At 48.6% G+C, this 561,794-nt stretch overlaps 24 protein-coding genes, 2 long non-coding RNA genes and 1 other non-coding gene across 46 annotated transcripts; 13 read left to right on the top strand and 14 right to left on the bottom strand.

Moving 5' to 3' along the window:
- The first annotated feature begins 5,577 nt into the window (after nucleotides 1-5,577).
- On the top strand, nucleotides 5,578-12,663 carry LOC133265384 (adrenodoxin-like). The gene is made up of 4 exons (XM_061445853.1): nucleotides 5,578-5,823; nucleotides 10,607-10,731; nucleotides 11,519-11,648; nucleotides 11,903-12,663. The coding sequence occupies exons 1-4, from the start codon at nucleotides 5,645-5,647 to the stop codon at nucleotides 12,021-12,023; spliced, it is 555 nt and encodes a 184-aa protein (XP_061301837.1). The 5' UTR covers nucleotides 5,578-5,644; the 3' UTR covers nucleotides 12,024-12,663.
- A 3,153-nt stretch (nucleotides 12,664-15,816) lies between these two features.
- Nucleotides 15,817-32,306, bottom strand: LOC133265376 (rho GTPase-activating protein 20-like). Its single transcript, XM_061445838.1, has 14 exons — nucleotides 32,176-32,306; nucleotides 29,935-30,105; nucleotides 29,223-29,372; nucleotides 27,642-27,683; nucleotides 26,808-26,892; nucleotides 25,856-25,933; nucleotides 25,269-25,335; nucleotides 24,354-24,542; nucleotides 23,728-23,903; nucleotides 23,038-23,199; nucleotides 21,976-22,085; nucleotides 20,847-21,036; nucleotides 20,096-20,210; nucleotides 15,817-19,547 (listed from the first exon to the last, which is right to left on the bottom strand). Exons 1-14 carry the CDS (start codon nucleotides 32,253-32,255, stop codon nucleotides 17,812-17,814), a joined length of 3,351 nt encoding a protein of 1,116 aa, XP_061301822.1. The 5' UTR covers nucleotides 32,256-32,306; the 3' UTR covers nucleotides 15,817-17,811.
- A 49,243-nt stretch (nucleotides 32,307-81,549) lies between these two features.
- Nucleotides 81,550-86,190, bottom strand: LOC133265372 (DNA-directed RNA polymerases I and III subunit RPAC2-like). The gene is made up of 5 exons (XM_061445823.1): nucleotides 86,126-86,190; nucleotides 84,749-84,846; nucleotides 83,069-83,145; nucleotides 82,076-82,158; nucleotides 81,550-81,747 (listed from the first exon to the last, which is right to left on the bottom strand). Exons 1-5 carry the CDS (start codon nucleotides 86,162-86,164, stop codon nucleotides 81,700-81,702), a joined length of 345 nt encoding a protein of 114 aa, XP_061301807.1. The 5' UTR covers nucleotides 86,165-86,190; the 3' UTR covers nucleotides 81,550-81,699.
- A 48-nt stretch (nucleotides 86,191-86,238) lies between these two features.
- Nucleotides 86,239-102,035, top strand: VAMP7 (vesicle associated membrane protein 7). Its single transcript, XM_061445852.1, has 8 exons — nucleotides 86,239-86,317; nucleotides 92,826-92,979; nucleotides 94,760-94,817; nucleotides 95,382-95,519; nucleotides 97,917-98,007; nucleotides 98,589-98,656; nucleotides 99,699-99,791; nucleotides 100,032-102,035. The coding sequence occupies exons 2-8, from the start codon at nucleotides 92,834-92,836 to the stop codon at nucleotides 100,098-100,100; spliced, it is 663 nt and encodes a 220-aa protein (XP_061301836.1). The 5' UTR covers nucleotides 86,239-86,317; nucleotides 92,826-92,833; the 3' UTR covers nucleotides 100,101-102,035.
- Nucleotides 102,036-104,029: 1,994 nt separating this feature from the next.
- LOC133265371 (SLAIN motif-containing protein-like) lies at nucleotides 104,030-124,360 on the bottom strand. 2 transcript variants are annotated; one of them, XM_061445820.1, is made up of 9 exons: nucleotides 123,878-124,360; nucleotides 121,759-122,483; nucleotides 115,524-115,657; nucleotides 112,783-112,932; nucleotides 109,578-109,718; nucleotides 107,409-107,726; nucleotides 106,445-106,582; nucleotides 105,968-106,289; nucleotides 104,030-104,355 (listed from the first exon to the last, which is right to left on the bottom strand). In XM_061445820.1, exons 2-9 carry the CDS (start codon nucleotides 122,463-122,465, stop codon nucleotides 104,298-104,300), a joined length of 1,968 nt encoding a protein of 655 aa, XP_061301804.1. In that variant the 5' UTR covers nucleotides 122,466-122,483; nucleotides 123,878-124,360; the 3' UTR covers nucleotides 104,030-104,297. The 2 variants fall into 2 exon arrangements, with proteins under 2 accessions (XP_061301804.1, XP_061301806.1); XM_061445822.1 differs by lacking the exon at nucleotides 112,783-112,932.
- A 1,259-nt stretch (nucleotides 124,361-125,619) lies between these two features.
- ZNF185 (zinc finger protein 185 with LIM domain) lies at nucleotides 125,620-150,967 on the bottom strand. The gene is made up of 31 exons (XM_061445840.1): nucleotides 150,871-150,967; nucleotides 150,055-150,193; nucleotides 149,147-149,200; nucleotides 148,800-148,838; nucleotides 148,420-148,494; nucleotides 148,060-148,134; nucleotides 147,363-147,443; nucleotides 146,293-146,376; nucleotides 144,988-145,026; nucleotides 144,335-144,409; nucleotides 142,523-142,597; nucleotides 141,798-141,878; nucleotides 141,309-141,377; nucleotides 139,785-139,868; nucleotides 139,522-139,566; nucleotides 139,036-139,140; nucleotides 138,384-138,467; nucleotides 137,803-137,904; nucleotides 137,275-137,373; nucleotides 136,735-136,848; nucleotides 136,090-136,170; nucleotides 135,792-135,890; nucleotides 135,174-135,326; nucleotides 133,864-133,977; nucleotides 133,503-133,598; nucleotides 132,298-132,402; nucleotides 130,811-130,879; nucleotides 129,179-129,259; nucleotides 128,734-128,836; nucleotides 128,076-128,174; nucleotides 125,620-127,300 (listed from the first exon to the last, which is right to left on the bottom strand). Exons 1-30 carry the CDS (start codon nucleotides 150,893-150,895, stop codon nucleotides 128,076-128,078), a joined length of 2,544 nt encoding a protein of 847 aa, XP_061301824.1. The 5' UTR covers nucleotides 150,896-150,967; the 3' UTR covers nucleotides 125,620-127,300.
- Nucleotides 143,373-540,017, top strand: LOC133265390 (uncharacterized). Its single transcript, XR_009741947.1, has 2 exons — nucleotides 143,373-143,416; nucleotides 538,858-540,017. It is a non-coding gene; the product is annotated as an uncharacterized LOC133265390 (long non-coding RNA).
- On the bottom strand, nucleotides 167,898-177,813 carry NSDHL (NAD(P) dependent steroid dehydrogenase-like). Of its 2 annotated transcripts, XM_061445818.1 has the most exons (8): nucleotides 177,790-177,813; nucleotides 176,751-176,801; nucleotides 174,319-174,480; nucleotides 173,257-173,403; nucleotides 171,961-172,089; nucleotides 171,130-171,272; nucleotides 169,553-169,655; nucleotides 167,898-168,871 (listed from the first exon to the last, which is right to left on the bottom strand). In XM_061445818.1, the coding sequence occupies exons 2-8, from the start codon at nucleotides 176,769-176,771 to the stop codon at nucleotides 168,536-168,538; spliced, it is 1,041 nt and encodes a 346-aa protein (XP_061301802.1). In that variant the 5' UTR covers nucleotides 176,772-176,801; nucleotides 177,790-177,813; the 3' UTR covers nucleotides 167,898-168,535. The 2 variants fall into 2 exon arrangements, with proteins under 2 accessions (XP_061301802.1, XP_061301803.1); XM_061445819.1 differs by lacking the exon at nucleotides 171,961-172,089.
- Nucleotides 177,470-181,799, top strand: LOC133265630 (centrin-2-like). The gene is made up of 7 exons (XM_061446377.1): nucleotides 177,470-177,504; nucleotides 177,733-177,977; nucleotides 178,088-178,281; nucleotides 178,370-178,549; nucleotides 179,920-180,048; nucleotides 180,348-180,485; nucleotides 181,035-181,799. The coding sequence occupies exons 1-7, from the start codon at nucleotides 177,470-177,472 to the stop codon at nucleotides 181,122-181,124; spliced, it is 1,011 nt and encodes a 336-aa protein (XP_061302361.1). The 3' UTR covers nucleotides 181,125-181,799.
- LOC133265369 (glutamine amidotransferase-like class 1 domain-containing protein 3, mitochondrial) lies at nucleotides 182,618-186,257 on the bottom strand. Its single transcript, XM_061445817.1, has 4 exons — nucleotides 186,105-186,257; nucleotides 184,866-185,037; nucleotides 184,159-184,360; nucleotides 182,618-183,319 (listed from the first exon to the last, which is right to left on the bottom strand). The coding sequence occupies exons 1-4, from the start codon at nucleotides 186,210-186,212 to the stop codon at nucleotides 183,127-183,129; spliced, it is 675 nt and encodes a 224-aa protein (XP_061301801.1). The 5' UTR covers nucleotides 186,213-186,257; the 3' UTR covers nucleotides 182,618-183,126.
- Nucleotides 188,815-381,619, top strand: LOC133265377 (uncharacterized). 2 transcript variants are annotated; one of them, XR_009741938.1, is made up of 10 exons: nucleotides 188,815-189,544; nucleotides 190,415-190,528; nucleotides 191,132-192,817; nucleotides 193,583-193,682; nucleotides 194,327-194,475; nucleotides 194,643-194,755; nucleotides 195,490-195,579; nucleotides 196,479-196,601; nucleotides 196,980-198,211; nucleotides 381,574-381,619. XR_009741938.1 is itself a non-coding variant. In XM_061445839.1 (9 exons), the coding sequence occupies exons 1-9, from the start codon at nucleotides 189,484-189,486 to the stop codon at nucleotides 197,172-197,174; spliced, it is 2,631 nt and encodes an 876-aa protein (XP_061301823.1). In that variant the 5' UTR covers nucleotides 188,815-189,483; the 3' UTR covers nucleotides 197,175-198,515. The 2 variants fall into 2 exon arrangements, 1 of the variants encoding a protein (XP_061301823.1); XM_061445839.1 differs by lacking the exon at nucleotides 381,574-381,619 and having other exon boundaries at nucleotides 196,980-198,515.
- LOC133265208 (uncharacterized) lies at nucleotides 207,265-219,915 on the bottom strand. The gene is made up of 11 exons (XM_061445515.1): nucleotides 219,829-219,915; nucleotides 216,034-216,425; nucleotides 213,901-215,355; nucleotides 212,974-213,066; nucleotides 212,305-212,409; nucleotides 211,549-211,658; nucleotides 211,011-211,205; nucleotides 209,624-209,786; nucleotides 208,573-208,738; nucleotides 208,307-208,401; nucleotides 207,265-207,696 (listed from the first exon to the last, which is right to left on the bottom strand). The coding sequence occupies exons 2-11, from the start codon at nucleotides 216,188-216,190 to the stop codon at nucleotides 207,611-207,613; spliced, it is 2,625 nt and encodes an 874-aa protein (XP_061301499.1). The 5' UTR covers nucleotides 216,191-216,425; nucleotides 219,829-219,915; the 3' UTR covers nucleotides 207,265-207,610.
- LOC133265629 (cis-aconitate decarboxylase-like) lies at nucleotides 220,272-225,557 on the top strand. The gene is given in 8 exon segments (XM_061446376.1): nucleotides 220,272-220,292; nucleotides 220,871-220,925; nucleotides 221,833-221,936; nucleotides 221,938-222,007; nucleotides 223,014-223,201; nucleotides 223,375-223,467; nucleotides 223,714-223,919; nucleotides 224,605-225,557. Coding segments are annotated over 8 exon segments (1,656 nt in total). The 3' UTR covers nucleotides 225,524-225,557.
- GLOD5 (glyoxalase domain containing 5) lies at nucleotides 227,781-230,932 on the bottom strand. Of its 2 annotated transcripts, XM_061445514.1 has the most exons (4): nucleotides 230,695-230,932; nucleotides 229,439-229,589; nucleotides 229,070-229,225; nucleotides 227,781-228,893 (listed from the first exon to the last, which is right to left on the bottom strand). In XM_061445514.1, the coding sequence occupies exons 2-4, from the start codon at nucleotides 229,577-229,579 to the stop codon at nucleotides 228,741-228,743; spliced, it is 450 nt and encodes a 149-aa protein (XP_061301498.1). In that variant the 5' UTR covers nucleotides 229,580-229,589; nucleotides 230,695-230,932; the 3' UTR covers nucleotides 227,781-228,740. The 2 variants fall into 2 exon arrangements, with proteins under 2 accessions (XP_061301498.1, XP_061301497.1); XM_061445513.1 differs by lacking the exon at nucleotides 230,695-230,932 and having other exon boundaries at nucleotides 229,439-229,603.
- LOC133265368 (exocyst complex component 1-like) lies at nucleotides 233,117-255,404 on the bottom strand. 2 transcript variants are annotated; one of them, XM_061445815.1, is made up of 17 exons: nucleotides 255,229-255,404; nucleotides 253,785-253,912; nucleotides 250,303-250,462; nucleotides 249,373-249,566; nucleotides 245,994-246,221; nucleotides 244,432-244,564; nucleotides 243,684-243,793; nucleotides 242,991-243,140; nucleotides 242,604-242,697; nucleotides 238,744-238,856; nucleotides 238,447-238,551; nucleotides 237,944-238,014; nucleotides 237,172-237,412; nucleotides 236,259-236,442; nucleotides 235,323-235,522; nucleotides 233,388-233,582; nucleotides 233,117-233,274 (listed from the first exon to the last, which is right to left on the bottom strand). In XM_061445815.1, the coding sequence occupies exons 1-17, from the start codon at nucleotides 255,350-255,352 to the stop codon at nucleotides 233,119-233,121; spliced, it is 2,586 nt and encodes an 861-aa protein (XP_061301799.1). In that variant the 5' UTR covers nucleotides 255,353-255,404; the 3' UTR covers nucleotides 233,117-233,118. The 2 variants fall into 2 exon arrangements, with proteins under 2 accessions (XP_061301799.1, XP_061301800.1); XM_061445816.1 differs by having other exon boundaries at nucleotides 238,447-238,548.
- On the top strand, nucleotides 276,611-279,149 carry LOC133265367 (BTB/POZ domain-containing protein KCTD12-like). Its single transcript, XM_061445814.1, has one exon. The coding sequence runs from the start codon at nucleotides 277,221-277,223 to the stop codon at nucleotides 278,109-278,111; it is 891 nt and encodes a 296-aa protein (XP_061301798.1). The 5' UTR covers nucleotides 276,611-277,220; the 3' UTR covers nucleotides 278,112-279,149.
- LOC133265628 (BTB/POZ domain-containing protein KCTD8-like) lies at nucleotides 296,986-310,352 on the top strand. The gene is made up of 3 exons (XM_061446375.1): nucleotides 296,986-297,109; nucleotides 302,586-302,708; nucleotides 309,737-310,352. Exons 1-3 carry the CDS (start codon nucleotides 296,986-296,988, stop codon nucleotides 310,225-310,227), a joined length of 738 nt encoding a protein of 245 aa, XP_061302359.1. The 3' UTR covers nucleotides 310,228-310,352.
- LOC133265364 (Krueppel-like factor 5) lies at nucleotides 346,136-367,895 on the bottom strand. Of its 3 annotated transcripts, none has more exons than XM_061445806.1 (5): nucleotides 367,433-367,893; nucleotides 356,454-356,501; nucleotides 352,258-353,146; nucleotides 350,211-350,270; nucleotides 346,136-346,528 (listed from the first exon to the last, which is right to left on the bottom strand). In XM_061445806.1, exons 1-5 carry the CDS (start codon nucleotides 367,595-367,597, stop codon nucleotides 346,350-346,352), a joined length of 1,341 nt encoding a protein of 446 aa, XP_061301790.1. In that variant the 5' UTR covers nucleotides 367,598-367,893; the 3' UTR covers nucleotides 346,136-346,349. The 3 variants fall into 3 exon arrangements, with proteins under 3 accessions (XP_061301790.1, XP_061301792.1, XP_061301791.1); XM_061445808.1 differs by having other exon boundaries at nucleotides 367,752-367,805; XM_061445807.1 differs by lacking the exon at nucleotides 356,454-356,501 and having other exon boundaries at nucleotides 367,433-367,895.
- KLF8 (KLF transcription factor 8) lies at nucleotides 374,525-380,645 on the bottom strand. Of its 4 annotated transcripts, none has more exons than XM_061445810.1 (5): nucleotides 380,500-380,645; nucleotides 377,088-377,637; nucleotides 376,186-376,288; nucleotides 375,945-376,078; nucleotides 374,525-374,870 (listed from the first exon to the last, which is right to left on the bottom strand). In XM_061445810.1, exons 1-5 carry the CDS (start codon nucleotides 380,524-380,526, stop codon nucleotides 374,689-374,691), a joined length of 996 nt encoding a protein of 331 aa, XP_061301794.1. In that variant the 5' UTR covers nucleotides 380,527-380,645; the 3' UTR covers nucleotides 374,525-374,688. The 4 variants fall into 4 exon arrangements, with proteins under 4 accessions (XP_061301794.1, XP_061301793.1, XP_061301795.1 ...); XM_061445809.1 differs by having other exon boundaries at nucleotides 374,526-374,870; nucleotides 376,186-376,312; XM_061445811.1 differs by lacking the exon at nucleotides 380,500-380,645 and adding an exon at nucleotides 378,556-378,664 and having other exon boundaries at nucleotides 374,526-374,870; nucleotides 376,186-376,312.
- LOC133265380 (ras-related GTP-binding protein A) lies at nucleotides 382,999-395,014 on the bottom strand. 2 transcript variants are annotated; one of them, XM_061445846.1, is made up of 10 exons: nucleotides 394,791-395,010; nucleotides 394,289-394,322; nucleotides 392,548-392,647; nucleotides 391,549-391,615; nucleotides 390,634-390,856; nucleotides 388,436-388,531; nucleotides 387,460-387,582; nucleotides 385,174-385,265; nucleotides 384,231-384,346; nucleotides 382,999-383,486 (listed from the first exon to the last, which is right to left on the bottom strand). In XM_061445846.1, exons 2-10 carry the CDS (start codon nucleotides 394,313-394,315, stop codon nucleotides 383,389-383,391), a joined length of 942 nt encoding a protein of 313 aa, XP_061301830.1. In that variant the 5' UTR covers nucleotides 394,316-394,322; nucleotides 394,791-395,010; the 3' UTR covers nucleotides 382,999-383,388. The 2 variants fall into 2 exon arrangements, with proteins under 2 accessions (XP_061301830.1, XP_061301831.1); XM_061445847.1 differs by lacking the exon at nucleotides 384,231-384,346 and having other exon boundaries at nucleotides 394,791-395,014.
- TRNAE-UUC (transfer RNA glutamic acid (anticodon UUC)) lies at nucleotides 395,376-395,447 on the top strand. Its single transcript has one exon. It is a non-coding gene; the product is annotated as a tRNA-Glu (tRNA).
- CUNH8orf48 (chromosome unknown C8orf48 homolog) lies at nucleotides 415,858-475,736 on the bottom strand. 5 transcript variants are annotated; one of them, XR_009741939.1, is made up of 8 exons: nucleotides 475,621-475,736; nucleotides 473,181-473,394; nucleotides 471,529-471,651; nucleotides 465,359-465,591; nucleotides 463,660-463,812; nucleotides 462,799-462,883; nucleotides 459,130-459,211; nucleotides 452,764-454,291 (listed from the first exon to the last, which is right to left on the bottom strand). XR_009741939.1 is itself a non-coding variant. In XM_061445848.1 (7 exons), exons 2-7 carry the CDS (start codon nucleotides 473,383-473,385, stop codon nucleotides 416,006-416,008), a joined length of 873 nt encoding a protein of 290 aa, XP_061301832.1. In that variant the 5' UTR covers nucleotides 473,386-473,394; nucleotides 475,621-475,736; the 3' UTR covers nucleotides 415,858-416,005. The 5 variants fall into 5 exon arrangements, 4 of the variants coding, with proteins under 4 accessions (XP_061301832.1, XP_061301833.1, XP_061301834.1 ...); XM_061445848.1 differs by lacking the exons at nucleotides 452,764-454,291; nucleotides 459,130-459,211 and adding an exon at nucleotides 415,858-416,079; XM_061445849.1 differs by lacking the exon at nucleotides 459,130-459,211.
- LOC133265206 (uncharacterized) lies at nucleotides 476,750-493,213 on the top strand. 2 transcript variants are annotated; one of them, XR_009741887.1, is made up of 3 exons: nucleotides 476,750-476,879; nucleotides 477,823-477,893; nucleotides 492,438-493,213. It is a non-coding gene; the product is annotated as an uncharacterized LOC133265206 (long non-coding RNA). The 2 variants fall into 2 exon arrangements; XR_009741886.1 differs by lacking the exons at nucleotides 476,750-476,879; nucleotides 477,823-477,893 and adding exons at nucleotides 480,512-480,646; nucleotides 489,038-489,251.
- LOC133265205 (protein shisa-1-like) lies at nucleotides 494,185-497,055 on the bottom strand. Its single transcript, XM_061445512.1, has 2 exons — nucleotides 496,518-497,055; nucleotides 494,185-495,825 (listed from the first exon to the last, which is right to left on the bottom strand). Exons 1-2 carry the CDS (start codon nucleotides 496,786-496,788, stop codon nucleotides 495,335-495,337), a joined length of 762 nt encoding a protein of 253 aa, XP_061301496.1. The 5' UTR covers nucleotides 496,789-497,055; the 3' UTR covers nucleotides 494,185-495,334.
- MTMR8 (myotubularin related protein 8) lies at nucleotides 513,772-540,017 on the top strand. 4 transcript variants are annotated; one of them, XM_061445843.1, is made up of 14 exons: nucleotides 513,772-513,899; nucleotides 515,365-515,487; nucleotides 516,137-516,299; nucleotides 518,208-518,365; nucleotides 519,811-519,939; nucleotides 520,894-521,028; nucleotides 522,902-523,034; nucleotides 524,467-524,576; nucleotides 525,660-525,785; nucleotides 527,425-527,474; nucleotides 528,319-528,519; nucleotides 528,948-529,076; nucleotides 529,993-530,119; nucleotides 537,904-540,017. In XM_061445843.1, exons 1-14 carry the CDS (start codon nucleotides 513,876-513,878, stop codon nucleotides 537,916-537,918), a joined length of 1,623 nt encoding a protein of 540 aa, XP_061301827.1. In that variant the 5' UTR covers nucleotides 513,772-513,875; the 3' UTR covers nucleotides 537,919-540,017. The 4 variants fall into 4 exon arrangements, with proteins under 4 accessions (XP_061301827.1, XP_061301825.1, XP_061301826.1 ...); XM_061445841.1 differs by lacking the exon at nucleotides 537,904-540,017 and adding an exon at nucleotides 531,609-534,028; XM_061445842.1 differs by lacking the exon at nucleotides 537,904-540,017 and adding an exon at nucleotides 530,523-531,751.
- A 1,062-nt stretch (nucleotides 540,018-541,079) lies between these two features.
- On the top strand, nucleotides 541,080-545,249 carry ASB12 (ankyrin repeat and SOCS box containing 12). The gene is made up of 3 exons (XM_061445511.1): nucleotides 541,080-541,271; nucleotides 543,398-544,249; nucleotides 545,026-545,249. The coding sequence occupies exons 2-3, from the start codon at nucleotides 543,454-543,456 to the stop codon at nucleotides 545,157-545,159; spliced, it is 930 nt and encodes a 309-aa protein (XP_061301495.1). The 5' UTR covers nucleotides 541,080-541,271; nucleotides 543,398-543,453; the 3' UTR covers nucleotides 545,160-545,249.
- A 1,420-nt stretch (nucleotides 545,250-546,669) lies between these two features.
- AMER1 (APC membrane recruitment protein 1) lies at nucleotides 546,670-554,477 on the top strand. Its single transcript, XM_061445805.1, has 2 exons — nucleotides 546,670-546,687; nucleotides 547,763-554,477. Exon 2 carries the CDS (start codon nucleotides 547,833-547,835, stop codon nucleotides 551,073-551,075), a length of 3,243 nt encoding a protein of 1,080 aa, XP_061301789.1. The 5' UTR covers nucleotides 546,670-546,687; nucleotides 547,763-547,832; the 3' UTR covers nucleotides 551,076-554,477.
- Nucleotides 554,478-561,794: the final 7,317 nt, after the last annotated feature.

Genomic DNA, 561,794 nt, shown 5'->3' with positions numbered 1-561,794 from the left:
TTCCATGCCTATTAGCTTACACAGCAAGGTTAGTGTGCAGAGCGTGGCTGGGCCTCTGATGCTGCTTGCTTCCAACATCCTCCTGCGTCTGTCTTGCCTTGACCCTGTATCAGGGATTTAACCCTATTTGTTTTGCAGCTACCTTACTGTGACTATCTTATCTCTACCTGTTTTCCTGAGGTCTCAGGGTTGGGTCCAATGATTTCAGAGCACGGCTACCTTTCTGCTAATGAACTGTGTGATTTTTCTTTGTAGCTGCTTCCTACGTGCTTGTGAAGACGGGCTTTGCAAAACCTCTGCCTTAGGGCTGCTGCACTGCAGAATAAGGCAGAGACTTCATCAGAATGTGTTAGTGCTCAGAGATCTGGAGCTAGGGGAGAAAGCTCAACTTGTCTATAAACAAAACATGAAGTGTGGATACTTCTGCAGTCCCCACCAGGCAGGGCATGGATCCAGCTTCCATAGGTGGGGTTTTGTTCCTTCCAGGATTTCAAACTCCTGAACACCAGCAGAGGAATTGCATGTCTGCTTCAACGCTACTGCAGCCTTCAAGTGAAGACTGCACTGATCTGAGAACGTTGCTTTCACAGCTGGGGGGTTCTTTTGGCTTTTATGGCCCTTGCTTCTCAATGGACAATACCTTTCAGCTTGTGCTTAAATTTCTGGAGTCTCTGGGGCTTCTGCTTGCAGCCAGGTTACCTTTCTGCTGGTGTGGCCTGGCTTTCATGGCATTCCTTTGCTTGAATGTGTGGAGACTTAGGAGGCTTGCTGATTCTCCTGTTAGGTATATCCGTATTCAGTTTGTCTTTGAAGAAATGGAAGTGCAAAGAATTAAAGGCTGAACGATGCCTAAGTGAACATCCAGCCAAGTCATGGGTCTCTGAAAGTTAATAGTGGTTTAAGATGGACCTTCTCAGGCAGAATAAAGTGGGTATAGGGAAAAGTAAAGGAAAGAATGAGGATCCCTGCAGGAAGGGATATTGGGAGCTGCTGGAAGGGGCTGTACCTCCACCTTCTGTTGAGAATACACTTACTGAGTAGTTGTCAATACAGCTTTCTGGTGAGCAGTGCTAGTTGGAAAATTACAAGCACCCATGATTGCTATTGTCTGTCGTTGTGCATCATCTTTTAAAGCCAGGGTTGATCTTTAATCATCAAGATTGACTGAAGGGTCAAGGGGATGTAGGATATACTGCTCTTGAGCTGGGAGGTTACAGTGAAGGCTGTCTATACCCTACATGGAGCAGTGCTGCCCTCCCATCCATCTTTGAAGCGTCCTTGACTGCCTGAAGGAGAAGCATCTGCAAGTGAAGGCCTTGGCTGGGGCAATGTAACTTCTCAGTGGCCTTCACCCAGCCAGGCAGCAGCTGTATTGCCAGAGGTGGCTGCTGTCAAGAAGGCCTGTTGTGGATTTGTGTTGGTTCCTTGTTGCAGTGTGAGCCCACCTCTGGCTGCATCACTGTCCTCTTACTTCCAGTGGGGAAAGTTTGCCCCTTGCTTCTTCACTGTGGTCATTCTCAGAAGGCTGCTGAACATGTAGAGAAAGGTCAGAGTGGGCAAATGGTCCTCTTGTTTGAGAGATGTAGAAACTGAGGCACGTTTACAGGTCTCCCCTAAGCCTCCAGCCTCCATGAGGCAGTATCTAAGACCTGGGTCAAACACTTGAGTCTCAAACACTGGTTTGACAAAATGCTCCAGTATTGGAGCAAATGGGTGGTAATTTGCTTGCCTGATGACACCTGTTACCCTTTCTGCATGTGCTGCAGCTTACTCATGGATAGGGGCTGGGTGGTTTCTGACCTGTGTGTGAATCCCGTTTCTTTACTCTCCTTCTCTGCTGCAGGACAGGCTGCGCCTCCTGATGCTTCCTGCTCCTTATGATTCTTCTCCTTCATAGAGAAACTTCTTCCTCCCTGTATTTATCAAATGGATCAAATCTTACTTATTATTTTAATCTGCTTTCAAGGAGGCAGCATGCTAATACTGTCATTTTAAACCTCCCATCCAGGGTCTCTTGGGAGCCGCGAGGTGTAGAGAAGAGCTCCTCTGGTCAGAGCTGTTTGCACAGTGTTTTCAGCCCAAAGGAACTGATGCAAGTCTGCCTTGTTCCTATGTGTTTGCTGAACCAGCCCATGGAAAGACTGAAACTGAACAGTGGTCAGAAGGGCTGGGTCTGGTATCTCAGCCATCTGAGTGTGCTTCTGCCTGTGGAGGGCTGCAGTGGCACCGAGGAACTTCTTGTTAGATCTGCGCAGTGCTGACTGCGATCTGGGTACTGCTTGTGCACACATCAGGTGGAGTCAATGGCACCTTGTAGGTGTTTGTCCAACAAACCTCCAATTCGGGTGAGACTCGCTAGGCTGGGGGGAGAGGCGAGGGGCAAATTGTCCTCTGTGTGGTGCGGAAGAGCAGGGACAATGTATTTCAAGCTAGAAAACCACTTCCTTCCCAGCATGTGCTAACACATCACTAGACGTGTAGGCACAGCCACTGCTCTGGCAGCAGAGGTTGACCTCCTGGTGAGCAACATGGGGGACAGGGCTTGTGCACCCATGGGCATGCTGCTTGAAAACTAGCTTCTGCCAAACTGTGAAGCAGAGCTAAAGGCTCATTTCAGCTGTCTGTCCCGCCCATAACACGTGTGCTGGTCTCCAAACCAACGTTTTGAGTGTCTTTTTCAAAACAAGGGTATTTTTGTGTAGTTGGAGTTTGTTTCTTGTGGGATGGAGGGGTGCTTACTTGAAAAGCTGTCTGGTTTTGTGTCCTGGGCTAAATGAGCACTGGTGTAGTCTGGAAAGGCTGTATTTACCTCTAGCCTTACTGTTAGATGGAGCAGGGGAGAGGAGGAAGAAGGAGATCTTACTTCTGTCCTTTCTCCCCTGTTTCAAAGACCATAAAACAGGCTATCCAAACTCAGCGTGACTTTTTCCTACCTCAGCAGGGTTGTTTCTGCTTCTGCCAGAAGGCAGTTGTCCCCTTCTCTGCTTCTCATCTCCCTGCAGGACTGGACACGATGCTCTTGGACCTGACTTCCCTCTGTATTGGCCCCTCTCCCATTGGGTAGCATTGACCTGTCACTTGCTGTGCTCTGAGTTCCCGGCAAGGAGAGAGGTCAGTGCCAGGCAAACACACAAATGTCCTTGCTGTGAAAACCGCTGCACATATATCTCGTGTATCTCTCAATTCAAGGTTAGCTGGAGAGATAAGATGCTTTGTGGTTTGTTTGGATGTGCTGTGGCCCTTTTCCTTGCATCTCTCATGGCAAGCCTTGCTTTCCTTCTATGGAACTGACTGGGACTGCCTACTGCATCTCTGTAGTGCCTGAAAAGCAAAGGCAGGACTAGGCAGTGTCTCGGCTGCAGAGGGTGAGTTTTAAATGCAGAGGTGAGCTGCAGCCCAAGAATTTGGGTTTGAAGGGTGAAGTACTTGGGGCAACGTGCAGGAGAGAGAAATGACCTGAAAAAGCTTAGCTGAGAGTGAGGGGCCACAAAGCAGGGACACTGGTCAGAGCTGTGTTCAGCTAAAACAAACTGCTTGCCTCCCTGCCAGCTCTCCTCTGTGATAATGGCAAGGGTAGGAAGGGAAAGCTTCAAAGGGTATCCTACAAGTGACTGAAATTGGGAATTTTTACATGAACTGCAGTCAAAGGGTGGAATTGGAGAAGGGCATGAACGGGGCAGTCTCATGTGCACCCATGCCTGTTGCGTAGCATCCCTGACTCAGCATTGCACCCCTGCCCTGCTGCTCCCAGGAGTGTACCCTGGGTGCCTCTCAGCAGACAGCAGCTCTCACTGGCTTTGGACTCGAGGGTAGCACTCACTCTGGATTAAAATCCTACTGATACTCGGTGGTTTGGCCTCTGCTCACAGAGCTCTTGACCTGAACAAAACCTGAGGGGCAAATCCTGCAGCAGAAAAACGCGTTTGTGGGATGAGCAGGGGCAGGCATGAGGATGCCGCAAGGCTGTGGCTGCTGGTTGCCCAGCCTATTGCATATTGAGCTGGGAAGTGTCTCCTTGCTCCTTTTGTTGAATACAGGTGACTTTGGTCAGTGATGCACTGCAGACGCGATTCCAAGTTATCTCGGATCATGTCCCTCCGTAACAGAGGGGCTGCATGTTCCTTTTGCATGTGTCCTCTCATGGGAGCAGTAATGCCCAGCCTGCACTTGGAAAATGGGAGTCAAACGGAATACTCATCTGTGCTGCTTTATCGGGTGTAAAGTGAACAGAGGGAAGCAGGCGGGTGAATTTAGCAACCGGATTTCCACCTAAGAGTTTTCTTTTTCCTTTTTTAATCCTTTATGCATTGCCTATGAGTTTCTCTCCATTGAAGCTATCTCAGTTATGTGTTGGAATGCTTGGACGCTTGCCTTTCAAACTTTATTGGACTGAAGAATAGGATTCTCTTCCCTGCTTATGGAAAACACTTGCACTCCTTAATGCCTTTGATGCTTTTCTCAGAAAGCTTTGGCATCCCTTTCCAACCTGAAAGCTTTGGGTGGAAAACTTATATTTTGGGGTGAAAAGCCAAAATTTTCCTGTTATTTTAAACAATATGAATCCCCTCTGTGTGTGTGTGTGTGTAGGGGAACATTTTCCAGCCAGTTCTCATTCTTGTGCTGTAGTTTCTCTCCCCTTTATGGATTGATTTTGAGAGTCGAGTTTCAAACCTTTTTCCTTACACCAGCTACTAATATGTTATTGCATTAACTTGGTTAAAGCAAATGTCCTAGTGAATGGTGAGCTGTTACATTGGTATTAGGGTATTTGGGCTCCTGAGATGAGAGCTGTTTTCAGACTCTACAAAACCCAGGAACTGAAACTCTCTGCTGTTGTGTTTTGGTCCTCGGGGCAACCTGATTTACTGTGGCGAGGAGGGTAGACTAAGCTAGTGACAGTGTTTCTGGGAATAAACTGAAGAGTGTTGTGCAGAAGTCTCACTAGCATGGAGCACGAGTGTGAAATGAGATTTATCTGTGCCTTTATGGCACTTTTCAGCAGAGAATTCAGCAAATGAGCAAAGCGTGGCTGCTTCTCAGCACCATCCTGCAAAGGAAGTGAATATTCCTGTTTTAGAGCTGGGAGCCTGTAGTGTTGGGGAAGGCAACAATGTGGATGAACAGCACCTATGTCATGAGCAGAATCTGTAAGTCTCACTCTCACCCTGTTGCTGTAGTACTGGCATCTCCCTCTGTTCCTGAGGCAGCAGCCATCATTGCTCCTGCCTGTCTGCTCTTCCAGCCCTCTGCTTTCAGCCCCTTGTACGATTAGACATTGCACTGACCACTGCTCCTGATGTTGGATTTAGGTCTAGTCCCTAAAAGGGAAGCCTGTAAAACCAAGCAAGGAGAGCGTTGCATGGGGACTGGTCTGTGGGGATGAGGCTCGTGTTGCCATGCTTCACCCAGTTCCCATGCCCTGATGGGCTGGACTGCTGCAAGATCCAAACACGGTCCTGATGTCCATCCTGCCCTCCTCCTTCCCCTCTCTCCTCCCTCCCTCCACCCCCAAGGAGGCTGTCCTAGTTGGTCCCCCCCCCATTCCTTTCTCTCTGCTCCCTTCCCAGTGTACTTATAACTCTCAATCTAGCTGGCCTTGTAACAAACGACAGCCTAGGAGGCACGGAACAGGACCCCCAGCAGCATGATAGCTCCAGGTATCTCAGCACTCATGCGCCCCTTGCTAAGTGGACTGAATGTGAGCAAGATCCGCTTTATTCATCTCTGTGGGGTGACTGAGCAGCATCGCACACCGCCTAAGCAGGGCTCGGAAAGAGGCTTCAGCTCCATGCAGAAGCTCCAGGATGCCCCTGGGGATTCGAGGTGAGTAAAATGCTGAACCCTGGCTCACTGCATGTGGAAGGGCCTTTCCAGGAGGGACACACGCTTACCTCTGCCTTGCCCCACAAAAGGAGGGAGAGGGCCATGTGAAAGAAGCCCTGCAGGAGGTGGTGGTGGATGAAGATGCTGATGGGAGGAAGGTGATGCAGGGAACTGGTCTATGAGAGGTGCTTTTCCCTGCCTCTGGAGCTGTGGAGGCCACAGCTAGTGACCTGGATCCAGAGCGTGAAGATGACGACGTGGCACAAGAGTCTGTTAAGCAGCCTTTGAGGGACTGAGATGGTGTGCAAGGTGTCACAGGTGGCAGCTGGGTCAGAAGCCCTGATGTATTCCTGCTGTATGGAAGCTGGGATGGCCACTGGGTTGGTTGCCTTGGGAATTGCAAATTCTGGGATTTAAACTGGAAATCTAAGTGGAAATAAAGTGGAAATCGATCAGAAGCTTTTTAGAAATGCCTCTACATGCTAGGGTGGAGGAATCCCAGCTGGTCATCTGAAAGAACAGGCTTTGGCCTGTTTAGGGGCCTGGGTGCCAGAGTCCCTTGGGAAGCAGTCCTGGAGGAAAAGGAGTCTAGGTGGGCTGGGCATTCCTCAGCAAGGAAGGCTTAATGATGCAGGAGCAGCCGTCCCCCCGTGTTGGAAGGACAGGGCTGATGAGAGGCTGCCTGGCACAGTGCTCATCTGTATTCCTACAGCAGGATCTACTGCCAGTGTTTCCTCTCTGTTCCTTAGGGATAATTTGGAAGGAGATTGCATTTCTCTGAGCAAATAGAAGGAGTTTGTGCACCTCCTAGATTGGTGCGGTCTGGCTCAGACTGTAATCTGCTCGACATTGAGAAAAAGACCCATCCAACGTCACAAAAAGTAAACCATTCTGCTATCTGACCTTAGAGCAAAGTTATGCTGATAACCCTGCTTGATGGGATTTATGAAGGCTCATTATCAGTGGGTTTTCTTTCCAATTGGTTTGTTCCTTCTGAAGTTATCTCTGGCCAAACTTGCAGGCATCTCGTTGTTTTGTATGGCCTTGGAAATACAAATCCCTTGCTTTTAGGGAAGAACACCAAAAGGGAAAGGACCCACCTTCTTGGAACCCCTTCACCTCTTCCCTGTGTCACAGAAAGTCTGGGATTTAGTTATTTTTAATGGAATAATCAACTGGCAGATGCTGAACTGGTAGGGCTGAGCTTGTCGCATCTGGTGAGATCTTTCCAAAGCTCTGACGTGCGTCCTCCGGCAGTAACGTCATTGTAGAACAGGGCGGTCTAAATGCTGCAAAATAACTATGCAATTTGGGTTGTTTTCTTAACAAAATGTGAAATTAATTTTTTTTTCATAGCTTCAAAACCAACGGCAAACAAATGCAAAAGTAAATAGAAAGTAAAGGCTACAGCTTTTCTTTCCAGGCCCTCCTGAAGCGTTGGGTACCCAAAGCTGGTGGCCTCCAGAGGAGGCTTAAGCCTGGGACTGATCTGTGGGATATGAAGACACCAGCACCAGCAAGTGGTGCTGTGAGGGATGACTGAACTGAACAGTGAACACAGGGAGTAATCAGGCTGGGTTTATGCCCCCAACAGAGGCATCTATACGAAGAACACAGACAAACAGCTTAAATTTCCTCTACAGCCAGCAAAGAGAGGGAAGCTGCTTACAGGTGCTTTCTGTGCTGTGGTCAGGAGTGGTTGCCATCATCTTCTCGAGAGCAGGGATGAATTGTTGTACCCAGGCTTGTCCAGCATCATGCAGGGGGTCTGTGACAAGAGCATCTGTACTTCCTTGTATCTGACTGGGTGACCTGCGTGCTGCCCCTGGCTGCAGCTCAGCTGTCTCAGGGCCCATTTAGCTGACAGCAACAGTTCAAGCAGGGCTGTGTCCAGGAGGAACTGCAGGGATCTGAATTCCTGCATTTGTAGGAGACTGCTATGGAGTTCTCCTGCGACTGATGTGGGCTGAAGGTGCCTCAAAAGACAACACAGATGAAGCTTTTTGTCAATAAACACGCGTGTAGCATTGGCAATTGCTGGATCCAGTACTGTCTGCTTGCAGGCAGCCAGCTTGCGTTATCCTCTTGAAGAATGTAGTGAGCTACAGCTTTAAGTGGAGTCCTATGATTTTTGTGTAACAAATTATTTCACCCATAAGTGTAAAGCCAGCATTGCTTTAGGAATGGAAATAGGAATAGGAAACCTGCCTATTGGCCGTAAAATGAACTATATGGGTGTAATCCATCGAAATATAGATGGGGTTGGGGTTTCTTTTTGCTTGACATTTGAGAACAAGTCTTTAAACTACTTGTTTACAGTGAAACGTCTGGGGATGCCTCTGTGAAGGAGACTGAAATGTCTTAAAGATGTTCTTTGGCTGTTTGCTGTGGGAGAAAAGGGGATCTCTGACTGCAATGTGACCTTTCCACTCTGCATGTGGGAAATCTCCCCTCCGCAGCATGGTCCTGGTGCAAACTGCACAGCTGTTTTCCTAACCAGGGGACCCTGTTGTGGACTAATGGCCCAGGCATTGTTTTCTGTTGGAGCTTTCTGAAAAACAGGAAGCTGGGCTCCCCAGATGAAGGTACAGCGGCCCCTGTGTTCTGCTCCTGCTGCCTGAGTCGAGACCCAAACCAAAGGAGCAGAGAAGGCACAAAATGCTGTTTCGTCTCTCTTCTCCGCTTCCAAGTTTTAATGGAATGTGGGGATTGACTTTCCAAAACAGAGAGAATTGGTTGGGATTTTCTGCACCCGAAGTCTTGCTGATGATGTCTATGTGACAACGTTTTAAGAAACGGCATCCTTAATCGTTTTGAGACGTACAGCAATGATTTGTCAGCAGGTAAATGGGATTAGCTCTAGATGGTGGTTGTGGTTTACGTGAAGCTGAATGAACAAGACCTGCAAACTGGAAAGAGGAGAATTTCTTTCCCCTTTGCCATTCCAATTCCACAGGAATTCTTTCCTGTCTCCTATACATCCCCTGTACTCCACCTCTGCCTCTTGAAAGAGCAAAGGAAAGTGTTTAAACTTGATCCTCCTATATTTCTGTGCCTGATGTTAAAAGGAAACCAGCAGAGATTTCCAGATGCTTCATTTTCATCTGCCACAGAGCAGAGAGGGGTGAGCAGACACAATAAGTCCTTCCAGCTGCTGGTGTTGCTGTCGCAGGGGCAATTCCCATTTAACCAGTTCCTCCTCCCAGCCTGTGACTTTCCAAGAGGATGGCTAGCACTGAGGAGCGCAGGTGTTTTCTCAGCTGGTAGGTTTGCTGTAACGTGTGACTCTGGGGCTGTGATAGCTTGTATGCAGTGTATATCGCAAATACATTGCAAGAAATCGGGAGATAATATTAGAAATGCTCAGAGCTCTGACACTTGCTGTTTGTTTCACTGGGCCCAGCTTCCAGGAGAAGTGTTACCAAGCTTTATAGCAAACAGCTCTTTTACTGGAAGAAGTTGGATGCTGCCTCACTCAGTCTTGTGTGAGTGAGATAAAACCAGGGGGTTGTGAGCACAGCCAGATCTCACTATGGAATTCACTCTGCCTTCAAGGTTGTGATTCTTTCTTCCTATGCCAGAAATGGCAGCAGCAAAGCCATGGGGCAGCACTGATATTGCTGGTGCTTGGGAGTTTATCAAAGCAGTGGGAGATAGAGGTGGGTCTTTCCAGAGATGTGGGAGAGTGTTGTGTGACAGGAGAGGGTGAACCCAGCTTCTGCCATTGGAGAATGAACTGTGCTTTGAGATGCTGGGCACTTGGAAAGTGCCACATTGAGAGGTACTGGGCAAAGCACTCACTGCCTCCAGGGTGCTGCCCTGTTTCAGCACAGGAGATGGGACCTCCAGCTTCTAAGTGACCATTTGGGGATGTGTGCTAAGAAAAAACACTCTTTGCTTATGTGCTCCCCCTGGCAGATAGAACAGATTGTCTCAGAATGTTCTGTCTTGGTGGCAAATCCCTGACACCTCTGGTCAGGGTGGCAGCCTTCTACACACTAGTGGGGAAAGCCTGGTTTGCAGGAGGTGAAGTGGATGCTGTTTCCCTCTTTTTGTAGATGATATATCTACAAGTCAGCACTCAGGAATGCTGGTGACCTTGCTCTTGGCTCTTCACGAGGTGTAATCTTGCAGGCTGTCAGAATAACTAGCAGTTTCTCCTAAGCAAGGATCACAGCAGATCAGAGGAGGTTACTCAGCACAGTCACTCTGTAAGCTGGAGCTGAGCATGTCTCATCACAACAAGGCGCCCTGTGATTGAGTTCAGGGAAGGAGCGGGTGCTTCATGAAAGAGCAAACAGCAGAAAAGCTACAGTCACCAGGTAATCCTCTTGGGAATAAAATGTGGATCAAAACAGCCCTTGCTGCATATAATTAGTAGCTGATCCTGAGCACTTTTCTTGTTACTACTTCACTCCACCCTGTATTGCCACCTCAGGCCCAGGACGTTCAAATGCTTTGCCTGCCTATAAACGCTCCCTCCACCAGCCAGCCCAAGCAGAGGCATTGGATGCAGACCATCTGCACTTGTTAATGTACAGCTCAACATTTATCCTGAGGGACGTTTGATAAAGTGGGGAATAATTTGGCTTGGCTCAGGTTTGCCTGCCTTTGAGAACTGATAGTGTGAATCTGTTCTGAGATGCACAGTGTAAGCCTCCTAGGAAGTGCTTGTGCACATTTCCTTCCAAGTACCATGTCTCTAGTGCTCAGCCAGCAGACCTCAGCAGTGGGCATATAGCAAAAGGTGGGCTCCTCTGATTCTTGCAAACTTGTCTTGTAGCTCTTCAGACCAGGTGACGGTGCATTTTATAAACCGGGATGGAGAGCGACTCACGGCCACAGCCAAAGAAGGGCAGAGTTTGCTGGAAGTGGTGGTCAATCAAAACCTGGCCATTGACGGATTTGGTAAGTGTTGCACAAGTGTATGTGCTCCTAGGACTGATGTGTCTGCTGTGACCAGTGGGTACCTGGGAACAGCGCAGCTGTACACATGTCACTGTCACTGGTGAGACAGTGAAGCAAGCTTATCTCCCAGCAGCTGCTCACTGAGCTGGTGGTGTGATTTCCACGATGTCACCACTGGGATTCCAGCAGTGTCAATGCCTTTGGCTGATTCATAGAATCACAGAATGGTTTGGGTTGGAAAGGACCTTAAGATCATCCAGTTCCAACTCCCTGCCATGGACAGGGACACCTCACACTAAACCAGGGCACCCAAGGCTCTGTCCAACCTGGTCTTGAACACCGCCAGGGATGGAGCATTCACATCTTCCCTGGGCAACCCATTCCAGTGCCTCACCACCCTCACAGTAAAGAACTTCTTCCTTATATCCAATCTGAACTTCCCCTGTTTAAGTTTGAACCCGTTACCCCTTGTCCTGTCACTACAGTCCCTAATGAAGAGTCCCTCCCCAGCATCCCTATAGGCCCCTTCAGATACTGGAAGGCTGCTCTGAGGTCTCCAGGCTGAACAGCCCCAACTTTCTCAGCCTATAGATGTGAAAACTGATCGTGATCGTCACAGAGGAAAAGCAGGTGGAAACCTGCATCCATCCAAGGACTGCCTTTTCTGGGATCTCCTTTGACACGCTCCAGATCTGTTAAAGGACCTTTTCCCACGCTGTTTCTGAAGATCATCACTCATCAGCTAGTTTTGTACTGATTTGCTGTCATTCCCCCGTTTCTCCCCCAGGTGCATGTGAAGGGACATTAGCCTGCTCCACTTGTCACCTCATCTTTGAGAAGGACACCTTCCAAAAGCTGGATGCCATCTCGGATGAAGAGCTGGACATGCTGGACTTGGCGTATGGGCTCACAGAGACGTAAGCCTCCCTGCTGATCGCAGTACATTCCCAAGCCTCTGAGGCAGATTCCCAGCACCTGGCACCTCTTTCCAAGGGGTCAGGACTTATTCTGTATTAGTGTCGTGCCTCTAGAACTGCTTTCTCTAGGGGCATAAGACCTTTAACAGGAGCTTGAGTGAAAACCCAGCCTGGTCCAGACATCCCAATGTGGGTGGGGAATTTCTTCTTTCCCTATGGGAACAGATGAGCCTCACTTCATGTTTTCTTCTCAGATCTCGGCTTGGCTGCCAGGTGTGCGTTAAGAAGTCGATGGATGGTCTGACAGTGCGGGTCCCCATGGATGTATCAGACATGAGGAGGCAGCTGGAGGTTGGAAAGCAAAGCAAACAGTAACTGGAAACGGCTCCTGCACAACTTCCATCCTCATTTTAGGTGTGCCAGGGTACTTTGCTTTTGACTAACGCTGTTGCTTTTTGTGGCTGGCTTGCAGTGGACCGTAGAGGTCTGATTCAGTGTAAATACCCATTTGGCAAATCTCTCCTTTAAACAAAGCTTAATTCTAGTGCCTTTGGTACATGTTTTAAGTGTCCTGCTGAATACAACTGGACTAAAGCACAACGGCTCTACGTTTTCCCTGGGAGGGTGGCAGTGAACATCTGCGCTGTATGTGACTCACCCTCTCCTTTGAAATTTAAGGAATTCTGCAATTCTAAGTAACTGCTGGGAATTTTGCAAGGCTTGGCTCTTTAACTGTAGAGCAGAATTTTCCCAGTTTGGGAAGCTTAAGAAGAGGTAGCTGTTCCGAATGCAAGCCAGTGCGCCGATTGGCTTGATACAGGCAAAAGGAACTTTGTTAGGAAGAACATATTGATAACCATTTGAATGCTGACATTTCCTGTTAGAGGGAACCACTTCCAATAAATTCAAGATGTTAAATGAATTATGTGCCATGATCTGCTACTTTCTCCTAATATTGTGTTTTTCCATTGCTGTGTTACCACATATATCAAATAAAATTCTAATAATTGGACTTTTAGACCCATGTAGATGCACTTCTCTGGTAACATGAGCCTGGCTGGAACAATGTGAGTTTGATGGAAATTGAAGTATAATATCCTGCTGCCCCAGTTAAATGGACTGGATTTTTCCCTCATGTTTGAATGAATATGTCAAACTTGCCTTACAAATGTTGTAAAAGAGGGGGAGAGAAGGGTTTCAGATGTACACGTCCTTCTTAGATTTGGAATAAAAGCCAAAAACTCATGGTGCAAAGCGACTGGAAGGGACCTTTTAAAGGCCAGGATTATTACAAGTGCATTAATGGTTTTGTCTGGGGCCACCTTTAGGTCTGCCTCTTCCCTTTACCCACTGGGTTACTACGTTGGGTTTACAGCCTGGGATCCACATGGAAAAGAACATCACCTCCCAGCTCCGGTTTGTTTAGGTGCCAGCAGCAAGTGGTGAGTGGAGGCGACACGAGGTGGAGCTCTCGGAGCGCCCGCTTGCGCGCAAGAGGAGCAGAGCGGGGGGATGCTGAGCCTCCCTCCCTTCCTCCCTTCCTTCCTCCTTCCCTTCCTCCCTTCTTTCCTCCCTTCCTTCCTCTAGAAGCTCTTGATTGGCACTTGTTGTAAGCCAGCGCAAGGCCAAACCAACAAGGTAGCCCTCGGAAGCCTGTTTCTCGCAAACCTCCTCTCCTCCAGCTTGCCCCAGGTTTGTTATAATAAAGCAACGAGAATGGAAATGGATTAAAAGAAAGCAGTAAAGGCACCACCACCTTCAGTGCCACTTTGCGTCTGAGCCTGATGCTGCCACTCTCTTGCAAAGCAGAGGTGACATGGAGCTTTGCAGTCCTGCTCCTCAGCCCCTCCTGTGTGTGTTTGAAGCTGGGCACAGGATGCTGCTGAAAGATGTCAGTTCTCTACACGCAGGTGCATTGCCACATGGAATCGTCGAATCAGCTAGGTAGGAAAAGACCTTTAAGATCATCAAATCTTGCCTTTATCCCAGGACTGCCAAGATAAGATCCATCACTAAACCCTAGCACTGTGGGCCTCGCTTTGCATGCTGGTGGGATGGCAAGCTGCCTGCTTGAAAGAGCTGAGTGTTACGTTCCTCTTCAGAGTGTGGATGAGCTTTGAGGAAAAAGTTTCCAGGGCAAGCTGTCTGGATACGTAGGTAGCCAAAATAGCCCACACTACTCTTTGGCAAGGTTACCTGCCCTTCAAAGGTGCCATGGGGTAGCAGAAGGGAGTCTGTACCTGCAAACGACGGGGTAGAGTATGTCTTGGGAGACCGGCTTTCCTGACTCTGTTGGGACGACAGAAATAGGACTGAGACAGTGGAAACAAACTACAGCTGCCCTGGGCACTTCCATCGTGGTTTCCATCAGCCTGCAGCATAAGGGAACAAATCACACATGCCAAGCAGAAATGAGAAGAGGCTGAACTGAATGAGTCATTGTCTCTTCAAGGCAAATGAATTGGACTTGTCTGGCCTTGATCTGTACTGGGAGCAGGTCATGAAGGCTCCTCACTTCCCGGATGGCAAACTCACAACACGTCTTCCCGAGTGACTATCTAGCAGGGCACTGGGCAGGACATTCAGTATTTGAGAGACAACTTGAACTAAATCTCTGCTTTTGATCTGAAAAAGGGCAGAGAGAGAATGGATATCTATTTGTGTCTGAAGGCTGTATATTAAGGGCAAATTTGGCCTCTCTGGGGCAGAAAGCCAACTGTCTGTATTTGGTACTTCTTATTATGAGCAAACTGGGTGCTGTGGGACTGCTTGGTGCCTCCCAAACACACCGCTGCATCTCCGGGAGCGACACATCCCACTTGGAGTTTTGAGAAAGGGATTTAAGTGGTAGCATCACATGAGACACCTGCACTGGTGGGAGCACTGACAGCACATCTACGAGCTGCTGTGAGAGTGTGGAGTGAATCACAGCCCCGGGTGGCCTGGTGACCCACTGCTGGGTGTCTCCTGCCAGAGACTGACAACAAAGCAGGGGGCTCTTGCCAGAATTAAGTCAGATTTTTTTGGTGGTGGTGGTGGGTAATTTATACTTTTTATACTATTATACTATCGTTATACTATTTATACTTTTTATACTATTATTTATACTAAAATTGTGGCCTTGAGTTTCCTGGGGCTAAAAGCAGCAGTTTGGCATGATTGTTCAGCAGAAGCCAGGAGCTCCAGGACCTTTTTGTCTTTATGGCACAGTCCCAGGGGGCTGTGGCCAGGATTAGGGGGATTTGGAGGTGGGACTTTACATTAAGGCATTCACCTGTTCCTCGGTTACTGTATGGTGGCACAGCTCATAGGTATCCCAGCCTATCCCTAGGAAATCTATTACTGATTTGCTTTTGATGGCCTGGAAGAAAGTGTGGAACGTATCTGCTGACTTGGTGGGTGTAGGATTGGGTGCCAAAATGCGGGGAGCATCATTGCCTGGGATCGTGGAAAAGGAGTGCTGCAGAATTCCAACTCGGGCCTGGAGGCAGCAGGTAAGTGGGGTCTCCATGCCCTTGCAGAGGGGAAGTCTCCCTGTCTTGTGTAGCACCCTGCCTCTGCCGTGCATCACGTGCTCCAATGGGACCAGTGGTTCGTGCTACCTTTCCTGAGGAGTTTTGGTGGGTTTTGTTTTGCTTTAAATGAAGAAAATTTATTAATAGAGAGCGGGGTTAGAGCAGCTGCCCAGGGAAATGCGCCCTTATTAGGCAGCCCAGGATGAGGAGAGGAAAAAATGTGCCTTTTGCCCCGCCTCTCCCAGACTTTCTATAAACCGATCTCTTCAACTTGCTCATAATTCTTCTGGGTGACGCAAATCCTGAGCTCTTCCTCTGCATTTGCTCCAGGTCTTCCTCGTCTGAGCTGAGACCAGCGCAGCTCCTGAGTCAGTTTACAATCCATTAGCACGTTCAGAACACAGAATCATCTCTCTGCCAAGCGCAGGCACTTTTCTAATAGTCAATGCAGTTTCACCTCCCCAGAAAGACACAAATAAGAGTGGTGCCTGAGCCGACCTGCTGGCAGAAGGCTCAGCACGGCCAGGCTCTCGGATCTAGGGTCCGAAGCACGTGGCTCAACAGCACAGTTGGTGTTTTGCAAACGCCACCACTCAAGCGCAGAAAAGAGGGAAGTAAGAGCAAGGGAACAAGAGGCGATCGCTGCACCCCAATGACAAACAAACACGTGTGTCTTTTATTGGAATAGTTACAACTGTAGCTCTGGAAGACAAAGACTGTGAATGCCACGTCAGTGTTCATGTGTGCGGGGAATCACGGTGGGGGGGGTGTTGTATTACAACTATATACACCTTTCATCATACAAAGGTCACCAAGGTGGTTTGGGACAGAGAGTGCCGAATCTGACAGTTAAACACCCTGCATGGAGTTAATCAAACTATACACCTCGGAATGGTGGGCTCTGGGCTTCCCCCTCTCTCCCCTGTCCCAGCATTTGGCCACAGGCACTTGACAGATGAGCGGTGGCATCCGATACCTACTAGATCATTTCGCAGAGCTGGCTTCCCCCTCTGTGCAAGGACTGAACCACGGCAGGTGTCAAGCAACTCTAGATACAGCTATTTGCAGACACTCCGCAACTTGCAGGGGGCACTTACTCCGCAAAGGCGACCTTTCGATCGTTAGGATTCATGTATTTCTCTTGTCCTTCACCCATTCACTGTAAATTGAGTAAAAGGAGCAACTCTGAGAGAAACCACTTAAAAACTCTCACATAACTTTCAAATGAAATAGCCTGAACCTTTTAACCTCTGAGACTTTTCCCAACGTTTTCTTAATGCCTGTCAAACTAACGTGATGCTCTCAGCTTCTGTGTACCGCTCAGCTGGCAGCATCACAACCCTCTCAGCGAGTCCCATTATGACTGTGGAACTTCTGAGCACTGCTTTGAGTGGAATCACGGGGGTGCTCCAAGAGTCCACTGGCTGCATTTCTTTAGTAGTGCAGTACCAGAAGCCTGCTTAGCACATCCCTGCCTGGCACTTCTCCAAACTTAATTCTCCTGGAACAACTGAGCCATGTGCTAAGCTGAGTGGGAATTCAATGCTTCTCTGAGACAGCATCAGCGCTGTTGAAGCCTGGACCATCTCAGCTTATGGACTGACAACTTTCTGGCCAGATGAGGCTTTGCTTCAGCATCCACTCGACAGCATTCTTGACAACTTCCACAACTCCTCTGACCTCGTGCTAGAACCAAATACCGCTTAAGTCCCTCTCAGCATGACTAGGAATTTGATTAGTTGCCCCATCCATACTGCCTCTGGAAAGGGCTTTTTGACATGCTACCATCATTTACAGAAATATAATGTCACCTTTTACTAGGGGTAAAAGGCCCAACATTCCAGGTGTCCCAGAGGACACCAAAAAACACAAACGTCATAGCTCTGCCAAAATGACAGTGCTAAAATCCTTTACAGTAACTGTGGCTCTGTCAAATACTAGCTTTAGGGGAGGTTTGAGAGAATCAATGCAAAATGAATTGGGAAAGGAAAAGCAATCTTGGGGTTAAAATATTACATATGCCATCTGTCAGTGAAAGCTGGGCTTTGGGCTCCATCCATTTGGTGCCTCAAACAGTAACGGAGGCACACTGTGAGCTAGACCACCAGGGGCCAAATGATGAGCAGAGAGAAGCTGCAGTGATTTCTGGGATGGAGGTGAAGGGTCTTCCGTTGGGTGAGTGGTGATGAAAAGTGAATAGTGGAGGATTTTGTGCAAGCATAAGGATTTTTAACTAGTTCTGCTGGAGTATGAGCTGTCCCAGTTCTCCAGTCAGCCGCACGCATCAGCAGCTGACTGGAGAAAATAAAGCAGAGTTTCTCCTTTCCCACTTTACAAAGGAAGGGAGTCAGCCCCTGTACATGTCAGCTAATTCATGGACAGGGAGAGTCTGATGGCATTCAGCCCCCAAGACACCCAGCCAGTGATGCCTCTTCTGTAGAAAAAGGGCGTAAATCAAAAATCAAGAACACCCCCCCCCCAATCCCAGCTAAAATGAATGTTAAACCCCAGCATTACGTACACATTAGTGTCACTTTACACTTACTGCCCCATGCAGCCTGCTAGATTCTTCACACCCCCATCATATCTTACACATTATTTTCTGCTGCACATACACAAAAAATACACTCAGTTCTCCCACATCCATCCTAGACAAAGGTCTCTTCTGCAAACGCCACTGTATCACGCTCCTCTGCGCCCACCTCTGCCAGTGGCTGGCTCCTGAGCCACTCCACCCTGCTCCGAAGGAGTTCATTCTCCACTGCTTCTGCCTCCGCTGCGGGACAGGTCTTGGTTTCGTCGTGCTTGAAGTACTCCCTGATGGTGTTTCGAATGGAGGTGGGGAGGATGATACGGATGGTGTGGCTGAACGTGTTGAAGCCCTTGCTCTGGGTCGGCGCCTGCGCCATTTCCTCTGGCTTACTCTCCAGCTCCTCAGGAGTGGAGGCACTCTGGGGGCTCTCTTTGTGCTCTGCCTGTGGGGACGGGGTCACTGGTCCATGGTGGTAGCGCCTGGAGATGGACTGCAGGACAAGAGGGGTGTTCTGCCCATAGAAAACGGTCTGGGGGATATGGACTTTAACAGTCTGCAAGCTTTTGGACAGGCTTTGCTCACTGCTGCTGCTGGGCGAGTCGCTGCTGCTGGTGTTTGCCAGGGATCCCTCCTCTTCCTCTTCCACTGGAGACCCACAAGGACTTCCTTTATTTGGGGCCACGTAAAAGGTTATCTTGGTGCGCTTCAGGCTTTCCTGGCTTGGAGGGCAGGCATCAACGCTTTTGACTTCTATGTTCTTCACTGCCTTCTCCCTGTGCTGCCGGTGGCTGCTCTGCGGGCACTTCTCGCCGGCCGGGCTGGCAGCTGGGAGCTCAGGGGTTTGTTCAAACTCTTTGGTACAACCCTGGCTCCTGAGCCCGGGGCCAGGGCCCCCTCCACAACTCAGCTGTCTCTCCTCTTCTTCCCAGTCAATGTCAGTTAATGGGCTTCCCACAGCAGCTCTGCTGACGGGAGGAAAACCTTTCTTCTCTCCAAAGCAATGATTGCTCTCTGCAGCCTTGGGTTCATACTCATGGAAACTGTCCAGATCACATGGATGTAAAGGCACAGGAGACCTGAGGGACTTGTGCCACTCTTTCGGGGACCTCTGGGCAATCCTGGGGGACACAGCATGGAGCCTGGCAGACGTACCGAACATGAATGGTAGGGATGAGACGTCTGTGGGACTAATGGCTGATGACTCTGAGCAGTAGGAGAAAGCACTGTCTAAGGAGCTGAGCGAGGAGGCAGACGGGGAGGTGGTAGTGGAGGACAGGCTGGAGAAGCTGGACCTGTTGGACAGGCTGGATTTCTGAAAGCTGAGCTTCTTCACCGTAGAGCTGGTCCGAGGTGACTGCCACAAGTTCTGCCTGGCCTTATTAACCCCAGCGCTTAGGCCTTCATCAATCAACTTTTGGCTCTCTACCTGCAGCTGCTTGAGCCTGTGGATGTAGTCTGTATGGCTGTGCATGATGGTGGCATCACAGCTGGACTGGCGGGCCACCGGCTCATGGCTCTGAGCAGGGAGCTGGGAGCTGAGGCAGACGCTGGGCTCCGATGAGCACCGGTCCCTGGCCGGGCTGAGTGAGCGTATCGAGCCGATGGAGCAGAAGGAGCCATCCTCTTCCAGGAGGTCATAGCTGTCTGCACTGGCGTTCTTCCGGGCTTTGCTTTGGTAGCAGGCTGTGATCTCACTGAACAAGTCCCAGTCCTCCGGATCCTCATCGAGTAACAAGCTGCTGGATGGCTCAAAAATGGCATCTGCTTCAGGTACCAGGTGATGCTTCGGTCCTTCTGGGTCGCAAGCAGAAAATTCCAGCTCATCAGAGGAATCGTCATGCTGAGCCAAGCCTGTGCCCAGGGCAGAGAACACAAATTAATTTGTGGCTTGTGTCTCCTAACCTTACAACCAAGGCAGGGAAATACACTCATGGAAAAGCAAAGTTGATCCGCTGTTTGCACAGGGACCAGAGCAGGACTGGGAATGATATCAAAAATGTTGGCTTGATGACCTGAGCTTTCACCACTGGCCTGTATTCATGGAGACAAATCAGCCTGTTTCCATTCAACCATTTGGTCTAGCTTCACAAAACTAATCTGGAAGAAAAGATTGCTGGGACATGGCATTGCTAAGGCTACACTAAATTCTTGTGATGGCTGGAATAGGTTGAACAGCATCCAAAGAGAAAGGCAACCAGGGACATTTCAAGAGATGCACCTCAGCCCTCTGCTTTGCCCTCTCTTCCTGCCTATGCCTTACAAAGGGAAAACCAAACTCAACTGTTTTCCAATGCTTTTCCTTGGAAGAGACACGAAGGGAAAGCAAACTCTTTAGCATGAGGAGTTTAACTGCTAGAAGACTTTAAATGTGTCTGGAAGACACAGTGCCAGCGACTTACCCAGAGATCCCTCTGAGGTTTTGGACTTTTTGTCTGGTCTTTGAAACAGGGAAGCAATGTCACCTCCAAAAATCTCTCCGGAGTTCTCAATCAGGAACTGCACTAACAAGGCCACCTGCCAAAGACATGAATTTACAGACTCAGTTTCATGAACATACAGCCAGCTGTATAAAGCAAGTCAAATCAGTCCTGGAATCTTCCTTTTCCTTCCACAAAGATGTAATTTCCTACAGAACCTTTTGCTCAAGAAGCTGTTAAGGACATGGCAATGTGTCTGTACAGACTACAGCTGGAACAAGAATGTGAGCTCTGTGAACTGGTACAGTGAGCCAGGTACAGTATGTTCTACAATTTTCCTCACTATTGATAACACCTCATAAGCTACAAGCAAGCATTCCTCCCCTGCTGCACCATCATATTCATTGCTTACTTTGTCTCTGCAAAATGGCTTTAAATACAGCTGAAGTGGCAGTATCTGTTGCTCCATCTTTTAGCTGCTGGACATGGTTTGCTTGACCATATAGAAGTTCATTTGCTAAAGCAACCGTGGCTTTCCTTTCCATCCTGGATAAACTGAGTGGTTAAATTCCCCTGCCAGCATGGCCACAACCGCACAAGGGAAAGGACAAAGTCTGGATGCCACTCAGCCAGCACTGTCACTAATCCTATGCCTTCCCTTAGTCTACAAAATGCAGTGCCCATAAAAAGCAGTAAAAGGGGAAGACAAGCATGAGGCCAAACAAAAGATTACCTTCTTTGTAGACCTGCTCTCCTCCTCAGGCCCAGTGGGACTTGGTAGCCACAGCATATTGGGTGCTATGCAAAGAGCCAGATTAAAGGCATTCATCTGATTCACGCCGGAATTCTGCTCAATATGATGGAGGACTCCAAAGAGGTGTCTGAGTAAAATGAGGTTGGCCTCTGGAAGCTGGTTGACTAGACTATTCAGGGAGTGGAAACAAAGGAAAACAATGCTGTTCACAAACATCTGCTCTTCAAGCATCAGGAGTAGTCCCAAACCTTTTGCCCCCTTCTGCCCTTTTGCAACCACTTTGAGACTTTCACATTGGATAATGAAGTAAGCCCTTGTCACTCCCCTCCACCAGCTTTTGTGGGAGCAACAACTTTACATCCATGTTGCCTACCCACTCTGCTCACAGAGCTGGAGGGACCAAGGGACTTGTGTCCAGAACATGTGGTAGAAGCCTGTAAGGCCCTAACAGAACAATGCTTGCCCAAAAGCAACACGTACAGCTCGAGGCCAGCAGCACATGGGACAAAGCCATTGCCTGTGTCTCACGCTATAGAGACAATGGAGGAAGGAGGCCCAGGCCAAACAGTAAGGTTCAAAAACTGAGCCGAGTCACCCACAGGAAGAGGTTTGATATACTGCATATCCTACAGGATGCTGATAGACGGTTCTTGCTCAGGGCAGCAGCTTCAAGGCAGTAAAGCCATTTTCAAGGTCCCAGTCACCACCTTGGTGGGGGTATTTCTTCTAATGGCCAATAAGATAATCAGCTTTGTTTTGTGCACGTAAGAAAAAAGTTACCATTGCTAAGGATCTAATTCCACTGACATTTGGCGTGCTCCTGGTGGCTGAATTACTGTGCCTGTTCAGTGTGCTGGTTCTGGTAACTTGAACTGGTAATCAGAAAAGAATTTTCTAATGACATTTTTGGGGGGGTCAGAAATGTTCACAATGTTCATAAAAGACTCTTGAAAGGAAAATGTTCTGACCATTGACACCAGCAATCAGAACAGCTCTACTGTGGCCTGGAGCATTGCCAAAGCGTCTCCCAGAAGATGAAGTCTATGCTTAGGGCTGTGTGCTCTCCCTTCTCCCACCTAAAGAAGCTTTTACAAAGGCTTTTACAAACCTTTTGATAGCTTCAATCTTATGTGCCCGATTTTCTGTGTCCACAGCTTCCATCCACAGTCCGTGCATGTCTGAGGATAGAACACTGTCAGGTATATTTCGGAGAAAATCCTGAATTAAATATATATATGCAGAGCAGTCTGGTCAGTTTTGAAATCCTTACTTTGTTTTCATGATGCATATAGTCATTGTTCATTAAGCACAAGATAAAACAAGGCATGACACAAATACATTTCTCCTCCCCTCCCCACTTCACCAAGCTGTCCTCCTCAGGGCTCTTCCACTGCAGCACTGCAGGACTGTGTTGCAGCCCTTGTGCCCTGTCCCTTCTCCAGGACAGGACTCATCCCTGTGGCTGTGCATAGTTCTGTTTGAAAGATTTCTCAGCTATGATTATTGCTGTTTTTTTTCCCCTCAGGTGACTATTTAACAACTTAACGTATGTCTTGCATTGGAAAGGGTCTGAACATCCTCCCAGTCGACTGGTTTTTGTATTAGGCCATCAAGAGCAAGAGACGGGCATGGTTTTTGATACTCTAGGTGCCTGAATTTTTCTGACCATATTTAATTGCAAAAGATAGGCTTTTTCTTACTAAAACTTAAATGGCATGAGTCCTCTCATATCTCCCTGCAGTCTCTTCTGTGTGTCCAGAAAGGACTGAGCGCACCTGTGCTGCCGCCAAAGGGTTTCCTGTTAGTGCAGCATCTGAATTGCTGACTCCAGACTCTGGCATGTTATTTGGCACTGTATAGATACCACGGTTGTCTTGGAGGTAGTTGTTACTATATCACCTGCTGAAGGCTGTTTTGTACAGAGAGGTGTAAAATGAAACACTGGCCTGAAGGCCACTGCATGTATCTGCATGTGAAAGCAAGCACCACTCAGTCAGACAGATACCTTTGAGCACATAGATAGTCCAAGCCATCAAATGAGAATGTCTCTTGCTGGGAAAATGCTTTCTATACCTTCCCCAAACTTTCCTACCCATAAAGACTCATGTTGCTTCCTTAAAGAAGGAAGTTTCTATTAGCCCAGACAGCTGAGTTACTTGGCCAAACATACCGTGATGACTGCTGCAGCCACAAAGACTGACTCTCCATCCACCTGGACATCATCTCCGGAGTTCAGCTTCTCTTTCAACTCCTTGCAAGTCTTGGCATTGGCAGAACGTCTGAAAATGCCCCTAGTAGAGGGACCTTCATGGTACAGCAGGAGCAGCATATCCTAAGAAAAAGCCCAATTGTACTTAAGAGCCTAACACTTTACCCTGTAGTTTGTGTATATGATATCTCACATAATTATAACAAGGCCTAGTCGGTACAGGAAGAGGACAGACACACAAGAGATTTGTCATGATTTAACCAGGGACAAGAGCTTGTCAGCTAAGTTGCCAGTACAGTTGATGTGGGTACGCTTATCCTGGGGCAAGTGTGAGTCCATTGGACTCTTTTAGTGAGTGAGGTCTAAGCTATGTAGCGTATGGACTATGGCATCGTCCACTGACATTGCCCCTTGGCAACTTGTGATGACCTGGTTGGAGACACTCACTGAAATGGGATGGACATCTTTGCACGAAGCAATATGGATTACACAGGAGAGGGATGCTTTTACTCTTGTAACTGAGCTAGATCTGCATCACAAGCAAATGATGGTCTTTGTCATCCAGCCCTCATAAATGCCACAAGTGGCTTTAAGTTCTAGGCTAAACACATAAAGTTTATGTCAGGACAACCAGTCCAGGGTGCTCCTTACCATGATTGGCTTGGGAAGGATCCCATCAGGACAGACAGAAGACAGAGAGAGGCCAAAGAGCTTCCGTGGGGTGGTAGGTGACTGCGAAGGAGGGCTGCCCGTGGGGGTGCTGGTGCTGCGGCGCAGGGCCCAGTCAATCAAGGACTTTTTCCTCTTGGTGTGTTTCTGCAGTGACTCTGAAAGCAAACACAGACCTCCATTACACATCTGTCTGTCCTTCTACTGGCCAGTGAGTGATCCACAGTGGGGCAGAGTTCCCAGCTGAGCAAGGGGACCATCACTTGTTTAATAACTACACTGTAAATGGGGACGGTCAGGTAATACACAGCAGTGAAAACACTTGTTCATCGCCCAGCCATCAGCAAAACTTCTCTTCAATCACTGTTCTTCAGTGAACTTTGCTGCCTGTGCAGTGTAAGAATGGCTTGCAATTGAAAGCTGATCTAGGACTGAAAGCCAATTCTGAATATTTTCACAAATTTAGCTGCTCTGCAATCTCTTCCTCTACGCATACATTCAGGTATGAGAATGACTCTGGGATATGTATACAAAGTTAGGAAGAGTTTGGCATTGCCATGGAATGCAGCTGTCTCTGCTGGGTTGCAATGCACTCCTGCAGCCCCTACCTCTCCTCAGCTGCATTGGAGCTTGGGGCTTGGGTTTCAGAACAAACTGACACTGTTTTTCCTTTGGGAGCTGATCAAGGAAGGAAGCTTCTGTCCCATCAGCCAGAAGGGTGTTGTTGTTGATTCCTTGTTGCTGGTCAGCAGAGTCCCGGATACAGCTCAATGCGATGCTGAAAGGATGCTCATGCCCTGTGGAGCAGAGAGGTGTATAAAGAGCAAGAAAAGATGCAGAGCTACGTGAAAACAGCTCTAAATCTGGGCAGGAGGATGCAACCACATCCAACGGCTCCTACTGCAGCTGGGCCTCTAAGCAGTGTTGTTCAAAACCTCCACCTGTGGCCTAAAGAGGACAGGGCACACCTATGCATACATGTGATCATTGATTTACAAGTAAGTTCATCCAGTTAAACCTGGCCAGCCACTCTTCATTAGCAGCTCTCCAGCACATCATGCAACAAAGCACATAAATTGGGTTTATGCTTTTATTAATAGGCTTATGGGCCCCACTGCACTAACAAAATACTCTAAGCATTGCTCTGTGTAGGAGTTGGCTTATTATAACAGTTTAGTATGCATTGGACGGATACAAAAACTAAGCATGTGTCATGATGAGTTGGAAAACATCAAAACCCACCCAAAAATAAATGTGAAGTCTAAAGAGTCCCAGAATAACAGTCTTATTATGAGAACATGGTCTTTGGAGCAAGATCTTGTTAATAAACCGACATGTATAAACTTCCTGGGAGAGCCTGGGGATTTATTTATTGGGTTATCACTGAAAACCTAACAACATAACACAGAGTTAATGCAGAGATTACTCATTCAGCATAACTAAGCACTATGTTATAAGGCAAAGCAGTCGGAGCAATGGCTGCACCCTCTGTCAGAGAAGCAAGCAGCAGTTTAAATGCTTACCAATGAGAGGGTAAGCAGGGTCATCTTTTCCTGAGATCACCCAGAGGTGGTGTTCACTTGTCCTGCCCTGGAGGTGGAGGAACAGAGAAGAGAAAAACATTAGGTAAAGAGGGCCAGGGTGAGAGTCCATGAGGTTGCACTCAGAAAGCAACACACAGCAACAAAGGGCTGAACAGACCAAGGAGCCAGATGTACACAGCTATCTGTTACACACTGTAATGGGCACGGCTGGAGCACTGCAATGGGCAAAGCTCATCTGATAACATCACTGCTTTGTTCAGTGTATCATTTCATTAATAAGCCTTTGACAAGCTTGACTCAATCCTAATGCTGGATTGCAAGCATGAAGTCCTCTGAAATCCAATGGACTTCCCTATACATGGTTTGAATTTAATGCAGGCGTATAAGCATGTCTGTGTTTTTGATACTTGGCACTCGCACAAACAGATTGCTTCATCTTGTAGTCCAGAGAGTATTAATGCCTGACTGGTTAGCTACAGCACATCCCCACATCTGCACTGTCCTGTCAACTGGATGTTGCCAGCTTCCTTAGCTAAGACCTGGCAGACTGTGCAACTGCCACTTACAGGGAGTCCAAGCTGTTCAAGGGTCTTCTTCATCACACCCTCTGCGGTTTCCACATTGGACACATTGACTGTGGTAGTCTAGAAAAGGAAACAAAGAAAACAGAGGAAGCTAATAAGAAGGGATGAAGTTTGGTTGTGGTTTCTTGTAGCTTGAAAGTTTGGGGGAAATGTCACTTGTCTGTTTATTGACTGTCTTTACTACATGTTCATGGTTGGAAGAGTTGTACTGGAGTCACTGTTAAGGGTGATGGCTACACATTGTGAAAACTGTTCTCCACTATTTCTTATATCATGGGTTTATTATACCATCCAAAGACTTAGTCGAGTAGAAATCACAGCATGAGGGTGGTGTTCAGATGCTGTATTTGATCACATCAGTATTTGACTGAGTGTAGTGCCACTGTCACTCCAAAAGGTGAACACGGCACCACGCTAATAAACCACAAGCATCAGGGTTGCCCTCTGAGGGAAGAGTACCCAGGAAGTAAATGGCACTGGCTTGAAGCCTAGAAATGTATGCTATTAATATGAAGAGACTGGGGCACATTCCAGTCTAAATTAATTCAGAACACACCAGCGACTCTTTCATGATCGATTTCCTCATCTTATTGCACTGAAAATAGGAATGGCTGGACACTCAACCACAGACTTAACCACAGTTACCAAGCGAAGCAGAAGGAAAAGAGTAAAAAAGCAGGAGGCCAAGAATAATCTTAAGAATTAAATGCTTTTGGTAAGGGTCTGGCTACCTCCTCATTTCCTAAGCCAAAACTGAAGCCAATTCCAGGGGGAAGGATGCAGCTGCCAGAGGCACACCCTCTAAAACCTTTTCATGGGACTTGAATTTCAAACAGAGGTGGCAGCAGCAGCCCCACAGCCCTGCCTTCCCACCCCTACCCCGCAGACCTCCATGTAGCGCTGGTCCAAAGAGCAGGTTCTTAGTTCTACTTACAGAAGAACAGCTGTCAGTATCCAGCACAAAGATCTGAAGCGATAGATTCTTCGGATATTCATTCTGTTTTACCTCATTGATATGCCTGGAAGTCAAAGAAAAGGGGAGGGAATATAACTTCCTAACCAAACTTGAGAAGGACCCTAAGAAGGATCCTAGAGATCCAAGGGACCTGCTCCTTGGCACTGTGATAAATACAGTTTAATTACAGCAGTAACAATAATGTACAATGCTCATAGTGTGGTCACATGCTCTTCATGGCTTATTTATTTGAGGTCCAAGACTAGTAAAACCCCACATGACAGCACTTTAATGCGGACAGATGTGTCTAGCACAACACCTTCCAGCATCCTTAAGACCATTACTATTCTCCACGAACCAAGAGGCTTCTTCCCCTCTCTGTATCCATGTAAACATTTCTGCCTGGAGATGTTAGTGGAAACAGCATATAAAAACCTAACATGAAAAAGAGATAACTGTGGCCTCCAGACGCCACCAAATACAATCTTGAATCAAAAAAAAAACCAACCCAACATTTGAAGTATCAGTAGCACTTGTGCCATTTCCATAGCAAAGTCAGCCTCCAGCTCCAAAGGAAAAAAGGTGCTCCATCAACGTTATCTTCTAGTGGGTTTCATCTTTTCTGGGCTGTTAACACCAATTTTGCTTTCAAGCAGGGCTTCTACATTCAGGTTTCAAAGGTGGACTTTTCGGACAGGAGCTAGACACCTCATGTACTGAAAATCAGAGGGCAACTTGACACCCAGCATGACAAATGTCTCTGGGGACTGTAGAGGAACCACCCAGGAGGAGGATGAAAGGAGGGTCACTTACCACAGTAATGCTGACAGCCATCGCTCCTTCACGTCAGCTGAGCTGAAGATAAAAAGGGAGGCAGATGATCAAACAAGTGCTGAGCGGGTAACAGCCTTTGGAAACTCTACCCAGTTTCATTTATATATAGCTGCAAGTCAAAGTTCCTTCCTGCACAGCCCTGGAACAAAAGCGCAGTCCTTTCCTGCCTCCGTCCTATTTTAACAAGTAACAAAAATAATAATAACAAAAAAATTCCAGGAACAACCTGGACTGCATTTCCTGCCCAGGCTGGTGAGTGTTGGGATAAGGGACAAATGTCTTTCTGTGATGCTGGAGTTAACTCATCTTGTAGGCCCTTATTATTTTTGCAGTGACCTTTAGTTGCTATTTTCTTTCTCCTATTATTTCCTTCCCAGTGTCTGCCATTCCTAGAAGCTTCTGCTGCCAACATGGGTTACCCAGGTCTCAGTGACGTGAAGGAAATGGAACTGCTGTTGAGTTGGGACTAAGATACAAATGGCAAGTTGCATGTCAAGAGGATGAATCCTAACTGGGAATGCATCACCCAGGAGAGTCCATCCTGACCCCTGTGAACGATGAGACAGCATGTATGAAACCATGGGACGGTTCCCATTTCTTTTTTCCACCAAGGCAGCTGCCCCACAGAAGGGAAAGCATCTAGTGGGGCACAACTTCCTATGGGTGCCAGCATCCCTGAGGATGGGGTGACCCTGAAGATCGCTGACCTCTCTGCTTTGCAGAAGAGAGTATGAAGTGGAGATGCCTGAGCCAGCTGAGCTCCCTGTGGGTACGCCAGCTCTAGATTCAGCTTAGCTATGCTCCAGGTAAGAAAAAACTCATCTGCTTTTTGGTGAGCCTTATTAGCTCAGGCACAGCACAGGGACAGCCTTTGAGATGGCACTTGGATACGAAGGGCCTGTTCTTTAGCCTGCTCCATGCTCCACTGCATTTCTAGTTTTGGGGTTAGCAAGGGCTAAGTGAGCTCTGGACTGTGCAGCTTGTGTGCAGACCCATCCTGAAGAACCTTCCTAGTTTTATAGTTAGTTTGTTGTGTGGGCTTGGAAGGCCCTGGCAGATAGCGCAGAAGGAAGGTTTGCCCATGGCACACAAGGAGAGGATAAAGGTTTTAATCCTGGCACAAGGCAATCCGGCATTTTCACTGACATAACTAACCTGTCCTTCGTAATGAAAATCTCTCAAACTAGGGCTAAGCTCCTACAGAAATGGCTGCTGGCAGGTGCTGAAACAACATGCTTGTAAGTTATGTGATGGGACAAGCTGGTTTGCTATGGCAGATTTGGTGGTGATGTTTCAGATGCTCTGCAGCAGGCTTAGCCATTCCTATAACAACACTTGCAAGACCCATTGGTCCTCTAAAAGGCTCCCAGGGACCAACCTGCAGGTACCTTTCTAAGATGACCGTCTCCCAGTGTCCAGGTCATTACCGCACTGTCTAATGGGGGTGGAAGTCCTCTACTCAATGGGGAGAAGGGTTGTAGTAGAGTTTAGGGCCCTGCAGCCTCCGTCATCATTTCACTTAACAGGCTGCAGAGGGAGGTCTGGTGTCTGATGAGGTACCTGAAGGTGACGACATAGTTGGTGATAGGCCAGCCGATGACAAACGAATTCTCAGGACCCATCTTTTTCTCTGTCACTTCGCTGAGGCAGGTACCGGTCCACACTTCACTCAGATGCACCTGCTTTTTCAGCTTCAGGCTGGAGGAGGACCTGCAAGGCAAACGATGGATATCTTAGGCCAGATCGTAACCTTTCAGTCAGGAGATGCAGTGACAGCAGCAAGCCTCCTCAGAACTGAATGTCGGGGCATGTGGAGGGAATACAAGAGATGCAAATGGATTTTGGGGTTGGTGGCTGCAGTGGGACAGCTTAGGGCAATGTGATTCACTGCAGCCACACGGAGGTAGATGGTGATTTAGGCTAATTGCTGTACATGCTAATAGCTGGAGTTACCTAGGCTCTTAATTTATGTGTGGCAGAAGTAGCCAGGCCAGGAATCAATTGTCTGCCCTTACTGCTCATGCCCTCATACTGTTTTTTCCAGAAGCCACATAAGGGAAAGGGCAAAACCAATCAGACAACCTTTTCCTTCAGGAAAATAAAGGGAAGCATTAATACCAGGAAGACTTTCCAGAGGGGGAAAGGGGAAGCGCCGCATTTTAGACCCACATTTGTAAAGAAGAGTTGTTTTGATGCCCGCTCCACAAATAGCTCAGAGCCTAACATTAACAGCGCATACTGGGGCAGAGGAGTAAGTGTGAATTCCTCTTACTTGGACTTGGCGATGACCAGCACATCACTGAACAAGATCAGATGTCTTTCTTGGGTCTGCAGGCCCACAGTTAGCTGTACGCGCTCATCCAGGACGAAAGTGGAGCCTGGGCTGCTGAACACCCCACTTGGCAGCCCATTGTCTGAATGGGAAGAGGGAAGGGTAGATTCCCTAAGGAAGGAAGAAAAATCATAAGACTTTGTCAGAAGCTTTTCTCATACAGGTTCATGATTGAAGACAGGTTTGGAAGAGCCTCATAGCCCCGTGCTTCTCCCAGCACTGCCTCTATATTGCTCTCCCTTCTGAACTGCATTTGCCTGCCTCTGCCCAATTAATTTTATCAGCCTCAGACAGATGGAAAACTGCCTAACTGCCCACACCAAACCTGGGGAGGCTGAGCTGCTGACGCATTCCTTTTTGAGTTATTTCTCACTCAGGTAAAACACTTCCCACACGCGCATGTGAGCTATGACTCACGGAAAACCCATGGCTCGTGGCACTGCTCAGCCTGCTGTGAGGAAGGGCTACCATCTCTGCACATGTTTTCCATCCATTCTGAACTGCTTGTCTGTGCTAGGGCTGCAGCACAGAGAAAACAAACTGCATGTACCCATCTAATTCCAGCCGTCTGATTGCCTGGCTGAAATCCAGCATCTTGTTTCTCCTAAGAAAGACAAAGGTGCTGACCACTTCCCCAAAACCACAGGGGTTTTTGCATGCTGACTGCAATCAATAAGTCATCATCGGTATTGAACCAGATCCTTTCTCTATGCTCTCCCCAGCTGGAATAGCTCTGCCAAATGCTAACCTCCCTGTTTGCCTCTCAGCACCCTCCTCTGAGCTGCTCCTGGCTCTGGTTGGCAGCGGCTAGCAGTACGACAGGTCCCATAGTTATTTCCTGCTTCTATCCTGGCTCTACAGGTGGGTTTGTGCTGAATGAACAAGAAACATTTCTTTGCTGAGCCTTGTTCAGAGCCAGTGTTTGTGTGCCCGACCCTACTGAATTAGTTAATCTCTAAGACATAGAAAACCCCTCACAACACAAATCGTCCTCTCTACACATAGACAAAGCCATGTATCTTGCTTTGGATGACACATGTGGAAGAGATACTTATCTTCCCTCCACCCCTCACAATACTCTAGCGTGAGGGCAGTCTCTACACATATGAAAAAACACATGAGCTTTAAGGGATAGTATTTTTGACATGGTTAGTCACAACTCAGCTTCCACTGCCCTTAACTGGGGAGTGATCCCATGATTTCATGGGAGTGAGTTTAAAGCTCGCCAGCGTCTGCTTTTTAAAGTCATCCCACAGCCACAGGAACACCCTCACTGCTGAAGGGAGAAAGTCCCTCTTCCCTCCTCACCTCTCCACAGCCACTAACAAGAGAATTCTTGGCTTATGCATCTGTTGCCTTTAAAAGCGAGAAGCTAAATCACCTTTAGACTTGGTATTAAGAGCTTTCCACGTGCGTCAATTGAGCAGTGGGAGCCACACCACCTCACAGTCTCAGCAGTGTGTTTCCTAAAGCTGGAGGGGTCACACAGCTCTGTAAGCACAACAGCAGGACAGCCAAAAAATCTCACCAATACTCTGGTGGCCTAAGCAGAGATGGCATTGTACCAGCTCCCTCCGTAGCAATCCGTCATGAGAAGTGTTTAAAGCCTCCCTCCCTCAGGAGGATATTCTCCAGCCAAATAAAGTCAAGAATTTGTTTCTCTTTGCTTCTTTTTTTTTAGTGCAATTTAGAAAGGGGTGGGGGTGATGACAAAGAAGCCCAATAACTTGGTCAGGAAACAACCAAGCGAAAACCACTCCTGCCCTTTATAATCCTATGAGGCTGACCTCACGGAGACAGGTCCGTGGGGATGATGCTCGTATTACCATGCTGCACCCAATTCCCATGCCCTGATGGGCTGCAATGCAGCAAGATGAATGTCTGGCATGTCTGTACCTGGCTCTACCTGCTGACTCTCCTGATGCTTTACACCTGCAGGAGCAAAGCATCAGTAGAGCACTGGATGGCTCCGGGGCGGCAGGCAAGAGAGGGAGCTTTTCACCACCCAAGTTGGTAAGTTAGGGAAAGCTGCTGTCATCCGACAGGGATGTGACTGTCCTGGAGGATGGCTGGTACTGATGCCTCTCCCACCAAACATCCTGAACTTATGCCACCCTACACAGCACAGGCAGGATGTCAGCAGAAAGGTGGAAAAAGGAGTCAGAAAGGTATTTCTTCTACCTGGAATGGCACTTTGACTTGCCAAGGGCTTTTGTAATGGCAGAAGGGGTAGATCGTCTTCTTTGGACTATGGGCTTCATCTTCTGCAAGACAAAAAGACATTCCAGTTAGCCTGGCCACCCTGGAAGCAGATCTGCTCACTGCACTCTACAAGGTCGCTTTTTATCTAGTTAACACTCATGAAACCTCAGCACTGAAAGCTGTGATCTGTGTTTTCAGACACCTCCCTCCCCTTCCTTACTATTAAAGCTCTTGTCAACTCTCACTTTTATGTGGGACACTTAAAACTTTCCTAACTTGAAATGCTTCCAGTTTTCACAGCCAAAGCTCAAAGTTATGACATGAAATTAGGCAGAGAAAAAAACCCCACAGGCCAGGAAAAACTTCCTTATACTCATGCCATGGGACAGTTTGTTAAGGTAAGGTATAGAAATCCAACTTAAGACTGGACAAAGCTATATGAAGAGTATATACATAGGGAGCCATATTATATAGGCTTAAGGAATGGATGAGGTTGTTTAGGAGTTACATTTCCAGATTCAGTAAATAGACTGTTAGTAGGCCACTCTCCACGTAATGTAACCTCAAGACACCTGTATCTTTTTGAGCAGCCGCAGCCACCAAGTCTTGTATAACACACAAATGATGTGACTGTAACGGTGAGACTTGTGAGTTAGACATGATAACCATCCCAGTCAACATATACATGTGAAGGTCTTCTTCTATTTGCTATGATGAATTTTGTGCTGTAGAAAAATGAGAGGTTTCACTGTGGAAGAAAAATCCTTACATCGGTGGCTCTTGCTTAATAAACATGGGAAAATTGGTTGCACAGCTCATTTCTGATTTCAGCATTTGCCTGTAGTAGAGCTTTGAGTATCAGGAAGTCTACAGTATGCTGAGAATTCCTGATCTCTTGATTTCTGAATGCATCAAAATATGGAATACCCAAAGAATAAAGGCAACCAGAGCTGCTGTTTGAGAAGAGGTCCTACAGAGAAAGCACGTTCCATTTATTAACCATATCTTTGTCAAACTCTGTGCTGAATGCAGAAATATTCATTAGTCCCATCTCTCACTACACAACGCTATTCCAGCTCTGTATCTCATAACCACATTAACATGATGTTAGAGCAAGGTATTAGCCTCATTTCACTGGTGGAAAGGTGAAGAACCAAGTCATCACAGTGAACATGGATGCCTACTGTTCAACACATCAGACCTGAGTTTTCTGAGCAGCCAGAAAAGTTGGCTTAGGGGGTTGGTTTGAAGCACTGTTCATGCTCACTCTCACTGGAGCTACATGGGCTCAGCATGGCTACAAGTCTGGCTTCAGGGATTTATGGGAGGAATCCCAGAAATTAAGAACAGGGCATTAGACCACTTCAAAAGTTGGTGGACATGATTTACCACACTTCAGATCATGTAACTCAAAGCTGGAGTGGGACTGCAAGCACAGTTTAATACAGTAATTTCCTAACATACTAATATTTAGCTTTGCAACATCCATAGTGCCCTCTAAGTAGATTCCTTCTGTACATGTATATAGTTGACAGCGACAGATGGGCAGCAATTTCTCTGTCATTCCCTGATATGACATCGCCAAGCAAAGATCTGTGCTCGGAAGTTTCACAGAGCGAACGGAATAAAAATAACATCAGCTCAAAAATGTTTGTTTTTTAAAAAAGAAAGTCCTTCCTCAAACAGAACATCTGGCTTCCAGAGGTGCCTTAATAGGATAAAATGTTCCTACAGAACATAGCACAGCATCAGTCATGCAATATCTCAGGGCAGGAAGAAGGCACGGGTGTGGTGGGAAAGCCCTGGCAGGCTATCAGCTGCAAAGGCCACTTGAATGAATACAGCAAGCACACGGGGCGATCGGATGCATCTTTGTGCCAGGGGTTCTGCATTAACATCTTGAATGGTATTGTAACAAAACCTTGCACATGGGTAGTATCTTCCTTGCCAAAGAATCCTATGGCACATAATAACCTTACTGTAGGTAAACCAATCATTTTGGCCACCCCAAAACTAGCCTACCCTGTGGTACAATGTGGTAAAGAGCACCAATGACATAATGATGTGAGTGTAGTGTAGGAGGACAATTTACTCAGAATGTATTTCAGGGGAGATATCAGAGTCAGCACTGGTGGATTTCTTCTCCTGACCAATAGGAACGGTTTCAGATTGTATCTGACTGGTGGCAGCAATGTGTCCCAAGAAGCCTTGTCTTTGCCCACGCATCGCACTTCTCCAGAGGAATCGGAGGACCAGCACCACTTCCAGCAGGCACTGGACTACCTGTGGAAGTCTCACAACGACAGAACCAGTGAAATGCCGTGACTGCAGGGAATAAGGTATTCCCCATACTTGCTATCTCCAAACAAAACGCTGAGATCATCAGTTTCTCAGAGGTCCAATTGCCTGATCCCAAACAGACTGTAAGCAAACCAGAAAACTGCCTTCCAAGCCCCCACCTGAAGTCTCTTTGGCTCTAGCCAGTCAAGTACCCTTGCCGGGACATCCCTGAGATGATAGTCACAAAACCATGCAAGTGGCACCTTACTGAGGGAACGGGACACAAGTAATGGGCATATTTTCACAGATAACTGCTTTTTCTTGCAAAAGAAAACCCTCTCATCTCACTACACAGAAGAAACACCACGCAGGAGCTTCCTGCCCAATGGTTGTGCTTGAGCAAAGCTGGTACCGCACGGAGGGGGCAGCTGCTGCTCCACAACCTGGGGCTCCTTCATCCTTTTGGATGAAGAGGAGGACTTCACTGTGCTCCTCCATGTCAGAGCCAGGGAGTGCTTTTGCTGGAAGTCAGCTCTGCTCACACCAACCAGGCACTGGAATCAGAGAACCGCCAAAGGGACACCGCGTAATCTCTGCGCTGTTTTGATGCCATGGAAACAGATACTCGTTTACCCAACATACTCTGGAAGTGCTTGAACACTTGCAACACTCTGGACCATGTTTGTGCATTACTCATCTCCGAGCTGCCAATTTTAGCTGTGTATTTCTTGGCACTGGGGAGGTTGTGAGTCTAATGCCCCTCATTCCAAACCCATGTATGGCCTACACTATCGGCTCAGCTGGCCAGCAGGAGAGGGATTTTTTCGCCCACTGACCTCTGCACTTGAATGTTTTTCTTCAGACAGTTAAGGTGGGATGGAGATGAAATATAAGGGCACCTGCTTAGAACAGTGTGGATCTTCCTTCTGTCACTAGCTGATTGGCTGCAGCGTCTGTGGCATGGGAATGCTGCTGTTTGGTTCAGGTCACATTCAGAAACCAAAACATAATATTTTTAATAGGGCAATTTTTCTGCAAAACAGAAGTCAAAATATTTGTTTGAGAAACACTGATGTACTGTGTTTCAAAGCCACCACGTGCTTGCTTTAACCCTAGAATCTACTGAGAGATGACAAGACTCAGGCACATAGCTCGCGGCAGCGGGAAGCTGCCTGATCGGGGCAAAGCAGCAGGGAAACATGTCTCTGTCACTCACAAGCTGCCGATGCTATGGGAGACTGTAGGTTATGATGGCATGGACCAGAGACCCTGATGCTTCCAGACCCAAAGTAGGAGGAAAACGTCACCAAGGAGCTGGTTGTGACATCTACAGGACTCCGAATTTCTGGCTTAATCCATATAATAGGGATGCTGCAAAGCTGCAAACCATGGGGCTGGGTGCATAAACTGGCGTGAATCAAGGGCAGTTTGCTGTGGGAAACTGTATGGCAGGAAGCTTTAAGATCCTGTGTGGCAGGAAGTTTTCCTTCAGAGACCTCACTTCATTTTACCAGAAGGCTCTTCCAAAGCAGGGTTTTCAATAAAATGTTTGTTTCCAATTCATCTGCATTTTCCAGGGTAAAACCATACACAGGAAGGCTCCTGGATAGTTCTGCTTTGGTTATTAGGTTGTCATCACTGGAAGAGAGATTAAAAAGCCAGTCTGAAAACAACTGGCAGTGTAGGGTGAAGCTCTGCAGAGGCTCTGCCACGAAATGGGGCTAGCTAACATGTTTCAAACTAGCCAGGCACGTCCATACTGCCCTGCAGTCCATAGTGGAGATGTCCTTCATGAGGACTGAACACACAGCAAGGAAGATTTGTCAGTCAGTCTGTTTCAACCCCATATGCTCTCTGCTGAGCCAAGGAATGACAGCCATCCTTTCCCTTCTCTTTGGACAAGGGGGGAATTGTGCACTGATTTTATTACTGTTGTCCCTTGCTAGATGGAGATGGACATCGTCTAGAAATCAAGACGTGACTCTGGATCTGGGACATTCACCCATCAGTGTCTAATGTGTGGTGAAGGAAAAGCCCAGCTGCCCCCATGAGCTCTGAATTTAGCTTGAGCCTTTCCCCTTCCATTCTCTCCAATGTGGTTGGTCAACAAGCCCCTGCACTGACTCTTGTGGCCATCACAAACAGGATTTAAGGAAGTCCGAAGCTGCATTTTATTACAAACCATCACATGGAAATGAGATCAGCTTCACACTGCAGACCTGACACTGGCTTCCCTGTAACCAGGGAGGGTTAAAAGCAGTAAGATCAAATATATAGAGAGGGTTAATTTAGGTCTACCCCTATTCTCAGCCTGCTGATGTTTCTCCAGGAGTTCTTTGCATGCTACTGAATGGAGCGACACGTTGCAAGTATGGCTGCACAGATCCAGCTCACACTTCCAAGGGAAATCTTCTTTTCCCATTATTCCTAGCTGCCACATTCTGTTACTCTTGCTTGTGGAACATTTTGCTGTTGCTGTTGTTCCCCCCATGCTAGACACAGTCACCTTCTAGCTGTGAAGATGGTGAAAGGCTATCATATACTCTCTAAAAAACCCCAAATCATACAAGTGGACTCAGTTCCATGCTGCCATTCAGATCAGCTATGGAGGCTTATGTTGCTCAAGGCACAGCCAGAAAGAATAAAACACAGGCCATGATGTCTCTGATTATTTGGAGCACCATAGATTGTTCAGAGCCAGTAACACCAACAGGGATGGATCTTGTGAAACACTCTCTTCCTATGAATGCTCTCATCACAGTATTGGTATATTGTCCCAGAGCAGAGAGCTGATCACTGCTATTAATCAAGTGAACCCAGTAAAGGCACCTTTTTCAGTGGCCTAGTGGGACGGAGCAGAAGTTCCTGTATAAATGTAGCACATGGTTACTGAGCTCTCAGACAACATTCAAAACACCACTTAAGAATCCAGTTAAGAGTACAGAAACAATTACCAATCGCTTGGCCTTGGATCCATCCCTGTGAAAACAACTGCTGCTGCTCTTCCATCCAGTAATGAGTTTATGTTAGCAGTAGCAGCAGCATTCCTACAGAAGTATCTCAATGAGATAATGTGAGATGCTTCTGCCTCTTGCTCTGGTACGTCTCTTGCTTACTGAGTGCAGGATGCTCTTACAAAGTGCCTGTGTAAGACTGCAGTTGCATTTCTAGTTAGAAAGCCCAACCAGAGGGAGTCAAAGCAAGAGAAGGGGAAATTGTTCACTGGACAAAAGGAAATCAGGCATTTAGGTTACACCAACTGAAATCAGCTGGGCCTGCCATGTTGTGTTGTTTTGCACTTCAAATGAGTTTAAGGGAGAAGTGCACTTTTTGCATGGCTGCTGTTTCCTCCTCCCTTGCTCCCAGACTTCATCTGCCATTTGGGGAACTGTACAAACCTGAGCCTGACCCCACACCCAGGAGCAGTTTCAGCAGGGGCTCCAAAAGCTGCTGCCTTGCAGTCATTCCCCTTTGCTGCCAAATGTGGGGAAATCCATTGCAGGGGCTCAGTGTCACCTTACTGGGAGGCAGCCACAGCCTGATGTGCTGGGCAGTCTCTGCCAGCCTGATGTTGGGTGATACTGGCTTGAAAAGCTACACTCCTTCCTACATCATGCCACCAGCTCCTTGGAAGATGACTTGTTTTCTTCTCAGCCTTGATTCCCTGCCCAGCTTGCCACCCGGAAGAAGATAAAAACCTCTCCAGTTCTCCTCCAAGTATCCCTTAAAAGGTGAGCATTTGGAGTTCTAGACAAAAGCCTGGTCTGTGGCTTGGTCGCCACACTGGTTTCCCCATCTTTGCCCAGCTCCCAGCTAGGGGAAGATGCTATATATAGCAGAGATCTGTTGTTGTGATGGCGATCATGATTAGGCATTGCTAATCAGCTTCCTTCCAGCTCACTGCCAGGCAAGCAGGCCAGCATGACTTGACAGGGAGAAGGCTCCACAAACATGCTCTGTATGAACGAGTTTCCAAGAGGAGCAGCTCCTTCCCATCGGACCCCCAGATCTCCCCTGCCTCCCTCTGCTCTGGCCACCCAGCACTAAGGTAACTCCACCAGCGGTGCCAGGGGAACCTGACCTTGAGGGATGGGCTGCAAACACCCCTAGCTCTGATGCTCGCAGTGAGGAAGGTTCTAGGGGCATCTCAAGGGGACATGGGAGGACAGGAGCCTGTCACAAACCTTGCCAAGTACCACTAGTACTGAGCAGAGTCCAGCAAAGACAACCGGATCCTCAGCTAGGGTAAATCAATGTTGATCCACTATGGTCAGTAGCTTTATACTCGTACAATGTGGGAAATGAGCCAGGCCAAGGTCACTGAACTCTCAGGGGAAGTTGTATACACTGCTTGTATAGCAACATAATGAATTTAGCTAGGATTGCAGCATGAAATACCTGCACAATGAACTAATTTAGGAAAGAGCCTTCTGTCTCTGCTACTAGAGTAATAGCAATAATTAACCTGCTGGAGCACTAGTCTGAAAGGTTTGACAAGTAACAGAGCTATTCAAGCATTAGATGCCTTTAGGAGACATACACAAATCATGCCATGCCTAAAAATTTAATCTCTAGAAGTGCAGTGCCTATTGACTTTAGACAACAGGAATGATGTGAGCAGACGCACTTGTAGTGCCTGTGCCGTGTGCTGTAAGGCATGTAATGAGGGAGTGAGCCTGCAGATGTAGTCAGAGTGAGACACTCAGGAGATGAAGACATTCTTGAGAGGACTGACTAGAGGAAGGGGGAGCAGGTTTCCTATGGGATCTCCCATGTCTGTCCTGCGCTTAGTTTCCTGCAAATCAGAGCGCATAAGATGACCATGAGTATAAGCACTGCAGGGCCTGGCTTTGACAGAAGGCACATGAAATCTCAGGGTAGAGGGCTGGACGTGTTGCTTTTCCTGTGCAATTTGGAGTATTTCCTGTAACAACCTCACCACTAGTGAACTGCTTGAGGTGGAAGTGTGTTAAATGCATCATTACCTGGCCAGCTGGAATCTCTGCCTGGGTCTGCAAGGCAGCACACCCAAACCTTCCTCCTCGGGACTTGGACTGCACAAGGAGCTGGATCCAGCTTTTAAAGCTGTGAGATATTCCACACCAGGACATCAGATGGGTCTTTTCCCACTACATGGAATGGCCAGGAGAAATTGAAGCAGCCTATGGCATGCAGCCGCAGTGCCGCCAGGTTTCTCATCCCAGGGACAGGAATGTTTTCGGCAGCTGTAGGAGCAGCTCTCATGCTGTACTGCGACACCACCCCATTCCCAGCTCCCAAACAGCTGCCACGTGAATACCCCTGTGGTACGTGAGGCCCTTGTGGCTGCTCTAGAGACATCTCAGGGCAGGGGAATAACGCAAGAGAAGCAAACCCTATGTGTCTAGAGGAATGCCCACCCCTGCATGTGCCCACACAGATGACTCACCCCACTTAATAAGGAGCAGTATTAACTGCTAATGCAGCCCAATTAATGCCACACTAACTGCCCTATGCCTTCTGCTGCCCCAAGACTCTGGCAGTCCATTCCGTTTTCTGACTAATGCAACCCTATTCCGATCCATCCAGGCTTGTTTTTCCATATTCCTTCATGGTTAGGTAAGGACACGTGTGTCTGTCCATTTATATTTTATAGTTCGTGTTACTTCACTTTGCAGAGGGTGAAAATTCAGCGTCCAGAAGAGAAGATTAAAAATGCAGCTGTTTTATGAGCTCCTTGGGGTGAAGTTCGGCAGCATACACATATGATAAAGCATTAACATTCCCTTCCGAATGCTAGGGAGAATCTTTAACTGTCCTGCCACCACTTTAACCCCTTCAATTCCTTATGATCCACAATCAGCCTAATCAATCAGAGAAGGCAGTGCAAAACGATGTCGGGTGGCCACAGCCCAGTGTTTTACTTGCGGATGTGAGTCCCTTCGGAGTGACAGGGCAGGGCTTAATGTGAACTCAGAGCTAGGAAAGCTGGGTGTAAATATTTATCTGAGCCATTTCACACACATTCGTTTTCCCGTGTTGTTTCACTGCTGTTTCCCTCTCCCTTACTGCTAAAACACGGCTCCAACCAAACTCAAACGTTTCCTCATATACGCAGAGCCTGATGGCAGTGAATCAGTTTGCAAGGACCCGATCTGAAACATTTCCTTCTCCTTCCAAGAAATGGAGCCCTGCTGGTTTGTTTTATAATGCCCCATATAAGGGGGACTGGGAGAAACAATTCTCAGCGGCTGCCAAAGGCCAAGTGGGTTTTCCATTCAGAGGTGACTGAGGACTACTTTGACTCACACTCATCTGTTCCAGGTCACTTTTTCCCCTGCTCCCATAGATTACTTGTGCCTGCAGGGCTTGCCTTCCTCTGGAGTCTGGAATAGCACCCACAGCGGATGGTAATGAGAGAGGATGCCCTGCAAAGCATGGAGGGGACTGCTGTCTCCTGGAGCACCAGAGTTCTTTTCTACTGAAGCAAGTCCTGAACAGCTGATGTAATGGTCTTAAACGACACTGGCCTGGACCCCAAACCAGGAAGCCTGGATTTGTCAAGGCTTGGGTCTGTGTTTCCAGCTACTGAGCACAGACTTGCCCACATGGCACTGTCCTCCACCAGGGCTCTCCATGCCTGGGAATGGGCACAAGGGTTTGGTCCCCTGATGCAGCTCTACCTGGGGTCCTAAACCAAAGTGAAACTCTTAACTGTCACTCAGACAGCTGGAGAGGTACCTAAAACGGGGCCCAAAAGCTTTAAGAAAGAAGGTATGGCCACAGCTCCTGTTCTTCAGTTGTTCCTCTATAAACACAAGCATAAAAAATGAATACAAAAATAAAACCCCTCTGCTATTTCCAAGCCTCAGCCCAGTGGCACAGCGCTGGTGGACAGAATCTGTGAGAACTATGGGCAACTGCTACTGAATTCATCCACGGGTGGTCTTTTCCCTGCTAATCTGAAGGCTCAGCAGGAGGGGGGGTGTCCATGTATCCTGGGACAACAACTGATAGAGAAGCACAGGATCAGGCTCTGAGCATCTGAAGCGTGCACTTGGACAAAGTCTTTGATGCATTGCTATAATCTGAGAAGCTTTGAGTGATACAAACGCAAGTCTCTTCTCTGTAGCCAGCACAGCAAATTGCCAACTGATGGCAACCAAAGCGATCAATAAGTATTGATGTTGATTTAGAAACGCTTCTGCACTTTGCGCTTCTGCCCTGGCGTGAAACTAAGAGCTGGCAGTGGAAGCACTTCCCGTCCCCCTTCTAGTGCTAGCACAGGAGGCCAAAAGTGGTGGGAAAAGTGAAACCTCGTTTTGTAAAACTTCTTCACCTTTTCTTGGAGGTTCCCCCCCCCCGTTTGGTTTCAATTCTGACATCCAGGGCTGAGCAAATCTGCAATACCTTAGATTCAGTGCATTAGAACAAACAGCTGCCACCTATTGGGATTTTCCTGCAATGTTTATTCCCGTGGTGAAAACCCACCGCAACAGATTCCCCCTGTATGCATTGACAGGACTCTTTCCTCATCCCTTTCCTTCCTTTGAACCAATGCTGAAAGCTACCCCAGGAACCTCTCATGAGGAATCCTTGCCGCTATAGCTCTAAAGAAAACCTCTGCATAAATCTGCACACACAGATGGTCTCTAGCATCCAGCTGTGGTATGGTCTGATCATAAGCATAGCATCAAACATTTATGGGGTGACAAACGGTAAGACTCATGGGGGAAATCAGTGGGGACACACTTGTATAAAGCCCTTTAAACTGTTTAATTCAGGCTGGTACTTTGGGGTAGAAGTTTCTGTTGTAAAGTTGGATGTATATATAACATTGGAAGGGAACTTGCTGGGTTTCACAGTATAAGAATTCAACACTGAGGCCAAAGTAAATGAAGAATCATGCTCTTTCTTTAAAAATGCAAATAAATAGTTCACTGAATTGAGCTTTGGCAAAACGAAGAACTTGCAGAGCAGCCAAACCTGAGGAACAGAAAAATGTAACACATTCCTTCGTGTCTTTAAAATAATCCTGGTCTCTTCCTCTCTCTTGGTTCAAAACTACTCCTCCTGCCATATTAAATATTAAAAACTCAGACAGTTGGGTCTGCCCAGCTACAGAATTACTCCAGCCTTTCCAAAGTAGGGTCTCTGAACTTGAGTGCGTTGGTCCAGCCCCTCCTAGGGCCCAGATAACAATCAGTGCAAAACATGCACAGTACCCATGCTCGGTGTGTGATATAGGAAGATATAAATTGTACAAGGAAGAGAAAATGTAAACTACAACCAGATTACGAGGCAGTGACTCTCCAAGTCCATTACGCAGGCAGCCAATCGCTACTTGAACGCTGTGCTATGAATCCTCACCTCTCCCTGGACACACATCCAGTGCAAGCTGCCAAGTTGCTAGTGCTCCACCAACACACCCCTGACACTCACCACCTTGGCTTTCTATCTTAGGGAAGGAGGAGGCTTGTTTCCAAGCTAGCTTCCCCCAGCCCTAATGCAAACACATGCAGGAACTGTGCTCCCCAAGAAAGGTCTCAAGTTCCCACCTTACAAATGATGTTGTTGCGGGCAGAGGGTCAATGGGGTGACCACATCCAAGTAACTACCAGCAGCCCTTGGTGCCTGTGAGTGTAAGTACCTAGTGCATACTGCAGGTCTGGTGTTTCTCATCTATTTACACTGATTAAATAACTACATGCAGCTTGCCCATGGAAAAGATCTTGAAAAGAGACAGCTCTGTGCATCTGGACTTCATTAGAGCTGAACATTAATCCCTTTATGCCTTATAAGCATCCTGTTAGCATTATACAGACTTAGGGTTGTTAAATGGCATTCTCAGAGCTGGCTGGCTGAAGAATGGGTTAATCAACAGCACCTCTGCTAGCATACACACCATGAAATGCATTTTCCTCTTTCTGTTGCTTGCTCCTCTGCCTGGCAGCATCAGGACGGGTATCATACTTATTAAAACATTCACTGCCAAACTCCTCCTCAGAACTCATGATAGGTTTGTGCTGTGTAGGATTTAATCCTACAGAATTCTGCAGTCAATGGCAATGACAAATAGGCAGCCCAGCCTCAAATGAAGATGCAAACATCATGAGTTTCAGTGGAGCTGCAAGTTCCATGAGCTGGGAAAATGAAAGTAGGCTTTGGCTTAAACAGTTACACTTTTTTGACAGCTTTTGGACTTGCAGAAAGACATAAAGGGTTGAGCAGTGACAGAGGCTGAGAGAGAGACACGGCTGAGCAGCTGAGCAAAGGTCAAGAATGGAAAGGCAAGGAGGGACCAGCATTATGTGAGCTGAGCCCACGTGAAAAAGACACTGTGAAGGAGAGGTCTGAAAACCTGAAGAGCTGCCAATGGACTGAGAAAGGGAAGGAGAGCAGCTAATCATGGAGGCTGAAGAGCTCAGAGATCAAATCACCTGGAGGGCAGAGGGTAGTTTGCCAAATGAGGCTAGCAAAGAAATATGCACATCCTTCTAGTAAAAAGCTCCTGCTATGAACTAATGCAAGTCATGTCGTTTTAAAGAACATGTCCCAGCTCTTTGATGTCACATGAGGCTGAAAAAGATAAGCAGTGGAATCAAACTATTCACATGAGGTTCCTTCCGTGAGGCTGTTATAATTACTCTACAGGAACAATTGCTGCAAGCTACTGCAGAAACTCATAGATGAGCCAAAGAGAGGAAACAAGGCAGAAAATGTCTCATTCCACTGAAGTTAATGATAAAATGCCAGTGCTTTGCAGAGGCTCAGATTTAAGAGTGGGCACAGCACCTCCAATTACCCAAAGGCTAGATAGTGCAATGACTCTTCATATCCCATGCAAGGGCACAGGCTGGGGTCAGGCAAGTGTTTTAACCCTGGGGACAAAGGGGCAGAAAGAAGGCACTATGGGACAGAGCTTGCATCTTCTCCTGGGAGCATCCAACCTGTGCTGGCAGTGGGGACAGCAAGCGGCCAAAGGGCTTTTCAGAGATGCTCCTCTCCTCTCTGTGCCTCTTTCTGCTGCAGCCTGAAGGGACGGGCAGTGGAAAACTCCGAGAGATGTTCTATTTAAAGGCACTTATTCTGATTCATACATGAGTCCCCGCCCTCATTTCTCCCAGTATTTCCTTTTATTTTTGCCTTAACCCCTTCAGGAGCTAGTGTGAAAACTGAAACTAGGCCAAACACAGGACACTTTATGTGGTATAGATGGTCCCAAAAGCTTCCTAAGCTGCCCTTTATGCCTCATTTCCCATTACTTCAGTTTAGAACACATTCATGTGTAAACTATTATCTCCAGTCGGGAGCATTTTTGCGGGTCTTTGATAAATACTTTATCATTTGATAGAATCTTTCCTATTTTGAGGTGTTCAGAGCAGAAAACAATTGTCCGGCAAGATGAACAGAAGGACATAGATAGAACTCATATTTTTCATTTCTTAGCTGTCAGTCTCTATTGGTCTCATTAATTTTCAGGTAGAAAACCGTCCTGAGGCTGAATAGCAGCCTCTTCAGTTGCTCTCCCCATGCGAACACGTGCATGCACATCTGCATATACACACATACATGCACAAAGCTCTTTGGCTGGTACATTTCCCAATAAGCACAGCAGGTAACTTCCAAACCAAACCAAACCAAACCAAACCAAACCAAACCAAACCAAACCAAACCAAACCAAGCCCTTCAATAGGAATGATGAAAAATACGTTTTAAATCACAAAAACATCCTGTTTTGCTTCAGTTTGTCTCTCACACGCCACAAGCTGGGCTCCACCCTACCTGTTTTCAGAGGGGCTAACTATGGGCACCAGGTTTTGGAAACTTTCATGCCCTTATCTGCCTTGCCATTTGCTCTCAGGGGAACATGACAAGGGCAGCACTGTGGAGACAAGGAAGAGGGGTTGATCCCCTACTCCCATGCGCACCCATCCCTATGCCAGATCCCACAGGAGAAAGCGTGGAGAAGTGGAAGATGAACATAAGTGGGGTCTATTGGTTTTCTGTTTGTTTTTTAAATCACAGTGACTGCCACAGTCTCAACGTCTGGCTGAAATATGCTGTTAAGCAGACTTGCTATTGACTCTACTAGGCATAAGGACTCATACTGATGACACTTTCACAGACAGGTCAAAGAGAGCATCCTCAGGTCCCTAACCAGAAGCACATGGAGAGGTGGGGAGCTGGCAAGGCAGATTTCCTGTCTTAGTTGAGAAACCAGCTGTGCAGATCAGATGTGTGCAGTATTTTAGTACCACCTCCATGTGACCCCTGCACGTCAGCTTACAGGCACAGGATACAGGCTGTCCCTTGAGCAGCATTGCCAAAGGGCTACTGATGGACTGCACCCTCTCAGATTCATTTGAGGTGGTGCAGTCTGATGTAGGTGTGACTGTACACAGCTGTAAGCAGGACACAGGAGAGTAACAGCGTGAGTGGCTGAGTGGTGCTGTAGGTGTCGTTGGAGATTTGGATCTGTTAGAGATTTGGATCTGATTTTGACTTGCTGTCATGGTGGCACTGGTGAGGGTTGAGGAGTGAGTAATGTGTGGATGAAGGTGAACTGAACAAATACGGTTGGAGTCTGGGAGTGTTTGTGATGGTGCTGGTGTGACACAGGGTGAAACAGCAGAGGGGTGGTGAACCTGTGGCAGGCAGAAAGCTGGAGTCTGGCGCGCTGGTGCAATGCTGTCCATAAGGGACTAGGAAAGAATCCACAAGAAGGATATCTACATCAGAGCTGCAAATCAGCATCTTCCATATTACAACCGGAGAGGACCTGAGATCCCTCATGGCTAGTCATAAAAACAAACATCCACTACATCTTCAGGCTAATTGAGAGAAACCATACCAATGGTACATTCCTGAACATCTCCCACTCTTATGAAGTAAAACCAGTCTGACTGCACAGATGCTCAAGTTGCATCCCTTGGGGTGCAATCTAAGGGAGTGATAGCCCCTGGAGCTAGCTCCTCTGCAAAGACATGGTCATACACTTCCCATTTCTGGAGCCAGACTAGCTGAATTATAATGAACAAAGGTGAAGCATCAAGAAACATAAATGGTCCCTTCTGTGAACGCCAAGCTCACCTAGACCAGAGCCACATTAAGCAATCTACATGTGGGTTCAGCCAAAACCTAAAGTGCAGCAGTACTTAAAGGCAAGTCAAGAGAAAGCAGTCCAGTGCTGTTGATGGAAAGACCTTCACTGAGCACCCCTGAGAGTCTGCAAAGGAGGCAGAAACTATAATTATGGCTAGAGATACCTGACCAAAATCAGGTTGTGCACCCTTCCAAAGCGTGCTACTGTGTTTGATAGGGATTCCCTCAAGCTGCTTTCAGAAAACGTCATCTTTTCAAACCAATAAACTTAAATACTCGTTTTCCTCCTTCAAAGAATCAATGTCAAGTTGTAAACCGTCACCAGAGGGCGTTAAATCAATGACCTTCCCAATCAAGCCAACTGCCTCTGTAGGCAGTGAAGATCTCGGAGAACTCTTCGCTGCAAACCTTGAGGGGAAGGTTTAAAAGGTCTACACGTATCAAAACGGCCTCCTGACAACTTCCTCTCTGGCTCACGAACTAAATGCTTTACTTCTCTTCAGGCGTGCCCTGAAGAGTATCAGCCCAGGGGCCCATGAAATGCACCCAGAACTGTCCTGCAGCTGGGCGTGAGCTGCGCCAGGTCTCAGCAAGTTCCTAGAGCTGCCCCATGACCAGGAACACTGTCATTTATACATATCCCATCAAGTACCAACTGCTTAATGATCTTGAAGTCATGCTGGACAAACTGATGACCAGGTCCTTGAAGAAATCACTGGGAAGTATGAGGCGCAGTGCCTGGTGGTGCTCTATGGCATCCCAGAGAACACAGTCCATGTAGGAGCTCCATGCTCCTGTGGAATCAGATGTCTGTGACCCTACTGCTCCAGCTGCTGAAGCTGGCAACTGGCCACAATGCTGGGGGAAAGAACATACTGCTAAAGGCCCTCATATTCCATCTCTGCAGGTTATATGGAGTTAGGACATCACAGCAATGCTTTGTCTGGGTTACACAGAAGAATCAGCAGAGAGGTCTAGTTAGAAAAAAAGTTAAGGAATGTTCTAAATATAGAACAAGATGGGAAGTTTCTATGATTCTATGAAAGATTCTATGGTCCTGTGATAAGTTAAAGGGAAAACCAGACATCTGTCACAGGTAGGGCCCACAGGTAAAAACTGCGGGTGTCCCTCCAGAACTGGCAGCAAAAGCTGCAATAAAACATCGCTCTGGACCATAAGGATCTCTCTGGCTGTGGGCACCCTCCAGCCCCTGGCAAGCACTGTGAGCATTACAACTGCTTGCAGATTTATTTTTTTTTAATTTTTTTGAACAGAACTTGCTATTTATTCCAGTGGAAACTCCCTGCAAAGAAAACAGCCCCGCTCAGCTACTGTTTGTCTTGGATGATCTGCTTGAGAATTTCAAACTGGCATTTTGAATGATGTTTACAGTTTTCTCCCCTCATTTTCCATTCTTTCAGGCCAACCCCATGCTAATACGATATTCTGTTCTTTGTTCTGTTGCGTTTAAAAAAGTCACCAAGGGCCGCTGCCGTTCAGCACAGACTGAGCATCTCTTCCCCACCAGCATCCTCCCTCCTCGGCTAGACTGAGCGCCACGACGCCGTACCAGAAGGACAGCTTTGCCTGCCACCGTGACCGGACAGGAACGCCGAGTACCGCGCACTTGACAGGTCTCCTGCAGTGACAGCGGGCTGCAGAAGCGCCGCGGTTCTGCCACCGCTCTGGAAAAGCCACTCCGTGAACACGCCTCGAGCAAAGGAGCTCTGGGAACCCCTCGCCGCGGAGATCTCCAGGTTATTCCCTTCCTCACCCGTCCCAAAGCCAAGCTGCTTCCCCGCTCCTCTCCCACCGCCCCCCGCTTCCCGTCCCTCCTGTAGCCGTTCGGAGCAACCGGACGCCCTCGCCCCCTCCCATACTGGCGGTGCTCCTTCCCCAGCGACACCCGACCCGGCTCCGCACACCCTCCGGACACCTCCGGGGATGCGCAGGAGCCCCGCCACATGCGGGCAGCTGCGGGCATGGGTCCGAACAGACACCGCGGTGCCCCAGAGACCCCGCTCCGCAGCCCCCGCCGGGAAGGGCAGCCCCGGCCCCAGCGCGGTACTTGCCTGGCTCCTCGCGGAGCCCGCGGCGCAGCTCGGGGCTCGGCCGCCTTGTCATGGCCGCGGCCGAGGCGCGGCGCGGAGCATGGTCGGCGGCGGCGGGGGCTCCGCGGTCGGTCCCGGCGCGGCGGCGGCGGCGGCGGCGGCCACCGAGTGGCGGGAGGCGGGGAGGAGAGGGGCGGAGCGATCAGGATGGACCCGCCGACCATTGGCTGAGGGCAGGGAGGGGCGGGGCTGGAAGGGACGGTCCCGCAGGCCATTGGCTGAGGGCGGGCCGGTGTAGGGCGGTGGCGCCCCCTCCCGGCGCGGGGCGGTGGCCACGGGCACGGAGCGGCGATGGCTGCGCTGGGGCAGCGCATCCCGCTCGGCCGGAGCTGGAGGAGGAGGGAGACCGGGAGGAGGGAGCCGTGGGTGCCCGCCCAGCCCCGTGGGGATGAATGCCTTGCGGAGCAGCCCGGTCCGTAGCTCCATCCCGAGAGACCCCGCAAAGGCACAACCCAGGCTCATCCAGCCTCTCCCGCTCGCCCAGAGTCCTGAGAGCGTTGCGCGGAAAGGACACGGAGCGTGGCTTTTCCTGGGAGAAGGGCAGGAACTGCTCGTTGGAAATCAGCGTTTCTGTGCGAGCTTGGGCATGCTGGGGAACCGAGAAGCAAAGCGAAGCAAACCCGGCACGAAAGGATTCAGTAGATCCAGTCCCTGCTCCTGCTAGTGCAGAGCCTCACTTCCGGGAAGGGTATTGCCAAAGAGCAGAGTGAGGAGCTAAGTATGGGGAAAGAGCCACCCAGAAACTGATGCTGAAAGATAGGTTTTCTGGGCAAGCTTGGTGGAAGAGCCGGGATGGGAACTTGAGACTGTCATTCTCTTGTTCTGGAAAGCAGCTGTTCCTGAACGGCAGGGTACCTGAGCAAGAGGGCATGAAAGTAACTTTGCAAGGTGTCAGACACAGTTCCCAACCTGCTTCCTTCCTTCACCTGGACCTCCAGACCTCCTGCCCCAGCTATCAACAACGTATGTGCCCACCCAGTTTTCCAACTTCTCCTAAAAGCAGTCAGCTTCCCACTTTGCCTGATCCTATCTGAGTCATTCCTTACACCAGTTTCCACAGAAAGCCCCCGCAAATCTTGTCCAATTTAGTGTTCCATCTGTTCCTTTGGGAGGAAGACTTGGGTTACAACCGAGTGGTATGCATGAGGGTATTTGGCCATTTCCTCTCCGTGCTGTGATCTTTTCCTGATATTCACTCTTCCTCCTTCCAGCTTTCTCACTTTGTTTCGAACTTCTCCCTTTTCCTGCATCTTTTCACCAAATAGACCACACTCGTTGGGAGAGAGACCACAACCGACTCGGAATTCTGACTACAGTCTATTGCGAGTACAAACACAAAAATAATGGTGAGAAATTTTCCATGGAATTTTCTTCTTCCAGTGGAAAGAGCTGAACGGTTCACATTTGGGGAAAAGCTGTTCCTTCTGGCAACTGCAACGGAACTCTGGCAAATGCAGTGGAACTCAGGCCACAGGAAGGCCTTGGCATGGGCTGGTTTGCTGCCAACGCAGCTCAGCTTCTCAGATGAAAACTGTGTTTTTTGAGAGCTTATGATTACAGCCCAGGCTGTTATCTGGGGGCTGGTCAGATGCTGGAGGCTCTGCGAGTGTGGCTCCCACTGTCAAGGAAGGCATTTGATGTCTGGCATCTAGGTTGGAAGGCTAAAGGTCTGTGACAAGCACGTCTCCAGGAGGGGTGCAAGAAGTGCAAGGGCTCCTTCGTGACTTACAGAAATGGACATAAATGCTGCCAGAGCCACTGCTGCCAGGTTAACCAAGTACTGCTGCTGTTCTTTGTCTTTGGTTTCCTGGCCAGGTAGAAAATCTGGACATTAAATCCACAATTCCACCATGATTGCTATGCAGTAACTACCATGGAAAGTAACTAAAGCGTGCACTGACTAGGTACATACCTCTGAAATTATTCCTACAACTGTAGTGATGAGACCCAGGTATTGATGAGACCCATGATTGAAGCACACTTCAGGGGATTGCAAACAACCTCCTGTGGCAGTCACCCAACTTTCCACTCTTCCGTGCCTTCCACAGAGAACTTGGTACCCATTTGCCCTTCTCTGCTATGTGAAGAAAACTCATGTTCTGTGTTCACAACGCTGTGATAAAGCTGATGGAAAAGAAACAGAGTGGATCTTAAAGAGAATGTTAGTAAAAGAGAAAAGACATTTAGTAATGCAGGTTCTTGTTTTGGAAAGATTTCCAGATTAGCCTATTGCCTTTTCCTTTCTAATTAGTATGAGGTGAATGTTTGTGGGAAGCCATCATCTGTCACCAGTTTTGCTAGGTCTTTTTGTGCGCCCTGACAAAGACTGTATCATTCCCCTTTCTATTCCTTTTCTCTTATTAAATATCTGCTTTGAACATTTTGGCACTCCCTTACTATGAGCTTTCACCTGTATCATAGATCATCCCCTGCAACGTGTGGCCCTGGGAGGGGAGTCACTGTCTTGTTTTGGGAAAGACTTGCTTACCATCCTTACTGTATTTGTTTGACCTTTTCCTTGATCTTTCTGCAAGGAAGCCAGTTAATGGCAATTGTGCTAATAGATTTTATCTTGAAGTTATTTGTTAGGGTTGCTATGATGTACACGGCTGAAATTTTGTGAAGAAACCCCCTAAGTTGGGGCTTGAGTCCCACTGCAAGTTAAAAGTAACCGGGCAGCTAAAGGCAGTGGCACTCTGTAGTGTTCTCACTCCAGGATTTTTAAAGTTCCTGCCACGGGAATGTTCTGGCATTGGGAACAGAGTTGAGAAGTATGTAAATTCCCCCAGAGACCAGCCCAGAGTCCTTGCTGTCCCCCATTACTGGCGCTGCTTGAAGTGGGATCTGCCTGGGTGGCTGTCTCGGAGGCTGAAGTATCTGGGACCATTTATTATTGGGAAGACAGGAAAAGCAATAGGGGCCAAGTGTGTTCCCTCCTGCTCCCCCTCCTTTATTTGTTGTTGTTGTGTAGGAAGTTTCCTTTAGAAGGTTTTCTATCTGCACAGCAGGGAGATTTTGCCTCTGTGGGGAAGTCTGTTTGTGTGGAGAAAGAAGGCTCTTGAGAGGCTATTCCAAGGTAAACATGTACCAAGGGCGGATACTTTCACAGTTCTGTCACTTTGACAAATATCCGTGCTATAAAATCCTCTCTGGAGATGTGCTGAAAAGAATACATTACACAGAGAGAACGCACTCTAATCCACGCGATGATGTTTTCCTCTTTCACATCCTCGGTTCAGTCCTGCAAACAAACGCTTAAAGCATTAAATAAACAAAGTGTTTAAAAACCAAAAGAGCATCACATCTCAGTCACACCGCTGAAGTCAAATGATCATTTGAAACGGTAGACAAACACAAGGAATGCTTTATTTGACACCTGGCACGCTGTGGTCTGGTCCTTGTTTTCTCTATGTATACAAGATTTGAGAAGTTGCAACCTTTTGGTTATGACATCTCCCCTTTCTCTAAACATCCCTTACAAATATCTTTGACACGTAAGAGAGACTTTTGGAAAAGGAAATGGCCACTCACCCACCCCCTCGTACCCCAAAGGTCTGTGTGGTTTGTCTTTAAAAAGACAAAATTAAAGCAGCCAGCCTCCTGCCAGCACACATTTGTGGCGTATTGCAAACCATGCAGACCCTCCCCATCAGCTCCCGCTCTCCTGGGAAATACCTCCGGAGGCATTTCCTGCAAGAGAAAAGGTACAAGTGGGCCAGAAAACGTTCAGATTGCAAACAACACTAGTGCTTATGAGTGCTTTTCATTCACATTTTCTGTGTCTGGGGAAGTGGATCCACAATCCTCATTACAGCAGCAATACCTTAAGTACAATGGCACAACCTTTCCAAAGGAGCTCCCCAGATCAAGTTTCTTGAGCTTTTCTTTCCAAAGTACCTCTATCCTCATCTAGTGAGCAGAGAGTTTCCTTTGCAGTTGCAAGTTCCTGTGAATTCTGAATTTAAGAACACTCACTGTACTAATTAGAAATGCTTTAGAGCCTCTAGGCTTACTACACTCCCATTTGTAGCTTGATGAAATTCAGCTGTGGCTCTTTGTCTCCACTGCATGGGCACAAGGCTTCAGGATACCTGTGTTTTATAGATCAGCACAATGCATCAATAACCACGAGAACATTTCTCCTACATTTCTGAGCAACCTTAGACAGAAGATCCCCTTTGCCTTCTGCCCAGCAGACATCCATGAATGATTGACCATTTTCTGAAGAGCAGTTAATCTTCATAAGAAGAGGCTCAGAAACAGGCTGCTGTTTCCTCAAGCTGGTTTATGGTGTCCCAAGAGTCATATGGAGGATGGAAACAGTTGTATCATGCTAAGTAAGGTACAAGTGCTGGGTCATTTTCTCTGTTAGTGATAGAGAATTTAGGATGGTCATCTCTGCTTGGGTTGTCTTTGCTTGTGGCTTTGTTGCTCCACTCTATCATCTGCCTTTCTGAATCACTCTGCAATGTTGCTGGTGTTTTCATTTTCCTGTTTTGAAATGCGAATATGCATCAAGATGGGATTTTTTTAAAGACACAACTGCTCCACGCCAACCAAATTGGCTGCAAGCCTGGATATTATAGGGAGGAATTCAGCCTTGGAAATTGGACAGCATCAACGGTTTTTATGTCCCTGGTGTCTTTCAGAGGGGCACAGGATGTCAGTGCTTCACCGAAGCAGCCTTTTCTGGCAAAGAAACCCATTTGCAAGCAGATGAAACCCAACTTGTTCCAACTGTAGCCTTTAGAGTAACTTTTAAAAGAGTTATTCCAAATCATTGTGCTCTGGAATGAGGCAAACTGCTCATTATCACATGGGAGGCATCTCACATGGACTCCATTCCACACCTTTGGCCCATTTACATTAGAAAATAAAGAATCAGCCAAGGGATTCCGCTCCAGCACAGTTGTTTTCTTTGCTGCTTATGGATTCATTTCAAAATGTAGTGCAGTCCAGTCCTCATCTTCTTGTGCAGGCAGGGAAGAGCTTGGAATGCTTCCTTTGTTCAAGGGCATGGCTGAAAACCTTGCTCAGCTGCTGTCAGGTCTCCTCAACACTGTTGCTTGAGCACCACTGATGAGGTCTCTGATGGGAGCAACCCAGAGACAGACCAGTGCTGAACAGAAGTTAATTGCTCCACAGATAGGAATACTTCATTTTAACTTTTTTGGAGGTCTTTTTTGGTAGAGCAGAGGAGCTATTAGAAAGAGTTTCCGATGCACGGGATCAGCCAACAAGTTCACTGTGCTCCTGGGTTTGCTTTCCACACTACAGTGCTGCAGAAATGCTACATTTCTCACCATTTGCCACACCGTTGACACTGCTGCCTACATGTGTAACGCACTGATGTCCAGTGGTCCTAATTAGATTCGTATTGAACAAATGCAGGGATCACCTAAGAAACTTTTCCATGTCTAGCAATGCACTGTCAGTGAGCTGAAACCCTGGGAAATTCCCTCTTCCCTTCAATCTTGAAGTCATAGGCCATGGCTGAGAGCAGGAAATTGGGTTAGCTGGGGCATGGATTAGATCTGTACAAAAGTCTGTATTCCTGTGCTGTGAATTTTGATGATAACCTTTGATGTGTGAAGGCTAGTTCATCACATCCTCCCTACTCAGTGTCAGGCTGGATCTTGTTCTCAAGCTAAAGGTTGAGCTGGCCCCTGCTATAGAAAGAATACATCCTATAGGCATTGTGTACTCCTCTCCCTGATTTACATCGTGTTTCCTTTAGTAAGGCTTGCTGGCATTCTGTTTGCCTGGTTCCTTTGTCTGCTGTAGCTTCGTTCTGGGCTGAAAATACCATAAGGATGTCTGTACAATGATTTGACATGTCTGAAGAGCATGGAGGCTACTAAAAGGAATATGTTTCCCAATGGCAGATACTCCTTTTTCTTTCCTTCCTCAGGGCAAGAAGTCAGTTTTATAACAGCCCTTGCCGCAGTTCTCTTAACCACCACTTCAGGTATGCATTTCCCATGCAGTTTCCGGTCATTGCCCTTTCTTACCCTCAGCCTGATGAGCCTTACCTCTCATGAATGACTTGCTGCCTTGTGAAAGGCTTTTTGCCCAATTAGCACAGGTCCCTTTGCTGCTTGGCTGGTACTCATTAAAGTGGAGCATCACATGTTTTTGCTGCCAGGCCAGGAGAAAAATGTGTTCACAACGTATGTAATGTTCTCCCACAGGTACACCACCCCTACCCCTTCCTAGCATGCATGCAAACAGACAATACAGAGATCTTTGAAAGCCACCTCAAACTCGGAGTTGTGGTTGCAGTACAAACACACAGTGTGTCTTGCCACGCCATTAATCCAGCAAACAGCGTTAGAAAACACCTCACTTGTGCTATTTGGTCAAGGTGGTGTTGCTTTTGGAATCTCATCTTTTGTATTTCCTTGCACACTAGATTAGCCAGTTTCAGTGTGGTTAAACCTCCATTTAGCCATAGGAGTAGCTGGAAATACCCATGCAAAAATCCACGACCTGCTGAAATCAGTGGGTTAACTCCTTGCTTGCTCCCTGCTCCTCTGTTTCAATGAAACATTAATCACATGAGTAAACCCAGTGAGATTTAGGCTATCATTTTAAGCAACATGATTAATTAGGTTTTGCCTTGCTTCTATTTCATAGACCCCTGCAGACTGAGAGGAGCAAGCCACTAGATTAGAAAAGCTGTGTTTCCTAAACAGTTTTGCAGAGATATAGAAGAGACTGGAAAGGGAAAGAACTGGAGAACAGGCCTTTAGATCTTTAACAGTGATGGCATGAGGAAGGCTCTCATCCCATGCCCGTTCTTGTTATTGCCTGTCTGGAAATAGCTTGACACAAAGCTGGTTTGAAAAGGCAGGAATATGACTGTTTACATTGGGACTGTTTTCTCTCAGGTAGAATAAAAGACGACAACTCAGAGCTGGATTCCCAGCTGAAATGAGCATCTCTCCATCACTCTGTTCTCACACACTGTTGCTTGTTGAACGCAGCTCAATGTAGGAGTTATCTAGATGCTGGGAGACCTGTGGCTTTCTTTGATTCCTGAATAAAGAAAGGTCTTGTGAGGATTCTGCTTTGTGAAGCTGACGTTGAAGTCCTCTTCATGCAAACTATCCCAGCAGAAACCCTGAAGCAGCAATGACTTGGCCCCCGAGATGGAGGAGTGGAAGCTCTGTCAAGGTCCATTACAGAACTCTAACAGATGCCCCAAAGCACACTCAGGGGGAATTTTCAAGCACTGGTAATAATTCCACTTCAGGTTCCACCCTCCTCCTGTCTCAGCACACATCACAGCCAGGGATTTAGTGGCCTTGGATTAAGTCCTCTTTCCAGACCTGGTCCTGAGCGCTGCCTTTCATCTCTCCTTGCTGGAGGCCTATTGGAAAGCGTGCAGCCTCGATGTTTTCACAGAGGGGAGCCCTGCACACTGAGGGTTCGGGTTTGTTTCTTTTCACTTTCCTTGAACTTGAAAATACCGACTGGGATTTTGTTCCCAGTTTCAAAACAAAACAACCTCTCTTAAGAGAGACCAAGCATGGGAAATGGGAGGTCAAACGCTCAATGGAAGCATCCTAAGCAAACTCAGGATGACACTGGATGGTTTTGTGCAACCCTACATTGTGGTGGCTGGTATCTGCTGTAATAGCACACTGAAATGTGTGTCAATCACTTAGAGAGAAATCATGCTGAACGCCAGAAAACTTTACAACGCTCACTGTGCACCAGAGCTTTCGAAAAATCACTTTAACAGGTTATTAAAGCTATACATTTTCTAAGATAGTTTAGAAAGGAGTTGCTATCATTGTTAGTAAGTATGCTGGTACGGTCCTTACAGGTGGCTTGTTTAATTTGGGGTATACCATCACACACTGCCCGTGCCCAAGAGGGGCTGGAGTCGGAGGTGTGCACTGCTCAGTCTGGACATGAATGTCCCTGAAGGGAGGAGTTTCTGCAAACCTCCATGTGCTAAAAGGGGTCTCTAAATTGACCACCAGTGAATTACTCCCTGATACTTTCCCAAGCTGTTCTCATCTCACTATGAGCATGGTACTGCCTGTCCCTGGTAGGGGAGCTTAACCTACCTCCAGCAGCGATGGCTGTGGTTTGGTTGCTCCATGTCCTTTGAGTTACATGGGGAAGATGGAAGTCTCAAGCCCTGCGTGCTGGCTGCAGTGCCCAAGCACCATCTGTGTGTATTTCAGTGGCTGAAGCCACCTAGGATTTTATCCTGCGGTCCAAGCATGTCACAGATCTGCTCCCTCATCATTAATGAACAGAGCTCCTCCCTGTGCCCGTATCAGTTCATGGTGACTGGTTCTTAGTGACTGGCCATTTATGGGAAAATATGTGCTTTTGAGAGTATGAACTTTTACCATGGTAGCACCCTGCCCACGCAGGCAGGGCTGTCCTTGCCAGCTTCCAGCCTTGGTCCTGCGTGCATGATTTAACCTTTGGAAAAGAAGAGGTCGGCGCATCCTCTGTGTGTTGAGGAATTCACAGCAGCTTGTGAAAATGACTTATTGCATGTGTTGAGCACCAAGAATGTGCAGGACCGAGGGCTCGCTGTGGGATCAGCCTGTGCTTTCCTTGCAGTCGTTCCTGGGAGCATTTCTGAGCAACCACCATCAAGTAGTCAGGGCTGTGAGGAGCACAATAGTCACAAAACCCTGAGGATTTCCGTTCTTTTCTTTCCACTCTTTGTCAGCTTCTAGGATCAGATTCTTCTCATCTGAGCTGTGTGTTGGGGGACCTGTATGGTAAAATAGCGATGACAGGTTGACTACGACTGCAGACCCCGTATCTTCTGTGAGGAGCGTATGTGAGTTTATGTGAGACACACAATGTGTGTTTGCAACTGTATGCAGCATGTGTTTTTGGATGGGTGTGTTTACAGATGGTTTTGGCCCACTTAAGACATCTTTGGCAAGAGGCAGTTCTGTGAATCTGAACCAAGCCAAACACATCTCTGAGGTCGTTCCTGCCATGAGATCACCACGTAGGCAGAATGCTCGGGACCTTTGAAGACTCCTTTTGTAGGTTCCTCTTAACATTTTCCTTCCTATTTGAAGCTGATCCAGAGCAATTGCAGTGCGCCAAGGGAACAAGCAGAAACACTTTGCAAAGCAGAGCTTAACTGCTAGGCATGGAGATCGCATGTAGGGGCTAAAATAAAGTGTGTTGCTGTGCTCTGTTTTTTCGCAAGGGCTCCAGGCTCCTGAAGTCAGTATGACTGCCATTACAGTGATCCTCTGGAATTTCGAGTACAGCCTTCTCCTAGGTCACTATTTCAATGTTTGCATAGAAGCAGTCTCTGCAGAACATTTATGAAGCTTAATTTTTCTCTTCTATTTTGGCTTCACATGAGTTAATTTGACTTGTCAATCTACTTGGCACATACCAATTGTTGTTCAGGAACCCAGCTTAGAGAGGGATCCAATCATATATGTCAGATACGTTAGCACCCCTGGGTGTTGGGGGTCCAAGCTGTGTGGGCTGGGGCAGTTCGCAAGCCAAGTCAATGTCTGGGGCTTGTTTTGGAAACCAGAAGAAAAGAAGCCTTGAACTGCAAAGTGTGAGAATCGCATGGAAGAGCACGGCTGGAAGGTTACTGCCGTGAAGGAGGGAGCTTTTGATTTCCCTGTGGTAGCAGTGATACCTGTGTATACATTTGGTTAGAAGAAGATGGCTCATGGGCTCCAAAAACAGGAGGCACTTTTCTGGGGTGTCGTTCTGCAATGATCATCAAACCAGAGCACTGCAGCAGCTCCGAAGTCTCTCTGTTCGCCCAAGGGAGCTTTGAGAAGATGCGATGTTTATTTGTTTGAAGGGGTGGACAGCTCTTGCTGAACCTTGGCACCCTCCCCAGGCTGTAATAACACAACTTTTCTGCTTCAGAAATGACACTGGATATAGAGTGTTAACAGGGTAAAATAACTGTGTAGTCCGTGGGACTGGAAAAGGCGGTCAGAGCATCCGGGATGGGGTGTTCTGTTTGGCAGCATGGTGCAGGCGCTGCATCCATCTCTGCGCCACCCACAGACATCCTGCCTCCCTCACATCTCCTCTTTGCAATCCTCTCACACACACCCTCATCCTCCAGTCCTCTTCAAGCGGACTCTCTCTTTACAGCCATACGCAGCCCCTTTTGTCCTGCTCCACTCCCTTGCCACCACCCACCCACTCTCTCTCAATTACTTTCTTCTCTGGTCTTCATGCAGACGCCTTCCCTCCATCCCCTGTCTCGCACAACATCCCCTCTTGCCCGACACACAGACACCCTCCCTCTCCAGAGCATATGTAGAGCAGAGGCATTTCCTTTTATTGTCCATACAGCCCCTGCAACCCCACCCATCTCCCGTTTATTCACTGCAGTAACACATTTGGAGTGGAAGTAGTCCTGCTGAGAGCAGCCACACAGGCAATGCAGGAGAGCCAAGTCTTCACCCAAAATTGCTCCCACTTGTAGACTACTGCTTCCTGCCTGCACACCCGGAGGAAGAGGCACGCTCAGGCTTGGGAGATGCGGTGGAGAGATGTCCTTTGCTGCTCAAAGACTCTGAATATGTTTGCAGAGCCCCTCTCTTCTCTGCCAAAACAAATCTGGCACAGGCAGCTTCAACAATGAGCTTCCCAGCGCACGCTTTCCTGTGACATCCACCTTGTCTGGGAAAACCACGAGCACGGAGGGGAACAGAACAACATGGGAGTGTGGATGGTAAAAGGTTGGAGAGGACCAGTGGTGAGACCACCAGCTTATGTTACACGGGTCACGGGCAGAACAGCTCCAGTGCAGTCAAAGAAGTAACAGCAGCTTGTGCAATCTGACCCCAGAAAGCAAATCTTCATGGGGCTAGATGACAAAAACAACCCCAGAAATGCAATCAGCAGGACACTGCCCACGTATTCTCTCTTCCTTAGAAAAGCAGATTTGAAGGTATGGAGCATTTATGTGTTATGATAAGGTGCAGCCTACAGGACCATACTGGACCAAAACTGATTTCTATTAGTTCTTTCTTTCCTCAGGACCCCTCCATGAATTGCTCCTGTGCCAGTTATCACTTTTGGCTTTGCACCACTGCCCGCTCATGAGCAGCCAAACACAAACTGGGGACCACTACTTACAACAGAGCTCCTCAGCCCTCTCACAGCAGATCCACATTTCCCCTTACTTCTCCTCATTCCTAACAGCTCCAGACCTTGCACTGCTCCACACAGAGCCCAAGTGAATGTGTTACAAAGCCCTTAACACCTACTGGTACGAAGTGCTTAAAACTACAGGCTTTACCTGTAATGTTAGTGCATTTTATTAGCAAAGTGCACCTTGCCATTGAAGGATCAGTGATGCTGTACAGGGTCCAGGAACCCTCTGAAATCAATGATCCATCATGTTAGGGGCTGTATGCAGTCTATACATGGTATACATTTATACATACATATAAATATATAGATCACTTAGTCCCTGTCCCACGTCCCTCAGACTCTAGCGTGGTAAGACGAAGGAACGGTAGCATAGTCACTGTGAGGTGGCTTACACATGTAATATATATTTATAATTTATATATATGGTTTTTTGCTGAGTTAATTCGAGCTGGGATAAGGTCCCCCACTGGGAGCACCCTGACAGCCCTGTCAAGGGCTGCTTCTTCTGGTGCTGAAGCCAGCTTATGGCTTTTTAAAGAGACAATGAAAATGCAGGCAAAGTGTAGGACAGGACCCTCTGATGGTCAGTGTCAAGGTTAGGAGCGTAACAGCCCTTGCTGCTAACTCCTCATCCAGGGCCATAGTCACTCACTGAAGCTGGCTATAGAGATACAGAGGAAAAATAGCTGCAGCAGGGAAGCCGCAGAATGTGAAGACACAGCACGTCTGTCTCACCAACCTCTTCCTCTCCTCATTTGCCTTAGTACATTTGTCTAGGGATTAAGTGCCAGATGAGATAAAGAAAGATGCACCCCCACCCCTTCATCTTCCCTTCATTGTTTACAGCCCTTCCTGAACCTGGGGACAGCAGCAGCAAGAGGAAAAGGCACGGAATGAAACCAGCCCCAGTCTTTGATATGCCTGAGAGTGATGAGGACAGAAGGCATGTGGATGAGGACAGTAGGCATATGGCAAACCTAATTGCTGTGCAGAGATGGTTTTAATAGAGAGACTTGGCGTCAGGACCAGTTCTGGGACATTAACATCACTGTGAGCTCCTACAGCAATGAAACATGAAAAGGGGCTGGTGGGTGGTGGGGAGGGCAGGAGGAAAAGGAGGAGTGGGTGTGAACTTTGAGGGATGCTCGGTGCTGTGTTCTGGAAATGCCTGACAGCCCCAGTCCTGTTTGGACTGCTGACTCTCTTTGCCATGGACCGTCACTGCCAGAACTTTGTTCGAAGTTTAATTGGTTAGGAGCTTAACTCCTTTTGGGTTACATGTTAAAAGAAACCCTGTTAGCAAGGGCTTTTCCCACACAGGCAGATGAGAAACCAACGTTTATCCAGCCAAAACTAATGAATCTGATGAAAACTCATGAAAATTCTCAAGGACTCAGATGTAAAACCTCCCAGTTTTAGACCTGATTTCAACTTCAGGCTTGCCAGATGTGGTCCACAACACTTTCCTTCCTGCTCTATTATCTGAGGGGTGAATAAATGTAGATCTGAGCAAAGAAAATGTTCAGAAAAGTTGCTCTTGCAACATTTCCAGCCGTAGACCCAAAACTTCAAGAACTCACAGCAGAGCTTTTGACTCTCAGGAGCTTTTTTGTCCAGTTCTTCACAATCACATCTTTGTGTAGGGCTGGAGTTGATGATAGAGTAGCTCCATCTTCAGAGAAAGCTCCCTCTGGCCCTGAGGGGGCTTTTGGTTTGTACCTTACCTAGGAGGACCTCTCAGCTTTGAAGAGAGCTGTTCCACTTTGAATAAATCTTGAGATGCTTGTTAAAGTGGGGACTTCTGTGTTCATTTTTTTATGTCATCTTTGGTATTAAAAATGTAACTACAAAAGGCCACAGGAATTTTCTTTTTAAGTGTGAAGAAATGCAAGTCCTTGGAGTCTCACTGGGTATAATTCCACTAAAGTGTATTAAAAGCACCATTTTCAGCTGACTTAGAACTTTCTGTTTTGTGTTGTACTGGAATTGTGTGGTTTTCATGCTCAGAACAGGCAGATTTATCTCTTTATAGCTTCTCCCATCTCACATAAAGATATATTTAGGCTTTATGGTAAAGTACTTTGCAATTCTTGAGTGAAAAGTTCAAAATACCAGGTACCACCCTGCTAATATTATCAGTCTGGTCCCCTGACAAGGACGTTGCGATATGCCTATTTGAGTGGGTAATCTTATCATAAGGATGAACTGGTCTCAATCTTTTCTTTTGGTGTGTTTGACTCCAGACTTCCCTTCTACATCTGACATATGGGTTTTATTATTCAACTGACTTTCTTCTTGTACAAACATCCTGACTGAAGCACGTGCAAAGGGAGGGCGGGAGACATTCTTCTCCATATATGTTGGAGTTTCTCCGTTTTCTTGCTATGTGGTCCCAGGAACACATGGAGGACCCTGTCTACTTATAAGCTCTTTGTTTCCCCATTTCCAGAGCCAGCCTATCACATTCTGATGTTTTGTGGCACTTTTACCTTTAGGCCCTGAACTTGTTACAGACTGTGCCCTTACCATAGCCGTGGGCAGCTGAGGAATGTCTTACTAGTTACTGCTTTGGTAATAGGGCGAGGTGCACCAAAACTAAAGGAAGAACAGACCTTGGCAAGGTACTTTTCTTGCACTAACCTGCCACAGAATACTTTTCTAGTCATCTGTGCATGAGATGGGGTAACATACACCCTGGTAACAGTCATGGCAAGGCTAATGGATTTATTGTCTAAGGTCAAGGTCATTGGACTGCATCTACGTTCACAGCTGCCTCCCACTGGATGTTGCACTTGGGTCTTTGTGCCCTTGTTAGCTAAAGAAATTGTCAGATGTTCCCATCTGGTTTTGACATCACCTTTATTGCTAATGACCTTATTACCAATTAGATTGCTATAATACCACAGTGATCAATTTTATATAAGCAAAAAGCAGGAGGTGGTCCCTCATCATCTCATGCAAGACAAAGAGAAGGAGAAGAGGCAGAGTTCATTCATTTCATGGAGAATCCTCTTCTCCTCACTTTGGAAAAGTTGCTGCAAACTGTATATGATGAAGAACATGAGTTTGGCTGGAGTACATGAAACGATGAGGTTTCTGCTAATGTGAAGGAAGTAGGAGAAGGTACCCACTTGTCAGCACAACGTCTTCAAGGTCTTGTCCGAGATTGTAAAGTATTGTTATAAACACTTTCTTTTTTTTTAAGAGGACAATAGGAGCCATGATCCACAGGGCAAGAGAATTCTTGTTTCTCTTTCAGTCACAATCTGCTGTGTTTTCTATCATGTCAAATCAGGGATGAAGTGGGTTACATCTTTTTCTGAAACGAAATCGGCATTAAGATCCCCCTGTTCAACCCAGGTCCTCATGTTGTTAAAACCTGTAGAACTTCATTACGTTACAATGACAAATCTGAACAGGCTGAAACTTTTCCAAAGCTTAATTAAAAATTAACGTATTTGGGTTTATAGTAAAAGCTTTGTTTTACTACAAAACAAAGCTAAGAATACATTTGAGGTCTCTAAGGAACAATGAACTAGATCCCCTTTACCACTCAAAAAAGACAAAATCTGTGGGGTGTCTTTTAGGTGTCTCTGCATGAAATAGTTCTCTGCTGATTTCTTTCATCTGGGTCTTATTGAAATTCCCCTAGGAGTAAGACCCATGGAGAGAGAATACTCACTTTATAGTTTTTGGCTATGGTTTATGATGTATTACAATTTCAGAGCACTTACTCTCCATAAGAAGCCTGATCTTCTTTATTGTCCAAGTGCTCCAAGAGAGGACACTATATAGGCTGTACAACTGTAGGTATGGTGAAACTGAAGCATCTTTGCAAGTGCAGTCAGTTCCACAGTTGTTGCTGATGTGGCTTATTTAGTCTGGGTCTGTATTTACGCTCATCACAGCTGGGTTGCAACAAAAATCCCAAGCACAAGAACTGAAACCACTCAAACCCTGGTGAAAAGACAGCATGTGCAGACTTAAGTCACCTTCTTCCTACTATCTTACTCTTACTGCTGTCATGAGACACAGGTCTACATAAACTGATGTGGTACAGGAGTTGGGTGGGAAGGCCAGTGCTGACACTGGTGATCAGTTACCTAAGAAAAAGCTATACAGTCCTCAAACCTGGACCTGGTGTGGATGCATCACCAGAGATAAGCAAACCGCTCTGAAATGGCAGAGAGCTAGTGAGCTTATTTACATTGCAAATGGCACTTTTCCATATTCAAATTCAGGGACAGATAAAGATCACGAAGTTCTCTTCACTGAGCAGATATAAAGGCAGCACTTTCTAGAGATTGCTACTTGGCTTGTACCTGTGATACAGGTAGTGTGGCATTTGTTTGATATGATCTGGATGATTGGTCTAAGTTTTCAAAGGGAATTTGTGTTCTATATATAAATCTTGTAATCTTATATATATACACTTGTAATCTATATATAAATCTGTATATAAAACTATATATATGTATATGTATATATACACACACATATATATGTATATAAACCTATACATAAACTTGTAATCTACATAAGTTCTGAAGATGTTAAGGCTTTTCCTGGCACCCATGTAGCAATTAAAGTGGAAGGATATGTTAGGACATATCTTCTCATGTGTTGAAGACTGAAGATGTGGACTATGGAACAAATTTGACTGAGATTAACGATCATGCCCCCATCTACCAGAGGGCTAAGATCTTGGGATATGTATTTTTCTCCTTTTGAGTTCTTCTGCCCCCCATGAAGGAGCACAATGAGATTCAATACTATTCGTATCCAAGCTTAAAAACAAAATTAGAAGGAAACAGTGCTGCTGAAAACTAATCATTAAAAATGCTCAGAGTCTTAATGTTTTGGCAAAAGCCTTTCTTCCTGTTCATTTGCCACTTAGGCTGCTGAAAAAGTTGTCCTGGAAATGAACGTGCTCACTATTAGCAGCAGTAAGTGCTTAATAAGCATCCTTTGTATCTCCCAATAGTCAGCGTTGTTTTTTCCAGCTGGGAAAGTTCACCCCGCTGGTGAATGATTCTCAGAATACAGATGCAATGGCCCAGAGTGCTCTTGGAGTGACACCATTGATGGTCTTTGCCTTTCATGTGGTGCAGATGTTTTGCAACATCAGACGCTGCTAGTAATGACTGGGGTACTGCAGGAGCTTTTCCAGGAACATCGTAAGAGCTAGTGCCTAATGACTTGCAGTGTGTGCTGCAATGCCTGTAACACCTCACATGTATGACCCCCCAGAGATGGTCTCTGAAGCCCAACTCCACCACCTTTCGAATGTCAGCTGGCCAGCTACATCCTGCCCTTGCATGTGCAGATTCATCTCATGGCCCTACTGACTGAGCCATCGCTAGCCGGCACAGTCGTGGCAAATTCATCAAGCCTGGATTTCAAGCAGTAACAGTGTGGAACATCAGACCATGGTAACAGGGCTGCTGATCTGCAAGCTGTGTACCGGGCTACAGCAGATTCTCTAATCAAGTCTAGCCTGTGAGATGGAAAGAGACATATGTGTCCGTTTGGGTCACTAAATGGTGATTCCTTATTGCAAGGACTCTCCTGCACCTTCCACATGGTAAAAGCCCTGATTGTTCCTTGCTCAAGAGCCAAAAATCACATCCTTTTTTGGATACTTTCTGCGGTGTCACTGAGATGGACCGTTTCTGTTCTGCACCTGCAGAGCAAAATGTGCAACCCCACGAACAGGCAGGGAGGCGTTGGGAAGTGCACGATGAGAGAGGTACGTAGCATGGTGCCTGGTGGTGGTTGCTTCTGTTGTTGTTCTAGCTCAGACCTGGGCTGTGTTGCCTGATCCTCTTGCTCTAAGCAGCGAGCAGTTTATTTCCATGATTTGTCATTGATTCCAGATGAAAACCTGCTGGCACAGCGGCCCATGGAAAAGTAATTTCACAGCTGCCCAGCAGACTCTTCCAGGAGAGGGAGGTAAGCGATGGCTGGGATAAAAAGCATCTCTTAACTCTGTGAATTCAGCCAGCTTACATTCTAGAGGGTTAATGAGTTGAGAAGGCTTAAATGATGTTTTTATGGCCATGTCAAATGGCTGGAATGCAACAATATTCTCGTGGAAAACAGCGCTGTTGAAGCAAAAAGCACAAGTGCAGCGAGTCAGAGCTAAGCCAATTATTTGAATTACATTTGTGGCACACGCCTTTGGCCTTGCGAAGGGATACCCTTGCAAGTCCTAGGGCAGCTGCAGCATCAGTGCCTTTGGTGACAGCTTGTTGATACAGACTGGTTCTACAGTCCTTGCCCTGGGAATTCAACCCAGTACAGAGCAGCGCTTCCTCCCAGAGCTGAGCTAAGGCATGAAGCCACTGCACACTTTATCTAGTCTGTTCCTCTCAGCTCAATGCTTTTAACTGGTGGGTAAAAGGGGTCCTGCACAGTTGTTTTTCATTTCCCAGCTGCTGGAAGAATTACTGAACCCTGAGTACTCCTGCACTGTGCATTTTTGGACAGTTTTAAGTCCTGATATAGATTCATATTTCTAGTATTGCCAAGGGTTGTTTTTTTTTTTTTTTTTGAGATGACAAGGAAGCATGAAAAAGCATCAAGAAGGTTTAATAGCAGAGAGGGGGAATATTCTGATCCTGCGCCAGCTCCATATGATTAATGGATTCTTCTAGAATGGCTTTCCAAGATCTGTTTTACTACAGGAGTGGTGGGGATGGATTCTTAGAATCATAGAATAGTCAGGGTTGGAAAGGACCTTAAGATCATCCGGTTCCAACCCCCTGCCGTAGGCAGGGACACCTCACACTAAACCGTGGCACCCAAGGCTCTGTCCAACCTGGCCTTGAACACTGCCAGGGATGGAGCATCCATTTGCCATCCTTTATTCTTTCACTCATTCTTGCAGGAATAAATGCCAAGTAATTATCAAAACATTGCCTATTGTCATTTTTAGGTACTATTTGTACAGTATGTTTCACCAAACATTTGAGAAGGAGGCAAGAACTGTCCCCCATCCTTCACAGAGCAGAGCATGGCTAAGGCTCAGGGAGCTGAAATCCTGGGGGGGTGGTTGCAAAAGAAGCACTGCTTCCCATGGGCTGCAGGGAAGTCACTCCAGACACGTGCTGAGCCGTGGTCCTCAGGACACACACACACATGCGTGCACGCTGCAGTCTGCTAGTGGCCCGGGTGCCCAGTCCTCCCTGAAAGAGCTTATTTAACATCCAGGCAGGAGAGGACAGAGAAGCCGTGGAAGCGAATCCAGGGAAGCCAGGCTTTCAGCTTTCCACCCTTTAAAGGATGAACACATAAGGGAAGGTGTCAGAAGTCAATTTGCTTTGGCAGAGAGAGGGGGGAAAAAAACCCACCCTGTGGCCTGGCTGGGAGCCAGAGGATTTGTGCTGGCTGCAGCCAGGATGACGCCGTGGACCAAGGAACAGAAAAACACTTGTGCGTGGTCCCAGTGACCTGGCTCTCGGTGCGGTGGGGGAGGCTGAAGGTGATGCTGGTGCAGGGCCATGGTGGGAGAGGGATGCACCAGCCTGTGGTGTCACCGGAGGTCCTGGCCCATGTGCTGCCATCCGGCTGCATAGGGAATTCCTTTCCTCTTGCTTCAGGATGCGTGTGTGTGCCAAACTCTGTGTGTGTGTGAGTGTTGGGGGGGAGAGATGGGGGTGGAGGAGAAAAAAAGAAGCCATTCAGTTAAATAACCTCCTCGGCATTAACCTGTACATTCCCGGCTTTTTCTGGACAAAGGAGCTTTCTGAGGGATGGGTAAGGGAAAATCCCATTCTCCCGTGCAGGGAAGCACACGGATCCCTTTGAATGGAAGCTCTTAGCAAGCCCTCAGCCCTGCTTTCTCCGTTTGTGCCCACCCCCTGCTTAGGAATTTCCACATTCTGGATAGCCCTGAGCACCAGACCCGAGGGGACAGTCAAGGTTTTCATCCAAACCGGCAGTGAACGGTGCATCTGTCCAGGCTCCTTAATCAGTAAAATATGATCATCGTGTTGAGAGTTCAGTCCATGCCAACCCCTCCCTACCCCAAACCTCTAGCAAGAATTCCACCTCTGCTCACTGACATATCTGTCTTCAGCTGATTTTATTTTGGTGAGGTGGCACAGACCAGGATAGAAAACAGGATAGATTTTATTTTAGAGGAGATGGAAATCCTGCTCTCATCTAGCAAGCTGGAGAAGGCATCTCCTGACCTGCAGTTCTTGCTTTTGGGTCCTACATATGGAAATTGTTACTCTGAGTTTTTACAAATCATTACTTAGTGACACTGGAATTCCTCAGCAGGGTATCACACCCATGTTAACGCTCCTTCCACCGTGCCGCACCGAGCTGGTTGCATTGAGGACATCACTGGGGCATGACCAGTCTCCTGTCGCAAGGTTTTGTCTGCTGTCTGCAGCCTGTGATTGCTGCTAGGAGGAAATGGGCTGTATGCAGGAGGGTTAGTCACAGGGCTTTGAACTGGGTGGAGGAGCTTTGGAAACCTGTCTCAGAAGCATCACGAGGACTGGATTGGCCAAAGTGGGATCAAAGTGTTTCCCTCAACTGACTCCTGCCTTGGATGGTCATTTATTGGGGTGGTGAAACCCCCTCATAGGAAAATGACCGATGTGTGGAAACAGTCCTGATCTCCCTCCAACAACCTGCTGATTTGCCTGTGACCTCACTCACCCTGTGAAAGAGCATGGAAGAGTTCCCAGATTCTAATCTCCCCCTCTATCCCCATTGTCCTGCGCGCTTCCATAGGTGGAGTAGCACTGGGAGCTCCCCAGGAAACCGGGGATGCCCAAAAGGTTTCTGCAAAGACTGCCAACATCCCTCCTTGAACAGTGAGGCCCATTGCACTCTCTGTGCAAGTCCATCTCTGTGCAAGCCTTGGGGTACTGTGAGGCACGGAACATGCTCCTCAGAGAGATAAAGCACTAATGAGCAGTGTGAGTTTGTGGCAAGATGCTTGTGTTGACACCCTTCCATCACATTGGCATTTGGGTAGAAGGATCAATTCTCCTGCTGTCCATATTCCCAAGGATTTTATGGGATCACTGTGGGACACTCTAAGGTTAACAGATATTAGTTAGGAATGAAACAATCTCAGCAATGGATTTTTTGTGGCTCCTATGAGAAATGAACAAAACCGATAACATATTTGTTTTTGTTTTCTTACTTTTTTGCATCAAGGCCAAATCTTTCCAGAAATGTAGCAAAATGAGAGGAAACCAAGCCAAACAAATTTGCTTTCCCTTCTGGTTTGTTCACAGTTAAAAGCAAACAAACAAAAAACCCCTCTCATGTGCTTCGATTGCCTTCAAATTAACCTTAGGTAGCTTGACATTAAGCAATTAAAAGCCAAAAAATGACCGTCTTTTGACTTCTCTCAGTTTTCAGGTTTTCTGGATAAATAAATTGGATTCAGATGGCTTTGATTGCTGGAAATATTGGGGGCATTTGGTCTGAACAAGCCTTCCTAGCTTGCTCAGGATTGCTGATTCCTTCTGCCTGTCTTCACTGGCAAACTGAGGTTTGCTGATAAAAGGAGGAAAAGAGAGGATGAAAGAGAAATAAACTCTTTGGCTTCCATGAGGACTTTAGGACTCAGCACCTTGGCACATCCAATGCTTGGAAAGAAATGGTGAGGAAGGGGACAGTAAAGCCCAGGAGCTGAGCCGAGCCATTTGTTTAAGGGACAAGATGACATGAGAATCTCTCTGGAACCCCCCCACCCTCCATCCCTGAGTCAATGGGCATGGGAAGAAAGACATCTGACTGCAGCGTGTGCATGGGTGTGGGGGCACTGGGGAGGGGGAAGCTTCTGAGGAGAAGCAAATGTTTATTCTGTTCTGTTGTTTAAAGCCCATCCATCGGTTCACACTGAAGGGCCAAGGCTGCCTACGAGGCTGGGAATGGAGACAGCACTGCCCAAGGAGCTGCTGAAGAACAATGGAAGGAAATACAGATTTGGAGAATGACATGGATGGATGGGGGCTGTGGGTGTGGTGGGAGGATGTGAGCAGAGCAATGCTGGGGGAGCGGATGTGGGAAACTGCTGGACCCAATCCTCCTGGTTTTGCTCTCCCAACAACTTCCAGGAAGATTACGAGGGCCACGTTCAGGCCCTGTCCTTGCAGAGAGCTCCTGGCGAGGCTTATGCACAGAGGGGATCCCCTCCCTGGTGACCCATCCTGCAGTTGTGCTGTCAGCATTGGTGTGTCTCTGCAGACAAGGCACCCACTCTCTGGGACAGCAGCTCTTCACGTTCTCCAAAGTATGAGCGAGCAACGTGTTTTACTGGAGCCAGTTCTGCAAAGCCCTCCTGAAGAAACTGTTTCAGCCTGCCTGGGCCTGCTGCTGATGTGCTCATGTTAAGGATGGCACAAAGCCCGAGAGGGCAAGGCTTCGAGCAGCAGATGCACAAGGCACGCATCGTGCTGCCTTCTACTCACTCACTGGTTGCCTGGGAGAGGCGGGCGTCTGGATGCTCCCCCAGCTCCTGCCTATGATTTGCACCTGACCATGGGGAATGCACCCGTCTGCCTGTTTATTTCCTCACCTGCCTGCTTGAAGGATGATTCACATCACTATCAGTCTCAGAAAATGAGATAGGAGGTTATTCATTGCTTCATCTGGAAGAAGGGACTATGGCTGCCAGTCTGTAGGCAGCCAGCACATCCATTCTCTACTGTTCACTCTGCAGACTTTGTTATCAGGAAGCACCCAGTGATGCAAGGTTTCCTGGGCTTGGAGCATGGTGGGAGCATCTCCAGGAAAAGATGCAGTCTGCAAATGCTGCAGGCTCTTCTCCGGCTGAATCAATCCTTTTCCAATATGATTCCATTCATGAAAACATAAAGAAACAGAAAAGGATAATAAAAACACCTCAGAAATGGGAGAATGCAATAGCAGCCATGATTCTGGATTGTCTTCCTGATGGAAAGGCTTATGTTAACAGGTTAAGGTAGAAGTTGAACATATGCTTAGGGTTGATCCAGTTTGAACATCTCAGTGAAAAACTTTCTTCTGGAGCCCAGAGCAATCTGGTCAGATTAGGGATTGCTGCTGTGTCTCTAGGAAGTGCAAAGGGGAATGAATAAATCTTCAGCACTTGAAAGCACATGCAAGCGTGGTATAAAATATAAAGAATATCAACCCAGCGTTAATTGCATGAGGACTGCCAAAATGTTTATAAATTTCTAGTGAAGTGACACAAATCCTGCTGGAGAAGCTTCAGATTCTCCTCTATGCATAATAAAGACGTGTTAGGCTAAACAAATCAGGGAAGAGGGCACAGACAATGTTAAACAGACTCAATATGTATGTTCCTGGCTGCGGCCGCTCTTGGGCTTGTTTATTGCTTCTCATGCACCTGAATAGTTGGGTGTCAGGGTTGCACTGAACTGTAGTCCCATGAGTCCTGCTTTATTCCCGTTCATTCCTTCCTGCAAAATGTCCATGGAAGGAGATGCCAGACTTGGAGAATCTGGGAGAAGACAAAGTTTATTCTCAGATGATATAAAACCTGCCCCCATCAGGCAAATTCATCTAACTTCACTCTACAGTGTTTTAGCACCCGACATCAACAGCAGACCCAAGCAGAACTGAATAATTGCTTCTGCTGTCCCACTCGTGTTTGGTGAGGGAGCAAAAAGCAACAGACTTCCTTTAGTGGTGTTTTAAAAGTATTTTCTCAGAAGCATTGCAGCATTTTTGCATTTTATTTGCATGCATGCAAATAGTGTTTGATTTTCCAAATTAAATGGCACTTTTCATTTGCAGATCACAGCCCTTAACAAAGAACGAGTACATCTCAGTTTGCGTTGCACAAGCAGGAAGCTGGACAAGTGCCCTGTCTTGAGAAATAAAGATGAATGAGGGCGTCTTTGAGGGCTCCAAAAGTCTTCCCCTGAAAGGTAAAACTTTCCAAGGGCTCTCCACCAGAGCCACTTAACTTATCCATGCTCTGGCTGCAGCCCTGACTGCGCTCACGGCCCTGTTTAACACTATCTCAGCATTAAGCCCCACTGATGAAAGTGGTCCTGGTCAACAGTGCTGCAGTCCCAGGTCCTGGCTCACCTGCTCTCCTCAACTGTGGTGCTTAACTACTGCTCTGTTTTGAGGTCCAGCCCCAGCACTTCTGCCAACACACCTCGTTCCAGAGGTATAGTGCTAACTTTTATCCACCATGCCAAATTAAAGAGTGGCTAAATGCCCTGAGTAAGCTTTCCACAAACACCAAGATGAGACCTACATTATGCATTGAACTTGAACAAAACAACTACTGAAGAGGAGCTTGTGCTATGGTTACTAACGTCTTGGCATTCTTTCTAGTACTAAAAACTGTACTTGTGATCAAAGATAAAACAGATGCCAAAGTGACTGACAGGTCAGGAGCATACAGGGTATTACAGCCCATGAAAAGCTCCTACAGCACACTAAGGAAGGCAAACCGCATAAGAGGGTATGCTGCGTCCTGTGCTTAGGAGACTTCCATCAATCCATTTCACCATTTTTTCATATCATCACTTTTCCATACTGAAAAAGCAGTCATCTGACCAGGGAGGGTCTAGAAAAGACAAAAATGCTGACTGGGGATTTTAAGGGAAAAACTTATGTGAAGGAATAAAAACAGATGGCAATGGGACCTCCCAATATACATAATCTCATCCTCTGCCTAGCTCCTGCAGCACACGTTATTGTTTCCTGGAAGGAGTTGGTAGAAGCTTCATCACATAGGAAATCTAAAACTTTCCTCAAGCAGACAATGCAAACAGTCACGCAGGGACCCATTCTCTGCTAAGCAAAACAGATCAGACCTATCAGCAGGTCTACCCTATATATAATTTCTGCGATATGTTTATGGAATGCTGCCCATGTGCCAAACCACAGGGAAATCTTTACACATTCCGAATTTAAAGAGTCCTTGCTGCAAACCCCAAAAGTCTCGAGCTGTCCAATTTAGATTCCAGCAGCAACACAGGCTTTGCTCAGTGTTGAAAACTCTCGGCTCCACGATTATTTTCCATTCAAATGCATCCTTGCTTGAGTAAAAAATCCCATATGGCAGTACAGTTTGGAGAGAAAATGGGTGTTAGCTTTCATGGATTGCCTTCCACAGGGCAGGTGAAACCTGGTTAAAGGCCGAGAGAAGAAAATTGACAGGTACCTCATGCACACATAGAAAATAGGTAGCTCAGTTTCCCTTGCGGAACTGTCTTCCTTTGTTACTCAAGGACTGCAGTTATTCATGAAACTGCCTGTGAATAAGCCAGAACCTGAAAATTACAAAGGGCTAAAGCATTCCAAGGAAATCAAAGTCTCATAATGGGCAATTAACTCATCATTAAAGGAAGCTGGAGGAGGGTGATGATTAGAGCGGTCTGATTTTGTCAAACTCCCTGAGCGTATTAAAGTTGATAAGCTGCTTCAACAATTTGCATATAAGCTCAAAAGAAGGTAGAGTGGAGCTCTGTGGCCATCCCGGACCAAACTAAAGCCCTTTTCACTGTTTTTGTCTTCTTGTGTGTTTTCCCTTCATGCTGGGCACGCGTGTGTGTAAGCACGAGCATGGATCACTTCTCTAAGACCACTGCTTCCAACCCTGACAAAAAATTATACACTACACCTCTATTTTGAACCTTTTGCCTCTGATGGTGTTTTAATCAGTTTTAGTACAAGTATCCTCTAAGAATATTCTCCAGGGACTCATTGAGCACAGGCCTGAAGGTCCTGAGAGATGGATTTTAAATTGAATCGTGGTTGCAATGGTGTGAAAAATGCACAGGTAAAATATAAAGGCTTTTGCTATTTCTCTTGGGACCTTATATCTCATTATAAGGATGTTTTACCTATTAGGTTACTAGTTAGCCTAGTGTCCCCTTTGCACAATCCTCATTTTCCTCTCAGCTGTAGACTTCCAATCAAAATATGTAATTCCTTCCCAGTCTTCATATCTCCAAGTGCGTGCCTGTGCTGCCTCTCTGGTTACTCTGCGTGCAGGGGCTGCATCTCAGTGTAGGAGTCAGCCACGTCATTTTATTTCCTGCATTAGGATCTATAAAAAGTCACATTCCTGGAATCAGCTCCCAAACCCATCCTGTGCCCAGTGCAACACAGATGCCTTGCTGTAAGGAGGCTCCTCCGCCCTCCTTCTCTAAGATCAGTAACAACAGTGTGGGAGTCCAAGAGGCCATGTTAAACATAAACGACAAGTCCTAAATGGAGCGGTTTCCCTGTCCCAGAGCAGGGGACTTCGCTGCTGTGAGAATTCCCCATTTCCACTGCTCATCTCTTTCACTCTTGCTGGATCCTGACATGGACCCTGCAAGCAGCCCAGCAGCAGAGTAGCCTGAAACCTCATTGGGTTTCAGGGTCCATACACCTCTCCCTTCCTCCTATTCCCTTTCCTCTCCTCATCTAGGCAGAGATGTGTGCTCAGGGGGTCCCAAAGAGACAAACTTCTTGCTTTACTTTGACCTGGCTCCATGTGCCCAGTGCCATGACAATCTGTCCCTCCCCAGGGGCAGAGGGGAGCTGGGGGAAGCCACCCGTCCATCACCCCAGCAGGAGGAAGAGGTCACCTCTGTCTCTGTCGCCGTCTCTGTTCATTTGAATAGCCACGTTCACCTTGGGAACTGTAGGAAAACCCAACAGTTCTTGCTTTTCGTGTCAGGGGCCACATTTTTACTGTCTCAAAGAAAGCGTGCTGTTTGCATTGGCGCATGCCTGTCACAGCCTGCAGGGAAGCTCACTGGGGACCTGGAGAAAGAGAGGGGACATCGCTGGGTCACGGCCACAGCGCAGCACTGACATCACACTGCAGATGCAGACATCTCTCGTCCTTCTTTTCTCACACTTTAACTTCGATCATTAAACCTTTGCAGAAGAGTAAAGACGCTCCTCTTGCATCTTGTCTGTTTTTTACAGTGGGTGCATTACGTGGAGCTGGATGGTGGCACCACGCACACAGGCGAAGGAGTAGATCTGTGCAGGGTTAAGGTAAAACTTAGGTGTTGATAAGCTCTGCTGAGTTTCATCTCTCATTGCCCCAGGCTTGCTAGCATTATCTTCTGTGACAGCTCCTCAGTGGCTTTGTAGATCTGCACAGTGGAAACCATTTCAGGCTCTTGAGTGGCTGATGCATGTACAACACTTGCTGGCATGGGTTTCTTGTCCTTAGAATCATAGAATAGTTAGGGTTGGAAAGGACCTTAAGATCATCTAGTTCCTTAAAAGGCATTGTTTTGAAATGCCATTGAAAATTATCTTGATTTTTGAAGAAGTTTGAGGACCCCCATCCTGTGCCATTGGTTATTTGGGGAGGAAAGAAGTAAAACAGCAGCTCAAACTATTCACTTTCTCTTGAGAAGCCTTACACATCCCAGTGCCCTTTTGCAGAGCTTTGGGCCTTGGTGTGTGTCAGAGCTATGAAGAGGACCTGAGATCTGGAGGAGGTCCTCAGGGCCTAGAAACATGGTTCGGTGAACTACAATCCTTCCTTTTCACACCCTGTTCCATCCAAACACATTCAGCACCTTGGTTTGCCCTGGTCAAGACACTAGCCTCATGGCTCACACACAGAAGCCAGTCATACACAGAAAAGTAAACCAGTACATCTCTCACATAAGGCAGAGCTGTAATACAGCTCTTCATGTATTATCTTTTATTCTAAACAATGGAATAGTTTCCACTGTTTGCTGTGATGAGCAATTGCACTTACCTAACCTGCTCCTGAATTTACTCAGCATCAAAGGCTCAGAGAACCTGCTTATCTTCCAAACTTTTAGCACCCCTTGGTGAAGGGGACTCTGTATCCTAAGCCACTCTTTCTCGCCTTGTGAATGGGGAAAACTGACTAGTGGGGATAGAGGACACAGGCAGCAAGAGGATGGGTGACAACATTCATCGCTGGGTATACAAGAGCAGCCAAAGAGCTGTCAGGGCGTTAAGATGGTTTTGTGAGGGAGTGTATGAAGGTGGTTTCAAAAGATAAACCATACTGAGCTTTGTGCTCCCTTTTTACTGGCTAGTTTAATCCATCAGGGACTCACCGAAGGGGGCAAAAAAGAGATCTGATCCTTTGAAGGAATTAAGGAAGCAGAATTCCTCCTGAGCTTTACCCAACACTTCACTGACCTCCTGCTCTAGCACATCCCTCATTAAGATTGCTGGTCTTGGGTCAAAGGCCTTGCCACCGGCGACAAGCTCTGCACAGACAGAGGTGTCCCTCCTCATTGCAGGACTGGGGCTCAACTGTTGTAGGATGACATTTCTGCGAGCTGTTGTGCTGCTGATGCTCCCCCTTCTGTGAAATGGGAGTTGAGAGACATTGTGTAACATCTGCCCTTTGATTTGCATGAAGTATGCATTGCAGGCAGACTCCCACCCGGACCCAGAAGTACACACAGCCCTCCAGGCACAACCGGACCTGCAGTGTTCCATTAAGAATTCATGCCCTAAGGCTTTTTAAACTGTTTTCATTTTCTGTGGGTTTCCCCCCTCCCATCTTGCACCAGTGCCACGCACTTCCTAGGGCAGGAATGAGCAGGAGGAAAAAAATGATGATGGAGCCAGACGAGCAGAAACATCTGCCAGCCAAATGGTCTCAAGCCTGAAGCTCCAATTTTCAGTCTATGAACGGCACTTTTTGTCTCCTGCCAGAGGGTGAACCTGGATGGGTGCCCAGGAGTCAAACAAGATCTGAGCAGAGAAAGCATCAGCACAGCCAGTAATACAGGAAAAAGTGGAATTTTTGTGGAATCTTCACTCTTTCCTGCTGGTTTCCTGCTTACTACATGTGAGCAACAGAGACAGCTTTTGTATTGGAAACTGAAGCACAGCAGTTAATCTGGAATGACCAGATTGAGAAAAATAGCCCGTGGATACCCCACTTCAGCCTTCGTTGTGATGTACGGCTCTGCAGTTCAGCCAACAACTGCTCTGACTTCCAGCAGTCTGGTCAAACTTCGCATTTTATTCCTTTTTATTTCTCTTGTTGCTTTGGTATAAGCCTGTCGGCCATCAAGCATCGGGGAGGATGGGCATGCTGGAAGTCAACGCCATCACCAGATCTCACATACATGCACCCCAGCAGCTCTGCCTGCATGGTTTTTCCCCCTCGTGGTCCTAAGAGTTTCTGCTTATTGATGCATGTTGATTTATACGGTCTATTAATTCAGGAAAATCTTTACCTGGACCTCTCACAAACTTTTGTTTTTTGGTGCGAGGACTTTCACTTCAGTCCTTCTGAAGGGAAATATTGAATTATTTCACTTCAGCTACTGAAGAACAAAAATTAAGATGCACATTCCCCAAGATGTTTCTTCCATTCTGTTTTAGACTTGGTATGTCAGTGAGGGGGTGTGATTTCGGGCTGACGCTACATCCAGCACCAGGCTGCTGTATACTGTGTAAGTGTGTGTTTTTATAAAGAGATTACATTTATCTCCAAGCCAGAAGGCTGGTGGGGGAACTTTCCCAGGATCCTGACAGCATTTTGCATAGAAAGGAGGAAAAAACCCCATACAAAACCTTGCAAAAAATACATCACACTGCAGTTTTGGAATGGCTTACACTGCACAGGCCTCTCAAAGCAGAGAATAAAACTCAATCAGACTAAATGAGTCTGCTTCTTTTGAAAGAAAAGCTTGCTTTCTTTTGAAAGAAAACAGTCCATGCCCCATCCCAAGAAATTGGCCTACGAGCAACTGCCAGAGGGATGGGAGGCTTGAGAGATAATTCCTAACCAACACTTTGTTATCATTATGGCTCAAATGTAATTAATTCCGGTGGAATTTGTTGTAATAATATTAGTCCTGGTGATCTCATATGTTATACATGTTGCTGCCATTAGGACTCCAATGCGTTACCTAAAAGATACGGAACTCTCAGCCATCTGTGCTGTACATCTGGAGCTGTGAGGACATCTGGATCTCCTCATCTGCAATTGCAGCCCAATTCTTCCCCCTTGGCAGCTGAAGCTGTCAAAGGAAAACCACTGGCAGTGGTTTGGGGTTCAGGAATGGCCCAGTGTCTGTCCCAGCATGTTTAGACTTTGTTTTGCTGCTGCTACACTCACTGAGAAATCCCTGCTTTGTTTAATTTGTCTTTGCTGAGTCTTTGCATTCACTTTTTTGTCATCTTTCATCACCCTGGTCAAATCTCTGCTGTTTATCCATCTTCTTATTTCTCTTTCCTGACAGATACTGGCATCTGCTGATCTGGACTGTTCCTTCTGTCCGCAGCATGACTCTCATCTGAACTTGATTATTAAAAGAAGCAGGCAAGATTAAATCAGTTTAAAACTCTCTTTTGTTTGACAAATATATGTGGGATGATCACAGCTACTGTCAGAGGTTGCTGGACTCTGATCTTCTACCCAGGGTTTAAAATAGTAACATATTTTCAATGAAGGGATCAGTACAATTCCCTCTATGCTGATTAACTTTCAGACAATTAAACAAAGTTTGATTTAGAGTCAGATTAATGTACTTTCCCAGAGTCTGAGCCCTGCTCCTGAAAGTTGACCACTTGATGTGTACATCCAGCAAGGCAGAAGGTCCAGAAGATTCCCATGTGGATGCCCAGTGCTGGAGAAGACCTTCTGACTGTGCAGTGGCAGGTCTTGGGGCTGCTTGGTGCTTCACAAGATCTAGACACACACCCTGTAGTCTCACACCTTGGTTCCTATGCACACCCTGCAGGTCTGCACTATAAGGCATATGGATACTGGCTTCACACAGTTATAAAACTTCTTTGGTGTCTGCACCATGAGATATATTATTAACAATCAATTATTTGTCCTCTCAAGGACATCTTGTTCTGTTCCCTGCTTGTGTCCTGCAAACATGAGTTCATGCATTTCCCTTGGCTTCATTTCATGTTGTTCCTTTTAATTTTTGCTTGTATCTGAAACCAATGGCGTGAAACTGTGCAAAAGGACATTTAAGATTGAAACCCGGTTAGAAAAATGATCTACCAGCTGCAACTGTAAAACAGTGGCAGCATTTCCCAAGGTGAGGGGATGGAATCCTTGCCACTTCAATCATGCTAGTCTGGGCTGGTATACATCTGGAACATGCTGTAGAAACCCAACTTACGCTGGGCCAAAGTGCTTTTCCACTCTCCTAATGTTCCCACCCCAGATGTGAGGCTTGGAAGGGATGCCATGGAGGGCAGACAACCCTTTGTAGTCTCCCTTTCTGAAAATAAAACAGCTTGATTTTCTTCCGAGCTCACTTTCCACCAACAGTTCCTGGAAGAATGGTCTGGTAGAAATATCTAAGAAAACATGAACTGATGGCAAAGCTTGCTGAGAACAAATAATAACTAGAGAACAGCAGTAGAGAAGGCAGTCTCCTGGTAATGGCCATCTCATTGGGAATGGATTCACCCCCTATGAGCCAGGTCTGTGCACCAGGAAGGTCATGTCCTGACACCAGGAAGGACGTGTTCACATCTGAGCTGGGAGCTGCCTGTGAGGTGACTGCACATGGAGGGTGTGTTCTCAGACTGGAACAAACAAATAGTTTTAAATAGAGAGTCAAATAGAGAAAATAAGGAGGGGGTGGTTGTCAGAACAGAGAGCTTGGGTGATCTGTATTGAATAAAGTACTGTCTGTGAGTAATTCCTGCTGTGCTCAACAGAAGAAAATGAGCTGTTTAAAAGATTCTAATGTCCTGCAAAACACATTAAAAGTCTTTGTTCTTAAATGCTTTTTTCTTTTAACTACTTTTCCACTAAATGTGGACCACCCTGCATTTTAGGAATAATCAGCAATGATTCCTTCCCAGTCCCAATAATGCTTCCATGGTATTTGTGATCCCTACTAACAGTGGCAGCAAAGTGCCTTGCTGGGCATTTGAAGAAGAACCAAGGCAGCCCTTCAAAACCATTTCAGCCCTGATCCCACCTGTGTTATATTCACAATACCTGAGCATAGCACCACTGATGCTACCTGTGATGCTCAAATCTGTCACTCTCCTTGGAGAAAAGCCTCCTCCTGCTCTCCAGGTGGCAATCCCCTGTTTGCTGCAGACCTAGCATGTCCACCACATCCCATTCCTGCCTGAAATGCTCATTCATGCTCGTGCTCTTTCGTATCAAAACAACCTTCACGCTGGAGCTGATTTTGTGATGCTTTAGACCAAGGCAATGTGCCATTTACAGGCACCAGTTACAGGCACGGGCGAAGCCTTTTACCTTACTAAAAGTACCTCTCAGGCCTAAGTGGGTAATGTCTCTTCTTAGGCTCCAAGGGCAGATTCAATCACTCCTGCATTAGCAGCTACACTCAGATCAACATTTTACCCTTAAATTGTTCAAAACCAGTCTCAGATCTGCACTTCATTAATACTGCCACAAACAGGCAGGGATTAATCCCAGATCTGGACATGGCCATCACTTGCTGCATGTATCTGACAGTGACTTCCTTCTCCTCTGGCAGAGCTTCCCCTGCGTTTTCCTTCCAGACATCATCTATTAAAACCAACATCATAAAGTTTGACCAAGTGTGAGAGGAGAGAGCTGAGATATCACCAGGAAACAGGACCTCTTTAAAGCTCTTCTATTGCACTAGCATCCAATGCCACTTTCCAATTCCTAGGAGGTCTCCCTTAAGCTACAACCAAGACCACGACCAGCAGGTTCCAGCTCAAAGAGAAAGTAACAACTATCAGAAAAGGAGATTTTAGCTGCTCAAGGAAATGCAAGTGCAAAGCCAGCTCCCTGCTGCCCAGCTCCTATTGCCCTTCACAGGAAGAGCTGTACAGTTACAGGCATGCACATCGTTCCCTTGCTTCCCCACTCAGAAAGAGTTGGTCCTTGCAGCTCAGCCCAACAAACATGCAACTGGCCCACAGCATTCCCTGGGTGTCAGAGGAAGTGACCAGCAGGTAGAAGACTAGCTGGGTTTCAAAACCTTTTTAAAAAGCTCCAAGTGATGGAGCAACTTTCAGCACAAGGAAACCATCCCAGGGAGGAGCTAAAGGGCTGCAAACACAAACCAGCGCCAGTCTGCCAGTGAGACCAAGCCTATCAATACCTATTTGAAAGGGTGATTTTCTAGAGAAGACCTGACATTTCACATCCTCCCTTTTACTCCTCTGTATGTTAATGAAACATGGTGGTGTTTGAAAGAAGACTCTTTCTCATTGAGCAACAACCTCCCCTCTGTCAGGTTAAAGCTGTTCACCCTTGTCCTGTCCCTCCATTCCCTTGTGAAAAGCCTCTCTCCAGGTTTCTCAGGCTCTCTCAGCCTGCCTCCAGAGCTCTCACAGCATCTCCGTGGCCTCCTCCAGACTCACTCCAACAGCTCCATGTCCCTCTTACGCTGCTGCCCCAGAGCAGGACACAGGACTGCAGGGGTCGTCTCCCCAGAGCGTAGCAGAGGGGTAGAATCCCCTCCCTCGACCTGGTGCTCACACTCTGGGGGTGCAGCAAGGCCCCAGCAAGGCCAGTTGTATCTGTTGAAATCAACTGCAGTGGTGCCTGCAACAGGAAGATTTAAATTGGGAAAGGGTGCTGCCTCTCTAAAAGCTGGATTTTGCACAGCGCTGAACCCCTCTGCTCCCTGTGGACTCGGGCAGACTAATTCTGTGCACAAGACTACGTGGAAACTGTGTGATCTGAAAATCCCAGGCAGGAAACAGCAATGACACTCGGAGAGGGAAAGAAGTAAGACAGAAGAGTGGAAGAACTGCCTTCTATCATTTTCCATACCCTGCTGAGCTGAACACAGTGTCACCTCTGCAACATCAAACTCCATAAACTTTATTATTAGAGAAAATACAGGTTTGCATCAAAACAGTTGTAAAAACCACAACTAAACAAAAGTACTTAGTACAGGGAATTCAACACATAGATGTTACACACATCCATGGAGACTGCCATCCCCAAACGCTACTGCATCTCTTCCTCCCGCTGGGCCCTGTACTCCTTCATGCTCCTCTGCAAACAAGAGCAAAGGACAAACGTTAACAGCATATACCTGAGCGACTCATGCATCCCATGCCACCACTCTGCTCTGTGCTATGACTCCTCTGTCCAGTGCAGAGGACCCTGAGCAGCTCTGACAGAGCTCCAGGTACCTTCAGAAGTGACTGAGCTTTACATTCACTCTAAGGAAAAGGAACCCAGGCCATGCCGCAGGTCAGGCAGAGAAGGTCTGAGCTAACTATAGGTTCTTTATGCCTGCAATACAGCCGTCAGCCCCTTCCTCTCGCCTCTGAGACCAAGAGACAGAAAAGCCCCCTGAACTCTTCAGGAATAGTCTCACCTCAAAGGTGCTGAGCACATGTTGACAAACACCCATCAGGTCATTCAGCCCCTTCCGGAACGGCTCAACAGCAGGAAGGGCCCCTTTGGGAAAGAAGATGGGTCAGTGGTTTCCAAAGGGGTTGGTGGCCCTCTCCCTCACTGCTCTGGGCAGTGTGGTTGCTCCCCTGTGATGGGAACAGGCTCTCGCACCAGGCACATGCCACACACTTCCCTCTTACCAGCCCACCATCAGCACCCCGAGAGCTGAGCTCAGACCCAGGCTATGGTGCAGGAAGAGCAGAGCCAAACCCTGCAGGTAGCCCCACAGGGAAGGGGTTCCCTTGGCAAGAACAGCCTCAGCACTACTCATTTTTAGGAAATTAAACAGTCAGCAAGCACAAACTAGATACTCAGGGGAACAGCCCCATAAGGAATGAAATAACACTGTCCTCCTGGGGCAGCACACAAAGCTGTGGAGCCTAGATGGAGGGCAGTGGACTGAGCTGAAGGGGTTGGTGTGCATGGAGGTGTGAGTGATGGCCAGAGGCTCAGAGTTGTCAGTGCTACCTATTAACAGGGAACACAGACCCCTTTGGGAGGCACATCAAAACACAGCACAGGCTGATGTGGCTTTTCAAGACAGCTTTGATTCACAGTCTGATGACCAAAGCTGCCAGACAGCCAAGAAGGAAATGCAGAAGCAAATTATCTCATCGCAGCTATGTATGTCAGCACACTTTGGGGTGGCTTTCCAAAACCTCTCCTAATTTAGGCGAAGATGAAGCACTCATCATCTCTGACAGGATGTAGTAGATCTACCTTACCCCAGCACTACAGTACAGTGCCTGCTGCCAGCCAATCTGACCAGGCACAGCAGTTGCAGGCAGCTTGCAGAGAAGAGGGAGAAGAGTGGTTTTCTTTATGGAAATGACTGATGGTGGAAACCTGACATGCACAGAGGGGATTCCACAAAAGAAGGGCCCTGAACATGAAAGCAATGCACATCTCATACCTCTGGTCTGGATCCGGAAGTTGATCTTGCTTTCAGAGGGGTGTGTGATGCAGTAGCCACAGAACTCCACATCAGGGCTGCAGGAGGGGCAAGAGAAGAGAGCAGTGAAACACAGGCCAATCCACAGCAAATCTCAGGGAAGTCAGAGGCTTGGGCCATCCCAGATGTGCTGGGGCTCAGGATGTTTCTAACATGACTGAGGGTCTTATGGGAGGGGTGTGCCAAAAGGACATTACCCGTGTACCCTTATTCACACACCTCCATCTATTTCTGAGCTGCAGCTGGAGCTTTGTAGGGGAAAGACCTGGCTGGCACTCTGTTCAAACAGGGCATGCTGGGTGCTTGGAAACCTCCCTCCACACAAACCTTTTGCAATTCAGCTGGGCAAAGGAGGCAGAGGGGTCTCGGGCAACACAAGATGTTTGCAGACTGCATGACATCTGCCTTCACATGCCGAGGTGGTTGGTAGAACATTTGTGCACGCAGCAGAAAGCACAGCCCCTCACAAGAAGGCTGCTCTTTTTCTTGTCATGATTATCTATCAGAGGAATTCACATGACATTTGCAATGCAACTGTCGTTTGAGATGATGGATTGAACTTCCTGCTGGAATTCTTCTGAGGCTTACCAGTGAGTCTTCACAAACCCCCAGTGCCTCCCAGCTTGATAAAATCAGCATGAAGCCATTTGTATATATTAATGGGGCAGCAGGATAATTAATTTCCAGCATCAATTCCTGCATCTTGATGGAAGCATTAAAGATGATTAATTTGCTTAATACTGCCTGTTCCTACCCTCTTTTCTGACAACACTTGCCCAAGAAGGTGACATAGATACTGCCTGACCACCTGTACTTACACAGAGTTGCACATCATTTTACCCAGAGCCACATAAGACATTCAGAAGTCTGCTACATGTCAGGCATTACATTTCCTCTGTAACCAACCATCAGAGCAGTGAGGGTTGGCTGTTCCATAAGGGCTGGGGAGCTGGAAGCATGAACTGTAAGCCAGTCAATAGGGCAGAGGACTCACTGGCCAGCCCTGTCCCACAGCACCCAAGCAAGGGAGTAAGGTGGGTGCAAAGGTGGTAGCCAGGGCCAGCCAAGGGTCCAGGTCACCAGGCAGGTTTGTGGGGGTGAAATAGGTCCAAGGCCAGGCCAGGAAGACAATGTGCAGGCCAGGTGAGGGTAACGAGGGTCAGACAAAACCTATGACCACCAAGCAGGTGTACAATGTACAACAATGAGGAGAGGTTGATGTCAGGTCAGGAAGTCAGTCTATGGGTCAGCATGCAACAGCCCAGTATAGGCTGAGCTGAAGACCCATATTCATACAACACAGCTCAGGAGGTACTAAAAACCCTGAGCTGAGCTTAAACGGGGCTCCTGAGCCTGTGGGTAGGGTGTGTGTGGAGGCCCCAGGTGAGGCTGTTTAGACCCATCAAGGCCTATTAGAGCTCTCAGGGGTTAACAGCCCAAGGAGAAAGTTAATCCTGTGAAGAGAGGGAGTAGGTAAGCAGCCTTTAGCACCAGGTCTGATATAAATACTCCAGCAGGCATACACAGAGGTAGTATTGCCTTGTTCTAGCAGCAGCTGAGATACAACTCAGTAAGGAGAAGGGAACAGTAGGAGACAGAGGAGCCCCCAGTGGTACCAGGGCCTGTGGGTTCTCCACTTACTTCTTCATGACCATGTATCGTAGGGCATTGCCAAGTGTGTGGTCCTCGTCGTGCAACACAAACGTGACGCAGTTTCCATCCGTCCCGTCTGCCTGGACCTGCCATGAATGGGGAGAGAAGAGATGCTGTAAGGTTCTCTGAACACCAGCCCCAGGGTGAAAAATCAGCGGTTGTGCTCAGCTTCACCACAGGCACCGGGAGGACGTGTAGCTCTGGCTGGGCCATCACTGCTGCTCATGTCTCAAGCGCTGGAGTGTGACCAAGAGCAACTTCACGGAGGAGGGAAAGTGGCAAAATGATGGACCTCAGAGAAAGCTCTCCCTGGTTATCAAAGTGCCTGTGCACCCTTGCTCCTCATAGGAGAGAAGAGGAGCCCAAAGAAAGCTGCAGCTTCAGGACGCATGGTGGAAAGAAGCTGGGAGTGACTGTTGAGGTTGGTGTGATTCCAGGTCCTGCTCCCAGCCCAGGGCTAGACAGCAATGTGAGGGGCAGTCAAAAACTACCCAGGGAAGCATGCTGCCTGTCAGCAGGGAAAGCTTACCCACCTCAGAACCAGCTATAAGCCTAGATTCACACACTTAGGAGAAACCTGGGGAAGCTACTGGAGAGCCTCAGGCTGCTGAGCCCACGTGTGATGAACCCCACAAGGCCAAGAACCAGCCCCTAGTGTGGGAGACCACTTGCCTCCTGTCTGCCCGCCCCGGAGCTCAGCTCTCCCCCATTCCCAGAGACAGACGGGGCAGGGAGCTCCCGATGCTCCCGTGCCAGCTCTCCCTGTCGCTGTGACCTAGTGAAGAGCCAGCGGGGAGCCCGCAGCAGTCTTCCTGCAGGGCAGTGCCATCTAGTGCCTGCTGCGGCTGCGGCCCTGGAGCGGGGCTCAGCGGCCTGAATGAATCGGGTGAAAGAGAGGAGACGAAACCGCTGCTGGCAAAGCCACCCAAAGGGCTGACGTTACACAGTGCTGAGCGATACGGACCGGGGGAGACTGAGATGAGCTCTCAGGCAGAAGCTCTTCCCTGTGAGGGTGCTGAGGCGCTGGCACAGGGTGCCCAGAGAAGCTGTGGCTGCCCCATCCCTGGCAGTGTTCAAGGCCAGGTTGGACACAGGGGCTTGGAGCAACCTGCTCTAGTGGAAGGTGTCCCTGCCCGTGGCAGGGGTTGGAACTGGGTGAGCTTTAAGGTTCCACTTCGCTTGGATCTACCCTCACTATCGCGATTTATCCAGACGCCGGCACACTCCTCCTTAGCGGGCCCGTGCTGAAGGGCCCGACCCAGGGAGGCTCCGGCTACCGCTGCGGGGGGAAAGCAGCTCCCGCCGGCTGAACAGAGCCGTCCCGTCCCGTCGCCCGGTCGCCACACTCCCTCCGGCCCCACTCACCGTCTCCAACACCGCCTTCCGCTCGTCCTCCTCCGCCATGGCCTCCGGACTACAACTCCCAACAGCCAGCGCGGCGCGGTCCCACCGGAAACAACGTTCCGGTGACCCGGGGTAGGCGCGGAGGGGGGGGGCTGCTCCCGAGCGCGGCGGGCGGTGGTGCCCAGGGAACGGCCCCTCCTGTCGCGGCGGCCGGTGAGCGGGGACGGGGCCCGCGGGGGTGGGGGGGGGAACCGGGGCCTGCGGCAGAGCCGCCTGGTGCCCTCACAGCGTGCGGGTCTGCCCCTGCCTCCCCCGGCGGCGGCAGGCCGCGGCGGGGCCGGCACTTACTGGGCCCGGGAGGCCGGGAGCCGTGGCGGTCGGGGGGTGGCTGGGTGCTGCCGGGGTCGGAGGCCTCGTTCTGTATCAGCGGGGTTTGGGGAGCTCCGGGAGCGGCTGCTGGCGTGCGGGGAAGGCAGTGTGTGGTTGAGGGTAAAGGCCGTTGGTGCTGCGGTTGGCCCCGGTGCGCCGTGTGGCGGAGCTCGGAGCCCCGGGCACCCGGGGAGCTGAAGGACCGGACCGCGATAACCGCCTGCGGTTACCCCCGGGGGTGTCGGCGTGCTGGGGGCGCACCCGCTGCCTCCCTGGAGAGCCGCTTGTACCGCGGGTCCTGTTTCCCTGCCCCTCTCCAAAACACGGTTCACTGCCCTCCGGAACGGGTGAGGGGCCTGGAACAGAAACCGGATTCATCCTGGGATCTGTTCCCGAAGGGATGAAGTGGGGCATCTGCACTGAGCTCTGCGAACAGGGAGGGTACTAAACTTTAACTTGGTACCTGAATGAGGGGGGTGGAGCGGCTCTGCTCTGCAACCAGGCTGAGAGAGATGGGTGGGTCAGCCTGGAGAAGGCTCCTGAAGGGGAGACCTCAGAGCAGCTCCAGTGCCTAAAGGGGCTGCAGGAAACCTGGAGAGGGGCTTTGGACAAGGGCTTGTAGGGACAGGACAAGGGGAATGGCTTTAACCTGCCAGAGGGGAGACTGAGATGAGCTCTTAGGCAGAAGCTCTTCCCTGTGAGGGTGCTGAGGCGCTGGCACAGGGTGCCCAGAGAAGCTGTGGCTGCCCCATCCCTGGCAGTGTTCAAGGGCAGGTTGGACACAGGGGCTTGGAGCAAGGTGCTCTAGTGGAAGGTGTCCCTGGCCGTGGCAGGGGGTTGGAACTGGGTGAGCTTTGAGGTCCCTTTCCAACACAAACCAGCCTGGGATTCTATGAATGTTGTGCTTCTCAGACTTAAAATGAGCAAATAAACTACAGGGCTCAGTGTTGGAATGTCCTTTAAGGAAATAATAACTTATTGCAATGCCAGGGGAAGGTTAAAGGGAAGTCGAGGCTACTTGCTGCTGGAGTCACTAGAAATGACCTTATTTCAGTGGGGCTGTTTGCAATTTGCAGGGTTGCAACACGCTCGTTTCATGGTTGGAACCAGTTGGAGTAGGATGCCCTGTGCTTTCTGTAAGGAGGCTTTCTGGAAATGTAAGCAGTGACCTCCTCTGGTACTAGCTGGCTCTGAGGCTGTCAATCTCCTGGTGGAGAACAAGAGGGGCAGTGCTGCTGATAAAGGTTGGGTGCAGGTTTCTGGGCTCCCTTCTTGTCCCAGCTCTCTTAACCGTCAGATAGGTTATGGGAGATCTTCAGTGAGGTCACAGCAACAAACAAGTTGGTTTGTGCCTCACTTGAAAATCATCAGCCATCCCTAGTGAAGTGTTTAAATGTCATGTTGAAGACAACCTGTGTTTTAGCTGCTGTGCAGGGTTTTTGGTGCCCTTCTCTCCAGTACCATGGGAGACCATGCAGACAGCAGAGCATGACTTGCCATGAGTAAATCGCCATACAAATGCATTGCTTGACCCACCTTTGTGCTTCGTCTCCCTGGGCTGCCAGATGCTTCTGGCACTGCTTATGGAGTTCATTGGATCCGTGGTGTTTATTGGGTGTCTGGTGTCTCCAAGTGAGTTTTTCTTTTAGGATGGTTTGGTCTTGGCTACTTCCAGCCATTCAGTATTGTAAGTTTAGACAGAAACCAGCTGTGATCTCTAGGTTATACAAAGGGGTTGATTTTAATGGATATCGTTCCTGAGTCTTGTAACTTCTGAGCAGAGATACTCTCTAACAGTTAATAGATGTGTGTTGCATGAGTTTCACAGGACTGCATGAGGCGCTGCTTACGGAGAGAAACATACTCCATTTTAAGCTGTTTTACTTCATTTAATCCATCCTGCTCAAAGCTGGGGGCAGGTGTCATTGCCAAGGATGTAGCTTCTGTCTCAGAAGTAAAGCTGGGAGCTGTGGGTCCAGTGAGTTGATGTCCTTGCTGTGGCAGGACTGTGGGGTCCTATGGTGGCAGCGAGTGTCACCTTACTTGTGGTGCTACTCAGTGCTACTTACTCTCTCCTCGCTAATATGAGACCTGAAAATACCCAGTGTTAAAAGAAAAGAGGCTTTTGGGGGTTGTCTAAACCACTTTATAATGCCGAGTTTGAACCTGGAGTTCTGCTACTCTGGGATTAAGGTGTCTCTTTGATTGTGGGCCTTGTTCTGAAGTTGGTCACTTGATGCTTTGCACACTGCTGATCTCCTGCAGTGTGTGTGGTAGGGAAGGATTTTGCTCAAGAGGTTTAGTTGTGTTTGTGTGTCCCTGGCTGTGCCTTGGTGCTGTATCATGCACTGACATAGGTCTAGTTCCATTTCTGGACTGGCCAAAACATTGCAGACAACTTTATCGTGGATCTCAAGGAACATGGTTGTATAATCAATTCCTCCTGGTTTAGTTCAGTGTGCTGTGGTAATGCTCACAAGTTCTTTGATTTGTTTAGGGAAATGAGGGTTGGCAGCACCTGAAGAGATCCAGTGTGGAGTGAGTAGAGAAGAGAATAAGGTGCAGCTTGTGTGGTTTGCATCTTCTGGCTAAATTAGAGCTAAGGTGTGGGACACAGGGAGCCTGAGCTTGTAGAGAGTCACTTTTGAAGGGCTGGGCAGTTGAAATGGGTCTATCTATCTGTCTGTCTATCTGTATTTTCCCACAGGTATTACTTTTTTTGCCTGGACAAACTATGCCCTCCCTGTAGCTGTGTCAGGAGTAAGCTGCTGTCTCTTTAACCAGGAGAAACGAGGAGCAGTTGCATGGCTGTTAATCATTACTTTATACAAGATCAGGATCAGCTCTGTGCTGCCCTGGTCTCTGGTGTGATAAGCTTTTAACTGATGTAATCCAAGGCCTGGCTTTGTTTCAGCTTTGTGGACTTGTTGGGTCTGGGTTTTGGTTTGGCTTCTCTTCTGTTACAGCTTCTTCAGGTGGAGGTAATGGCTCCAGTGGGAAGGCTCTAAGGAATTTCTTTTTCCTTTATGTTTTAACTCTGAATAATCTCTACTTCTGCTCAGTGCCAGGTCCAAATGCTCCCACCTTAACAATGCTGTGGGCAGCAGGCTGAATAAAGCTTTTGGCCTCTTCATGTCTGGGGAGGTGCGACTTGTGATTAGTAATTTACTCATGTTTAACTAGAGGTAGGTGAGCCTTGGAGTATTAGAGTCTTGCTTAGAGACCCTCAGACTTCCATGTCTGTAGCACTGTGCTTTGAAGAGCTGATAGTTTTTTGTAAGGTCAGAGGCAGCAAAATATCACTGGAGTCTGTGTACTTTTCCTGCTCTAATGCCATCAGTGAGTGGTTGATGCAGTATTTTAAAGCTGGCTTAGAAAGAAGCCAAACTTATGTGTGGGCTGCTGAAGTCTTCTGGTGAGTGTGCACAAGCTCGAGTGTGGATGCAGGTGATCAGCCTGAGAGCTCTTCTGGTACAGCTTTCTGGAAGGAAGATGGGCTTCTCTGTGGTGGGGCAGCTCAGATGCTGTGAGATGTGATCCGGCAGAATGCTTCGGTGGTGCTGGAGGGAGAAGGTTGTGGTCGGGCTTCAAAGCGGCTTTCTAAATGTCGTGGCTCTCTGCTTGTCACATGAGGTTCCTGGTAGTTGAAGTGTTGCAAGGGATAGTGGGACACCCTGGAAGGATGTTTTGAAACTCTAAACTGGGACGTTGCCTTTGTGCAACTCTGAACTGTAGAAGAGCAGAGTGGGGAGCAAGAGCAGCCCTAAAGCTCAAGTACTGTGAGAGTTGTAACCTCGGCTGGGGCTGGACCGTGGGGCACCTCCTTGCTGCTTGAAGCTATTACCTGCTCTTTGTGGTGTTTCTCACTGGGGATACAAAAGCCCTGAACTTCTGTGGCATTACAAATGGCAGCACTCGGCCAGACCAAGGCCTGGCTCAGTGGGATGCCTTGAGGAGTGGAAGAGCAGAAGGAGCTTGTGATAAACTCTTATGCTCCAGTGAGTGGCTGCTTGGGTGACAGTTAATGGTGATTCTTGCCCTCTGTAACCTTGTAATGTGAACTCTTTTCCTCCATGATAGCATGTGAGAACATGCCTCAGAGGACACGGTGTGAAGACCTTCTTCCTTCTGCTGGGACCTGCTCTTGAGCTTTCTTTTCTTTTTTGTGTTGCAGATAGTGAGTAATCACGGCTTCCTTCTCTGCTTTATGCTCTTCCTCTGTTTGTGCTGAGGAGTTTCCTTAGAAAGTGTGTGAGAGCAAAAAGCTGTTACCCTTGCTTTTCCATGTGCTGTGACTTCCACAGTCACCTTCAGGTGGACATTGGTGTTGCTTCATTGACCCTAATAAGCACCACCTGTCCTTGTGTTTAAAGATCTCCTCTTAGATGTAAATGAATTTGGGGGGGTACTCTCTGTGATGCTGACAGCCTCAGTGTCAGAGGGCAGTTGTGAGCCTGCAAGCCAGCATACCTGTGACTGTGGGACAAAACAAACCCAAACCTGCCTGTTTGTCCCCTCTTTGTAGCCACGGTTTTAGGTGAGCTGGAGCTTGCTTGCTTCAGAATTGGAGGGGGACAGGGCAGAGGGTCTGTTAGTTTGGGTACTCTTCACCTTCCTTTTTCTTAGCAGATTTTGTGCAAGCTGGGTGTAAATCCTGTTCAAGTCCCAGAGCCGTGTCCAGATGAGATTGGCTCCAGATGGGAGTGGTGGGAGGGAAACAAGTGATGTGGAACACTTGGTGAGTGAGGACAAGGGAAGCTGCTATCTCAGAGCAGCAATGCAACAAGTTGCCTTTGTTCTGACCACAGATCTTGCTCTGAGACAGGGTGAAGAAGCAGCGAGTGGTGCAGAGCAGCACAGGGGGGGTTCCCTGTGCCCTTGGCAGAGGGAAGGGGCACGTGTCTGGTCGGAGGAGAGGCAGCTTTAGCCCAGGAGGAAGTGAAAGCGGTAGATCTGTTTAGGCGGGCTGCTTCTGAGTGGTCTGGGGCTTCCACCCCCTTCAGTTGCTGATGCCCTTTGGTTGTGTTACTGGCCAGGAGGAGTAAAGGAGAATTGGCCTGTTTGGGAACTCACATGTGCACGGTGTGAGGCTTCATCTGGCATGTTCTCCTGTCTCCTTTGCTGGCACTGTGACCCCTCTCAGGCTTTCTAGAGCACACTTGGCTGGGTGCTCTGCTCCAGAGCAGTGTCCTTCAAGTCCTCTCACCGTTCTGCTTCCTGCTTTGCTTGCTGTGGCCTCTTGTCAAACTCATCCTTTGCCTTCTGCTTCCTTCAGCAGTGCTGGCTCTGAACACCTCAGTTGTGTGTGGTTGTGTTGAGACAGATGTGTGAGCTTTCCAGCCACAACAGAGGTTTGTAGGTACAAACCAAGAGAGGCAACGTGAGAGCGGACAAGTGCAAAGTGAAAAATAAGATTTTGGGGGTTTTGCAGGGTCAAAAGTCTTCCTAAGTCTTTCCTAAGCAGAAAAGAGGCTTATGGAGGTACTGGATCAGCTGAGTAGATGTCACAGCTGTGGTCTGGCATGTGGTTTCACATGTTAAAACTTGGCTCTGACAGTAGATTAACAGGATGATACTTCAGCTGATTGTGTCCCGTTATATGGCAGCAGACATGTTCTTCCAGCTCTGGAGACTTCACAGAGGGCTGGCCCTCGAATACTGTAACCTGCCTGGTTCGATACGTTGGCTTTAGAACTGGTGTGCTCCTGAGGATGGTCAGCTTGCAAAGGTGCTGTCTTGCTTTGAGACAGGGTTGGGTGCTTTTATAGCAGTCTTGGGACAGCAGGCACCCAGTGAGTGTCTCCAGACCGTGAAAAGGGGATGTGTGTGGGGTGACTCCACACAGTGGCAGTTTTTCTACTTGAATTTGATAGCAATCAAAGCCAAGGCCTCGCCCCTGAGCAGTCATGCGTTAGGGATGGGGGCTGCTGTTAGTGTAGCTGCGAGATTGTGACTTCCTTTCTGAACTGGAGCTCGCTGGCTGCAGGCAAAAACCTTGTTTTTCTCAACAAGCAAGAAAAAAAACCCAGGGTCAGTTAAAGAGCAAAGAAATGTACTAATGATCACTGGAAACCTAAGTGGAACCAAGGTCGGTAGAATTCATTATGGGGCCACTGACTGTAGGATGCCTGGGAGCTGCAGTGAGAAGAATCTTCTAGAGATTGTTGTAGCCTTGGTGGTGTTCTGAACAGAAACTGAAAGGAAATGAGAGAAGCTTTCTGGTAGTGGCATCCTGTCCAAGTACTGAACAAGCTTCTGCCTCCCTCCTGGTGAGGGCTCAGGGAGTCCTCAAGGTGATGCTGCCTCCTCTGGCAGAGCACACGAGTGTGATCCTTGCGGTGTTTTGTTCCAGGTGAAGCCATGGCTATCCTGTTCGCTGTTGTGGCGAGGGGCACAACCATCCTTGCCAAACATGCCTGGTGTGGAGGGAACTTCCTGGAGGTGACGGAGCAGATCCTGGCGAAAATCCCTTCTGAAAACAACAAACTGACCTATTCACATGGGAAGTGAGTAATGCTGCTCTGCTGGGTACAGGGAGAGGCTGGTGAATGTGCATGGGGACTGGAATAAATGGAGTGTAGCCAGGTTTGGATGTGTATGTATGCCCACGGAATGTGCTGTCAGCTCAACAGCTGCTTCTTTTTCTCCAGAACTTTGCAGCATGACCAGGATTTGAATTTAGCTTAAGCAGTAAGTACCGAGGCAGTTGATACAAACCCAGGTTATCTACTTTTATGCAGCTCCAGAGGGATTTGGAGGGTGCTCAACTGTGGAAATTAAGCTGTTGGAGTCCGGTGTTTGCCCTGGGGAGTCTTTTGCTGGCTTTGCTGAGGCTAGGTAATGGCTTTGGGTAAGAGCATCACGCTTCTCAGCTGGATCACTTGTGGCTCCTGGTTGCTTTAAGATAAGTCATGCTGACAGACTCCACAGGTCATCCTGACCTACCACAGACCCAGTCTGTGGGATGGAAGGATTCTTCCCAGGCTTGCACAGAGCTCTGAACAGCCCTGGGTCAGTGCTGATAGGATGGAGGGATTAGATGCTGCATCACCTGAGCCTGTGCTGACTCACTGCACATGTGTAGTAGGTAAGTCAATGTGCTGGTGTGCAAACTAAAGAACAGACTGTGGAGAAAGCACATTTAGACACATTGGGCCTCACTCCAGCTCTGTTTGTGGAACTGGCAGCGTGGCTGCATTCACAGAGCTGCCTGAGCTGCTGTGTTGAAGCTGTTCTGGCTGCCTGAGCATTCAAGAGATAAGAATCAAGGTAGTTTCCCCACATCCTTCCCTGGTTTGGGAGCCCTAAAAGTCCCTGGGCAGAGCTTTCTGGGGAAGCTGCCTGCCCTGTGGTGTAACATACTTCAGATGCTGAATCTTTGCTGTTGTCATTTTATAGTAGTTCTTTTCTTTTGTATCATCTTTTCCTTGAGTGCTGTTCAACCAACTACAAAGCCAAGTTTCAGGAGCACCACAGTGTGTTTTATAGGTGAAAACTTGAATTGTCCTAGAGATTGGTATGAGCCTAAAATGACAGCTTGGCTTAATTGTGGTAGGAAATAATGCTTTGAGCTGGTTTGCACTGTTTTTCAGGATACTGAGGGTTGCCTTTAACTAATGTCTGTGTTTGCTCAGCACCACATCTTTACATGAATGGTTAACCTGGATGATGGATTCAAGCCTGATTACTGTTCTAATTTGCTTTGTGCTGGGGTTGCTTTGTCCATTAGCCTTTGTGCTGAAAACCAAATGGCACAGCCTGGTGGTCACACAGACAAGGTTATAGAAGCAAGTCACTGTGCAATAGAGGCTCACTAAGGGGTTCTCTTCCTGATCACCCCAGTTAACTGCAGCTCTTACCACATGTGAGCTGGTGAATGGATGCTTTTGTGCACACTGGTTAGGATTAGACACGAATCTTACCCCTGGGTATCCTGTCAAGGTTTTGCTTTTACAAGGAAGTAGCTGGAAGGACGTGGACCTGAAGTTGTTTGGCAACTAAATGACCCGCAGCATTATTGCTAAGCAGGGAGTGCTGTGCAGTACCTGAGGCCAGTGATCCTTTAACACATAGGTGGTCTCTGATTCCCTGTAGCTTATAGGAGTGGAAACATTTACCTAAACAAAGAGAGCTGGGATATGTTGGCATCTGTCTGAGTTCTTGTAGAGCCACTGGAATTTGCTGCCCTCCTTCTCCAGCCCTCAAGGGCCCTGCAGGCAGAAGTGTGTTCTAGAAGGTTAGTCCCGTGGTAGCTCCAAATGACCTTCTTTTTCTTCTTCTTTGCAGTTACCTGTTTCACTACATCTGCCAAGACAGGATTATATACCTCTGCATCACAGATGATGTAAGTGGTTTGGTTACAGCTGTTGCCCAGACAGGCTCTTTGCAGGTTTTGGCTTTTCTTGTATTTATATGTCAAGGAAATTCAATAGTGGGTGCTGATCTGAGGTGCCTTTTTTCCATTGGAGCTGCTGCTTATGTTCCCACTCACATCGGTTACAACTTTGAAGTGTAAGCCTGGAACTCAAATGCATGTGAATAATTAGTTTTGAGGTGAAGTTCTTGCTTTTGCCTAGTTTGTGCCTTAGCAGCCCCAGTGCAGAAGAGTCTAGATACAGAGCCTTGAATTGTCAGTGCAATTGGAAGTGTTATAGCAAAACCTTGTCCCTCACTGCAAAAAAGTACCAGGCACAGAATTAGAGCTATGGATTCCCTGGTAAAGTCTGCTGCCATCCCACCCCCAGGAGGCTGAGACTGGAATATGGCTGCTGCTGAATCCCAAGATAACCAGTCAGATCCCATCACGTTACATGCAGCATGAACTGATAATTACAGTTTCTCTGCCTGCCCCATGTACTTTGTTATTCCTTGGCACAGCTCTGGATGTGGTCTCCTTTCTTCCTTGCAGGACTTTGAACGATCCAGAGCCTTCAACTTCCTGAATGAAATCAAGAAGAGGTTTCAGACCACGTATGGCTCAAGAGCACAGACAGCTCTTCCCTATGCAATGAACAGCGAGTTCTCCAGCGTCTTGGCTGCGCAGCTGGTGAGATCTGTTGCTAAATGGGGTTCCCCAAACTTCTCCTTAGAAATCCTCCTTGCGTTTGCTCCCTTGGAGCTGAAACACTACATTGAGCCTGAGTTTAAAGCTGGGGAGCTGGCTGTTCTCTCCACTCTCACCCTGCTGCTGGGGTGCTTTGGCGTAAAAATGGGTTTTAATGGGCATTAGCTGGTCACTGCACTGGAAACTAGATCTTAATGGCAGCATTTGAAATGTCCAGTGTAGTTCCAGTGACCATCCAGTGCAGGCTGATGTCACCAAGAGCGGGACAAACACACAGTTTCTGTTAAACCAAAGTTCAGAACTTGAGTACCTGGTAATCCTGAACCGCTCTCGCTTCTCCCACCTTTACTGCACAGTGTGACAGGGTGTTTGCTTCCGGCGCTGTGTCCTCTTCAGGAGGAAAGAGAACTGGGCTTGGGTTACAGCCAAGGGCTGTACACAGAACCACGATAGGCTCTCCAGCTGGCTGGCACAGGGGCTCCAAGGATTTCCATTCCCAGGACAGGTAGAAGGTTAAAGAGAGGATAAACAGCTTGTAAAACCTCCCGCGTTCCCTGAGTTGAGGTTTTCCTTGCACTCTTCCAGCCTCAAGAGTCAAAGTGTGAGGGTGTTACAAAAGTGAGGGGAGTATCTGCTTTACCCTGAGCTTGCCCGTTCCAGCTGAGGCCATGGTGCGTTCAGGATGATGCTGGATTCCAAGCCTGGGACTAGGCATTGTAGGCTTTGCAAGGCAAGTCACTCCACTGGTATGATTCCAGCTAGGAGAGAAGATGAAGCCCACGTCAGTGGGGTCTGGGTAGGTGCTGAGCATATGAAGGGCTGTGGGACAGAGCCCTGGCACAAAGCGATGTGTTTCCTAGAGTACTTTGTCTTATGGAGCATTGACTTGATGTGTGACCCCGCCCTGCTGCAGAGGGGGTTTTGTGAGGGAGAGCAGGAAGAAAAGCAGGGAGCAGATGCTCCAGGTGTGGGGTTGGGCTGCTCTAAAAACCAGAGCTCTTAATGTTGTGGGAATGCTGCAGTTCCCACCCTCCCTGGTGCTGGTCTGCAGAGGTGAGCTTCCAGCACCAGCAAGGGAAAAAAGCCTGGGGAAAGCACAGACCTGCTGCTAGATGGAATCTCAAATGAAATGAATGAAGGCAGATGGAAAACATAGAAGGAATAAATGACTCTCCTGTGACTCGTGATCAATAGCCTTAATAGTGCACAGAACCTCAGGCTACAGGGAAAATGGTTTGAATCTTCTGCTGAAGACTCTTAAGATTCCCTAATTGACTGCAGACAACTTCATAACCTGGGCAGTGTTGGCTTGGGGTGAGGTTTAGTTTGCTTTTGAGGCTTCCCTTGAGTTAAAGATAAAATATCCTTGGAATATTGGGGTTCAGAGCTTGTACACAATCAGTACCTGGGGGAGCTACAGGTGGTGGTACAGGAAGTTCTCAGTGTGCTGTGGCTGGTTAGTGCTGGTGCTGTTCTCCATGAAGGACTTGGCTTTTTCCCTGCTGATTACTGGAAGCGCCCAGTTTGGTGATCCTGCAGTGCAGGAGGAGGGGTCCTTTGCTGGTGAGCCATGAGCATAACTCCTGCCTGTAAATGTAGACACTGGGTGGGTTTTACAACCCTCTGCAGCAGCAGTAGCTGCATGTTGAGGTGGAGGGTGAAGCCAGGGCACTGAGGTAGGTGAAGTGAGGATTTGCACTGCTGCTGCCTGCCATTTGTACTGGAGTTTGTGAGGAGCTGTTTGTGGTGTGTCCTCAGTCACTGCCAGAGGCCATGTGGAGCACAGACTTGCACATAGTTCACTGCAGAAACTGTGCTTTGGGTTATGCAGCAGATAGAAAGCCCTGAATGGTAATGCCAGTGTGGCATTGTGTGTAATAAATCAGACTAATTTCTCTCTGGGGTGGGACTGAGTTCTTCTTTTCCACCAGGCTTTGATACGTGGAAATTGGAGCTATATAGGTGATGTCAGAAAGCTCTCCCACAAATGGCTCTAAAGCTTCCTGAGCCCAGAGCCCTACTGATCCAATGCTGCATGTAGTGCAAGAGCAGGACTGTTACAGGTGATTCCTGTGACTGCAGAAGTTTGGTGTGAGGCTGAGGCTGGAGGAGGAGATCAAGGCAGGGCAGAACTCGAGTCCAGCGCACAGGTAACACTGGAGAGGGAGGCTGCACTTCCAGTACACCCAGTGGGCAGCCTTGGTGGCAGGCCAGTCCTGCCCCTTTGCCTAAGAACCAAAACTCTGAGGAGAAGGTTCAAAGCAGCTGTTGCACTCGGTGCTGTTACTGTTGATGATGTCTCTGATAACTTGAAACGTCACATCCCTGCCCGGGCTGTCCTGAGGGTCCCTGTGCTCACCGACTCCTCCTTTGTTCCAGAAATACCACTCGGAGAGCAAGAACACTGACCAGGTGGCAGAGACACAAGCTCAGATCGATGAACTCAAAGGAATCATGGTCCGAAACATAGGTACCCGCTTCCCTCAGTGCCCGGCATTCCCAGGATCCCTGCAGGGAGTTACCAGAGTGCAGCTGATGTGGGGTGGCTTCTCTTGGCAGAGTGAATGGATGAAGAAGGAGCCGGGGGAGCCCGGAGTTTGCTCTGTTACTTGCCTTGCACATGGTTGAGGGTGGCAGATGGGTGTGAGGAGCATGCTGAGATGAACTTGCATGGGCTGTGGTGGGGTGAAGAGTGCTCTGGATTCAGACTGCTTGTCATGAGGCTTTGCTGCAGCTGCTCAAGGTGCTCCTTGGTAGCTTCCATATCCTTTGTGTGTGTGTGTGTGTGTGTGTCAGACTCTGGTTTGGGTTTTAACAAGTCTCGCCACTTAAAATGGAGTCTTAGGTCTGGAACTGACCAAAATTGAGTCAGGTCAGTCCCTAAACATAGCCTATGTGCTATGAAACTGCTCCTTAAGTACTCCTGCCTCCAAAAAGCTGGGAAGTGCTTTGTGCCAAGAGCTCCAGGATGGCAGCAGAGCTGGGGTGTGGGATGCAGCATTTCCCACTGGGATTCTACCTGCAGCTTTGGATTTCTGTCTCTTTCTCCAGACCTTGTGGCACAAAGAGGAGAGAAACTGGAGCTGCTCATCGATAAAACAGAGAATCTTGTGGATTCGGTAAGTCTGGGGAAGGACTTAGAAATGGGGAATGGTGTCAGTGCATCATTGGGGAGGAGTGGGGGTGATGATCAGTATCTTGAGCTGCTTTTAAAGAGACTGAAGCATCATCACTTTGGAGAGGGGCTTTGGACAGTGGCCTGTAGGGACAGGCCAAGGGGAATGGCTTTAACCTGCCAGAGGGGAGACTGAGATGAGCTCTTAGGCAGAAGCTCTTCCCTGTGAGGGTGCTGAGGCGCTGGCACAGGGTGCCCAGAGAAGCTGTGGCTGCCCCATCCCTGGCAGTGTTCAAGGCCAGGTTGGACACAGGGGCTTGGAGCGACCTGCTCTAGTGGAAGGTGTCCCTGCGTGTGGCAGGGGGTGGAACTGGGTGAGCTTTAAGGTCTCTTCAACCCAAACCAGTCTGGGATTCTATGATAAGATATCTACAGATCCTTTCTTGTGTCACACACAAGTTGTGTCTTATCCCCCCACTCCTTGTAGCTGTTTGACAAGCTGCACCCCAGCCCTGCTGCTCCATGAGGGAATGAGGACACCCTGTGTTTTCTTTGGAGTTGTGGGTGACTCAGTTGCCCCAGTCCTGAGGAGCAGCTGCCCCTCCTGTATATGAAGCAATAGGGAAGCTGAAGATCATAATGAAACCTTCTCTTGCAGCCTGGACTCAAGTCAGCTTGATCCATACAGACTGGAAGCCTGTAGAGTTGGTCTAGTGTGTCAAAAGGGGAGGTGCAGCTGATTTAAACAAAACCCCACCACCAATAAACCCAAATTGTTCTCCGAAGTAGCCTGGAAAAAACTGTGGAGGTTCATGGGGTGTTTCAAAGTGAGAGAAGACTGACACCCCCTCTCCCCCCCTAGCTTAATGTAGTCACAGAGCATTATGTTATCTAGTAGAGCACTGTGCACTTTGGAAGCCTTTCCCCTGGGGATCTCTGGAGGAGGTGATTGCTTTGGGTTATTAGGGAGACAGTAGCTGGGAAAAGCATGTGGTTCTTGGGATGCAGCTTCAGGAATGAATGGACTGTTTGACTTTCTCTTGTAGTCAGTCACTTTCAAAACTACCAGCAGGAACCTTGCTAGAGCCATGTGTATGAAGAACCTCAAGCTTACCATCGTCATCGTCATAGTATCAATTGTAAGTATGGAGCACAATAACCTTTAACTCTGAAGTCAGGTTCAGCTGTGGAACATGCCCCCGGCACGTTGCTGTGTTCTCAGCTCTGTGCCTGGCAGGGTCTCAGCTGTAAACCCAGCACGGCGATGGTGGGGTTTGCTAATGTGGGCTTTCCAAGCGCTGGGTGCCAGGCTGAAGCAGCACTGGGCTGTGTCTGTGGAGGGGCAGTTCTTCCCTGAAGTGCCTGTTTTCTCTCTCCAGGTCATCATCTACATCATCCTCTCGGCTGTCTGTGGGGGCCTTGCCTGGCCGAGCTGTGTGCAGAAGTAACTGGGGGCAGCTGGTGCTGGTCACTTGGAGATGAGAATCACAGGAGCGTGGAGAAGCAACCTACAGGATAACTGAGTCTTTCACTACTGACGCCTCCTCATTCTTCCATCCCTCCAGGACTTCAGACTTTTTTGCCTTATCACCCCAAACAGGCCCAGCTGGTCACTGCTCCGGTGCAGTGTTAGCCTCAAGCATGGGCTGGTTTCAATTACTTGAAGGGATTATTACTATTATTTGTTTCTTTTCCTGTCCCAACTCCAACCTCCCCGGCTGGGCGGGTGCTGTGTCCAGCTCCGGGGGGTTACGTGCATGCTCACCCCGTGTCCATGTAGCTTTGCACTTACCTGTGAGCGTGCAAGTGGAGAACAGGACTGCTGGCAACTGTCCGGCTGCAGGGATGGGGCTGGGGGTGGTTTGGAGCTCACCTGATGGGGCAGGGACAAGGAGAGGTTGTGTGTGAATTCCCACTTCCTACAAGTATCAGAGATCCAGGTGCCTCTCCCTGCACATCTGGCCTCACGTGGTTATGGAGTGTATTAGCACGTGGAGGTTGTGAGGGTGATGGTGGGAGTAACGAGAACGGCTTTGGGCACTGCAGGATGTGGGTGCTGCTGCCACTGTGTGGAGCCTTCCTTTTCCTGGAGGTCTTTGTGCAGGTGGTAGGAGAGGGTGCTGGACCACCTCAGCCTTTTGAAATGGCAATGGCTGCCTCTTCATCCTCACTTCTTCCTCATCTCCCCCCCCTTAGTGTGTGCTAAACCAATACAGTAAAGGAGGCAGTTGCATATAGTTAAGGTTGCAATAATGTCTCTGCTTTCTCACATGTTGTTTCTCCTGTTGTTCTTTTGAGGGTGGACTAAAACGAGTACTAATGTCCCTCACTAAGGTGAAACTGGGGGCCAATCTGCTGATCTGATGGATGAGGTGCCAGGTATCTGCTGCTTGTGCTTCTGCTCTGCAGGCGACCGCTGTGAGGACAGAGAAGGGTAGGAGGTTGGAGTTGATGGATGGTGACTTTCTGTAGGGGCCGGGGAAGAAAAGCTCTTTCAGAGGATGTAGTAACGTGTATTCCTCTGAGAAGAAAATAAACCCAAACCCAAGGCTAATAACCAAATGTCAGGCCAGGTACACTGCTGCTGTGCTGCTGTCAGGGGACAGGGGCTGCTCTGCCAGATGTTGGCAGCTGTGAGCGTTGCATTTCTGCCCCAGCCAGCCCTCAAGTCATGGGCCCTGGCCCAGCTGACCAAAGCTGCTGTTGCGTGGGCGAGGGCTGCAGGGCTGAAGGCTTGGATCTCACAGGGGAAGGAACAGAACTGAAAGCTCACAGAAGCATCAGATGGGTGATGAAGGAAGCTGCATCTTTCTGGCCCAGGAAAGTGGCTTCTCGAGGTGGGAGGAAGTTGTTGAGGTGGGGAAGGGGAAGCTCGATTTGGTGATGAAGCTTGAGCCCTGGGTTGGTGGTGTGGGGTTCGTGGTGCCCTGCAACACAGGCTGGGCACAGGCAGGGTGACCACGAGGAGGAACTGCTGCCTTGAGGCCTGTCACACTGACCGGAGAGCTCCTGGAGAGTTCTCCTGTCAGCTCATACACTTAACATGGGATTCATCTACGAGGCTGAAACCTGACTGAGGGTTATCAGGTCTCCATTCCCAGGAAGCGCCACTGGTTCTGCTCAGCACTGGGGTCTGTTCCTGAAACTGAATCCAATGTGAAGCTTAGAGAAAAGATTTCCTTCCTCCTGCCCCGCACAGCGCAGCGCGGGCTCTGCATGTTCTAGGGGTTGTTGATGTTCCCGTGTTCATTTCTATGATCTGTTGTCTTCTGTACAAATACTTTTTAAAGCAAATCCTTCCTTTCCTTTTAAAGGATGCACCGAGGCATTAGTGTAAAATTAAAGTAACTTGGTTTCAATAAAAGTCCTGTACAGAAAGCACATTTCCTTAGTTTTGTGAAAGGTGGGTGCAGCACTGAGCGTAGGGACTGCTCTGTGTAACCACTGAGTAACCGGGGGGGGGGGGCATCACCTGTGGGGCTGCTTGGGGAGGTCACACTTGGAAGTGTGGCTGTGAAAACCTCCCTGTGCCAGGGGGATTCTGACTTGTGTTGATGCAGGTGCCTGAGCCCGTTCTGACCTGACAGGGGCTGATGGCTGGTGGTGAAAAGAAGCCATGTTGTGAACCTGGGGCACGTGTGACCTGAAGTGGGACAGCTCTCCAGGAGCTGGGAATATGGGACTTGTATTTTAAATGCCTGTGAATCCAAGCAGAATGAGGCCCTGCTCACCTCTTTGCTGCTCCTCTTAAGCCTCTGGTCTGTCTAGAAATATGTAACAGGGTCAGTATTGCTGTAGACATCAGTTCCTTGGTTCTTCAGAGCAGCAGTGTCACAGCCTGATGCACTTCAGCTGGGAGACAACCTTGATTAGTTAAACACTGCACTCTTCCAAGGAGATTTTGGTCTTTATCTAGCATTAAATAGATGTTCAGTAGCCATTAAGTAGCAGGAGCTGTCTCAACTCAGGAGCCTGCAGGGAAATGCTGGTTTGCTCTTTATGGGGGCTGTAGCCCAAAGGTAAGACAGAAGAGAACTCAACAGAAAGATCAACCCCCTGAGCTCTGCTGCTCTTTGTTCTGTACAGGGGGGAGGTAAATAAGTAAGTTCTCTACAACCGAGGTTCCAGCTTTACCACCTGGCCGGGTTCTGGAAAAGAACCTTCTCCATAAAGGAGAAGCCTGAACAGGGCAGTGCTGTAAACCTGCAGAGCTTTAGGGGGGGTGCAGAGAAACCTGTTGGTGTACAGTTGTCTGTGACACTCACATGTGGCAAAGAGGGGTTTGTGCTCTGAGAATGAGCTGCTGTAAAGCTTCCTCTTTGCCAGCGGCGTTTCCTGTACTTTGTTGTTCTTGGCCCACTTGTGGATGTTCTTCTAGGAAAGCCATGAAGCCAGGGCTGTGAATGGAGTTTTCCTTTGCTACCCCCACCTCATCCTGATGAAATCCAAGGAGATTAAAGGTAAATATCAGCACTTGCAGCACGTGAGGCTTCCTCTGAGCCCTGTTTACCCCTGCAGAGAGTTAGAGGTGGAGTGCAGAAGCCAACTCCTGCAGGCTGGGAGCTGCTGCTCATTCCTAGCACAAAACCAGCCCACAGTCAGGCTCAGTTTGAATAAAACAGATCTATTTCAGCACCATAACGTTTTATTAAACTACACTATCAAAATCACATTGATGGCAGGGAGAACATTGCTATCAGTGCATGTTTCCTGTACTAAGACTGCATTCAGAGCATCCAGCACTTGCTGAGGAAGAAGACACTGGAACAGAATCCTTCATAACCAAAGAGACAGTAGAAAACTGCTACAAAACCCAGGGCAGGTGGGAGCTGGGTGGAAGAGGAAACACTTCCATTCAGATCAGGCAGGGAGGGTTATTGTTAAGAAGTTCACTTTTAACTGGTATTCAACTTTTCATCTGAGTTCAGATGCTGCTGAACAGCAGGTTTTAAAGAGCAGCCCCTGTCCCTGCAACTGCCTGTTCACAAACCCACACAAATATTGTGTACTGCTCCTTCACTTGTGAACGGTGACGCACGTTGACCACAACAGCTTGAAGTGTTACTACAGTTATAAAACCCTGCTTTGTCTTCTAGAACAAACAATAAAAAGGAGCAGGAACACATTCTATACAGAAGTAAAAAACAAAAAATCGAACCAAAAAACGTGAGTTTCAGACAGAGTCGAGAACACGAGGCTGAGTTTGGAAAGTCACTTCTAACATCTCTATACCTAGTTCTAGTCTCCCCGAGCTGCTGCTGATGCTGTGGAACAACACAGCGACAGCTCCAAGCTGCGCCCCGGACCCCAGCAGCCTGCTGAAGCCAGCACCCTCCAGAGCAGGTCCCAGAGTGCTGCTGTGACAAACCTTCCCAAGGGCTGCAGTGGAGGTTTAAAGGAGATAAGGCTATTTGCAGTCTTCCTGTGAAGACTTGTGTTGCAGTTAACGTTTACAGCAGTGGGAACACAGCAAAGGAGTTGTCTGTTCTGCTGCTGTGAGGTCGGGCTCTTGGCAGGTGACAGGGTGAGGACAGTCTGTGTCAAGAGGAGGGGAGCTATATACATCAGTCTGCAATGTGATGGGTCTCTGGAGTTCCATTGCATGCCCAGCCAGCTGGGGTCTGCTTCACAGGGGTGTTGGGTTGTCAGTAGCACCCATCCTTCCAGGAATCGTCCTCTGTGGTCTGTGCTGACTGTAGAAACCTGGGTTGAGAGACAAATGGGAAAAGGGCACTAACAAACAGCTGCAAGAAGGAGGAAGATCCCAGAAACCTGCTGAGCACAGGGAATGCTTGTTTGAGGCTTCACATCTACTGATGCTAACATCTGGCGGCCTTCAGCAAACCGCTGCAGCCTCACATGTGCCAGAGGAACAGATGCAGCACCACCAATTCCAGGCAGTGCAGGGACATCAAGTGACATTTATCCTGCTCTGCTGTTAACACTGTTACAGGGTTTTTCCTGTGACTGAGTCCAGGAGAAGTATTTTCCCTGCAAATACAACTGAACACCTGAAAAATACCCAGGTTTTGTCAATGTATTACTGCAAAGTAAGACACTGATTTTAAATTAATATTCAGATGGGAGGTTTTAAATAGATACATTTCAATTGAAGGCTACAATGGGACATTAAAAATCAACAAGCACTTACTGTGTATTAGCCTGATACCAAATCACCTTCATTTTCCTCAATCATAAAAGTTCATGGTACAGCTGTGCCAAAAAGAGCTGTAAAAACCCAGCTTTTGGCAATTTATCACACAGTGAAGCACAGCAGATGCCTCAGGATGATGGGATGAGCATGCTTGCTCCAGTGCACAAAGCAGGCGTGCAGGTATGCATTAACATGTCTTAGAGGCCCTATTCTTTAAAGGGATTTAATAGGTTCTAAGTAAACACCTGCTTCTTTAAGACTATCTACAAGCTTCAGGTATCCACAGTGTAAGTATTTAGGAAGCTAACTGTAAAAGCCAGAAATAAATGTCAAAAAAAGCAAAGTCCAACCCGCTCTCGCACCTTTCCGGATTAAGATGTGGTCCCTAAATCAGTTCAGACTCATGAAACAAGAACAAGAATTGTAAGTTACTGAAGCCCTTTTCTATGCTCTGCTTTCCCCTGTTGTAGAAAGTTACTGCAAGGATACAGAATCATTCTACAGACAAGCCTTGGTAATTTGTCCTACTTTCCAAGCCCTTTAGAAACTCACCTGGAGTCCTAACCAAAGACTAAAGAAGACAAAAAACCACAGCAACCTTATTCTACCAGTAACAAAATTAAGAAGCACCAAAGTAGGTCATCTGGGAAGATTATTATATGAACAGCAAAGAGTTATTGGTCTTTTGGAAGAGTTTTTCCCCTTCCCACTGAGTAAGTATGTGCCATAATGTTCATTTCTTATAGAAAGAAGTTTGACCCTGGGGCTTTTCACTTTCTGGGATAATCAGCTTGGTTTTAATAACACACTTTTTAAAGCAGATGGAACACTGAAATACTGAGTGGTTTGGTCACTGCTGATGTGGTAAAAAGGGGCATCTCGCCCAGAAGCTGCTGAGTCCCAGCCAGGCAGTTCCCAAAGACATCCACAGAAGGGGACTGCAACCCTGTAATGTCCATCTCCCAGCTAAGTACTGCTCTTTCTTCAAAGGCTCTCCAGCCACAACCCCACATCTACAGTTAGTCAGTAGTTGTGACCCAACTCCATACCCACGTCATGCTTTTAAGATTGGAGATGAACATAACTTTTTAACCCAGTGGTTTAACCTGTGAACCAAAAGGCAGATGTTAAAGTCTGTGAGGTTTGGAGCCTCATGCTTACCTCCTGGATGGCGGTGTTGGCTTGTTCTTGGGCACCGAGATCCCCCCAACAGACGTGCGGGCTTTGATGGGGGAGTTTTTTGCCACAGTGACCATGTTACTGCTTCTGGTAGTGCAAGTGCTGCTGGAAGAGCCTGCGTGGAGCTGTGAAGATGCCTGTGGCTTTCGAACTCCACTGACAGGGCCTGTGTAACTGCAGGCTTTCACTGGCTGCCTGGGTGTGAGGAGAGAGTTTGTGCATGACCCTGCCTTCATCGGCTGTCGCACTGTCAAGGGAGACTGCCCAGCACTGGAGGAATACCTGAGCTTACTGGGAGCCAGACCTAGGAATAGAGCAACAAAAGGAAGAACAACCCAGTTGGCAAAGGTAGTTTAAGAACAATTCAGGATACCAGGCCTCTTAGGGTGTCCTTAGGGTTGGTTAGACAGACAGAGGGGAATCAGCTGCAGGGGTGCACAGAGAATACCTCACACCGACCTGCTGACCGCTGCTGGGTTCTGGGAATTCGGCTGCTTGGCACCTGCAGATCTGACTCCAAGCTCCGACTGCTCCTTACAGACTCCAAGGAGCGGAGGCTGGTCCTGGCCAGGTTGGGCATGCTGTGCCTCATCTCCTCTGAAACCAAGAGCAAATTCTCCGTTGCTGCTTCTGGTAGCAATGGGGATGTGTAAAGGGTTAGGCCCTCTCTTGAAAAACATACATGCTTAAAAACAGACAAGTATCACAGAACACTGGATTGGAACCCGAGGATCATCTGGTCCAACCTTTAACCATTAGTGTATAACTAATCCTAGAATCCCAGACTGGTTTGTGTTGGAAGGGACCTTAAAGCTCATCCAATTCCAACCCCCTGCCATGGGCAGGGACACCTTCCACTAGAGCAGCTTGCTCCAAGCCCCTGTGTCCAACCTGGCCTTGAACACTGCCAGGGATGGGGCAGCCACAGCTTCTCTGGGCACCCTGTGCCAGCGCCTCAGCACCCTCACAGGGAAGAGCTTCTGCCTAAGAGCTCATCTCAGTCTCCCCTCAGGGAGGTTAAAACCATTCCCCTTGTCCTGTCCTTACAGGCCCTTGTCCCAAGCCCCTCTCCAGGTTTCCTGTAGCCCCTTTAGGCACTGGAGCTGCTCTAAGGTCTCCCCTTCAGGAGCCTTCTCTTCTCCAGGCTGACCCAGCCCAGCTCTCTCAGCCTGCCTGCAGAGCAGAGCTGCTCCAGCCCTTGCAGCATCTCCGTGGCCTCCTCTGGAACCATTCCAACAGCTCCACGTCCCTCTTGTGTTGTTGCCCCAGAGCTGGACACAGTACTCCAAGCATGGTCTCACAAGAGCAGAGTACCCTCCCTTGACCTGCTTCATTCTTTGTTTCCATTAAATAACAGCTCTTTTGAAATGTGTATGTCAAAATTACTTGCACTGGCTCACGTCAAAGCTCAGCCCCAGCTTACCCTCACTGTTGGCATACTTGAGCCGGTCCTGCATGGGACTTTGCACAGACCTCCTTGGGGGACGGATCCGGGATGTGGATGACCTGCTGTAATCTGCACTGGAGGAAGGGGACTGACATCGGGGTGAACTGAGCGGAGAGGGTGAGTATCTGTGCGCGCTGCGGTACGACAGGGAGCAGTCGTAGTCATCCTCATCCTCCAGGCTGTACGTGTCGAACTCCTGGTCGCTGTAGGTCCCTCTGCGCAGGGAGTGAAGGGAGGCGCTGGAGCTGCGCCGGGACACAGATGCAGAGCTGGAGGCACAATCCTGACGGAGGCCTGGAGACAGAGGCAACCTGGATCAGAGGCAGGTTTTAAATAGGAATCCCTTACCCAGATGCAACACAATTCAGAAGCAACCCTTTTATCAGTGATTTCACCTTGGGAGGAGAGTCAAGTTAAGAACTTGCTTCGCTGGAGACACTCACAGCTTATGGAACACCTAAAGTGGAACAGTGTCACCCAGATCAGCACTGTTAATAGAGCTAATATTCAAATTGACCTGAATTACTCCCTATGTCACAGACACAAGCAGCTGTGACTGTGGACTAGATACTGCCACACGAGCATTGTGAGGTTAACTAGATGGAGGAGTTCAATTCACAGTATGAATGTTTTAGTTCAATTAATTACTCACCCACCGACATTTCACCTGGTTGAAACAAAGATCTGAACTCCTGTGTCCAAGGGAAAACACAGCCGATTCTTACAGACACCTCCAGTGCACATGTGTATTTACAGGTCCCCCCCCACTTACACCTTTAGTTCATCTTCTTGCCTAACAAAATACCAGCAATTTCCTACCAAGAACTAATTCAGCAAGCTGGCAGAAAGGGCTTTTGAGAAAGGCACCACTTAAAGCTCTGAAAAAGCCTCTTCCTAGTGCAGGGATTAAATAAAGGAAGTGTTGCCCACTCCTCTCCCTTGACAATGCAATATGAAAAGCCTCCATCTTTCCGAGGATGAAGCACTTTTCATATTGCACTGGAACCTTTGTAATGTGACAGGATTTTTATCACAAAGCATAAGAAAATATTCAAGTTTAGAAAGGAAAAGGCTGTTATTTGCTTTATTCACTTTCATACAACTTCTCCTGAGCTGCAAAAAAGTGATTGCAGATCTTGTGTCTTTTGCCCAGTTCTTAGATCATAGTGGTTTTAAAATGGATAAATGCACATTTCTAAAGTCAGTGAATGTTCTCCAGAGAACTTCATTCTCCATTTCCTGTAAATCAAATTAAGGATTCATTTGCACAGAAAAACAGATCCAACCACTTTGTTCCACCTTCAATTAGGAACTCATCCAAATCTCACTGAAGTCAATGCAAAGTTTACCCATGATTTAATGGGAATTGGATCCAAGCCCCAAAATTCCCCCACTGGGACACGAACTTGTTTCATTGTTAAGTTAAATCCACCGAGCTGCTTCTGAATGGTTTACCAGAGCAAAACTTAAACTATAACTCCATCTCTTCAGGTTTAGCACTCCTGAACTCCTGGGTTTACTCAGTAGAGCGGTGAAATAGTACATGCATCTTCTGTGCCATAAACAACTTGTAATACCCAGCCCTGCAGACAGCTGCTAACAGGGCTCCAGGCTGCAGCCACTGCTCAGAAAAACACACGTTTACAAGGAGAAAAATTGCTGGGTTATTATTTCAGCTGGATCAGCTCCCAAAGCAATCCACAGGGAATGTCCTGCTTGTGTTTGCTCAAGTGAGGGGGCTGCAACCAGGTGGGAACTGTGAGCTGCTGCTGTTTGAACTGCCATGACAATGAAACAGTCTCTCATGAAACTACACCTATACTTCAGAGACAACATGGGATGAAGGAGTTCTGAGTATTAAAGAGTGCTTATGTATTTAACAGTGGGGTGTGGGATAATACTTTCAACACTATCCTCTGCTTTAAGAGGTGTGATCTTGAGAATGTTCTACAATTGCTAAGTTTCAGTGGCAGTTCGGGCCTGTACAATATTAAAGGAAGCCCCTGCAAATCACAAACATGTGAAATGATCTTTTCAGTTATTCTTTTGTTGTTAGGGAAAGGGGAAGAGAACTCCAGTTGGAATCCATCTACGTTATCTCTACAGTGCTAAAACTACCACTCAAAGAAGATGGCCATCACCTACTTTCTTCCTGAAGGCGTGCCATGACCTGGACATCAGTCAAGTCCTGCAGTTTATATCCCATAGAGATGGAGTCATCAGATGTACTCAGCTCGCTGTCCACAGATGACTGAGAGCTCAGTGCAGAGTGCATGCTCAGATAACCTTCAGGAGGGAAGAGGAGCACAAAAAGCATTCAGACATCCACATACAAACCAAGAACAAGCAGCAGAGCAGGTATTCTGACAATAAAGCCAGTGCAGTTGTGAAGTTGAGGAATGGTTGCTAGAAATAATTAAGTAGTTAGAAATAACTGAGAACACAACACTCAGTGTTTTGACCTGCAGTTTTCAGGAGGCAGAGTTGTACCTGTGCAGGGAACAAGCTGTGGAGAAGGTAATTTTGAGCTTAGAACCATTAGAGTATCAGTATTATTTCTCCCTATTTTGAGAAAAGGGCAACTATTGATCTAGATACATACTTGTATTAAAAAAAAAAAACAACCAAACCAACCCAAACCTCACACAACAGAAAAACACCCCCTAGGGAAACACAAAAAATGACCAGAGAAATTTCTGGGAGAGCAGAAGGATCAGTGAATGTGAAACCTCTACATGGCAAATACGCTCATCTATGCCACATGCTCCCAGTGTAACTAACCCCTGAACACAGACACATCAGACCATGTAACTCACAGAGCTATTTTAGGAGAAAATACATCATTATCTTAAATTAATTCCAAGACAAGTTTGCAATTAGTAGTGTATAGATTTAGACCCCCCACTCTGACAGCAGATTGGATGAAGCAGGTAGATATGCAAGAGCCTGAGAGCACTTAACATCACTTTCAGCTAAAGTAGGCTTAAGAGATACAAATCCTGCTCAAGCAGGGATTTGATATCATCTCTTAAATAAAAAGCAACGAGCAGGCAGAGGCGCACCAGCAGACACATCCAGAGTGGAAGTCAGCCTCCCAGAGCATCCATGGGATGTCATTCACCACAGACTTCCGCTTCAGCTTCAGGCTTGGCCTGCTGTGTTCTGAGGGGTCTTCACGGCAGCACATTGGCAGAGTAATTCTCAACAAGGATGCCAGCAATACAACATTTTGCCTGCTCTCAGCAAAACATCTAAAAGCCATTTCTGAGCAGCCCTTTGAACAATGGTCAACTCCAGGCAGGCAGGAAAAAGCAGCAGTTTCCCAATATTATTTCTTCAACCAGTTTTGAAGAGCAGTAACCAATGACATGGAAAAGACACATTTAAAGTCCATGTGTAAAATAAATAATACATTGAGAAAACTGCTTTGTACCAGTAAGCCTCCAACTCCTCATCTGCAAAAGCCAGCTTTAAGATGTAACACAATACCACGACAGAAGTGTGACTGTAGTGTAAAGGACTGTGTCTGTGCACATGTGTGCTGCACAAATACATACTCCAAGTCAAGACCCTCCAGTATTATAACTGTACAACACAATCCTGTTTTTTCTTCTGTCGTCAGCAAAAGACATTGGAGGCAACATGAGCGTAGGGACTGCACCTGCGGGATGCAGGATAAGGAATAAGCAGTTTTCCCATACTAAAAGCTGTATTTTTAATGCAGCTGTTTAAGAAGTTCCCACTCAGTTGTACGTGGTTAGTTTGGTTGTTGCATTCTGAACTGCAGGTGTGTTTTAAAATGGTCAAGGAAAGAAGAAGGAAAACATTCACATTCTTTCATGAGCAAAAGCGCTGTGGGCTCAACACTGCAAGATGGGGTGACTGTGATTTTCATTACAGAACCTTCACATCTGGATTTTGTCACAGGCTCTTTGTTTAGTTTTTCAGGGCAGTTACTGTTAAAGAGTTTTCAGGGTAGGGAAGCTCCAATCTTCTCAGAAATAACATTAGATTTGAGTCACTCAAGTTGCTGGTGAACTTTAAACTCATGTTAGCACTTCCTTAAGGGACAAGCCACCACACATGCAAAGTGAACTCTCATGTATAATCCCATTTGGATAAAGCCTGTTCTATACCTGCCTTTTCATGTGGCACCCGTGACAGCCTTTGATTTGCAGGGTGAATGAAGAAGCCTTAGAAGTTCCACAGACACTTTGGTTTTACACATCAGTTACTGTTTCTGTGTGAAAAGGTGGGTAGAATCTAGATCGCCAACCAACCTCATGTTAAAAACAAGAGATTGATTTAGAAACGTTTCCCTGCAGAATCCAGCTTGCAAAGCTGGCAGCCCTACATGCAGCCTTTGTTTGCAAACAGAGATCAGTGTTCACTTCTATTTACAGCAGAAACCCAGCAGCTCTCAAGAGCATACCTGCACCTGTGGAAACATCCATATCAACCCTTTTTTAATCCTTAAAATAGAGGCTCATCCAATAGCAAGCTTCAAGCCAGGACTGTTAAATATGCTTTATGTTTTTAAACATGCAAATTAGGACATAGCAATTTCCAGGAAAATAAACAAAGAAAGAAATCAAGGAAGATTCCTTTGATCATAAAGCCAAAGGGCAAAGTCTTTGTGCTCGGAAGCTGAGCACAACCTGCATCCAGGATAAATGAGGCTCCTGGAAGAGCCCACATGGACTCCTTAGGCAGCAGCTTTATATGCAAAGGCAGACTTGAGGCTCAGAAGCTTCATTATCATTCCTACAAATATGGGTTTCCAACAGGAATTGTGTGGAAATGGCCTCTAAGGTAGGAAATCTTACTCCAAACGCAATAATATCTGACAAAACTTTTGTTATATTGTGTTCACCTGCCCACTTGTCCTATCTAAAAGCTTCTCCTGGAGGTTACACCTTTTACCTTAAAGCACAAGGCTCCTTTCTGTTGCCTACACTAATCACGATTTACAAAAGAAACTCTCAAGCCAGCAAACTGAATCCAAGGAATTTCATAAAGTTAACACCTACAGAGGATACCATTATTCAAGAGCAGTATTTTCTTTGCCCCACCAGCTGTTTTCTACCTGAAGTCACTTAAAATTAGTACAATTTATAAATATATAAATTTATAAAAACAGAAACCATGAAATAAATACAAAACATTTAGAATGCAAGGAGGTTTTCTCTAATGAAACAGACGAGACCTGGGTCAGTCAGCAAGCAAAATAAAAAGAGAAAATCCCCATGAGTGAACTTGCATCTCTTAGTAACTTTTCCCTGTGTCAGTTAGTAAAACTCCTTGCATTTTAAACACTGGAGGTTTGCACTGCTCTATTGACATGCCATACCTGAGCTGCCACAGGTTAGTAGTGCTTTGTTAGTCGATTTGAGATGCCCGGGAGAGTTTAGTGCATTGCTACAGGAGCCTGGCTCTGTATTCAGATTATGGGTGCTTGGTGATGCCAGCGGACTGCAATACAGGTTTTTCCATCTACTGGCTAGAAGGAAAAATACAAAAAAGCCATCAAGGTTATCAAGTTATTTTGAAAACCAAAGAGCATAAGATAAAGAAAGGCAACAGATCAAACAAGATTCAATACTGGAACAGATGTACTTCAAATGAGACATTTTGACAGTGTCGGTTACCACTGTAGGAAGCAAAGCGGTGCCTGCCTCTTGCTTGCTCTCCCCTTTAACTTGTTCTGTCACTTCTGAAGAATTCCAGGAATAACTGCTGACAAACTGGGCTTTAACAAGCCACACGCTTTGAAAGGGCTGGTCTTCAGACATGGCTGTTTTCATGAGTATCTGTCATTTCTACACCCATCTTCCCTCTCAAGAACTCCACTGACCTGCATATCTTTACACATCTGTTATTTTGACTTTATCCTGATGGATTCAAACCAGCGTTACACTGCAAAGCTGTGCCTTGGGACTGAACTGAGAGCAGATCAGTATGGGAAACAGCCATTCTGAAATTCTCATTCAGCACAAAGACTCACATATGAGTTAGTGAAACAGTCAAAAGTAAGCCAGGTAGCAGAATTAGTGCATCCACACTTGTGAAGTGGGAAATGAGCACCTAAGGAATGACTTCATCTGTAACCTGTATATATTCAAAGGGCTGCTGGACTGCCCATAAGCCATTACCACTGAGAGAACAGTAGCTAAGAAAACAATGAAGATTCACTATATAAATAAGTTTTGTTGTTTATTCTCCCCCCCCCCCCCCCCCGAAGTATAAGGTCAGACTATTTGAGTTTGGAGCAATGCCGTACAATAAAAGCTGATATATTTCAGGCAGAAAGCAAAGAGTTAATGGAATGAACCTTCATTCGAGTTTTTCAGAGCAGATGGTTTATGAAAGTAAATGAAGTTTGGTCTCAAACAACATTGAGTTATCTCAAATGAGGAATTTCAAGGCTAAACTCAAAATAAGCCTGACCACAAGCACTGCCAAAACACTGGAAGAATGTAAACTTAAACCCAACAACAAATCATAACCCAAACAATGAGAAAAGCCACCCAAACCCCTCCCAACAAAACAGCATCCTCTCAGACTTCAAATCCCTGAAGTCAAATTACTGCCCAAACTGAAGTCAGGATTCTTGCATTCACACAGAAGACAAAGCCAGTTCAAACAAGGCAGACAGCAACTTCTGCACCAAGCTGGGGACTGGATTTCAGCAGTTAAGAACATCCCTGAACTTCACACCATTAATTCTGTTGGAAACTGCACTGTTTCAAACACTAACCCTGCTTTTGTGTTTAGATGTTGGCGAGTCAAACCAGACAGATGAAGGTGCAACAGCTCCTGCTCTGTGATGATTTTCCCTGAGGAGCTCTTAGAGGAACATACTAAAACTGGTCACTCCTCCAGCTGCAGGGTAAATGCCAGCTGCCTACAGAGGAAAGCTGTATGCTACAGAAAGCTGTACAGTATAGAGCAGGATAACTTATTCACTGCAAACCCCTCAGTGGTTTGGTTACCAGCAATTCAGCCCATTTCCCATTCTAACCCAGAGTACATTGGAAAAGACGTGGTTAGGATATCCACCACATGGATTCCAGGTGATATACTACAGGTATGCAGAAACAGAACCTTCTCAGGTTTGGAATGAAGTAACATCTGCAGCTATTCTAACAGCTCTTACATCAGTGAAAGGCTAATGTGGTATTGATCCTCTGGTGCTCTGAAAAAAGAAAACACACAAACCTACAACCCCAGAATACTACTGAACAGAAGGCTCTGTAGCATTTCATTTCAGGCAGATTGATTACGGGATTTTCCTTCCGTGGTGAAGTAATGCAGCTAAAAGCAACCACAAACTGCTTGTTGGGGAAGATAAAACTGGAATTAAAACTAGGTTTCCACGTGACTCCATTTCTTCAGCTTAGGGATTTTAATGTTTTATGATTGTAAGCTTTGAGCAGCGGACAACTACATTACCAGGTAATGCTACTAATGGTACGATACTGTAAGAATCATCACTATTAGAAACAACACCACCAGAACTTTTGATATAGAGAAGAAGCTGCAATAAGAGTTTTGTGTGAGTCTCTCCCCCATTCTCCTGAAGCATATTAGTCCCTCTGCATATTTGTACACTGAAGATGTTTAAATACTGAAAAATAATATCAAGAACCAGCAAACACTAAAACATGTTTTAGAGTTTTGGCTCTGAACATAATCAAAAGCAGAAAACAAGGTGGTCAATCTGGCTGTTAAATTGAAATGCCTCTATTTGCTTCTTAACAAATACATAGAGGTGAAAGACCACAGTTCCACTTGTTTGGTCTGTTCCTTGCCATCAGTGCAATTTTCTTGCTGTTTACAGACTGATCTCCTACCTTCATAGCAGAGGCACGACCAGCGTAACCAAAAGCAGGGAGGTTTCTACACACCACCACACAGGGCTGCACAAACATGCACAAATCTGAGCCAGTATGTGAAGTGCTGTGTCTGCAGACACTCTCCACCCTGCAACTGCACCCTTCAGTTCTCCTCTGCTTCACCACTTCTCACGGATGTCAAGTACACAAGTGGATATGAGGGACACTTGAGGCAGCAATGTCCCAGCTTACATACCTTGATCAAGTCTGCTCAGCAGAGTCCGACAGGCCACCTCTGTCTCGGGGCTGGGGTTATCCAGCACCTGCCGGCACCATTTTAAAGGTGAGGCTGTTTTCTGATCCACAGATTTCCTCGGGGATACGTAGAGCCTTTGCAAAGATGGAAAGGAGACAGCAAAAAATGCCCATTAACTCAAAGCACACAGCCAACGAAACAGCATTTACTAAAGTGCATTTAACAGGAGTTAATAGAGAAGTTACCCACATGAAAAACAGGGGAGGAAGATTTAGATTAGACATTAGGCAGAAGCTCTTCCCTGTGAGGGTGCTGAGGCGCTGGCACAGGGTGCCCAGAGAAGCTGTGGCTGCCCCATACCTGGCAGTGTGAAGGCAAGTTCTAGTATCTGAGCATGAAACGATGATGAGGATGGTTTTAAGACCTCAAGGAAAGTCTGCATGTGGTTCACTGGCCTCCTACACTCTTGAGCAATAACTTTTGACACTCCTGCAGTGAGACACATCAAGTCTTTCTGCTCCAGTTACTCATTCTCACTCAGGCACCTTGTATTCAATTCATAAAACATAGCTCTCCACAACAAAACCAATACAGATCAACAGATATTTCAGTAATTATCCCATTACTTTCTAAAACCTCTCATGTTTAAAAGGCACAGAAACATACTATGGGGGTCTCAGGTGCCTATCCATGTTTGGCAGAGGTAAAAGAGACAACTGGGATATTTAAAATACTGGCATCAAAATGTCCATCTCAGCTATCACCCTGCCTTCTGTCCTGACTCCAGGTAAGGATAAGCATAGAAACAACCAATCCCAAAGCCATACTGATGCAGAACGCTGTCCTGGACTCCCTCAGCCTGGCAATCTGGGAGTGTCAGATGGAGCACTTATCAAAATCACATTTTTTAGTGAAGTATCTACATCTAAGCCCATTTTTTACTTCATACCTGCTTCTAGCACCCACAGCACCCTATTGCAGCAAGTCCTGCAATGCCCCAGCGTCCAGGGTGAAGAACCACCTCCATCCATTCACCTGCCCTGAAAATGTCACCTGTTCTTTACACTTATATTCCTCTTGTCTGGCTCTTGAGGGGTGGGTACAGACGGAAGGTCATTATTCCCCATTGTCTCTTGACACGCTACTCATGGGTTCATAGATCTTAATAATATCCCTGCCCCTGGCCAGACCCATCTTTTGCAGTCTCTTCAGTCACGCTCTCCCGAAGAAGCTTTTTCATACCAAGCTTTACAGGCAAATACCAAAATCCAAAAGCTAATTTGCTATTGACAAAATAAATGCTGAGAAACACGAACACTATTATTCCTGCAGCTGCACTATCCCTACAAGCACGTCTTGCTGCGCTCCTGCATGGGTAAATGAGCATTGCAGCCACTCAGATCCAATAAATCAGAGAGAGCCAATTGCTCTCTCTCTGGATTTACTTTACAGTTGAGACAAAAAAAGCAGCAATAAAACCATCAAACAAAAAAGAGGCCAATGGCCTCCTTAGGGCAGGTCACGTTGTTCTTCACGTATTTTAGGTTAAGGGAGGAAATCCTGCTCTACTTCAGGAAGCAGTAGCTCTACCCAGCTCCTTCCACACCGCTAATCATGCTTCTATGTGATCAGACGTATGGTAACACTTGTTTGATTGCCAGAACTGTTTCCACATGGAACAGGGTACTGGAGTCCTCTGTAGTATGGCAGAGGACTCTCGTTTCCCAGCTGACAAGTCTATTGGTAAGAGATGGTCTCACTTAAATTTCATACAATCATAAGATCAATCACAGACTGGTTTGGATTGGAAAGAACCTTAAAGCTCACTCAGTTCCAACCCCCTGCCACGGGCAGGGACACCTTCCACTAGAGCACCTTGCTCCAAGCCCCATCCAACCTGGCCTTGAACACTGTCAGGGATGGGGCAGCCACAGCTTCTCTGGGTTCCCTGTGTCTGTGTCTCACCACCCTCACAGGGAAGAGATTTCACCAAACTCAAGGAAGAAAGCTCAACTCAGAGCACTGACAGACAGCTTAACTGAACAAGAGGGGAATTCTGGTTTTGATCCCACAGCATCTGCCTTAGTAAATTTCCTTTTCAAGAAGCTCTGGGGAAGGCTTCAATGTACCAACTTCTCAGGTACCCTGGCATCATGTATGCAGTGTTTCTGGTACAAATATGCTCAGGCGTGCCATGAAGCATGCACACAACCGTCAGTTAACCAGTCAGCCAAAGTCCTTCGGCTTTAACAAATACCTGATTCCTCAGTAAGCTTTACCCTGCAGTTTGCTCCCTCAACTCAGCAGCTGGGGTGTGAAGCGTGCACTGTTTAAATGCCAAAAGGTTACGCTTTGAATGTTTTCTGTGCTCAAATTGCAAATGACAATTTAGAACCTATCTGAGTAGTTACAAAGCCTAGCACAAAATTCAGAAAGTAAACATCAGGGGCATATATCCTAAATGTGATGTACTGGGGTTTGCTGTGGAACTGATTAAATATAAATGAGGTTTTCTTCAGCTTCTGTGAGGAAACCCTTAGATAAAACATCTTTACTTTCTGCTTAGTAGTGTTTCACTTTCCCATATCAAGAATGCTATGAAATGCAGCTCTGGTAAGTGCCAGGTAGTTCCAGTTGCGCACCAATGATGACAACTTTCCAACCTGCACACTGCATTGAAGAAAAAGCATCTTCACAATTCAGGACACATCAGATGAGTTGTAAGTGTGCAAGCCTGTACTGCCTGAGAGGTTAAGATCCTAATCAGGTAAGATATTTGCACTAGTAAATCTATAGGTCTTAAGAGGAGACTTCAGGCTGCAGAAAGCTCTATAACTCGTGCATTAGGGCATTAAACTGAGAGTAAATTGAACTGCAGTTTTTAAGACATGATGGTTTATTACATGCCTTCCACAGCACTTAGCAAAAGTTGCTACCACAGCACTAAACGTGAGCTACATGCATCAGAGCAAGAAGAAAGAGATTGGAGGTAGCTAAAGATATTTAGAACGATTTAGGTTTACAGGATATACTTCCAGAAAGTGCTCAGAAGGCAGCTAAATTCTTCTGTAAAGGTGTATTTCAAACAGGTAATGCATCCATTTTCCTTTCCTTCACACATCACTCCAGAAAGTTGATTTTAACATTTTTTTCTGCGCTTTATGTTGTTCTAGTCTCAAATCTAAACACTATTGTTGAACAGAACAGCTCAACAATAGAGTGTTGTGGAACAACAGTGAAACAACATTGGGCAGGTCTTGTAATGATAGAAGCTAAGGGAAAAAGGAGGAAAATCATGTGGAAAACACTCCACACGAAGACATTCCCGTATTAGCCCAAGTAGAGGCCTGAGACTTTCTTACCCAGAAACTGGGAAAAGAGGAATAAAATGATACTGCAAAGCCCTGAAAAGGCGCTGCTTTTCCTGCCTATCTAGTGACTAATCCTGCTCAACAAAATCCCCAAATCTAGGCACTAAATCCCAGAAGCTCTAAACACACATTAGCTTAAGCTCATGACACAGCCAATAGTCTGTAAGATGATCAAAAGGCACCTTGTGGGACAACTCACGAGCTGCATTATACGAACATGGCACAAGGCTGCTGAGCTGCGTGTGAAAAAGATTTCCCGCTCTGCGCTGGCAGTGGGACCAAGCATATCCCTGCTCACACCTCACCCTAAGGAAAAGAGCAGGAGCCAACACCTCGAGCCTTTCTCTAAGCAAGCAGTTGACTATATCAAGTTAAAAATACCTCTGGAAGGTTTTCATCAGGTGACCAGCCTGAGAAACTAAGACCTTGTGAATTGCTTTTCATAGAGTGGTTTGGGTTGAAGGGACCTCAAAGCTTATCCAGTTCCAACCCCTGCCATGGGCAGGGACACCTTCCACTAGAGCAGCTTGCTCCAAGCCCCTGTGTCCAACCTGGCCTTGAACACTGCCAGGGATGGGGCAGCCACAGCTTCTCTGAGCAGCCTTGCCTGTGCCTCACCACTAAACAATAAACTAAAAGCAGAGAAAACCACAACTTAATTCTTTGGGGGAGCACCTACAAGGGGCAATCACTGAGGAAGACAAACAAGGTCAGGCTCCTGCAAGCACGGCTGGTTTGATCCCTTCTGTGCAGGGAACAGCCTTTCTGCAAACTACTCTGGAGCTGACCTGCACTGAGATGTAGCTTAAAGGAGCTCACCCATTAGCAGTGAGCAGCACTCCAGTCTGAATGTGGCTGAGCTGTGCTGACCCAGCAGCACAAAACACTGACTTCCACTTGATCAGGTCTAGGGGATATTTACAATTGTGAACAGCTATTTGAGAAAGGGACCTAAGCAAGCAAGTCAAAGGAGAGGCACCAAGGAGGTAGAGAGTTACAGCTGCAGCGTGGGATGCGGCACCTCACCTTTCCGAGTTCAGTGACCGCAGGGTTGTTGTTATAAACACAAACCCTGCTGAAGCTGAGGGAAGCTGCACAGAATCATGTGCAAGTTTGATCTAAATAAACCTAATAATTTCAAAGTAGTGCAGAAACTAAGCCTCTGTCTGCACCTGCAAAATAAGCCCCCTGCCGCGTGCCTTTGTGCTTCCGCCTTCCCCTCCTGGGGCCATGGGCTTTGCTGTTATCACATCAGCCCAAGGGCAGACTGCACCAGAGGCTTCAAACCTGCTGAGAAGTTATGATGCATAAGAACAATATCACAACAGAAAGCACCCTGAAGTTTGGACCTGTTCTTAGAACTAGAATGACACGAACATCTAAGAACCAAAGCCTCATTTTTTGAAAGCTTCTCACTCCCAATCCCCTGTTTTAAACACCTTCATATTTTAAAGACTACAAACTAAATTCTTTATTCTTTAAGGTATAAAGCATCACCCCCTCTAGTAGGTGATATTAAAGATAAGGTCAGCAGACCAAGAGGACCAGGCTGTTAACTGAACAGATAGGAGCAATGCAACATGATCAAAGATGATTTATGACAATAGTACTTGCACAAGTGCTCTGTAATACCACAGCTCCTTGGGGAACCTCTTTTTAATATGTTTGCCTGTATGAGACAAATCTGACAAGAAAACAGAGGTATCAACAACAGGAAGATCATGGTCTAGTGAGAAGATCACCTGGCAAAGAACAACCTCATGAGTCACCAGCTCAAGGGAAGGTGAAGACACAGCTGCTGGGAGCAGAATCAGTCTTGATGGCACCAACACCATCCATTGCCCACGTGATCTCAGACTCCCTCTGGTTCCTTCACCCAATCAATGCAATTTGAAGAATCTCATGAAAATGAACATAAAATTGACTGCTTTCATTAACACAGAAATAATGAAGCCTGTCTTCCAAATTTAACTGGTTAAATATATTCTTTTTAAAGAGATCTGCTCCAAATGCTGTTTAGGTATCCTAAGGAGTTTCAGTGATTGAGTTAGAACCATTATATAGGTTTTAAAAGAAAGCTTGCAAAGAAAAAAACAACCAACAATCATGTTTTTAATATAACCTCAAATTTAGACTTGAGCCAAGTGAGCTCCATTCCATTAACAAAAGTTTACCTTCACTTACATCGGCTGAAATTTCAAGTCGCAGCTACTGCATGAGTTGGAATTAGCCTCAAACTTTACCTAGCTTTGGAAGGGCAAAGGGAAATTAATCTGCTGATTTATACAACAAGTTCTAAACGAGGCTGGTGAAGCAGAGAGGCCTACACAGTGAGCTTGGCTGAGGATTACATCACTGATCTGTTTCACTTCATGTCTCCAAACAAAAGAAACAGGTTAACTGTGAAGAAATGGTATTCAGGAAATGAAAATTGTTTGTTGTCTTAGATACCAGCAAAAGCCACAAATTCCAGGCAGCCTGAGGTCTCACTTTGCATTTTACAACACTCTCATTTGTACATAACTATTAAATAACGTATTTAAAGTTTAAAAACTCCATTATTCATTTACCATGTGTTACACAAAAACCGGCAGGGAAGGGAAGTTTTCTGTGCTTGCTACAGCAGTGTCAGGAAGAAAGGGGGAAAGACAAAGCCTTAAACTGATTCAAGAAATAATAATAATGCTCTGGCAAAATGGTCTTAAAAATAAGACCAGTCAATAACAGGAACCACATTCCTGCTGCTAGCAACCGAAGCACTGTATAGAAATCACTTTATATCCTTAAAAATCACTGCACACCTAAAACCAAACTCCCAACTGCAGCAGGAGTTCCAGATATCACTGAGGGTTTGAAATACCTACCAGCAGTCTTCTTCTTCGTTGCAGTTTTCAAGTTCTAACACTTTGACTTCATCCAGATCCGTGTCATTGGACAGACTTTCTGATTCTCTGCATTTCTGGCTGGGATTTTGTTCGTTTGTTTTAACTGAGGAATCAATACCAGCAAGGACCACGTTTCCCATCAGCTCTGTACTATCACTCGTGGCTGTACGTGAGGAACACCTCACGTCACCATCATCCTTCACTTCCACCTTACACACGCTGGAAGACAATTCCTCAGTGGCACTGCTGCTACTATACTGCATTTGGGCATCTGTATCTTTTGTGAAGCAGTTGTTATCTCCTGCCTCTTTCCTTATCTTGCTTAGTTGGCTGTGCAGATCCACCATGATTTGCAATTCCTGCTTCTCGGTGATGGCATTGATGCTGTTATTAATCTCCATCCCATTAAGACCAGAGCCATGGTTATCCACAACAGTATGGAGCTCACTCTGCACTGTCCCAAGCACACTCCTGCTGCTCTTGGTCCTGGGGTGCTGGTTCTCTATCTCCAGCCTCCTCACCAGCTCCCTCAGCTTCCGCACCTCTGCCAGCTCCGCACCCACCTCCTGGGGGGCCGGTGCCGTGGCAGGGCCCATGGCTGAGTTCTCCATGGAGTCTCGTCCTAAGGCTGGCTCGAAAGCATGATCCTGCTGTATGACCGGCACATTTCCAGGCACCACCATCATCCAAAACACACAGTGGCACTGCAAGACATGAGAAACATCTAAAAGCTCCATGAAGATGCACCGTATTTTTAAGCCAACTGGCATTAAACCCCCCAAAATCTCATTTTTATAATCACAATTACATTGGGTACAAGGACATTTAAACAAAACCTATTGAAAGATAACAACTGAAATTAATAGGAAACATTTCAACAAACACAGAATACTCATTTGAAACAGTGAGGATGTGTGACTTGTGCTACAAAGTGGCTGTATAAAAGGAAGCTGATTTAATCACAGTTTCCATCTGTTTACTAACAAAATTTGTGAGAAAAGCACTGCCTGAGCAAAGCCAGGAAACTTCATTAGCAGGTGCTGACGTCAGGCAAGGACAGCACGAAGAAAATGCTAAAAACAGCCTTTGTTCATTACCAGGTTTACCCTGGAAAAGCAGAAAAGGAATTGGAGAAGGTTTCTGGATCAACTCACAGCAAAGACTAATGACAAGAACCACAGTTACAGTGGGAGGTGAAAATAAGCATTATTTGTGTCTTAACTAGCATCTTTTCCGGTTACAAGTGCAAAGGGAGAGGCAAGCTCTTTGAGGCCAACATAGCAAAAACCAGAACAAAAAGAGAGATAAATACACCCCACCATAGATGACATATTCCAGTAAGTTTCATAAACCAAAGCCTTCTACTTGGTTTGGTTTGTTAAATGCTACTGTTCACCCTGTGGCTGTCAACCAGGGTGAATAGCAGCAGAGCACCATCACTCTGGCAGCTTTACACTGCCCAAGTTTCCAGGCTTCCCAAAAATTCACATGCATTTAACAACCAGCTTTCCACCACTTACAGATAAGAAGCAAACACTGGTTTTCCCCTGCACTAGTGATTTACATGAGTTTTCCATTTCAACATGGGATTCATTTCTGAACTGACTCTTCACTGAAGAGCCCCTAACACAAGATTAATGCTCCACAGGAGTAAAAGGGAGTCCCTTCAAAAATATAAATCCTATTTCAGAGAAGGAGAGCAAACAGACGGACAGATGAGGAAAGTCAGAAACAACCACGCTGAAGTTTAATAGAAGATGTGATGCAGACATCACAATTTCACTTGCACCCTGTTTTTCTGTAGCTGTAGATGTTCTTCCCCCTCCATTTGTTGCCTCAAAGTTTCCCCTGTCTTCAAGGCCTAACTGCCAGCAGGTGAGAGGAAAACACAAAAATTCAGTGTCAAACAAAGGGCACGAAGCCAGCAAGGTTAAAAATACACCAACACCCCCTCAGCATCTCGCTGTTACTTCAATCCCTTGTAACTGCAGCACCTGAGTGTGTTTCCTACAAAACACATTTTGTTTTGGGTTTTTAACTTGTCAGTTGGTGGTTTTATTTAGGTCCTGTACAGAAAAGATGAAAGTTTCAGGCTTACATTTGAATTAGTAATGAAGACAAACAGCTCCTGTGAAGAGCTGACTGCAGTGCGCTTTGAACACCACTCTCAAAATGACGCCTCTAAGGAGCATTCCTGAAGTCGTTTTGACCTGGGAATGAGAAATTTAACGTGGGGCTCCCAGAAAATCAGATTCCTACTCATACGTCCACTTGGAAAACCTCCTTGTGGCATCACCCGCTCTCTCCATGAGTAACGAAGCATGGATGATCTCCAAAGGAACACGGAGGATTCCCAAAGGCAGCTCAAAGCTCCTGCTCAGGAACTTGCTGAGGATGCACCAGTGGGGAGTTTAAGCGTCCTACTGTCAAAGCAAAACACCACAGCCCAAGGGGGGAGCAACGAGATCTGTCACCCAACAAATCCCTTCCCCTCTAAGGCTGAGGAGCAGCAAAACCTGTTTTTTCATTCACAGACAGGGAATAAACAGATTAAAACCATTCCGCTTTTTCCCACGACCAGCAAGCCTAAATAAAGGAGCAGGGATGCAGGAGGTCAAAATGTGCATCTGAAAAACTTGATTTCATTGTATACAGGGCTCAAAAGGCGGGGGAAAGAGAAGGGAAGGGAAGAGGCGGCCCCATCTGAAGCCCTTGCTGTGCCGGAGACAATCATTCGGAGTTTCCCATCAAGACATCCGGGTTTCTAACGGGGGTTAACGGGATCCCCTCACCACAGAGGGCAGGATGAGGCCGGGGAGCGGGGCAACGGACGCCACCCCCTCCCAGCCCGCAGGTAACGGCCCCGGCCCCGGCCCCGCTCCGGGAGGAGGGTCCCGGCCGGGAGCCCCGCAGCGTGGACAGCTCCCGGTGCGCGGGCACGGCCTCTCCGAGGGAGGCACCGGGAGGAGGAGGAAGAGGAGGAGGAGGGTAAGGGCGGGGAGAGGGTCTCGGGCAGCACCGGGTGCGGCGAGAGGCGGCGGCGACGGGGCCCTGCCGGAGGCGCGGGGCCGTGAGGGGCGAGGGCGCGACCCTAACGTGGGGCGCGGCAGGTCCGGTCCGGTCCGAGTGCTGCGGCCCCGCTGTGCCCATCTCCCCCCCCCCCCCCCCCGGTACCTGCCGCCGGTGCTCGGTGCCCGCCGCTCCCGCTCCGCCTTTCTCCGGCGCCGCCGCGCGCCCCGCTCGCAAACGGCGGGAGGGACGCGCCGCGCGCGCACTCGGGGCCCGCCCCCTCTGTGAGGGGAGGCCGCGGATCTGCGCCTGCGCCACCGCCTCAGGGCCGCGGCCCCGGGTCCTGGTCAGAGCCCGCAGGAGTCAGGGGCTGTCCGCGCTCACACAGCGCTGTGCGGCCGCCTCGGCTCGGCTCGGACACGGCTCTGTCCAGCCGCTAGCATCGCCCACCCGTTACGTACAGTCATGGAGCCATGGGGTGTTGGAAGGGACCTTAGGGACACCTTCCACTAGAGCAGGTCGCTCTAAGCCCCTGTGTCCAACCTGGCCTTGAACACTGCCAGGGATGGGGCAGCCACAGCTTCTCTGGGCACCCTGTGCCAGCGCCTCAGCACCCTCACAGGGAAGAGCTTCTGCCTAAGAGCTCATCTCAGTCTCCCCTCTGGCAGGTTAAAGCCATTCCCCTTGGCCTGTCCTTGTCGAAAGCCCCTCTCCAGGTTTCTTGTCCAGGTACTGGGGAAGCTGAGGAATTTTTCACTGGAAAACAACACAAAGGGTTGGATCAAAGGGCAGGGACAGGCAGGTGCTACACAGCGACACAGCAGACAAAGATGCACGTGAGCAAAGGCTGTTTATTGGAGCTGTATACCGAGGTGAAGCCATTGCTACAGGGAAACAGTGCTGAGGAGAGATGGTGCTAAACACACAGCGGGCAGATCCTCTTCCCTGCAAGGCCACGTACCCATCAGGAGCTCTGGAGCCAGCAAATACGTTATTGCTGTAGATACCGCCTCAAGTGCAGCTGTAGTCACAGGCCCATCTGATCTTGTGCTTTAAACAATCCCCCTTGAAACAGAACAGCTGCTGTAGCCATCATTGCCCAGTGGTGGTACAAGTCCCAGCAAGGAGTGACTTGGGGAGACCATACGCTCCGTGACCGCCTTCTGTTCAGAACCATCTCTGTAACACCTTGATAACTTAAAGAAACTTCACCAAAATCAGTAGTCTGTTTTGAAAACCCCACCTTGGTGCCTCCTGGGTTGTTCCTGCTGCTCCAGCTCCAACTGGAGCTGCCCAATGCCCCTTTTCTAGGACATGGCTTTAAGGTCTCAACCTGGAGCTGTTACTGCTTTCAGCTGGAGTTCCCTCATGGAGTTGCTCCTGAGGTCGTGCCTATAGCTCAGTTAAATAACCTAGAAAAGCAAAGTGGCATTTGTGCTGTGAGCCCCTCACTCACTAAGCTGTTGCATCCATGCCAGCTTCCCTCACTGAGAATTATTCAGCAAACAAGAGTCTAGACTAGAGCTTTTGCCATCACCTATTTCCATGTGAGAGCTGCTACAGAACTGACTCAAGTGCTCTACAGACACTCCTGATGCTTTCAAAGAGAAAACACAAACTCTCTGGCCACATTTGGGGCTGTACTTGTAAGGCATGGAGATCAACAAGGTTTCATTATTCACCTTTCTCAAGCTCTCAGCTTCTGAACTAAGGGCTAAAATGACATGATTCTGGCTCTAATGAGCACAGCATCTGCTAGAAGTTCAATTTTGACTCTGACCACCAGAGGACAAGTTAAACTACCAGGTGAAAGAGTGTTATCTTCCCAACCAGGCAGCAGGGACACATGCTGCTGCAGCATTCCACTGGGGAGTAGGCAGGAAAGGGAAATTAAAGCTGACACACAATTAAAGTGAGTCTACAAAGTGCTCCTGAAAGCCCATGGAAAGCAAATGGGAATGAGGCAGAAGCTATTTCTAGGCAGAATTTGGGGGTGAGAGCATAAAAATAGGCTTTTGCTCAAAACTAAATTCAAACCCTCCGAAGAACCCAAATTTAGCGTTTAACACCTCCCGTATCTTGCTTCGTGCCAGCTCACACACACCAAGCTGCAAGCCTGGTTGCAGAAATGAAAGGAAAACAGAATCAGGAAAGGTTTCCCATGATTAGCTTGGACAGACATAAGGAGCTCTGCCCAGCTTCCAGCACAGGGAGGGAGCACTCTGCAATCCTAATGGAGTTAAAACAGGCAGAGGGGCTCAGCACCTTTGGAATATCAGCCCACTTATCTCTGCAGGTGGCACTGCCTTATCTCATTCGCATCAGCACTTGTCCTGGTGCAGCTGCAGTGGATGTGAAACTCTTCATCATGACGAGGCAGCGAGAGGGAAAATAACTTGAGGAAAGGGGGGAGCAGGAATTCTGCTCTTAGCCAGTCAGGAACTGCTAGATACATTCTGATAGGTGCTGCTGAGGCCTTCCCACTGGCTGCCTTCTCCAGCAGTGCAAAACCCTGCAAGTACACAAAGAGCAGGTGAGGACAGGAGCTGAGTACCACACACAACACTGCATTAGAGAGGGCAGTGGAGCAGGATGAAAAGGGCTGGCTGGTCACTGCAGTAAGAGGCAAACAAAGCCACTGCACATACAGTGAGGTAGAAGCCCCTCTTACTCCTTTCCACCACAAAGCCTCTTTTACAACCCCAGTACAGCAGTAGCATTTCTGGTTGCTACTGTGGTGGCTCCTGCCCCATACAGGTAAGCAAACGTACATCCCACCTACTCCCTTGCTGATCTGTCAGCAGAGCATACAACTCTAGTTTTCCCAGTGAGTTTCATCTCAAAGGATTTTTATGTAAAGGAGTAACTGCATCTGGTGCTGCCTTCTTGCTGGAGGAATGTTCTGGCTGCAAAAAGCACCCAGCCTGCTCCAGGTTAGCTCAGGATGGAGGAGGAACCTCTTACTACCTTCTGAGAGGACCCTCCATCTCTGAGGAGCATCTCTCTCATCACTGGAGCCTTCTCTCTGCTTGTCTCCCCACATGAAGCTAACACAGCCTGTTTACTACATGATGTCCAGAGATCCCTGAGAAACTAAGGCCCCTGGATCAGATCTACCATGTTTCCAGCTAACTCTGTAACAGCAGTCACTGCTTCCCATTGAAAAGCCACAGGAAAATCCCTGTATGGGTCACTCAGTAACTGTAGGAGTTAAATGCTCTTCAGTCAGAGAACTCCACGAGCTTGCTCATCCAGCCGTGTATGCTGACACTGCACAAGGCACTCACCTAGAAGAGCTTCTCATAGCACTTGTCACAGTGGACAATGTCCCTGTGGATGAATATTTTATCCAGAAGATCTCCCATTGCTCTGTGGCAAATTCCACACTGCCAAAAGGAAAAGCAGGTGGTCAGACAGTAACCAAAGCACCGTGCAGAAATGACAGCACAAGGGGGCAGAGGAATGGTCTCTATATCACTTTATAAAGGTGTGAGGATGGCAAAGCAGTGGCATCTCAGGCCTGACTTCTCTAAGGCAGACTAATTCCACTGCAGGCTTCCTCCTCCCACACTCACCATTTCCACCAACTTGTAAACCCTGCAAGGTTTGAGATGCAGCAAGACCTGTGCTGGGGCACAAAGGCCACAAAGCAGCACACAAGGTCAGCTGCATGAGGAAAAATGGTAAGGGGTGCTGCTGCTCCTTCAGAGGATGATAATTCTCCTTGTTCTAGTACACAGTTGTGTGAGGAACTGAAAAACTTTTGGGGACACAACCAATACAACATGCCTTTTTTTGTCCCAGTGTGGATGCAAGCATTTGACACACACTATATATACATGACTCAAAGTCTGAGGACAGAAGTTAACAGACAGATTCCAACCCCAACCACTCCATTTCACAGCAGCACACAGAAGGCAACCAGTAGTTAAGGGGTGTTTTTACCCTGAAGCAGTATTCATGGCAGTAGATGTTAAGATGCTCTATTATGATCTTAGGGCAGTCTCGGATCTCACGGCTGCAGTAGCTGCAAACAGGTTCACTGGACCTGTGAGGGAACAGAAGTGTAAATTCCTCTGCCACACAAGCTGGTTCCAGGCCCAGCACTGATAGCAGAGGCTCCTTTCCTACCACCAACACCACTCCCCATGAGCTGCCTGCTCCTACCTGTGTCTGACTGCATCCAGTGATAGAGGAACATGTGTTATCCCAGGGACAAAACCAGGGCAATACAGATCTTAACGTCACTATATTTTCCAAACATCATTTACACTTCATCCTGCTATTCCACCAAACCCATACTGATACTCTAACACAGCAAAACCTTAAAGTCATTTGTGTTTAAGAGTTTGCTGAAACCCCCAAGGCAGCCCCCAAGGTAGTGTCCTACCTCTGGAGGGGAGCACTGGACAGGTAACGGTGGTGGCTGTAGGTTGCTCTCTCCAAATCACTCATATCCACAAGGCTGCCACTGGAGACAGAAGGAAGTATCAGCACTTGGCAGTGATAGATAGGAAAAGCATCTCAGATGGAGTCATTAATCATTAATCTAAAGCTCTAACTGCAACATCCCAGCTGCCTGCTCTTTGCAGAGGAGGTTGGTCCTTCCTAGAAGGCTTTTACCTAATAGAGAGGGAGTGGGTCTGTCAGCAGCAGCATCTCCACCTTTGCTGGTTTCACGCTGCTCTTCAGAGCACTTGGGAGATGCATTTGGCTGCTGCTGTCCCCTTGGAGAGAGGCAGGATATGGGTAGCATGGCTGGGAAATGGGATGCACCCTGAAATCAGTGCCTTCGAGCCTGAGGCCAAGGGAGGTGGCACAGCAGCATGCTCTGCAGGGTGTCCCACCCTGTCACACTCCCTGCCAGGAGCAGGGACATCAGGGAGTCAGTGCTGAGAGTCCTACACAAGGGTCTGTCAAATGCAACTCAGAGGGGGCTGAGAAGCTCTGACAGCTATGCCAGTGCAAAGGGAAAGATACTGCTCCCTCCTGCTTTCCACTGGTAAAATGAGATGAGGTTGACAAAATCCTGCTCTGGCTGCTGGGTGGGAAACCTGTGAAATTCTGCCTCTGATTTCCACTCATCAGGGATACTTCTCTGGCCTCACCAGGGTCCTGATGTTTACATATGGACCCTACAAACAGCAGCGATTTGATTGCTTACCACACTCCCAAATCCTGACCTACTATGCAGGAAAAGGCACAAAACACACCCTCAGTCTCATCCATCTGAGTGTTCCCTCTCTATTCTGTCTGCCTGTGGCGTTTCAGGCACTGCAGCAACACACTGATCTTTGGCTGCTGACATCTGCTTTACCAGCCTACAGAAAAGGCTGGAGATTTATGGAGCCTGTCATCAGCTACCACAGTAATGCCAGCATAGCACTGCGAGGACAAATGCCAGCAGGGAGGCATCAAGCTGGTGGTTAACTGCCTGCCACGTCAGGGTAAGCCCGAGGTACACACAGCCACATTCTGCTCTTGGTCACTTTGGTGTTAATCTGGAGTAGCTTTACTTACTTATCTTCGAGCAGAATACAAACGACTGAATATTTAAGCTTGAAAATGACATCTTTTAACTTGTTCTAACTCATAAATAACTTTTTTTTGAGTGTCAACCCTCCACCTCCACATTTTTCTCAGCAATTCCAACCATTTGCTTATGTGTATAAACGCACAGTGATGCCTGACAGTGCCAAATATGCAGCCTAAAACACTGCAGTGTGGTGTTTTCATCCTGCCATCCACCTTAGAGGCTGGCTCACTTGGATGGGGGGTTATCCCTCCACTTGGAGTTGGGAGACAGACATCCTCCCGTCTCCACAACAGGATTGACAGCAGGGTGAGGTCCCCAGAGCAGCATTCCCTGCCCACTCCATGCAATGATCCATCCAAGGCTAATCCACTCATGCTGACACAGCACTAACTGTGAGCTTGCTCAATGTGTGGGAGCTGGCAAAGCCACACGCTGTTGCTCTGCACACATACATCGAGATGTGACTGTGTGTGGACACTCTCATACCTGCAATAGCGTGGGGAGGCCGATAACTCGCTGCTGTTCGTGTACTCCTTCACGAAGAGGACCCCTTTTCTAGGAAGGGGTGGAAGCACAAGGAGAAACATTTGCATTAGAAAAGACTGGGGCTAATGAATCAGAGAAAGGAACCACATGTGTGCCCTTGGACACGTCACGTGCTTGAAAAGACACAGGGAGAGAAGCTGTTGTTCTTGAATAAATACTAAATATCAAGCATTGTTGCTAAATAACACATAGTAGAACCCAGTAATTAACCCACTGAAACAAATCAAGTTAATTACAAAGAATGGGATGGATAATACAACCCTTTCATCCAGTTATCCCTGGTTTTGCAAGGATAAGTCTTTTCCAACCATGTCAGGATTACGCAGACAATAAGTATTTAGAGAGCTCATGGTTCTGCCTGTTAACAGGAAAGCTCTGCTGGCACAGCACTGCTCACTGTGGCTGTAATTGGAGTATCTCCAGCGTCGTCATCCATTCTCAATAGCTGCTGGCTAGCTTTGGGAATGGTTTTGCTTACAGAGCTGCCCTTTCTTGCATATTTCCCCCTCTTTACAATTCTGATTTCAAAATTACATGCCCCCATCTGTCTGTCTGTGGCTCTGTTGCAGATCGAGGGGAGACTCAGTGCCGACCGGCTCTTCCTCCGGCCATAAAATGAACTAATCAGCCTCTTTATCCATGGTGCATTTTGGTTGTTCCCTATAAGCTATGATTAATCCTCTCTCCTTACATGAGCAAACTAAGCCCATGGCACAGCTAAAGAAAGGAAAGAAAAGCTGTTTTGTAACTTAGCATAGACACTTCCCATATAAAGTGTTTCAGATGGGTCTTCTACTCAGATCGGTGCTGCAATATGTGGCTGCAGCAAGGCTGCAGGACCCAAATATTCTCCACCAAAGCCTCTACTGACCTCTCACTGCTTTGAAATCCCTCTCTAAAATGCAGAAAACTGGATGGTGGTTTTCACCTCTGAGGAGGAGCCTGTGGAGACCACGAATCCCAGAACACAGCTCTGAGCTGACAGTTGCGCTGTGCTGGGACACTAAGACACCACAGATCAGGGTCCTGCACCCACCCCACTGAATTCCATAGCTATATTTGCTGTAGATTGCTCACAACACAGCAAAGAGTCTTGTGAGAGCCCCACACCTGTGATGAGCGTATATGGCATGAGGAGCTCCATCACATCCCTCCAGCTACAATGTGTTATGGAGGATTTGTGATTTTGCCATGCTAAAAAGACATAACTCACACAGTGAGCTACATCCTGGTCTCTATAAAAGGGCACCTGGAGAAAAGCACTCAGCCCATCTCTCCCTTTTAGGTGGCTCTGTCTATGCTCTTATAGCCAGAAGTGGCTAAATGTCCTGTGGCCCAGAGCAGCAAAGCCTGGCTGGTCTTCAAACAGGATGGCCATGAACAAAACCCCTACTGCAGAAGGGGGATCACAACCCACTGACCCTTACCCAGTAGTGCTGGAGTCAGGCTGGTACCCTGAGGCCAATGCTGGGCTGTTGTGTGGTGAGGCAGTGTTTGAAGTGCAGATCCTCTCACTGGAACTGGAGAGAAGCCTGCAAGAGCGAGGAAAGTCTGTGGGCACTGGGGACACGAGCTGTGACATGATCCCAGCTGGTAGCCAAGGAAAGACTGACCACTAGGGGAGCAGGTTGGAAAGATGCAATATGATGGCCCTTAATCACATAGATGGATTCATCTCTATCACTGACCAAAAATACTCCTTTCTCTTTATAAAGCTACATAACAGGACTGATTCCCTGGAGAAGTGACTTGGAAAAGTCACTTTACAGGGCTGTGGGAGAAAAGATCAAACAAGATCTCCAAACAGGTACAGACCTTAAGTGAATGATGAAGTCTGAAGGGGAGCATCTACAGAGGGAAACAGCACACAACAGTTGCAGGAGAGAAGGAGATGGGGATGAACTGGCCACAGTCCAGTATAATTATCCCCAGCATAACCATCTCTAATTTAGTGATCTCAAAAGCTGCAGAAGGGAGAAGGTGGCTACTAAAATGTCTTTGGAAAACAGCTCTGTCTGTCTACTCAGGGAGACCTGTTGAGTTTGACTTTGCAGGGGTGAAGCTGATCCTGCATCTCCTGCTCACACCCCACAACCATACTCTGCTTTACAGATCCAACCTCAGAGCTATGCTGGTGCCTCCATACAGTGTCAGATGCATGAGGATGGATTGACACTGCCATGAAGGAGTGCAAAAAGCCCAGGGTAATGGTATTCTGTACTGGATACCTCCTACATGTTCTAACACCCATGTTCTGTGACCAGTTCAGTCAGTTATTGACATCCTGCAGATAGTGATCCTCTGTCTTGATATCCCTCTTTTTTTTTGCGCAGCCTTTGCAAAGGCCAGTTTCTGGTCAAGGGAGAGCAGCCAGGAACAGCTCTTCATTCTCCTGTCCCCTTGTTCTGGCACCTCACATGGCGAAAAATCTCCAGAGATGGATGTATCACAGACCCTGTGCTGGGTGGCTTTTACTAGGAACAGTTTAAGAGTAGTTCTGTGCCTCCAGATCACACATCCACTGCCTGGAAACCACTCCTCTCTCTCTCAGCTCTTGGCTTGGCTTCCTAGCTTCTTTTCCACCACTGTTTCATGGAGGTTTGCCTCACAACCATGAAGACTGCCCGTTTACCTGGTGCTGTTACAGTTTAAGCTGTCCATGTAGAATGGCACCCTGTGGCTTCTCTGGGAAATGGACATGGTGGTGTCTCTGGGAAGGGAGTCGTAGCTATGAAAGGAAGTGACACAATCTCAAGCACTGAACTTGAGCACGTGTGGGATTCTCACAAGAGAATCTTGGCTAAATGTCTCCCTGCTTAGCATCAAAATCACCCCCGCACCACAGCCATCCACACAAACAGCTCCTCACTGCATATGCTTAGATCCAAGGAATGAGTAAGAGGTGGGTTGGGACACTCAGATGGTGAGTGAATGTAGTAGTGGGGTGTTCTTTGTGTTAACAAACCTGGATCCCCCCCTCTTTGCCCTCTTACCGCCCAGCCATGGGGCTGAAGTCACAGAGCCCTCTGGCACTGGTGCTGTCATATCTGCTGTTCCTTGGGCTGCTGCTCCCATCATAACATCTCCCTTCATAATCCGGGGTAGGTCTGGCAAGGAAGCACAAAGACCTGCTTACCACTGTACTCCCTGGAGTCCCCACAGCGCCCAAGTAGTGTTTGCCCCAGCAGTCACCACCGTGGTGCATCCTCCCCCTGCTTTGCCCATTTCATCAGTGCTGGTTCTGCAACTGGAGGACACACACAAAGCTCTGGGGCTAAGAAAGGCTCAAAACCTAACCCCTGCACCACCCACATGTGTGAGGTGCTGACAGCTGGCCCATCCAGTATCAGACCTGCATGTTTTCTCTTTTCCAAGGCAGAAATCATCAGGGGAATGGCTTTAACCTGTAGGCAAAGCTCAGGCTCTTTCAGCAGAGAAAATGAGCTTAGAGCTTACGGTCATTCTTTTTTTGCAAGTGCCCTGGGGCACAGATTATGTTTATATTGTATATCAGCAATTTGATCCTGATCAAAGCTTCAGGCAACTGTATAACTTAATGTTCAATAATGCTGAAACCCCCTGAAAATCAATGCTGCATGAAAGAGAGAAAGAGGGACAGGCTGAGATCATCGTAAGATGAGAAAACCCTGCTTTGGGCAAGAAAAGCATTTGATTTCTGATATAAACCTGAGGGCGGGAGTGAAGTGCGAGGTTCCTGCTCTGCAGAGACATGTCAGCATCACACAGTGCCAAGGGTGACATCAGGCTATGAAATACAATAAAGATCTGTCCTGGTTTTTCTACTCCCAGCCTGCAAATGCCTCCAAAAGCAAGTGAGAGCCTTGGGACACCAACTAAAAAATGCTGGAAGAGGTGTTGGCGGCATTCACATCATATGAACGTAGATATCAATGTAAATAGTAGTTCTAAGTGTACAACTTGTCTCTTATATCATTGAGGGTCATGAGAAATAACAATCACACTGCTTCTGAATCCTCATCTCTGCAGTTAAGGAGGAGAAGCAGATGTGGTTTCTACACATCTGTGAGGTTTCTGTGCCCTGGGTAGGTGATCTGAGCACAACCTGCCAAGAACTCTCTGGTGTTACAGAGCAATTATCAGCTTTGATCTCCTGAATCCTTCTTCAGCCCATCAGGTGCAAGAATGATCCTGTTCCATGTGTTGTGAGACCTGCCAATACTGTTGCTCCCTCTGGGAACAAAATCATGCAACCTGGACCAGAGTTTCTGGCACATATTTCTGTGCCAGCAGCTTTCCCTGTCTCTGCACCCCGTGCCCTTACCTTCTGGTGCTGAAGGCTTGGCTGTCCACATAGGATGGTATCCTGTGACTGGGTGCTGACATGCTGGTGCTAAAGGGCTGGCGGTCCACGTACAGTGGCACAGGCTGCTGGGTCTCACTGCCACTGAGCGCACTATCTGAGCTGAAGTTGGACCTGCTGAAGAGTTAGAACCGATTTGACCATAAATCCAACAACTGTATTTGCTACAACAGCTCACACAAGTGTTCAGAATTTGCTGAGGCTGGATCATGCCTCTTTTCACTGGCAACAAGGAAAACCTGGGACATAATGCTGCTGGAGGTGCTTAAGGCCAAGGGAAACAGAGATCTGTCCTACTTCCCCTCACCTACATGAGCTGAACTCCCAGCACAATGAAATGCTGCAAGATTCAGCACTCATCCAAGTTAATTTGTCATCTGAAATGAAATATGAACAACTGGATGTGCATGGAATCCTAAACCCAACATTCCTTTTGTCAGCATCATTTGATTAGTATATGCTGGGCAAATTTACACAGCCCCAGGGCTTCAGCTAGGTTTGTATCAAGACTGGGAATGGTGAAGGATGAGGATTTGAGAGCCACTGATGGGGAGAAACAAAGGAATGGTCCCATAGTACCTGGCTGCCAGATCAGGCTCATTGTGCCTCCAGTCTCCCGGGCTCTCATGGCGATTGTCTGTGGTGGGGCAGGTTTGTTCTTCCCAAGCTGGAGTGATCCTGGTCAGGGAAGAAGAAGCCTGTTAGAAGCTTTAGCACTTGTGTCTCAACCTGTCCACTGTGGTGAGCAAACACAGGAACACACATGGTTGTACTGGTTTCTGAACTCTCCAGCCAAGAACTGAGCAGAGCAGAGCAAGAGGGAGAGCACAAGATGCAGGAGAAGCCATAAAGCATGCCTGATCCCTGAACTCCGTACCTTTCCCAGTGTGGGTCAGGTTCATTTCCACGGGGGGTCTCTGGAGCTGTGATGCTGCTTTCTCTAGGCAGAGAGCTGAGCCTGCCAAGACAGGAGATCATTACAGCCTGGAGGAGTGCCACTGGGCATAGTTACTGTAGGATGCAGCTGCAGCCTCTGGTGAATCTCCTGCCCTCCAGGAAAGCACAATATCCCTGCATAGGAATATGCTGGATAATCCAAAGAGGTGTGAAAAAAGGACGGAAAATACAGATGCCTTAAAAAAAAAAAAAAAAAGGTGAAAAATAAAGCTCCTGATGAGCATCATCTACCTGTTCATTCTTTCCAACTTGACAGTTTAATTCTGGTCATTTAGTTATGACCATTATGGGTTATCCTGTACCTCTGTGTTACATTTCACACTGCTAAGAGCATGACCTGGCCTCACTTGGGTACCACCACAGAAGTGTATCCACTAGATAACCACAGTGCAGAGCCACCCTGGACATGCCCACATTAATCCAGGGACAAGTTTGCTTGATTTTTCTATCTGGTTTTGTACGTTTATGCACACCAACCCCTCTGGGACTACTGATGCCCTGTAGCAAATCTGGCACTGGCTTGGATTCCTGCATCAAAATTGCATTTAACTACCTGATTCCTTACCTAGTCATGCTGGGTTCATGGTCAGTGTGTTCCCTCGACCTGGGAGGCTCCATGTGGACAATGTGGGCAGGAGGTTCTTGTTCCTTCTCAATATGGTTGGTTGAGTCTGAAAAACTAAAATAAAGATTTCTGCTTAAGGCACTGGAGATAAAACATGGGTGGACATCCATTCCCTAGGCAGGAGCCATCAGGCAGGGAGCAGGAGACACAGTTTGGCTAGACCTATTGCCATACTGCCCAAATACCAGATCAGATGGGAATCATGCTTACGAATCCCATTCTAGCTTGCAGGTTGCAGCTAAAGGCCGAGATTGTTGCAGAAGGAAAACATCAGGCACAGGGAAAAGCACTTGTGTGAGAATTCTCTGGGCTGACAGATGCTTCTGACACCTCAGTACACACTCAGGCTTGATTCTGAAGCATTCCTAAATGCTTGGATAGTACTTGCTGAGAACTCTGGGCAGTTGGTCTCAGTTCCATCAGGAACAGATGAAGACATGAAGAATTATGAAGTGTGGGTGAGTCCTGATGACCACTCACCCTTCTTGGATCAGCTCTGGTTTGTGGTCATCCAAGGCCCTCATGCTCTTGTGCCCCCTTTCCCTAGGGGTGTTCCCCTCTTGGAAATCTTGGGAAGACCTGGCAAAGGGAAGGAAACCCCACTTGTGGCTGCCAGGCACAAACACCTGAAAGTGCAGTTTTCAGTGCGCCCTCAGAAGAAAGAAAGTCATGAGGCTTTGGTGGAGGACATTGCAAGGGCTAAGCTGTAACCAGTACAGACTTCAGCACAGCACGAAGCTCTGCTTAACTGCTTGGGATTCAGCGGAAGGGTCAAGCAGCAACATTTTCACATGCTGAAATTAGCTCTTTAAAATACCAGCCCAAACTATGTTTCCTTCTTGCGGAGTAACAGATTATTTACTGTGGCTTCATCATACATCAGGAGGTGTTTGCCATGCCAGGCATCACATCTGGTACAGTCTGATAGTACCTGAGGCTGACTCACTGAGTGTATCCAGTGATACCCCTCCACACAGCTTCACCTCCCCTTGCAGCCCAGGTCCTTACATTGCTTCATTCCAGTATGGTTTGCTGTATGCTGGGGCCTCAGGACCCGTGTATCTGCTCTCTTGGGTGCTGCTGCTTCTCTCCTCATAGCCCAGGACAGATCTGATAAGCAAAGAAAGGCCCATGGCACCTTTAACAGCTGACACATGAATACTCACACTATGTACTCACCAGGCAAGGCCTGTGTCAGTCTGTACCATTCAGTGTCCCCCACCAGGATTTGTCTCTAGGAACCATATTTAGACTATAATTGCATTTCAGTGCCTTTCAGTTGCCTTTCAGCTCCCTGCTGCCCCTGCAGCATCACTGTAGCACTTTAGTGCTCACTGAATGAGGAGGTACCAACTGAACCCAACCAAGTACAAACACCAAGACGAGAGAAAAAGCTAGAGTGGGGCTGCTTGGTTTCTATCAGAGAAGATGGAGGAGGGATACAACACAAACCTCTTGGTTTGTTTTGCAAGCTGTGCTTTAAGTATCAGCTGCCTTCACCCTTGGGACAAAAGCTGTAAAAAGAAGCCTCTTTCTGTGCCTGCCCATTCAGACGTCTGTTAATCCTTATGTGTGTATCCCACTTGTACCTTTTGAAGGAATATTCCGTGTCCTCCAGGTGCACAGGGGCTCTCTCAGTAGGAGGAATTGGGACATCAGAATGCAAGTTAGACCTGTCAAAAAAAATGAAGGAATCTACAGCTTGCCAAAGGCTTCCAGGGCACTTGTGTGAAATCACAACACTGCACTTCATGTGAGACCAGAAAATAGGAAGTGTTTTCTCAGAGAACTGGTTTTCCCTCAGAAAAAACACATTTTCACTGTCTCTGACTAAGGAGAATAGAGGCTGTTGGTGGAACTAATACAGTTTGTAGGCTTCAGTTCACATACATCTTGGCTGGATACAGGACTTTTCCAGCCTGCCACAGGATCATGCAGCTGGGATGAAGTACGATAGGGATGACTTCAGGGAAGATGTTCCTACATTACTAGCAGCAGCTCTAGGTCTTGGGATTTACCCTAGTGGGAGCCCTGTGATCCTGCTCACCTCAGCCAAGTCCCAAAATAATGGACGTGCGACAGTGACCACTCAGAATTTTCTGCCTCCCCTTGCTTTGGTGCGCAGTTTGGAATCTAGTTCCAGCTCTATTCCAAACAAGTTACTTATTCATACCCCACCCCCTCCCCCCCACCATCTTCCCTCTGTGAGCAGCACTGTGAGTACCAGCAGCAGGCCCTGACCTTGCAGGTTCAGACTTAGCATCATCTAGGCGGTCAGAGGTCTCATATGGGTGGTGCAGCTTGTCTGTGGCATCTGCAGCAATGTCTCTGCAACCAGAGTTGGACCTGGCAAGAGAAGAGAGTCATGGGTCACAGAAGGAAGCTTGGCATGTTGGAGAACAGAGCAAGGAGCAAAAATACCAAACATAAGATTTTCCTGTCTCAAACACAACCCCTTTTCTTCCTTCCTGCTTAGCTTGGTAAAGCTCCTGCAGCAGACCTGAAGGACAGAGACATAAATCCAACCAATTCATGCTAGTACAAGCAAAAGAGCTGGAAAAATCTCAGCCCATTTTGAGCTTGTGGAACAGGTCCAGTCCACTTTGCAAGTGCTGCTCCCAGAACAGGGAGTTCCTGTTAGGGAGTACTGGGTCAGCAGAAGACCCTTCTCACCCCAAAAGTGAGAAGGAAAGGTTATTTTTACACTGTTAGTAGGTTTACACTTACTTTGGTGGGTAAAATCCATTGTTGGCTTCTGTGTGTTCAGGATAACTGAAATGGAGAGACACCAACTTTAGGAAACAACTTTAGGAAGCATCTTTGATTTGGTTTGCGATGTTCTACTATGATTTTCTTCTGCATTTTATTAAAGAGAGGAGAGGAAAAACCTAAAACTTCCCAGAGGTGTTCCTCAGTGGATTTCTACAGGTCAAATGGCAAGAAACTCTGGGGAAATGCAAGTCAACGATGGAATTTCACCCCAGCTCTACCTTCCATTCTTGGATACCACGGTTGCTCTGGAAGCCTGTTCATCCCATGGGAATGGCTCAGACTTTTCCTTCAGAGGTTTGTCACTAGAAAAAAGAAAATGCCAGTGAGAGATGCCCTGGCAGCATTTATACTGTATCACCCTAGAAGAGTCTACTAACAGGAGCACAAACTGGGGCTAACAATACATCAGGATGGGAAGGGCTAACCTTCTGAGTACCCTGACCACTGCTCATGGGTTACTCAGAGATGGGCTGCTCCCTGCAGTGAGAGTCTACTCACCCCTTTGCTAAGGTGAGACTAAGTACCCTACAACAGTTGTTCTCTCTCTGCTCATAGTCAGAAAGGGCAGGCAGGCCCTACACCCATCTTTCACTCCCCAGACCTCTCAACCTGTGCATCCATCTCCTTCCTTCCCTCAATTATTCCCTCTCCAGTTTTAAGTGGCTTAAGTAATGAGGCAGCCTCTAATTTTTGCCTCACAATTAGGAGCAGCTATGTGACCCAAGTGACCCCAAGCACAATGAGTGCCTTGTCATCAACCTGTCCCTGCAATGACATCCACAGATATATTTACAGGCCTCAGCTACATGACCATGAAAATAGTCCAGCCTCTACCTTTTCTCAAGCACTCCAGACTTTGCTTCAGTTGACTGTTGACACCAGTTTGGGGACATTTCTAGCTTTATCTTCACTGATGGAGGTGGAGAGCAATTAACTGTATAGGCTACAGATAATCATTTGGTCAATCTAAGCCTTCTGCAGCTGCTTAAGCACAACAGAGCAAAAGGTGAGGCCACACATACAACTGCCTGCTTCAGTCTCGAGGCAGCCAAGCATTCAGGGTGGGTAGCACTGAGAACAAAAGAGGCCTGTGAGTATGGGGTATATTTTATATATCTGAAATGACCCAAAGTACAGACCAGAGGACAAAGACCACTAGACATAAGTGTACAAGGAGGGAGTGATCTCTCAGGGGAATCAGAAGCTTCCCTGCCATCAACTTCAAGTCAGAGCTCTGCCCCTTAACATGCCCATCACCTGCATCCATGACTTTAGCTTCCTAGTCATTTTCTTCCTCAAGTTCTCCTCCATACAACACCTCTTTCTACACTTCCCCATTACTCAGCCACCCCTTCAGATTTTCTACAGGGTGCAGAGGACTAGAGCCAATGTCAGCAGGAGCCACCAGCAACCAAAGTTCAACACATGCCTTGTAGGAGGAAGAAGTTCCCCAGGGAACAGTAGTGGGGAGGCAATTGGAGCAGTAATAAAAAAAATGAATGCATGAGGTAGACTCTTTAGGGTCTGAGCCAGAGAGGAGAATCCTTGAGGGACATGAAGGAAGAGTAAACTGACAAGTTGCAGCTTAGCCAGCAGATGATGCTCTTGGAGTGCAGCCCAGGACCATGACTGGGGAGATCCCATCTGCTTGAGACCACTAGCAGGTAAATGCTATGTCTGAGCGAAAAGCAGGGTTACACCTTATGTTCAGCAGCACAGATCAGCCTTTCTCAACTGCTTACCCATCCCCATGCTGTGACTCGGTTTCAGATGAGGATTTCCCATTAGGGGCCTGTCCATTTTCCCCATTTCTGCAAGGGAAACAGCAAGAAGTTAGGTAGGGAGAGGAGGGGACACAACGTGAGGCATAGCATAGGAGCTATATGGCAAGGTGCTCGTTGGAACTGTGCTACCTACAGTGCAGGGACTGGATTAAAATGAAATCCTGATCAGTTTAGGAGATAGAAAGCTCTGCTATTTCTGGGTATCATAAAGAATTGGATAATGTTCAAGATGTGGGAGGCCTGCAGCTTCCATATGGGTGTATTTCCTCCCAGGCTGCTGAGGCTTTTGTAAAAGCTCCTTTCCCAGATTCCCAGTCCTATGGTACTTATTTTTCCAGGACTGCACTGTTTCCAGAGCAATCATGTGTAGTAGGAAACCACCAAGTGCAGCACGTCCTTCATTATCCTTAGCAGAGCATTAGGGTGATACAAGACCAACAGACTGACCTGATTTCAGCAGAAGTGGAGATTCTCTCTGAAGTTTCCTTCAAGGATGTAGTTGTTTGGCTCTTGGTGCCTGTTTCAGGGCTGCAAGAGAAGTCAGACAGAAGCTGTCATTACTGAAGGAGCTAGCTCCCCACTGCAGCTGCCCAAAGCTTCCCTGCATCCAAGTGTGAATGAATAAAATGGAAAACACACATCACTGTTTTCAATACCTTCACTTACAAAGTCGTCTTATCAGAAGCAATTTCTACCTTAAAACACTGACATTGCCAGGAATAGCTGCCTTCTGCCAACCACACACACACAGAATAAACCCAACAGAACCAGGTCAGTAAGCAAAGTGATCTTTGCAGTGCTGTGGAAAAACAGGTCAACATTTTTTATCCCCCCAGTCATGAATTCAACCAACCAAAGTTAAAAGCAACTGAAAATCATCCCCCTACACACATTTTGTAAGGAAAACTTTGGCAAGTTTGGATCTTTTCCTTTCAGGTTTTGAACACTTCTATCAGGGTGTTGTCAGCTCCTTGCAGCACCTTCCTTAAACCTTCCTTAAAACAGCTGCCTGCATCTAAGAAAAGTCTCCCATGTACAAGGCTGACAAATGTGCTTCTTTTCACCCCCCCCCAGAGGGGTGCCCACAGGATCCTCTGACCTACATAGCTACCTGTGGGCTGATACAGCTGCAGATGATGTCCGAGACCTCCTGGCTGTGCTGCAACACTCACCTGGAGGGAGATGATGCTGTTGTCTTTGACTCATTCCAGGAAGATCCAGCAGTGACTTTTCTTAGCCCATTAGTACTGACAATAAAACAGCCAAGTAACAAAGCATTAAAACCAGAAGGATTTTTAAGTGCTTTCTGTGTGGGGGACACCTCCTTGTCTGGCCCACAGCTCTGGTGCCTGCTTCCTGGCCAATGAGGCCAAACCCTCCTGTGCTGCTGTCTCCATGCCCTGCTGCGCTGACGTGACCAGAATCTGCCTTTCTGCTGAAATGCTCCGTCTTTAGAAACTGGCTTTTTCTATTTAACACTCTGGAGCTGTTTCTAGCCGCAGTGTTTGAGTCTGCTCTAAACCCCAACTTCCCCAAACAGATTAAAGCTCAGTGCATCCACAAAATTGATTGTGCTATGTGTGTGTAACATGTGAGGGAAGGAGGAAAACTGCTTCCAAGCCCTGCCTTAAACCTGCACCACAGTGGCACAGAATTGCTACCAACATTCATAAGAAAGCTCCTTCATCCTGAAAACAAAGTGTTTCAGGCTGAAAAGCCTCATTTATTGGGCTCCCTGCTGGGCCCACTAAGGACCAGAGTGGTAGAGAAGCCAATAATGCTGCTGCCTGGCATTGAGCCACCCCTCAGAGCAGGAACACAGAGCTGAATCCCAAATTAAACAGATCTGTTTGAAAACATACGAGAATCCCATGAGGATTCTTCTCTGAATCCTTCCATGAGGACAGACTGAGAATTGGGGTTATTTAGCCTGGTGAAGAGAAGGCTCAGGGAAGACCAACACTGTTGTGTTCCAATATCTAAAGAGGGCCAAGTTGGATGGGTCTTGGAGCAACCTAAAGATGTCCCTGCCCGTGGCAGGGGGTTGTAACTGGGTGAGCTTTAAGGTCCCTTCAACCCAAAGCAGTCTGGGATTCTATGATTCTCCCTTCTAGGGCGAACATCTCCATTTTAGCCAAGCATTTCTGCATCTCACTGCTGCCCCACACCATGTGCGGCTGTTCCAACCAATGTGGGCTAAGGGACAGTGTCACTGCTGCCCCTTTAGACCAGAGGCAGCCTGTTCCCAGGTCTCACATACCATAGAAAGTATGCTCCACCTTGCCTGTCACTGCTCCTGTATACATTTGGGCTTCACAGTAGCCTGAGAAAAGGGCTGGAGACTTGAAACCAGGCTAAACATTTCCCATCGAAGCAAAGATCAATTTAAAGATAATGAACCTTTCAAACCTCTCTGCTCACACCTCCCTGCTGCCATCAGAGCAGAATAATTAAATCTAACTCTAAGGAAAGCAGAGAGCTGGCTCAGGGGACTGCAAATAGTGAGGCATTGAGTATTTCATGTCTAGGTGATGAGGTCAGGTCACACAGCCAGTTTGGGAGTAAAGGAAGATCATCACTATCTGATGGCTGCTCCAACTCCTTCAGAAGCTGTTTCTCCAGAAGTGCCACCAGGCTCATTCCTGTGGTGTGAGCTCCTTGTGAAGTCAGGAGTGTGATCAGCAGAGGAGCTCAGTGGCAGGTTGACCCACATTAGAGTTGGCCTTTAGTTAAATGCAGCTTGTCACCCCCAGGACTGTCAGTTGGTGCACTTGATGCCTCTCCCTACGTCTGCCCATTTGTTCCACTAACCCTGTGTCATTTTCATTTTGGATTTTCTGAGCAGCCCCTTTGAAAAGCCCCATCTCTCGTTGTGTTCAGTCAGCTGCTACCTTCAGACAAATACAGTTATCTGTGAAGATGGCAAATCAGGGTGCTCTGAAACCAGAGATAGCCAACCCGATACTCCAGGATGAGGTAAATACCTATTGTCATCTGGTGTGAACCTGCAGGAACCAGTTGAACTCCTCCTCTGCTGTGCCTCCTCTTCTATCTCAACTCTTCCAAAGGCAAAAAGAGAGACAAATATCACTGCTTCATATTCCCACTGCTAACTCAGGCAGCTTATCCTTGTTTCCCATAAACTAGGTTTTCCCCCTGTTTCCCCCAGAGGCAGATTTTCCTGCTCCTCATGCTCCCTGCGTTCTGCCATGGGTGAGCACCTCAGATGAAGTAAGATCAGTGGCATTCTGCTGACACAGTTGCTTTACAAATAGCATCATCTGAATGCTGAAAACCCAGAGAGTGCCCAAGGCATCGTTCCCCATCCCACCCACTGCTTTAGAAGCTAAATGCTAGAAGAGCATTCACCCTGCTAGTTGGAGCCTGAAGAAGGGCAATGAAGAGTCCTTGTTTCAGGTTGCCACAACACAAAGCATCGTCAGCTCTGTATTCTCAGTGTTTCCAACACTTTGGGCTCTTAAAAGCCAGCGTGAGACAACCCAGAGCATCCTTTTCAAGGGAAGTGTCCCTCCTGTGCTTTGAAACACCCAAGATCTCCTGTCCCAGCACTTAACAGCAGCCATGGTACAGCACAGACACACAACCCCAGCAGTGCTTCAGAGGGCCAGTGACCTACCTCTTGGCAAACAAGGGTGGAAATTCTTGTGTTGGGCTGCTGTAAAGGAAGCATAAAGGCAAGAGTTAGAAGTTTGGAGGTAAAGACACACTTTGGGCAGGGCAATGCCCACAGACTCTTTGACCCATACTGACCCAGATGGTGCAAGGCATTATGGGGTCATGTAACACCATTTGGGCAGTGACCATGCATGTTAAACGTCTGCAAATTACAGAGTAGAGGGAATAAAAACAGGAGGAGCAGCTATCTACAATACGTGAAGAAGCTCCCCCAGAGGGCCTCTTTAATTTCATACCTTCCTGATGGCTGTTTTTCTTCCTGCATACAAACCTGCCTCCCAGAGGAACTAACAGTCAGTGCAAACACCCTTAATGGCCTCACAGATCCCAGAGAATGCCAGGCTGTTTTGGGTTGGAAGAGACCTCAAAGCTCCTCCAGTTCCAAGCCCCTGCCACGGGCAGGGACACCTTCCACTAGAGCCTCAGGACCCTCACAGGGAAGCACTTCTGCCTAAGAGCTCATCTCAATCTCTCCTCTGGCAGGTTAAAGCCATTCCCCTTGTCCTGTCCCTACAGACCCTTGTCCAAAGCCTCTCTCCAGGTTTCTTGCAGCACCATCCAAACGCTTCTCCCACTCTGGGCACAGCTGAGCACTGCTGGCCATCTTCTCCCTGCTTCCTCCTGCCCTTGCAACCTTCCTGTGCCTCATTGTGTCACCCTGAGTTATGTCAAGAGGAAAAGGGTTCACAGTGAAAGCAAGCTGCAAAAGTCACTTGCCATGATGGGCTCCTGGGGGGTCAGAGTCCTTGGAAATCTGCTTTATTTTACCCTTCCCAGGAAAGAGATGGGCAAAAAAGCCCTGAACACCAGTAGCTCCCACACAACTTCACACTCCTGTTACATACTCACACCACTGTTAGGTTCTTTTATCCCCATAGAACTATTCTGAAACTAATCAGGATCTTGTAACTCTTATCATCCAAAACCAGTGTAAAGGCAAACTGTGGCAAAAAGCTGATCCACAGTGGATGCAGTTTGTATTTGCTCTGATTTTCCCCTGCATGCAACAAACTGCAGAGAGCAGAAGTAAGAACTGAGTCTGAACACTGAAGTCTTGATTGCAGCCCTCCAAATGTCTGGTGCACCAAGTGTAGGCACCCCTGGCATTCCTGGAGAGACGGCAGCTCTGTCATCTCCTCTCATTGGAAAGGAACCCATCCCCTTCAGAGAAGCCTGGCTCAGGCCACCACCCCGTGAGTCCCCTCTGCAGCCCCTGCCCTGCTCCTGCCCCATGCCGCACACTCACCCACTGCTCTTCTTGGCTGCAGAGAGGACATAAGCACGTTCCCTGCTGGCACTGTGCCTCAGGACACTGTTGGCTGCCTCTGTCCTGGAGGAGAGGGAAGAGATGGGGTCACCTTCTGCTCATGCCTGTAGCCTTGAAGAGACATGAGGTGAACAAGCCATGTGCCAGCCCTGCAGAGCTCCTGTGCTCTGGGAGCAGAAATCCAGCCAGAGCTGAAAGGGGTAAGTAACAACATCTAATCTTTTTCTTTAGCATCACTGATGCTGGGTCACAGCACTTGCACATGTAAAGTATAAGGGAAAAGAAAAACCCTTCCTCTTCCAGGTGGGCAGAGGGAGTTCTCCTTTTGAAGACCTGGACTGTTAATATTGCACACCATGGGACCAAAAAATGGGGAGCAGGAGTTGAGGCTGACATGCTACATGAACTGCATGTGTCTTACAGACATCAGCACCACCAGATGTACCAAGGGAGAGGTGCAGATCCATGAAAGGACTTTTGCTGTGGGCAAATAACCAAGTTTTCATTTGTAAAAGCCTTGTATCTGAACAAAAGCATCTTCAGAAACTTGACCAAAAGCAACAGGGACTCTGGCTGCACTGACGCAGGTCCACCATATAGACAAATCACATTCTACTCCTGGTATGAGAACAAGAGACTCATTTGGATCTGCACTTAGGTGCAAGTCCCCCTGTGGTCCAGACTCAGTTGCACACAGGCAGGCTGTGGGAGGTGGTTCTTCCCCTCACTGCCAGGCCGGTTGTAGTCTCTATCTTTCCACATAGACACGATGCAGCTAATGGGTTCCACAACCTGCTTCCAGCTGCCAGATTAATTGGGGTATGCTGTCAGGCTGAATCATGTCAGGCTTTTAATTATATGTGGTTGGGAGTGCAGTCACCCATGGGCATAGCTGTGCTCTGAGTAGAAATATCTGCTTATCATTATCTTACTGCAATGAGCCCTAATGGCTCAGCTGCAAACATCAAACTGACCCTCCCAGTAACAGTTAAACTGAAGTGCACTTGTCACTGCCCCTGCAAGCAGAAGGTGGTTAACTGAGGACATACCTCTTTTTGTGCTCATCTGGAGTGAAAGGCACATCCTCCTCGTCCAAGTCCACTGATTTTTGCTTAACATTATACGGAGCTCTGAAACAGAAAGGGGAGAGCCAAGGTAAGGGAGCTGCCTCTGTAGAGGCAGCACAATCAAAACCCAGGGTAAATCCAAGGGCATGTGGCAGCGGGTTCAGGCCCTGGAAGCACGGCACACAAGTATGGAGGGCACTTGTATTTTTCATGCATGTGTCCCCACATGACTTAGTCAAGGGGTTAAGCCTAGAGGCTGGTTCATCATAAATGCTCAGCTGCATTCCAGATTAGAGCCATGGTCTTTGACAGGAAAAGCTGTATAGGAAACATCAGCAGTGCTGCTCTGTCCCTCTTTTCCCCTGGTTGCAGAAAGGTCTGCAATACTGCAAGTCCCCAGGCTGCATCCTCCAGCTTCTGCCTTATCTACTACCTAGTGATAGAATTCACCCTGCACAAAGGCCATTACCACTTTGAGGGACCCCTGATGCCCACTCAGGCCTGGAGGGAGCACTGGGAACTGCTGCAGTTTCTAGCAAAGCTCTGCAGTGCGTGGCTGATGAAGCCATGCCTGGATGTCCTGCACACAGGCATCCACATGCAGATGGCCTCACCACTGAGGCTCAGGTGCTGCTGAGCCTGGCATGGGCAGAAGTGCTGCTCCCCTTGGCACACTCACAGCTTCTTGTAGTCCTCAGTGGTCATCCTGTAGCCAGAGGAGGAGCGGCACAGGCTGTGTCGCTTCGTGGTGGTGCTGCAGATGCACAAACCACATGTTAGCATGACCCTCCCCAGCTCTCACCCTTCACCTTCCCTTCCCCAGATAAGCCCATGCTCCGTGTGATAGGGGAAACAGAGTGATCCCATACATCCACTTTCTGAACTTGGGGAATCCTGTTTAACCAAAGCGCAGCATTTGCCTCCTTTGCACAGGCTTGGACTAGGATTTGAGGTCTGCTTTGCTTCCCCAGGGCCACTGTGAGTTGTCAGTATGGGCAAACCCTCTGTGGGATGGTGCTACTCCAAGACACACATGTACCTTTTTTGTGCTTCATTAGAAGGTGAAGAATCTGGCACAGAAGGGGTCTTATCAATGGTTTTTGTGAACACCCCTCTGGGGAGAGAAGAGACATGTTAGGAACTCAAATTAAGAGACTTGCAGCCATTCCATGGCCTAACAGTGTCTCTGTGTCCTGTCAGGAAGAAGGTGCTGATCAGTGCATCATACAGAGGAGATCTGAGACTCTGTTAACAGCACCATCAAACTAAAGGAAACACTCTCTCTTCATCAAGATATTCCCTGAGCATTGTAATGTTCCTAATAGAAGAACCCAAGACCTAGTAATATTTTTCATGCTGGCTGCTCCTGATCTAGTTCTCCTTCCCCTGCAGACCAAATACATCCCACTTTATACTGACCTGATGAGATAACCGGATTGAGGCTTGGGGGGAGCAGACCTGTGCAAAGAAGACATCAGTGAGTAGAGAAACATGGGGAAAACAGCAGCAGCAGCACCAGGATTAAAGGGTCCATGTGGCCATCAAGCTAAAAATCCAGCTAACTGGGCTGTGATACCTCAGCGCTGCACACACATTATATTGAACAATGCAGGCTCTCCTCAGGGGCTATTTTTCATCAGGCACAGCAGTGAGGGGCTATGAGGAGATGAAGAAAGAGCTCAGGTTTATGAAGAACCAGTGAAAGTGTGCACTGACCCCATGAGATAACACAGAAAGGAAGTAACAGGATGTGTCCCCAGAATTACCTGTCACTCTGGGGAGCACTGGGTGCTGGGGATCTCCCACTGCCATGGCCAGATCTGAGTAAAGAGAAAATACAATGACATAATTAACTTCTGATCTTGCTGAGCTGCCTCACTGAACATGGCAATGGTGTTGAACATCAGCGGATTGGGGGAATGGCTTTAACCTGCCAGAGAGGAGACTGAGATGAGCTCTTAGGCAGAAGCTCTTCCCTGTGAGGGTGCTGAGGTGCTGGCACAGGGTGCCCAGAGAAGCTGTGGCTGCCCCATCCCTGGCAGTGTTCAAGGCCAGGTTGGAGACAGGGGCTTGGAGCAACCTGCTCTAGTGGAAAGTGTTCCTGCCCGTGGCAGGGGTTGGAACTGGGTGAGCTTTAAGGTCCCTGCAATGCAAACCAGTCTGGAATTCTGTGTTTTTTTGGAGAGAGCTGCTGAGAGTAAACCAATTTGGGCTTGGATTTGTTTCTAATCTAAGAGGAGCTGGTGCAGGTTGTGGTGTTCCCTGGTACAAGGGTTGCTGTGTTACACAGCCCTGTGAGCTGCAGGGGAAGATGCAGACCTGGCTGTTTTATCACTTAAACTCCCTCCCATCAAGGTCTGCTCCTGCCTTTGTCACCCTGGAGATGGTGAAACACAATCTGACTTCAAAGAACTTTAGAGTTCTCCCAAAGACTTGAAACCTGCCTATGCTGCTGGATTCCAGCTCTCAGGAAAGGGCATTTCTCAGAGCTTCCCCCCAGCCTGTATTTATCAGAAATATGCAGGAGCACCACTTCCCTCTGGAAGTGACAATTCCTGGCATCATGGGGACCCCAAAACATGCTAGCACCAAGTGTGCTGCTTCTGCAGGCAGTACTCAGGGGAGGCTGATGAGGTAAAGAAGAAGAGGAGCATTCCTCATTGGCCACACTTACAGCGTGCTGCTGCTCTTCTCATCCTCAGAGTCTGAGTTGTGGTGGTGGATCCAGCTCTTATCTCCTTTCAGGGTGGTGCGAACCTTCATCTGCTTAATGATCCTCCTGCGGTCTTCATCCGTGGGAGGAAGGGCACCTCCTGGGAGAGGCAGAGAGAAAGGGAGGAATGAGAAGGGTTGCTGAGAGAAGGCAAGGATTATCACTATCAGCAGGTGAGCTGAGGCACATTAACAAGTCATTTTTTCTCAGGATGATCAAAGACAACTGAAAATTAAATTTATTGCTAATGGAATTAAGGCATTTCCACTCCTCTCCCTGTCACTGTTACAGCTTACCTCTGGATTTGGGAACATCATCCCATCTATTCACATCTAAGTCCTGTGAGCATGTTGCTTAAAACTAAACCTGAGTTGAGTCTGCCACAGAGTTCTGCAGGGTGGGGATGTTCCTGGGACCACTCAGAACAGTCTGGCAGCCCCAGTATGATTTGTTTCACATTCCTCTGATGATAAAACATTATTAGGAGTTTATCAGCAATAAAGGCAGTGTTCTCATTGCTGTCTGGCTATTGCACACTGCAGAAGCGTGGTCTCAGCTCAAAATCTCAGCCAGGTTCTAAGCTCGCCAGCTCTCTCTGCCTTCACAGCTACTGAAATAACAGCTAAATGCATGACATGTTGGAGCTCAGGTTGGAGCAGGTCCCAGCTAAGGAAGAGGTGTCCCCTCCCTTGAACACACTGCACTGAGGGAGTTGAGCAGAGACAGATACAACCAAGCAAAGCCATCCCCGCAGCTTGGGACAGGGAAAAGAATTACCTTTGGTGACACCCAGGGACATCATGGTTCTCAGAAGCACCTTCCCCTTTAGTCACTGCTTGAAGACAACAAGCCCCTGGAAGAAATGGAAAAGGGGAAAAGCTACAAAAACCTGTGGATTTCTGTAGAAGGGAGAGCATCACAACAGCAGCACAGCCACAGAGCCTGGAGGGTGGTGAGCCTCCGGTATATAAACCAAAGTTGAGATCTCTCCCCATGTCATGTACCTTCAGCATCAAAATCAAACACATGGGACTTTTTACTTTGTGAGCAAATGAAAGGAAGCAAAACTCCTCAAAATGGACACATTGTTTTCAGATTAGTAGAACCTTTATCCAGAATGTTTCTTTTTCTTTTTCACTCCACAGTGTTTCATGTAAAATGGGATAAGTCCTTGTTTCAGAGGAGAAAATCCAGGGCAACTTCCAGCTTCTCCAACCCTTCCTTGCCAAAACTCTCTGCTGAACCTGAATTCCTAAGTGCCTATGCTATTCATTAATGAAAACACCCAGCCCTGTTTGGGAGCCTGTTAATCTAAAATTAGGCTGTTGTTATCTCCTGGTGGGCTTGTCCCTGCAGTCCTGCCACGAAGCCACACGCCCATGAGGAATGCTGAGCGCTGAGCTCACAGCACTGCTTCTTGGCAAACTTGGCTCCTCTGCCTTGTCTCAGCTGCAGATCTACCCAATGCAACATCCACTCACTCCTCATCCAGTTTGCACTGATGGTGAACAAGCTCACTGCTATTACCCCAAGGCTCCCTCTCTTCTGAAACGCTCCCAAACATTAATTCAGCTTTCTCCAGCAGTAGGCAGCCCACCTCATTCCTTATCCTTCCCAGATCCCGCTTGCCATGCAGATTTAACCAACCCTGCTAGAAGGGTGGTAGGACACCGGCACAGGGTGCCCAGAGAAGCTGTGGCTGCCCCATCCCTGGCAGTGTTCAAGGCCAGATTGGAGACAGGGGCTTGGAGCAACCTGCTGTAGTGGAAGGTGTCCCTGGCCGTGGCAGGGGTTGGAACTGGATGAGCTTTAAGGTCCCTTCCAACATAAACCAGTCTGGGATTCTATGATCTACAGATGCCAAGGGAATAGCTGCGATGAAGAAACAAGAACAAGAGAGATTCATGGGACCCACTAACCCAAACCACAGACAGACAGAACAGCAAACTACTAGCAGGAATAACGCTTCATCTTCCTCCTTAACTGCATTTGCCCAAGTTCCATTTTGTCCATGGAAGTGTTTCTACAAAAATATGCTTTTATGCTACCAGAACCTCCATGTGTGATGTTAAGTTACAAGGGGGAAAATGGTTTTGTTGGTACAGCTTCTTTGGGAATTATTAGTACAGCCATAATAGGATACAATTTCCTCTATTGGTACAGAAACAATGTGCTCCACTTTCCTGGAGCCAGAGCTGGCTGCAGCTGATCCCAACAGCAGTTCCTCAGCTCTGGGCACCTCCAGACTTCAGATAAAACAAATACTTTCTCTCCCAGTGGGTTAAGTCCAGGCTTCACTGGAGTGGGCAGGATTTCTGCAAGGTTTAGGATCCAAAAGCAGCTTCCACCTTGTGAGAGTCATTCAGAAGCTGGGAGCAGGGCCTGTGAGTTTGGGAGCCAGAAAAAGCCTCCTTCTGGCAGCATTGTGGGGTACGTGGAACCCCTGGAGCTGGCTCTGACACAGGGTCTAGCTGTACACCACTGCAGCTATGTTTGCAGAACAGCTCCTCAAAGAGCCCCAGAAGAAACTCTTTCCTTTGCCCAAGATGCCAGAGACATGGTGTTCCCTTGCCAACACGACTCAAATATTAACCCAGGCACCTGGCACTTGTGGTACAATCAGATAAAAGGGGAAAACACAGTTCAAGTAACTTACCATGGCCTAAAAATGATGCTTCAGGACAGGAAACACGGCAATGGATCCCTCTGTATTTTGTGCAATCCAAGTCCCCATTGTCAACACCATCCTGGTGCTGATACAGAGCACCTCTCTTGTAGACCAAAACCTCTTTCTTCTGTGTAAACCTAGATCCATCTCTTGCCTTATAGTGGGAGAATAAGCTCTGCCATGCTGAATACACCTTTCTGTATTCTGTTTGTTCACTGCCTCACAGAAAATGCTTATTCTGTGCGAGTGGGAACATCTCTATTAAAAAGGACATGCAGCAAGTCCCCAAGTCACTGGTTTAGATACCAGAGCTGGTCAAGAAAATACACTGTCTCCCAAATGTTCACTACAAATATAAAATCTGAGACTAGACAAAAATCCCTATTCCCCATTTATACAGCAGGTTTCCTCCAGATGCTCAGTGGGAGCCTTCAGAGCCAAGTGCCTCCTATTAAGCATCTGCACAACACCATCACCAGGCCCTTGATCCTAATTGGCACCCTTGGGTGCCCTTTTATGTGAATGAGCAATAGTCCTCTGCTCCTGATCCGAACAGCTCCTGCAGGCTCTCTTGCACCGTTAGGTATTGCCCAGTTTGCTCTGAAACACTGGGCTTTGGAGAACAATTCCCTTTGTACACTTTCCCTGGACAACCTCACAGAGCCACCTTAGGCTCCATGTGTGCAAAGTGTCCTGAGATGCTGAAATAAATCCGAGATTGGGTTGTGTGAGCCCAGCTCTGAGAGGTGATCCCCTGCTGACAGCAGCCATAGAAAAGAAGGAATTGCAGCTGGCTGTGGACAGAGAGCCATGTATTTCCTTTGCTGCTGAATAGCTTGAAGCTGCCCCTGTGGCACCTGTCCAGGTCTGGGTTCCAGCTATGTCCTGTCAGGGTGCCTTACTAAAATAAAGGCAGTGCAGACTTTTCTTGCCAGTTACATACTGATTTCCATGTGGACAGAGCCCTGGCACTCAGGCTTCAGGAGGCCATGGTGTACTACAGTTAAGTCTTTTACCCAGGACTGACATAAAGTTGTCAGCATGACCTGCTAAAGAGACACCAAACAAGCAATAAACCCCCCAAGTGACCATGGTGGAGCAGCTCCTTCCCTCAGCAGGGACAGCCAGGCATTGCCACAGGTAATACTTCCGACACAGCTATGTCCATCCATGATCTACCTGTCAAATACAAAGCTAGGGATACTTCCTAGGTAGCACAATGGACAGAATTCACTTCCTCTTGCATCCTGCACCTTCTTACAGACTTCTGAGCTAAAATAATTTGGATTTCATCTGTTTTAAAAGGTCTGTGACTCACAGAGCCATGTGTACTGCCCGTGCAGACTATGTCTGGGTGCAAATTCAAATACCATACCCCAGAGTTGGATGAGGACCACAGGGGGGATCCCCAGAGTGCAGTAGAGGGGGAGAATCCCCTCCCTCAACCTGCTGCTCACACTGTGGAGGTGCAGCTCAGCACACTGGGGGGGGTTGGGCTTTAGTGCACACTGAAGCCTGGTCATAGGGAGCTTCTCCTCACCCAGCACCCCAAGTCCTTCTCCTCCGGGCTGCTCCATCCAGACTCACCCATCCTGATGAAGACACTAACTCTGGAGATCCTCACCACGTGAATGGGAGCAATTACAAGATATTTAATAAGGAAAGCAGAGCTGAAACTGTGTTTAGATTCAGCCCACAAGGCACATCTGCCTGTGGGCAGGCACCAGCTTCCCTTTGGCATGTTCCAGGGTGCAGTGGTCTCAGCCCAACCCGGGTGTCTCAATGCACTTTGAGTTCATAAAGCAGCTCCCAGCTATGGAGTGCTGTAATGAGAGTCTCTCTTTGCAGTGCTTCAGAGAGCAGCTCCTGGTGAAACCTGCCACCCTGCCAGGCAAACAGCTGAGCTGCTTTTTAGATGCCCAGGGACCACACCAGTGGGCATCAACAGCAGTGGTACCAGCAGAGGAGATGGCTGGGAGTGATCTCAGCAGGGAGTGATCCCTACAGATCACAGCCTGTGCACTGCTTCTAGCCCTGGGCAGTGGGCAGAGTGTGATACATCCTTACCCACTCAGCCCTCTGCACAGGAACTGATGGACAGCCAGGCCAGCCCTCTTTGCTAATAAATTCTTCAAGTGCCTGAAATCAGCAGCCCATCACTTAATTGGGAATGATTCTTCTTTCCATGTAAGCCACTTAAAAAAAGATGTAATTACACCCCAGGAGATGAAACACTCGCTGTTCTTTAAAAGCTGACTGTAGCTCCTATTACCTGCAAGCACAGAAGAAAAACCTGCCAGCATCCTCCTTTGTGACAAGCCCAACTGCAGCTTTACCATGTTAATAACCATTTTTAGCCTGCTGTTGTCAGGAGTTTGCAGGGCACTTACAGTAACAGCCCTTAATGGGCACTTTGCCATCCAGTCATCCCGGTGATGAGCTGGATCTGACACTGGACCCAGTTCAGAGGACTGAATGAATGCCCTAGGAAAGGAAGCAGAGCTGCTTTGATCCTGTGAATATAGCGTTCCTGGAGAGTGCCACAGGCTGCCTTTAAACTCCTCATCTGTCCACACAGCCCAGGCCAGGCATCAGTTCATGTTACAGCACTCCTGTTCCCCGTGCCTTCCTCCCTGCTCGCAGGACAGGATCTCCCTTTGATGTCCAGGGCACCAGGATCCCTTTATTATGCTGATCTCTGCGAGAACTGCACGGTGAGATGCTCTGTGCTGCATCAGCCAGCCCCCCCTTCAGCTGACCCATGTTAACTGAGTTAAACTCTTGTGGCCTCAACACAAAGGCCGTTAACAGGCGACAAACTGTCCTAAACCTGTCCTTTCCTTCAACCCAAAGCCCTCGTGGCATTACTTATGTGACCAACAGCAAATCAGTCCTGTCTCACCAACTGTGACCCAGGACCTGCAGCTAGCAAAGCCCAACCGTGCCACCACACTGCTTTCCAAGGAGCTCTCACACGCTCCTCCTGGCCCTGGGTTGAAGCACAAAATCTACTTCAGCAACAAGGAACTTGAGTGCTAATGGAGGACTTGGCCAGTGACCTGAATGCTGGACCTCAGCACCAGGAGGACTGAGCTCAGTCATGCGGAAGATCCCAGTTTAATTGAGGCCTATTCTGACCTTCACAGTCCTCAAATTAAAATGTATTTAGAGCTTGCAAAAGGTTTGACCCTTCTTCATTTGAACCTCCTAAACCCTGCTGAAAATCTTGTCACCTGGACCTAAACCAAGGCCCAAATCCCTCTCTGAGCCCATGTGGTGAGAGGTAGGATCCCGCTTTAGCACTCAACACATCCAACCCAGCTCCTGCCTGCAGGAGGCAGAGCCAGGCTGCAGGGCTGCTGATCCTGACTGCCCTGGGTTAGGCGTGAGCACATACTCACATTGCTCTAGCATTAGCCAGAGCACACAATGCAAACTTTGTGCCTGTGTTATGCTTTTGCCTAGCTGTTACCTGATCTGCTGTGAAGGCTGCAGCCTGGCTAGACTGCGCCTGACCCAGCTAAGCCCTGCCAGGGCACACTTAACCCTTTCTATTGATTTCACCAAGTTTGAACTGGTAAAGGAAGTTTACCCTGGAACTGTGCCCAGGGGCTGTGACAGTTTGGAGCAAACATACTTAAAACTAGATTTAATTCTGAGCTCTGACCTGAGTGACATCCCATGCCTGGGAAGGATGGGTGCTTCCATCCCACTGCCTGCGCTTGAGGAAACCAGTGGCAACAGGGATTACACTTCAGGCTTCACAATGGGAGCCCACAACCTCCAATTTAGGATCTCATCCCACCTCCCGCACACTGAATGTGTCTGAAGTGGGAGGCTGTCAGTCAGTCTCTGAAAGGGCAGACCACAGCCTGAGGGCATGGTCCTGGGCTTGGACTGAGTCTCAGTGGCAAATAACATTTATTGTCCCCATTGGCTCAGTATTAGGAGCAACTGGACGGCTGTGGGCTTTCAAATGGAGATAAACTCATGCATAAGTACCTCTGAACAGTTAAAGCCCAGCTGAATGGTCATCTGTACAGGCAGGGTGGTGGGTCCTCACATTTTAGGCAATGTTTAACTTCTCTAAAGGACCAGCTTTACTCTTGCCTTTCCCCTTTACCATGCAGTGACTATTTAATATTGTTCCAATGGTGATTTTTAAGAAGCACCAGGAGATGCCCCATCCTTGGCAGTGTTCAGGGCCAGGATGGATGGGGCTTGGAGCAACCTCATCTAGTGGAAGGTGTCCCTGCCTGTGGCAGGGGGTTGGAACTGGGTGAGCTTTAAGGTCCTTTCCAACCCAAACCATTCTATGATTTGATGATCTCTCAGGTCAAACCTGTGAACAATCTGCAATGCAATAGTTGAAGCAGTCCAGACAACCTTAAATCAGTCCTTCTAGGCTCATGCAATACACCAGCTCATCCCTATCTTCTTCAGTGCATGCAGAGATGCTCTAAGGAGCACCTAGGCTGCAAAAGGAGGGAAAGTAGAGATGAAACCCTGTAAATGCACTGGGGAAGCTTGCACAGAACTCATTCACCTGAGCAGCACAGACACATTTCAGCCACGTCAGGGACAGCAGCTGTAAACCTGCAAATGCACAATAACCATTTCTTGTCATTCACTTGCAACCACATACCCCACAAGAAAACAAGGATTCAGTCTGACCAGATGGAGTTGGCAAAGATGTGAGCTACTGGAGTAAGGAACACGGGGCATACACTGACTGAGAGCAGCACCCAAACCTGCCTGTCCCAGGAGATCAACCTGGGGCTCTGCTGTACAAACTTCTGCAGCATGACTCCCCAAAACCCAAACCTCGCTGCTGTTACTGTCCAAAACTACATTTTTCCCTATCCTGGCTATACAGATTCATTACTATAATTACAAGGCATTAATTCCTAATTGCTCAACTAATTTCTGTATTTGAAAAGGAAGAAGGATGTGGAGGGTGTTTACTGCACCCACATGCCCTTGACCTTAAGCCTTGATGTCTACAGATGAAAGCAAGGCAGAAGGAAAAGTTCCTTCTGCTTTCAAAGGCAGAGCTCTGTGTTTGTGTCCCACAAACAGAGCAGGGCAGAAAACCTCATGGAAGCTTCATTGCAGAGAAGGTACCAAGTTTTGCCAAGAAAAAACATTAGTGGAAATGGGACTTCCAATTAAAACCTGATAAATCTGGGGAATCAACTTGGATGAGTGGTTAAAATAAACCAGTCTAACATCCTGATCAGTCTGATGGGGGGACACCTCTGCTCCCTAGCAGGTGGAGCAACCTGTGCAGCTGAATCCAGCTCATCCTCCTGCAAGGGGTTTGTCCTGGAGCAGCCCAGGGCTGAGCAGAGGGGTGTGGATGGAGAAACAGAGGCAGCTTCACCAAGCTGGGATGAAGCAAGGGCTAAGGGAGGTGCTCATCTCCTCCTCACCAGCTGTACCACTCCTTTCCAGGGTGCTGATTTCATCCTTATTCAGGGAGAGCAAAACAAGGCAGAGAGAGCAAAATATCTCTGCCTGCACCTACCTCTGTCCCACGCAAGTGCTGGTAAGTGGGGATGGAGAGGCAGAAAGAGGCACACACAGCTCACCCCACACATCCCAAGAGGTTGTCAAGGGTCACCGGCTCACATTAACTGGTGTTGTCTGGGCACTGCTAGCTCCTGCCCACATACAGACTGTCTCCAGTTAGCTCACACCATGCCCCTGCTGTACCAGGTAAATTAAGAGGGGGACAGGTTTTGGAAAGACGTGTGGCAATGGGCAAAGGAGGGAATTTCGATCAGACAGGGGTAAGCAACAAAGAGCCATACTCAAACCTCCCCTCTTCAGCCTCATGGGTGTACTTGTGCTAACACCATCCCTGCAGTACTCATGTACCATTTTAGAGCCACTCTTTGAATCAACACGCTAAAGACCTTCACTTCCCCTTGCAGGAGGAGGATTGAAGGTACTGATTCAAGCCTCCCCCACGCCTCAGATCCCTGCAGGTCAGGAAAAGACAGCCGTCCTCTTCGCCTCCCCACCCAGAGAGAGCGCAGGGAGAGAAGCAGCACTCAGAAACACCAGAAGCAGCACCTCTGCAGGACTCAGAGGACTAACCCCCCTGCCCAGCCCTACCTGCAAAAGCTCCTTCAGCTGCGGTGTCCCCCCAAAGATGAATGTGCAGCAGCTTGCAAACAACCTCCAGGCACTTCAGCCCCCCCAGGCTGGCAGCGGGTACCTCGGATGGCAGCAGGGGCGGCTGTGGGTGAGGCTGAGTGTTACCTGCCAGGGCTGAGAGGGCTGGCTCTGGAAGCCAAGCCTTGTTTTGAGGAGGAGACTTGGGTGTGTTTTGCCCTTCAGGGAAATCAAACAGGTTTCTCCTTACAGGTCTCCCCTCCCTGTGAGCTCGCCTCTACATTCCTCACATTCTCCAGCAAATGCCACGTTCCCCAGCCCTGTGCTGGGATGGGGCAGCACAGAGCAGTCCCCCAGCTCTCACCCCACTGAATTTCATCCCAGGCCAAGCACTCCCAGCCCTGAAAGAAGGGGGCAGCCGCCACCCTATGCCTACCAGGTACCAGCAAGCCCATGAGTCTCAGAGCCGCTTGCAGCGGTGGTACCCAGGTAGCAAGAGGGACTGGTGTAATTAGCACCCAGCAGTGATTGTCTAGTTGTAACTAATTAAATGAGGTGCACAGGTGTGAATATCACTATTCACTGCAGAGGAAATTGCCAGTTACTCTGCTCCTCCTCAGTTCAGTTCCCCTTCTAATTGCTGTGGTCGCACAAGATCCCTGAGGCCCAGCTTTAGTGAGTCTCTGAATGGACAAAACAGGACCCTGGGACACACATTTTGCCAGTTCCTAAAGACTGGTGGTTGGAGACATGAATTTAGAACACTTGTGAGAAGCCAGGACTTCAGCCCAGCACTGCTGCACATGAGAAGGTGATGAAGCCCCAGCTAAGCATCTCTCAGGTCCTCTTCCCACCTCAACACACACTTTCTCCTGCTCCATGCACCAACCAGAAGTAATATCATGCCTGCAGTAGATGGGCTGCTGGAGAGAAAGGCTCCAGTTCTCTCCTTGCAGCAATGTGATGGATCTGCTGTACAACAGTGGGCAAATCCCAGCAGGCCAGGCTGGGATGTGCTGTAACAGGGATAATAACCCATCCCTGGCTCCCAGCAGCACAGGGAAGATAAGGTCTGAAAAGCCCTGATGTCAACGTTGTTACTCTGATCCCAGATCTTTCCCTCTGATGTATTCAGGCTGAAACACCACAACTTCAGCTGAGCTTCCTTCCCCAGAGGCTGCTGGCGATCCCAACTCAGATAAAGGAAGGAGAGCAGATGTAATATCCACAGATCCACACCCTGAGGTGGGAGTGGGCACAGCAGGGTATCCAGCCCAGGAAAACACGAGGTGTTTGAAGTGGGCTGTTTAAAACATGGCTGAGACCCTACCTCTGTGAAGCATCCTCTGCTTCAGGGCTCCAGCTGACAGTGCAGCTTTATTTTCAGTAACCCCTGAGTCATCCCATCGTTTGCTGAAGGTTTGTTCAGGTTCTTTCCTGAAGTAAGAGTGACTAACAGCCTGGCCAGCCTCTCGGGTGCAGGAGGTGCTCTGCCAAGAGAACAGAAGGGACACCCCAAGCTCTAAGGACTACGCTTGTTTTCCAGTCTGAACACACTGTTCCACAATGAACATTCAAACAAACAAAAAAAGCACCTATCATGAGCACCTTGATGTTAAAACACCAAAAGAAATGGATGAGGAGATGCTAAAACAATACACACAGAAGCTGAGTGTTGTTTTACTACATGCAGACTAGTCTGTTGAACTGGCACCCACAGAGGCTAAAATATCAGCTGTCTATCAGCACTCAGAGGAAAGGAGAACACCAGGAACTGCTGTTCTAATTAACTAAGAGGAGATAGGTGCAGCATGAAGTAACATTTTAGCTTGAAGACACGGGCCCAAGCACATGTACAAAACCTCCTAAGACAGGTCATGGTCAGGGGTGTGGTGACAAGGGAGAGTAGCTGAGAACCTATTTGCAAGCTGGCAGCTCCATCACAACAAACTTGGGTGAGCAAGTTGTCAGTGAAAGACACGCAGCACAGCACGTAGCCTGGTGAGATACACAGACAAGACTCTTCTCCTCCATGTGAACCACCATTCAGACCTTGTCAGATCAACTCTCTACAAAGTTTCCTCACTCTCCAGCCTCCTTATGCCACCCAAAGCCCCGCTGATCTAGCACTGACCTGGCACGCACGGCCTCCCTCTGCTTCAGGAATCTGCTCCTTTGCTGCTCCAGTCTGAAACCTGTATCAGTCCCACAGGGGGTTCTCCATACTGTCCTTATCCTGCAGCAATGCTCCTGAGAGAGGGGGCAAAATGAGGCATTTTAGTTCACTTCATGTACCCACAGCTTTCTGGTGTGAATGCTACCTGGGTCATTTCAGCTGCTGGCTAACACAGCAAGGCTGTTGCACAGCAGCACTTGTGTGAAGGACATCACCCGACTACTCACTGCTGTACATCACACCAGCCACATTCAGCTCCCTGGGAGTAAAGCAAGAGGAGAGTTAAAGCTTCCCTGGGAAAGACAAGGGAGAACTATGACACTGCTGCAACTGCCACACATGGACAGTTTACACTAGAATAAAAGGGATTTTATTCTGCTATATCCACTCCCCTCTCAGCTTATTTCCCATTTCAACGAGGTACATTTAAGAAGCCATGATCCAGTTGTTAATGAAGCCCTGGGGAAGGGCAGCAGCACAGCGTCTTTCCCTTACATGCACAGTCCTTCAGTGCAGACGTACCCATGTCTCCTGGCAGCGCACTGCTCCGCTGTGGCAATGCCTGCGCTTCAGCTGCTGCCTTGCATGGAATGTACCAGCTTATCCTTGTGGGTAAATCCAAGACCTACCCAGCAGTTGTCTCTCTCCTGTCTGTTTCGAAGCAGTGTCACCCTCCATCTCAGGGGAGCTGCTTTCATTTGCAGCAATATAATTGCCAGGAGAATCAAGCTCACGCATCTCAGAGACTCAAGGTTGGCACAGGAGGATCACCAACAACACATCCCTCAAACACTGCACCCTTGTCACCATTTAGCAGATGGCAGCCAAACACTGCTTCTACAGAAAGAGTAAAGCTGGGAAGCTCTTCCAGCCATAGGTGCTGCCAAAGAGGAGCAGAAGTGGACATTCCAAGGACAGAATGAATGTCACAGACCTCTCAGGGATTGGGTGTCCCAGGGGAGAGCACTTCAAAAAGCCTGGAAAGAAGCCTCAAGAGCAGTTGTCTTCCAGGACTGGCAGAACACAGAAAGGGACCTTCTATCTTCCTCACATGGACTAGGACAACACCAGAGAGTCAGGGACAGTAGATAACAAAGGATACACAGTATATATGTATATGCATGTCAGTATACAAGTAAACCACAGCTTTGCCTTATTTCCCAGTGAGGAGAGCAGAACAGGAACACACCTTCCTTTTCTCTTTTTCTTTTTTTCTCCCTCAGTAGAAAAGGTTTTTCATAAGCTTTGCTCAGCTGACAACCACCACAGCCAACCATGCAGACAGCTTACCTTGAACTGGAGCTGCCGTGTCACCACAGTTCGCAGTCCTCCCATTCTGCAAACAGAGCTCAGCAAAAACATATGTGGTGCACAGCAGCTTGAGCAGTTCAAGACAATCGGTCCCAAACAAGCCTTTGTGGGTTTATCCCAATTAAGCTCTTAGATAAACCACTCTTTCCAAACTATAGCTGAATGTCACTCACACCAGCAGGCACAGAAACCCTGATGGGTGGTTTGCTTCCTCCTAATTACAGGAGCATGTTCAGGTTTTAATGACATGGTGTTTCAAACCCATAGCAGTGGCCAGCGGCAGGAGGGTTTTGGCAGCAAGCAGCAGGCCTGGGGGACACCTGGGAGAGCCCCACACCACACAGCCACCAAAACACAGCACCATCAGGTACCTCCAGAGCAAAGGTAAAGGTGACGTCCAGTCAGTCTGTAGGGGAAGTCAGCTCACTTTAGGCACTTAACTGAGACAACCAGATCAGGAGCATCATCTCTCTCAGCTTCCAGAAGAGGCTTGAGATAAAGACTCCAGATTTATGTTCAGGTTGGAGAAGAGAAGGCTCCTTAAGCGGAGACATTAGAGCAGCTCCCAGTGCCTAAAGGGGCTACAAGAAAACCAGAGAGGAGCTTTGGACAAGGCCCTGTAGGTACAGGAAAGGGGAATGGCTTTAACCTGCCAGAGTGAAGATTGAGATGAGCTCTTAGGCAGAAGCTCTTCTCTGTGAGGGTGCCGAGGCGCTGGCACAGGGTGCCCAGAGAAGCTGTGGCTGCCCCATCCCTGGCAGTGTTCAAGGCCAGGTTGGACACAGGGGCTTGGAACAACCTGCTTTAGTGGAAGGCGTCCCTGCCCATCGCAGGGAGTGGAGCTGGAGGAGTTTTAAGGTCCCTTCAACCCAAACCAGTCCGGGATTCTATGAATCCATTCAATACACAGTGTGTGTGTAGGTGTGTGTATAGTGGGCGTGAAACTGGGCCTTTCTGCTACAGTTTGATACCACTCTGAAGTTAGCAAAACTGTAACTCTTACCATGGCAAGAAGTAGCAGCTTTTCCCGGTTAAACAGTGGCAAAATTAACCATGCTTCAGGAAAAAGCCACCAAACTCAGTCTCCCTGGCAAGACCAGCCTCATCAGGAGATACCACAGCCAACCTGCACACCTCTGGAGCAAACCCTTGACTTCCTCAGTCCAGGAGCAGAATCCAAGAGGGGCATTTGCTTCATCTGCACCAGGTTAAAAGGGTCTGGCTTGAACCACCCAAGTAGACCTGGCCTCCTGCCCCCGACATGAGCCTGGAGTACCAGACTTCACCAGGAAATGGATTCTCCCTGAACCTCCTTCACAAGAAAAGCACAAGCACCTCATAAAGCTGTTTCACCATCAGCACTGCTTAATGCTTGTTTCACTGCTGTTTGTCTCTTACATTCTTAGTGCAGTGCAAAGCAGATCATTTGGGATCAGTGAGACATGTGAATTGCATCACGCAAGGAAGCTGCAGCCACAGAAACCACTTGCTGGTAGGAGAGAAGGTGGAACAGCAAACGCCTTAAAGGGCCCTGTTTAGGTACATAAATAAATAAAGAAACAGAAGTGACTTCACCACAAGAACTGCCCAGGAGAGATCATGGCAAGTATGAGGAGTACTTGCATCAAGAAATAAACAGAAAAATGGAGGACTAACCTGCAAATCAGACACTTTCCTACAAAAGTTTCTGTTTGAGGCTGGGGTTTGTTTGAACACTGCATTCAACAGAGCTCTAAACACCTTGGAATCCAGAGGCTGTCCCAGAGGGAATCCCTCACAGCCCAGCAGAAGCAGGTCAGGCTGGCTGTGAGCTGCAGTCATGCCTGTACTGTAGGCTCTTCTTGCTGGGTACAGCAGCCTGCTCTGAGCTCTCTTCTGCCACAGACCCACTCCTATCGCTTCCAGAGTGGCCCATTTAAAACCAGCCTGTGTAACTCTGCAGTTACCTTCCTCTCCAGGGGTGCAGTGCACATACCTTTACAAACAGTGATGTCTGTGAGGTAGGAACCTGCTCAACCCCCAGGCCAGGCAGTCAATGTCAGGGGAAGGTGGCTGTACGGAGCAGCACAGCAATTCTTGTCATTCCTACCACAGAGGCACAGAGCCTCCCTGACCAGCTCGGATTCAGTTACTACTATCTCTACACTTTTGTTACTATCTTCTAGTCATGAGAAGTTGATCACCACCCTCCAGAACACTGAGCTCCACTGGCATGTTTCCTGTTTGTTCAATAACATGTTCTCATGTGTAACTCTGTCCCCCATCCTTGTGCTGAAGGTGGAAGGAAGGTGACTAACCTATCAATGCTGTGGGCCTTTGCCAAGGTGACAGAAAACTAAAGCTCCAGTAGAGACTGAGCAGAGCTGTGATGAGTAGAAGGGTGTAAAACCACTACACCCATTTGTTACAAGGGAATCAAACTGGTTTTTCATGAGGTGTCATTACGAAGTATGCCAGACCTCACCTTCCTAATAGCAGGTAGCAGAACAGAATCATAGATCCTGGACTATTTAGGGCTAGAATACACTAATCTCACCCATGGTCATGAAGACACACCTGCATAGGAGGTCAGGAGCTCTCAGCACCGAGACAAAAACAGCTTGTCAGCAGAGGCAGGGCAGAAGAGCAGCCACGGCTCAGTGCCAGGCTGATGGCATTGCAAAGGCAGGAAAGCAACATGTGCAATCAGGTAGCAGAAACACCACAAACATGCCCTGCTACAAGCAGTGAGATGCTTATTTATTTCTCATCACCAGCTCAGCAAGCTTCCTCCAGGCTCCCAGGCTTGCTTTCCTTCTCCCATAATAAGCACTGAGTTGCACCATCACTTACATCTGTGGAGCTGGCACTTGCCAAAGGCTTGCCCAAGCCTTAGTGAAACTCAGTAAACGGAGCAGGGCCCGGCCCACTTGTGCCGTTTGGCTCTGCAGTGCTGAAGGGTGTGGAAGCTCCTACTGGTGCTTGGGGATCACCACATCAGCACATCTGAGTAACCTATGTGAGGATCTGCTGAGCCAAAGGGGCCCTTTCCACAGCTTCAGAGGGCTGTCTGAGCAGCAGTCATGCTGGAAGTCACTGGAGATGCTGAGCTTCCACAGTGTAACATCACACACATGGACTGGTTTGTGTTGGAAGGGACCATAAAGCTCATCCAGTTCCAATCCCCTGCTATGGGCAGGGACACCTTCCACTAGAGCAGGCTTTTCCAAGCCCCATCCAACCTGGCTTTTATCCTCCACCTGAACCCTCCTACTTATCTACCTTAGGCTTGACTTAAGTCAGTCCCTCTGTAAGGGGGAATGTGGGTTTCTTGGTTACTTTAACTCCACCTAAAAAAGCACTTTCATTCCTCTCTTCCCTTTCTCTAGGGTAAGCAATAGAATATCTTCTTTATCTCTCCCACTGCTTGTCAAACCAAAACCAGTCTCAGGTCAGCAAAACTAGGAGCTGCAGGAGGAAGCAGCCTGGAAAGCAAAGTGAGAGATAAGAAGTTTGTCAAGAGCACTATAGGAAAGTGTTTGAAGTCTTCAGCAGCTCCTGCTGAGCATTACTAGAACAACAGACTGCATCTGCCCCTAGGTATTTGGAAGATGTCGATAATGGCAGTTTTGCTCTGCAGCTCCTGCTCACTTGCCTGCTCACACACACACACACACACACACACACAAGATAGAGGTTGTGAAGAGGTGGCAAGATGAATAAATCACAGGCAGGAAAGTGCAGAACAATCTCTTTGGCTTGCACAGAAAACACAAGATGGGACTTATGCAGGTGCTTATTAGAGAACATGAGTTGAAAGAAGGAGGCTGGATCAGGGATAGAGGAAGCTGTGGATAAAGCAAGGCACCTTCTATTTTGTGGCCAGGGAATACAGGCAGAGCACAGCCAGACTCCACCACAGCAACAAGGCCTGTTTACTCCTGGTTTGGAAAACAGAAGCCAGTGAGCCTGCCAGAAGAAATTCTGGGAACTGACCTAATTACATAGGGAGTACCAAGTCAAACAGACTTCAGCATGATGCAATGCCCCCTCCCATGCCCAGCTCTGGGAACTGCTCACCCCTATGCAAGCAAAACCTCTGGTTTACCCTTCTTGGATGAACCAGACATGTGAGGGAAACCATGGTGCTCCGTATCAGCAGACCTGCCCTTCCAGTGCCTCTTGTTTCCGTGGCGCCTTCTGGTTGATACCTTCACCTCTTACCTTGACAGTCCTCCAAAGATGAGGGGAGATGAGTAACTTGCCACTGCAACTGTGTCCAAGGACCGATACAGGCATTTTTGGGCCTGACTGAATCTATACGGCAGATCTAACTGGGAAATGCCATCTAGAGGTCAGAATGTGCTTTTACCTGTTTTTGTATGATCGACTTCAAGCAGCGGTAGCGTTTGCTCCTCTCGCTTCAGCATAACCTTATTCTCTCATCATCTCTGTGTGAGGGCAGCATTGTACCTGCTTCACAGACGAGGAGCTGAAGTTCTCTGCTGTGCACCATGAGCCCCAACAGTTCTTTTCCTATGTCACTATATATATATAGAGTACCAGTACACACTTAAGAGAACCAGCGAGGGAAGAAAGGGTCCTTCCACTGACACTGAATTTGTGCTGGCACATGGATGGATCACGGAGGTTAACACAGCTTAGGTCTTTGAAAGCAGCAGCTGTGTCCCACTGAAATGGGATGTGGGATGACACAAGCAGATTCCAGAAATGTAGCAAGCACAGGGCTTGTTCTCTGAACTCCAGAATTCAAGCTTTAACAATCTAACTCTAGAGGCTTGGACAGAGGGGAAGGAACAAAGAAAAGGCCAAGTGAGTGACCAGTGCAAACCAGAACTGTGTGATTTGGATGGCATTCACTTTAAGATCCAGCAAGGCAAAGGTTAGTAAGACTGGTTACCTGGTAAAGCAGCAGGTAAGTGTCTAGAAGGAAAACAGCCCAACATAAAACTCCCCAGAGAGCAGCCAGAAGTCAAAATAAAGCTCTTTTTTTGAGGACACCAGAAGCATATTGAGCTTCCAGTTGAGGTTAAGGCTCATTGAGTGAGGCACTTCCCATACTTCTGAAATCTGAAACACCCAAACTCCTAGGGAGGCAGAACTGGCACAGAGACAAGTTCCAACTCTAACCTAGACTCTTCATCTAAAAACAAAACTGAAGCACTTAGAAAGATTACAGGGTGAAGTACACTTAATATACATGTCAAACTAAGCAGCTCAGTGAACACAGTATTATGGGAACCATCTTCTTGTGGAAATGAGCTTCTTTGATATACTAAGTGGTCAAAGCAACAAACCCCACCATTACCAGCAATAGCATGTCAGACAAGAGGAGAACTTTGTGCAGGAGGATCTTCCACCCAATGCAGCTCTTGTGGGAAGCGAGCGATGGTGCAATACTGCAAGCTGACTGATGACAGCCCCAGCAAAGTTTTCTGCCCCCTTCCAAAGGGAAAAGGTCATTCCTATCTGTGCCGAGATGATCAGAATGGGATCTGCCCTTTCAAAGACAGAACACAAACTTAGGAGTTGATGCCTTCTTGATTTATTTGGGTCTTTTTGAATAGAAACAGGCTCCTGCAGAAAGAAAGGCAAATGCTTCCTCACAAAGACAGGACCCATATGCCTATTCTCAGGTTTCCTCATGATATCTTAGTAAGAAGTCAAATCACCCATCAGTCCCGGAGGGAATAACAAAATTAGCTTCAGTGATTTAAGAGGTGGTGGCAGGACTCCTTTTTGGTGGCCTCTCTTTCATTGCTCTTATATAGGAAAAAGCCAAACCACAGAGGAACCAGCGGTGGGAAGTATTTCATTGAGAAGAGGTGGCTGTGATCACCAGAGCAACAAAACAGAGGACAAGGGTGGAGAGAGGAATGCTGATGTGCTGGGTTGGGATTGAAGAGGGCACAGCAGAGTGTTTATTCATAGTCCAGAGGGTTCAGCTTCTTGTTTCAAAACAAGAAGTCACATCAAAGAACTGTTAGAACAGCTCCTACAGGAGCTTTCATTTCAACCCAGATAAGAGCCATCTTGGTAACAGCGAGAGGGAAGAAGGACTTCTCTGGACTCTGTTCCAGAGAATTAGTGAGATTTGGCTTATTGTTCATGTTAAGATGTCAAAGCAATTCTGAAAATCAAGTAGAAAAGAATCCCTGTAGGGCTCCTCAGGCCTTGGCCCGGCGTAGATGAGGGTAGCTCTGCACAGTCCTCTCTATTGCTTCATCCAGGCTCACCACTGGTGTGTAGCCCATGGCTCTTTTAGCCCGGTCACAGCTGTAGTAGTGGAAGGTTCCAGCTAATGCCACTCGCATAGGGGTGAACGTGGCCTTGATGGTGACCAGTGGACTCAGCAGCCACAGCACCAGAGACAGGACCAGGGCCAGGTAATACGCCAGCCAGTAGGGAATGTGGTACTTGGGAGCATCGTAGTTCAAGCCAGTCAAGATACGGGACATGAAAGCCCAGAAAGGAATTGGTTCATCATTTGTGATATGAAATGCCTGGAAGAGAGGAAGACAAAAAGCCAAGTGATAAAATCATTGTGGTTTTCACAAACTGGTCTCTGTGATGGCCCATCTCATGCTCATGCTGAGGAGAACTGACATCCCTGACTTGACTGAGACCATGAGAAACTGCTTTGTGCTCACCACCTCTGTACGGAAAGCGATGAAGCCCTCCTTGGCTAGGAAGGCAGCTACTGCTGACACTCCAGAGGTCAGGATCACTTGTAAAAGGTCAAACTGAATGACACAGCACAATGCAAACACATAAAAGTACATAGACCAGAGCATGGCAGTGCCATAGAGATCTAGAAAAGTTTCTCCTGCTTTGAACTCTATTGTAAAAACTAAATAACTATGTTTATCATGCACACATCTTGGCTGCCCACAATTCTGCCTGTATTTCCTTTCACAAGGAGTTTTATAGCATAAAATTAAAGTATAGACCTACATCTTAGCCCATGTGGTTGAATGCAATGGTCACCACATGGACAACCATTCATTATAGCCATAGACAGAAAAACCCTGACCCATTTGCGCACTGGTTCCACTCATCTCCACAACAGAGGTTCAGGACAAACAGTGCCATGAATTACAGAACAGATGCATAAAGCCCGTACCTGGCTTGCAAATGAAGGTTGTCTGAGGGGCACCCGCTCCCCTCCCCAGGTCCTTCCTTACCTTCCCACACAGGGGAGAGCCCTTCTGAAGATTTTCTGCAGCCAGGATGTGTCCATGGACCACATTCTCCACATAGGTGAAGTCTACCAAGTTCTTTCCATCCCTGCACAGACAAAAGGAAAAAGATTAGCCCCAAGGCAAGTTAGGCTGAAAGTCTGCCAAAGGAAGGACTTCCTCACAAGGTATATTTGTTCCAAGTTTCTTCTCCCACTTTCTTATGCTGCAACTTCAGGCCATACCATGTCAGAGAGATGAAATCACTGCATATGGTTTTAGAGATAGGAAAGGCTGTTATTGGCTCAGCTCTTGTCTCCAACTTCATGTTCCTGTAACAGTACCAGCTCTAAACCTCACAAGTTAACCGGGTTTTTAGGTGTTGCAGATCCTACAGGGTCGGAGTGATTCAAAGAAGCAGAACAAATAGAAACAGAGAGCAGAGAACAGAAACCAGCACAGACAGAGTCACTTAAGGACAAGCTTTCAATTATGAAATCCTTGGCTCGGGAAGTTCTCCCTCACTCCCTCAATGAGCCAACTTCAGCCCTGGCTGAAAGAGATTCAAACCACTGTGTTTCTACCCAGGTACAGAAAGTGAATCTGCACATCACTTTCAAGAGCCTAGCTAAATCAAACCAATAGTCTGTTACAAAACCACTACTCATTTGGCCATAAACCAGTATTGCTGCAATCCAGCATTTTGAGAAAGAGTGATTTTCATTTCCTGCATTCATGGATGAGTAACTATTTTATTTGCTTTCTTAGAAGGGATGTACAGGCTGTAGCTGTAGGAATATTCAGATGAGGAATGCAGGTTTGAGCTGGAAGAGAATGCAGACTTGCAAAAAGTGGAAACCTTGAGTTTGTGTAGGTTTGCTTCTCTCAGAGCAATCTAAGAGATCAATTCAGATTCGAGCTGTGAGGAAGACTGAGAACCAAACACCTCCTAGAATCCAACACCAAAACCCACACAACCCTATTCCCTTCTTTTCACCCCAAGCACATATTCATGGCTGCACATATACACACAAACTAGCTTCTTTCATGGATTACAAGTCTATTATAGATTAAAGAGCATATTTCTTCTCAAGAGCATAATACAATCAATAAAAATATCCTCAGTAGTAGCTTGAACTATTTCTTGCTCTAAACTTTCAGCTAGAAGCTCTGCCAGGCTTAATAACAAGGCAAATACCTTTGATCTTACAAGCAGAGATATTCAAACACTGCCATTGAGGCCTTTTAATTGCTAACAGAAGGGTGTATTAATTAAATTAACAGCAACTAATCTGAGCTCTCTCATATTTAAAATGACAGCTCTTTAGACAATACAAAGCAGCTCAAGCTACCTCAGCTGTCCCCACTGATAGTCTTTTTGCACTATGAAGCAAAAGGATTGTTTAAAAGAGAATCCTGAATCACAAGTGATAAATCAACTCCAACCCCCCCATCGACTCCTTTCCATGCCACAACAGCAGCTTTAATTGAATAACAGATTTAATATTATTCCTTTCCAAAAAGGCTTTGTAGGTTGAGCATTAGTTTTAACAAAAGCTATTAAAGGACTGAGCCTTCCTCACCCAATGATGAACTTCATCTTGCCACTCTTAGCTGCTTCAACGAGGATGGGAACCAGCTGAGGGTCTCTAGGACCAAATATCCCATGGGGACGAATAGCAGTAGTGAGGAAGTCATTGCCTGGGTCATTTGCACTGAGCACTTCCTGTAGGAAAAAAGAGAAAGCCAGATCAGGAGAGAAAGGCTGAGAAGAAAAATACAACTTCATAATACATTCCCAGATCATCACTAAGGGGTGGGTGCTCCCTCATCTCCTTGAAAAGGCATCAGTGGAAGAAACAGTCTGTCCATCTCTTTATAAGAGATCCTTCCTTTGTTCCCATGTCTTCTCCCACTCCTCTTGAATGAGAAAAACAGACAAAAATCTGTCCTCATTACTGAACGCTTCATGAATTGACAGACAAAGGAAGGGGACTCCTCACCTCTCTCATTTAACACCACAGAAATCAGGGGAGCTTTGAAAGTTCCTTCTCTCCACTGGAGAAAAGAAGGACACTGAGCAATTCCATCTCTCTCTCATCCATCAATGGATGATTTCCACCATAGGCCTCCTCAACCCGATTCAGAAGGGGTGTGATCACACCTTCCTGCAGCACCAAGTGCTAAGGACATTTAGCCAGGCATCTTTGAAGATGATTTAATTCTACTGGGAGTTTGCAAATGCTGTGCTCTACTTATTTTTAACAGCTGCTGCATTTTCCATTAAAAATCCAAGAACAACCCAAATAAACACTAACGCTTTCAGTGTTTCACCCCAAAGATGTCATTACTACTTTTAGAAGGGCAGTTTTAAGCACTGTGAAGAACAGTGTTGTTTGTATTATGACAAATACCTTCTCCTGGAGGATCTTCGTCTCTGTGTAATAGTCGATGGGTTTTTTTGCATATGGGAGATCTTCTGACCCATTTTTTATGTCTGTGCCCTCGAAAACAACACTGGCACTGCTGGTTAACACCAGCCTCTGCAAGAGATGCAAGAAAACAGCTGTTTAAAGCCCAAGGCAAAAGGGTACTTATTTACAAAGGCAGAGTAAAGACAGGAAGATGTTTAATCAACTGAGATAGTACTAAGTGCAGAAGAACATGGACTTGCAGGAGATAATCTGAAACTGCAGGAAAGAAAACTGCCACTCTTTCAATCGAATTATTTAGTGCTACTTAAAGGAGATTGAAGCATTTCAACTAGCACCCAAGACATCTCCAGGAAATCACAGCACCCACTTGGCACATTTCAGCCCTTAACATGAGTGTTTTTAAGGTATATTCACTCATCTTGATGGTAACAATAGTGCAGAGATTAAACCAGAAAAGAATTCTTATCTTGGATGTTTTTGTACACCAGGGGATCCAAACCAGAATGTCAGTGATGTCTTGGAGTAATCAGAAACATGTGGGTTTAAACAGGATTTACATTGTAATAGAAAGAAGACCAGATCCAACAAAGTTCCAACAGGATGGAACTCCTCACTCTGACAGAATCCAGACTAAGCCTGAAGGAAAACACCCCATGGCCCATTTGCTACAACAGCTCATTGCATGAGGGGGGAAACCACCCCAGCAAATAACAGACTCTGGGCTGGGAGGCCTGGGTGATATACACCAGTTAATTGTAGACATTAGCACTGCTGCATTTGCACTGGTTTTCCCCGGCTCTTTCTTTCATTGGCAAATGACTTTCTAAACCAAATTAGACTGGCTTATGGCACAAGTGTGTTTCTTCTCATTGTATGTTAAAGAATTCATGTAGGTAATAGATATCATGAACACTTCCAGTGCTGGAAAAGCTCTCTTCAGAACCATCCCCTTATTTCAGCATGAGGGAACACCCTTGTGGGTGATCTCCTGTGGGTGATTCCCAGATGTCTGGTAGGACAAATTTTAATGAATGCTTTTCCTGCAGTCAGGAATATTGCCATGAGTGGGTTTTCTGTGGCAAACATGGCCTGAGCTTACACCAGACGCTAAGCAGGAGACCGAGTTTCTTCTACTAATTTCCACACAACAAGACGGTACTTGCTATCTCAGAGACCTCTATCCCTCTCTCAAACTAGACTGAAATTGGTCCATGCTGCAACTGTTATAAAGTCACATCAGCAGCTTATAGTCTCTATATGCTTTTCTTTCCTTACCTGCACTCCAGCTTCTTTGCAGGCTTCAATGACAGCTTTGGTTCCCATAAAGTTCACCTTATAAAACAGTTCCCTGTTGTCACTTGAAGGTGCTGGCGATGCACAGTGAAATGCCACCGACACACCTTGTAGAGCTGGGAGCAAAGCCTGGAGGAGACATCACATGAGACAGCAGTGAAGCAACAGCAGCACCACTCAGAAAGAGGAAGAAAATAAAACATGAATCCTTTTCTTATGGAAAAAACCATCACTAAATTTCAACACATGTTCCCTCCATAAAGATGAGCACCTGGAACAGGATCAGCACCCAGGATCTCCACTATGTCCTCTCCTTCTTGCTAGGCAAAACCACACTACGTATTTCCTTCCCAGGGAAGAACCTGGGAATTTTCTAAGACCTAGAGGCTACCTTGACTTAACAACCTGCAGCAGTCTCAGCGCAGGTATGAGACTCCAAATTACTGGGAGACAGGAGCTAGAAAACCCAGCAAGCAGCAGGTTTAGCAGCACCAGTACCCCATGGCACTGTCTGCATTGGTGATGACTGGCATAGAGCTCTGAGCCATGGCTCTTTACCTTTCTGGGGAGATGCCTGTTCACATCATATACAAATGTTATGCCAAGGCTCAAAGCATGGCTGAGCTAAGGCAGAAGGTCTCAGCTGACTGTTAGAAGTGATGCACTATGCTGTTCTCACGCAGCTGGGGTTAGCCAGGAGAGCACCCACACACCATTACCAACAGGGACTGTAATTACACTGTATGCCTGAGCTAAAAGTAATGCAAATCATGATACAGAAACAAGTTCTGCTCTTTTCTGCTGCAAGAAGACCTCAAGTGAATTCCTTTAAATGTTCTAGATGAAGGTTTGAAAACTGCTTTGGCTACTGGCTTCCCAGGGCATGGCTGGGGGCCATATCCACACACCCTTTACAACCTGTGCAATGCCTTCAGGTGTTTCGGTGCCTCAGGCAAGGCTCAGTAAGCTGCTCAAGGGAACATTTATTTAAACACACATCCCTTCCCTCTGCCATGCCATGTACTGTCTGTCATTAGTCTGTACCTCTTTGTCACAGAGGTCTCCCAGGAAGAACCTCACTCTGTCATTGTCAAACCTCTTCTGAATATCAAACACATTGACTGCATAACCCTTCTCCAGGAGCTGCTCCACCATGTGCTGGCCTAAGAACCCAGACCCGCCGATCACGGTACATTTCTTACCAGCCTGTGGAGACAGGGAGAAAAGCGCCTTAACATGCAGACATACACCAAAGTGCACAAGTAAACTGCTCTGAGAAATTAATATGCTGGAATTTTGCACTCATCAGTGTGTAGTTTAATTACAGGAGTCTATATTTAGGTATCAAAAGACTCTTCAATCAGTCTGTGCTTAAAAGTTCAGATACACCAATGGTCCACATGGCTCACGTGCTGGTTTGTTTCAGCAGTGGCCAAAACCAAGTGGCCAACCAAGTGGCCCCCATAGTAGTGAAGAAAAAGAGGAATGGCTCCCACAAACTCTGCCCTGTGGCAAAGCAAACGATCTGCTTCAGCCAAATGGCACAGATACTTCAGAACATTCAAAACTATCATCATTACCAAGGACAAAACCATTTTCAGACCATGTGAAACTTTAAGTTTCTCCAAGCTGAGAAAGCACAGGTCAAGGCAAGGATTGCCCTTTTCAGTCAGCCATTGGCTCTTCCTTCCTTTCAAGCTTGTTCAAATAAATGGCTATAGTCACTAATAGATTCCAGTCTGGTCACTCATGTAACTGAACTGAGACTAAGACCTCACCATCAACACAAAACATGCAAGCAATGAGTCTGAGGAAGCTTTCATACAAAGAATGCTCTGTCCTGGTTGGAAATAGGTTTGCTCCTTATTGTTGCTACACAAAGCCCCACCTCTGCAGTTACACTATCAGGCTGAAGGGATTTTTAACCCAGTGAGACCACAGAAAAACAACAGTTACTCAAAAGTTTCCAAGTGCTACACCCTTAAACAAAGGTTCTACTGCAAAGTGTCAATTACACACACCAGAAATTAGAGGAGCGCAGCACTGCTGCTCAGTCACATTAAAGCATAACCAGTTATTTAGAATGGTGCATGCAAAGTACAATACGATTCAAATCATTAAAATAAAGCTCTAACGGGTTGGCCAAATCTGTGTGGGTTTGATAGTTGTAAGAAAACAGACAGAGAAAGCATATGTGAGTTTAAGGACCCTCTGCAGCTCACTCTCTGACTACATCAGTTTTGCGCATGCTTTGCTCTTCAGCTCCCTGATTCTCTAAAGTCAGTCACACTCCGCTGCAGTGTCCTCTCCCCAGGTGTACCTTCTTCAGAGGCAGCCACTCCATTCCATCAGTATTTCTACTTGCCCCGCTCTGTGTCCTTTCTTCTAAGGGTCCTTCCAACCCAAACCAATCCAATCCTATGATTCCAGCTCATTCTTCATCAACTGACAGCATCCCAGCTGCGCATCACACTTGAATGTGCTGAACAGTGCTCGACCGTGGCAGAACAACGCCCTCTAGCCCTAATTATCAGAATCATTTTCTGCCAGCACAGATGAGACCATCCAGGTGCTTCTGGAATGATAGTTTTCCACTCCCTCAGCTACACTAGCGGTATTCTAAATGGTGATGAACAGCAGGGTATTTAGATAACCTTTAGTGCACTTTTAAGACACACAGTCTAGTGCACACCTCTTGGAAAAGGACCAAATGAACCAACTCGATGACCAGAGTCAGTGTAACTGCAGCTAAGGTGGTTGCACCTGGATTCATGAGCAGGTAGAAAGCCAGGCTAACCAGGATTATACTGAGTTTAGGATATGAATTACTACCTAACTAGTGTTGTGCTGTGAAGATATGACAGCTTGCTCACACTCCACCAGGATACTACATTGGGTTTTCTGTTTCTTTGTTTCCTAACTATCAGAGATTCACTGGTCCTCAGTAAGCTTCACATGGATTCGTAAGAAAATAGTTCACTAGGTAGAAATGTCTCTATAAACAAGAGCCACAGGTAATGCAACAGAATAGTTGAGTAAATTGTACTCCTAAGAGCAATATCCAAACACCTTTCTGAGCTAGGCAAAATGTTACTCTTTCCATGTTCTAACTTCCTGTACTCAATGCAGCAACCATAGAGATGTTACAATGGCATGGTAGATCTCAGGGACCTCAGCTGGGCCTTTATAACAAAGAATACGTTATAAAGCATGTAGAAATGCTCCTGGAGTAGCTAAACTTCCAGCCCTATTGATCTGGCACTGACAAAGCTGCTGGTGTACTTTGGGGGCTGGAGCATTCCAGGAGGTCTTTGGAACTAACAACAGCAAATGATTCCTTAGAAAAATCCCATTTTCCTTGCCAGTATCTCTACTAATGCAGGAACAGTCTCACATCTTCCAACACTCAGAAGTATTTATGAAAATGTTTCTGCAAGACAAATCTTCATAGAGCATCATTTAAATCCTCAACTCACTGATCTGAGGCGTGTGGCCATTTCCCAGGTGATTCACTCTCAACCCAATTCCTTTAAGAAAGAAGAGAATTATTTCATTACAATACTTTTTAACATGTTTATAGTTATAGAAATCCAGGTTGGAAGCCATTGCACTAAAGCAGAAGCATGAGAAGAGGTAATTCTCCCTGCCCTACCAAACAAAATAAGCAATACAAGAGTAACAGTGACATGAAGCAGCTTTCTCAAAGGCATACTTTTAATATCATAAAATACCTTTATAACAAAGGCAACATCTTATTTTAAATGCTTGTGTTAACTTCACAGACTTCCTTTAAGTCTTAATATTTACATCCCAAACAACATGAACACAACTTCAGGTTTTGGCAACGTCCTCTTCAAATATACAGTTGTTCAAGAACAAAATAAACTCGAGTTCAAGCATTTCAGCAGCACCAAGCCCACCTGTTCCAAAGCAACAGGCACAGCACATCCAGCTTCTCCCACCCCGGCTTCCTTCACCCCTTCCTCACCCCTCAGCCCCTACTCCCAGCACCTCAGGCCCCAGCTGCCCACTCCACACACCCACAAGCTACCCTTTTACCCTCATCGCCTCACACAACCCCCACCTTCTCCGCCCCCAGCCTGCCCTTCCACACACCCCTCACCCTTCCCTAAGCCCGAGCCCTCTTCACAGCCCTGCAGCCCTCCTCAGCTTCCCTCCCCACACACCCGACGCCATGTTTCCTTCAGCCCCCTCAGCCCCTTCAGCCCCGTTAGCTCCACGGTCCCCACAACCTATCCCTATATCTCTGTCCCTGCCCGTTCTCTCTATCCCTGCCCGTTCTCTCTATCCCTGCCCGTTCTCTCTATCCCTGCCCGTTCTCTCTATCCCTGCCCGTTCTCTCTATCCCTGCCCGTTCTCTCTATCCCTGCCCGTTCTCTCTATCCCTGCCCGTTCTCTCTATCCCTGCCCGTTCTCTCTATCCCTGCCCCTCTGCAGCTCCCAGGCCCTCCGCAGCCCTTCCAGGCCCCCTCACACCGACCCTGCCCCACTCACCACACCGGCGCCCCTCACACACTCCACCACCCGCCCTCACGCCCGGTCCGGCTCCGCCCATCTCTTCACGCCCACCAATCAGCGCAGACGCTTCCAGCAGACCCCGCCCACTCCGCCGGCTCCCGCCACTTCTGCTCCCCCGCGCTCTGGGCTGAGCATCGCGTTAGGTGCCTGTCGCTCGCTGATTGGTCAGTGGCCTCTTCCCTAAGACCAATCGCGTTGACAGAAGAGGAACAGGCTCTTCCCTCCTCACGTCAGTCACCTCTTGGACCCGCCTCAGTCACCTGTTGGCCAATAGCAATTGTCCAAGCATCTCCCAATAGGAGCAAGGGTTGCCATGGCAGCGGCGTGGGGCCATTAGCCAATGAGAAAGCGCAACTGCCAGGACCGGAGCCGCCGCCGGGCAGCGGCCACAGGGATGGTGAGTGCGGCCCGGCCCGGCCCGGGGGCGGCCTCAAGGCCTGCCCTGCTTCGCTCCGCTCCCGCTTCCCGGTGCCGCGGCCACGCTGGGGGCTGAGGCTGCCGCTGCCCTGCGGGTCTCACCCACCCTTCACGGGGCGACGCGGCGTGATCCTCTTTGCTCTTGTGTTGCTGCGCCAAGGCCTCCAGCTTGCCGAAGCCCTCGCAGGGAGGCGCGACCCAGGGGAAGAAAGCGAACCCCACGCTGGAGCTCACCGAGGAGGAGAAGCGGGATATCCGAGAGGCTTTCGACCTGTTTGACACGGATGGCACTGGGTACGTGGATGTTAAGGAGCTAAAGGTAAGACTGTGCCTAGTGCTGAAAGCACAGTTCTGCTGAGGGTATGAATAATAGGGGCATAAACACCTAAATGTCCTTAAACGGGAGAGATATCCCCCCCCCCGGCTTAAAACGCTGTTGTCAACAGGTCCATTTGTCTCTCATTGTAGCTCTGTCCTGCTGCTACCACGTGTCTCCAGGGCTGGGCTGGCCAAAGTACATGGATAGTTCTGTATTTCTGTACCATCACCTCCTCTGTTACTAAAACATCAAAAAAGGGTTGTGCCTATTAAAAATGTGGTTTTTTTCCCTGCTTGTGTGTTGCTGAGGACTGCTGCTTTACAAATGGGGTTATCCGAGCTATGGAACACACCGGTGGGAATTGTTTTCATGCTTTTATTTATTGCAAAACGTTTTCAGTCCCTCCCCACCCCTGTCCTGTTGGAAGAATAGTAACCAATAAATCAGGAGTTACTTTGCTTTCAGAATTTGCCTTTCCTCTTTGCAGCTGGATATCTGTGTACTTGAGACCATGGAAAGAGAGAGAGCCGATTCCAACTTGCCACTTGTGCCTTTATCAGAGGAACTAAGACTAAAGCATGTAGGTGGGCACTGGTCACCAAGTGAAGGCATCCTCTGGTGCTCTGCTTATAGGACTGTTGTCAAAGGCACAGAGTGTTTGAGCTGTGTTTTCCCAACATCCATTGGAAAACATTTTTGTCACTAGAATAAAAAAAAGTCAACTGATTGAAGTTCCCTGAGGTCTCTCATCTTCAAACCTCCCACGTTTGTGCCATCAGATCTGCTTGTTAGAGTCCAGCAGAGCTGCAGGTGTGATGGAAGCTTCTTTCATAGTCACTTGGCTTGAAGTTGGTTGAGACACTTCTGGGTGTCCCATTTACCATCTTGCTTACAATAGGCCCTGAAATAAGCTTTATTATCACTACTGCTATTCCTCAGTATCTTGTTCCTCGTTGCAAAGGGAACACTGGTAGCAATTCCCCTGACAGGAATGGCATAACATTCAGTTTTCCAGCAGCCTTGGAAATTGCTCTCCACAGTCCTCCGCGACAGTCTGGGATTTTTCCTTCAGCGTAAGAATGGCAGTGGCACTCTCTGAGTGCCCATCACAAGAATTTTACAAAGCACTTACCAAAATAGGCTTTTGTAAGAAAAAATCCACATTTTATCACAGAAAACACTTCTCCAATGCTCTGTTACAGAGCTTTGTCCTCCAGAGTCTCACCAGTTCTGAGCTAGGGTTGGGGGATATATTTTTTCTGGGGACATAAGACTTGGGTTTCAACGTGATGAAGTTCAACTTTCCCCCCTTTCTCCTGTGGTTCTGTTTAGAGTTTTCTATGATTTATAATTGTTTTTCGTCTTTACAGGTGTCCATGAGAGCACTTGGGTATGAACCTAGAAGAGAAGAGATCAAGAAAATGGTATCAGATATCGATAAGGAAGGAACAGGAAAAATCAGCTTCAGTGGCTTCTTAAGAGTGATAACACAGAAAATGGTATGTGACTTTGAAAAGCACTTCTGAGAGTGGTGGGGCACTTCTTGAAACATACTGAATAAAACCAGATATTAACAGTAGAAGATCCCAAATCTGAAATCCCAGGGACATCTGGCCAGCTATGAAAGAAAAAGCATCCCCTGAAGCCCTGGTTCAGGAACCCTTCACCTTTTCTACATGTGCTTCCTTCTGGCTGGGCTTGGTTAAATTTGCTCTTCAGAGAGTTTCTTAGTCTAATGCTTGTCTTTATATTGAGTGTTACCTACCACATAACCACTACTTATTCTTCCTTCTTTAAGGTTGAAAAAGATTCCAAAGAGGAGATTCTCAAAGTCTTCAAACTCTTTGATGACGATGAAACTGGTAAAATCTCTTTCAAAAACCTCAAACGTGTCGCCAGAGAGCTGGGGGAGAATCTCACGGATGAGGAGCTGCAGGTTTGTTTGAATGGGAATTACCTCAGTGAGGGAGGGAAGCTCAGGGTCAGCTTCCAGGCAGAGGCAGCAGCCACTCAGATTTAGCTGCTGTCCTCTAAAGGAATTGTTAGGAAAATCTGCCCTTCCTGGCAGGAATGGAAGAGCTCCTGTTAGGCAGGGATTTGGGATCGCTGATCTTCATGAGGGCTGGAGCACCTCTGCTGTGGAGACAGTCTGAGAGAGCTGGGCTGGTTCAGCCTGGAGAAGAAAAGGCTCCAGGGAGACCATAGAGCAGCTCCAGTGTCTAAAGGGGCTACAGGAAACCTGAAAAAGGGCTTTGGACAAGGTCCTATAGGGTCAGGACAAAGGGGAACGGCTTTAACCTGCCAGAGGGGAGATGGAGATCAGGTATTAGGAAGAAGTCAACATTTTGTCACATAACGGGGTCTGGCGTTGTACCACTGTCCCTTCCAATGCAATGTACTAAAAAGTTGTTCTAATTCTGAATTAATCTGCTAATCCTAATCCAGTCTAACCTGGCATTGATTCCTGAACACAAATATCTTCCAGGAAATGATCGATGAAGCAGACAGAGACGGGGATGGGCAAGTGAACGAGCAGGAATTCCTGAGCATCATGAATGAGACCAGCCTTTACTGAAACAGTTTCACCTCTGTTTTGCACATATGTGTAAACATTTAATAGGCACCTCACTTTTTTACAGCCTTTATTTCTTTTCAGACAGCAAAAAATGTGGGTCAGTGTTCTTGACGTGAATGTTCTTACACTTGTGTTTGTGAGCAGTTACCAGCTGCAAACCTATTTAGGTGTAACAATGTGGCTGCTCCTTCGTGCTCATAAGATCTTTACACTCTGTGTATAGATCACATTTGTCAGTGCCGGTGTTCACACCCCTTCTCTGATTAAAACCCATGTGTCAAATGATTATGGTTTGGCAAAGAGAGGACTCAAAACCTGATAGTGCAAAGCTGTTATTCAGCAGTTGATGGTTTTAATTCAGTGCCTTGGTTTGGGTGCAGCTGCAGTGAACTATTTATATGACATATATGCAGGGCTCAGCACTTTATACTCTGTTTGACAGTGATTACCCTCCTCCCCATTTTTAGTATGTTCTTTAAAAATAAAGTAATAAGTAAATAGACTGCTGCAACTTATGGTACTGCTTCTCAGTACCCACCTTCGAAGAAATCTCTTTGCAGCAGGAGAGGAAAGTGGCCAGAGCTGCTGCTGCTGCAAACTCTGGACAGTTGCAGGAATATTCAGTGGCTTCACATATAAGATTGTATTTAAACTAAAGTGTCTTATTTTAAGCCATCGGAGTTGTGGAATGAAGCACACAAATGGCACAGCAGGCCCTCTGATCTGCTGCCAGAGAAACACCTGACTCTTTGCTTGCCCTGATTTACCCTCATGAAACCCAACACAGCTTCATTGCTTCTTTCATAGAATCCCAGACTGGTATGGGTTGGGAGGGACCCTAAAGCTCATCCAGCTCCAACCCCCTGCCATGGGCAGGGACACCTTCCACTAGAGCAGCTTGCTCCAAGCCCCATCCAACCTGGCCTTGAACAGTGCCAGGGATGGGGCAGCCACAGCTTCTCTGGGCACCCTGTGCCAGCGCCTCAGCACCCTCACAGGGAAGAGCTTCTGCCTAAGATCTAATTACCTTTACATGTGTGTGGGTTCTGGAGAAGAAAACCTGCCAAGATTAAGAACCTGTGGCCACAGTGAGCTTTTAGGAGGTGAAGTTGTCCCACCACTCTCACCCACTTTCCTACCCTGTGAATTTCCTCTTGTCACATTTTCATGAGCACACCAGGATAACATTAATCTAGAAAGGTTGGACCAGGTGACCCTTGAGGTCTCTTTCAACCTGGGATTCTGTGATTTTCTTCAAAAAGAATGTAACCTCTTCCCATTAGACCTGTATGCTAACATGGGTTTGATTCTGCTTTCATCAGTGTCACATTCATGCCCAAGTCTGGGTTCTAACAAATCCCAGCAAAACAAGTGGGTTTTGCTGCTGGGGATTTCTTCCTGTATCATTTTCCCACTCACTGGCCAACAAGTAGCACATGGAACATATCCTAATCCCAAGTAAAAGGCAAAAATGAAGCAGAATTCAGCCTATGTAAAGTGTCAGTTTTTATTCAGTAGCCCAACTGCGTTCCTGCCTTTTGCCACTAACCCATCTGTGAGGTGGAGGTGTGGGGCAGCCTTGCAGTGCTGGCAAAAATGGATGTTTGAGGAGTCTGAGACACAGACTATTCCTGTTGACACATGGCATGCTCATGTTGGGTCAGCCCAGTCACACTGACATGACCTAGGCAACTCCTCAGCCACTCTGAACCAAGGACAGTGGCTGTGCTTGAGCCCCGGGGAGACCTGGGTTTTGCATGCCAGCTCCATGCGTGCCCACACTCCAGTTCCTACCAAGCTTGCTGTCACTAAGGGCTCTGTCCTTGGCAGAACACGACAGCACTTGTATTCCTCTGGAGTTCTGCCTCCTCAGCAGCACCAGTGGCCCGATGGGGGGGAAGAACTCCGTCTGAGCAGCAGTCTGCCTGCTGAGATGTGGATGTGAGAGGGGAAGAACGTTATCTGCACTCCAGAAGAGATGGATTCTGTGGCTTTGTGGCATTCAGGCAAGTCTGACCACTTCTTTGACCATCTTTCCAATGCCATCGTAGATGTCGTGGATGGGGGCGTTGCACATGAAGGCACTGGTAGTCACCAGCTTGTTCTTCACATCCACGTGGATTTCGGTGACGTGTTTGTTCACATGCTTACAACCAAGTTCCTTCATGGTCTCTGCAGTCTTGGCGTAAGGCCATCTACAAGAAGAAAAGAGAATGAACCCTGGGTGGGAAGTTGTCATTGCACAGACTGACTGATGAAGCCAGGAATAAAAGTCTGGATTACAGGGAGATGGATGGTCCCTCCAGAAAGCCAGCTCAATAGGATCCAAATGTTCTCCTGTCAGAGGAGTTTCTCTGGGACTATAGAACCAGGAAAACCTCCACATTACAGTGGCATAGTAAAACAATTCTCCCAGGTACTTGAAAGGTTTCAACTTTTAACTGTTAAGTCCCCCCAAGGGCCCTGGTTACTAAATGCTTCACTCCAAAGGCAGCAGCTATAGCACAGTTTGTCTTTGAAGTGGTGTCTCAAAGTAAAAGCGTAACCAAAGGGTGGCTTTTGCCATGTGTTGGAGGGAAACAAGCTCCCTCCTGTTACTTCTCTTTGTTTCACTGATCCCTCTGGCATCCTCCTTCCCTACTCCTAGTAAAGGGGAGGACAGATTCCTCCTGTCCAGGAATCTTAACATTGTCCTTACTCAAACTCTTATTCCTGTATGATTCTTGCAGTGTCTTGTACCCCACATGTTAAAACACTCCCATTGCAGAAAACTGTCCAAATAAAATCAGATTTCTACTTTAACAGGAGGAACATGTAAATTACAAAGGGGGGCATTAAAAATGCTGAGTATTTGGTTTATCAGCCAGGTTAATGCATGAAACGGATCATTCTCAGAAATAAAGTTCAGCTCATCACAAGACTTTCGCTATCAGGACACGACAGGTGGGACAAGGCGCTCTATACAGCAGGGGGGCATTGCCGATTCCATGACATTCCTGGTGGGATTTCCTCTGGGCACACTGATGTTACTCACTTCTCACACTCTGTGTCATGACCCACTGTCAGCTCACAGCCTGGGAAGATCTTGGCTGCCAGCACTGGGGAAATGCAGCACAGGCCAATGGGCTTCCTGGCAGCATGGAATGCCTTCAGGACATCCTCCACCGCTTTGGAGATGACGCAGTTCTTGCCTTGGGTAGCCCAAGTACTCAGGTTTTTAGCCACTCCAAAGCCACCTGGGAGAAGAGAAACAGATTAGACTGGAAGATCAGTACTCCAGGGCAGGATTTTCCCAGGTATTACTTGGTAGGATGCTAAAATGGATTGGGTGCATGGCAGCATTTGCTCAGTGGGATAAAGGAATTAAGACCAGACAAGCTGAACGTCTGTGAGCTGACTGCCAGGAGATGAGACGTCACAGCACCTTGCTTCCCTCCAGGACTGAAGGAGAGTTATAAACGCTCTGATGAGTGCTGTGTTTCACACATAAATTCTTTTTTTTTCACCCATGGATTAGGGTGGAACATAGAATCATTGAGTCAGAATCAGCTAGGCTGGAAAAGACCTTTAAGATCATCAAGTCCTGACAAGTTTTCCCTTGTCCTTTAATCCTTGCTCCAGGCCTAATCAATCCCCACTGAACTGCACGGTCCTGATAAGGAGGTAGCATGTTGGAAGGGGAGACAGTGGGTTTGCATCCAGTGAAAGCAAAGCTCGGTAGATGGCAGGATGCTGTCCTACCTGGTATGATGAGGGCATCCAGCCCCTTGACATCCAGCTTGGCTAGGTCCTTGATGTTGCCTCGGGCTATCCTGGCACTTTCAACCAGCACATTGCGCTTCTCCTGAGTTGGCTGCCCTTTCACATGGTCCACCACATGCATCTGGTCAACATCAGGAGCATAAACCTCTGCCTGGAGAAAGAGGGGAAAAGTCTGTTATCCTTTAGCCTTGTATCCTAAGTGTGTTAAAGATGACAGGTAGTGAATGAAAACGCTTGAGTTACTTCATTAGGAAAGAAATCTATTTTCCATTCTCTATTATATTCCATTCCATTCCGTTCTGTTCTGTTCTATTCTATTCTATCCTTTGCTTTTCTTCCTTAGACCAGCATGACCGAAAAATGAAAGCAAGGGATTGAACTAACACCAGAGCTTCCTCCACTAGAGGCCTCTGCTCATCCAGGGATGAGGCAGGACTCTGCTCCCAGCTGCCAGCCTAGGGAACGGCAAGAGGGAACCGAGTGCAGCAGCTCTAGCAGGGAAGAGGCAAAATTACACAGGCAGTGAACGAAAGGTCTGGACGAGTCTCAGCTTTAAGCCGAAGAGAGAATTCCTGCTTTGAAGGCTTTGGGATTGGGTGCTCTGGCTCCGCAGCACGGGTCCATCACTACCGTGCCGTTGTATTCCCATTCCCAGGGAAAGAGCTGAGGGTGACGTTACACAGGGCTTCCCTCCCTCCTCTGCCAGGCTCGCGCAAACGGCACATTAGAACAGCTGCCTGAGGGTTGCCTCTTTTACCCCATTCAAGTTAATCTAACAAGAACTTGCCTGGTTTCAGTTCTGATCTTCCAGGGGGTCAAAAAGATGACTTTCAAACAGCCCAAACAAGCAGTAATCTTTTAGCAGAAGCAGAGAAAGGGAGTGCAAGCCAAGAAGAACTGAGAACATGCTTAGGAAAGTTTGTTTCAGGGTTTGGAAACGCTCCACACAGAGCTCCAAGCCCTCATATAACAAAGCTGTGAGGGCAGAGCAGAGCCCAGGGAGTTCCCCACGCTGGCTGCAGCATCCCCTTCACTGTGCTGCTCACTCTGACTCCAGTCACTTACACTTGGCAAACCCCATGGCAGCAATGGGGAGCTCGGGGTTTGTCCAGCAAAGCTCCATTGAGATAAGCAGCTTTGGCAAAAGAGAGGGGTTGGGAAGTAGAGCAGGACGAAAGGAGCCGGAGATGGGGTTGGTGCTGCTGGGGTGCCTCTTACCTGTGCCCCTTCCCTGCTGAGATGCACCAGCACGGCCGAGGACTCGTGGATCTCACTCCCATCGTACACCCCGCAGCCAGCCAGCACCACGGCCACTCGCTTTCCCATGGTCACAGCCGGAGCAGGAGAATTCCCAGGAGAGCCCGGACTCGCTGTGAGTCTCTGTTCAGCGCCCGGAGTCTTTTATAGCCCGATCCCTCCCCCTGGAGCAGGTGGGGCTGGGAGGGTTGGGCTCAGACTCTTCCTGGCAGGAAGGTTTTATTTCCAGTACCACAGGCAGGGCATGTCAATATTATTTGTTTCCTCAATTGGCTGCTGCTTTGCAGATCTTCTTCCCAGCACGCTGTGTCCAGAGCATCCCCAGCTGACGTGACCCGCGCAATAGAGCAGCAGTGTTTTTCCTTCCCAGCCCTCCATTTTCCGTTCTATTTCAGACCAAAGAACCAAAGTCTTTGCACATAGGATGGTACCAAAGTGAGCCTGCTCAGAGCAAGTATTCAAGACAGTGTGGTCCTCTCTGTGTCCTGGTTTTTAAACCCTACGCTCAAGCCTCAGCTTTTTAACACCAAGATTTGCCTTTCTGACCTGAATGTTCTCATCTTCATATCCCATCTCTCGAGAGCAGACGTTTTGCACTCAATTGTAGCTGTTTCCTGGCCTTTGGGTCCCAAGGTTAGAAGTGAATAACTTGATTTGTCATCAACAGCACATTAACAACATCTTTCCATGTGCCAGGAAAGTGGGAGCAGGAATTGGCAGAGCCCTGACCTCTGCAGGGGCAGATGGCAGCAAGATACACAGTGTGTGATGGGGAAAATCCCCTCCTCACCCAGACTTGCTCTTCCTTGTGCTTGCTGTGCTCTTATCTGAGATGATTATGTACCTCTCTACTTCACCTTTGCACTGTTGAAGTAACTGTGGCCCCTTGGGGCTGTCTTGCCATTCTCAGAGAACAAAAAACTTCATACAGCACACTGAGGAGTGCTCTTCAGGGGTTATTTATGAGACGTTTTCCTTGGGTCTCCACCATATTTGCAGGAGACATGAAGTATATGTATATAATGTATGTAGACAGGTATATAGACTGGAATGGGTTGCCCAAGGAAGTTGTGAATGCTCCATCCCTGGCAGTGTTCAAGGCCAGGTTGGACAGAGCCTTGGGTGCCATGGTTTAGTGTGAGGTGTCCCTGCCCGTGGCAGGGGGGTTGGAACTAGATGATCTTAAGGTCCTTTCCAACCCAAACTATTCTATGATTCTATATAATAAAGTTATACTTCATTTAGTGGTTAGTTATAGCAGGCAAGAGGAAGATCCTCATTGCTGATGCAGGTGACTTGATTTATTCCATGCACTTAAAACTAATGAACCCAGGCACCAAGTATCCCTAGTTGCTACCTATACAAGCAGGAGCAAACAGCACGTGAGAAAGGACTTGCAGTCCAGCTAATCTAACACAGGCTTTGCCTTTCAGTTACTTTTATTACCCAGAACAGGAATTAAACCATGAGATCTGTGTGGAAAACACCCAAAGCCTTTTCACTGCTTTTTGTTTTCTGCTATCCAAGGTGTTCTAACTGTATTTTAGAGACGTATCATTTCCTCTTGCTTGGAAAAGCAGGTGAATCTGAAGATAGATTCTTCCTCCTTCAGCTGGTTAGGGAGCAATCCCGTTAATGATGGAACAGAGATAGCCAGAGGTGATGATTAAAACCAACTTCATTTAGTCCTGCCTGTTGCAAACTGACTGAGCAGGTTTGCCTTACCAGTATAATCCCCCTTACCAGGTTAGGTGTAACTGGACACACTAGGCTGGTTCCAGTGCCTGCTTCCTCGTGTAATAATATCTATCTCAATCAACATATTGTACCTGAAAATCTAGCTGCCATAAACATATTCTTTGTAACACTTTTCAGCTGAGTTATTCCATTCTGTGTAGGAATGTCAGCACAAATTTATTATGGCAAAGACACCAGGCTTTAATATTAACACCTTGCTTTTAACCTGCAGTAATATTCTACTGACGATGAGTGTGGAGCAACCTTGTTGCCTCAAAGCTCTCCTGGAAGGGTGAGCACAGTTAAAGATGACTGTCCTCCAAAGCACTGAAGAAATCAGTGGAGGCATTGCAGGGATGATGCCACACAATGGGAATGTGCCATCATGCTCCAGTGGGCTGCCTAGAAGAACATCACAGCTTGATGCTGTAGGGCCTCTGCAGAGCCACCCTTGACCACCCAGTCATAGGAGTGGGAAACTCTACAATGTTCTACATCTGTCATCTTATCAAGAGGCTGAGAGTGGAATTTGCTGTAACTGGGGCTGATGGAGACATAAGCTGGGTCCTGCATGGGAACAGTCCCCACACTGGCCCATTGCTCACCAATAAAATGATGGGGGAATGTACCCAAATCCAGGCAGGTGTTGTCCCTCTTTTCCATCAGAGCTCTGTCAGCTCCCACAGAACAGTCCCCTGCCTAATTCCCACTGGATCCTGAGTCCAGTGTCCACTGCTTTCCGCTGGTAAACACCTCAATGCCCTGATCCCATATTCTCCACGGGAAGCAGTAGGAAGCTGTGAATAGGTCCATCGTGTCTCCTTTGGGATACAGCAGTGACCATGGCACTGCCTGGTATTCACTTGTTGCCTGTATAGCTCTGGAAAGCCACGAAAGCTCCTCTGAATTCATCCTCACACCAGTGGACTCCAGACTGCATCTTTGCATGTGCACCTCAGTCATGAGAGCCACTTCGGGGGAGTTCTCCATGAAGGTGGGCAGAGAGGCTGGATTAGATGGATGTGGAGTGACACACGGACAGAAGTCACCTTTAAGAGAATGGCACTGCCTCTGCCCTGGGTTTGCCCAGCACAGGACGCTGCTGCCAGACATTCAGAGCTGTGACAGGGACAAACAGCAGGACCATGGCCAGTGTTAGGAGAAATAACTGGTCCCGAGGGAGCTCTTGGGCTTGCAAAGGGCTTGTTTGCTCCAGCAAGATGGATTTGTTACAAAACCCCCTCCATTTTAACCGCTGCAATTTCCTCACTGGCAGCAGCAAAAAGGCAGCGACAGGAATAAAGCCTTGGCCTTGGTTTTCAAGTGGCCTTTTTAACAAGGGCTAATCAACAGTAAAATTAAGAGGCCCCCGGAGGGAGCTACCAGCGGCCCCGGCTGACTCACAGCGAGAAATTTATTGCGGCACGGAACTCATCTGCATTTCCTCCCGCAGGCGGAAAGGGAGCGAACAGGAGATGTTTGTAGGGAAAAGGGGTGGAGAGCAGGGAGGAACGCGGGCCAGAGGAGCTGCTTTGGTTATAAAGAGCTAGGGAAGCAGGAGAGCAGCACTTCAGCCGCTGCTGGGTCCGCAGCGGGCTCTGCGATGGCAGACAGGAAACCTGAGTCACTGCATTCCTCCATAGGGCTCTTGGGCATTTCCGCAGGTAGGGATTGAGTCTTCTTGGCATGGGAGGATGAGGTCGGGATTAGCTTGCCTGGACAACCCCCTTTCCAAAGGGGGCTAAAGAGCCTGTTTAGTCGGAATCTTCTCTGCCTGGGTAATAGCTTTTAGATCCGGAGATCCCGGTGCCTGTTCCAGCAGCCAACAAAATATTTGTCTTGGCTTTCAAGTGCTGGCCTGAAGCTTTGGACTCGATCCATCCTGGGTGGGAAGCATACCAAAACTTTTTGGTAGTCATTTTCATAAATGCTTTTGATTTGTATGCACTTTCCTTTCCTTTCCTAGCTGTTTTCTCTGCAGCCGTTTTCATAGAGTCAGAGAATCCCAGACTGGTTTGGGTTGAAGGCACCTTAAAGCCCATCCAGTTCCAACCCCTGCCACGGGCAGGGACACCTTCCACTAGAGCAGCTTGCTCCAAACCCGGTCTGACCTATTCTGTGCTCACTGCCTTTCGTTGGCTCCTTCTCTGTGTTTCTTCTCTCTGAGTGCTGCCCCTTCTCATTTTGGGCTAGTTTTCTGTCAGCACCATGTTTATGTGACCATCTGCAGTGTGTGTGTGTCCCTCCCTCCCTGTCTGTGTCTGTGAGCTGAGTTTTACCTTGTCCTGACAACGGGGGAGCACTTTCAAACGTGATTAAATTCAAGTTTCTTAAAGCTGAGCACTCAGAAAGAGGTGAGACCTTGTACACAAACCGAGTTACAAGACACCCTTCTGCTCCCCTTAGGTTTCACTGTGTGCAGGTCTTGCACTGTTGTTTGTTCCTGCTCCCTGCGCTTGCCACTCTGGTTCTCTCCTGGTTTTGGGGACAAATTTACAAGCTCTTCTTCTCTCCCCCTCCCTTGTCACTCACAGGAGCGCTCTTACTGGCGGTGCATTTCTACAGCTTGCCCCGAGCAGCCCCTCTGATCCCCAGCACAGCTCTGGGCGTCCTTCTGTTGGTTTTGTCATCTCTTTTGGCATATGCAGGTAAGACTCAGGGGTGGCCAGCTTCAAGGCCTCCCCCTGCTGTAGCTTTGCATGTACTTGGTCTTGTCACAACCCCGATTCATTCTGCTAGCGGGGTGTGTCAGCACAGCAGATTTTTCTTCCATAGACAACCAAAGGAATCCATGTTAGTTCTGACCAAATGCTTTACCAGCATCTCCAAGAGTTTTAACAGACTGAATACATGTTTTCTCTAAAAACAGTTCCCAGGCTTCCATGGATTGAACTGGCAAACGTGCAAATGCCAAAAGAACTACTTATGTGAGAGAAAAAATCACTGGCTATAACAAAGTCCACTCTTCAGAATGAATGCTGAGTTGTTTCTCCCTGTGAATTTGGAGTGATGAGCTCCCCTCAGGCATTCTCATGACCACAAAGTGTTGTGCTGGTGGAGTCTTTACAGTCATGTCTACACAGTGTAATAGTGCAGACCTACCCAAACTCATGATAGCTCTGTCTAGCATCATGCAGGACCTGTGCAGTTCCATGTTAGCATAGTGATGATGCTTCCAACACACCATGTGCCTATAGCATAGCCTACTGTCTCAAAATCACAGTCTGTCTCCATTATTGTTTGTTTTACAGGAATTTGGAGAAGCCTAAGAAATGCCTCCCTGCTCCTGTCCCTCTGCCTGACCATCTCAGTGTTCTGGTGTGGCTATGGAGTGGTCTTCATCCTGGAAGGGCAAGGAATTTTGAAGGACACTGGCAGTTTCCGCAATGCCGTGGTGCCTGGCCTGGTCACCTTTACTTTGGCTCTCCTCATTATTGCAGCAGTGGGTTTCCTGTGCAGAGAGGTCATCCTAGCTATGATTGCTTCTGCTGTCTCATTTGCCAGTGCTCATGAAGTTGCCATGCATTACAGCCCAGCTTTCGGTTCCTCTGCTGTGGCTTGCAATTACATGGTTGTCTGCTTGGTTGGTGGCTACTTTGCTCTGGGCAGGATTCTCTATTTCCTAACCAAAGAGAAAGCTGCCCTCCCCAGCACAGATCTGGCCAAGAAAAAGAGCCATGAGCAGATCCAGCCCTCCAGTGGCAGCATGAATCCCTTTGTAGTCACGGGTCTCATCCTGAACATGCTGCCTGCCAGTGTCTTTGGCTGCAGGCTCCTGGGTGTCACTGGCAAACTCTTTATTGGTCAAGTGCCCTGGCTGTGGGCAGCTGGGATCTACCAGATCGGCATCTGCATCTTATCATACCGTGCCATGGATGTGCTTATGGCTACATTCTTTGGTTTCACTTCCATCCTGAAACTGGCTGGGGGCTATTGCCTTCTGTACCCAACCTGGCAGCCAGAGGAGCCATCTTTCCCTACTCCAGTCCTGGTGGTTTTTGCAATTCTTTTTGCTGTCCTGGCTCTTTTCCTCACTCTGAAGAGCCCAGTGGATGGCCTCTATTTGCTGGTTTACATGGCTTACTGCATTGCATTAGCTTGCTGCCCCAAGGGGTTCTTTGAAGGTGGACCCCAAGGCGTGGATGTGGCCATCTTTGTGGCCTCAGCCTTGATGACTCTCATTCACCTGTACAATGCGAAAGCAAGTGCCAAGATCCCAACAGGGAAGGGGGCTGTGAAGGCCCTGCTTGCTCGCAGCTCTTTCCTGAAGCTTCGTGAAGGGCCAGACCTTCATGCTCCCTACCTAGGGTATTCCAAATATGCGGACGCAGAAGTACTTGGCTATGCATGCAGTGTCCTCGCTTCTTTTGCTATCACAATGACAGGGGACCCACAGGCTCCGCTTGCTACTGTTGTAATTCCATGGGTAGTGGTAGCTGGTGGGATCCTGAAGCTCCTAGGTGGCTCAGTGGCCTTTGCCCGGGGTAAAACCCTGGAGAGCACTGCCTTCATTCTCTATGCTGTCATGTGGATCGTCTGGGGCTTGACAAGATATGCTGGCCTCTATGGCACTACCAGAAGCTTCCACACAGCAGTAGGCATCATTGCTTTCATGCTCTTCAATGGCTTCATTGTCTTCTGCACACTCTTCTTAAACATCACCTGGTTCTTTTACTCCCTCACCTTCTTCCTCATCACCATCAGCTTCTTGCTGGATGCCATCCATGCTCTTCCAGCTGGCTATGACATTGCTGCCACTCTCATCTTTGGTCTGATCAGCTTTTACTGCTTCCTGTCTGCCCTTTGCAACAGCATCTTTGAGGGTTCCTGTTTGCCAATGGGTAGACCCATTGTGCAGCTTAGTGGTGTAGGGGGAGGAATGACCAAGTGCCTTCACCTGCCTGCCAGGAAAGCTTCCTCAGTCAAGAGAATTGCAGGTAAGAGAAATACATAGGGTGTAATGTGGGGTGGAGGGTAAATTCTGGGAGGTTCTGTAGCAGGACATTGTTCAATCCAGATGTGGAAACCATGATAATCTGATGACATTTTGATGAAGTGGGCCAAGTTACCAAAGTCATTAGAAGCTAAAGACACCAGGGGAGAAATAGGATCGATTCCTTTGTAGCAGCTGGGTTTAGCAGTGGATTTTCTGCTGTCTGTCCTGTATCATGAGGGTGCTGAGGCGCTGGCACAGGGTGCCCAGAGAAGCTGTGGCTGCCCCATCCCTGGCAGTGTTCAAGGCCAGGTTGGACACAGAGGCTTGGAGCAAGCTGCTCTAGTGGAAGGTGTCCCTGCCCATGGCAGGGGGTTGGGACTGGGTGAGCTTTAAGGTCCCTTCCAACACAAACCAGTTTGGGATTCCATTATTCTACGATCATATCCCTGTCTGCTCATCCAACATGAGATACATGAAGCCACAGGAAGCTTTGTACAGAGAAAACAGGGCAAACGCATGGTGCTTGCTCTCTCCACAGGGCTGAATTTCTTCTGGCCCTGATGAACGTGGCCCAGAACTCCCCTAAATGCCAGCTCTCCTCTTGGATGAATGCTAGAAAATGCACTGTCAGAGGAAAAGCTTTGTTAGTTGGGAACAGGAGATGAGAGCACCGAATTGGCTGTATTGTCTGTGACAGCTCTTCCGTGAATTACAGCCCTTCACTTCTAGTCACTCAAGGGGTTCTGCCCTGTTCACATGCCAACAGATATCCTGAAGAATGGAGGGACTTGCGGCATCCCCACAGATACTGTCTATGTGCTTGTGGCAGCCTGTAACCGCCCTGATGCCGTGGAGAAAGCTCACCAGTAAGTACTTGTCTTGCTGCCCCAGTGAGGGCTTCCCTGGGTTGTCTAAAGAAGCCTCTAAGGCTTAGAGCTGCTGCTGAGTAGTGGCTACAGCAGCCATCGAGATATGAGATGCACAGCTTACCCTTCATGGGAACAACAAGGTGAGGAGCCTGAGGGAGAAGATGTGAATGAAGAAAGGAGACAATTGAGCTGCAGTTGTCTTCTAGGAGACTGAGGCAGGTGATGGAGCTGGGTAGCTTGGATATCACAAGGAAACCCCCAAAAGTGGCAAATATGCCTATTCGTAGGTATAAATGGTCACAAGGAAAACACCTCTCATGTTAAACGAATGCCTCTGGCTGTGCTTCTGTAAGCAGACAGGACCCCTTGTATTGGTGCACTTTACTTAGAACTTGAGCAGTTGGAGCTGCTATCCATCACTGTGTAAGAAGCTTAAGCTTCGAACTGGAGCAGGCATCCCAGGTTGGCAATAGTCACTGCTGTCCTTTCCTGTCAGGTCATCCATTGAACAGTCCTACTTTTACTACAGACTGATGACCTGGGGCAGAGCCTACACACCTTGTCTTTACACAGTTTCCTTTCCAGCTTGAAAATCAATCCCCATCTTACTCCCAGGCTCATTTCTTTCACCTCCTTTCCAGGTCCAAGCGCCAGGCTCAGGATCGCCCCATGTCACTCTGGATTTCTAGCCTAAAGCAACTGGAACCTGCAAAGCATTTGTTCAGTCCCCTCCTCTGGGACTTCATGGAGGCTGCCTGGCCATCTCCTATTAGCTTGGTGGTTCCCAGAGGTGAGGAAATGCTGTGACTTCCAAGCTGTCCTGGAGAGCTTTGGCTTTGAAACTCCAACTGGAGCTGCATCCCTGCAGTGCCACATGCTCCGTGGTGATATTTCTGGCACGATCTTTGTGGTTGCACCGATGTACATCCGTAAGTGTGGTGACTCTTCCTCATGCAGGTGAATGGGTGGACTTCCTGGGGATGAAGGACTCTGCTAAATACGTGGGTACCCCTCAGAGTGTCGCCATCCGCATCCCCGACTGCTCTGTCACCACACACCTCATCGACCTGGTGAGTGGCCAAAACATGCTCATCCAGCAGCACTGGACCAGACCTTGCCCTTCCACTGCCTGGGGAGCAGGCTTGGTGTCAGTCACCAGCACCCAGGCCTGCTGGAAGGGAGGTTAGTGAGAGACTGGAGCACCCTGACAGACCTAATGGCATGTCCCGCTCCTCTCTTGCTGCTTTTCTCAATGAAGAGAGATTCCTAACATGTCCAGCCTTGTTTTGGGATTGAAAAGTGCTAGAATGAATAAATCCCACAAGAAAAATATCACTAAGAAGCAGTGGGGAATGCAGGCAGCTGGTCGCTGATTTTATTGCAGCAAAGTGACTAGAAGGTTTAACCACCAGGTCAGAAAGCCAGAAAAGATGCAGTTCACAGAACCCTTTGAGTTCCTACATAGAACACTTCTGTCACAAGCATGGGCCAGAATAGCCAGAGGAACTGTGATCCTCCAGATGTTCCGATCATCTCTAGGAGAGACACTGTAGGTCTTTGGCAGTTGCTATTGCTGGAAAACAGAATATTCTTTCCTGAGCAACACCAGTAAACCCCAATTCAGCAGGGTGTTAGTCACCCATACACAGATTTGGTGGGACCTATGGAGAAGATGTCTCTACCTGTGAGTCACACTGAGTTCTCTTTAGTCACAGGGACTCGTGAGTGAACTTCAGAGCTCAAGTAATCTGTTTTAAACAGCAGAACCTGCTCAGAGCTTTTATTCCCATGTTTCTGTCACCAGGTTGGTCCCATTGTGGTCACATCAGCTAACCCAACAGGAGAGGCAGACACAACGCACCACAACCAAGTGTACGCCAAGCTGGGAGATAAGGTAACTGGGGCTCTGTGTCTCTTTATTCCAGCTGGTCCCAGAAGATGTGGGATGGAACAATACAACCACTTTGTTTCCAGCAGACAAATCAATAGGGGATACAAAGCATCTGGGAAAACATCTCATTAAAAACCTCTTAAGGACACTCCTCATATTGGTGTCAGTGAGAAAGTGTCAAAGAGAGAACTTGATTCTTGGTCTGGGAGACCAAACCAAAATTCTTCTGATTGATACAGCCTGGTTATGGCTTGGCAAAGTGAGTTTGTTCATCTTCCAGCTCAGAATGATATAGGCAACAAAAAAGAGTCTACTTTGCTTACAAGCAATAAAACCAGCGATGCCTGAATGTGCCTGTGCTCTGATTGGTTTCGAGATACCAGAACACAGCGGATTCCCACCTAAAGGTGAACCTGGTCTAAAACTGGTGCCAAAACCCCAGAATATTCCTGTCTTTTAGAATTTTCTTAAGTTCTGGAAGTACAATGATCAGGCCATTGAAATGGCTCCTTCACATCACTGCTAAACCCTGAGCATACCACATTTCCTGTGTTCATGGCAGCTTATGTGAGGGCAGTTTTAAACAAAAGGCAGCAGAAATCTTCCACCTCTAACTCCTTTAAAATCTGATTTTCTACACATTTCCTGTGTGGATGGGACTTCTTCAGAGCCCCTCAGCTGATGTAGACCTGCCTTTACTGTCCTGCTGATCCCACAGGGAGCTTTCTCTCTCTCTCTCTGCTTTTGTTAAGTTCATTCATCCCAAATTCATCCCTCAGTATCAATACAGTGGGGCAGGAAGGAGCGGATTTGGCTTTGATAATAACTACCTGCTGCTGAGAGGGGGAAACTGACCTCTCTTTTCCAAGGGGAACTTGGTGTGAACATCTGCTGCTTTTTAGGTGGATGCAGTTCTTTGTGATGGGCCTTCTCCAGAGAACATTGCCTCCACAGTCGTGGACTGCACCAAAATCGACAATGGAAACATAGGGTTCTTCAGAGTTGGCATCATCCCCAAGTCTCAGGTAAAATTAACCTTGACTCTATTTCTGCTCCCTTTCTCCATCTCCGTTAAGTGGGTTTCAGACTGGGGGGTTCTTGGTTCCATAAGGAGGTGAAGAAATCTGTGGTAGCATGAGGAGTTATCATAGGGTGGTGTGAAAGAGCAGAAAAACAGAGCTCCATGTTGCCTGTGTCCTGATCCTGCCTCTGGGCCACCATTACACCTCTCTGTGTGAGGTGAGACTGATCCATTTGTGTAATGAGGTCTGAGATCCAAGGTCGTGGGCATCCATGGGGCAGGCTATCCACTGGAAGAGAATAGGGCATTATTTCAATAGCTGGAGAAGAAATCACTGCTTTCCCCTAATTACTGACCCACTCACAACAGAGTTTACTTCCAGGTGCTGCAGATACTGGAGCAGGTGCAGAAGAAACACGCTTTGGTTCCTAACAGTGGCCCTTGCACCACAAAAGGCCATGCAGAGCATGGGAATCGTGGCCATGCTGTGCACAATGGGGTGGGCTCGGCCGCCTTGGAAGAAGCAGTGCCGGTACAGCCCCGCGACGATGGCTGCGAGAATCACACTCGCCTCTGACTCTGTGCAGGTCAAGCAGTTACGTGCTCAGGAGGGAATTGTGTGCTGGAAAATGACATATAGGTCACGTGTGGGGAATGGGAGAGGTTTCCCAGCTGTGGGGTGACTTACTCATCTTCCTATACTGCTAAAATATCCCAGTGCAGCGCTGACTGACACACCGCAGTCACCCAGACGTACAATTCACTTACAGAGACTTTCACTGAAGATCAGACACAACCAAAGGAAGTGTTATACCAGTGACAGACTGGCCTTAGAGTATCAGAGCTTTGTTCCTCCCAGGATGATTTAATACCTTCGGTTTGGGGCACAGAGTAACGCGAAGTGTTTCATGATTATGTGTTGGTGGAAAAACTGCATGAAACTTGACGTGGGAGAAGGGAAGATGTATTCAGGTGCTATGCTGTGAATACAGTAGATGTTCTGAAATAGATGAGGCAAAGCATCGCCTCAGGAGATGTGCTATCTTCTGATACATCTTCTCAAATGGAGCTCACAGAACCCAACGCTAATAAGAAATGTCATTAGTTGAGGTGCCTTTTTCTGTATTTCAATCAGTGTGAGGGTGTAATGAGTCCAATAATATCTCCTTAGAAGTGCTAGAGCATTATGGAAGACCCTTCCTTCCCACGTTATCTTAGAGTATGAATTTCAGGAGACTCATCTGCACTGCATTTGAGGGTGCTAGAAGCTGGTCTCTTGCCCTACAGCACAACTGTACACATCTCATCATACGTTTCCTCCAGAGTGCAGATTTAGTGCAGAGTGGTAGCTGCTGACCAGGAGGAGGCAAAAAGAAGTTTCAGACTAACAGGAAGAGTTTTCCTTGGCAAACACTGCGTGGCTGCGCAGGTAATGGTGCATTTAGCCTCTGAGAACTGTTGATCTTATTCTTACCTGACTCAGGTGCAAGGTGCTGATCAAATTCCGGATGAAACCAATGAAACCAACACCCCATCCCTGGCAGTGCTCAAGGCCAGGTTGGATGGGGCTTGGAGCAACCTGGTTTAGGGGAAGGTGTCCCTGCCCGTAGCAGGGTTTGGAACTGGGTGAGCTTTAAGGTCCCTTCCGACCTAAACCAGGCTGGGAATTCTATGAATTGATTCATTGATTTCACCTGAAATTCTGCTGGAACTTAACCGTAAATGCTGTGCAGTCAGAGGAGCTCAACCTCTACGAGCTACAGCAACACCAGGTCTTCCCAGCTTGTTCTTACAGAACTGGCTCTCTTCCTGCAGAGAAAGAAAATGCCAGATAATCGAGTTTCTTGAAGAATTTTGCTGATCTGTTTACTGTATCTCTTTGGAATTTATTAAAACTGATTTTTAGAAACCAATAAAATATTTTGAAACCAATAAAATAAGTATTTTAGAAACCAATAAAATAAAAAACCTGGGGGTCAGAGGGTTTGGGATGTCAGGATGTTATTCGGGATCCTGGCCAGGCATGAAGGATCTTGCAAGGGAATCAAGCTGCATCCCTTTCCATGGTGGGGAAGAGGGCAAGAGAAGGTAACTCTTAACATCACCCCCCTGGTGACAGCTCCCGTGCTGAGGAGTGCTCATGAACTCTTTTCACCCCCGAATGAGCTGAATTCATGAGCTGAATTCACCCCTTTCTTTTACTCAGTTATCAACCCCAACCATAAACACTGAAATCTGAGGGAGAGGGATAAGGAGAACTAATCTGGAGAGATGCTGAAGCATCACAAAGCCTTTTGCAGGAAAAGAGCCCTGGATTAAATACAGCAAGGATGCTGCTGCCCTGTGCTGCAAATAATGGCACATTTCAGTGTGCTATGAGTCCAAAGTGATTTTAAAAGGTGGATTCCTCACAAGGTGCCTCACCTGGCTCCATCCTTCCTCTTTCACTGTCTCCATGGTGCTTGTTTCTCACCTACAGAAGGTTTTGGTCGCAGTATCAGGACACTGGGAGAACGTGGGGAGGAAACAGTTCTCACTTTGCTGAGTGAGGTGCAAGACAGGGAGATATTTCAGTTCAGTTCAATCCTTGTTTCACCCCACCCACACCTCTCCTGTGCACGAACAAACTGGAAAGAAATAGTGGAGGGAGGAGGAGATACAAAAGAGATATTTCAGTTAAATGAAGGCAAAAAGAATTCCTAATATTTCCAGAGTTTTCCCAGCATTCAGCATGAAGCCAAACATTTTTAAAGGGGAGTGGGAGAGAGAAACAAGAGCTGCCGTTTCACGTGGCAAATCCAAAACACTTCAGCCAGACAACGTTGAGATAAACATTTGGACACTGCTGAAAAGTCACAGATCAAATCCATGTTGAGCTGCTGACAATATCTATCAAACATTTTCATCACTAAAAATGGAGGGTTTGATCAGAAAAGTTGCCCAGGCTTCCTCAGAGGAGACTTACTGAGTCCTCCTGGTGATGTTCCTCTCCTGTCTTGCTTAACAGGAAGGAATTGCTCCATTGCGGTGTACCAGAGGAGTGGAACAGAGGAGGACTTGCGGTCCTCAGACCCCCATCCCAGGAAGTCGGAAGTAGCTGAGGAAAACCAGACTTCTGCAAAAGGCCAATTCTGGTTGCATTGTCAATGACTCGGAGGCCTTTAGGCCTCAAAGGTCGCCCTGGGAGACAAAATAATGTCATGAATGGGCTTCTTTGTGAAAACCCCAAATTTTAATCCCACTGGGATTGGAAATAACCCAGAAAGAAGGGCTGTCCCACGTTGATTTTGCCCTTTGTGGAGTCTAGACACACGTTTCAATGGAAAGAAAAAAAGTGGAAAATAGGGTAGTGTATTTTCCAGTGGCAGGAAAAAGCCAGCTCACCCTCCTGAGAATAGAGCTGTGCCATAGGAACAGGATCTGACTCAGCGACATCTTCAGGGATGCATGTTGGTATAGAGGGTGGACCTGATACTAGAGTGGGCAGAGTGGTTCAGAGAGGAAGGGTGTCATCACAACCACCTTTGAGTGAAACCAGCTGAGCAGAAGCCTTGAGACATGGGCAAAGTTGGGAATGTCCTTTGACCGACTCCAACTTGGGGAAGCACCAGAAGGTGGGAGCTCTGCAGGGACAGGATCCTCCCCTCTTTGGCCTCTGCTCCTGAGATAGTCAAAGTCTACCTATAGCTTGGGATGGGACATGGGTCGGTGGAAAAGGCAGAAGCAAAGGCCTGGTTAATTGGGTGTCAATCAGCCAAAGCAAAACCCTTTCATCTTGGTGCTTTTGAGAGCACAGCATCTGAAAACACAACCTGCAGTTACTGTCGCACTCACCTTGCTGCATTCTTCCTGGTACTCCTCCCAGGTACACCAAGGGCTTGGGGTTATTAGTACACAGCCACCAGATAATCTGGTTTATTGCTTTTGGGGGAAATACCAAGAACAACAAAGAAACATCATATTTTGAAATCCTGGGCTGGATCCTCAGCTGCTCCACAAAGCACAGCATGGGCCTGATGGCCAAGGCGTGGTACCCAGACCCCAGCAGACCAACAGCAGGTTGCCCAGAGAGGTGGTGGATGCAGCATCCCTGGAGACATTAAAGGCCAGGCTGGATGTGGTTCTGGGCACCCTGATCTGGTTGAAGGTGTCCCTGCTCATTGCAGGGGGGTTGGACTGGATGAGCTTTGCAGGTTCCTTCCAACCCAAGCTGTTCTATGGCTCTATGAACCTCTCATGGTCAAGAGCCACATGGAGCCCCTGGTGTTTGTGCCAGCTGAAATGCTGAATTTACAGAAGAGCTCTGAGCTGAGACTCGGAATAAGTCAGGACAGAACGAGCTGGGTGACAGCAGCTGGGCACTTCACCAGAGCAGAAGTTGACTGTTATCTTTTGCTGCGTGTCTCCCTTGTAATTCATGGTGCACCTGAAGTTGCTGGTTAGGAGCAGCGGTAGGAATTTGTCTACCTAGGAAATGAAATCAACTGTGGGAAAACTCTTATGGGGAAAAGCAGCCATCTGGAAATGGAGCTTCTTGAGTCATAACACGAATTAACAGGATTAACTTGTGACTCTATCATATTCTTCCTTTCTTCCCCAACTAGAAAAGCATCTGATGGCTTCAGGACCTTCACTTCCTCTTTATGGCACTGTCATAGCTGGGGCTGAGAGAGGAAGGGCTGCATCTTCGGGCAGGGGTGGTGGCTTTCTCAGATCACTGTATCCCCCCCGCTCCATTTCCATGGTTGCTGGCATCTCATTGCCACTGGGGCTTGGTTTATAACTGACCATGTGTGTGAGGGCTTGGTGACTCCATGGTGTGTGTGTGTGTGGTTTCTGATGGAGGTGATCGTGCACCTCTGGCTCTGTCGGTGTAGATGCTGAACCCATCAGCTCTCTGTTCACACTCAGCACGCATTGGTGGGGTGTGGACATTCACAAAGACAGGATCCAGCCCCCCACATTGGTCCTCTCTCTACTCAAAGGATCCCACAGCAGCACAGCCTTGGGTCCCCCCAACTTCTCGCCCTACATACTGGATGGAGGATGATAAGCAGAAGGTGCTGCAGAGCAGCATGACCAAGGGGTCATGTTGGGGGCTGGATGGGGAGGTCTGTCCTGTACATCCAGTTCAGAGCTGCCTCCAGCCATGGTTCAGTAGCTCTAATAAATACCTCCCCTGAAAGCCCATGGTGAAAGGTTCAGAAGTGTTAGTTTGTGTGAGAATCGTGTTTTCATTCCTTCCTGGAAAACACAAAGAGAAGATCTCACTCGTGTCGTTATCTCTAGATACCAAGAAAACAGGAATTTCAGCAAATTCTTCTGCTCTGGCCATGGGACAGATGCTGGTGTTTAGACAGTTATCCTGAGATAGATATGCCTGTCTCTGGAGCTGCGGGACAGAGACACTGCAGTCCCTGCAGGGCCATGCCCAGGTGTCCTTGAGGAACCTCCGATTCTCCACGTTCTGCTGCAGAAGCAGAAAGTCTGTCTCACAAAGCAGCCTCTTTTGGCTCTGTGCAGCTCCCAGAGGAGCAGGACTTGTAGGCTCCCATCCCAAACACTCTCTACCTGAGCTCCTCCATTCTCAGACCCTGTTTTCGTATTACCCACCCAGCAGGAAGTACCATGGGCCTTTCATGAGATGTTTATTGGTGAGTTTCAGTAAACAGCCAGCTCTGAATTCCTTCTCTGGAATCAATTACAGGAGCAACCTTCCTTCTTCGGCCTGACTGCCAGTTCACACCAAACAATCGCTCTCTATTCGCTGATCCATGTAACCAGTTTCTCACCGTTACGGGTTTCACTGTGACCTTATGCAGTCAGTGACAGCATCCTGCATTAGGAGGATGTGCCCAGATTGCCTTTCGGTGCACCGTTCTTGGGAACCTGAAGAATGGGTAAGTCCCAGCAGTGCTGACTGCCCCTGGCCAAGCTCACCGTATCTCCCCAGTGTCCCTAACCACTGCGGCACCCTTTCCCCTAAGGCGCCTGTGCTCCCACACTAGGTTATCAGATCTTACATGACCCAAGGGGGACCACAGACCCGTCCTCCTTCTTACCACCCCCTACACTTGCTCCAGGCCCTCCTTGCCTGCTGCTGCCAGCAGCTTCACTCCCATGCAAAACAAACCAAGTCCTAAATGGTAACACAGGAGTCTCCTGTGGCCATAGGGGTGGAGGAGGAATAAGGAAGGAGCAGACATAGCACCTTGCTACGGTTCTGGGTGTGAAGAAGAAACCAAATCCAGAAGGCAGCATTGGCCATGATGGCTGGGACACGGGATACAGGCTTGCTTCTCCTTGTGGTGGGGTTTCCATAGACATAATTCATAGAATCTTTGAGTCTCAGGTCAGAAGGAACCTCAAGGATCGTCTGGTCCAACCTTTCTTGGCAAAACATGACCTATACTAGATGTCCCAGCATCCTGTCCAGCCAGACCTTAAAACTGTCCAGTGCTGGGGAGGCCACCACTTCCCTGAGGAGATGATTCCAGTGGTTGACTGATGGTCCAATTGATGTAGATTATGTTCTCCATCTCGCTTCCAAGCTCTAGCTCTCCAAAGACACAACGAAGTGTGAGCCAAAGGAAACTAACGGCCTTGTCCGTATCTCTTCAGAGCTAAACTGGTATTAAACAGAGCCACTTTGGGGGTTCATAACTGAAGACCAGCTTTACGCAGCAGCTGGTGGATCCATTGAGGTTGCCTTGGCTGTGATGCTACAGGTTTTGGTGACTTTTTAACTTTCTGGGTGTGCTTTGCCCAGAACAGCACCATTCATTCCATCTCTTGAGGAAGTGAGTCCCAGCAGGTCTCTGGCAAAGGGTAAGAGTGGGGTAAGGGGGGTGCAGTGAACACAGGAGACAGGTTCCTTTTCCTGCTACTCTGCACAAAATTACATTTAAACCATGCATTGATAAGATGCAATTTGGTGGAGTCATGGCCTCTCCACTTGTTGGAGATGCCCTTTCCTCACTGATAAGATTATCAGAGAGATAAAATGAAATAATCAAGCAGTGGAAAAAAAAACAAGAAGGCAGGATCTCAACTGACTTCTGAGCAAGTGCCAGGAAGGGAGGTGGGGGCAAAATGAGGAAACCCACCCACGGGAGAGATCTAGGGACAAAGATGATGTGGTTCACATCCTTCACCCCTAGCTCAGTTAGAAACTAAAGGTGTGGTCGCTCATTGCTGATTCCAAGTTGGAAATGAGCCTTCAGCAGTATATAGCATCTTGTAACAGGAAACACAGCAAGAGGTGTTAAATATTAGCAATAGCCCTAATGAAAGGACCTTGTGTTTCAAGAGCTTGAATAAAGGAATTGAAGACTCTCTCTGTTGATCTAAGGGACGTGTGTTTCTTTCCCTCTAACCTTGCCCAAACGCTGGCAGGGGCAGTGCAGACCCAGGGAGTTGGGGAATTCCCTGGGAAGAACTGTAGATACACGATAACGGAGATATTGCTGCAGGTCCCCACCTTCTTGTGCTGGGTTTACGGGAAACAAAGACCTGTTATGGAGCCTCAACACAGTGCTGCTTGTTCACATGGGGTTGGTGACTGAACAGTTTCCCTTGTCATTATAACTATTCAACACCCAGTGAAAATCCTGTCTTGTATTTGGCTAAACATGATGTACAGACCAAAATCCCAAGGGATCCCTGGAAATCTGACAGCAAATGCTGATGCATTGGGCAGGATCTTGTCACACACACTTGGGATTTAGAGTTGTTGCTATTGGGAATACAATGAAATTATATCAAGTCATATCATAGAATGGTTTGGGTTGGAAGGGACCTTAAGGATCAACAAATTAAACCCTGGTGGGGGCAGCTATGGATGACTACCTTGGGAAATCTGGACTTTCCTTTGGCATTTGTTGAGGATATCGGCTGGGCGTCAGCTCCCAAGGCAGATACGTTGCCTTCAATTGGTTTTACAGTTCCTCCATTCCCATGGTCTTGCACATGCAATTGGGTATTTCTGACCAACATGACTGGAGGTTATGGAACAACAGGCTTGCTTGTCAAGAGGAGAATCATGATAAATTCCAGGCAAGCCACCAAAACCTTTATGTTATCGTACAATAATTCTGATTCACAGCATTTGAACAAAAAGGCTTTGTCATAACGGGGATTCACCCCAATACATTTGGTAAAGCAGCACTGAGACAACACAAAGCTAATTTATTTCCTTGTTTGTGGCAGAGAGACATGTGCTTGTTCCCAGCACGAACTGGGGGAAGAGGAAGAAGATTGTGTGGTTTATTGTGTTAGATAAAAACATTTACTTCCTTTTTATCACGCCACACCTGATGCTGGAAAACATGTACAGTGCAACCACCTCTCTCTAATCACTTCTTGTAAGTCATCAGAGCACATGAGATGATGAGTATCAAGGTAAGAAGCCCAAATATGGTGAATGGTTTTGTGTAACACCATTTGTTTCCTTGGTTATTCAGCAAACCGTACAAAATCAATGCATGAGCCCCCATCTTTACATCTCTGGCCTACACCTTGCCCATAGGTGCAGATGGTTTATTGATTTAATTGTGCTCTGCCAGTAATCCTTTGCCTGTTGTCAACAGAAACCACCGTTCATTGTCCTCCGTCATCTGAAGCCAAGAGGCTCCTGTAATTTTCTCATCTTGTTCTATTTATAACGTAAATTACAGATTTGTCCACAGCTCTGAATCTGCAAAATACTTTCTATTTCAACCCCTGTTTTCCCAATCACCACAATGCTCTCAAGTGCTTTCCTCAGGGGCTGAGACATCCCGGTCTTGCTCTACCTGCTACATAGCAGCAGTGCATGCTTAGCATGCAAGGTCCCAGGGGCCCACAGCCCTCATGGGTGACTTTTCCAACTGGACAAAGCCTGCCTTGATTTACCCAGTCCTGGTCTGTTTGGTGTGTGCATGGACCACAGCCGATGGGGAACTCCACGTCCTTCCCCTGAGCTGAAATGTCCTGTGTCACCACCATGGGGAGGGTCTAACACAGGCGTACAGTTGCAGAGGTGACAAGTCAAGAAGGAACTTTCTGGCTTTATTTGTACCAAGATTTTATGGCCAGTATTAAAAATCCAAACTGATTTGCTTGGAGAGGTCAAGTAGTTTTTCAAGTATTAAAGTATTAAAGCATGAGAGAAGTCCCGTGTTGTGGGACTTCACCACATCCTTAAAGTTAAGTCTCTGCTGGGTGGCGGTGGACCTCAGTGGGCACTTAAATGTGTTTATTGAATAAGGGCTTATCATAGAATCCTAGAATGGTTTGGGTTGGAAGGGACTTTAAAGCTCATCCAGTTCCAACCCCCTGCCACGGGCAGGGACACCTTCCACTAGAGCAGTCTGTTTGGCTGCCATAAGGTATGTGCAGGGAGGACAGTGTGACTTCATTCTGCTTACAGATGCTGGCACAGGCTGGGAAACCACAGGAGGTTGGGAATGCCCGTCTGTGCCCGAGTGGAGTGAGCAGGGGCTCTTCAGCCCAGGAGCAGAGGGTACCGGTGGGTTTGCAGGGTCAGAGGGCTGTAGGGTGAAGGGGAGCCTGTGTTCAGACCCAAGGAACAGCCTCCAAGGAGTTTTAAGCAGGAGTTTGAGGAGCTGCTTGAATGAAACAACATCCGTCACCTGGAGCCGCAGCAAAAGCTGCTATTTATGGTGACTCCTGAGTGCAAACTAAATAGCAGGCTGCACCTCGTGGAGGATCAGATGGACAACAACCCCAGTGCCAAAGCAAGCTGAGCACGGTTAAAACCGGAGTTACTGTTTACATGTTAGTAACGAAGCGTAGGAGGAATCCAGCCCCCAAAAGCTCCCAGGTTTGGCTGCTCAGGTCCCAGAGCCGTGTCGGGTGAGCAGGGAGGGAGGAAGCTTCTGCCCATGGGTGTAAGGGGGGATGTGGTTTGAGAGAGAAGCCCATGCGCAAGACAGAACGATGCTCTAAAATGATCATAATTAAGAGAAGGGAAGAGGCTCATCCCATGGCTGGTGGGAGGTGGCACCATGGCTGTGCCAAGGGAACAACCTCCCTGCCCAAAGCAGGAGGGAGGAGAAGGAACAACTGTAGGGAACTGGCAGAGATCTGCTGCTTGGACACTGCCTCCAGTACAGGAAAAAACATTACAGAAACCCTCCAAATCTGTAATGCACATCCCAGCGCTTTGGGGCCAGTGTCCTGCCTTCAGGTCCTAACTCATTGTTTCCTTGGTTGGGGTTTGCCTTTATTAAGCGTGAATTTCCCTCATCCTTGCCTCCCCTGGGTCTTATTTGTTTTGGGGGAGAGGAAAGTTCTGTCCTCTGCTCTTGGCAGAAAGCTCCCTCCCCGCCATGCTATGTTGCACAGGTCCATGTGCTTGGGGCTTGGCCACAGACCCACATCGCCCTCTGTACATTGTGAGGAGCTGAGTGCCCTGAGACCAGCTGGGGACTCACCTGGGCCAAGCAGGGAACGGCTGGGGTGATGCCAGAGGATGACAGGGAATGACTTACTCTCTGAGAGCCCTCTGTTAGAATCCTGCCTTCCAATATTTATTCCTTCCTCTAGCGTTCAGCCATGGAGTTTGCAATAGCTTGGTGGAAAAATCGAATGAAACTTTATGTTCCAAAAAGAGGATTTATTTAATGGATTTTAGCAGTTTAAAATACACAGATCCGAGTGCTATGGAAGGGGATATACAAGCAGGGATGGACTTCACAGTTCAAGGCATTTAGGAAACAGGCGCTCTGGGAATTCCTGCAGTGAGGCATCAGCTCCCGATCCTGCCGCACTCTGTGGGCAGGTCTCCTGGTGGTTTCAGGCACTTACTGGAGAAAACAATAAATAACCACAGAAAGCTCCCAGGAGAGAGGCTGGGTGCAGAAATGCTGCTGCTTCCCACGGAGGTGGGGGCTTGATTTTAGAGAAGGTATGGCTTTCACAGCGCCACGTCCTCCAGTGAGGCTTGGGATGCTTTGTGTCCTCCAGCGAGAGCAGGCGCTGCTCCTTTGCTCAGGGGCCGTTTCCTTCAGTTCAGACTGCTCTATTCTTCACTCTTTCAAATATCTGCATCACTTTGCCTGCTGGTATGCAGCCTTCTCTCACGATGGTGATGCCACCTTCCCAGAAGAAGAAAGAAGTCAGGATAATCCCCAAAGGACGGAAGAGATGGGATATAAAGGAATATCTTGGACCAGGAAAGCCATCCAAGTGCTCAGGACAACGAAATAATAAAGTTGTGTAGCAAGAGGACCAGAAAACTTGTTGCAAAGCAAACCCACCTCCTGACACTGACCCTACACTCTGTTCAAGGGTTTAGTTTTCCACCAGTGAAGCCCTCTCAGATGACAACCCACATCCAGCTAACGACACCTCAGCTTGTGCTGTTATGTCATTGTGGATGAGCTTCATTCTGGTGGGCTGCAAGGAGCATCCACCCTTCCTCTCAGAAGCATCCACCCTCCCACTTGAAGCATTTTTGCTGTTACAAGGCAGGTTTTGCTTGCACAACCGTGTTTCTCCTCACTGCCTTGTTCTCTGTCAACACAGAGGTCTTCCAAGGACATCTTTTGTTTGTTCCTCTTCATCAACATGTTTGGAAATGTCCAGGCACCAGAGAACTGTTACTTTTGGAGCATGCTGTGCTGCCAGATTGATACTACTGAAAGGGTTGGAAACCTCCCAGGAAAATGCACTTGCTGACATAGAAAGGGTGGTTCTTACACTCACTTTCGTCAATCTTTGTGCAGTTGACCACAGTGGATGCCACCACCTCATCAGATTCTCCATCACACAGGACACCCTCCAGCTTATGGCCAAGACGCCTGTAGGGGAAAAAAAAGCAACAACACTGCACAGTACTTCATATTAGATCGTGCCAAAGGTACCCTCCATGCAAGGCATCAAATCGTGGTCTATACACCACCCAGATGTGCTGGCCACCCTTTAACAGTGGCTTGCACTGCAACAGGAGTGCTGGTGAGCAGGGTACTCACGAGATGACCATGTCATGGTGTGTGCTGTCAACCTCCCCACTGGGATTAGCAGACGTGATCGCCAAAGGCCCTGTCATGTCAATGAGGTGCACCAGGACAGTCAGGTCAGGCACTCTGATCATGATGCTGTCTTGAGTTCCCACTCTGCTGTAGCCTGCTCCAACCCCTTGAAAGAAAGACAGGGAACGTTGGCAGAGGCAAGACTGGCACAATGACCGGTGTAGCATCAGAGGGATACCTACTGCTTCCTTTGCAAGTGGCCCTGCTCCATACTCCAATTCTGATCGGATTTCTTATCAGAAATCCATGAGAGCAGCTGTAAGATCTGGGGACTAGCTGGGTTAAAAGGAAAAGACTGATGTCTGGAAATCAGCACAGCTTTTTTCATAGACATAGGATCATAGAATCATGGAATGGGTTGGGTTGGGAGGGACCTTAGAGATCATCTGGTTCTAATCCTCTGCAGAGCAGGGACACCTTCCTTTAGGGTCTGACTTCTTGTGATCATTGTCTACCCTCCCACTCCTGTCACACTCCTCTCCCTGTTATGCACCCTTCACTCCTGCTGTCTTCAGCCTGTAATATTGTCATTGACTCCCAGAATCCAGGTTTGAGTGAGTCATACACTGCTCACAGTGTTGTGACTTTGTCCATAGGATGGGAAGGAAGAGGCAATGAGAAGTGGTGCACATAGGAACCTTGTCCCCGTTGGGATTGCTCATCCATCTGATGCTCCACCCAGGGTTTGCTCATTCCCAGCTAACAGTTATGGGCTTGAAGGAGGTGACCCTCCCAGGCTGATGAACCTCCCTTGCTTCAAGTCTGCCTGAGTTAAAGAAACCATGCTGCTGGCTCACATGTTCACGAGTCATTGCAGTGCTTTAACAGCCTCTTTAACATTCACCCAGGCATACAACAGTTTCAGAGATGATTTCTGGGGATAAAATGAGCATAATTTCTCCCCATTGACATCCAGAAAGTCTTGTGGATGGCAGACCTGCTGTGCTGAAAACATGAAAGCGGGAGAGAAGAGCTGTGCTGTTCATCTCACCTAACTTCTTCAGCCACTCTCCTTTCTTGATGATGCAGCCGATGCCACCAGGGTAAACATTTTCCATGAATTCCCAAAGCAATGGGCTGATGGGGGGAGCAGCCGCTCGCAGCTGTTCCAGGTTTGAAATAAAGATGCAGATGGGCTTCTCCTGAGGCCTGTCCTGCAAAAAACAGGAATAGAGGAAGGGAAGAAATAGATGAAGACAGAGTTTGCATTGAGAAGATGGAAGCCCACAGGAACCCTGGTTTATGTGCTTCCCAGGGTCCAGGAGCTCCAAGGAAGTAAGATGTCATCTCTACTCCAAATGCTGAGCACAGGAGGGGGCTGGATGCTGTGACTGATGCCTCAGCTCAGATCTACATGTGCAAACTGAAGAAGAGAGAGAACAGTGGCCTGCTCTTGGGATCTTGGTGAGATGCATCCAAATCTGCTGCTGTAGACACAACCAATAAAGGACCACTGACGCTCTGCTCTTTATCAGTGCTTTTAATACCTTCTACACCAGGGCCCTGATCCTCTTCTGACTTACACTGGTACAAATCAAGGTCAAACCCACCAATTAATGACAGGATAACGGAAGGGAGAGCCTAACCCCTGCAAAACAACACCTACACGACCACTTCATCAGTGCCTTGAAATAAGTTTGCTGTAAAATGAACAGTGGTACGGAGGGAACATAAAAAGAGCTCACAAAGCAGTGTCCTTTCAGTCCTCAACTGACATTAGTTTCAGTAGGGCCAAATGACTAAGGAACTGAGCATGTATTTACATTCTGTTTATATTATCTCATCGAGAGGGAAGGTTAGCATTGGCATCAAAGCAGGACAGAAAAGACTGCCTTTGTTGCTGATGTTCACACTAAGTGCCAGCTGAGATAGTCTGTTATGCTTATTTCTCCAGGCTAGCCAGGAAATTGCCTCATGGAGAATAGACAGGGCCAGGCTGCAAAAGTTGTATTGAAGCTGCAAAGTTTGGGTCTGATTCCAGCACTGAATGTCTCCAAAAGTCTGGGGGAATTTAGAGCTGGGATTCTTATTCAGCACTTCGTAAGACAGAGAGGACAAATAGAGGTTTGGATCCACTGGTGATAAGCATCGGGGTGGTTCCAGTTTGGGTTTGTGCTTTACCCCCCAGTGAAGCAGGATGTAGATGTCTTATCCCCGCTGCCCCACACCCAGAGCAGAGGGTGCTTCACCCCATGTTGCTCAGCTCAGGAAATGGGCCCTGACTTTTTGGTTTGGCTGCTCATAAACTCCATCTATAGTCAAATTCTGAGGCTTAGAACAACTTGAAATAAGGGGCTCCCATTTCTGTTCCTGTACATAACTCATCTATAGGACATTAACAGAAGCCAAGTAACAAGAGGACAGCCTTGTATTCACACCTTGATTCTGTAGACCTTCTCGATGGCTTGAGGGTGTTTGCAGGAGGCTGCCAAAGCATACACAGTGTCTGTTGGTACCCCACATACCGCCCCTGTGTTCAGCAAGTCAGCAATGGTCCTCAAGCCACTTGTACAGTGGGACCTGGGGCAGATGCAGGGTGGAGGATCCTTGGTGTCCTTCTTGGAGCTTTCAATCTGGCAATAAGCAGGAGGCAACAAATCCATTACAGTGGGAATAAGGAAAGATGAGACAGAGAGTAGGATACAGTCCACCCAAATGCAGGTACCTCACTGTGCCATGCTGCCTTGATAGCCAAAACGCATAAGCAGCAATTCTAAGGATGTTCTACCTCAAGTAGGTGAGATGAATTACAAGGCAGAAGTGATTACTTCTGTCCCAGTAATAAAGACAAAGCTCAGGTGAGGATTCAGAGGAAGAGAAATTCCATGGAAATCTGAAATCCCTTAGGTAAGATCGAAGAACTCGGGTTATCCCTCCTGACCAGGGAAGCTACACCATCATGCAAAAGTGTCTTACTGTGAACAGTGGGGTTCCCACCATCATGAGATCCTTCCCAAACATGTTGTTTGCAAGTGATGCTGTGGCTCCGTAGAAGCAGATGATGCTGAAGATGCTCAGCATCACAACTGGGAAAGAAAAAACAGAGAGTCAAAGGCAGGAAGGGTTTCATTTTCTTCTCTATCTCATCACTTCCCAGCATTGCAAACTTACTTCAGTCTTTCCTGTCATGCACCATTTTCAGTCCAGCATACTTGTGGGTCTAAAATTCCAAGGCATTTCCAGCCTTGCCTACCTGTGCATATTTTGCCATGTGGCTTTGGGTTTTTGTTCTGGTGGAAAAGCTTCTACAAAGCATCTTGCTAAAGCACTTAACATCATTACAAATGGAACTGTCACTTGCAGCAAAGCCAAAGTTTCAACAGAACTACAGCCATTCACACCAGTGGCACATTGAGCTCATCCCAAGCCTTAGCTCACAGAACAGCTGCTAGCAAGAAGGTCTGTACAGAACCTCAGGAGGTTGACTTCATCCAGCACTATCAGCCACATCTAAATGCTTATTAGGAAGCTCAAGGACCTGTGGATGATATGAGGAAAGGTTTCCTCCTCCAATCATGGAGCTGAGAGGCCAGTCTTGTAGGGAAAGATGACACACTCTTCCACTTGTGTTTTCCCATGCTGAGCTTGTGCAGAGCGTTGTTCCTCAACCAGAGACCCACTCACTGCACTCTATGGGTGAAGTTTTGATGACCAAGTTCACCCAAAACTCACTTTCAAATGGCAAAGGGAGTTTCTCCAACGTAAAGAGCAGAAAACAAACGGTCAAGAGCTCCATTGCAAGGGTCATGCAGAGAAGCACCACGTTAAAAGTAGAAGCTGTGAAAAGAAATGGAAACAAGAGGGAACCACATCAGAGAATGGACCATAAAAATGTATGTGAAACAGCAGAAGAGTTCCTAAATCAACTTAATCTTATCTGATTAAACCGAGCAGTGTGTGGCCTGACTTCCATGTTCATGGAGGAAGAAAGGCTTGGCTACGGTTCATTCAGCCCTCAGCTTTCAAGAGACAAGCTGCCAAACCCTTAACCTGCCAGTACACTGTGCTCACATGGAAAACACTTCCTGGGCAGCCAAGACTCTGATTTACAGCAGCTGGACCATGGATAAATGCCAAGGGCCCAGTCCATCTGACACTTTCACCTCACTTGAACCGTTTATTTTCTTTGAAATGTTCTTCCGTTCCATTATGACTGGTTCTTCTAAGCTCAAGTCAGCTTCTGCTACTTGCTGTGGGCAAAACACTTGAGTTCTTCCTTAATCGGCGTGACAGAGAGATCTGAGACTCTTGTGCATCTCCACCACAGAACAAACATGATGGGATTAATGCTCTGACCCAATCATCCTGCAGCAAACAATCACACATGGCTCTGAGACTTACCTAGAACAATTAGAAAAGCATTGAGCACCAAAAAGGCAACGGAACCTGCAGTGAATCCTTCGCTGTTCCCTGCACTGATGTTCACCAAGTGGCCTGAAACAGGACCAGAAGATTGGGTTGTGAGCAAACCATCATGTGCAGCATAACAGAAGAATGACATATCTGCAGCTGGAATGACCACAACTCAAAACAGTTGATGGTGGCCACTATAAAGAAAATCATCCACATCCAAACCCATTGCTTCTGAAATGCAAAACATTTTAGGTATTAACTGGAGGACTGAGGGTGGTTATCCAGAAAAGGTGATGATTTTGCCTCCAGCTTGTAATAAACAGGGTCTGGCTGAAAACATTAACAGCTTCTTGCCATTACCTCTTAAGCAATAGCTTTAACTTTCCCCACAGGTGCTCATTTTAATAGGACTTGGCATTGAGATTCTATGAACATGCTGCCCACCTGGAGCCAAATAAGGCTTTTTAATGCCCAGGCTCAGCATTCCGAGCTCTTCTTTCATGGCTATGAGTAACTGAGTTCCTCTAGGCTTCTGAAGGATAAATCCATGAACTTGGAGCCTGCCACTGCCTGAAAAGCATCTCTCGAACTGTTATTCTGGGATAACGGTGCAGAAACAGTCTGAGTGCTGTCTCACAACAGCTTAGCAGGAACATTTTGACCTCTGTTGGGTTGAAGGCACAGCTTGGACTCCTGTAGCTGTGAGAGTACCAAGTGACAGCAGCAATGGCAATCGATTGCTTGACTACAAGCTGAGATGTTCAGTCATTATCTATTTACAAGGAGAAATGCTGGTAAACCTGGTGTCATTGAATCTCCTGGGAGAAGGAATTATGTTAAAGAAAGTAGCCTGTAATTTCCTAAAAGCACCCCTTTTTTTGAGAAGGCAAAGTAATCATCCTGACCTTGCATTACCTGCCAACCGAAGCCAGGTCCATGCTCCCCAGAAGGCAGAGTAGCAGAATGGAAGAACACAACCGAACCGTCTCCCTCTTTGAACCTGGATCCTGCAGATGTAGAGCTGCATTATGGCTCCTGGGATGAGCACGGAGGGTATGGAGAGTTGCTGTCTGCTGGGCTCACTGAAGCTACCCTGGATGGCAGAGACTGCAGCCAGGCCATTGCAGACGTAGAACAATGCATCTGGCACTTCAGCATTGGTGCCACTTGGGAAGTTCTTGGACCTTGTGAGGTAGGTTTTGGCAGCCATCAGCACGGTTTGCAGAGCTGAGCTGGACATAGCCTGCATGCCAACTGGAATCAAGACCTTCTCCCCGATGGAGTTGATAAGGGTGGCAAAAGTGGCATACAGTGAGAGAGCAGTGCAAAGGCTGCAGGCAGCCCCCAGGAACAGGTAAGCACCTGGCATCGGGATCTGATGGATGGAGGCTGCTGTGAGGATGATGAATGAGGCGTTTTGCAGCATCTCCAGGGTATCTTTGTGGGTCGACATCAGAAATAGCATGCAGGCAATGGCCAGGAAGAACCACCCTCCAAACATTCCTAGCCTGCTTTCCTCAGCTTTGGACAGCCCGAGGAAGGTGTTGACTATAAACTCTTCCCATGACATCACCAGCCAGTAGATGCTGTGGACACCAAGCTTGGTCGTGTGGTAGACATCACCTCTTAGATAGCTGTAGAAGCTGGAGAGCAGCTGGCAGCTGGAGATGATGGATATCCACGCTGCTCCCACACAGAAGGTCTTCATGTACCCAAAGAAGTAAAAGGCAAACATAAAGGCAGAGATGGTATCGCAGATGTTGCCTAGGGCCATGGGCTCGGCATACTTTGTATTCTTCTTCTTTTCTTCCCCGATGGCCTTGGAAGAGCTCCTCTGTGCTGACCCCAGTAGCAAGACATTGAAGAGAGGATGCCCAAAGCCTGGAAGGACGTACCGTTGTGTGATGCCCTTCAACAGGAGAGCCACGGCTCCATACAACCCACAGATGACAATGACAATCTCAATGACACCAGATACTACCAGGGCCCACTGGCCAAACAGGGCAACCGCTTCAAACACCAGGGCGAGCGCGATGGCCCCAAATATGAAGGGCATGATGTAGTTCACTGTGGCTGAGCAGAAGGACAGGATGAAGGAAATGGAAATGTAGGCAACCAGCCCAGCCACCACACTTTGGCTAGAAGAGAGCTGGGCCATGTCAGTGAGCAGGAGGTGGCTGGCATTCCCCGAGGGCAGTGTTACGTTCTGCAAGGAGGGGTACGCGGCCACAATGATGCGTGTAGCCCCATAGCTACTCCAGAGAGCAGAGAAGGTGAAAAAGGCTGTGCCTCCAAGGTGGTCATACTTCCGGAAGGTAAGAAATCCTGCCAGGAGCTGGACAAAGCCTCCAGTCAGGATGAGGTGGACACCTGAGAGACACAATGAAGAGGTCAGGTAGAGTTAGAGGTTAGGCTAAGAGAGAGTTATACTGTTGAGGTGAGTACAGATGACATTAAGATGCTCCGAGAGCTGAAGCACCTCCACTGTGGAGACATGCTGAGAGCTGGGCTGGTTCAGCCTGGAGAAGAGAAGGCTTCAGGGAGACTTAGAGCAGCTCCAGTGCCTAAAGGGGCTACAGGAAACCTGGAGAGGGGCTTTGGACAAGGGCCTGTAGGGACAGGACAAGGGGAATGGCTTTAACCTGCCAGAGGGGAGACTGAGATGAGCTCTTAGGCAGAAGCTCTTCTCAGTGAGGGTGCTGAGGCACTGGCACAGGGTGCCCAGAGAAGCTGTGGCTGCCCCATCCCTGGCAGTGTTCAAGGCCAGGTTGGACACAGGGGCTTGGAGCAACCTGCTCTAGTGGAAGTGGCAGGGGCTTGGAGCTGGGTGAGCTTTAAGGTCCCTTCAACCCAAACCACCCTGGGATTCTATGAATCGATTCAATATACAGCACATATGTGCGTGTGTGTGTGTGTAGTGGGAGTGAAACTGGGTCTTTCTTGCTAATATACACAGCGCCTACAGTCCAATACTATGAAGCAGTGCTCTCAGGCCAAGTTCACCTCTGAGCAGCACCCCTGGTATCCCCCCTGAGCATCATCACCCACCTGCGAGGATGTCCTCTGCTCCCTGTGGCTTGATGCCGGTGTGCACCACAGTGAGGTTCTGCAGGCAGAGGAGGAAGGCGCTGACCACGTTCGCCAGGAGCCCCAGCACTGCCGGCTCGCTGTAGAAGACAGCGGCGAAACCCGCGGTGCTCGCCATGGCCCCTGCAGACACAACAGGAGCGCCGGCGGTCACCCCACCGCCTCACCGTCCCCGGCGTCTAGACCAGCGCTGCCTCGGCGCGGGCACTCGGCCAGCCTTCAGAGCCGTGCCCCTGCTCCAAGCAGGGAGGAACTGGTGACAGGCTCAGGTGTTTCCACCGCGCCTCCCGGCTCGTTGCTCCAGACAAAGGCTCGATTCAAAGCACAGCTTTAGGTGTCTACTTTCCGGAGTCCTATCCAGAAAAAACACACACAACCTATTTAGGCTACGAGGATTTCTGGCAAAAACATGTTTAGGTGCCCCAAAGCGCTGCAGGTGTTGGTGATGGTTCCTGTCCCCTCTCCTCCAAGCTGCTGGAGATGGAGAGCGATGAATAGCCTAACACAAGTGAACAAACATTCAGACAAAACCCACAAGGTATTTTTGAGCCATTCCAGGACGTTTCTTATCCACTGTTACAGACAAACAGGCAGGCACGGCGCACGCATACACAGTCTCCCTTCCAGATGGAATTTTCCAGCTCCATCCCTTTCTTGAAACCCCAGTGACTAAACAGTTTATTTTCAAACCCTTCATATTTCTACCATTAACTCGTCTATTTGCAGGCAGCCCCCACGTTTCCATTCCTCTGCACTCCTGGGTACCATGAGCTGGAGTTTTCTCTCTGGAGGTTTTTGTTAGGAAACAAAGATGAAAATAAAACAGCAATGTTCTTGTTATTTTGGTATTTTTGGCACACCAGATGACCTAAAGGAGCTGGAAAAGGAGAAAGTGATGTAGTCTGTTCTCAGCCATTCCAAAAAGCAAGGGAAGCATGCAGCACTGCTATTGACATGGGAAGTGAGGAGTGGAGGAGCACCACCCGGAGAAGAGAGAGTTTTGTGAATATTAATCAACCCAAATCCCAGTGTCTGCTCTTAAACACGTAGTATTCATCAGCACAGTTTGCAAACATCACAGGCCTCTGGACTGTTGTTCCACTAAACCCCCATGTTTTCCTTTTCTCCACTGATTCTGAAGGATGTGATTTTCTCCAGAATGAGGAATGAAGGATAAATTGACTCCTAATAGCTCTGAACTGATTCAGTGACTTAAACTTCAGGAAATGCGGAAATGGTAAAAAACAATCAAGTGAGCCTTGGGGAGGGCAATTCATTAAATCAATTATTTCATTGTGCTAAAGGTTAGGGTTTTTTGGTTCAGAGATATGCACCAAATCACAGTTCTGCAGGAGGCACAAGCATCTCTATAAGGTACTGACCTGAGGAAGGCCCTAAGACTGCACCTTAGGAAGAGCTGAGCAGTACCTGTGCTGTCCATGATGCTGTCATGCCACATGGCATTCAGATATAAAGAAGCCGTTTGGTTTACATGTTTATACTTGGAGGTGGGCCATGATCTTTACTTCCTCCAGATGTTTTGCTCTGAAATAGCTCAGACGGTGGCTTTCTAGGTATGCTGCAACAAGCCCCTGTTTTGAGTCAGTCTCTGGAGGAGGATGAGATGGGTTTCTGGAGGAAGATGGGCTGGCCAGGTGTCTCCCTGGCTCGCAGAAGTGCTTTTCAATTTGCCACAGCTCATATTGGCAGTTCCTGCATAACTAGTGGTTTTAGAGCCTGCAACACACAGCTTGGTTCTGCGAAGGACGTAGGGACACAACTCATAGGGGTGTTTCTCTCTTCTTGCAGTGCAACCCTTCAAATGATGTCTGAGAATATGCCCTATCATGCTACAGAGGTGTAAAGGGAGAGGATGTGAGAGGATTTAGACCAAGATATGGAAAAGGAGGAGGATGAAGGAACTTCATTTGGGAAGAGAAGGGCTTGGGGTTGGAAACTGCTGCAGACCTACCCACAGCATCCCCCACTCTCTGGAAACACAAACTGTGCATTGCTTCCCCCTCTATTTCATGCAGCATAGAGACACATCAAATAATGAATCCCCTCCCGTTGTTGTCTCAGGGGTAGCAGCACTAGTGATGATGTGGGCTGCAGCAAGAAATGAGGCTTCTGCATGGTAACAGGGGTGTTTTCTGTTCAAAGCCTTGTTTGTCCATAGAATAAAACCTCTCATCACTGTTGTCACTTATCTGTTTTGCGCAGCTGTTGCCTCTGGCACTTTGGTAGGACCTGTTTCTCTACACGTGCTAGTGAAAACCAAGCGTGACACCTCTCTGCTCCACGAAACACAGCAAGGAGGCATCTCCCACCAAGCCTTTCCTTTGTCCTCAAGCCTGCAAGCTGGGTGTCCTCAGCTGAGACTGATGCAAAGCAGCTGTTTGGATATTCTGCAAGCAACACAGGGCAGTGTGGAGGCAGAGGAGCAAACCTCTTTCTACCATGTGGGGTTAGCAGCTCTCTGCAGACATGGGGTACCAGCCAGCACAGCCACTGTCCAGGAAACCACAAGGATGGAGATGTCCTCACAGTGAGGAGGCACCTGGAGACCTGGGGCACTGCCAAGCCTGGCGGATGATGGGGCAGCCCGGGGCTATCCTTCTTTTGCACAAATCCCTCATGCAGCAAGGACAAAGCCAAAGCCATCCCTTTCCTCACCCAACCTCCTCCATCTTCTTTCCTTTTTCCTGCTTGCCCCTGACATTCATCAGCTTGGGGTTTGCAGAAATGGCTTGTGATGTCCTCCCTCCGTCCTGCCTCTTGTCCCCGCAGCATGAGCCATGCCCATGTGGGCTGCTTGCTGCAGTCTCTGATCACCTTTTTCTTGCCTTTCTTGCAATAACTCCCTTTCCAGAATAGGTCACATTCTTCTGCACCCCTCTTCCACTTCACTGCTATACCTGGGCTTTGCAGACACTGCTGTGTGCATCTGCTTTGCACTGTCGTTTGTGCTTCACCTTGACTTACACTAATGGGAATATTCTGATGTGTGGACATTGCCTCCAAAGGGGGTTGGAACAAAGCTTAGCATGCCATGGGACACATATATAAACACCAATATGTTACATTTATCAGACACTTATTCCCACGTGGCATTTTACTATTAGTTTTCCATCCCACCTTATTAATGATAACAACTGTTTACACAGCTCAAAGGAAACACTGCTTCTCTCCAGATAAACATGTTAAGAAAATGAAATGAAACTGGTTTTGGCTAAGCACATATAGCAAGATTAACAGTGCACAACAATGCCATGCAGCTGGGTTAAATATCCCAACCCTGACTCTCCTCTGATGAAAACCAGCACCAAGTTGCCTGAGGTGCATTGCTGCATCAACAGTGATTAAGGATCTGCCATAGTATTTAGTAGAAGATTCTGGTTTTAAATGCAAGGTGTACCACACCAGGCTGCTGTTCTGTACTGAAGAACCTGCAGCATGTTGAATGGCCCCAGGTTTCACTCTTGGACCGAGCAAAGAGCTATGGCATCCCCCCAAAGTCCAAACATCCACTTGGGAATGAAAAGTCCCAACGTCTCCTGGCAGCAGCAGCATCCACCTCTGCACTAACCCTTCAGTGAACCCACAGCCCATGGCAGGCAGCATCACAGAGCTGACTATTTAGAAGGAGGAGAGCTATGAAAAGATTCAGCCAAATGACAAAACACTGAATGTATTCAAGAAAAGCACCAAAGAAAACCACCAATGCCTCGCTTCTCCCTCTGTAGCTTGGATTACCTGGTTTGGTGACACTTCAGCTCAATGGGAGGATGCTCTTGTCCCTCTCATTTCCTGGTCAGTACCAGTTTTATAGTCCTCCTCTGTAGGAGGAGCCTGAGGCCAGTTGCTTCACATACTGGCACCTGTAGCATTTGGAGACAGCAATTTCCTTGAACTTTGTCAGTTATTGTCCTAAATCTTTTTTATTTCCTGAAACCAGGGGGGGTTTCCCTTGTGTTCGTCAGAGAAAAACCACCCCTCCTCATCTATTCCCCCCACCCTCTCCGTCCCCAGAGGCTGATGTCATCCCACTTGAAATTCATTTGCAAAAAAACAAAAAAGCAAATTGCCTTTCAGAAGCATATATAAACCCTGACACCAAAGCACCTTGCAGACAGACACCTCTCCCATCCCTCGAATAGCGCAGAGCTGGGCACTAGGCAGTGGTAACAGCCACCAGCATGGTCTACTTAACCTTACAGGTAACTGCTATTTGATGTACAAACCCTATCCGTCTCTGATCTTTCCTTCTTCACTTTAAAGAGGCAATGTCATTTTCTGGGCAGTTCCTCAACTGGCCGAAATCACCGTGACATGAAGTGGGAGCCTGCCCCAGTACTAACAAAATCAGAAGGTTTTCGCAGACACTTTATTTACTAACCTGTTCCTTTCATGCCTGTTCCTTTTTACGCATCCCACATGGGTTTATATAGCGCCATGGCAGGGGGGTTGTTGTTGTTGGGACGTGTTGTGTGGTGTTTTACTCCTTGTGTTCACCCTGAGCTGGTGCTGCTCGCAGCTGGAACGGGATTATTCCATGGTAGGTCTGCAAAGGCTGTGCTGTCCCTTCTACTGTACTGCTTTATTTCCCTGGCTAGTCTTGGCATCCCTGCTGGACTGAGCCTTGGAAAATGTTTTTCTCCTTTAAATATGTAGCCAGTTTTATCCGCCTGTTTGATCTGTGAGTGTCTCACAGTGCCATGTTAGAGGCACAACCAGAGTAAAGTGGCTTTGAAGGAGTTCAAGCGGCTTTGGTGACAAATGCTCTTTCTGTCTTTAGATATCCCAGAAGTTCTTGGCAAGCTCCCAGCAAGTTCACAAAACTGCTGCTCACGGTGTGTACCTCTCTGCAGAACAGCATTCCCTGTCCTTTTTTAAAGAGTATACAAATAACCATGTTACTGCTTTAGAAACAGGTTCTGGGCTGCTCGCGCTGAGATAAACCGCTCAAATCCTCGGAAGATAAACGTGTTTGGGGGCTCTTGGTGTGATTATTGCCTGTGGTTGCTAAAGAACAAGGAGAAAAGTAACAAATGATAAAAATGCTGATTGTTAATCCTGTGCTAAACCAGAAACTTTAACTGATTTAGAACCAGACTTTCCAAATTCTTACTCTTTGGCCATAAATGTAAGATCTTTAAGTTGGAGCTGTCATCGGCTTGCTCAGATCCTTAACTCCTCTGTCTGTCACCACTTCTTTATTACATCTGATCTGGCTATTAGCACTGCTTGAAGCGATGCAGGGGTCATTCCCTGTGTCTCACAGCAGAGGAGCTTCTGCACAGATACAGCTTCTTGCTTCAGGCAAATTAAGCAGGACTTTGCTGTGTAGCCACTTGGTCTCTCATAAGTTTGTCTATTAAGTGATTTTAAAATGTGTTATTAATATAAAAAATGCAATGAATTCTGCTTAACCAACACTCGAGAGAAGAGTATTAATAATAATCCACATAGATCTATTTGGTCTTGGATGGGATATTTTGGGTTTTAAGGAAGTTCTGTAGCACCATTACCGTACCCAGACAGAAACACTGGAGTCATGAAATGCTTTTAATGGAGGGTTAAAAAATATCTCTGCCTACTGAAGTGACAAAGAGCCTTTGATGACAGGAAGGAAGCAATCCAGATTTTATGGCTGTGGTGTGATTCAAGCAGATTTTCCTCCAGCCTCTCCAGTCCAGTTTGTTCCTTCTCCTTGAGGGCGGAGGTTTGTGGGACACTGAGGATGCTCCGGGTACACAGAGAGGACACAGATTTTTGTCAGCAGAAGCTTTTCCAAAGTGCTGAGTGCTACAGATTCCTATAGCGATGTATTTCATGGAGCTGCTGCAAGGGGGGAATGTTATCCCCGTGAGTCACAGCCATGATGACATTCTCAGCTGTGTTTACAAATGGATTTTAGGCTCTGAGGCTCTAGGTGAGTCCAAATACACTTGCAAGCAAACTGTGAGTCAGTAGGCATGACATTTAAGGATGAATGCAAGCTACTGAAATTAGGGAATGGTCATTTTTTTTTAATTGGGATGTTTTCTGGTTGAAAAATAAAGTGTCATCATCTGCTGATTCTCATGAGGTTTCCTGTAAGAGGTTGAAGCAAAGCGTTTTTACTTGGTTGCTTCACTCATCCTGACTTTTTCATGTCATTAGTTTCATTCGGACATTAATGCCAGCTTTGATCTGTGTGCATGCGTGTGTATTCCCCCATCGTACATACCTATATGCGGATTTGCAATCATGCATATGTTAGCTATATTGAATTTTATAATTCTTCTGCTCTTGTACACTCTCAAAATTATCTTATAAATTATAATGGGTATAAGAATGATCATTCTATGAATTATAAATTCATCAAAACCATTTTGTCCCAAACTGGGTATTTTCCACTGAATTTTAATGCCACCAAAGATTTGGAAATGGTGACTTCCAAGCCCAAAAGTGCCAGGAGTTTGTTCTGTCTGCCCAGCTCTGCCTTTGAGGTCACAAATACAAGCACTAGCTTTGCCTTGGGAAGCTTGATATGTTGCTTTTTGTCTGCCAGCAAAGATGTTCTCAGAGACAGGGAAAGCTCTCCTTCAAATACAAACCTCAGGAGATCGTCTGTTTAATCCCCATCTGAAGCATAGGCTGGATAGATACTCTGATTAGCTGAGCTCAACTATGAAAGAACACAAAAAGATTTGTTTTAAGCACTAGCAATCTTTTGAGTACATAGGGCTTGAGGGCTTTGTGGTTGAGTCAAGAAACCTCAGTGACTTGTAAGACCCAACTTCTGGATAAATCCAGGCTTTGGGTGTAGTCCTACACTGGTAATGTAGCAGGGCTTCTGCTCTGCCTGTTCTCCAGATAAAGGGACATAATTTGTCTTGACCATCAGCCCATGGCCCACACGTCTTTATCCCCTCTCCTCTCTCTTGGTGCTGCAGTGGTGGCCAGGAGTGCTCCGGAGGAGACAGTGACCAGCAGCTTTGCCTCCTTCATCCATGCAGTTCGACCCGAGCACTTGTCCAAGACTGTCCGTCACAGAAGCAAGAGGATGATCCTCGACAGCATCGGGGTTGGCCTCGTGGGTAGCACAACACATGTGTTTGACATCGCTCTGCAGTACTGCCGGGTAGGAATGGTCCCATATTCCCGTGTAGTTAATGTGGTCCTCACACCACCACCACATCCAAATCCTGCTTTCATGGCTGACACAGGACTTTTGCCTTGCAGTAAAGGAGTGTTCTGGCATCACAGTCACTGCTTCACGCAAGGTCCTCACCTGAATCTCCCTCCCTTTCACAGGAGCTGTACTCTTCAGTTGCTGTGAGCTCTGTCTATGGCAAGCCAGGGGTAAAGCTCTCCCCCACGCTGGCTGCGTTCACCAACGGAGTTGCGGTAAGGCGGGCTCTTCCAGGAGCAGAGCTGCTCTGTGGGACCTTCAGAGGCACTAGTTATGATTACAGGAAGCAGGGGGTTGGAACTGGATGAACATTAAGGTCCCTCATAAACCATTCTATAATTCTATGGGAACTACTGAGTGGATGCTGTTACAGATGCAGCTTCATCAGCAAGGACCTATAGCTTCCTCAGTTTCCAGCCCCCCCCACACCAGCATGTCCTTATCTCCTTTTTCTCTGGCAGACTCACTCCATGGACTTTGACGATACCTGGCACCCTGCTACTCATCCATCAGGGGCTGTGCTGCCAGCTCTTCTGGCAGCTTCCCAGATGCTACCTCCAAGCACCAAACCCAATGGCATGGATTTCCTGCTGGCATTTAATGTGGGCCTGGAAGTGCAAGGAAGGCTCATGCATTTCTCCACTGAGGCTCACAACATTCCTAAAAGGTAAACCTCCTTTCCTTCGCCAAATAGGAAGAGGGCTGGTCAGTGTTAACAGTGCTACTCAGGGTTTCAGTATGTCAGTTTAAGTCTGGCTGAACTCAGGATCAGGGTAAGGACCTACTGAGAGCCAAATGCCAGTTCTCCCCAAGCTGATGAGTCACCACATATTCATTTGGTGACCTCCAGTGATCTTCCCTCAAAACTAACCATCAACAGGACTAGCACTGAGTCTACAGCGTTATCACCTAAACTAGCCAGGACAAGATCACAGGACAGGTAGTGTCCACAGCCATTCAGACAGCTTAATTGTGGTCACAGTCCCAGGCAGTACCCTGGTGTGTTCCAAGGGATGGCATGACCAGGAGCTGTTACCCTTGAGCATGGTGGATGAGGATGGGGGAAGAAAGTTTAGCTGTATGGACACAAACCATGCCACCTACCTTTAGGGAAAACTACAAATGGCTTTCTGGAGGTGCTGAGCTCACTCTGTTGTCTCCAATGAAGTTTCAAGAAGACAGATTGTAGATGGCTACGTTTTGAGTTAGGTAAATCACACCTGCATCAGAGCTATGAGGGTAGCTGGCAGTTCACCCCAGTCCCAGGCAGGTCCGGTGGATGAAGTTCTTGGGTATTCCCTGTGCCAAGCAGGCAGGATGCTCATATCTGCAATTTCCCCCCATATCTGCAGGTTCCACCCTCCCTCGGTGGTCGGTACCATGGGCAGTGCTGCAGCCACAGCGAAACTGCTGTCCCTCAGCATGGCCCAGTGCGCACATGCTTTGGGCATTGCTGCATCGCTTGCAGGGGCACCCATGGCCAATGCTGCCACCCAAGCCAAGCCATTGCACATTGGAAATGCCACCCGCCTGGGCTTTGAAGCAGCGCTGCTGGCTGCTCGAGGGATGGAGGCCAACCCCTTGATTCTGGATGAGATCCCTGGTTGCTCTGGATTCAGTGCTTTCTACAGTGTCTATCAACCCAAACCACTCTCCACGCCAAGTGACCACCATGAGTTCCTCTTGGAGAAGCAGGATATTGCTTTCAAGAGATTCCCAGCCCACCTGGGGATGCACTGGGTGGTGGATGCTGCCTTGTCTGCTCGGAACCTCTTCATCAACTACGCAGGGTCCTTCTCTCCCTCTTTGATCCGCACCATTGTGCTGAAGATCCCAGTGTCAAAGTACATCAATCGGCCTTTCCCCAGCTCTGAACACCAGGCTAGACACTCCTTCCAATTCAATGCCTGTAATGCCCTGTTGGATGGGGAAGTGGGTCTGAGCTCCTTTGCAGAGAGCAGCATCCAGCGGCAGGAGCTGAGGGAGCTGCTGGACAAAGTGGTGGTGGAGCACCCTGAAGATAATGTGGCCAACTTTGACAAGATGTACGGAGAGGTGGCACTGCTCCTGCACAGCGGGGACGTCCTCACAGGCAAATGTGACACTTTCTATGGGCACTGGAGGAAGCCTCTGAGCAAAGAATCGCTCCTGAAGAAGTTTCGCTCCAATGCCTCCCATGTGCTTCCAGAAGAAAAAATAGAAACCATCATCACTACGGTAGACAACCTGGAGAACCTGTCAGACAGCTCCCAGCTGGCCTGCAGCCTGTGAGGGAACAGCAAGCAGGGTTTAGATACGGGACTTTTCCCAGAGAAACTCTGATTCCTCTCTTCATTGGTGCTTTACTTTTGTTTTTCCAATGACAGGAAAATTCCCACCCCTTGAAGTCAAAGTAGACGCTTTAAGACCAAAGGAGCCCACGAGGCAGGAGGTGTGCCTGTGTCACTGATCGGGACACAGATTGAATCCCAACACATAGTTAGCTGCAAGGCCATCACAAATAATGAAACTCCCATGGAAATCTGTGAGAATCCTGGGGTATCACCTGGAAGCCGGCTCCCCAGAAGGAACTGTGTCTAGATCTTTTTTCAAGCTGCACTCCAAGTTTTTTCTGTGCAGGATGCCTGACTGCTGAGTCTGGGAAGGAGAGGAGGCTCAGCTGCAAGCTGTGTGCTTTTCTTAGCGCTCTTCTGGGCACTTTTGTGATCATGGTTAGTTAGTCATGATGGCCAGCTGAAAAACCTATCAGTTACTGTAAACAGCCCTGCCTGCAAAACCCTCAGGCAGAGATGGATTATTTCCTTTTCCAGTAAAAGCCTCCCATTTCTGCAGTACTGGGGAAGTGTTTTTCACTTCTCTGTGTAAAAGGGATGGTTCAAAGAACTTTAAAACCTGTATTTCTTTTCTGAAAGGAAGGCAGTTTGAAGGTTAGGAGCCCTAAACCACTCCTACGCCTGATCCTATGCCTCCTGCAAGGTGATCCCTGCCAGTTCTCTGTCTGCCACAGTATCCCTCCCAGCTTTGCCCTACTCAGAGCTGTCTCACCAGAGGTGGTCTTTATAGTCTCTGCAGAGATGGGCCCCTCTGGATGGTGACCTGGGCACATACACACCATGACTCACATTGGGAAATTCCTGTTTCTCCCCCCTCAGAGGAGGGAAAGCTCAATGAGACTCAGTCCTTAACTCATCTTTCCAGCTGGGATGAGATCAGCACTTGTGCTCCTGTGCAGCCGTTCACTGAAAGGCTTCTGACCCTGTGTCCTTTGTGAGCAGTGAGATGGAGAACTGTGCAATAATCCCCTGTACATGAAACAGATACTGCGACTGCTGATCCAAAGGAGTGGCCTCCAAGCATGACATAGGTACAGAATCCATTGCAGAAGTGAAGGTGCCTTCTGCAAGGCACAGAGAGATGGGACTAGGCAAGCAAGAAGGCGTGTGGGCTGGTTCCTTTTCAGCTTGCCAGTAGTGGTCTTTGCAGAGAACTTCCCAGTCAGAGCAGAACTGTTTGCCCACCTGTAACTCCCCTCTCTCATACTGTCTTGCATATTCCCACTGAATCTTTCTGAATAAAAAACTGAAGTAAACTCATTTTCTGTGTGAAGATTTAATGCTACTTTATGTGGACCATCAGGTTTTCTGTTTTAATCTGAACATATTCAGTACAGAGGCTTTTCCAATAGGTGGGGGACCCAGCAGATAGCTAGAAGGCTGGCCTGTGCCCAGGGATTTCTCCAGACTCATATATTTACATTGAGCCCTTCAGGCTGTTTTTCCTGAGGAAGACAATAGCTCATAGGCAGCAAAGCCTGGCTGTGGTTAAACATGGCCTCTCATCAAAGAGAAGTTACACACTGTTTCCTCACTAAGCAACTGATTTCAAATATTTGTCAGGCTTCCATGCCAAGCTTCTGGTTTCCCTTGGTTGGAGTCACACCTTTTACCAGCTTTTCATCTGAGTTTCAGGCTGCATTTTGTCCCCATGTTCCAGAAACCTCACTCATGCCTTGGCTGTCCCATCAGGTGTAATCCTGACACCTTTCAGCAGATACTGTGTAAAATTAGGAAGGGAAGGCACAGGAAAGCTGGTAGGGCCCGACTCCCCTTTCATCAGGCCTCTTATCAGTTGAAGCAGTAAGAGGCTTTTCCAGAGGACCCAAAGACATAGGCAAGGTTCTTTCATGATGTTTCCTCTAAAAGCCAAGAAACCTGAAAACACCTCCAGTATCCCAGTCCAGGAAAGTGTCTCACTTGTTGTTTTCACTTTAACACAACAAATGCTTCATATTCTTAACAATTCAGAGGCCCAAAGCCCTGACAAGGGAAGCAAGACCTTGGAACAGCCAAGGAAACAAATGACCTATGAAAATTACAGACCAGCTTGTGTGATGCTGAGGGTGTTCAGTGATTAATATGGTGCTACCAAAATCCCCAACTTCTCTCAGGCTGAATAAGAAAAGAGCCATTTTCCTTCTTTCTACTGCTGTTCCAAGAAAAATTACACTTAAAATTAAGAAAAGGACACATTTCTCCACAAACATATTTATGGTAGCAAGCTCAGTGACTGAAAGGACACTCTCAGTGCAGAGACAGGCAGGATCTGTGTTGGCAATCAATCAATAACTACAGTCCCACACCAGAAATTAATAGGGCTCTGCTGGCACAAGCACTTGGCTGGGGAGAACCCCGGGCCAGTGGAGAGTGGGGGAAAGCTGTAGAAGGGCTAATGGGAGCAGGATGCCACCATCAGCCCTTTCCCGTGGGCAGGACCCATCCGTGGGGTCCCGTAGGCAGGTCCCACTCTTGCTCAGGACCTACCCATGGGCAGGAGGCACCCGGGCGGAGCCGTCCGCCGCCGCGCTCAGCACCCTGGAGAGCAGCCCCCGCTCGGGGCGCGGGCTCTAGGACCGCGCGGGCTCCAGTGTGCGGGGGTCCCTCCGGGGGACCTCCCCGGTCCCCGTTCTCAGGATAAGGCTGTGAGGTGTCTGCGGCTCCCTCCCAGGGCAGCTCTTGTCCTTGGCTCCCACAGTGGCTCAGCTGGAGCTGGGAGAACCCTCGGCCCCATCTGTGACCATCCGCAGCTCTGCAGTTCTTAGGGACTTGTATTTTTGCATGGAGGAATTTGGGTTTCCCGTGAAATGCCAGCAGAAAAAAAAACCCCAACAAAATAACACCGTTCAGAGATTATTTCAATTTCAGAGACGATTTTGGCTGTAGAGGTCAGAAGAGGCCTCCCAGCTTTCCAGCAGTGATGGTAACATTGCTACCTCAGTGTGGCCAGCTGGGGAACTGCTCTCCTTGATACCCCCAAGTCCTTCCTTATTGTTTTATGCTTTTGAAATGATTGAGGGGCTGCTTTTTAAATAATTAACTTGAGCCTTGTCCTAGGTTTGCAAAATAAAAGCTTGAGCCTGTAAACTGGCCACCAAAAGCCTGGCCTCTGCATCCTGCAGACTGCTGGGATGCAGGCACAAAACAGGCTGTGGTCAGGGTTCTCCTCCATGGGTTGCAGTCACATCTGGGCAGTACCGGGAAACCTCGATCAGGTTCTCATCAGGGTCTCGGAAGTAGATGGATGTTATTGGACCCATGGCACCAGTTCTGGCCACGGGACCTTCTTCAATAACCACGCCACAGGCCTGGGAAGAGACAAAGAACAGGGGTTTAATGCTTAAGGTCACTCTTCCCCCAGCCTTGAAAACATGGGCTGACAATTCTGACATTCCCCAACACAGAGACCCTCAAAGTGTCACTTGAGAAGCTCTAGTTTCATGTCTCCCAAGGTCCCGCTGTGGATACTCTTTGCCTTTTTCACCTTCAGATGATCCTGCAGCTGGTCCAGGGGTACCTCTGTGATAAGGCAGAGATCTGCAGAGCCAGGGATGGGGCATCGAGCCTTTGGTTCAAACTCCTTCCCAGCCTCGTGAAGGTTAAACTTCTGGTTGCCGAAACGTAAAGCTTTGCGAGTTCCCTGTCCCCAGAGAAAGGAATCAATGTGCAGTGAGACTTCCTGAGCTGGAAGCCTTCAGCATCCACTCACCTGTGTAGTCCTAAAAGTGCTGGGGACCTGGCTGTAGTCCTGCTAACTCTGAACATCCATCCCTGTCAGAGATCCACAAAGCCCAGCCACTGGCCCAGAACTGCAGCTCCCCTAGACCCAAGCCAAGCCTGTGCCCCATGTTACCTGGAAAGTCACCACCTCCATGCCCAGGACTTTGGAGTAAAAGGCCGCAGTGTCCTCAATGCTCTTCACAGTCAACACAAGGTGGTCCAAGCACTGGATGAAACATGAGGGTGAACTCATGCGCTCCTCCTTCCAGGACATTATCTCAGGGCTGGGAACCAGCATGAAAAACCATGAAAGTTTGTGGGAACAGGGAAATGGTCCAGGCAGCTCTGAACTGACCTGTGAACAGATTTGCTTTTGGGCTGTTGGTGGCACAAGTACAAGGTGGCAATAAATCCTCCCCCTTGGAAGGGCCCCAGACCTCTGCTTTACTCTGGTGGGACCTGAGCATGCCAGAGCCCCTGGCTTTGGCCAGATTCAGAGGACCTCGCTGATGTTACAGAGATGCTGATCTCTCAATGCAGAAACCCCTTTGTGCACCAAGGATGGACCATGTGTGTGATTCTTCCCTCCAACCCTCTCTTGGGTTCTCCCAACCTCCAGGAAGAGACAGAATCTCTTCTGGTCCCTATATAATGTAGATGGAAAACATGGACCATAGGGTAAGGGATGTGGCCTTTACCAGCGTCAAGAGAATGGGAACTTGTCACCAATGTAACTGCACTGTGGGACTGAGCCCAGGGGGCAAATGGCTGAGGGGACAAACCCCTGATGATCCTGCTCTGATGAGCCTCTGATGATCCCTGGTCATTGCCCTTCTGCAGTCCCTGGGAAATGTCTGGCAAGGAGAGATCTCAATGCCCCACTGCCACAGGAGCAAGGTCACCATAAAGCAACCTGCTCTAGTGAAAGGTGTCCCTGCCCATGGCAGGAGATTGGAACTGGGTGAGCTTTAAGGTCCCTTCAACCCAAACCAGGCTGGGATTCTATGAAGAGAGGCTGGTTTGGAGCCCTGGTTTCCCCCATCCCAAGCTGGGACTGCAGCACTGCCCGGACTGTGCCCAGTGACTGCACTGGGCTGCACTGGACTGTTGTGGAGGGAGATGTTAATGGAGACAATGAAAATCCCTGCTCCTCCTTGCTGCAGACGGCGTTTGGCATTGAACACCCTCACCTCTGCCAGCCTGGGCTCTGCAAAGTCTGTTCCACCCAGGAAGCCCTCCTGGGTGCTCCCAAGTTGGGGGGCCCTCATGTCACAGCCTGCATCTCCCTGCTCCTGCCCAGCAAACCTTGCCAGGACAACCCTCCTCTCCCATGCGAGCCCTCCAGCAAAGAGCAACAAGGAAACTGGACTGCAAAACCAGGCCAGGTACCTGCGAGAGAGGACGGTCTCTGGGCAAGCCGGTGCCAGATGGCTCCCTTAGGACCATCCTCTTCCTGCTGCCTGGAGCTGAGCTCTGTGAGCTGACACGTCACAGGAGAATGAGGGGGAAAACCCAGAGATTAAACAGGAGCTGTGACTTTGTCATACCACAGAGGTGTACTTTGACCCAAAGGACCTGGAAGTTCAACTACATAGAATTGCTTAAAATATCCCGGAAGAAAAGCCTGGATATTTCAGCCACGTATCTTCCCCTCTGCATGGGAAAAATGTGTTAATGTGCTATATAATGTGCTATATTAGGTTGATCTTGGTGCTCAGTCTGGGGTAACTTACTGCTAAGAAGCAAAGATATTCCTAGACAAGAGGAGCTGTGGCAAGCAGCTGCAGTGGGCTTCCTGCTTTCCCACCTTCCCACCTCCCCCTGTGCCTTTCCGCCTCTTTGCCCCCAAGATTATTTCCTTGCATCATGCTGAGGTTTTATCCCCCTGTGAGGCCCTTGCTGTCCCTGGGAACAGGCTCCTACTAGTAAAAGACGTACAGGTTGTAGGTACTGAGCTAACATCCAGTATGCAGCAATGAGCAATAGAAAAGCAGCCTCAGGGTGATGCGCACAGCTTTGGGCACCTTTTCGGACCCCTGCAAGCAGACACGTCCAAAGGGGCTCCCTGACCTGTGCCTGAGTTACAGATTTTATTTTCCTTCCTCTACAAACCCCAAATCTGTCAAAAATCAAATGGAGTTTTGGAAGCCCTCAAGCTGTCTGCACAGTCGGCTTTGGAGGAGCGAGTAGTTCATTGCAAGACATGCAGGAGGTGATTCCTTCTGCCCTGCCCACTCCAGATCAAGGGGTTCAACAGCCACACACTGGGGCTGGCAGAAGGTGGGCCTCCCAAAACTCATTTTCTTGGGAAAAACACTAATACCTTTTCTTTGCTAACACTCCCAAAGTTCTTCCCACAGGTGTAACAGGACAATTCACATCTAACAGGGCTTTGCGGGCACTAACTGGCCCTAATAGCCCCGACCAGCCTCACCTGGAGGCTCCAACCCACATCCATGGGTCCTGGAGCATATTTAAGCCCTTCCTGGGGGCTTTCACTCCTTGCCTGAGATTTGCGGTAGGGGTGTTGCTCTCTAGTCTAGGCCTAGATGTGCCTCTACCTGGCCAATGGCCCTGAAGGTCTGGACATCAGTTTGTAGGCTGATATTCTGGTCCTTAACCTGGTGTCACCATTATGGACCTGTTTGGTATTTTGCACTGAACCAGAGTTTAGGATCTTTGGGGGTTTTAGAGAGAAGGTTACAATGGGCAGCATTAGCCCCATGGCTGTCATCACAAGGTAAGAAGCTGTGTTTTAAAGAAGAAAAATACATTAGCAAGCTGAGAAAGTTGGGGCTGTTCAGCCTGGAGAAGAGAAGGATGCGTGGAGACCTCATAGCAGCCTTCCAGTATCTGAAGGGGACCTATAAGGATGCTGGGGAGGGGCCCTTCATTAGGGGCTGTAGTGATAGGACAAGGGGTGATGGGTTAAAACTTAAACAGGGGAAGTTTGGATATAAGGAAGAAGTTCTTTACTGTGAGGGTGGTGAGGCACTGGAATGGGTTGCCCAGGGAAGTTGTGAATGCTCCATCCCTGGCGGTGTTCAAGACCAGGTTGGACAGAGCCTTGGGTGCCTTGGTTTAGTGTGAGGTGTCCCTGCCCATGGCAGGGGGGTTGGAACTGGATGATCTTAAGGTCCTTTCCAACCCTGACTATTCTATGATTCTAAACTGTGATGTTGCCATAGATGCATCAGCAGAAAATGAGGTAAGAAGGGGCAGCTCCCTGAGAGACCACTTTGGATCTCTAGAACTGAAGCATTTGCTAAAGTTTATATGCAAATAAACCCTTTCTTAACTAAAAACAATAAACCTTCTTATATTCATAACTCTGAACTTCCATCTGTCTCTGATGAAGAGCTGATGGAGCAATGGTGTGTGTTCTGATAGCTGGATATAGTAACACTACATGCATATGGGTGTCTTGGTGTGTTGTAAACCTGTTTTATTACAGGTTTGCTGTGAAATCAAAGCACAGATAGAAAGGGGAGAGTTCCTGGAGAGAAGATGCTTTTCAGTGTTCAGCTGCAGTGAGAGGTGCTCTGCTGACGAGGTGCAGTGCTGGCACTTGCTTTGGCAGTAATCTGAGGTTTGGTATGTTCCTTTGCTAACTGCATGATGGTTTCTTGGAGCTGGGAAGCTGCGGTTTGGGTTTGAGATCTCCACATCCCCAAGGGAGATTGAGCCTAAGAATGACAAGTCAGAGGCACCCTGGTGTTAAGCTCAGGGTGGGAGCCCCATATATCACCCTTCAGTTTGGGAAGGGTTTTGTGCTTAGGTCCTTAAAGGTGTAGCTGCGAACAAGGGCTCCCTCTACATGCTGGACAGAGTGATGGAGCTGAAGTAGCTCAGCAAGTCCTCCACGGTGAAGTCCATGGCAATCCCTGACCCTGAGTAACAGCGCTGGATGAGTTCCTCAAACTCTTGGTACTGATGTATGAGCTCCTGCTCCATAGCGTGCCACACCACCTAGGAAAAACCAGACCATCAGCTCCCTTCATCACCCTGTGACAGCTATAAATGCGTTGGGGTCATCAACCCCCAAACATCACAGCATCACACATAGACCACACTCCAGTTACCGGCAAAAGGTTTTCCTCAGGGGAGAGATCCTTGTGGATTTTCCTGTAGAGGGTCTCAAGGGCTCTTTTCACTTCCTTGCCAGGGTATTTGTCAATGACCTTCCTCAGTTCCTGCTTGCTGTAGGCCAGTTGGAAGCTGACCTCTTCTTCCTTCACCCCTTGAGCCACACGGGCTTTCACCCCTTCAAAGAAGTTCTGGAAAGATAAGGAGACACTCAGTGGTGAGCTGCCCTAAGGTGGACTCCTGCATCGGGGCTGAAATCCGTTTCAGTTCCCTTCCCATGTCTAATTAAGTGGAAATGAGGCATTGGAGGTTGTTTGCCCTCCAGGAAAGCAGGGCATAGGGAACTTCACCAGTTCTCTTCCCTCCCTGCTCAGCAAGCAGCATCTCTAAGGGTTGCAGCACCATGGAGCAATGGGACTGCTGGGAAAATCACTTGTGTTCCTTTGTGCTTCACAGAGCTTTGCTCACTACAAAGCGCTCGGGGCCAGACGTGGGGCTGGGGAATTCCAGAGTCTGCTGAAGTCTAAAGCAAAACTCAGTTTCTCTTTGTTCCGCCAGGATATTGTGTGAAAGCAGGACAGGCTGTCCTGCAGCGAGGAGCACATCACACCCCAGGGATGGCTGCTGCTTGAGAGCTCAAGGCTATGCCAATCCCTAGGGATACAGACCTCAGCTAGCTTTCAGGAGAGTGCCAGGAGCAGTGCAGCTCCGGGGAAACTCAATGCTGACAAACATCTTCCTGCGTGAGCTTTTCAGGCACAGACTCTGTCAGGCTGGAAGGGGCCACAGGAGGTCTCTAGCGCAACCTCCTGCTCAAAGCAGCTTCAACACTGGATTCGAACGTGGATACCTGGGGGCACTTCTCAAGGTAGGTTTTAAAAACCTTTGAGGATAGAGACTGTGCATCCTCTCTGGGCAGGCTGTTTCAGTGCTCTGTTATCCTTCCAGTCATTCCTGCCTTCTATCTATCTGGAACCTTCCTTCTTATGTTTTCTGATGGTTGTCTCGTTCTGCTGGGCACCTCAGTAAGCTTCTAGTTTGGCTTGGAAGGAACCTTAAAACTCATCCAGTTCCAGCCCCCTACCGCAGGCAGGGACACCTTCTGCTAGAGCAGGTTGTTCCAAGCCCCTGTGTCCAACCTGGCCTTGAACACTGCCAGGGATGGGGCAGCCACAGCTTCTCTGGGCACCCTGTGCGAGCTTGGAAGGCTGTGCTTGTATTGTACTTGTATACAATCCAAGTATCCTTGTATGTTGCTTGCTTTCCTTTGTTGTGAGCAATGAAATGCTACTTTCCCTCGCAGAGGAAGAATTTGAAGCCATTAGCATAGCAGGGCTGCAGGTAGCATGAGACACAGAGCTGATCTTCCAGTCGAACCTACAAGATGTTTGACAGCAAAGCCTTGGAAACAAATTGAAAGTAACAGGCCCTATAAATAATTCAAGCTGATCTCAGTCTCTGAGACATCTTGTGCTGGTGAGAAGAGAGAAGGAGCGGAGCAAGGAGGGGTCTTGGGAGTACCCATCATCCCTAGGAAGAAGGGGATGTCTGTTTGAGTTAGCAAAGCCAGATGCTCTGAGCTCCGCTAACAAAGCAGCCTCTTGGGAAGTGTGAAACTGTATTAGACTGATTAGCCCAGGCAGCTGTGCGAGAGGAAACTACCAGATGCAGGCACGCAACTGGGAGTGGGGCCTGAGCAAGTCCTTATGCTGCTGCTGGGATGCAGGACTGGTACCAGCACCTGATGCTGCTGAGCCCTGTTCTTGCTGGGGCTGTGATGGAAACCCAGCACTAAGTGGTCAGAGGAGGTGTGGGAGCATTGGGCAAGTTATAATGAGCTAACATAATCCCAGAGTGGATCTGGGGAAGGGTGATCTGGGCACCAGTTACTTTGGGAATTGCCCTCTGAGACCATTTTACCCTGTACTCACACTGAGCTTCTCCAGTGGCTGGCCCAGGTATGTGATGACATACTTCTTCATGTGCTCGCTATATCTTTGTTTGGCTTCTATCTTCTTGTCCTCCAGGCAGTTGATCATCTTTTGGCACAGGAAGCAATGAATGTGGTGGAAATTTTCCATCATCACCATATCTGTGTTCACCTTCAGGTTTGCTGAGGACAGGCTATTGACTTAAAAGAAAGGAATAAATCTCAATCTCCCCTCTATCAATTTAAAGCCATTCCCCCTTGTGCCATCACTGCTTGCTCTTATAGAAAGCCCCTCTCCAGCTTTCTTGTCAGATCCCTTTAGGTACTGGAAGCTGCTCTAAGGTCTCCTGGAGCAGCTGCCTGCCTTGCTCTCCCAACCCTTCTCTTCCTACCAATACACCTAGGGGTTTTGAGGGAAGCTGTTCTTTGTCTGCTTCTGCTGCTCCCAAGACCTCTGAGCTTGTAAGAAGAGCAGTGTGTTCTGTAGGGAGGAGCTTCTCCATAGTGGGAAAGGAGAGGCTGACATTAGTTTCAAAGTTAAGCCATGCTTCAGCCCTGTCACAGCTGGGACCATCCTTGTGCATCAGATGCCATGCAACTGGCATGCCACACTGAAGGTGTCTGCTGCTCCCAAGTGAAGGCAGTTTCAGCTCCATGCAGTCCCCAGGAGGCTGGCAGCCTGCACATACCTTGCTCAGCTGATGCTGGTAGCTCCTGAAGCTGCAGCTATACATTAGATCTTAGGCAGAAGCGCTTCCCTGTGAGGATGCTGAGGTGCTGGCACAGGGTGCCCAGAGAAGCTGTGGCTGCCCCATCCCTGGCAGTGTTCAAGGCCAGGTTGGAGCAACCTGCCCTAGTGGAAGGTGTCCCTGCCCGTGGCAGGGGTTGGAGCTGGATGAGCTTTAAGGTCCCTTTCAGGCCAAACCAGTGTACTCACTGCTGCTGAAGACACTGCTGGCCAGCCTGAGGTGTGCTTTGTCCAGCTCCCCTCTCCGCTGAGCTGTCCTGAACACCTCCTCTGAGAAGCTCACAAACTCCTCGAAGCGGCTCACGGAGGGCAGGATCCCACCTTTCAGCTTGCTGGGCATCCTTGTCTCCTCAATCTCTTTGCACAAGGTCCCCTGGAAACAGCACACAAGACATGGCACTGTCAGATCTAGTGTGGCCCCAGCCTCATTTCAGAGGCACAGGCTGGACTTTCTCAATTTACAGTATTCCCTATGGGGAGACACATGAGCCTCTTTGAGGCTGGATGTGAAGCTGTGCTCGCTGCTCTCCTGGACCTGGTGTACCTGATCTCCCAGGCTGTGTAGGTCTTTGCTCAGACACAGTGCTGCAATCTCCCCATCCAGATGCCCACAGCTCCTAGGGCAGAGGTTTTCATCACTGCCCCTTCTCGCACTTCTCAGGCTGGTTTATGAGCAGATTTGCTGCTCCAGGTCTTGGCACAGGCACAGTTGATGTCAACATGTGGCTTCCCTTGACCTCAGTGGGCTTGGGGCCAGGTTCCTTGGCCAGTTCTGATGGAGAGCTTGTCTCCAGCCATCTGGCATGCTGCCCTCACTCTCACAGCCTCCTGGCCCTCTATATGAGGGAAACCCTTTGGTTTGAGCGCCCTTGTAAGATGAGATGCAGACAGTCCTTAGGTTTGTCCCACCTCACTCGGACACAGCCTGTGATGCTATGGGGCTCTAGTCCTCCCAAACCCAAAAGAGCAAGATCCCTGCCTCGCATATGGTTTATGTGTTATGTTATGTGCATTTCTTTCAGTCATGTTAGAAGTTTGGAAGATTCTGGAGGAGGTCAAACATCACCCTGATCTACTTTGGTTTACTCCTATTGATACTCACAATGCACTTGTTGAAGCTGTTCTTGGCCAGCAGCAGCATATTGCCCAGGATGGTGTTGAGGAAGGATGAGGGGAGAGCTGAGGAAGAGTCCCACATCTCAAAGATGGAGTCATTCAAGGTAACCAGGACTTGCAAGCAGCCAAATGGGTGAATCTTATTGCAGATATCTAGAAACCCCCTCAGCTCTGGTTCCAGGCAACAGAAGATCTCACTCAGCAGCCGGGTTGTAGCTTCTTCCAGTCTGGAAAACAAAAGGTAAGCAATTAAATGGAGAGGGCACTGGCCCTGTGGCCAGCTGCAGAGGCAAGGGCAAAGCTAAAGGAAGAATCAGAAGCCTTCTGTGTCACAGAGGAGGCTATTGATGCTTGGGTCATCAACTCTTCACTGTCCCTGCTTGCAGGAGGACACTGAGATGTCCCTGTTCTGCCAGCCAAATGAAAAAATCCAGTGTTTTTATGCTGCTATTTTTATAAGGTTTCTATTCCATAGTATATTTTCACTTTATGACCTTGCTAATAAGGAAATAAAACTGATCATGATTTCCATGAAACACAAGCCTCACTTTCTGATCCCCCTGCAGCAGAGCTGCTGCAGAGAGGCAAGATGAGCAGGCTCTACTCAGCCTTTCTGTGTACCCAGGTATGATGCTGGCCCAGGGTCCAAATCTGAGGCCACTTAGCAGACATCAGGATGGTCAAGAAGGAAATATCCCTCCATCAGTTCCTCTGGCTGTCCCTGCAGGACACTCCAGACTATCTCATCACCCACGTACTGGCTCCGGGGCTTGGTGCATGGAGGGTCTTCAGGAGATGCCGTGCTCTTTTCTCCCTTAGTGGCAGATGTCTGGAAAAAGGAATGGAGTGGGAATCATGATTTGTCTGCCCTCCCTCAGAGAGGAAAGCTGGAGATCTGGGTTTCAGTTTTGCTGTCTCATATTGGACTCCTGTGTTTGATAATAGAGGTCCTGTGATTTTGCTGGAGCTGTCAGTCATGTTCAACTGGGACTAGAGATGCCCTCAGGGTGCACCAAGGGAGGTTTAGATTGGATACCATGAAAAACTTGTCCTCCGAAAGAGTTATCAAGCATTGGAACAGGTTTTTCTGACCCAAATGATTCTATGATCAGGAGCTTTAAGCTTCTCCACTACTGACACCACGAGAGGACAAGAGCTCAGGTATCTGATAAAGGTAGGCAGCCACCCCCTCTGCCTGCTGTGACAAGCTCAGGGAAGGACTGGCTAATGCGACTGGAGAGGACACAATCCTCACACTTACCTCCAGGTCTGTAGCATCATGGCTTAGCTGGAAGAATTTCTCGATGAACTGCTGCTCTGTGGTGCAAAGGGGTTGTAGCTCTCTCAGTACCTGCTCCAGTATCTGCTTAGAAACCATTGAGCATGTTAGAAAACCCTTGGAGAGCACACTGAGGACCCTGGAGTAGATATCTATGTCCGTCTGATGTGACATCTAAGCCAGATCAACAGAGCATCTCTGCTACTGCTCCAGGTACACAGCACTGGAGGGAGGACTAGGTTACAGCACTGAACCCTTTAGAAAACCTCAGTTCCTTACCAGGATGATGTTTCCTTTGTCCGATGTGTGTTCCTGGCCCTCTCTGCTCCCAGGGAGACTCCATCGGAACTGCTGCCTGCTTCCCATCGGCTTCTCTAAGCTTTCCTGAAGACCTGCATATCGGTAGGTGGTGAGATATCTCCATCCCTTTTGCCCTTTCCATCTCCTTTGATCATTTTAACAGATCTAAATGTCTCTTTTATGTCTGATCTTGTGCGTGAATTGGCCTTTACCTGTTGGAATCAAATATAGGGGGGAAGAAGGTTTTGCTCTTGGCTTTTTATCTCCCTTCACATCTGTTTCTCTCTTTTTTCATCAGTTCTTTTTCTTTCACTGTCTATGATGCTTAGCCCTTTGCTTAGTCCTAACTCTGGAGGACTGGGGAGTTAAAAGTCTTAGATGATAAGAGCATAAATCAGCAGCAATGCCTGCAAGAGCTTCAGGAAAAATGTTTGTTGCTTAGTTTTGATGGTAAATTGCTCTGCAATAATATCCAGGCAGGGAAGAGGGCTGGCTTTTCTCAAGAAATAGCCTTTTAAACTGAGAAACACTCACCTGGAAATGAGTGCACTTCTCAAACATTACCAGGTTTTTTCCATAGTGTTTTCACTGGCTGCTTGGCTGAAGTGGAAAAGCTGACGGATTTCTTTGAAATGTGCATTAAAAAATACTATTACACTCACTGAAAGAAATCAGTGGGGAAACATCCAGATTATTTTCTAATTCATTCTAAAAACTGGCATCATTCCCCTTACAGAGGTCCAGGGTGAGTCAGGCCAGCACTCCATTCCTCATAACATCCAAAATACCCTTATGTGAGCCACTACTGCCTTTCCAAAGGGTTTTACCTTTGGCAAGGATTTGTTAGATGCCCTACATGCTGAATGAGATGAGGGATGACAGAAAGCCCTGCTTGCGACCTCAGCCTTGTTAAAACCACAGAGAAAACTAATGAGCTGCTTCATCATCTCTTTCCCACCTTTCTGCACTGGGTGATGATAATTTCACATCCTGGGAAGTGGCAAAAACCAGGAAATAGGAAAGAATTCCATGAGCCTATAAATGTTAGTGTGGAAAAGAGAATGGGAAAATGAGGAGAAAAGACTTAATTATTGGCTCATGATTAATTAAACATAGCCTGGGGTTTGCCTTTGAAACTCCTCGTACTGAAGGTAATAAATCATCAGGTGATGTATTTAGAAGCAATGGACATAAATAATCCTTTATGAGGGCAGGGAATCAACCCTCGGAACTCACTGCCAAGGTAATCGGGAGAAAAAAGAGGCAGGGAGAGCGAGCCTGGGATATTTCAAAGCAGGGATGAGGGATGTTATCAGGCGAGTGGCCTCGCAGCCTGGGCTGTCATCCACGCAGCCGCTCACCCCAACGAGCCGCAGAGCAGCTCAAACATGGGGAAAGACCTTGGATGAGGCTCCCGCAGAACTTCATCAAAGCCAAACCTGCACAAACAGCCTGAGAACTGCCCGTTCTGCAGGAAGATATTCCAGCTGGAATCTCTGAAGGTCCCCAGGAGCTGGGGGTGACCAGGATCGCATCAGTGCCCATTGCTGCACAGCTCCTTCTGCAAAAGGACATGTGCCTGCATTGCCAGGGTGCTGCTGACCCTGCAGTAGGTCCTTGAGCCACAAAGAAGTCGGCTTCCAAAGGGAGGTGATGCAGAAGGAGATGGGATGCTCTCCCTTCTGCTTTGTACTCAGAGTCCCAGAGGTGGGCAGGCAAACATCATCTGGTATCATCACAAGCCTTGGGGAAGGTGCCTTGGGGCTGAGCATCCCCAACCAAGCCTGGAGTTTCCTACCTGTCCCAGAGCTCACCCCAGGGAGCAAAGCAAAGTGCCAGCACATCCCAGCACCTGCAAAGCTAATCTCACCTCATCCCATGGCCATGGGAAAAAACCCAGCAAGAGGCAGACACCTCTGGGTGATTTATGGCAGCGCAGCAGCAGGCGTGTAGCCATCAAGGTGTCCTCCTACTGCTGCAATGGATTTCACGGACAATGGATTCTGTCCTGGGATTTTAATTACTCCCATTTCACAAGGCTCACATAGGCATTAAAGATAGACAAAGCACTGGAAGGAAACCACTGGTTTAACAGTTACAAAAGGGGATCAGGCAAACCTGGCTGCAGCAAGTGCCCTACCCCATCTTTCTCTTTATTCAATAAGCCTGTTTTCATCAAGGGCCTCTTTAAGAGCATTTCGCTCCCCTTGCAATGCCTCCCATTTTAACAGCTTTCTGAGCAGACCCAGCTGTCCTGAGGAGACAAACTTGTGTGAGACAAACATTTCCTATCGCCCAGCAGAATTCAAGTCCCTTGCTGGGAGCCCATCAGTCACTTTGCAAATAGGAACCAGCGCCTCTTTATCCTACCCGTAATCTTTGTTATTTCCTTCTGTTTAAATAGAAGCAATCACCCTTCTTCAGGAAATGCTGCTTGATCACATTATCTTATAAACCACATATCGGTGCTTGCTTCCCCACTGCTAATTCCCCAGGCTTGCTGCCAGTGTGTTCATTACCTCTTATCTGGAGCTCCAAGTTTTAAGTAAGAAAGAGCATGTTTTCCCAGGAAAAGCTGTGTCCAGGAGTGGAGAGAGGGGGGTGTGAGAGGAGCATTATCTTTTAACTATTTCTTTTACCCAATGTATCTGGTGAGGCAAACCTCTCTGCTGCACTGAATGCAAGAGCTGTGTGGTGAGGGAGGAGAGGACAGCAAAACACCCACATGTTCACCCTGCCCTTTATGACCAACTCTGAAACTGTGGTAGAGGGCCCTGGAAAGCTACAGAAGTGGAAATTGCCTGCAATGGTCTGATCCTGCAGCCTGGTGAGATTCCAGACAGCTCTCTCCAGATGCTTATGGCTGGGACTCCCTTACCACCCTTTGTATCCCACCAGAATGGCATGGTCTTCACCCCAGAAGACAAAGGATGGGTGAATATCAAGGCGGTGTGTTAGCTGGATGAGGGATGTACAATCATTGCTGCAAGTGCAGGAAGGCAGAACCGTTCCCCAGGATCCTTCAGCCATCAGCTTCCTTCCCTAGGCTTCAATCTCTGGCTCCAGGGTCTAGACACCAGTGATGAAGTAGGTGCAGAACTGGAAGAAGTCAGGAGAGTGCTATGATAGACTAAACACACTGTGCAAACTGGTTTTTGACATTCAAGTAGTTCCAAGCTAGCATGGAACTTTCCATTACAGTGCTTTGTTTTGCTGAAGGAAAATATGACTTCTGCAATAAAAAACTTCCAGAGGAGATAGATCAGTTTCTCTTTTTATCTTCAGAAACACCTGACTGGAATATTTTGAGTCAGATGCAGTGATTTCAGTTGAAATGATCACCTTGGGACAACACAGACCCACAGTCGGCTCACTGTGAAATCATTCTGCTCTCACAAATACCACTATGAATACACGCATGTCTCCAGGGACAGACCTGGTGCCATCTCTTTACAGGGAAACAGCGTATGAGGAGTCTGTGACCAGCTCTGCTTGCATGAAATGTGGACCAGGCATTAGCCAAGCAGTCCCATGTACCCATTTTTCACAGCTATCGCATCATTTCCGAATCCTACAAAGGGAAGGTGGATAAAAGCTACAGCTTGGAGAAGCAGTGAAACAAAACTGGGTAACCCACAGAGCCAGTGCTCTCACAAATACTGCCTGGTGTAAAGCAAAGTGAGCTTCGTCATACGCTGCCAATTGTAGAGCTAGTCCATGGAGGAAGAAGTAAATTCATAGCACAAAACCTGGGGAGAAACCTGCAATAGGGGATGATTCCCTACTTGCAAACAAATCACTGCTCAGCAGTGTAAGGGTTGTATTTACAAATCACTCACTTCCTTTTCTTCTTCCTAACAAGAAGGTTTTGGCTTGTTCAAAAAAGGCTTTGATTTCCCGGTCATAGAGTCTGCTGAGGTTCTGGGCATAGACCTGGGAAGGAGAGAAATGACCAAATGAAAGCAAAATGACCAAATTTCAGCATTTCAGACCTTTCCTTCCAACACAACATCTCCCACCGAGTCCCAGACTGCTTTCTGTCAAGAACAGAGAGGTCCAACCTCATGTGCACAAGTTGGCCTGACACTCTCCTAGAAGGGCCAGCTGCTGGAAGCTTGTGGGTTGTCTGGGTTAGGTGAAACCAAGATTTCATCATTAATTACCCACTTTGACTAATCTGTTCCCTGTGGATGATATGAAATATTTGTTCAGGATTCCAGCCATACCTTGGGGAGATCACAGAACAGAACTGGGTTTGCGTTCCTCAGCCAGGCCATGAGCGGGATGTAGGGCACCAGTTCCTCATGGTGGAGTGCATGGCTTGGTGCAGATGGCTTGTCTATGGGCTGAGCGAGAGCAGGGACCTGAGCATTGCCCTGAAGCAACAGAAACAGCAGTAGGAGTGAAACAGAGCATAGCCTTGAAAAGCTCTGTAATGTATTTGCTTTATAATCACCCTGAATTTAGAGTTCCGAATATGTTTGAGAAGCAAATTCAAAGGGTGAAGCAGAGCATCTGTGGTCACTTTGAGCTCCATATTTAGTCCCATATTCTGGGAACAATTCTGCACTCAGAGGAATGCCCAGGGTCTGGCAGTGCTGAGACTTGGCACCCACAGACTCAGAGTCATGTAGGTGAGACAGGAGCTCAGCAGGTTCAAAGCAGGTCCTGGTGGAGCAGCTTGCTCAGGGATGTGTCCAGTCAAGGTCTGAGAATCCCTGTGGCTGGAGATCCCAGAGCTCCCTGACATCACATCCCTTTCCAGTGTCAGTGCTTGAAAATATGTGAAACAACCTCTTTGGGGAGGCTCCTGGAGTCCCATCTCCGGGATGTTTCATCCCCTACACCACTGGTGCTATTCCACCACAACATTCAACTGTCCCAGAATTATGAGCTGCCATGTGAGGAGTGAAGCTCACCTGGAGCTCGAAGATGTTTGTAATGTGACTGATGAAAGAGCTCTCAAAGTTCTGCTTGAGTGTTTCAAACATGATCAGCTGCTCAGCCACAGACTGCAGCTTCCGATAACCTTAAGGGGAAAAAGAAGAGAGCATCACGGTATTGAGCAGCATCGCTCAGCACCCTGGCAAATAAGACAGGTCTTCAAGGAGGAAGTTCTGGGATAAATACTACTGCCCAAAAGCGAACAGAGGAGAAAAGATTTGCTGTTGTGGCCAAGCAAAGCATCCATCAGTTCAACCATGGGCAAGGCCAAACATCCAATCTCTTCTCAATACATGGGGTTTAATGCCTGGATGAAGTCCCTGTACACAGCAGGTCTCCAACACCACTCACAGTGGATGCTACTACAATGAACGATTGTTTTTTTCCATGCTCAAGGCATAGGGTGCCCAGCAAAGCTGTGGCTGCTCCATCCCTGGCAGTGCTCAAGGCCAGGTTGGATGGGGAATTTAGAGAAATTGTAGAGATCTTGCCATAAGTTTGCCTCAGCTCTAGCATATACTGGACCAGCCAGTGCCTGTCTAGAGGGAGGTGCCTGCAGTGCCTGGATGCATTTGAACTAATTCCTGGCTACATCCCCTCCAGCTCAGGAGAGGGCCCCTGCAGAGGCTGGACAGCAGGGAATGGTGCTACGTGTGCAGTACAGGTTGTGGATGAGCCAGTGGCTCTGCTGCCTGCAGACAGGAATCTCAGCTCTCTACTCACCAGGATGGATCTGGGTGTTCATGCAGAGAGATAAAGCCTCTGCTGCAGCAATGCAGGCTTTCACCCTGCTGGGGCTGGAAAGGTCTGCCTGGCTCAGAGCATCGCAGTGCTCCTTGCTGAGGTTGAGGTGGGTCTGAAAACAAAGCCAGAAGAGAACAGGTACAAGGACAGTCGGCTTCTTATCCCATCCAGAAGGTGCTAGCTTGGAATAGCCGAGTGATGCCAGGCTGCATGTGTCCATCAAATCACCGTGCTGCTCTGTCCCCACCAAAAGCAAAGGTCTGCACAGTAACAACTGCAGTGGTGGCCATGGAAGCCCTGGCAAACATCGGCTTGAGTTTCCAAACTCTGGGACCTCTGGGATCCTACTGCTAACAAAGTGGAGGGGATGAGAAAGCAAAAGCGACGGATACTGCAGCTTGAGCTGCTCAGGAAAGAAAAGGTCAATGGCACCGAGGTCCCTGTCAGCAGTGGAAGTGAGGATTAGCTGTGCTATTACAGCACGCTTCTTGCATTTATGGCATGTTATATTTGCAAATAATCTGCTTTCCCACATTCCCAGAGCTCATCAAGAGTCTTTCCACCGGCTGCGCTGTCCCTTGCGCCAGTGTCTCTGGCTAAGAGCTGCAGAGCAAGGCTTCTCTGGATGCTGAGACAGGCTGATGTGCACAAAGTCCACAGCTGATGGCAGACATTGGCCTAACAGTGAAGCTACCTTCAAGGATGGAGGGAAAGAGGAGAGAAAAGGAATGGGGAAAATCCTATTAAGTGGGAAGGGAAGGAACAAGGTCTGTGGACAAACGTCCCCAAATGGTTCTCCCATGGCAGATGTACAGTTTTCCTCAGGATCCACCCAGCATTCCCAAGGGTGAGCTTGCATACTCAGGCTCTAACTGCTGGTTAAGTGTTTGTCCATTTGTGGGTAATGATTATTGGCTATTGCATTGACTACTGATCATCTGCTAATGAGAGCTGGTTTTCTGTAGGACAAAGATAGAAACTGAAAGCTACCAAGTGAGGGGAGGAGGAAAGCCCTCAGTGACCATTGTTTCCCACAGGAAACCCCACAATCCAGACATGCCTGGAGTTCCAAGGCTGGGAGCATCTCAATGCTTTGGGTGCAAGGCAGCTGCTGCAGCAGCCTCTCAGGAAGAAGATCCCAAAGCTGACAGTGAAAGGTGGGCTGCAGCATCACAAGCGGAAGGTTGCAGAGCTGCATCTGGAAGTTCTTTGTCATTGCATCATTTGAGGCTAATCTTGCCCAGGAAAAGGACTTTCAGAGACCCTTCTTACAGCCCTGGACCACAGTGATGTCTGCTGCTGGTCTACCTGCACATCATGTCTGCTGCACATCATGTCTGCTGCTTGGTCTACCTGCAGTCCATCCCAGCTGCGTGGCCATCCCTACGTTATCAAGACAACAAAGTCCCTCATTTCTAGGCCAGAGAAGCTCAGCAGCCTTTGCAGACAGAGAATAGTTTTCAGAGTGTTTGAGGCTCGCTGGGAGCTTTTCCCAATGGATTCAACAGGCTGAAGGTTTATGTCTTTGCAAACCCACCTACCGTGAGGAAGAGGATCTCATCTATCAGCCTTGTCTTGTTGGAAACGATGCGATGTAGCAATGAGTTTTCCTGATGGATGTGGTCCATTTGCTGTTTCACACTTCCCAGTAACTCGTCGTAGATCTGCAAGGTCTCCTCCACTCTGGCCACCTCTGCCAGTGCCTCATCAATGTTGCTCATCAGCTGTGTCACCTGCTTCTCAGAAGAGATAATGGCTCTAAGGTTTGCCTGTGAAATGGAGAAACAGAGGCCTTCAGCACTGTAGCAGGGACTGGGCACCACCACTGAGAGGCAAATAGCCTGATGTTCACCCTCCCAAATCAAAGCAGAGATCCTCTCATTACAAAGTGCAAGATGCTGCTATAGTTGCATCAAGTGCCCTGCATCACTGCAACGTCAATGTCTTTGCACTTGACTAAACTCTACATCAGCAAGCATCTGCAGGTTCCAAGTGCTGTGGCATGACAAAACCCTTCCCTGAGCAAGGTGAACACTCAGGGGGCTTTCATCTGCCCCAGCAATGAGGTTACTGTGGAATTGCTGTGTAAATCAGTCTTTGCAGGTTGGGAGAGGGTACCAAGCCCTGCTGGCTTCTGCACCACTAGGAAAGCCCTAGGTGGGCACTACATGGAGTCTCCAAACCTCAATCCCCACAGCTGGTGAAGTCCCCTGAGGACCTGGGTATCCATCCCACAATACTTGTAAGGAAACATGCTGGCTTTGAGGCACTGGCCATTCCTGCCTGGCCCTAACACTTTGATGCAGACCATGGCCATGCCAAGCGCCTGTCACAGCATGTTTAGCATGGCTCCCGGCATCGCCACTGCTGCCAGGGTGTTACTCAGCTGAGCTGCTCTGGCAGGGGATTAATAAACAGTGAAATCATGCATGAGACACACACATAGATGTCTCTAATACAGGAACTGAAGGCACAATTTGCCTAGGGAGGTCTCAGGCATTTGCTTTGACGGGTGGTGGGGATAGATCAGCGTGTTAATGGCTGCTGACAAGCTGCACTAGAGATTAACTGCTTCCAAATGTTAATTGTATGGTTTTCAAGGCCTGTGAACCACGCCAGGCATCAAAGAACACAATCAATAGACACGGGCCTGGGAGGCTTCCAGACTGCCATTTTTGTCTCCATTAATAAAGCTATTAAAGAAGTTTGTCTTTTCTGATATTTCAATTATCTGATGCCTTTTTCTTTAAATGAAGAGCAACAGCAGAAGCGTCTGCACCCCCCAGTACAGCCCATGCTCAGCTCGTTGGTGGGACATGGACAGAGGAAGAGAAGCAAAGCCTTGTCAACTCAACTGTGGCTTGGACTGAGCCTGTGCTCAGAATTAGGAGTGTGCTGAAAGCACAGTAGATGCTGGACACCTACAACCCCCATGTGAAGGATTTTCTCTTCCTCAAGATCTACCAACATAGCTGTTGGGATGAAGATGAGCTGCAGCTCCAGCTCTGAAGGTGGAGGATAAGATGCTGGAGCAGTGCTAAGGTGCTTGTGAAATGCACAAGAGTCACTCTGCAGCACGTATCTGGACCAGGTAGGCTCGGTGTCACTGCAGAGCATCAGTTCCACTATCCTGTGACAAACACAGTGCACTCCTAGGAACGTGTGGGAGAAAGGACTGCGGGGAGTGGCTTCAGACGCAGGCAGATTCACAAAGCACCTGGCAAGGTTAAAGGAATTGTGTAGAAAAGCCTGATGTCACAGCAAACACAGCAAAGCATCTCTGTTGAAGCATAGAGATGAAACCACAACACTGCAAAGCGATGTAGCTTTCACAGGGAGCCCAGTGATGCCAGAGCAGGCTGAAGTTCACTTGCCAGCAGGCTCAGGGGTCAGATTTGAAGCAGGGTTTGCTAGCGCACACAGGTACTCATCTCTGAAAGCACCAGCGCTGCTAAGTGTGCTCCAACCGGCCGACAGAGGCCGGTGAGAGGGAGCTGGGAGGGAGCAAACCGCCCCGCTCCCGGACTGCTGCTTTCCAGCTGCACGCCAGGGACCTGGCCCCAGCTCCATGTTTTATTAACTGTTCCTAAGTCACAGCCATGAGCCTGTCGCTGCTGCACCCTCAGATTGTCTTGTTAGGGCTGAACAGACCCTTGGGGGGTGCCTGGAGCAAAGCATCACCGATGGCGCTGGGAGGGCACTCCAGAGAACCACCGCATGGGAAAGGGTAATAAGTGCCCTGCTGCCAGCAGCACAGAGCTGCCAGGCGCTGCCTGGGTGCCGGGATCCTGCAGGGATGCAGGAATACCAATGTGGAAATCAGAGCTCGCGGCCTCCCAGGCGCTGGGGCTGTGCTCTTCCTCCCTCTGAAATGGATAAGCGCTTCCTTGCTGCCAGTGCAGTGTTTGCCATCCCCAGAAGGGATGGGTTAACAGAGGGTGATTAGTGTTGGAGGAGGAGGACAAGGTGTCATCACTGGGATGTGTGGAAAACCATGTGAGTATATGCACACACTACTCTAACCTGCTGGTATTAATAACACTTAATATCATAGATTAAACCTTAGAAATAGAAACATCTCATTAATTTATCTGTATTAGCAATAAGTGACATTTATTCATTAGAGGGCATTAAAATAATGTATTCGGCAGTGCCTTTCATCTCAAATAACTTAATAGAGATTCATTAGTTGCTCTCATTGAGTATTTTACAGCTGGGAACAGTTGCAAAGTGTCTGTATGACTTGCCAGGAGCAAGCAGGAGCAGACCTCAGGAGTCTGGTTCTCCAGATTAACTACTAGGATTCCAAGTGTAGCAACTAATATATAAATACAGATTGGGAACACAGCAAATACTGCAGGTAAAGGAGGTTGGATTTAGGGGGTTTTGGGTTCTTCTATGGTTTAGGATATTCCCTTTGGCTTCCTTTTACCCCTTTGTTCTTCAGTTACCTGCCCATAAAATCCTAATAGCAGATATATTAGCTTAAGATAAATGCTCAAAGCAGCTACCTCATTATCTTGCTCCAGCACTCAAAGAATCAGCTTATCCTCTGCAGAAATGCAATAAAATATAGAAACTCTAATAAGGTAAATTGAGCTCTCCAGCCTGAAAATGATGTGTGCCTTCTCTGCTACGGTTTAGCTTTCACTTTTTATCCTTTTCCAGCTCTGTTTCATTTCCCCCTCTTTTCTTTCTCTCTAATTGCTGCTTTTCCTTCTGTAGGGATCGCTGCTGACCCTTTCCTTCCTTTCCAGACACCCCTATCTGTCAGACCACCCTGTCTGCTCTTCATCACCGCCCCCACTTTTTACATGCACTTTCATCCTCTCCTTCCCTACTCAGCAGCCTTTATCCTTCCTATCCAGATGAGGTTAAGGCTTTTTGGTTGAGTCACAGCCCTTGGTCCTCCCCCCTTACCTCATCCAGCACATGGAGGTCATTGCTCAGCTGCTCTGCAAAGGCCACAGAGTTGTTCACAAGGGGCTCATACTCCTCCATCAGCTTCAACACATCAGCAGCTTCCTTCGGTGTCATCTCCTGGTACATGTCGAGCTCCTCCTGGCTCTCAGCCTCTGCAGGGTCCTTCCGGGCTTTTGGGGGTCTTCGTCTCCCTGCAGGGGCAGGAGGAGATGGGGAGATGGCCAAAGCTTTCTATCTATGTCATTTTATTAGCCTTGCTAATATTAGCTCCATAGAGTCCAAGTGACACGAATCCAGTGGTCTCAGTTTGCTGTCAGTTTGAGTAAGATTATGTCATGAAGCAAAGAAAGATGTGTGTGGGATAGAGGATCAGCTTTGTAAGAGGGACAAAACGGACATCTGAAATGTAATCTGAGCTCTGCCTGTGTTTTTACTTGCTCACCTCTCTAGGACTCTGCATTGAGGCATGTTGATGTGTTCCTTATACAAAGCTGAGACAAATTTCAGAGATGAACAGGCTTCTTCTGATCAAATACACTGACAGTCATGTGTTGTAGAGTAAAATACATTTTTACATCCATTTCTATCCGTATTTCTTGTCTGGGGAATGTCACCAGGCAGGCAGCCAGTCTCCCCCAGCCTGACATTACCAACACTTTACTGCTCACCTTCCCCATTCCAGACAGCAGATACCATCTCTGGAGATAAGATAAATTGTCCATCTATTTGTCTTCCCAACCTAGCACTGGCAAGGGATGGATAAATCAGGTGGCTGTGCCTCCAGATACACAAAACATAGATCCTTGGGCTTCCCTCTCACTGGTACCCACCTCAGCCTCCCCCATCATCCCCATTCCTCCCACACCTCCCATATATGATAGTGATGATGCAAAAAACCCCAAACCCTGTGACAAGGAAACTAATTACCTTCTGCTGCACAGGGGGGGACATTCACAAAGGCGATAGAGCCACCCAGGTATTGGTGGCTCAGCATCCACAAGCATCCAATAAAGGTTTTCTTCTCATCTATGCTGCTGGTGGTCCACTTGTAAACCTTATCCAAGTGCAGATCAAAATCCAGGCTTGCCTAGATGTCAACAGTTCATTGCCACAACAATTAGACACCACTGAGCAGCTGGGTAGGATTAGAGAGGTGTGCTCATGGCACTGAGCAAATAATCATAGGCATGATAAAAGCACTCAGTATAAGGATGCCCAGCAATTCTGACCCTGGACATGGACACCCACAATGGGTCAGACCAGTGATCAACCGGCCCCAGTGTCCTAATCCAGCACACTGAGTTCTTTTCAGGTTATACAGCTCCCTCACCTTTTACTGCAGCTTGTGGGGATGAACACTGATGAATCTTGACAGTGGCCAGTGGCAGATGCATGGGAGAAAAGGATTCAAAGGGCAAGTTCAGAGTTACATTGCCTTCAGGATTCCCTGCCAGCTCCAGCAGCCCATGACCTGGCAGCTCGATGAGCCAGGGGTTGTATCTACAGCCCTGTGTTTAATACCCCTTGAAGGACCTCCTGTCCCTGATTTCCTCTAATGGCTTTTTGAACTTATTCATAGTGTTGGCTTCTACAGCATCCTGTGGCAATAAGCTCTGCAGTATAACAGTGTGCTGAACGAGAAAGCTCCAATCAACTGGAGTTAAGCATTTGGGGTAAGTGCAGCATACATCCTGCCTTCCTCTGCTGACATTCCCCTCTGCAACCCTCCTCCACCCTAACCTCAAACCTCTCTTTACTCAAGACACCCAGAAAATCCCATAAACAGCCTGCCACAAGCTCAGTCCTGAAACCTTCACTTTCATCCTCCTGCAATGCTTCACATTACATCTCCCAGCAGCCCCATTTCCCGGCAGGGAAAGGTCACCTGAGCTAACGGGAGCATGAGCTGGAATAAAAGCATCTTTTGAATTCCTCATGTTGTTTTCATCTCTATAAATGTCAATATTCCTACACCTACCTATGCCCAAAAGATGGAGTCTCATGGAGGGGGGAACCAGTCACAGGAGACTTTGGTTTTGCCACTATATGTGGTACATAGGTGGAGGTAATAAGGGAGGTTGCTGAATGAGGAACATCCCACAGAGAGAAACTCCTCCCTGCACCATCTCAGCAACTCTGCAGCACATCCTCATCTAGTCTCTTGGAGAACTTTAAAGTCACACTTATAATTATCGATACTAATCATCATAACAGACGTAGCATTGATGAGGATGGACGCAGTCCTATGAACTTTAAAGGTTGTTTTCCAATCACCCTGAGGCAATCCATCACACCCCGCATTGCTGTGCAGGCTCAGTAGCAGCCCCTGCAATGCCACAGAGCAGTGATGTCTGGGGAGGAATTTATGTGCTCGTGGTTTATAGCACGTCTGAGGAGGAGCTATTAAGGCAGGGAGGCATCTGTTAATCGCTTCATAAATATTAATACTGGTTTGGTCAAGGGAGCTGAGGCTTTAAGCACTGCTGGGCTTGCAGTGTCAGTACTTTGCTGGTGCCAGGGAACCAAAGGCTTCCCAGTGCACCAGAGCAGACCTGATGACCAAGCCCTTGCTGTGTGCACTGAATATTGGCTCACTAGATGGGGTTTGGCTGTAGTCAATGCTATCTGCTAAGCAACACGGGAGAGCTCTTGGTTTGATTGCCATGGACCTGCCAAGCCAACAGGGAGGGATTGTGCTGACTGGGTTGCACCGGGGAGCTTGCCTTGTGTAAGGTGTCCATGGTGGGACCCTGAGGGATGTCAACAGCCTGCTGCTTCAGCCTCTCCTCTGCCTGGGGCCTTGTGCAGCAGCTCCAGCTGGTGAGTAGACCCCATTTCCATAGAGTGGTTTGAAAGGGACCTTAAAGCTCACAGAGTTCCAACCCCTGCCATGGGCAGGGACACCTTCCACTAGAGCAGCTTGCTCCAAGCCCTTGTGCCCAACCTGGCCTTGAACACTGCCAGGGATGGGGCAGCCACAGCTTCTCTGGGCACCCTGTGCCAGCGCCTCAGCACCCTCACAGGGAAGAGCTTCTGCCTAAGATCTTTTAGGAATATCTTTAAGTATATTTTAGGAATGGTATGGACGATCCTGGCTGCCTGCTTTCAAGAAAGACAAATTCAGAGTGGAAGAGGCAAGGGAGAGGGCTCCAGGCCTGATGAAGGGAAAAGAGAAATGAATACAGAAGAGGAGCCTGGAGGTCAGTCTGCTTATCCTGCCAGAAGGAAGCTTAATAGGGGAGGTTGCTGCAGTCTAAAAATGTGTCTGCAAAAGAGAGGAGCTGCCTAACCTACAGGACAGCCATGGCACAGGTGCAAACAGGGATGATGCAGGCAGGATTGCAGGCTGGGAGTCATTAAAAGCCTTTAGGCATTGGGACAACCAAGTTCTCCATTTGCATCCCTGGAGGGGGGGTTCAAAAGTACACCAGACAGAGTGTGACCAGTTTATGGGATGGCAAATGGGGGGAAAGGACTGCAAATCCTGGAGGTATCTTCTAATCCTGACTCCAGAGGAGCCAAAGCCGTTTATAAGACTTGGTGTAGCCCAGCTTATCTGCTAGAAGAAAGGCCAGGCAGAATGAAAGCTTGTCCTTCTTTGTGTACAGGACGATGTAAGACAACAAGATATCAGTTCAGCTCTACCCATAGTGTGAAGATGCCCTGCACACCTGCAGTTGCGATTTTGCTTCCAGAAAGGCTGTGCAGATGTACTTTATTTGTCCTGGATGAAGAAGTGAAAAGCTGTTCTTTTCCTCATTTATTTCTATGCTTGTGCAAACCCAGGCAGTTCGCCAGAGTCCCCGGAACATTCTCATTAGTAACAAAACTAATTATACCAACTTTAAGGATGCTCTGCCAGCCCCAGCGGCAGCAAGAGAGTGTCTTGTCCATGCTTTCTTTCCCCAAAAAAACCTTTGTGTCACCCTAAAAGCACAGCCTCACCCTAACTCCAGCCCCCCTATAATCCTCCTTTCAGTAGATGTCTCCATTTAAGCTGTAAATACCCCATGCAAATGTCTGTCAAGAAGCTTTGTCAACAGGGATCGACAGATGGGCCTGAATGTGCTCTGCAAATGCTGGAGACCTGACAAGAGCAGTGCTTTGCAGCCCGTCTCTCCAGCCTCTGAGGGCTGCTGCACAGAGCTCCAGGAGGTGCTCTGCCTGAGGAATACTGGGAGTTTGCCCACCACTGTTGATGGAAGCTGTGTCCAGGCAGTGGTCACCCACCCACTGCTCACCCTGGTCAGGTATTTGGCCAGTGTGCTGTTTCCTAGCTTAGAGAGGGATGGTGCAGGAGGAAGGCAGCCCTCAGCATCCTAGGCAGAGGCATCTTATCTTCATAACCGTATCTCTCCCACCCCCAAGATCAGTTCAGCCCTTTGCCACAGAAGGAAAATCGATCCTACCTCATCCAGAGTCTTGCCATCTACCAGCTTCAGCTCTGCTAAAGGCCACCTGTAGGCTTCCTTGTACTGCTCTCCTCGGTCTACCTTGACCTTCACCAGAAACAGCTGCATTGGGCTGCAGGTGCTCACTGAAGATGAGGGACAGGAGAAAAACAACAGAAACAACCCACAGTATTATTGTTAGCCCAGTACACAACAGCTCAGTGTGAGCAGGCAGGTACAGAGGGACACGCGGGCACTGAATTTGCATTGTGACTGTATGGAAAGATACTGCAGGTTTCCTACTGACTTGTCTCTTCACTGAGTATTTACCTATGGGAAGTGCTCTCCAGGATTTAACCCAGAGCACTTTGAAATCTATGGATGGATTCCCAGTAATTTCAATGAGTTTTAAACCATTGTGCTCTGTACAAGGCACAAGAAATACTTCAGCAAGATCCAAATGTGAAGGGAAGAGGTCACCCTTGTGCAATAAGACACATGTGTTGCATACTGTATTGCTGGCCCAAAGTGGTCCAAAACAACCCCACTGTGATACCTACACAGACATACCCCATCAAAAATCAGTTCCAGTTCCAATTCGCTTACAGTCACCTCTTGGTTAATCTGGAGGTGCTCACTGTACATCATTCTGGCTATTATATCATCGCCCATATGAGCTAGATACCTCCAGAAAGCTGACACAGACTGTTCCAGGGGTAACTCTTGTGCTTTAGATGCTATTTATAGGCTACATCATCCCTTGGGGATATTTCTCCTGCCCTCCACTGATGACTAAGGAAGCTGAAGTGCATCATTTAGGTCAAACATGATGGGTAAGGCTGTAGAAATGAATCCTACAGTAGGTGACTGCACTGTCTAGAAGGTCATCGGCAGGAAAGCCTCTGTCCCTGTAAGTTTGTCCAAAAAAATCCATGCTAACTGCTTCTCAGGAGTGACGGAGCAGCTGGAAAAGCATAGACCAAAGGAGATGGAAAATTCCCCAAACAACTTGCACTTTGGATCCTAATCAAATAAGATCCTGAAGTGTCTGAGTACCATTAAAACTCTCATCAAAGCTACAGAGACAGAATGAGGCTGTAATGCTGTGTCATGTTAGAATGGTTTGCTGCTGACCTCTAATGACAGATTCGATGTAAATGGTGAAAATTAATGACCTGACATTGATGGAAGCCTCAGCTCTCTCCAGTCAGCTAAAGACCATCCAACATTCAAGAGGGAATTTGTGCTTTTGTTGCCAGTTCTTGACATACTACAGTGCCATGGCACAGCTCCTCTCTTTGGATAAAGATTTCCTTCATTTAAAGTACAGCATTCCAGTAGTGTCCTACCTCTTCTCCCAGATGAGGAAAAGAGCCATCAGAGACCAAGCCAGACAAGAGCTGCAAGAAACCTTCCTGAGTTTGCAACTAAACCCGCTGTGCAGTCCCCCTGGGGTTCTCACCCACAACACACAGAATGGACATCTTCTTCCTCTTCTCTGTCTTCCAGACACGAGCAGTTTCCAGCAGCCTCTCTTTCTGTGGGTGGAACACGCCTTGTTCCCGATAGCTCCAAAGAGAAGCCATGGTGGGACCTGAACGCAAGTGGTACCCACGTGTGCCTCCTGCTGATGCTCGTGGTCACCTCCTGTGAAACACAGACAGGCTGGAGAGGGGATCTGCAGGCAGTGGCACATCACTAAAATCAATCACCCCCACAGGGGTTTATCTCTGTTGTCTTGCAGACACTATGAGGGCTAAGTAACTGCTCTAGATTAGAGGTCAGAAGGGTCTGAATTCCTGCCCAGTAAGGCCGCAATCAACCACACAGGTTTCACATGCTTGCAGACTCATTACCAAATCACGATTAAGAGCAAACAGCTAAACTCCCAAAGAGACCCTCTATCTCCTGCTCTTTTTAGCTTCCCTGGCTCCAAGCTAATCAGCTAATTAACCTGAGAAGGGAATAACACAGAGGAAAAGGGAAGCCCAAGTGTGGTCTCAGTTTCTGGGGCTGAGCCCTTCCTGCAGCTTGCCATGCTCATGGTCCCTGGCTATATGTGTGTCCCATGGAAATGTGTGTGCCCTCACAGCCAAGTTCTGCAGCCAGTGCAAGCTTTTGGTTTCATAGCTAAGAGGATGAGCTAAGAGGAAATGAACCCAAACTTCTTCTCCCCCTCGTTCGGCTTATGTAGCTGGACATGCTTCTCTACAGCTTGAGAACGGTTGTGATGTGCAGGACTAAGTCACCAAAGGAAACATCAGCATCCAGCTTTAATCCTTTCCTATTTTGTGAGAGTACCATGACCTCCACTTCACAGAAGAGGAAAGAAAGCAACCTAATGAAGAGGATCTCTCCTTGCTGCCTCCTTACAGGCAATGCTCAAAGCATTTTGGGGTCTCAGTCCTGTCCCTGAGTCCAGCCCACACAGAGCAAGGGAGATCGCGAGTGCAGCCTTTTGATAGCTCAACAAGCTCAGCTCAGTGCTAGGCTGGAATGAGACAACCTTGAGGTATTAAAACACTGATTCAGATCAACCCAATGGAAGGACAGGGTTTAAGTCACCGTAGCAGAAGCAGTGCTTTTAGCAAGAACAAAAAAAAGTTTGTTTTGGTCACAAACTGTTCTTTTTAAAGCACAATATTCTCATGGAAAGCTCTCACACAACTTCCTAGCCAGACCTAAAGACTCGTGGATGTGTTTAGGTAAGAGCAACCCAGCACTATCAGGGTGGAGATGGCAGTTCATGTCCTGTACATCATGTCTAAACACCCAGCAGTTTGCAGCAGAGCCTTTGATGTAGGTGGCAAGGAAATGAGAAAGTGGCTATGAGTGAAACATCTAATGCAAGTATTTTAGTAAGAATTAGGGATAAATAAAAACACAGGCTGCAGGAAAATAATAACATTTAGAAGGGGCGCTTAGAATGTTTGCAAATAGAGATGGATTGTTATTGAAATTTACTCCTTGCTCTGCAGTGAGCAGAGGCAAATGAAACCTTCAGCAGCTCCCTCCCCGCGGTGTCGGGGCTTTCAGCACAGCCATGTAGGTAATGAGCTTGAAATCACATCTGCAATTAGTTAAACTAATATTTAACTGTCTGTGACCAAGAAAACATAAATAAGAAGAGAAATTTACCGCTAAGAAGCTTCTGTCTCTGCAGCATCTCTTTGAGGGCAGTCCCTCACCGGGTTATCTTGGTTTCTCCATCCCTGTCAGCTTTTCAGTCTCTGATGGTATTCACCTCCAGAGGCAGGATGGCAGCCTGAAGCCCTGGCCATCTGCACTGCTCTTGCTTTTGAACCCACTAATTCATTTCTAATAGCACTTGAGCAACAGCTACAGGAAAATGATTGAAAGCCAAAGTAATAGAGGGCTCAGAGCTCCCTGAGAAGTTAATGCAGGAAGCACAATACTTCCCACAAATGTAATTGAAAAGCTGCCTGCAGTGGAGTCAGTAAACACACACACACACACACACACACACACACACACACACCCCATCTTCTAGAGACAACCTGTGAGACTTCAGGATCTCAGGGAAGCCTTCCTGAAGCTTTCCAAGGTGCCCATCACCCGTGCAGGCAGCTGCCAGTGAGGATCAGAGCCTTAGTGAAAGGAAGAGCATTCAAAGACTTTACCAAAGGTGTCTCGCTGAGGATAAATTACAGGATTTCAGTCGCAAGAAGCCTTCGAACAGGAAACTGTTGGTAAAATGAAGGCTTTAAGTGACAAACAGGAAGCCTGAAGGACCTGAGTGAAGCCTGTGGGCAGCCAGCTTGAGGTCAGGGCAGGAAATCTCTCGTGCAAACGCTGCAGAGATCAGGTGCAGCGCCGGAGCAGCAGGGGATGGAGTGGGGTCTGACTGAAAGTGAAGTAAAACTGCTCCCCATTTCCTCGTTGTTTTGTTAAAGAGTCAGAAGGGTGAGCAGAGAACAGCTGTGGTTCAGCCTCTAGCCAGATGTTATGTCCCTTTAACAAAGGGTCTCAGAAACCTCTAAGAGCTTTTAGGGTCTCACAGGATGCTAATGGCGCAGTATGTGCCCTCATTAAGCAAGATGCATAATCATGATGCATAAATTCATAGAATCACAGACCAGTTTGGGTTGGAAGGGACCTTGAAGCTCACCCAGTTCCAACCCCTGCCACAGATTGCGTCCAACCCCGTGTTCCAGTGGGGCCACAACAGATCACTGGTTGGGTTGGTGAGGTGGGGGAGACTCCAAGTTAACCCCCTGGGGTCAGGTCTGGCTGCCAAACACATCTGAGTAAAGCTGTGCCTACATGCCTGCTATGTTTGGTGCCTTGGAACAGCAACTTGCTTAATTTGTGAGCTTCAAGGACATTACGTGCACTCTGGAGGGTAAATTAGATGGGACAAGCACTATGGAAGCAAGAAAAATAAGATCACTCTGCACAGCAGGACTGCATTAACGCAGTATCATTTACTGCAAGACAGTAAGGATGTGATGCCAGGGATTCCATTCATGATTTCATGTTATTTCAGTTAACTCGACCTTTTTAACCTCTTCTCACTCACGGAGCAGGTTTCCCTCTCCTCCAGCCAGCTGTGCCTGTCTTCATTATCATTCATGGGCATTGCAGGGAGCACAAGCAGGGAATATCTCCTTGCACAAAATACCTTGCGTGAACTCGGTTGATCTTGGTCCAGACGCCAGCCTGGCACACAAGCCCTGCTTCCACTGGGAGCAAGGAGGGGGTTTTAAGACCATCCTGCTTGGCTAATAGAAAAACTCAGGAATGACACAGGAAAAGAGGAGTTCCTATAAGATTTCTGGCTTTATTCCGGCGTTCCCGGAGCCCACAGAATGCTTTGTAGTGCTGCAGTCTCAGCCACCAGCGCCCAGACAGATGATTTCCCTTGAGTCTCATGGCTGGTGTCAACAGTAAGGAGTCAAAGCTTGTATTCAAAGCAGAGCCTGGCCTTCGGAGGGCTGGGGAAGGAAAAATCCCAAGCAAGCCTTGAAAAAGGCAGCCTTTGCTGGCATGTTCCTCCCTGCATCTGCAACCAGAGTGAAGCAGCTGCAAGAGGGATGCAAATGACCCATTAATCTCAATTGCTGCAAGCTCATAATCCTAATGGATGACTTTTTCAAATACAGGGGTGTTTTTAGCAGTTCTCATGCAAAGGGAAATTAGGAAATCGGGTGTACAAATGAGCTAATAAAGAGAAGGGAAATACAAGCGTGGAAGTGCAGTGTGCCTCACATTGATTTATCCACCCAGTTCCAAATGCGGTAATAACGGGAGTATTTTAACCTTCAGGCTGCAGGAATGAAACCCATATACAGTTTGGAGTCTGTGATTGCCATTCCCTGACCGAGATTAGCAATCTGCAGTAGTTTGCTTTTCTCTTCCTTCCCAAAACAGGGAACAGAAAACTGCTTTTGCCTCAGGCACAGCAGAGAATTTAAGCTATTTAATTTTCTGCCGCAGGGATTTGTAGTCCTGATTTGATGTTGAATCTTATTTTTGGTGCTTAAACAGCCTGAATTCCCTAAATACCCAATCATTTCAGCGTTTAATGTCTGGCCTCTGCCATTCCAAGGAAAACAGGGGTGGCAACCAGGACTTCTCAGGAAGCACTTGCCCAGGACCATTAGATGGTCAGATATACGGACAATGCTGCTTCAAAAAAAGAGCAGAGGGTCCCAAACCTTCTCCTTGCTCCTACTATCGATTTCTTCAGCCTCCTTGCTGCATATGAAGAATAAATCCCCCTTTGCCTTACACCAGCAGCAGTGTGGGATATATACACCCATCAGGCACAATGGCTGCTGCCCCATAGACCAGTTATGCCACAGAGGAATGGGGAAAGGCTTAGCACAGGAATTTTCACTGTAAGTTAAGGCCGAGATAACAGTGATAGATTAGGACAAGGCAAATGCAAGAAAAGAGTCGCCTTGTCCTTGTCCTTATCGTGGCTTCCCATGTTTAATGTCTGGAGGCAGTTGTGGCTCATGTTGAAGGGCAAGCAGCAATGCTGGTGCACAGTGGGTGCTGTTTTCTGCCCTCTCCTTTCCCCAGGAAGCTGCCCCAGTGGGGGAACTCTAGGTGTTATAAGAGAGACACTTGTGAGACAGAGAAAAGGTGAGAGCTGAACAAACACTTTATTTGATGGTTTCCCCTTTTTGCCTTTCCTCTCCCCAGGACCAAACCTTAAGGATTTCAAGAGATCCACATCCTGAATTTGTTCTTTTGCAGTTACAGATGACCAGCCGTGTAACACTGCTCCTGCATCCCATCAGTGCTCCAGAGCATCACAGTGTGCCCCACGCCATGTCCGCCTGAGGCTCTGTAAGGTACCAGCTCTCAATGGTAAAACATCAAACAAACAGGGTCAACTTTGAATCTTAATGTATCCCAAGTGAATTTGGACAAGGTCTTTCATTGCTGGGGATGGTGCATGTGTGTGCATGCAGTGTTTAGGTCTATGGACAAGCCCTAGCACATGGTAATCTCCATGGCCTGAGACGAGCTACTTCACTCCTGACCTGCTGAACTGCAGTGACTTGGGTGTCTACCTTGCACAGACAGGCATGTGTGTGTCTATCCATCTTCTTAGTAAGATGATGCTATTTAAACATAAACTAGTATGATTAATAAAACATAATGCCTGTTTTCCCCCACTGTTTGCACCTCCTCTGCTCTCTCCTCACATTTTTGCTGGGCGGATGGGTTTCTTACATGCCCCAGATAACTCATTGAGCTTCATCTTCACTGCTCTTTCTACCCGCCTGCTCTCCTTTCATTTTTTATGAAGACTCTTTCTTGCTCTGCTAACGTGCTCTTGGTCTCACTGGTAAATCAAGGTGGCTGTTTATCTTTAGCTCTCTATTTGCTTTCAGGAACACAAAGATAAATCTAGGCACTGTGCTGGAGCTGGATCAACAAGAAAGCTGATTTCTTTCCTCTTCTCTCCCAGTTCATGGTTGTGCACAGCTGGCAATAAGTTGTATTTGAGACCTGAGAATGTTCCCTCTCCATTTTCTGAGGTGAAAGTGGTAAAACAAACAGAAAGACCGAGAAATGACCTCTCCCAGGCTCTTCTGGGTGAAAGCACACTGCAGAGAGCTCCGAGATAGAATGTTACACCAAGAGCCCAAACCAGGGTAAAAGCGAAGGCTCCCAGACTTCATCTGATGCTCTCAGATTCACAACCTCCATAACCTCTCCACATCTTTCTGCTGATCTTTCCAAGCACTGGAGGATCCAGATAGTGAAGTGGAGCACACTCATGGGGAGGCCCTTGCGGACTGCAGCTGCTAGAAATAGGAAATCAGGTCACGGACTGGCTTCCCTTGCAGCCCAGCATCGGAAGAGACAAGGAATGAGGCATGGCCAAGCCTCCCTCTTATTCCATCTGTGCTCCCTGAGATGATGGCTGCAGGTAGCAGTGTCCAAGTGGGATTTAGGTGTCCAGACCCAGGAGAGCTGGCCCTGCAAACATGCCATGTGTTGGCGCTGCTTTGCCCTGCCAGCTTTCCCACAGAGGAATTACATGTGGGGTTAAAGAAAGAAAAAAACAACCACCAAATCTTTACCTGGGTTCAGTTTCCCGTGTCTGGATGGTCCATGGCAGCATAATCCAGATTTATGAAAGAGAGGAAATATTTTAGGAGAAGCCATTTATTCTCTTCTATTGCCCATAAAACCTGCAGGAGTTGTTTGTTGGATGATGTGGCAGCAACGCTCAGCTTGGGAACAAAAACCCACCCCGCAATCAAAGCGGTGAAGCATTAAAAGACCCAAAGCAACATCTTTTTAGGCCACTTATAATTGCTCTGTGGAACTCACTGCCTCAGGATCCCAGTCAGAAAAATGGCTCTGTGGTTTATAAGAGCCCATCTGAGTGTACCCAAAGATACAGAATCAGTGGCAGGGATCGAAGCATGGGCAATCTCTTCTTTGGGAGACCATATCCATGTACAAATGGGTCTAGCACAGAGTGCTGTGGTGGTAGCACAGCATCCACCATGTGCTGCCAATAAGAAAATAAACCAGGCTAAGCAAGGCACTGGTTTGTCATGGGGAGAACTGGGGATGGATTTTGCCCCACGTCCTTTAATGATTTTTGATTCCTCCCGGTTTCTTGCTTTGCAGCCAGAAAGGAAACACACAGAGGGATGTGGGGAAGCTACAGTACTTGGGACCTTCCATCCTGGAGGCGATGTGTCTAGTGCCCTGCTCTGCCTGGAGGATCAGCCCCGGACCCATCCTGGATGCTCAGGGTGCTCTTTCAACTCAGAGCAGTCCTGGGGTGCTCTGATCTGGTCCTTGCCTCCCTTCACCATCTCAAAGAGCTGAGGCAGAGATGAGGGACTCGGCTGCAGCAGTGATCCATAGTGTGATCCATAGATCAGCCCGTTCTGCACCTCCACCGCTACCCCTTCCCTCTCTGGATGAGGTCCTGATGCCGGAGGAACCTTTAACTTTCTGCATAAGCAGACCTTGGTGGGTTCTTGAGTGGATGCTCAAGTCACCAGTGGGTGAAAGGGCCCCTCATCCTCATCCCCCTTGCGCGTGGTTTTAGGGTATGCCTGCAGAGCAGGACACGGCGGAGATCCCACTAGAGGGTGCTGCCCGGCTCTGCTGGGAAACACCAGCTCCTGGGCCTCCAGACATCCCTGTTAACTCCAGGTGCCTCATTTCCCCTGCAAGCCTGCGATGTCTTCCCTTTCCCCCTGATTTACCTCCAGCCATACCACTGCTATAGATTGCTACTGCCAGCAGGACAAAGGAGCCCATCTCTAGTTTATGGATCTGCTTTTCCTTTTTCTCTTTTTTTTAACCCCTTGAGTAAACAACCAATAAAGTCAGCGAGTCAGAGCGAGGAATGGAGATTACAGCAGAGCCGTGTGCTCAACTCGCTTTGTATCGGCAAAATGAGAGCCAGTCACACAGAGAGAGGCTTCTTCCCCACCTCAGTGACCTATACCAGTACCAAACAGCAACAGGGAGGTATTTACCCACCCCAGGACTATATTAGAAGACAGACTTATTGGTCCTAAATGTCTCACATGACCTGCAAGTCGTACACAGATGTCCTCAGGGGAGCTGGGGGGAATCACAGAATCCCATATTGGTTTGGGTTAGAGGTAACTTAAAGTTCCTCCAGTCCCACCCCCTGCCACAGGCAGGGACACCTTCCACTAGAGCAGGTCGCTCCAAGCCCCTGTGTCCAACCTGGCCTTGAACACTGCCAGGGATGGGGCAGCCACAGCTTCTCTGGGCACCCTGTCTTGTGTCTCTCTTCCTCTCAGCCCACATCACTTCTCCTCCCAGAGGCAGCACCACAGATGATGCCCTGAATGGGTGCCTGGCTGCATGCCCAGCCACAGACCAGGGTTGCACACAGAGTGGGATGCCAACATCCTCCTTGTGCAATGCATCTTTGGAAGATATACTGCTCATTGGCACTAAATCCCCATGTGCAAAACCTGCAGCAACAGGGAGTGAAACATATCTGGAAGTCCCCTGGCAGAAATACCCTTTTGAACCGCTGTTACAAACAAGCTTGATTTAAAGGGGGCTTATAAGAATGCTGGGGAGGGACTCTTCATTAGGGACTGTAGTGACAGGACAAGGGATAACAGGTTAAAACTTAAACAGGGGAAGTTTGGATATAAGGAAGAAGTTCTTTACTGTGAGGGTGGTGAGGCACTGGAATGGGTTGCCCAGGGAGGTTGTGAATGCTCCATCCCTGGCAGTGTTCAAGACCAGGTTGGACAGAGCCTTGGGTGCCCTGGTTTAGTGTGAGGTGTCCCTGTCCATGGCAGGGGGTTGGAACTGGATAATCTTAAGGTCCTTTCCAAACCTAAGTATTCTGTGATTCTATGAAAGCTGAACTTTCTGTTCCTCCAGGCAGGTTCTGCCTCGAGGATGCTTCTGTCCGTGGCCCATGAGCACACATCATCGTGCCCACGTAGCAGCTGCTGTCTTCTGCAGGGAAAACCAGCCAGTTCTTACTCTGGCATTAATGTGCCACTAATTCAGCCAAATACACCCCTGGAGGCAGCGCAAGCGATGGGGAGGTGTAAGTGCTCCGCCACAGCTCCTATCCCCAGCTCCTTTGGAAGCTGGTGTCCCTTGCAGCTAAGACAAGGGTTGCCTGTGTGCTCGGAGCCTGTACTGACCCAGAGGATTTCACTCAGCCCTGAAACAGATTAGAGAGTGGTGAGGACACATGTACGAGGCTGCTGCTGGAATAGGAACGGGTAGACCCCACCTCAGCAGTTCAAACTGAAGCCGAACAGCTCGTGGTTGTGGCACTGATCCAGCTCAGGGGACCCTCTTTCTTTCCAAAGCCAGAGACCTCAGCTCTGAAGGAGTCTCAAAGTATCCTGATTCCAACACTGGAAAGGGCTATTTGCTCAGAAAGAGGCAAAAGAACAGAGCAAGTACATCGTGATTTCCCTGTCCACCCAAAGAAATTCCCTATTGAAGGGATTAAGCCTCCAGTTTAAGGATTTCCTAAGCAGGGAACAGCCTCCTCCTGTGTCAGAGCTGCAGTGGATCCTCCTCTCATGAACTCCTCATGTTCCTCTCTGGAACTAAACGCATTTTCAGCCCCTAGCAAAGGTCCCACAGTCTGAAGATACACTCTTCAAAGCACCCGACATGGTTGGGACCGCACACCCAGGCTTCTGCAGGGCTTTCCAAGGGGTGGGATCCCAGGGATGGCTCTGGACAGGAAGGACACAGGTGTCCTAACATGCATCCTTCACTGCTGGCTCCTTTATATTCCTACTGCATTCAGAGATGGCTCTTTCTCTTCTTCACAGAGTAGGACGGGAGCATGGATATGCAGGGCATATGCAGGGGCTGGTAAAGGTGTTTCCAAGCTAAGCAATCCCTCCTTTCACACAGCAGCCACACTAAAAGATAGTATCTACCTCCAAAGTACTTAATGGGGGCAACGAGCTTCATTGCTCCCTATCTGCATGAAATATTCAACACTTTATTGCTAGTTTTCCTTCTGCTTGTTAAGCTTTGACAGAAGCCCATTTGCCATTTGCTGACTGCAGCTCTGTGCCATGCCAGAGGGCAATAAACTGGGTCACCCTGCAGTGGGGTGGCCTCTCTGTCCTTGCTGTCTAAATCCAGTTACTGCCATTGGCGTTGCTGTGGGTTGATGCAATGCCAAGGCCTTATTGGCAGCAAGGGATGAGCTTTATGAGAGAAGAAGTAATGAAGGGTGAAGGGTGAGAGTCCTGCGGCTCAGGTGGTGGCCCTGGTCCATTTTCTGAGGTGGCTGGGAGTTCTCCAGGAAAATGGAAATACTGAGTCATGGACACCAGAACTTTTCTGTTGGAGCAGCAGTTTTGAGGGACATCTCCCTGGTGAAGCTGCTCAAAGAGAAGGAACTGCTCAAGAGCTCCTTGGCAGTGTGGATGTGTCAAAGACTCATATACCCATAAGAAGAGCCAGGTTCAGGTTCTTACCAGGCCTGGTTCACATCAAAGACTGAAAGGCTGGGCAAGTCTTATAGTTTGTGCATGGAAAAACTCCAAAACACCTTGGCTCCTGCTCTGTGCCAAACTGCAGCATTCCTGAATCCTCACTTACATCCTTTGCAAGGCATTTCCTTCCTCTCATTGCCACTCCTCGTGTGACCATGGGGAAGTTTCTCACCTCTCCATGATCTGGTCCCCATCTGTGCTATGACGACAGTGATACTGGTTGTCCCTTTAGGCTGGAGTCACTCTATAGCAGAGATTAATGTTTATGATTGAGATGGGTGAGATAAGACTGGAGTTCCCAGAATCATAGACTGGTTTGGGTTGGAAAGAACCTTAAAGGTCATCTAGTTCCAACCCCCTTGTTTTAAAAGCAGGGGTTTAAGATCAGGGACGGAGCAATGGTATGGCAGGAGTTACACCTCAGGCAAAATGATGACAGAGGGTATAGACATATATTACAGCCAGATGTGTTGCAGGATGATCACAACGAGCTTCTTCAGACTCCTGCCTCTGATTTTATGTCCATGCAGCGTGTTTCCATGCTTCCTTAGGCACATCTCCGTGGCCTTAACAGCTGTAGTGCTTTTGGCCGAGTGCCTGATGCATTCCCCTGGAGGGGAATACGACCAAGCGTATTTCTGCTCAAGCTCCCTTAAATACGGCGAGTGTCAACCTGCTTCTGCCTCAGTGATGCTTTTGATGCTCAGAAGGAGGGAAGTAACAAGAAGAAGACCAAATATTATTGCTGGTTGGAACTGTGGAGTGGGAATGTTGCAGATGCAGGATTGATGCTGGTAGCTTTGGTGTGCATGTCCTCAGCTGTCCTGCAGGTCACTTGGTCTGTAAATGGGGACCCCGCTTGTATGCAGGGGCAAAAGAGGTGACTGAATTGTGGGGTTTTTTGATGGATAAGGTTAAACTTTATCAACATTAGTCATGGAATTTTCCAGTGTTGGTCATGTGCAGGTTGCCTTGGCATCGCCATGGCATCAGTCCTGGCAATAATGTCAGCTCAACACATGGCAGGGCTGACAGACGAGCACTCCAAGCAGGTAATGTGAGGGTAAAGTCTGAGTCACCTCTTCCAGCAGTAGCATGACCGTTGCTGTCACTGTGTTCTCTATGGAAACACAATGGCAGGTAGTCAGGAGATGCCAGGGAACAAATGCTTTCATGTTTCAGTAGATTACTTTGGCTTTTTTTTTTTTCATTTCTAGTTAAATCCACCTGTAAAACACCTTTTAAGTGGCATTTCACTAAGAGGAGTAAGCTAAGGCTTGGAAGAGAATTGTTGGGGAGGTTAGAATGAGATGATCTTTAAGGTCCTCTCCAACCCAAACCATTCTATGATTCTATGGAAAAGGGGAATCAAAACAGAGACTGGGCTTGGGTGAGGTAAGGTTCCACGTTTTGCACTTTCTCCTGTACCCAAGCTTGCAGGAAGGACCTGTGCTATGGGAAACGAGGCACCTAGATTCCTGCACTGAAGCCAGCTATGAGGTTTCAAGGTAGAAAACACCTCTGGGACAGAGCTGTGACCCTCACATTGCCCTTTGCTCTGTGCTCATGCTCAGGGTGGGAGGACAGGAGTGCAATCACAGCTGCATGGTTCAGCTCCACAGTAGAGGGGAAGCTGATGTTCTGGCCCCATCCTGGCTCTCTTAGAGCTTTGTCAGTGGTGAACTGCACGTCTGGAGGATGCACAGGGGACAGGATGTCTCACTCAGACAGCAGCGCCTGCGTACATGGGCTGGTGGATGGAACATCTGCTGTCATCTGGAGTGTCCTGTGGGTGAGTCCTGCCCTCTTGGGCACCCATCTCCATTAGAAAGAGCTGCCACCAGATTAAAAAATGCAATAAGCTCCATCTCTCTCCTTGGGATGTTTCAGTCACTCCCTATGATGATAAACACTCCCAAAGAGGATGGTGAATGAAATGTCCCCATCACACCCAGACCCTGCTCCCTGCCTACCCCCAGCTCCCAAATCCATGAGCTGCCTAAAGGCAAACTGCTGCCAAAGGAGAAGCTGATCCCAGGCACTGGTCACCCCCTGACCCGGCTGTAAAAGCCTGGAGAGCTCAGGACAGGGCTCCGAGGCCACCTTCGGGTGCAGTTAGTCCATCAGTATTTATTCCCTCGTCACCACAACACTCGTGCAACTGTGCTATGATGGACAGCATTGTCACAGTTGCACTAACTTTATCCTTTTCCTTGACCTTTAGGGCATTACGCAAACAGACTGTGAGTGTGGTGGCCTGTCCTGTGCTCAGCTGCAAGCAGCAGCATCTTTAACGCTGAGTATTAACATAACAGCCTATAGGAGGAAGCATTGCCCAGGGGTTGAAGCACAGGAGTGGAAGGGATGGGAGATGCGGGGTTTTCTCCTTGCTTGGGCTGTGTGGTGCTGGGAGAATGATTTTAGAAGGGTGATAAAGAAGGAAATACACAATAAACCTTGTGTACCTTGACCTGCAGTTCAGTGTTTAGAGCCCAACAAGTGAGCTCAGCCATAGGAACCCCTTCAAAGGCAAAATCAAAGCCAACAACAAAACATGTTCATAAAAGCTCTCCCTTTGAATGCTCCTGTGGAAGAGCCCACGCAGGGCAAACAGGTTTGTCCCAGCAGCTCCAGTGCCAGTCCAAAGGCCTCCCTCAAGCTGTTTATGGTCTTTTTGTGCCTGTATGTCCCCCCCTGGGTTTCACAGCAATTGGAACTCTGTGCAATACGTGCAGAGATGAGAGAAAGTTTTGATCCAACACAGGTCACAAATTGGGAAGAGGGTTATCACTCTTTTACCCTATATTTTCGTAGTTCCAGCACAGTGGGAAGATAAATATAATGAATACTAATAAGTATTAATTCAGCACACTCAGCTAGCTATTAAGATTTCTTTTTCTGATAGATTGTACAGATAAATTTAATTTAATGATAACTAGGAGGAGGAGGAGAGAGAAAGAGATCTGTGGCATAGGCTAAACTGGGAATATAAGAATAGGGTTTTACTGTCAGCTGGGAAGCAGATAGGAACTGGCCCAATTTAATTCAGCTGGTTTGCTCCCTGCCACTCTATATAGACCAGTAGGATTCCTCTAACAGTCCCAGTGTGCAGGAGCTGGAACCAGTCCTCTGTTAGCCTCTCCCTCTGCATCCTCCTGGAAAACCAGCGGTAACTCAAGCAGAGGTAAGTAATCCTTGGGTCAGCCTAAGAAGAGGTTGTGGCAGGCTCAGATCAGGTGTCTGAAGGCCAGGCTGAGCTGGGAAGAAGCTGGAGGGGAATTAGCCAGAGACAGATATTCTGCTTCAAAGCAGCTCCCTGAGAGCCTGTAATCAGTTTCCATTCCTCACAATTGATCGGCAGCAGATTAGCACGCTTGGAAATGCCAAGGGCATGGAAAATGCCATTCTGTCACTCAGGGTGGGGTCTGAACACAGGGGATTCTTCTGGCATCACGTTCACTGTCACCTACAGATCCCTCCTCTGTCCTGGCAACTTTCAAAGGCTAAACTGGCTACTCGGAAAGCTCTGTTGTGCTTCCCAGCAGTTTCCATTGCTCTGTCCCCGTGCCACGCTGCAGTCCCTCGGGATGCCTGGGAGTCCTGCATGCATCTGGCTCTCAAGACTGGGTCCTTGGTCTTCAAAACCAGTCTCACGGGAAGAGCTTTCTCAGACTGGAGTTGGGTCTGAGCAGCTGGGCTGGAGAAGTCGGTGCCGTGCTGCAAACACCCTTTAAAGCACAAGGAAATGTCTCTTCCAAGTCTGTCACTGAGCGCTGGCACTGCCGGAGCACTCGGAGACATGAGGAACCAGGGCACGATGCCAGGAGAACAGGCCAACAGGTTTCCTTGACATAGTGCTTGGATAAGACTGTGCTTCCCAAAAACTGATCCTTGGCTCCTGTGGCTGGCAAAGCCACATCGATGCTCTTGTGCCTCAGTCTCCACATCTGCGAAAAGGGGACAGCAAATCCCCTCTGTGCTGCCAAGAGGGCTGGAACTGAGAGAAATGGTGGTGGTAGCATGAGAAATGGAATGAAGAAGCCATGCACATATTCAGGCTGGAGACGAGAAAGTTTTCAGCACGATCCCTTTTAGTAAGAGCTAAATCCTGACCATACATACTGGAGATGGTCTGTGTGGTGAGGCTGGTGTGATGGCACAGGTTGGGATTGGGTGACCTTGGAGGACTTTTCTAGCCTACATTCCTGGCAGATCGACAACACTGCAGTGCTGTTTGCATGTGAGAGATGGTGTTCCTGGCACAGACAGATCAGAACTATGGAGCTTGATGCTGCAGCCCTGGTTTCAAAGGGCTGTAGAACACAGACAAAGAGTCTTTCGGGCACTCCCATACACACCTCAGAAACAGCTTGGCCTTCCCTCCTCCTAAGGCAAGAGTTTTGAGCCATCCCCTTTGCACCTCGGGTTGAAAGCAAGCCTTCTGCTCTTCAGAAAACACTCCTCTTGTCCTTCTGTGATTTGCAGCATGTCCTCATGTCATGTTGAGTGTATAAGATCTTTTTCTCATCTGTGGCATTCCCAGCTTGTCTAAGCTGGGAGACATGGAAAACTGAGGTCCTCTCATTTGCGGGACAGTCTGGGGAGGGCAGACACAAGAGCCTGCTTGGGGTACCCTGGATTTATTGCTATGACTTACTGCTGAAGCAGATCCTCCTGTCTCCCTGTGTGTACACCAGCACCATCCTCAGGCTGCTCTGCCAGGCCAGCTGGCACCTTCACCCCGGGGTGCTGCATTGGCAGAGCTCAAGGAACAGACTCTGCAACGAGGCTGACACAGGTTCCTCCTGCAACCCGCCTGCTGTCTACCTCGGTTTAGGCTTCAGATCTTCTTATCACACCTCTGTTACATGAGGCAAGCTTGGGTCTTACTGAAAAGCACCTAAATATATCCTCTGTGTATGGAAATCTAAGTGTACGTGGCAAGTTTTATAGCCCAGGTTGTTTCCAGCTCTGTGCCTCAATGATCCACATCCTAGAAACACAGCAGGCAGGATGTTTGCTTTTGCCAACACAGGGGAGCGAGATTGTGAGAAGGCAAAGGCCACAGGAGCTGCTTCAGCAACTGGGTTACAAGCTTGTACCACGGGTAGAATTTGATCTGGAGAATTCATTTGTGGAGAGGGAAAAGTCCTCCAGAGTGATGGAGTGAGGCAAGGGAGTGCTCAGTGTGCCCATGTCCTGCTTGTTCAGAGATGCTTTGCTGCTCTTCAGAAGATGCCAGGCCACTCTTTAAGCCCATTCTCTCTGAGTATTGAAGACATGGTGATACATTTCTACATGCTCCAGCCTCCTTTCCTTCTGGGCTTTGCTCTGACAGTGCTCACCTCAAATGCAGTGGCCTTTTTGGTCCTGTGCCATGGCTTGAAGAAGTTACCAGCTTGAAAGAGGTCATGGAGAGAAGGCTGCATGAGACATCTCTGCTTCAGGGATGAGTAGCTCCCAAGTGGCCATCCAGTTCTGAGTCCAGATGGTGAAATGAGATCAGTGGATACGCATGTTCTTGTTACTGTTAGCAAATAGTGCACAGGATGGAGACGGAGCTCTGATACATCATCCCTGAAGTCAGTGGTGATGATGCTGGTTTCATCACTGCCCAAGAAGATCCTAGAAAACCATCTTTTAGTGATGACACCAAGCCAAAACCTTGATCTTCAGCAACTCCCACATTCCGAGAGGAGCTTGCAGCCTAGTCCTCATCCTGTCTCTGATTTCTAACCCCACTTTGCTGCAGGGACATCTAAGCTTTCATAATGAAAAGCCAATTAAAGCGCACCATTAAGCATAGCCTTTTTCCTTCCTTGTCCAAACCTATCTGTCACAGAAAGGACACCACAACTGTAGTGCAAGTTGGCAGATGCTGCTAAAAATGGGCCAGATAAGATGTATAAGTGAATTATTGACATGCCAACCTGAAGCCTCCAACAGGACCATGACAGCGGGGTCAGATGTATGCGGTCACTTACCTGCTCCATTCCCAGAGCTGCAAAGGCACCTGAGCTCCTCACCAAGCAGAAGCAGATTAACCACCTTTTATAGAACATGGCAGTGCCTGGAGTTTCCAGGCTGCCCCTTCAGACACAGTGAGTCCTCAGCAGGGAGAGCAGAGAGGTGTTTGAAGCAATGAAAGCCTCGTCACTTGTAGTTAACTTCACGTGTGCATGTTGGTCTGTGTCTATCAGCAGGCCTGTACAGCTCCTGGAGAAGGAGATGAGGGAAGAGTCATAGATACATCACAGTGATCCTGGTAGGGGCTTGCTGCTGGTTTATGGGCACCCAGGAGCTTGTGTGGGACCAGTGACTCAAGGCGAGACCCTTTTGACCCTCCTCTATTCTCACTGATGCTCTAAAACCTCACGGAGGGATTTTAAGTAACTTATAGGGAGGGAATGGCAAGAGGAAAGCAGAAAGAAACACGGCATAGGGGAAGGAGAGAGGAGAAATGCAGATAGGGTTGAGGGAGACAGAGCTGGAAGCACAGCGGTGGGACAGGGATGCTGTACAGTGTGATTTTTTTTTCCCCACTGACTGATGGTGATACAGCCATGAGACCCTGAATGTATTAAAGCTAATGCTCCATCAGAGCCTTGCACTCCGTGCTTCTGCTGCCCTTTTAGGACTAGCTCAGCTCTGTTTAAGGATGAAAGATTCCTGCATTTAGCCCTCATTCATGAGTCATAACAGTGGCACAGTGGGGTTTGAACCTCCGTGTGCTGGACCCTTCTGACACACATGAAACAGGGAGGTTTCCTCTAATAAATATTTCTCCTTCAACGCGCATTTCTCCATTGTCTCTAGATAAGAAACTGATGTAGCAGATGCAGTAGCATCGCTTTCTCTGTGACAACATCCTTGCAGCGTGATGTATCACAACATCACCGTCAGAGCAGGGCACGTACTTGATTTATTACGATATTTTTTTCCTTTTTGGAGGAGAAAAAAGTCAGGCAATGGAAAAATTAGTCTTATCTGCAGTTTATGGCCCTTCCACCCTTAAAATGCATAAAGAGTGTTGGAGCAGCACAATGGGGCTTTTAGGGATGCTCAAGGTGACTGGAGAGAGGGCAGGATCCCACAGTCTGAGGATGGGGAGCTCGAGGCACTGTGAAGTGAAGCGAGTTGCGTCCAAGCTCAGCAAACACAAAGAGCTGGAAATAGCAGCCAGGAGGTTGTGCAGCGCCTTCCTTGCAATCACTAGACCACATTCTGTGTAATAACAGAGTGGACACAAACACACGCACACATTAAGCCCATTCCTCCCTTCTCTTGGGACATGGATGAATCATGTTCCACTGCTGCGGTTGATAAAGGTCTTTAGAAGTCAGAGAGGGCCCCAGATTCACTCTGTTAAGGAAGAACTTGTAAAGGCTGCTTTATAAAACCTCTTGGCAATTTCTCCTGCATTTCCAGACCCCCTCATTGCTTCTGTGGTGCCGAACATCTTCCCCTTCTCTGGAGATCACGTTTCAAGTTGCCTCAAGACACGTCAGCAGTGGTCTGGATGCTTTCCATTTCAGCTCAGGAAGATATTTGCACTGATCTGAGTCTTATAATGTGGAGGACAAAGCACTAAAGCAGCACAGTGCATTTTCACTTGGGTGGGAAGGTCTGTGGAAGGGAGGAGTGATGCTCAGGTGATGGTGGACAGGCATTTGCAGGCAGAATGAGTTGTCCATCTTCAACCAACCAGAAAGGAAAGTGCCATCTAAGGTCCATCACCCCAGTCCAAACGGAGGCCGGAGGAGAGTGACTGAACTTGCTCTTTCAGGATCTAGTGGCACAGACACAGGGTAAATACCCACCTTGATGTATTTGTTACATGCCTGGAGCCCTGCTTTGAGCAGCTGAGGCAAACTGTTTTCTCCACAGCTTTCCAGAACCTTAGCACCAGCATCCTTCCTGCTGTCCTCCTCTCTCCACGCCTGTCCTGAACTCCCATCCCAATCCTCTGTGCGTAATGGTGCACAGCCTCTATCTGACCCCAATATAAGGTCCCCATCCCTGTTCTGACTCCAAAATAAGCCTCCCATCCCTCCACTGACCCTCAAATATGGTCCACGTCCTTCCAGCCTCACAGCTCCCTCTCCATGCAGCAATCCCACCTTCCCAAGGGCAACGGGCACAGCGTTTTCTGTGGGATGTCTCCACCTAAAGCCTTGCTTTTGTAGCCTTCCGAAGGCATTATCAAGCTCAGGTTATTTTTAGGCTCGTTTCCTAAGGAAACAAGATGAATGCATTTGCATGTGCTGTGTGCGAGACAGCGTGTGCCTCTGCTCTGCCCTCCCACAGATAGTTTGAGTTCCTTGGGCAGTTTCAGCTGAGTTGGATGGAGCACTGTAAGGTCTCAAAGAGACCCCTTTCTGATAGACTTGGGGATAACAGTGAACTGGACAGAGGAAGAATTTAGTGTAGTTCCAGAAATTAAAGGCTAATATATTCACCAGACTGACCCCTTCAGCTTTCCCTTCCCTTATTGCACCAGTGCTGGGAGGGAAGCACAAGTCATTGGGGCTCCTGCAAACAAAACCCATCACTTTCAGTCCTTGTTGAGCCCCACATTGAGTGGACAACCCTTTCCATAGGCACACCAGGGTGCTTGAGGGAGTTGGAGCCCTCAGTGAAGGCTTTAATGCCAAGCACAACTGCCTGCACGGAGCCTGCCAGTTACTTGCATCTGCCTGCTCACACTTGTTCATATCCAAAAGCCTTTTTAACAGGGTTCCTTATTTCACGTCTGCCCGTGCTGGCATCAGATAAGGTTCTCTAAGTCAGACACCAGGATTTTGGCCAGGGAGCAGCAGAGAAATTGGTACAGAGAATTTTTAATGTGTCCTTTGCTTCTCGAGGAAGGATGAGTTGAAGGAGAAATTTGGCTCTCCAAGCTTCCAACTTCTTTTTCTCTCCATTTATAGCATTTGCAGGTGAAACAAAATCTTGAGGTAAAGAAAGTTATGATGTCAAAAACATTTCCTATTTCCCCTTCCTTTTTTTTTTTTTTTACCTCTATTTCTGTAATTTGGAGAAAATTTTGTTGTTCATTTCTATACCCCCAAAGCACTTTCTCTCATTTTTTATTTTCCCCCATAAATATATTCCACAAAATATGCACATGGGAAAGTTCCTGGTTTGAGGTGTGAAAAGTGGGCCTTGAGGCCTGATCCACACCACTGATAATCAGAGACCCTGAATTCACAGGAGGATGCTGAATTCTCGGCACCTCCACTAAGGTGGGATTTTTGGGGAGCTATGATTTATTCTATACCTATGGATTTATTCTTCCAAACTACTGACAGACCCAGGGATCAGCATCCCAGCCTGACTCTTCAGGCGCGTAGAATCATCCCATCTATTTATTCAGTCAGATATCCCACTTCTAAGTGTACTTCTGGTGACCGTATCACACATCTGTGCAATGACACTGCTGGGATGCAAGAAACCAGCAATGAGAAACCCAAACAGAAGAATTCCTTGGATCTCGGTTCCCAGACTCAGTGTGGGACCTGGTCTTCAGGTGGAGCAGAAACTCTGTCTTCTGCCCTGACAACATCTGACAGGTACGTGTAAATAAACTCATGAAGAAACTCGGGTCAGCTTCACTGACACAGAAGCTGGATTTTGGGCTGCCTTCACCAGACTTTTAGGAAATGGGCAAATATTGGGATGTTCCTTGGAATCACTGTGTTCTCTTATCTTTACAGAAAACTGGCATTTTGAAACAAAAAGAGAAAGGCCAGACAGCTCTGGGGGTGCAGAGCAGGTACCCCGGGACCTGCTGCTGGGGATTGAGATGCTGTTGGGCTTTTTCCCAGCAGGAAAGTGGCGTTAGGAGCAAATCCTGCCTTGCTGGGGGATGGATGGATGGATGGATGGATGGATGGATGGATGGATGGTGGGTGGGTCGGTGGGTGGGTGGATGGATGGATGGATGGATGGATGGGTGGGTGGGTGGGTGGGTGGGTGGGTGGATGGACGGACAGACGGACGGACGGACGGACGGATGGATGGATGGATGGATGGATGGTGGGTGGGTCGGTGGGTGGGTGGGTGGATGGACGGATGGACGGACGGATGGATGGATGGATGGATGGATGGATGGATGGATCAGTAGGAGCACTGCTGGAATCCCCAGCACGGAGCACGGAGCTCCGCGATGCGGGTGATGCAGGGATGGGCGGGAGGGGTGATAGAGGCTGTGGCGGGGGGAAGAGGAGGGGAGGAGGCGAGGCGGGCCCGGGGCCGGCGGGGGAGGGCGCTCGGCGGCTGCCCGGACATAAAACGGCAGCGCCAGGGCCGGGCGGGCAGAGCGGAGCTGAGCGGCGGCAGAGAGCGGAACGGAACGGAGCGGACCTGCCCCGATCGGACCGGCTCGGCACGGCTCGGATCAGATCGGCCCGGCTCGGGCCGCCCTGCGCTGCGGAGGTGAGGGGAATGGGATGGGGCAGGACGCGGAGCGGGGTCCCCCGGCTGACTCGGGGCTGATCCAAGGGTCCCCGGTCCCGGCAGCGCTCGCATCACTGGCAGGAGTGGGGGGGTCCTCTGTGTGTTTCCCCCCCCCCCGGCTGCAGGCTCGGATCCCGGCCGCAACCCTGACAAAGGGACCCGGTTCTGTCAGACCCGCTCCCGGCACAGGCGGGCTCCCTCCGGGTGTGCTGTAGCGGGGAGCCCCGGGAAAAGGGACTAAAAGCCGCTGCGGGAGAGGATTTAGGAAGCTGGGAGCGCGCTGGCTCTCTGTGCAGTCTCTTCTTTGGCTTGTCCAAGTCACTCCTTGCTCAAGCACGGTTCACCCTGCGCATCCCTATGAGCTGGGAGGCTGTGTCTGGCCATGAAATGCAGGCTCAGCTCTTCCCCACCACCACCCAAAAGCGCCCACAGAGTTTTATCTTTGCCCTTTAGTCTCTCTGAAATTCGCATTAGGATCCGTTTGTGGGGCTCCTCTGAAGCCACACAGGACACAAGGATGGGGCAAGGCTTAGTGTTTCATGGCTGTGGGACCGGTCCTGGGGGGTGCAGGCAGCTGCTGCCAACTTCACGGCACTCCCGGGGCTGCCCTAACATTCTACAGTGGGAAGAGCATGAAGCCATCCCTGCCAGGCAGTTGGGAAACCCTTTCTCTCCATCATCTCCCACATCCCTGCATGGAGCATGGCTTGGCCAGGCTGGATCCGGAGTCTTGTCTGATGAGCCAGGTTTATGTAAGCGCTGATTTGCACTGTCAAGAGATGGCTAAGAATGAGCCTGCCTTTGGAAATGTATAAATACGGCATTTAGCCCGAGCTGTACCCAGCAGCACAGTGTTTGTCTTGGTCCCAGCCCCTTGGAGATGTTCTGCCACCTCTCACCTGCTCTCCACTTGGCTTTAAGTCACTACGAAGTGCTTTCCAGGAGCCAGGATGGAGCAGGAGTGCCAAAAGGCACTGTCACTCTGTCCTTTATAGTGGTATCTAGTGTTGCTTTTCTGGCAGACCTGTGTGCACTCCTTGCATGGACCACAAAGTCCCCTCCAAGCTCACCAGCTTGGCAGGAGACACGGTGCCGTAATGCGGTCCTCCCTTGGCACACTCGGCAGGATGCTGGGCCAGGCAGGTCACCACTCAAAGCTGGGGTGTGACAGCCCTGGCTTTCCTGTTGTTAACATCAGCGTCATTGTGCCTTCCACATGAAAGGTGCTGAGCCCCAGGAGCTGACTTGTGGGGCTGCAGGCAATGCTCTTCCCTTCTTATGCTGTGGAAGAGAAGGCAGCGTTAGAAATAGTTGCTGCCTATTCCAAGAGCCAGGGACTGGGGAGAAGAGCTGACTTGAGACCCCTGGAGAGACAGGGGCCTGATCCTGCCGCTGCTTGCTGCTCCAAATAAAGTGCTTGGCTTGGGATCAGTGGGAAAGCGGGCTGTGCTTGCTGGCAGGCTTAACACCTTGCTGCTTTCTGTCGCAGGTGGGAAGGCAGCAGTAGCTCACTATGGCCCTGGCAGACAACACGGGCTGTGCCAAACCCAGCGAGGACTTCCCCTTCCCCGAGATCATTGAACTCAATGTGGGTGGACAAGTGTACATCACCCGCCACCCCACCCTGGTCAGCGTGCCCGGCTCGCTCCTCTGGGAGATGTTCACCCAGAAGAACGTCCGCTCGCTGGCCCGGGACAGCAAGGGACGGTTCTTTGTGGATCGGGATGGGTTCCTCTTCCGCTACATCTTGGATTACATGAGGGACCAGCAGCTGGTGCTGCCCGACCACTTCCCTGAGAGGAGCCGCCTGCAGCGAGAGGCAGAGTACTTCATGCTGCCGGAGCTCGTGAAGATGCTGGCCCCCAAGCTCAGCAAGCAGAACTCGCTGGGAGACGACCCATGCCAAAGCGACCCCGAGGAGCTCTCCCCCAGCGCGGATGCCACCCGCACCCTAACCTCTGCCAGCACCACGCTCCCCAGCGCTGTGCCTGGTGGCCCCGGGGGTGCCGTCACCACCGGCACGGGTGCTGCCAGCAGCGATGTCCGCAGGGCAGGTTTTATCACCATCGGCTACCGGGGCTCCTACACCCTGGGCAGGGACAGCCAGACGGATGCCAAGTTCCGCAGGGTGGCTCGGATCATGGTCTGCGGCAAGACCTCGCTGGCCAAGGAGGTCTTTGGGGATACCTTGAATGAGAGCAGGGACCCAGACCGGCCCCCGGAGAGGTACACCTCCCGCTACTACCTCAAATTCACCTTCCTGGAGCAAGCCTTTGATAAACTGGCCGATGCTGGCTTCCACATGGTGGCTTGCAACTCCACAGGCACCTGTGCCTTCGCCCATGACCAGACAGATGACAGGATCTGGACCTCTTACACCGAATATGTTTTCTATCGTGAGTGACACCAAAAAACCCAACCCCACACACACCAAGCACCAACTCTCCCTTTCCTCTCCCGTTTCCTAGAAGGTAGACATCCAACCCTGAATCCCAGTGTCCTTTTGAGTTTGTTCTTGGGTTTTTCCCCTCCTCCTTCCTCCACGTTGAACCTCTCCAGCTCTCCCTTGTAGCCGTCGACCACCAACCTTCTTCCCTCTCTCCGACTTCTGCAGTAGCCGCCTGTAGCTCCCAACCCTCCCTGGATGTGTGGACTTGGACACTGTTATGTACTTGTTTGGGGTGGGAGGGGGGCATACACCAGACTGTGCTCTGGGCTGGGATTCCTGCAGCTGGATGAGCTTGTCTGTGTTGGACACTGAACTTGGCTCTCGTGCCCTGTGCGCCAGGAACATGCTGCGTACACTGTATTTGATCTGCCAAGGGGTTCAAGGGAGAAAACTCTGGGTTAAGGACATGCAAAAAGGTGGGAAGCAGCGAGGAGGGTGGGAGGGAGGGGGGTGGATGGAAAGATGCAGCCTCGCAGCATGGATATATTGCCATTAGCCCATGTAAGCAGCTTAGTGTTTAGACTGTCAGTGCTGGGGAAGGTTAGATAAAGGCTCACCCTGTGTTTGCAGTTGGGATTTGGAGTATCACTGCTGCTCTGGGATGCCTTGGGGGTGTTTTGGGGGTGGGAGAGGGTGGATAGATAGATGCTCTGTTCATGTATATGTGGAGGGAGGTGGGGGGAGTGGGGAGGGCTTTATATGCTGTAGGGTGTAAATTGCTTATACTTTGGATGGTCTGTCAGAAAAGTCCCTTCATCTTTCCTTTGGAGTACAATAGTGATGTGAGGGATGGGGCTGGATTGCTCTGGTGAGCAGCAGCCATGACTTCACAGATTAAAGGGAATCTTTGCCCAACATGAAAGCCTTTGCCTTTTGGGCAATCTCTTCGAGGTCCCTGCAATCACAGCTCTCCATGGCCTGCTCCTGGCACAGGGGCTGGCTGCTGCTGCTTCTTCACCATGCCTGGGCAATGGGTAATAAAGGAGCAAAACCAACTCACCTATGTCTTTGTGTGCCAAGAAGCAAAAGCAGCAGTGCTGGTGGTGTGCTGTGTGCACCCAGGGTGTTGCTCCAGCAGCACTACAGCATGTGGGCATGAGGAATGTGATTTCATAGAATCATAGAATGGTTTGGATTTAAAAGGACCTTAAGATTGTGTAGTTCCATCCCCCGGCCACGGACAGGGACACCTTGCATTAGATCAGTAGTACATGGTTATGAATAAAGAGAAGGAAGGAAGACAAACTCACTGGAGCCCTCTTGCCCTGCTCTGACTCCCCTCGTCCTCTTTGAACCCTCGTTCCCACCCCAGCAGGGCTGAACCTCAATGCAGTGAGAGTGCTGGTGCAAGAGGTTGGGTCCAGAGTTACCCACCCCTCTGCAGACCAGCCCTGCGTGATGCCTTCATCCCCATCACTCAAGCAGGGCTCCCTTACACCTACCATACATCCCCAGTCCTCCTGCTCTGCTTCCTGAGCAGCCCTTGTGAAGCTCTAGGTGCAGGGAGCTGAAGGATCACCTCACTGGATGGATGCTGCCCAAAGGGGCTTTACTCTTTGGTGTGCAGTTAAGAGATTGGAGGGCTGGAGTCCTCTGGCGCGCAGGGCAAGCAAAACCATCACAGCCGGACAACCCCTCTCTCCTGAAGAAGGGGAAGGCAAAAATGGTGTTTTGATAAGGGCCTGTTTGTCATTGCAACAGCATTTGAAGAGGAAATGACAACCAGCCTTAAAAAAAAAGCAAAGAAAAGGGAACTTAAGCCCTGTGCAGAAAGAGGCGGAAGGGCAGAATTAAAACCTTCTAAGAAAAGGGAGGAGGGATGTGCATGGCCTGTTGGCTTCTTGGCTTCTTTTTAACTAGAGGCTTTTCTGCTCGTTATTGATTAGGACTGATTGGAGAAAAGAAGTTGCTGCCTTGTGAGAAACGTGGTGTTTGATGTTTGCTTTTCCCCCCTGGAACTGGGCTGCAAAATTGATCTCACTGGAGGAAGCATTTTTTTCTGAGGGGGAAACCATAATGGCACAGTCACCACCGAGATGGTTTTGATCTGTAGGTTACGTGATCTGGACTGTTAAACCTTATACCCCATGTGAAATATGACCAGAGCAGAAGAGCTTACATCTGAGTTACTTTGAGTCTGATGGTCTCCATGAAAACCAATACTTCATGAGAAAATGCTTCTGCTGAGCTCTGGCTCAACAAAAATACAACGATTTGGGGTTGTTTCTTTTCTTTGCGCATCTCTAGTAGTGGAAAGAGCATCCTTTTGCTGCTGCCCATGGCTGAGAGGAGAACCTGCTTGATTTGATCCTTAGGAAAGACTACACATGGAGAAATGGTGCCATGAAAAAGCATCTACTTAAGGTCCTCCCTTGGCATCTCCCACCGCACCCGCTGTTGGTACATGTGGTGATGGAGAGGGGTCAAGGGCACAAGTCACTCCTGGGGAGATTCCAGTTGAACACAAGAGGAGCATTTTTCACCATGAGAACAAGCTGCCACTGGAATCATCTCCCCAGGGAAATGGTGGCTCCCCAGTGTTAGGCACTGTTAAGGTTGGGCTGGACAGGGTGCTGGGACATCTAGTCTTGGTCATGCTTTGCTGAGAAAGGCTGGACCAGCTGATCCTTGAGGTCCCTTCCAACCTGGTATTCGATGACTATATGACTCCCAGACAGGAGACTGCCTATTTTCTTGGCCTTGAGGATGGTTTGAAGGAGACCAAGGGGGTCTCATTCTGGTAACACATCCCTTACAGAAGAGTGTGGACCATCATGGGGAAGAGTGTTCCTTGGGAAGGCATCTGGTCTCACTGCAAAGCTCAGCAGCTGCTGAGCTCACCAGAAACCAAGGAATAAAGGCTTTAAAAACAAAGGGCTTTAAGCTTTTGAAGCTTGTTTTCCTTCGGAGGGGTAAATGTAACTCACCCTTTCATTTAGAGACCCCCAGGAAATCACCCATCTCAAAATAACATCGCTCTTTCAAGTGAGGCAGAGCATGAACACGGGCTGGGATTGTGTTCCCAGGCGAGCACCCTGCCCACAAATTGCTGGTTACTGGCTCGGTGTCTTATTCTGCACAAAAAAGTGCAGGCTCTGAGCTTTTCCCATAAGGAAAAGCCAAATCCCATCGTCCCATCTGTCTTCACCAGGCGCTTCTGCCACCCCGAGAGAACATCTGAAAGCATTTTATATCTTAAGTCTCTTTTTAGCCCCTCTCTAAAGGGACCCATTTTGGTGGCAGAAGGGTCCTGCCCTGCCCAGAAGCTGAGCTCCCTCCATGCTGCCAGCAGTCAGGAAGCAATAGGAATTAGAATCCCAGACTGGTTTGGGTTAGAAGGGACCTTAAAGCTCATGCAGTCCCAACCCCTGCCACGGCCAGGGACAGCTTCCACTAGAGCAGGTTGCTCCAAGCCCCTGTGTCCAACCTGGCCTTGAACACTGCCAGGGATGGGGCAGCCACAGCTTCTCTGGGCACCCTGTGCCAGCGCCTCAGCACCCTCACAGGGAAGAGCTTCTGCCTAAGATGTAATAGGGATGGAGCAGATTGATACTGGGAGACTGGGAAGAAGGCAAGGAGGGTGCTGTGGGGTCCAGAAGGCACGAAAGGCTGGAGGGGAGACAGAAAACCCTATTCCCAGCCTAGAAATCCCACCCTGCCATGGACAGGAGAAGCCCAAGCTGCTCAGTGCACCACAAAGACTTGATTGTAGTGTTTTAATAGTGAAAGACTTAAGCACCATAAGGGTAGAAGCAGCAGTAGCTGTAAGCTGGAGCCAGCCTCTTCTAATATGAAATATAAATCCCAAAATCTACCTTTAACAGCATGGGTATTCACCATTGAGAAGAATGATTGGAAGAATGGGGGTTCTCCAGTTCCTGGTGCAGAAGCTGTAGGAAGGGGTTTGACTGAACAAGCTTTCAGGCTCAGTTTAGCAGCTGACACCGGCTGGCTGCAAAGTGCAGGAGGTCAGACAATACACAGAGCATCGCCCTGCTCTGTCCAGCCATGGAGAGACCCATGGGGCTCCTTCCTGGGGAGGAGCAGGAGAGGAAGCACAGCTGAGCAGTTAGTGTTTGTGTTTGCTCCTCCAGCAACAGGCACTTTGCCAAATGAAGGTTGTTCAGCCTGTGCTGACAGCTTGCTTTGAGCTAAAGCAGGTGACTTGGGGTCTTCCTGATGTGCAGATGGTTTTCTTACAGGCTCCTGCAGTTAAACACAGTTTTATTTAGTTCTCAGTGGCTGGGAATCATCACCCCCTCATCTGGGAGAGCTGTACAATATCTGACTGAAATCTGTCCTTGCAAATAGGCTAAACCGGATTTCACCTAAATCATATTTGATGCACAGCCCTTGCATCCCAGATGTCTGCTCCCTCTCCCTCCTTACCCTTCTCCAGGCTGGATACACAGCGATGCAGAGTCCACTTTGCCAGCAGCATCCTTCAAGTGACCCTAAAGGGGTCATCGCCCAACACTGCAGGGCAGCAGGACAGATCTGCCTTCAGAAATACATTTTTTTCCTGTTTACAGCCTACTCCAGAGCACAGAAAACACAGCTCAGTCCCGTGGTTTCCCAGGCTCAGAAACAGGATGATGAGGTTCAGCAGGAGGCAGAGGAGCATGCAGCAATTATAGAGGATAAACACAGCTCTTTACTGCACGCTGTCAAATGCCATCCTCTCTTGCAGCTCTAATCAGGGACACAAAGAGCCTCTCCTGCCAGCAGTGTGAAGAGGAGCATTTGAATGGGAAGCACAATTCACCTGGCTGGTGTTACTGGAGGAGCTGGACAAGCCTGGCCTTCCGGGCTTAATTTGGGAGCTCTGGCAAAGGTCGATCAGGGTTAGCAGGCAGGAATGGTCTGGTGCTCCTCATCGCTGGAGCAAGTGAGGTTGAGCCTTGCTGTGGTCCTCTCCCATCATTGTTTAGAGGACCTCTGTGGGAAGAGGAGCATTTTGCATCCTCTTTCTCTAGACCTGTGGTCCTTGATTTGATGCCACCCACGCCTGATGGGAGAACCTACCAAAGCCACCACAGCACAGGACAGAGGCACAGCCTGCCCAGGCCATGGCAGCTCAGCTCAATCCTCTGTCCAGAGCCTTTTGAAGAGCTTGGTGGTGAGCACATTGGTGCTGACCCCAGGGACCATGGCTAGGAGAACAGCCATGGGATGCACAGCCTCCATTTCCCAGCCCTCCATGAGCCCAGTTTGCATCCCTTCAACACTGAGGAAGCTGCCCCCAAGGCCAATCTTGTTTTGAGCTCTATTTCTTAACAACAAAAGTTTGTGTAACCTTGCACATCACCTTCCTTCCCTTTTCTTTGAGGACCTGACCCTGTGGGCTGGTTTCACTCCAACCTGGCAATGTTTCTGCTATTAGGAGCTTGCCAGCTGTGTGAAAATGGGGTTTGGGGCACATCAGACCTCCTCAAATCCCCCTTCCCATGCCCAGAGCATGAGCTCAGCCCTTCAGCAGCAAAACTGCACAAGGAAACAGACTCTGTGGGCTCCCTGCCCTGTGCAAGCTCCATAGGCAGCATCCCACTGAGCTGTGCAGGAGGTGGAGAGCCCTGGAGTGCTCCGCATCAGCTTCATGGTTAATTTACATGTCCCCTGGGGCGGCAGATGGGGGTACTGAGCAGAGCCGGAAGATCAAGGATGCTCAGATGCTCAGGTCTTATGCTTTGAACCTGTAGAGCATTTATTGCACCCCTGCCTTGGGTGGCACCTTGCGTGTACCAGCTCCTCCTTCACCCCAGCACAGCTGACCAAGACATGTGGTGAAACAGCCCCCAGGATTAGAGAGGTCAAGGGCAATCCCTGGAGCTTGCCAAGGCATCAGAGCCAGATGTGTCTTGACTCAAGCAGCAGTGTTGCTCTGTTGTTAACGGAGGAAAAGCAGCAGAGACCTGAAAAAGAGCTGCTTCACCCACAAACCCTGCAGCAAGTCACTGCCTTTCACTTGGATCTAGGGGAATCATAGAACAGTTAGGGTTGGAAAGGACCTTAGGATCATGTAGTTCTGCCTCCCCTGCCATGGGTAGTAGCGGCTTTGACAGGAGGAGAAGTCCCTAATGGAAAGGCAGCAGAATAACTGGGATAAATGAGTGGGTTTCTGAAAACAAGGAAAGGGGACATAAACTCTTTATTTAAGGAAAGAGAACACAAAATCCAGAGTAAAGCCCAATGGGAGGGCATGGGAGCCTTGCACGCAACCTTGGGGATTTCTGCCATGTCCTGTTGCTGCAGAGCCATCCCAGAGTCAGCTCCAGGGCACACAGCCACAGGCCACCACACAGCCTGGCCATGAGCCTGGGAGCAGGGATCACCCTCCAGATAGGGCTTTTGGAGAGGCCCTGGTGCTCCAGGAGGAGGCTGTAACACCTCAGTGCTCCTCTGTGCTCGGGACACGAAGGAGGGATGGGCAGGAACAGCCTCGGGGGCTCCCAGCAGAGGATGAGGGAACGTTGCCATATAAAGAAGCAATAAAAACAACCAGCCTGAGGCATTGTGGTTCCCCTTCCACGCTCCCCACATCAGCTCCTGGCTACAGCCCATGCTCCAGGGCAGGATGTGGGGTCTCAGCACTGCTGGGGCATGGCTTATGTTCCTCCTCTGCAGGGGCTGGTGGATGTTTCTGCCCCACCACTCTTCCATCCCCACTCTCCTATCCCCACTCAAAACCAGGGCTGGGTATGTGGCAAGGAGAAGGTTTGGGTGCTGCAGGGATGGTTATACCCTTCAGGGGCAGGAGGAGCATCCTTGTCCCTGGGCGTATCTGAGGTACTACCGCCCTCCCCTTCCTGCACCCCATGAACAGGCAGGGGCAAGGCAGAGGTGGCACAGCCAGCATCCTCTTTCCCTGCCAGTATCCCAAAAGACAGACTCCCTAAACAGTGCTCAGGGTGCAGATCTGCCTCCTGGGGCAGGGGGGCTGCTACTGAGCATCATCAAAGACCGTGATGCTGCTGTGCCGCAGGTTGGGGCTCCTCTGTGCTGGTACAAGCATGTGATGCTGTTCTATCAGCCCCAGATACATGCACCTATGTGCTGGTCTGCTGGAGATGAAGTGCTGCCCACTCCTGAGGCCATGCTCATGGACCTCTGCTAGCTGCTGCCTGCAGCCCTCCTGACTTTGCTGGAAGCAAATGCACTGGATACCCTGCTTTCAAGTTTGTTTGGCTTTTAGTTCAGGGCCTTCTTCCAGGACAAGGAAGGGCTCAGAACTGAAAACCAAACAAAGAAATCAATGTTTAAGGCTCAAAGAGGAAAAAAGTAAATAAAGGAAACTGTAAGAAACAAGCTGTCAAGTTTTCCCCAAGCCAGCCTCCTGCTTCTGCACAGGCCAGACTGTGTTTGTCAGCACCAGATTAGCAGATACTCACAGGCTGAGAAGCTGATGGCTTCATGGACCTTGAGCACCCAAAGAGACAAGGTCTAGTGAACCCAAAGCAAGGCTTCTGTCTAATTCTGCCTCTTTGCTGCTCCATGGGGTAGTCATAGAGCCATGGAATGGGTTGTGTTGGAAGGGACCTCAAAGCTCATCCAGTCCCAACCCCTGCCACAGCCAGGGACCCCTTCCACTAGAGCAGGTCGCTCCAAGCCCCTGTGTCCAACCTGGCCTTGAACACTGCCAGGGATGGGGCAGCCACAGCTTCTCTGGGCACCCTGTGCCAGAGCCTCAGCACCCTCACAGGGAAGAGCTTCTGCCTAAGAGCTCATCTCAGTCTCCCCTCCGGCAGGTTAAAGCCATTCCCCTTGGCCTTGTTGGCCCCTTCAGGCACTGGGCACAGGCCCTGGGTTCAGCCCTACCCTGCACCACTGCATCCTCACCCAGCTCACTGTGCCTCAGTTTCCCTACATGCAGCGTAAGGCAAACTTTGAGCCTCACAAAGCCCTTTGAGGTCCTTGAGGGGAGTCCCTGCTGGGGGTGATGAGATGGATCCCCCAGCACTTTCCTCCCCTCTGAGCTTTCAGGAAATGCCTGATTCAGTGCAGAATGCAGGGCACAGCCTGTCCACATCTGCTGCCCACCACAGAACCTGAACTAGCAGGCACAGCGAGGCCACTTCACCCTTGTAAGCCAACCTGGTTTAAAATAGCCTCCAATCCCCACAGTACAAGTAAGAACCCCACTGAGTTACACTGCTTTACCCCAGCTGGGCACCACTTCCTCAGAGCTGAGACTTTCAACCAAAATAAAGAGCAATGCTCTAATCCTTCCCCTTACAGCAGAACAACAGATTACAGCTCATTTAGTGCAGTCCCACTTGCCATACAATTACACCCTGTGTGTATCTATTATTCCCATTATGCCCAAGTATTCTGGTTAATATCCTATTTTAATCAACTCAGAGGATTAAGTGCCATGAAGGACCCAGGAGGATAGTCTTTTCCAAGCGGATGGTGCAGGGATGCTGAGGACGGGCATGTGGGCGCTGGGCTGGTCCTAGGGAGGAGGGATGGGGGTAAGAGGGGACAGGGATTTCCCGTGGGTTGCTGCTAGAAGCAAGTTGAGTCGGTAGAGCCTGTAGTTAACGGACTGCAAGGAAGAGACGAGTAAACAGGAAACTGTTTCGCAACCTCCCGTCACGAAAGCTTCGCCCTTTGGCTCCGCAGTGGATGCTGCCTGTCCTGCCTGTCCCTGCATCTCCCCAGGGATGTGCTGCTCACGCAGATGCTGCAGCAGCGAGTCTGGCACCCTAATGGTCAGACCCGCAGCTCGGCTGGGTGCTCACTGCAACGGGGGTTTGCTCCTCTGCACCTCATAGCAGGGTTTGAGGGGAAGGGGAGATGCCCAGGGCTCCCCATGCAACCTCAGAGGTCCTGCGTGTCCCAGTGACCCTGAGGCTCCATCAGAGCCTCATAGACATTCACTTCCAAGGCAGCTGGGATTCCAGCTTCTCCTCTGTGTGAAGTGGAAACAGCTCCTTTGACATGGTTCACTTTAATGGAGCAGCTCCAAACCTGCAGAAACCGAGGGAACAGCCAATGTTTCCCGATGGGCGTTCCCAAATCCTCATTGTTCTTTACGTGCCTGGGGAGGATTTAACACAAAGCCACAGGGGAGCAAAAGAACATCAACAAGATGCCCCAGGGTGCAAGCTTTTAACTCTCATTATGCTCCAGGGGAACTGAAGTCCCCAGGTCCTAGGTTTTGGAAGGATTCCCAGTCTTCTAGAAGTCACAGGAGCAGAATAAGCCAGGAAAGTACTTCCCAGCATGCTGAGAAGCTGAGCACATACCAAGCACATCAGGGTTATGTTAGGGGCTTGTTGCTTTATGACAAATACCTCTGAGTTCATATCTCCCCTGTTCCCCCCACTGTAGTGCTGTTGGTCCCAACAAACTGTGCTTTTGCAGGTCCTGGAAAGCAAAGACATTTCCTTGTGATGGGATGTGTTTGTATTGGCCAGGAATAGTGATGTCCTGGCACCAGGACCTTCACCATCGTCAGTTCTCCTCCCTCCCTCTGCTCGAGCTGAGGTCATCCATCAGTGTCATGTAAATGGAGGACAACCCGACCTTCTCCTGTCAAGCAGAGGGCTGGCAGGAGTCAGGAACCTCACGTTGTTCTTAGGTTGTTGGCAGACACCCCAGTGGTGCTGGCTCCTCCTTCCTGCTCAGGGCTCTGCCACCACCATCACCTCTGTCCACAGCCACTGAATCCTGCAGCAGCATCTTCTGCTTGGAAGCTGCTCCAGGAGTTCCCTGAAGGCTCCCGTGGCACATGGGCACCCTCAGCCCCCAACCACCGTCTGCTGCCCGGTTTCACAGGTTGGACAGTCAGTCCTTGGGGCCAGAAATCCCAGCCCTGGCCCTCTGTAATGCTGGGGCTTGCTGGCAGCAAGGCTCTGAGGAGGCTTCAGGGACTGTAAGCGAACAGGCAGAGCCTGCAGGAGATGCAGGAATGCTGGTGGCCTCCATGAACTAAAATGCTTTGATCTACTTGCCATCAGCACCAGAAGGAATTGCCTGTTTCCTTCCCGAATTCCACCAAAAGCAATTATTTCCCCCCAGGTTATCTATTGCTATAAAAGGCAGGAGGAGGTCGAACAGCATGAAGAAAGGAGGTGGCCAAGAAGGGGCTGATGTTTCCAAGAGGATTGATGCACAGGGCTCTCCAGCCTCCCCAGGGCAAAGAAGGCTTCCCCGTGTGCTCCTGGCCAGAATTACAGCCATGGGTACGGTCACTGTGACCCTCTATGCAGATGAATGTCCCACAGTGATACCATCGGCAGCTCTGTGTGCTCACAGCGAGATCCTGGATGGAAAACTTGGATGGGGCTGGGAGCAGCTGCAGAGAAACACGTGTGCTGAGGCTGAGTCCTGCAGAGCCAAAGCACGGACACGTCCCTGGAAGCAGGCAGCTGGCCTGGAGAGGTGGGAAGGCAGCAGGAGGCAGTGTTCCCCTGGAGCTTGGTCACCCCGTTCCCCACTCACCAACACTCCAGCAGGATGGGGGCTGTAGCAGCAGTGGGGGGGCTGGTTCCAGCTGAGGCTGCAGCTTCAAAACGGATCCCTTGCCAAAAGTTATTGTTTACTCGCCTGAAGATGGCAGTTAGTGTGATCGAGTCCATCGATCTGCTCTGATTTCACCCTTTCAGTCTGGGTGTCAAAGGCTGCACCGTGGGCAGCCCAGCAAGAGAAGCAAACTGTGCTGCAGGGTGGGATTCCTGTCTGGAGATGACATCTGACATAGCAGGGATTCACAGGCATTGGAGGTGCAGATGTCTCTTCATGGACTCCAACAGGAACCCCCCAGATCCTTCTTTTCCTAATTGACCTCTCTTTATCAGTGTGCATTTTAATGGAGACTTGGGGAGGTAGAGCAGCGAAAGCACGTCACACATTGGCCCCAAAGAGACTGAAGGGATCTCACACGGCTGACGGACCATTGACAAACCTTCCTGCGAGCCAGGAGGACAATCCAGCTTGGACTCCGGATCTCCTTTGAGATGCTGTACAAAGACCCCCTATGGGGTTGGGGAAGACCTTTGGGGTGTATCTCAGGCTCCCCACTTGAGCAGCAGGTTGCCCAGGAAGGCTCCAGCTCTCACATAATCCCATTATCATCAGTCCTGTGGCAGGGAAGACACGACAGAAAAGTGCCCCGCTGTTCAAAGAGGACCATTAAACAAACACACACTCCAGGCACCAACCCAGGGGGGCAAAGCTCTCTCATGGGAAGCCCAATTACACCCAGTAAAATAATGTTCTGCTGGAGCGACCTGTGTGCAACGTTTCCTGTGCAGTGATAGCAACAGGGGGCCCTAATTCAAGTTAATGACCCAGTAGATGCCTTTGTCAGCCATTGAAGAAGACAAGGTGGTGAGCAGAGCCCTGATGCTTCATGCTTATGGTGCTGAATGACTGTGTGAAGCAGTGAGGTCTCCTCGTTTTGCTTTAGAACCCTTAGCAGGCATTTATTTGCTTCTAAAGCTGTTTCACACAGGGCTGAGCCATTAGCAATCACTCATTGTGCATTCCTATAGACTCCGTGTTTGACTTTCCTCCCTTTTTGGCAGCCTGGGCTGGCACCACCAGCTGTACCCTCGGGTCTGGCCAGCCACAGCCATTGAGGATGGCTTTAAAAGGGGAACTTACCATAAATAGGGGAATCGCAGGACCCTGGGGTGCAGCAGAGGATGGGCTGCAGAGGGATGGGCTGGTGCTGATCAAGGCTTGGAGCTGTGGGAAGCCAAGCAAAGGATGAAGCACATCTTCAGGTGTGTTTGTTGCCCTGAATCAGCTCCTGTGGGGCTGTGAGGCTTCAGACAACAGCCCAGCTCCACCGCCATGAGGGTGCCCACCTTGATCGAGGGTCCTATTATCCACAGAGCATCCCCAGAGCATCCCCTCACTGCAGACAGCCCAAATCCACAGCCTGGAAGGTGTCCCTGCCCGTGGCAGGGGTTGGCACTGGATGAGCTCTAAGGTCCCTTCCAACACAAACCAGTCTGTTTCTGTTTCTGTTTGGACTCTATGACTCTTGCTGTGCTGCCTCCCCCCTCGATCCCCAGCCTTAATCACTAGCAGAGACCAGCTTTGGGAGGGGGTGTGAGGGAATTCCATTCATTTACAGTTCTGTTTGTATTCCATGTCTGGAATAGTGCAGCCCCACCTGCAGAGCAGCCTGCTTTCCTCTCCTCCAGAGCCTGAAGCCATCCCTGCAGGGGGGGGGACATGGCTGGAGCCCAGCACCACATCTGCACAAACAGCCCTTGGGGATGGATCCATCGTCAGGAGGTTCATTTGAAGGGGCTCAAGATGTTCACTAAAATAACATCCCTACCCTGTGTTTTAACCTCTTGGAAAATGCAGCCCCAGCCCTTTTCCAGACAGCGGGAGGGGGAAATTGCAGGTTTGGGCCATTTTCTGTGGTTCAGTGGAGGTTATTTTCTCTCAGGCTGCGTTTTCCAGGCCAGCACTTCCTGAGGGAGCTGCTGGTGTGGGAGCTTCCAGCATTAGCTCAGCCCTTGGTAACCTGGAGCCCCTGGGTCAGTGGGTGAGCCACTTGTGGAATGAATCTGTGTGTCCCATCCTCACTGCGGAGAGTGCAGGGACCCCGTTCTGACTGCATCTGAGCCTTGCTGGTGGGGAGCGAACCTTGAAAACAAGGAGGGAACAAAGGAAAGATGTAAAGTAACCCAGAACAAGTGACTTCAGACTTAAAACAGGGCCTGCAGCTCTAACCTCTGCAGGGCTGGGGCTGGCACTGCTTCTGAGCTGAGGCCTGGGCAGGCAGGTCTGGGTCCATCTGATGGGCTCTGGTCAGCTATGCTGGGTGCCACCAGTATCTGGGTGCTGGAATTCAGGTGCTGGACTGTGAACACCAGTATCTGCAATTCATGCATCCTCATGGATTTCTTAGGTTCTTTTTGTTGTGAGGAGAGCAGAAGCACCCTGGGTTTCCTCTGTGCCCATCACCGACAGTGGTACTCCCATGGGAAGGTCAGTGCCCATGGAGACTGTCAGTACTATGGGGTGGGTGTCAAGCACCCAGAGAGGGATGGGAAGCAGCTTCCTGATCAACAGCAGCTCAAAGCCCTGCACGCATCAAGGTCAGACCTTCAGCAAGGAGGATGCAATGGGATGGGGTGCAATGGGGTGGGATGCTCCAGACCTGCCATACGCCTGCGGTGGCCTTACTGCATGCCGAGCACGGTTCCTGGCCCCCAGGCAGCCTGCCAGCCTGAGCTGCAGGAGAGGCAAAGCAGAGCTCAATTTGTACGTTCAACACAACATCACAGAGAGGGAACCTCCTCCCCAGGGCGACCTGGCAGGAGCTGCTGCCTCCCCCTGCGCTCTGCAGCCTGGAGCCATCCCCAGCTGCACACACACACATGAGAACTGGTGCTCTGGAGCTGTGCGGATGCCCACAGAACTATTGGACAGAGGTATTTTAGAGCCTGCAGCCACCAGGCAAGTGCATGATGTGCTGGCCGCGTTGGGCAGCTCCTGTTGGTAAGAACAGAGCCAATGGTTCTTTGTCTGAGCTGCAGCAGATACAGGAGATAGGCCAGGTTGGACACAGGGGCTTGGAGCAAGCTGCTCTAGTGGAAGGTGTCCCTGCCCCATGGCAGGGGGTTGGAGCTGGATGAGCTTTAAGGTCCCTTCCAACCCAGACCAGGCTGGAACTCTATGAACATTTGTTAATCCTCCCTTCCTGTTTACCAGAGACCTGTTGGACTCTGATTTAACTCAGCTAACAGCAACATATCCTAGGTAAGAGCATCCTGAGTCTCTCCCTGGTGTTGGGTGTGATTTTCAATTCCCGGATGGTACCACAGGCCAGAGCTGGAGCAGGCTGCGCTTTCTCTGAGCCCAGGGTAGTGTTTGCCTTGTTTCTGCACTGCTCCATGGTCCTCACCCTGGGTATCCCAAGGGTGCAGCTGAAAACACGTTTCCATCCCCACCAGTGGCATTTCAGCCATGGCATCAAGATGGGAGCCACCTGAGCAGCAAAACAGCTGGATAAAAGCCCAAGCTGTTAACTTAAGCCCAAGAGCCTGACCCCAGCCCTACGGACACAAATATTCCCTGAGCAAACACTTTTCACCACTTCTCCCCAGCAGCCTCTCTGAGGTTTCCTGCCCCAAAATAGGCCCTGCTAAAGGGCTGCATCTGACTGGGCTGGGCAGGCAGGGTGGGAACAACACACAGATCTTCTCCTGAGCTGAGAAACATCACTGAGATGAACTCAGGGGAAAGCAGATGCTCAGCCAGCTCTTAAATTGCTCTTGGAGCTGTTATCAGCAGCTCACTGCTGGAGCAGGGAAACACAGTGAGTGGCACCGCAGGAGCTGCTCTGCAGGGCGACTGTAGTCGATATTCCCATTACTGCTCTGCTGATGGGAGAGAGCACCCATGTGAAACACATGGGTGAACCTCACGTTGTCCCAGATTGTCCTGGCTTTCCAGCCCCCCCAAACCCTCATCATCATCTGTAAGCACTGACCTGTGCATGACAGTGGGATGTCCCCTCTGCTTAGCATCCTCTGCATGGATTTAAGCCTTGTATTTCAGTGGTTGCGCTGGGGTTGGCAGTGGCTCTGAGCTGGGAGGTTCAAGAGCACAAGTTCAAAAGAGTGGGAGTCTTTGCACACAAAGATGTGTGTTAGATAAGGATGCGATTGCAGGAGCCTGGGTCGTGGGAGAGCTGACGTGGGGGTATGTAGCTCTCCTGCTGATGCCGGGACTGGAACACCGTGCCTGCTTTGGGATGACAGGTTAAGAAAGATGTTGAAGAGCTGGAGGGAGTCCAGAGGAGCAGCACGAATAACAAGATGAGGTTCAGTAACCACAGCTTATTAGGAAATGTTAAAGAAGCAAGGTTGGTTTAGTCTGAGGCGCAGAAGATGTGCAAACAGGCCATCATCAGGCAAAGTTTAACTGCAAAATACCATTCGAATAGGAAATGTTAACCGGTGGTACTGGAAGGGTGCTGGAGAAAGGATCAGAATAAAAGCAAATTCACTAGGGAAGGGTTGGGTTGGACATTACTAAAAGTTTTCTCTCAGCTACAGTGGTAACGTGCAGCCCCAGTGGGGCAGGTCCCTAGGGAGGACTGGTATCTTCTCCCTGGATGATTTAAGGTTAGACAAACATCCATCAGAGATGATCCCCTAGGATACTGTGTTTATGAGCTGAGAAAGGGAGGGTTAATACATCCATCCATCCACTCTCACTGCCTGGGCAGACCCCCGAAATGCCGGGCCATAAAACTAGGGACCAGATCTTTTTATCCCAAGGCAAGAAGAATCTCCAGTATTTTAACAGAGGATGTCACTGAATCCAGCCTGGAATAAATGTCCTGCCATGTGTAAGTCCTGACAGAGGAGAAGCAATAGGTCCAGCAGTTTAAATGCTTTCCCACCAGACCGAGTGCTGATGGGTGCACTTAGGGATGTTCTCTGCCAGCATCCACCATGCTGCTGGGGTAGACCACTCTGGTGCCCTGCAAGTGGGACCCAGGAGGGGCTGCTGCTCCCACATTTCCACCTCAGCCTTACCTCTGATCTTGCTGGTTTACATTACTTCCTCTTCCTCTTCTCTGCCAGCACCTACCTGCACACCCCCCTGCTGCTGCTGCTGCATAGGAGGTCGTCTCCTCAGCTCACATCTCTGCCTTATCTGAACTGGCCTTATCTGAACTGGCATCTCTTTTGGCTTCCTGAAGGAAACGAGCTGGGGTGAGGCACATGCACAGCACCTAAATTTAACACCTTGCCATATAAGAGAGGGAGGAGGACTCAAGCACACAACTGTAAGCACCCAAATGATACCCTTGGTGCCTGAGAAGCTATGGCTCACCATAGGCCCACCAAAACAGGCCATCTGAAGGTAAAGGTACCCTCCTATGGCCAGCACTACCTTTTTGCCCTTCACCTGCCACAACACGACTGAAATGAGTCGTGATGTGAGTTTTAACATGGAAGAGATAGTGACAGGCTTGTTTTCCTTCCCTTGCTTTTCCTCCTGGCAATCCCTGATGTATTTACCAGGCTTTTCCCTGCATGCAGGACACTGCCTGCCCTCACCTACCTGTGTAGCTGGCAAGATGTAATCCAGCAAAGCTGTGATTTATGCTTCATGCCATTTTACATCTGATCTGCACCAAGATCCAGGGCTTTTTTTTTTTCTTTTGAAGACCAGAATCAAACAAAATAAAAAATCAAGCCATCATTTAAATAATTGGTGGATGGGAGATCAGCAACTCTGATTTAAAGGGATTTAGCTCCAACCTTAAAGCCTGCAGGGGAAGCTGCAATTTTCTGATTAATTCTTCCACAAACAGGGGTAAAAACCATCCCAGCCTTGCCCCTGCTCCTGCTAAATGTGAGGAAGGGTTGAAACAGGAGAGGCTGGACTGCAGGGTTGGGCCGCTCGTGGTGATGCTGGTACTGGAGCCTTTCCACCCATCACCTGCCCTGTCTCTTCTCCAGGCATCCCCTCCTTCCCCTATGCCTCCGGGTTGTACCACTTCCTTCTCATAAACATGAACTCAGCACTGAACACATTCTGTAATCAAATCAGACCTGAATGATGTTAAAGGAGAACTGGAAAGCGCTTTAATAATGAATAAATCAAGGCGGATTAAGAGCCCTGCCCCATCTAGAAATGAACCATGTGTGGACTGACAATGCAAACTATTACATTAGATAACAAGATCAGGGGATGATTTATCAGGCAGGAATGGGCAGAGCATGTGTTCAGCTCCATGTCCTGCCTTTGACAGTGCCTGGCAGAGAGATTTCAGACCAAGGAGGAAGAAACCCCTCGTCTTGTTTGCATTAGCCCCGCTCCAGGAGAATATCTCATTGCTCATGAGTGATGCCCGATACGCTGCAGCATTGTGGTTTCTGGCTCTTATCATCTTCAATCTTATCTACACTCATTTTGGAGGGAGGGCTTCCTTAAAGGGAGCTTTCCATAAAAAAGCACATGGTTATAGGATGATGGCAATGCTCCCATTAGCTTCCTTAATTCTTTCCTCTTAAGCTCTGACTATCCTGATCTCATCCTCTTCATTGTAAAACTCCCTTTATGCTTTTCACAGCGTTACTGAATGGCTTTGGGCAGACTTTAATCTCATCTGCCTGTCCTGAGAAGTGGCCAGGACTGAACCTAGAGCACTGCCCCATTCCATGAAGGTATGTTATATATTTTCTATGAGGTTTTATGCCCTTACCCAGTGCAATCTGCTGCCTGTGCCACCTCTGCCTGCTAAGCGAGCACTTCTTCACCTCCTCATCATTACACAGGGGCTGCTCTTTTGTGTCTGTCTCCTGAGTCACTAAGGGCACATTTAAAACCCACCAAGGTGTATGAAAAGCTCAAGTGACATTTTCTAATGGGCATTGCTTTTCAGTGCTTGCCATTTCCTTTAACCCACTGACAGGCTCTTCACTAAAGTCCCTTCCCCTGCTCCCCTTGCAGCTTACACCAGCCTGATATTATGTTCTATTCCCTGCAAACTTTATCCACTTGACTCTTTGCTCTTTTCCCCTTGCATCATTAACAAAAGTCCTTCATCCCAATATGGACTCTTGGGGATGTCCTATTATTACATTATTTATACACTGAGAATGAACTCTTGATTCCATTTCTTCCTTTCTCTATCTTAATAAGCTTTTAATACACTGTGAAAGTTAAACAACCTCCCTCTGGCTATTGAGCTTCCTTAAAAGCCTCTTTGATGGTCTTTATCAAAAAGACCTCAGGAAAATGTAGTAACTGTTCTCCATTATCCACTGCTTTGTTTGACTTACTATAAGGCAAAAGGATTTTCCGCCTCTGTATTAGAAGCACACAGGTACTTTGTAATTCTGCCTTTAATTATTATTTCAATTTACTTGCTATGTCCAGAAGCAGTTACACTTCTTCAACGTATCTCTGCAAACAGGCTGAAAAATGCAGGTTTGGGGTTCATTAAGATTAGTTGCAAATTCATCAGAAAGTACAGGAAATAGTGCTGAAACCCCCTGGTTTTGGCATGTGAAAAATGTGTTTCCTTCTGGTTTTAAACAAAATATGCTAATTTCCCCTTTTCAAACGCTGTTTCAAGATTAAGGCATTTTTAATCTGTTTCCCCACATTGTATTAATGGGTTTCTAGGGATGATTTTCAATAGCAACCGGCTAAAACCGGAGAGGAAAAGATGTCTTGTTTCAGCCCACTATTATTCCACAATGAAAGCATTCAGGGCTGTCCTCCAGACCTTCCCATCCTCCCCTGCAAGCAGAAAACAGGTTTTACCCTCCTACAGCTCAGAGATGAGAACCAGGGTCTATCCTCCAGTCCTCCAAGGAGCAAGAGAGCAGCTCCTTCACTCCTCCAGGTGGAACAAGCAAGAGTAGAGGGATGGGGATACAAAGAGTACCAAGGGAGACATCCTAACCCAGCAGGGCTGGTCTGCTCCCAGATCCTCATCCTGCCATGCGAAGGGATCCACAAGCCCATTGCCTTGTCCCTGCACCTACAGGATACCTCTGAAAAGTTGTTCCCTTCAGAAACATGCCGGTTTCTGCCCGTGTGAGGGCATCTCTAGCTGAAACAGTGAGATGGGTTTGAGATGGTGAATTTTTGTCCAGGATTAACAGTGGTCTCAGCTTATTCTCTACTTCAGAAAGGTGTGAAATGCTCTGGAGGGGTGCAGCAGGTACCTACCAGAGACATTTTGGATGAGGGCCACATGTCATGCACTGTAAAACCAGGCTGGGCTCATGGTGCACATCCAAGGGAAGTCACTTACCATGGGATGGGACCACAGAGCTCTTTCTCTTTCCTTGCATCCCACCCAAACGTGTGTGCTCATACGAAGATGGGTCAGCAGAAAGCCATCACGGTGGAGCACAGAGCCAGATCCACACCTTCTCCTTTGTTTCTAGGTCCTGCTGTGCGAGGCCAACTCTCCAGGCAGCTCTCCAGGCACTGCAGCCTTCCAGGTAAAAGCACCACAGGGGATGCCCTAGGGAAAGGCAGGGATGGGTGAGGGTGATGGTGAAGGTGGGTTCAGGTCTGTCTGGACAAGGAGGCATTTGGAGGATTTGAGATTCAGTATTGGCTTTGTGTTAGTCATGATTCCTAGGTGGAATCATGAGAGCAAACTGCTTGGTCCCACTGGCCATGTCAGCCTCCTCAGTGGCTTCAGTCCTTTCACTGCACCCATACGACATCAGACAAGCTGTCCTATGGGTGCAGCAAAACAGGGTTTAAACACAAACCCAGTTTGTGTTTGTCAGATAAACTGGGTTTGAGGCCAGAAGTGGGGCTGCACCAACACATTCCAGCGGGGACTGTGAAGTCTTCCCAAATCCTGGGGTTTAAGCCCTTCAAAAGGCCATTGGGGTGAAGAGGAGGCATGAAGGAGGGACAACCACCTCCCATACAAGCCTTTAATATATGAGCAGGGACATTTAATAAGAGGTTCCATTAATAAATGGTTGGTGTTCAGAGCTGCAGAGGGAGGGTTTATTCTGCACATTCCTCAGCTTTCGGGAAAGGCCATAGTCCAGAACCACAAATAGTCATTGCCCAAAGGACTTAGCATTCCAAAAAGGAAATGAAAAGGGAAAACTGCAGCTGTAACATCGAAGGGAGCTTCCAAGGGCTGGATTAGACTCTGGCAGACTTTTTAATGAGGGATAGCTTGGCCTCAAACTCTCTTTGAGTAGGAAAAGGTGCAAAAAGTGGGAGAGAGTTTCAGAGGGAGGCAGACTCTGCAGGCTGTATGGGTTTGGTTCTCTGCAAATTGCTTCACCTCCCTGTGGCTCACTGCTGGGAAGAGATACTCATACTGCTGCTGACTGCTCTGGCTGGGGAAGGGGTATTTGTTTGCACATATGTGCTAGACCCCTCACGTAAGGATGGGGGGGCTCAGCTGGACCCAAATGTCTACCTCATGCATCTCTGTGTACTGGGACGGGCTTCAGCTCATGTAATTGAGGCAGCTGCAGTGATTTTGGCAGACCTCAGCTCCATAAACTGACACCAGAAGAGAAGGGGACCCATGAAGTCTGGTGTGAGTCTCCAAGAGGAAGAGGAGCTTTGCACACAGAACACACCAGGGCACACTGCTGTGTTGCCTGACCCCAAAGTACTCACAGATCTGGGTCAAACTGGGCACAATTTCTGCAAAATAGGGCAAGAATCTGTGGAAGGAGGAATAAAAAGAGGCCATGTGCCCCTTTCTTGTCACCCAGAAGCTGAGACTCTGCTTGAGTGGAGGAAATGTGGGTCCATGCTGCATGTACCAGCACCTCCTGCTCTGTATGGAAAGGCAGTGCCCTTCCTGTGTAGCCTTCTTGCTGTGGGGAGTTTAAACCCTTTGCTTTTCTTAAGCAAAAGCAAAATCAAGTCTTCCTTTCGGTATTGAGGGGAAAAAACGATAATAGCTTGGTTTGGCATGACAAAAGGATTCCAGCTTGCTTTGCCTCCTAGCACATTAAGTGCTGCAATGATTCCCAGCTTTCCCTTTGCCTTCCTGACACTCCCAGCTTGGTCAGCAAACCCAGCACTCTCCAGCCCTGCCTGCGATCTCCCTGCGAGGTCATTACTTTGTGGATTTTCTGCTTGGCAAAAATATCCCGATAGGAAGCGAGTGCAGTCACATCCCCATGGAAAATGCTGATGGAGCCGCTTTCTGAGCGTGACTCCTGGAAAACCGGGAGGAAAGCAGATTCCTGGGTAAAGAAAGGCAGCTGGAGCCCTTCTTGTGCAGCAGGCGCTGCCAAGGAGCCATCACTGCGAACAGCATGTTCATACCCTGTGACCTAGGGAACACCTTCCCCACCTCTCATCATTGACTCCCATGCAAGTGCTCCCTCGATGCTCTTGAAGGAACCTTCCACTGGGCAGGAACTTGTGTTGTTACAAACTGGTGAGCCCAAAGAACATGAAGCAGTGGGGAGAGGAGCTGTCTTCCACACAACAGGGCAAAGCATGGCTCAGCTCTAGCAGGAAGCAGGAGGTCAGACAAGCTCAACCGCTTTCCCCAGAGGCAGCAAGGAGCTTGGATAGGTGGAGATGCTGAGCCAAGATAGCGCTGTCCTTTCCATCTCCTTATTGCTGGAATGGACCCTGTAGGTTTATGGCTGAAGCTGTGCCTTGAGGAGGAAGAAGAGCTCTGGGAAGAGGCGGTATGGAAGTACGGCTCCAGAAGGGAGGGTGTGATGTTTCAGTCCCTCTCAACCCTGCCCAGGTCTTGGTGCCCCCCTGAGCTCTGTTTCTCTGCCTGTGAGGTGGGGGAAGCAGTGACCCCCTCGCTATGGGATGGACAGACCCAAGGCTTTTGACACCAGGGGGTGACCCTGCTCTGGGGTCCTTACTCCTCACATGGTGTCAGTGAAACCAGCGGGGAGCTTCTGTTTTTTTTTGCTAGAGCTGTTTCCCTCCTTGTCGAAGGAGACTGGCTGGTGACCAATGAAAATCCATGGTTCTTCACTAAGAGCCTCTCATGGTCCAGTCCTGCCAGATGGAGAAGCCAGGATCTGAATCTCCCCAAGCCCTGCTCTGGCTGATTCCAACATAGAGTTCATTTCCCGGCTTTCCTCCCCATCATAGAATCATAGAATAGTGAGGGTTGGAAAGGACCTTAAGATCATCCAATTCCAACCCCCCTGCCATGGGCAGGGACACCTCACATCCTTTCCCATCTCCTCTCCCCTCCTCTCCATTCTTGTTTTGCCTCACTGAAGAAGGATTTAACCCAGGATTAAGACCAAGAGCACAAATGAATTGCAATGTCCAAAGGGAAAAGAACTACACTGGCTTTAACTGCCTTTAACATGGTTTCAAGGCCGCCACTTCCAATCAAACCACCAAGTGGATGTGATATACAGCCTGCCTATACATTGCACATATGGCATTGATTAAAGAACAAGATGAGCTAATGGTGTTGAAGTCATTGCTGCGAACACATGTAATCCCTCATGTGCCTGGAGCACTCTGCATCACAAAAGCTCCGAAGACACTGTTGTATGGTATCATTATGAGACTGGGTTTTAATCTGTCATGAGGTGTGAGTTCAGCCTTGCTTCTGCACCCCTGTGGAACCATGGGCATTATGAGCATTTGGTTCTCCCCACTACCAGAGAGTCAAGTCCTGGATGCTGCTGTCTTGCAGTGATTCCTCATCCAGGCTCACCCAGCTGGGAATTTCACCCCATGGAGGTGTTATGGCACCTCTTGCTGGGCAGCAGGGGCAGGTCTGGGTGTGAGCAGTGTTCAGAGTGATTTTGGACATGGGAGCAATCCTGCAGGTCAGAGGGAGGATGCGGAGAGCAGAGGGATCCCCTGAAGGACCCGGAGCCCAATGCAGGGCCACGGGGTGGAGGTTTGCTGGTTGTCCTCCCTGCTGTCTCCTTGCAGACTAACACTCAACCTGTTTGAGAAGGAAACGTGGGGTTTGCTGCTTCACCCTTGCTCCCAGCAATTAGAAAACCTATTTCCATGGTGTCCTTCAACATCAACTCACGTGAGTTAATCATTAATTTAACCAAAGGGGAGAATGAGAGAGTGAAACAGGGAGTAGAGCTGGGAAGAAACACTGGGATGAAACAGTTACCATAGATTTAACCTTTACTGTATCCTGAAACTCACTGAGTTTTGCTCAGATTTAGAAGGAAATCAGGTTCAAGCTGTTTATATCATGGCAAAATACCTTTTGAGCTGGTTTTTGTCAGATGCATCACTAAAAAGGAAAGTTTAAGAGCTCAAGAAGTCCCGCTGGCCTGGGTTTTGATTTTAGCCTCTTCCTTTGCAGAGGAGATTGAAACTCTTTGTGTTTCTTCCAGCCTGGTCCAAATCCAGGCTCCTGAGTCCAAAAAGCCCTTGCAAAAATGGAAACTCCAGCCATTCCCAGCTGGAATTTTGAACCAAATAGGGATTAATGCAGTTCTTCTGGTGGAGGACATCCAGAGCACAGAGCTGTGCTCCTGGGCTGCACCATGTCCCCTTGCAGAGCCTCAGGGACTGACCCAAAACCCCACAGGACCAAGGAGGGTGCTGGAACACGCTGCTAGAAAGGTTCCCCCAAGGTGTGCAAGGAAAAACCCCTCACCCTCAGCTGGATCCTCCTCCTCCTCCCAATCCTATTAGTATTAGAGAGGGATCGAGCTATAAGAGGAAAAGCCCATCTTTAGCAGCAGTGCTGACAGCTTGCCTTTTAAATCTTTCATAAGCACTGGCTTGCACAGCCACCCTCATCTGCTGCACGGCAGCACGTGGAGGCAGTAACCCAGGGGCTTGGCCCCTGTTGAAGGGCTGCTGAATGTTGGGATGTTTGGAAGCTACCTGGGAAACCTCAGCCATTCAAATGGAGCTGCAGTTCTTATTCCACCAACCCCTCTTTCCTCCTCTACTTGTGTGCCAGGAGCTTGATTTAAAACCATGTTCCCTTGTCCCATGTGGAGGTGACGGCTGCTGCTCCCTGTGCCCTGTGATCAAGGGCATCTGTGACCACAGGAGAGAGGGGACAGGTCTGACGGGTGGCTGAGTTCTGCCCTGTTCACCCCAGCTCCCAGACGGGTTTACAAGGGCCCCATGGCATTGAATTTGTCTCAGCTGTCCTCCTCCAGACCTCAATTTGGGACTGCACAGAGTCCTTCTGCAAAAATAGCTGCTCTGGGGCATGAATCAGAGCCCTTTATAGCTGCACTGACTGACAGTGACCACAGAGACTCTGCCAGAGTTTATTGGTATAGGAAGTAGAAGCCCATGTTTAGAGCTTGGGGACGAGCTCTCAGAAATCACAGCCGATGACGGCGCCGATAGGCACGGAGCGTGCTGGGATTCTGCTGCCCTCTCCTGGATGCAAGCTTCTGGATGTGGCCCCTGAGTGCTGGATCCTGGAGGTCAGGTCGTCCGTGGGGAAGTCCCCTCATGTCTTGGCTTCTGGCCACCACAGGCCATAGAAAGATGCCCATCCACTGGTCCTCTGGAGGCTGGGGCATCCAGTTTCACCCCTTGCTGGCCATGGTGAGGTGGGGAGCGTCTGGGTTGTGTGTCACATCCGGGTGACCTTGCCCAAACGCTTCTCCCTCTGCAAGAGCAGAAGTGGCTGCACTGCTCTTTGTGCATGAAGGGGTTTACCCAGCACTTGTCCATGGAGAAACCTCCCCTTTGCTGCTGGGTCAGTGGTCAAGCAGTGGTCCAGCTCTTGGAAAGGGCTTTGTTCCCAAAGCAGCCCATGAAGCCACCCTCTCAGAGGTGAAAAGCCAATGCTCTGGTCTAAATCTTGTCATCAGCTGTTTGATAGCTTGTGGGTTTGGGAGATACCTGCCCAGAAGATGAACAGCAGCTCTGGGAGGTGCTTTAGCCTCTGTGGAGTGTGGCCATCACACACCACCCTGGCCCCTTCTCACACTCGCTGTGCATCACTTGCCTTCTAAGATTTAATTCCTTGGGTCTTCATTGTTTTAGGTAGCTCCTGGCTCAGCCTGCCCATTGCCCAGCCTTTGGAACCGGAGCACAGCCCCAAAAAACCCATGTCTTCATCTGAGCCCATCCTGGATCTCAAGGCAGACATGGCAGAAGCGCTTCCAGGTGAGAAACACGCTGTCCTGGCTGCCTCCAGTCACACCAGTGCTGGGCAAGGTGGGCCCCCCAAGTCACCCCTCTCCCCACATGTACCTGTGCTGTTGTCTTCTTGCTGTTTATTTATTAAGTTACAAGTTTAAACCCAGGATGGCAAGTGATCACTGATGTCCCACTCACACACGAGCACCCTTGGCCTCTTCCTGAGAAGCCCCAAGGCAACCTCTGCTGTTTCCCAACACTGGAGAAAGTAAAACTACCTATTTGTTGGAATTTCCCAATGAGAGACATGAGGATGCAAATCCCCGAGTGGGGACCTGCTGCTTTGCTGCATTCACCTGCCTTTCATTTGCTCCTTTAGAGGAACCCAGTGAAGCAGAAACTCAACCTGCAGGCATTCATTTCTGGGGCTTCTAACCATATAAGACTTAATGTCCTTTCATGTTACAGCCAATGACCAGAAGAAGCCAAGAATCTCTTTTCTCCCCCAAATATCAATGCCAAACAAGTTCTGTGCTTCATTTTTTCATCTGCACATTTTATTTTCTATATAATCTTCCCAAAGCTGTGCATGCAAGCAGAATACCATCATCCTACCTTAGAGATATGTGGAATGATGGCCTTCTGTGGCTGGGGACAAATTCATCCTGGATAGAAATGGATGGCTTGAGAAGAGTACAGACCTACAGAGCCTGCCAGTGACTGCCAGGAGCAAATTGACCCTCCTTTTAAGTACATGCTGAAGTATTTTTATGGTTACTAGAGTGAGGATAATAAGTATTTCCAAGCCAGGATGCAGCTGAAGCTGGGCAGGAGCTGTGCCTGTTGGCAGAGCAGTATCTCTTGACAAGAGTTTGCCATACGCAGTATTGATCACTATCTCCTAACAAGAAATAGGCAGGTCTTACCCAAATTGACGGGCTCCACAAGAACTGCCTGGTGAAAGCTGCTTCTGGCTCACACAGTATTGAAATGTCTCCCCTAGGCCAGATGCTGTGCTGATGTAAGTCAGCACGGCTCCTTTGGCTTCAGTTCCTGCAGCTTACGACATCCAAGGGCCTGGCTCTGTGCTGTCACCGGGCTTTGACCTCTCATTCTGCTTTGCCAAAATGAAATGTGTTATAATTCCCATCCCTGCCATAAAGCTGGAGTCATTGCGCTTGGAAAGCACATCCAAATGGAGCAGTCATGCAGAGTCTTGGTCCAATGAAGCTGCTATCCATCACGTGCATGTTCACCACCCCTCAGCTGGACATACTTTAGGAGGCATCTCACAGTTCCTCCAAAGAGGGTCCTCCAGCAAGGACCTGGGACATCCCAGCCTCAGGGGTAAACAAAACCTCTGCTTACCTGTGCCAGAGAGGGCAGTGAGAGTTGGGGGACACTTGGAGAGGGGGGATTCGCTGCTTCTTGTCGCACCTCGCCTGGGAGCTCAGCCAGAACTGAAGCAGATCAGTGCAGATGCTAAACTAACCGGTGACATTATCACTTGGGCAAATATCCACCACTTATGATCAAGGAGAAAAGAACTTCACAGACCCACACTGAGCAAGAAACGTAGTTGAAAGCTGACAGCAGAGCTCATATCCTTCCAAAACAGAAACAAAATAGATGCATTTGGGAAACATCCACAGTTTCCCAGGGGTTGATTTGAGTCCTAGCCATAGCTGCGGGATGAAGGCAGTCAGAGAGCAGGCAGTGACAGCCCCAGGCTCCAGCAGGCACACTCCTCTTCCTCAGCAGGCAGGGACAGCTCGCCTTGCTGGGGCAGTGCCAGCTCCTGCCAGGTCTGGGTAGGAGAGGAAATAAGGAGGAAGTTAGAGATTAAACCCATGACGGGATGAACTCAGAACAGCAATTAGCCTGCTGATGGATATCGTGTCACCGATCACCGAGGGGTTTAGAGAGTGGCGAGCGCTGATTTAGATCACGGCAGGGGCTCGGTCCGGAATTAACTGCAGAAACACCATCTCCAAATGGTGCTGACAGAAGTCATGTATAACAAACTGTGGCTTGAGTTAGATACCCATCTGTCACTCCTGAGTGACAGACACACTGATCCGCATGCAAAAGAGGTCTGGATTACACAGCATTCATATGCACAGTCCCGCAGAGCTCTGAGCTGCTGCGCTTCTCCTTGCACACGTTAGCAGGATGGATTCGTTTCCACATTGCACCTATACCTGCACTGTGTGAATACATTCACAAGCACACAGAAAACACTTATTTCATACAGATGACCGCTCTTGAGGGTATTTTGTTTCCTGCAGCCACATTGCCCATGCACACACCATGACCCTGCAAGATAAGCATCCTTGTAAGAGGTGAAGTTGTGACCTTCATCCCCACTGAAGGTGAAAGGGTGATGTTTGTGAGCCTATTGCCACCATTTGTACCCTTCCCAAACTGTTCTTAATGTCTTTATCACATATAATATATGCAATCTTTTCCATCAGCATCTCATTTCTGGGCACAGCCTAAGCTCCCCATCACTATCAGGCTCTCAAGTAAGAATTAATGAGAAACATTTTAGACAAAGAATTCATGTGGGGTATTCAGGGCAAGCAAACTTCGGTTGAAGGGAACAGTTTGAGTCCTTTCCCCCTTCACACACACACACATACAGGGACTAAACCTGTTCTTCCAGCTCTTGATTTCACTCATCTTTGTGCCACAACGCCCTAAGTTAAGAGGCTGGAAAGGAGTTTAATAAGCTTGCAAAAGAGCTGAGTTTGACTCCCAGGGATGTGCTGTTGCTGGATTTTCATTTAAAAACTGGACAGAAAAGAGCTGTTGAAATCAAGGCATGGAATAGAAGCAGCCTCAGAGGCACAGAACTCTGCTTCTACCTTGGGGGGCTTCCCCTCTGATGCCCAGCTCTTGCTCATAGCTTGGCTGCCTGGTGTGATCTCACAGAATGCAAAAAAGAGGAGTTTCATTTCATTTCCTGTTTGGGGGAATCTGGGGTTTCTGCAGCAAACGGTGGAAAAGGAAAATCAATCCTTGAGGCTCACGCAGTCTGAGCTGAAGATCCCCCGTTGGGCTGGGGAAGCGCCCCAGGAATGACCTGTGCGTGTCAGGACCTTACAGCAAGCGCCTTCATCTGGAAGCACACAGAGAAGCAAACCCACCACCCGAGCCTGCCCTGTCAAACACTCTGGGAAGAGCAAATTGTATCCCAAACAGCAGCGAGGGGCTGGGACAGTGTGTGCTTCCCTGCAAAGCACCAGCTCACCAGTGCAGGAGCCTGGTAATTGCACTCAGCACGACGTCTATCAGCACCATGGGGCTGCATCGGAAGTGGCACTTCTGCTCCTTAATTGATGCTCTGAAGCAGACAAAAGCATCACAAAGTCTGAGCGAATGAAAAATATGGTGAGAAAAGCAGACTATGGAGCAGATCTCCTTTCCCAGCTCAGTAGCTGTGAGGTGCACTGTGAAGAAGAGTTGTAAGGTGTCTTGGGATCATCTTAGGAGCTATACCCCACGTTGCCAGCCACAGGCTGGCCCCACAGAGGGACACATCAGTGGAAGGGAAGCTTAGACTGGGGGAAATTGAAGTTATCTGTTCAAAGCTACAGGGAAGATAAATGGCAAGAAAGTACCCTGGAAGACCCAGCAGCCAGGGCATTCAGTGTCAGGTTTGGTCCAGGCCAAACTGTAGCCAAAGTGATGCCCACACTCTCAAAATCACTAGCACAGAGAAAGAAAAGATACAGTCCTCCCAATAGCTGGGGTCAGAAAAGCTCTGGTCTTGCAGACAGGGTTAAGCGCAGTTTCCTCAACCTAAGTTTCTTGTACCAGTCATGGGGTATACTGGAGGCCAATGGAGAAGAGTGGCCAAGAGGAACATCCACCCCTTGGCAACTGCGTGGTTTTGGATCCTGCAAGTTCCAAGGTGGAGCTGACTTTCCTCAGAAAACCAGTGCAAATCCACATTGCTTTTGCCCCCCTGCTCCAGTCTTTTGCTGTTTGGAAACACATGTGCCTGTGCAAGTGAACTCATGGGCTGGGATAGAACCATAGAACCAACAGGTTGGAAAAGACCTTTAACATCATCAGGTCTAACCATTACATGCCTGGCCAGGAGCAACCACGTGTTTCAGCACTGTATGGGGAGCAACTAAATACCTGCTGAGCTCTGCATTTCCCAATGAGTGCAAAATGACTTCTACAGATATTAGTCTGAGAGCCAGCAGAGCAGGCTGGGATAACCTGCCCTTGGTGAATGAGATAGAAGTAAGTAAATGTCATGGCCAATTAATGAATATTCCCAAAGAGAAGACATCAAGGCTCACTAGGTCCTTTACGTAAAGTCCCTCAGCTACCTAGAGATGTCTAAACTGCCTCATCATACCTAAAGGAGCAGGATTTTACACTGCTGCTGCCTGTAAAAGAGCTGGACCAAGCTGTGCACTAACCCAGGGAACACTGCGCTGGAGAGGCACAGGAATGGCCTGAGCATCACCTTCTCAGTGCTTTCAAAGCAAAGAAATAATGTCTTAGCAAACCTGTGCTCTTCAGTGGGGTCTACACCGTTGTGCTGCTCTCCCCAAGCTCAGCAGCTCACCAGATGTCTCAGATAGATCCAGAGGCAATGGAAAAAAGCAAGAACAGAGAGACTTCAACATTATGGAGGTTGCAGGTTGCAGCCACCCTTGCCAAGGAAATCAGTATGGTCTGGTATGGAATGCATAGAAGATGGACCCAGGAGACCTGGTTTTGTTCTCAGCTTGACGACCTTAATGAGTTATTGCACTTCTCTGTGCTTCAAGTGGGAATAATGTGATGTAAAATGTATTGAAAGCTTGAGGGAAAAACAAATGCAGCAGCTACAGCCCTTGGAGGGTCTAAATGATGCTAGAGAAGAACTGAAGAGATTTGAATTCTGCATCCATCTAAACCATAGGCTCTTTGGATGAATTTGGATGCATCTGCTTATGCTCCCCATGCCTCAGCTCCCTGCTCATGAATGCAGCAGTGAGGCTTGCAGATAAGGTGATTAAAGCAATATAAGAACTTGGAGACTTTATTCCATCACTCAAAGAATTTGGGGCAAAGATACATCCTTGTAGCTTCCTGGGGAGATTTGCCAGAGAAAATCCAGCCTTCAGGGTTCCTGCTCAGTGACAGGTGACATTTCCCCATTCCACCTCTAGCGATTTCAGTGCTGGAGCTGCTCAAGTAAATGTCAAATGAAGACAAGAAGAGGAAGAAAAAGGAGGAGGGAAAACTCTGTCCTTACAGAAAGTTTTCAAGGCAAAAGAAAATCCACCTTGATACTTCCTGCTTCCATGGTGGGCAAAGTGTAGGGTGAGGAATTTAAAATAGGAATACTTTATGCCCTGAATGCTTTGTACCCCTGCTATTAGATGTGCTCTACAAAATCCCAGCAGGCCATGTAAGACAAAATCCTTTGTTTTCAGAGCTCTTTGGTCTTGGGAAATGGAGCAGTGGAAAGAAGAAGAACAAACCATGAGGGAAAAGGGACAAGGAAATCTCCCCCAGGGAGAAGCAAGGGGAGGCTCTCACCAGGATGGCCTCTCTTCCTATAGTAGATCTATACTTTTGATCAGAACTCAAACTCCCTTTTGTGTGCTAATAGCAAAGGCTAGAGCACATCTGGCCAGGGCAGATGTTGCAGCACTGGTTGCTGGTATTGTGGGACACATGCATTAATGGGTAATGCTTATCAACTGCCTAAATGTTGGCTACTAGAGGCATCTGCTGAGCCCTGTGTGCTCCCTTGAGTAAAGTCCTACATGAAAAACTACAAGGGGGAAAGGGGGAGGATAATTCACATCTCGGTGGCAATCACTTCCTATAAACAGCCAAACAGCATTTCCCAATCCACATTTACTGTGACATCCAGAGCATCTTTAATGCAAGGGTAGATGTATGGCCCCAGGGTATAGGTGGAGGGTTGGAAACTGAAAGGCAGATGGATGCTATGAGTGAAAACCTCCAGAGCAGCAAATAGGAGGCACTACTTGGGTTAAAGCTGTGCAACAAGAGGGTTTCTTTCAGGTGCTTTGAGAGGGAGCCGTGAAAACTGCTGCTAGGTTGATATCACTGCTCAGAAAAACAGATCTTGTTATCATGAGGGGGAGAAAGTCCCCGTGTGTCTGATGTGACCCAAAAACCAGCCATGTAAATGAAAACAAGGACAAGAAACCCCCCTTGTCCCAGAGCTTTCAAAGAGCAGGAAGGTTTGTGCTTCTGCCAAAGGTATTTAGAAACACAGGAACTTCAAGGGAAAACAAAGAAGCAAACATAAACCAACCACTTCCAAACCAAATCTCTGCTAAACCAGCAGCATTTGACAATGCCTCTGGTCTCTGCCAGCTGCGGAGCAGGGGCTTGCCCTGCTGTGTGACAGTCACTGTTGGGATAGCACCAGAGGTGGTGGCATCAGGGATGAGGAAGGATGTGTGGGAAAGGTTGGATGGACAAGATCCCTCTTGCCGCCTTGTCCATGCTAAGCACGGGTATTAGCAAACACTCCCTGGGTTCAGCTGTAGGTGCATAAGCTGCTCTGTGCACATTTAGGCCTCTCTTAATGCTTCCTTAGCAGTTCCCATTGACTTTTCCCCCTGACTGATTTTCCTAGCAGCTGGTAATTGAGAGGGAATGGCTATTCCCCATGCAGAATCACTGCTTGTTAGCCACTGCTGTTAACAAGCCCAAGCTCTGCAGGAGGCTGGGCCATTTCTTCTTTCATTTCCCTGCATCCCCTCTGGTTCGGACGGTTCCTGAGCTCAGCATCCCTCTGCACCACTGCAGACCAAGCCCCAGGCCACAGGAAGCCCTTAACCTTTGATGGAGCACCCAAACCCACCCCAAGGCTTGGGGCAGAGCTCACCAATGTGGTGACCAAGATCACCCAGCAGGGTCCCAGCTCTAACTGCCCCATGCCCAACTGAGCCCAGCTACCTGCACCCCAGTGTGGCTGCATCCAGCCTTGTTCGAGGTGTTCCCATCACAAGGGGCTGGTCATGCTCCTGCTCCTCACACAGCTCTCTGCTTTCCTTCCCCAGCCCATGGTGACCCAGAGGAGATGAAGCAAAGCCACGAGACGAGGCAGGACCCATCAAGCCCCAGCGGTGGGGATGACTTTGCAACCTCCAGCATGAGCAGCCGTGGGGAGTCCATCCCAGCTCCGGCCACTGATGACACCCTCGCAGGCAGGTCGGAGGGGAGGGATCCCAGCCCCACAGACTCCTTGCCATGGCCAGAAGCCCCCGAGGAGAGCCCAGCCCGTCCCAACACCCTGGACCTCTCCAAGTCCCTGAAGAAGCTGGAGGAGGTGAAGCAGACGGGGCAGAGGGCAAACAGTGACCACACATCAGTGAAGGAGAACGGGGTGGAGGTCAGCCCTGCCGTGGTGGTGGTGGGTGAGGAGCGGCGGGCGATGGAGACCGAGCTGGGCAAATGCATCGAGGACTTCCGCAAGATCAAGATCCCTGTCGCCTTCCCAAACAAGAAGCGGCAGTGGCAGAGCGAGCTGCTAAAGAAATACCAGCTGTGAGCCCTCTGGCGTGCTGAGGGTCTCCACCAGCATCCCTGGGTAGCAGGAGGAGGTGTCCGCAGTCCCGAAATGAGGAGTGTGGGGTGCTCATCAAGCCCATCCATCAGACAAGGGTACAGAGTTCTCCTCACCATGGCCATCGGGAGGGTTGCATGGTATCTATCCTATGTGGCATATGTGTGGGTGGAGGGACTTGGAAAAAGAAGGAAGGTCCATGGTGAATGCTCGGAGCCAGAGCTTCCGTCCAGCAGAAGTTCCCACATTTATGACAATGACGTTTCCTAGTTTCAAATAATAAATTATAGTTGGTGTTGAAAATGAATTCCTTGCCCCATTGATGCAGATGTTTGAACTCAGCTGCTCCAGACTGTACAAGTGGTTCAGACATTCAGGGTTCCTGGATTGCCTGGCTCCTCAGGAGCAGACGGGGAGACCGGATCCACATTCTTCTTCCTTCCTCCTAAACACTGGAGAAGTGTTTATAAGAACATGGAGAGCCAAAGCAGTGCGACATAACACGGGCAGAGCTTACAGCCAGCAAAAGGCTTTATGAAGGGGAGTAAAACCACATCACCCCCTGCACAGGACCTCCAGTTCCCAGCGGACAGACATGGAGCTCATAAGAACAAAACTGTGCAGGATGGGGCTGAGCCAGAGCCCATCAGATGTGGGGCCTGTCCAGAGCTGCTCTGGAGGCACTGCAGTAGAAAGCTGCAGGAGACATTGCTGGTGCTACAGCAAGCTGCCAACCACCCCTGCAGAGATGGGGCAATGGGAGGCAGCCCCATCTCAGCCTCTTCTCCCCAGGACCTGTGCCTTGGGGGGGGGTCACAGCTTCTCCCACTCAAAGGCGTGATCCAGGCAGGCTCTCACACTGCCTCCAGCTACAGAAGCACCAACCCTGCCCTGAGAGTGATTCCTTGGTATCAGGGGTGCACTGGATTTTGGGAAGATGAGGAGGCTTTTGGGAAGATGCGGAGGCTTGCCGCTGACCAAAGCCCTTGGAGGTCCTTCTGCATCCTTCCTGGAGCTCCCTGTGGGCACCCATCGCTCCTTCCCGGAGCCCTTTGATGGCACCATCACTCCCGCAGGTCACTGCTCTGGTTGTGAACACGAGCAGCAGCAGAATTTGCCCATGGGAGAGCCGGTTGGCACAGGAGAAGATAAATGAACTGCTCCTAAGCTGGGCACCAGCCAACACAAATGAGCTCTGTGGTTGGCCAGGCTGCGGGGCAACAGCAGCCAGCCTGGTAAACAGCAACCGAAAGGCACCACCACTGCTTGGGCCCTGAGAGGGAGGGAAAGGCTGTGTCCTTGCCCTGAGGGCTTTGCCTTCGGGGGGGGGGGGTAACTGGGTTTTAAAAGCATCTGGGAACCCCAGTGGCCACCAGCTGAATAGATGGGTGGGAAGCCAAGAGCCACGGTGGCAGACGTGGCTATCACCCTTCTTGGAAGGTGCTCTGCTCTCCGGGAGCAGCAGGAGTGCTGTGCTAACAGGGCCCAGAGGAGTTCAGACCCTGGTATGTTTGTACCCATCACATACAGGGCTCATTCAGCGCCACAGAGTGTTTCCAGCCAGCCAGGAACAGCTGCTGAAGTGACTTGTTCCTGTTTATCCTTCAATATTTGTCCTTTATTCAAACCGGTGCAATGTGCTGTTTGGTTTGGGGAATCTATTTACATCTATCTCCATGTCCCAGGAAATTCAGGGGGTTTCCTGTGCTGATTGATAGACACAAGGCCCATTTTACCCCAGGTACTTTGCTCCTTTGGCATCACTGAGAGCAGTCTCAAGTTCACACACGTCAGGTGCAGACCCAGACTCACCCTGAGCAGAGCCCTGGGCACAGGATCTGAAGGGGGCTACGATGCTGAGGAGGGACTCTTCATCAGGGACTGTAGTGCTAGGACAAGGGGTAATGGGTTAAAACTTAAACAGGGAAAGTTTAGATTGGATATAAGGAAGAAGTTCTTTACTGTGAGGGTGGTGAGGCACTGGAATGGGTTGCTCAAGGAAGCTGTGAATGCTCCATCCCTGGCAGTGTTCAAAGCCAGGTTGGACAGAGCCTTGGGTGCCCTGGTTTAGTGTGAGGTGTCCCTGCCCATGGCAGGGGGTTGGAACTGGATGATCTTAAGGTCCTTTCCAGCCCTAACCTGTGATTAAATCAGCTCGTGTTCCTTCCATTGACCTGCTGTGTGATGCTGGAAACACCAGGTGCTCACTGTCTGTGCACTGACTCTTGCCAGCGACTGCGCATGGTGTTTGCTGCCAGCTGAAGGGGTGTGGATGGGTACCTGGTGCTGCAAGGTCGTGCAGCTGTGAGCGTGTGTCAGTGGAGGTTCAGGAGAAGCAGAGGTCACCAGGACACAGCCAGCGCTGTCTCCTGCCAAGGGAATAAACATCTCAGCTTCTCACATCTATTTATTTTCCACAAATGCCTCGGCTTTGCTTGAGCAGCAGGAAGCCATTCATTACCCAGTGACAGTGTTCCACAAGCATCCCTTAATTGAATGCCATTATCCCTTAATTAATTAAATGCCAATTAATTACCAGGAACATCGCATGACATGTAACAAATGCCAGCAGCTACTTGAGACAGAATCATTTAAAACCTGGGGAGTCTGTCCCAAATAATAATGATCAGGAATTGTCCAGCAAAGGAAACAATGAGGATCTTAATGTCATTTCCCCCGAGGCACGTTGGGATGTGCTTGAGGGAAAAGCCTGTTTTCAGGCTCGCATCCCTCCGAGAAAGCTGGAGGGGCTCTGGCTTTCTAAACCTCAGTTGGTTTCCTCTGGCAGCACCCATGGATTCAAAGCTGGTCCAAAATGTCCCAGTAGCCACTGATGCTGAGTGGAAGGAACTGATTCATCCCATGGCGCACATGGTGGTGGAATAAGTGGTTCCCTCACTTGGTTGTGTTATAGTTGTACTCGGTGGAATTGGATTGTACAGGAAAAAGCTACATTTTTACTTCCCCATGTGGAGCATTCTCCCTGGAGCACTGCAGGTTTGCAGCCCCTCTGCTCCCAGCAGCAATGGGACAAAGCCTGGAAAAGGGAACAGGAGAGATCCCCGAGGTCTCCCAGTTCTTGGCTGCGTGGAAAGGCAGCAACGCCAAGTTTCCCTCATCCCTAGCAGCCTGGGGAGTGGGATGCTGTGCTGCACAGGGAAGCAGGAGTTAAAGCCTTAGGTGGCTCGGAATCCTCTGCCAGCCAAGCAGAGATAATAGCCTTTCTCAGAGGAGCGCTTAATGGCCGTAAGGGAGGATTGTAACTAGATTATACTTTTATTTTAAACCAGCAGGAAAGCCAGGAGCAGATCCAGAGAGGGGAAACGAAGGCACAGACACAGGTGCAAAAGGCAAAATATAGGCCCCTGTATAAATACCTGTTTCTAAAGGTCACCATCAGACACCTTCCATCTGACACAAGTGCCTGCCTCTCTCCCACATTCTTACCTTACAAGATCTTCACTGTAGGGCTGCTCAGGAGCTCACTCTGCCTCTTTCTTTGGGTGTAAGAATGCTCCTGCTGCCAGCAGCAAAATCAGCCCTTTTCAATACAAGGTTGGGGATGGGACTTGGGGAAAGCTGCTTCTGGTTTGAAGCTTTCTTACCCACCTCAGACACCTCCTCAAGGATGCTCTTCCAGGCCAGACTGGCAGTGGTGCCCTCCCGAGTTTAGGAAGGGGATTTAGCTGCACAAGCAACTTGTTTGCAGTTGACGGAGATTCACAAGTAAGGATTATGTTTGGTTTAGGACGGCAGTCTTGGGAATGCCCTTCAGGAAACATTGCAGGGAACCACTTGTCTTTGCCCAAGCGATGCAGAGGTTTTCCAGGCTGTCTCAAAAACTTAGGCACACCAGAAGCAACTTCTCAGATCTTCCCATGCCAAAGGTACCAAAAAGCCACCAGTGATGCTCAACCACAGCAGGCGTGATGGCAGGAGGGGTGGATGAAAGGTTTAGGACTCAGGAAACTGGAAACTGCTTATTTTCATTCCAGAACCCAGAGTATTGGATCAAAATTGTGCAGCCAGCAAGCAGAAAAAGAGCCTGCTCTGGTGTAATACATACACTGATTTAATTGATATAATGATCCTGAGGTTCTCCTAAAGGAATGCCGCAGCCTGAGTTATGTCAAATAAACTTGTGTTTTCCTCTTCTGCAATTGATATGATTTATGTCGGTTTTCCAAGCACTGGGAGGTTAAAATCAGGATCAATGAACCTTCTAGAAACTATAAATCAACCAGAGAAGAATCTTGCATTAAAAGGCAAAGCTCTGATTTGACCCATTGCTGGGGGCTGTTGAAAGTGTAAAAGGGGCTTCAAGGATGCTGCAAGTCTGAAGAGCTCGATGGGAATCCTGGGCTTGGGCAAAGCAGGCCAAGGAGGTGAAAGGGGAACAGAAGCTTCTTTCCCTTCCCATGCATGAAGTTCCCTTTGGTTTTGATGTCAGGCAGGAGGGGGAAGCTCCAGCAGGAACACAGACCAGTGTGTTCACTGTTCACTGCAGGCTCCAGCCTGCATCAGGAGTGATGGACGGTAAGTACAGATACCGTCTTCTGCTTGGAAGAGACCAAATCACTTAGCTGCTATTACATAAGCACCCAAAAAGCCCAATGGGACTTTGCCTGCATAAGGAAAACTTATTATAGCCTATAACTAACCACCATAAGTTACAGGCAGCAGCAGTGGAAACACTGCAGGGAAATTGAGCTGTTTGTTTGATGCTTTCTCCATGCTCTCTCATTAAACAGCTTTGATCTCCCGGGACTCACCTCACCAGGCCAAGGCCAATGCTGTTGTCTGTTTCTATGGAGGATTTTATTCTCAGCTCTTATTTTGCTGTTCTCCGTTCCCACCATCTCCCCACAGAGCAAGCACCACCAGAGTGTGATGTGCTGGTGCAGTGTGGAGGCATCGCTGGTGCTCAGCCTTGGAGCCTCATCCCAAAGCTTCTCCTGAGGATGCTGCTGTGCCAGGTCCTCAGGAGCCCCCCTTCCTCCCTCCCTCCACAGGCAAAGACCTGCAGAGCAAAGTAGTCTTGGCCATAGAGCTCATGAGCAGTGGAAGCAGTGCTGAGGACCAAAGATCCCAGCTCCTAGTTAAGTCTCATTGTTTTACTAGTTAGTGCTATGTAATTGCAGCAGTTATGTATTACCCACAGGGGAAAAGAATCAAATTGCAATGCAGAGGTGCAGAGGGACCCGTTTGCCATTTAAAACACAGGAGCAGCCACATACTGGAGCTGCTGTGTCATTAAATCAAGCGTGCTCAGTGGATGAGAAACCATTTACTGAGCAGCTATTTGGTCCTCAAGAAAAGCTTGCCAAGAAGCTTTCAGCTGAAGGGTTTTTCACTTCCAGGAATCCACTGCGAGAGACAAGAACCAGAGCACGTATTCCGACACTCCCATGCTGGATCAGTGGTGCCAAACAGAGCTTCCAATGTGCAACATCAAATCGTATTGGTTTGACCTTATTGTATCATTTAATTTACTTAAGGTTTATGTTGCAGTGAAACTGAGGTTTGATATAGGATGGGGCTTGGAGCAACCTGCTGTAGTGGAAGGTGTCCCTGCCCACTGCAGGGAGTTGGAACTGGATGAGCTTTAAGGTCCCTCCAACCCAAACCATCCTGTGATTCATTCTGTGATAGTATTTGATACTCTTGGTGACAAGAGCTCTTCTAAAGCATATAAACTGGGTTTTGGTGGATTTCTGGCCAACCCACAAGGTTGTAAGTAAGTGGGAGTTGCTTTAAGCTGAGAAAACCACAGACAAGTTGGGAAGTCCTCGCCAAGGGAGGCATTAGTGATTATTTATTTCCTAAGTAATCATCCAATGTAGGATTTACAGGAGCAAAATCACCTTCCTGTTAGGGGTCTGTCTGTAATATGTCTATGTAGTAAAACTACCTTCCCTCCTCTGCAGAGCAGGTGAATGGGCCCCTGCCCAGGTAGCTCTATACCTCTTAGAGACGCATCTCCTCCTCCTGGCTCTGTTCTCATCTAACCCAAGGCTGGGGCTTTATTATCCCCTCCTATGGTCACATTCTGCCCCTGACTCTGACCATGGTCCATGGGCTTGCTCCCAGCCTCTCAGAAGAAGACTGAAAAGCAGCAAATCCTTTGGGTTCCTCCATCGAGGTGTCTCCATGCAGCCCCATCAGTGGTCATTAGAGCTTGAAAGGAGGTAAGGGGGGTGAAGGGGTGTTAAAGCATCGATTGTGCAGACATTTCTCCACTGAGCAGCAGGAGAAAGGCAGGATCTTGTGAAGCTCAGCAGACCAACCTGCTGTAAAATCAGGTTACAAAGGCAGAGCCTGATGAGGGAGAGAGGTGTGTGCAGAAGGGGTGGCAGGGATTTTATGGTACTTCAGACCCTTCTGCCTGACTTGTTTCATGAATCCATCACAAACCATGAAATCAAGCATTCCCTCTTGAAAGCAGGATAAAAATTGGATCCCATCAATCCAAAGAGCATTGTCCCTTTAGCAATGTCAGCAGAGCCCTGGCCCCAGAGCTGGAGCGACACGATCCACCTCCAAACGTTACCATGGACAGAAGCCTCAATGAAACGAGTGTCCTGGGCATGACAGCTTGATCCATGCAGGAAACAAGGGTATAATGAGACAAGAGCATCTCCTGTGCCAAGTGCACATTTGGACTGAAATATCTCTGGGGTCACTGAGTGGATTTTCCCGGCAGAGGATTACCGCAGTCAGAGGGATTGGGGGTTTTATCTTCTCTGCACAGTTTCTGCCTTGGCACTCCTTGTGTTGTGTTTTCAAACACTGTTCTTTGAAAGCACTACCAAGAGATGCAGAAAGAAAGGGTCTGAGATGTATGAGCAGATCATCAGTCTGATGAGTGAGGAGAGCATCCGCTCACCCCAGGGCTCTGTGGGTCCTGGTGCTTGCCCTTAATCTAGTGAAGCATTCATGGGTAGCTGAAGTGCAGGAGACATGAACGGACCTATGGAATCAGATTCCAGTTCCAAGAGGTGGTTTATGGACTCAAAGCTGTGCAGAATTCCAGCCTGCATCAGCAGAGGTGGACTTGGTGCTCTGGAAAGGCTCTTCCACCTCTGCCTGCTGCCCCTCGGGCCAGGTTTCAAGCCAGGGCAGGATGTGCTGGTAGGGAAGCAGGTCACAAATCACATGTACATCAGCGTCTTGTTTTCTTACAAGTAAATATTGGCCATGGCTTCACCTCAATTGATGTTCACTTCGTGGGTCAGTAAATCACGATAACCACTTCAAGTGAAGGCAGTGTCAGCTCCTCTTGCTATTGACACTTCCTTCTTTTTCCTTGAGGGAAAGCTCCCAGTTCCAGTGAATTGTACAGTGGTGAGTTAAGAGAGTCTCAAAATCTTCCTGAAATGCCTGAAAAGAACACTCCCAAATACTAACACCCAAAGCCCTGGAACCACCGGAAGATGGGATTTCTGTCTCCTGGGAATTAGATGTTTATTTGCTCAAGGGGTTTTTAGGATACAAGAAGAATTATCAAAACTTCTTGCAAAACAAACTCTGAATCTCCTTGGGAAATGTTGAAACAGAGACTCTCTGATGTCGAGTCCTGAGCAAAGACTGTGCTAAAAGAAACCCTGAGTGTGCCAGGGAGGCAGACAGGAGCCAAGAGCCCTGGGGTCTGCTTTCAGCTTTCTGGCTGGAGGATGCAATGGCAAAGGGACGGAGCAGATGGTGGAAGCAGGAACAAAAGAGAAGTCCCACAGAGAAACCTTTGGGCAGATGGAAAAGAGACACAGAGGGGGGGTTTGTAGGGGAAGAGAGGTGGGTTTTCTGCAGGGGTGACCCAGACAGAGACAAAGCTGATCAGGGTGGGGACAAACCTGAGCCTCAGGAGGATGGATGCAGGTGATATCAGCAGGTGCAATCACAGGCTTCCACTGATGGCAAACGAGCACTGGGGGAGCAGAGCTGGGCAGGAGGGATACCCGGAGAGGATGAGTCCCTGCCTGGGGGGTATGGAGCAGTGGGGAGGTCACCCATCAGAACCCATGCACAGCAAGAGTTTGGGCTGGAACAGCCATGGCTCCCACCACCAAGAGGTCTTGGGCAAAGCCATAGAGTGGGAAGGACACGGGGTACTGCCAGGAAAGGGGGCATTGTGGAAACTTCCAGAATCATGGAATTAGATCAGGAGGGATATAATTCCTCCCATTAAACTACCTTTACCAACTCAGTCCATAGGTGCCCTTCAGCAGCGCTCCGGCAGAGCAGCAAACATCAGCCCTTCGTCTTCCCAAACCCCGTGTGGGAAATCATTCACTGCAAATATTCCTGATCCCCTCAGTGTCTGTGGGAAACTGCTCAGGACTGTAACACCAAGGACAGTGGAAGGACCTGCACAAGGCACTGGAGGATACTGGGGCTCCAACAGACAGGAGCAACCTCCCCACAGGGGAGATACAAGGTGATGCAAGAGTTGTTTATGAGAGGATGGGTAGGAGCACAGGTAACACATGAACCTGACTGAGGAGAGAGAACGGCTATTACCCATATGGAAAAGGCTACGGGGGTGTGGGCTGGAGTGAGTGAAGCCATTCAAACCAGGAAAGCACCAACCAAGCAGCATCAGGAGCTCACAGTCAGCACGGAGCCTTCCTCTGCCTGCTCCATCACATACAGAGCTTCTTGTGCACAGCAGGCTGAGATTTATGGGCCAGAAACATCTTTTCCTCTCCTCTCCTCTCCTCTCCTCTCCTCTCCATTAGACTAATATCAGCAAAGAGAAGGGCAAGTGAGGATGAGGGAATGATGCAGGACAGAGGATTTCAAGCTGACATCCTGCACAGCAGCTTTTATCAGGCTGGGACATCAAACACCACCTGATCTGCCCCTCATTGGCCCCCCAGGGTGCTACAGCAGCAGCAGCAGGACACACAGCTCTGGCGATAGCACTTTGGAGATGAGCTTGGTGGGACAGTGTGCCAGGGACCTGCTGCCTGTCAGGTAAGAGACAGGGCTTGTGTGCTTCCCTGGGACTGTTCCAGCTCAGTATTCCAGACAGGATTTGACTGTTACTGCACACAAGCAAATCCCAGGCAATGCTCAGCGCAGCGCTGCAGCACAACATAAAGCAAACAGAGCCAGAAGCCCCGTGTAACACTAGAGAAACTGATTAAAACAAGCTGAAAATCCACCACCATTGTGGGGCTGTGTCTGTCAGACGCTTGCTCTCTCCTCCTGTCTCACTGACTCCCTGGAGACCTCACGCTGAAGAACAAGGCTCACAAACAAGACACCAGCGCTCACAAACCAGAAGCATCTCGTGGGGTTTATGGTATCTCTTCTGAGCGCAGAGGAATGCCTTTGGGATCAAAACCTCTGGAAAAGGCAGCACTGTAAGTGTTGATATTGGGGTTTTATGAACTTGAGCATTCATGCTAATGATGCCCTGCTGAGCAGCTGCAGCGTGGAGCATGGGCTGGGGGAAGGTCTCTCTGGCCTGGTAGACACTGACCACAACCCATGGGTGATAGGACAACGAGGCTTTGAGCAAATGGCTGCTTAAATCATGACCTCAGCCCCAAATAGAGAGGATATATAGAATCTCAGATTGGTTTGGGTTGGAAGGGACCTTAAAGCTCACCCAGTTCCAAGCCCCTGCCACGGGCAGGGACACCTTCCACTAGGGCAGGTTGCTCCAAGCCCCTGTGTCCAACCTGGCCTTGAACACTGCCAGGGATGGGGCAGCCACAGCTTCTCTGGGCACCCTGTGCCAGCGCCTCAGCACCCTCACAGGGAAGAGCTTCTGCCTAAGAGCTCATCTCCATCTCCCCTCTGTCAGGTTAAAGCCATTCCCCTTCTCCTGTCCCTACAGGCCCTTGTCCAAAGCCCCTCTCCAGAGTGTACCGTGCCTTGGGCTCCCTGCTCCCCATGCTCCCAGGAACAAAGCCACCAGCAGCCGTGGAAAAACAACACAAATGGCTGATGCCTTGCAGTCCCAGCTTCCTGAATAGTGTATGAAGAAGAAAGAGGTTTTCACGGCACATTTCGGCTGTTGATTTAATCCTGTCGCTCCTGAAGATATAAATAGCACCTTCCTGCTGCTCCGCTCCCTCCCACCCAGCAGGGATGGGAGCTGATCCCACCGGCAGAGGCATCGCACACAGGCACAATAATCCACCCTCAGTCTTTTGAATGCTGGTCCCAGCCAAACTTGGGCTGTTCCATGCAAGCCTGAGGTAGGCAACATCACGCTGCTCCAGAGGCTCTCAGGAAGCTGGTTCAGGACCTCTTCTGCCACTCGTCACACCTACAGCATCACCGGCTCCCGCATGGTGTCACCTCCGGCCAGGAAGCTGTTGTTGTGCCCTGTGCCAGAGATGTGTGAATGTCAGTGACATTTCTGGGAAAAATCCATTGCTGGACAAGAACAAGCAATTCTTGCCCAATAACAGCAGGGCCTCAGGACCTGGGGGCAAACAACGTCCTGGGGAATCAAGCACTGCTTGTCTTTTGAAAGAGCTCCAGCCGCAGGTGACCACATCTGTTTGGACTGGACCCAGGTCAGGCCTTTGACATCCCGTGGATGCGAGAGGAGCAGGGGTCCTGAAGGATGATATTGGGCCAGTAGAAGTCACCTACTTGGCTGCTTGCAGGCATGAGCAGAAGGAGCAGAGGCACAGCTGTGGTGGCTCTTCAGCCTCCTGGAAGAGGGGAATCGCAAAGGGAGGGAGGGAAAAAGGGAAGGATAAAAAGAGGGAGGGAGAAGGGGAAGGATAAAAGGAGGAAGGGAGGGAGGTTTTTCCCTCCATCTGCTGCATGTCAAGCTGCCACCTTGGATTTCATGCTTACAAAAGCATGAGACAAACACTCCCCAGCAGTGGCTGTGTGGCCAGAGAGGATGGCAGGGTGGGCATCACACAGCATCCCAGCTCCATCTCATCCCGGAGACTGGTCCAAGTGCCACAGCAACAGCCAAAGGATGGGGAGGGATGGGGAGAATCAGTGTGCAAACACCTCTGCCATCACAGGGGAGGATCTCTGAGCGTGGGTGAATGGATAACATTGCAGAAGCAGCCTGTAAACCCTCCCTTTATCGGCAAACATTAGTAGTGAAGTGTTGGTACAATCCCACATCCTGCAGCAATCTGCTTCCCAGCCTCCCAACCCTGAGTTGTGCCGTAGGCAAAATTCCCATTCAAGTCAGCAGGACTGAGGCTCTGGGCTCATGAATAACTCAGCTATGCCCAGCCCGTGCCAGAAACCTCTCATCCAGCCCCTGCCTGTGCAGGTATTTCTGTGCCAGCCACAGAGGGAAATGCTGGGAGCAGGAACCTCTCCTGCTCTCCTGGAGATGTTTGCTGGGATGAACTGGGGCACTAAAGGTCTTTTCCAGCCCAGCTGATTCCATGATTCTACGTACCTGGCTCTGACCTCCAGGTCCCTTTGCACTCTGCCCGTGTGGGTAGCTCTGTGTGTGTCTGATCCCATCCACCACAGAAGATGCTCCCAGGCACTGGGAGGCTTCATGGTTCACAGCCTTGGGCTTCCTGATTGCTCAACTGATTTGGCTCTTTTCTCATGCTTCTGCTCTATCAAGGACCTGCCAAGTCAGAAGGAAGATGGGGTTTGGGTTTCCCTGACACACATATAAACAAGATGTTGGGAGATGATTCCAGTTGTTCACTGTGGATGGCTTTTTCATGCCTTGCTAACAGAAACAACCATCAAACCACACTGAAAACACTGCTGTCAAACATGACGGCGCTGAGGCCCCCAACAAGCTTTGATGGTCCTGAGCAGCCTCACCTGGGGCCTCACCCACATTCATGGGCCCAGAAGAGCTATTTAACCTTGGCCCCAGGCTTACCTTCCCTTTCTGAGCTATGCTGGAGGAGCATTGGTCTCTAACTCAACACAGCTTGTGCCTGGCTTATGGATTCCATTTATCTGGGCTTTTCAGACTGACCTCCTCACTATGGACCTGCTGATGCTCCTGACCCACGGACTGTCATCCCAGCTTGACCTTGGACCTGCATCACCATGGTATTGCCTTGTGGCTTGGCCACCATCTCTGTGTCTGTCCTGCTTGTCTTGCTTGGGTAATGTGGGACCAGGTCCTGATGGCTGCATGACCCACCTTGGCCAGCCTTCCTGAAGGCAGTAGCCCTGCTTTTGCTGCTCCATGATGATCTGGAGCAGGTGGGTGGTTGCAAAGCTTCACCTGCACATGGCTGTTACTGCACCCGTGAGTCCTCTGCTGAGAATATAAAGCAAGAAGGAAACCTTGGAAAACATGGGGTAGGTCTATGCACAGAGTGTGCTTGTTCTGGAAAGTGCTTCACATCTTCTGTAAAGACAAAATAGTGCTTTGTTGAGTGAAATGAGGGGGGGGGGTTAGAGGACAAAAGTCTGCAACCAGTCACACCTACTTCCTCATTAACTTTCCAGCTCCATCCCAGCTCTGCCTCCTTGGCTAGATGCTTATCCATTAGGATGATTAGCTGGGGGGAAGTAGCAGCTCACAGCCACTACCCAAGGAAATCTATTTTGGGATATTATCAGCACCGTTGTGTTTCAGCCACATGTTAAAATGCTTTGAGATCTGGACAGCTCAAGTCCTATTTTTGTTGCAGAATAAATAGGATGTGGCTTATCATATTTGTTAACCCCACTATGGTACGACCCTCTTCTCCTGTAAGAGGTAAGGGCTGGTGTTTTATGGACTCTTATCTTGCACTGGAAGGATATTTCTTATGAACATGTAACACCAGACAAAGTGTTTCATGTTATGCAGTGCTCTCCTCTCCCAGCCATTGCTGAGCCAGGGGAGGAACCAAAGTCTTGAGACTCCTTGCCAAATCCCTTGAGCTCTCTTCAGCCATCTCAACCAACTAATGAATATAGATAGCTGTTTTATGAAAAATGCATGATGAATGTACATCTCATCTCAGAAAAGGAGCCGTGCATCTCTTTCAAGCCTGGAAATGCACAGGAACCTTGAGGAATGCACTTGAAGTTTCCCTGAATGACCTTGCAAATTCAGCCCATACAGTTAAGGACTTGAGTGTTCTTTGCTGTATCTGGCTCACGCAGTCAAGAAGTAGAATCATCATCAGAGAATGGTTTGGGTTGGAAGGGACGTTTAAAGGGCATCTAGTTCCACTCTTCTGCAAGGGCAGGGGCACCTTCCACTAGAGCAGGTTGCTCAAAGCAACCACAGGCTCTATAACAACAACCTGTGTACACTTGGGAGGTGCACAACAAGGCATTTTTCCCTCTTTCCTGATAGTTCAGGAAGTACCAGAGCCCTGGGTGCTGGGGGAGGAGAGCAGGAGGGAGCTGCTTTGTGGAGCTGTAGGCTGAAGCCAGCAGCACACACTGGGCAGATGGTACATCCAGGGCTGCAAGCATCCCACTGAGATACTCTATTATATGCTGGTCAATAGCCTGTTGTTCATTGACCAAGTCATGACTGGTGTGAATCACAAAGCCAAGCAGGCAGGGTGAAATCAATGTGCTGTAATAGAGCCTGTACCAAAGTTGTGTGGTTGGTACTGATGCTGACAGGGAGGGAAGTGAGGGAAAGGGACGTGTGCTCACTTGGAAGTCTCTTATCTGTCATGCTTGCTGTGATTCCAGATGGCTTCAGCTGAAGTCCATCTGTTGGGAAGAGACTTTTCCCCATGGATCTTCCCAGTAGGCAAGTATCTGCACACCATCTTAAAACCACCAATACATAGCCAGGCTCATCTTGTCCTATCACACCTTCTTGCACTTCCTAAAGGAGTGAAAATTATCCTGCAAAGGGTTACTTGAACAGTTAAATCCCTTTTTAAGCTTGGTATGGACATCAAGAGTGGTCTTGGCTTCCTATTGCCGCTTATCTCATGTAAGATAACAGGCAGGCCTCTTCCCATTTTCTCATTGAGGATTTAGTTTGGTCTTGCGACTGCTTCATGTGTTGCTGCTTCTGCACCGGGCACCAGGTCACAAAGAGGAATTCATTCAGGATTCCTGATTTACAAACCGATTTCTTTGAATTGGCAGATTAATATTTAGATTTTCTCACTTTTTAAAAGATGAAAAGACAGACTTCAGAAAATGAACTGGTTTTTTCCTGCCTGGCTAAGTCAGCACAACTTGTCACTGCACAAGCCATCTGCATCTCTGTCAATCATTCCCTGCCTCAAATAGCTTCCGAAACAGATGACCACTTTTGCTCAGCTTCAACAGAGCTGCCGAAGACTTAAGGCCAATCAGGCTCTTTCCAGCCCCATGGAAAACGGTAGCGTAGTGTCTGGTTGACTGAACATGGGTTGTTTTCCCCCCTCCAGATTTTCCTGTGAGGGAGAAAGATTTCCTACAGCCAAAAATGTGGCACTTTGGGTTTAAAAATGTGGCACTTTGGGTTTGGTTTTGTGCAAAAGTTAAAGAAATGTTCCATGTCTGCGCCAGCTCTAAGAAATAACAAAGACTTAAAGCCTCAGACTTAGCTGGAGCTGTTATTGATAGCTGAGAAATAGCAGGGTTTTCTTGCTTGCTCTGACTGAGAGAAATGAACCTCAATCTCCAATGGAAAAGCAGCAAAGTTACAGCACATCCATCGCCAGCCCAAGCTGGAAGGGTAATTCTGGCTGAATTGGATGAAGCTGTTTCTGTGCTTTGTGGGAGATGAGTTTCACAAAGACCCTTGTGTAGGGCTAGGTTTACTCTGAAAGTTGGGGCAGGTCTCTAGCACAAGAGATGAGAAGTGCCATTAGCCCCGCCTGGACCAGCAGGGTGGCCACATCAGCCTGGAGAATCTGAGAACTGATCTGAAGACTCGGCATTGCCTGAGGGTTCTCAGATTTAAGTCTGTATCCTCATTCCTACCCCTTTGCTGTGTGCTGAGAGTTTGACAGCCCACCCTGTCTAGAACAGCTGAGAGAAATTCAACCAGCAAGGAGTTTCTTTGCCTTTCTTTATCCCTGCAAATCTCTTTAGCTTGGGCTTGAGCTTCATCATGTCATCCTTAGCTTAGTGAAAGGAAAATAACGAAGTGACAAAGCCTCCTGAGGAGACAAGAGGCCACCATGCTCCCAACTTCATTATCATAGAATAGAATCACAGAACAGTTAGGGTTGGAAAGGACCTTAAGATCATCCAGTTCCAACCCCCTGCCATGGGCAGGGACACCTCACATTAAAACATGGCACCCAAGGCTCTGTCCAACCTGGTCTTGAACACTGCCAGGGATGGAGCATTCACAACCTCCCTGGGCAACCCATTCCAGTGCCTCACCACCCTCACAGTAAAGAACTTCTTCCTTATATCCAATCTAAACTTCCCCTGTTTAAGTTTTAACCCGTTACCCCTTGTCCTGTCACTACAGTCCCTAATGAAGAGTCCCTCCCAGCATCCCTATAGCCCCCCTTCAGATACTGGAAGGCTGCTATGAGGTCTCCAAACAGCCTTCTCTTCTCCAGGCTGAACAGCCCCAACTTTCTCAGCCTGTCTTCATACAGGAGGTGCTCCAGCCCCTGATCATCCTCGTGGCCTCCTCTGGACTTGTTCCAACAGTTCCATGTCCTTTTTCTGTTGAGGCCACCAGAACCGCACACAATGCAGAGTAGAGGGGCAGGATCACCTCCTTTGACCTGCTGGTCACGCTCCTTTTGATCCAGTCTGGGCTTGTAGGGGTACCTCTGAGATGAAGAGTGTCCTTGGGGCTTCCCAGGAACATCACTTCCATGTTATCCTTCTGGTCAAAGCAGTTGTCAGACACCAGCAATAATGTGTGTTTGTGTGCAGGAAGAGTACCTCCTGCAAGGCTTTCCTGCCTGTGGATTAGGCCAAGCTGTGAAAGCAGCTTTGTCTTCCTCAGGCTTTTCCCAAGAGGATGGAGAGTGTTAATGCAGCACTGGAAACCTCATGTTCTTGTCAAGCCCCCAGTGATTAGTGTTCCCAGATTAATAGATACAGCTCTACTTAAAACCAGATCAATAGTGTTTTCATTCCCTTTTTTTGGTCCCATTCCCTGGAGCTGAGGCATTAAGTGATCGCTCCTGGAGATATATTGCACAAGGTGCAGTTCTGTATGGAAATGAGCTTCCTGAGGAGAGCAAATGTTCGGATAATAGCTCATGCCTTTGACCATGCCTTTATGGATGTTGACTGCCTGGCCAGGGGTATGTATGGTTTCAGGGCTGTGAGTAATCACTAACCTCACTCAGCAAGTGATGCAACTGGAAAAGTTCCTTTCTGGAGACTCCTTTACCCAAGTGTTAGTGGGTAAAGGAATGTGGAGCACTTGGTGTTCATGAATACAGGTTGCTCTATCAGCCTGCCCAGAGATGAGCCTGGTGAATGTCAGGTGTGATCAAGGGGTGTTCTGCTGCTGTCCTCCCATTTCAGGCTTAGATTTGTCTCCCTGAGACCCACTTTACCCAGGCACCAGCTCACTGCTGCAGCTTCACAGGCAAACTCGGAGCACAGGAGATGTTTGGCTTTTCCTGCAGCTTGGTGACAAACTGCTGGGCCATGCAGCATCCTGCACATGGATTAAATACCCATTGCACAAAGCACATCAGGGTAGGGAAGAGTTCTTGTGTCTCTGGCTTTCTCCAAGCAGGACTGATGCCAGTTAGAGACCGTTGTCGCAGGATAACGGGTCCCTCACCAAGGCATCAGTACCAGTGCAAAGCAGAGACACTTTTTTCCCATGCAGGAGATGCTCATCTTGTGACACAGCTCTTGCCTAAGACACTAAATGATTGATGCTGCAGATGCAATCATTTGCTTCATTGGACATTGTGGGAGCTGTGGTGATACACACTAAAACCATTACTGAGCCGTTCCATCCTCGTGGTCTCCCTCACGCTACAGGACTCTTGAACAGGCATCAGCCCATCTATAAAACAGCTCCTCATCCAAAATACATCCCGGTTAGTATCCAGAGGATTCCTGACTGAGGAAGCTTTATCTCGTAAGATGTTTTCCTGTCTGCTTCTCTTCTGTTTGCAGGGTGACAATGTGTCCCCGGGCACATATTGCACTCTAAGTAAGATGATGGTGGGAGCTCAAACGATGGGTGTGGGAGCTGTTCCTTGTGCAGAGGCATTGCAAGAAACAATAAAACCTTCCTACCCTAGGGGGAAGCAAAAAGCCCCAAAACCCCATTTCTGCTATGGAAATGATGACAGACATTGTTCTTCCCTGTCTGCTGGTGATCATCTAATTTTGGAGGATGTAAACTTGGAATCTGAGTAGATTTGCATACATTGAAGGGCTGAGATTCTATAGGAAATGGCTTTGTTCTGACTGAACCCCAGACTTGCCCCGTCCCCACGGGGGTGCCTGATGGCCATGGCTGGGGCTGCCTACCCTGGGGAGAGTTAACAGCCTGTAGTAATACTTGAGAAGCAGCTAAGGGACTAGTTATCAGTCTGTTATGAAGGCATTGCAGCAGGGAGAAGCATTAAAGCATCAGAAGGAAATCTGTGAGCATGTTACTGCCAGTCTGGAAGCAACCTGGGCAGAGCTGTGGCTTCATTTAGCTGACCATCACCTGCAGTGGAGCACAGAAGGGTTGGAATTGGACAGATTTGCTGATGGTGGTACTTTATCCGTGACATCCTTGCTTCACATCCTCCCTCAGCCAGAGGGCTGGAAGCGCTGGGGTCTGGCTGGTGCAGACATCCCAATGGGGTGAAAACCCACTTGGAATCTATTGCATTTCCACCGAGTGCTTCTGGAATTGTCTTTTGTTATTTGCAGGGGGTTTCTAATTTGCAGTGTGTTTCTAATACGAGAGGAGCCACGTGCTGTCCCCAGCCCAGCGCTGCTCTCCTCAATGCCGGCTAATTGGGAAACCAACTTCCCCTGATAAAAGGTTCTTATGCAACAGGACAAACCTTCTGCGTTGCCGTTTCAAGTGATCAATGAGCCTGACACATCCTGGTAATTAGATGTCTTAGCCGATATCTAAGCCTATACTAAATTAGACTCATCTGCTTTCAGAAGCAGATGTGAGTTATCTGCCATTGACGTGCTCTGAGCACAACTGACAGTTCCCAAAGTGTTGATCTTGCATTGAGGGAGCAATTTCCTGCAGGGATCTTGGCATTGAGCTATTCTGGGTACCAAGTTTTTCTCTCCTTGTTTTGGGGCTGAGCCCTGCACCAGTGCAAGGGGGTTATTACCCACCAGCTCTCACCCGTGTGCCTTCTGCTCTATGGATGTGATGCTCTCTTCTGTGAGGTCGGTGCTGTTTGATTGCTCTTTCTGGTCTCTCTGCTGTGGCCATGTCTTTACAGCAGGCTCCAAGGAACTGGGAACTCCAGGGAACAAGAGGCAGGTGGAGCTGCAGCCGGAGGTGGTAAAGGCACATGGGAAAGTATTCCAGGATGGAGCTCAGGGTCTGCACTTCTATGTGTAAGTGCAATCAGGCAGTGCTCATATCCCCTCTGCTGGCTTCCCCAGATAGGGCATCCTCAGCCGCGCTGACTGGGAATGTACTGACATGGAACGCACCCTGCTGGGGTCTGGGTTGTCCTTTGGGAATGTATCCTGTTGGGAGATCCTTTTGGGAACCAGTCCCCAGAAAGGCAGCTCATTCCTAACGCAGACAAAACCATCTCAGCCTCAGGAGGGAGGCAGCAAGGGGTGGCCATCAGCAGCAACACTCATTGCTGTGTGTCTCGAGGTGTTTTAAGTGATTTATACAGACAAAAGCAGAACCAGGAATGGTTTAGAGAATGAAAGAACATCTTCCTGGAGCAATCTGAATTTCCCCTGCTGCACTGAGAAGCAAACAACAGTTGTGTTCAGGGTTCATTCTCCACCTGCTTCATCTGTCAGAGGAAGCATCTTTCCTGAGCCAGAGGCAATAACTAAAGGGAAAAGGTTCAGGGAGAGCTTACAAAATGGTTTGGAGTAGTAGAAGAATGGGCTGAGCTGGAATTCCTCCTCTGGGAGAAAGGGAAATGCCCCCAGGTCCTTCTGTGGATCCATCATCCTCCCAGGACAGAGGTGAGTAGATGCAAGCAGGAAAGGTGAAGCTTCACCAAAGGGACCTCTCGCAGTCCACCCATGGGTGCTGGGCTGCTCTCCACTTGTTACCTGTTACTCTCCTTTCTTATCTGTTTAATTGAAAACAGATCACCCAGTTTGACCCAAATCTTCCTTCTCAGAATCATAGAATCACAGAATAGTCAGGGTTGGAAAGGACCTTAAGATCACCCAGTTCCAACCCCCCTGTTGTGGGCAGGGACACCTCACACTAAACCATCTCACCCAAGGCTCTGTCCAACCTGGTCTTGAGCACCGCCAGGGATGGAGCATTCACAACTTCCTTGGGCAACCCATTCCAGTGCCTCACCACCCTCACAGTAAAGAACTTCTTCCTTACATCCAACCTAAACTTCCCCTGTTTCAGCTTTAACCCGTTACCCCTTGTCCTGTCACTACAGTCCCTAATGAAGAGTCCCTCCCCAGCATCCTTGTAGGCCCCCTTCAGATACTGGAAGGTTGCTCTGAGGTCTCCACGCAGCCTTCTCTTCTCCAGGCTGAACAGCCCCAACTTTCTCAGCCTATCTTCATACAGGAGGTGCTCCAGTTCCCTGTTCACCCTCGTGGCCTCCTCTGGACTTGTTCCAACAGTTCCATGTCCTTTTTATGTTGAGGACACCAGAACTGCACACAATGCTCCAGGTGAGGTCTCACGAGAGCAGAGCAGAGGGGCAGGATCACCTCCTTTGACCTGCTGGTCACGCTCCTTTTGATGCAGCCCAGGATACGGTTGCTTTCTGGGCTGTGAGCGCACACTGAAGCTGGCTCATGTTCATTTTCTCATCAACCAACACCCCCAAGTCCTTCTCCGCAGGGCTGCTCTGAATCTCTTCTCTGCCCAACCTGGAGCTGTGCCTGGGATTGCTCCGACCCAGGTGTAGGACCTTGAGTCGGGGCAAGAAGTGCAGGAATTTGTGCCTGGAAGCACTTTGCTGTCCTTGCTCCTTCCGCAGCCCGTTCCTGCCCTTCAGCCAGCAGTGACTGCTCATTGCCAGGGTCCCTGATGCCCTCGTTAGCGCCCTGGTGCGTGCTGACCCACCTCCCTGTGCACAGGGACCTAGAGGAATGAGGTGTTAATGATGCTGCTCCTGCTCTCCCTCAGCTGCCTCCCTGGGGTCCTCCTGCCTGCATTGCCCTCAGTGGGGTTAAATGCAGCAGGAGCCTTTCCAAGGAGGCAGTTCCAGCACACGAAAATCAAAGCCTCTCCCTGGTTTCCCTGCTCTCCAGAGAAGCCAGTTATGCACAGGACGGCTGCTCTGCAGCTCCTGCAGAGCGGGTGGATGAGGTATCACACACAGGATGGGCAGAGAATGCATGGAGCAGCCCAAGGACTTGGAGGTGATCAGATCCCCCCCCCAGTGTGCTGGGCTGCACCCCCAGAGCATGAGCAGCAGCTCAGGGAAGGGATCCTGCCCCTCTGCTGTGCTCTGGGGAGACCCCCCCTGCAGTCCTGATCCAGCTCTGGGGCAGCAGCACAAGAGGGACGTGGAGCAGCAGGAGCGAGTCCAGAGGAGGCCATGGAGATGCTGCGAGGGCTGGAGCAGCTCTGCTCTGGAGCCAGGCTGAGAGAGCTGGGCTACGGCAGTTCAAAGGTGCTACCAGCATGAAGTGTTTTATATACTTGAATGATGTGAAGGGACCAGGATAGGGGGGAGCCTTTTCTCCTGCCTCAATTCAGGTCACAGAATGGCTGATTTCAGGACATGCTACACGGATGCTCTTGGTCCTCAGAGAACAAGCCCACACCTCCCAGCTCAGTAAAACTGGACCAGACTGGGAGAGGACGGTCTCCTGCACCTGCAAACCCTGAACTCACTGCTTGAACTTTTCAGCCTCCAGGACATCTGCAGAGTTTTATGGAGTTTTCCCAGATCTCTTGTCCGAATTTCTTCTTTTGTGCCCAGACATTCCCAGAGAAGCTGACACCTTCCCTCACCCACCTCTGCGCGATGGGAAGAACTTAATTTAGCACAGCATAGGTGATATAATGATAAGTTAGAGAGATATTGGTTGAGGAAGAAGTTTGCAATGGGTTCAGTGCTGTTGAAGATCAGGGAAAGATACGGGCACTGCAGGTGTGGCCTGGGGTTAACAGGTATTTCTGGAAGTTATTAAAGCTGATAAAATACCTGTCAGGTGGCACGTTCTGATTAGAGCTCTGCTTGAGATAGGGCTCCGTCAGGTGCTTATAGACGTGTAAGCTTGAGGCCTGCTTCTGCTTAGGTTTAAAGCAGCCACGTATAGATTCACTGCCTCCAGAAGCAGAGGTGCAGGTGAGCAGGGAAAGGACGCTGTGCCAGGCAGGCAATGAAGGCACAGCACAAGGTGGCATTTCCCAGTGGAGAAGCTGAGGTTTGGGATGCAGAGCAGCAGCAGGTAGGAGACAGGAGGTGCTGAATTGTTCCAGGAGCAGAGCGGAGCCAGGCAAGGGCTCTGCATCATTCCCCTGCAGCACTCCAGTGCTGGGAGCTGTAAATGCTACCCGTGATCTGCAGTCCCTGATTTATGAATCTCTTCTTCCTGACTTCCTTTTCATGTTGCAGCCTCCCAGGAATGCAGTGTCTGTGTGCCACTGATCCCACTGGCTCCAAAGCATCCCCCCAGCTGGGTCCTGCCTGCCCCTCACTGCTCCCAGAGCAGCAGCTCTGGCTCTAAGCTTGCATCCCAGACATGTCATCCATCCAGAGGGATTAAGCAGAGTTGCTCCAGTGAGTACCCACCCCAAAGCCTCCCAGCTCATCCCCAGTGATAAACCCTAATTGTTGCTTGTATCATTATTTATTACACTGGGAGCATCCTGTTTTGGACTGAAAGCCAAGTGATGCTGCACCACAAAGCTCTGCTTTATACAGGAACCTTCTCAGACGTGAGAGGCTGACTGGTGTCTCCTCCTGGGGTATTTAATTTGTCCCTGTTTAACAGCTATTATCCTGGGCTCTTTGGTGCTTTGGGGGCTGTTCTTGCTGATGGATGGGCTGGCTGAGCTCTGCAAGCACTGTCCTGCCTTGGCGTTGCCTGAGCCAGTGCGGAGAGTAAAGCAGCAGCGAGCTGCAGTGCAGATAGGAGAAAGCTACCTGCGAGCTGCTGCAGAGGACTCTGTCCTTTATTGCCTACAGGCCAGCGAGCAGAGATGGACTTTCCCCCCTTCCCTTTTCTTTTATATGCAGTTGGCAAGCTGGATCTCGATAAATACCAGGCAAGTGACAGCAGCTGTGGTTCGACTTAAAGACAGTACAACTGCTCTGCAGGGAGCTGCCTGAGTCCTGATGTGATGCCAGCAGCCTCATGGCAGAGATGATGCACGCTGGTGTCAGCAGGCCGAGGGGAGAAGGGAGGCAGAGCTGAAACACTGGGATGAAGCCCAGACTGCTTTAGGTTGAAGGGACCTTAAAGCTCACCCAGTTCCAACCCCTGCCATGGGCAGGGACACCTTCCACTAAAGCAGGTTGCTCCAAGCCCCTTCCAACCTGGCCTTGAACACTGCCAGGGATAGGTCCATGGTAGGTGCTGTCTGAAGCACCATCCCTAGGGCAGTACAGCTCCATGAAGCACAGCTCAGCACCCAGCCAAACCCAAGGGTGTCTGAGTTCAGCAGGACAAGATGAAGCAAAGGGGTGACCACTGAGCTCACAGACCTGTTCTCAATGCTCTTTGCAGCGGTGATGGACAGCTTGCTGGGGATGCAGGGGCTTGGAGGAAGGCTGGAGACGACTCCATCCCCCTGCAGAGCTGGCTGGGGTGCTGGGCTGGGGATGGGAGGTTGTTATTTACGTGTTGCTTTCCTCCTCTCCACAAACCTAAAAATAAATCAATTGAAACGAATAACAGGAGCAGATCAAGGCTCCCGGCGTCTCCGAAAGCAGCGGGAGCCGGTGGCAAAGATGTGGATGCAAAGCAGCCTGATGGGGCTGGCATTTTGCTTCCAACTTCCTTTCGCCTGGGATGCAAAGGTCGCGCTGCATCTGCTGCTGCTTTGCCTGCCCACCCTTGCTCCCCTGCCTGCTGGGATGAAGGCTTGCAGGCAGCCTTTCATCTGCAAACGCTGCAAGCTGAAACCTCAGGTGCCTCTTCTCGGATGGGAGCCCTTCCAGAGCGCACAGCACTCTTGTGCAGGAGCTTGCAGCCGGCCCCCCTGCAGCCCTCCCATCCATGGGGAGCTGCCCTCATCATTCCCAAATCCCCTCACCTGGTGCTGTGGCTACCCCAGGAGGTGGAGCACTTGTACTTCAGTGCATGCCAAGGACCCTACTTCCCACCCAGGTCGTGAGAGAAAGCCCCCGGGGGTAAACTGATATCCCTATCTCTGCTCTGCCTGGAGATGGTGGGAAGAGGTTCTTGCCCTATTTTGTGTCTTTGGGTGGATGTCCCGGTGGTCCAGAGGGTCTAACACTCATTGCTTCTCACTGCAGGAGACCCTGGGGCTTCACATCATCTGCTCCAGCTCCTGGAGCTGCATCTACAGGTGCAAACACAGGGTGATGGGAGCAGCCTTGCCTAAAGGATGAAGCTTTCCTGGCAGTCAAGGAGAGCCTGAAGCAGACCCAGCACTCGCCAGTGCTGTGCAGCCACTGTGTGCACCAGGGTCAGGGCTGGATTGCTCTCTTCCCCTGATGGCTGCAGTAATTAATACCACCAGGCAGGTTGGATGCAGGCATTAGTGCTTGATAGTGATTAATGAATCCAATGAATCCAATAAGATTCTACCAGCCAGGCATTTTTGTTTTCCAGCATGTCTTTGAGCCTGGCAAGTGTAATGAAACCTCTGAAATAAAGAGCCTGTTACTTGAATATTTCAGGGCTCTGTTATTGAAAACCATTAGCTGAGGCTCCTTGACACAGTGAACTCATGCACTAACACAGCTCACCTCCCTGCACTTGAGGGACCAGTGTTTTCCCATCCTATGGAGCCAGGCTCTGCTCAACATGGGCACGGCCAAATCACAGCAATCCCTCTGATGAGAGCAATTCATCTCTCGAGGCTGGAGGTCAAAACTGGACCGTGAACCCAGGTCTGCAAACCTGTCCTCCAAAAAGCCCTCCCTTAGAAGCTCTGAAGATGCTCACTTCCTCCCTAAAGCACATGTTAATCTAATTCAAATCGTACCCAGCAACACTGAACATTAAGTCCTGGGTGAATTCCCATGGTGAGGCTCTTTAGCAGAGCAGCAGCAGGGCTCTGCTGAGCAGCTCTAATTCCTCTGCTGGAGGCAGGTACCTGCTACAAGCAAAACACTTCATTTGGTGCACAGCTCCGGGCAGCTCTCGGCCAGAGCTGGTCTCTGCTATGGGACGGGAGCTGTGTGGAAGCCTGTGTTCATGCTCAGCATCTCCTGCTGCAGCACCCACCCGGTGGTCCTGGGGATCATGTTGGCATCTTGACGATCAAGTGGGAACTTGATGCTCTATGCAGAAACACCACCCTGGGTCAACATTTCTGTGGTACAATGTGCTGCCCCTTGCTGCAGAGTGATGCCCACCTATTCCCTAATGACCCCTTATTGCTCCTGCTTCTACCTCCAACCCCTGTTCCACTCTGGTTTTTGCATTACTTGTCCCTAAATGCAATATCTGCCTCCTCCAGAGCTGTTCAAAGAGGAAAGTGGACACCTCAGCTCCAAAACTGGCCTTCCCAATCTCAGGAAGGCGATGCCCGCCCCTCTCCACCACCACAGCTTGCTGCAGAAGGGGATAACAGAAACCAGGCACTGCTCTGGGCCCATATTTCAGAGCTGTCCATGACCTTCCCTAAATGCCATCCAGGCAAGATGCAGCCAAATTGATTCTTTCCCCAGCCCCTGTTTTGTTCCTTGCTGATGAGTGTTATTAATCACAGTGTGCCCTCCCTCTGGGTACCATCCACTGAGGACAGCTGTGCCCTTCACTCCATGGCAGAGCTCATGAATCTTCTCCGAGGAGGAACAGGAAAGCCCTGGAGGACCACGAGACCGAAGGAGCTTCAAAGAGAAGCTCAGGGTGTTTTGTAACTCCCCCTTTGTAGCCTTGGTGCAACCTTAAAGCAGCAGCATTGGGCTGGAATGGGAACACGAGGTTTGCGTGCACAAAGGAGGCTTTAAGGCAGCTGAAAGATGGGATTTATATGGAGTCCTTTTCCCGTCATGCTGTGGAGAGGGAGCTTATCTTCAAAGCCTCCCCATTAGCACATCTCAAGCCTGCTGTTGCTTCCTCCTAGCGCTGGTCTTGGCAGGGCTGGTGGTGTTACTTGGTTTAAGAGAGATGAAAAATGCATCTCTTAACCCAAGAACCTGCCAAGAACCCCCTGATGTCTGCTGGCCCTGTGCCCATGCACAGCTCCATGGGTTTTCCATGCAGAGCCTGCACTGAGCGACGGCTTGGGAATGGCTGAGGATCAAGCACTTGGAGTCACACAAGTGTCAGATCTACCTTGGTTCATCTCTTTTCTGCTCAGCTTCAAGTGCTGCACACCCAGCATTCAAATACACCCTTCCAACCCAAACCATTCCATGTGGGAAAGCTCTGGAGAGGAGATCAGCTCTGAAAGTGTTATCCATGGGGCTTAGCATTCAGTTAATACCCCAGAGCTAACGATGGGGCTATTTTACAAAGGAACACCATCCCCCCACTCCCCCCCTTTAGGAGTAACGCAATAGCTGGTACCTCATTGCACTTCCCAACAAGGCCTGTTGCTGCTCCGGATGGATGGTGTTAGTTACAGCGTATCCTGCAGGAGCCATGGCCCATGGGGAACAGTCCTCAAGCACTGAGCAAGCCACTGAGCAGGGATATAAATGCTTCTTGCCAAGGAAGCTGAAGCCATCAGCATCAGGAAGCGTTGCCCTCCCAGCAGCCACGTGTGGTCCTCTCTATGGGCAGCTTTGGGGTGTTTGGTTCTGCCCCTCTGAGGCTTCCCATGGGATGCAGGTCTTGTTCCTCCTGCACATTAAATGGGACAGGCGGTTGCCGTGTCTCTGCATTAAATATCTGGTAATGTGATGGAAGAGGCTGAGATCCATCTTCTGCCCAGAAACCTGCCCTTGAGGCAGTTGCTGATGCCGAAGGAGTTCATCCATCCTTGTGGCGTCTCACTGAAATGGAGCATCTCTAGTGGCAGCGCCTCTCTTTGATGAGATCTCAACACAGACTTTTCCTTCTCCCTTTTAAAGCCACTCTTCAAAGCCAAACCCTATCTGCTCTAGATAAGAAAACCAACAGATCAGCTTTTCCTTGCCCAGGAAAGCAGGACCGCCCTCCAGCCAAATCCCAACCGGGTTTACAAGGACTCGCAGCCCTCCCGCACTACCTGTTTTCCTCCAAATCCAGTGTTTTTCACCAGATTTGCTTGTCTGGATATACCCAGGCGTATTTTCCCTGTGACAAATGGATGGGAGGCACACTGTGACCTGGCTGCTGGTGTTTGCCTGGAGGCGAGAGCTCTGCTTTGGTCCTCAGGGGCTGAGGGATGCACACAGTGCACACAACAGATGCTGACCTTCGGGGTGAGCTCTGAAAGCAGATTCAGTTAGCAAGGCAGCAATGTTGTTCCGTTATGAAGTGCTGCTCTCTGAGCAGCTTCTGGAGCTGAGCAATGGTATTAGAGGCTTTTCATTATGTGTTCCTGGGTGAATACACACAGCCAGGGCTAGCACAGGGTGGGGAGGGCTGGACTGGTGTCCTGACAGAGGGGGCCTGACCTGGTGTCCCCTCAGATAGAAAGGGCTGCAGGGTAGGAAATGCCATAAGAGAAGTGGGGATATTCTGCTGCTGGCCTGGGATATGTAAAATTAGGATCTTGGTGGGGTATTACTGGGGGCTGTGTTGGCATCCCCATCTCCAGAGGGATTTTCCCACCCCAGAAGCAGGGCCAGCATCATACTAAGTGGCACAGCAGGGCATCCAGAGCCACTGCCTCCTCCACAGCCCCAGGCAGATCCAGCCTCCAGATTCCCCAGCCGGGAAATAGACAAGGAAAAGTTTCCAACAGCCCTGTGTAAGGGTCTGATCTCTGCTGGATCAAACCTGTAGGTATGGATGTGTGCTAGGCATCCATCCATCCATCCATCCATCCATGCATCCACCCATCATCTCGTCGGGGTTGCTTTACATGCCAACTTTAACCATGATTTAAGCCCCCAACCTCTCTCCCCTTCATATTCCTCCTCTTCCAGTGCTGTGTATTTAAGCAATTTGTACTTCCAACTGTTCTCCCACCGTGACCACCAGGCTCCGAATGTGGGGCTGATCCCTGATCTTCCTGGGGTCCTTCCCTCCTGCTCCAGCTGTAACTTCCAATGCTGCTTTCTGCGACGCTGCTGCCCGACGCTTGCCCGAGCATCCTTCCCGACCCGAGCGGGAAGCACCACCCGCCTTCCCGCAGGACCGAGAGGAAGAGGGGCAGGCCGGGCGGGTACCACTCCGCTCTCCCCGCTTCAAGGCTTCACCCTGGGCCGGCCGCGCTCGCTGAAGCTCCAGCCACGAGCGGGGCTCTGCTGCCCCAAGTGCTGCGCAGCCGAATGGCAGCGATCGGAGGCAGAGCTGGAGGTAGCAAACGCGGCTCACCGGTGCCATGAGTTGAGAGGTCTCAGCTGAACCGGTGTCCAGGGGGAGGCGGCGGGAGCATCATTGGACATCCTTGCAGGTGCCCTGGGTGGGATGCAGGAGCTGAGGCACCTGATGGAGAGTCAAAGGAGATGGTGGAAGCAGAAAGGAGGTTCCTGTGCAGGGTGGGATTAATCTGTTCTCCATCTGGCCTGGGAAGTTTTTATTGGAATCTTATCCAGTTTGACTGCCCCCCTCCCCAGAATGGGGTTAGGGCAGAGCAGGACCCCCCCCCCCCTTCAGCAGTTTGAGGTCCCCATTTGCTTCAAATCAAAGCCAGCCCCAGGGGACACCTTCCGCCTTCATGGTACCATGAAGAGACCCTGGAGACAGGCGCTTTGGGAAGCAGGAATGTCTAAATGCTGATGATTTCCAAGCCAGAGGAATCAGTATGGGAATGGGTTGCAAAGCAGGAGGATGGGAAGGGTTGGCAAGGAGGGTGCTGGGGCTGCCTGCTGAAACAGCTCCTCTGCTTCCCCCATCCCTGCTCTGTTCTGCAGGAGCACCAGCATGAGCCAAAACCTGAAGGAACTTGGCAGGGTGTTGGGAATCAGTTATCCCGCCCTGGGCCCCTCTGCTTCCCACAGTGCCAGGTAGTGCGTGGGTCTCCTTGGTGACGGATTATGGGATTAGAGGGTTCAGGTGAACCCTCCTGCACACGATTCGGTTACTCCTGGGAGCGGCATCACTTTGGCACCGTATGGGAAGGAACCGTGCTCCGGCCGAGGAAAGGAGGAGGGTGAAGGATCCATCCCACCGCCCGATGCTGTGGTCACGGGGCTGGGGTAGCAACTTAGAACCATAGAATCGATGGGGGTGGAAGGGACCTTCAAAGGTCACTTGGTCCAACCCCCTGCAGTGAGCAGGGACATCTTCTTGTCTGGGTTATAACTTGTCTGGGTCAGGTTTGGGACTGGGCATCCCTCCACTTTGGGGATGTTCAGCTTCAGAGATGGGTGATGCCCCTCTGCGACTCAAGGAAAGGTCTAGATGTGGATGCTTCCTACCCTGGCTCCTTCTGCCTGATGATGGGGGTAGGGAGGGGGACAAGCAGCCATCCAGGTGAAGATACAACATAGTCAGAGATACAGCTGCAGGTGGAAGGAGAGAACACGTGGAAAGGGAGGGTTTCTCCCCATAGCATCCTAATGACAGAAAGCCAGGGGGAAGCTTGTAGGGCCCTTTCCTCCCACCCATACAAGCCAAATCCCCTGCTCAGGGCTCCGTAGAGACTGTGGGGACACCAAAGTGTCCCAGCTATAGCTCAGTGGCCTGGGCTCTCCCATCCCACCTCCCAGCAGCGTTGTTTGCCCTCTGTTATTTGAGCATTCATCTTGTTTAAGCACCACTTGAGCTGCGGGGCTGCCGATATCTCGTAGAAGAGAAACAAGAGCCATTCCCCCTCCCTCACTTTCCCCCGGCCTGTATTACCCCAAATAAACACTCACTTCGGGTAATAGTTAACTTTAATGGCTCAGAGCTGGCTTGGGCTGCACGATAGGGCACCCCGGGGAGACTGGCGGGTTGATAGTCCTCAGGATAAAGGAGATAAGGGCTGGGTTTGAAGGGCAGCACTGTCACGGCAAGCATGCCTGTTCCCATGCACCCCTCCATCACCCTCCCCAAAACCTACCCTGCCTTTGGCATTCCCTTCCCAGCCCTTGTGTTTTCCAGGTGAGCAGATAGGAGCTGGTCCCCCTGTCCCCTGCCACCAGGCATCATCCCAGCCCTGGGATGCCATCGGAGGCTTTGCTGTGCCCCCCATCAGCCACACCTCTGGGGCTTCCCTTCACTGAGCTGCAGAGATACCCGAACAACCCGCCCGGCAGCTCCTGCTCTCTTTATTGTGTTTTCCCAAGTCAATGGGTAACTTTACAGCCCGGGCCATGACAACATCCAATGCAGTAACCTCAGCAAGGCCGCTCTCTGCTGCGAGAGAGCGCCGGGTGACAGCAGGGAAGGGACAGGGAAGTTCACATCTAAAACCATGCTCAAAGTCACTGCCATGTCCAGCAGTACCCATGGGAGGAGCCCGGTGCTGCTCGGGCAGGCTGGGGATGCAAGGATCCAGATCTCCAGATCCCCATGGAGGATGGATTAGGTTTCCTCCCACCCCATCTCACCAGACCATGGGCACAGGGTGCTGCTGTGCAGGCACTTTGCAGTCCATAGTGGGGGGATTTCCAGCCTTCCTGTCCCGTATCACCCCAGGGGGGTAGAGGGAGACCAGATCCTTGCTGGGCCTCCTCCACTGAGCTGCCCATCTCCTCCTGCCATGGTGAGTCTCATTGTTTTCCAGGTGCCACACACATCCTGCTGGCATCAGCGTTGCTTCCTTATGGATGCCAAGCAAAAAACCCCTTGGGTCCTCTCCAGTTGATGCCTTCTGCTCCTGGCCATGACCATGTGGTAGGACTCCCTCCTCCAGGCTTTCACCTCTAGTTTTTGCCCCCCCCTTCTGCCTCCTCCTTCCCTCCCTGTCCTTGACCAGCCACGATCCTGGCATTCCTGCAGCTTTAACAGCCCCATAACCGCGGTCAATGCGATCGAAGCAGGTTTTACAGCAGCGTTGCTTCATCACCACAGCACAAACAAGGTGAAGATGATACCAGTGGCTGGGGGGACACTGCAGGCAGTGAAAGCCATGGGGTGGGTAAGGGGGGGGGTCCTCCTGCTGGCTGAGTCTGCAGGGAGAGGGGCTTTGGGGAGATGAGGTCCTGCTCTGCTGAGGAGCCCGGGGGGGATGAGCCTGAGGTTCCAGCTCCCAATGGAGCTGAGTTCCCAATCTGTCTGTAGGAAAGGGATTTATTTATTTAATTGCTGCCCCCTCTTGTTTCGGGGGGGGAACGGACCCAAAGGCACCTGAGCAGGGTCTGCATCTCTCCACTGGGGACACCCAACATAAACCAGCTCCTGAGCACCCAAAGGGACTGCGTCCTCCCAGGACATCCCTGACTTTGAGATGGACTCAGCACTCCTCGAGTCAGCAGCTGACCCTCAGGCGGGGTCAGACCTCCCGTGATGCCAGCTGAGTGAAGCAGAGCATCACCATCCCCAGGGAACGGACCAGGTTGGGGGCCTGGGCAGGGAAAGGACCAGGATGCAGAATGAGGCCATGGATAGCCCTGTACCCCAATTGGGACTGTCCATGGTGCCTTCCTGCTGCCCTCAGCACCACTGATGCGCTCCAGCCATCCCTTCCCTCACACCTGGGGATGATACAAACCACTTTTAGCAATGGAGATAGAGGTGGGTGAGCTTGACAGGCTGCTCTCCAAAGAGGATGGCTTGGAAACCAGGCTGGGGCTGGCCGTGGCAGCCCCATCCAGGCTCTCCTCTGATGCCCTCTCTGGGGTTTTTCCTGCTGCAGCTCCATTGAGGAAAGACACCTCAGTTTCACATGCCATAAAGCAGCCACTCTCTGGACTCTCCTGACGTCAGGGCACGTCTTCCCGTTACTCCCTATCGCTGTGATCTGAGCAGGAACAGCCTGGCTGTGCTGACAGAGCAAAGTCCAGAGCACAGTGGAGCCAAAGGGCTGGGGGCAGGATGGGGTTCGAGCATGTGATGGCTCCTTCCATGGGAATGTGTTTAGGAAAGATGAACAGCATCCATGAGACCATGCATCCAATATGAGCTTCCACAAGTACCTGCAGAGCAGGAGATGGCTTCAAAGGAGGTGCGTGGTACCCAGCAGTCAGTCATGATGGCTCCATGGGGATGTCCACAAGCCTTTCCTCAGTCCCCAGCCATCAGCCCATGTCTCCCTCCCAGCCCCAAACCTCCCTCCCTGCACCACAAGTGGCTCTGACATCCCCATGCATGAGGATGGGGCACTCAGCACCAAACACACTGTGGAGAGCTGCAGTTGGATCCTTCCCTCTGGATCTGTATGGGATCTGCAGCAAAACTCCCCAACTGCAGGGACGTGGCAGCAAGAGAAGTTTCGTGGCTCCATGTCCTGCTCTCCCTGGCCCCATAATCTTAATGATATCTGGGTCCCCAGGTTAGTTTGCAAGTGATGGTGAAATGTGGGAACAACCAAGGGAGGTGAAAGGCTTGGAAAGTAAATCACTGCGATGCTTGGGGACCAGCAACAGGGTCTAGAAGCCACAGGAGAAGGATGTAAAAGAAGTCATCCAGCATCATAACGTTTGAGCTGAGGGAACTTAATGAGCAAAGAAAGAGGATTTTCTTCATTAAAAATGTAGATAAAAGCAAGACCTGTGGAAGACAATAGAGAGTTGTTGGGCTTGCCGTGATCCTGCAAGCATAGCAAAGGAGCCACTGGAGAAAGCAGATGGGATCCTGCCAGGAAAGGCTTAAAAAGAGGCATTTAGTTCAGCCTGTGTGTATAGAGATGCGTGTGTGTAGTTGTAGCTGTAGGTGTTTGTGCAGGTGCGTGCATGCAACAGGCATGAGCTCACCAGCCCTGGCTGAACCCCTCCTGGCTGTTTGCATATGTACCGGTGTGTGTACATATACACACACTAAAGTACACAGAGGGGGAGTTTGGGCACCACGTCCCCAGCCCAACACTTCCTCCCGTGTCCCCTGCTCCTCGTAGTAAAGGTGGAGGGGATTAAACCCCAAGTCCTGCCCCTCCTCTCTCTTTGCTCAGCATTGCAACACCAGCTTGAGAAAGGGCTCAACATTCTTCCAAAGCATCAGCTTAGGCCACGTAACAACACTCAGAACGTTGCCCGGTGCTCCAGGCTTACACCCTGCACGCACCCTTCCCCGCTCCAATTCCCACTCTCCTAATCCACCCTAATAAAAAAGCTTCTTACCCGTTTCTTAAGCCTGTAAAATCAACACAGGCACAGGCAGCAGCGGGTAAAGGCAAGAAGAGCGTTTCAGGAGGGAACAGAAGAAAGACCACGTCTCCACGTGATAACGTTTTATTACAAAATAGGAGCTAGATTAATAGCTGTGGGGGAGTTCCAGGGGTGGGGAACGTAACAAAAGCATCACCGGAAAAATAAATCTTCCACCCAAGTTTTCCACGTCCCAATTAGGTTTGTTTGTCACATCGTGTTCATCTCGATCACTTCAACCCGCACGAACCCACGAAGCGATACGTGCTCTTCTCCTATTTACAGTGATTTATGTCCCTGCTATGATACAAAGGCAGCCTGGTGTTTGCTCTGCACCAAGCACAGGCTGGCGAACCCCTTCCAATGTCCCTATTGCCCCAGTGTCCCAGGGGATGGAGGGATTCAGCTGGGGTGGTGGCTGCCCCATCCCTGGCAGTGTCCAAGGCCAGGTTGGACACAGGGGCTTGGAGCAAGCTGCTCTAGTGGAAGGTGTCCCTGCCTGTGGCACGGATTGGACCTGGATGAGCTTTAAGGTTCCTTCCAACCCAAACCAGGCTGGGATTCTAAGGGTCACACACCCCAGCTACATTGCTCAGTTCTGAGCCATCTCCCCCATAGCAAAGAGGGACTTGCTCGTCAGCATTGTACCCCATCTCCTGGGGAATAGCCACCAAGAGCTGCAATGAAATGCAAGGCTGAAGTCTCCCACAAAGAGAAATAAAACCCAAGCCTTGCTCTGGCTTTCCTGTTTGGTTTTTAAGGTGTTGCCTTTGCACTCACAGAACATTTGCATGTTGGTGCTTTGCATCCAGAGCAGTGGTGCTGCCTGGGTAGCAGGCGGTGGGTTTGTGTTGAGACACTTCTTCCTCTGTCCTCATCAAATCAAAGAAAACCAAATATATATATATATATATATATACACATATATACACACACAGAGTCTGTGTGAGGAAGAGCAGATGCATTTTGCTGCACTGAAAAAAACCAAGATCATCAGGAAAATTCCCCTAAGAATTAAGGCTGCCAGTTGGTTGCTTTGGCTTTTTACTGGTGTTCAACAAATGGGTTTTGAGCTCCATCAGCACAGCAAAGGAGGCAGAGATGGAAATAGGGGGGAAGCAGAGGTTTCCTTCTCATAAATAAGAAGAGGGCAATGAGACCGACCCCTTGGGGAGGGCCATGGGTAAGCGTTAGCCCCATGCCCAAGCTGACAGCACACGTGGTGACTGGGTTGACCCTGTGCTCTGTAGTTTGGCTCACACGTTTAGGAGGTTCAGCCACAGCAGATACACCCCATAATTCATCTTCCTGCATGGAGGTTGCTGTTGGGCCATGGGGGCTGCTGGGGGGGATGCAGGGATGGGGCTGCTGCAGGCTCACCATGCCAGGGCTCAGCCATGGAGGAGGTGACCTGGTGCCAATGGAGCAAGGGAGAGCTCGGCAGGTCCCAGCATGGCCCCATTGGATCCCCACCAGCCCCACTGAGCTTCCTGGAGACACCAGCAGGGACTGGCTGAGGCATCTCCACACCACCCTGGAATGCCTTTGGCATGAGCTCAACCTGCCCATGGCAGCAGACACACACGTCCCTACACCTGCACCACCACTGTTTGCCCATAATCAGAGACCTCCCTGAGGCTCTCCAGACCCATCTCTAGGCAGAAGCAAGAGGTAAAACTGCCCCTGCACACAGGCTTCAGGCCACGTACCACTCCTACCCCCCTGTTTTGGGGGAGGGAGATGGCACTGCACACCCTATTCACTTACATGGCTCAACCCAACCTCCAAGGTGAGGTGGGAGAATGAAGGAGTCCAGGTCATGGTGATGCCATTGGCAAGGTGTATCCTGAAAAGGAGACAGATCCTACAGCCATGGCAGATGGCAAACAGGCCCATTTGCTCCAGCACCCACCAATCCTCACCGAGCTGTGACAACAAGCAATGAAAGAGTTAGGAAAAGGACATTGAGGACATAGATGTAGTGAGCAAGAACTGATTTATGAGCCAGACTCTCCAATCCTCATTTGATCACGGTGTCGAGAGGGTGCTGTCATTGATCCCTCCAGCCAGGCAAAGGCCCTAGTGCTGAGGTTTTGAAAGCCCTTCCCGTGTGCCTCAAGGCAATTCAGTGTCCTCACTTCACCCCTCCATTCTCACCCTCCCTGGTGGCACGGAGAAGAGAGGAGGATTCTTGCCAAGGAACCACTCGCTGCAGCCCTGCACCAGCCCTGGGCACATCCTCCATCCCAAAGCCTACACCACGCCATGCGCCCCCAGCACCAGACCAGGTGTGCTCAGTTTCATTCTTCCAAGGAGCCCAGGGGCTGGTTTTGGCCAAGGTGCAATTTGGCAATAGCGGAGAGGTGAGCTCCAGATTCCACGACCTGAAGGTGCCACAGTTCATGTCCCACCGCAGGCACCCATCGGTCTGCGCGTTAACTTCAACTTGCTGGAGGAAGGATAAGAGAGGAGGGTGGTGAGGGGGAAATCAATATTCTGTTGAACACACTGGGCCCATTATTTGTTCCTGATTTATTTATGGCCTGCATGGCTGCTGTTTAAACTGGCCTGGTCTGGTTCTTAAGTCTCAGCTTAACCCCTGCTAGACTGTGAAGGATGGCTGATGTGCCCCATGCATCACGGCACCCCACAGAAGAGGGATGGTGCCTTACAGAGCCTGAGGCGTGGTGAACCTGTGAGGTAGGTAACGTCACTGCAATCTCAACAGCAGGATTTATTGGAATTTGTTTCAAAACCCCTTTTTTTCCTCTTCTTTTCTGGCTGAACGGGATGAAATGGCAACAGCAGAACGAGTGTGGTTGGTGGTGACTTGTGTGCGTGGTCAAGGCATGAGCAGCTGCCCAGTGCTTTTAGAGAAAGGCACAGTGTATTCATGGAAACCAGAACTTTATAAGTGGCTTTTTGCAGTCCTCTGGGTGGCTTCAAGACTCATGCTGGTCCTTCCAGAGACACCCAAAGTCAAAACTCATCTTGGAAGCAGAAATGCTGAGGACGCAACCAAAGAACCTGGCCAAGCACGGCACATACTTGCAGCCCTGAGCAAGCAGGACACCTCAGATGGGCTCAGCAAGACACAGATGATGGCTTCTGTCATCTAGTTTCATGCTGTCCCTTGCTTGAAGGCACTTCAGGTGAGTACATCATAGCCCCTTTCTTCTATGCCACCACCAGTGACCAGGGTGGTCAACCCAACCAGCCTCGGGTATGTGCTCCTGTGCTTGCACGTTGGTGTTGCCACATCCACGCAAGTACAAGGGGCTTGCACCAAGCAGTCTGAAGTGAGACCTGTCACAGGTTACAAACCATCACAACTCTCCTCAGCTCACCAAAGGCACAGCCCTGAAAGGGGTAAAAGACATCCCAAAGGGCTCGAGATGTGAGTGACAAATAAATAGCAGGTTTGCCGGAAGAAAGCCCTTCAGAATCCAAGGTCCATCACCCCAGTGCCACCAGGAGCCTCGTCACGAGATCAAGTCTTTAATTATAGCTCTTTAAAAAGACGATTTCCTTTAAAACCAGAAGCAGATGGGGACAGGGCTATAGAGGGGGCATCCCCCCCCCGGCCCCTCCGGTTGATCACAGCATGGGTTTGTTCCTACGTACAAGAAGAGGAGAAGTCCCCTTGGGAAAGAATAGAGTTTCAGCTGCTCTTGGAGAGGTGAACGGAGACAGGTCCTAGTTCTGGTGCCGCTTCATGTGCAGAGCCAGATGGTCGGAGCGGGAGAAGCAGCGGCCACAGGCGAGGCACTTGAAGGGCTTGGCACCCGTGTGCTTCCGATAGTGCCGGGTCAGCTCGTCGGAGCGGGCGAAGCGCCAGTCGCAGCCTTCCCAAGTGCATTTATAGGGCTTCTCACCTGCGGGGAACAGCCACAGGTCACGGGCGCTCCAAGAGCCTCCCAGACATCCACCCCGCAGGACAGGGCTGGTGGCCACGCTGGTGACAGGGTCCCCTTTTGTTGTGCTCAGTCCTCAGCCACCAAGGAACCATAACCTGTTCGGTTACCTGCAGGCCCATGTGCCCTTATAACCAGGTCTTGCCCATGGATGTGGTCCTGGGCAACCTGATCTAGCTGAAGATGTCCCTGCTCATTGTAGGATAGGACTAGATGACCCTTGAAGGTCTTTTCTAACCCAGACTATTCTATGATTCTATATGCCTACACACACACACTTTCTAGGCTGGGTTTCTAGTGCTGCTCAAGTTCCTGTTGGATTTTGGAGCATTTCTGGCTAAAAACATTTCTGAGTTTTTTTTTTTAACTAAAAAGCCAAAAATTCCTATGGAAGGTGCTGCTGTGCATACAGGTATGGGGAGCATCAGAAGAAAGAAGTGGGTTAGAATCATAGAATCCCAGACAGCTTTGGGTTGGAAGGGACCTTAAAGCTCCTCCAACCCCTGCCACGGGCAGGGACACCTTCCACTAGAGCAGCTTGCTCCAAGCCTCTGTGTCCAGCCTGGCCTTGAACACTGCCAGGGATGGGGCAGCCACAGCTTCTCTGGGCACCCTGTGCCAGTGCCTCAGCATCTTCACAGGGAAGAGCTTCTTCCTTACACCACACAAATCTTCCTCAAAGCATCTTTGCAACCACCGTGTAACCCTCCCTGCATCAAAGTTCAGCCCCGGAGCAGCTCCTCATACACAAAACGCTGTGTTTTCTCCAGAGCATTTGGATGATGTAATGCCTCTGCCCTCTCCCTCCTCCCACTCATACACACCTATTCCTGCACTGCAATGCATTAAACTTCTCAGCCAGCTGGGAACTGGGCTGGAAAAGCCCATGCCTGCTTCCCACTCCTTGCGTGCCCAGGCTGTGGAGCTGAGCCCTCTCCTCGCAGGGGTGTGGTGCTCTCAAATATTAGCCCTCGCTCTTAACAGCCTGAACAAGCAGGCAGGGGCCAGGGAATGTGCTGACTTCCCCGACCTCAAATATTTACCGTCTCAGCAGCCCATTGCTGCGCGCACATCGCGGCGGGAGCGCACGTACACGCAGCAGCACACGTGCACAGGCATGTGCATCCTGCTCCAACATGTTTCTTGCTCCTCCTGCAGCCTGTGTGCCAGGCAGATGGAGCGTGCAGCCAGGAAACAGCATTCAGCCACAGAGAGGTCTACAGCGGCTGCTATGCATGGGATAGACCATGAAGGCACAGACACTTCTTCATCGTGAGGGTGCCCACAGAAGCTGTGGCTGCCCCATCCCTGGCAGTGTTCAAGGCCAGATTGGACACAGGTGCTTGGAGCAACCTGCTCAAGGGGAAGGTGTTCCCGTATCCTAGGTGGCACGGCGTGGAAATGGGTGAGCTTTAAGGTCCCTTCCAACCCAAACCATTCTATGATTCTATGAACCTGAAGGAGATGGGGCACCAGGGCATCTGCTCCTCAAAAGCTCCACACCACACAGAGCAGAAAGATGTCGTTTTTATGGCCCAGGTAAACAGAGCTTAAATCCCATTTATGAGCAGCACACTGGGTGTTTTACAGCACATTGGGGATCTCAGGCTTGCACTGGCATGCTAAGACAAAGGCAGGATTTGCACCGTGCAGCCACAGACATTGTCCCAGCCGGGTCACCTGGCTGGGTCAGCCCTACCAAGGCCCTTTAGGTTCAAACAATAACAGGTTGATCTCCAGGATAGAAACAAAATGCTTTCCATTGTCCCACGGGCTGGCTCCATCTGCCAGGACAGCACGGCAGGGCAAGCTCAAACAAAGGACCCAAACTGGCATTCCCAGCCCCTGGGAGGCGGGTGAGCAGCCACCGGGTTATATATTTAATCTCACAATGGCACCCAGGAAATGAATGGTGTCTCCAGGAGATGAATACAGCCCAGCCCATGGCAACGGGCAAACCACAAGAAAAGATCTTGGAGATCATGTACTTCTCAGCCCTCCTGCCATCAGGCAAGGAATGGCGAGAAAGGGTGCTAGTAACCCTTCAAGTGATGGAGCTGAAGTGGCATCGAGCATACTTAGCTGGCAGGAGCTCAGCTCTGTTGCTGTGCTTAGAGGAGCTGAGACCTCAAAACAACCCCAAACTGGATGCAGACACCCTGAACCTGTCTGTGTTTGGCTCTGGTTTGGATTCCTTTCTTCTTGCCCGCCCCACAACACTACCAGGTTTCTTGACTACTCAGGTCACATCCTCCTTGGCCTCTGTGTCCTTCCCTCTTAAAGCAAGCGAAGCAGAAGGAGGCAAACACACTTGGATTCCAGCCCAATTAATGGGAAACCTGGAAAACCGACTGCATTTTATTGGGATCCAATTGCCTGGATACACCATTATGTTGTGACTTGTAAGGCCGGTGCCTATCTCGAACAGGTCACGTCTCTGGGCACAAAGCTAAGACCCGTGCTCCAAACGGAAGGGGAAAAGAGATATTTCATTTCAAAGCAAGAGCCCTGAGCACAGATTGCTGCTGTGACAAACGCTTATCACCACGCTGCTCTCGGGGCTGGGACAATGTCCTTCCTGTTCCTTCCTTCCACCCTTTCCGTGTTGGTCTCCAGCCTGCTCCCAGCGCAGCCCCTGCCAACACAATGCTGTACCTCCTGCACACAGCAGAATTCCTGGCTGGCTTGCTCCGAGGAGTTATAAGAGGGAAGCGGAGCAGAGCCAAGAGCAAGAGCCGATTCCCAGCCTCAGGATGGGGTTTGTTCGTTGTTCATAAAACAGCCAAGTGAACTCTGGGCCAGCTTAATTGCTCTCAGTAAAGATCAGCCCTTCTATAAAAGAGATTTATGAGGGCACTGATGGTTCCTGGATACCCGGGGATCTGATAAAGTTTCAGGTATAATAAATGCCTTAATGAGAAGACCTGTGCTTGAGTGCACAAGAGCCACCGAGCTAGGTTTACCCCAGGGAAGATGGTTGTGGTGGGAGCTCCTTTGTGCTGGTGGCACGGCTTACACCAGCCAGGGCAGCCTAAGACACCTTCACCCTCAGGAATGAAGCACAGCTCTTCTATACGTGTCTTTGGAGCCCTGTGTGTATTTGTATATGTATATGTACATGTGTATATGTGCGTGTATTTGGTAGCTCCAGTGATAACACCACCACCAGCTGCTAAAGGGATGAGCGCTGGGGAAAAGTGGTCTGTGTGGCTGGTACACAAGGAGATACGGGGGGTTCCTTCCTCTCCTTGGGGACCACAGGGGCACCTGACACAAAAGAAACATCCCTTGTCTCCTCAGAGGTTATCTGTATGCACCACATGCCTTCACACAATCTTTTCAGCATCAGACCTGGCTGGGATTTGGGAGATCTCAAAGGAAGGGCTCAGGGGCATCTCCTCCTCCCAACCCTTTGGCTCAAGAGCCTCCAAGAGCTCTAAATCCTAGACCATTCCTCAAAGGCAACAAGTGCCACAGCAGAGTACAGCCACTGTAAATCCCTGCAACCACTGGACTCTTGCTAATGCTAACATCAGTAGACTGAACTCCTTACACCAGTAACCACGCTGGATCAAGGTAACCAACATTATCAGCAACACCTTATCCCTGTAAGAAGTGTTGGCTGCGGATGCCGTGCTCTTACCTGTGTGAGTCCTCTGATGGGCCTTCAGGTGCGAGCTCTTGGTATAAACCTTGGAGCAGCCTGTAAAAACACAAAGGAACCAACTTCAGCTGTGAGAAATGGCCAAAACAAACCCAGAACATTGATATTAGGGACAGAGCAGGCCTGGAAAGCGCAGCATGCGAATAACCTGTTTGTTACAGCACTAACTGAAGAGCATTTGCTCTCCAAGACAGATGGACCCTTACAGTACTCCATTTTTGCCCACAGTCCTGACACCCATGGGCATTGTGCTGGGAATTAGAGGGCAAAGAGTCAGGTACCAACTTCCAAATCCCCCCATCCTCAACCAGGTCTTAGAGACAGGATAAAACATGCATCCAGGGAAGCTGTGGCTGCCCCATCCCTGGCAGTGTTCAAGGTTAGATGGAGCTTGGAGCAACCTGCCCTAGTGGAAGGTACCCAGAGCATGGCAGGGCTGAGCTCCACTTCCCCATCAGCACACAGAAGGAAAAGCACCAGGGTCACCTCCTGCAGACTGGGGCTGGGGCTTTGCAAACAGGTCTCCCCAGTTCCTCCAGTTCCTGGTGTGAATTCAGCATGCCTCCCATCACCTCCTCATGTCAGTGAGACCTGCTGCCCTGCCATCAGCCCTGATGGTTCACCTCTGCCTGAACCTCAGGGTGAAGGATTAGACGTCCTCCCCTGCCTCTGCACGTACACACCAGTGTTTATTCAGTGCAGGCTGTTAGCACCAAACAGTGCCAACACTGGTTTTGCACCACTGATGTGTTCCTGCTTTCCTGTGCAGGCCAAAGTCCTGCTGAAAACAGGCAGGTTTTGCCTTGGTAATGTGTCCTGCAGGATGGGACTCCTGCTCTGGCCACAGGGGTCTGCCTCAGCTCCATTTACACCCTTAATCTGTCTCCCACCAGCAGAAGGTAAAATATTCAGCACAAGCTGTTGACTGCAAGAACATGGGTGAAGCTTCTGGCTCAGGAAGTCCCTCATCTGCAGGTTGCCAAAGGGTGGGAAGGTGAAAACACAGAAAGATCTCTCTAAGCATCTCCTATTATACAGTTCCTGGGGTCACTGATGGAGACAGGATCTGGGCTGGACAGGCCCCGAGGCTGACCTACTGCAGCCACACTTGTGCCACGGACAGCACACAAACCCTGCCGGACGCAGGGAGGGAATGACTCTCCTCAGCTCACGCATCCCAGTGGAAAGCTGCTCATCCCCATCAGCTCCATGGCCAGGGCTGGCCCAGGGAGTGGGAGTGTGTGTTCCTGCACAAGGACTGGTGATCCTCAAGCCCTCACGCTGCTGTCACTGGGGCTTCTTGCTAAGGACACGATTCCTTCTCTCCCATGCAGCACTGAATGAGTGTGGAACTGTGAATCCCACAAGCTCTGTGTGCACAGTGCAGGAACCCCTGCCCAAGCATCACAGGTCTTTAGGTGGACATGCTCATGCAATAAAGTGCTGCACAGGGAACAGCTTCAGCTCATCACCCTGAAATGCCTTTCCACACCACCCTGATGCAGCACATGAAGTCACCAAAGGACATGACACACAGATTCAGCTCATTGCCTCTTTGGAAGAAGAGATTTAGAGATACAGAGACCATAAAGGCTGCTCGTGAAAATTAACTGGTTTGGTTTGCAACCCATTAAGGGACAGTGGGAAAGGAAGGTCAGTGAGAAAGCCAGCATGGTTTCACCTGCAGAGAGCATGTGGCTGCTCAGGGTTAGGCAAAACCAAAGTGGAACAGGCAGCTAAGGCAGTGGAATTCCTGGAGCAGCCCTGTGCTTTGCAGGAGCTCTCTGTCTCTCCAGGTCAGGAGAAAGGGAAGGGGGAAAAACAGGCATCAGCTAGTGCAGGCAGGATGGACTCTTCTCCTCCTTGGTGTCATAGGAATCCCACTTCCCTGGAGCTCTCCATAGAGCTCTCTTCCTCATCCAGACAAGGTGATCTCAGATTAAACTCCTGCAGAGCCCCAAGGCAGCCCCAGCCTCAGTGTGTCAATACATCCACCCCAAAGCCAATACATCCACCATCAACATACCTGGGTAATCACAGTGATGGATTCTCCTTTTCTCCAGCTCAGGGTTGTTGCGTCTGTTGTATTTGGGGGGCTGCATGGCAATGTGCCCCTGGGAGAGGGTCCCAAGGCCATTGGGGACTGGGGGGACCTGGGATGACTGGACCAATTTTAGTCCAAACGTGGCTTCATAGGATGGAGGGGGAGAGATGGTGTTGATGAGCTCAGGCTGGTTTTCTGGGCTGCCAGGCTGTGAGTTGGGGGGTGATGGGGGCAGGTTCACCCCTGGAGCAGGGTAGAACTGCCCTGAGATGTTGAAGTTCCCCTGTCCCTGGGAGACGTGTGGGTACTGCTTCACCGGCTGGACAGGTCTGTGGACCACGCTGGACATGGCGCTACCTGTGGACATGGTGACACCGCTGAGGCTGTTGATGGCTGTGGTGGTGTTGGAGGAGGATGTCAGGGAGGTAATGTCAGCGCTTCCATTGCCAAGAGGCATCTGGTAAAGCTGGGGCTGCTGTGGGTTGGTGGGCAAGGGGACCTCGGAGGGCAGCTCCTGCTTGATGAAGATGTTGTTCACCGCCACCGACTGGGGCATGCTGAAGACACTGGTGAAGTCGGGCAGGGTCTGCGTGGAGGCAGAGGAGCAGGGCTGGGCAAAGCTGGTGCCGGGCTCGGTTTTGATCTGTGGGAAGGCAGCCATGGGTTTGGGGGGCCGGTACAGTCCCGTGCGCAGGTGCGTTGTGTCGGGCAGGATGACGTTGATGTTCACGCTGTACGGGGTGGAAGATGGCTTCTCTGTGGAGAAGAACTCGTCCACCACCGAGGCGCTCTCCCGGCGGTACTTCTTGTCTGGCAGCATTGAGATGGGGGGCACCTCGTTTGAAAGGTACTTGTCCATTTCGGACCGTGCCTATGGCAAAGGAACAGAGAGAAGGGATTTGGGACCTTGGCACGCTGGTGGTGGGAGTCCAATGTTCAACAGGTACTTAAGGTAGCAGGAAATGGAAACAGCAGCAAGGAGCCAGAGGCTGCAGTGGTTTCGCTTGTCTCTGACTCAGCCAGACTCCCCAGGAGTGAATCACTGTCCTCTGTCCCACTTCCCTGCTACCCACCAGCACTGATAACAAAGGCAACGCTAGGCAGAGGATGCAGTTATGAGCCTGACAGAGGAGACACAAGCTTTAGGTACAAAGCTTTGGTCACATAAACGAGAATTTAGCACTAGAAGTGGGATGGAATCAGAAACTGCTCCAGCCAGCCTCATGCTTTGGGCGTGTTGGATCTGGAACCCACCTTAGAGGTGCTGACTCTGGTCTCCTTTAAACTCCACAGGCTGAGACACATTGCATTTCATTCTAGGACAGTATCTTTAGTTAACTGAGAATATTATAGGTCAATATCTTTAATTAATTGGGGATAATTTGGGCAATAGCACCTAGAAATCTAAGTGATGTTGCCACTAATTCAGTGGACTGTGAGCCTGAAATGGAAACCACCAGACATTCTATTCCTGTCTTGTCTTGGTAAAGTGACTCAGCCCTCACCTAACCTTTGGTTTAGTTCTAGTTTTGTAGAGCTGTTTGTACAAGCCCAGGCCCTCCAAGCTAACAGGACCTGTAGCTCAATCACCGCCTGCCAGGTTGCTTCCCCTCCTGGTTCATGTCTGATGCGGCATCCCACTGGATCCAGGCCCGATAACTCAGCAACCTGATGGAGCAATCCGCTAGGAAATTCATCCCTTGGCATTTGATGACTCAAGTTCTGCTCTTTGTGGTTAAAGATACCAGCGTTAATGCTCTTCTATAAAGCTACAGCCTTTAATTATGTGGTTATCCATGTGTCAAGCTCATTGCAAAGCCCTTGTACACTCATTCATATGTAGAGGAGCTGGCAGAACCACTGGGTTTCCCTGGCAGAGCTACGGTGCTGATCTCACCCCACACCCTGCATGCTTTGAGCCGAGGGTTTTACAGCCTTGAACTATGTCACTGGAGTGCAACGGGCCGAAGTCATCCCTGCTGCAACTCCATTGCTCTTAACAAAGCTGGACGGGACCCAAGAGAGCTCCAGTGAAACCTATCACCCGTGCTTCCAGCTAATTCAAAGAGCCTTTGCACCTCTGCAGGTCATACTGGCAACACATGGGTGAGCTGGCTCCCACCCAGACACACAGACGTGCCACAGATACACCCTCTCCATCACAGGTGGAAGCTCAGAGATGCTGGACCTGGAAGTCTCAGTGTTGCACTGAACTGAGCCCTGGGACTGTGCTTTCTGCCCTGTGCTGGCTGCACTGGTGTGTGTACACACCGCGTGTAAACCCTGCCAGTCCTCATCGAAGCTGAACAGTCCCTGCCCTCATTAAAGGAAGCGATGTGCTGGCTCTACAGGCTCACTTGGTGTCACATCCCCACCTCTGCTCGAGGCAGTGCAGCACCCTACCACCATGCTCCAGTGAGGAAACCCTGGCTCAGCACACTCCAAAGTCAAGGCATCAAGGGGAGGCAGGGAGGAGAATCAGAGGAACTCAACCCAGTCCTGGCAGAGTGGTCCAAACCCCTGAGGATGCTCAGGGGCTGGAGCACCTCCTGTATGAAGACAGGCCGAGGGCATTGGGGCTGTTCAGCCTGGAGAAGAGAAGGCTGCGTGGAGACCTCAGAGCAGCCTTCCAGTATCTGAAGGGGCCTACAAGGATACTGGGGAGGAACTCTTCATTAGGGACTGTAGGGACAGGACAAGGGGTGATGGGTTTAAACTGGCACAGGTGGTAAATGGCAGTGTTCAAGGCCAGGTTGGACACAGGGGCTTGGAGCAAGCTGCTCTAGTGGAAGGTGTCCCTGCCTGTGGCAGGGGTTGGAACTGGATGAGCTTTAAGGTCCCTTCCAACACAGACCAGGCTGGGATCCTGTGATCTCCCCTCTGCTCCCCCTGCAGTGTCCAGCTGGGTTTCTGCCCAAGGAGAACACCACCAAAGCTCCATGCTCCTGCCCTGTGCACCCACATTGGCATAGGAGTGTTAGCCTGGGGTGTCAGCTTGCTCTAGGCAGCACCAGAGGCTCCGGATACCGTTCATACCTGAGCAATGAAGTGATCCACTCGGCAGCAGTGGGGGCAGGGGAAGGCGTTGATGCCTTTTGCTTCCACACTTCCCTTATCTCTGGCATTTAACTTTCTCACCTGCAGTTCCCAAGGGAAGGTCTCCACCTACACAGCTCCAGTGGGTCCGTACAGCAGGTGACTGGGCAGGTATGTTAATGTAGAAAGACACAGAGGGCCTAATTTCAGACCCAAACCCTGCATTGTCAGCCAGAGTCCCCCTGTTCAGTGTCTCCTGACCTCCTTTCTCTCACAATCAACCCCTATCTGCAAAGGCTTCTTCCTGTCATGCCATTAAAGCCACTTGATCCTGAGCAGCCCCTGGGGAAAGGGGGTGCTGAGGGGCAGCTGGGCAGCAGAGCAGAAGCAATGGGTTTCCACCGGACAGGATGGGTAGTCAGAGAGATACCTTGCCTGTAGCTGCATGCCAGAACCCCTGGATCCCACACCGTGGTTATGCCACAGGTCCCACACGGCCTCAAGGGCCCCAGTGTCCTTCCAAGAGGGAGAAAGAGTCACTTTGCTTGTTTGTGTTCCAAAGATGCCTTAGAAGCCCTGGTGCACACCGGCACTGCTCGTGCTGGGTGCTGACACCTAGAACCAAGCCATGTTGCTAAGCACCTCCCAGCCAACGCTCTATCCAAAACCAACCCCTCAGCCCACAGCCTGCACATGGCGATGACTAAGTGCTGACTTGATCCAGCTCAAGTGTCCTCAGTGCAAGTGTCTCTGTCTGGCTTTCACTCACAGCTCCATTCACTCAGTGGGGATCCAGTTAACGGAGACACACAAGGAGACAGTCACAGTGGTGGCTTGCACACACCACTGAACCATCAAATGGTTCGGGTTGGAAGGGACCTTAAAGCTCATCCAGTCCCAACCCCCTGCCTCAGGCAGGGACACCTTCCACTAGAGCAGGTTGCTCCAAGCCCCATCCAACCTGGCCTTGAAGATGGAGACACCAGGAGCAGGAGGAAGGCACCCGGATGGAAGGAGGGAGCAGAGGTGCCCTGGATGCAGGTGGTTGTGGGGACATCCCAGCTTGGTCTCCTGGGGGCTGCAGGTACCTGTCACCAGCAGGGCAGAGGGATGCAGAGGGAGGAAGGAGGAAAGGGCTTCACCTCGAGAATGAGCGGCGGCATCCGCTGTTCCATCCGCAGGGGGTGCAGCTGTGGGGCAGACAGGGCTGAGTTAGTGGGGTGGCTTCCCCTGGGGTCCCAGCCACCCTCCATAGGCCTCCCCCAGCCACCCCTGGCCATTGAGGCCTCACCACCCCCAGCAACCAGGAGCAGGGATGTTCCTCCTCTGGTTTCCTTGTGCCCATAGGCGGGAGCAGAGCTGGCTGTGTCAGACCAGCAGGCACTAGAAACAAGCCCAGGCTTCCTTCTCTCCCATAGAACACCAGGAAAACCAACCCAGTGGGCTCTGTTTTCCCATTTTTGGGGTGCTTGTATGCTGGAAGTTGCATTTAAATGGAGCATGTTCATTGTGAGGCCAACCACAGAGCTACAAGGTCTTGAGAAGATGGATACCAAACAGGATGGGGATGCTGTGAGCTGCAGGTCTCCATGTGGTCCTCAAGCCCAGAAGCACGAGGAGATGCTTAAACATGAAATCTGCAGGTTAGAGCTGGAAGGACTGTGAAAGCTGTGTCCCATCACCCCCATCATCTGGAAGAAACAGCTTCAGAAGCACCTGCAAGCTTCAGCCAAGCTCCTGCGCAAGCAATGCTGGAGCCAGACAGTGGGTCCAGATGCTGGATCTCTCACTTTGGGGCCAACCACACCAGGAAACCAGCAAAACCTCCTCTCTGCAGCCATCTGCATGCATGAAAAGCAGCACAAATACAAAGGAAGCAATTGAGGGTAGAGTGGGCCCCAGCAGGAGGAAGTCCCATAGACACTGGGTCTCTGTAGGCTCCTCAGCCAGCTCTAGGCAGGTCCGAGCAGCTCTGGAGAGGGTAGCTGAGGACACTGCTGTGGGCTCACATGAGACAGCAATGACCAGGCAGGATCAGCCCATCCCTTCCTCCCTGTCTGCAGCCACAGGCTGGGAATTAACCATTTTCTTGCCTTTCTGAGAAGGGCTGAACTTATCACATAGACAGTGAGCTCAGTCCATCTCAATACTGCGAGATACCCACCATGGCCTTCTAGTTGGAGAGCCATTAGGCTTTTAGTTGCCTCCCCTATAGTCACTATCAATGCCACCATTGCAATCACCAAGGATAACATACTTGTTCTGGAGGTGGGCATGTCCCAGACTCCACCAACTGCATCAACAAGGGCTCCAGCAGCCATCATAGGAACCATGGGTCAGCAGCTCAGGCAAAAGTGAGGAAAGGAGGAATACAGGCAGAGCAATGAGCACAGCCTCTGTGAGTTTAGAGGTGTCCAAAGTGGAATCTTTGGTTTGGCCAGGAAGGGAAAGCCAATAAGAACAGCCTTTTGTAAAATAAAGGCACTCAACTCCTGTGATATTCCCCCTCAAGTCATAGTGTCCATGCCTGACCATGGAGGAGGGTCCTTTCAACTCACCAGAGAAAGGAAAGCCAAAAGGAAAGCAAGCAGGAAAGGGAAGGGGTTAGAACAAGCACTTTGTCCACTCCAGACAAGGCCATCACACACCAGTTTGTGCCACTGGACCAGCAGGACTGTGTCACACTCAGCACTGGCACATCCAATCCTGGGACCAATACTCCCTGGAGGGCAAGACGAGCCCAGCAGCCTCTGGAAGAGCTGTTGCTGTGGAGCAGCCACATTGTGAAATCAGTGAAACCCAGCCTTGCAAGCCAGTGGCTCAATGAAGGAAGCCAACAGTGAAACCCCAGCTTCTCCAGAGTGGATTCTCCTGTGGCTCGTAGGCACAAACAGGAATCCTCCTCCTCTACCATCTGCCAATTCTCCTGAATGCCACAGGATCAGAGACCTCTATCCCCTGCTCAGACGAAGGCAGCACAAGGTGTTATCAGGACACTGATCAACACACACAGAGTCCAAGACAAACATCTCTTGGGAGGATACAGAAGAAAAGCAGCGCTCAAGCCAACCGTGCTGCTTTGGCAGCAGTCACCCACGAGCATCGTTAGAAGAGCATTAGGCTCTGAGGCTGTCAAGGCAGGCGGTGGGACGTGCCTCTCCCATGATGGAAGGGTTTCTAATCTGAAGTTGATGGATAACAAACGGCCATAGAAACATCAGACGTTGTCACCACGCGGGCAGCAGCAGAGAACAAGGAGGGAAATCGATGTTTGCGCAACAGGCAATGAGCAAGTGGAGCTGGCAAAGGGATCGACCCGGCGGGGGGGGGGGGGAGGAAAGGGCTCCAGGAGGACTCAGCAGCTTCCAGCCCTGTGCTGGCCCCTGCCTGGCCACAGCCCCTCTTCCTGCTCTGCAGCACTGGGAGGCATCGAACCCAGATGGGGCTCACTCTTGTAACAGCCAGCACCAGCCACAGAGCTGCCGAGAGCTTTGGGAGAGGGGTACAAGATCATAGAATCATCATGGAGTGGTTTGGGTTGAAGGGTCCTTAAAGCTCACCCAGTTCCAACCCCCTGCCACGGGCAGGCACACCTTCCACTAGAGCAGCTTGCTCCAAGCCCCTGTGTCCAACCTGGCCTTGAACACTGCCAGGGATGGGGCAGCCACAGCTTCTCTGGGCACCCTGTGCCAGTGCCTCAGCACCCTCACAGGGGAGGGCTTCTGCCTAAGAGCTCATCTCAGGCTCCCCTCTGTCAGGTTAAAGCCATTCCCCTTGTCCTGTCCCTACAGGCCCTTGTCCAAAGCCCCTCTCCAGGTTTCCTGCAGCCCCTTTAGGCACTCACAGCTCACCCATGAGGGTCAGCACAACCTGTGATGTTCAAGGGGTTCAAGGGAAGGGGGACATCAGGGCACCCACTCCATGTTCAAGGGATACCCCTCCATGGGGTGAGGACCCTTCCCAAGCACAGGCACACGTGGGACAACGGTTGTGCCTGTTGCCCGGGTCCTGAAATTACACAGCACAACCTCTTTCTCATACATGCACCTGCATGAAACTCCATGAAATCAGCAAACAATGGGGAGGACAATCATCAATCAAAAACCCCTGGCATGTACCTGGCAGTACCCCTTTAAAGGCACACATTATAAATAGACCGTATTTAGAGCCAGATTTGGTTCAATATCAGCATTTATTGTCTCCTGGTTAAATATTGACCTGAGTAAATATTTGTTTCTGTGATCATTTAGGTTTGATACTGACCTCGATCGACGTTATTTTCTGTTTGTTCCTCAAGTCTTCTGGAACTCTCTGCAAAACGGGATTAGCAAAGAAACCCCCAGGACTCTTCCTTTCCAGTACACCCAGAGCCAAAGGTTTGGCTGCTGTGGATAACAAAGCACCGCTGCAGGCAGCACAACCAGGCTGTGCAATGGAGGGGGGTGCTGGGCTGCAGAAGGCAACTGATGGACTCTTCTGCTTGCTCCATCTCAAAGGAAGGAGCAGCTCCAAGAAGGGCTCCCCTCAAAGCATTCATCTGTGTCAGCATTACAAGCAGTGGGGCAAGAGGCATCTTCATTGGCTTTGGCCACCTGGAAAGCAGGGAAGTCTCTATGCAAGGTCTCTCTGGAGCCCATAGGGACTGACAGAGGTGATCCATGCCGTCTTTCCATCTTGAAGCTGTCACACTTTTCAACCTATAAGAGCAGCTCCAGGAGCAGGACGGCGATGCAGCCCTTCTCCAGGTTTGTGCCAGGAGCTCATAGACGGCTCTGGAGGGTTATGCTGGTACTCTGTGCCCTTGTGTTTGAGCTACCCAAGGTAACTGTCACCTCTCAGGAGCCGGGAGTTTCCTTGAGGCCAAGAGTCACCACCAAGGCAGTGGGGAAGTGCTGGCCTCTGGCTGAGCCTCAAGCTCAATCCCAGCAGACTTGCTGACTCTGTTTGCTATTCCTTCCCTCCAGCCACTGATAAAGACTCACTCAGAGGCAATCTACCCCTGTTATTTATCACTGAAATCATGCCACTGCAGTCAGCGATCCCAAAGGCCAAAGAAACACACTCCTCCCACTCCAAGGTCAAGTGCCTGGAAGAGGAGCAGTCTGGAGCAACCAGACTCCAGTGGGCTTTAAGACAGCAAGCAGAAACCTTCCCAAAAGGTACCACTAACCTGCAGCTCCATTTCTCCTTGGTTGCTCCTCTGCTGACTGTGGGAAGATGGAGGCTCTCAGATGTCCCCATTCCCCAGGATGACGCGGACAAATTCATCCACCTGTTTCAAGCTATTGCATGGCCATAGGATACTGGGTTTGTCCTTGAGCCTTCCAGCTCCCCTCTGGTCACTCATCTGTGCTGCATGTCCTGAACCAAGTAGGTTAATATAGAACTCTATGAACATAGAGTCAAGTAGGCTGAAAAGACCTTTAAGATCATCAAGTCCAACCATTACCACCACTAAATCACGTCACTAAGAGCCTTATCTACAGGCTGTTAGGAGGAGGCTGTTAGAGCTCAGAGCCCCCAGGGGGGTTTGGGTGGGATTCATTCCACCTCACTTGAACCATCTTAAAGCTCACACTCATCAGGGATGATGAGAAGAAAAGCAGCACATTCCCAGGGCAGGGACTGACAAAGGCAGAGTGAGTCATCTGCTGCTTGCTGGGGCTTGTGAAGTCCTCCTGGCACTCAGCACGCGATAAAAGAGCCCCAGAGCCTGTTCTTCCCTGTACAACACCCACGGCAGACCCGAAACCCCGGGCATGGGGAAAGCAAGGTCAAGTTTCACGTGCGGACAGCACATCCCAACCTCCTTGTGGCCCTCAGGTGCCCTGCCAAACCAGTCCGTGAAACAAAGCAAACCCCAAGGCAGGTGAAAACACCGTGCCTGAAGTAGGTCTTCAGGCCAGCTTCTTGCTTCCAAGCTTGCACAGCACCCAGCACAGTGCAAGGCCAGGAGTTAGGGACCAAGGGGGACATCAGAGCAGGTCCTTTGTTAGCCTCAAAGGGCTTCCTCAAGATCTACTCTCTCCAGCTTCAACCCTCTCTTTCCACACATTCCCTGTATAGAAGTGAATTGCCAATTGCTGTTAATTAAGAGAGTGATTAAGGCAGGTAAGAGGCCACTGACAGTTCCCACGGAGAAAGCACCAAGCCCTGGAGAAGCCCCAGGCTTGCCAGGCCCAGGGAAGCACGAGGGCTTCGTGTCCCAGAGGTGATGTCAAACAGCCAAGCTGATGGGTTTGAGCTCTCCCAAAACACAGAACCACAATAGCACCAAATACCAGGAGCTGCTCGGAATGAAACACTATGTTCTACAACAGCAGAACGATGAGTAGGCAAAACAGAGATTTTCCCCTTTTCCCATTTGATTGACCAAACCTGGGTCATTCCCACACCTCAGAGAACAGCATCAGACCTATTCATAGCAAGATGGGTTTTCATTGACTATATTCAGCCACCCCCGGGCTCAGCTCCCCAGACGTGAGGATCAGCAACGTGATAACATGCAGGGAACAGCATTAAAGTGAGGGGCTGGAGTAGCTGGTGAGGAGGTACCCATGTATCTGCCCTCTCAGGATGGGTTTGGATTCACAAGTTGCTTCAGATAGGATAGTGATAACAGATGGATAAGAAATACTCTTTCCTCCTGTAAGTCCCTGTGTTTTCAGACCAGCTATACCGGGACCAATTTCTTGCCACTCTTTTCTCCTGCTTGTACTGGAAATACTACAAAGAGCAAGGTCATGAAACGCGTTTTCATACTCGCAAATCCAGTCCTCGGTGGAAACGGGAAGGTCCCCATCCCATTAAAAAGAAATTAAGAAATCCTAATTTTCAAAGGATTCTCTGAGCATTTCTGAACATCATGAAAGATTCTTTGTCTGAGTTTCAATCCCAGCTTGAAAGGGGCTGAACCTCTTTGATGTGGTAAACAGCCCATGGGGCTTTTTTGGAGGGTTTTCATGCTAGCTCAAGTTCTGAGAACATCTGAATTGTAAACAGCAGCGCTCCAATCCCCAAACACCGACTGCACCCTGTGACTCATGGAACTCACCAATGGAGCACGAGCAAAGCAAATATTCTAATCAAGGGGCTCAGCTCACAAGACGGTTGTAAGCGTGATTATTTGCAGTGGATGGGTTAGATAAAAGAACTCAGTGGACCAGGGAAGGGGAACAAAACAGTGCAGGGAGCTGACCAAACAGGTTTGAGAGGGGAAAATTCACCGTTGATGATGCACCGGCCAGAAATGCATTACCCCAGACCTTGGCGAGCGATCGCAGGTGACTGTTTGCTTCCCACACACCGGTCAGGAAGGGTGACAAAGGGAAATCCGTTGGGTGTATTAAGGAGTCGGAGTTCCCTGCTTGTTTCCTCCCTCAAATACCTGCCCTTTGAGTGCTCAGGGCGAAAAACCAAGCAACCAAACCACTCCACAACGTGCTTTTCTGCCTGGTTTGCAGCTCTCCGTGTCGGCGAGTGGAGAACAGGCTTGAGCACGGGCTGCGCAGGGGGATGAGGAGCAACACACCTGAAATCCCTTCCTTTCTCTCTCTCCTGCCTTGTGGAGCCAAGCTTCCCCCTGCGGAACAATCAGCCTTTGTCCCACCCGGACAAAGCCATTGTGCTCCATTGAGCTCAAAGTTCGGCTGTTTCATCCCACACCTCGTCTGCTTCCAGCAGCGCTCGTGTGTGCACGGACACACACCAGGAAGTCTGGGCTGGGGGATTAAGTCACATAAAACAACAAACACTAAGGCTGAGATCCCCTGAAGTTCCTGGTCTTTGGCTCACCGGTTGCACCGGTTTTGTCCAAGCTCCCTGGTGGACACAGCAGGATCTAGTGTGCATCGCCCTGACACAGGGCTGCAGAGAGCATCCTGCCTGGGGACTGCCCCCGAGGGTCTTCCTGCAAGAGCAGAGGGATAGATTCATCCTCTCTGGGGACTCCAGCTTCATTCCCATGGCCCTGCAGGCACCTGCCAGACACAAAGCCCATCAGACTTGCAAATCCACAGGGAAGTGTTATCCTCAGCTGATCCCAAGGCAAAACAGCCTGGAAGGATCCCTCCTCCCCAGTAACCCTCAGCCAATGGCCACATCAGCTGCCATCCCACCACCCTGGCTTGTGCCAAGAGGGATCAAGTGAGCCCATTCCTCCTTCTACCCAACATCTCCACATCACCACTCTGCCTCTGCACAGACTCTGCCTCTGGCATGCTTTGGAAGGGATTCTTGCACAGCATTTTGCACACTTGTGTGGAACACATGGATGCTTTGAACCCTTCTGCAAAGCCAGGAGGATCCCAGATGGAAAACATCCCTGTTATCCAAGAGGGGTAAAAAACCACAGCTTCACACTCCCACAACAGCACGTTACATGGACACGTGGCAGTGTGAAGCCCCATCGGGCTTCCCACTGCATCACCGTGAGCTCAAAGCCCATCCTGATCCATGGGCATGGCCTTGGAAACAGGCACTGCCCCACTGAGCTCCTGTTGGTGGTGTCCCCATACATGGCAGCAGAAAAGCTGGATTCATTCCTTGCATGCAGCTCCTGGGAATGAGTGACTTCTACATCTCTAGTAATGAACACAGCGGAGCAGGAGTCCTTCCTGGCCCAGATGCAAAGAACAGCTGTACGAGCAAGACCCACCACCCTGGTTCCAACCAGGTGCTGGACCACACAGGAGCAGGAAAACCCATCCCTGGTCCAAGAGAGAGCCACCAGCACAGCCACAGTCATGACACAGATGTGGCCACAGGGGCTCAGACCCACAGGATGCAGCACACAGCACACAGGGCCCTGCAGGGACAGAGCAGGACTGGCACAGCCCAGAGAGCTGGAGCACGCCTAAAAATGCTTGTCCCATCTTCTCCTGTGACACCAGAAGCACAGTCCCTGGTGGGATGAGGTCAGAGGAACACAGGGCACCTACATCCATCCACTCATTGAATGGGTCTGGATAATGCACTCATGGTGTGAGCACCAGGAAAAGGGCACAGCACCATCCCAAGAGCATCGAATCCCATCCAGCACCTCTCAGATGCTGTTTTCTTCCTCTGGGAGCCCCCACCCCAGCCCTGGGGCAGGCAAAGGGAGCCACTGCCAAGCTTAGGGGTGAGAAACTGCCTGTGGGGTGGGAGCTGAGTTCAGGGCACTCAAGAGGTGATGTTTGCTGCCACTTCCCACCTTGCAGCAGCTTAACCCACCCAAGGGAAGCAGGGACAGCCTGGGCTGGGGCTACCCACAGCCACACGCACCAGGAGCTTCCGTGGGTGATCCAGGTTATCCCTTCCACCTGCAGCACCTCGTGCTCCTCAACACCGCAGGGAAGCCCCTTAGGAGCCAGCTCCCATCCTGCACACCTCTGCGCAGGGGATGTGCCATCTCCTTCCCAACCATGCTGTCAATGATCCTTCTAGGAACAGCTCCAGGGTCATGGAAACCTCGTCTGTTCTCACCATCACCAGAGCTCTGCCCAGAGACAGCTCTCACAGGGATTGGGATCACACCACTGGGGACCACGCTTAAACCCATGCAAGGTATGAAGCCTCAAGTGCCCCCAGGAGGCTCAGGAGGGACGGGGTGGCTCAGAGGACCCAGCAGTGGGGTACATTATCTACCATGAGCTCAAGCCCAGCTCCAAGGACACAGTGCCTGACACATCCACACTGGATGATCCAGACCCCCAGGACACTGGGACGGTGGGAGCAGCAGATGAGTCCTGGTGCCCCCCCCAAGCCCCGGCACCCATCAGGGTTGACCTGACAGCCACATACAGCGAGCATCTCCTCCTCCTTGAAACGTACCCTTTGCTTTGGCTTCACTCATTGTTATATTTTACCTTCCCTCCAGCAACAGCCTCCTGAGGTTTAAAGGGGAAACTTCCGTCCGTGACTGACCTGACCCAAATGAGAAAGGAAAAGGCTTTTCTCTCCCTTCTCTTTTCCCTTTCTGTTTGTTTTGGATTTTCTCTTTACTTTGGGGCAGGAAAAGCATAGAAAAGGGAAGAGCTGACCTTAAACTTCACACAGGGTCCACTCCCACCTGCCTCAGACCCAATAGAATCCTCAGCATCAAATAGCTCCCACCTCCCCCCCTTGTTTGAGGGGGGACTTTGCAACCATCAGGATAAAGAGTCTGCTCCTTTCTTTGCCGGAGCTCAGGAGCCGGAGCAGCGGGAATGCCCTGTGGCAACAGCCAGCGCAGGGCCCTGACAGGTCACAGCCTTTCCATAGCTCTTGTCAGGCTGCTCTGATAAACACCTCCTGGAGCAAAGGGCTTCCCGGACATGCGGCTTTTCCACCCTCCGGCTATGGCAGCATCTCCTTTACAGCCACCACAGCCTCTGACACTTGTTAGAAGGGGCCAACACGCGAAAGAGATGTGGGTCCAGCCCCACATCTGGTTCACGTCAGCTCTGGTTGTGCCACCCAGGACGCTTCACCCTGGGTGGGTTTGGGGAGGTCGCAGTGTGGTGGCTGGGGCTCTGTATGGAGCAGGAATGAGCTCCAGCCCTGCAGCTTCCCAGCATCCATCCCATGGGCCCCGTTGTCCATAAAGGGATATGCGATGGATTGACAGCAAAGGATCAGCCACCCCCAAGCTCAGCTATCTCCACCCCAAGTGGGGTGGCATTGCCCCAAGGAACAAACTGGGGTGAAAAACCCCCTTCTCTTCAAAGTGCAGCAAGGATGGTGTCATGGGATGAAGGGTTTCCAGCCAGGGGTGGGTTCTGCATCCCCATGTCCCCCATAAAGAGGAGGGGAGATGGCGCAGGGCTGCCTGTCCTCCCCCCACGGCCATGGCCGAGGTGTGGGGGAAGCACCAGCCCCATTGCCTAATCCCACTGCTAATCCCAGCCAGCATTAGGGATACAAAAGCAAACCTTGCCCTCCCCTTGACTAAACAGGGACAGCCCAAGAGATAACCTCCCCCTTGCTGAGGGCACCACAGACCCTCCGGCTCCAGGTAACCCACCGGAGCCCAGTGCGGAGAGACAGGAGCCCTGAGGCTGCGGGGAGAGGCACCAAGCCAGGACCACCGCAGGGGAAGGAGCAGTGGGGTACCTGCCTCTCTGCCCCCCATATTGACCCCACATCCACTGTGGATGCTGGATCACTAGGGTATCATATGGAAACACAGCAATGGAGACAATGCCTTCATCTCAACCAAAAGAGCCCCACAACTACCCCTCGGGGCATCAGTGCTGCCGGGACGGGAAGCAAGCAACAGATACTGCTCCGTGCCCAACCGTATTCACCCACCATGGGGATGCCCTCGAGGGGTTCCCAGAGGAATAACAGCCAGGATGAGGGGGTCCCCGTGGGGCTGGAGACGCCCTCCTGGAGGATCAAGATGGCGCTGGGGACGTGGGGCGCGGGTTAATCATTACCCACCGTGCCCCAGCTCGCCCAATTCCCAGGAGCAGGGTGTGGGCAGGCCTGGATCACCCCTTTCCCACCAGGAAGAGCAGTTGAGGGCTCTTCATGGTGGGATGAGGGGTCCATCACCTAAAACACCAGCGAGGAGACTCATCCCCTTGGCTGGGATGGGCAGCAGGGCTTGGACGTGCTCCTGCCATGGGCCAGAACAGGGATGGGTGTGCAAGAGGGGTGTAACAACACTCCAAAGCCGCTTATCCAGGTCTTTATCTCCGGCGCATACAGGGGGGAAGCCATTGGGAATTTCAAGGAGCATTCCTTCCCCTTCACAGCGGTGGAAAAACAAGATATAACACAATAAAATAGAACCAAGCTCCTGTTTTCCCTGCTCTCACACACAGTGATCCCATAGCTCAGGTCCTTCCCAGCGAGCCGGCAGTGGGGCCGAGCCCCTCAGTACCCCCTCACCTGAGGAAAAGGGACTGAATCCCGGCTACGGGAGGGAGCAAAACCCAGGGCGTTTGGAAGGAAGCAGGCGGAAAAAACCCATAAGAATGAAACCCAACACGCCCAAGAGGGAATCCGGCCCATGGGGAAGTGCGAAGGTACAAAGCAATGGAGGTGTCGTAGCAAAGAGTGGGACAACAAAGCAGAACTGGGTCCAAATCCATGCTCGCCTCTTGGAGAGGCACAAGGAGTGTAACTGAGCAGGAGGTGCCGGCCTCCGCCTTACCTGCGCCAGCTCGGGCGGGTTTTCCAGGGGCCGGGAAGGGGGTTTGATGTCCTCAAAGACGGGAGTGTCTTCCCCAGGTTCCCCGGACATGGTGACGGGCTTCAGCGCGGTGAAGACGGAGGCGTCCTCGGGGAGCGGGGTGCGCAGCACCAGCCCGCTGCTCATTCCTCCCGCCCCGCTGCCCCCGGGAAAACCGGTCCGGTCCGGGGGTTGTAGTAAAGAAAGGGGGGAAAGATGAAAGGAAGGGGAGGGGAAAGGGGACGAGGCAGCGGGAGCGAGGGGCCGATCCCGGAGGAGCCGGGTCGCGGGAAGGCTTTACCTGCCGCAGGAGGAGGAACGCCAACCTGGAAGCAGTGGGGAAGCCGGAGGAGCCAATCAGGATCCCGCCGACGGCACCTCTGCAGCCACCGGGGATAAAAGGAGCCGGGAGGAGCGAGGGGAGGCCGGAGCTTCGCCCTCAGCCCCCGTGTGCCACGGTGCACGGGCAGCGCCGGCACGAGCAGCGGGCCGAGGGACGCGGCGCTGCCAGAGCCGCCGGTGCCACCGTGAACCTGGACCCCAGCGGGGCTGGGATGGAGCCAAAGCAACCCAGCTCAGTGAAACCAGCACCCACCCGCACCAAGCCCCTGCGTGGAAACAAGGGGCTGGGTTAGGTCTTAAAATCAGTGGATTTGGGGTTTTTTAATGAGAAAATGCCATTTTCCAATGAATGGTTGAATTCTGCACGAAAAGTGGGGTTTAGGGACAAGGAGGTTCCTGTTTGCTCACACCTCTGATCCCCAGGGGAGAAAAGGGGAAGGTCATTAAATAGATTAATTAAAATAAACCAAAATGAAAGAAATTAAAAGTAAAGGGGGAAAAGGGATGAATCTTGTTGGGGAACAACCAAAACCCAACAACAAAGAAGTTTAAAAGGCTCAGATATGAGTGTTTTCCAGCTTGGCCCCTATGGAGAAACTGAGGACTGTGTTTGGGTTTCTCTTTATGAAAGGGAGGAAAAAAGAGTGCAAAAAGCCAGATCAACAAGGGGATAAAACCACTTTTTTTTGGGAGATAATCATAGTCTGAGGATCTGTACCATCACACTAAAACAGATGAATAAATAAGAAGCTATTTCTCCTCTGGACACATCCAACCCCAGTGTCCTCCTTTCTGAGAAACTGCAGTGTCAGGCTAAGTAAAAGCCCAGCCTTCTCCCCCCCCTCCATGCTCATCCCCCCCAAAGCAGCCCTCAGACCCCCCTCATTCCCACATCCCAGTGCTTCCCAGGCAGGATCCCGCAGAAGCTGTGCCCTTGCAGGGGGGATGCTGCTGTCGCCCCCTTCCAGGACATCCCCAGCACCTTCAGGGGACTTTAGAACCACCAAAAGAGGGTGAAGTGCTAAGGCTGCTCTACCCATCCCCAGCCAAAGGGAGGGGAGCTGGGCTCCTGCTGAGGAAGGGGAAAGCCTATTCCCATGGGATTGCTGCCACCGCAGGAAGGGCAGGGGACACACAGGGACTTCATACCCAATGGAGATCAACCTGGCAATGATTTCCTGAGGTCAAGCAGCTTCTCTTCCCAGGGATGGGCCAAAGCCATCCTCAGCATCCTTATCTGCCACCAGCCCCACGGGAAGGGAAACAGCCTTGACTCTATCAGCACCACCAGACACACCAAGTCCCCCAACCGGCGCCGGCCTAAGGTCCCATTCTGCCCCTATATGCCACAAAACACCAAACGCAGCATGTCCTGCTTGAGCTAGAGTGATCACAGCAGCAATCCCAGCCACACAACAGAGTCCCCTTCAGCAGGGGGAAGCTGATACCAAGATGCTGAAGGGGGTTTGGGGTGAAGGCCCTGATCCCCCTTCCCAGCATTGTGTGGGTTCATGGGAATGAGGAAGGACACCCCAGTCCTCCTCTCAGCGGGTGCAGGAGCAGGAGGTGAAGCCCTAGGCTGAGCTGCAGAGACTTGAGCTAAAAGGCAAGAAAGGCTCTGAGCTTTGAGGAGATCCGGGTCAGGGTAGGAAATACATCTTGGATCCCACCTCCCAAACCATTCCACCTCCCAGGCCATCCCAGCAGCACCAGCAGAGCACCAGGAGCTCACACCCATCCTCAAACCTCACAGCCACCACTGGACTGGGCCACAGGAGAGCCCCCCAGGAGCCACCAAGCATGGGTGACAGCCCATGGTCCCACCAAGGAGGTGGTGGCACGTACATGAGGCAGGGGAAGGGGGCCCAGACCCTGCCAGGAGGTCACTGAGCCTTTGCTTTCCCCCTGCAGCAGCTCCTCCTCACCCTGCTGACCCCCCAGACTCATCCATCCACCCTGAAGCAGGGGCTGCAGCACCCACCTCTCGCTGCCCCATGATGGACATCCCCAAGTCCCCTCTGAATCTGCCTCCCTGGGGTCAGGCCACTCCAGATGTGGGCCAGGAGCTCCCGGCTTAGCCTCGGTGCTGGTGAGGAGCCTGATGTGAGATACTCACTCGGCAGGGAAGGGGGACACCCCCTCCGCTTCCCTTTCACCACCACCTCCAGGAGACAAAGGTCTGCAAAGCCGCCGGAACTGCCTCTGCTCCCCCCCCCCCACTCCCGAAACCCAAAACCACCCATTTCTGTCTTTCCCTTTCTGCTCTTTGGGAGGTTTCCAGCCATCAAACCCTTCCTGGGAACCCTTCAAAGGCAGAGCTGCCGCCCCATCCACTTGCTAAACCAGTCTGAGCAGTGCCGGGAGCAGGCAGGAGGCCCCCGGCACCCCCTGTCTGGCACAAGGGGAGTGGGACAGGGACAAGAAACCATGCGGAGGAACCTCGGGTGATCCTGGAGCAAAGAGGGATGAGGCTGAGCTGAAATAGGCTCCTGGGCTCAGGAGTGTGGGGTGATGGTATCAGCCCATGACAGGGGTTAGCACCCCACTGCCCTTCCAGCAGGACCTCAGCATCTTCTTCAACAGCAGGGTGATGCCCATGCTGGAAAGAGGGCTGATGTCCCTCTGCCACATGTGTGACACAGGACCCTGTGTGACCCCAACATGCATGACCCCACAACTCCCAAGACCTGGGGGCTTCACCCCTGCCTACCCCCCTGTACGGCTGTGTCCTGCTGAGGGAATGGTGGATGCTGAGGTTCAGCACCCCAAAGATCTCCTAGAAGCAGGAGAAAAGACAAAGGGGATGAAATCAGAGCCAGACAGACCATGGGGGTGGGAGACATGAAGGGGTGCAGCGTGGGGAGCAGTGGTCCAGGGGCTTCCCAACTCACCCATCAGTGATGGCAAGGCCAAGGGCTGGCAGAAGGGATGTTTGCTTACCTCAGGAGTACCACTCAGTAAGAATAGCTCATTTGGCAGTGGTGCAAGTTCAGGGCAGGGCTCCCTTAGAGGGGTACAAGAGCATCACCCCAGATACTGCAGGATGTCCTCAGGCCATGATGGGTGGGGAAGCAGCTCTGCATGAATTGCGGGGTGGCAGAGACACCCCCATCTCCCCCATAACCAGGGTGAACATTCACTGCCAGAGGGGAGACTGAGATGAAATCCTGGGCAGAAGCTGTGGCTGCCCCATCCCTGGCAGTGTTCAAGGCCAGGTTGGACACAGGGGCTTGGAGCAACCTGCTCTAGTGGAAGGTGTCCCTGCCCGTGGCAGGGGTTGGAACTGTGTAATCTTTAAGGTCCCTTCCAACTCAAACCAGGCTGTGGTTCTATGCCAGTTGCCAACTCAGGTTTCCTCTTGGGGTAAGACAAAGCCGTGGCTGGGAGGGGTGACATGGGGACACATGGGTGCTGTGTGCCACCCGGAGGTGTTCCATCATCAGTGCAGCAAGTTCTCCCCTGCCAGGCCTCAGCACTCATCATGAGCAGCGTCCCCACATGGGAACACCCGAATTCCCTTGTTCCCTTTGTTAACTTGGGAGAAAACCAGCACAGGACACTGCAGAGCCAAAGCCCAGCACTTCCAAGACACCTTTGCCAGAAGATTTTCACTCACAGGAAGGTGTTTCCCTATGGAAGCAGCACCCTGGTGCTCCAGCACCTGCAAGCAAGGATTCCTGGATCTCTGCTCCAGCCTCATCATGGGGCTCCCCTACAAAACAGGCATAAACAGACCCAGGACTGAGCTGCAAAGGCCAAAACCTCACCCAACAAACACCATTACCGTGGGTTGCTTTGGGGGTTTTCTTTTTGCCTCTTCTTGTTGCTGTTGCACTTTGTTCTTCCAATGGCAAACTGAAGCAGCCATCAGGAAAGCAGCTAGTCTGCTCAAGCCACTTCCACAACAGCTCTGGAGCAACATGTCTCCCTGGAAAACCATCATCTCCTCCCAGATACTTGGGGAGTATTCAGCCAAGCCACTTTAAAAGTAATTTTTGTGTTAAAAAATGCAATTTTTGCCTTTAAAATGCCATTTTTGCCTTCTAAAACATCACTTTAACAAGCCGGTGGATCACAGGAGGCACAGCAGGATTTCAGGGGGGGTTTAGCACCTCTTCAGGTCCGGGTGTGGTGTGGGACCACAAACCCCTTTACCACCACCTCAAAGGGGGTTGTCATCCCCTTCCCCAGCTCAGGAGGTGGGTTGGGGTCTCACCTCAAGGGAGCTCAGGGCATCACAGGTCGCTGCTGAAGCCAAACACAGGCCATGGCCGGTGAATATCCCACTGGAGATGTTCAAAAGGAAGGAAAATCCATGTTTTTTCCACAGCTCTGAAATCTCTTCAGTTTCTGGGAAAACTAGCCCAAGAAACCATCGTTTTGCTGAGCTCAGCCCCTCTCCTCCTGGCACGGGGGAGGCAGGAGGGCTCCACTGCCCTCATCATGCCCTGGTCCCTCTCCCTGCCCCACGGCTGCAGCAAAGCAAGATACACACAGAGGAACTCGGCTACTTTCCATGTTATTCCTGTGTAGAAAAGACCTCAAAGAGTTTTGTATAAATATCACAGCTCACGAGTTTAAAATCCCTTGTTTGGGTTTAACAACCAAATAGAAAACAGAAACACACACACATGCTTGCCCCGGGGCTTGGAGAGTGGGGTGAGGGTGGAGCCCCTGGCTGTGGGGGCCACCAGCAGTGCTGACCCTGAATCCCAAGGGTTTTCCCAGCCTCCCTTGCCTTCCTGTGAGGATCTGGGGCTGAAGATGAAGGAAGAACATCAGGTGCAGCCCCAGGAGAAGCTCTGGTGAGCATGGCTTTGAGAGAGGGGACACATGGTGGGACAGGAACGCAGAGACTGTAGAATCATTTAGGTTGGAAAAGATTTTCAAGATCACCGAGTCCAACATGAACCCAGTAGTGCCGAGGCCACCACTGAACCACGTCACTAAGTGCCACATCTACACATCTGTTAAACACCTCCAGGGATGGTGACTCCACCACGTCTTTGGGCAGCCTCTTCCAGCGCTTGACAACCCTTTCCATGAAGAAACGTTTCCAATATGCAGCCTAAGCCTATCCTGGTGCAACTTGAGGCCATTTCTGCTGTCCTATCGCTTGTTCCTTGGGAGCAGAGACCAGCCCCCTCCTGGCTCCGTTCTCCTTCCAGGTAGTTGTAAACTCCCCAGGTCGCTCAGCCATTCCCCATCACACTTGTGCTCCAGGCCCTGCACCAGCTCTGGTACCCTTCTCTGGCCCTGCTCCAGCACCTCAATGTCTCTTGTAGTGAAGGGCCCAGAACTGAACACAGGATTTGAGGTGCAGCCTCACCAGTGCCCAGTGCAGGGGCACAATCACTGCCCTGGCCCTGCTGCCACACTGGTGCTGACATAGGCCAGGATGCTGGTGGCTTCTTGGCTGCCTGGGCACAGGCTTATGTTCTGCTCCATCAATCAGCACCCCCAGACCCTTTTCCATGAGCAGCTTTCCAGTCACTCTTCCATAAGTCTGGAGCATTGTGTGGGGTTGTGGTGAGTCAAGTGCAGAACCTAACACTTGACTTTGTTTAAGCTCAACTGGCCTCAGCCCACCGATCCAGCCTTGATAAAGGCATTACAAAACCCACCCTGGGGATACTACTTGTGACCAGCCACAGCTGGACACACCCTCCAGCTGTGCTGAGCCCCAAAAGGGTTGGGGACACCATGAGGTCAGGGACAAACTCTGCCCCATGGAACATTCTTGGAAGGTGGAAAGCAGGGAAGTTTCCCAGGCATCCACCAGAGTCCTCTTCAGGGGCCATAGGCCCCTGCACCCACCACCACCACCCCCCAAGCAGCCCAGCACCCCCCAAACCAAAGGCACAGGCTCAAAGTGAGCTTCTGGGAAGCTCCCCCTGCCCCAAGCAGCCCCACCGGCACTGGGTTGGGAGAGGGGGCTCATGGCCCCCCAGCACCCTTCCCACCACCCAAATGCCCCAAGGTTCCAATCAGAAATCCTGATACCTCCCAGACTGGGGTGGGGGGGAGGAATGAAACTGGGAAAGGGGCACCCCACAGAAATAATAATTACAATTAAAAACCAAAGTGTATGGCCACAGTCTGCCTTTTTAACTTAGAAATGGTTCAAGTGTCCCATAGTCTTCAAAAAAAAACCCCAAATGCTGCAGCGCCCCCCATCCCACCCCCTTTAAAACTCCATAAAATCACAGTTCAACGTTCCGCAGTTTCCCTTTGTGTTTGGTGGTGGCAATCTCATTTGGGGGGTGATGTTGGGTTGTTGTGGTGGATTTTCCTCCCCTTTCTTGCTTTTTCTGTTCCTGCGTGCCCCTGGGCACCTCCGCTGAAGCCCAGCACATGCCAAGAGATGCAGAGAGGCGACGGGCCACGTCCCTTCTCCTGCTGGGACAGGGACACATAGCGGCTAGGAATGGAAAGGCAGCAACTTTCAGGAAAGTGGCTACTGCACAGGGCCAATAGCAGAGCCCTCACCTCTGTCCTTGCCATGGTTTCCAGGTTTTGCTCACAGCGACTGGGAGAGGGGCAAGGACAGCAAGCACATGAGGTGGAAGAGGGCAAGAGGTCGATGTGCAGGTCTAGAGGCAACTGCTGGGTGAATCCTGGGTGACGAGTCAAGGAGGAGCCTCTGGATGTTGTAGGTGGGGAGAAGGCCAGGAAAAAGAAACAGGAGCACAGGAGGAGGAGGATCAGTCTGGAAGCCACCATTGTGCATCTTGTGTCAGCGGGGGTCCTGAAGCTGCCACAGTTCTCTCTCTACCAGGCAGACTTCGGCCTCTCTGCTCCTGCAGTTCTTCCATCGCACACAGAGGAGCAGGGGGGGATGCACCCCCATTTTCCACCACTTTCCCCTCAGTCCCAGCCCCGGGGATGGGGGCTCCTCACATCATGATGTGCCGCCGGCGGTGCAGGGCAAGGTGGTCAGAGCGGGAGAAGCTGCGGTCGCAGTCCGAGCAGCGGAAGGGTTTGATGCCCGTGTGCTTGCGGAAGTGCCGGGTCAGCTCGTCGGAGCGGGCGAACTTCCAGGTGCATCCTTCCCAGGTACATTTGTACGGCTTCTCGCCTGCGCCGGGGGAGCAGAGAGGGGCTCAGCAAGGCAGGAATGCCCCCTGGAGCCAAGCAACCCCCTCATCATCCCTCGCCAGCCCTGCTGCTGGCCCAGCACGGTTCACTGGCGCCACCGGCTGTGCGAGTGCTGCTTTAGGTGTAACCGCACCACACCCGCGCCGCCAGCGAGAGCAGAGGCGGTGCTTTGGGGTGCACACCCCATACACACCCCTACGGCATCACCTTGTGACACCATGGGGCTGATGGTGGCACCCCCATGCAACTCTACTGGCAGCACCCCACTGTCCTCACCGGGACTGAACACAGCAGCACTGCAGAGCAGAGCCTGGGGTCCTGGGGGGTGCTGAGCACATGTTGGGGGCACTGGGAACATCCCCCAGGCAAAGGGACCCAGGGTGCTTGAAAGGGAAGAGAAGGAAGAGGGAGTCCCGGCAGGGTCACCCAAGGGAGAGCCCCATAACCAGGCAGGGGGTGGGGGCAAGAGGGTCCCCGAGACATGGCCTTGGGTCCCAGCACTCCCAAAGAATCAGCACAGAGCACAAGCACCCCCAAGGCCTGCAATACTCCCAAAGTGACCTCAAAGGGCTTCCGCAACCCCCCTGGCAGGAGGTGCCAGTACCCACAAAGGGCCCCCACAGCTACTATAAGAGGGTTCCAGTGCCCAAAAGGGGGTCTCCAGACCCCAAAGGGCCTCACAAGTCCCTGGCAAAATGTGCCAGCATCCACAAAGGATGCCCCCAGTCACTGGCACAGGGTGACAGCATCACCAAAGGGCCCCCTAACCCCTGAAACAGGCTGCCAGCTCTCCTAAAGCCTCATGAGCCCCTCCAAACACTTGACAGCAAACCCAAAGAGCCTCCACAACCCTCTAAAAGCTCTGAAGGCTAAATGGCCCTCTATAGGGCCATCCCCAGCTCTAGCAGAGGGAGCCAACACCCCTAAAGACCTCTCCATCGCAGGGACCATCATCATCCTCCCAGCCCACCCCTGGGTACCGCCAGCCCACAGGGAGGCGGAGGCACTGATCCTGACCCTGCCTGCCAGGGGGGTGTCTGGCATTGTCCCCTACCTGTGTGTATCCGCCGGTGAGCTTTGAGATGGGAGCTTTTGGTGTAAACCTTATTGCAGCCCTCAAAGTCGCACTGGTGGATGCGCCGCTTCTTCAGGTCGGGGGACTCTGCTCGCTGTGCCCGTGCCACCGGCCTGCAGGAGGAGGCAGAGATGGAAGCACGGCCCTGGCATCCACAGACCCCATGGGATGCCCAGGGAGGGGGGGACAGGTGGGAAGGTACACAGACAAAGGGACTCACTCTCTCTGGAGGTCCTGGAAAGGGGCCGGGCCACTCTCAGAGGCGCTGTCCTCGCTGTCGCTGTTCATGTCCATGGGGTACATGGAGCCCGGGTCAATTTTCACTGGTGGGGGGCGGGAAAGAAAAGCTATTGAGAAACAAGGAGGGAGGGGGTGAGGCTGTGAGCAAACAACAGAGACATCCCAAAACATACCACACCCCTGCCCCAGAATAACCCCCCCTCTGCTCCCACAGCACCCCAAATGCTGCTCCCCCCACAAAAACCAACTTGGGGAAATGGATAAGCCACTGATGCCATATAGCATAGAGATACTGGGAGGCATGACTTGGGTGGCACCGCTGTTGGCTGCTTGCTCCTGCCCTTGGGAGGCGAGATCCAGGTCTGTCCCCCCCATCTCTGGATAAGGTGGGAAGCTGGGAATGTGCTGGGGAAGGGAACAGAGGGTGCCTGGGGAAGCAGCTGAACTGAAACCAGAGCTGCTGGCAGGCAGCAGGCAGGCAGTGGGAAGGGCAGGCAGGCTGCCAGCAGCGGGATGGGTGGCAGGCAGTGCCATGCCCCAAGTGTCCCCTGCCCTCCCTGTGTCCCCCTGGGGAACAGGCTGGGGGCTGAGGGCCCTGGGGTGGTTCTGGGTGGAGATGGCAAGTGTGGGTGAGGGAAAAATCAGATCCCCTTCAGGGGTGCTGCTCCATGAACTAGGACACCCCCACTTCAACCCAGAGAAGCTGTGGCTGCCCCATCCCTGGCAGTGTTATAGGCCAGGATGGACAGGGCTTGGAGCAACCTGCTCTAGTGGAAGGTGTCCCTGCCCATGGCAGGCTTTGGAATGAACTTTAAGGACCCTTCCAACACAAACCAGTCTGGGATTCCCAAAAGTTTCTGGCTTCCCCCCACATGTGCTTACCAGACCCGGCGTTCTTGCCGTCCCCCCCTATGAGGGGCACAGTGATGGCGGTGACCCCATCGGTGGGCATGGTGGTGTAGACGACAGGGAGGGACTGCACCACCACGGGGATGGTCTGCAGGTTGCCCATCTTGCTGGGCAGGTTGACGGAGGGGATGGTGTGGATGACGTGGAGGATCTGCTGCCCACCACTGCCCTGCGTGGAGGCCAGGATGGAGCCGGGCGACAGCACCGCTGGGATGGCCGAGGTGGAGCTGAGCCCGGAGGGGGAGATGGAGACGGTGGCGGGAGCAGGGAGCGGAGGAGCCACCAGCAACGGGGAGGACTGCACCGAGACAGGAGGCGGCGGTGGGGGGGCGGAGGTTGCTGCTGCCACCTTGGACTTGTTGAGAGAGAGATCCACGGGCTCCGCCTGGGGCTGGCCGCAGTCGCTGGCCAGCAGCTCCTCGGGGGGCTCCGTCTTGATGTCCGCCAGCAGCACCGGAGGGTCGAGGGGGCCCTCGGCCAGCAGCGCCGACGAGCTCATGGCGGGCGTCGTCCTCCCTCGGCCCTGCAGGAGAACCACACACTGCGTGAGGCGGCGGGGAAACAGGTACGGCGGGCGAGGGCAGGGCGGCCACCTCCGGGGGATCCCACCCAGCGGAGCGGAGCCCCAGCGGGGGCCCAGCCGTGCATGGCGGCGGCGGCGGGGCCAGCAATGGCAGGGTGAGCAATGGCGGGGTCAGCACTCGCGGTACCGGGCACGGCTGTGGCAGGGGGCAGCAATGGCGGCTCCCGCTCCCCTCACGACGGCCGCGCCGCGAGCCGAAGGCGGAAAAGGGAAGCCCCGCCCTTCGCCCGCCTTTGTGGTGCCGCCGCCCGGCCCCGCCCCTCCTTCCCCGCGCGCGGAGCGCCCCCGCCCCTCCCCTCAGGGCCGGGCGGGGCGGGGCAAGGGAGGGAGGGGGCGTGCTCCCCGCGGGGCGGTGGCGGCCCCACCACGCTCCCTTCCCTCCCCCGCGGCCTTAAAGGGGCCGCGACACCCGTTCCCCCCCCCCTTCACCCGGTGTATGATGAGGGGGGGAATTCACCGCGCGGGGGGGGGCCCGGTGCTCATCCCCCCTCCCCCCCCCCCCCCTTCCCGGGGCAGAACCATGCTCCCGGTCCGAGAGGTGTGAAGGGCCCCGCGGCCCCACCCTGGCTCGGCCCGGGGTGGAGCTCCTTAAAGGGGCCCTGCCACCGTGGAGGGGGGGGCGCCCCGCGGGACTCACCGGGGGCACCGCGCACCCCAACCCTTTAGGACACACACACACACACGCACACACACACATACAGGTACATATACCACCCCCCCGCGCGGTGCCGGCGGTCCATGGGGTGCCCCGCGGGTCAGGACCCCCCCCCCCCCCGCAGCGCCTCATCTTCTCCTTTCCCCCCCCCGCTCCCACCACTGCCCCCCCTCCCCACCACCGAGCTCTCCCCCTGCCCCTACCTGCGCCCGCACCGAGTGAGCCCCGACCGGGCCCGCGAGCCCCCGCGCTCAGCGTCGGCTGCACCGCGCGGCCCGCCCGGCCCCTCCCCGGGCACACCCAGCGCACACGCCCTGCACACGGACACCCGCCGGCGCGGGGGGAGCCCCCACCGGGACAGGGGGCACCGGACCCACACCGAGACAGGGACACCGGCCCCCCCCCCCCCCCCGGGTTCAGGGGCACCCCCAATACCCAGGTATTCAAACGGGGACCCCCAAAACGCACTGAGTAAAGGACACCCCTCCACAACAGCCCCGCTCTCAGCAAAGAGACCCCCTCAGTGCGCACGCACAAAGGCAGGGGCACCCCCAATACACGCGTATTCAAATGGACACCCCCAAAATACAGGGGGTAAAGGACACCCCCCAACAGCCCTGCTCTCAGCAGAAACCCCCCAATACCTCCCCATAAACCTAAGAGTCCCCAAAACGCACCGCACCACACTCATAAATCACCAGGACCCCCTAAATGCCCCACATACAAATAGAGACCCCCAAAAAAACACCCCCACTGTTAGACAAGGGTCCCCAAGACCCCTGAACACAAACAGGCACCCTCCAAATACACCCCACACATACGTATCACGAGGGACCCCCCCCCCGGTACCCAAATACTCAAATTGGAGACCCCCAAAATGCACTGAGCAAAAGACACACCCCCCCAGACAGCCCTGCTCCAGCCAAGAGCACCCCCAATGTCCCCACACAAAGCCAGGGACCCCCAAAACGCACCCCCCCAATACTCACAAATCACCAGGACCCCCCAAAACACCCCCCTTACAAAGAGGGAGCCCCAAAACACCCCCACTCAGCCAGGGCCCCCCAAACACACCCCCCCCCCCCCCACAGGTACCCCCGGGGACACCCCCAGGACCCCCAGCTCAACCAGGCCCATTTATGGGGGGAACCCACAAAAGGGTAATTTACACAACCCCCCCCAACCCTCCCCAGCTTCACTTTGGGGGATCCTGGCACCCCAAAACCCCATAGGGCTGGAGGACAGAGTGCGATGTGTCAGTGGGGGATGGGGGGGGGGAGTGGCCTCGAAGCCCCCTCTAATCCAGCCTCACCCCCACACACCCTCTATGGGGCTTTCATCAGTGACATGAATTCCTCTGTACTCAGCCAGGACGCACCCAAACCCCACCCAGGTGGGGGGTTAGGGGGGGCTGAGAGACCGCTATACTCCCTTTATTGTACACACCCCCCCCACCCCCCCGGGGGTATAAATAACGACGCCCTCTTTCCCAGCCTATAACCCCTTATAGGGGTACCCCCAAACCATGGGGTCACCTTGAGGATGGGGGGTCAAGTCGTGGGAAAACCTCCTGCATGGTCCTTATGCCCCCCCCCCCCCCCCCTTCCCCCGCTGGGGGTACATTATCCCCACCCATGGGTGTGAATGGTGGGCTGGGGGGGTGGGGGTGCTGTCACACCCCATCGCTATCCCGTTCCCCCGGAGGGATTTCCTCCCTGCGTGTGAATAAACCGGGAATGGGGGGGTGGGATTTAGGGATGGGGGTGTCTGGCCCTTTAAGAGCAAAGGGCGTGGGAAGCGGAGTGGGGGGGAGGGAAGGGCGGGGCGGGGCGCGCCGCGACGTCGCGCCCCCCCCCCCCCCCCCAATACCCTCCCCCCTTGTGACCTCCCAAGAGCGCGGTGGGGCCCACCCCGGAAGCGACCATTGCGGGGGGGGGGGGGGGGTGGGGGGGGGGGAACCACGCACAGGCCCGGTGCAAGGGGGGTGGGGCGGTTCCCACCCCTTCCTCCCCTCCCCCGCCCCAGGCTTTACGCTTCCAATCCCCTCCCCCGCCCGCTGGCATTGCCCTTTTAAGAACCCACGCACCATGGGACCGGCCCCCCCCCCCACCCCCGTGTGTGCCCCCCCTTCACCCCCCGGCTCTCACCGTCCTCCGCGCCTCCTCCGGGTGCATCCCGCAGCCGCCGCTGCCCCGCGCCGGGGCGGTGCCGGGTGGGGCCCCCCCACTAAACGGGCGGGGACCAGGAAGGGGCGGGGCCACGCAGGGCGGAGCTCCCCTCCCCCACCCCAAAAATGGGTGGGGTCACCCCACCCCCACCCCAAAAATAGGGTGACATCATCAGCAGCCAATGGGCGGCTCCTCACACCCACCCCCACCCGCGGACGTGCGTTGCCATGGAAACAGATATAGCGGTTGGGGGGGGTGGTACCCAGACTGATACCATCGCACACCCACCCCAACGCAGGACGACCCACCCCCCCGAACTGGAGCCCCAGCACCTGCCCTTCATCCCCAGAGGCATGTAACACCCCAACACCCCCCCCCCACACACACACACACACAGACCACCCATAGGTGCAGGAGGCAAATGTGGTCCATGGTGGTGGTGGGGTGTTCCACTCCTGAACTCCCAAGCCCCCTCCCACCCATGTAACCCCCCAAAGAAAAACAGCTGGGCTCTCCAGAGCCGCCACTCCCACAGTACCCCACTGGGAGTACCTCCCGGGGGGGGGGGTTGGAAATCAGGACTCAGAAGAGCTCGAGGCCCCCCCATACCAGGACCCTCTTCAAATACAACCACAAACCCTCATAAATCACCAGACCCCTTCCTAAAATACCCCCACACATAAACAGGGACACCCCTAAACACCAGGGAGGGGTCCCTGGGGTGCAGCTGTGTAGGACGCAAGACATGGGGGAACCCCCCCCCCCCCCCCCATTCACCTCCATGGGCAGAACACTGCCAGGGACGAGGCAGCCACAGTTGTGCTTCACTCCTGGCTCTGCTCCCCTCAGAGCTCCCTGGAGCTGGGGGGGCTGTAGGTCCTGCTCACTGTGGCCATCTCAGCCCCAAACCCCTCTCTGCTCATGGGTTCTTGAACCATTTCCTTCCTGGTACCTGTACTGGGCCAAGCATGGGTGACCCAAATAGGGTCAGCGTGAGGGTGGATGGGACTTGGAGCAAGCTGCTCTAGTGGAAGGTGTCCCTGCCCATGGCAGGGGTTGGAACTGGGTGAGCTTTAAGGTCCCTTCCAACCCAAACCAGTCTGGGGTTCTATTAATTGATTCAGCATCTTAATGACAGGTGACACAGAGCTTCTCCTCCTAGTTCCAAAGTCAAGTCCTGAAGGAAACGGATGTGCCCCTACCCTCTCCTCAAGATGTGCAGCTCTTCAGGGCCAGATACATGTAAGTCTGTTTGTAAGACCAACATCTGGAGAGACATCAGCTTCATTCCCCCCTTGCCATTATCCCACTTTCACATGGTCAAGTGCATTCCCTGAGGAAACCCAGCACCAGCTCCTGGTATCCACAGGAATGGGCAGCATTTCCCACTGTACTTTGTCAGGAAGCGCTGTCTCCTGTGGGAACGTTCTCTCAGCAGAAAGTGTTTCAGTCTGTGCTGGAACCACGGCCATAAACTGTCTTCTGCTGTCCTGAAACCACAACTGCCCCAGTAACCCCTCAGTGATGATCCCAAGGCTCCAAGAACACAGATCAGCAGCAATGCATCCTCTTGGTCCATTCAGCAATGGCAAAGGCAGGGGCAGGGTGCAGAAACAAATGAAGTTTCTCCATCAAGTCACTGACCTCATCCAAGTGATGGGGCAGCATCCTCAAGAGGAAACTGTTGTCGCATTTCGGCTTGTTCCATCCCAACATCAGACAGAGGTGACTGTGGCTGAGATTTGCTGCTCCCACAACAGGACCAGCACTGTATTCCATATCTGCAAACACTGAAGACAAAGGGAATCCCTCTGCTGCAGCTCCAGCCCATTCACAAGTTCTCCAGAAGCTAAAACACCTGATTCATTGATAGGAATCTTGGCAAGCCCCTCTCTGACAGGGATCCCAGCCTGGTTTGTGTTGGAAGGGACCTTAAAGTTCACCCAGTTCCAACCACTGCCACAGGCAGGGACACCTTCCACTAGAGCAGGTTGCTCCAAGCCCCATCCAACCTGGCCTTGAACACTGCCAGGGATGGGGCACCACTTCCAAGGTCCAACAGAGCACCAGCAGATCTGCAGACCCCCAATCCCAGCTTGCCTGTGTGCAAGGATTGAGGGGGCAAGCACCACCTGGAGAACAGAGGAGCCAGGCTCACCCACCACTGCCCTTTTTATATAGTAATTTGATGCAGCAAGAGAGAAAAATGAGGAAGAGCTGACAGCATCAGCTGCCACCCTGCAAGCCACAGGTTCCCCTAACTCACAGTGCCTGTTCCTGTGCTCAGTGCTAATAGCACACATAAACCATGAACAAAACAAGACAGGAATGTCAAGAATTGATGTGCCAAACACATTATCTTAAATGAAACTTTGGACTGGCCTTGAGTCTGACCATGAGGAACGCAGCTACCGCGCATCAGCCTGCCAGGGTTTCAGAAGGAAGAAATCCCACTTCCTGAAGCTCTTGGATCCGAAATCCCTGGTAGCAAAAATTTATTCTCATGACTTGAAGACAAGGAGAAATTTATAAACGTGTTCTAGACCCAGCCAATAGGACAGTGACTGTTCCATTCCTGTCACTTCTACCTGGGAGCCAAACAGCCGAACCAGCTCTGCCGGGTGCATGGTGCCAACCAGGAGCATGTCCCCTGTCCCTCCTGGTTCCCAACCCCATGCACGCCAGGGAAGTCTCTTTGGAAGGTCCGCAGTGTTTCCAGCCTAGTGTCCACCGTCAAAGGGAGCAAGAACAAAGCAGCACAACTCATCTCAAACCCGACACACACCCACATTATTAGATTCTCCTAAAAAATAAGTAGTTCCAATCCATCTCTTCTCCCCCCGGGAGCCCTTGTGCTGGGGCCTGGGCTCAGCGCATGAGCAGGCTGTGCTTTGGTCCATCCACTCTCTCCAGCTTCTCAAAGTGTTTTCTGGCATTGCGGATGTTGATCAGCGTGGCCGCAGAGGCTAGGGCAGAGCACAGACAGGGGAGACAGGAACAAGTTAGAAGGGATGTGAGAAAGCAACATCCTCATCCCCAAACTCTCTTATTTTAACCCCACTCCTCAAAGCCTGCAGGGCTTGGGGCATCCTGATCTAGTGGAAAGTGTCCCTGCTCGTGGCAGGGGGCTGGAGCACAGTGTCAGCCACACAGTGTCCACCACAGAGTGTCTCTCAAGCACCTCAAACCCTCTCAAGAGCAGTTTCAACTGGAGCTGTGTGAACAGTTAAACAGTCCCTCTGTGCCCCCAAGGGCTGGCGCTGCCGCCTGCAGCTTCTTCCTTAAGATAAATAGATGCTGCTATAATTAGAAGCATTGGCCCATCAAGACGGTCCAGGCAGTGAGAGCAAGAGCTCCAACAGGATCCAGCTCTGCTTCCTCTCCAAACATCACCAGGGCTGCCAGAGAACAGCCCAAAATAGGTTATTAGACATGAGCTACTAAATCAGGTCACATCTGTTAGAGCAGTCCCCTCCACTCACAGGAACACACAGCTCAGCTCTCCAGGCACACGTCTTCTTGCCTCCTGTGGTCACTTTTTTAGCCACCCCCTGCTCAAATCCCTCCCTGTCTTTTCATTCCAATCAGGTTCTCTGCTTTACCCAGTGTCTGTTGTTTCGCAAGGGAAACACAGTTTAAACCAGACCCATTCACCTTTCCGTCCCTGCAAACACACACAGGCCAAGGGCTTGATCTTTGTTTCAACTTACGTATGGAAGGGTCTGACATAACCACCATCACGTATGTATTTGATGTAAAGATGTCAATGAAAGCAGCAAAGTTTGAGTTCCTGACCTCCATGCTCTGGAAAGAAGCTGCCAGCTTACTGAGAGGGGAGACAAAAGGGAAAGAAAGGGAAAACCAGAGTAAATGACTGATTGCTGTAGCACTGATCCATAAGCTTCGGTGCCCACAGAGCAAACATCCCTTTATATGAGCTGTTGGTAACAAAGAAGTGTTTGAGTCCCGCTTGGCAGGGGACACCAGGTGTGACCACATGTTTGGTTGTTGGGTTTTATTCTCTTTTAACAAAAATACTCTCTACTTTAGGCTGAGAACACTCTGAAGTGATTTGCACATGGAATGGCAAAGGTAACTCAAGATACACAACCCCACAGAGTCTGCTGTGCCCATGCACTGTCACTTGCCCCATGGATGTGACAGCTCAGCCATGCACAAGGACAGTTGAACACTGAAGCATCTGCAGACAGCTGTGAGACACAAGGGCCCTCCTCCATCCTGCTCAGGCTTCAAGCGCTTGCAGATACTACCAACAGCCTGTGAGACCTGGAGGAGGTTCAAAAGCCAAGAGACTTCCCACTTGTCCAGTCAAAACATCAATAAACAGCGTTTGCAAACCTTCTCCTCCCACAGCAGCACCCGAGTTGACTGTCAGCAGTTTATCATCACTTCAGTCCTGGAACCTCCCTGCCTTGCCCAGGAGGAGAAGAAAATGGGTTTCCAACCAAACCTCTTTCAACCAGCAGCAAAGGAGGAAGTCACAAAGGACAACGATTAACTCAGTGTTGAAGCAGGGTGCAATTTAACTGCATTTCACAGAACTTTTATCAGTATGGAGAGCCTCTGCTTGACTGGAGAACACTGCAGTACCTGCTGAGGGATCTTCCCCACTCAATGCTGCACCCAGCTCACCTGCAGCTTAGCTTGAATTGCTTTATTATGTTGCTGATCTTCTCAAACCTGTGGACATCCCGTTGTTCTTTGCACTGATAGTGAGAAATGACCTGGAAGACAAAAGGAGAGAGCAGGGAGTTAGTGAGAGATTCCTGTCAGTGCAGGTTCCTCACGCTTTTATGGGAAGCAGGTGGTGACCAGGACTGAGATTCCCTTCGCCTTTGGCTGACTGAATCTTGGAACCTGTTTGCAACAAGACTGGTGCTTTCTTGATGAAACAAGCTCAGTAACACAATCACCAGGAAGCCTTTCACAGGCAGATGCAAGTATTGTAAGACATACAAGACAAAATTGCTCATTTGGGGTCTGAGTACCCCAACCCAGCAGCAGTTTAAATCTTGACTCAAAGAAAAGGTGCAATCAGAGGAGGGGAAATGCCAGGCCACCGCCTTAAGTAGAGGAACTGGGCACTTCACCAATGTTGGAATAGCTTTTACTTCCCAAGGCTATTGTGCTGCAGGCTCCTGAGGAGTGAATCTGAGGAATTCACATTCTGCAACAGGCAGGATGCTCACACGCTGCCCTCAAAGCCAAAGCTCCTCCGCAGGAGAAGCAGAACAAAGGCAACTGGTTTCCTCAGGAGCTCCCTCTCCACCAGTTCAGAGTAACATCAAGCCTGTGCTAAGCTGCCTGCACCCACATCAATTCTCTCATCCTCCTCCTCCCACAATCCAGCAGCAACACACAGACCTTGGGGCCTGGCTGCAGGGATCCAGAGGATCTCAGGTGTTTTGGAATCCTTGCAAACGTTCCACAGCTGCATCACCCCAGCCACCTTCACCAAGCTGGTACCCCACAGCCCTTCACTCTTCACCCTCATCAGCTAAGAGGCTGAGATCTACATTACTGCACGAGGGGAATGGCACATGGTGCAAGTTACACCCTCTTCATTCTCACAGCAAACCAAAAAGGAGTGTTTTAAAGCCTTATGCTGTGTGCTTTAAGCTCTTCAGAATCATGAAACCAACCACTACTGGAAGCGTCAGATACCTCACACAAGGATGTCAAACTCTTACTCTTCTAACTGTGGAGTCACATTTAACAGCCTTGTGAGAACCAAGTTTTGGGGTTGTTATTTTCCCTTAGAACTCCTTTAAATGACAATGTATTTCCTACTGTTTTAAACCTGCCCAGTTATTCATACTGGTACAGGTTTAGCCAGGTGCAAGGGCTGCAAAGCCTTCTATACACCAAAAGCCTTCCCTGAATGCAGGTTTGTTCCTTAACTCTCCAGATGGGTTTTTCTGTTACTGTGATTTAAATACAATTTCAGAGGAAGATTTCACTTCAGGAGAAAAGAGTCTTGAGGGAAGCTTAAATATATGAAAGAAACACTGAGAAGAAAAAGACTCTTAAAAGTGACCACAACACTGAAATCAGCACCAGCTTTTTGTAGATTATTCTTTTCCAGTAAAAAAGGTATTTCTAACCAAAGCAGTGCTACATACACCAGGGTGGAACCACTTATTATCTGCAAAAGGTCAAAAGCAGAACTGGCCACAAATGGTGGGGCTTTACTTCTGGTAGTTTAAGTAGTGAGCAAAGCAACGGCTCCTTCTCCATGTTCCTCCATCACTTCAAAATCAGACATTTGGCCAGCAAGGAAAGCACTTGAAAAACAACACATCAAACCCACTCCTCAGGTCAGCAAGAGATCTGTGTGAGTCTGAAGAGACCCATCCCGAAACCAAGAGTATGGATGGACATGCAGCAATGGTGGGTTTAACCAACACATTTTACTTTGCAGATACAACAGGTTGGAAGCAGAGTTACTATACACTGGTCACTCTGAAAGCTGTTGTAAACCCATCGCTTGTGATTCCCCATCCATACTCTGGGTTTGTAGAGATCAAACAAAGAAAAGAAGAAAAGAAAGTAATCAAGCCCAGTTAAAAACCCTGAAAAGGCTTTTCTGAAGGTACAGAAGGTTCCTGCCCTGTGCAGAAAGGCATTTTCAAGGAAGTCCCATGGCCAGCAACAGAATGGGGATATGAAACCCTCTCATAGCCTGAAAAAGGGAAATCTTGATCAAGCCCTCAGCAAAACTGCCAGAAGTGGAAGTTTGGGAAGGTCCCTGGAGCCATGGAGCCATGTCAGCTACTTTCAGTGTCACAAGGTATGCATTGAGGCCTCCTGCCATCTGGCGCTGGCTCCTCTCTGTGGGCTATTGCCACAGCACCTTCCAGGGGGAAACCATGTCCCAGGCTGGGCAGAGGACCCGAAGGACGGAGCTGTTGTATTCACCAGGAACGTGGCTCTCTCAAACAGAAGCACTTCGTCTGCCTCGATGATCTGAGCGAAGTTCCTCAGGTTCATTTCCAGCTGCTGGACATTGGGGATCAGCTGATAGACTATACTGGACCAAGCCTGTCAATGAAGAAAGGCACAACATAAGGGCCGAGTTCGCACTTCTCTGCCCCCTCCTATCATAATGCAACGTACTCCAAACCAGTTCTGGGTGCTGATAGCCTCGGCAAGGCTGATAAGCTTCTCCCATCTCCATATCCATGTATCTCTACTACAGTGGAAACCACCAGTGGTACCCCAGCCCTGAGTAAACTCTTCTTTAGGTCAAGTTCTTCTCCACAACAGTCACAGAGAAACTAGACTGCTACTAAACAGGCTTAAATCCTCCTCGTTTGAAGCTGTCAATGCTTCTCTGCTCCCAGATAAACCTACTCAGGTTTCCAGAGTCTCTGTTAATTTTGAGCAAGGTCAGCATGCAGAGGGATACTTGGCAGCTCCAAACACAAAGCTCTCATCTAACCCAGTGACAAAGCCAGAAGGGACAGGGGATGCTCTAATAGGCATCTGTCCTCATTCAGACTCAGATCCTCGAAGCTCAGCTCAGCTGACCTCACTGCCACCTCCTGACCCAGGTTTGGGTCAGTGCCTGGCCACACGCTTCCCCCCACACTCAGGCTGGATAAACATGACTAAAAAGATGCAGAAGTTGTTTCTAAAGTAGCCAGGCAAAGTGTTTAAGCTGCACTAACATACTGCCACCGTGACTCCAACACGTGGTGGGGTTTTACTTGTCCTAATTAAAGCCAGGATGCTCTGATGCCATTTACAACAGCTAATCGCCACCAGCAGTGGTGGCAGAACTAAAAGGGATGGCCATTAACAAACCAGCAGCAACTAACCACTCGCCTTCCTCATGCTCTTGCTTTCAAGTGGGAGAGGCAGCAGCCAGATGTGGGGAGGAAGCTGTACAAACCTTGTAGAGTGTTTCATCCCAGATGGAAGTTCTAAAACAAACACATTCCAAGGGACGGGAAAGGCGCTTCAAGTCCTCCTCACGCTCTTTGAAAATCTGGGAACAGAAAAGAGATTGGCAGCTGAGTGTCAATATTCCTGCCTTTGGCGTGGCTGCTGTACTGTGTTTGCAGTGTGCACTTCAAACCCATCTCAAGTACCTACAGCACTGGAGAGAGGACAAGAGCAGAGCTGGCCAGGCCAGGCTGGAGAAACCCCTCCAGAGCAGCAGGGTCAGGCAGACTGAGGCTGTCCTGCCATAGATCTGAGCAAGACTCAAAGCTGAAATAACCATGGGTGTTGTAGAGGGAATAGGAGCAGACACATGTGAGTGTCTCCAAGGACCCAAGTTCTGACAAGTCCCTGGTCACAGGCAAAAAGCTTCGTCACTAAGAACAGGACAGGACTGTCATCACTCTGGAGAGGGGATTTGGACAAGGACCTGTAGGGATAGGACAAGGGGAATGGCTTTAACCTGCCAGAGAGGAGATGGAGATGAGCTCTTAGGCAGAAGCTCTTCCCTGTAAGGGTGCTGAGGCGCTGGCACAGGGTGCCCAGAGAAGCTGTGGCTGCCCCATCCCTGGCAGTGTTCAAGGCCAGGTTGGACACAGGGGCTTGGAGCAAGCTGCTCTAGTGGAAGGTGTCCCTGCCTGTGGCAGGGGTTGGAACTGGATGAGCTTTAAGGTCCCTTCCAACACAAACCAGTCCGGGATTCTATTAATACAAGCAGCTCCAAGGCATGCACTCCTACAGCCTCCTCATCTCACCCCATGCTCTGCCCTTAGAGGTTATGGCTATGAAAAAGGGGAGCAGAGGAACAGCAAAGCCCAGAGAACGCTGTGCCAGCTCCTACAGGACTGCTAGTAAAGCAGCAGGGCAGCCAGCAAGGAGCCTCTGCAGGGGAAGGCACAACAACACCTGCACCTCAGCTCACTGCATTTAGGAACATGATGGAACATTAACCAATCCCCAGGGAATGCTGCGTGAGGCAACACGTACCATGTGGGGCCTGGGACACCAAAGGCTTCAGTAAGATTTACAGTGATTTGGACGGGTATTTGCATATTCTTCTGAGTAGCAGATGCCTTAAACCAGATCTCCATGTGTGTGCAAGGACACACATGGAAAGCATATCTGAAGCAAGGCCCCTCTTCTGTCTACCCTCTGCTTCAAGGCCCCACTGGAGGCTGCATAACCGCACAAAACCAGCATTTGCACCAGGCAAATCTGGACAGGGCAGAAGATTTTAGGCTCGTCCTTCAGCCCGCAGGGAAGTGAGGAAAAGCTCCTTGAATCAACCATGCAGACAAGCTCTGAGCCATTTCTGCACTGAGCTGGAGGCAGAACTAAAACTGGAAGCAGAGGATCAGCCCTCTCAGGCACTGAGAGCAATCCAAAACCAGCCTGCATGTGGAAGAGTCAGTCTGCAAGGGAGGTCAGGCTGCGGTTGTACCCACAGGGTTCCTCTGGGCTGCCCAGGCACACACTCACCAGCAATCACAGGATGGTTTAATAAGACTTCTTGCTTCAGACAGAAGCCAACAGCCTAAAGGGGTCTCCAAACCTGCTGCAAGCCAGGCAGTGGCCCAGCAGCCAGCGATGTGCTTGTCTAACCCACAAAGCTGTGTTTTCTCTCAGCAGAGAACAGACCCAACTGACAGAAACCACCTTCCAGTCACATAGGAGAGTTTCAACTCTTTTAGGGGGTTTTGGGTGGGTTTTTTTGATTACACTTTAGGACAGAGTCCATGCAGGACTGAAAGCAACAGCTAAAGAGAAACCAACTGCCACTGTCAGCACCATGTGCAAAGCCATCCAAATGGTGAGCAGGGGGTTCAAGGTTACTGGATTTCTTTCAGTTCTACCTCCTTTGGGGAGCCAAGGTCTGGTGGAAGTACCAGAATCAGTGTTATAAAGGAAAAGGCTTAGGGTAGTTGTCATTAAAAGTCATTAGTTCCATTCTCCATCACACTATATGCAAGAGATGACATAAATTCACAAGAGGCAGAAAAAGCTTAGAGGGCTTTGACATTTAACATCTGAGAAACCCTTCCAAGAACAGCGGTGGTGGAGCTGGATTTGAAGTATCAAATCACAACTTGCATTAGCACAAAGATGCTCTATTTGAAAGCATTTCTATGGCAACTATCAGCTTCTCACCAAGTCCCGCTGATCCTCCTGCACCAAGTCCATCTTGTGCACTAGACAAAAGATCTTTGCATCGGGAGAGTTCTGAAGGATTGCCTCCAAGCATGACTGGTAGTAGTGCATGTCCTTCTCCAGCTCACGGCTCTCCACATCAAAGACATAGATGAGGACTTCCACGTTGCGGAAGATGTTGTCCCGCTGGCTGGTGAAGTAGTTCTCCATGAAGGTGTCCTGTCTGAGAAGGAGCAGAGCAAGAAAGCAGACTCCCATTAGAGCAACCAGGTCTGGCTTAGCATTGTCAGGAAACAGAATAAAAGACAAGGGTTGTGCTGGAAGGGCCCTTAAAGCTCACCCAGTTCCAACCCCTGCCACAGGCAGGGACACCTTCCACTAGAGCAACTTGCTCCAAGCCCCTGTGTCCAACCTGGCCTTGAACACTGCCAGGGATGGGGCAGCCACAGCTTCTCTGGGCACCCTGTGCCAGTGCCTCAGCACCCTCACAGGGAAGAACTTCTGCCTAAGAGCTCATCTCAGTCTCCCCTTGGTCAGTTTTAGTTCTCAGCACGCACCCGTTTGGATCAAGCTGGTGATGAGCAATTCTGAACCCAGCGTCACCTCCCACCGCCTCAGGAGAAGCCCAGGTGAAGGGCTCAGGCTTTTTGCCAGCCCAAGGGAGCAGGCAGCAAGGGAAGGGTGGACTTACAGACTGTGCCTTTTGCGCAGGGATAGCTCAAGAGGCAGCGTGGCCTCCACACACAACCCAAGATGTGGCATCCATCCTTCCAGAGCTGTCGCACCAGTTTTACAGTGCACACGTGAAGCTTGTTCTATTGCCTCCACACAAGCAGCACACACATCCCTCTGGTTTGTCCCATCCCCAGAGCTAACCCCAGCAGTTCCAAAGGCAGAAGATCAAACAGTACCTACCCTCCGCAGTCCCAGAGGTTTAACACCAGGTTTCCTAGGAATCTAACATGGGAGTGCTCCACGTCAACTGGAAAGAGACAGCAGGAGTGAACCACAAACCCAGCTCAGAGCTACCTCCTTGGGCAGCCAAAATGCTGCTCTTCACAGCCCACAGCTTGTAAAATCCCATCCAAACACCACTGCTGGATGTAAACCTGTAGCTGAAGGTACTACAGAGACAGCTCCTAGAGTAATTCAAGCCTTTCTATTCCCTACCTTGGACACTGCTCTCCAGAGAAGGACAGCAGGAGGTTTCCCTTTAGCAGCATGTACTCTGATCTTTGTGATAGTTTAAGAATGACACAAGATCCAGCACACCCTGCAAGGCCTTAAACGAGCCTTAGAAACAGTAAATCAGTAACACAGAGAATGTGAACTTTATGAACAGGCCAAATATATGGCAAAGAGGGACTGCAGACCACCTCACCAGCGCTTCCCAGAGAGGAGCATCAGATCCTGACAACTCCTACCCCTGCGGCAGAGGCATCACTTATTGCTTTTTCACATCAGTGGTTTTGGAGGTAAAAAAGGCACAAGACATTAAGCCAAGTGCCTCACCCTGCCACAAGCTTGGGTGCTTAGAGACACCACTGTGCTCCAGCTGCCCTGTGATCAGCTGGCCAACAACAGGGAAGCTTCTCCAACACACACGAGGCTCTGAACACTCCTCAATCAGTGAAGCTGCAGCAATGGCTGCCTCCTGGTCAAAAAAGAGATTTAAGGATAAAAGTTCACCCATAAAGCAGTAAAACTGAACCCAGAGCTGCCTCCCCTTTCACTCCAGCTCCCTACCCGCCCTCAGCTGAACTCGGCAGTGAAGCTCCTGTAAGGTGGGGAGGATGAGCACCCACCCACTCCAGCGCAGAGGAGAGGTGGGACTGCTGCAGGGAACAGCCTCTCCCCTTTAACAGAGGGGGGTTGCACCCTGAGAGCCCGCTCCTCACACAAGAAAGCTCTTACTTGTGGCACCCAGACGCCGCGTGTCCCTGGCGATGTAGTTTGCAAAGATAATGGACCTCATGCTGGTCTTCCCAGACCCACTTTTACCCATCAGCAGCACCTGGGAAGGAGAAAATACAGAGGAATTAGCTACTACAGAGCAGCAAGTGCTTTCTGCCCCCCTCAGGGTGAACAGCTTACTGCTGAAGCCACAAGAACACAAGACCAACACATTTCACATGTGAATGCACCAGAAGAGAGAGGCAAAGAGAGGACCTGGGAAAGCAGGAGATGGACACCCTTACCCCTCCGTGCTATCCATGGTCACTGAATCGTGGCCCAGGTGAAACCCCTTCCACCCTGGCTGCATTCCTGACCTGTGCCTCTCAGCCCCTTGGGAATCTCTGCCCTTCCAGGCTCCAACCACCTGAGGTGCAGCCCCTTTTCCCAATGCATCCTGGCAGAGGATTGGGAACCAGCACTGGGTGAGAGCAGGAGCTGCTCCAGCCTCCCCCATCCCATGCCTTGCACTCACACAAGTCCCAAGTGCACCAGCACCACAGGGGAAGGCAGTAAAGGACTTTGCCAAGATGAGAGAACACCTTTCTCTCAAGCCTTTAAGACCAGGCTGGAAACAATCCCATGCCCACCCAGCATGGATATTCTGCACCCATTACTTCTCTTTCCTTATCACAACATGACTTGTTTTCTCTTCCCCAAGAGGTGAAATAGACATTACAGTTCAAGTTGCAGCAGAATGTTAGAAGCCGATGGGACAGCCCAGGTCAAGTCACCAAGCTGTCATCTTGGCACCTGACGCCAGAGTCATGGAATCCCAGACCGGTTTGCGTTGGAAGGGACCTCAAAGCTCATCCAGTTCCAACCCCTGCCATGGGCAGGGACACCCTCCACTAGAGCAGGCTGCTCCAAGCCCCATCCTGAGCCTTGATCTGTGCAGATCACTGGGCCAAAGGCAAGGAAGCACCTTTGGCAGCCAAAGGGGATGACTGGAGGCAGAAGAGGGGCACCAGTCACACAAGGAAAGCCTCTACACTGTGATCTAAAAATACAACCTGAAGCACCCCAGCAGCATAGGCTCAAACACAGCTGTTAAACAAGTTCCAGCTACAAAGGCAAACCCAGCCTTTGACAGCTCCGAGTCTATCATCGAGGATCGCTTTAACAGAGCACAACCAGCCCATGGCCTGCCCAGCCCGCAGCAGTGCCAGAGACCAGCTGGGGAGGCACCAGCTTCACTTCCCAACTGGACACCAGCAGCAGGCACAGCCTCAGGGCTGCAGAGGCAGAATCAGCCCATCCTGTTGCACAGGTTATCCCTGTGCCGCTGAGCACACACCTGATGTGGTGACAAGGGCTCTCCTCGGGGAGCCAGGCTGGTCTGCTCACACCTATCAGCCTCTCAGAGCAAAGCCCTGCAGATACACTGTGCTCTCCCCACAGTGAGCTACAGGCCCCCACACAAGTGCTTCAGGAGGGTCTCCTCTCCCCTCATGCTGTGCGAGGCACAAGAGAGGGTTCTGCAACAGGAACCACAAACACACAGCAGTTACCATGGACGGCTCCGAGATGAGCCAGCAAACAAACTCGAACTCATTTCAACGACTTCAAGCACAGGATACATCTGTGACTCTGAGGCACCCAAAAGCCAAAGAATACCCCAATATGGTGCAAACACACAGCGACATCAGCAAATACAGGGAAGCAAAACCCAACTGCAGAGGACCTGCATTTCGGTTCTTACCTTTTTCTTCATGGCTGTGCTTGGCATCACCCACCTGCAGAGAGAACACCACCTGAGATCGCTGCTGCCCTCAGGCCTCCACTTCAACCCCCGCATCCCATCCCGAGAGGGCAGCGGGTGCAAAAAGGGAAGCGCTCCCGCACTGACACCGCCCCCCAGCCTCCGCCCCATCGGGCACTCGACAGCTCCGGCTCCAGCCGCCGGGGGAAGCGCTGGCACCGGCCTCCCCCCGCTGGAGAACCCTGCAACCCGGCCCTGGCGAGCGGCGCTCCCGTCACTGCGCGCCCAAACAGGCCTCAGCGGGAGCAACGCGGCCGGCGCCGGGAAGCAGCGGGACCCCGCGGAGCCGCCGCCCGCCCGGGTCTCCTCGCATACAGCGGCCGGCCCCGGAGCCCCCCTGAGCCCACAACGAGCGACCCGCGACCGCGGCGGCCCCATCAACCCGCCCCCAGCCCCACCGGGCCCCACAGCTGCTCAGCCAGGCCCCGCCGGCCCCCGCTACCTCTATCCGCGAGAGGCGCCTCCCGGTGCGGCTCGGCGGTGCCCGCAGGGGGTGGCGGGGGTGCCCGCCGGAGCTCCGCAGTGCCCGAGCGCCCCCGCTCCGGGGTAGGCCGCAAATCCGCGGCCTCGCGTGGATCCGCAGCCCCACCGGGGCCTCGCCCGCTCCCGCCGCGGCGCTCCGGGACTCCCCCGCCCCCGGCGCCGCTCACGAGACACAACCACCAATCACGTGAACGCTCACCCGCCCTCTTCCGCGCGCCCCCTCCCGTCACGTGACACGCAGCGAGGTGGGCGGGGCCAGGAGCGGGGAAAGGGGCGGGGCACGGCGGCAGTGAAGCCCCTGTCGCCATCTTGGGTGCGGGCAGCGAAGTCCTGGCACAAGGGGATATGGAGGGAGGGAGGGAGCCGGGCCGAGCCGAGCCGAGCCGAGCCGAGCCGAGCCAAGCCGGGCCGGGCCGGGCCGGGCCGGGCCGGGCCGAGCCCCCCGGGTATGTGCGGGGCCGCCGAGCGAGGCCTCGCTCCACCCCGGGAGCTGGAGGGGCTGGGAAGGGCTGTGGGGAGGGCGGAGGAAGTAACGCACAGCGCCTCCCATATGGTCTAGCGGTTAGGATTCCTGGTTTTCACCCAGGCGGCCCGGGTTCGACTCCCGGTATGGGAAGCATCGTCTTTTTGTATTGCTGCCGCTGTTCCCTGCGGTGTCCTCTTCCGACTTCCTCGGACCGCGTTTTAACACCTCATTCCGCCACCCCAGGAGCACGCAGAAGCTCTTCTAAGCCACTGCAAAGCCCGTCTCCCGCCCTGGTTTGAAGTGTTCAAGTAAACCGGACACGAGAGTCCTTAGCTAAACAAGCTGGAGTTAATGGCATTCTTCTCCAACACAAACTCGCTGCCTGTGTTCCACGGTGTGTTTTAAACCACCCCGTTGTCCGAGGAAAGTACTAAAGCACTGCAACTCCAGCAGCAATAATCTGCTATGCATACATAGCTATGGATGTAAGTTATATATATGTATAAATGAGAGTGCAGGGCTAGTCGTTTATCAAGAGAAACTCACTAGGTGCCCAACAGCTTTCCATTACCGCCTATATGCTCCTATAGAAGGCAGCCACGGTGGGCAACGGCACAAGGCGTCCCCACTGCACACAAGCGGGTTCACACACCAAGGGAGGGCCCGAGGGTCCTCCCGGGAGCTCCCCTGAGGGGCTGCCATTGGCCGCTCCCGTCCCCGTGCCTGCTCACGGCCGCCCGGGATCCCGGTGCCCCTCCCGGTGCGCTCGGTGAGGGCAGCGCCGCTCCCGGTGCCCCGCGGCGTCCCGGGGCCCGGGCGTGAGCAGCGCTGCCCTCTGCCGCCCCCTGCCGGCCGCAGAGCAGATGCCAGCGGTGAGGAGCGGTTTTGGGAGGGGAAGGCACCGGGACAAGGACGCGGAGCGCTGCTGCACGGGACACCCGGGGGTCCAGGCGGGGCCTCGGGGTGCAGTCGTGCTCCTCCTGCCCTGGGTGCTCTTAACTTAATTAGCAGAACTGGTAATGAAAGTCTAGAAGGGACTGGAGGTGTCCACCTCCCGCACAGCGCAGCACGCTGTGAGTGTAGGGACAGCTAAAAACCCCACAGTGACAATGACAATAACCCACTGAATGACACGAAAAAGCCCCGGGAATGGACGTAAAGGACATGTAAAGGGTTCATAAGGGTGATGTGGCTCTGAGCACAGTGAAGCGGCTCCATCAGCCACTTCCCGCATTGGAAACCCTCGTTGTGCATCACTGGGTGAACAGCCAGCACAGGGCTCCAGAGCACTGGTACGAGGCACTGCAAATCGGCATGTTGGGGATAAGAACTCCATTCATTCAGGTCAAATCACGCTTCCTGCAAGGCAGAGAAGCCTTGGAACTGAAGCCTCGGGACCTGCCCGTCCCCTGAGTACATCTGTTTGCAATGATTAGTCCAGATGAGTCTCGATGGAAGGGAAAAGCAGTGCTGAGATTTACCCTCATGCTGCGTTGTCATCCCAAGTTACCCATCTCCCTCCAAGCAAACCACTGGAGGAGACCCAGCAGCTCATGGCAACTGATGGGAATTCCAGCCGAGCAGCAGAGGGAAGCAGTGGGAGAGTGAGGATGCTGAAAACACTCAGGATATAAACCAGCATGTTCTGTTAGAGGGCAGCAGCACCACGCTCACCCATACACTGCAGCTTCTTCATGACATCCCCGGGTGTCACCAAGACAAACCCGTCAACATGGGCTTGCTGGCATTAGTTGTGTTGTTTCACAGGAAAAGTAGACCAAATCTGCTCTTGTGAGTCACACTTATTCCTAAAATCTATACACTTCTAAGAAACACAGACTCAGTTATTGAGGAGTCAAGTTCCCCGTTTTCACTGAGGAGCAAAAGACTCAGACAAATCCATGAGGTTTTACTGGCTGAGAAATGCAAGCTCTCACTCATGTAAGTGCTAGTACCGTGCTGTGGTGAGATCTGACATAAACACTGAGTAAATGTCTGTAAATGCTCTCTGACAGCCCGTGTTCTGGTAGCACACATTACCCAAAACAGGCCTTCAGGCCATGGTTCTACTGTCCCATTGCTGTGAGGACAGTTTTGCCTATGCAAAGACCTAACAAACCCCTTTGGCGTTTTCCCTGCCATCCAAAAACAAGAACAAAGCGATACAGATTCAGCTTAGTTGCATCAGGCAGGATTACTCTTAGGGCATCGCATTCAGACCATCCACCAGCCTGGGTGAAATCAGAAGCTGGTCAGTTCAGGTTTGCTGCAGGGAAAGCACAGTACAGGAAACGGGTCCTGCAGAGAGGCAGTGCTGTAGGGAGGTCCCTGTGCCCCCCGATGTCGCTCCTCTCTTCACACATGTGTTGGAGCCAAAAGGGGCGACTGATGCCTCACGAAGAGAGCACTGCTGCGGCTTTGTCTTTCCCTCACTGACACCCGTGCCTGCAGAAAGCACTCCCAGCGTTTCCAGGCTCTTGCACGTTACAGCAAGGATTAGAAAGAGACAAAAGCCCCCAACCCCAAACTGTCAGGCACAAGAAGTATCTGCCTTGGCCCCGGCTCAGGGCTCAGCAGGAGAGGAGGGGATTAATGGCTGCTGGCAGGCGGCAGGGCTCAGCGGAGGCAAGTGCCCCGGGAAGATGGAGAGCTCCAGCAGGCTCAGAGACATAACTCACACCAGATGCCTTTGCTCTGGGTTCTCTTCCCCTCCCCTGGTGTGATAATGATCCTGATTTATGAGCGGAGATGCAGCAGCACCCTCTTCCCAAGCGCTGCGCTGGCTTCACAGCCTGCCTGCCTCCTTATTAATGCTCCTTATCCCTCCCTTTTCAGGGAGAGCGACGGTACGAGGTGGAGGAGAAGCAGTTGCCTAGAGATCAGGCTGTGACGCTGATCCTCAGGCCATGCTGTTTGCCAAGCATTAGTAACCAAACCTGTGTGATTTCTGCATGGGTTTCTGGGCTCTTCACAGGTCTGTAGGGCAGTGGCAGTATTCAAACAGGCAGGAAGGACGCAGGGTGTTGGTTTTCCTCCACACACAGCTCGGGTTTGCAATCTCCATGCTTTAAGGTGTGGCTGTTTTCAAGTCCCTGAGCTCATTTAAAGGTGAGAAATGCTTTCCAGAGCCAGATTTGGGTTTTAAATAGCACTATTGTCTGTCTTCTTCCATGAATCCCATCCAGCCATGGTCTGCTGCCTGGAACTGGAGTGTCAAACCCTGCTCCTCTCTCAGTGGGTGCCCCAACAGCACCCGGCTTCTAAACCGCGCTATTTGCATCCAGCACTTCACACATACAGGATGAGCCTGTGACATAAACAACACCTCCCCATCTCCCACTCCTTTATGTAATCTCTGCCTCCGCACAAACACATGGTTCATGAGGCTCCAAAGCAAAGCCCCAGTCGCTCAGGACTCGTGTCTTTGCTCTCTGGCCCATCAGCTAAACCTAATCCCGAGGCACAGAACTTGTCAGGTGGTGCAGACCGGCTCCCGCTTCTCTGGTGTGAAGCCCACGGTGTTAATTTGGTGGGCAGGCTCCCTGGGACCCCTCTGTCTGTCACTGATCATCAGGCCCAGGCCAGGCTTTCAGCATCGTGAAGTTATAAGAAAGCTATAAGAGGGGCTTACCGAGCCACGTGTCACCATGAGAAACCACCACGCGACTGCTCTGAGCCCTGCATTCGCTGCCAGCGGCTCCAGGTGGAACTCAAGATGTTTGGTTTCCATCCATCAAGCAGCGAGTTCTGCAGCAGCAGCGGGTGCCCTTTCCCTGTGCCAGCATCCTGCAGCTGAGACAGGAGAGAGGAGTGAGGCTGGGGTATCTATCGCTCCTGTGAGGAGGAGTGAACTGATGGCACAGAATTCCCTGTGGAGCTGCCGCAGCCCTCAGACTCTTCGCTAAGTTGGAAGAAGCTGAAAGTTAATAGTCTCTTTGTGCTGAAATAGACATCAGGATCTCATCAGTTGTAGGGAAGTGTGGTCTAAGGGAAACCAACAAGGATTTGAACACCAACAGCTCTTAATGGGTGTAGTGTCAGTAATGGATGTGCTGGGAGGCCTGTGCATCCATTACTGACACTACACCCATTAAATCACAGCTACGTGCGCACTGTTGTTAAAGTCAGGCCAGAACTCTACCTCTGAGTCTTACATTGTCTCACATCCAGACTGCTTAGGGTGTAAACATGGTCTAGAGCATTCCCAGCCTCATGATTCCCAGCGCTGAACAGACTCTGTGGTGGCTAACACGTTGGGAATGTGCCTGGATGCAGTGTGAGCAGGTACATGGTGATGTTCCAAATGTCTATTTAAAGGCTCCACCCTCCTGTCCCTGTTCTAGAGCTTTTTGGCTCTTTTGTGCTTCCTGCTCCTCCAGCCACCTCTCCCTGTATAAACATCCCCCATCTCTGAAAGCAAGGCATTTCCTCTGCTCTAGAAGTCCCTTTTGTCCTTGTGCTAAACCTTCATTATCCCATTATTCCCTGCCAATGCCCTTGTCTCCAGACCCACACTGGTCCCACTGGCTGCTGGGCTCTGGGCACCCATCACAAGCAGCTTGGTGTCATGGGGCCAGGGGCTCCCACAGGCCCCCAGGCAGGCTGAGCTCTCCCTGTGCAGTGTCTCAGTCCCCACCTCCCATGCCAGGCGTGAGCTGTTTCTGCTGCAGGGCTGGTGCAGGCATCCACATGGTCTCAGAGGATGGGAAACGCTGGGAAGCTCTGGAGCGCACCCAGGTCTGGCAGCTCTCCCAGTGTCACTGTCCCAGCTGGCAGCAGGGGAAGCAGGAGGCACCTATGGATTTGGGGGGATGGAAAGGAGGGAAGAACAGGGCAGTGAGACAGCAGGAACTGAACCCAGTGAAAGGCAGAAGCTTCCTCATTCTCTCATTCTCAGCTATGAAAACAAAGGGGGGAGTCACTACATTACCCTATGCCCAAACCGCCCCTCAAGCAGCATGACACCTTCCTCAGGGGGTCACCACCCTGGGACTGGCCCAGTAACATGACTGCTCCCTACAGTAGCTGTGGTCAAAAGCGTATTTGTAACCAAACAGCAGGGAACTGCTTTTAATTCCCAGTTTTATTCTCTTGGCATTAACAAGCAGGAGACAGCATCAGGTCATCTGGCTGCGGAGAGGCCAAGCTGGTAACACACTGTGCCCTTCAAACCACTGACCCATCTCCTTGCCAAAGCTGGCAGCTCAGCAGTGTTCAGTGTCCTGTCTGCCCGTGCTTGGCTTGTTATTTAATTCCAACAGAGATAGTGATGATAATCTCATTACAATGTGAATCTGGGCTTTCAACAGCACATCCCATATATGGCCCAGGAGATACTGAGGGAAGAAAGAGACTCCAGGATGGAAACAGACAGCTACTTCCATGTATTAACGGTTTGTCAAACAAGGGCTATCTTGGAACCTGTTGAAGAGAGGCCCCAGCAGAGAGATCCGTAACCTGAAGGTCTCAGGCAGTTCAGCAGGGTTGTGTGGAGGAGAGAGGAAGACACGGTGTCTCCTCACTAACCTGTCACTGGGAAAAGGTGCCTCTTTCTCTCCACCCTCATCATCCCCTGATTCCTCAAACCCAGTGAAAGCTTAAACAAAATATTTAGCTAAAATAACATCCTGTTGTTAATGAAATGACAGACACTGACCCGGCAGTGGTACAGCACCAGTCCTGCATCTCCCTCCTCCTCCTTTCCACGTTCAGAGCACGGCGTTAGGAGCACAGGAACAGTGACAGCCTGCAGGGAGCCTTCTGCACAGCCCATCCCAATGAAGCTGCTCCAGAACCCACCCTACAGCATCCAACCCATCCTAAGGCAGCAGTGTCAGTCTCCCTGCCTCCCAGCAGAGAGCAGGATGCAGAAGGTCTCCTCTCTCCCAGCCCTCAGCTGGGCACTGCTCATCCCTCCTGCCCTGTTCTTGTTGTCCCACTCCTCAGTTTGAGCTCTGGTTTCTTCCATGATTGACTCCAGGCTGACTCAGGGGATGGAGCTACTTTACCAAGTGCTGGTGCTGCTGAGAGCTGAAGAGTACCACCATGATCTGGGCACTCCAGGGCTGAGGTGAAATGAACACCGCTAAGGCTGAGGGTGCTGCAAATTATGTATAGAAACAAGAAATAAAAGCAAAGTCTTTCCTGTCAGCTTCAGGAGAACCAGCATTTCAGTTCTCTGGGCAATAGGAAATGAACGGGTATTCCTTACAGCAGTACTCACATGTCAGCGTGAGACAGCCTGAAACCAGCTCCTGGTTTTATCTTGGGGGATGTCAAGGACTGAGGGGGTTGAACAGCTCAGAAGTCACTTCCTGGTTCTTTTGCATCATCAGATTTCTCTCCACCTCGGGGATGAGGAAGACACTAAGAAGAGATCACAGAAAAATGTTTGATTCCCTGAAGCTATTGCTGAACCTGATTAACGGAGCTGCAATATCCCAAACTGCAGAGCTGGGACAGCTTCCCAGGGTTAAATTCCCCCTTTCCTTTGAAAACAAGGAGAAAACAGAGCTGAGCACTAATCCAGCACCATTTCAAGCTCCTCCATCCCAGGATGACAATCCTCTCAGCAGCTACTGTCACCCCAGGGACAGGATTTGACACATTCTATACAGGCAATGTCTTTTCATGGCCAGGTAATGAGCCGATGGCTGCTTGTCCCCTTGAAGAGCCAGGCAAGCACTCGTGGCTCTGAGAAAGCTGCTTCTGGATTCCAGGCACAGGCCTGCCAGACTGGAGGAGCCTCAGACACAATGGAAACACTATTGTCATCCGCACTGAAACCCGTTCTCAGCTTCGGATGGAGCTGGAAAGGTTCTGGGTCAGGTTCAGCTGGAGGTATGAGGAAGGAGCTGCTCTGGGCCAGCAGCTACACAAGGGTATGGGGAGGGAGGGCTGGAACCAAATGGATCTTCCCAAGAAATTGGTTCAGCATCTTCTAATCAAACCTGGGTTTGGACCTTTGGGTTGGGAAAGGATCACACTGGCACACTTAGTGTGGAGGTGGAGACAGAGAACTGGGCTTCAAGGAAGTCCGTGATGCAAAAGGAGTTCTGCTATTCCAAGACTGTACTGGGAGCATTCCCAATGATCCTCAGCCTTTCCTGACCAACGGATTTACATCTGCCTCCAGCAGCATTACATTCTGATCTTGGTCCCCTGTTTGGGAAGTGAAATCAAAACTAGAAGGGGTAACAAAATGTTTGCTGATCCAGTTTGCTGTTGCAGCCTCACCACTTAAGCCAGGGGAGCCTCAGTGCTCTGTGTAAAACACCTTCTGCAGCAGAGTAAATGTGAGTTAAGGGGAGGCACTTTCCAGCTGAGCTGAGGAGAGAGAATGACCAAAATGCCTGTTCCTAGTGCATAAAAGCTGCAATTACGAGCTCATTATTTAAGCAGCGTATTTCTGAGGCTTCATCTTCCAGGGTTCATTCAGGCTCCTGGAAATGTGCCTGAAAGGATCCTCAAAACCTCAGCACCTCTGAGCCGTTTGGAATGTTTTATTCTACATTCTTCAGAACGAATTTCAATGAATTACATCAGAACCTCTGTACTTTAATAACTGTAAAACCCGCAGGGGAAGAAGTAAAACCACTCGCCACGAGTTTACCAACATCATCCATAATGGCTAAAAACCAACCACACAAACACTTGATTTTAAGAACAATTTACATCTTTCAGCATCTTTTGTTTTCTGAGGATGCAGAGATGGAATTAGCCAAAGCACCACGGTAACAACACTGTTTTCTGTGTCCTTTATGAGCTAATGGCTTGAGGCTCTCAAACAGTTTTCGTGTCAGGTTAAGAAGGAGCCTGGCTTCCAGCAGACAAAAGCACAATGTCTTTGAGCAGATTATGCAGCTTGTACCTGCTGGTGATATATTAAACTCCTTATTTATGGCTCTCCCAGGAACTTGGTTTCATTGCATTTCAGTTTGTACCCTTGTGGCCAGTGAAATCTGCCGTGCCTAACCCTCCTGCTATGGTCTTTCTTCCCTCCATTATCCTGCCAAGCAATTTAGTTCTTTCTTAGTCATTAAATTGCTACAGAATTAAGTTAGTGTGGCTGTAGGAATTAGTCAGAGAGTGCAGGCAATATTATACGGAGCCCTGTTAAAATATTCTCCTGAACAGAGCGCAGCAGTTATATTCAACTACATAAATGTGATAGATCGGTTCTTTTCAGTCTCTTTGGGCCAAATTCCATTACCTGAGCATAAAACTAGAATGGGTCTGCTGATGACACTGAAATCTCTCTGTTTTACTCTAATGAAGCAGAGAGCAGAATCTGGCTGTTAGCCTTCATCAAAGGAGTCTCATTTATATTACTCTGCTGCTGTTAATTCGGAGAGCCAGTGGGACCTGTCCAACCCTTGCAGCTGGCTTTCCAATGTCTCAGGAACATAACAGAAGAAACTGGCCATGTCATAGAATCATAGAATCCAGACTGGTTTGGGTTGAAGGGACCTTAAAGCTCATCCAGTTCCAACCCCTGCCACGGACACGCACACCTTTCACTAAAGCAGGTTGCTTCAAGCCCTGAGCTCCAAGCACTTTGCTGCCATTTCTATGCAATAAGCCAATGTCATTTCTAAAGACTGCAACTCTTTTTCTTCTTCCCCAGTAGCATAGACTTGATCTGATGACTGGTGCTTCAGAGCTTTATCTGTAACAGCCCTGAGCCTGAAAGCTGGCTAACAGCGACTGAAGGTGTGTTCTTAAACAACCTGCAGATGAGCACATCTGTCTCCTCTGGGACCCTTCCTGGAAGATGCTGGGTGTGAAATAAAGGCAGTGGGAGAGGAAGGGGCACGAGAAGCAGTCCCTCTGTAGTGCAGCCGGGCTGCTGCCCCTCCTAGCAAACACAGAGGCATTTAACTTGTGCTGTAACATGAAGTCTCTCCTGTTCCCCAACACTGCACCCAAATGGATTCACCACTCTTCTGCATTCTTCTGGAACTCTTTTATCACCAGGGGTGAACTATGAAGGTTTGCAATTACAGAGGGGCTCGAAGGCCTGGGCAAGGGGAATTGCTGCAATTTTGCTGTTTCCATGGCATTGTAACAAGGGGAACATAGAGTTAAGATCTAACCGGGTGAGAACAGACCTCTCATATCTTAGCGCTTCACTCACCTCACAGTCACCATGCTGTTAACTTGCCCCCATTGGCCACCTCGCACCAGGATCTCAAATCCAGCAGCTCCTGAAATGGAGGTTCACTTGTTTAACATGTATAAATCATGATAAATCTATGTAAGAGTGTTCACTTTGTTCACCAGGAAAGCAAAACCTCAAACTGCTTCGTAGGGCAATGAAAATCGTCACTGGATGAGACCCAAATGAGGAATTGAGGAATGTAATATAACTGCAAATGTAATTCCCCAGCGAACTGCTTGAAGGGTAATGGGAAGTGGGTTCCCAGGTAAGTAAGAGGGAAGAAAGAAACAGGATTCTGTGATGTATTCCCCCATTTTTCCTAAGAGGGGATGGCTGTGTGTGTTCTCAACCCTTGCAAGCAACCCTAAAATACATTCAGGCAGAAGCAAGTTTAAAGAAGCCTACAAACAGCTTCACTTTCAAACATACGTAATGATAAAATGGAAAAAACAATGATTTGCCAAAAAGATAGTGAAGAAATGAAACCTTCTGTCAGAAAAAAAGGCAGATGAGCAGGATGTAGGAAAAAATGGGATGGTTCCAGTACAGTAATACAGTATTCTGGCTGTTCCCTCCTGATATGGGGACAAGGACCCCTTGAGAGGCATCAGCCCTGTATCTCTTGCCACCTTACGTAGCCAGTAAATGAATAACTCTGCAGAGCACCTAAGCACACACTGGGGTTGGCCTTGCTGACTGTGTTCCAGTGGGAAGTAAAGCTGAGTTAGATGTTAAATGGATGTGCACGATCAACAAAGAGCCTGGTGACAAAGCATGCTGTGCTTCTTCCTGCTTGTGCTGCTCAGCATGCAAGGGCTCGTCAAGGGCTCCAAAGGAACAGTCTTTGGGGAACCTTGACAAGGAAAGGTCACGGCGTATCACTGGTGGTTTTAATAGTGGTACATACCTAGGACGTGCTGAGGAGTGTTTCTGCTTCTTCACTGCCTTGCTGCTCAACTGTAAAGCGTGAGTTCCTACCAAATTAAGCTGACCCACATAAAACCTGAGGAGGGGGGAAATAAATCAGGAACCTGATTCTTCTCCCTATCGCTGATAGTGGTTAATCTGCCTTTTCAAGTCATTCATCACCTGCAAGCACAGGCAGACAGCTGAAAACAAACACATTACTGCCAACTGCCACCTGCCTCTAACTTGTGTAATGAAGTGCCTGTCCACCCTTAGCCCACTGCATGTGTGCAATGGATGTGATGGGATTTTGCTCCCATCCAACAAGTTCCCTGGCTGTGTAATGACAAAAACCCCAATGCTAACCCAGGCAACATCTGCTGCAACGGCAGAAATGTCCCACCCTACCAAAAGGGTGATAGATAAGTAATAGATAGGTAAGGGAGAGATAATACAGAGTAGTTTGCTCTCTAAAACACCGATGCTCTCTCTGATACACTAAATGTGTTCTAAATAACACTGGGGTGTTTGTAAGTCATCCTTAATTGTTCCCAATTTTGATTCCCTTAAGAAATGGTACCTAAGCCATCTGCCACGTGTCCCTGTTCTTGGTGCTAACTTTCAGAGCTGCTGAACTGTACTGATGCTTAGCTTACAGCTTTGCTGCTTTAGCTTCAGGTCATCATTCTCTGTCCTATCACCATATGAAATGGATTATACTATCCCACTGGAGAGGAATTAGCAAAGTAAGGGGTATATACTGGGTTACCTTGAAGACACTTAGAGCCTCTGGTTATGTCTCCTCAGGGAAATCTCCTTCCTAAATTATGTAAATGTAGCTGTCTCTGTCTTTCTGTTGCCAAAGCCTTTATTCCAATGCCCTCAGAGACAGAATCTGTCCAACAAGTAGCAGGGTTTATTATTGATCACCAGTGATTAAGTTACTCTGAATAGTACCAAGAAGTGCTAATTTTCTCTCCAGAGGTTCACATTCTGTAACTGAAACCGTCACATCCTTGGCTTCAAAAGAAAGTTTGGGCTGCTTATACTGTTCAAGAGTGTATTCTCCTAAGGACTGAAGCTCAGACTCCCATAGCCACCTCCATGAACACCATCGCGTAGGCAGCACGCTCAGAGCAGCAGGAAAGAGAAGGGGATGTCTTTTACAAGACAGATGATCCAATCAGGAAAAGCTAATCTGGGCCTGATGCTACAAGTCCTTGCATAAAGGACAGAGAGCAACTAATCTGAGCAGAGAGGCTGCAAAGAAGCCACCTGATTTATTTGTCTCAGAGCTCATAGTGTGGAGACACGAACTTCAGAGCTGTAACTTCCAGAGGAGAATGAAAGACTGAGCTCATCAACTTGGCAGTGGGAGCAAATGCAGAGGAAACAACCCCACAGAATATATGAGGCCTCTGAGAAGAGTCACAGATTTAGTGGCCTCATTGCTGTTCTCCATCAAACCAACTGGGTTTAGTGCAGAGACGACAAGAAGGCGGCAGCCTTGAGGAAACCCTAACCCTGAGAAAATGAATCAAGGTGCAACTCAAGCAGAGAAACTGGCTGAAAAGGAGCAAGAAGCTACAGCCTCTTTACTTCTATCAGGTGATAAGGGAATTTCATCCATCTTGCTACCCTAAGAAAGAATTACCCACCTCATTTGAATGCATGAACAGTCGTCTGGTACAGCTCCGTGCTGGTTTCTTAGGTAAATCACTCTTTGCACTTCATCCCTTTTGCAGCAGCTCTGCAAGAGGTATCACAAGCTGGTATTCCTCAGCTCCTAAGGAAAGCACAAACAGTCACAGAGATGCTCATAGCAATAGGTCTCCCCAAACCCACAGGCATAAAGAACAGACTGAAATTTGTCTCTAGACAGACATGCTAAAACAAGGACTGGTGAGAGGAGAGGCCAAAACAATGAGCAAAACAGGGTCTCCAGGGCCTTGTCCCCCTTCTATTTATGCCATACCAAGACACACCAGACAACAGAGTTACACTGGCACAAAACAGCCAAGTTTTTGTTGTCTTTGTGATTAGAAGTGTCAAGCAAAGGGATTAGTTGTATACAAGAGATGCTCGATGCTGTTTGAAATCCCTCATTTTCTTGCCTTTGAAGCAGACCGCAAGGTATTAAGAAGGAGGGAAAAGAAGGAAGTGTCATTCAAAATTGCCAACTTCTGTTTACTAAAACAAAAGATGTTCAGCACCTTGGGACTGTAATGAGAACAAGAGCTTTATTAGCAAGTCTGTTTTCTACTCAACACTCTAACTAGTTTCCTGCTGTGCTGTTTCCCTAATAGGCCTGTGGATTAAATGCAAAGTTTCCTCCACTAAATGAGGCTTCAGACTAATGCTGGCAAAGACCATGTATCTCGATGAAGTTGGGGGTGAGGGGAAAGAAGTTGTTTAAGCCCTGTGCTGCCCTCTGGTTCCCCTGGAGAATTCAGAGCCAGAAGCAAAGGCACAGAGAAACAGACTGAATCACTGGAGGCTGAGCTGGAATCTTCTCTATGTGTTTTGAAGACTGCCATGGCCAAAGCAGTGGTATGAACAGAATCAGTGCTGCAGCAAGTGCTGTTAACTCCTTCTTCCTCTTGTTCCTGAACTAGCTGTGCCAGCCTTTGCTTCCACAGACACCTGGCTTCTGCTTTTCCTCCATCTCTCTTCTATTGCCTCTACAAATCCACTGTTCCCTCTCAGTCCCTGGTCCTGCTGTTCTGCTCTGCCACCTCCCTTCATGAGGCATCATGTCTTGCCCAAACCTGCCTGGAAAAGTCTTGCACACTTGATTTCTGTCTTGTACACCCATACCGTATCCTGCCTTACTTTCTCTGTTGGCAATGTCAAACCTCAGACCCACAGATCGTTCCCGGTCTCATAATACCCATGCCACAAAACTATGATGTTTTTCCATGACATCTGAATCCATGCCTCCTGGCTGTTACCTGCAGGAACACTATGGATAAGATGGATGGAATATTAAGGTATGTTTCAAAGCCAATCTGTCGTGAAATACACAGACTGCGGTTTTCCACGTGGTGTCACAGGGAAAGGGAGTCCCTCTCGCTTTCTGGCTTGCCCGTGGTGCTGCCTGGCCAGGGAGGGGACACAGCAACATGAAACTGAGCTGTCTCCAAAGGGGCAGAACTCGTGCCATTAACTCAGAGACTGTTCCACACACTCCTCCTCTCTGAAGAGCCACCGCAGGGAAAACAAACAGCTTAGGTCAGCATACCTCGGAGAGTATTTGGCTTGATTGGTGCTAGTATTAGCAAGGAATTAACGCAGGCTAACCTCCTGGCATGGAGCCCACAGCTTCACCTTCCTCTCTGTGCTCTGTATGCCCTCATCACATATATCATCCTCAAAACTGCTCCTGTCACTGTGCACCAAGAGCAGATATTAAACTCGCTTTCTGTGAGGGGCATTAAATCCATCTCTGAACCCCTGCTGCCCAAAGCAAACTCTCCCATCCTGCACACATAAACTCAGGTCTAGCTAGACACTTTGCTGTGTGAAATACAGCTGTTTTCTGACCCCTCTGCCAATGCTACATACATCAGCACCAAATTCAGTCATCAAATCAGGGAACAAAGAGTATTCTTCCCCTTCACCTCTCCTACAGCAATCTCTGGATGGCCAGTATAATTTAACACCCAACATTTATAGCATCACAAAGATGAAGCTTTGGGCTACAGCCAAGAGAAAAGATCTGCTTTTGTATCCTCTTGCTTCTGAGATGTGTTTTTAGTCCAGGTGAAGCGTTTTCTTAATGCAATATACTAAAGCCACACAATGAAAACTGTATTAAGCCAAATGTCACGGAGAAATCTTAAACCAGCCTGTGAGCTAGTGGTGGTTGCTCCAGATGCAAGCAAAAGAGCCATTAGAAACTTTCATATCACTATTTCAGATGCATTGAGGGGAAATTGCTGTTGTATTTGAAGCTCCTGCAAGACTTGGCACTGCTCTCGGTGATCCCAGTTTCAGCCCAGCAAGAGCTGATCTAAATCTGGAGTTAAGGTGCAGGGAAGGAAACAGATTAAGGGTCTAATCTCAGTTCCGTCACTGATTTTCTTCACTTCTATTACTTCTATTTCCCGTTCTCAATCTGTGAGACAAGCATCAGCTCTTTGTCACAGGGCACTGCAAGGCTTTCTCTTTTCTTACTGTAAAATACAATGACACCTTCTGAGGGAAGATGGACACACCATGGAATGTATCTTCCAAGAGGAAAGCAGCTTTGAAAAGCCAGAAAACCCCTTCTTTATCCCCACATGAAAAACAAAGTTCCCTTTACCCGAAAACCCAACCAGGCTTTAGAACAGGCTGCAGCACTCATCTCACATCTGCCAATGCAGTCCTGGACAAATGAGAGGTTCAAATTCTTGCTTTTAAAGACAAAGTCCATACGAATGTTTTGTTGCTGCTGTTACCTGGTCTTGCAAGGTTGGGAGCGCCGATGTCCCGCTGGCTAATCCCACTCATTACATGGCCCTTTCTTTACCTGCATCAAGAACAACAAAGGCTGAAAGACTGATTTCAAGATGGGGTTTGGGGTTGTTTTTAATGAAATCTCACTCAAAACTTCAGAGGGGAAAAATACTTCAGTGCATCCATTTCTCCTGAGAGGTCCGAATGCGGTGGCAAGCAGAGCAGGAGTTCCTCTGAAGCTGTTATTTCCACAGGGAGAGCAGTACAGATTGCAGTGTTTCATCGAAAGGAAAGGAACGCCAGGTAACTTTCCTTTGTTAGGAATTCTGATGTGGGAATAGGAGCTGCAGTTATTTTACCTGGTCTCTACCTATTCATTAGCTTGGAGAAGTTGATGAATCAATGCAGAGGTTGTTGAGAGGATACTTAAGAACTTAGAAATCATTAACTAGCAAAGCTAGTGCTAGTGGAGGAGCTGACGGGTATTTCTCCTTACACAGGTCTGGCAGGAGTTTATCTTTCCATGCCATCACACTCGATAGAGGAACTATCAATCCGTGCTTCAGAGACTGTGGCCTCCTGGATCAGCCTGCAAAGAAGACCCTGCACTCCAGGAGGCTGTTGCTCCCATCCTGCAGTGGCATGAGCATTTCTCCCCGCACAAGGCATTGCACTGAGCTCCCTGTGGAGTGCTGCATTCCAGCACGGGTGGCCCTGCAGTGTTACATCTAACCCGGGGGAGCTCATTTTCCATCTCGTTATTCCAGGGCTCACCTCTGATGGCCCAGCAGCACGAGCTCCCCTGTGTCTCCAATGTCTCCTCCAGCCTTACACAACACAAGGCTCAGTCACAAAGCCTGCGCAGAGAGCAAGATTTCGGTGCCTGCAGATGCAGGTCTGAGTCTGAATGGGTCTATGCCAGTGTTGGTCTGCTTGCCCCTGTAAGCATCTCTGCTTGGGGTGTCAGTCCTGTACCTTGGCACACTGCACAGACCAGGAAATAGCCTTTCTATGGAGGGAAAATCCTTTGTGGAAGTTCAGGCTTCCATTTGCACTCTCCCTGTGCTCAACAGTAAGCAAATACACAGTAGGTCACATCAGCTGGACTTGGTTTAAACTGTGTTTTCCCTCTCCTTTCCACCCCCTTGATCTTCCTCCTGGTACCTTTCCTTCTAGCCGATATTAACAGTAGTGAAGTGTGTAAGAAATATTGTACATGTTACCAGTTGCTCCTTCTCCGCTCTCTGCTCTCCTCCTGCATAAAGAGGCAGACACGTCAAGCAGGAATGATTTCAGCTTCAGGTACCTTAAAAGGGAGACAGAGTCAAGTCTGGAAGCACATTGTGTCCCCTTAACACAGTCCACAGAATACAGTGATTCATAAAATGTGCACACAGGGAACATTGCCTGAAGTTGGAAAGCAAAGTAATAAGTTTCCAAGCTCCCCAAAAGAAGAAAAGACACCCAAAAATGAAGATGCAAACAGTGTTTTCTTGCCTTGCTGGAAGATTCCTGTAAATGACACATTAGCATTCCACTCCTGATAAGAAACATGCTCTTTTCTTGAAAGGCAATAGAAAGACCTACTTTCCATGTGTATGTGAGATGCAAAAGGCCTAAGGATGCTGAAGGAGCAGTAACTTGTCTCACTAGCAGAGATTTGGGCTTCATTACATACTGAATGCAAATGTAAAATGTGCAGTGTAGAAGTGAAACCTCTTTAAGATGACAGGATCCTTCCTGGATCAGATCCTTTGCTGTGCTGCAGGTCCTGAACGGCCGCAGCGTGGTGCATCTTTACGTGGGTTTGATGTCATGCTGAGGATTTCAATACCAAATCTGAGGCTCAGATGTTCGGTTTTCTGGATTCAGAGTCAAAAATCTTGTCCTGGATTTTCTGCAGGAGGGCTCAGTCTGACAAAGCAGGGTGAGAGAGACCAAAAGGATGGCCAGCAGCTAAGACTCCTAATTACAACCCTGTAATTGACTGTATCCACAGCCCTGGGACAGCTGCTTCAGCACTTTGCAGAGTGCACAGTTAAGGAGGAGGAAGGAGCAATGACAGAGGCTTTTTGATGTGCATTGTCACTTGCTATTTCATGTGGACTGAATAGATACCAAGCACTGATGGACTGGTTGAGTTTTAAGTACTACAGAAATCTCAATACCCACTCTGAATCCCTTGCTGTCCATTGTTTTCCTACTCTTTACCCTTAGGCAGCTTGCTCAAGAGGAGAGTTTCTTCTGTGGTTGCTATTTCCCTCCTCAGTTTCACTAAACAAGAAGCCAAATGAACAGGGATAAAGACCCCAACCCCAAAGCCACCCAAAAGCACAGCACCAGCATTGCTGAGCCCAGCTGATTTGCCAGACCTTCCACAAGTGTTCAAAACCCAACCTGTGCTTGGAAACAAGAATAGAATTCCTTGTTTAAGCACTTATTGATCCAGTCTCTTTAAATTAATGACTTGAACTCTTCACCCTGATCCTGGCACCAATAAGGAAAAAGGAAATCGTGCGTAGATTAAACAGTAATGGGCCATTTAAACGTAATCCTCCCCTTCCAGTAACAGATTCACAGGCTGGTTTGGGTTGGAAGGGACCTTAAGGATCATCCAGTTCCACCCCGCTGCCATGGGCAGGGACACATTGCAGCCGTTTTCCTCTTACCTCCTTTCCTTTCCATCCCACTTGCTTAGCTCTAACCACGAGCAGCACATTGACCTCGGTGTGTGCTTTTACTCCCTTTGTAGCAAACGACAGTTGTGGCATAGTTTACCTCTTAAACATCTTCCAAAGCTGACAGGCGGCGATGAGAAGCCCAGCTCACTCGGGGAGACCCTGGAGCAGTTTTAGTGGGACAACACATCTGAGAGGCACACAACTAACTCTGCCAAGCTCCCTTCCACCGCGGGCTCCTGCCAGCAGAGCAGCATCGCGGCATTGCGCTGTCAGGTTTAGGTAGACCTAAGAACACATTTGTCCCCAGCACAGTAACACCCCCAGCCTGGGATCTGTGTCAGCACCAGAGCAAGGTGCTGGAAGTCTCTGGGCTCAGCCCCGCTGCTGATCCAGCAGACACTGTAGGGTACGTTTCAAACGCAAGAAAGATCCCCGAGCTTCTAAATACAAATACCTCTGAAGTATCTCAATACTTCACTCACCACTTGCATAGACAGCACCGAGGTGTCCAGAGCATACAGAACAACCTTAGAGCTGTGCAAAAGCAAGCCCTATTGCAAACTTTACATACTCACCTGCTTTTCTATGGTGTGAATATACTTTTAAGGACACTTGTCCTGAAATTGGCACACGTCATCTTCTCTCCCCAAAACCAGTTTGTAGTGAGATCGCTGTGAACAGAATGAATGTGGCCATTTGAAGAACTGGGAACAAAGAAAATCCTGCAGCTCCAAGGCAGGCTTAGGCCTTCAGCTGGAAATGTGGATAGCATCAACTATCTGCTGTTTATACAGACACACACGTCTGCAGCCTGCCAGAGAACACTCAACTGCTTGGCATGGTGAGGCTGCAAATACTGACCCATCAATGAAACCCTGGGGTGAACATAACGTCCAGATGTGAATCCAGCTGCTCATTGAGAATGTTAATCCAAGATACTGACTTTTAAAGCAGGGACCTTGGAGAGATCACACTTGGAGAGTGCAAACCATCTCAGAAACTACTGAACCACTGAAAGACTCGCCTTGATTGCTTCAGCTTCCACCTAAGCATGATCTCAGCCTCCTGTTCTGAGACTCAGAGGTGACAAATTGTTATCAGCAATGTGCCCCTGGGTGTCTGATACATTGGTACACGTGGTACCAAACACACTGATGCACCAAACGCTGGGGTAGGAGTCAGCTGGCTCTGCAGTGCTGGCGTTCAAGTTACAGGCTAATATTCTTCTGGATTGGTTTTGGTCTTGAACCCCATCTAATTATGAAATCCTGAAATATTTACTATGCTGACATACTGTGACCGCCTGTGACTGCTCTGGCTACTAACTGGGAAGCTCTTTCATCTGCCTGCTGCAAAACATACCACTGGTGCACCTTGCCGTCCCCATTTAAGACACCTCTGACAACATGTCAATCCCACAGAGGCTTGCTCTAAACACCCCACAGTTTCATCCTTAGCCACCTCAGACAAGTCAGCTGCTGGAGAGAACAGTACTTGGTTGACTTTCCTGCTGTTTACTTTATGCCCTGACCCTCAAGGCTCCTCCACAGCTCTCACCACCAATCTGTCTCTCCCTTGTCTTCATATCCTCCCAATTTCCTTGCTATAGCCTCCCGGCTTGCCCTCAAGGCGCATGATGCATGATGAGCAATTTTAACCTCCTGAGCAGCTGTAACTCTCCCCGGTCAATCCTTCAGCTTCCTTCACCATTGTTGTTCTGTCTGACTTCGGCACTGAGGCAACAGAACTGGATGCAGGTATCGACTCCCAGGTCTTCTGTAATTTGGAGTGACGGAGACTCGGAGGCATCCTATCACCCACCCAGTGCAGACAGCCCCAGGCAGGAAGAGGCTGCCTTCCCCCAGTGGTGTCTCCTCATGCTGGCAGCACGTTCCCGCTGTCCTGACACAGCCCCCTTATTACCAAGATCACCAGTTCTTAGTTTCTGCCTAGTTTTGTACACTACTGCAGTAACAAATAACCCCAAATCAAAGCCCCAAACTTCCCATATTAAATATAAGGCAGTGGTGGAGAGCGGTGTGATTTCTATCACCTCTGCTGATGGTATTAAAAACTAATTCACCTCAATGCATCAGCAAAGCTTGCCACAGAAAGTGAGGAATGCATTCTGCTCTGTTCCACATGAGCTTTGGTTTATACTTGAGACCGGAGCTGACCCACAGCAGACAATTCAAATTCCTTCTGTACGGCCTCATTTTTGTTGGCTGCCAACTACGAGCCAGTCCAGCTCCAGATCCCTGTTCACAGATGCTTTATTATGGCACCAGGGAAGAAATCAGCAAGAAGGGGACAAAATACCTCAGCTAAAAGCTGCCCTTGCCTGTCAACCTCATGATAAGAGCAGACCCAGGGAGTTTAAATGCAAACAAACTGGCTTCAGAGACTCACCAGCTTTCTGTGTCCTGCAATATACCCAGGGGCCACAAAGCATGTCGAGCACGCGAGGGAAGTTCAAAGTGTGCAGGAGCTGAAGTGATCTGCAGAAGAAAATCAATACAGACAAAGCGGTGTTAAGCAGCCACATGAGAGATTAGCAAAGATCAGTACTGGAATGAAGAGAATCTTCTGAGGAACTGGACAATGAATCCTGTTTATCACGCTACATACTGCCTTCTGAGGCAGAGCCCTGCAGCGTGCCTTCCCTTCCCTTCTCTTCCCTTCCCTCTTTGCGAGATGAAATACTGACACTTTCCCACAGGACATAATCCCTCCTGAAACCCTGCTAAGGAATCTGGACTGACAGACATTGAGCCTCAGAGGAATTTCCACAGAGGCTACATCCAAACGTTACAACACCAAAGAAGCCAGCGAACGCTGTCAGAACGGGACACTCCGGTGCCAGGCACTCGCCTGCAAGAGGCCTCCATGGAGGCAGGTGCGAGACATCGCTCTGACATGTGTGAGTGCAGAAGTTCAAACGTTTGCACCGCTTTTGTGACCACAAAGATCAAACTATGACCGAATTCCTGCGAGATGGATGTTCCAGTGAACAGCTGAGACCAAAGCGTATCGCAGCACCAGCTGTCTCCCGCTCTATCTACCTCCCTTCGTCAGCAAACTGCAGTTCCGCTCCATGCTGCTGCAGCCACCCCACCACCAGCACCCATGCTAGTGAGCTCGAAGCAAAGTCACACAGAGCTGCATCTTTGCCTTCCCTGCAGATACACCTTGCTGCTTGAGGCAGAACCATCTCAGCTCACATCTCTTTCACCATTGACCCCAAGACGAATGACCATCTCTGGGTTGGAGTCCTTTGTCACCTTGATGTGTCACGCTGGGTGCATGGGGGACTACTGAAGGGTGCAGGCTCCCTGCTGTAGCCCACCATGAGCTGGAACAAGGCACCACTTACCCAGCCCCCTCATACATTCCTTTTCCTGCCAGCATTAGCGTTGTCAGATTGGCATTTTCAGCATGGCTTTGTCAAGATGAACTTGAACTACACACGCATCTGTCTTCCTCACATCAGCATGAATCTTCTCTCACTGCTTCCAGGGTTGTTAATCCTTCTCCTCTGGGACTGCACCAGGATGGTCCTTTCTTCTTGAGGATAATGGGACCGTCAAACAGGATTCTAGAAAGGACAGAATGGTTCCTTGAGTTTTCCAACTTCTTTGTAATTAGACATTCATTCCCATCGGAGCAGGAAAAGGACAGATGATCTTTCAAGGACAAGCCTGGCATTTTTTAATGGCATTCACAGGTGATGGTTTATCAGAAGCCTATTTCAGAACATAACTGATAATAGGAATCCTAAAGGTAAAGCTAGCAAACATTAAAGGCAGGAATCAGAGGGCATAGGAGAGAGAAAGAAGTATTCACATGCAGTAAACTGCTAACACAGACCTGTTCAGACAACAGTAAATGAGGACCCATAATGCACAATGCAGAACCACAGGACAGATTCCAGAGCTCTAAGAAGCTTACAGAAGGAATGGTTCCCCTCAGTGTCCCTTCAGCCATAAGACTTGTATCCCACTAGCAACAAAGATCTCAGGAGGATTAGGCTGGAGTATACAAAACCATGAGTGTAGCACAATACCCAGCCCATCAGTGGCTCACATGTTGCCTTTGGAATAAGAAGAGAAGGAAGCAGGTATCTCCTGCTATGCCAGCCTCTCTTCCTGCATCTACACTGCATATAGAAATGCTATTGAAATGCAGCCACTTCTGCAACCCACAGAACACAAAATCACTGCGTTTTTAACAGGAGGGAGGGGAAGCACAAGGGGCTTGCAGTTTGACTGCCTAAGACACCAAAACCAGCTCCATCAAACAGCTCTGACTACCATCTCACCTGAAACACAATTTTCAGCACGATAAGGCTGCCAGCAGCAAAGTGTCTCGCTGGTTTATTGGTAAATCACAAGAGAGAATCTTCAGCTGAAGCATCAATGCCAGGCAATGATTTCTACACAAGCCTGTGCTCACAGCTTTGGAAAATTGCCTGGGTGTCCCAGCAGAATGAAACAAGATAAAGAGAGAGTGATTCAAGTAATGACTAAGAACAAGGCCTGGAAAAGACTGCCTGCTTACAGATCAGCGTGATGTTTGCAGTAATTAATACATGTGACAAAGCAGAAAGGAGCACAAACAAGTTACAGTTCACATCTCATACAGTTTAAAGTTTCCACTCCCATTTGAAAGCTCTGATGTACATCACCCACCTCATGCTCTTCAGCATCACTCAGGGAAACTAAGCACACCCTGAAATAAATATCATCTGGCTGTGTCAAGGCACTACAGCAAGGATGGAAGATCATAGAGTCATAGACTCAGTGGTCCGGGTTGGAAGGGACCTTGAAGCTCATCCACTTCCAACCCTGCCATGGGCAGGGACCCCTTCCACTAGAGCAGGTTGCTCCAAGCCCCTGTGTCCAACCTGGCCTTGAACATTGCCAGGAATGGGGCAGCCACAGCTTCTCTGGGCACCCTCACAGGGAAGAGCTTCTGCCTAAGAGCTCATCTCAGCCTCCCCTCAGGCAGGTTAAAGCCACTCCCCTTGTCCTGTCAATAAGATGCACCCAACACACTGATTTCTCCACAAGCAGCTGTGCTGAAGAACAACCCATGGCTGGGGCTCGCTCCTTCACCCACCTGGGGATGCTGAGGCCACCCAAAGCCTGCACCATGCACATCACACAGCTCTGGGAGACATGAGCAAGGCACTGGGGTCTCTCCCATCCTCCGGGTGTAACTACATCATCAGGCCACGATTCTCACCCTGCTTCTATCCCAGTGAAAGCTTGCTATTCCCAGGCACATTTATTTATTGCTTTATTCTGGTCTCCATGGAAACAAGTGATGACATTCCCAGCTGCTGCAGGGAGGCCAGAGCCAGCGGCAGGAAGCACGGCAAAGGCTACAGCCAGAAAAGCACAATTCCTCTGCAAAGAGCAATGAAATAAGTGGCAGGAGAGTTGAAAAGCACAAAATGTGAGAGGCCTGAACTTAAACCCACTTCAGTTATTTAACAGGATTGCCTGCTCTGTGTATTCGGATGAGTAGGATCAAACCTCAGGACTGCTGAGGTTGTCTCATCAGCACTTCCAGACAGCGCTGGCACGTTGTATCGCTGCACCCACTGGGCACCTCTGAATTGCTTTTTATCAGCCTCCTCTGGAAATGATGAACAAAGCAAAGAGAAAAAGCAAGGCCAGATGCTCGGAGCTGAGCTTGATCCTGCAGAAATCCACGCCATCAGGTGGGTCCAGCCTTGCTCTGAGGAAATAAACACAGATGGCAGTAATAACGCAGAAATACAGGCAGCAAACACAAGCCATGCAAGCCAGCACCTGGAGTCAGGGATCGCTTTGCCAGGCACCAAGGCCCCGTCAGACCATAAGTTCAGTACCTGTTTAATACTATATAGAGCTGTTTGGTTGTCTGGGCTGTGAAGAATGTGAAATGTTTTCCCTTACACATCTCATAAGACCAAGCGATGGCTCCAAGCCCCTGTGTCCAACCTGGCCTTGAACACTGCCAGGGATGGGGCAGCCACAGCTTCTCTGGGCACCCTGTGCCAGCGCCTCAGCACCTTCACAGGGAAGAACTTCTGCCTAATGTCTAATCTAAATGATGCTGTAGCAAGTATTTATCTGATAGAGGACATTATATCATGCGATCAAATGTATATTCAAAGGACAGCATCCCTATAGTAAGGTCTTGCAGAGCTTAGTAAGAAATCCAAACCTACTGATGGACTTACATGATGCTCAAGGCTCCTGTGCAGATGAGATTTACACCAGCTTTGTACCCTATCCATCTCACACCAAAGTGTGCTATGCGCTCTCAGTGGAGGCAAGGCAATGAGGCTGTAACATAAATGCACCCAGAGGCAGCACATCCATATTGCCCTACTGAAAAGAGAGAACAAAGAAAGAAATCAGGACTAATTAGTTCTATAACATGTCTGGGACTGGATTTAGCGTCACTCAACGACCACAGTCAGCAGAGGAATGAAGAAAAATGGAGGCAATTTGTGGCTCAGTATTTATTAGCATTCAGATAATATGCCCCATCCATCATACACAAGGCATGTTTCAGGTGTACCAGTGCTCCTGTGTCCCGAGTACCCAGAACCCCTGTAAATCCTCTTCCTTGGATCCATTCATCTGGAAACAACCGCTGGGGGAAGCCATCTTTAATTTATGATGGAAACAAAGGCTGATGATATGAAGCAGTCATAAAAGTAAGAGGCTGCAGATTAAGACAGAAGGAACCCACTGCTTCCTGCATACATAGATCTGTGAGTTACATGCTGCCAGGCACAGTTGCGGGATTATGGGAATAAAACCTCAACTGACACTGACAGAGACCATTTGAAAGCATCTAAAAGTCTTCAGACAAGTTGTTTGTTCCATTTCACAGCTGCTATTTAGCAGGGCAGGGAAAGGAAACAGTAAGGGGCCTGCAGAGGTTCCAGACAGGAATACATTAAACACGATAACATAAAAGGTTGGCTCCTCTCTTTATCCAGAAGTAACCATGGACAGCATCAACCTTAGCCAGGTCTGACCAACAGACACATCTGTTTCCAGATGTTGCAGCCCCCCGCTCCTGCAAGCACTCCAGATAAGCAGCCTGGAATGATTCTTCCATGTGCCATTTTAAAGCACAGTTTAATTTCTACATGGCCATCAAAGAACGGGTCCTTACCATCAGTTACTGCTTGGTGGAGAGAAGGAGATGGCAGCAGAGATTCACAGCCTCACTGCAGGCTTGGGAAGCATGCTGGCTTTCAGGTTTATTCCGCAGGCGCTCCAAGACCAGACTCCCTGAAATCTCATCAATTTTTGACTCAATAATACCCTAAGTGGCTGAAATTAAAGATATGGAAAATTAAACATACATTTGGGCACTTGCATAAATCAAGGCCTATAAAAAAGGAAGCACCAAATAAATCTCTTCATGTCGATTTCTGCTTTGCTGAAGTTTTAATGAGTTTTGACCTTTCATCTGCACATCGGCATTGAAAAATCTCATCTCATTTCCAGGGAAAAGAACTTCTTGCCTTTGTCTAAGAAAATGAATTGTTCTGGGTCCTACACAGTTGTCAGCTTGAAAACAGTCGGGCTGCTCAGCAGCTGAGCAGCTGCTAGCTGAAAACACACAGGAGAAAACAAAGCAACCCCCATTTCCTAATGAGCGTCTATTTATAACAATTATAAATCATTAATGTTGGTTAATTTATTAACATAACAGTGACATCAGACTTGATATTTCTGGCACAGGCACATGATGTCTCAAGTTATTTATTGATTCGTATCATCTTTGACAGCACAGGCAGGTGAGATGATGCACTGATGGAGTAAAATGGCAATTCCTGGGCTGTTACCACTGGATACAGAGACCCAACAAGGGTGACAGAAGAATTAGCTCACAAAACATATTTGACAAATAGATGGGCTTCAAACTCTCCAGTGGCTCAGGACTGTAATAGGTCTGTAATGAGGGAGGAGGTTAGTAAATAGGAACATTTGAATTCAGGAACAATGACATGCAATTAATATCAGTGCCCTACCCCCATATATCCCCAGAACAATTAGGATGTGCTGAAGGAGCAGTTGTGTTTGCTGAGATTTCTGTGCCAGCAAATACGGGGGATAAAGTATGCTTACAATTTAGGAAGGTCTCACCTCTGGGGTGGAATGTGCCAGATGTTTAACAGTGCATGTAACAGCTCGGAAGAGGGAGTGACAGAAGAATCAACTACTCCAAATGGATGTGAGTCCTAGGATGGTGCAATGTAATAACTCACCCTGGAATACAACCAAGGCCCCGGACTGCAAACACCCTTGCAAGATGTGCCACCTCCGCTTTTAAACAAGGGATCACTCTCTTGATCGCAGCATTATCTGGGGGACACCAGTTCCTCCCAGTACAGCTGGATGTGAGCAAGAAATGTTTTCCAGTGAGGGTGGTAAAGCACTGGCCCAGGTTGCCCAGAGAGGTGGATGCAGCATTCCTGGAGACATTCAAGGCCAGGCTGGATGTGGTTCTGGGCAACCTGGTCTAGTGGAAGGTGTCCCTGCTCATTGCAGGGGGTTGGATGAAATGAGCTTTGAAGGTCCCTTCCAACCCAAATTATTCTACGAGTCTATGAATAGAGACTTGCTACCAAGTCTACCACCAACATTACTCCTCACAGTCCACACTCAATGGTCTGGTACGGACTGGTACAACCCAGTCTGCTTCTCTAAGCTCACCATAAATAATGCAGTACCTGCAATGGTGTGGCAGTGATCCTTTCTCTGGCCATCATCCTTTACAGTTCCCTTAGACTGATAGAATGGTTAGGCTTGGAAAGGACCTTAAGATCATCCAGTTCCAACCCCCCTGCCATGGGCAGGGACACCTCACACTAAACCACGGTACCCAATGTCTGCTTGTCACATCATGTCTTCTTGCCTGCTGGCAAGGCAAGCAAAAACCCAGCCAAACCCATGGCTGAACTTTTATATCCTGAACTTGGCTCCTGGATAAAGTATTGACACCTGACAGCCGTGGACCCTGCAGCTTCTAGAGTTCAGTCTGTGAGCGTAAGTCTCCCACTAGAACAAAAACTGAGCCTGGCAGGAAGGGGCTTTCTCCAGGGATAAACAGCTCTGCAGTTGCTCAGAGCTGCACCTCATGTCATTTGCCTGTAACAAAACCAGGATGGAGATGGAACAGGGAGAGAAGGCTGGCTGATTCCTCCAGTCTAGTCCACAAACAGCTGCAGATGCAGATGCAGTCACACCAGGAACAGGAAGGGTACTCAAAGAAATACAAGGAATTAAACACACACAGGTATATGGAGTGCTCAGGAACAGGGAAAGGTATGCAGGTAATGGTACAAACATACCTAAAGCTACAGGATGACCCTCTTCTCCAGCCTTAACCACCCCACATCATGGCACACCACAGGGTGAAAAAGCAATGGGTAGATGGCGTTTCATGTGTTGTACATGAAGCCCACCTCTGCACAGTCATCAAACCAATAGCTGGAGGGTTCTAAAGACAGATTAAATCTGAGTAGCAGGCACCCCAAGGTTTACCAAAAGCTGTGCTCCAGTGTGAGCTTGAGTGCAAGCAGCATGATACACAGAGACTTAGGATTCAAGCACTGATGCAAGCTCACAGCCAAAACACCAGCTACATTTACCTGTCGTCTCTGATGTGAGCCCAAGCCTAAATACATGAAAATCTTCTTTTCCTTTCATGATGAATACACATAAATTTGTGTCTTCCTGTGCAAAAAGTCACATCAGGGATATGTAATCATGAAAAGCACCATGTAACATTACTGTAGTTCATAATATGCATCCTTCTTCTGTTTCCATTTCTATCCAATGGGAGTTACACACTGTTATTTCAAGGAAGGTTCCTGGTTCTTCCTGAATTACTGTACTTTTACTGGCACACAAGCAGAAGTGCTCCTCATAGGAATGAGGCGGTGAAAAGAAAAGAGCATGAAAGGCTCCATTAGGGAATGCAGGAGCCATTCAAGGTCTTCTCAAGATTAACAGCATTTTTATGGAGATGTACTTGCCTGCCTTTCTGCTGATGCTTTCAATAGGAGCTGCAGTAACTTGACTCAGAATTAAATGAAGCTACTTATACGCATAAAGTTAACCAACCACTTAATTAGTTTCCTAGTCAGCCTCTTTCTGTAAAATGAAAGAAGGGGATTCATGTTTGCTCCTCTCACAATCAAAACCTTTCTTTTTTAAGGAAGCATCGATACTCTGCTGTCTATTCACAGGGCAGAGATGTGGTGTCTCTATGGAAGGATGCTGTCCTCTGAAAGAGATCTAATGCTCATTGTAATCACACTGTATTTTAGAGCACCTCTCTGAGCATCTCATTTCTTAGCTAACAGCTGCTTGCATCGTGGGTAGAACGAGCATCTTCTTGCACCTGCTCAGAGAATGAAGCGCATTCCTTCAAGTGATGATGTGACAAGAGGAGGGACATCAAGGGAACCCCTGTGCAGGGTCTTGCTCAAGTGGAAATCAGTCATCCCGTATGCTTTGATAAGAGATGGCATTTCTTCCACTTATCAGCTCTTCCCTGAGGTCCCTTATAACACACTTCACAGCTAAAGCCATACTTCCTTTTCCCAAGTGCATTACCCCAAGCCTGCTCACCCAGGCCATCAATATATGCTTACATCCCCCAGACCTGTAAAGTCTCTCAGGCTGGCTTCACTCTTTGCTATTTTCATAGCCTGTATCATCTTGTGCAATAACAATACCTGGGAGTTGTTTCGGCCTGGCTCTGGCTTTTGTAGGAGCGGGGGCACAGTCCTGAAAAGCAAAGTTGGCCAAGGAGGCTTCCGTGGGAGCACAGCTGGATTTGGGCTGCTCAGCAGATTGGCTTCAGACCCAGCTTTGTGCAGTGTTTTCCCTTCTGCACCGGGGTACAACACTGTGCTAGTCATGCCATAATCTTCCCTCATGAAAGCGAACCAAACCTTTAACTGCAGATAAAGTCAAAAGCCACCTCTTCTCTTCCTACATTTTTAAAGCAAAGCCATGTAAGTCCCACAAGAAGTATGTATAGGAAAAGTTTAACACCTCTTTTGTGTCATGCCTTGGGGCAGCTTAGGATACTGGACAGGGATGGCACATCCTCCTGCTGCCACGTCCCCGTGCAGACAGCGGCTGCAGACGGCTGTGTCACTGTCCTGATGAGATGCGATGGTACTAACGAGATCCAGGAGCCACTCCTCGTGGGGAATGATCAGAAATGGCTTCGTTTCACTCTTGACTCCTGACAGAAAACAACTGTGGGTGTAGTGAGAGTGGCAGATGAGGACGGGAGGGGGAAAGAGGGGGGAAAGCTCATCACAATCTGCAGCCAATTTGAAACACTCCTCTGGGACTGACTCGTTATCAGCCCTGCAACCAGGCATTTCACCTATCATGTACTGCCTGATAAACACTGATATTCTGCTAATAACAAACTGCCATCTGCTATCTATTAATGCTTGTTAAGGCTGCTTTAGAGGCCAGCAGAACCCTCCCTGTGCCAGTATTTCCCCCGCTATCTGCATTTTCTTTGCTTCCCCTTTTTCGCTTCTGTGGTCAGACGGGAACCGAACAGTGCCAGCTCCTTCTGCCATCTCCGATAAGGTTATCTGGGATCCTAATGGTACATCCTAAACTTAGATTCAAAAGCAGAAAATCACTAATGGGCTCCTGTGAGCGGTGGAGATTCTGCTCTTTTTAAAAGGCTTTAAAGCTCCCTGCTGTGGATTGAGCCAGTTTGGTCCTCCAACATGGAAAAGCTGTCAATCATCTCAGCCAGTGCCCTCACTAAGCCAGGTATTTCATAAGCCACATGACCCAACCAGCCAAGACACTGAGCAGGAAAAGGCAACAGGTGGCTTAGATCCATGGGTGTTATTAGGGATAGAGACACACTCTCAGACATTGGCTGGTTTTCATCCCTTCTTTTCACCTTTGCCTGAAAGGGAATGCATCAACAAAGGGAAACTTCAGCAGGAGTTTAATCAAAGCTGCAGACAAAGAGGCTGGAGTCTGTCCCTTTCTGTTAAAAGCTGACTTTAAGGTCTGTTGTGTGACAGTGGTAGCACTCGTTACACTGCATTCTGGACTCATTATTAGGCTGAAGCAAAGGGCCCATTTCTATCCACAGAGTGTAGAGCGGGGAAGAGAATGAGTCCCAGTGACTCTTCCATGAATCAAATGCCCTCTTGGCTTCGTTTGTCCACACGTGGCCTTCCCTTGCACATACACATGTTGTTCTCTTTGCGTTTGGCTCTTTGCACAGCAGAGACAATCCGTTTCTTTTTTGTCTGCAGAGATGGTCGTCAAATGAAAGGCAAAGCTGCTTCTGACTGACTATCTGTCAGGATCTAAGGATGGTTGGTTTTCTCAAGCTGGTGTTGAAGTAGAGGAAAAGATGACAATCCTTGGAAGCAAAGTTGCTTTGACTTCTATTCCTACCCTTCAACTGAGTACTGACACCACCACCAAGGAAGGCTGACATCAGGATGCCACTGCTGTCCTGAGCAGTGGCTGATTTCCAGTTTGACTCAGGGCTAGTACCTATGACACAAGAAGCACCACAGAACTGCTGCTATTCTGAAGGACTTAGTGGACCTACTCAGTGGCAAAGGAAGGATGTGACCGGTTTCAGAGCAGCATGTAGCGAACAAAGCTCCCGCTCACCTCTCACACTGTGCAGGTCATGTCTGGGACTGTCCTGTTCACGTACGCATCAGAGCAGCACGTACAGTGAGTGGATGTGGAGTGATGTCTGACAAGGAGGATTTTACAGAGGGTATTTTTAAAAGCCTCTTGCTCTTGTTAGTCCTGATGGGGAGGGGAGCAAGGGAGGAAAGTGGAAAATGAAGAGGCAGCTAACTTGAGAAATACTGAAGCTGCAAGCAAATAACTGTGAGGAAATAAAAGCTGTAACAACAACAACAAATCTTTGAGGGTTTGATGCATTCCTGCCTGTGAATCTGCCTGAATCTATTTAAAGGACCAGATTTCATCCCAGTATATAGAGTTGCAAAGTTTGCTGGAGCTGCTGCAGATTACACCATTTGTAATGACAGCTCATTGCATCGGAGAGATGCCCAGCAGAGAAGTAACTGCACAGCACATTTCCCTTATGATGAGCAGAGGGGTGACTGAGGAGACCAGTGTCTGTGAGCTCACCTACATGATGCAACCTGCTAGCAAATAAGATAAGGTTATACCTCTGCTGCTGGACATGTGGAAATCTGTAGGATGGGTCGCACCCCAGGGGTTATGCAGTCTGCTATTCCCTGCACCATCACAGGAAAACTGAGGGGAAAGCAATTGCCACATTTGGTTTGGGTGCTCTATTAAGCAAGTAAATTAATGGTGCAGGAAGCTGGCATCACTCTCTAAGCTGCAGACAGCAGCCCTCTGGAAGAAGATGTGATCATGTAATTAAGGAGTGTAGCACACTGTAAGCGGGCAAAGGGGCTAATTAAACCCACAAACTTAGCCTCCATTCTGCTGTTTTCTGGTGGTGGTGATCTTCACTTTGCAGCCTTTGTAATACGAGTTTAATGTAACTTTCGGTGCACAATAGCCTCTCGCTCGCATGCCGCCTGCATTGAGTCACAGCACAATGAGTCTCTCGCCTCCTGAAGTCATGTAATTATCTGGGGATCTTAAATTAAGAAAAAGAAGAGGACTCTTGTAAACCTCTCTGTTTGAAGAGAAGTGTGAGTAGGCGACTCCAGTGTTTGTGTCTGTCTGCGGAGAGCCTGAAACAATAGTTTGGAGCGAGACGGAATGTCGTGTGTATCCTCATAGAAAACTAATTATTCCTGCGATTATCAACAGCATCCCCTCAGGGAACTCTGTCACCCCCGTGGGTATTTATGGGCCTTAAGTACAGGGAGAAATCTTGCCGATGACCCTAGCTGTTATTCCTTCCGTTTCTTCTAAAGATAAAGCTCCTTGATCTGTCTGGGAGAATCTACTGGGACAATAAAGGACCCCAATGCTCAGAAGCGTCTGGATTTCCCGATGCCATCTGCAGATCCGTGTCCTGTCTTTGCCTTCAAGCTCTGGGGATATGAAAGGGATGAGAAGTCCTGCATTTGAAGGGTGTCTATTTGCAAATGAGGGCACAACTAAGGGCAGTGTGGTTTGGTAGGACCCACCTCCAGGATAGCCCTCGGGAGCATCAGAGCACACAGCAGCACCGAGAGCAAAGCTCTGCAGGGAGACAGGCTGCAGAGCAGACACAGGCAGTTATTTTTAAGCCATCTCTCACATATAGGCAGTTCATGTTTATGGAATATGGCACAGGAGGTATCTTAAAACCAAAGCATCTCTCCAGCTATGCGTATCCAGGACAAACATGAGGTGAATGATACCCTCTAACTTCCTTCCAGAGCCACTTCAGTGGCAATCAGAGGAAACGTTTCCTAGAGAAACAGTTCATATCAAATTTATAAGCCTTCCCTTGGGGAGGAGACGTCTATTTCCCCTTCTACCTGTCATTCTTCTTCGTTTATTGGATCAATAAGGCATTAAATTTGGCAGGCTTTAAGTAAAAAATGAGCTCTTCATATTACAGAGAGCCTGGATGGATAAAAAAAAACCCTGTTAGAATCGAGATGCAGTTAATAGGAGTAAAAATAAATAGAAACAGAATCTAAATGTAAATGAACATTACATCACCACTGGCATTTAGGCTCATTTTCAAACACAGAATTAGAAACAGATTTAACTTGCTGAAGCCTGCTGTGTTCATACAGATATAGCTGCTCTGGGGGACACAGGTTCTGTCCGTACCTTCTGCTCCCCAAGCAAGCCATAGATGAGATCCTTACTGGACAAGAAAGGAGCAAGAGGGGCCATGCAGGGGAGTCAAACCTCTACTTTCAGCTCAAAAGGGGAGCTAAGAGGGTGGGAGGAATATGATGATGTTCCTGCTTCCCTGTCCTTTGTAAACTGATGCAATACCGGGTTAACCGGACCCTCCGAACTGACCTACTGAGTTGGAGCTTCTAAGCTTCTGGTCTTTAACACAGCTCCTCCATCAGCTCAGATGCCATAGCCACCACACACTTACATCCATCACGAAGTCCCATCTGTCCATGGAACTGTGGAGTGTTAATTTCCCTGCAAGTGTTGCCAGGAGGGTGAGACACACTCCTGTCTGAGGAGGCAGCTGAGGATCACACCGCCGTGCCCTGCCTTCGGGGCTCACAGACCATTTCCCACTTGGCTGCCTCTCCACAGCCTCAGAGTTCTTCCTTCCTTACCTCTGGGGATCACTGCCCACATACCCATGTTTTCCTCTTCACATAAGGAACGGAATTGCTGGCAGTTCCTCTAAGCTGATATTATCAGTAGGCCACAGCAGCTTTTCTGACTGCCTTCAAGCTTCAGGGGCAGTTTTCAAAGCTACCCGTCCCCGTTCTGTGCTCTGACTTCCACCCTGATGAGTATAATTTCCCTCTGCTCAGAGGCGAGAAGAGCTGTTCTGTTCAGCTACGAGCATGGGGTCCATCATTTAGGTGGAGATGCAGTGATTACGTGTGAGGCTGCTTCTTTTGAGAGCAACTGTCTCCCACAGTGCCTATTACAGAGCAAGGTTTAACACTGCTCTCACTCCCACTAATCCCTTTGTGTAATGTCACATTACGCATTTGCTTCTACAACTATTTTTGTAGCTCAAGGCCTTAACTTGCATCTTCCAGCTTCGACCGCCTTTGAAACCACATTACATTCAACAGGGAAGATCTGCTCTGTCCTGACACACACACACAGGCAGAGAATTACCTTTCTCTCCCACTTACACATTCCTTTGCTTAGGAACTCACCTTGGCTTGAGGCTTTAGGCAAACGCAGCATGAGAAGGGCCAGAGTAAGCCTGCAAACCAACCCCACACAGATCCTACAACTCTGTCAAAGCCTTTTACTAGCCTTTATCCTGCCTGGATGGTTTTAGTAGCATATTAGCAGAGAGCCATGCTGTGATCAGCAGGAAGGGCTTGTTTATTGCTGGCTTGTTTGAAGACAAGCAGAGCAGATAGTCCCAGTGAAGTGGGAGCTAATTATTGAGGCCTTAATGGAAAAAGATGATGATGAGATGTTGTTTAAGATGTGGAAAGCGTGTGGGAAATGGAGCCCTTGCTGGCTGCGCTGTTGTTCATCCACAATCAACTTCTTGTGTTGAAATATAAGATTAATTTTAATCAATCTCATATTCTGAGCTATGATCTTTGGAATTGCACATCTCACTGTGATGAGCGGGGAATACCGATGTATAAGTTGTTGCTCTCTACTGATACAGAAACTTATTCCTAGCACTCCTCAGCCAGCAATATGTCTTCAAGCTCATTCTTGAAGAGTAGGAGACATATTCCATTGGAGGGCTCACCTCAGATGGCAGACACACGTCAAGAGGTTTCCTACATTTACTGTGCTAAGTAGATCTGTTTCCTCTGGAGCAGTAACCTCGTTAGTGCTTGGGAGCTTCAGCTCAATTCACTCAACATCAAGCAGATTAAAGGTGACAGCATGTAGTTTAATTCTAGCGCAGGCAAAGGCTCGACTCCTAGTAATGAAGTGAGGAAGAAGATTAGAAAAGGAGGAAAAGAAACCGAAATGTAATTTTGGCATCAAATTCCCTTCCCAGCTGTCACCTCAAATCCTGGAGGTACACAGGAGCCATACAAACTCAAGGCACCATTTACAAACTGAAGATACACCTTGAGTACTGTCTCTTAGAGTAAGACCTTCATGCTGGTGCACCTAGATACCTCCACCCACCACAGCTACACACAGCAGCAACCTGCCCCATCGCTTCTCTCTTCTCTTGTTCAAAATGGCATCACCATTTACAATTAACATTGATAGTGTTAATCTCGCTCATGTTTCCATCTGTTGGGGCAGATCATCAGTGGATTTCTCCTGCCTTTTGGCAGACCACAGCATTTTGAGCACTGTCATGACATAAATCATAAAAAGCACAACTCTGATAAGGTTATTCAACAGCTCCATTAACCTCCCATGACAATTCTGGCAGTGTAGAGCAAAGGCTTTCAGGGAGACTAAGGTTAAAACATTGCTAGGACAGATGACAAAGCAGGTTGTTAGAGGTGCTTTGTCCAAGCCTTTTCTCCCTCCTTTGGTCACTTTCAGGAGCTCACAGCCTCACATTAATCCTTCATAGACTTGGGTTCCATGGGTCAACACGCTTTTCTTATGAAGTGCTTCTACCTGGAAAACATCTTCTTCATCTCAGGGAAAGTGAAGGAACAGAAGGAAGAGTTGTAGGAAGTGATTCCCCAGATGAGCTCACAGCTCACCTCCAATGTCTTGCCCAGATGCTTGCCTCAAGCAGCCTCCAGCAACAGAGCAGTGACAAATGCTTCATAGTCAAAACCAGTTTTAATAACCTGCTTATCAAGACAAGCATCATCTAAGCCCCAACCATGTGTTACCCCCAGGAGCAGGCTCTTCCACTGGCATGATGGGCATCTCCTATGTGATCATCCTTATCCTTCACCACATCCTTTGGTTTTGCTGCCTGACTTAACAGTTATGTCTCTATCTCTCCATTCAATGCTTGGGACATGGAATTTTTCTGACTTATGGATACTGGGTATTACAGAGAGCACCAAAATGATTGCTGCATGTCCCTGAATTGAGAGCAGCCTCTCTGGATCCTGAGAGTTACACCACACTGCAGATCAGCAGCAGGAATGGTTCAGAGGCTGGATTTATGGGCAGCTAAGAGCCAAGTACCCTAACAGTTAGTGAGGCAAAGACTCAGTGCTAATACATCACGGAACTAAGAAATTACTTTTATAAAGGCAAGTAACAAAAATTGATTTCCATACGGATTTTTTTACTTTGATATTCCTGAAGTCACCATCCTGAATCCCTCCGAGCTGGAGAGTCCAATCTTACAGGTTTGGAAATATCCATATCATTTGTGATGACATGAAAGGTATCACTATCTGCTTAAAGCTCCTTCCACGTATTTGGGTATCATTTAGCTTTGTAACAAATGATATTACACAAAATTACTGAATCCTTAAGGATCTTAAAGAAAAACTACTTATTCCCAAATCCTACTGTGGCAAGAGGAATAAGCTATCTCATTTCAAGGACTCCTGACAGATGGGGAAAGGCAATTCAAGCAAAGCAAACTTCAGAATCACACGAAAAAAGCCAATGATGCTCATTCCCGTTCGATGAAGAAAATTTGGAGCAACTCTATTTAGATTTGTAACCAGAAAGAAACATTCTGTTTCCTGACAAAGAACTGTGTCATGAATTACCTTAGGTCTAATGTAAGACAGGGTCAGGCTGTTACTGGCTGTGCCTGATCTCCAGATCTTTTCTGACCAAGAATTCTATTAAAAGATCAGTCGAATGCTGCTTTCAGCCTGAAATCATTATCTTGTTGCAAAGGACCCGAAACTTCAAACCTGAAGATCTTTCCTTTCTTACTCACACACACACACACACACACACACACACAGATGTGGAAGTTCTGCTATTGAAAGAAGCTTTTGTCACTGGTGGGCTCCTCACTTCATTTGAGATCATCCAGGCTTTCCTTCCCTTTGTTTCCCTAAGGATTGTCATTTCGGTGTCATCTTTACACGAGGCATGAGATGCGAGTGAGCAGGGGAAAAGGTAAACCTCATTATGCTAAACAGCAACATCTGCACTCAGATCGAAGTGAGCAGTGACACGAAGCAGTTTAAATCTCAGCTGTTGAGCCTGCATGATGGGTATTTGGCAACACAACAGGCACAGACCACCCTGGACACTGCTGCTAACAGCCAATGTCACTCACTGGCAGATGGGAGTGCACAGTTCTGCAGGCACTTGGGCTGACAGAGGAAAGGCAGAACCAGTGATCTGGGGAGCAGAAGCAGACAAAAGCACTGGGGACCTCTGCAAACACAAGTCATCATTTCACACAGACACTTCAGAAAGGCTTTGCCAGCTCCTTCAGACACTGAATCTTGCTGTTAGCCTCCTTTGCTTCTACATTAAGGCACAAAGAACTGTTGTTTTTCCATCTCCCCCTGTAAACTCGGTCAGTTACTCAGTGGCTCACCCGGCAGTTGGGGTGCTGGGCTCTGTGCTGCAGGCCAGCTCCAGAGAGAGCCCTCAGCATGTTTATAATGACACGTCTGGTGATGAGAGCCCTGTGTCTCCTGAGGACCACATCCCTGTTTGCTTTTCCAGGTTCCAGGGAGGACAGGGAGAAGTATGCAGCCCTAAACACAGTGCCTCTCATACTCTATTTTGCATCATCCTAAAGAGTTAAAGTTCAGTGAACACAAAGACTCCATGGAGAGCTGAAGAAGATTTTGTGACTGTCCTGTATTCTTACCCACCTTAGACATCCAAATTGTCTGTCAGGACTGGGGCTGGCATTGAAGCTGCGAGGGGTTGAAACAGAACCCTTAAATGTGGGAGAAGAAGGGAGAAGGGCCCTTGCTTCTCCTTTGCAAGAAGCAGGAATGCTGGAGGAAGAGGATGTTAATCCGAAGGCAGGGTGGCACGCGCTGCAATGTAACCTCGTATGGCAGAGAGAATTTATTGTGGTTTTCAACAGGAAAAGCTCCAACATTTCACAAGATATGCGTTCTCTGTGATTATTTGTAATGCGCCATAGATGTGCTTGGCACTTCACTGTCAGAAACACTGGCAGGTCTCTGCCTCAAGGAAGCTATAATTAGAGTATAGCAAGGGAAGATGATGGATACGAGTGTATGGGAGGACAGGGATACAACAGTGAAAGATCATGAAGAGCTTTAGCTGCTCTTTCCCACATTTCTCTTTTAGTTCACTTCAATGTGATATAATTTGAGTGTAGGACCAAGAACTGATGGAACTCTCGGGTTTTTACCCCACAAACCTGCTTGTGTCCCAAACCAGAACAGAAAACTGAAGCTCCGAAATTCCTCATGAAATAAACACATGCAGGAAGGGTGAGCTGGAAGCAGCTTCACTGAGCTGCCTGCCGTTCCTAGGGGAAGTGTTTCTACCCGGCTTTACCTCTGCACTGTGACACAAACAAGGGAAGAAACAGTCTACCAGGGCCAGTGTGAAAGACTCACGCCCACAGCACAAGGAGGTCTTGAGTGTCTGAGTGCTTGTTGAAAGTCTTGTGTCAGCGGATGTTCTGTGAAGGGGTTTGGTGAACAGCTTCTAGTGGAAAACAGCTTTAGCAGAAATCTGTCAACCAAACCCAACACTGAGACCATGGAAGAGTAATGGGATAGAATGAAAGGGAGAAAATACCAGGCATAGAATAGGGAAGGAAATGAAGGAAGAAAGGTGATTCCAGAGCAAATGCCCCTTGAAGAGATCAAGGGAGCCAGGAGAGCTCTGCTTTTACCCGGGGTTTGAAGAAATTTGGTCATAACCAAAGCAACTCCCTTAGCAGATGAGAAAGCAAGGACCTGGAAATGAGATCCCAAAGGCAGTCCCACGAGGATGTCAGTCAGTCCTGAAAGGGAATAGCAAAAAGAGGAGGGAGACACAATGCTTTAGGATTACGGCCCTCTCTTGGATGTAAAGAGAACAGTTGTGATGAATCCACTCCTCCTCTGGGAGCTGAATAGAGACCAGTGACTGAGTTCCTAGAGGATGCCCCTGGCCTGGAGACATTAACAGCTTCCGATTCCCAGCAGCATGTGGGAAAACTGAGCAGGCAACAGATTTCCAGATCATTTCAAGTGTATTAGTACAGTTCCAAAGCACACAGCTTCCCCGCAAACCCCCCACTGTGATTTGGAAGTCTCTGGCTGTGTCTTGCACATCAGTGAGTCACTCGGTATTTTCCTTCTGCATAAGGAGCAATCTGACTATGCAGGAATGAGAAAGGAAAACAACTCTTGGTCTTGCACCTGAGAGCAAAACAACCTGGGTTAAGCACTCACTTGCTTTGCACTCACAGGAATAACCCCCTGGGTGGCTCAGTGTTCTTGCTGGGGAAGGGGAAAGGTGCCTGGTTCCAGACAGTGAAGACAAAAACAGTCCCACAAATACATCAGGTAGATTAGTAAATGTATCCTGCTAGAGAGGTATTAAACCCTTCCCAAATGAGATGAAAAGAACCTGCCCTTGGAGACTAAATACAGGATGGCTGTGAGGTACTGACGGGAGAGAACTGCACTTGTACAGAAATGAGAAAATACATGGAGAAAGCTGAATTGAGGGAGTGGATAAAGGGAAGGGGTGCTTGGGCAATCCTAATGAACCCAGTCCTTTTACAGACCTGTGTTCATTCTCTTTGCTCAGTGTGCTAAATCCCTTCAATCTCCGTTTCCCCCCCTCCCATCCCCTTGCCCTGTGGTCAGCACTGTGGAAGGTCTGGCTGCAGCAGGAAAGGGCTGTTAACATGAGGACAGGAGAAGGACTTGGGAAAATACTCAGCTCCCTGGCTCTGGATAAAGATAATGAAGATCTTCAAAAGCACAGGGGGAAACCAATAAATCTCTGAATTGAATATCTATTTGGCCACCTTTCATCTAATGATCTCAAACCGCTTTTTATTCACACATCAATACATTCAGCCTCTGTAAATGCAGGCAAGTCAAGCTAGGAACAAAGCAGCAGGCAGCAGTCACAAGCCCTGATGCTCACCCTGTGCTGCAAGTGTAAAGTTCCCAGTCTCAGGAACGCTAACGGAGTATCTGGAAACCTGGGAAGTGGTGATGAATTACTCTCAGCAGGGCAAACTGCGTGTCTGTGGAGAAGGAATTGTGTTCTGTGCCATTCAGAACACAAAGAGCACCGAGCCAAAGGGGGGCAGGTGGCTGCTTCCCTCGGGACTGTAATTAGTATTATCTGAGCAGTGCAGAGCCCACAGAGCAGGTGTCTCCTCTTGGCAACCAGCTGTGAACAGGCAGGATATTGGTGCTGATCCTGGAGCCTTTCCCACAAAGCAGGAAACAGCAAAGTTAAGAGGAAGAGGAAAGCAGCAGTTAACAGCCTGATGCCACAGTGTGCTTCTGAGTGTGGAGGGTGTCAGGACCAGTGACCAACAATCAAATCTGACCTTTCAGCATCTGCTCCCATTTCACATTCTTTCTGTAGCTGCTGTTTATAAGGCTGAGAGGATGTGGTGAATGGTCCTCAGGCCACCAAAGAAATATAATCAGCAGCTCTCCCACTGGGAGGCTGGGGTGTGCCACCACTGGCACCATTGCCAGTAGGATCTCTCATCAGGCCAAGCACTCTTCCTCTACTGCTCCTGCAGCTGCAGAGGAAGGCACCTGTTCACAGCAGCACAGCATGGACTGCTTTGGGTTGGAAGCTCATCCAGTTCCAACCTCCTGCCATGGGCAGGGACACACTCCACTAGAGCAGGTTGCTCCAAGTTCCATTCAACCTCTTGCCTCTCCTGCCCTAAAGACACCAGAGCACTCTTTCCTACGTGGCCCGCCAAAGATCCTATCTCCTGGAAGTGCCCAGTCTCTGCTAAGTTTTACTGCCATTAAGCTGAATTCAAACTATCTGTTACAGACCTCAGCGGTGCCTACATTAAAGAGAACAAGTGTGCTTCAGACTACACAGCAAAGGAAAGACGCAGGAGATCTTTCCAGGTTGCACGTATCTGCCTTCCCCGGTGGGCCCTTCTCTGTTGAGAGAGAGGAGAGGGTCTGGTTCTATAGGACAGCTGGAGATCTGCACCCACCAGTGCAGCAGTGGGGCTTCTCTGCACCACCAGACACCCTCTTTAAAACAGTGACTGCAAAATGGCTTTGCAGAGGCGGGAAGAACCAGAGAATACCATGTTAGTGCCTCAGATAAAAGCGAACAGATCAAACATGACAATGTTCTGCACATCTCATGCTGCCAAGCTGGGTTCCTGGTTTGTGCTGCTGGAGTAAACAAGCTCAGTATAAAAGGCCCGTTCTGATACCATGCTGGTTTACCCTACAACAAAGTGCTTGAAGATGAACCGAAAGGCTTTTAACTAACCTCTCAATGTGTCTGCAGTGTTTGTGTCTTGCTGCTGCTAGCATCTAATGATGTGATTCTCCTTCCTCTGAAGCTGGTGCTGTCAGTTGCCCTTATTTGCTCTGTGGATTTAAAGCAGGAATCCTGCTAATGGCCAGTTTGCAATGAGACTCGCTGCAATTAGTTACTTTCCTTAGGACCTTTGGAACACCTTTCACAAGCTTAAACTTCTGCCTCTTCCCACTGAGCAATAACCTGACTAAAGAAAAATGCTCTTCATATAGGATCAGACTTCACGGCCCTGGAGAGCAGAAGTCTCTGTCCTGTGAACTATCCACATGCAGAATTCCCACCAACTACAGCAAGCAGAGACTCCAGGATTAACTGGCATCAGCAACAGCAGAACTCTTTACAGCAACGAGAATATTGTACTAAGCTATTCTGGGGATGGAAAACAAGCTCTGCAGATTCCATTCTTGGAACTTGAGTACAAGTAACCTCATACAGCTTCCCATCCTCTTTCTTCTGTGTTATTTCCATTCATCAGAAGCAAGTGGGAAATGTAGATGTTGGTTTAGGTACTGTTTCTACAATCTCCTAGAGGTTTTCTAGAGTGCAAGCTGTGCTTCAGAAACCTGCTTATTCTGGATATGATCCTAAACATTCCCAGAGCTCCACAACATTCACCTCTGTGAGCAATGACAATACTGTTCAAGGAATCAGGGAGCAAAGGGACACAGTAAGCATCCTTTTTGCTAGATGGGACTAAGTAGCTGATGGATCCACTGGTTGCTATCGTGCTGACTCACTCACAGCTTCCAGTTAAGAGTTCCAGTTATACTGATTCAGGCTTATTCTTTCCATGTGCTCCTAGCATCCTTTAGGTGCAATAAGGGAGCCAGGATACACCTTTCCTCACAGGCAGCATCGCAAAGACAGTGAATACCAACTATAAGCCCAACTTGAGATGCATCACAACACTAACTTCAACTCCTTGCCCCACACCATCCCCTTCTGAGATGGATGAGCATGTCCTGATGCAGCTTGCGCTGTGCCCAAGCTGCAATGCCCTCAGCCAGTTGTTGGAGCAGGTCTGATCCCATGAAGATCTTCTTTATGCAAGTGGTCAAGCTTGTGTTGTTTAGCATTCATGCTACACTGTACATGGTTTATAACAGATGGGTCTTATTAGCCAGCCAGAAGCTCAGTAGCTTATATTCCCAATATCCCTGCCTTGATAGTTGCTAAAATCATTAATTCTAACTTTATGCAATCACAACCCCCTATGGTCACACTGAGAAAAGAGATCTAGGAATGCATATGCTGAAAGAAAGACAGTGATTTTTGACTGGCAAATTTTAATGAAGGTATCATTACTATGGACAGTGATTGGTATCATTTGGGTGGAACAAAAGGAGCAGCTCTTCTGCTGCCTTTCATTCCTGCTGCCAGGATTCTGCAATCACATCTCAATAATGTCAATTTGCTGGTGGCATTAACGCTGTTGAAAATGGCCCCTCTGAACCCTTACAGCACCCTGTATGTGGCTGAGTTCTTCAAGGGTGCAGCAATGAGAGCAAAATGTGTATTACTTCTGATCAGAGAAGGTGACATGCCTGGATTATAACTGCCATTCCATGCTTCAGGCTTCAGCAGGTGCCGTTTCACTATGTGCTTCTCTTCGCAAGCCAGCTCTTGGGAAGCAGAGAGGTCACCAGCTATTATCGGCAAAGCCCTGGTTGTTTCACTTCAAGCCCAAACCTTCACATGCTGCACCATCAGGCCTGAATAGACACTGTCCTCAGTGCAGCCTGGAGTATCTGCTTTCCCAGAACAGGCTCCCAAAATATCATACATCCACACTCTATGGGTAAAAGAGTTTCATTGAAAAAGCAAATGTCACACAAATTACCCATGCTTCGGAACCTGAATGCCACTAATGATCTCAGATATAGAATCCCAGGCTGGTTTGGGGTGGAAGCGACCTTAAAGCTCATCACACATTTGCTAACACTGAAGACATTCACAGCAGCTTGTTCCCAGCTGCTCTCCTTTCTCAGCTCCCCAAGCAGGGACATGGAAAGGGCTGTGGACCAGTGTTGCTGTTCTAATATGCTCTGATAGGAGAAGGTTTCTAGCACCTTTCAGCCTGCAGCAATGTGCAGACACCCCAAAGCCCCAGCGTCACCAGGAGGGAGCTGCATTATCTGCCCTGGGTGATTAGGAATCAAGACTCTCTATGGATCACCATATCCCATCCTCTTACTCACAGGATGCTCACGCAACACAGTCTCTAAGGAGTTAACAGAGTATCTGCTTTCTTCTTCACAGATGACAGGATATAAAACACTTGCCTTGCCATGCAGCAACTCCATTTCTACACTAAAAATCCCCAAGCAACACCTTCAGCATACCACAGGAAGACAGACAGAAGTGGATGTTGCAAGTTTACTCGTATCTTGGGTACCATATGCTATCCAGTAATATTTTGGGCTTCTCAAGAAAGCGTTGGTTTTCTACTTGTTTAATGTGTGTGAGGAAGTGTCTACCACCACCAAGAAACATTACTCCATTGAGCTGGAAGCAACAGGTCCAAGTATTCCTGAAGCATAAACATTTTGGTCTAGATGGGGTATTATATCACTTGTTCTATTCCCCCGTGATGCAACAGGCACTCAGCTCGGCAGCTGACTGATGGCACAAAGACACACTGCAAGAAAACCTGACGAGTTAAATCCCGTGATAATCGCATCATTTTCCACTAAGTTGGGTCCGATTCCAGCCATCATCACATGTAAGACAAAGTGACAAGCCGTGCTGCAGCCTAATGCAGGGTAACAATAACACAAACCTCCCTGCTCCACATTTCAGGAAGCTGCTTGTTGGAAGGGTGAGTGGAGGAGGGTGGCAGTTAGAGAGTGAACACACTCACCATGGGCTCCGTGTTCATCTGTCAAGGGGTTGGGACTGGATGAGCTTTAAAGTCCCTTCCAACCCAAACCAGTCTGTGATGCTGTGATTCCTCAGACTAAAGCAGGAAGCCCAGTGTTTGCTCTTATTTAGCTGTAGTCATCTTTCCTAACATGAGAAGTGCCAGTTCATCTTCAGGGGTGATGGGAAACTGTGTGGTTTTGAAGAGTGCTCCTTGAAACCTTCCAAACTGATTTGTTAAACACCAACAAGTAATGCCCAAACACGAGAGACTAGTGCCTACAGTTTAGATCTGGATTCCTAGTTTAAAAGGGAGGCTTCAGAGTATTTCCTCATCTTTGAAATACCCCCATACAATTACGCTGATACTCTCATGCAAACAGCCTCTGGAGGAAACACACTGGTTTGGAGCACAGTAAACAGTTAAGTTTCAGCAAAAACTCTGGAAAGACTCTTGCTATGTGGTGCAGAGTCCCCATTTCTAATTAAACATTCTCTCTGCACCAGTGATTCAGACACACACAGCTCTCCAGTCCCTTATGGTTTTCTGATTTTCAGCTAATAAGCCAGACAGCACATCCCATGGCTGAGGAAGCTTTTGTAGCCAGAGTAAACCTGAGAGCCAACAGTGAACTAGCACAGTATCTAGGTGCAATGGATGCTCTTGCAGCGTCACCAGAACCTTGTGGCTCTAATGCCAAGTGTCATATCCTGCATTACCCCAACTCCCTGAATTAGAAGGAAGTTTTAATGGTTTTAAAACAAATCTCCAAACCACAAACTAAGAATGAAATAAAGACTTGGAGAGCATCAGAAAGATGCAGGTGTATTTAAGGTGGCCTCAAGGTCTGGGACAGGCTCGTGGTAGTGCTGCTGGGATGAGGCAAGGAGGAGAAGGATGGTTGTTTTCTCTTAGAAGGCTCTGACAGGCAGGCTGATGTCATTCCCACCTTATGTGAAACGCAGGGAAATAAAAGTGAATACTTGAATCATTTCCCTGCCTAGAGCAGGAGAGCAAGACAGGACCTACATGGCAACACTAGAGGGAGCAAAGACAAGAAAGAGATGAAGAGGAACGAAGGCAGGAGAGGAAGAGCCACAGCAGTGTCTGAGGTAGCTCTGAAGAGGAGGGGAAGGAAAAGGAAGGGTTTGTGTTATTTGTGCCTCAATCATTGGATCAAATTTACTGAGCATAGAAGTCAAAGGATGGTCCCTTCTAAGTGTGTCCAGCAGGAAGGGAGCAGCTGGATTCTCATCTTGGATATGTTCAGGATTCAGGTTCTTCAGGTCACGCTGAGTCCTCACTCACAGCCAGGTAAGCACGTTACTGGGGATGGCTTTGCCCAGGGAAAGGCAGGTTCCAGCTCATTCCCATGGTGCAGCATCTTGAGGACGAGAGGGAGCAGAAGAAAGCACCAACACATTTGCTGTCTCTTGGCAAGCCACGCACACCCGAGCCATGCCCAGAAGACAGATCCATCCTACCTGGTTCTTCTCTTTCATTTTTGGTCTAGAACTTCCTTCAGCCACCCAAGCTAGTTCCAGGCTTTCTCCAGTCAAAACACAAACAGCTGTGGAGCCCAGTCATGCTTCTCTTCAAAGAATCAGAGCTGCTCTTTCCATAATTGAATGCTCTCCCTTTAAGAAGTTATCAGAAGTTATTAGCACTTCAGGAGTCATTTCTCAGCTTTGTGCTTTGATCCTCTGCTTCCCCAAGTCACTTCCCACTGAGCTCCTTCGGAACTTGTTTAATAGTGAATTTGTCTGGACATCATTAAAAGCATTAAGGCTCCAGGCAATGAGACTGCCAATTACTGTGTCAAGTGATTCAATTTGAGGGGGGCACTAGGAAGCAGGAGTTTGAACAGCTTAAAGGCTTCTGACAGTGAGGAGGAAGAGAACCAGCTCTGCTCTGAAAGCCTGCCTATGTTGGTTCACAGAGGTGTACTCCTGGACCATTGATGTGGATTTAAATGGATCATTTATATACAGCGCTCAGCAGATGCTGAGGCATGAACTGTGCGTGTGAAATACTGGCTTGAGCAGCTCTGTCATGATGAAGCCTGAGAGAGCTTCTAATGAAACTTAAACCCATCGCAAAAGAAGGCTGGGAAAACAGCTTCCCTTGAAGTACTGGATCTGCATCCCAGCACGCTCTGGTTTCATACGGAATTTCTCAGTGTCACTGTTTCAAAAACACAGGCTTCCAGGATTGTCTGCTCCAGGGATGTACTCCTGGCACTTAACAGATAAAGCCTTTGGAAAGGCTTTACTCCAGTCTTAGCTATTACATTCATATATATATATTTTATATATATATATATACACACACACATTATTATTACTTCTGCTGATAATAATTATGTCATATACTACATATTAACAGCTCTTTGGTAGTTATACCTACACCCTTTCAGGCAGGTGACACATCTGCACTTAACAGATAAAGCCTTTGGAAAGGCTTTACTCCAGTCTTAGCTATTACATTCATATATTTTATATATATATATATATACACCCTTATTATTATTACTTCTGCTGATAATAATAATGTCATATACTACATATTTACATATTGGTAGTTATACCTACACCCTTTCAGGCAGGTGACACATCTACCACCCAGCTGTGTCCTTCTGCAGTGATCTTAACCTGATTTCCCAACTCTCCCAAGGCTCCTTTAGCTGGTACCAATTCCTCCTTTAGTGGAACCGTGCAGCTGGGTGATATTAAAGTCAGCAAAACTCTCCAGCATAGATTCATTTTCCAGGTTTAAAATGCACGCACTAGGGAATCCTCCTAAGGTCAGCCCTACCCCAGCACCACTTTGCTGAGATAGGATTAGAGCCTCCCTTGCTGGCAAAGAGCTCCAAGGCAAATGAAATGCACCAGGAACACTGCACTTTGTACAAATATAATAAAACTCTCTGCTGGAGGAAAACACGCACCACAGGAAGATGAGATTTGCTGACACGTGGGCTTTGGCATCGCACATCTCCTCTTCTTGAATGACACAGAACTCTACTGCACTGCTCCGACTACAGCTGCACCAGTGAAAACACTGGTTTTTCCAGCACAAACACAACTCCCTTAACAGCTGATACCATCAGAATTCAAAGAGTAAGAAAGCACACCATGGAGTAACATGGTACATAAATACCACTTTGAGTTAGCCACATGGGGTAGCTATACAAAAGACATGGGCGGGATCTGAGTGGAGAGTTCAGGCACCCAGCAAACACAGGAGCAGCGGGTGTGGGGAGCAGGAAGAACAAAAAGTGCAGAATAAAACTGCAAGGGGGAGAAATGCTGGGGTCTGTGACACAGATAGATATAGGGATAGATGCAGAAAGGAGCCAACAGAGCTGTTCACAAGTTAACACCACTACACAGGCGGGAAGTTACTTTGCCCCCACCAAGGATGAGGTGAATACAGACTGAGACACACACAAACTCAAGGGATTCAAACATCTCATGGTCCTTCTCAAGGAATTAAACAAGGAGCCCTTTCCTTTGTGCCAAGATGATGAGATTAAGAGAAACTAATTAGTTCTCATTTGCACTCACGGGAGTATGACTAAAACAAAACAGAACTACTTTAAGATGACAAGTTCCTTACTTAAGGAGATGTCTCCAAATTTCATTTGTTTCTAAGTAAATGAGCTAACTCCACAAGCTCCTCTTTACCAGACCTGCCCCCTGCAGTCAAACACACACCTGCTCACTTTAACGATTAAACCCAGTGCTGGTGATTTGTCTTTACATAGCATGGGCCTACACAGCTATCAGAGGGTGGGAGCTGGATTCTGCTCTGGCCCAAAGATGATGAACAGAGCAGTTAACCCAATTCTTGGGTTCTCCTTGCTGGCAACACTTGGGCTCGGTTTGACTCCCAGGTCCCACAGTGCGCTGCTGCTGGTGACTACAAAGCACCCCAACTTCCTAGTTAGGAAGTGAGAAAACTGGGCAGAGAAGCCACTGAGAAACCACAGTCATGGAGCCCCACCAACTTACTGTCAGATCACACGCAGATCAGAGCCACAAAACACCTCAGAGCTAATGTTTACACTTTGCTCCAGAAAATCCAGTGGGGAAAACAGTGGGAGGAATCTAGCAGGCCCAAAAAGATGACATTTGTGTAAATATCTGCCTCCAACCACTCAGTTCCTAACCCTGCGGGATTTCAAAGTCCATAACTTCTTTTAGCACACCAGCTGCTTCTCCTTCAGAAGCGGTGACAGCAGCAGTGTGAAAACGACAGGACTTGGACACAAACCAGGTTTATTTAAAAACATTTCTATATATTACACACAATATTCCAGGCTAAAAGAACATTGTGGACAATGCTAAGTCAAGCATTCAGACCCCAGAAGCCAGATCCCCAGTGCAATCTCAATGTGAATCTCTGTTATGCTGTGTGCTACTGCCTTCACTCACACAATCACGTGCGATTGCTCCTGCACGACCCTTACTCAGTGGATAGGCTGGATGGTTCTCAATTAATGAGCAGCTACTCAGCCTTTGTTTTCTCCTTGTTGTTTAGTGTGCAGCCCAGTGCTGATGGCTTGCCCCCATAGGGTGTCCCTCAGAAACAGCTGAACCCTTGTTGAGTGCTTTATTACACATCATTTCCTCTCTGGTTAGTTTAACCCACTTGACTTCGCCAAACTCAGACCCTACTCTGAGCACATATGATTAATGTAGCCATGGCTTTCCTAAGGTTCACATTACTAATACATTTTTAGGAACTTACTGTCCCAACACTTCCATTTTCTCTAACCTGGTGAAAAAGTGGTTAGAAAGTTTGTGTGTTATAAAAGCATTCCTTAATTTGGAATCTCCATTTAGAAAATCAGAGCATGCTTCTGTAGGGCACTTGGCATTATATGGTGCTTTAAACACTGAGAACTCGGGTCCAGCTGCAGCTTTAAGTGTATGGTGCTGCTGCAGATCAAATATTGCTTCAAACCGAGTATCTGGAAAACAAGGAACATTCAGTTAATGAACACTTAAAAAAAGGTTTCCTGTGCAGCAACTCGGCCTTAGAATCTCAATAGTAAAGGCAGAAATTGAATCACATTTTCCAAGGCTGTGTTTAGCTGAGTTAACAGTGAGAGCTACTGATGTGCTTATCAGAGAGAAGCAGCAGTGAAATGCACCCAGGTCCACAGACACAAAAGATCCAGGACCCGGAAGAAAGGGGGAAGACAAAGAGAAGCACCCACAGTTACCAGGATAAGGGGACTCATCACTCTCCTTCCACCAAAACCAGTGTCAGACACACTCTTGTACATCATCGACCCTGTTGAGACCACCTACTTTCTTCCTGCACTCTGTTCAGAGCCTGATGATTTCCTTCAGGTCTCCCTCTTTTCCCTCGCTGCCAAACTGTCTCTGCTCCAGTCCTGTCTTCACACCTGATTCTTCATCCTATTTTCCTCACTAGGCACCACCAGTGTCCACATTCGTGTTCCAGTCTCTGCAGTCACTCCCCTGTCAGACCCTGGACCCAGCTCCTTCCCTTTTCCAATAGTCACATCCCAGAATTCAGCGCTTGCAGAAGAGCCCAGCTCCAGTGCCTCCTGGCTGGGCTTCCAGGAGTCTCCAAGGGAAGGAAGGCAGCTGATGCTGTTTCCCTATTGAAAGAAAACAAGAGGTCCTGTTCACCTTGGGTCTGCCAGCTGTTGAAAAGGGCTGCCTTACACTCTGGAAGCTGCTCTATTTCCATTTTTGATGAAAATCAGAGGTGGGAGGACAGGAGCCCAAACACAAAGCACAGGAGGGTACATGGAGCACAGGAAAGTGCCCTCACAAGGGTACACATCATAGAATATCAGACTGCTTTGGGTTGGAAGGGACCTCAAAGCTCATCCAGTTCCAATCCCTGCCATGGGCAGGGACACCTTCCACTAGAGCAGGTTGCTCCAAGCCCCTGTGTCCAACCTGGCCTTGAACACTGCCAGGGATGGGGCAGCCACAGCTTCTCTGGGCACCCTGTGCCAGTGCCTCAGCACCCTCACAGGGAAGAGCTTCTGCCTAAGAGCTCATCTCAGTCTCTCCTCTGGCAGGTTAAAGCCATTTCCCCTTGTCCTGGTCCCTACAGGCCCTTGTCAGAAGCCCCTCTCCAGATCTCATCAGCCCCTTTAGGTCATGGAAGACGATTCCAAGGTCTCCCCTCTACTTCCTGAATGGGAGAGATTGTCAGAGGCTCGATGGTGTTTAAATTTAACCAGCGCTCAACATGAGGCACGAGAGGCAACAAAAGAAAAGCCAAGGAATGACAGGATTGGTGCTGGCAGAAATCTATTCTGGGCTTACTTGAGGTCATTGTAAAGAACATGCCCTGACCTTTGCAGTGCAGCAGCATAAAATGAGATGTACCTGTGCCACGTGCTTTAGAATGCTCTTACTGGAGTTTACATTTCCATTGTTTGATTCAAGGTGGTCTGATGAGACTTCTGAGCTGATAAAAGAAATACGTTAGCTCTTTAGCCACTCGTGCTAGGACCAGGCAGTTATGTAGATAGACACAGAAGGAGCTGACCTCAGTGGAAAAATCTAGATTCCTATTACTGTTCTGAACTAGGATTTACTCCTCACCCAGCAGACATGAAACCAGAACTGTTTCATGGGAAGAAAATAAAAGTTACCATCCAAGATCAAACATCATGTCTGTGTAGCCCAGGACTCTGACACTGGTCAGTCCCAGATGCTTTTGAATAAAGATGTTTTTAAACAATCCTGCACTTAGAGAGAAAAAGGAATACGGGAAATGTGCCCAAAAGGGCATTTCCTCTTTGCATGTGTAAGCAGCACGTGTCTCACAACTGCAGGCTCATAATGATGGACGATTCCCACATGAACACTGACTGACACCTTTACAGACATCCTTCAAGGCTTTCAACCTGCACACGTGCAGGAATGAATCCTACAGGATAACACTGTGCTGTGTGCAGTAGCAGTTCCTTCCATTAATATTAGCCAGGATGCCTTTTAAAGTCACTAAATTCCTCTTTACTCTCAAAAAATAGCAGAGATTGGTTCAGAATTCCTACCAACTCCTCAGTTTTATTTCTTTTGTTTACTCCAACCACCCCTGCCCTTGCCTGCCTTCTTTCTGGAATAAAGAACTCCGGGGCTGGCAGCGTTCTTCAGGAGCCATCCCACAGAGTCCCATGCACAGTGCAAGTGGAACACTCAGATTTCCCATCAGTGATGCCCCTGAAGTCTCACCACTCATTCCATGTTTTATGATCAAGCTGCGTTCTGTTAAAGTCAGTGATACTGACGGATGTATCAGGGAAAGCCATTCTTACACTGTGCACTCATCCAGGAATAGACAGTTAACTGAGGGCTTTATTATGACAATTTTATCTTTCCTAATAAGATCAAACCTTCTGGTTAGGATTGAAGAGAACAACACCACCACACAAGGACTGAAACTTTCTGCATAATGGGGTTTCATTTCATTATGTTTGGCTACAAATTCTGCTCTTTCCCTGCAGTCAATATTTGCAACTTTATCAAATGAAGGGGAATTTGATAGCTTGGCCTTGCTGAGAAACTCTGCTTTTTGAATGCATGCCTGCTCTGGTCTAAATGAGGAAAGCCATATTCCTCTTCTCACTGCATCAAGATGAGATGGTGGCCCATTACACATAATGGACTGGTTTCAACCTCTACATCATAAGACAAGCACCTTGACAACAACGTAAGCATTGAAGGTAGGAGAAAACAATGCCCTGAAACTAATATCTCTGTATGACACTGCTATGCTATAGTGGTAGCTGGTGTGCTTTCATTTGTCACTGGTAGTAGTTTAAATTTCTAAGGGAAAGGACAATCTGGAAGCATGAAAAATTACTAATTATCGCATTTAAAATAGAAGCAGCAATGGAAATGTCAACAATGTGACTGGGACATCAGAGGTTTCTGCAGTGATGAATAAGGAACATTTCACTGCAGACTGGGAGAGGCGCTTTGGGCCATTTTTCAAAGCTTGAAGAACTTTTCAAGGAATTCCAGTGTTCATTTTTCTTCTAAGCCCTTCAATTACTGTCAGAACATGCGGTGGTCTTTCTAATGGCTCCCATGAACTTGGAATAGCATTCTTTGTCAGGAGGTCATAAGCACAAATATACTTTGGTCTAAGTTCTAGGGAAAGCAACGCAGTTGGGCATTTGTATGCCAGTGCTGACTGGGAGATGTGGGCTTAGCCATGATATCAAGTACCTCCTGAAGCACTGATTTTCTGGGAAGTGTGAGTTTTCCTGGAGGAGACAGAGCTGTACCTTATAAATACTGCTCCTGTAGTTGGTCAACAGCTCTCTTACACAGCCATAACCTTCAAAGTGCTTGATAAAAGTTTCTGTCCAGTGACAAGCCTTGAAATAGAAAAGATGCAGGAAGTGGCAAATGTGATAGTGTGAGAGCTCGCAGGGTATTAGTCATGCTGGATTATGCACAAGTATTTGGAAAAAAACATTCAATTTAGCATAAAAATATATTAGAACATTTACAGACGTTTCCTTATTGGTTTAACTTATGAGTTCACAGGCAAAATGCTGGGGAGAGTTAAATATAAATGGAGGAAGAACTACCCTTGCACTACTGCCAACTGGTAGAAGTTTGTATTGCAGGTCTTTGCATATGTAAAAGTATGCACATATATAAATATGTATGGATGCACACATTATATATAGCTTTTTCAGTTGACATACTTCACTAAGAAGCTGACATGAGATTCTTCGGTAAGAAGCTGCGTCTACAAAGAAATATAAAAGGAAGTTTTATGAAATGCAGAAAACTTCAGTCAGCCAGAAACAAAGAACTTGGGGGCGATAAAGTAAAGGCTAACTAGACCTGCAAAAGTCTTTGCTAAGCTTTGTTATCTTCTCTTCCATTGCTAGCTGGCAACACAGAGAAATAAAACCAAAGAAGATATCTTACAGAACAACAGATGGCATCTCTGTTGAAAACCAGGCCTCTGCACACTTGAAATGAAAGTTGTACATCAAGGTCAGTCTCCAGGTAATAAAAGCCAGGTTCTCATCACTACTAGCTGAGAAACACACCATTTTTGAGTTCAAAGCACAGGCACAGGTTCCAGCTGTGTTTGTAGCATGCCTGTATCACAGTAAAGATATACAGTGGGGTTTTTCCACTCCATTGATTTGCCCTACAAAACAACCAAATGCAATTGCAAATCATCTCCCCTCCAGCTCCTCCTGCCCTCCCCTGACTCCTTCAGGAGACCCCCAGGAAGCAGGGAGCGTGGAACAGGCACCAGTCACCCCTGGGCACCCCAGGCTGGGCAAATGAAAGCAAGAAGCATAAAGTTACACTCCCCAAATAAGCAGCAGAGAAGTGCACTGCACACCAAAGGACTCAGAGCTACTTACACATTCTGATCTACAATGGCATGAAGGTGCTTTTCGACTGATGGCATCTCCAACGCAAAGGCGCTTCATTAAGAAGATGCCAAGAATCAACATTTTGCCTGTTTCAGCCTTTAACTACCAAAGCTGGTTAAGATTGCTCAAGCTGAAGGAAGGACAAGTCACTCTGCAGGCAAGTACAACTTGTTTGATGACCGCTTCGAGTCACTTTTGGGGGCACAGCAGACAAGCTGTCCTGTAGTTTTGCATCAGACTTCTTAGCTTTGTTGTGGGAATCCACCTGGTCACTGCCTTCCCCTTCATCTGTCATGTTTTAGGATGGAGCTTCTTTTGGGCAGGATGCCTCTGTAAGCAAAGGACCAAACAGCCTCCTTTTCAAAGCTGATTTCTTTTTAAAAGCGTGGACATGGGGAAGGTGGCAGAAGGTGGGATGTGACTTCAAAGCAGATGGAAATGCAGAAAAACAGTTGCTCAACACCTATAAAAGTCAGGCCCACTCCTCCACAAGTTGTGTATGTATTTAGGCATCTGCTTTTTGAGGCTTGGCCTCTCAATGATCTAAATCCATCACAGGTTTTTGGGAACATGCAGTTGATTAAACAAACAAAGATACGACAAGCCATAAGGATCCCGCTGCAGTCCTGGCAGCAGTCAGCTCTTCTGCACTTAGGGACAGCTTCTGTATTACCTGCGCTCCTGGTGGGAGCTTTGCCATCTGCTAATGAATGAAAGGCAGAGATTAGAACAGGGTGCTGTACAAACTTGATTCCACAATGATTTCTAAGCTGGTGGGACAATAAGGGATGAGCCCCTGCCTTGTCTGAGATGCAAATTCCAGATTGGAGTCACGGGCTGTTCCAACCTAGACCATCTTATGTGGCCATGTGCGTATTTTGGAAGGGGGTCTGTAACATCTATTTCTGTAGGACTGAATGGACACAACGCAGCAGGACAGAGACAGACAGCTTTTCAGAAGTGTTTAAAGACGTCCAAAAAGCCTGTAGAAATGCCACACTGAAAGCCAGGAAGGATGTGCTCAGAAGCACTTGGAAGCTGAAAGCATTTCTTTTACAATCTATTTCTTCCTCGATTAGGAAAACTCACCTGATAAAAGGAGCAAGAAATTACTCTGCTTAATTACACAGATAAGGGAGGAAAACAGAATCATTTAATTCCCACAAGCAACCCTTGTCTTTGTCTCAGCCTGTTTTTCACGCCTGGATTATGCTAACACTATTAATCTTTGTCTGTGACTAACTCCCGGGTTTTGTGTTAGTGACCTGATTCTGCACTAACAAGCTCCTCCCAGTTTGGTGAGGCTCCCCATGTGATCTCTTCTTCCCCCTAAATAAAGTTGAAGAATTTGGCTGGGATCAGTGAGTGCTGCTGAGGTGGCGGGTGCGTGGAGCTCTTCCACCTCCCTGCATCTGCAGCACCAACAACGCGCCTGTTCAGCACTATCTGCCTCCGGTTTGAAGACCAAGGAGGGGACGAGACCGGCCAGATCGCAAGGTCTGGAGCTACCTCCGTGGTGAGGCTACAGCACGGGCTCCCAGTTTGCCACCCCCCTGACCACTCTCTCCTTCCGAAAGTAGCCCAGCGAGTGTTGGAAGATGTGGCCGGAGGAGGTGAGTGCTGCATGGCTATGATGAATCCTTTGTGCGGAACGGGAGGCTCCTTAAGAAACAAAGTGGAGGAGCGAGGGGGGCAGCGGTCGCGATTTTGCAAACGGACACAGGGAAAAGCGTCCTTCCCTTCCCCGTTAGCGAAGGGCACGTGTGCCCCTTTCAGAGAGAAGCCACCCCAGGAGCTGATCCAACACAGCTCGTTTTCCTGGCGCGGGGTGCAGAGTGCAGCAGCAAAAAGCCCAGGCACCGCGAAGCGCCTGCTGCAGACGCGCTGCTGGTCCGGCGGGTGCCGAGCCGAGCAAGGGCTGCTCCTGCTGGGCTGCATCCTGCTCCAGGCTCCGCAGCCTCCCAGCCGGGGCACCACGGCGCGGTGCGGTACCCGGCGCACGGCGCTGGCACGGCACAGCACGGAGCAGAGCAGCACCCAGGGCTGCGCTGCTCACCCCGCTGCCCCCCAGCCTTGCCCAGGGCCACTCGCAGCCCTCGCTGGGGCTTATCCAGCTCTAGGCAGAGGTGCGACCGTGCTCCCTTGGGTACCGGCAGCTTTCTATGCACGCATCCACCCACCCTTCACAGAGACGCGTGTAACATCCTCTTACAGCACCAAGGTGTGCAAAGCACATCTGTGAACACACCCTCCTTTGCTCACCCAACGTGCATCTTCCCCTCTATACCCACCAGGGCTCCAGGGACCCCTCACCCATTGCCATTCCTCATGCACCCACTTCTCCACGCATATACAAGCCTTGTCTCACTACCTATGCATGCAGGCTGAGCCCCTCAACCCCCAAAGGGGATGGTGGCATGTCCCTCAGCCCCTGCCAGCCTCAGCTAAAGCAATGCACAGGCGCCTGTCATGTAACCCACTGCTCTCTGACACATTAACTGATCTCAAATGCAGTTATTTCACATAACTTTACCCATGTTAAATGTGATTTGGAGCTAAAAAGAAAGTCAACGCTGACCAGAACACACCGAATCCTTAATATCTTTATTCCCTTCTCCCCTCTTGCCTACTCATTTGCCACAGTGCACATGAGCTCTACCCACCCCAGGGACAGGCTGCCTGGGCTTTCAGATCAGAGAGGGAGGCAGTGAGGAGGAACAAGGTGCTTTCTGCTTACCTACAGCCCTCAAATTACACAGAGCCTGTCTCCAGCCCATGCTGTGGGAAAAGGAATGTGCTCTTATTCCAGAAACGGCACAAAGTAGCTGCATTTAAAGTGACATTCATCACTCCCCCTCTCAGCCCCCTGCTTCCTCCCACCCTGTAACAACTTATTTTCCTTGCACAGTTTTAAAGGTGAATATGAGTATGGAATATATTGTAGTCCTGGGCTGTAACTATTTGTCACAAATAGGCACACTGGCTGAAAGGAGAAGAGTTTTCTTTTCAAATGAGTTGGACGAAGACCTGAATGTTCAAATAGTCTTTTGCTCTTTGGCACATTTAAAGACAAAATGTCATCCCTGCAGGAGTTTCAATCCAAGAGAAAGGCTGCAAACATCCCAGTTATAATTCCTTTCCTTGCTAGCGGTAGGGAAGGAATAAAAAAGGAGAGAGGTGAGAAGAGGGAGGGGGATATGAAACAGATCTCATCTGTTCATCTCCCTTTCACAACCAGTTAGCCTAGAGTCACACTCCTTCACCCGTAAAGTAGAAGAGAATTGAATGAAAAGGCCATGGATTGCCTTCAGATCCTATTTTATGAAGGTTCTTAGGTTTGGGGTTTGTTCATTTGAATTCAGCTCTGAACAGCTTTCAGGTTTCATATATCCTATAACTCCAGAGAACAATTAAATATGCACTTGTACCTGGACTGGTAAGTACTCGTTCTGACTCCAAAGAACCCAGTACCACAGAGGAGCAGAATAAACTGATCCCAGAAGCAGGCAAATTGGGAAGGGGGGAATAAAAATCGCTGAGCAAGTTGAAGCAACATTTAAAATACAGAGTAATGAAGGCATTGAGAGGCTGCCTCTGTAATCACCCTTGATTTGAAAGGTGTGTGGGAAGAGCAGAGAATGTGCAAAAGAAATGAGTAGGAACTGAATTAGCAAAAAGTTAAGCATGAAAGACAATTCTCAAGGGAAAAAAGACTCCCCATTCCACAGGGTACATTTTTTAGCTGATGATCTAAGACTGTGCCTGTAGCAGGAAAAGTGAAGAACGGCTTAGCAGGAAAATCCACTCTCCAAAACAAGGACTAGTTTGTGCTGTTGTGAGAAAGACAACCTCAACATAGCTTTTAAAATGCACTAAAGCCTATTTTGAAGTGATGAGCATGAAGGAACAGACATGTTCAGCTGTTCAGAGAGCAGCACTTCGATACAGCGCTGTTTCCCAGATTTAAAAGGGAAAAAGAATCAAACCCTTCCCTAGGTATGAGCACGGAAAGGTGTAACACTGAGTGTCTCTTCCCGACACATTTACTGCAGTGTGGCTCAGCCTGTCTGAACACCTATAGGGAGCATTTAATGTACAGTTTCAAAGCTACCCTCAAAATGTCATACAAGGATTTCATTGATCAGAATGATAAACTTCCCTCTCACCACCATACAGACAAGGTCTAAAATATCTACCACAAGTACAGTTTAGAAACACTGTTTTAAGGAGGAAATTAATCAAGTGCTTAGTCTGTAACATAACTTACGTGTAGTTTGGTCCAGGTAACAGACACCATCATCTTCCATAAGGATTTTGGCTTTATGCAGACAAAAGAGAGCATCTGCCAAAGCATGCAGTTACAAGAAGGCTGTAATCACACCTTAAAAAGCTGCTGGTGTTTATCAAATCACAGTTACACTAAATTAACATGTTCTGCTATCATGAGAAGTCACCAATAAAATCAGTGGGATGAACATGAACTTCAGACAGAGTCTAGAGCTCCAACACAACAGGCCTGGTGCTTCAACTGCTCCACACTTCAGGCACTGCCTAACTAAAATTAAAATCTTATACCCCAGAATTAGCTCTGTGATGGTTCTCTATCAACTAAATGCCCAGAGAAACAGCATGTTACACTTAGGGTCCATGCCCACACGAGCCTGAGCAGTCACACACTGCAACTTCCACCTGCGTCAAAAGGAGCTGTTTTGCTCAGCACCTTTCTATGCAGAGGTAAGATGGTACCAGGTTCTGCTCAGAAATCACCTTTGTCATACGCAGGTGTCCCTTCAAGTTAGCCAAGCCCACTGCAGCTCTAAAGAAAAGCAGGATCCCACTGTTCCTTTTACAGGAACTTTCTGTTGGTTTATGGATCCGACCAATGTGGGAATGAGTTACTACAAGTGGTTTTTAAACTCACACTTTTTTTTTCTTCTGGCATAAGAAAAGACAAAACCTCAGGTCTAGTGAAGACAGAATAAGTTGAACAACTGCTAAAAGCAGAGTTTTCTTGCTCACTGGCATAAAAACAGCATTCAGCATTCTGAGAGATCAGGACTAGAACTTTATACACTGAATTAAAAGATTAATCAACTTGCTTAAATCTTTATCTACGTTGTCACTTATATCACTGGGTGCAACCACAAAGGGTTTATACAAGACATATTTCTAAGGATGACTATGTGTAAAAACAGAGCACATTTTCTGTTCTGAGATCAACAATACAGAAAATAGAGGCATAAAGAGGTGGTTCGATTTTAGGACTTCTCAGATAAGCCCATAGTGTTTAACACCTACAAACCCCACGACACTGCAAACATACCTGAACAGTTGTTCTGTAACAACCCAACATTTACCATTTTAGCCCATACCTCCAGAACCTGCTGGGAAGCAGGAATCCCAACTGGCTCTCAGCTGGAAGCTCATCAGCACTTTGTAGACCTGAAACCTTATGATTTCCAAAAGTATTTTAAGCACCCAAAGATGCTGGACATAAGTTGTGCAACAACTCTTAAGGCGTACGTAAGTTCACCCTTGCCATTTTCAAAACCCAAATGGCAAGGGTGGACTTACGTACTTAAGACATTCCTAAAATCTGGCCCTTTGCTCTTACATGCGAGTCTATCAAAGATGCAGGGAAAAATAAGTAGCAAGGCTAAAGCATCTCACTACAAGCTCTCTGAGGCCTTTCCTTCCTTCTTTCCTTCTCCCATTCCTTCCTCCTTCCCCCCTCCCCTTGTCCCTGCTTTCATTTGCTCTCACTCCCCCTGTGGCTTTCACCTGCAATTTCGGGCGCAAGGGTATCAGTAGATGTCTTGCTACACTAGCTCTGGATGAGGAGAAAAGCAGCATTTACATAGCAGGTTTGCAACATGATGGATACATTTCATACAAATGTTTTCTACATCAAAAAGATGCAAATTTAGAGGCAGGAGGCGCATTCTTCCGTAATGCAATAAAAATAGAAGAGACAATTTGAAAGGCAGCAGGGACATTTACAAGCAAGCTGAAAGCAGAAAGCAAGCAAGCCTGAAACTCTATTAAAAAGCCAATATATATTTAAGATGGTATAAAAGCCAGAAGTAATTCAGCGCTTGAAAATGCAGTCTGGAGGAGCACAGGACACACACGAAGATAGGAACCAAAGATTCTCCTGCTGCTGAGATCAAAGAGGATTTTGTAATGCTACTTCACAAGGAGCAGGTTCATAGTTTGAGGTCAGTCGTCCTTACTTTGGAAAGATGGTTTTGTGTCCACTTGAGAACAGTATTATACCTTTTCCTCACTTGCTGCTGGTTTATGTGTCTTAACAACCAGTCTTAGTGTCATCAGGAAGCCAAAGGAGGTTTGAGATAGCCTAATGGTCAGCTACATACAATCAGCTTCCTATTAAAACAACACAACTGCAATAGCTTAGGTCTGATTTCTGGCCTTCATCATTTTGATGAAGCTGAGGATTTCAGACAGCCACCAAACTCGATGCATCCTTTACCTGAAACAGAGAATCAGAAAACAGAGTTATCTGAACAATTTAAATCCCAACAAACCACAGCCCATTAAAACCTCCTCCAAGGCTGGTCTCCCACCAGGCATTTTGACTGTTGGACTGGTTAGTTTTTAAGGATTCAATGCAAATTATCATTATTCTTTTTTAACAGAACACTGGTAAGGTCATCACTACCAAATAGAGGCAAGTTTTGCCCTTATAAAAGGAGTGTCAGTAAAATCAACATTCTTCTTTCTTTCAGTACTTCAGATTTGACAGATGCCAACAACATTAATTAACACTTGAGACTCATTTTGTTACTGTAATTTGCTTTGTTCCTCTCATACAAATTGCTTCCAAGCTGCTCTTCCTTTCCACCCTCACACAGCTACACGAAGCCTCAAGAATAGATTTCTCTCTACTTTGCTGGAGTACTCGGAGGCACAGAGGTTTGGCTCAAAGAACAAAAGACAATGCCTGTCCTAAGGATATTAGAAAACAAGGAGCAGATTTAGTTCCCCCCATTTTATATGAAGCTGCACTTTAAACGTCTGCTTGCTAAAACAGAAAGATACAAAAACATGAGCCACAGTAGCAAAGTCCATCTCTAGTCAAGGACTTGTAGCCTATGCTTGTGTAAGTACCAAAGTAAAACATCACTATTTCATGAGAAGGTTTAGCATGTATTCAGCTTACAGATATTCTAATTCACTTTCATGCAGTTTCCTCCAGCAAATCACTATTTTAAGGAAAAAAAAAAAAAATCACTCAAATTATTCTTGTAAATACCTGAACCTTTCTCCTTTATGTTATTAAAAGGTGGTGGTGATTAAATGTGCACTGAGACATTAGTTCGCTCATAATGCTCAAACAAAATACACTGAATACTTACGACTCACAAACCAAACGGAGCTTGTAAGAATAATTTATTCTCTACTGCTTGAATTCACTTAGAGTATGGACAGGAAAGGAAGTTTTGGGGGGTTCAATGGAAAGTTTTCTCATGAGAACGCGTTGACATTGAAACTTCAGGAGATGGAACTTGACTCAAGTTGAAATGTGCGCTCTGTGGGTGCACAAGCATGTACCGTCTCAAAGTCTAAGCAGAGTACCAGAGGTCCAACCCTTTCTTAGTAGGATGCTGCAGTATGAGCCAAGACATTTACCTCTACTACTACCATGGTCTCACCATTGCTCAGCAGAGGTGAATAACCACTTCCCTCAACTCGCTGACAGCACTTTAATGCCTATAAAAGTAGCCTCCTCCCAAAATGCAGCTGAAGCACAAGCAGTACTTTGCAAACTCTTAATAGCATTCCTGTTCTGCTTTTCAAAGCACTCATACCTGAATTGATGATGGTGAAATGAAGTTACAAATAACATTCACTCACCTTCTTGGAACAGTACCAGATACCTAATTATTTTTCTATCTTTTCCATTTTCTGTTCCCCATAGGGATCTAATAGCTGTGGATACCAATGAGATGAGACACAGGTTCAGGCAAGTATGACAAGATTTGATTTTCATTAGCACTGAGACAATTCCACCTTCCTAGACTTTCATGTGGGTGGTGGACACTTAGCTACTCCATAAATCAGGAGGGCATTTCTCAGTTCCTTAAGTTCTTTTAGTGCAATTTCTTTCTTCAGGCTCTTGAGAAGGATGTAAAATACATGGCCAAGTAGCACTGAAATATTCTATTGTCATAACTTCCTGATATACGACTTGCCAGTAGTGCACCATGCAGGCATTCATCAAAGATGTGGTATGTTGCACTTACTCCCCTACGTGAAGTGAACTTCCAATCGGCTTTGCAAGCACAGATTCTTTTGTCCTAAACTACAGTAAAATCTGGCTTTTCAACTTTAAAACTAACATTTATTTTTGTCTACGTGAACATATTGTTCCAAACTGGCAAGAGCTGCTCATTTACATCTTTTAACACCAACAGAATGCTAAGCTATAGTAAACAGTCTTTATTACAAACCAGAGCATGCTGTTAATTAGAAAGAGAGACCCTCAGTGCTCTGCAAGCCCAAGTGGGATGAATCCTGTGAAGAGGATGAATTACAATTGCATCCTGTCAGAGCACCTCTGAGCAAACAGTTCTGCTGTGAGAGCTCTGAAGCCTAATTTTGGCCTCAAAGCATTTGGGAGTAGGGTGGAGGGGGTTTAGAGCAAGCTGTTATTTGAAATAAATAGCTCTGAAAGTGCTTACAGCTCCTCAAAGTACAATATCTTGGGGCCAAATCCTCCTGTCCCGAGTGGCAGCAGAAATAGGCAAAAAGCAGAGCAGCCTTGCTCCTCATCACAGTTAACTCTTAACATGAGATTTGGAACAGGGAAGACCAGCTCCTTGCCTTCTCCAGAGCAGCTCTTGACTTCAGAACTGCTGAGATGAGTAAGTTTGTTAGGACTTGTCACACACAGCATGTATCAGAGCCAAATGCCTTGGATGTATTTGAAATTCTATCAGAACTATGAAAGAGTAAGGGTTTTAATTCTAGGTTACAGCTTCCTGCCTTTAGGAGAGCTCACCTCTTCAGTAACTCTGTGCCATTTCTCACCCAGGTCATTTTTCCAGGTTCCAGAGCTACAATCAGTGAGGACATCTCCTGAAATCCAGTGTAACGAGGACAAAAACCCCAAATCCCCTTCAGACAAGGCAAGTCTGAGAGCAAATATTGAAGAAGAGGGGAAAATAACTCCCCTGCGTTAACCTGAGAGGTACTGTGTCAGCTGATTTTGTTAATGCCTGATGTCAGCAAAACCAAGCTGCCCCTCAGTAAGAAAATACACCTTTGATTTCACTCTATGGGGAGTATTTGAGGGAAGAAGAAACCTCTCAGTGAAGAAACCCCCTAAGGTATAAACTACACTTGTTGCAGTGCTTGTTTTCCTTTTGCGCCTGCAGATAAGCCCTATCACCACAATGTTACTGGAAAATTGATTTTCTCTGGTTATCTCTTCAAGAAAAAGAGCCTCAAACTGCAGCCAGCTGAGAGCAGCCTTCCCTGCCCCATGACAGAGACACCATCACATACCTGACTTGCACAACTTTGGATATAGATGACCTGTACTGCAAACTCCGTGACACCCACTGCACTCCTTGGCTCCATCAACCAGCAAAGCCTCTGAGCCCCATCTATGCCTGGGGATCCTGAGGAGAAACCTGCCTCACAGATGCCACAGGTGACAAGGGAACCATAGTTCTTGCTTCTTCAGAAGTCCTGATCCAGGGAGAACAGCCACTGCATCCCAATGAGGCCCAAGTTCAAAGAAGTCCCTGTACCTGCACTTCTGGCCTCAACAGACTATGAAAGCTTTGCTAACCTGAACACCACAAGAGACACTGAAACCACGCAGCTAGAGGGGTCCCTCTCATCCACCATTGCACTGGTAATAGTGCTGGTTATCATCTTCTCTTTGTTAACAACATCCCTAGTAACCTACTGCTTTCACAAGTGGAAACTGAGAGGTAAAAGACTCCAGAAGGCACAAGAGGAGTATCAGAAAGACCAAGAAAAGAGCATTTTTCAAAGCACGCCTGGACTAGTTTCATAGAAAGACTCCAAAGGATTCACCATGAAATGCTCTTGCATTACCTGAACATGGAAATAATAAAAGAATGGCAACTATGACATTTCTAAGCAAACCTATCCTTGTTTTATCTCATTTATAAGAGTTGTTGGCAGTTTGGAGATTTCCTACAGCTTTATTATACATATATATATTTATATAGTCTCATTTGTGCAAAGTAAACCCAAGGCAATCACGTATTTTTGATCTCTGTTGTATTACTAAACCAGTGCATTTAAATGTGTTGCTCACACTCCTTCAGAAACCCACTGGCCTGTGGAAGGCAGAAGGTCAGGTCTGGTTATTGCAAAGCAACACAGCAGCTCAGTAAAGCTCAGTGGAGTTGTGTTGTTTTGCACCCATCTAATCATCTGGCTGAAGATTGTGAAATCCAATTGGAGTCTTAAAGTAAATCAGGTTCTCAGACACTCAGCAGTAGCAGCCTGGTCCTGAAAGCTCCCAGCTGAAGAACCTTCCACATCTTCAGCAGCAGTTCCATGCAGAGGGCATGCAGGACCCAGCCCTATGTGCATTTGCAGGTGGTAAGTCAGTATTTCTTTCAGGCGAGGTTCAGTGACGTGGGGTGGTAGTGGCATTCCAACTGCAAGTGGATTAAAGACCTCCAGTGCTCCTGAAACCCAATTTACCAACTTAACACCCTTTTTAAACTAGGCTTGTACTTCTTTTTAAACCAACCATACGATGGTGTGTTTTTATTTTCACAGCCTGTAATATGTCATGGGGAAATGGCAGCTCTGTTGTGAGTAGCATCTCTAAGTCACATTTTCTAACAAAGTGATGGATGTAATATTAATATACTTCATTGTTTTAAAAAGTAGGAACCATGTAAAATTACAAGAAGCCCTGCTCAAGTAGCTAGCTTGCCTGCACTTGCCAGTAATGCTGTATGTATTTTTAAACAAGCTATAATACTGTGATGCTGTAAACTTACTTCTGTAGGCAAAAAATGTTCTAGTTAAAAATGTCAAGATGAAGGATGTAAATGTTCTTAAAGTGCTATCAACTAAAGAGATGAATTTTCACAGAAGATTCTAAAGGATTCTGTTACATGCTACAGATCTATTTTACAAACCTATTTATGGATCAAACATACTAGTCTATGTGAGAACAAACAGTACTATTTTATTACAAAATAAATGAATAAATAAGCAGTGCATATCCACGCCCAGAAGCTGGAAAATGTTTCTTTTTTAAGGTACCCTAATCAATTCTATAAGTAACTTGAAAGACAAAGGCTCTAGTACCTTACTGACAGAAGGTATATGCTCCCCCTCCCTTTCCTCCCATACAGATCATTCTGCTGTCAGTGCAAAGATCCACAGAATCCTTGTGGAGGGAAGGGGAGCAGTTAGCTAGCTGCATCAAAGCAATGCAACTGTAGTATCTGTAACATTAATGTATGTATTTACAGAATTAAACCACATTAAGCATGGTGGCATTCAGAAGACCAACCCTGTTGCAGGCAGTGACAATCTGCATGTAGCATTTACATCAGCTCTCACTGAGCAGAGACAATACAAAGTCCTTCTCTGAAAATCATACTGAATGGTGATAAAAATCTCAGGTGGAAGAAGGGAAGTATGTTTCAAATGCTTTAAAAATACATAGCTGGAAGCACTCCAGCTCTTGCTGGTGTGTGTGTGTAGGATTTGCAATAACTGAAAGCTACAATTCAGGTTCTCACTGAAGAAGAATCTGGGCATTAAAAATTTTCCAGAGAACATGATCCCTTCCAGCAGCAAAACCTTGTCCTCAGTGCACCAGCTCAGGAGTTTTGTCAGGTTCCCAGTACAAATAAGTGAGCTCAGCTCCAAACCTTGGAAGCTGATCAAACTGGCTATGCTAAAAAAATAGATAGAACACTAAAGTGACTCTTACAAATGACAAATACAAAGCCCCGTGGCCCAACAGATGGTTAGAAACAAGGCTGAGGAATGACTGAGCCTGGAATCAGGCTGGGGTTTTTTATAGAGAAAGCGAGGGCAGATGAATGTGGAAATTACATTGCTGCTGTCCTCAGGAAACTGATCTGAATGATAATCTGATGAATATAGATTTATCCAAAGAGTCAGTTATGAACTATAATATCGCATACACCTAAACCAAGATATATACAATAAACCCTTCTGCATTCGTACAAAGTTCAGAGCAATGAACCCTACCACATCACAAATCATTAAGATTAAATAATGCAACCATGTGCAGCACAAAGCTAGAAAGCAAAGCTCCAAAGTACTTTTAATGGGCAGATTGATTTGTTTCAGTCCTAGAGCTGCTTACCACATGAATCAGCCCTGATCCACCTCACTCCTTTTATGCCCCAGCAAGCACAAAGGAGCCCATGAATCAATATTTCTTGATCATAGTTTTAGAGTGTTTCTCTGGATCAAAAGAAAAACCTACTGCTGAGGAAGGTGGGAGAGGGCAGCTCCTGTGAGGGGAAAAGGAAGAGACATGATCCACTGTTTGGTTTTACTTCGCCTGCATCTTCCATGGCAGAATTTTGGGATCTCAAAGCTCAGCCACTGCAGGAATGTACGATAAATTGAGAGACTCAGATTACTCATTCCATTGTACATCCCTAATAGCTGCTACAAGAAAGCAGAAGGCAAACACTCAGATCTCAAAGACATTTTTGATAAGAAAAATAAATGAGAACTGTAATAAGCAGTAGGAAAACACATGGAAAAGACATGAGCAAAACACTTTGATTTTTCAAAGGAGCTATCTGAATTCTTGTAACATTTATGCAAACAGGAGTCATACAGCTGCTGCACTGCAAACAGGAATGCTATTTCACAGACAAACGTTGTCAGGTGCCTACCCCAAACAGCTCACAGTTCAGTGTATTTACATAAAAGCTTGACAAGAGTTGCGAAGAAGTATTTCAGTGTGTCCAGAAAGCACCTCTGTACTGAAAGCAGAAAAATCAATGTGCTACCTTTCACTTACAGAAATAATTAATCTGTATTTAGAGTCCTGGAAGTCACTTTCTGTGGTTGTTATAAGGGCTGAAATCTGCACTCGCTGTCAATAACAACAAAATTACAGTTACAAAGGATTTGACTCCTGATCATCACTTCTGTACCTGACAGCCTCTATGAGACTTCCCACGAATAACAGGTATCCTTTGCCCAGTGTTGGGCTGATTGCTGGAGGCTTTGAAAGACTTGAGAGAAACAGGAAATACAGTCCAAAGCAAGGAACAGGGATGGAGTAGCTCAAACAAACAGGTTTGTAAGATTGGAGGGTAGGAAAATTAAAGGATTTAAACATTTCTAAGGATTACAGAATAATGGGAAGAGACGGTAGCTATGTATTCTGCAGTGACAATTCTAAAGTTAAGACCAAGCTTAGGGGAATATTTTTGATGGAATACTAAAACTGCTGCTTGCAAGAAACCAGACTGAGCTGCCCATGAAGCCCTGAACAGCTTAGGGCTGCGTTGTTTTCACTTGGGGCTTGACCTACTCAGGATCAGCTCCCAGTGAAATCATTCAAGGCAGGTTTTTAAGCACCAAAAGGCAGATACTCACTGACATAGATCGGCTTAGCTACCTCTATATCCAAGCCTTTCTTTCCAGATATTCTACTGCTCTGTGAGAAGTGAAAACAAGAGGCTAAACAGCCCTCAAGCACTCTTAAACAATATACAGCATACAGAAGAAAATAACTACATAGGTACAAAATATAAAACCAAATGCAACAGTATATACTGGTCCCAAAATGGGTAAATAAAACACAACAGTAAGACTTAATTCTATTTGTAACAAAAATTCAGGAAGAGTTCAATAGGATATCCCTCCAAGGTTCCCACAGCTTTCAGAGATCTAAACACACAGATGTCAAGAAACTGGAGACTGAGGAAACAGTAACTTCATGACCCACATAGGCCCAACGGTCACAGGGTCACTGCAAGAACAATGCAACAGCTCTTCCTGTCAGCAGTGCTCACAAAGGTGGGCTGCACTCGTGCCCATAGATCAGGAGACATCTGAAGCTCTGGAGAAGCTGACTTCATTGTCTAACCCACTGAGATCCCCAGCATAAAACCATTTTATTTGGATGTCTGCTATACACCAATCCTTCATCCAGCTATATTTTTGAGAAGACAGTGACTTTGCCATCATGAAAACAAATCACAAAGGATTACAATAAATTTCAAAGTGTATTAAAAACAATAATGTCAAAAATATTATCTGGCATCTCAATCCCACTTGAATTTATGTTATTTATTCCCATTTTAATCTACATTGTTTTTTCTCTTCTTAAACACCTACGCTACATAGGTCCCATGCTTCATTTATTATCATTTCTCGTCCTGTTGGCATCCACAGGCTCCCTGATCAATTTCTGTTACAGTCTCATTATCTGAGTTCTGTAAATAGGATATTTCATTTTATTCCTTTCTGTAGTCACTTTGCAACCTTCTTTCTCTCCTCCACCTGCGGCTCTCCATTTACCATGAGACAGTGGGCAAAGATTGAGATTCAGTAATCACACCTCCCTACCCTGGAAAAGGGAATCATTTATTTTTCTTATGGATGGAAGCAGCTGTGAGCTGCTCTGAAATCCCACAGGCAATCCCACAAAAAACAATCCTTACTACTTGTCAGCTTAATAATAGAAAGTGTTGGCTCCCATCATGTGAAAAATGTATATAGCTGGATCACAATATATTGCAACATTTGCATTTGGATGAATAAAGAGCTGAATCACAACCCAGACACCAGCATGCTGGGCACAGCAGGTTCCACCTGCAAGAATATTAAAGCATTACCCAATTCATCACTGACAAAACATGTCATATCCACAGCCCTTGGCATTCAGATGGGACTGCTCCCAGAAAACTCCCCCCATTCTTTATGTCCCCGAGTTACGTTTACTGCTTTCAGGCCTGAATATTTCCTTACCTTTCAGCCTTTGCCTTAGGTTCCTGGGATCCTCTGAAGGTTTGGGTAAGCTTCTGAGTGCTTCTCCTAGAAGTGTAAACGTATCCTGAAATAAAAGGAAACACAGATTATTTGGGTTTGGAGTGAATGGAGTCACAGTGGGCATTATTAAGTAACAAAAAACCAAATTCCCACTCTGCTCACAAATACAGAGATCAATCTCAGGGCTTCAGGAAGCACTACTTGCTCACTGCTTAGAAAAGACCTGCTTTCAATCCGACTCCCTTTCAACAAAGGAGAGAAGAGTTTTTCCTGAAGGAAGATCATCCTGAGGAATAGCACCAGAAGACCCAATGCATTCTATAAGTTGTAGCTTACATTGCCTACCATCTGCTCCAAGGTTATTCCCTAACAATAAAGCTGGACCCTTTGTGACAGCAGACACACAGAAGGCAGTTCTTCCAAGAAGCAGTAACAGTCTGTGTGAGAGGCCTTAGCCACCATAAAATGTTGCAGTGCCCTATCCTGAGACTTCTACACCAAAAGATGAATAAGAAAGTAGGAGCACAATCGCCTATTGTCACATTATTTTGTTACTTATATTTTGTCTTGGACAGTCTGTCAGAAAACAAGCTGTGGAGAAATAATCCAGACATACCCACAACAATTACATGACACCCTGGGAAAGACCTTCAGCTAAGGAAACTCAAATTACTTGATCAGTTATGTTAGTCCCAAGCATTTTATTAATGATAAGGAGCACTGCATCTAGGTCAATCTGATCCCACTGCCCAAAGTCAGAGGGAAACCTGGCTTACAGATTTCTTTAGTTACTGTATGGGTAAGATGTACCACAACTTTTCTTTAACAACATTTGCTTACTCTTAAGTAAATCTGTTCTTCCAGTTTCTCTTGGATTAAAGCACTTTCCATCAGAACCTTCTTTCTTCTGCAGAAGGTGATCTTGGCTAGCTCTGCCTCCTTCTCCTGACAGTCAGGGCACACCGAGGGATCGTGGATCCGAGTTTCTGTCACCTGAAAAATGAGACTTTGATGCAATGAGCAAAGTTTGTCTCAGCAAAATATGACTACCCCATTAAGAACAAGCAATAAACATACAGATACAGTCTAAAGACAAAGATGTGCTTTGATAGGCAGTTGTAAATTATTTTGTAATAAGTACTGCTCCTACAGTACTACTTAATTCCTTGGTCAGTTTACCCACCACAAAGTCTTAAGCATTACACAAATCCCAGCATTTGTGCATTTATGAAATAGCAATAATAGTCTCTTATGTAATTTACACAGATTCCACCTGGTTACATAAACCAAACAAGCTACTACAAAAGCAATGCAATCAATCCTAAAATGTCAAGTCCCAAACCTCTTCGTCTTCTTCCTTGACGACTTCTCTACATAAAAATGTTATTACACTGAGGTAAAGCCAGAAGCAAATAGACACAGAAGTCAGCTACCGCTCTTAGAAAATGTATTACCACACTGTAAGATAAGAGGCAATAAGAATTCTACAAAATTTGGATGGTGGGTTGGTTACCATTAATACAGTGAAAGAATGCAGATGGCTGAAGCATCAGAGCAATTTTAAGAAACAGGAAGCCTGAAAAACTGACTTTAAAAGTATCACAGCTGCTTACCTGGCATAGGCATTGCAGGGGAGTACATTATCACTTTTGCTCTGCTACGACAATAAAGCCAGCAAATGACATTGAAATAAACCAAAATAAATTGCTGATTACTACTCAAAGCTCATTTTCTGCTTTATCAGAAATACTTGACCAGATGCAGACATTCTGTACTAATCTCAAAGTACAGACATTTCCAAGGCCCAGATTTACAGGCAAAGGCATCTGTAGGTAACAGTGACTACTCAAATCTGTATCACCACATATTCAAATCCATCTGCAAGCACAAGGCAAGAATGCAAGTATCACTGGCCAAAAAAAGAAGAGTCTTTAGGCTCTCAGATGCAGAGCTGAAAGGAAGAGCCATGTCAGAATGTGTTTTACAAGGGGGAAAAGGCACCAGGCTGGTGAAAAAGAAAAGCACTCTGAACTGTGTAAAAATGATGGATGCTTCTTAATATAGGAACTGATGTCACCAAGATCCTACTGGGCATGTTTTAATTCTTAACATGACCTAATGTTTAAGCTGGAAGCAGGAGGAGGCTTTGTTTTTGGAATACTTCTAATACTGGAGTCACAAGCAAACAACATGCAGAGTACTTCCATAAATAACAGTTGCAAACATAACCATCAAAGCAGGCTGTTTTCTTCAGCTGATCCAGGGTTTATTGTGGACTGCAGTAACTGCCCACCCAGCCTGGCTCAACCCCACAAATCAGGACTTTATCAGCAGACAGTGTTCTGTAATGATGGGTTGTTTACCAGCAACAGTTCTGCAGCAGTGTCAAATAAATGAGAAAGGTATATCTTGAGATACAGAGCAAAAATCTCTCAGAGGCCTGAGTATGCCATAAGGGCTATCTGATCTGATCCTTACATTACAGCTTTCTCAAGCAGTGGTTCTCCCAAAAAACCGTATTGTTTCTTCCTTGCAGTACCTGTTTAACAGTCTCACCGATGTTTTTCAGGCGGATTCTGTTCATCAGCCCATCAGGAACAATGCAGCTCAAGTCATTTGTGTCTGGTTTCTTTGCTGTCAATCCCAGCTGCAGCTTTCTTGACTTGTCACTATTTGTCTGCTTGGAGATCAGCTGCTGATGCATCCCACTTATCTTCTTAGTGCAAAAGGACCTGAGAGCATCCAGTTCTTCACCTGAGAGTTCACTCATTTCTGTCAGGCATAGATCAACTAAACAAAAGTGTTAATCACTGTATTAAAGGGAAGAATTCTATCTGTGGAACCCAATAAAAACCCAAACCCAATGTTAAGCCTAGAGTCAACAACTGTAATAACAGCAGTGCAAAGTTTAAATACAAACCTGGATGATAACTGTAGGAATAAACATCTGTATGAGTAGTCTTCGAAAGAAGGGAGGACATAAGAACTCTAAAGAATTAGACTACTTAATGATATGGCACATATACATTAATAAAGCAACTACTTAAGTGCTGTGATGTTAAACTGAGTTTCCATTATTGTCTAATACAGATTCAGCTTCTTCGGACATGAAACTGAAACTTGCTAAACCAAAATGACTTCATATTTAAAAAGAGCTATGCACCTAGTAACTCTGAGGAGTAACTCCTAAGACACTGAAAAATTAGTGCAGCACCTATTGAAAACACCTCAAATATATTCTACAACCTACAGTTAGGCTTTTTAAAACTAATCTTAGAAAATACTTTCCTCTAAAGCTTCAATGATCATTTCCTAAACTCTTTCTATGACCTTGTTTAAACATCTTTCACCTTCTCTTATCCTTCCCAGTGGCATGTAATTACAAATAAAAAGAGAGCTTATACTTCAGATAGGCAGGCAAGGATGGAATTACAGCTTCATTCAATGCTTAGTGGGAGATTTTCCACAGGCTTAAACACAGCCAATCAGTAGAGTGTTTCATGAGCATCAGCATGTAACGATGCTGTGTAGTACGATGCTGCCCTAAGATACCACTGCTTTCAATTATATAAACAAGGAGAGTACCTCCCTACCTTTATTACACAGGTTTCGGTTTTATGCAACTACTGAGGCCCAACTAAACACTTTACGGTGTGTAATTAAAGGAGAAATGAGAAGACAAAACACTGCTGTAAGCATTACTAAAGTCTCATCAACACCTTTGCACGTAGCTAATGCTAACACAGCGTTCCCTTCTCAGGGCTCCACTCTGACCACCAGAAGAGTGTTTGTTTTCACTCAAAGTCTTCAGAAATGAATTATACTGCCCATTCAGCTGGAAAAGAACAGCAAAAAAGAATTTTCCACTCGAAAATTTAAAAAAACCCTCCATTTCAGTGCTTGAATTCAGTTTTACTTTTTCTAGACAAACACTGCCTATTTCACTGTGTTTGCCTGCAATCAGTGCATTGGCATTCCAGTCTTGTGGAGTACCCTGGCACAACCACAACAAATCCTTAAAACACTGAACAACATGAATGTAGAACTTTGCCTAAATGCATTGCAATGAGTTTAGTCTCAAGTACACAAGACAGAGCTGTGGAATCGTGCAAGGAATCCAAGCATCTCTTCAGAAATGCAGTCAATCTCTATAAAGGATAAGGGGATCTCTAGTTAAGCCTAAGCAAAGCAGGAATCTTGCATATGGGCTCTGCTGAACATTTGTGACAGTTTAATACCAGCCTAATACAATCATTTCAGTTTCTCCTGGCATCCAGAAGCCCATTTAATTCAGAATTGGTTTCTAATAGTGCATGAATTGGGAGCTGCCATACACCCACCCACCTGCTCCATTTGCACCTACAGACTTGAGAAGAAACAGCAGCAAAGAGAACAGCATTTTAAACCTGACTGCACAACCAATTTCAAAAGGTTACTTGCTTAATATTAATTCATGCTTAACAGTAAATAAGCTCAATGAATAAAAACGATCAAGGATCAAGGACAGTCATTTTACTGGAACAACAAAAAAATTGATGAGAACAGTCAGGACACAGTTAAAAGTTAGTCTTTGAGTGCACAACTGTTGACACTTTCAGATTTTCTCCTGGTTGTGCAAGGTTCACCTGTCCTTCAGCTGAAGGAAAAGAGGATCCCAGCACTTGCTGTGGTGCTTGGGATTATTTCTAGTGCTTTTCACATCGTCCCTCCTTTCCATCTCCAAACTAGACATGCTTGAACACTCCATCTCCATTTGTGTGGCAGACTTAAATGTCACTGCACGTCTGCCCACAGAGAACCCCTGTCAGGGTCAATTACTGTTCCAGAAGTAGATTTTGCTGCTGCTTGGCTGCCCCGCATCCTGCATTCCCATATTCCCTGTGCTGGAGAGGAATAAAGCAGGAACAGGTGACGAGAGTAGCAAAACCAGACACCAGAATAGGGATCCAGTCAGAGCCATGTATCATACAGCAGTAAGGTCACAAAGCACAGAGTATGAGAAAGTGAAGCCCAACAAACTGGACCAAGAAGCTGCTGTGATTAAAGCAGCACTCAGTGTGTACCAACAGAGGTAAGCTCATTTCCATGTCTACATTCTAAACCCTGCTGTGCAGTTTATAACTGACCTACATAGATTTTGCCTTCTGCATGCAACTACATCTTTAAATATGACATTTTAAATCTGTATGAGTGGAGGGAGAAAAGTAAAGAAAAGCTTCACTGAGCTTCCTTTTCCTTTGATGTCTAACTGATTTAACAGGAAAATAGGCAGGCACTTTGTTGTTATTATGTGCTACCAATGCTCTATTTTAAGAGGAAAAAAAAGTAAGACAGTTAAAGGAGAGGTAATTATGAAAGGTAGGAATTGACAACTATTCTTCAGGAACATTTTAATTCTGCATTTCAGGATGTACACTTGAGTGCAGCAGTTCAGATCAACACACATGCAGCACCTCCAGCAAATGGTGTTTGAAAGCCTCGTGCAGGTAACCCACAACTGATACAGTTGAAAACACCAGGCTCTTTACTGGCTTTAAATTAATAATTGTAATAAAGTTCCTCCAGCATGGTGAAGGATACCCCCAGTTTCCACTACCATTACTGAGACAGCAGAACAGCAAGAACCCTGCAGAATCCACATCTTTTGGAAAAAAAACACCTCTTTCCCAGCTCCATTAATGAACTGCATTCATTTTCTTTACAAGCAGAGGTTTCCCTTTAGATGTCTCTGGCTGGAATTCCCCCACGTAGCCTACATTAACATTATCCTACTACAGAATCATAACTGAAGTTTGGAGTCTCAGGGCCTAACTAGATCTGCAGGAATCCCATAACCAGTGCATGTTATCAAGCAGTAACCTTTAGTACTGAAAAAACTCAGGAATGGGAAAGCGCCAGCACAGGCTGTTAGATACCCGCTCCCTTCACCAAACAGAGCAATAGGATGCTTTCTCTATGCTCATAAATAGACTACTACAACTTCCAATGAACACTTCCAATAAAGTACTGCTATTTGGCAAGTCAATAATCAAACACTTGGACATAAGGAAATTTGTTCACAAAGTGAATATGAAATAGATCAACTCTGAAATACTCTGGACAAGCTGGAAAACAATCTGATAAAAAAAGAAATGCTTTTACTTCCCTCTTTGTGCACATGCCAGCACCTTTCACCTTAACACCACAAACCACAGGTACTTATGTGCCTGTATCTACACTGGCCTTTTTTACTTACAGATCTCCCAGCATCGACACCACTATCATAGTAACAATAATGGCTTAATGGGTGATATTGACTGAACTGTATTTCAGCCACAAAACTGCTCAGGCATTTCTGTGCCTCTAAGTAACATTAATAACTAAATCACTCTCTCTTTTGCCAGCAACAGTGCAGTGGTAACACTGCAGAAAAATAAATGAGCAGTCTTTAATGCAGACATATTACAAATGTGAGAGCAAACCTCTGAACACAGAGTAAGTCAGAGCATTAAAGCCCCATATGAACTTTAACATACACCTGAAGAAATGCAGTTTCTTGCAGTAAAGGTGGCTGATGGTCTTTAGAATAATTCGGATGGAAACGGGGACTTTGAGTCATTTTGTGATGCACTTACCTAATAACAGCTCGTTGCTACAACACTGGGGTAGAAGGGCAGAGGAAGACAGAAAGACAACTGTGACAAAACTTCTCACTTCTCTCAAGGCCAGCAGCCAGGGTTTTCCTTTTTCAGCCCACCAAGAAAACTATGACAAGTAAGAATATCATTCCAGGACATTCCCATATGAAAACCAGGGATCCCCCCTTTTAATTCTATCAGTAGTAAGATAATAAAAAGAAGTTCTGTTTTATTACCTGAAGACAAATGCAGAAGTACCATGTATGCTCAGCATATACAAGTCATTTTGCTGAGTTTACTGAGGTGAATAATGGTAAGCTCATCTTCTATTTTATTTAATAGAAAATATCTCCAATTTGGTAACATAACAAGAAGCTTAGGGGTTACCAAGTACTGAATGAAGTTAAAGAGCAGGAGGCATTTGTAGATGTTAGTATCCAGAAGCTGATGTGCCGATTTTGTTTCTATATTAATATTCCATGACTAAAGCAATGTAGTACATGGCTGAGTATGACTGATGCTGATGAGTTTAGGGATAACTTGTCAATCACATGAAAGAAGCATAAGCATGAACCTTATTTTATGCTCTTAATGTTGACAATGGTTGGGAAAAGTGTGACAATGTACCTAAGAAGTGCTTGGCTGCCACAATGACAAGCAACAGGGCAAGCAGACAGAAGACAAGACAGCCCCTTATCCATCAGCACAAGCTAATGAAACAGAGCTTGCTGCTCAAGACTGACTCTCCTCACCCATTAAAACCCATAAACCAAAGGAAGAATGTTCCCTTATGCAAAACTAAAAACATCTGAAATTAAGAGGAAATATCTTCCCAATCTTCCCAACTGTTATCTTCCGAAGGAAAGCTCTGCAGAGATGGAAAACTTCCTCCACGTTATACCATTATTTATCACTCATTCAATGAGCTCATCAGGTACTTTCCGTGTCCCTATGAATCAAACAGTCTCAAGATTCTGATGCAAAATAATTTAGGAAGACTTTAAAACAGAAGAGATGTTCCACTCTATATTAACCATCTTCTCACTTGACTACATGGCATTCTTGGAAATCTAGCAACAGAAAGATAAATGCTGAAGATGAGTCAGGAGCTCACACATTGACTCACCACTATTGTGAATGAGCCACACAATTAAGAATAGCCTAAAAATTATCTTGGGTCATGTTTTGCTATGATACATATGGATGGTTTGAGGATGCTTGTGGATAAATACAGTGCCATTAAGCACCTAGGCAGGAGGATCTCCCCAGTTCATCACTCCTACAGGTGACGTGCAACACTTCAGAGTTCGATCACTTTTCATGTACATACAGACTGAGAAAATTCCCCTCCTGCTTCAATTATTTTTGCTCAACTACAGCTTTCTTGCTCTTTTAAATTTGCTTTTTTCTTTCTCATCAAAAATAGTATCTCTGACCCATTTTTTAGAAAGACTTAAGCAGGACTTGCATCCCACCATCTGCTCTCACAGTTCCTTGCATAACCAGTACATGCAAACAGAATCCTTCCTTCCTTCCTCCCTTCCCCTCAAGCCACTACATCATTGTGTTGGGTAAAGCTGCTCCATTGTTCTTGCTAAAATTGGTGCCCTGCTGCCTCCCTCAGCTTGGGAAAGGAACTAAAACATGGCAAGGAAGTAATTCAATAATTAGCATCACTGATAACACAATTAACTCTGAAGTCATGTTTATTTTGGAGGGAAAAGACCCACAGTCCAAGTACCTGAAGAGAAAAGGAGAAAAGCTAAATAGCCAAGTAATATTTTGAGGATTACATTTGAATTTAAAATGTGGATACACTTTTTAATGCATTTATCCAGATCTTGTGATAATGCATCACTACAATAATGTCACCGCTTCAGAGGCAAAGCCATGTGTGTGTTACGGGACACAAAGTGCTTTCCGAGAAAGTATGAAAGAGAAACTTCATACTTAATTACATAGCTAATGAAACCAGGCCGATTCCTGGCTCAACTTTAACAGCTTGCACAGAAAAATTAAGTCTAGTTACAAGTTGATATCCCCTTTCAAAAGTAGCAAGAATTACAACCTCTACTAAACTTACTGAACTCACCAGCATGAGTTTTGATGACTGATCCATCTTGCTTAATGTCAGATTTTTTAGTTATTAGACCAATCCAGCGTCCCACGAGATCTCTTTCTGCAGCTGCAGAATCTGCTACTTCAGGCTGCTCATCTACAAGGAAAATGAGGTAGCTTTGAACATATATTGTAAAGGAAACAGCACTGCAGAAAAAGAAAGTGGGAGGCAAATAATCCTCCACTTGAATGAGACAGATTTCACTGGTGAGGGAAAAGGAACCCCAAGCCACAGGACTACACAGGCAAGATCAGTGATTCTGGGGTGCTGAGAAAGCTGCTGTCATATGAAGTATTTCATATGACCCATTTCTTATCACCCCACTGAATGACAATATATGATACACTGAGAAAAACAGAGGCTACTGCTTAGAGCTTGTGACACAGCCACTTTACCTGTAATGCCAACTTAACCTCAATCTACCTCCTCCCACATTCAGCCCATCACTTATTTTCAGGCCTACACAGGCTCCTCCTGTGTGGCAGGACAAGTACTCTTGGAAGTGCAGGTCAACTGTTTTGAGGAATGGATTCAGGTGAAAAATAACATGGGACAGGAAAAATAAAGAATCTCTGTTCTCCAGCTTGTTCCAGTACAACTCCAGTTCCACAGAAACTGAGGAAACAGCAAAGATGTGAAACAGAGTAGCTGGGAAAAGTCTCAAGAGGTCTGAAAAGTCACGGCCACACCAGCAAGATGCACATGGCGTGGTCCCAGTTCCAACTACTGAGCACACTATGGAAGTGCCTGACTTCTCTACTCCATTTTCAGGGTTTTCATCTCAAATTCAGTGGGCTTATACAAGGAAATAATGTGTCCATGACAGGTTTTCTGTAGCTTTTATTATTTATACATGCTGTTCGCAGCAAGATATATTGCAGAAAGCATTCCATTTCCAAAAATATTCTCCTGAAATGATTCCCCAGTTTCTCATTTAACTGGTAGTATTCAGAAGACTTCATAATTTTATGAAGCATTAACCTTGTAAAGATAAAAAGTGATAACACTTATTAAAAAAGCTCTCTATACACACAGCTTGTATTCCTTGATGCCAGAAATAAGGATTTCTGTGTTAGACACGAAATAATTTAAAATAACCTATTATAGCTCCAGAAAAGAAGGTTCATTAAAACCCTTGTAAACCTTGGTTATTAAAACCCATTTGTAAAACCCCAAAATTTTAAGCAAAACTGTTAAATCTCTTAGACCCTTCAATTATACCAATTTAACACGAATTGACACTAAGGTAATGATCATTTCTATTCAAATTTTTGAAGCTCTGATATCTAAATCTGTATCTTGTGCTACACTATACATGGTTTATATTCATGTATGCACATCTGACAGCAAATTCTGGCCCACATTGTTGGGATTTCATGCCTAAACCATAACTGGGAAGTATTCCTAACGGTAATGGTGTTGGTTATTACTGCAGAGTGAAAAAAGCCCACCCAAGTCAAATGTTGGATGGATGAGGGATATCTCTACTAGACTTGTCTACAATTTTTACATTTTTGCTGATATGAATCTGCACTGCACAGATTTAAAGAGAGGTCTCAAGCATGGCAAGTTCTGCATACCTGCATGGTTTCAGCCTGCCAACTGTGACATGCTTTCCAACATACCTGACACAGCAGAGCCCTCCAAATCCTCTGTGGAACAATATGATTCAGGTGGGTCACTTTCTCTCTGCCAGTGGGCTTCCTCGTCCTCACTGAAGGACTCAAAGGTATCTTCTGAGTAGTGCAAACCAGAGCTGCTATGGCTCTGGCTCAGTTCCATCTGCTGCTTTTTGTAGTCACCAGAGCTATCTGCTGGGGCAGTCAGCATGGTGCAGCACTGGAAATAAAACAAGAGCATGTAGCAGGTTGTTATACAGGAGTGAGTGGGTTACTTAAGGCATTGGGGAAGATGTGGAGGGCTGCTGCTCAGCTCACACTCAATTTAGCTGCCATAACAGGTGAATGAAACCTCTACTTCATCACCACACAGGGTCGAGTCAACACCCTTCAAAACATTACTGCTCATCAGGGTAGTACGCAGTTAAGATGTGCTGGGTAAGCACCCAGTAACAATTACCACTAAACACCAGCAATGAATTCTGAGCAGTATCCCTTTCTAATCCGTAGTGAATTACAGCAACACTTGGATAAATACATTCATTAAAGCAAAAAGTAATTGAAAAAAAAATTATTTTTTGCCTTTAGATTAAGCCTCTCACCACTCAAAAAGCAAAACTTCCTTGTTCTGCTTCAATCAGTCTAGAAAATTAAAAAGAAAACATAACAAGCACCAGCCAGTTGATGTTCTCAAATTAGTCACACTCCCAATGTGAAAAAGAGAAATCAAGTTCTCCAGATTCAAGCTCCAACAACAAAGCAAACCTCAGACACCTGTCATGTAACAGACAGACTTTCAAGCTTTGCTCTTACTTACTTTACCTTTTTCTATTAGAAAGATGAAATACCCCTTCTACCTTTGAATTTAAGGACTTAAATAACTTTATCCAGAATAATTCTGATTCTATTTCTTCCTAATCTCATAAAGTAAGGCAAGTAAAAGTCCAGAGGTTTTCTTTTTAGGTTTGACACAGTCCCCAGAATTAAAGAGTTGTTCTGATCTTGCATTAAATATTAATCAACACTAAGCAATTATTTTGCTTGTTACACCACCACTGATACAGGCTGGAGCTAGTTATTAAGATCAAGTCTGCTGGAGGAAACCATAGGAAATACAGAGTCAATTAGCTCTCCATCCCATAGCTGACCTAAGACGCTGTAGCTGCCCAAGCAGCATATGGATGGTGAAGGAGTCAGAAGATGAATTCCAGCAAGTAACATGACTGGCTAAATTAGAAACGCTTCAGAGTATCAGATATGACTGATATTAGCTGATTTTCACAGTGAAAAATAGGTATTGGCTACAACATCAGCAAATAAATAACTCGGAAGCCATAAGTACACTTATAAATAGGAAATAAAACATGTTTACAGGCAACAGGAGTAAAAACACAGCTTTTACTCCTCATGAGGCTGAGGCAATATCTACCCTAACAGCCTGGCAGAATGCAAGCTTAGGGCTTCAGGACAGCTTCTGAAAGACAGAAGCCACAGAACTGCTTAAACTGTGTTCCAAAGAACCTTTTTACCATACAGACACGGTGACGAAACCTTCACCACCACTGACACTGCTATGATACGGCACCAAAACCAGAAAGAACTCTAGAAGTAAGCCTGTGGGAACAGATCTCCATCCTCTCAGTAAGGAAAAATGTGATTGCAGCACACTACTCATGAAAAAAAAAAAAAAAGCAGCATTTTCACCAAGTAACAGGCAATTAAAACTCTTCTCTGTGCACTTTCTAGTTAAAACCCAAAGGCAACAGATGTAGGGGGGTGTTTGTTGGGGTTTTTTGATCGTAGAATGGTTTGAGTTGAAAGGACCTCAAAGCTCATCCAGTTCCAACCCCCTGCCACAGGCAGGGACACCTTCCACTAGAGCAGCTTGCTCCAAGCCCCTGTGTCCAACCCGGCCTTGAACACTGCCAGGGATGGGGCAGCCACAGCTTCTCTGGGCACCCTGTGCCAGCACCTCAGCACCCTCACAGGGAAGAGCTTCTGCCTAAGAGCTCATCTCAATCTCCCCTCTGGCAGGTTAAAGCCATTCCCCTTGTCCTGTCCCTACAGGCCCTTGTCCAAAGCCCCTCTCCAGGTTTCCTGTAGCCCCTTTAGGCATTGGCGCTGCTCTGAAGTCTCCCATTAAGGAGCCTTCTCTTCTCCAGGCTGAACCAGCCCAATCACGGGTATGACCTTTCCAAAACTATTAAACACTTACTTTAGCTGACAAATTCCCTTTAGAAAACCCTGCCAGGACCCAGATCCTCAGCCTATGTCACCACACGGCTTGCAGACATCAGGCCTTCTTGAAACCTCCCCAGGGACGAGCCCCAGCACCTCCACTCGCCCGGCTGGGAGAGCTTTGCTGGCCGGGCCGGTAACGAGCCACAGAGCGGGAACCCCAGCTGCGCCTGCCCCCCTCCCTCCGCCTCCCCTTGACACCAGGCACCTTCCCCTCCGGCCTCACACGGGCTCCACACCTCCTCCTCTCCTCACACCGCCGCCATGGCTGGAGCTCCTTACCGGGGCCCACCCGCACACACGGTACCAGCAGCCCCTGCGCGCTGCGCTTCGAGCCGCGGCGGAGCAGCCCTGATGAAGGCGGCCCCAGGACGGGGCGTGCCCGCCGAGCTCCCGAAACCCTCCCCCGTGCGCTTCAAACAGCGGCAACGGCGATTCCCGGCTCGCGGCTCCGCCCCGGCGGGCCGCGGAGCTGGGGGAAGGACCCTGAGGGCAGCGGGTGGGGCCGGCGCGGTGAGGGCGGTGCCGCCGCCTCCCTCATGTGTGGCGCTGAGGCGGGCAGGGCCTGAGGGGTGTTTGGTTAAAGCAGGTCATGTTTCTGTGTAGTTGATACAGGATCAGAGAATAGTTTGGGTTGGAAAGGACCTTAAGATCATCCGGTTCCAACCCCCCTGCCGTGGGCAGGGACACCTCACACTAAACCAGGGCACCCAAGGCTCTGTCCAACCTGGCCTTGAACACCACCAGGGATGGAGCATTCACAACTTCCTTGGGCAACCAATTCCAGTGCCTCACCACCCTCACAGTAAGGACCTTATTCTTTATATCCATCTAAACTTCCCCTGTTTAAGTTTGAACCCATTACCCTTTGTGCTATCACTACAGTCCCTAATGAAGAGTCCCTCCCCAGCATCCCTATAGGTCCCCTTCAGATACTGGAAGGCTGCTCTGAGGTCTCCAAACAGCCTTCTCTTCTCCAGCCTGAACAGCCCCAACTTTCTCAGCCTGTCTTCATACAGGAGGTGCTCCAGCCCCTGATCATCCTCGTGGCCTCCTCTGGACTTGTTCCAACAGTTCCATGTCCTTTTTATGCTGAGGACACCAGAACTGCACACAATGCTCCAGGTGAGGTCTCACGAGAGCAGAGTAGAGGGGCAGGATCACCTCCTTGGACCTGCTGGTCACGCTCCTTTTGATGCAGCCCAGGATATGGTTGCTTTCTGGGCTGTGAGCGCACACTGAAGCTGGCTCATGTTCATTTTCTCATCGACCAACACCCCCAAGTCCTTCTCCACAGGGCTGCTCTGAATCTCTTCTCTGCCCAACCTGTAGCTGTGTACCTTTTATGTTGGAAGCATGGCCAGATACAGCCAGGACAGGCCAGGGGCCAGTGTGGGTAATGCAAAGCCCTGCGTTGTCTTAGGGTGCTTGTTGTAGCATAGCTGCTGCCTCGGATGCAGCCCTGATGTGGAAATAAGGTACAAGAGGTTTGTCTTTCAGGGTGTGAAATCTATCTGTAGCTTGAGGTGCGATTTCAGTAGGTTACCTCATGATAAAAGCAGCTCTTCTGTAGACTGTGATCTTGGTTTGATGCCCCTGGTTCAGGTTAGCTGTTAACACCACCTTTTCTCTTACAGTGAAATCATCCTTTTCATCAAGAAAAGCTTATTCTTCAGTTCTAGGATGCACAGTGTGCTGCCTGGCATGCAACCTGTTGCCTGTCAGTTGCAGAGGTGCTTTATCCTCATAAGCAGCTTGTGCTGTATTTGGACTCACTTCCCAAGGTCTCAGCTTGGCTGGGGTCTTCAGGACCCTTCTCTCGGGTATGATTGGGCACAATACATGGTGTTAACAGCTCAAGTGATCTTTTCCCTCTTGAAAGAGAGGACTCTGTGCTCCAACTAAACGTGTAATATAAAGAAAGCCTGGCCAGCATAATGAGATAGATCCACAGTATTGCAGAGGAGCAGATAAATGCGTTGGTACAGAGGAGTGTAAAGCAAAGTGGAACAAACAGGTCTGCCTACATGTTTAAAGATTCAGTTGTTCCCTGCTTTCTGCAGAGCAGACTGTGTGGTGCTGGCCCTTTTCATTTCGTCTAGCTTGCTACAAGAAATTAAAGTCATTTACACATGCTAACCACTTCTTTTACATTTTCCATCCATACAAATTATAGTGGTGATCAGGGATGTGTGCAACTGCAAATGGAAGGGGCAATTACCCATGCTGCAGGAAGTGGGAGTCAGCTGAATAGCAATGAGACCCAGGCTGTCAACATGATGAAGGGAGGAAAATTAAATTAAGAAAGTGGATGCCATTTAGATCAGCAAACTCTGCATTGTGTACTAAACCTCTCCAGCCCAAAGAGTCACCTTTCATTGATTGTTCTGTGTTGTGTGTTCCTTCCTAGGAAAGCAATGTTGTGAACAAGCTAGCGAGCACCCAAGCTGGGTAAGATCAGTGTCAGGAAGAATCTCAGAGGTAGGCTGACAATTTTCATGTTCTGGGTTATAAATGATGGTGAAATAGGGTTGGGAGAAATATCAGTAAAGTTCTAATCAAGGTAGTAACACAGAGTAACTTGAGATCCTCACAGTTTCCACTAAATACTTCCCTGGCAGCTTGATGCTTGATTATTTATACCTGTCCTTTGTTTTTATGGGTATTAGATTATTACTGACCTGGTTGGTCTTTGAATTTTTTTCCTAGAGGTTAAAGATTTTGTAGTTTCATGTGGTCCTTTTTAAAATTCATAATTTCAGAGCATGGAAAATGCATTGTTCTATCAAGTTTATTTCTCTGACATTTATTCAGTGGAGGATGTGATCCTAATATTAAAAGCTTTTGATCTGAAGCCCAGGGTACAGCTAATTCTTTTCATTGGTCTGCCCTAAACCATCATTTCATTATGGTGGTTCCCCTTGCTGGTGGCTAGGAAATTAATATGTTGAACAGCATAATTATTTGAACCAGTATTTGTTTTTAAAGGATTTGTGGGTGATAACAGATGGTTCAACCCAGTTGTGTCAAAAGGCATTAAGATTTCTGTCTGGTAATGTCATGGAGTTGGTCCTGTATAAAGCCATAAATAATACTATGTGAGAAGCAGCAACAGGCTTTTACTTCAACTCATCTCTTTATCATATGCTACATTAAATTTAAACACAGTTGTTGAATTCCTTTGTGTGGGTAAAAGCTTTTAGATGTCTCCTTCTATTAAAGTTGTAATATCCCTTTTAACCAGAGGGCTGCATAAGAACTCATACTGGCTAGGTATGTTTCTCAAATAATCATAATCTCATGAATGCTGCCAGCAGAACTAATTGGACTGACACAACGAGGTTCAGGAGCCAGCTGGAGGATTATGGCATGAGGCCACTGGAACTCAGTGTATTCTGATGGTGGAGAAAATGAATGTGACTCATTAGATCGTCATTAGATGCTCATAAGCATTATTCTATATGGAAAGGCAGGTGGCTTGAGGTGGGTTGTTTTGAACTCTGGAAATATGAAGGACAAATGCAAGAACTCATACAATAGAGGTTTTCTTTATCAGTGCTTCATTGAAAGTACCAACAAGTAGCACCTCAGAGCCATGAATTATTGCTGTGAGAGGATAGTTTGGAAACATTACAAAGGAAACACTCGAGGGCACGCAGCATCTCAGGAAGTTGTTCAGGGCCTGCCAGATTTAAGATGGTCATTTTGGTTTCCATTAATTCACATCTCTAATTAGGAAATGGATTTATCTTTGCTTCTAGTTGCTGGAGACTGGCTGGTGTCCATGGCAGGACAGAAGTGTGCATACAAATTAAATGTTGAAAGGGTCCACTGATTTTCAGCAAGGAAAAATGTAGACCTGTACTTGTAGGTAGCTGTTGTTAATTACGTTTTGGTTAGTAGCAGGAAACCACAATTAGCTGCATTTTCACAAGGCTTTAAGGTGGAGAAAAGTGGACTAGAAATCTTTTGTGGGAAAGAGGTAAACCGTCTCTTGCTATGTTGCCCTATGTCTCAGTAGCATCTCTGCAGGCAGGTACACTTTTACCTTGGTCAGGCTTGGTAACCACCCTTGGGAGAAATATCCAGTGAAGATCCTGGTTGTGAAGAATGTGGCAAGTGTCTTTTTATACCAATCTTTGTGTTGCTCCTGTGGGTTGCTGGAGAGCACTGTACACCTTCCCCAGTGTAACCTGAGGAAAGGGTGTCCTTAGGATGAAGCAAAGCAGAAATCACCACTAGTGGTTGTAAGGGCACCACAGCTGCATTTCCAAGGCTGGTGATGATCTCAGTGCACAGGCTGGATTAGCATAACTACGCTCTACCTTTCTGATTTTGCTTTGGGCTTTCAGATGGATAAATATTTTTGCTTACTGTGGGTCCTGACATGGTGGTAAATAGCAAACATCCTACCTTGACATGTTTGGGTGTATTTCAATGCAAACTGCAGATGCAGATTGCAGATATCGATGTGAGTCCTTTCCGAGTTGGGCACTTGTGCATTATTCCTCAGCGCTTCTGAGCAGTAATGCATTCCCTTAGATAGTCATGTTGTTGGGTTTTTTTCCTGCACATGACATTAATGAACATGAAAAAAGAAAACTTAGAAACCCATAGAGTAAATGTTCAATATTTTCTTCATTTTCTTCTCTCCTTTTACTATTTTTGCTTAACGATTACCCTGTGGACCATCCTGATGAATTCCCAGTGAGTTGCCGTGGGAAGAGTGTTCAAAGGAAAAGGCAAAGTCATCAAGACACTTTCAGCGGATCGATATTAGACTTATTAATCATTTTCCTTCAGTAATAGATTGGCTCTTTGGGGAATCTTTCAGAATTTGCTTCAGACTGATGAGTTGTTTTGACAGTTCAGAAAATGCCTTAATTTAGAAACTGCAGCTTTTCATGTTGCTGCTCAGTTTAACCCGTCATAGATCCATCTGTTGTAAACACACAGTATTTATTCATTCCTGGGTAGTTTCTGTGATATCAGTTTTGTGGTATTGAAGTGTCCTACACATGCTGTAAGTCATATTAGCAAGGCTCTTTCTGCTCTTCTAATTCTTTATTGATGGAATACCATTTCTACTGCAGAAGGTGAACTAGTTTGTTCAGAGGACATTGCTTCGAGATCTTTATAATCTCCTCTGGAGGCAGGCTTAATTCTGAGGAATCTTGTGGTCCTGGAAGAAGGAACATCAATATTGCTCTGAGCATTTCCTCACTGGTGAGGAGGTGAGTTGTTTCAGGTGGTTGTGTTTTTGAAGGAAGAACTTCTGACTTCGTTTTCTGGCACTGTTTGATAATGCAGAAAGTGGACACAAATCTGAAGTTTGGCAACCAGTTTGTGCCACTTCCTGTCTGTGTATGTGTGGAGATGACGTTAGTCTAAGAGAGATCTTCTCAATAAATACAGCCTCTATAACCTTAGGTAGTGATTTGCATTGTATTGGTGAAGCTCTCAGATTCTTAACAGTAGTTCACTTGAAGCATGGCTGCTGTTCCCAGCTCCTGTGGGACAGATAGCTAGAGGTGATCACACAAACCACTTGGTACTTTGTGGAATGTTCCCCAAAACTGTGTGTTGAATAATGCTGCAGCTATTAAGGAAATTTATCCTTTCCTTCTGTGTGTGCTGCTTATAAAGAAAACACAACTGTGAAACTGTTAACTCTGAAGTCCCATTAACAGAATGGACTCATGTAGGTAAATTTTGGTGGGCTTGTTTTGGTCTCCAATTATTCCAGTCTGATAAGAGTTCATATGAAGCATATCAGCATGCATGTCCCTAAGATATCTTTAAAAAACAACTAAGTATACAAATGGGAACACATTCTGCACTGACTCATCATACAATTTTGAAGAACATTCAAAACATCAATTACTCTCAAAAGAGATGTAAAATAAGTATTAGTGCTGCCACACTATAGGTAGGAAATCAAAGGCATGAAGAGTAAATGACTCCTTGAAGGTCAGACAGAATGACAGCAGAGATTCCTGGATTCTAATCATGGCACTTCTTGCTGTGACAAGATGCATCATCTTATCATGATGATTTTCTTTATTATCCTTTGATAATGCAAAGTTGTCTACTTGGTTATGTTACCATTTAGAGTGAATCATCATATCATGACATTCTTAAGTGCAAGATCAGAACTTTCAAAGTCCTGTGTTTTTTCCCCAACTTTAATAAGCTCACTGATGGGTATTTATGAAATAGTTATGCACCTTTTGAGTTGCTGAGCCACCTACAGAGGGAGAAGATAGATAGTAGGAAGCTGACATTGACTTTGGCAGACAGGCTAAATGCTGACATGCACAGGGGACTTCCAGTGCCTATGTATGAAAGAGGATTTTCAGTGTGAAGTGTCTCACAAGTACTGTCAAATGCAGTTAATGTCTCGTTATGTGAACTAGATTTATTCTCTCTGTTTTAGAAGCTTCAACATAGGCAGACTTAATCCATTACATGTGATATCACAGTGATCTTTGCTGGTGGAGTTGGGGATGGGGAGCTCCTGATAATAGAAAAGAAAGGGAAAAGCAAAAATAGTGTCTTTAGTTTTGATGCAGACATCTGAAGGCTCTGTGTCCACTTGGGATAATGGAGAAAGATGAGTCCGATTCCTTTTGACTCCATAGGTGTGCTTGAGCCACATTGCCAGATCTGCATGCTCCCCAACCTTCCTTTCTGTGAGAGCTGCTGGCTCTAGTGATCTAGTGATCACAAGTGCCCGTGAACCTTCCTGAGCTTCTGAGCTTCCTTCAGGTAGCTTGAGAATCAGAAATACACCAGAGCAATGGACTTGGCTCAGCCCTATATGTACTCCTGAGGAAACCATTCTCCCCCATGCCAGTAGAGCAAGTCTTCAGCAGAAAATTAACTTGATGATCTGATTGTAATTAGTTTCTTGATTTAATGGCAGTAATATTACTTTCACAATGGTTGTCATTGCGCCAGCTAGTAGGAATAATAGAATTGGTTCCCTTAAAGGCCCCTTTATGATGCATCCTCTGTTGAATCTTAAGCAAGAACAAGGAGCCTGTGGTTGTTTCAAAATGGCAAGATTTCTGTGGTTAAAAGTGTCAGGCTATCCTGCCTGAGATCGGTGCCTGGGAATTGCCAGTATAAAAAAATGAACACTCATAAAGTTAAAATATAGTTTGAATTGATTCCATTTCATTCTGAGATTATGTTTTTCTTTCGCTGCTAATTTAGACACCTGGAAGTTAAAGTCCTCATAAAATTGGAAGCAGGGAAACAAAATCTTTAAAGAAATTAAACAGCATGGGATGGGATGTGTTTACACCAGTATAAAACCAGAATGACTCCACAGGAGATAATTAAAAGCAACTGAAACAAATGGACTGATCTTAATATCCTAATGGGCAAAGTGTCATTAAAGTATCATTCTATTTTGGTTACCTCAACTCCATATGCTTTCCAAAACTACACTTAAGATGGAGAGCTATGAAAACTTCTAGCCTTCTTTAGTTTCCTTTTAAACTTGCATGAATTTAGCTCTCCACAGCTAAATTCCCTATTTATTTAGCTCTCCGCAGCTAGATGAGAATTGGATTAAGTGTCTTCACATTGCAGTGTGTTTTGAACTGTGGACTTGAGAGCCTGGCAAACTTTGCTTGGAAACCCATCCTGCTCACAAATGGATCTCCTGAGTCATAACCCTCTGTTCAAAGAGTATCCAAATACTCTGAATAGAGGAGGAGTGTGGGGCTACCTGGCAGGCCTGTGGCTCAGGTGAGGTGCCTGGAAAGGAAGTCAAGGTGTATCAAGTCTGAAGAGGTATGGTACAGAAGGGTTGAACTTGATTTGGTGCAAGGCAGGTTTTGTTCCTCTCATCTGCACAATCCATAGATGGATTCAGCAGTGAAAAGTTATCTACCCAGAAGAGCCAAGGTTTTGCCTTGTCTGTCAGCTCCCTGTCAAGCTTTGTTCCCTTAAGAACGTATCTACATCCACCCTTCCTTTGTCCTCGTTAAGTGGAATTTTCCGTTATTATTACTTGCTTCTATTTACCTTTATAAATTCCTTAAACTAAGGAAGACTTACAGCTATGAGGGCTTGAGCTTTCAAATTCTTCATTGCTAGAACACCTGCTGACTCCTGTGATAGCTCAGCTTAAAAGACTCTGCTGGGTTCTTCCTGAATTGTGAGAAGTACATTTATAGTGCTCTTTCAGTTATAAATAATAATAATAATATAGACTCTGATCTGCTGCATCCTTATTTATGTATTAAGCTGTGTGTATGTATGCAGCCCTTGGGAATTGTTTATGAAATAAGGGCCACGTTGATACAATATTGTATTTTTGTGTTTATCATTAAATATTTAAAGCAAAATAAGCATAAGAAATGGGTGGAAGATGCATTTTGAATGGAGATTGTGATGAAAATATGGAACAGGGAAATGTGTTGCACTGGAATGTGCTGCTGGTTTCAATCAACAGATGACGTTTAAAGATGTATTTCTGTTCTATCAGGAACCTGTACCCAAATGTTCTGAAAGATTGACAGATTCTGAATGTGTTTAGATAATGTATGGCCATAGAGACACAGACTTTGTAAGAGTGAAGAGGTTTTCTGTTTGCAATGCTCTGTTATAACCAGCTGAAGCATCTCTGACAATGTATTACTCTACAGTGCAGATCAACAAAGAACAAATCATTGTCAGAGCAGAGCCTCAGATATTAAAGCTATAATTCAGCCCCAAAGTTGACAGAGGAAGATGGGGCAGTGACACTGTGGCACCATCAGCCTGTAACAGAAACTGTTTCTTGTGTGTAAATGTACTCTGCCTGAATACAATTGCTTGTCCTTACAACAGGGTCTTACTGTCATTTTGGTCCTTTGCAGCATCAGGGAATGTTAAACACAAGAGCAAGCTTGAATCTGAAACCAAAAGACATCTAGATAAGGTGACCTTGATCTAGGCTGATAGAATCCAGGAGTTACAGGAGCTTTATTAAAAACTTAAAAGCTAGGCTTTATTCCTTAAACTTGAGGCATAAAATTTATTTTTTTCTCTCCCAAGTAAATGAGACCCGTTACCCAGGGAAAGTAAGAGCATTGTGTGGAGCATCATGTGTTAGTTGTGTGACTGCATCCTGCTTGGAGCAGCAATGCTGAGCAATGGAATTGTTCAGTGACATGAAGTGAGGAGCACAGTATCCCTGTGCCTTCTGCCCTTTCCCTTCCACCCACCTTTCCATGTGTCAGAGGTCTTTGCAATCTACTCCGAATCGAATTTCTCCCTAAAGCACCAAGTAACCTTCCTCGGACCGAAGTTGCCACTGGCAACAGTAGCCTCTACAAACAGATTGCAGTGAATGATATTTGCTATACTTCTTCCAAAGAAACTTTGTCTTCCAGAAGGAACTGAAGCACAAGCAGTGCTGTTAGCCATGTGAAACCCAGCCTGCCTCTGCTTCCTTTATGGATATATCATGCTATGAGGGTTCTGCTCAGCTACCTGAAAACATTCAGCAAGAGCAGCCTCAACATTTGGTTTCCCTCTCTGATTCATTTAAGAAGAAAACCCACCTTGTCTCCCGCAGCTGCTCTTTGGATGATGATGATGACAGTGAGCAGGCATAAGATGCTCCAAGCATTGTAATCGTGACGATGTCTGGGGAGCTGAGTTAGTGTTAAGGATTACTTCAATCTATTTTATCCATTATTCTATCTATAAGAATGGGAAGGTTTTTATTATATTAGTTGTGTTTGTCACAAACAAAGAATACTCTGCTCACTGTGATAAACCTGAAGCAATCTTAAATAATGGACTGAACCTGCATTTTGAAGGGGGAGAATCCACTTTAATTGTTCAGGCATTAGAGAAACACAAAGGTTGCTATTCGTTACTGTGGTTGGGTTTCACAGCACATAAATGCTTTCTTTGGTTGGGATTTTTCGTCCTGATGATAAAGCTTCCTTTTTAAGCAGAATTTCTCTCTAACCCTGCATATCCCCTGGGGAGATTTCAGCTTCTTGCCTAGTTGATAATGTGAAGATGTTTGCATTTATAAACAGATGACTAAGGTGGCTGGATGTTGTATTGAGATTTAGTAGTTGTTATTAGGGCTTGTGTTCCTGCAGACCCGGGATGGGAATGTTAATCACTGCAAGGCAGAGTTATGAGCTTCTGATACAATAACAAGTATTTGCACTTATGTGGGCTGGAGCCTCCTGAGAGATCTAAAATTCATCTCAGCCTGTTGGTAAACATGCTTTCCAGGTCGCACCTTGTCTCTCAGGATCCTTCTCTGCAGGAACTCGGGTGCTTTAACATCACCTTGCTGGCCCCAAGAGAGCTGATGATTAGTGCAGAGATGAGGGGGGATCTGTGGAACCTTTTCAGGCCCTGCTCTCCAGGTTTCAGGAATAATCTGATCTTTGGGATGAAGTTTTTCCAGACAAGCTTTCTTGCTTTCTCCTCCTCTCCTCACTCACACAACATAATGGCTGGAAAAGACTTCTGCTGGACAAAGGTGGCAAGATCAGGTTCTGTACATCTTGGTCTTGTCATTATGCTGTGACAGAGCAGCTCTTCCTGTGAGGTCTGAACAAGTTAATTACTTGATGGTGAAGAGCTAGTGTACAAATGCTGTGTGTCCACACACAAGGATGTGCTACTCAGGGCAGTAGGTAAGGAGTGGGAGCTCACAGCTGTGCTGTTCCCTATTTTGCCTTCTCTCCAGGGCTGTCCCTGCTCATCATGTCATTATTCTGATAGCAGAGCTTGTGACTGCTGGGCCATATGCTTCTTGCATGGAAGCTGTGGTAGATTTCTTCCTGTTTCCTTTCTGTTCACTGTAACATGGCTGAGAGCCAGTTGTGTTTGTCCTTTTTCTTCTGGTGTATGGAAGGATGCTCTAAGTGTTAAATTAGATTACACCTGAGCAGAATTATAACTGTTGAAAAAGCACTGAAGAGAATGTCTGTCCCCACATGTGCAGTTAACACCTCTAGAGATCAAGAAGGTAAGAAACACCCTTGTCCTCAACAGAACTCCGGGCCATTTTCTTTGCATAGCAGCAATAAAAGTGATGACCACTCCCTGCTGACCAGGGGCAAGAGAGACCTGCAGCTCTGTTCCTTACATCTGGGAAGGAGCAATGAGCACTGTGCATTCATCAGGTTGGAAGCTCTTTAACTGGGAGGTGTAGAATTCTATTAGCATTTTAGATGAACTCTGGAGCTCTTACAGATTTGCATTCCTACATGCACACACTGGCACAGAAATGCTAAAGTATCTTCTATTTTCAGCAGCAGAGAGCTAACCTCTGGTAAGCAAAGCACTAGGGAACAGAGGCACTGCTTGGAATAGATTAACTCCCAGCCACAGAGAAACACCATTTGGATTTTTCTTGCAGGAGATACTATGCTCTGGTTCTTCAAACCCCAGAGCATGAACAAAACTTAAATTATTAAGGCAAATAGCTTAGGGAGTTTCAAATAAGGATTAGACAATTACATGAGTACGAAAAGGCAGGATAAAAAGGGCTGTTAAGTTGCCTGCATCTAGTTATGAATTCATCACCAGGATACAGGTAAGATCCCCAAAGCATTGCCACCAAGGAGCAGGTGTCTGTATGAGCAGTGCTCTCTCTCGGAGCAGTGACTTTGGGTGTATTTCTAGGTTACTAACTAGAGACAATTTAAAGAGACCTTGTTTTTCAGGAGGTGGTGGTTTTGCTGTTTCCTACACTCACATTCCTATATTACGTGAAGAGAGGACTCCTAAAATAGCTAAATGCTTTTGAATACCTGTTTCCTATGAGACAAGAAGCAAATTGTTAATCCCCTGGGACTGATCTGAGCTCAGAATAGATTGTTCTTGTTCTTCTGTTTCAAATTCTGCCTAATATATATAGTACTAATTCCCTAACAGCAAAAGGGAAAGGGAACCTGGAGCCCTTCAGGCAGCACTGTGCACGTGTTACATGCTACAAAACCAGGAGGAAGAGTTTCACCTTTATCTCTAGCCTTACCCCAACTTCCTCACATAGTGAAATAGCAAGCTACTCTTCTGAGGTGGGCAAAGGGAATGCAGATCTCTGGGGGTTAAGCATGATAGGAGCTTAACTTGCAGGTCTTGGCTCACCTTCCAGAGGTTTCTGTGTCTTTGCATTGACTGGAGAGAGAGCAAAGCAGGCTGAATGACTAACTGCAGTCCATCAATGCAAAGGTTCTGCCCTTCTCTCATGTCTAACTGCTTCTCCCAGCTCTGCTCTCTCTTAATCGTGCCAGTCCAGCTCTTTTTTGGGACCCTGCTGGAATACATCTCAGAGTCTTTTAAGGATGTTACCCAAACATGCCTGGCTTCACGTGAGTCTGTTTTCCTCTTCGAAGTGAGAGCTTATATTGAAACAAATACGTAGCTTTCTGGCCTTTCCACAGATATCCTCTGAAGCTACTTAGATCCTTAGTAGGCAAAAATAGCCTTCTGCTTCCTAAAATGGGGATACTCTCCCAATAAATAGGGGATACATTTCCATTAGCTTATGTCATTACAGGACTCCTGATGCATATATGAGCAGTTTTGATTCTTTCCAGTAGAAAGCAGCAATGCACATATCCACTGCAGTGAGGATGAAGCTGTTCCCTCTGTGTCTTGTGAAATTACAGTTACTGAGAGGATAAACCCAGAAGAATGGCTTTAGATAAATCTTTATCTAAACTATCAACCAAGAGTTTCTCTCTCACTCTGTCTCTCATTTCATAGACCATTGATCAATATTCCCATGCAACCATCTTTTAATAGCAAAGGAAGATTTCCTCCTAGGCAAGAGGAAAATAAATGAAATGCTTATTTGCTGGGACAGATCATCTGGAGCAGGGAAATCAGTTGGGATAGTTTATTCCACAGAAGAAGCAGGGGCACAATGAGAAAGTATTGTTTCTAACCCAGGAGGCAGATCACACCTTGTTTGGCAAAACCCTTGGTACACACAGGATCTCTGCTTATATTTGTGGTTGTTATCACCTGGAGAAGCCTCTGTGTAACTCAGGGTTGCTGGTATCTTTGATCCTGAATTCTTCTGTGATTGAAACACAGTAATCATGTGTGATTTATCTCTGCATAATAGATGCCAAGTATCGAATGGATCAGTGCATCCTTGAGCAGTGAGAGTGCCTGTGACAGGGACTGATGGAATTTGCCCTTCCCTTTAAATGCTGTCCAGCATTCCCCATCACAAGCTGTTAGTGTTCCCAAAGAATGCTGCTCACCTGGCTGCACAGAACATCTCTGCTCTATTTACTAGAGGACTCTGATGCATACACCACTTCTTGCTCTCTCACCTTCCTTCCTTTGCATCGTTGCAATTGAATTTATCTTCAGGTACAACATGAATTTGATAGCGAGAGAATGGGAATGAAATACACAGAGAAATTAAAACACTTTTTGACCAAGTTAAATGAAAATTGTTCCTAAAACCATCCCCAAAGCACAAAATGTTCCTGCTTTTATCTACAGATTATTTTTGAAGACACAGGAATAAATGTAGCAGTTCATTTTTGTATCTGAGAGGCAAGGAGGTTTCCCTGGAAATAACATGAGTTATTCTAAATCAGGCTGTCTTTTCTTCACCATTTGTCTCCAAGCCTCTGGAATGACAGGATCACAGCAGCAGGAGATGGAGAGATTTTGGAATACTTTTCTTCCTGATTAGGCCAAGAGCTTATGCAAAGAGCATTCTTCCAGGGGAAATAAGTATGTGGGTTTTACATCAAAGTCAGCTCAAGATCTGTACTGAAATGGGAAATTCAAAATCAGGAGATGAGGGAACAGAGAGGAAAAACCCAGCAACTTACAAAGGTGAGCTGATTGCTGGAGAGACCAGCACAGCACAGTCTATAACTTGACTGCTGTATTGTTTCCTACTTAAGTGCTCCTTCCTAATCTTCCCCAGTACCTTTTGAATCCACTGATCAAGTCATGGGTATGTGATAGAGGAGATGAGACCTCAAAGATTTGAAGTTCCTACAAGATTCACGAAAACCCATAGTCAGGTGGAAGAGACAAACCCTGTTAATACTCCCATGGAGAGGGGGTTTATAGGACTCCCCCAGTGTGACCTACTGCGGAGCCTTGGGAGAGCATCACTCGTTTGTCACCTTACCAGGCATCAGAGTCCATAGACATGAGGCAATTCCAGAGGAGGCCAAGCTTCAGTAGTTCCTGCTGCTACAGAACCACCTTTAGGTGGGTTTGTTACACTGAGAGACAAACCATTATGTTTTCACACATACACGACCACAAACTTGCATCCTTAATGGCTTGCGTGAAGAAGCCAAACAAAAACTGCATTAAAATGAGACCCCTATTAGAAGTGGGATAACGTTGTGACCCCTGTGCCCAGTTTTAGTGAGCAGAACCCAGATGGGCTTTTGCAGACGAGGGTCCTCTGACATTAAAAATAGTGCAGAAAACCCCCACATGTGCAGAGTACACTGCAAGTTGAATTCTGCATCATGGATTCTGCTGAGGGCAGAACTGAATCCCAATATCTCCAACTGTCAAAATGCATTTGGCTCAGTTATCCTTTTGCCTAAAGACCCAGAGAAACCAAGAAATTCAGCTGCAATCCATGGAAGTAATAAAGGGACATACATCTCCTCTCCCGTCTGCTTTAATGCCAGACTTCCTGGCATTCCTGCATTATTCAGAATCCTGATGCTGAGTGTCTTAGCAAGCAATTCCTTTCCCTTATGGAAACTCAGTAAGAAAATACCCTGTGTGGCTGTTCCAGAGCTTGATGTGTTCTTAGAAGTCATTTTACTGGTACAGGTACAACTGCATCTACAGTAGGAGCATGTCAGTTCAGAGCAGCAGTATGCCTGTATTTGGGAAATGTTGCTGGAGCTGAGTGCCCACAGGCCAGGACCTGGTCTTGTGCAGTGCTGGTTATCATGACATCCGGAGCCAGAACCAGCTTTCTCAGGCTCTGACAGAGTAAACATGAATAAAGTGAAATGATGGACAGGATTCTGAACTTCAGCTTCACTAAACCCATTTTCACCTTGTTCTTCCAAAGTTTTCCCTAGCAAATTTCCAAAAGGACTGGCCAAACGTACTGTATTACTGTATTTTAATCTGTGCACACACAAGTCTCATACTGAGCCATGTCCTTCATTCATTTGTAAAAGCTTTTCGTTTGTCTGGATGCTCTGAACAGGAAGGAACTGAAATAACCAGCAGTTAAAACAGGAGTTAACCACAAACACCAACATGCTGGGGTTTGCTCCTTGTCATAACCCAGTATCAGGGGACAGGTATTGCTCCCTGGCATGACATACCTCTCCTGTCCCTGTTTCTGATAAATGGGAGATGGCAGTCCCATGATAGAAGAACTACATGGAAAGCTTTTCTCAGTAAAATAATGACTGTTAAGGGCTTAAGAGAGAAAACAACATTATTCCATGCAAATAATTCTAGCAAAATCCATGCACAAAGCAATATGAAAGCATGCAGGCAGCTGGTGTACAGGCCGCCATATCCAGCTCCATGCCATGTTTCCTGGGGAAGGAAAACCATTCCCAGTTTCATCACCTAAGCAGCCACTACCTGATTTCCCAGCTGTCAGGAGGCATGTATGATTGGCTGCTGTGCTCCCATCATACATCAGAAGGATGAGGCAGCACCTCCTACAGTGCTCCTGCTCAGCAGAGCTTATTTAGTTTAAAAACCAAGCAGAAGAGATAGTGCCAAGAGTGCTTGGTTACAGCTGCAGCCCCCACAGGTCCTGGAGGGAATGGGGGAGCACAGAAGGATTTTTTGCTATGTTTTTTCCTGGAAACAAGAGACTGCAGCATCTTCCTCTCCTCCACATCAGTGGGGTTTGGTGCAGCAGCACATCCACTCTCATAACAGATGCTATGGCCATGGCTGTGCAGACACATGTACCCAGCCGGGAATTTGTCCATCCCTCCGTGCCCCAATATATGTCAAAACCCTCCAGTCTCATTTTGCTCCATGAACCTCCATAATTGCCATTATGCACCTTTATCAAGACACTGGGATTGCAGCTGGCACTTCCCAGCATGTGGGGCTTTGCTTAGGCACTGCCTTGCAAACTGTGGTAACATCCAATACATCATCAAGTGGTGATGTAAAAACGATAAATAAAAGCTTCAAAGCAATAGAAATACAGTCCATTTTCCACTACAACTTTGAACTTACATTGTAACTACTTCCACTTTGATTTAGGAAGGACCTAAGGAAAAAGTATAACTTCTGTATGAGGAATGTGGCTCCTTGCTTTGAGATCCCACAGAAACCTGTAGTTTTGATGGGCTTTTACATGCTGGTAATTGTTGATCCATTTGCTAGAATACCTGACACTGAAGAATAGCAAATCAGTGTAGCTGTGCTTGAAGGGGGTTCCTGTTTCAGTTCACAGTTGAATTGACTTGATTGGAATGATTATCCTTGGCATAAACATGAAAACCCATCCCATACAGCAGCCATAAAAGTCACTTCTGGGTTTACGTTTAAAACGCTGCAGCTCTGCTGATAAAAGCAAGTCTGTCACTTAATGCAGGGCAAATATCCATCATTATTCTGAGCCAAAGAAATCCATTCTACTGCTAATACCAATAGTGGAATAATCTAAGTTATGGAGCTAGGGCTGCTGGAATCTTTTTACAGTTCTGCCAGTACAGTGTGGCCTTGGAAAAGGGAAATACAACTCTGTAGCTTAGTTTCCCCCAAGGAAAGCTGGAGATACCTGTTCAGAAAGGGGGGTTGCTTTTATTCAGTACTTGACAAATCATGATTTATAGCATGAGAAGTAAAAGCTCTTTCAGTTGCTTTGGGGTTATTTTCTAGTAGCACAGAGGGGATTGATCAATGCTGTGCATTGACTGAGTGAATAAAAAGGAGTAAAACAGGGAATATTGTAGAGCCAGGGTATTACATAACACAGGAACCTGCTGTGCTTTGAATTAGTTTGGTTCAATCTGTCCCAAAAATCTTGGCTAAATCCATTTTGGTTTATCTCAGCTCTATTAGGACCAGAATGAAGTTGAAGAAAATCCCACCCACTGTTCAAACCAAGACAACCCCATGCAAACACAAACCGCATGGACACAGATCCTCAGGCCTTATGAGGAGCATTTGAGGGCTGAAGCTGTCGTCTTCACCTTTGCAGTTCTTAATTCTTCTTTCTCCCCAAATCCAGAAGGAATACACCAGGAACAATGCAGCTCACCTGTGTCATTACTGAGGATTAAGGAGCAAAGAGTATAAATCATTTCTTAATGAGAAACTGAGGGGAATAGGGTGGGGGCATCATTAGACAAACAAAGCAAAGGACCCAGCACAATAGATGCTAAGTAGCCCATTAGTCTCTGCTAAGTGCTGCTGCTTGAGTTTACAGCAGGAAAAGCAGTTTAGGGGAGAAAAAAAGGGATTTAGCATGAACATATCCTTTCTATCTAAAGATGTGCTAAACTCTGTAGCAATTCCTCTCAAATTAGTAAAGGGATAGAATTTACATAGAAAGTACTCCGTGGTTTTGCCTTAGTCCCCACAAGAGTTGATCTGCTTTTAATGCAGATGCTGACTGAGCCCGGGGTAATCCCAGTTTACAATGGGCTTGATGGGAGATGTTAAGCATATGGTTCTTTGAAAAACCTCTCTCCAGCCCATGGAGTGCAACAAATCAGTTAGTTCTTGTTTTCTCTTGCACTGTTAAAAGCAATATCGAACCCTTGACATATTTGACCCGGCTTTGTTGTCACAGACATTTGTTAGAACTAATTTAACTATGTAGAAAATGCTGTGGCAGGGATGCAGAAAATCCCAATTATGGCCTTGCCGTGAGTGTCTGCTCAGTTAAGCCCCTTTGCCTCCTTTTTGTTACTGTTGTCTCAGCTCTCCAATTGTGCAATACACAGAGGAGGGTGAGGAAAAGGAGGGTATGCTGGCTCCAAGCAGCCACTAGTCCCACCAGAGAGCAACTAAGGCAGCATTCCCAAAGCCATTTAGCTTTTCTCTTCAGCTCTGATCAACTGTTTCTCCTTTTAATTCTTCAGAGTTCCATGTGAACCTCTTGACCCTTCTCTGGTTGATGGTATCAGGAAGGTTATTTCTCTGCTTTCTTATTTAATTTAAATCTTCATCCTGAAGCTGCCTCCTGGGGAGTTTCATTTGAAGCTGACAGGAGCTCTGTACATGCTGCAGAGTGAGCTTCGGTCTACTGTCAGGTCACATACTACTTTACCTTTCTACTTCAGAACATCCACAGTAGAGAATAGTCATGTTTTAGTAAAGGAAGGACTAGCTGATAAAACTACCTGGTCTCCGTTTATAATGTCTGAGTCTACTAAGCATAAAATAGATCTTCCCAACAGCACAAATGTGATGGGAGTTGGTCTCTATTCCCAGAACATCATTTTTGTCATTTGTCTCTGACCTGACACTATCTTTTGTCATTATCGACTATCAAAATGAGACATTTAACCACATTAAATCCTCCATTCAGCTACAGATTTTCCTAAGCCAACTGCAAACAACAGTTACTTTGTAAAGAGGAAACCACTTTTGAGTGCTATATGCACTCTTAAGTTCAAAGCCTAACTTTAAAACTAGCATCCCAGCTGCTGTGCTGTGTATTGGCACAGTTACCAATAAATCTCAGGGCCCCTTTGCTCACCCTAACAAGGACAACACTTTTGAGTTCAAGTTTTACTTCTGGAAGCCTTAATTTACTATGTTTCAGTACTAAAAGAAGTGTATGACACCAGTCTTGGTATTTTGGGGAAGCTTTTATTTTTAGGACATTCTGTTTTCATGCTTATATTCTTACTCCAAATTTAAGAGAAACTGGCCAAATAAAACTAAGTCACAGCTCTGGATCTGTGAAATCTCCAATTCAAACCCATGGAAGAATCAGGAAGTTACTCAAATACATCACCTTGCCCTTACAAACTGGGATAGATGTGTGCTTAGTATAAGCGTTACGGCAGGATGTACTGCTCACCAGCATCAAGATGGAACATTCTGAAGTAAAATATACATAAACCAGTGTCAAATACATATAGTGTAAGGGCATACAGTTGTTCACAATGTATATTAGTCCTGCTGACTTACAAGAGAAGCTTCTAAGCATCTTTATCAAACCCATCTTTATCAAGCACCATCACCAGGAAAGCTTTGGCATCTACTCATAAGAATTTTAAGCCTCGGCCCCTGCTCCTATTGGTAACCCCTGTGGAGTCCTTTTCCCATGCCTTCACAGTCTCATCATGCAGGTGTCCATGCTGTGAGGAGGTGTTCAAACGCTCCAGCAGGGAGCAGTAAGTATATTTTGACAACTTCTTTCTCTCAGTGTCCTGCTGTGAGGGGATGCTTGCATCTTAACAGGAGTCAAAGCAGGCAGGCTTTTCCTGCATGCACTCAGGAAACTGACTGGAGTCTGGTTTTGTTCTTGTCTTACCCTGTAATCCTTCATCAGTTGTTCAGTTATGTGTAGATGAAGCAGAGTCTTCCTGGTGCTTTCCAGGCTGTCAAGTGTCTACAATGGATAACTCCACTAAGGCATGTCCCTGCCCCAAGTTGCCGAAAAGTGACACAGCTGCAGAAATTGAAACCAAGTCCTCAGCCATGTCAGCTGGACCATGGTGTGTGAGGACCAAAGGAGGGTGAAACTCATTCCTACTGTTCCTTGAGTAGGTATACCAGCCTCAGGATCTTGTCTTTTTCAATAGCATTAAAATAATACATGTTAAAACCCAAGAACCTAAAAGAAGTTCTAACAGGTCATCTTCAGAACTGTAAAAAGCCCAAAATGATGCACTTCCTAATAGCATTAAACATTTTTAAGTCCTCATTTCAGCCCAAAAGAGCTGTTTATAACAGTGAAATGGCATCCAGCTCATGGCTGCTGATGCGTCATCTCAGACATGTGCTCCTGAGTACATCATTTGGTCACTCTGTGCTACCCCAAGAGGAGATGCGTTAGCCCTGTGCCCATAGATTGTTCTTTTAAGGAAGGATGCTGGAGCTGTTACTGCAGTCTGATCTATTCTGTGCATAGCACATGAAGGTTGCAAGAGTTGTCCACTGCCAGGTGGGGGACTTAGGAACCGAACATCTTCAGGCAGCCCAAGAATGGGCAGGGATGGAGGAAGGGATGGAGCCAGAGTCATGGAGATGCTGCTGCTCTGAGGACCATTACTTGGTGAGCTTCTGGTGGCAGAACTGGAACTGGAGAGACGAGAGGGAAGATCAGGTTCGAGTAGCCAAGTCTGGCCAGGTGCAAGTCCACTTTGCTGCTCCTCATCCTGGGATTTTAAGCATTTGCAGCAGCAGATTCCAACGCAGGCTCCACCAACAACAAATGCCACAAATACGGACCCAACAAGAAGGAAGGGCAGGTACACAGGCACTGGAAATGTAAGAGTAACATTAGCCAAGCATTCACCCATGGTGTATTCCGGGTTCTGTTCTTCATTCCTTAAGACATGCATCCACCAGGGAGCAGAGTAATTTTACTCTCAGCTCTTGCTGCAGCAAGGTTAGAAACTGGCAATTGCTACAATAGGTTTGTGTGAAAAAGCCTAAAGCACAGAAGTTTGGACCAGACAGTCCGATAGCATCTGCCACTGATACCCAGGCAAGAGCTGTTCCAGTACTCAAATGTCCCAGCTGCTGAACTAAGGACTTGTAGTGGAGTTTTACAGTTAGCCCTAAAGTTAAATACATTACTTAGAGGCATGCCCATGCTTTAACAGAACAGGTCAGCAGCACACATGCTCTACCAGGAACATAAACATAGAGGTGCTACCAGATTACTTTGTTAGTAGCTGAAAGGTTTTTCTAAGAGAGATGGATAGAAAGGTATTTTGAGTGAAGCCCCAAGTTATTCCCTCTTCTAATGAAGGGAATGAGTGACTCTGGCCCACACAGCACCAAGATGAGCACTGTGCCAGGTGCTCCAGCCCTTTCTGCTGCAGGGGTCACAGCTTGGAGCTCTGAAAGGCAGAGAAAGAGAGGAAGGATCTGGCTGATGCCACCAGGGAAGGGTGCTACGGGAGATGCAAAGAAGGAAGCACATCTGCCGGAGGCACAGCAGCTTACCTGGCACCGGCGGCATGGGGCTGGGCTGCGGCTGGTCACCTGGGCACCGGGCCTGGTCCAGGCGCGCCTCTCTGGAGGAGCAGCAGTAGCGCAGGCTGCAGGTCCCGCAGCACAGCGTGGCCTCGGGTCCATCGTAGCGCTCGGGGCACTGGAAGCCGCGGTGCCAGCGCTGGGGGCTGCCAGCCCAGCCGTGGCAGAACTCCCCTGCTCGCCCCGAGCTGCAGCGCAGGGCCAGCAGCAGCAGCAGAGCACAGAGAGCCCCCGAGACCATGGTGGGTGCTCACCTTCAGCCACTGCCCTGTCTTCTATCCTAGCACAGCGCCCCCAGAGCATCAACTGCCCACCGAGGCCCTACCCAAGCTCCGGTTTCAGGATGTTTTATCTCTTGACCTGTGACCTGCCTCTAATCCCCTCTCTTTACAGTAACAAAGAAAGACCCACTAATTGAAACCCATTTGCAGCTACTCCACCTTCCTCATTTCTTGCCTTCATTCCTGCAGGGAGCAGCCGCCAGTTCCTGCTAGAGATGGCACATCTCACACTGTGAGGGCACTCTTGAGCAAAACTAAGGGGTGCAGGACACAGAAAGCCCAGGGTTATCCTGGAATCAAAGCTTCATTCCTTCAGGAGCTTGTCAGTACTGAAATGTCAGAGGTGGGAGGATGGGACTGAGCTGGGGACAAGATGAGGGCAAGTAAAGATATAAAGTTTCCAGAGCAGAAAGAAAATACAGTGATAACCAGCTTCTAGTAGGCTCTAAAGTGTAATTGGTACAAACTGGTATCAAGGTAATTTTTACCTTGTTTAACATGATAATCAATGAGATAGATACAAAAAAGGCTTTAATCTGGAAATGTAGGAAAAATCACTTTTGAAAGGTTTAAGATGGTTCATTTCTGTGGTTGAAAACCAACAGCCTGAAAATATTAAAGCACGACTTCTGCTTTCCCTACACAGAGTGAACCCATTAATTAACAGCATGTTTCAGGGGACAAAATGCCTATTTTAAGATCACGAGAAGGAAAAATCCTACAGTGTTCTAAAGGCCCCACAGCAGCACAGGAGTGTAATGACCTTTTCATCTGTGAAGTGAAAATAAACCCAGACTATCTGCAGTCTCTCTTAGTCCCCTTGCTCTATGAGCAGTATCCATGTCTGCAGCATGGTCATTCTGTGCTTAACTGCAAGGAGGAAGAAAACTGTTGCTAAGTGAGCACTTAGAGAAGCAGGGAATTAGGGCAGCATCCTTTGGAGCAGTCTCCTGGTAATATGTAGCACTGTTTGCAGCTTGAACACTCCAACACATGTTCTTGGAAGTACACAAAAGCAGTTCCCACATAACGTTTTAGGAGTGTTGCCACTGCTTGTAGAGGGAGGCTGCCAAAGATGGGAGTTTTGATCAATATTTGCACCAAATTAGCTCCCTTCTGATGATTTGTCGGTTGACTATTAGATAGCAGCTTGCACCTTTATGCTTTAGTAACTATTTCATAGGTTCAGTTAAATCACGTTTCAATCTCCAAAGGCATCAGCACTCATCACCTCAGTCCCTTTCCATGCATCACTTTTTAACTGGCTTTTTGGCAAATTTAGTTAGAGAGATCCTTGGATGCAGAAATGTTAAATGAAATCTCTGCTTGGAACTAGAGACCTTTCCAAATGCTGCTCAGCACAGTGAGAGATGCATTTTGCCCTCCTGTACTTCAGCTCCGCAAGGGTAAGGTTGGCTGACAGCGTGGGACCTGAGCTAGAAAACACCAAGCAGCCCCAATACCCTTTCAACACAGCCAGAGGGGAGTGATGTGCTCTCTCAGATTGGACTCTCACTGCACTGAAGTCATACTTGAAACCCAAAGCTGTATTTGCCTTAAGGCAAATTCGAGTTTACTCATACATTCAAGGTCAGCACTATTAGGCCAGACTAAAATCTAACTTTTATTGTTGGTTGTTATAGGAAAAAAAGCATCAGACAGGCCTTGAGCTTAGCACTTTGTGCAGTTCATCATAATAAAATGTATCTCAGTAAAGGGGCTGCAATTATTTCCTCCCGTCTTCCAAGTTAAGAGAGTACAAACCCACCTGCTAAGGCAGGTATTCAAATGCTAAGGAATTCCTTAGGTTGTTCAGGATGGCTGCCCTCACCTGATCTCTCTCTGCACATACACTGCCTTTAACAACATTAGTATTTGTCCTCACTGCCTCACTGAGCAGGATAAACTCTTGTGAGTTCTTATTCAGGGTCTGTATATGTATGTGTGTGTTGCAAGGGGCATTTGTTTCTCATGTTCATTTTTGCCACAGACTGTTCTGTGCTGTCATGTCCACTTCACTGCTGCAGGGGTAAATGAATATACTTATGGATAAAATATTGTATGTGCTTACAGAACTTGGTAACCCACTTTCAATTTGGACAGGTTAAAAAGAGCTACAGGGATATATTGGGATGCTGGTTGTGAGCTACAAGGCTAAATTGTGAGTAAGTCCCTGTTCTAGTCCCTTCTGTTCTGTTGGTTCATCCTTTTTCTGTGCCAGTTTTGGGGAAGTTTTAAACAAAAGCAATCCAGCCTGTTCTGCATGGGAGGACAGTGATGATGGTTTCCCGTTATTAACAAACAGTCTTGTTACCTATACTGAGTATCCCTGCAGCCAAAACAGCTTGAGCTTTGAATTTACAAGTTACCATGGAAATAGCCCTTAGAGAGGTCCTTTTTTTCTTTCCCCACTTAAGGGTTGTTTCTCTTATTTAGGGAAATGCACATTCCCTCCTGTGAATCTTCTGGAGGCAGCAGGATGATGAAAAGTCCCTGTTATTCGAAGCAGAAGGCACAACCTGGAAGCTTCCTGTCTTGCAGCTGTTTTGCCTTCCCGGCAGCACTATTGTTCAGTATTTTACAGTCTTCTATAATGTTAAAGGTTGAACTCTGCCACTAGATTTCAGGTATATTCTTATCGTTTCTTAATGCCAAGTGAGCGTTTGATACAGAACAAGAAACAAGTTAAAAACTAATCCCTGTTCGCAACAGGAGCCTGCAGCCCTGTGGTCACATCCTGTCAGGTGCTGATCAGTTCTCCTCTGATGCTGCCTGTAATGCTCCCCTCTGACATCAGGTTGGTTACCACTGTGCTGGGTGCTGGCACCAGCCAGGACTGGCCCTAGAGAAAATACAGGGGAATATGGAGGCACAATGAGAACTGTGCCCTGCAGTAACTGCGTACTTTGCATTGCATGAGTGTGGCTCTTGAGTGGAACCTGCCTGTGAGAAATGATGCCAGTATTCTGTGATGGATCACCAGGCACTCCATAGACCTCATTTTTACCACGCTTGATGTGCGCCAGCAATGCCCCTGCTTCCAGCAGCTACCTGCATGGCTGGGGGGGGCCCTCTGCAACTCATTATTCCTCGGCGTGTTTCAGCGCAGAACGGTGAAGCGTGGATGTATGGTGCTGGCCAGAGCCTTGGAGAATGAAGGTTTCTGCTTAACCACTGAACATACACCAACCTTCTGCTCCCTTACCTCCCTGCTGTCTTTATGCACATTGAATGGTTAACACAAGAGGGAAGGAGCTAGCTGAGCATGAATGTCGAACATAGGGAGGATCTAAGGTGAGGAAAGAGAGGATCAGACCTGTCTAAGGAAGGAAACAAGGAATGACCTGGCAGGAGAGAGCAACAGGCAGGGAACCAGGCTTGGGAAATTTGTGGTGTGAATAGGGAGCCTAGTGAGGAAGACTGAGTCAAGATACGCCGGAAGGCGAGTGCTGCTCTGGAGACCTGGGGCTGCTTGTGGTGTCAGAAAGAGAAAACCAACTGAGGCATCATGGAGCTCAATGTAAGCTCCAAAGCAACTGCTCCCTATGAAGGGATCCTGCACTTCTGCCTGCCTCCCCCTGTACATCCATTCCCATGTAGTCCCCCAGTGGAGGAGTTTAGGTGAAGAGGGAAGATGGGACAGGGCAGAAGAGTCACGGTAGGAGCCAAGACTCAGGGGAGGTTGATGGCTGTGACTGGAGGTGGGAATCAGCTCAGGGCAGATGGGATGGAGCAGAGGAGCCCACTGGCCTGAGACTAAGGCTTGCTAGGCAAATGTTGCTGGAGGTCTCTGAGCCCAAACCATGAGCCTCCTGGGACTGAAAACAGTGCTGTGCCATGCTGCTGGGCAGTTCTGGCCTCACTAACCTGCTGAAGCCCGATCCTCTCTACCTATGTTAGTGTAAGGCCGGGAGCTGTTCCTGGCATGCTGGTGCTAGCAAGTGAGAGTCCCTCAGAGCAGCCTCCTCATTCTGGCTCTGTATCATGCAGAGAGGCAGCTCCCTACAGGCACTGCCTGCTAACAAGATCTGTCCTTTAGCAAGAGTCCCTTTATTAGTCATTATGGCAGTATTGCTTTATTGTGTTCTAATTAAGGAAGCAAAGAATGTAGGGACACAGAAGGCAGTAATTCAGGTAGAGCGACGAGGCCCATGTGCCAAAGTGATGGGTGAGCCCACAGCCTTCTCTGCACATCATTACTGGATTAGTGAAGGGGTCTCATTCCTGAACCAGGGGGCATGCTGCGGTTACTTAGCAAAATCCATGCTCTGCCACTGTAATGAGGAAGCTACAGGAGAAGCTAATCATGACTGGAGTCAAGGAAGCTGCAATATCAACTGTTCTCTGAAGACAGAGATTCAAACCTTTTCTTTTGTGATGTGGTACCAAGGTGTCCTTCTGTTACTGAGAAAATAGCTCTCTAACGTAGGCTTGCATGACTTCATCTGTTCTTTAAATGCTTTGGCCAGGTTTTAGGTGAGAACAGACTGCAGAATCAACAGCATTAGTATCTGTAAAAGTGCATGCTGCCTCTGCAGAACAAAACCAGTAGTCCTGTGAGCCGTAAGGGACACAAACTCTGTGTGTTTTATATAGAAACAGTTACTGCCCGTTGGAAGCCTGTTGGTTGGGTTTAGTGCTGTGTGCTCAGTGTCCTGCTGCTGCAGGGCTTTACTTTATCAACATGAATGCAGACAATACTGATGGCAGAGCAGGCGCTGTGGAGCATTAGGGATGGAGGGTGCTGGCTGGAGCAGAGAACACTCCAATTTCCTTCTTTTATTTCTTTTCCTTCTGCATGAAAAAGAAGACGGCTCTGCCTTTGATCTCTATGTACAGTTACAACAGTTGCTGTGTCCCACATGACTCCTTTGTACTGACTTGCCTGGTCACAGAAATCACAGCCTGTGTTTTATGTTCTCATTTCCCATCTTGCCACCTCTTTAAAAACAAACCCAAGCATATTAAACCCAGTTGGTACTGTTCATTCTCCCAGCAAAGAGAGTGGGACAGAGGGAGCTCACAGCAGTGGATGTAACACCCTTAGTCCCTTCTGGGGGCATTATCTTTTGACTGAACCAGCAGCTTCCAAGAGACTTCAGTAAAAATCCAGGTCTTGAATTTTCCTTAAGTTTGGCTTTGAGAGCCCCTTCCCTCCCTGTGATTGTCCTTTTTCTCCCCACTGAAAATCTCTTTTCCCTGAAGAACCAGCCTCATTTCTGCTCTTTCCTACCACTGATCTTTTGAGTGTGCTCCCTGCTGGGCTCTTCCCTCTGGAATGAGCCCCCTCTTGATGTCAGCTCAAGGCTGAACAGTCCCTTGGTTCTCCTCACCTCGAAAAACAAACCACCTATTCCAGGCAGGTTACTGGAAAAGAGAGTGGCAGAACTTACTGAGATGGTGATTTACTGAGGTGAGCTTCCTGAGCAGCCTGAATGCTCTTGATTGTTCCTATACAATGGGCCTGATTTTCAAGAGGTCAAGAGGGGATGAGTCCTGGAGTCAGCAGGAGCTGCCAGAGTTGCGTCTGTGTGAAGATGAGGGTGAGCTCAGGCTGTGTGAAGATCAGGCCCGAATGGTGCTGAACAATTGCTGCTGCTGCAGATGGAACCTAAGAGTCAAACACAGTAAGAGTTGAGCCAAACTTTCATTGCCAGCTCAAATCACAACGTATTTGGGGTTCAAACAAGTCTGGATTTGTTATTATTGTTTAGTTAGGTGTCAATTTTAATCCTTTGAGTTGCAGCTGCTTCAGACTTTAAAGGATTAGAAGCCTGAAATGCTAGAAATCTCACAGGAAAACCTCTTAAAATCCCCAGGCCTGACTTGGCTGAGCATCTGACCCCTTGGGCTCTTATTATTTTCTGTTGGATTTTTCTTCAGTGGGCATTTCCTAGCTAAATCTGAAAGACTGCTATCAGAGGCTTGGCATTTATAGCTGAGCTGAAGTCAAGTAACTGAGAAGTATCATGACAGCTTGAATCATGCTTCATAAGCTTAACTCAAGGTCTGTGCAGGCATTTGGGTTCATCAGAGCACGGTCAGAAATAAGTCCTGACAGGGTGTCTGTTAGGCTGTGCAATAGCAATTTCATTTGTATTTCTGTGTGTGTATCACCCAACTGTCAGTCAAGGAAACTGTGTAAGGGGCTGTATAAAATAATGCAGAAACTTAGTTTCTGCCCTAAATTGGTAACGGTCATCACGTGAAGCATCCTGACCGAGAAGATGTACACAGGACCAGGGATCAGCAGTGAGGTCAGCTCACCTGTGAGCTACACGTGATGCACTGCACAGCAGTGTGCCTGTGAGGAGGAGCTCTGTGAGTAAAGAGCCTTCTCTCAACCAGTGCAGTGGAAAGTGCAAAAACCCCACAGGCATTTCAGTGGTGTTTTAACAAGCTGGAGGCTTTCTGTGAGCCAACAGGGAATTGGACTGCATGTTTGCATAGGAATTGAGAGGTGGTAGAAGAGGTGAAGAGTAGTCATGAAGATTCTGGAAACTGATGGAGGAAAAAGCTGTGAAAATGCTGAAAATAAAGAAAAGAAGCTTGATAGGAAGGAGGATAAAGAGTCAGCAGGGAAGGCTCCGAGAGGGGTAAGCAGACAGAATAGGGTTATATTTATCAAGGTGATAACCATAACAATATGTTGAAAGTCTGGCAGTGCTGCTCCTAAGAACACTTGAAACATTGAAAATAAAGACAAGAAAATTACTAGATAATTTCAGGCAAGAACAGACCCTTCACAGCTACATAAAGAAAAGAAGATGGAATAAGGTAGATGCCTTTATAAATCCCTTTCCTTTTTGCGTTTCTATAGGAGAAGGTGATGTAGTAAATGGAGATTTGGGACCCAAAAGCTGCAGGTTCCAGATCTGAGTCAGACCCAGAGAAGGGCAGACAGACACACAGAAACATGCCAGGCAGCAGAGAGACAAACCTTTCAAACCCCTGTGTCACCTCAGTCCCAGCACTGTATTTACCTGCAGGCACTGCACTGGGGATCCAATTCAGCAGTGATTTAGATGTCCATTGCAAGGTTCCTTCTTCTGTTCCTTGGTACAAGCCTTCACAGTGCTTTCTGCTTCCTGCTTGTTTCTTTCTTGAAATTACTTTGATGTCTCTTGTGATTGTCTCTCTTGACACTTCCCTACATTGTGCAGACACAAGTTGTGATGTGCTTGGCAGTTCTGCAATTGCTCTGACACTTGAGAGCAACCTCATATGCCATCAGTCACTTACCTCTGCTTTGAATCTGCTGGCAGACTCCGTGCCACTCGTACATTCCACTGTGGAATTGGCTTCAGCATCACTGGCTTGTGGTTTGGGGCCTCATGTCACAATCCCTCAGTTTAATCCCTTTTTCTTTGTGATTCCACTGGCATTCACCAGAGAAAGTGCTAGAAAAAGAGTAGCTTATGCTGGTGAGTAAGCACTGAGTGCATGAAGGCTGCACAGAGCCTTGGGTGACATGGGCTAGTGTGAGGTGTCCCTGCCCATGGCAGGGGGTTGGAACTGGATGGTTTTAAGGTCCTTTCCAACCCAAACCATAATATGATCCTATGAGGGTATCCTACAAAAAGAAGAGGTCCCCATTCTTAAAGGGGGAGGGCTCTCCTGCAGAGACATGAGGGGAGCAAACCTGTCTGAGGGGTTCCATGTGAACCCAGCATTGTCACACTCACTGCTTCCCTGCACCAGCTCTCTTCTTTCCCAGAAGCTCCTTTCCTGCTGGGGCTCCTCAGGTCAAGGTGAATTTGACTTTACAGTTTCATTGGCAACTGGAGAAATCCACCACTGGGACATTTTAAAGAGCCACCAGAGAGCTTCAGGTCTTTCTTCCATGTTAAATAAACTGATTTGTCACTCTAGAGAAATGTTTCACTTGGGCTCAGAGTTTTGCGCTGGGAAAGTGCTGATGCAAAGACTTTGTCTTCCCGAGCTTCATCCTCTCTCCTTCCCTTCATGCGCACACACAGCCAAGTGTCATTCTGCATTAGTGGATAGCTGCTATTGTCCCTCAGCAGCTCTTAAGAAAGAGGAAAAACCTAATCCTGGAAAGACTTTTTATGTTTCTGCCCATTCTGTATTTTATTCTATGACTGGCAGCATAAAATGGAGGATTTCTGCTGACAGGAATATATAAATCTATATTTTTTCTGTGTCCTGAATAAAGTGTGCAGGAAATTACAGTATATAATAAAGAAGAGAGCATGCTATGGATAATGCTCCACTGTCAGGTCAGGTGAGCACTTGGACTCTCCTTTGTGCTGAGGCTGCCAGTCTTTCTCCCTTGTGGCATCATTTGGAACTATATGATCCTTAAGGTCCCTTCCAACTCTAACCATTCTGTTTATTCAGGTTTCAGGCCCAATGTTGTTTGTTGCTTCAGTTTCAAATTGCAGCCCCTCTGCAGAGGCTGTAATGAAAGCAGAACTCAGCAGGATACAAACCCCTGTGATACAACAGGGATCATACCTGTTTCTGATGTCATTCTCTCCACTCAGCCATAGAGGTCTCCAATGTCCTACAACACCCATGTGAACCCACAGCAGGGAGTTTTGCATGGCACAGGTACACTGGGGAGGGAAGCACTGGATGGAGAGCAGAACTCATCACCTGGAATTGAGGCAGGAGGAAATATGTGAACAAGATGAGGAGTAAAGCAAGCTGCTGCCCTCACAGAACACAACCTTCTCTAGAGATTCACTCAGTCCTTTTACTGTCGGGCATTTCCGCTCTGTGGCCATTAAAATAAGACCCTCTCCGGATGATTTCTGAGGAGAAGAGGAACGGAAGTGGCCACATTTCTCTACCCTCCTGTGCCAGGAAACTGCTGGAGAAACAGGGCGTCCTCCCTGTCCTGTCCATGCCAAGAGGTTCAGATCATTTGAAGAGGCATTGGTATTTCTGGATGCTTAATCAAAGTCAAACCTCAAGGTGAACCTCTGAACCTTCTTCAGCTCGACCATCACTTCTTATAAGTGATGTTTTAATTTTCATCTAATACCAAGAAAAGTCTTTGATTCTCCCCAGCTGGCATTAGAGATAAGGGACTAAATCCCCCAGACATTAAAACATCCAACAGTTCTGTCATGTGTTACTTTAGTCTCCTGCTCAAAGTCTTTCTCTTCTTCCCGACTGATCTCAGATATAATGCAAAATCATCAGTGAGCAAAAAGAAGGGCAGCAATTTAAAGTGTGGCTTTGAAGTTTAGCCTGGATTCTGGGCTGTTGCCCTTCATTTTCCAGCCATCTGAGATGTGTGTCCTCAGGCTGTTGGGCAAGATCTGCAATGGCTCCTGTATTACATCAGGGAATATTCTTAGGATCACTAGGAATTGGTTGTGTGTCACAAAACTGCACTTTCACTAAGTTTGCTGATGCTTTTGCCCCAAATGAACTAACAATCACCAGGATATGTTCATTCACATCATAGTTTTGATGGTACATGAGGCCTCAGTCACAGTCCTGGATATAGCCCCCAGCTCTGAAAACTACTTGACATCAAGATTCACAGGATGCTCCTTCATTTTAGCATGTGGCCAGGGCCATGCCCTCTCCTTGCTCCCAACTCCCAGTTCCCCACAACATGCTCCACAAACAACAACGCCATTGGTGGGGTTTCACCCCCAATAGAGAAAGAAGGGAAATAGAGAGACCTGCAAAGAGCTTCACAGAGCTCTCTCTTCACAGAGCTCTCTCTTCCTGCTGTTAGGGATGATGACAACTGAAGTGCTGCCGGGAGGAAGGAATGTGGCAAGCAGTCCTTCCTGGTGGAAATGAAGGACAAGGGGAATGGCTTTAACCTGTCAGAGAGGAGACTGAGATGAGCTCTTAGGCAGAAGCTCTTCCCTGTGAGGGTGCTGAGGCGCTGGCACAGGGTGCCCAGAGAAGCTGTGGCTGCCCCATCCCTGGCAGTGTTCAAGGCCAGGTTGGACACAGGGGCTTGGAGCAACCTGCTCTAGTGGAAGGTGTGCCTGCCTGTGGTAGGGGTTGGAACTATGAGCTTTAAGGTCCCTTCCAACCCAAACCATTCCATGATTCTATGAAACCTTCTACAGGAGCCAGCAGCTGAAGCTGGAGGTTGGTGTCACTTTGTTGAAGATCAAGCCCTGCAGAAGACCTCTCTTTAGCAGTGTCTGTTTTTATTCTGAATGAGTGTGCATCAACTTGCCAAGAAACACCTCGTCAAGAATACAGCTCTGACCTTGTGTCCGGGCAATAAAATCCTCCTGGATTCGTTTCCACCCGAGGGTGCCAGTGACTGAGAAACCACCGGCCCCGGCAGCAAAAGAGACCCCAGTGCTGCCCGCGTGTCCTAGTGACACAGTGCAACACAGAGCTGAGAAATCAGGCTTTTACTTTTAACTCCCTTCTTGGAAGGAGCGACGTTGCCTGTTGGAGCAGAGCCCCAGCACAGGCACAGAGGTGATGCAGAGGAACAGCCAAATCCAGCCCTGTTTCCTGTTCCACCCATGCTGTGAGGTGGTGAGATGGGCTGTGGTACTCCCTGGGATGTTTCAGGATGCACTGCTTGCTTACAGCTCTGGGTAAAGCATCTCTTTGTGTTCTTAACCAACATACAGAGTTTTCTCAGGCCTTTTTTAAGATGCCCCATTCTAACCAAGGAAAGAATTAAAAGGGTCAGTTCCTCACCTGAAATAAAACTTTTCACTTGATTAATCATCAGCTGAAGGTTTGGACTAAAATCTTTGATTTCTTTGACACAGAAGATAAAAATTGCCTGGGTTTTTCCCATATGTATTCACCTGCCCATCATCGGCAACAGCAAATTTGACTACCTTTTTCTCCTGTCTGCCATCTAGAAGGACCAAAGATAGGCAGCACCAAGCTGGAGCCTGTTTTGTCTTGCATGAGATCAGCAAACATGAATTTCAGTTTCAAAACCAGCAGTGCAGTTCTCTTGCTTTCCAATCAAGACATAGATCACACTCAGAGAGTCCCACTGACAGTAACAGTGCTGCAGGCTTGAGATGAAGGGCACCATTTGCTCTGTGTATCTTCATTAGTTATTAATGTCTGGGCAGAAATAGCCATTGGGTGAGTGCAGCCTTTGACTTGTTACTCAGGCAGGTGTGATCCATGCTCACTGACTCGAAATGAAGATAGAATCCAGGATGAGGTTTGTTTTGGCTGTTTATTTTCCAGTCTCTTTCCACAGCAGAGTTCCACTTTGGTGGTGTAACAAATGCAGCAGATCTGCTGTAACGTTAGGCAGAAATAACCCCCTGCATAAACAGGCTGGTGGGGCAGGAACAGGAAGACATGGCAGAGACAAGCAGAACTGTAAGACTAAAGGAACAGCCTTCATCTGCTCAAGTGAGGCATATGCTAGGTAGGAATTAACTTTGTCATCTCAGCTGGGTGATATTTTCCCAAATGCAGAAGTGTCACCAAATGGAACAATCCATTGGGGTTGGCACATTCCCCAGAAGAGGATCTTGCCAGTGAGGGCTGATGACATGTTAGGTCAGGACTGCAGTGTGGAGCCTTCAGACTGAAATAAGGGCTGTTATGAGTTAGGGTTCAGTTTGCAGAGCTGGGGGGGAGCCTCTGACACAGGGCACATTCTGACACGTTACCAAAAAGCACTGGTGGCATCTCTGACACACACAGCATGTGTATAAAACCTTCACTTGGAGAGTTTCTCTTTCAATTCAGGCAGTTGAACTGAATTTACAGGATCAGAATCATTTAGGTTGGAAAAGACTTTTAAGATCATCGAGTCCAACATGAACCCAGCACTGCCAAGCCCGCCACTAAACTGTGTCCCTCAGTGCCACATCTACACATCATTCAAATACCCATGATCAAAAACCCCAAACTTGAGGCTTTTAGTTTTACTAATTGAAACATACAGTTGATAAATTATCTCACAACAGAAACTCAAGGTGGACCTCAGTAATTTGCTTTATTGTCTCCATGTGACCCTGAAGTTAGAGGAGCAAGAAGCAGAAAGACATCCCTTCGTTTTAGAGCTGATAGAGTAACTCCTGCTCTACCTCCAGCAGTGTGTGCATGGCTGACACTTCCCTGGGGGCTGGCACCCCTTGCAGGTACCTGACATAAGATGGAGATGTGGCATCCCCAGGATCAGGAAGCTGATCTTCTGTGCACATACCTCCTTGGGCATAGCAGAGCAGAGAAAATCATAATCCAACTAACTTCAAACAAAAGAGATGTGGTAGAACATCCTTCTGGCACATGATTGTTTCCTATGGCATGTTGCCTAGTGCTCTGCTGGTAATCCCAAGGATGATAAATGAAATTTGATATACACAGTGACTGAGAAAAATTGCTGGTTGTCAGAGCATCATCAGCCAAGACAACAGCTCTGTTTATTGAATTGCAGCCTGCAATATAATCTTAGTTATTGGTAAACCCAGTGCTGTCCAACCTGATAGCCCTTGTGGAAGCATAGCTTATGGCCTTAGAGAAAGGATGGTAGCTCCCTTCTCCCTCATCATGCATATTAAACTGTCACTGTCATACACTGATGTATTGCTGTAGCATTAAGTGATGCTCTTCCTCTGTCTTTAAATTGCTCTGGTTTGAGGTCTGTAGCCAAAAGCAATCAGCAGATAACATCCGCAAATGTGCACATTAGAAAACAAAGCTATAACAGCAGAGTAAGATATTATTCACACTAATGGAAATAATAGAATTGCTAAAGAGAACATCAGCTTCAGGATTCTGAGGCTCAGCAGCAAGGCTAATCTTATGTAAATTCCCCTTCTTCTTGCACCTCTTCAGAGGTTCTATCTAATGTAGGTAATTATTATAGTCACCTCAATTGAAGCCAGACTTCCCTTGAGCATGAGGTGGGACGAGATGACCTCCAGAGGTACCTTCCAATCTTTTTTTAGCCCTTCTTTTTCCTCTTACCCTGTTTTACAAGCAGAATAACTGGTACAGACACTGAGTGCCTTACACACATAGTGAATTAACAGGAAACACAGAACAGAACTCAGAAGATCAGATGCTGACACTGTGATGATCTGGAAAATGTGATCAATATGGAAACAACACAGGATAGTCTCCCTGAGCCTTCAGAAGTTGAGTAGCTCAGTTTCCACCTCTGGGAGGTGCCACAGACAGGTGAATTGCCATCAGTGCCACTAACTTTGTGCGTGGGATTAGGATTCATCCAGTCCCAGCGTGCCCAGGGTGCTCATTTCTGTGCTCCCTGCACTCCAAGTGTCACCTCTACTCCTGGAAGCTGCATCCACACAGACTGCAGAGAAACAGTGGGATCCAGCTCTGTCCCAAGCTTCCTTTCAGGGATCCATGTGTCCTAAAACACACATGAGAAGGAACACAAGCATAGTGGCTCCCAAAGCCTTGAGGGGGGAGAATCTGTTCAGCACCTGAGATGTATTGAGCATTGGAGTATTTAGGAGGGAGGTAATTGTGTTTTGTGAATACAAATGAAATATGATGAAAGAGAATACCTTTTGACAGGGTGTAGGGTGTAGATGGGTGTGGGGTGCACAAGAATAAAATCAGCCAATACATCCACACAGGGCTGGGACTATGGGAACAGGACTGGCCAGGACACATGAAACTGGTATGGTGGGAACTGGGATGGATGGATGGATGGATGGATGGATGGATGGATGGATGGATGGATGGATGGATGTGAGGGTTCCTCCACTGCTGGACCACCCTACATGGGCTGGTCCTGGTGTGTGCGAGTTCTCAGGTGGATCTAGGCAAAGGACAGCAGAGAATGGAGGGAGGATGGAGCCATTGTCATGGCCAGCCCTGGGAAACTGCTGTTGCTAAGATCATTATTTCCCTTCCTATCCCTTTATCCTGCTCCAGTATTCTCCCAGCTCATTTCTGGAAGCCATTTTGACCCTGTCAACAGTGAACAGAGATGTCATGGAAGTTCTGGGATGACATTCCTTGGAACTGCAACCTGACAAAGCAACTTGGAACCAGTGCACACTGGAACAGGACATGTTGGTCACGGACAACTGACTTTGGAAGGATCAGGGAGCCTCACTTCAAGAAGGTATGAGTTGTCTGTCCTTAGAGACAGCAGGAAAAGCATATACCTGCACTCTGATCTTCCTGGAAGTCTGTGTGTAAGACCACCAAAATCTATATTGTATTTTGAATGCATAAACACAAAGTCATCTTGCTGTCAGTGCTATCACTCAGGGAGTTTTAGGCCTCCATGCTGCTGATGACAAATAACCTGCAATTGTTCATCTCTGTTCCTGCGGGTGCTTTCCCTGACAATGGGATGACTCAAGTCAGCAACAGGGACACCATGAGCACGATTTCACAATAAAATTATCAGTCACTTTGTAAAAAAGGGCGAATTTATGCAGCCACTTGGAAGGAAAAAGCAAAGTGCAGCCTAAAATTCCTTTCATTTACAGTGGGAAATGAAGCATGAATAAGGTGATTAAAACTGTAATTAAACAAGAGTCAAATCCATAGACCTGCACCACATACAGAAGGAGGCTCTCAGAGAGCAGAGAAGAATCCTTTTTCCACTGCAAGCCCATGGAACATCCCTCCTTGATTTGATCTCTAACAAGATGTGATGTCCAAAAGCCCCTCTCTTTACCCTTGAATAGAAGCTGGGCCTCAGGAAAAGGTCTGGCTGATTTTCTCACTATGTGAGAAACACACATCCTTAGTGCACGCACAGATACTGAAATCTGAGCTTCATTACAAATGGCGAAAAACAATTGTCTGAGTATGGCAGGAGAAAACCCCAGGGGAGGTTCTGTCTGCAGCTAAGTAACACTTGAGTTTGGCTCCCGTCCTCAGTAATACCCCTTTCATTTGCCAAACACCATCTCCATTCTCCAGATGCTGCTAACATCCTAACACCACACTGAAGTCAAGTACCATCCCTGCTCTCCTGCACTGTATTATACACTTCTTGGCATGTTTTCAATAGCTTGCCTAAACCCACATCCGAATTCACTCTGCTAGGTTTCAATCTCTTGCTGAGAGGCAGATAATCCACCCTTTGTCACAATGGATTGAGTCCTGTCTCCCAAAAAAGAACAACTCCATTTCATCAGAGAAAAATAGTTAGGAATCAATTTGTCCCTGCTAACAAGCTTGACTGGGTCAGAGCTTTGTGTGCTGGAACAAAGAGTTTAAGCCCCTGAAACATGTTAGTATTGTAGCGAATATTCTATTCAGTCCCTCTGCCATTCATATTTTAAAGCACTAGATCACTTGTATTTTGTTAGATGGTGTCTTACACTATAGGAAGAGTACCTGTCAGATCCTTACAAAGCACTGCTCTGCTCTGCATCTAATTCAGTATGTTCTCTTTCTGTTTCTATAGTACAAGAAGTCTCAGTGCTTGTGCCTGTTTCCAGAGGTACCAAGACAGCAGCCCAGTTCAGCCACCAGCTAACCCAGCGCAGTGCCCAGGGGCAGACAGCATTCCTGGCTCTCAGTCCTTGATTCAGCCATTCATGCAGAGCTTTAACCCAACAGGGAGCTCAGCATGCAATGGAAGCTGCTAAATAACGTCCAGGAAACAACTTTCCCACTTGCCAGGGCGAGGAAGAACAGCTCTGTGTCCTCGGGGAAGCCCAGGGTCTGTGGTGTTTGAAGGCTGAGGTTTGAAGTCTTATTCTTGTATAGCACAGAATGGTATCTACAGAGATTTGAAACTAAACACGCCTGCTTTGGCCTTGCTGAGGCTTATCTCAGGGTCCCATTCCATGAATGTTCATGCAAAGTGAGTTCTCAGTAACCCAGCTCTTTGCAAAAGTCAGATTTATCTCTGTTTTCCCAAGTGCAGACAGCAAGAACAGTTTATAGGAGCATGCCTTGTGATGCTTGGGGGGGGGGGGGGGGGGGGGGGGATAAATAATGCCACGTCATGCTAAGACCATTAAAACCCAAGGAGTGCAGCTCAGATGGCAAGGCAATGAGCAAGAAGGCTGTGGTGCTTGTCAGATGCATTCTTCTTCTCTGGGAAGATAGTTCTGAATCTATTTGTGACAATCAGAAATGTAAAATACGGGCAAAATCTGTGCTCCCCAAGGCTATTGCTTGAGCAGTTATTTCCTGAATATCATTATAATGAAAAAAAAACAACCTCCGAATGCCAAATTCATGCCTGGTGTCATTCAGGTGACCCTGGCATCAGCACCCCAGCAATGGGCTTGGCCATGTGCATACATCATGTTGCCTGCTTCTGAAAGGACAGAACACCCAGCACCTGGGCAGGACTGAAACTGTGACTGGATTGTACCTAAACCATATCACAAGGTATTTTTCGCACCTTCATAACACTTGTAAAGGAAGCTCCTTTTCAACAGCCCCCTCGCCCCTTGGCACTCCTATTGCAGCAGCCTAGCAGTGTGGGTGTCAAGTAATCCACACAGGAACAAGTGTGTTTTCCTCAGCCAAAATGTGCTTTTCAGTCACATCACACAGGAGCTCAGTGCTCTGTTGATGGGGATTTATTGTGCATACAGGGACAAATGGCATTGCTCAGGGGTCAGCACTGGGACCAGTGCTCTTCAGCATCTTTGTTGGGAACACGAACAGTGGGATGGAGCACCCTCAGCAAGTCTGATGGCATGAGATGCTGTCAACATGCTGGAGGAAGGGATGGGATCCAGAGGGACCTGGATACCCTTGAGAGGTGCCTCTGGGTGAACCTCATGGAGTTCAACACAGCTAAGGAGAAGGTCCTTCACATGGGCTGGGGCAATGCCAGGCTCAAAGACAGGCTGGGGAAGACTGAATTGCGAGCCCTGAGGAGGAGGACCTGGGGTGTTGGTCCATGATAAGCTCCCCACAAAAGCAGAGTCGACAGAAGACACTCACGAGACTAAAGGAGTCACAGGTCCTCCATAACCAGCCCGGCCTTCGCTATGGTGGGCGGCAGCGGCACCGCCCCGCGCTGCTCTCGCGAGATTTGGGATGGGACGGGGCGGGCCGGGCGCTGGCCCGTGCAAATGGCGGCGCGGCGGGCGGGCCGCGCGGGCGCGCTGAGGTAAAGTAGGGGCAGGCGGGCGGTGGTGCCGTCATGGAGCACATCACCACGCCGAAGGTAAGGCGGGCCGGGTCGACTCGGGGGTTCAGCTGCTGGCCCTCACGGTATCAGCCCCGGTGCTTGGGGGCCGCCAGAAGGGCCGGGTGTGGGGCGTCTGAGGTGGAGCCCCTCGGGGACCGGTGGGCCTCGAGAGGGCTTTGGGCAGGGCCCTGAGTTTTTAGAGGCTATTTTTGTTTCAAAGTCGTATTTTTAATCAACGCCGTGTCTCTGCTTTCCTTCAAGGCATAGCTGTCCGTGAGCATCACTTGCATATTTCAAGCTGGTCATGGATAAGTCTGTAAGGTTTAAAACTACTTGATATATAGGTAATTCTTACTGTATTGCCTTGACGGAAAAGCAGGACTTAGTAAGGATGCTGATCAAAAGGTGTTTTAGGTTCGATTCATGTAAACTTCGTTTATATTAAAGTGCAGAGACCTCTTCAGTGTGAAGAAGTGAATCAAAATGTGCTTTTTCAGTTGAATAAAGTGAAACAGGAGCTCTGGGAATGCTGTGTTTGTGGCAGCTAGAAGAATTGTATTTACTTTACACAGCTGCCTGCCCACAGTTGATTTCTTTAATTGTTATTGGTTTTTAAAGATGCTGTTTGCTCTATTTTCTGTTGTTTTATTTGCTAGGATACTAATTTGGGGATGCTCTTTACCCATGTTGCCTAAGGGGCTTTGCTGGACCTGCTTGTCTCTAGTGGCCTGAAAAAGGGCAATGGTAGATGTAGTTATGTGTGCTGGAAAACGGGATGTACCAGGAGGACACACAGCCCAGACCTCTGCTCTTCCAGTTTATCTCTTTTCGTACATATGTTTTGTATATATGTTTTGGGGTTTTTGTTTTCCATAAGTTTTATTCATGATGAATAAAAAATTGCCATCTGTGTGCCTTAAGAAGCAAATAGGCCTGGAAAAAAAAAATCAGTCAAATAATGTACAATACTTAAAACCTCACGTTTTATTATGTTTGCATCGATGCTCGTAGAAACTGGTTCTATTAATTAGTTTAGTGTGGTTTATGAAATGCACATGCATGCCTAAGAAGTGTGTTGGGAGAAGTAGCTACTAATACTTGTTTATAGGGACTGAGGAGTAGGAAGTGAGAGTGGAGGGGGCTGTTTCTTTTGGAGGAATACTGTGATTATACTGAACATGGACAGTCTTTCACAGCTGTTTGACTTACTATTTCTGCAGCCTTGCACAGTAATAAACTGTGATTGTCTTGTCTACACATCCAGTAATCCTGTTGCTCACACTGGTGCTAAGCCTGGGCTCTTTGCTTAACCTTTTTGGCTTTAATTGCTGGAGAAATAGATTGAATTTATAGTATAAAGCTGAATTACTGTTGTAGGTGACTTGAATTCCTGTATTTTTTTGTCTTACTTCCCATTTTGTGTATTAGGAGTTAAATGATTGTGGTTCAACAGATATTTCCTCAGTTAAACTCAGTTTTTCATACTCTTTCTGTGTTGCAGGTTGAAAATGTGAAATTACTAGATCGCTACACAAATAGAAAGGCAGCAAATGGGACGTTATATCTGACAGCCACCCACCTTATCTATGTAGATGCCTCTACTGATGTCAGGAAAGAAACATGGGTATGTTGTGATACCTGGAGTCTGTTCAGGAGTATGTATAAAAATTACTTTATATCTCGTATCCAAAACAAGCAGGTTTGTGAATTCCAATATTGTAGTGGTCTTTTTGTAGTATTTTGATACCAAATGCTTAATAGAAAAAGCTGGTATTGAAGCTAGAACAGTAATGGGACTTGATATAGGTCACTTACTGAATTAGTGCTAATTCCAGGAACACAAAAAACTTGTCTAGTTTCCTGTCTCAAGCTCAAGTTGCCAAACTTGAATGTACAGCTTTTAGAAGTGCAAAATTAGGACTGAAATTACCATTTTTAAATTAATTCTATATTAAAATGGGAATGACAAAATATATTGCATATGAGGGTGGAGGGAAGGCAAAAAGTGAACCATGTAAACTGAGCTGCATGTCAGTCTCAAGGTTATTTATATACATCTGTACTTTTTCAGTCTTGCTCTTAGTTACCAGCCTTTGTTTGCAGAGTCAGGGTGTTATGTTTGTTTGAAAAATATCTCAAACTAACTTTTTGCTGCTAGTTAGATGCAGCAAGCTTAAACAACTGATGGTATTTGAAGACCTCCATAACTGCTTGTACTGCTTATGACCTTATAAGTGCCTTCTGAAAACCACTGTTCATTTCCTGTTTTTCAGATTCTGCACCACCATATTGCAACTGTAGAAAAGCTGCCTCTGACCACAGCTGGATATCCACTCCTCATTCACTGCAAGAACTTCCACGTGGCTCACTTTGTTATTGGGCAGGAACGTGACTGTCACGAAGTTTATACCTCATTGCTTAAACTCTCACAACCAGGTATTTAGGCCTTGCTAATCGTTGAAGTGCTTCAAGCTGGAAGCCATAGAGAGAGTTTTGCCTGCCAGACCTTTGGGTTTGTGGTGTCAGTACAGAAAGGGGAGGATGTGGAGTCAGAATCTGTTCCCACCACCAGAGATGATCAGTGAGGGTTGGCTCAGTAAGTAGAGTGCTGCTATGTGGACTCCAGGGTGCTCACTTCTGCATGAAATGCACATCTGTTGTGGCAGTGGGAATGAGGCAGTGCCCATTTCTGTCACTCATTTCTGTGACTTGGCTGTTGGATGAGTGTAGTTCTGCCCTTTCCAGTTGATCTGGATGCTCACAGAATTCTGGAACCCCACAAATAAAACTTTAAAAGTTGGCATCTTTCATTTGTTTCCCAACTACCTCATTAGGCTACTCTTCAGTGTTTGTCGTTCAGTTGTGAAATCCTCTGCTTCTCCCTGACTGGTGTCACTTGGACTCAGAGTGTAAGCAAAACATCCTCAAAAGCCTGTGGTCTCTTCTGGCTTCAGCTTTTTCGTCCATCATGGATGAATCTTCAGGCTCTTTGCTCTTACAGGACAGCATTCCGCTGAGTTTCATACCTGGCTTCTGTCTGTGGCAGCTTCTGGTTTTGGGGTGCTCCTTCTGTGAGCCACTGTTTGGAGTTTGGCATTATAAGGATTTGACATCATTACAAAATGCCATTTGTAATTGCATTTTGTAATGATGTCACTAGGCTTAAGGGAAGGGAATTGATATTGCCAGTCTGCTTCATGCTGCTGTCACACAGGACTTCAATAGAAATGCTGTAGTAGGAGTGCTTTTTGCGAAGTTCAGGGGTTTTTTGATGGTGTTTAGGCTTGGGTCTGTTCCCAGCATGTCCCTTGTGCTCTGAGCTTTGGAGTTTTCCTAGGTCTGACATCTGGCAAGTTTCTGATGATGTTTAAAAGCTGTCAGTGTTCTTTCAGTTTTGAAAATCAGAGGCTTAATGTAGCATCTTGAGGCATAGGAGCTGTTGGTGCTGAGGCTTCCAGCAGTTTCCTTTGTCTTATGGCTGTTTGTGTAGAGTGCTGTAGGTTTTTCTTTTTTTTTCCTAGATTTTAAGTTCTCTTTTGTTGCTTTGAAACTCCTGTATGTATGCTTGCTGCATGGCTTTTTGTCAGAGAATATAATGATTTGATTTGCACTTGTATGATTGACAGCTATGGGTTACCTGTCTGGTAACCTGGGTACTTTATTAGACTCTGACAGGTTTCACTCTGGAGCACTTGCTGCCATGGGAATCAGCTGAATGAGTTGTTGGTTGGATTTGCATTTTATGAAGAGAGGGAAGGAATTGGGGTGGTGGAGATGGAGGGAAGAAGAAATTAGTACTTGTCAGGCACAGCCTGAAGCTTTTGTTGGGCGACAGGAATATTCAAGCCTTCTGTTAAGTTTTCCATGTGGCTCTGAGCTCACTGTTGAGCGATGAACTTCTAGGTGTGCAAGAGCTGGTTTATGAACTCTGCACAGAAAATACATCTTCTAAGATATGTCTTCATTTATGGATTAATCCTTATGATATAAATCTCATCTAACATGCCTGTTGCAGTGACTTCAGTAGGAAATAATGTGATCAGGAAAAATTACTACTTTGAGGTTTCACTTAATTCTAACAAAATGTTTTAGTTTTCTCCCTATATGTGGGAACTGAGTATTGGAAATTCCTGAGGATTTCAATATGAATTGTTGGTACTATCCTGAATGAAAACCTGTAAATGTGAGGTTTGCATGCTTAAAATTTCCCTGCTCTTCTATGTAGTGCTCAGTTGTTTTATTTTAAGGAGTGAGAGTCAGTCTAAGTTTACTTGGAGTAGTGAAGTACACGAAGTAAAGAAAGAAAACTTCTAACCAATTAATTTTTTTCTTTCTTCTTCCCAGCAAAACCTGAAGAACTTTATGCTTTCTCCTATAATCCTAAAGTGTCTAAAGAGAGCCGGGAGATTGGATGGAAGCTGATTGGTTTAAAAGTAGATTACCAGCGTATGGGAATTCCAAACGACTACTGGGAACTAACAGATGTTAATAAAGACTATGAGGTAATTTTTGCCCACAGCAGTCATTTAATGCAATATCTCTTCTTTGTTATTAAGGACCTGCAGCAGTCCTGGTGCTGCATAAGTGATCTCTCAAGGGGGAGGAATGAGCTCAGTTGGCTCTGATTGAAGCAGCATCGTCTTGATGTGAAGTTGAGGATAAGGATTCTATGGAAGAATAGAATAGACCTGCAGAGTCACCTTGGCTTGCTTTGATCCCCCTGGCAAAGTACCAGATACTTGTTTTTCTAGAGGAATGTCAAGCCATCTGTTACAAAAACTTGAAGTACCCTTTGCTGCTTTTGGCATTTCCAAGCCCTGTCCCACCAGGCTGATGGCAGATGTGTAGAAGAGAAATAAGTGGCAGCATTTTGGCTTGGTGGGGAATGAGGCAGAGTGGGAAGGGAAGAACAGTAGCAGAAATCTGTTTTTTCTTGGTTGGTCAGATCTACTAAATCAGGGCAGTCATGCATTTCAGTCCTAACTGGCTGCTGCTGTTGTTGCTTTCTTCTTTCTCCCCTGTAAAGCCAGATTGGACCTAAACCACATAAAACAAAAGCATTTTTCAGCAAGCTTACTCAAACTCATGCTTCATTTTATTTCCCTTTTTATTTCTTCTGATGTTGTGTACTGTCAGAGCTTTATGTCTAAAGCACAAACAGCTCTGAGGAAGATACCAGTATATTAAGTCCTGAATCACTTCCTCCTGCTCTCTGTTCCCTTCCCCCACAAGCTTCCTTTGCTTTTGTGGCTTGGGTTGAAGAAATACAAGCCTGTGCTGTCATAATTGACTGGTAATTTGAAATGACTCTATTTTTGGATGCCTGAATTGAGATAAAAGGTGAGAAGTGCTTTTTCCATTAGCTGATTAGGGCATCTGAATGTGAGCATCTAAAGTATTAATCACTCTGAAGCTTTACTTGCTAGTATGTAACTCTCAAGTGCCAGTGCTTTAGAATTTCCTCAGGGTTTCCAACTTAATGTTGTCAAGCCTAAAGTAAAGCCAGACTTGGAGAACAGCCTATCTGTCAAAGATTGTACTTTTTCAAGGAAAAAGGACAAAGCTGGTCTGTGAGGATACTGGAAGCTCATTTCAAGTTGAATAAGAAGGAACTTTTTAAACATAGTTGTTCTTAATATAGTTTTTTATGGCAAATCAGGAACTTTTCATAAGATTAATGGATGTAAAGAACTTCTTTTTAATATATGTTGTGCACAGTGCAGTCTGTTTTTTAAAGTTCAGATGCAACACACTGCTTTATTTTGCACCTATTCCTGTGCTACTTTTTAAAATACATCTTAATGGCTTGAAACTTTAGTGTTAGATACACTACAGGAAGCAATCTAATCCTGTTGTTCATAGATGCTAGATCAGATGCTAAAGATAAATTTTTCATGCATTTTGAATTCTAAGCAGTAATACCTGGATTTTCTTTCTTCTCACTTAGGTTTGCAACACGTATCCTCCAGAAATAGTGGTCCCTCGAGCTGCTAGTAAGGCAGTGGTGATTGGGAGCTCACGGTTCAGAAGCAGAGGGCGGATTCCGGTGCTTTCTTACTTGTACAAAGAAAACAATGTTAGTTGTTCACTGTCTGCTGTCTTTGTTGGGGAGTGAGGGTTCCCCTTCTTGTCCATCCCCTTTTAGTTAAAGGAAAAACTGAGGCACATTAGAGCATATTAACTTCAATTTGAGAACTGTGCTTATCACCTTTAATACTGGCTTGTTCTGAGTCACAGAATAAGCTGGTTAAAGGCAAACACTTGGGACACATCCAGAGCTGTGCAAAAAGCACAGACTTTCTAAGCTTCCTGTCTGGATTTTTTTTTAATCAGCTTCCAGCAATGCCTTATTATGTAGGTTTTTAATCTACTCTTTGCTATATTGAGTAATGTTTTAGCAAGATACATATTAACTCAGCTGGATCCTCTTAGAGTTGAAGAGGAGGAACCACCCTGAAATAAATCCCACCAGCTCAGAATAAGTGAAGGGTTCTACTGAAGACCAGAATGTGCATTTTTAAGTTTGCTGTCTCAGCATGTTTTAGGTGCACATGTTAGGAAAATGCTGTCACAGTCAAATGATTGCTTTCCTGAGTAAGCATGACTTGACCTGGGCAACTGTGTAGAGTTGTGCTGGCAGCTGTTGGAATTTCCCTAAAGGATACTCAGTGCGGTGCTGAGCATGGCACAGTAACAACTGATAAGCAAAGTTGTGGAAATTAATGGTTTGGACAATAGAAACCAAGTAGAAAACATGAGAAGTGCTAACATTTGGGGTACTGATCATAATGCAGAGCATAGTGGGTTTGAGAGCACAGCCCTGAGGTTGCAGCGGAGCTCAATACTTTCTTAAGTATTCCAAAACTTGTAACTTGGAGAAATGTTCCAGTAATATTTCTGCATGTCTGTGGAAGTAGGAGGTTTTTAGTGAAAGAGAAAGGGACACTTAAACCCAACAAGCTGTATTCTTTGGGACAGTGCAGTAGGGACCATGTGGAAGCAGGCAAAGGTGAGGTGTTGTTTGTTGCAGGCTGCCATCTGCCGCTGTAGCCAGCCCCTGTCTGGGTTCAGCGCACGCTGTCTGGAGGATGAACAGATGCTGCAGGCCATCAGAGAAGCCAACCCTGGGAGCCCCTTCATGTATGTTGTAGACACAAGGCCAAAGGTATCTTCATGGGGTTTGTGGCTACTTCTAAAGCTTGTGACTGAAGTAGTAATTCTGTTTCCAGTTCATTCTTTCATAACTCTTACACTGCATTAAGTTAAATTGTGGCAGTCCTGAATCAGGAATTCAGAATCAGGCTCCTGGTTCAGTGCCTTAATGTGATGGATGCTTGTGCATAATAAGCCAGCAACATTAAGTGCTGTTAGGAATGTTGGCGTATTCTGGGCTGAGGTGAGAGTTGTGTGAAGCAGCTGGCAGCTTTGAACAGCTGAGACAGTGAAGCATTTTCCTGCGGAGAGCTGGTCCTTAATACACTGAGTTGGAGAGAAGCCTTTAGGATTCAGATCCACCAGGGTGAAGTGCTTTTGTCAGTAGACCTGGGAAGGAGTGGGGCTGCCTAGAGTTTGATAACAATGGAGAAAAGCAATTCCTCCTTTTTTTTCTGCTTTTGTAGAAACAGTTGTGTTCTCATGATGTGCAGCTTGGAGTTCAATACAATTCAGCTTTTCTGATCCATAGCCACTATCTGAGGCTAGAACTTCTTTGCTGAGGTGTCTATGCAAGAGGATATTGAAGAAGGATTAAATCTGTAGTGAACTTTCTTGAGGGACTGAATTCGGAAACCAACTCAAATGATTCCTGTAAGCATACTGACTGGGAGGCAAATTAGAACAGGAGGATATTCATAGTACACAATTATTTAAATACAAAGATTTAAAAGTGTTCTGATTATTTTAAAATTGAGCTTTCTGAGAACCTGCTTCACTGTTCAGACATTGCAGTTATCTTATAGAAAATGTAGATTTAGTTAAACTATGGCATGGGCAAGAAGGGAAAAGGTCTTCCCGGGAAGATGGAGAATGTTTCACCTGATGGTCTGAAATGTATTTTGGCTTTTTGTAGTCTGACATTTCCTAGAGAGAACCTATTCTGTGATTATATGATTATTTATAGCAGTAACTGCATGATGTTTTGGTTCAGACATCTTCCAGTATCATAGATGTTCTACTGACACCTGTCATTGATGGCAGTTATGTTCTAAAGTATTTGAAGAAGGGAAGAATTATAATTGGTCGTATTTTTCCTTCTAACACAGCGTGTCTTGTGTGGTAGAACTGAACCACAATGGTTGTTTAGTTGTTCTGGAGATGTTTATACCGTATCTGACCCTTCCTTCTCTCTGGATTCAATTCACTCCTTCAAAAATAAATACGTGGGGGGGTTGAGGTGCTCCTTTGGGTTTTTTTGGTCCCCACTAAAGATTTCCTGGTAGCTCTTAGACTGGCTTGGGTGACTGTTAGAGTAGCTGGCTTCATTTCTGCTGCTTTTCTGCAGTTCCAGTTGGTTGCTATATTCTTTCTGCTCAACTTGAATATTTCTATGTTTCCCTCAGGTGGCTTTATTTCATCTGTGCATGTATGTCTGTGAAAAGCTTTGGAATTCTCTTACTATTTCTGTACCACCATGTATGTATGTTACTCATACAAATGGCTTTCCTAGTTTGACTTTCATATGCTTTTGTCTGAATCTTCTGCATAGCCTCGCACTTAAGGCAGACACAATGTCTCTCTGCCTGTTTTGATGACGGCACTATTGTGAAACTGAGCATGGTTTTCATGCTGGCCACCCTAAAAAATCCTGTCCTGGGCCTTACTGAGTCTCTACATATGAACGATGGACTGGAGACAGTGGCATGGTTTTAGTGAAACAGTTGTTTCAGTGTCTGGGAGGTGGGAAGTGCAACTGAGGAATGACTTTGTTCAGTGTATTTTCTGGGAGATCTAGAAAGAAGGACTTGCAAAACAGACTTGTTTATTTGTGCATATTGTTTGCTGTAGTTTTCTCTTTTCTCCTGTTCCCTTGCCTGTGACAGTTAAATGCCATGGCCAACCGAGCTGCAGGGAAGGGCTATGAGAACGAAGATAACTATGATAACATTCGCTTTAAATTTATCGGCATAGAAAACATCCATGTGATGAGGAGCAGCTTGCAGAAACTGCTGGAAGGTGCGTGCAGGCCATACGACTGGCCACTCTTCCTTACCCCTGGTCCCGAGAATGTGAATTTCTTATATGTGCCAAATTAAAAGGCTGGAGAAATACTCCATTGTATTGTTATTTTGTGAGTTATCGAAAGAAAACGGACATAGATTGTTGAAGAAATGACTTTCTGGTCATTTGGAAAGTTTGGAGCAGTTCAGTGTTAAACAGTATTTCTGATTTGAAATTTTGGCATGATCTTCCAAAGACTTGAATCCCCTACATACGTAGTTCTGTTTGATTTGTTTCCGATTCCTTTAACTGAACTTGTCTTCAATACATCTTAATGATTAAAGGCATGTTTTAGTACATTAAAATAGATATTAAAATGCAGAGTTGCTCAGATAATTAAGCTGCTCTGTGAGACTCTGAACTTAGAGGGGGAAAAATGTAAAGCAGCACAGAAGAAATGCTGACCTGAGCTGATGCAGATCAAGAAGTGAATTAGGCCTGTATTCTCAGTAATGTAGTTTTGGAGAGGTTCCATCAAAGGTGAAAGCACAGCTTGGATCACACCAGTCTGCTCTGCTTGCTGCTTTCCAGCACTGTACTGTCCTTGTGCAGAGGGGATGCTGCAAATCATTCTGTTTGGTCCCTGTGATTAGTTCTAATACAAGTGCTGTCATTCAGAGTACAAGTGTAATATTTTAGTGAGCAGCATAATGGTCATCTTGCCTCACAGTAGTTGAATAATTGATGCTACCAATTGCCAGGTGGCACTGCAGGACCCACGGTGACCTTGGAGAAAAATGAGGCTATTCACACAACCGAGAGATTGTCCTGATGACAAGTACAAGTCCTCAATTGCCTGTTTTGGCAGATTTATTTGTGGTGGAATAAGAGCAGAATAAATACTTGTTTACTCCTGTATTCTTCTCAGACAGTGATAAAAACCTTACTGGTGCTTACAGGCTATTAAGCTGCATTACCAGAAGTATTTTCTTTGCTGGGTTTCAATATAGCATCTGATTTGCCTTCAAGGTTTAACCTGTTATTTCTCTCTCTAAATCAGAACTCTCTGTTCTTCAGGTCTTTGGTCACTGCATGTTAGTGGTGGTTAGATGGGTGTGTGAAGGTGACTTACAGTGAAGAAAAGGCACTTTTTTTTTGTTGGAAAAAACCTCAGCTGAAAAAATAATGAGCTGCCATTTAAAAAGAGGAGAAGGAGGATATTTTCAGATCCTCAGGTTCTCTCATAGCTAAAAATTGCTGGTTTGTGTATTAAAGTATGGAGCCAGTGGTTTCTGTGTCCTTCAGATAGGATATTGCTGACAGTGTGGAAACGTGAGCTTTTGGGATCTCCCAAGTTCTGGTGCTGTGAAGAGATAATGAGGAGGTGGGAAAAAGAAAAAGATGTTGTTAATGGAATGTCTGCTAATTCCTTTGTTTGTGTTATCAGTGTGTGAGATGAAGTCCCCCTCCATGAGCGATTTCCTCACTGGCCTGGAGAACTCTGGTTGGTTACGGCACATTAAGGCTGTGATGGATGCAGGTGTCTTTCTTGCCAAGGTAAAACTGTACTCCGACCTGAGGTGAATTAAGTATGTATTTGCCTGTTAGGGACTGCTCCAAGGCTGGAAGATCTCTCTGGAGAGAAGGTGGGAACACATTTCTAGTCGGGTTGGCTTCAGTTCTCAAAACCAGGCCTGCAGTTGGAGGGCATCAGCAGATCACCCAGCTGGCTCTCTCCTAGCCACTTCCTGTGCCTAAACTAAATGCCATGTCCTATGCACTGCATTGCTACTGCTTGTTGCAGTTGTCTAGGCTTTATTAGAACTCCTTTGAAACAAAGTCACAATGCGACTAAGTGACCTTTCTAAATGTCTCTAACATGGAATTACCAGTGCAAACAACTTGTAACCTTGTGCTCATTAGTTACTGAACTGCTCTGAACTGCTTTAAATGAGGGATTGTTTAGAGCAGGTTATTTTCTCCTGGTGCTGTGCAGTGTGGGCACTGATAATTTTAATTATTCAACAGAGTCCTCATTTCTTCAGAGCAAGTCAGGCAGAAGGAGAAAAGTCACCAAGGCATGTGGCTCTTCAGTGACAGTAGAGGGCATGCAGGCAGCACGTGGCGAGAGTAGGGAACTTCTGTACGTGTTGTCTTTTCTCTCTTTAAGTTTTCCTGTGTATCCAGCAAAAAGCTATTTAGTGTTTCTATTCTATCACCAACACAAGGTGATCCATATGGGAGGAAGTTGGGATAAGCACTTAAATTTTTCTCGAAGTCTCTTGTCCCCATGTAGCCAGTTATTCTTTACTTACCCAACAAATTTTTTCCTTAGAGGAGGGAACTGAAATTTCTTGGCCTTTCAGAAAACTGAGCATTTTGAGATCAGAGGCTCTTTGTTTCTTGACAGCCTATGTTGCCTTCAAGGCACACCATGGCATTGTGTTCTGGTTGGGGTTTCCTGTGGGTTGATGGTGATGTGCCCAGAACTGGTGCTTTTCCATGGTTGGATGGGAAATGACAAATTTTCCTCTTGGGTCTCAGGCCAGCCAGGTAAATGCAGCTGAAGGGACAGCATATTTAACTACAGTAACACACTGAGAAAGCTGCTCAACTTTTGTGTGTGGTGTCCCTTGACAGGCTGTGAAGGATGAGAAAGCCAGTGTGCTGGTGCACTGCTCCGACGGGTGGGACCGCACAGCGCAGGTCTGCTCCCTGGCCAGCCTCCTCTTGGATCCCTTCTACAGGACTTTTAAAGGCTTCATGGTAAGAACACAAACATTGGAATTTCAAAACCAAAAAGTGCTTCCTGGGTTTGTAAACAAGCCATAATTGAATGTTTTGGGCCATTTCCTGGAACAAACAGTAGGTGACCTATATAAAAGCAGCTTTGATTTCTATAAACAAGCTTTAATTGCTCTGAACAGCATGGGGACAAAACACACTTGATCTACAGTTCCCAAGTCTTTTTTTCCTTGAATGTCCATGGCAGAGCCACTAATGAGATTTCAGCAAGGGATAAGTGAGCAAAGGATGCAACTCTGGCAGCAATCCACAAAAAAGTGGTGAAGCAGCTTGTCATTTAAGACTGAGTAAATGGCCTCTTATCTCCTGAGATTTAAAGTTGGCTGAGCTCATTCTTGTGCACAGGGCAGCACATAACCTGTGTATCAGGTAAAATCTGTGCATTGTTGAAGACCTCTTTAAAAGCCATTATACATCAATTTGACCATTTGCTTCTACTGTAGGCTTCTTATTTGAAGCTGGCACTGTATATACAAAGCAATATGTGACATTATCCTTCCATTCCTCTCTTGTTAAATACCTGAAAGGCTGCTGCTCTTTCTCAGCAGAGTTCCTTAAAAGAAACCCTGAAATCAGAGCAGTGCAAGTTCTGCCTTCTGCCTGTGAGTTGCACTGCTGAGATTGTTTCCTTGCATTCCATGCTTTCATTACTAATTATTGTTTTGGGTCTGGATTATACTGCAGTCTTTTAACAGTTAAAATGACATAATGTGAAACATCTGCCTGGGCTTTGGCTGCACTCTGGCCAATTCAGTATGAACTAAGAAACGTGCTTTTGCTTAGGAGAAGGAGCAGTAACTAAAACAAACAAATGCTTGTCTGTCCTCTGAGCAAATGGTTTATATGCACAAATCCCAGGAGAGTGCTTATTCCTCAATAAATACAACAGAAGTGTAAGGAATGGGAAAATTTGAAATGCAATATGACTTCAAAGACCTCTGTTAGGAATTTCTGCTTTTTTGTTCTTTAAGTCTCTGGATGATGGTATCAGGAATTGATCTTTAAATCTGACCCTGCAAGGAAAGTAATAATGGGTTCAGTATCAGGCATGTGTTTCCTTATGAGACATGTGTTTAAGGAAAATAGTGCTTCCTTGTCTTCTTACACATAGCACAGGCATTCTGTTTAAAATAGAAAGAACTATATTCTCATTTCATCCAGAGCTGCGCAGTACACAACTGTATTTCTTACACTCCTATTTGTGTGTTAAAGATATGTTGTATTCCAGTTGATTTATTTTGCTGAATATCACAATACTCTGTGTTGATAGTACATGGTGATTATGTTAACATATTAACGCAAATTATTATTAAGCTATTAATTCTTTTAGCTCAGTGTGTTTGTATATTATTATAACAACATAGAAACTCCCTCAAAATAGTACTGGACTTTCTTGAAATAACTTGTGATTTCAATAGTGATATAGTGCTGGTAACTGGATAACTCTAATCTATAAACCACTGTTACTGTTTTCACCGGTCTCTCATGCCAGGAGGGTCAACATGGTTGTAAGCTCTGTAGATGTTAGTATCAAAGTCTTCCTTTTGCTTTTTCTAAACAAAGTAATGCTCTTTTTCTCATCTCTGTTTTGAAACTGAAGGTCCTGATAGAGAAGGAATGGATTGCAATGGGCCACAAGTTCTCACACAGGTAAGAGCAGCACAGTATGGGTGCAGTGACTTGGTGAAGGCTTGACAGGGAAACTAATCCTGTGTTTTCAGGTTCATGAAAAATGCTGATGAAAATACAGGACAGAGGAGAAAAGATACGGAAAATACTGGAGTTGGTGACATAAAGCCAGTATCTGCTGGGGTTATTTCATCAGTGCTTTTTTATTATTATTACTTTACAAAATCAAACAGTCTTGAACAAATTGTTTGAGTTCTGAGTGGTTTCCTACCTGTAAAATCACACTCGCATTACGTGAGGAGTGCTGATGTTCTGGCAAGACATGTTGATTCTTCTGCAGTCACCTCCTGGAAGAAAATCTCAGCTCATATTTGTTCAGGACTTGAACTTTTACCAAGTTCAAGGCATAAACTTGAGCCCAGTATAGTACTAAAAATCCATTCGACTTGCCATCCCTTAAGCAGATTCCTGTAATTGCCTGCATCTAGTAGGGCTATTAACTTGATGTTATATTTACCACATCATATGCAGACATCATGGCATAGGCCCGGGGATTCCCGGTTCACAAATAATTCTTGTGATGCTTGCAGCAATGTTACATGGACTCTTCCGTGGCTAATTTGACTTTAGAGAAAGGGACAAATCTCATCACTCCTAAGAGTTGTCTTTGGGACACAAGTAAAGAGGGTAGCACTCTTGAATGTGCACTTGCTGTAAGAAAAACCACATGGGGGTTCTTTTCTGTCTCTGCAGAATAGTTTCTTATTCTAGTAGTGAAGAAAATTTCCCAGTGGCTCAATGGTGAGGGAATTGTTTTTTGTTGGGTGATACAGGATTAAACCCTGGTTTATTTGCATCTCTCTAGATGTGGCCATTTGGATGGTGACCCCAAAGAAGTCTCCCCTGTCTTCACCCAGTTCATTGAATGTGTGTGGCAGCTCATGCAGCAGTTCCCGTGCTCTTTTGAGTTCAGTGAACGTTTCCTTCTTGAAATCCATGACCATGTCTACTCCTGCCAGTTTGGCAACTTCCTTGGGAACTGCCATAAGGAGCGTGAGGATCTGAAGTGAGTTGGCAGATTGGCGGTTTAGAAAGCCAACAGTCTAGAAGTCTCTTTAAAAGTCAGGAAAAGGGCAGGTTTGTGTGTTCGTGCTTTTAATGTAATTATGGATTGGTTAAGGGTAACCTTGTCTTGAAGGATGCTTCTGTTCTGGAGTGTGAAAACAATTTATAGATGAATTATATTCCTGAAGATAGATGTTTTAATTTGGGCCAAAGTATTAACTTGCAAATACCCCTTTTGACTGGATCGAGTCCATTTTAAATGGTTATATATTCCTCAGTGATATATCTTGTGCTTATGAAATGAATCAGATACTGTGCAAAAATAATTCTTAATTCCCTTAATGTGATTCTGCTCAGCTCAGCCAGAGCTATTTATCCCTTTAACTTCATTCTTTCTTTTATTGATAAGCTGTTATTTGTAATTGACAGAATCTTTGAGAAGACCCATTCTCTGTGGCCTTTCCTCTTACAGAAGAAGCAGGAATTGAGAAATCCCTTGTACAAAGGATTTACAGCTTACAAAGAGCTTCAACCTAACACACTACCTTTCAGTTTCCAGTAAGTTCCTTGTTTAAGGAGGGAAGAGGGGCATTTATTTCATTCTAATGTAGATTGGCAGTTCAGGTTTTATAAATTCACTGATGAACATGGTTTGTTCTACCTTTTCCGTCCATTCCTCATCCATAAACTGGGAGTAATAGTGCACAGGTAACTGCTAAATAAGTGCAGGTAATGTAAATTAAAATAAGACTTTGGTGTTGAGAAAGAGGGTGAGGAAAGACAAGGAAAAGAACTTCAGATGTAGATAAACCCCACACACCCCCTGGCTGCTTGCTCTGCCACATCTACATGATAGGGGTTGGCAGTTGTTAAACAAAGTTCCTCCTTTCCTCACTTTTTGTATATATGTATATATTAAGGAAGGCCTTTAAGCAGGAGTTTCAGTGCTCATCACTCCCAGGCTCACAGAGTCAGGTAAGGGATTTCTTATTGCCATGTCTCTCTGCTTGCCCAGGGTGTTATAGCTGGAGTGGTTAGTGGTGCTTTGTTTTTGCCTCACTCCTGGTGCCTGCTGAGGGAGGAAGGGATGTAAATGTGTTTTTAAGTGCTGTGTGTGGTTACTGGCAGGCAAAGGGCTTTAATAACAGCAGAGCAAATTGAGGGCTTGAGGCTGAGCTCCCAAGCCTCCAGTAAGTCTGCTATTGGGAAAAGCGTGTTTTCATCTTAATGCTAATACCTGCTGCCAGCACATGTGGATCATAACCCCATAATACTTAAATCCTTAAAAGTATTTTTAAACTATAAGTATTTACCCACTGATGCTGAGTTTTCTAATCCAAGGCTGTGGCAGGTTTTTAGAATGTTACTAATCTTAATTGGTTGAAAATTTGTTTCCTAAACAGCATCTAGTTTGTTTGTTGGCCAGTAGTGTACAAATAACCCTTTGATTCCCTTCCCTTGCCCTGTCCTTGAGGTTTTGGTGTGGGATGTATAACCGCTTTGACAAAGGAATGCATCCAAAGCAGTGTGTGCTGGATTATCTGCTAAACTGCATGAGCCAGAAGATGAAACTGGAGGACAATGCATCTGAACTGGAAAATGTGAGTCTTGAATCTTAATAACACTCTAAATCACTCAGTGGTTTTGGCAAATATACCTGGGGCTGAACATTATCACTGAACAATGGCTTCAACAAGCTGGGCAGAGCTGGGCAAAATGAGGGGTTAAATGCCATTGCTGCAGTCAATAGGTCTGATTTACACTAAATTCTCATCTGCTAGGTAGAAGCTGTGGTAGGTCAGGTTCTGTTGTGGGTTCCTGATGTTCTAATTCTCTAAATGAAGTAGCTTTAAAAAGAACATCTGGATTTCAACTCTACTCACATCAGACTTTAAGGAGAGAAGAAAAGAATGGGCCTGGTTTTCCCCACATAAATAATATGAATATACAAAAATGTTCTTGTTTTGCAACTCATCCCCTCGTTTTTCTTTCCTGCCTTCTGAGTCACAAGACAAAGGTGTTAAACAGTGGAGTTACTTAAGTTGGCTTTCATGCAATAGCCAAAGCATAACTGGATGGTGTGGGCTGAATTAGCCTCTGAAAGTGGCTTCCTCAGATTTGAAGTGTTTTGCTAAAGCAGGGTGGGGAATCTTGCTCATTTACTATGTGTGTTCGGTGGTATTGGAGGGCAGAGATCTTGTGACTGGAATAACCAATGTCTTTCCTTCAACCCAGAACAGTAAACAACCACATGCTTCACGATGTGGTCAGCTCTGATGAGGTTCTCCAGGGGGCTGTATTTGTCTGTCTGAAAATGCAGATCTCTACTTGGCAGTGCAAGTCGGAAAAGAAAACCAAAAAATAATCTGGTCAGTTTAAGCCCTGCAGTTTTGCTGAGGGGAAGGAAGAAGAGGGGCACTTGTTATTTTGGTGTTTGTCCTCTGGAGCCACGACTGCACATAATGAGCCTTGCTCCCTGGGAAGCAGAGTATAAATCTTGTGTTTTCCTTTGCTTCCATGCACAACCTCTGCTTGTCCTTCATCACACTGCCTTTATCTTGACTCACAAGGGTTTTTCTATCTTACTTTATCCCCACGTCATCTTGCTGAGAAGGGGAGTGATAAGAACAGCTTGATGGGTGCATGGAACCCAGCCAGGGTCAACCCTCCACAGTCCTCTACAACAGCCTGCAAGGAGAAGTGTAGCTTTTCTTTACTCTAAAAGGCTCTGTCCACAATATCCTTTCTATGTGTATTAAAAAAACACCCAAATAAACCACAAACCAACCAAAAAAGCCCTAAAAATACATTAGTGAGAGAGTCACCTAAAAATATACCAGCGAGAAGAACTATCTGTGTCCTTTGGTAGGTTAATGCGAGTGCTGAAAACTTTAGTTTTGTTAATTTAACAACGATTGGATACAAACATGTAAGGATCTATGCTTGTGTACTTCAGTACTGGATTACAGAGCTGAAGAAGAGGCACTGGCGCAGGACTGTTCTGTTGGCAGTTGGTTTTTGTATATCTCTGGCATCTGGGAATAGCAACTTCCATTAATTTCTTTTTTTCATGTCATTTTATCTGTGTAGAAACTTCCTTTCCTTGATGGTCCTTTGCCCAGTGAAGGCTCCTCCTTATCTAAAGTAGGACATACTACTTCAAAAACACCGATGCTCAACACTCCTCAGGGTTATGAAGGGGAACCACCTCCTGTGCTGAGCAACGGTGCCTTGATGGGGAATGTAGATGTTCCATCAGGTGTGGACCAAAAGCACAAAGAGAACCTGTCTCGTCACCGGGACCTCCAGGATCTGAGTGACACCCCTCGTGTGTTGGACTCTGAAGTGAAGGGTGGAAAACCTCAGCACCACTGATGAGCTCTCAGAACTGATTTCAATGAACCAGACGCTTGTGGTGAGGCCTGAGGGGGCTGTGCCCCCAGGAGGTGCAGATCCTCTACCCGTGGGCAGCTGAGTGTGAGTGGTGTGTTGGCAGGGAGCTGTGCTCGCTGTAGGGCACACAGGCTGCATTTGGTTTGGTTCCCATCGTTTTGCAGCTGAAATGAAGATGATGTGTACAGAGCTGCCCAGGAGGCTGCCTCGAGTTCGTGCAAACGTTATTGCTTACTGGAAACACAACGTGTTTAAGGTTCATGACTGCTGCCAGTACTTGGTCTTTCAAGCTGAAAGAAGTCTTTTCCAATTTACATGGGGCTTAGGAATTGTGTGGTGTTTACAACTGGAGTAGGAAAGATACAATCCAGTTACTCTCAGTGATGGTGCAAGGTCATCTTAAAATGATAAAAATGTCAGTTCCTCTTAAAATAACACTTCCCCCCTTTTCTTAGCTGTGAATGAATCTGCATGGACTCTCACCCTGTGGCAGAACTGATTCATTTTTTTGTTTCCTATGCATATTTGTTAAACAAAACCAAACCCCCCTGTGCCTTTTTATGGAGACCTTTTAATGTCTACCCATGCAGTGTTCTCTTTCTATTCCTGTAGTGTAGAGTGTAGTATTTGGTTGCCTTTGTAGGCAGTATTTTTAAACCAGTTTGTTTACCTGCTGTGGCTTCTCCAGGATCTTTGCTGATCCCCTGAATACAGTAGCTTCCCTCTAACCTGACCTTTCAAAGGGTAAAGACCACATTTACTGACTGTGAGAGGGCAGCAAGCCACAAAGCCTGTGTAACCTGTGGCTTTGTGACAGAGGGAGGATGACAAGTGAGAAAAGATAGGGAAAAAATTGTATGGATTTTATTATCCCTTGTTTTATAATCTTGGTTAAATTGAGGCAAGAGAGTAATGTAATTCAAAGCTACATAGTCGATGTGCTCTCCTTATGTCCATTGACAAGGCAGTAGTTACAGATCAGGGGCGTTCTGCTACTGAAATGGGATTTCAAATGGTTATTTCACATCATGTGCTGAGTGATCATAGTGCAGGTTGTCTTGGATGTTAAAATTATGTGAACCTTAGAGATGTTTTGTCTGTACTGTCTCATGGTGATGAACTTTGTACTTCTGTGGAGCTGGTGACAAAACCTAACTTGGGACATGTCCTCATAGTGAAACACAGAGTGGATGTCTTGGCTCATGGCTGTGGCTCCAGCTTGGGCTCACTCTTGCTGTTAGCACTGCTTGGTTTCCTTAAACTGCAGGAATCTCAGCTGGAGACACCAGTTCAAAGTTGGGATTTAAAACAGAAACTTGTATTTCATTTATCCATAAGTCTGGTAGAGAAAGAGGGGCTTATCCCGTAGGAAAATATTTGGTTGGGAAAGCTGTTCCTTAGTACTTGTTCTGGGCAATCTTCTAAAGATGTCCTTAACAGAGTTTCTTCGTGCAGCTTCACTCAAGATGCTTTCCTGCTTTCTTCTGGATCTTGGTGTTTCAATTAGATGCTGCCATTAGGTCTTAAAACCAGGGGTTTTATGAAATATAGAAACTATAAACATTGTCTAAGTTAACCCTCCCAGTCTGCAGTGAAAAGCAGAAACATTCCACTATAGCAGCAGAAAATGCAATAGCCATTGCTCATGTGCTCATGTTGTGAAATGACCAGGTGAGCTTCAATGTTCAAGTAGAAAGGGAAAAAAAAACAAACAAAACTCCCCTGAGTGTCTCACTTTGGGTAAGGAAACAGATCTTTTAAGTATATCAGAAGACACCAGGAAAAATGGCAATACCTAAAAACAGAGTTTTTCAATGCCTAGAATGGCAAAGAGAAACTGGTTTTTAATTTGCAGGTTTGTCAGTTTTAAAGCAAGGAATGTAGTTGCTTTCAAGGTAGAACTACAGTGCAATGAGCCATTTAAAAACAAAGCACAAGCAGGTCTGGTTCAGGATTTTAATGATGTTTGGAATTTGTTGTGTGGCTGCATATCAAGAATAGTGCGTCATGCAACAAGGATGTATTTGTTTTGAAGGGTGCACTTTTCTGAATGCATCTTTTCTTTATCTCAAGACGAGCATCTGCTCTTGAGTCTCTTTGCCCTAAAAAGAGATGTGTGAAGCTCCAAGTTACTCTACCAACCTTTTAAGTTTACCATATCCATGTACTCCTCAAGTGAGGAGATTGTACCCCAAGTGTTAATCCAGCTGTTCCTGTTATCCAGGGCTGGGAATCTGTTGTGATTTCCACTGGAGGGTACTGGGGAGATAGTTTCCCTTTTCCTCTTGGTAATGTAGAAGCTCCATTTGGAGCACTTTGGTTTGGAGCCTGTTTTGCATACATCAGCCCTGTCTTTCGTTTCTAGGTGTTAGAAGAGTAGTGGATGGTCTTCGTAGCTTCTCAAATAGAGAGCTCTGAAATGGTAAATGAGACCAAGACTGGCACTTTTCAGGACCAGGTATTCTGGATTTCATCAGTCCTTGCAACATGTTCTCTACTGAAAATTAGAGATTCAGGCCTGCAGTGAATTTGACTGCTGAAGGATTTGGACACACCACTGGTTAGTCGTAGAAAAGCATTTTGCAGGAGGTTTCTATACATGTTTACACATTGCCTTGAGTTCTGAATTACCATATATTACCTTGGAGAAAGTATAATCATCTTTGCTTATTCCTGAAACATGATGCTGACATCTCCGCATATCCTTCTTGATGACAAGATTACTACAGGTGCATAGAACTGTGAAAGATTACTCTGTATACTGAAAGTATTAGTAAGCTCTTAGTAATCTTGCTGCTTTTGACTTCAGTAACAAAACAATGGATAACTTTATACTTTGAAATACAAGACCTAGCCAAAATAAAAGGGTAATGGTCTGTCTTTTTAAACATCTTGGATTTAATGTATTAATAATCATTCCTGCTGGTGCTGTAAATGTATGGAGCTGGAAAAGATTCCAGTGTTTCCTGTCTTTCTATGAGCTTATTTCTTTGCAAACCAATTACGTGGAAGCTTTTTAGTTTTGATAGTAACTCTTGGGTGTTTCAAGACCAAAAATGAGAAGCTGTTCCAAGTGCTGCAGCACATCCTCAGGTCTCTGCTCAGCTGGATTCCTTCCCAGAGCTTTGTCAGAACCCCATGTTCACTCCTCATGAAGTGTCCTGCTGACAGTGGCAACTGACTTTATTGTATGTTCCCTAAAAGTGTTAAAGGCAATGTAAATCTGTTTCATAGGAATCTTCTTAGCAAGTACTGTGTAGGTGAAAAGTCCCTGTAGCTTGTTTGTTCTAGTGGAGAATCCATGTGTTGTGAAGCCGCAAAGCTTTTTACGTGGAGCTGTTGAGTGAGCAATGCAATTTGCTGCTTTCCATTTGGATTCCAAGAACTGGGAAGGAGGAGGGATCCTGTTTGCTCTGTTTGTGTAAAACTCTTCCTTTTCCTGAGCATCTCTTGCTTTACCAAGATACCCCATGGCATCACAGTGTCATGCTCTACCTTGTATTTCTCTTACTACTAATAGGTAAAGCACTGCAATGGGCAATGCCTACAATACTCTGTGTTAAAGCTACTACTTGGAAGTAGAAGAGGGGCTCGTGTATCTTCATTTCTCATTTGAAATGTCTTAATGTGAACTTCATAACGCTGGGTTTAAAATTGCTTTTTGTTCTGCAGTTGTTGCCTGTGGTAGGGAAAATCCAATTGGTGCTGTTTGGTTTACAGGAGGAAAAAAGGGAATGATTGGTTGCCTGTGGAGTTGTAGTTAGCTGGTCCTTTTTCACAGGAGAGAAAAAGCAGTTTGTTAAAGCCTGGAGGTGTAATACACTTGTGGCTGTGTCCCCTGTTCCTGCTCTTAGTGAATGCCTTTCATTTAAGTACTTAGAAGAAGAATCCATCTGCGATGTGGGTGCTGCTACCCTGTGAGGATAGGGAAGGAGGCCTCATCCTAGGTACCTGGTTGAGGGTTCTGCTGGGAGGTGAAGGTGCACAGAGCTTCAAGAGATGTACACTTCGAGTTAGTCTTTGCTGGGTTACAGCTAGAAATCTGAAGTGACCTGTGCCTGGTGGTGTGTCAGGTTTGGAGGTGGTGAGCACTGAGAGGGAGCACCCTGGCATCTAACGGAGCTGTAACACCTGCAGGGGGAGGCATTTAAAAGAGCTTTTGTGCCAGGTGCTGTTTCAGTTTACTTGTGCAAAACTGGTCTTTGGATAGCTCCAGTGCCTGATGTTGTGCTCCCAAAGGGATCACTTGGCACTGCTCAGTGAGGGATATTCATGAGTGGCAATTCAGAAGGTGGCTGCTGCTTTGCCCTCCTTCCCTTCCCTAGTCTTTGCTCTGAGTGCTGTGTTGTGCTTCCTATGGACCTAACATGTTACTCCTTACACCACCTATAGGCACTTCCCATGCCTGAGGATGGAGCAGGGATGAAGAATCTGTTCTGAATGTAATAGTTTTATTTGGATTCGTACACAGCACTTGACTAACTGGATGAGGAATGTCTTCAACCAGGTGATGTTGAAATCCGTGTCTTCATAAGCATCTTCAGCACTAGGAGCAGCCAGGTCAGTGCCGGTTTGTGTCAGTGTAGTTGGTTCAGGCAGGGATTTCAATGTCCTTTTGGCACCTCTGAACTGCAGAGGCAATGCAGGAGGAGGGTAGGTGACAATGGTTGATGCGTATCTTATCATTTTTCTGTGTATATTCATCTGTATTTAATGTAGCAGCATACTACTGGAATAACTCGTAGCACTGGATCTAGTCACGTGTAACTGAGCACACATGTATTTTTCTTATTGTCCACAAACTGATCTTTGTAGGAATGTTCCCAAAACTCTGTGCTGCTCGGCTGGAAACTGTCAATGTTTGTGCTGTTTGTCAGTCTCTGGTTTTGTTGGTGTCCCTGTTGAGGGACAGTTGTGTAAGATTGTGGGCGATGGCTATGTAAGTCCTTTTAGTTCATGCACTGCTTAAAAACCCCTGTTGTACCATGTTTAGGGGAGCACTGTGTCCTTTTTCCTCTAAATGTATTTGTTCCATGAAGTTTCACTTGTATTACAGTTTATTTTTATTCCCTATGGAAATAAACACCCTGCCTTTTTGAAGTAAATGACTTCTCTGTTTGATGGTTAATTAAACTCAAAGCAGAACTTCACACTTGGAAGTGTTAAAGACTTGAGTAGTGAGCTTATCTTAAAATGCATCTGGGCAATCCCAGACACAACTACAGGCTGGGGGAGACTGTTTTGAGAGCAGCCCTGAGGAGAAGGAGTGGGGGGGAGGAGGTGTTGGTTTATAAGAAGCGCCCCATGACCCAGCAGTGTGTGCTTGAGCCCAGAGAGCTGGGATGGTTCAGCCTGGAGAAGAGAAGGCTCCTTAAGGGGAGACCTTAGAGCAGCTCCCAGTGCCTAAGGGGCTACAGGAAACCTGGAGAGGGGTTTTGGAAAGGGGCGTGTAAGGACAGAACAAGGGGAATGGCTTTAACTTGACAGAGGGGAGACTGAGATGAGCTCTTAGGCAGAAGCTCTTCCCTGTGAGGGTGCTGAGACGCTGGCACAGGGTGCCCAGAGAAGCTGTGGCTGCCCCATCCCTGGCAGTGTTCAAGGCCGGGTTGGACACAGGGGCTTGGAGCGACCTGCTCTAGTGGAAGGTGTCCCTGCCCATGGCAGGTGTTGGAACTGGATGAGCTTTGAGGTCCCTTCCAACTCGAACAATTCTGTGATTCCAGTTCCTTTCTCTCCCAGACCAGAAGCCAGGTGACCTCCCTGGTTTTGGAGGGGCTGAGTGCAGCACTGCTCAGCATCTTAAAAACCAGCCACCAAAAGTCATAGTGCTGATGAAGCTGTATTAAATCATAGTATCTTCTGTACACTTCATTACTCTGATTTTTAATTTTAATCAGATTTTTCTTTACATATTAAAGCCCAATTCCTTTTCAGTGTTTTCCTCCTCCTGAAAAGCTCTCTATCCAGCACTCATGGTCAAATCTCTGTACAGGTGGCTCCAGGCTGACCTAAAAAGCATTGTGAGAAGCAAGGAGACCTTTCTTCTGGCCTGCTGTAAGGAATCAGGTCTGACCCATGTGGGCATTGTGTGGTACCTGGTGAAGATTTCTTCCTGACAGCTTTGAGTGAAGAACTTGCAGTCCATCTGCTAATGAATGGTATCATCTAAAAATGCTCCTTTATCCAGTTCTTTTCAGTCAGAACTTCAGTTGTGAGTCCAAGTGGAGTTTTTTTGAGTGCAGGCAAAGTCAGGTGAGAGAATCCTCAAGGAAGAGGCAGATCCCAGGTACGAAACATACCCCATGTGGACAACTAAGATGGGCACTGGTGCTGTGATAACTCAGAGCTGTGCAGCACCAGTCCAGCTGTACAATTAAGCACAGCTCTGCACAGCAGAGGGATGATGTGACACGGATTGATTTGATGTGTATAAGGCTGTACAAAATGCTTCTGGATGCCACTTGGATTGGTAAATCCATGTAAACGATTTATGTCTGTGCCTGGAGAAGCCATGGAGGCTGTTTTAATAACAGTCTGTAAAATAAGCACTTGGAGGCAAAAATACACCCAACACTTGGGGATTCTCAGTCCCCAGGTGCTTCAGAGTGTTTTTCCTTCTTGCTAATTTTAAATGTTCTTAATTTTGCAGTGAAATCCTTCATGTATCTAAATGAGCCTTGCTTGCACTTAATTGGATTATTAGCATTAACACTGCCTGCAGTTGATAAAGCTTTAATTCACATGTGGGGAAGCGCTGTCTGACAGCATCTTCATGAGGAGGATTTGAAACTTCCATGTGGAAGCAAACTCCAGTTCTGAGGGGGCAGGTTCCGTTTCAAGTCATTGTAGGAGTATTGCTAAAGCTTGTGGGGTGTTTTTTAAGGGCTGCGCTAGTGGAAGGTGTCCCTGCCCGTAGCAGGGGGTTTGGAACCAGCTGAGTTTTAAGGTCCCTTCCAACCCAAACCAGTCCGTGACTCTGATTAATACACCCGTTAAACTGCAAAGAGCCTTGGAGCCCGGGCTCTGGAGCTGCTGTGGGTGCGTTTGCTGTGGGAAGGGATGGTCTTTAGGTGTTCGTGCCCTCTCGTGGTTAATACCTGAATCACCCAGCTCCAGGCTGGGTGGTGAGGAGGTGGCCAGCAGCAGGCAGAAGTGCTGGGAATGTGCAGGTGTTTCCACTGGCACGAAGGAAACTCCCCAGTTCAGAGACTTTGCTGTGGTTTGGCCCTGACTTAAAGCTCAAAGGCAGGAGGCAGAAGCATCACCACGAAGTAACTGCATGTTTCCAAACATAGGGGCTGTCGATAAATCCTTAATCCCTGCAAAATGATTTATTTGGTCCTGCTTAGCACTGAACTTTTAAATTGGAATGCTTAGGGCTGTTAAACCTGAAAGCTCATTACCTCGCTCGGCTGTGTTAATAGCTATAATCTTTTTAATGGAAGCAACTTGGTTGGATGGGATTTACCTTCCCAAAAAACCTTCTTGATTGGCATTAAATACACTTCTGCTCTTTAATTCTTCCCCAATTAATGAAGAGCTGACAAAAGGAGCTGCTTTGCCTGCAGCACAGGTCAGGTCAGCTGGCAACTCCAGAGCTTGAAGCTCAGGCAGGAGGTGAAGGTTTCTCCCAATCCTCTGCCTTCTCTGATGTTGGAAGCATTGGGAAGCTTCTCCAAAATGGGTCAGACTCATCTGATTGGGGTTTATCTGAATCTGCTGATTTAAATATTCATGCAGGACAGTATTTAACACAGTGCTGTGGCTGTTCAGGGAGCACAGTGAGGTGTCACTTCATGTTCTTCCAGTCGAGGGTGGATTTATCAGCTAGTACTTTGTAGTTTGTGCTTCATTAGTATTTGGTTTAATCTCTGCTCCCTACCAAAGAGCTGGTTCTGAGCCTTCTTTTCTTGTTTAACAGCTAAACAACAGCAGTAGCAACAAAGGAATATGCAGTTTATTATTACATTTTCCACTCAAGGGTTTCCCTTTCATCTCTCAGTTCCCTTACAGTTCCCTGCAATTCATGTTTTCTAATGAGTGTATTCATTTGTTGTCTGTATCCCCTTGTTTTTCCCTTTAAAACACACAGGATCTTTAATTGCTGCTTTTATGCCTGCATTTTGTTGCAGGGGTTTCCAGCCAGGCATGGCTTTTTTACCTGCAGCATCCCCATTGTGGCTGTAGCTTCTTGACTCTTGATAAACCCTGAACTCCTGCTTTTGCTCTGATGTTTATCCGTATTTTTCCTACTCCCTAATTCCATCTATAATGTTGACTTTGGAAAATTGACCTTTTTGAGGTAACCTATTTTTGAGTGAATTTGGAGAGAGTGAAACTATGAGGAAGCGGAAGTCTCAGGCCTGTGAGTACTGGCGGTTGTCCTGCTCTCTGTGTTTTCCACAGCGTGCCTGCAGACTGTGAGTGTGATGGTGGCTGTGGGGACACCACAAATGTTTTGCAGAGCCCTGATTTTACTCTTACATCAGTGGAGATATTTCTGCTGGGTGATTTGGTTCCCCTGTTGTTATCTCGTCCTGCTGATAGCGCTGCCTCCAACTGTCACAGCACTCTTGCTCCACTGCTGGGAAGTTTGGAAGAGTTTACAGGGAACTGGATAAAGTAGGATTGCACTTACCAGCTGACAGCTTTTGATAAGGCAGCCCCGCCACTGCTCCCTGTAGTTTTGTTTGCCCCTGTGAAGCTTTCTGCCTTGCTGTGTGCTGCTGAATTTCATGAAGCCAAAGCAGGGGTTGGTTCTGGCAGGTGGAGCTGGGGGGGGGAGGCCTGAGGAGCAGCTTGGGTGAGGAATCTGGACCCTCCTCAGTGCCTTTTGTCCTCCCTATGTTTAATAAACAACTCTGGTTGTTGCAAATGGTTGTTTGCATGGCTCTGGAAGTGGAAAAGGCAGTTGGGCGTTGGGTTAAGAGAGAATAAATAGGGACGATTGGCAGTGACCATGGTAAGTGGAGGCTGATGGTGCAGCAGGGAGTCAGACCACCGGTACCCTGTGATTCCTGCAAGGGAAGGGTGGAACAAACACTGTGTGTGTGCTCAGAGGGGTCGAGCAGCCCCAGCACCTGTCCCAGTGCCCCTCTCTATATTTACCCAGGGGGAGCTTTCCAAGAATGGAAGTGGTAAGATAAAACCCCCGAGGGGCTAAAATTAGCCCCTGCGCCCTGGCCCGTCTGCCCGCGGTGGCATTTCAGCTGTGAGCTCCACAGCCTGCGCCGCTCCGGCCGCACAGAGGCAACGTCCACCCCATCACAGCAGGATCCTCTCTCTTTTCGTTGAAACCAAGGGAGGACCTGGCCATGGGACCACCGCTACCCCACTAACCCTGGCTCTGAGCATCACCAGGTAAGGCACCAGCGTAACGCTGCCCAGGCAGCATCGGGCAGTCAGAGGTAACTGGGAACCAGCTGTAAATTGTGTGTTCTCTGTCACCTTCGGCTCCAGTCAGAACCTCTTTTTGGGGTGTCTGAAGATGCACAGCTTCCATCCTGTCAGCTCAGTTTGAGCTCTTATGGTTGAGGAGCAGCTGTGAGCTCCCCATGTGAACACTTACACTGTCAAAGTGACATCCCTTTGGAAATGTGTGTTCTGTGGAGTTATTACTTTTCTAGTCTGTTTTCCTTGGGAATAAAGCTGGGCCTTCTTTTTGAATTGAATCTGCACTAAACCCCTGCCTCCATTAGCCACGCTGGTGAGGGGGTCCAAAACTCCAGAGCTTGTTATATTATAGAACCATAGAATGGTTTGTGTTGGAAGGGACCTTAAAGCTCACCCAGTTCCAAGCCTCTGTAAGGAATGGGGCAGCCACAGCCTCTCTGGGCACCCTGTGACAGCGCCTCAGTACCCTTGCAGGGAAGAACTTCTGCCTAAGAGCTCATCTCAGTCTCCCCTCTGGCAGGTTAAAGCCATTCCCCTTGTCCTGTCCCTATGGGCCCTTGTCCAAAGCCCCTCTCCAGATTTCCTGGAGCCCCTTTAGGCACTGGAGCTGCTCTAAGGTCTCCCCTTAAGGAGCCTTCTCTTCTCCAGCCCAGCTCTCTCAGTCTGGCTCCACAGCAGAGCTGCTGCAGCCCTCAGCATCTCCGTGGCCTCCTCTGGACTCACTCCAGCAGCATGTCTAATGAGTAATAGTAACATTATAATTCCTATATACCTTGTCTGGGTTAGTGCAACCGGTGGAAGCGCAGCAGAGCTCTGCTGTCACTTGCTGTCCTTACATTTAACCCATTTGAACAAGCTGCAGTGTGGCCTCGTGCTGGGGCTCCTCTCAGCCTGCACGGCTCGCCTGGGCAGGCAGATGCAGGCCAAGCCTCCTGTGGCTGCTCCATTTGCAGAAAGAGGCTGATTGCTCAGTGCAGCTCCTTGCCTCACCCAGGGCAGGATCAGAGCTGCCTGGGGACACGCAGCTCTGCTGCTGCTGCTGCTCCCCAGGGGAACCCGAGCTGTGACCCGAGGGGTGAGGAATTCCAGCGCCCTTCCCAGCGACGGCACTTCTAGCTGCTCAGGTGCCGGCCCGGCCATTGCATTCCTCTCCCTGCTGCTGCCCGGCCATGGTGAGGCTGGATCCTGTGTCCTGGAGATGTGTTGGGGTCCAGTCCCAGCTGTGCTGTGACCAGCTCAGTGTCCCCTCGCCTTCCATTGCCCCACTGCAGAAATCACAGAACCCAAGACTGGTTTTGCTTGAAGGGACTTTAATGCTCATCCAGTTCCAAACCCCTGACCTGGGGTGTTTCCACTAGAGCAGGTTGCTCCAAGCCCCACCAGCCTGCCCTTGAACACTTGCAGCCCAGCTCAAGCAGACAGGAGAGAGTAGGGGGTTTGCTAACTCCAAACATCAGCATAGTTTTGGGAAGGGTGATGCTCAAAGTCCTTTAACTGGCCACCATTGTATTCACCTCATCTGTTTTGAAATGCAACCCCTTTGAAAGTGGCAGGGTGTGAAGTCTTTGTAATGCTGACAGTACAGCATTAAATGATTATAAAGATAATAAAGTAAAAGCCTGGGGGCTCCACAGGCAGCATCTCAACTGCAACACCAGATTCAGGTATCTCAGCATGTTCTCAATCGCAGCATTTTAGGGGAGGTGGCCCATATATGTGCTACAACAGTGACCTTTGCCTTAGCTCTTCAGCATGGATTTCTTCACCCATGGATGCAGGGCCATAAGCATGTCAGCAGCATCACAACCCAATATTATTTGTCTTTTTGAATCATAGAATCATTTAGGTTGGAAAAGACCTTTAAGATCATCAAGTCCAACCATTCCCCAGCACTGCCAAGGCCACCACTCGCCCATGTCACTGAGGGCCTTGTCTCCATGGTACGTGAACACTTCCAGGGATGATGATGACTTTTTGGGAAGAAATGGAGAGCCCTCCTGAATTTGCCATTCAAAACACTACAACAAAAGGGTGGTGCTGGTGCCAGGGGCTGGTTCTAACCCAGTGGTGGTGCTTTTGTTGTCGTCCCACAGATCTGTGGCTTTTCCCTTTATGATGAAAGTGGCACACAGGAGGCAGACCAACGAAAATGAGCCTCATGGACATCACCAAAATGTTCTCCATGCTCCAGCCCAAAGAAGATGAAGACGACGACAACAACGCTGAAAGCGAGGAGCTGAACCGAGCGGTAGCAGAGGACAACCACCAAACCCTGGAGAACCTCTTATGGCAGGACAGGTACAAGAGGGTCATCAACCGCCAGAGCGGCTGGGGCATCCCCAGCACGCCGCTGCGCCTGGCTGCCACGCGGGGCTGTGCCCGGAGCATCAGGGTGCTCTTGGCACATGGGGCAGAGGTGGACAGCCTGGATGTGAAGGCTCAGACCCCGCTCTTCATCGCGGTCAGCAATGGCCACCGGGAGTGCGTGAAGGTCCTGCTGGAGGCAGGGGCCAGCCCCTGCGGCAGCATCTACAACAACTGCTCCCCGCTGCTCATCGCCGCGCGGGACGGGAACGTGGACATCCTGCAGCAGCTCCTGGACCACGGTGCGGAAACCAACGTTCAGGCCAGGCTGCCCCAGTGGGTAGCCAACTCGGTGGCTTGCTCCGGTCCTCTCTACCTGGCTGCTGCATACGGGCATCTGGAGTGCTTCAAGAGGCTGCTGCTTTATGGGGCTGATCCCAACTATAACTGCACCGAGGAGAGTGTGATCGCCCACATCAAGGAGCCCAAGACTCTGCTGGAAACCTGCCTGAGGCATGGCTGCAGGAGTGAGTTCATCAAACTGCTCATTGACTTTGGAGCCAACGTGTACTTGCCCAACATTACGGTATATGAGGCCACACCACGCAATGAGAGCCTGGAGCTGCTGCTGCAGGCAAGAGGTAACTTGTGAGCGTGACCCCGGGGCTGGAAATGAGGATTCATTCTCTATCTGGGAGCATGTTGCTTCAGATCCCCCTTCCCTTCACCTGTGTTTCCCACCAGCCTTACCCAGGCTTTCCCACAAGCATCAACTCCCTTTGCAGCATCACTTGACTTGCCTGGGTCTCTCAAACTCTGCAGTGTTATCACTGTTTTACTCTGAATTCTTATTCCTCCCTGTTCCTCAATGGTTGATGTGCTCAGGCTGAAAGATTAAGTCACCAACTGTGAACAGAGCAAGAGAAGGACATCACAAGTCCTGGAGAGCAGGTCTACCACCGGTGACTGGGTGGCTTTGCTACATGCGCTACTGCATGCCAAGGCCTCACCACCCTCATCTGTTGAGTTAGAGGCTGCTTTTCACCATTCCCCTCCTTTCTGCTGTTCAGCTTTGGCCTTCCTGTACTGCCTATGTCCAGAAAAAATGCACTTAGGTCTGTGTGAGGGTGGAAGATTCCATCTTTGTGTGCCTGGCTCCTATAAAACACACGCTGCAGAGCTTGAGGCTCAATCCAAGGTGTAAGCCCATATAGCTCTAGCAAAGACATTGCTTTTCATTAATTTATTGAATTAGTATTAATTATTATTGTTGTTGGCATTATAATTTTCATTATCACTGCCATTATTATTATTTTATTATCCTTTGCTTAGGATCATGACTGTGTTGGAGGGGAGTGGGGTTGTGTGTCCTGAAGGTAACCATCTGCCTCCTTTTTCCCTCCCTCTCCTTTCACAGCTCATCCCAAATCCTTGATGGCTCAGTCCCGGCTGGCCCTGAGGCGCTTCCTAAAGCCAGCTGCCCACCTCCATGCCCTTGGCAAACTGGAGATCCCAACGGCCCTGGCAAACTACCTCCAACACCAGCCATGACACACAGGCCAGTGCGAGGGACGCCTGCCCTGTATGTGTGCTGAGCACCCACATTAAAAGCTGCTGTGACACCTGCTCAGTGTGCAGCCACCTGAATTTGTCATCACAGAGTCATTTCTGCTTATGAGATGTCTCCAAAAGGCAGTGCCCAGGCAAAAAGATGGGAAGGAAAGAGCGGGAGAAAACAGAGACCTGAGCTCCTGGTCTGCATCAGGGTGATGGTAAAGCAGGGTCTGGTTTAGCTGGGTTTGACTCTAAACCCTCTGCACTGAAGGGTTTTACATCTCTAGTTGGTACTGGTTGGAGAAGGGGGTGGGAAAAGGTGTGCAAAGTGGAGTGAGGTGAGTAAAGGCTGCTTTTACCTCCTTTCCTCCTGGGTAAGAGTGGGATGGAGGGAGGCACCATCAGGCTTTATGACCTCAGCTGCTTCTAAACCCCCTTTCCCAGAGGTTTTGGAGTGCCTCTGTTCAGCAGCCTGGCAAGCACTGAAGGAATCCTGGACCTGGCCCAGCCCATCACTGTGCCTGTGTGCTCTGGACCTCAGGGCACAGTCAGTGAAAAGCCCAGGGGCTGGGATAAGACCCAGAGGCCAGAGTTGTTCCCAGAGGCCCCAGCTCTGTCTCTAAACATCATGGGTTCATGTCATGGCCGAGGGGTTTTTGGGGTTGGGCAGGGGCTGTTGTTTGATTAAAAATGTTCTTATTAAACTATTGTGACCTGTTTCATAAAATATCTCTTAATCAAAGAACCCAGCATCCTTTGGAAGGGAATTTCAGGCTGGAGCAGGGCATCCAGGCAGGGATGCTGCTCCCACTTTCCATGGTTCTCTCCAGCTCTCCTAACGAGCAATGGGGACAACGCTTGGACATCAGCAAATTGCCCTCACTGCCTGGAGGAGCTTTGCTGGCTCTTCCTGCTGCAGGGAGTTGAAGGATAAACCACACCGCTCTGGACAGCGTTTTGGGATGGAGCAGAATGCAGATGGCTGAGCCCGTGCAGCCCTAGCTGCATCCCACATGGAAGTGCTGTCAGGGCAGAGGCACATGGCCTTCAGGAGCTTTGAGGATTGCTCTCTGCAGAGCACAGGCACGTTTCTCCCTGATGTACGGGCATGGGAGGAGCTGAGGGTGTCTCCTGTGCTCGGGTGTCCACGCTGCCAGTCTCGTGTGGGGCCTGTGTGTGGCTGCAGGGACACGTGGAGCTCTGCTGGAGGAAGGAGGTGTCTCCGCTGCCGGGCTGCTCGGCTGGGGCTGTGCGGTGGGCGCTGTGAGCAGGGCCCGGGCGCTGCGCTGCGAGCTGGGTGTGCGGGGATGGGTGTGCCGGGGCGGGCGTTAGGACCCGGTGCCACCCGCGGCTCCGCTGACGTCAGGGAGGCCACGCCCTCGCCGTGACGCAGGCCCCGCCCCTCCGGCCGCGCCGGGCGGACGCGCGGACCCGGCGGCCCCTCGGCCTGGGCTGCCCCGGGCCCCGCCGCCCGCCCCGGCCCCTCCGAGCCCCGCGGGCCGCGCCGGGCCCCGCCGCGCCGCCGGTGAGTGCCGGGGGTTGGGGAGGGGGTGGGGGTTGGGGGGCGCGGTTCCTGCGGGCGGGCCCGGGGCCGCCGCTGCCTCCCGGCGCGGTGGTGGCGGCGGCGCTTCCCCGCGGCTCCGGGCCGGGGCCTCCCGCTGCCGTGCCCAGGGTGCACTTGGGAGTGGGGAGCCGGGTCCCGCCGCCCCCTCCGCAGGGCCCAGCGCCGGGGGGCGGAGCGGGGCTGGGGTTGAACCCGTCCCTGGAGCGCTCAAGGCCGGGTTGGACGGGGCTTGGAGCAACCTGGACTGGGTTGGGTTGGAAGGGAGCTCAGAGCTCACCCAGCTCCAAGCCCTGCACGGGCAGGGACACCTTCCGCTGGCGCAGGTTGCTCCAAGCCCCGTCCGACCTGGCCTTTTCACGTATTTATTGGCTCCAGCCTCAGGTTGGCAAAGGGGACGTTATTATTTCAGTTCTCATGTTACCGACATCAATCCAGGATCAGATTTAAAACCGCCCTCTCTGCTCCTGGGATAATCTGATCAGGGCGGTTCATTGTGGGCGCTTCGGATGCAGTTCCCTCTCGCTGGAGAGACGGTTTGGAAAACAACTGCAATCCTCTTAAAAAAAGCTAACAAGTGCATTAGAGCAGCTTTCCTCCTGGGCACGTGCTCAGCGTGAGCTGCATCCTGGCTGGGTCCTCATCGGAATGGTCCCTGTAGCTTGGCACTAGGTGTGGGAGGGCTGGGATGGGGTTTGGCCGGTGTTGGTCCCTGTCCCAGCCTGTCTTTGCCAGCTCAGTGGCGGATGGTACCTGAACCTGGTGGCAAAAGGGCCGGGAAACCAAAGGACTTGGAGGGAGGTGGCTCAGGGATGAGACCTGCTTGTCACTGGGCACTGGGAATGGTTTTCCTACACTTGTAAGCTGCTGCATTTGGGCAGCGCGATGTTTTTATGCCCGTTTTAAGGAATGGAAGGAGCTGAGTGGCTTTTGGAGGTATTTGCAGCTCCAGTTGGAGCTGGTGACCAAGGTCTTCACCTCTGGCTTTGCACCATCCGCTGCCCTCCTCTCACATCTCTCCCCTTTGTCTTTGCTTTAGCTCAGCTGTGATGCCTCAATCTCCGCACCCGGAAGAGAACTCCACTCCCAAAGTCATCCTTTCCAGCTAGATGCACCCAAACCGGGCTGCTGCCATGGAAACGGGCTGCACGGAGGAGCCTGCCCGGACCAGGACACAGTCGGTGGCCTGTGCCAGTGACCAGCAGCAGGAGGAGAGCGGGGACCAGCTCCCTGAGCAGGGCAGTGCCTCCATTGCAGCCGCAGAGCCGCAGCCGGCACCTGGGAAGCTGAAGAAGACGGCGTTCAAGCTGTTTGGAGGGAAGAGGAGCATCTGCACGCTGCCCAGCTTCTTTGGGGGCAGGAGCAAAGGCCAGGGCAAGGCAAACTCTAAGAAGGGCCTCAGTAAATGTAAGACCCACGACGGGCTCAGCAGTGCTGCTTATGACAGAGGTGGTGGGGCGCAGCTGGAAAGCCCCGCGGAGGGGAGCAGGGACCTGCATCCCGGCCCTTTGCCGAGCTCCCAAAGCGCTCACGTTGCTGTAGACACCAGCGCCAGGTTTGATCTTGGCCAGCAGGATGGCTCGCCGCCCGGGAGCATTGAGGGCTGTGAGAAAAAGCCCAATGGAGATAAATCCTCTTTTCCCAGACCCAAAAAAGGCCTGAAAGGGTTTTTTAGCAGCATCCGGCGTCACCGGAAGAGCAAGGTGGCCGAGTGTGAGAAAGCCGAGCTGCCCGAGTGGAACGGGGACACCGAGGAGGCCGGCAGAGCTCCCGGAGGGGCAGCGGAGAGCCAAGGTGCTGCGGAGGGAAAGGGACTGGCACCGGCCTCTCCTGGCACAGCCTGCCCAGGGGGCCCAGAGGATGAGCACTCCATGGGCACCGCTGATAACTGTGGGGAGGCTGAGCCCGGCTGCCTGACCGCTGCTGAGGGCAGCTCTGAGTGTGACACGGCGACAGTGCCAGGGAAGAGGGATGCTCTGGATACAAAACCGGAGTCTGATGCTGCTGTGTGCGCAGAGTTTGACCATGGTAACATGCTGCTGGCTTTTCACCCGGACTTCATGGACAACGACCCCCCCTGCCTCAACTCTGGGGACCTGCTGAGCCTCATCCTGGGAGATGCCGCGTCCCTGAAGAGCTTCGACTCCCTGACGGGGTGTGGAGATGACATCGCTGAGCCCGACATCGCCGAGAGCACCATCTCTGTGGAGCGCAGCAGAGATGCTGCGAAGCGGAGCTCCTGCTTGGTCACCTACCAGGGCGGTGGGGAGGAGATGGCCATACCCGAGGAGGCAGAGGAGTACCTCCACCAGCTATGGAACAGCAACGTGGCAGGGGACAGGAGCTACGGAGCCCAGGTGTCGAGCAGCAGCCTGGAGACCCACGCCTCGCACGAGGCTGAAGCCCACCCCTACATAGGGGATGCGATGGATGGCGTTGACCTCCTGACGCCACAGAGTGACCAGCAAGAGTCCGCCCCTAACAGCGACGAGGGTTACTACGACTCCACCACGCCGGGGCCGGAGGATGACGCCGGGGATGGGCTGGGTGAGCTCAAGAAGGATCGTCTGCCCCGGGACAGTTACAGTGGTGATGCACTTTATGAGTTCGACGCGCTGATGAGTCCCTCTCACGGGGAGGAATCCCTGTTTGAGAGCAAGATCTCCCGCCCTGGGATCTTCAGCTACTTCTTGGACTTCTGCCTCCCTGCCGAGAAGAGCCTGATCCAGATGATTGATCAGAAAAGAGGGGTGATGGAAATGGAAGAAGAGGGGCTGGTGGCCATTCAGAAAGAGCTGCTGTACTGGGAGCTGCAGCGGGAGCCGGTCTTGAAACGCCTTGATGCTCCCAGCAAGGAGAAGTGTCCCCTTGAGAAGCAGTGTGTTGAATGTAAAACCAGAGCAGCCAGCTCAATTGGCAAAAAGAGTGGCCTTGCTGGTGAGCAGGTGGCCTCGCATGCCCCAAACAGAGGGGGGAACAGTGTGGGTTCAGTGGCTAGAGCTGAAAATCCAGAGTGGAGGGATTTTCCAGGGACTCTGTGTCCAGAAAACTGTTACAACAGCCAAAAAGCTGGAAGTTGCCTTATTCAGCTCGTGCAGAACAACCCGGGGTTCGAGTCAGACCCAGACCATGGGTTGTTTCGGGACTCCATCCACGGCAGTGTCGCCCCAGCCAAAGCAGGGATGTTCCCTGGCTACAGGCTCCCAGAGGATGAGGATGGTGATGGAGAGGAGATCTCCAGGAGCAAGCCCCAGGAAGGCAGCGAGCCCGAGCACGCCGTGAGCTTCTCGCAAGCGCTGGTGGAGTTCGCCAGCAGCGGGACCCTCTTCTCCAGCCTGTCCGAAAGCCTGGGCAGCTCGGCCTCTGGCTCCTCCTTCACCCAGAACCTCCCTGCCCTCCCCACCATGGTCACCTTCGACGTGGTCGACGTGGAGCAGGAAGGAGAAGGGGAGTGCGAGCAGCATCCTGACATGACTGCAGGCGAGGACATTGCCGAGGCCTTTGAGGACAGCTACGGGCAGAAGGAGTCGTTGGCAGAATGTGACGAGCGAATGTCCCCGGGGTTCGCCCCCGGCTCCTTCCAGAGCTGCGACTGGGGCGTCACCAGCCTGCCCCGGCACCTGCGCCTGCACGGGCTGAGCCCCTCCATGGTGCCGCTCTCCATGGACCGCAGGAGCCGGTCGCTGGACACGGAGAGCCTGGAGTTTGAGCTCGCCGAGCCCCAGGCTGCCAGGAGCGGCCCCCAGCCCGGCCGGCTCTGGGCGAAGCGGGACGGTGGAGCGCGGAGGAGCAGGAGCAAGGAGGAGGGCGAGCTGGCGGCTCCCGATGGCGGGTTGAGCTGGCCAGGCTTGCAGCACCTCCAGCACGACCCTGACACAGGGATGGAGCTCTGGGGGTTCGCTCCGGCCACCACCATGGGTGGTGCCTGGGAGCCCCCGGAGCAGCCGGGCTCTGTGTCCCCTTTCCTGCCTCTTTCCCAGAGCATCTCTGGGGAGACTCCGGAGCCGGAGCTGAGCAGGCACCCGCTCAGACCCCACAACTTGCCTCTGCAGCCCGGCGCGAGGTGGTCCCGGGAGGCAGCCGGTTCCTACAGGTACCGCGGAGAAGCCGCCACCAAAACCTTGCCCCATTTGGTACCCTCGGGCGGGACGGAGCCCGAGCTGCCCCCGGGCTTCGGGTTCTCTTGTTCCCCGGAGAAACGCGGCAAGTGCAGACCCGTGGGCATTGCCCAGGGCGTTCCGCAGCATCCCAGCGGCTCCACACAGAGCCCGGAGCGCTGCGGAGAGCCCCTGAAAGGCAGAGCCCCCCCCGGCACCCGCAGCGCTGCCCTCAGCCGCACCGACCCCGAGTAGCTGCTCCGGGGAGGGAGCGGCAGCGGTTACAAAGGGAGGGAGGAAATAAAGCAGTGAGTGACTTGAAACGAGACCTGGGCTGAGGAGCTCCTCTGCTGCAGCCCTGGCCGTGCTCTCGGTGCTGTGGGTGTTCTGCCAGGGCTCGGGGTCGCCTGCGGGATTTGTGTTAACACTGGGGCACCTTCTTATTGCCCCCGTGCGTGCTCGCGTTGCTGCTGGAATGAGTGCTGGGAATGGACCCGTGGCAGGGTTGGGGGTTTCCTGCAGGGTTGGAGCCTGGGGGAAGCTGTTGAGGGAAATCAGGGTGGGGGGGGTTCTTCCTCTTCGTGGTGAAACGTTTTGGTTTAGGCTCATGCTGAATGTCTCCATCTCAGCCTCCGTTTGGGGAGGAGGGATGTTGTTTCCAGAGCGAGGATGGAGGAGACTCAGCCGAAAGGGGAACTTTGCAGTCACACCCTTATTTATTACTCCTTTTCCCTGGCCCCAAGGAGAGCAGGAGCTGGCGTGTGCGTGCTCATCCCGTCCCCAGGTCTAGTTTTGATTTGCTCAGAGATGCCACGCTTGGAGAGATGTGCCGTCCCTCTCAAGAACGAAGTATTGGTCCCTTCTTTGTCGTGGTCTGCCTTCAGTGTAGAATTCCAGTTGCAACCTTTCCCATGCATTGTCCCACGCTCCTGGCCTCTCCCACGCCATGGGCACAGGGATGAGGTCTTTGGAATAAGCTAACTCTGCCTCGTGCCTGTAGCTGTGAAGTTGCAGGTGTTGTTACTTCCTTCAGAAGGAAGATCTGGGGGTTGGTTTCTTTAATTTCCATTACTTGATGGTTGCTTTCTTTGCATAAACTCATGCGAGGGAAGTGTTCTGATGGTTGGAACACAGAATGTAACGTCCTCAGCTGGGCTCCACGGCCTCTTCCTCCCGACTGGAGGGGACGGAAGAGCTGGAGGTCGCTGCAGGTTTGGGATTTGGTTTTCCTGTTTGAGGGAGCGTGGAGGAGGGACGCGAGCTGGGACGAGCTCCTGCAAGCGTCCGCTGGAGGCTGTTGGTCCTGGAGGCATCTCCCGTGTCCTCACCCCATGATCTCAAACACACGTCTCTAAACCAAACCTCCCTGTCCATGACTCTCGAAGCTGCTTCCTCCCTGCCCTCCCTCCCTGGATCCTCATTTTCATTCAGTTCCTGACAATGGGATTTGTTCTCCCCCGAGCTGCCCCTTTTCTGTTTCTCTTTGCAGCAGAATTTGTAGCATTAAACGGAACGATCACGAACTGAAATTCCTCCTGAGCTGCCTCTGGTGTTTTCTCCCCTCTCCGGAGCAAAGTGCGGGGCAAGGGGCAGCTCTTCCTGGCCCTGACCCACTTTTCCTGCCAACTCCTGCTGCTCTCTTGACCCACAGCCCTGCAGGGATGTGGCTCCTGTTGGAAACCTCAGCAGCTCCCTGGCATCGCCGGATTTACAGGCCCAAGGAGCTGGTTGGGGTTTGGTCCCCCCCCCACCTCCCAAGCGAAATGAGGTGCTGGTATTTCCTATTGAGAAGTGATTCTTTACTGCCTTGTCCTTGTGTGTGTTGAAGGAGCAGGGAAGGGCAAAGCCAGGCTTTGCCTGCCTGCTTCTATCTGTGTTTTCATCCCTGAGCAGACTGATGAGGTTAGAGCAGACCCATCTCTGTATCCACGGGCTGAAACCTCAATTTTCCAGGGTTTTCATCCCAGTCCTGCTGCAGGGAGTCACTGCAGTGCCACGTTTCTTTCCTCCCATCCCTTTGCACATCCAGAGAGGATTTCATGGGACAAACCTGGCTCTTGATGCCGCTCCTGCTCCACATCCCCAGCCTGCAGAGGAGAACCCGGGTGGCCATGCAGGCATTCACAGCCTCTGCCTGCCCTGACAGCAACTCCTTGATGGCGTTTTAATTACTCTTTCATTTCAGCCTGTCACCAAAGGCACCTCGTGGGTTTCAGGGGGTTTCTTGTAGCATTTTGTGTCTCCATGGTGCAGCCTTTGCCAAAGTCTTGGTGAGGTGTGGAAGTGTCTCGGTGCTCAAATGAATGTTCCGTCGCAAGCGCATGTCTCTAGGGATAATCCTTCTGGTTGTAGGTACGTCGTGGGAAGGCTCAGTGCAAACAGCTTCTAGACTCGAGTGGGTGAAAGCAATACAGCCAAGACTTGATAATCTGACTTTATACCAAAGGTTTCTCCCCTTAATTGGATGGGAACTAAATGAAGCAAAAATGGATTGGCTTTAAACGAGCTTCCCAGAAGCGGTTTTGGAGCTCGTTTGCTGCATTATTGGCATACTCTGCTCCATTAACCCAAAGAAATGAAGTTTTCAATGTGCTAACCCAGCCTGTAAATTATCACTGCTGTAGAGAGACTGGATTTCAGTGCCTAACGTGCTGCTCCTCCTAAACCACCCGTCTGTCCTGGGATAAACAGGAGCAGGCCTTCTGGTCCTGATCTGGATCCAGCCGTTAGTCAGATCCTGCCTTACCTGAGGAACTCAGATCTGAGGGTGGTAGTGGAGGCTTTAATGAAAAAGGGCTTCAGATTGTCTTGCCAGGGTGTTAAGGGAATTTCCCCTTGAGGAACCCCTGGAATGCATGGGAGGTTTTGCCTCAAAGGGATGAATTATGGCTGTTAACCTGCGATGAAACCACTGACGTTGGGTCAGTCTACCAAGTAATTCTGTATTGCATTTTGGGGACTTTAGGGTTTTTTTTTTGTTTGTTTGTTTTTATACACATAAGAAAATGGTCGATTTTATCTATTTTTGTATAGTTTGGCATTTTCTATTCATGGGGAATCTTCACGGACTGTTCCTTTCCTCGTGTGCGGTGTCTGGTGAAGCGGTGTGGTTCACCCCTTCCCATGGAGAAAAGGCAACTCCTGCTGCTGCTCCCACTGCCTGTGCAATGCAAGGAAATCACCTCCTGTCACCTCATGCTCCACTCCATACCCGGGGCCCACTCCGAAACCCTGTTACCAACAGCCCTCTCTGCACACACCGCTGGGACATCTTTGCTTTCAGCAGCTTTGTCACGCTCATCAACTGCTGTTTCTTACTTTTTAAGCTTTGTTTTCAATCTGAATTTGTGGGTTTTGGTGATTTCTCCTTCAAATGTTGTCTTTAAACCCCAAAACCACGTATTTCAGCCAGGGTTTCCCCTTCTGTCTGCTTAAATTCTTCTGTCCAACTGGGGCTTTACTTAACTCCCCAGTCAGGAGATGCTGTGGGTTGGTGCATGGTGATGCTCTTGAAGCCAGGGATGAATTTCCCCTTGGTGCTCCCTGGCTGGGCTGGGAGCTTGGCCATGTCTGAGGATTGCTCTTCCCATAATCCCAAAATCCACATGGGATTAACAGGGCTTTCCACCTTCTCTTCCTCTCCTGCCATGCCAGGCTCCAGCCCCAAGCCGCCTGCATTGCCAGCATCAATAAAGCATCTTCCTGGAATAACACCACCTTGAATTTTGGGATCAGGAATGCAAGGAGAGCTTCTGGTAAGATAAGACCCAACACCAGTCCATGTGGCTCTTCTTGCTTGTGTTTTTCACTTGATTGAATGAATGTGCTGCTTTGTTTGCTTGACTCTGGAGGAGCTGTTGCAGCCCTGCGCAGAGGTAAGGGCTGAAATAGCTTCTCTGCAGAAGGCTGTGGTTGTGAGCAAACAGTGATGAGCAGCAAGAAAAGTAAGTGCTGACAAGCTAAAAGATTACAGCCCAAAGCAAGTTTTTTCCTCTTCTTGCCCCCCACCAACGCCAGCAGAGAAGGCAACTAGTGCCTAGCCGTTGGGCTCAACTGCGTGTCTTTAATAGCTCTTCACCCACTGGTGTTTGGCTTTGGATGGGGTGGGCAGGTCGCTCAGCAAACATTCCTGGGGCGCTCCGACCCGCGCCGCCTTCCACATTCCCTCTGCCCCTTAAGGCTCCCTCCTCTCCAGCTGGAGCTTCCTGCTCCTCTCTGGGTGCTGAGCCCTTCTGGAGGCCCCGCTTGGGTGAAGTGATGAGCTAGAAGAGCCTCTTGGTAATACAGAAATATAGTGATTCCCCTTGGCCCAGCCGGGGCCGCGCTGCCCCACTGCAGAGCTGGGACCGGAGGCAGCTCCTCCCCAGTGACCAACTTGTCTGAATTTGGGGTTATTTCGTTTTCTTTCTGGTCTCATTGCTACTTGTCCTTTCAACTTTTTAATGTATTGATTGTGTTTCAAAATGAATGTTCCTTTCACTGAATTCTAATGAATAAACTTCAGATTTTTAGAGAACATTGGATTTCACTTGTGGTTTGGTTTCTTCCTGCTTATTTTATGCTTGATTTAATCTTTCTTCCCCTTCTATCTCTTGATTATTTGCAAGTGAAGTGGCTTTTCAGTGGGAGAAGGCAACAGAAGAGATGCTTCAGAGAGCACAGCACGCGGCTGCTCCGTACCGCACCCTGCCAAATGAACCCTGCAGAACATCCATCATTTAAGGCACCAGCCCCCAGAGGTGAATTTTTCCTCTTCATTTCTCACTCTGTCGCTGCACTTGGCTGGTGGCCGGGGCTGATGTGGGTGATGGAGAGCAGAGATCGTGTGGCTCTGAGTTAATGAAGTGTCACTGGTGGGGTCCCTCCTCCCAGGGTTGAGCCAGCACACGGCAGCGAGCCGGGCTCCTTCCCTTCCAGCAACATTCCATAGAATCCCAGAGTGGTTTGGGTTGGAAGGGACCTTAAAGCTCATCCAGCTCCAAACCCTGCCACAGGCAGGGACACCTTCCACTAGAGCAGCTTGCTCCAAGCCCCTGTGTCCAACCCGGCCTTGAACACTGCCAGGGATGGGGCAGCCACAGCTTCTCTGGGCACCCTGTGCCAGCGCCTCAGCACCCTCACAGGGAAGAACTTCTGCCTAAGAGCTCATCTCCATCTCCCCTGGGGCAGGTTAAAGCCATTCCCCTTGTCCTGTCCCTACATCCCTTGTCCAAAGCCCCTCTCCAGGTTTCTTATTGGCCCCTTTTGATGGTGGTGAGGATATAACAGGAATTTCCATGGCATCCATGGGAGCAGGAAAACCAGTGACAGCTTCGCCTCCCTCTCTTCCCTGTGCTACTTGGTTGGCCTCACCAGTAGGTTCCTTGGTGTAGAAGGGGTTGAAGGGATGATCTGTTTTTCTATTAAGCAATAAGCATTTCTAGGGAAGCTCATCAGCATTATTGTTTTGTAGCATTAGTTTCCTGGTCTGTGAGTTTCTCCAGGCTGTGTCTTTGTATCCGGCTCTGCTGGGGCTTTGTGTGTACCCCTGGGCGATGGCACGTGCTCATGGGCACTGCTGAGAACTGCAGCTTCCCCCACCTAATAGCTGATGAATGGCTCATTCCTGATGGGATTTAATTAGCACCGCTCTGGGTGATGAGGTGCTCAGGAGTGTGTAGGGAGCATGTGGCTGATGATGGATGGGGCAGGGTGCGGAGGTGAGCCGAGGCGCCTGCTCTGCTGGATGAAAGAAACCCATCCGTCTACATGAGTCCTGCTTCGCCCCCTCCTCTTCCTCCTCAGCACCCAGCCTGGGAGACTTCATCGCTGGAATTGGGGAGGAAAGCTGAAATAGACACCCTGAGCCAAGTGATAGCTTTGGGTAAATAGAAACAATGACCAAGAGCAATGGGGATGCATCACCCCATGTGTGCATGGGGGGTGGAACCTCTCCTGCTGTTAGTGCAGACACAATGCTCCCCAAACTGTCTTCTCTGAGCATCTGCAGTCTGAGGTGTGATGGAGCACAGACCAGAGGCAAGGTGAGGGGCAGGCAGTGGTGAGAGACACTCGCTCAGGGCTCAGCTGCCTTTGGGGCAAATTAAATGAGGAGGCTGGGGGAGATGGGGCTTTTCCCTGCCCAAACAGCTCTATTTGTGATGGCACCTGCTCTGCTGGCCATGGGGTCCTGCTGCAGCACGTGGTGGGGATGGTGGGTGTCTCCGTAAGGTTGATGCAGATATCAGGAGCATCTTTCCCACCCAGCCTGCTCCGAGTACCACCGGAGGAGAGCTGCCTTCTATCCTGGCAGGAGCTTGGACGCTGTTTCATGCATTCCTCAGGATCATCCCAAGGTCTCAAAATGTATCAGAAGGCCCAGAAGACCGCTCCTGCTTCCCTCCCTCCCCTCCTCAGGCAAAAACTGCATTTGTAAAGAGCCGTAATTATCTTAGTGCTGATGAGCTGCTACATTAACGAATCTGGAGCAGCCACAGAACAAACCCTGGTTGCAAGGTGGATGCTCTGGGGAGGCTTTGTCTTTTCTCACTCCATCCACTGGAGATTCCCAGCCATCCATCATGCCAGCGAGAAGGGCAAACCTCTGCTGCAGGGGTCTGTGAGGAATCAGGCGTGTGTGCTGCCTCTCCTCCTCCTTGTGCTGCCCTAAACCTCCTTAGATGGGAGCATCCTCACTGAAATTGTGGCTGGTTTTGCTCCTGGACCACCAGATGAGGCCGAGCATCAGCTAGCAGGGAAACTGCCCTGTGCCAGGCTGAGCACAGCCACCATCTGCTGTCTACGGCCATTGTTGCCTGTAGCCATTGAAAAGCTTCAGGGCACCTCAACAGACCAGCCAGAGCTGTGCACAGGTCACCCCTACTTATGCTTGATGGCTCTAATGGGAGGCAGCTGGGAACTAATGGTGTGATAGGCTTGATGGGTCTTGGAGCAAGCTGCTCTAGCGGAAGGTGTCCCTGCCCGTGGCAGGGGTTGGAGCTGGATGAGCTTTAAGGTCCCTTCCAACACAAACCAGTCTGGGACTGTGGGACTGGTTTATCCAGGGACTGCCAGGGCACGGACTGGCAGGGGGATGCTCCAGGAGATGATTCCACCTTGTCCCTGCATTGCTTTCCCCTTCTCGCACCACCTTCCTGCTGCACACATGGCAGGAGAAGCATCTGGCTGTGGCAGTGGAGCCGTGCTGATGAGGATGGTGTGATGGACACTTGGGATGGCTCATCCCACCGGGAATGCTTCAAACTTAATTGCCTGCTAGTAAATACAAATCGGCTCGTTCACTGCAAACAAGGCTCTGCTGACAGGAGCACCCTGGCAGGCAGCTGTCATCATGCAGATGTGTTCCACACTTTGAAGCGTTTCTTCTTTTATTCCCCTTTTTATTCCAAAGTCATTTAAAAAGCTTCCACACAACAACATCGTTCCAGCAGGAAGACGCGAGCATCTGTGATGTCTGCAGGATTCCTTGTGGCTCTTGTTTCCCAGACTGGAGCAAAATGGGTCTTTCCAGCGCTGAACGTGGCTCTGATGAAGGTCCCAGCTGTGGATACCCGTTAAAAACCCCAAAACATGAAGACTGTGAACCTCACCTCAAGGGAGGAAGGGGTGGTTGGGGCAGGGCAGCTCCAGGGCTTTGAGCTTAGGGTGCAGCTCAGCAATAACGTGGGTGCTGAGGGGGGACCCGTGGGACTGAGATCCCAACTGGGACCAGGCAAAGCCCAGCCTGGCCCCTGTTTCTTAAGCCTGGTGTGATAGTGGCCAGCCCATTGATCCAGGCAGTTGCTGGGGATCTGGGGCCATGGAGCTCTTCCCAGTGTCCCTGCTGCACCACCCGCTCTGTCAGGCTTTGCTGTGTGTTACATTCAATCTTTAGTTCTCTAAACCCTCACTTGAAGCAGAACTCCCTGCTCGGGGGGGGGGGTGTGAAAGCACCGGTCAAGGTAAATCCCTTTTCAAAGGTGCACAAAGCCAGAGGGGTCAGGCAGGATCTACTTAACGGGATTGCTGCCATGGGAGAGATCGTCGGGCAGGGAAAGCCCTTTGTGCCCCTGAACTCTTCAGGGATGGAACACAAGAACTGGAAATAACGTTTCACCTTGGAAACAGGCAAAGCCAAAGAGACGTGGGGCCGGGGACCAGGCTGCATGCAGGGAATGACCGGGTCCTGGTTAGTTGCTGCTCTGTCGCAGGGGGCTGGACCACATCCCTGAGCATCACTCCTTTTAACGAGGCTTTTCCCCCTGGAACTGCTCCAGTCTGTAACGGCATCAGGAAAGCTGCTGACCTGAGCCTGGGCCCGAGGGCTGGGGAAAGGTCCTGAATCTCTGACTGCTCTTAGCTCCCTCCAGAGAGACCTTTAGGTGCTGGGACAACCCCTGCGCTCCCTGAGGAGCTTTCGAACGCAACTCCCGCTCTGGGCAGGAATCACACCCGCCTGCCGGGATTTTGGGACCAGTTTTGATGCTGGGCTGACCTCTAAGGGCGAGCTCAGTTATTGCAGTTATCCGGCTGCAGTGAGGCTGAGCCAGCATTCCCCTAAGTCCTTCCCAGGGCTTTCTGGGGACACAATGGGGGGAAACACGGAGATAGTCCAGAGCTTCACACTCCCATGGGTCTGGCCTCCCTTGGTCCATGAGCCTTCAGCATCAGCTGCTCTAAGGCAGCATAACCCCACAGCAAGTGATGTGGTGCCCTGTAAAATACATCAGCCATGCTCCGTCATGCTGGAAGGACACAAGCCTGGCTTTGCAGCACTGTTGGCTGAATCCCACTTCTGCATGGCTCTGCTCACCCTACTTGGGCTTTCTTATGGGTTTTCCTTATTTATCCCTATCTATTTTTCCCCTGCTATTTTTCCATCAAGTGTCTGGACAAGAGAGCAGGGGGATTTGGGGCATCTAACCATTATTCATCAGTTATTCTTTAGCTACATGAGCTGCCTTCGGCTGATGAGCCCACAACTACTATTTCTCACATGCCATCACGTAGCCGTGTCACACAGTGTCACAGTTCTCTCCCTGCTTTCCCACAGGACAGCTTTAGAGCCAGTTGCCAGAGCACTGAGGGCACCAATAGTCCTTAATGGCCCGGAGCAGCCTCACCTGGGACCCCCACCCATGGGCCCAGGAGCTCATTTAAGCTCAGCCCTCAGTCTTTAGCCCTTCCTGGGCTGTCTTGTAGGGGTGCAGGGTTCTAGCTCCATCCCAGCCCATCCCTGGCCATGGACCCCATTGACCTAGACCCCAATGCATGGGTGAACTTCCCAGCCTGGCCGTGGAGCTGCCTCATGACCATGAACGTGCTTTGGGCACCATCCTTGTCCTGCTCACCTTGCTCAGGTACCACAGGGCCAGCCCTTGCCCTGCCACTGGGTTATTGCTCCTGGCCCTTGGGTAGCGCAGTCGGTGCCATCACTGCTGACCTCAAATGTCCCTAAAGGGTGCTCTGGGGCCAGGCAGGAGCTGTCATGCCTGGAGAAGGGATGTCTAAAGGGCAGGATGCCAGGGACACGCCAATGGATAAATAAACCAGTGCTTTATAAAGCCACAGGAGGCTGGCTGCGTTTGTTCTCGTGCCAAGCACTGCCTCAGGAAGGCTCCCTTCTCTTCCCTTCGCTTCGGAAACACACAGGAAGGTTTCCAGGGTGTTACTTAGCATCTCCAGGAGTGGGTGCAGATGGGGAGGGAGGCTGTGCTGTGCTGCTGCAATGGGACCTGCAGAGAGGGTTTCTCCTGCTGCTGGGGTGGTGGTGGTGAGCTCGGCTCCACTTTGGCCATCTGGGCTGAGTGCTGACCCCCATGTAATGCAGGGCAGGTAGGCTCCAGTTCAGGGTGCTGCGGTGTCATAGAACCACAGCCTGGTTTGGGTTGGAAGGGACCTTAAAGCTCCCCCAGTTCCAACCCCTGCCATGGGCAGGGACACCTTCCTTGGAGCAGCTTGCTCCAAGCCCCTGTGTCCAACCTGGCCTTGACCACTGCCAGGGATGGGGCAGCCACGGCTTCTCTGGATTCCAGCTTCTGTCTACTCCTGGTGAATCCCTTCCAGCGCTGCAGGAGGTGAGGATTTGCTGCCTCCCTTCACTGCTCCCCTCCGTTCCCTGGCTGGTTTCTCCTTTACTCAATTTTCACGTGCTTGGCTCCACCCTGACTTTTTCCCTCGGGAATTCCAGCACAATGGGGGGCTGTAACAGCAGCTCCTCCTGCCAGCCTCGGTGGATGCTTCCCAGCCCCTGCCCTGCCTTCCTCCCGGGGCGAATCCTGCCTGCGTGTCCATGCAGAGGGCTCGGCGCTGGGGATAAGCGGTGCTGTCCCACGCGAGGCCCAGGGAGGGAAGGCAGGAACTCACTTGTTGGTGCCGGTGTGTGCTTCCCGCACGTCTGAGGATCTTCCTCCTCCGCCCCGGGTCGGTGCCGTTGAGCGGTGACATGCAAAGTCGTGTTGGCTTTGATGGGGAGGTTTGCTCTGTTTGATGTGATCTGTTTGATCTCGTCTCCTGCCTCCCTGCTGCGCTCGGCTACGTCTTTCCCTGTGCCTTTTATGCCGCGCGGGGATGTTAAATTCCATGTGCGTGTTAACGTCGTGTCAAGGATGTGCTGTTATCTTCTGAGGGCTCCTGTTTCTTTTTGGATAAATCACTTGTTTGCAATAATAAAGTGCTTCTTGGTGTGAAACTAAGGGGGGGAGGGAGGTGAAATCTGGAGCTGAGCCAGGCCCGGGGAGGGAGGAGTGCTGGTTTCTGCTGTTTCCTCCCTAAACCACCCGTGAACCAGTCTGAAACAGAAAACTCCTTGGTGTGTGCCTATAGGCTGTACATTAACACGACGCCACCAGGAATGCCGAGGTCACAGAGTGAAGCCGGGTCTTTCTGCTCCTCTTGTGCATCCCAAGTGTCTCTCCTGGCCCCGCAGCATGTTATTTTTGCTCGGTGGCAGTTTCCCTCCCCAGGAGGATGGCACAGCACGGCTTCTTATTTAGG

The sequence above is a fragment of the Pezoporus flaviventris genome, unplaced genomic scaffold (assembly GCF_033815535.1).
Source record: "Pezoporus flaviventris isolate CSIRO_AGI_PZ_B2104156 unplaced genomic scaffold, CSIRO_AGI_Pfla_v1 ptg000005l, whole genome shotgun sequence".
NCBI classification, from domain to species: Eukaryota; Metazoa; Chordata; class Aves; order Psittaciformes; family Psittacidae; genus Pezoporus; species Pezoporus flaviventris.
Note: the sequence above shows the minus strand (reverse complement) of the source record. Positions and strands in the feature narration are given on the sequence as shown.

Coding starts and splice junctions, on each gene's coding strand:
- LOC133265384 (XM_061445853.1), top strand. CDS start 5,645: ATGATAGCTCCAGGTATCTCAGCACTCATGCGCCCCTTGCTAAGTGGA. Junction 5,824..10,606: donor GATGCCCCTGGGGATTCGAG/GTGAGTAAAATG, acceptor CTTGTCTTGTAG/CTCTTCAGACCAGGTGACGG. Junction 10,732..11,518: donor CCTGGCCATTGACGGATTTG/GTAAGTGTTGCA, acceptor TTTCTCCCCCAG/GTGCATGTGAAGGGACATTA.
- LOC133265376 (XM_061445838.1), bottom strand. CDS start 32,255: ATGAAGCCCATAGTCCAAAGAAGACGATCTACCCCTTCTGCCATTACA. Junction 29,373..29,934: donor CTGGTCATCGCCAAGTCCAA/GTAAGAGGAATT, acceptor TTTGCCTTGCAG/GTCCTCCTCCAGCCTGAAGC. Junction 19,548..20,095: donor AACCTCAGAGGGATCTCTGG/GTAAGTCGCTGG, acceptor CCCTGGGCACAG/GCTTGGCTCAGCATGACGAT.
- LOC133265372 (XM_061445823.1), bottom strand. CDS start 86,164: ATGGCGGAGGAGGACGAGCGGAAGGCGGTGTTGGAGACG. Junction 84,847..86,125: donor GGAAGGCGGTGTTGGAGACG/GTGAGTGGGGCC, acceptor CATTCATGGCAG/GTCCAGGCAGACGGGACGGA. Junction 83,146..84,748: donor CGATACATGGTCATGAAGAA/GTAAGTGGAGAA, acceptor CCCCTCCTGCAG/CCCTGATGTGGAGTTCTGTG.
- VAMP7 (XM_061445852.1), top strand. CDS start 92,834: ATGGCTATCCTGTTCGCTGTTGTGGCGAGGGGCACAACCATCCTTGCC. Junction 95,520..97,916: donor GCGTCTTGGCTGCGCAGCTG/GTGAGATCTGTT, acceptor CCTTTGTTCCAG/AAATACCACTCGGAGAGCAA. Junction 98,657..99,698: donor CAGAGAATCTTGTGGATTCG/GTAAGTCTGGGG, acceptor TTTCTCTTGTAG/TCAGTCACTTTCAAAACTAC.
- LOC133265371 (XM_061445820.1), bottom strand. CDS start 122,465: ATGATGGTGGTGCCTGGAAATGTGCCGGTCATACAGCAGGATCATGCT. Junction 106,290..106,444: donor AACCCAGCAGCGGTCAGCAG/GTCGGTGTGAGG, acceptor CTCTATTCCTAG/GTCTGGCTCCCAGTAAGCTC. Junction 104,356..105,967: donor CCAACACCGCCATCCAGGAG/GTAAGCATGAGG, acceptor CTCTCAACCCAG/GTTTCTACAGTCAGCACAGA.
- ZNF185 (XM_061445840.1), bottom strand. CDS start 150,895: ATGATGTCCCTGGGTGTCACCAAAG. Junction 133,599..133,863: donor TTCAGCCCCATGGCTGGGCG/GTAAGAGGGCAA, acceptor TTCCTTTCATAG/CTACGACTCCCTTCCCAGAG. Junction 130,880..132,297: donor CCTGACTCCAGCACTACTGG/GTAAGGGTCAGT, acceptor ACCCCTTCCTAG/AAAAGGGGTCCTCTTCGTGA.
- NSDHL (XM_061445818.1), bottom strand. CDS start 176,771: ATGGCCACACGCCTCAGATCA. Junction 169,656..171,129: donor AAGATGAAGTTCATCATTGG/GTGAGGAAGGCT, acceptor TTGTCTGTGCAG/GGATGGAAAGAACTTGGTAG. Junction 168,872..169,552: donor GCTCTCCCCTGTGTGGGAAG/GTAAGGAAGGAC, acceptor CCTCTCTTCCAG/GCATTTCATATCACAAATGA.
- LOC133265630 (XM_061446377.1), top strand. CDS start 177,470: ATGTTTCCTTCAGCCCCCTCAGCCCCTTCAGCCCC. Junction 177,978..178,087: donor TGCCTGTCGCTCGCTGATTG/GTCAGTGGCCTC, acceptor GTTGGCCAATAG/CAATTGTCCAAGCATCTCCC. Junction 178,550..179,919: donor TGGATGTTAAGGAGCTAAAG/GTAAGACTGTGC, acceptor TCGTCTTTACAG/GTGTCCATGAGAGCACTTGG.
- LOC133265369 (XM_061445817.1), bottom strand. CDS start 186,212: ATGGGAAAGCGAGTGGCCGTGGTGCTGGCTGGCTGCGGGGTGTACGAT. Junction 185,038..186,104: donor TCAGCAGGGAAGGGGCACAG/GTAAGAGGCACC, acceptor CTCTTTCTCCAG/GCAGAGGTTTATGCTCCTGA. Junction 184,361..184,865: donor GGATGCCCTCATCATACCAG/GTAGGACAGCAT, acceptor CTCTTCTCCCAG/GTGGCTTTGGAGTGGCTAAA.
- LOC133265377 (XM_061445839.1), top strand. CDS start 189,484: ATGGCAGACAGGAAACCTGAGTCACTGCATTCCTCCATAGGGCTCTTG. Junction 190,529..191,131: donor ATCTCTTTTGGCATATGCAG/GTAAGACTCAGG, acceptor TTTGTTTTACAG/GAATTTGGAGAAGCCTAAGA. Junction 193,683..194,326: donor GCCGTGGAGAAAGCTCACCA/GTAAGTACTTGT, acceptor CCTCCTTTCCAG/GTCCAAGCGCCAGGCTCAGG.
- LOC133265208 (XM_061445515.1), bottom strand. CDS start 216,190: ATGGCGAGCACCGCGGGTTTCGCCGCTGTCTTCTACAGCGAGCCGGCA. Junction 215,356..216,033: donor AGCAGAGGACATCCTCGCAG/GTGGGTGATGAT, acceptor TGTGTCTCTCAG/GTGTCCACCTCATCCTGACT. Junction 213,067..213,900: donor GACCTGGCTTCGGTTGGCAG/GTAATGCAAGGT, acceptor GTCCTGTTTCAG/GCCACTTGGTGAACATCAGT.
- GLOD5 (XM_061445513.1), bottom strand. CDS start 229,603: ATGCTGGTTCCCAGCCCTGAGATAATGTCCTGGAAGGAGGAGCGCATG. Junction 229,226..229,438: donor TGGAGGTGGTGACTTTCCAG/GTAACATGGGGC, acceptor CTCTGGGGACAG/GGAACTCGCAAAGCTTTACG. Junction 228,894..229,069: donor AGCTGCAGGATCATCTGAAG/GTGAAAAAGGCA, acceptor GTCTCTTCCCAG/GCCTGTGGCGTGGTTATTGA.
- LOC133265368 (XM_061445815.1), bottom strand. CDS start 255,352: ATGGCTTCTCTTTGGAGCTATCGGGAACAAGGCGTGTTCCACCCACAG. Junction 250,463..253,784: donor ATGGCAAGACTCTGGATGAG/GTAGGATCGATT, acceptor GTTGACATCTAG/GCAAGCCTGGATTTTGATCT. Junction 235,523..236,258: donor CAGCAGTGTCTTCAGCAGCA/GTGAGTACACTG, acceptor CTTTCTTTTAAG/TCAATAGCCTGTCCTCAGCA.
- LOC133265367 (XM_061445814.1), top strand. CDS start 277,221: ATGGCCCTGGCAGACAACACGGGCTGTGCCAAACCCAGCGAGGACTTC.
- LOC133265628 (XM_061446375.1), top strand. CDS start 296,986: ATGGGTCAGCAGAAAGCCATCACGGTGGAGCACAGAGCCAGATCCACA. Junction 297,110..302,585: donor CAGGCACTGCAGCCTTCCAG/GTAAAAGCACCA, acceptor TCATTGTTTTAG/GTAGCTCCTGGCTCAGCCTG. Junction 302,709..309,736: donor CATGGCAGAAGCGCTTCCAG/GTGAGAAACACG, acceptor TTCCTTCCCCAG/CCCATGGTGACCCAGAGGAG.
- LOC133265364 (XM_061445806.1), bottom strand. CDS start 367,597: ATGAGCAGCGGGCTGGTGCTGCGCACCCCGCTCCCCGAGGACGCCTCC. Junction 350,271..352,257: donor CCATCACTGTGATTACCCAG/GTATGTTGATGG, acceptor GTGTTTTTACAG/GCTGCTCCAAGGTTTATACC. Junction 346,529..350,210: donor CCATCAGAGGACTCACACAG/GTAAGAGCACGG, acceptor TGTTCCCCGCAG/GTGAGAAGCCCTATAAATGC.
- KLF8 (XM_061445809.1), bottom strand. CDS start 380,526: ATGCACCCGGAGGAGGCGCGGAGGACG. Junction 376,313..377,087: donor CGGCAAGAACGCCGGGTCTG/GTAAGCACATGT, acceptor GTTTCTCAATAG/CTTTTCTTTCCCGCCCCCCA. Junction 376,079..376,185: donor TTCCAGGACCTCCAGAGAGA/GTGAGTCCCTTT, acceptor CTCCTCCTGCAG/GCCGGTGGCACGGGCACAGC.
- LOC133265380 (XM_061445846.1), bottom strand. CDS start 394,315: ATGCCAAGCACAGCCATGAAGAAAAAG. Junction 387,583..388,435: donor GGGATGAAACACTCTACAAG/GTTTGTACAGCT, acceptor CTTCATTGACAG/GCTTGGTCCAGTATAGTCTA. Junction 385,266..387,459: donor TTGAGAGAGCCACGTTCCTG/GTGAATACAACA, acceptor TTTGTCTTCCAG/GTCATTTCTCACTATCAGTG.
- CUNH8orf48 (XM_061445848.1), bottom strand. CDS start 473,385: ATGCTGACTGCCCCAGCAGATAGCTCTGGTGACTACAAAAAGCAGCAG. Junction 465,592..471,528: donor AGTCATCAAAACTCATGCTG/GTGAGTTCAGTA, acceptor TATGCCTGACAG/AAATGAGTGAACTCTCAGGT. Junction 416,080..462,798: donor CCTAAGGCAAAGGCTGAAAG/GTAAGGAAATAT, acceptor TGTCCTTTCTAG/AATCCTGTTTGACGGTCCCA.
- LOC133265205 (XM_061445512.1), bottom strand. CDS start 496,788: ATGGTCTCGGGGGCTCTCTGTGCTCTGCTGCTGCTGCTGGCCCTGCGC. Junction 495,826..496,517: donor CCCCATGCCGCCGGTGCCAG/GTAAGCTGCTGT, acceptor TTACATTTCCAG/TGCCTGTGTACCTGCCCTTC.
- MTMR8 (XM_061445841.1), top strand. CDS start 513,876: ATGGAGCACATCACCACGCCGAAG. Junction 519,940..520,893: donor ACTTGTACAAAGAAAACAAT/GTTAGTTGTTCA, acceptor TGTTTGTTGCAG/GCTGCCATCTGCCGCTGTAG. Junction 530,120..531,608: donor ATGCATCTGAACTGGAAAAT/GTGAGTCTTGAA, acceptor TTATCTGTGTAG/AAACTTCCTTTCCTTGATGG.
- ASB12 (XM_061445511.1), top strand. CDS start 543,454: ATGAGCCTCATGGACATCACCAAAATGTTCTCCATGCTCCAGCCCAAA. Junction 544,250..545,025: donor GCTGCTGCTGCAGGCAAGAG/GTAACTTGTGAG, acceptor CTCCTTTCACAG/CTCATCCCAAATCCTTGATG.
- AMER1 (XM_061445805.1), top strand. CDS start 547,833: ATGCACCCAAACCGGGCTGCTGCCATGGAAACGGGCTGCACGGAGGAG.